Source organism: Bos mutus, chromosome 11 (genome assembly GCF_027580195.1).
Source record: "Bos mutus isolate GX-2022 chromosome 11, NWIPB_WYAK_1.1, whole genome shotgun sequence".
In the NCBI taxonomy this organism is placed as follows: domain Eukaryota; kingdom Metazoa; phylum Chordata; class Mammalia; order Artiodactyla; family Bovidae; genus Bos; species Bos mutus.
In genome coordinates, this window is record NC_091627.1 from 2008816 (window position 1) to 2562095 (window position 553280).

General features: G+C 59.9%; 10 protein-coding genes, 1 long non-coding RNA gene and 1 other non-coding gene across 26 annotated transcripts in view; 8 read left to right on the plus strand and 4 right to left on the minus strand.

The window, feature by feature from the left end:
• Positions 1–24474: 24474 nt before the first annotated feature.
• On the plus strand, positions 24475–52237 carry LOC138989948 (collagen alpha-1(I) chain-like). Its single transcript, XM_070380082.1, has 23 exons — positions 24475–24544; positions 25290–25348; positions 26186–26422; positions 28499–28650; positions 28951–29208; positions 29647–29771; positions 30362–30413; positions 30633–30754; positions 32157–32213; positions 32646–32720; positions 33843–34011; positions 34278–34662; positions 35130–35229; positions 38543–38707; positions 39095–39323; positions 45148–45240; positions 47095–47183; positions 48689–48803; positions 49720–49956; positions 51323–51522; positions 51618–51695; positions 51899–51958; positions 52092–52237. Exons 1-23 carry the CDS (start codon positions 24475–24477, stop codon positions 52235–52237), a joined length of 3273 nt encoding a protein of 1090 aa, XP_070236183.1.
• Positions 52238–66751: 14514 nt separating this feature from the next.
• LOC138990062 (U6atac minor spliceosomal RNA) lies at positions 66752–66877 on the plus strand. The gene has a single exon (XR_011466235.1). It is a non-coding gene; the product is annotated as a U6atac minor spliceosomal RNA (small nuclear RNA).
• Positions 66878–68806: 1929 nt separating this feature from the next.
• On the minus strand, positions 68807–84947 carry WDR5 (WD repeat domain 5). 2 transcript variants are annotated; one of them, XM_070378680.1, is made up of 16 exons: positions 84817–84947; positions 84071–84146; positions 81889–82036; positions 81548–81707; positions 80781–80889; positions 80545–80618; positions 80112–80201; positions 79885–79974; positions 79672–79755; positions 76118–76173; positions 74563–74609; positions 72734–72809; positions 72231–72264; positions 71919–71993; positions 71435–71522; positions 68807–70567 (listed from the first exon to the last, which is right to left on the minus strand). In XM_070378680.1, the coding sequence occupies exons 4-16, from the start codon at positions 81626–81628 to the stop codon at positions 70467–70469; spliced, it is 1005 nt and encodes a 334-aa protein (XP_070234781.1). In that variant the 5' UTR covers positions 81629–81707; positions 81889–82036; positions 84071–84146; positions 84817–84947; the 3' UTR covers positions 68807–70466. The 2 variants fall into 2 exon arrangements, with proteins under 2 accessions (XP_070234781.1, XP_070234780.1); XM_070378679.1 differs by lacking the exon at positions 81889–82036.
• Positions 84948–115033: 30086 nt separating this feature from the next.
• BRD3 (bromodomain containing 3) lies at positions 115034–153299 on the plus strand. Of its 2 annotated transcripts, none has more exons than XM_070378682.1 (12): positions 115034–115184; positions 129262–129587; positions 130605–130742; positions 131239–131386; positions 131983–132197; positions 133825–134196; positions 136421–136549; positions 139632–139823; positions 140663–140886; positions 145184–145476; positions 146542–146670; positions 152709–153299. In XM_070378682.1, the coding sequence occupies exons 2-12, from the start codon at positions 129375–129377 to the stop codon at positions 152777–152779; spliced, it is 2124 nt and encodes a 707-aa protein (XP_070234783.1). In that variant the 5' UTR covers positions 115034–115184; positions 129262–129374; the 3' UTR covers positions 152780–153299. The 2 variants fall into 2 exon arrangements, with proteins under 2 accessions (XP_070234783.1, XP_070234782.1); XM_070378681.1 differs by lacking the exon at positions 152709–153299 and adding an exon at positions 148427–151752 and having other exon boundaries at positions 115035–115184.
• Positions 153300–153519: 220 nt separating this feature from the next.
• Positions 153520–155553, minus strand: BRD3OS (BRD3 opposite strand). Its single transcript, XM_070378683.1, has 2 exons — positions 155404–155553; positions 153520–154768 (listed from the first exon to the last, which is right to left on the minus strand). Exon 2 carries the CDS (start codon positions 154167–154169, stop codon positions 153915–153917), a length of 255 nt encoding a protein of 84 aa, XP_070234784.1. The 5' UTR covers positions 154170–154768; positions 155404–155553; the 3' UTR covers positions 153520–153914.
• An 18426-nt stretch (positions 155554–173979) lies between these two features.
• On the plus strand, positions 173980–361274 carry VAV2 (vav guanine nucleotide exchange factor 2). Of its 5 annotated transcripts, XM_070378688.1 has the most exons (28): positions 173982–174712; positions 212861–212977; positions 275180–275238; positions 298892–298960; positions 317003–317105; positions 319777–319875; positions 321516–321584; positions 322175–322275; positions 328638–328737; positions 329613–329708; positions 330523–330591; positions 331910–331996; positions 334484–334569; positions 335305–335437; positions 337733–337842; positions 339252–339353; positions 339723–339811; positions 344296–344312; positions 345103–345124; positions 346073–346200; positions 347302–347376; positions 348628–348680; positions 349948–350064; positions 353017–353104; positions 354260–354383; positions 355194–355280; positions 356215–356369; positions 358974–361274. In XM_070378688.1, exons 1-28 carry the CDS (start codon positions 174509–174511, stop codon positions 359019–359021), a joined length of 2607 nt encoding a protein of 868 aa, XP_070234789.1. In that variant the 5' UTR covers positions 173982–174508; the 3' UTR covers positions 359022–361274. The 5 variants fall into 5 exon arrangements, with proteins under 5 accessions (XP_070234788.1, XP_070234785.1, XP_070234789.1 ...); XM_070378685.1 differs by lacking the exon at positions 355194–355280 and having other exon boundaries at positions 173983–174712; positions 356212–356369; XM_070378686.1 differs by lacking the exon at positions 355194–355280 and having other exon boundaries at positions 173984–174712.
• LOC138989783 (uncharacterized) lies at positions 191618–206878 on the plus strand. The gene is made up of 3 exons (XR_011465934.1): positions 191618–193950; positions 195187–195425; positions 206066–206878. It is a non-coding gene; the product is annotated as an uncharacterized lncRNA (long non-coding RNA).
• A 7714-nt stretch (positions 361275–368988) lies between the features above and the next one.
• SARDH (sarcosine dehydrogenase) lies at positions 368989–429256 on the plus strand. The gene is given in 23 exon segments (XM_070378689.1): positions 368989–369125; positions 369755–369851; positions 371031–371392; positions 372412–372590; positions 373943–374122; positions 374805–374928; positions 375078–375087; positions 375089–375176; positions 384253–384357; positions 385568–385697; positions 389684–389770; positions 390067–390157; positions 393929–394070; positions 396765–396848; positions 398833–398946; positions 404386–404524; positions 405947–406060; positions 407467–407614; positions 411511–411604; positions 424093–424255; positions 424768–424936; positions 427081–427216; positions 427981–429256. Coding segments are annotated over 21 exon segments (2757 nt in total). The 5' UTR covers positions 368989–369125; positions 369755–369851; positions 371031–371058; the 3' UTR covers positions 428107–429256.
• A 3290-nt stretch (positions 429257–432546) lies between these two features.
• DBH (dopamine beta-hydroxylase) lies at positions 432547–452020 on the minus strand. The gene is made up of 12 exons (XM_005897434.2): positions 451703–452020; positions 449435–449581; positions 447403–447660; positions 446412–446588; positions 445834–445936; positions 442180–442346; positions 439143–439286; positions 438842–438880; positions 438237–438296; positions 437303–437430; positions 436683–436842; positions 432547–435039 (listed from the first exon to the last, which is right to left on the minus strand). Exons 1-12 carry the CDS (start codon positions 452018–452020, stop codon positions 434908–434910), a joined length of 1833 nt encoding a protein of 610 aa, XP_005897496.2. The 3' UTR covers positions 432547–434907.
• A 44509-nt stretch (positions 452021–496529) lies between these two features.
• Positions 496530–498172, plus strand: FAM163B (family with sequence similarity 163 member B). Its single transcript, XM_070380096.1, has 2 exons — positions 496530–496622; positions 497454–498172. Exons 1-2 carry the CDS (start codon positions 496530–496532, stop codon positions 497847–497849), a joined length of 489 nt encoding a protein of 162 aa, XP_070236197.1. The 3' UTR covers positions 497850–498172.
• A 2909-nt stretch (positions 498173–501081) lies between these two features.
• On the minus strand, positions 501082–534541 carry ADAMTSL2 (ADAMTS like 2). Of its 6 annotated transcripts, none has more exons than XM_070378695.1 (19): positions 534278–534540; positions 532196–532286; positions 531490–531632; positions 530382–530457; positions 529156–529258; positions 528552–528697; positions 528295–528418; positions 524318–524398; positions 521901–522076; positions 517312–517599; positions 515645–515943; positions 510956–511053; positions 506579–506705; positions 505979–506192; positions 505608–505763; positions 505065–505235; positions 504190–504366; positions 502362–502506; positions 501082–501676 (listed from the first exon to the last, which is right to left on the minus strand). In XM_070378695.1, exons 2-19 carry the CDS (start codon positions 532283–532285, stop codon positions 501558–501560), a joined length of 2733 nt encoding a protein of 910 aa, XP_070234796.1. In that variant the 5' UTR covers position 532286; positions 534278–534540; the 3' UTR covers positions 501082–501557. The 6 variants fall into 6 exon arrangements, with proteins under 6 accessions (XP_070234796.1, XP_070234791.1, XP_070234792.1 ...); XM_070378690.1 differs by having other exon boundaries at positions 515645–516017; positions 517251–517599; XM_070378691.1 differs by lacking the exon at positions 534278–534540 and adding an exon at positions 533854–533981 and having other exon boundaries at positions 515645–516017; positions 517251–517599.
• A 320-nt stretch (positions 534542–534861) lies between these two features.
• The window catches only part of MYMK (myomaker, myoblast fusion factor), a 19634-nt gene continuing 1215 nt past the window's right edge, over positions 534862–553280 (plus strand). The window contains exons 1-8 of one of the 4 annotated variants that reach the window (XM_070378697.1): positions 534862–535763; positions 536608–537399; positions 537526–537594; positions 541525–542958; positions 546496–546610; positions 546828–546976; positions 549420–549536; positions 550114–553280. The exon at positions 550114–553280 is cut by the window's right edge and continues 1215 nt beyond it. In XM_070378697.1, the coding sequence (XP_070234798.1) occupies positions 542824–542958; positions 546496–546610; positions 546828–546976; positions 549420–549536; positions 550114–550263 (666 nt within the window). In that variant the 5' untranslated portion in view covers positions 534862–535763; positions 536608–537399; positions 537526–537594; positions 541525–542823 and the 3' untranslated portion in view covers positions 550264–553280. Of the gene's footprint in view, positions 535764–536607; positions 546127–546495; positions 546611–546827; positions 546977–549419; positions 549537–550113 lie in introns of those variants that run through there. The other 3 variants (XM_070378696.1, XM_070378698.1, XM_070378699.1) reach the window with 3 other exon arrangements.

A 553280-nucleotide genomic window follows, 5' to 3' on the forward strand; every position in this document is an offset into this window, starting at 1 on the left:
GTCTATATTATTCGTCATATGTAGACCCTGAAATCTCTGTTTTGTTGGCTTATGGTCAGGTATTGATTGGACAGAGATTTCCCTGAAGGATTGGAACAGCAAAAAAATATCCCAGTCTTTGCCAAAGGGCTCTGTGTGTTTCAGGCCAAGCCTTCAGTGCCGAGCCAGGCGGCTTCCAGCTCTGCCTTAGCTTTTGCTTCCTGCTGCTGCCCAGGCAGTGTCGGCAGGTGAGGGCTCAGGGCCTGCTCAGTCTCTGGAGGATGTGCGCTCAGCCCTTTAGACTCGTGGGAATACTTCCAAGCTTTCCAAAGCCATGAGGACATCTCACTGGGAAAGACCCTGCTGCTGTGAAAGACTGAGGGCAGGAGGAGCAGGGGCGGCAGAGGGTGAGGTGGTTGGAAGGCTGAATGGACGTGAGTTTGCGCCAACTCCGGGAGATGGGGAAGGGCAGGGAAGCCAGGTGTGCTGCGGTCCATGGTCACAAAGAGTGGGACCCGACTTAGTGTCTGGACAGCAAGGATCTCGTTTCTCGCCTTTCCTCCCAAACTTTGTGATTAGTCTATTGCTTTCCCAACGGCATCACCTCTCGCCGCAGTCAGCGAACGCTTTGGGCACACACCCCGGTGCTGCTTGTGCTCTAGGCCGACTCTGAGTTAAACGAAACACAAACAAACATTTGGGCTGGCCTTCCAGAGAACACAGGACAAGTCAGAACAAATAACTAATCACGATTCTTTGGGAATGGGCTCTGTTCTGCATTTATCAGTATTGCGAGCTACCACTGAGCTGAAGAAGAGGGGGGCGGGGACTATGAAATTAACTGATTTTACTGAGAACCAGCTATGTTTCTTAAGTAAATCCGTCAATTGTTGTAAGCCTTTGGTTAATTTCCAGAGTTCTTGGGGGAGGAAAAAGTAGACGTTAACAATTTTTGCCCCTTTTTCATTGTGTTACGGAATGTGGAGCTCCTCGGCCACAGCTTCTGTTGCCACCACCCCACACTTCGTCTTAAATCGATGAGCAATCAGGCTGCCACTCTCTCTCCCATCCACTGACCACAGCCAGGAACAGCACCCGATTCCGTAGCCCTTGCACTGACTCTCCCCCCCGGATGGCAACCACTTGAGATACACACCAGCGCAGGACCCCAGCCCGGCTCCCCACCGGCTAATGTTTTAACAGTCGCCACAGTCAGCTGCCAGTGTCTTCACCCACCACCTACTGCCCGGCTCCAAAATCCCAATTTACAATTTTCTCCCTGGCACCGTTCTCAGTACCAACGGCCTTCAGTCGGGTTCTCCAGGAGACAGACTCTGAAGTGGAGATTTGCACGCAGGGGAGAAGACCTGTGAGAGAGTGAGGGATGCAGGACGGGGCAGAGAGCAGGCTGCAACAGAGGCCTCGGCTGACCTCGTGGGAGGCTATGGGGCGGGGATAGCCCCTTTAGAGATGTCCACGGTCAAGGCAAGAGGCTGGGACTCCATGCTCCCACGCCCACCAGGCTTGGATGCAGACCTAAGCTGGGGCGAGGCAGCCTGCTTCAGGCGAGGCAATTCTGGAGACATACTTAGCTGCCAAGCATCAGCAGGCACGGTTGCCAGCAGCGTGAAGAACAGGAACTCCTTCTGAGGTGCAGGTCTGGACGTGCATCAGAGCACCCTCTCCTGCAGTTCAGCTGCCAGGCGGCCCCTTCTTCCACAGGGGCCCTGGGGAACCCCAGGACACCCTCGGCCCCCACCAGTGCTGTTCTCTGCCTTGCTTCCCCTCCTGTCTGGGCTCTCTGCCCTTCCAGCACCCTGGGGACTTGTTCCCCATTCTAAACTCTGTGTGCTGAGCCATCCTGACATGGGCCCTGCCCGTTACTAGGTCACAGCTAAGTCCACGGCTAAGTCCCCCGTCAACACGGGTATGTTTACGCAGCGTCACCCCTCAAGTTTATAGCAGGATGAGATTAGAACCCAGGCCTCCTGCCCCCCAGCCTGGGGGCTCTCTTGCCTTGTCCTGGCTTCCTCGGCCCCTGAGGAAGGTCACCAGTGCAGACCTTCATGTGCCACTGGGGCATCTGATGGCCTGGAGACACCACATTTAAACCCTTGGACTATCAAGAGCAGTCTGCAGAGAGGAGCTGATGCCTGACAGCGAGGTGGCTTTATCCTTCTTTATCCCTCTTGGATGGGTGTGTGGGAATCACACCCGCTGCCCCATGCCCCAGAGAGGCTGCACTGGCGGCCAGCCTGGAGGGACAAAGATGCCCTTGTTGGGTTTCAAGCTTCCCCCGAAGGACAGAAATTCCAGGGGGCGGACTTCTGAAACCCTGTTGCAGGGAGGGAGATGGAAAGAGACCTCCCTCTCTCTCTCCCCACTGCCCTGGGCTGACTCAAACATCCTTCCCTCAGTGGAACAACTTCACATGATAAAGGAAATACATGCTCCCTGTGAAAATATAAACAAGTAAGTTTGAGCAAATCATAGTGTGTGAATTACAGAGTGTCACCAAGCCCCACCAAGCCCCAAGCTCTGGAGAGGATCCAGTTAACACACGGGCATGTGGCCACCAAGGTTTTCACTGCGCCTGGAAAGAGGCTGTTTCTGCAGCCGCCTGTTGCTGCCAAGGGGGGTGGGGAGAGCTGAGTAAGAACCCGGGCTTTCGAGTGGGAGGACCTGCCTGGGACTCCCAGCCCTGCCACCACTTCCGTGCCTTTGCACACATGTAAGGTGAAGACAGTCACACCAGCCTGGGGAGGGCATGAGAATTTAAACTGTTATTGTTGTGCGGTTGCAAAGCCACATCCAACTCTTTGCAACCCCATGGACTGCAGCACACCAGTCTTCCCTGTCCTTCACGATCTCCCAGAGTTTGCTCAAACTCATGATCACTGAGTCAACGATGCCATCCAACCATCTCATCCTCTGTCGTCCCCTTCTACTCCCACCTTCAATCTTTCCCAGAACCAAGGTGTTTTCCAGTCAGTCGGCTCTTCCCATCAGGCTGCCAAAGTATAGGAGTTTCAGCTTCAGGATCAGTCCTTCCAACGAATATTCAGAGTTGATTTCCTTTAAGATGGATTGGTTGGATCTCCTTGCAGTCCAAGGGACTCTTAAGAGTCTTCTCTAACACCACAGTTCAAAAGCATCAATTCTTTGACCCTCAGCCTTCTTTATGTCCACTTTTCACATCCACACACGACTACTAGGAAAACCATAGCTTTGACTAGATGGAATTTTGTGGGCAAAGTGATGTCTCTGCTTTTTAACATGCCGTCTAGGTTTGTCACGGCTTTTCTTCCAGGGAGCAAGCGTCTTTTCATTTTATTCAATGTGTGGATACAGCTAAAACGCTAAACAGAGAGCTGGGCACATGCCAAGGTCTCTTCTGAGATTCCAGTACGAGTCCAAAACCCTCCATCCTGACCCCACCTCGTCTGTCGTGCCCAGGAGTGCAGAGGAGGGAGTCGAGGGGCAGGGTTGACACCTGAGGGGGCGGTTCATCCTTCTGCCCACCTGGGAAGGTTTGGGCCTGGGGGGGAGCCCGCTGATCATGAGGCTCCAGCGCCCAGTCCAGGGCTCCTCACAGATCACGGCTCAGAGAACCGGCTATCTGTTGGCACGGAGGTCCTGCGTGGGGAAGACGTTCCACAGGCAAATGCGGGTGGGACTCGGGGGTCGGGCAAAGTGAAACTGGGCCTTCCCCACAGAGCCCCGCCGGGCCTCAGCACCTCACCTCCATGCCTCTGTGCTCACTCTGGATCCACCTTTGTTTAGAGCAGTTTACGATCTGACTGTGTGGGTCACCACAAACTGTGGGAAATTCTGAAAGAGATGGGAATACCAGACCACCTGACCTGCCTCTTGAGAAACCTGTATGCAGGTCAGGAAGCAACAGTTAGAACTAGACATGGAACAACAGACTGGTTCCAAATAGGAAAAGGAGTACGTCAAGGCTGTATATTGTCACCCTGCTTATTTAACTTCTATGCAGAGTACATCATGAGAAATGCTGGGCTGGAAGAAGCACAGGCTGTAATCAAGATTGCCGGGAGAAATATCAATAACCTCAGATATGCAGATGACACCACCCTTATGGCAGAAAGTGAAGAAGAACTAAAAAAGCCTCTTGATGAAAGTGAAAGAGGAGAGTGAAAAAGTTGGCTTAAAACTCAACATTCAGAAAACTTAGATCATGGCATCTGGTCCCATCACTTCATGGCAAATAGATGGGGAAACAGTGGAAACAGTGGCTAACTTTATTTTTTTGGGCTGCAAAATCACTGCAGATGGTGACTGCAGCCATGAAATTAAAAGACGCTTACTCCTTGGAAGGAAAGTTATGACCAACCTAGACAGCATATTAAAAAGCAGAGACATCACTTTGTCAACAAAGATTCGTCTAGTCAAGGCTATGGTTTTTCCTGTGGTCATGTATGGATTTGAGAGTTGGGCTGTGAAGAAAGCTGAGGGCCGAAGAATTGATGCTTTTGAACTGTGGTGTTGGAGAAGACTCTTGAGAGTACCTTGGACTGCAAGGAGATCCAACCAGTCCATTCTAAAGGAGATCAGTCCTGAGTGTTCATTGGAAGGACTGATGTTGAAGCTGAAACTCCAATACTTTGGCCGCCTGATGCGAAGAGCTGACTCATTTGAAAAGACCCTGATGCTGGGAGAGATTTAAGGCAGGAGGAAAAGGGGACGACAGAGGATGAGATGGTTGGATGGCCTCACTGACTCAATGGACATGGGTTTGAGTGGACTCTGGGAGTTGATGATGGATGGGGAGGCCTGGTGTGCTGTGGTTCATGGAATCGCAAAGAGTCAGACACGACTGAGAGACTGAACTGAACTGAAGATTTGCAGCAAAGCTGAGACGTTTGTAGAGCTCCCATCTCCCTGCCCCCAGTTTTCCTATTGGCCTCTTACATCTGTGTGGGGCGTTGGCTACAATTAATCAACTAATACTGACGCGTTAACAAGAATCAGTCTTCATTCGGCTTTCCTATTTCCCCCGACACCCGTCTCTGCCCCAGGACCCCATCAGGGACCCCACAGGGCCATCACGTCTCCCTGGGCTCCTCTGGGCCGGGACAGCTCCTCGGACTTGCCTTGTTTTCGTGAATTTAGCGGTTTTGAGGGGGGCTGCTCAGGTTTTTGTAGAATGTCCCTTAACTAGGTGTCTCGTGGTGAGACTGGGGTGGGTGGTGGGCTTGGGGAGGAAGACCGCAGGGGTGAGGTGCCCGTTTCGGCTGTCCTCCAGGGGCGCCTGCTGCCGCCGGGACTCATGACCTTGGCCCCGGGCAGAGGTCACGCCTCCCCCACAGGGTCCTCTCCCCTCCGTCCTGCACTTTGACCCCCGGGCCCCTGTCCTGGGGCCACCCATACGGAACTGTGCACTTTGGCAGTGCCAAGCCCGTTCAAGCCTGGCACACAGTAGGTGCCTAATTAACCGTCTCTGAACTGAATGGCACAGGGAGATGAAACCCACGCTGTTGGCCTCATTAGGAATGAAGTTTCTAAAAAAAAAAAAAAAAGGAATGAAATTTCCCTTGATCCTTGATTGGAGTCCCTCTCCGCTTGCGGTCTAATTAGGCTCAGCTGCTCCCTCGAGCCTGTCTCTTTGGCTCGGCTTGCCCACGACTTGGGGAGCTCCCAAGGTCCCCCACTCCCAGCTTCTGCCCACCCAGGAGAAGCACACCCCCAGCTCAGGGGCATCCGGATCGCCCACAGACGCCCTGTTCTTAACCCCACGTAAACCTCAAAGTTGCCCCGGCACAAAGATCCACAGCGACCGCTGAACCACTGAGGGGCGGTGCCGTGGCCAGGACCGCCCCCGCTCGGCCCCGCAGCCCCGGGCCCTGGGACTCTGGAGGCCCTAGCGCCTGCCCTACTCTGGCTGGCTCTGTTTTCGTGGCCTGGGGTCCACACAGGTCATCAGCACAGCCTGTGAGTCTGCGGTGAGCCCCAGCCGCACACAAACCCCCTCCCCAGTGACCACAGAGGTTCAGAGAGGGGCAGAGCCTGAGCCAAGGCCCACCCGCACAGGGGGACGCCGGCCCCGCCCAGCGAGTGGGGAACCCCCTCATTTCCATAACCAAGCAGAAGCCAAGCAGAAGCCAGAACAAGTTCAGGTAGAAAGTAGGAGGGGCTTTGCCAGTCCTGGTGAGCTAGGCAACCTGGTGTGGGGCAGGTCCAGGCTGGGGGTGGCGGGGGGTGTCATTGTTCAGCATCTGTATCCAACTCATTTGCAGCCCCAGGGACTGTAGCCCTCCAGGCTCCTCCATCCATGGGATTTTCCAAGTAGGAATGCTGGAGTGGGTTGCTATTTGCTCCTCGAGGGATCTTCCCAACCCAGCGATCAAGCCTGCATCTCCTGCATCATAGGCGGTTCTTGACCGCTCAGAGAACAGGGATGGGCTTGCCCTAAGCAGCATGGGAGGGGCCTCCCTCAGGTGGTTTGGACAGCAGCCCCCAATCCACTTGTCCAGGCGGGGAGAGGGGTGGGGATCCGCCTGGGTGGGGGTCTCCTTGAACTCTCTCATTTCATGAGCTGCAGGGGGGTCTCTTTGAGGGCACAGTTCAGGGGACACCAGCCAGCCTCACCCATAGAAGGAGAGGGGCAAAGAGGGGCGCTGACGATGCCCGTCCTGCCCGCCTTCACCTTCGATGGCTCCCTGGTGCCCCGGGGGACTCATACACGGCCCAGCAGGCACACGAGGGCTGCCCAAGGCCCCCGACGACCCCACCTGGGGTGACGCTGCCTCCACTCCATCACACCTGCAGTGCCTTCTGCCAGGCCACCCCCAGTGGGGCTCCCGTTACTGCCGCAGGTACCCCTAACCTCTCCACCCCGCTGGGGGGCTCCAGTTACTGCCACAGGTACCCCTAACCTCTCCACCCCGCTGGGGGGCTCCCGTTACTGCCGCAGGTACCCCTAACCTCTCCACCCCGCTGGGGGGCTCCAGTTACTGCCACAGGGGGGCTCCGTTACTGCCGCAGGTACCCTAACTCTCCACCACGCTGGGGGGTACCTGCCACAGGTACCCCTAAACTGGGGGCTCAGTTACTGCCACAGGTACCCTAACCTCTCCACCCCACTGAGGGGGCTCCAGGTACCCCCTAACCTTACGCTGGGGGCTCCAGTTACGCAGGTCCACCACGCTGGGGGCTCCAGTTACTGCCACAGGTACCCTAACCCTCCACCTCCACCACCGCTGGGGGCTCCCGTTACTGCCGCAGGTACCCCTAACCTCTCCACCACGCTGGGGGCTCCAGTTACTAACCTAACCTCCACACCGCTGGCTGGGGGTTACTGCCGCAGGTACCCCTAACCTCTCCACCCCGCTGGGGGGCTCCCGTTACTGCCGCAGGTACCCCTAACCTCTCCACCCCACTGAGGGGCTCCAGTTACTGCCGCAGGTACCCCTAACCTCTCCACCCCGCTGGGGGGCTCCCGTTACTGCCGCAGGTCCTACCCCTAAAGCTGGCACACTGTGAGCGTCGTGTGCTTTAAAACTGTGAGTTTTAAAGATATTTCCTCCAAAACAGGACGGTGCTGAGCCGTGGCGGTGGCCCACTGCAGGCTCACAGACAGCTACTCACTGGACTGGGAGGTGACTGAAGGCAGCTCAGATGGCGACCCCATGTTACAGGCGAAGCTGAGGCAGAGAGAGAACCCAGCTGGTACGTTGTCCACATCTGTCCAGCCCAGAGCCGAGCCCAGAGTGACCCTTGAGCTCTGCCCCCCAGGAGGAGGAGGTAACCCCAGCAGCACACAGAAGCGGAGCCCCGCACCCGAGGACTGTCCGGACAGGCTGCATCCCGTGGCTGACAGCCCGGAGCCCGGCTCCGTGGGGGCCTGCCTGGAGCGGCCTGCTCTAGGAGGGTACAGGGAGGGGCAGGCTGCCCAGTGGGATGGGGTGGGGGAGGGCTCCCCCGGGGGGAGACCTGGCCAGAACCGCAGCCCCTTGCTGACCCCCGGGGTCGGAGTCACACTGCAGCCCGCGTCATGGGCCGCAGAGGGTCTCAGTGGCCGCTGTCAGTCAGGGAGTCTGGGCCTGAGGGGGCAAGGTGGGAGAAGAGGGGGCTGGCAGTGCTCTGTGCGGGGCGAGCCCACGCCCACCATGGGCTGCGGGGCCCGGCGTCAGACCCCCAGCCTCTCTGAGCCCACGTCCTTCCACAGAAGGGCAGCAGCAGCCAGCCGGTCCGCGGGCGCTGGCAGAGAAGTCCAGTGGGATTTTAGTCCCAAGTCTAGGGTGCGGCCCCCTGGGGCACAGTGGCCACGAGTCGCGGAGGGGTGTGGGGGCAGGAAGTGAGGCCAGGACAGCCCCTTCCTGGTCCCCCCCAGAGGGCAGCCCCAGAACCTCCCCCCGCGGGGACGTCCCCAGCCCCCAGGAGCCCCTCCGGCACACGGCCCCTCTCCTGGGAGGGGCGGTCCTGCGGGACAAGCATGGGCTGACACTGGAGCCCACGCTGGAGCCTGGTTCAGGCCACCTCGCTGCCCCAGACTTCCATCCCCCGGCTGCCACGCGCAGATAACACTCGTTTCTGCTCCCCGGCTCCGCACCAGTGGGCTGAGACCCGAGGACCCCCGCCCCTGGCCCCCCTTGAGGCCCTGCTCCGGGGGCGCACATGGCAACACGGAGTGAACCCATCAGACAGACGGGCATGGCCCCAGCGCCAAGGGGCACGACCTGCTGAGCAGGTGAGGCTCCAGGCTTCGTCCTGCTTGGGGCCCGGTGACCCCATCCCCCTCGCCTGGTACGGACGGGGAACCGAGGCCCAGCAAGGGCTCCAGCCTGGAGAAGCCTGGCCTCCTCCGAGCCCGGGCTCCGACCCGCCCTAGGCACACTCCTCCTCCAAGCCCGGGCTCCGACCTGCCCTGGGCACACTCCCACTCCCTGAGCCCCCGCTCCTGGGGAGCTAGGGCAGCAGAGGCCCCGAGTCTGACATTAAGGCCGCGTGAACCCGGAGGTCAGCATCGCGGGTCAGGGCCTGAGGTGCCTTCCTTCATTTTCTTCTGGCAAAATTCACAGCTTCCTGTTTCCAAGATAAAAGCCTCTGAGAGGCCCATCCCCGCAGCAGCAGCGCCAGCTCGGAGGAGCTTCGTGTGAATAAACCAGAAGCAGGCGGAGGAAATACCCACACAGTCTCGCCATGACGCCAGGGTACGGACATTTGGGGGAAATGTGTGAAGGGCAAGACAAACCAGGGCCGACTCTGGTTCCGGAACAAAGCTCCCCGGGGACCCCACAGCCTGCACTCATTCTGGGGACTCGGCAGCCTGCAGGCGGAGGCCAAGGCGGGAGGGTGTGCAGCCAATGAGGCCCAAGGTGCCCATGGCATGAGTCACCCATAGGGGCCACGCGGGCACTCGAGGCCCGAGCCAAGGCTGGGGCGGCTACAGCCCACACCCTCTCCTGGGAGAGTGCCGGGCCTCGGTTTACCTGACTGTCCAGTAGGAGCACCAGCAGTTGCTAGAACAGCCCAGGGGTGCAGGAGGCCAGCCTCAGAAGTGTGGGCGTCTTGCTCAGTGTCACTGACCTTCGCAGGTCGGTTACTCACAGCGCCCGGCCCCGTGGACGGGACAAGAGCCTGTCTCTCCTCCGTCACGGTGAGTCAGTGACTCGGAAACCCCGCCGTTGGGGCTGCCTGTGTCGGCATTGCCAAGAGGGGACGCCCTCGACCCTCCTGGGCACCCAGCCCTCACGCCTCTTCCTTCATCAGCCGGCAGGGCAAGCGCAAGGCCGGTGGAACACGCACGCCCCTGGCCCGGCCAAGATGGGCCCCCCGCTTCAGGTCACTGGTCCCGCAGCCGTGCACAGGCTGCAGCGGGGGCATGTCCGGGGCACCAGGCAGGTGGGCGAGACGGAGGGGAGTACAGAGAGGGGTGAGGGAAGAGGGTGCTGGGGAGTCAGGGCGAGAGCCGGGGGCAGGTCCAGGGGGCTGTGCAGCCAAGAAAACGGGGTCAAGACGCCAAGAGCAGGGCCAGGGTCTGGCCCAGAACCATAGCCCATCCCTCGGGGCACTGGGCACACTCCCGACCTCAGCCCAGGCCCCAGGCCCCCTGGTGCCAAGGAGAAGCATGGGAGAGGAGAGCTACAGCCCAGGAGCGGGAAGCCCAGGCCCTCCCAGAACGTCCCAGGACCCACCACAGAAACAGGGACAGACAGACATCAAGAGCAGGCTGTAAAGAGCCCACTGAGATAAGTAACAAGTGGATCCCAAATGCTGGGAAGACAGTGCCCACCCTGGCCCGAGAGTGACCATCACCGAGGGCCCTGCCAGTTTCCAGGGCCTGGGAGGCCCTCATGCAGGGGCAGGGCCACATAGGGGGGCAGGGCCGCGAGGGGAAAGGGCCACATGGGCCTCAGCACCTCGCAGCAGGCTGGCCTCTCATCCGTGGCCAGTTCTCAGCCCCACCTCTAAGACTGACGAGAACGGCAGCCAGAGGCTTCAGTGGGCCTCGTGCAGGGCCCAGGCCCCGGAATGTGGGGCCTCTGGAGGATTTTCCGCCGTCCCGGGGCCTCTGGAGGATTTTCCGCCGTCCCGGGGTCTCTGGAGGCCTGATCAAGGTGGCACTCATGTGTGGACCCAGCACGTGGCTCACTAAGCGCTGCCCGACCTCAGCCCTGGACGCCCCGGGGCCCCCTTGGGCCCAGGCTCCAGCTCCACTTCACGCCCTAGGGCTCCTCTTGGGTACACTGAGCCCCAGGTCCCCCACGACTTTGGCCTGAGGCCCCCCAACCCTGCCTCTGTCCCCCGCCCAGGGCCACATGCAGAGAGACCAGGCTGCAGTGTGGGAGCCAGTGTGGGGCGGTCCCGGGAGTGAGCCCCGACCGGGTGCCCTAGAGGTGAGCCGCGGCTGGGACAGGGCGGGGCCTCTCAGGACGGGCACTCTGGGCAGGAGCCCACCGAGCCAGGCGAGGAGGGGGACACAGGGTCCGCTGGGCGGGGGAGGCAGATGCCCCCTCGGGGGTCACGCCCAGGGCAGAGGTGTGGGCAGTGGGCCTCGGGGCACCAAGGTGCTAAAGGAGGTGGGAGGGTGCGGCTCAGCTGGGTCCCGGGGGCCTCCGCGCGTCCTCAGAGGGCAGGGGGCAGAAATGGAGGCCCTGAGGTCAGGTCTGCGGGCTGCAGTGGGAAGGACAGGAAGGGACGGCCAAAGGTAAGTGATCGCCAGAGCCGACGGGTCCTCCGGGCAGAGCTGAGGAGGCCGAGCGGCCAGCATTCAGAGGACCCTTCCTCCTTGACACTCGTTTTGGGGGGCACCAGGGTCACTGCACAGGGGGGATGGAGCCCTCCTGCCCTGGATGGGACCCCCGCTCCATGAGAGGCCCCGGGGGTGGGGAAGGGTCCGCAGGGGTCCTGCTTTTCCAGTTCTCTACAGGCCCCAAAGGGATCTGCGTGCTGGGTGCGGGGGCCTGGGGGGAGGGCAGCCCCCGGGCTGCCTCTGGCCGGGAAGGACGCCTGCTGCAGAACCCCTGCTCCTCCCGCTGGTCCTGGAGCCCCAGACACGGGCGGCTGCGGGCCTGCCGCCTGCGGGTGGGCTGTGCCCTCCCGTGTCCTCTACCTCCGAGGAGGAAGCCTGCTGGCCTCGCCAGCAAGGCGTTGCTGGAGTCTTCAGCCGGGCCTCCTCTGAATGCCTGCCCCCACCCTGGGCCCCGCTGGGCAGCCGCTGCCCCTCCAGGGAGGAAACCGAGGCACAGGGAGCAGCCCCCTGTGGCCCCACACCCCAGCCCCAAGGCCCTGGGCTCCCCACATTGACACCGTGCAGTCCCCACGCCCCAGCCCGGAGGAGCAGCCAGTGGGTTCGGGTGGGTGCCGGTCCCCGACAGACATCAGCCCCTCGCTCAGAAGTCCTGCCCTCCCTCCAGGACCGACACTGACTGGGGCCCCTGGAGCTGGGCAGGCCAGCGCCCTGCTCCCAGGACAGGCCGGAGCCACACCACACTCTGGGGGACGGGGCAGGGGGCACCTGGACAGCCGGACTGTCTGGGAAGAAGAGAGCAGAGCCTCGGCGCCCATCCCAGGGGGCACGGGGGGTGGGAGTGTCCCGAGACCCTCTGGCCCCTGCCCAGCACCCACCGAAGTGGCTGCCTTTCCGGGGAGCCAAAGGGCAATTTTAAAAGAGAAAACCTTCCTGCGAACCGTGGAGAGCAGCGTGAGGGCACGGAGCTGGGGCGGGGCCTGGAGAAGGCGGCCCGGCGGGCGTCTGGGCCTTGCGCGCCCGGCCTCACGGCGTGGGCTAAGGCACTGAGGAGCTGCCGCGCTGGGGCCGGGTGCCCGCTTGCGTAAGTAACCCTGGCAGAACCTGGTCCCTACCCACCTGCACGGAGTGCGGGCCCCGGGAAAGGAGGAGGCGGAGGTGGGTGAAGAGGCGGACGGAGGCCGTCTGGGCAGGCAGAGCCCTGGGTCCCTGGGCACGAGGCAGGGTGGGCCGGGGCAAGGTCCAGATGCCCAGACAGGCAGGCATCGTCAGAGGCCTCGCGGTTGGTCAACGAGCCTCCAGGTCTGGCCCAGAAGCCTGCTTGCCCATGGCCTCCTGACCGCCTGTGGTCCGGCAGTCCCCGCGGCGCCCCCCAGGTGGGCCAGAGCTCCACAGCACGGGGATCGTCTGCAGGCCCAGGGCCCCCCTCCCCGGGCAGGGCTTTGGCACACCCAGGTTCTGAGGATTCGGGGCCCCAAGGACCTTCTGCTTCAACTGCATTAGGCCCTGACCCTTTCCACTTGGAGCTCCACGTTGCTCGGAGGCTGAGACTGGACTCCCAGGCTCCTCCCTGCTGAAATGCAGACTCAAAAACGGGGCCCTGGGCCACGGCCCCCACGGCCGCCGGGAGCAGAGCCCCAGAAGGAAAGTTCCCGCATCTTGTCCCAGACCACCTCCCCATCCAGGCCTAGACGGAAGGACCTTCTGCACACAAAGTCTTAAAAAGCTTCTCTGTTTTTATTATATTGAACACTTTTTTCTTCTTTTTTCTTTTTGGTAGCTTGTGCATCTTCTTTGTGAAGTGTCTGCTCAAACTTTTTGCCCATTTTGTTGCATGATGTTTTTGGTATTTTTATTATGGAACTGTGAGGTATCTTCATAGATCCTGGATAGTAATTCTCTGTCAGATCCACCTTTTGTAACTAATGCCTCCATACCTAATGAGCAAAAGTTTAAATTCTGATGAGATCTAATTCAACTTTTTTTTATCTTTCCAGTTCAGTTCAATCACTCGCTTCTGTCCGACTCTTTGTGACGCCATGGACTGCAGCATGATAGGCCTTCCTATCCATCAGTAACTCCTGGAGTTTACCAAAACTCATGTCCAATGAGTCTGTGATAACCATCCAACCATCTCATCCTCTGTCATCCCCTTCTCCTCCTGCCTTCAATCTTTTCCAGCATCAGGGTCTTTTTCAAATGAGTCAGTTCTTCCCATCAGGTGGCCAAAGTATTGGAGTTTCAGCTTCAGCATCAGTCCTTCCAATGAACACCCAGGACTGATTTCCTTTAGGAAGAACTGGTTGGATCTCCTTCCAGTCCAAGGGACTCTCAAGAGTCTTCTCCAACACCACAGTTCAAAAGCATCAATTCTTTGGCGCTCAGCTTTCTTCACAGTCCAACTTTCACATCCATATGTGACTACTGGAAAAACCATAGCTTTGACTAGACGGACCTTTGTTGGCAAAGTAATGTCTCTGCTTTTTAATAAGCAGTCTAGGTTGATCACAGATTTTCTTCCAAGGAGCAAACATCTTTTAATTTTATGGCTGCAGTCACCATCTTCAGTGATTTTAGAGCCCAAGAAAATAAAGTCTGTCAATGTTTCCACTGTTTCCCCATCTATTTGCCATGAAGTGATGGGACCAGATGCCATGATCTTAGTTTTTTGAATGTTGAGTTTTAAGCCAGCTTTTTCACTTTCCTCTTTCACTTTCATCAAGAGGAACTTTGCCATAAGGGTAGTGTCATCTGCATATCTGAGGTTATTGATATTTCCCCTGACAATCTTGATTCCAGCTTGTGCTTCTTCCAGCCCAGCGTTTCTCATGATGTAGTCTGCATAGAAGTTAAATAAGCAGGGAGACAATATGCAGCCTTGACGTACTCCTTTTCCTATTTGGAACCAGTGTGTTGTTCCATGTCCAGTTCTAACTTGCTTCCTGACCTGCATATAGGTTTCTCAAGAGGCAGATCAGGTAGTCTGGTATTCCCATCTCTTTCAGAATTTTCCACAGTTTATGGTGATCCACACAGGCAAAGGCTTTGGCATAGTCAATAAAGCAGAAATAGATGTTTTTCTGGAACTCTCTTGCTTTTTCCATGATCCAGCGGATGTTGGCAATTTGATCTCTGGTTCCTCTGCCTTTTCCAAAACCAGCTTGAACATCAGGAAGTTCACGGATCACATATTGCTGAAACCTGGCTTGGAGAATTTTGAGCATGACTTTACTAGCATGTGAGATGAGTGCAATTGTGCGGTAGTTTGAGCATTCTTTGGCATTACCTTTCTTTGGGATTGGAATGAAAACTGACATTTTCCAGTTCTGTGGCCACTGCTGGGTTTTCCAAATTTGCTGGCATATTGAGTACAGCACTTTCACAGCATCATCTTTCAGGATCTGAAATAGCTCAACTGGAATTCCGTCACCTCCACTAGCTTTGTTCGTAGTGATGCTTTCTAAGGCCCACTTGACTTCACATTCCAGGATGTCTGGCTCTAGGTAAGTGAGCACACCATCGTGATTATCTGGGTCGTGAAGACCTTTTTTGTACAGTTCTTCTGTGTATTCTTGCCACCTTTTCTTAATATCTTCTGCTTCTGTTAGGTCCATACCATTTCTGTCCTTTATCGAGCCCATCTTTGCATGAAATGTTCTCTTGGTATCTCTAATTTTCTTGAAGAGATCTTGTCTTTCCCATTCTATTGTTTTCCTCTATTTCTTTGTATTGATCACTGAGGAAGGCTTTTTATCTCTCCTTGCTATTCTTTGGAACTCTGCATTCAAATGGGTATATTTTTCCTTTTGTCTTTTGCCTTTAGCTTCTCTTCTTTTCTCAGCTATTTGTAAGGCCTCCTCAGACAACCATTTTGCCTTTTTGCATTTCTTTTTCTTGGGGATGGTCTTGATCACTGCCTCCTGTACAGTGTCATCAACCTCTGCCCATAGTTCTTCACGCACTCTATCTATCAGATCCAAGCCCTTGAATCTATTTCTCACTTCCACTGTATAATCGTAAGGGGTTCAATTTAGGTCACACCTGAATGGTCTAGTGGTTTTCCCTACTTTTTTCAATTTCAGTCTGAATTTGGCAATAAGGAGTTCATGGTCTGAGCCACAGTCAGCTCCCGGTCTTGTTTTTGCTGACTGTATAGAGCTTCTCCATCTTTGGCTGCAAAGAATATAAAATAATCATGGAAGAATTTTATATTTTATGATCATTGTTTTTTGTGACCTGTGTCATCTTTCTCTTCCCCTTGCTTCCTTTCTTGCCTCCCTGCCAGGTCAAACTATACTCTCCTACGCATTCCCTGTAAGAGCTTCATAGTTAAACGTCTTCTCTCTCCGTCAGGAGGGCTCTCTTCCGTCCTAGTTCCCTTTTGCCCTGGCTGCCCGGCAGCTCAGCACTGTAGTCCAGCCCAACCACACCTCACACTGCTTACTCCCCCCGGACCCCGCCCTCCAGGGCCAGCTTTGCCTCCCCCATCCTCCCTGATGGGTGTGTGTCCCCGGGAGACCTCCTCAGACCTTAGAAGAGGGAGGTGCACTCAGGCTTCATTTGTTTAAACGTGCACACAAAGGAGCTATGTCCACCAGGGAGGCTGATGTCCACAAGGGCCCCACACGAGCTCAGGTGGGCATGGGTCCTGGGAAAGCAGGTCTGGGTGCTTCGTGTCAAAGAGGTCTGATAAGAAGATGAAGGCAAAGGACCGTCTTTCAATTACCAACAGCCAAGTAGGGGGTGGGCAGTGGGAAGCTGTCCCCAGGGCCCCCCCATCCTCTACAGGACAGCTCTGCTTTTCTTTCCAACTGGGACCTCCAGCATCCAGGACCCCCAGCTGGTGGGTTCCAGAGCCTCCTCTGCAGCCATCTGGAGGGCGGGTCCTGGGGACAGTGCCTGGCCCCGGGTCACGGTGGGGGCGACAACTGGCCTCAGCCTCCAGAGGGGAACAGAGAAGAGAGTCTTGCTGCCCACGTTGTCCCAACCGTATTTCAGGAAGCGGCCAAGTGACCGTTCCCTGGCAGGAAAAAAAGCATGAAAGTGTTAGTTGCTCAGTCGTGTTTGACTCTGCGACCCCATGGACTGTGGCCCGCCAGGGTCCTCTGTCCATGGGATTCTCCAGGCAAGAATGCTGGAGTGGATTGCCATGCCCTCCTCCAGGGGATCTTCCCACCCCAGGGATTGAACCTGGATCTCCCACATTGCAGGCAGATTCTTCAGGAAAGCCCCCTCCCAGGCTGGGGTCCTTCCCAACTCGGTTACAAGGTAATGGTAAGGAAGTGTCAGCAGCACGGTCCCCGGGCCCTGTACTGGCTCCCAGTCTCAGGGTTTTAACGCCCGGTTTCACCGGCCCCGGCGTCTGGGGCCAGCAGTCCCAGGGTCCGAGTGGGCACCGCCTGGCATGGAGGGGGAGCCCAGCTGGCCCTTTAAGAAGAGGGGGCTGCTCCTGGCACAGCGCACAGCTGGCCCCGCCAGAGACGGGCACGTTCCTGGTCCTTCTGGAAGGCTGAGTTGGAAAGGAGACAAAATGTTCTTGCACAGCTCAGTAAACAAGCCTAAAGTGTTTTGAAAGCCTCTGCCGACATAAAGGACTGTGAAGTAAATGCAAGAATTGCAAAAGAAGGGCCAGCTGCTGGGGGTGGGGGTGGGGGGTGGGGAGTGTGGGCGGGAGGAGGGCCTCCACGCGGCCCACCGCCCTCTCAGGGCGCCTTGTGGGGCCGATGCCCTGCGAGCCCGTGCTCCGGGCCACGGCCTGCGTGTGCAGATGCAGGGGCCGCGTGGAGGCCTCACCGGGAGGATGCATGTCTATACACAGCTCTGGGAAAGAGCACAGAGCGTGCCAGTGCCTGTGGGTGTTCTGTGCCTGTGGGCGTGCCCCCATGTCTGTGCGTGTGGCTCGCCTGCGGCACACAGCAACTCCTAGCTCACCCCACCCCTTCCCGAGGAACCCAGCTGGAGCAGACCCAGGTTAGCGCCACCCTCGGAAGGAAGCAGGGAGCCCGGCTCTCTGGGGAGCTAATTAAGGGAGACCTGGCGTCTGAAGGTGAGACACGGGCGGGAGGCGAGCCTGGTGGGAAAGAACGCTCCGGGGCCCAGACCTGCTCACCTGCTGGTCTCTTGGCTCCTCCGGTAGCATTTTACACAGTAATGATGGTGCTGAGGGCCTAGAAGCTCCCAAGGGGCGCCCCCGGGTGCTAGGGATGTGTGGCCTCAGACGCCAAAGGCTGACTTTCTTGGCAAAGAGCAGGACCCCGCTCAGCTCAGCCCCTCCCAGCTCGATCCACCTGGGGCTCAGTCTTCTCATCTGTAAAATGGGCAGAACACCACCTCCATCCCAAGACAGAGATGAGAGCCAGTGTAGGGGCAAGGCGCTCGCAGCAGAGAAACCTGCCCCCACCCCTCCCCACCCCTGCCCTCTCCCACCTCTGCACCGTGGCCGGGAGGAAGGCGGCCAGGTGGGGCCCTGGCCTTGGAGTTCCCTGGGACCATCAGCCTCACCCTGGGGAGGAATCACCTTCTCCCGCCACACCACCAAGTCCACCATCCTCCCCGCTCAGGAGCCTCGAGGGCTGGCTGTCGGCCCGGCTCAGGACTGGGCCCTGGAGGGATGGCACCCCACTCAGGCTGGCTTGTCCCGGACAAGCACAAACCAGGGCGATGCACGCACTGCAGGGCCGGGGCGACACAGTGGCCTTGGGGCCGTGGTGGGGCTTTGGGGAGGACAGCGAAGGCTTCTGGAGGCCTGAGGACCAGGGAGCGGGTAGGGGGAGCAAGGGGAAAGGCAGGTAGACCCGGAGAACGGGCTGGAACTGCAGGCAGTGCACAGTAGGTGCTCAGTGAATGCCTGCTGGGTGACTGAGTACACCATGTGAGGCAGGAGGGAGCAGACCCACAGCACGCAGGTCCCTCTGACCGCGGGGCCTGTGCGCCTGGCCCCACGGCTCTGGCCCTCCTTGCCCAAGACACTAGGCTCCCAGGCTCGGTGCCCGGCGAGCGGGTCCCCCCGCCGCCCGCTCGTGTGTCTCAGAGGGTTGCGACAGCCTCCCAAGGCACAGGGCTCCCCGCCAGCAGCCTCTCTGTCCTCACCACGCCAGCCAGGCAGCATGGGAGCAGCCAAGGCCCTGAATTCCTGCCCGCACCCGTGGGGCGGCCCCGGGGGCCCGGGGAGCGTCCTCCAGCCTGGCTGCAGCGGGCGGAGTCCCGGCCAGGAGGCCCATCTGGGAGCCGGGCAGCAGGGAGGGGCCGCAGGGACTGCCAGCCAATGCCAGCACCGCCAGGCCCTCCACCCCTCAGCTGGCGGGGGACTCCCTGGCCGGCCGGGCCTCCGGGCACCTGCGAGCCAAGCCGCTCCGCAACCGCAGGCCAAACGAAGCCACTTTCTCAAGTGCCCGGGAGAGAGAGGGGGACACCGGCGCTCTGTTCCCCTCGCCCGGCCCAGGAGAGCTGGGGCGGCAGAGGGCGTGGGGGCGGGGGGCACACCCTGAGCTGCCCCCAGCGCTCGGCCCCGGGGCACACGGGCGACGGGCCTCTGTAGGTCCTGTGCCGGTCCCGGCCCGAGCGGCCCGCTGACGCCCCGTGCGCGCCCCACGTGCCAGGAAAGGGACAAAGCCACGAAGTGTCGTCCCAGCCAGAGGGCCGGGGCGAAGCCGGGGTGAGGAGCCGTGGCGCGGCCGTGCTGGCCTCTCAGGGACCACGCCCCGCACCGTGGCGGCCTTCCTCCCGGGCTGACCGCTCCCCCAGGGGCCAGGCTGGGTCTCCGAGAGTGCCCATACGGGACCGACTGTCACTGTCCTGAAGGCCACAGACGCCGGGCAGGGGGCAGCCTCACGTCCCCCGAGGATGCTGTGGAAGGCCTCCTAACGCATCCAAGGCCACGCGGTTGGCGGATGGACAGAGGGACGCGAGCCCGGGTCTGCCCCTGCCCCCAAGGACTGAATGGCTGGGTCACAGGCCCGGCAGTCGGGGCCGTGATCCCCCAGCTGCAGTGGTCAGTCACTCCGCCCAGGGGAGGAGCGTGGGCACCCTGCAGCCAGCAGCTCCCGGCCTTCCCTGCCGTGCGCACGTTTGAGGAACAGGGCCTGCCCAGCACAGGGCTTGGGCAGCCCAGGAGATGCTGACTGAGGCTGGACAACCCACAGTGGACGTAGGGTTTGACCTGAACCCGGACGGCCTCACCAACTCGATGGACATGAGTCTGAGTGAACTCTGGGAGTTGGTGATGGACAGGGAGGCCTGGCGTGCTGCGATTCATGGGGTCGTAAAGAGTCAGACACGACTGAGCGACTGAACTGAACTGAACTGGATGCCCGAGACCTCCGTGCCCCGTAGCCCTTCCCCGGGGACCCCATTAACACCTCACGGAGCCCGTGTTCCTGGAACAGCTTCCGGAAGCCTCAGGGCAGCTGGGTGTGTTCCCTGCCCCCAAGGGAACACAGAGCTTCATCTTCTGGGGCAGGGGGTCCTTGAGAGTTTGGGGGTAACTCCATAAGACAAAGCCACCAAGTCAAACAGCCACTTCGGCTAAAGGGCGGGGAGAGCCCAAGTCCTCACCGTCACCCTCCCTGCTGGGCATTTCTCACCAGGTTCAGTGGACATTTAAGAGCCCAGCCAGGGTGCCACCTCCATCCCTCCCACCTGCAGCCCTCACGCGACCTTCCGGCATCACCTCCCCGAAATATGCTGCTGGAGGTCCACCCCCTTGCTACACAACCCTCCTTGGCTCCCCATTACCCCCGCATGAATGTTCTCATCGCTCCCAGTGCCGGACTCTCCTTCCCAACCCAGCTCCCCACACTGAGGCCACACCTCCCCCTCCTCCTGGGCCTTCCCCCCGAGGGCCCTTGGGATGTCCTGTTTTGCCAGGAGGTACCTCCCGGTCCGCCCCACTCCCCTCTTCACAGGGGCCCAAGCACAGCGGGCCCCTCCCAGCTCTGCATTCAAGCTGGTCTGGAAAGCTCATTCATACTAGAGTGGAATTAGCTAAAAGTGGCTTCGGGGTGAATTTGCTCTGGAAACACACTACTGTTTATCTGGAGCTCCTAGAAGTCAGCCTAGAGCCAAAGGCCCGGAAGTTTAGGTTTCAAGTTGGGGGGCACTCTCCTGCTCCCCTCGTTTCCAAGGCCCACAGTGGCCAGCACCTCACTGGGCCCCTCCTAGAGCTGGCAGCAGGGCTGGATCAGGCCGGCAGGGGTCTGGCCTGCACTCCAGACACCCCCCTCCCTCATTCCCAACCCGAGGCTTAGGGCCCTCTGATCCCGGACGTGCCCCTGGGTCGTGGGACTTCAGGAACCAGAGAGGGTCCCACAGGGATGGTCTGGTGGGGAGTGGATCTCAGGCCCCACCACAGGCCCCGAATTCCAGGCTAATTGGCGTCTGGCAGAGCACACTCCTCGACCCCGACCTGCTTTCCTGCCAGGTCTGCAAGCTGACCACCCGCCTCTACGACAGCCCCCCAAACCCGACTGCCTGGGCCGCCCCGGGAAGCCTCTGACCGGGCCCTCTCCCAGCCGGCAGGCACCACAGCGGCTGGGCTGCGGGCCTGGGAGATGTGTCTCCCTGACCTCGGGGCCAGAGCATTGCAGCAAAGCCACCGGAGACAGAGGCGGGCCCCGGAGGCGTGCAGGGGAGACTAGAGGCGGCTCATAAACACGGATAGGAGGACGCGTCTGCACTGACCCAGATGCGGGGACGGGAAGCCCAGCTCCAGGCAGAGCTCTCCCCCGGGAGTTGCCCAACTGGACTGTTGCAATGGGCTAGGATTCCAGGGTCAGCCCTGCAGATGGCTGCCCAGGCCGGGCCTCCTGGCTGCCCTGAGCACCAAGGGTGTGGGGACAGTGGCTGCCCGGCATGGGGAAAGCCCAGCGTTCCTGGGCCCCACGCCCTGCTGTCTGTGGCTGGGGCAAGGGGCAGGAATCAGGCCTCTGGGGCAGCAGCAGCTCAGGGCCAACCATTCTCACCCCAGGACAGTCCAAGATGCCCCCCACTTGCCCCCAGGAAACACGGAAGACCCAGGCCCATGCCTGACGACCATGAGCCCCGGCTGCAGCTCTGCAGCCCTGGCCCAGGGGGCTCCCCAACCCACTCCCACCCCTCTGCAGCCCTGCTGTCTTCCGTCATGTGGACCCTGGGGCAGAGGGTGGAGGCAGATGACCGCGCTGCCCACAGAAGCAATCTTAAACTTGCCCCAGCACATGCCCTCCGGCCTCACGAGGGCCCTCTGGGCTCACGAGGACTCCGGGAGGCCATATGCCCTGGCCTCACCTGCTTGTCACACAGGGCAGCCTGGCCCCCATCCACCAGCCCCTGCCCCACCTCCCCGGGGAAGGGGCAAAGCAACCCCATTCCTTCTACAGTCGTGTCCAACTCTGTGCGACCCCATGGACTGCAGCCTACCAGGCTTCATCCATGGGATTTTCCAGGCAAGAACACTGGAGTGGGTTGCCATTTCCTTCTCCAATTCCTTCTACAGGTGTTTACCAAATCCCTCCTTTTGTTCTGCAGAATCTAATTTCTTTTTTTGGTCCACCCACGGTTTCCAAGCACTTTACAATAGGTACGAGGCCAGGAAGCAGAGGTTCCCGCCCCACCCTACGGGTGAGAAAGAGGGGAAGGGTCCAGCCAGGACCACAGAGCCCCCGGTTCAAGCCCTTCCTCCTCCCTCCTCCTCCTTCCAAGCGGCGCCCTGCCCATTGGCCCAGTAGGGCAGCCCTCGGGCCTTGCATCTTCTCTGAGCAGCCCAGCCCAGGGTGGCCCAGCCCCAGCCAAAGCAGACTGGACACAGGCCCACAGCCCTGCCGGAGGACCAAGGGCCGGGAGACCCGCAGCGACGGTGACTCCTGGGCCCCCGTCCCCTTTTGAGGTCAGGGTCCCGCCTGGATTCAGGGGCACTGTCCGGGTAGCAATGGCTCCTTTCACACGGCCCTCTGGCTGAGGGGTCAACCCCAGAGGAGGCGCCTCCACAGCCAAGGAGCCCCCCAGTTCCCCATCGATGAGAGGCGTAACTCCCACCCACAGTGGGGCCTGGCACTTGGGCTCCCTGCCGAGTTCTTGGTGGGAACCCCCAGGACATGCTGGCCTCTGAGCCCACCTCCCAGCTCAAGCTACTGCTTGATCACAGATGCCCAGGCAGGAAGCAGAACCTTCTGGAATGCTCAGAGGTGATGGGCCTGGCTGAGAGTCCTGCTCCCCAGCCAAGGCCACGCTCAAGGATGGGTCTAGGACCACCGGCTGGCCCGTCCCCAGCAGGACCCGTGTAATCCGCCCAGAGCAACACAGCTAGTTAAAAGTTTTATTGATTGAACACAATTGAGTGTTAGCAGTAAAAGTTCTCCTGATGTAACCCACTTTTTCTTAATGGGTAATCTCAGACACTCAAGTTTGTATGTTAAAGGAGCTTTAGGACAATTTAATAGCTCATAAAATTTTATGGTCCCAGTTGAAATCAGAGTGATAACTCTGGCCTGCACGGTGATAGTTTGCTAAACGTCTCTCATCTATTTTTTCCCCTGTTTATTGGAAAGCTAACATCTGCTCCGCTATGGGCGGAAAGAAAAGGGAAGGGAAATAACGATCTATTTTTCTAGAAGGGAGGTGAGAGATTCGGGCCCTCCTGGCAGCATCCTATGTTCCAAACACACGATTTTCCTTTCAGTCAAAAAGAGGTTCAAAAAACCAGCTGACCCGCGGTTCACAGAAGGAACACCCCTGCAGGCACAGGGACCCCTGGGCGGCTGCGGAGCACCAGAAGTCTATGCAGGCCACGGCCGCGTCCGGGGCTCAGCCCCAACCCGGGGAGCCCGTTAAGAGGCACTACCTGCTAACTGATAAAGCACCCACCGTGCAAAGGTCCAGGGGGGCCCACGAAGACCAAGGACAGGAGTTCCCTGCCTGCGAGGAGCTTCCCTTCGGCAGGTTAAACTAAATGGGCGGGCTCTGCACCCAGGCGGCCCTGCCCGAGACTTCCGGGAGGCGGCGGAGGTGGGACCGGGGCTCCAGGGACGAGCAGGAGCCAGAAGCGGGGTCCGAAGGACAGGAGAGCCTGAAGCCCCAGCTGCAGCCCCGGGCAGCGTCGCCCGAGCTCAGGGAGCCTCAGCTTCCTTGTCTTTCAAGTGGGACCAAGTGTTCACACCTACCTCTCAGGGTCGGTGTCGGGGTAACATCAGGTGAAGCATGTGGAATGCCGGCCAGAACTGGGGCTTCAGACGCATCACCAACACGTGGATGAACTTCAAAGACAAGCCCCCAGGCGAGAGAAGCAGGCGCGAGCGGCCACGTGTGGCCAGGAAGTGTCCGGCCTGAGGACATCCCTCGAGACAGAAGCCCGACCGGGGGTTGCCAAGGCCTGGGAGGGGGCAGTTTCCTTTGGGGTGATGACAAGGTTCTGGAACCAGATAGAGGGCTGGGAGCACAGCACTGAATGGGCTGAGCGCTGCCGGATGGTCCACTTGGCGGCGGCTCGTCTTATGGCATGTGAATTCCACCTCAACACAAATTGCTCTTAAAGAAAGGAACGTGTGTTGACAAACACGGCGTGTGGAAAGATCGCCGGGCCGGACCCCAGACACGCTGCCCCCTGTGAAGACACGCTCCTTCAGCCTGTGAAGGTGGAGCTGCCGCGTCTCCCCCACCACCCCCGCTCCGGCCCTGGGAACCTGCAGCCCGGCCGGCAGTGCCCGGCGGAGCCTGGACTCGGCAGGCACTGGGGAGGGTGCCCGTCAGCTGCCCCAGGGAGGGCGCTGGAGAGGCCTGCGTCCGGGACTGCTGGAGGGCTGCTGTGTATGAAAGGTGTGATTTATGGGGGCTCGTTAGAAAGAGAGAAGCACTCGCTTTCAGGCACACTCACTGCGCCTGCCAGGGAGCCCCTGCCCGGGGGCCACGGGCAGTGGGAACCCCCTGCCTCACCCGCCCCAGGCCCTGGGGGCGCTCTGCGTCTCTGCCCACCCCCAAGCCAAGCCCCAATCCTGGCTCCTCTGGATCCCTCCAGATTTCCCGTTCCAATCCCACCGAGGGGGGCCGTGGAGCTGGGGCTGGGCATCTCTGTGCTGTGACCACCACCACCCCCAGCCCGGAGGCACCCTGGACACGGTGTGAGCCCACCTGCCTGGGGAGAAGGCGGCCCCGCCCGCACCCGCGGAGGAAGCACTGGCCACGGCGGCTGACACGGAGGCGGTGCTGGGCTTCCCCCCAGGGGCCCACTCCCCGGACCGCATCCAGGGCTTCTGGCCACCAGCATAAGGGATGAAAAGAGGCCACGTGCCTCCAGGCCCAGGGGAGCAGCCATGTTGGGGGGAGGTGCAACGCTGTCGCTCAGAACTCAGGTGCCCGAGGACCACGTGGGCACTCAGCTGGGTGAGGCGCGGCCTGACCGACCACACTGCCCAGTGGGACCCCAGGGCTCAGGGAGGCTGTGAGCCGCAGGTGCCCAGGTCTGCCCAGACCAGGCTGGGAGTCGCCCAGGATCTGCAATATCACTTGACCAGCAATACACATACCTACGGAGGAACCTACAAAATCTTCAAATTCACAAGCGCTCTAACGGGCCCATGACCCCACAAAGGCGAGCAAGCGTCACGGAAAAGTGCTTATGATCCCTCCCGGCCCGTAATAACTGCACAGGAGTTGGAGAGAGATTTGCTGAGCGCCTGGCTTTTCTTGGAGTGGGCTTGCCATTTTCTCAAAGAAGTGGGTTCCATCAAATCCGGATGCCCAAGACCCTGAGACCAGGCCACTGAAGCCTGGGGCTGGACAGCCCAGCTTGGGCACCGCACGCCGGCTGGCCCTGCCCCTAGTCCCGGTGCCCGGCTCAAGCGCCAGGACGAACCCCACCAGTCAGGCCCACAGTGACCTTAAGCACGGCTCTGGCAGCAGCAACAGCCCGCTGGCCACTCTGTACCTCTGGGCCTCGCCGCCCCTCCTGTCCAGAGCCTGCAGGCTCCGTCCCATCCCTGGGTCACCTCCTTGAGACGGTCCCACCTAAAGAAGCCCCCCCGACACTGGCCACAGGGGCGTCCCCCCCGAGGCCCGCCGTCAGAGCCCCCAGAAGCTCTCCGGTCGCTCCGTTCTGTGCTCTGTCCGCCTGTGTCCCCTGGCCCAGCCTCTGTGGGGCCTGAAGCCTTCCCCGCTGTGTCTGCCAAGCGCCGAGCCCTGAGGGAGGTAAATATTGAATGGGGACTGGATCCCAAAACAGCAAACACTTGAGATGCAGATACCTGAGTTTGAACCCCAGCCAGGCTGCTGTATTGCCACCTTGGTTGAGCTGATCATTTTGTCCTTCTTGTCCACAAGACAGACAGCGAGACAGCGAGATGCATGGACCCTCACTCTGCCTGCTGCCAATCTCAAGAACGAAAGGATTTTTTTAGGAGGTCTGGAGACCAGCCCCACCCCGAAGAGAAGAGCTGCAACTAATTCCCCCGATGTGTCGACAGGAGTGCCTCGTGGGCACCGAAGTAATCAAATCACAGGAGGAGCGAGGGGGCGAGGGGAGGATAATTGAATATCAGAGAGGAACCTAGTCTCAGGTCAGCCGTTCCACGGCTCAGTCTCGTATCTGTGTTTTCTAAAAAAACCCCCAGTGAAACACTTCTATTCTTTCATGACTTCTAAAATAATGTCGTAACATCCTATAGCCATTACCATAACAACTGCACTTATTGAATACCTACTATGTGCTGTGAAGCTCTCAAGGTGGGTCTTACTCTCCCACTTTGCAGCCGGGAAAACCCCGACCACGCAGGCCTGGCATTGAGACGAGGCCGGGGCCGGACCCTAGGTGGGCCTGGAGGGAGCCGGCCGCCCCACCGCACCACCACCGTGGAACGCCCTCACCCCACTTCCAGGCATCCACGCAGCCCTTCCCCATCAGGCCGAGGCCTCGCCCTGCTTTTTATTTCCAAGTCTGGTTACCACAGATGCAAAATGAAAAATGAGCCAATAACCCAGTGACTCTGAGCCAGTCGGTGCGAAATGCAATCACCGTGGGGGGGACAGGGCGGCGGGTCCAGCCAGCAGATCACTCGGGCGGCGCAGGGGGAGCTGCCCTCTCGGGCTCCCAGCAACAGCAGCAGAGCACACACAGGGCTCGCTCTGAGGGTCAGAGGGGCCCCGGCCGGGGCAGGGGGGGACCCGGGCTCTGGCTGGGACGGCCTGGAGCGAGGCTGTGCTCCTCCGCCCCTTTCTGCCAGTCTGGGCTCCAAGAACACCCACATCTGCAGAGCTCCAGCCCAGGTGAGGACGCCAAGACGTTAGTGCTGCCGGTGTGGCAACCGGGCACAATCCTGCTCAGCTTGAATGACGGATTTCCAACAGCCGACCGCACAGGTGGCCAAGGCATTCGGGGGCTGGAGATTCTAACTCTTCTTTAAACTGAAGCACAGGTGTTTGACAATGTTGTGTTCATTTCAGGCACACAGCAGAGCGATTCGCCCACACACACACACACACACACACATTCTTTCTCAGATTCCTTTCCGTTGTTGCTGCTATTGTTCAGTTGCTGTCCTGTCTGAGTCTTCGCGACCCCATGGACTGCAGCACGCCAGGCTTCCCTGTCCTTCACCGTCTCCCAGAGTTTGCTCAGATTCATGTCCATTGGGTGGGTGATGCCATCCAACCATCTCATCCTCTGTCGTCCCCTTCTCCTCCTGCCCTCAATCTTTCCCAGCATCAGGGTTTTTCCAATGAGTCGGCTCTTCACATCAGGTGGCCAAAGTATTGGAGCTTCAGCTTCAGTGTCAGCCCTTCCAATGACTATTCAGGACGGATTTCCTTTAGGATGGACTGGCTTGATCTCCTTGCAGTCCACAGGACTCTCAAGAGTCTTCTCCAACACCACAATTAGCACCCAATCTTCGGCCTTCTTTCTGGACCAACTCTCACATTCACACACAACTTGACTGGACGGACCTTTGTCAGCAAAGTGACGTCTCTGCTTTTTAATACACTGTCTAGGCTTGTCACAGTTTTCCTTCCCAGGAGCGAGCGACTTCTACTTTCATGACTGCAGTCACTGTCCACAGTGATTTTGGAGCCCAAGAGAATAAAATCTGTCGCTTTTTCCACCTTTTCCCTTCTATTCGCCTTGAAGTGATGGGACTGGATGCCATGATCTTGGCTTTTTTATGCTGACTTGGGAGAGCAAAGGGAAAGGCCACCCACTCCAGGATTCTGGCCTGGAGAATTTCACGGACTGGATGGTCCACAGGGTCGCAAAGAGTCGGACACCACGGGTCGACTTTCACTTTCAATGTTATTATCAATGACTTCCCTTCAGTCCCTCCTTTATATCATAGTCGGGACATTATACCGCTTTCATTTTCAAACTTATGTATGAGCTGAGTTGTATCTCCTATGATTTTCATATCAAACACTACAGGGACGGGTCTGATGAGGGACAGCAGGTCAACGCAGAGTCCCGGCTGCCCAGCAAACCGCCAGGGGGTTGATAGCATGCTGGTGCCCAGGCCCCGGGCGGGGAAGCTGGCGCAGCTGGTCTGGGAAGCGGGGGGCAGGGGAGCGCCTAAGAAGCGCCCAGTGCCAGCCTGGGTGGGTTCCCTGTGCTCCTCCAGACTCAGCCTTCTCATCTGAGATGAGAACGTCCCAGACACAGAGTCGAGCACCAGGACTCGGGAACATGGCGGTCCCTTCCCTCCTCATGTCCCAGGGGGGGCTATGTTCTGCAGCACAGAATGCCCCGTGGGGGGCTATCAGGGGAGGGGAGAGATTGAGAGGTCGTGGCGTTGCCCGAGACGAGACAGGGAGAGGGACAAACCCCTCCCCGTTGTGCTCAGATGTGTCCGATTCTGTGTGACCCCCTGGGCTGTAGCCCACCAGGCTCCTCTGTCCATGGGATTCTCCAGGCAAGAAGACTGGAGTGGGTTGCCACTTCCTTCTCCAGGGAATTGTCCTGACCCAGGGATCGAGCCTGCATCTCTGGCATCTCCTGCACTGGCAGATGGCTCCTCCTTACCAGCTGAGCCACCTGGGAAGCCCCCATACAACATTTGATCTTAGCCAAAAAGCTGAGAAGGGTCAATTAAACAGGAGCAAAGGGGAGCCCCCTCCCCAAGAGAGCTCCTGAGGCTTCATTACTCTGTTACCTTCCCCACCATCTGATCAGAAAGAAAACCCAGGAGCTGAGTGGCTTTCAGACCCCATGCCAGCTCTGCCTACCCCTTCCCACACCAGGACTCCTCTGGCGTGGTCTGCCTGTTTGGTGAAACTCGAGGGTGCTGCTTTTGCAGGAGGAAAGCACGTCCCCAGAAGAGCCCCGCCTTCTGTCTCCTGGAGACCCCTCTCTCCCAGACCGTGGTGGAACCAGACACTGGGAGGCGGGCCACCGAGGCCCATTCCCGCCGCCCCGGCAGCCAGGCCACCTTCGCCCCAGGAGCCCTCCCACCCTCACAAGGAGCAGTGGCTCCGGGCCCAGAGTGGGGACCCAAGGGCGAACAGCACAGGCCCTGCTCCAGTGTGGCTGGTTTCCAAGCAGGGTGTCCCGCCTGGACCCACCCCGGGTGCCGACTGTGTCTGGTACAGGGGAAGGGAGCTTTCTCGTCATTCGGTTCGGGTATAATTTACAGGCAGAGAAACGCGCCCTTTCCTGTGCACCCTTCTGAGAGCCGGGACGCGTCTGTGCAGCCATCTAAGCGTCCAGATCTAGCCACAACCAGCACCCACGCACCCCCACTGCGCCCTTTACGGTCAGCCCGCCCCACCCCAGCTGCTGGCGGCGGGTCACCGCCCTCTGTGTCTGGCAGGCAGCCCACTGAGTGGAACCGGACAGCACCTGGTCCTCGGGGCCCAGCGGGCACCAGAGTCTGGGCCCGGCCCTGCAGCCTCTTCGCTGCTCAGAGGCGCTCCCCACTGGCCTGGCCTCCGGCGATCCGTTCCCCAGACACGGACATTCTGGCTGTTGCTAGCTTTTGCTTAGCCAAGATCAATGGTTTCTCAGCCCAGAATAGGCTTCATGGCCCCCGGCTCCAGCCCCTTGCACATGGGCCGCTGTGCGCTGACATGTGGGCCACCATGAGAATCCCTGGGGTGGTCAGCGAGGCTCGGGCACCCCGAGCCTCCTGCTGGGGGGGCTGTGGGACCCCCACCCCTGCACGCTCCTTTACTTGGCAGGTTGCGGTGGCGACAGGACCACCTAGAATCCCAGCCCTTTTGTAAAGGAGGTGATGGGACCCCAGGTCCTGAGGAGGCCTAAGGGCAGGCCCCTGCCCCCTCAGTGTCCCCCACCCACCCCCACCACCTCGGGTGGGCAGCACGCAGGGGTTGTGCCCGCCCTGGCCCAGGCCTTCCAGCCAGAAGAGGATGGAATGAATGATGTTTCCCAGCAGCCAATGAACTGAGCACGAACTCGGCTGGGGGAGGGGGGGAGGATAGTGGGGAGAGGCCCCTTTCTTAGCCCCTCGGGCCGACCAGCAGCCCACCAGCATCCCTTTGCTCCCCAGGGAGGGCTGCCCGCGGGGAGATCACTCAGGCCCCGATACCATCGCTGCTGGACAGGCGGAGATTGGAGTGTCCCGGGTGCCTGATCGCGCCAGCAGCCGCTGCCTCAAGGACATTAGCGGCCAGCGTAATGGCCCGCATTCAGCTCCCTTGGCAGCCCCGTGACCTTGGCAGCTCGGAGCCGGTGGCTGTTTTAATGAAAAATCAAGGAGTTGGGGAATGGCTGTGGCTTGCAGCGGGGGAGAGGGGAGGGCCCTGTGCGGTGGCCCTCCGTCCATCTGTCCCCGCCGGCTACAGGCCGCCCTGCCCCCACCGCGGGCCAACCAGCCACGCTGGCCCCCTTGTGATGGGGGCCGGGGACCCCTGAAGGGACAGAGATCCCCATGGCCAGGGACCTTGGGTCCAAGCTGTGATGAGAGCTGGGGACATGTTTGGGGACCTCGGTGGAGCGGTGGTAGGGAGGGAGATTGAGAATAGCTGTTACGTCGGGGGGTCAGGGAGCCCCACGGGGTTGTCCTCAGCGGGCCAGGACACTCCATCCAGCCTGGGCCAAAGTGCCCACTGGCCACCCATTCCCAGCCTCGGTTTCCCCATCTTGAATAGCTCGGCCTCTCTGGCTCCTCCAGGAAGAACCATCAGCTTCAGTGAAGACCCACTGGTGTGCCCACTGTCCCCCCAGCAGCCCATGACCCCGGGCTGTCGACAACCCATTTTCAGATGAGGAAACTGGAGTGACCGCCCCCCTCAATCTCCAGATCGTACGACAAAGGTGAGCACAGAACCGGGGTGCAGACCCTCTGCCTGGGCCGGGGCGGGAGGACCCGCTCATGCCCCAAGCTCTCCTCTAGGAGCTCAGGCTCAGCGCCAGGCCCCGCCCCCTCACCGCCATCTCTGAACCCGAGCAGGCCCCTCAAGGCCGGCAGCTGCCCCGGGCAGGAGGGGGCTCTGCCCAGCCCTGCTCTGTCTGCACCCATCTCTGGGCCCACAGAGAGTCCAGGCCAAGGGCAGAGCCCATCATCTTCCCTGGGGCCCCCCTTCCCCTCACGGCAGCCCCTCTCCCCGCCCCGGGCAGCCACACCCCTACAAGCACAGACATCCGGGCTGACCCTGGTATGGCTCAGAGGGGCGCCCAGTCCAACCTCAGGCAGGGCGGGGCCTCCAGCCACAGCCACTGGCCAGCTGGGAGCTGGCACGGACCTAGGGCAGGAGAGGGTCCCCAGCAGGTGGGCCTGCGCCCACTCTCCTGGCTGGGCTGAGCTGGGGGACCTTCCTCCCCTCTATGCCCCTTCCCAGAGCATCCCCGAAGGCAGACAGTGTCCCCAGCGCCTGGGAAATGAGACCCTGCAGTCACGTGGGGAGGGGAGAGACAGGGGAGGGCTTTCAGACCCCACCCCCCCACCAGACCCAGGACGGCGGCTTCTCTGGGCTGAACCCTCTCAGCCAGCACGCCCCCTCCCACCCTCCTGGGCCGACGGACCAGGCCAGCCACCTTGCCGGAAACCTTGGCTCGGCCCCTCCTGCCGCGTCTTTGTTCTGTACTCCCCCTTCCTTGGCCTCTCCTGGGATTCGGGGAAGCGGGAGCACTCAGATTCACCGGCTCCAAGCGCAACCCAGAAGGGCCACTGTCCTGACGGCTTGCTGCCTCCCTGTCACTCCAAGTGACCCCCACCCCCTGAGCGCGCATGCACCTGAGCGGCTTCCAGTTGGTCCCACTTTGAGAGCAGAGAGGAAACAAATGTCAACTAAAAACGATGCTCAACTCGAGAGTCTCGAGCCGAGTTTTATTTGGGGCAAAACGAGGGCCGCAGCCCGGGAGGCAGGGCTCCGAGAGTGTGCTCCAAAGCGGCGGTGGGGGAAGGCCAATATGCAAGGTTTTGGTCAAGGGGGAGTTTAATGCCACGAAACACTCATTTCACAGAAGGTTAGTCATGAGGATCTGATGTCACCATGAAGGGAGTTAGTGCTTCTCTGATATGAGGAGATGCAAGGATTGAGATCACAAAATCTGTTCCTAAAGACATCCAACTATCTAAAGACCTGTCCCACCAGATTCCCTGGAGCACAGAGCGCCTCCCTCCACCCCGAACGCCCTTGGGGTCGCTGAAGGTCAACAGCTAGAGCAGCCCGGAGTCTGATCTCTGCAGAGGCAGATGGCAAAGGCCTTTGTCGTTCAGTCACTGGCAATGCTCTTGGTAAGTGCCAACTTGTAGCTGACACAAAACACCCAGTGATGACGGCCGACAGGTCCGGGTCCTCCCTGGGGGCCTGGACTCCCTAAGGGTCAGAGGTCTGTGAACACCCTGACCCACACAGCAACCCCAGGATGCAGGGCTTATCATCAGCCCTGTTTTTCAAACCAGAACACAGAGGCACAAAGAGATAAAGCTCCTTAGCTCAAGGTCACACATCTCCTGGGGAGTGGGGCCACTTCCAGAATCCACGCCCTTGACCATCGTCACACAGGCCACGAGGGTAGACCCCTTCCACCTTCCTTTTTCCTGTGTTTCCCCAGTCCTTGAGAACAAGGCACGCACCTCTACTGCCATTCTGCTGAAGGGAACACTGAGGCGTGAAGGGCTCCCTTGGCGCCCTGCCACCTGGAGGGAGCCTTCTGGATCTATGCCACTCAGACTCCACACCCCGAATATCCCTGGGGACCCCTCACCCACACAGCCCGTGTGCTCACTCCCGTAAGAAGGCTCGGACGGTCCGACCTCCTCCCCCAAGGTGATACATCCCTGGAACCGGCATCTCTGTGGTCTCCTTCTTTCTCCTGGAAAACAGCCTGCAGTAGGCACTCAAAAATGCCGACCTACTGGATAACTTCTGGAGTCACAGAGAGACTGCCCCCACAGGGGAGCCGGAGACCAGGCACCCACATGTTCCCGGGGGCCCCAGGAGAAGAGGCAAGCAGGGCTGGGGGAGGGGAAGGAGCCATCACTCACCGGGGGGGTCCCCACGGCCTGGCCGAGCGCACTGCTCGCTCTCCGTCTCCTCACAGCCTTCAGGAGCCCCGTGGCAGCTCGGAGGCAGAGGGCCTCCCCAGTTAGAGACCAGGAAAACGAGGCTCTGCTAGGTGAGACTGCTTGAGCAGTCTGCAGCCTGCAAGAGGCAAATTCTTACTTGGCTCTCTACACCACGCTGCCCCGGCCCCAGGATACCTGACAGGTGGCAGGTTGTCAACAAGCATCAGAGGGTAGAGCCCCATCTCAAACACGGCCAGCGCCTGCCCCAGAGGGCAAGTCCAAGGCCAGGTGGCAAGGTTCCCAGCCTCCCCATCCCCCCCAGCCCCATTCAGCCAGGTCCGGAGCCCTGGGGGCTGTTAATTGTCCCCCGCACAGAGAGCACATGTGATTTATGAAGTGGGTCTTGGACACCCTCGCCTCCGTTTGGTTGAATGCAAGGTCTTGGCGCCTCTGCCAGGCTTTAGGGCTTCCCCAACGGCTCCGTGGTAAAGAATCCGCTGCAATGCTGGAGCCATAGGAAACTCGGGTTCGATCCCTGGGTCAGGAAGATCCCCTGGAGGAGGGCACGGCAACCCACCCCAGTATTCCCGCCTGGAAAATCCCCATGGACAGAGGAGCCTGGCAGGCTACAGTCCATGGGGTCGCACAGTCAGACATGACTGAGTGAGCGCACACACATCACACTGCATGATTGGTCCAGAAGGACTTGCCCTTGATGCTTCCTGCCAGATGCCCACAGCAGCCAACAGAGTGGAGTCACCACTTTGCCAGGGGGCACACCCTTGCCCAGCCAGGCAGGGCCGTCTCTGGACCAGAGCTGGGGGACACCGCCGCAGCAAGCACGGGGGCGGCACTGACCCTCCGGCACCTCCTGGCCAAGCAGACCAGGGTGCAGAGCCCGTGGGCTGAGCCTCTCGGAGGAGAGCAAGGAGTGTGCCCCCCGAGCTGGGCGGAAGCAATGGGCATGAGGCTGTCTCCTCCCCTCCTGGTCTCAGAGCCCTCTCCCCAATCCAGAGCCTCATGAGCGGCAGCCCACATCCCCACCCTGGGTCACGTGCACCCCTCTGAGGACCCCCGTCCTCTCCACGTGCCTCCATGGTCACCTCTGGCACCCTCTCTGAGGGACCACTCTCTGGCCCAGCTCCTGAGTTAGACCCCGAAGCCCAGCCTCTGCTGCAAACCCTCTAAGGCCTCCATCCACCAAGCTGGTCTTGACTCCTCCCCGCCGCCAGGCCGCCGTGGTAGCACGGACCCTTGGACCACGCCTGGTTCAGCCCCAGCAGCGTCCAGCGAGGGTGGCCTCGGCTTGCCCACGTGGCTGGGGCGGCTTGCGGCAGCAGGGACAAGGGGCCGGGGACGGATGGACATATCCCGTGAGCAGGACAACTTGGTTCAGACGCGGTGAGGGGAGACTCGAGAGGTCCTGGAGGGAGAGGCCCCCCACGGAGTGTACCCGAGGCCAGGCCCCAGGAACTGCAGACCTCACGGCAGGGGCTGCAGGGGTCTCTGCCCTGATTGGAAGGCGACGCCAAGTTTTTCCTTGTTAGATGAATAGCCACAGAGGGTTTTAGGAGAGAGTTGGCCGAGAGTATTGGAGCTGCCTCTAAAGACAAAGACACTGGGCAGTCAGCAATACAGGCTTGTTCGCACCCTGGAGAGCGTTTCAGGGGCCTGAACGTCAGCTTGGACTTGCTCACGGGCGACGTGCTGATGAAACAGGGGATGGTGTCCGGGCTCAGGCTCCAAATCCACCGGGAACAGCCACCTCACTGCCGAAGGCCTTGGGACCGAGTGCACAGCTCTGCGGCATCTCCGGGACCGTGGGCTCCATCCGCGTCGGCGACGGGACCACCGCGGCAGCCGTCCCGGGACCCCGGGTATCACCCCGACGCCCAGGACCTCTGCGAGGCCGCGTTAGATCCAGGGCCTCGCCAGCCCCGGTCCCCAGACCGGGCTCCAGGGGCACCAGCCTCTTCTGCCGTCAGCGACAAGCGAGGGCAGGACGCATGGCGGGCCGTCCTCTGCTCTGAACTAATGCCACTGTCCCTCCGTGTGGGGAGAGGTGGCCTCTGTGTCATGGACTCGTGGTGGCGGCAGCCGGAAGCTGGGTGTTTGCTCTGCTTGTCTGAGGGTCTTCACTCCGTGACGGGAGAAGCGAGCTGCTGTAGGACCCCAGGTGGCCGTCCACGCTTTGTTCTGGGAGCCCGGGGATCCCGGCCCTGGGATCCTGGTGTCTCACTTGCCACCACCGACACACCAGCTCCTATTGTGACGTGAGCAGAGCAGAGTTGCCACCCTCAGGAGGGAGACAGGTGGCTTCTCTGTGAATAAAGAATATTGTTTCTCGCAAGTGCGGTGGGCGTTTCACAGCAGACGAGCCAGGGAGGTAGGGAAGGAGCCGTGAGAACACCCGCACAGGGCTCCCAAGGGGCATGGCAGGTGCAAAGGCCCTGGGGTGGGATGGAGGGCGAAGCGAGGCAGAGGGTGCATGGAGAACAGTGTCTGAGGGTGTCCACCAGGACAGCAGCGTCAGCCAGGCCGGACGGAGGAGAACAGCGGTGTTAAAGGAACAGATGGACAAGGGGAAGACAGCAGGCTTCGGTTTGGACGGGCTGCTAGGTAATCTCACAGTCAAGGTTGTGAGAGGCTGACACTATCAGGGAGCGGAGTGGGTGGTTGGATCTTAGGGTGGACTGGAGCCCAGGAGCCTTCTCCACGCGGATGGTGTTTAAAGGGCTGGGGGAGCGGCATGATGGGGCTGGACCCGGTGCTCCCAGCGGGAAAGAGACAGAAGGACCACACAGGGAAGGCCCTGCCCAGAGGGAGGAGGACGGTGGAGCAAGGGCAAGAACACAGAGCCTCCCTGACGAGGGGCTGGTTGGCGGGAGAGAGCAGGGGGAGTTTGAAGACGTGGGGGGAATGAGGGGCTGGTTGACGGGAGTGAGCAGGGGGAGTTTGAAGACGTGGGGGGAAGGAGGCAGGGGTGTAGGTTGTTCAGTCTGAGCCCACAGGGAGGGCAGCTGACGGCCAGGCAAGAACAAGGTGGCTTTGGAGCTATGAAAGGGAGTCGCTCAGTCATGTCTGACTCTTCGAGAACCCATGGACTGCAGCCCGCCAGGCCTCCCTGTCCATCAACTCCCGGAGTTTACTCTAACTCGTGTCCATGGAGTTGGTGATACCATCCAACCATCTCATCCTCTGTCGTTCTCTTCTCCTCCCACCGTCAATCTCCCAGCTGCTGCTGCTGCTAAGTCACTTCAGTCGTGTCTGACTCTGTGCGACCCCAGAGACAGCAGCCCACCAGGCTCCCCCGTCCCTGGGATTCTCCAGGCAAGAACACTGGAGTGGGTTGCCATTTCCTTCTCCAGTGCATGAAAGTGAAAAATGAAAGTGAAGTCGCTCAGTTGTGTCCAACTCTTCGTGACCCCATGGACTGCAGCCCACCAGGCTCCTCAGTGCATGGGATTTTCCAGGCAAGAGTACTGGAGTGGGGTGCCATTGCCTTCTCTGTCAATCTTTCCCAGCATCTGGAAAAATCTTTCCCAGTCTTTTCCAATGAGTCAGCTCTTCACATCAGGTGGCCAAAGTATTGGAGTTTCAGCTTCAACATCAGTCCTTCCAACGAACTGGAATGGGTAGCCTTCCCCTTCTCCAGGGGATCTTCCCAACCCAGGGATTGAACCCAGGTCTCCCTCATTGCAGGCAGATTCTTTACCAGCTGAGCTGCCAGGGAAGCCCAAAAATAATGGAGTGGGTACCCTATCCCTTCTCCAGCAGATCTTTCTGACCCAGGAATTAAACCGGGGTCTCCTGCATTGCAGGCGGATTCTTTACCAACTGAGCTGCCAGGGAAGCCCTGTCCAGGGCCCAGATCTTGAGACCAGGTGCACTTCAGTGCCTGGAGCTACCCACAGCGAGTTTCACACCGCCGCCCCTGGAGCAAGCCGATTTTCAGGTTGGATGGAGACGTGGCCCTCCCCTGCTAAAGCCGCCGTGGCTCCCCAGTGCCCTTAGGTGAAGTCCAGAGCCTGCCCGCCTGCCCTGGGAGACCCACACTCTGGCCGTGACCTCCTAAAGCTCCTCCAGGAAGCTCGCCCCCTCCCACTGGGAGGAGGTAGGTCAGGCTCACGCCTCACTGGGGTCCACTCACCTCTGCCCCCTGCCAGACCTCAAGCTCCCAGAGGCCTCGACCACGTGGCCAGCCTGGCTGGAAGTGAGCGCGGAGACACCGCCACAGGACCAGAGCACAGCACAGCCAGGAGAGACTGCTGGGGTCAGCCGGGCTGACCTCGGGCCCCTAACCCCTCCGCCTCTCTGCTCTCACTGTCCAGCTTCCCCTTGGATGCCCCCCATGACAGGGTGCTCAGCACCACACATGGCACCATGTCCCTGCTCTGGTTATTCCCTCCTGGTGTTGGCTCTAAGCTAGAGCAGGGAACCAGGGCCAGCAGGGCCAGGGGTGGGACGCACGCCCCCGCTGGGGGACTCCACCCCTCCCCGCCCCCCAGGCTGGGCGCACGTCTAGCTGCCTGCTCACGGGCAGGAGGTGGACCCACCGTTGCTCGAGCTCTCAGACACGTGCAGTGACACACGCCTCTTCACGTGGACCCCTTACTGTAAACCGCTGGAAATAAAGCATCTACTGCCCAGAGAAAGAGGCTCACAGGTGTTCCCAAATTCCCTTTCTGCGCGGCCCTCTGAAGCCCGCCCCCCATTCATACCCATCATCCGGGAGAAAAATAATGTCGTTTCTATAATGCACAGCCTCTCCACGGAGACGCTATAAATATGCAGAGATGACATCTCGGGCAGCGTGGCTGCGTGAGTGATGTCATCGTGGCGGTTGCCTAGCAACCGACAACGTTTGGGAGGCGCTAATTCTCGAGCAGAGTAAAGTCACATTTCTGCATTCAGTTAATCAGCTTCCTGGCAACTCCGCCGAGGTGATCTCATTTTATTCATGATTATTTGATGCGAAATGCACTTTTAGCTCTAAGAGAACACAAAGATTTAATTCAAAACTCTCTATTGCTTTCTGTTTCCAGGGTGTCATTAACACGGCGTCCACGCAAATAACCATGGCAACACATGGGTAATTAGTGTATACTGCACGCGATGTTAACATGGAGCAGGGGCCAGCTCCCAATCAGCGGGGATTACGGCACGTTATTACTGGAGTAATTACCTGCAGTAACACACAAATTGAACTAAATGGTCAATTGAAGTAAAGTGAATGGCTTTTTATTCTAGTCCCTAAATAATGTGTCTGCTTGCCTGAGTAGTTCAAGGTAAATAAAACTCTCAGATTGATGGCCTCTCCCCGCCCCCCACCCCGGGTGGAGACCTGAGCTCCCTTCCAGATAGGTATTCCTGGACGCCCCCTGCCGACCCACCAGTTCCCCGCCTCCTAAAGGGCACCCCCCGCCCAGAGAGGGCGACCCCCAGCCCCTGGCTCTGCAGGGCTCTGGCCCTTATTTTAAAAGTCCTAAGGCTTCTCGCAGCTGTGTTACTCACCCCGCCGCCCCCGCCACCCGGGGAAGAGAGCACAGAACTTTCCAGATAGAGGATGGGGTGAAAAGGCAACGGCCTTCCTCCCAGGGATGTGCTCTTGCCCTCTGGTGGGTGGGGCAGAATCACTGCTTCCTGTCACAGGATGTGAGGGGGGGAGGGGGTCAAAGGTTGCTTCTGTCTTTATTAACAGAGCGTTTCTCAAATTCCATAAACTTTGCAGATCTTCAAACAGGAAGTCACCCTGGACCCCTGAAAGGGCCCTTCGGGGCGTGCGCCAGAGTGGAGCTGCCTCGGCCTCCCCTCCGAGGGGCAGGGAGGGCAGGCCTGCGAGCGGTCCCTGGAGAAGGAGACCGCGCAGCCAGAGACCCGGTCGAGGCTACAAGGACCCAAATCAGCGGTCCCAGCCAGTTCTCGCCCACAGAGGTAGCGCCCGAGGACGGCGAGGAGGCGGGGGAGCCCGGGCCTGGACCGTCCAGACTCCCGCCAGAGAGATGCGCTGTGGTCCTGCAGCAGGACGGGCAGGGGCCAGCCTTCCAGACAAGCGCCGCCTGCCTGCAGGTTGACCCAGAGCCCGCAAGGCCCCCAGGTGCCACAAGGCCAAGCGGGGGCCAAGGGGGAGCGTGGAGGGCGGGAGTATGAAGGGGCCAATCTGGCGGGGGTAGGGGGAGGGCTGCTCTCAGGAGCGATGTCTGAGCTGAAACTGGGAGGGCAAGGGGCTTCATGGGGGTGGTGGACAGGGAGAGGAAGGCTGCGGTCAGAGAGGGGCCAGGAGGCCCTGAGTCTGAGCGAAGCTGAAAGAGGCCCCGATCTTATCACCGCCTCCACATGCCACCCGTGCAGAACCGCGTCAGAGGAGATACATGAAGAGGGAAGGAAAACATGAGCTCGGAGCCCACGGCCGCGTCTGCATCCTGGGATGGCGGGGCCGATTCGCTCCACGGGGCAAGACCACCTCCTCTACTCCAACTTGCAGAAACCAAGACAGACACGGAGCCGGCTGCATCCCAGAACAAGGGCGCACCGAGCTCTCAGGAGGACCCTTCTCCCATCCGCCGCTCCAGTGATAAAAGCCACTTGATGAACCCAACAGGCATGGTGGGACTGAAAACGCAGGAACCTCCAGAGACGAGGAACAGAAGGCTGCGGGTGCTGGGAGCCTGGACTCCTGGCGCTTGCTGTGGGGAACAGGTGCCTGAGTCCAGGTGGGGCACAGGCCCATAAAAGGAGACAGGAACAGAGCACCGCAGCCCCCACACCAAGGGTCCTTCAGAGGGGCGGCACCCCACGGAGGTGGGGACAGACAGGCTGACGCCAGGCAGCGAAGCGAGGAGCCACGCTGCCTGCTGCCTCCAGGACTGGGTCTGCTTGATCCCCAGCATCCATGGACACAACCTCAGGACCTGGCTCTGGACTAGGGGCATGGGGCTGGCAGTTCAGTTCAGCCGCTCAGTCGTGTCCGACTCTTTGCGACCCCATTGACTGCAGCACGCCAGGCCTCCCGGTCCGTCACCAACTCCTGGACTTTACTCAAACTCATGTCCATTGAGTCGGTGATGCCATCCAACCATCTCATCCTCTGTCGTCCCCTTCTCCTCCCGCCTTCCATCTTTCCCAGCATCAGGGTCTTTTCCAATGAATCAGCTCCTCACATCAGGTAGCCAAATTACTGGAGTTTCAGCTTCAACATCAGTCCTTCCAATGAACACCCAGGACTGATCTCCTTTCGGATGGGCTGGTTGGATCTCCTTGCAGTCCAAGGGACTCTCAAGAGTCTTCTCCAACACCACAGTTCAAAACCATCAATTCTTCAGCACTCAGCCTTCTTCACAGTCCAACTCTCACATCCATACATGACCACTGGAAAAACCATAGCCGTGACTAGACGTACCTTTGTTGGCAAAGTAACGTCTCTGCTTTTCATATGCTATCTAGGTTGGTCATAACTTTCCTTCCAAGGAGTAAGCATCTTTTAATGTCATGGCTGCAATCACCATCTGCAGTGATTTTGGAGCCCAGAAAAATAAAGTCTGACACTGTTTCCACTGTTTCCCCATCTATTTGCCATGAAGTGATGGGACCAGATGCCATGATCTTAGTTTTCTGAATGTTGAGCTTTAAGCCAACTTTTTCACTCTCCTCTTTCACTTTCATCAAGAGGCTCTTTAGTTTTTCTTCACTTTCTGCCATAGGATAGTGTCATCTGCATATCTGAGGTTATTGATATTTCTCCCAGCGATCTTGATTCCAGCCTGTGCTTCATCCAGCCCAGCGTTTCTCATGATGTACTCTGCATGTAAGTTAAATAAGCAGGCTGACAATATACAGCCTTGACGTACTCCTTTTCCTATTTGGAATCAGTCTATTGTTCTATGTCAGTTCTAACTGTTGCTTCCTGACCTGCATACAGATTTCTCAAGAGGCAGGTCAGATGGTCGGGTATTCCCATCTCTTTCAGAATTTTCCACAGTTTATGGTGATCCACACAGTCAAAGGCTTTGGCATAGTCAATAAAGCAGAAATAGATGTTTTTCTGGAACTTTCTTGCTTTTTCCATGATCCGGCAGATGTTGGCAATTTGATCTCTGGTTCCTCTGCCTTTTCTAAAACCAGCTTGAACATCTGGAAGTTCACCGTTCATGTATTGTTGAAGCCTGGCTTGGAGACTTTTGAGTGTTACTTTGCTAGTATGGGAGATGAGTGCAATTGTGTGGTAGTTTGAGCATTCTTTGGCATTGCCTTTCTTTGGGATTGGAATGAAAACTGACATTTTCTAGTCCTGTGGCCACTGCTGAATTTTCCAAATTAGTGGGCATATTGAGTGCAGCACTTTCACAGCATCATCTTTCAGGATTTGGAATAGCTCAATTGGAATTCCATCACCTCCACTAGCTTTGTTCGTACTGATGCTTCCTAAGGCCCACTTGACTTCACATTCCAGGATGTCTGGCTCTAGGTCAGTGATCACACCATTGTGATTATCTGGGTCGTGAAGATCTTTTTTGTACAGTTCTTCTGTGTATTCTTGCCACCTTTTCTTAATATCTTCTGCTTCTGTTAGGTCCATACCATTTCTGTCCTTTATTGTGCCCATCTTCGCATGAAATGTCCCCTTGGTATCTCTAATTTTCTTGAAGAGATCTCTTGTCTTTCCCATTCTATTGTTTTCCTCTATTTCTTTGCATTGATCGCTGAGGAAGGCTTTCTTATCTCTCTTTGCTATTCTGTGGGACTCTGCATTCAAATGGGTATATCTTTCCTTTTCTCCTTTGCTTTTCACTTCTCTTCTTTTCACAGCTATTTGTAAGGCCTCCCCAGACAGCCATTTTGCCTTTTTGCATTTCTTTTCCATGGGGATGGTCTTGCTCCCTGTCTCCTGTACAATGTCATGAACCTCCGTCCATAGTTCATCAGGCACTCTATCTATCAGATCTAGTCCCTTAAATCTATTTCTCACTTCCACTGTATAATCATAAGGGATTTGATTTAGGTCATACCTGAATGGTCTAGTGGTTTTCCCCACTTCCTTCAATTTAAGTCTGAATTTGGCAATAAGGAGTTCATGATCTGAGCCACAGTCAGCTCCTGGTCTTGTTTTTGCTGACTGTACAGATCTTCTCCATCTTTGGCTGCAAATAATGTTTTCAGTCTGATTTTGGTGTTGGCCATCTGGTGATGTCCATGTGTAGAGTCTTCTCTTGTGTTGTTGGAAGAGGGTGTTTGCTATGACCAGTGCATTTTCTTGGCAAAACTCTATTAGTCTTTGCCCTGCTTCATTCTGTATTCCAAGGCCAAATTTGCCTGTTACTCCAGGTGTTTCTTGACTTCCTACTTTTGCATTCCAGTCCCCTATAATGAAAAGGACATCTTTAAGGGTGTTAGTTCTAGAAGGTCTTGTTAGTCTTCATAGAACTGTTCCACTTCAGCTTCTTCAGCATTACTGGTTGGATTACTGTGATATTGAATGGTTTTCCTTGGAAACGAATAGAGATCATTCTGTTGTTTTTGAGATCGCATCCAAGTACTGCATTTTGGACTCTCTTGTTGACCATGATGGCTACTCCATTTCTTCTAAGGGATTCCTGCCCACAGCAGTAGATATAATGGTCATCTGAGTTAAATTCACCCATTCCAGTCCATTTTAGTTCACTGATTCCTAGAATGTCGACGTTCACTCTTGCCATCTCCTGTTTGACCACTTCCAATTTGCCTTGATTCATGGACCTAACATTTCAGGTTCCTATGCAATATTGTTCTTTACAGCATCAGACCTTGCTTCTATCACCAGTCACATCCACAACTGGGTGTTGTTTTTGCTTTGGCTCCATCCCTTCATTCTTTCTGGAGTTATTTCTCCACTGATCTCCAGGAGCATATTGGGCACCTACAGACCTGGGGAGTTCATCTTTCAGTGTCCTATTGTTTTGCCTTTTCATACTGTTCATGGGGTTCTCAAGGCAAGAATTCTGAAGTGGTTTGCCATTCCCTTCTCCAGTGGATCACATTCTGTCAGATCTCTCCACCATGACCTGTCCATCTTGGGTGGCCCCACACGGCATGGCTTAGTTTCAAGTTAGACCAGGCTGTGGTCCGTGTGAGCAGATCGGCCTGTTGTCTATGATTGTGGTTCCAGTCTGTCTGCCCTCTGATGCCCTCTCTTAGTGCCTACTGTCTTACTTGGGTTTCTCTTACCTTGGACATGGGGCATCTCCTCTTGGCCACTCCTGCACCTATAACAATTACATGGATTTAATCAGTAAAAACAAAACAAAAAACCAGCTTCCTAAATAGAGAAACTCAGGTCACGTCGAATGTAAAAAGAAGCAGTTTTATGTCTTCCTTGCCCATCTCTTTTTTCTTCACTTGCCTCAGTCTACTGGCAGTACTTACCCTAGTACAGTACTGACAGGAATACTGTCACTGCGTGTCCTGACTTTGGTCCTGATCTTGTGTGACGCATGCCAAGTCACTTCATGCATGTCTGACTCTTTGTGACCCTATGGACTGGAGCCCACCAGGCTCCTCTGTCCATGGGATTCTCCAGCCAAAAATACTGGAGTGGATCACCATGCCCTCTTCCAGGGGATCTTCCCAACCCAGAGATCAAACCCACGTCTCCTGCGGCTCCTCTGTTGCAGGCAAATTCTTTACCGCTGAGCCACCTGGAAAGCCCAGTCCTGATCTTAGGGGACCATCAACTTCATTAACTTTCTTCATGACCATTTCTTCATTAACTATTCAGTATTTTATACTAATTATGACATTAACCATAGGTTTTTTGTAGACACCTTTTATAAGATTGAGAAAATTCCCTTCTCTTTCCGATTTGCTAAAATTTTTTTCATGACTAGATGTCAAATTTAGCAAATGTGTTTTTTTGTATCTATGTAAGTGATGTGGTTTTTCTTCTTTAATCTGTTGATATGATGAGTTATATTGATTAATGTTTTGAATGTTGAAACAGACTTACCTTCCCAGGACATATCTCATTGGTCAGGATGGATTTTCCCTTTGGGATACTGCTGGATTTAATTTGCTAATATTTCACTAGAATTTTTATGTCGAAGTTCATGAGGGATATGGGCTTGTTTTATAGTTTTATTGTAATGTTTTTGTCAAGTTTTGGTATCAGGGTAATGCTGACCTCATAGAAAGAGTTGATAATTGTTCCCTCCTTTTCTATTTTCTGAAAGAGAAAATATTATTGGTCTTATTTGTCTTAAGTGTTTGTTAGGATTTACCAGAAAAGTCCTCTAACTCTAGGGGTGGTTGTTGTTGTTGGAGGTTTTTAACATCTAGCAGTTTAGTATATACGGGACTTTATATACACATATATATGCTTCCCAGGTGGCTTTACTGGTAAAGAACCTGCCTGTCAATGCAGGAGATGTAGAGGTGCTGGTTCAATCCTTGGGTTGGGAAGAGCCCCTGGGGGAGGAAATGACAACCCACTCCAGTGTTCTTGACGGAAGAATCCCTGGGGCAGAGGAGCCTAGTGGGCTACAGTCCATAGGGTTGCAAAGAGTCAGACATAACTGAAGCGCTTTAGCGTGTACTCACATGTATGAGACTTTTTCTTGTGTGACCCCTGATCGCTTACGTCTTTCAAGGAATTTGCCTACTCTGTCTAAGCTGCAGAATGTAGGGCATAAAGCTGCTTGCAATGTTCTTCACTGCGCCTTTAATGTCTATAGGGCCTGTAGTGATGCCCCCTTTTCTATTACTGAGGTTTGTGCCTGATCATTTGTGCCTTCTCTCTTTTTCTCTTGGTCAGTCTATCTGACTAGATTTGCCACTTATGCATAATCCTTTTTGTAGAGGCAATTTTGGTTTCATGAATTATTTCTCCCATTTCCTGTCTTCTGTCCTGTTGATTTCTTCTTCCTGATTTCTGCTCATTGTTTCCTTCCTTCTGTTTGCTTTGACTTTGCCTCTTCTAGTTTCTTAGGGTGAAAGCTTAGATCACTTTTTTTTTTTTTCCAATGTAAGCATTTAGCTCTAAAATTTCCTTTAAGAAAGTTTGTGCTATCTAAATTTTCCTTGAGCAAATTCAAGCTGTCAACTTTTCCCTTAGATATTGTTTTACCCGCATCACACAAAGCTGCTATGTTGGGTTTTCATTTGCATTTGATCCAAAATGATTGGTCCTTCCCTGGCCCTTTACCCAGCCCTCTAGGCTGGCTGTGTGGCCCTGGGCCAATGGGATGACCAGGAGTTTGGGGTGTGTGTCGGGGGACACTTAAGCACAATAGCACCATCTGGGACTCTGGGATCCCACGTCCAATATCCAGGCTAAGACTCTACGCTGCCCCAGGCCAATCCCCAAAGTGCTGTTCACTGGGGAGAAAATGGGCTGGATTCCTCGGGCCGTCTCGGACACCTGGCTTCTGCGCTTCCCTTCTCAGGCACCCCCATCTGTGCGCATTACAGCCGCAGCTTTCCCAATGCGCTTGCAGCACATGGCACCCAAGGGCCACTCAACCCGTGCTCCAGGGGGACTCCTCACCTCTGTGGCTCCTTATCCACCAGCTCGGGCAAACACAGTGCCAGCAGCCAAGAAGCCCTCCCTTTACCCCAGGACGGCAGGCTGGCCAAGCCCGAGTCTGCGGTGTTCTTTTCAAGGTAGAGTGAGTGTGGTTCCTTCTACTCCACACTCCTTGTGGTCCCCAGGCCAGCAGGGCCCTGGGCTAGAGCAGAAGCCACAGGTGCGCCTGTGCGGCTCATGGAGATCTCCCGAGACCATCCAGTTCGTTCCCCGGCACAGCTCAGAAGCACCCTGCCCACCGGCGCCCAATTTCTTTCCTTCCAGTCTAGAACCTGGATGGGTATTGAAGTTGGACTCAAGGGCATGGACGTTTTTCAGCAGAAAGGCCAAGTCCTGAATGGGCAGCTTCACCCTGCAGCCAGCTGGGGCCTGAGCACAGGCGCAGATGCCCACCTGGGGGGCCGGCCCCTCCGGGGGTGGGGGGGTCACACACCAGGCTCAGCTCCAGGGCCCCAAGGTTGCTCCTCGTGCAAGGCAGGTGTTAGCAAACAGGGCTCTTGACCTCCCCTAACCTACAGAAGGTGACTAGAGGTCAGACAAGAAATCCAGGCGAGGCTTTACTGGGGCCCCTGCTGCAACCGGGGAGGTGGGGGTGGGGGGTGAGGACAAACAGTAGGAGGAGAAGGAGGGAGCTGCTGGTACAGGCTGAGGCTGAGGGTGGGTCCAGCGGTCAGCGGGAGGTACCCCGGGTCTGGGGTGCCGTGTCCAGCGGTCGGCGGGAGGTACCCGGCTCTGGGATGTCATGTGCAGGGGGCAGTCACCATGCCAACGGTCGGCGGGAGGTACCCGGCTCTGGGGTGTCGTGTCCAGCAGTCGGCGGGAGGTACCCGGCTCTGGGGTGCCATGTGCAGGGGGCAGGCACCGTTCCTGCTCTGGCTCTCGGTTGTTCAGAAGTGGACACTGGGCGTTGGGTCTCTTGTATCTTGTCCGCAATTTGCTCCAACTGTGCCTGCGCGTGGTTATTTTTAGTTCCTTATAGTTTCTTTGTATTTTGTTGCTAGAGGAGATGTTTTTCCGGGTGCAAGCACTGCAGCAAAGGGTCCCAAGGACCCTCAGAGGGAAGAGTGGGAGAGAAACAGGGAGCGTGAGCATGCGGGACCGCCCCGGGCACGAGGCCACGGGCAGACACTGCCTCTAGCGCTGGCTGCAGGCAGCCCAGCCCAGCGCCCGGGGGGGACGTGGCTGCGGAGGCCCGGGCCCTCCGTCCACCCGCACACAGAGCAGACCCAGTGCACAGCAGCCCCTCCGCACCGCCCCCCGCGCCCCCCGCTTGCTGTGCCTGAGCACCCCTCACAATGTTCCCAGCTTCTCCAAGATGCAGGAATCGCAAGCAGCGTCCGTGTTCTTGAACCAAATTAGCCACACTTAACTCAAGTGCCTGCTGCCCGCCCGCCCGCCTGCCTGCCCACCCTCACGCCGCGCCCGCAGCAGGCCTGACTCATTCACCTGCGCCCCTGCAAGTTCACAAGCAGCGGTGGCCCTGCCCCACCCGCACTCGAGACAACCATGCCCGGCCCAGCTAGCTGCTGTGTGACTCAGGGGCAGTGTGCACCCCTCCTGGGCCTGCTCCTGCTCCGTGAAGCCGGGGTTCGGGGCAAACCAGACCTCTTGAGCACAGACGTGACACAGCAGCCCGGAGCCCCCCTGCCTGTCGTCTCCCCAGCCCCCTTGTGGCGGGACCCCTGCCCGCCTGGCCAGCAGCTCCCCCTTCTGCAGAGCGGCTGTCCTCACCCCGATGGCACTGAGCTAGTGGCAGGAGTCTCGCTGCTTGGGGCCAAGCCACAGAGAGAGGGTGGATGTTTAAGGCAACAGGTTCAGGGGTTTGGGGAGAAGACCTCCCCAGGCTCAGTTCCCCGCCCCATCCCGCCAGCTGTTTGTCCGGGAGCAAGTCCCTTGCCCTCGCTGAGCTTCAGTTTCCTCTTCTGCCACAGGGGCACAGCAGTCCCCACACCGCTGGGTATTAAAGAGTTGCTGCCTCTAACGGAGGCGGCCCAGTGCCTGGCACCACCACGGGCTCCGGGTGTTTGTTGAATGACTGAATGAAGGAACGGACGTGGGCAGGCTGACAGGGCTCTGCATGCCCCAGGCAACGGCACTGTCGGCCCCGGTCACCAGGGCGCCTCCCGGGGAAGGGACCCGAGACCCAGCACACTGGCTCAGAGAGCACTGGACTGCGAGTCCAGAGCCCAAGTCTGGTCTCCTCCCACCCGTGACTCCTGCTTCTCTGAGTCTGCTCCTCACCGGTTCACCGCGATTCTCACTGCTGGTAAGGACAGCCGGGCGGGGACGGGGGCCAAGTTCTCAGCCAAGGGGGGCTAGTCCGGAGTGTCCCTGCCTTCCTACCTGGCAGAGCGGAGATGACTCAGGCTCTTCTAAAATCTGTTTGAAAAATTATACTAGAAAACGTGTAAAGTCTCACAGAGCTTAGCATTTGTGCCCACTGGACAAAAATCCATCCCTACAGGAACAAATAAACATTTTTCTTCATTTGATTTCCGTTCCCAGGGCAGGCACTAGTGTTCGAGGGCCTCAGGGAGGCAGGTTTAGAACAGGTGGCTCACAGGGGGCTGGGAACAGGTACATCCTGGGTCACCTTGGGTTGTTCCCACTGTGGGATGTCAGGGACTTAGAGGTGCTGCTCTGGCAGGAAACTCAGCGCTTCCAGGACCCAGAAAGCCCCGGGGACAGGTGCAGGCAGGCAGGGCCAGGGGGGCGGGGTGCGGGGGGCGCCAGCTCAGGAAGGAGCCAGATAGCAGCCCTGGGAGCCCTCCCTCCCCTCGTGGGCAGCTCTTCACCGTTGTGAGCATGTCCTTTATTTATTATGCCAAGAGAGGACTTCCCTGGATTAGAATCCTCCCGCCAATGCAGGGGACACAGGTTTGATCCCCGGTCCAGGAAGATTCCAAGAGAAGCACCACAAGGAGAAGCCCGCACACCGCAACGAGAGGGAGACCCACGCATCGCAACAAAGACCCAGCACAACCAAAACTTCAGAAAAAACGGAGAGCATTCTCGGCTCAGGCAGCCCCTCGGGGCCAAGGGGACGTAACAGGGACCCTCAGGTTCTTGGGCCACAGGCTCCCTGATTCCAGGAAGCCCCCAGAAGCCCCTGAAGAGCGAAGGCGCGTCATCCGAGGTTCTGGGCTCGCCACCCGCTGGGGACTCTCAAGAGCCCACTGACCTCGATTATAACGGGAAACCCAGCAGCAGAAGCTGCCCTGGGCCCCCAGGGGGCGGTCACCAAGGACTCAAGTCCTCTTGATCCCTGGCCTTCTCTTCAGCTAAGAGCAGAGTGGGGGTGGGGGGTAGGCTTCAAGGTGCCTCGGAACAAGGGAGAGAGAGACAGGGAGACGGCTGGAAGGTTTTCCCTCTGAAGGTTCAGCCCGCAGGGCACACAATGAGGGGCTCCGCAAGGGGCAGAGGAAGCACTGGCCCCCTTCCCGCCGTTCCCCTCACGGGCCAGCCCCCTGCCTCCGAGCATTCCTCCAGCTTGCCCTCCTCCTGCCTCCTCCTCCCGTGGTCCAGGCCATGCCCTCTTGGGCGTCCACCCCTGTGACCTCCGGTCCCCCATCCACTGGCCTGCAGCCCCAGTCCCCTCGCTCCTCACCTGTGAGTTCCTGGGCCTGGTTCCTTCCCCCAGGTAACGCACACTCAACCCCCAGGAGTCACCTCCTCCGGGAAGCCTGCCAGGATGTTCCACAGACCCAGCCCTTACACGAGCTCAGCCCTCACTCAGTCCTGTCCTGACAGCTACCTTGGGCACAGCCAACATACAAGTCCCCTCGACGCAGGTCAGTCCTTAGGACGCATCTGGGGAGTGGGAGGGCGAGCTGGGGAGGGCATGGACTTCCAGTAGTAAGCTCCCCTGCCCACCCGCATCCCTTCCCACACTTTCTAACTCGAGTCGAGATTCCCAGCTCCTTGGATTCCTGATGGGCATGTAATCCTGTAGTTCCTGACATGCAGGGGCCAAGCAGGCAGGTCCTAGGGGAACCCAGGGGGCCCCACCTGTCAACAGAAAAGGGCCTCTGGGAGGAAGGCAGGACCCCAGATCTCAAGCTCCCAGGGCACACCCAGCACCCAGCACGCCCTCAGCAAATGTCACCAGACTGTTAGGAAGCCAGGTCCTGAGGGGACAGCAAGGAGCCGGCCTTTGGAGCGGGAGGGACAGCCTACAGGTGAGACGGAGGCCAAGCCACCCCTCAGGATCTAGGCGGTGAGGGGAGGGCCTCGAGCTCCACTTGAGGGGGCTGGGGCCCACCTCAGGGATTCCAGGTGGATTCCAACAGCAGCAACAAAATAACGACGACAAAATAAACATAACCCCCACCCCCGACACCCAGCCGCCAGCCCTGCTCTCCGTCCCTCCAAGGACCCAGGGCCCCCAAGGCTGGGGCCAGCCTGGAGCTGACCAGAGACGGGATTCCAACCTTGAACTTGGGTTCTCCATGCACAAGCCTCCTACCTTCCCTCAACAACAGACTTGCCCCCACCCTCACCAAGCTGGGATTGGGCCCGCCCCTCGCCTGCGAAGCTCCCTGACCTGCCATCGCCAGGACCAAGCGGGGCGCGCTCTCTTGGGAGGCCAGGGCCAGGGCCAGAGCAGCAGCGTCCACCACGGCCCTCGCCATGCTGGCCACTGAGCGCCCGTCACGGGCTGGCCAGGAGGAGGACGCCAGGCGGGAGGCAAAGCCCGACCTGCCCAAAGACCAAGTCCGAACAACCGGCGCGCCAGTCGCCGTTTCCGAGTCATCACAGGCTGAAAGCGCGCTGAGATGCCGTCCACAGGCGACGTGCGCGGCTCGGTCGCGTCCGACTCCGTGCGGCCCCCTGGACTGCAGCCCGCCAGGCTCCTCCGTCCATGGGATTCTCCAGGCGAGAGTGCTGGAGAGGGTTGCCACTTCCTCCTCCAGGGAGGTCTCGCCAACCCAGGGATCGAACCCGAGTCTCCTGCGTCTCCTGCATTGGAAGGCAAATTCTTTACCACTGTGCCACTTGGGAAGATGAGGTAACTCAGGTTACATAAAACATGTTATTGAAGCTAATGTCACCAGCTTTTTTATTGTTTTTCATGCAGCTGCTGGAAATCTAAAATCACATTTGCAACTCCCATGCTGGGTCCCGTGGTGTCTCCACCGCAGGGACAAGGAGCCCAGAAGCTCGGAGCAAACTGGGGACCAGGCTGGAGCGAGAGGGCACGCCTGGGGGCGGGGGCACTAAACAGCGGGAAGCAGCTTCCCAGGCTCTGGGTCTTCAACCCCACTGCCCGAGGGGCAGGGCCCGTGCCTGGGCTCCCGCTCCCAGGCTCCCTGCTGCAACTGAGGCCTCCTGGCTCCTGAGGCTCAGGCTAAGCCTGGCCAGGCCTTAGGGCCCTGTGCTCCTGGGGCCCAGCCCTCCGTTCAGAAGGCCTGCTTTGCGGGGGTGCAGGAAGCAGGGAGGGCGCGGGAGCCCGGTGCCATTGTCCTGGCCACCCCACCAGCGACTGCAAGGCCAGAACGCCCCTTGGGGCTGCCACCCCCCACAGGGCAGACTGCCAGAAGCCAACAAACAGCACTTCCCGCCCAACCCACGACCCCAGTGTACGACCCCAACTCACGACCCCGACGCATGACCCTGTCACACCTCCTGGGTTTTGCCAGCTCCTGAGCACCCCTCCCCTCCCCTCCCTCCCCACTCCTCTCCCCGCCACCCTGCACCCCCTCCAACCTGCAGTAACAGCCGCCTGCGAGGGCACAGCCGCGGGGGCAGCCACAAATCCTCCACTCTACACCCTCTCCTCTATTTACACCGGGCACACAGTAGCAATTCAATCTGAAAAAGTGCCGTGTTTTCGGAGGCGTGCAGCCCGAGAAATTGATGTTTGTGTTAATCAATCTTGTAGGAGCCTGCGGGGCTCAGAGAGGTGCGACAGCAGAGAATTCTTCTATTGATTAATTGGACTCCGAGCAGGGAGGGGAGGGGAGCGGGGGAATCAAGCACTCCAAGCGCCTGAGAGCTTTGCAGACGGGCGGGGTCTGGCCCGCCCCCATCTCTGCCAGCCCGAGGAGCATCTGGGGGGCCTGGGCTCGGGGCCCCTCTCACTGCCTCCAGCACCAGCTGGGGGCCAGGACTCCTGACTCCCTGGAGGACTTTGGGGTGACCCCCTTCCTGTCTGAGAAGGCTGGACCAGGGCACACCTCTGCCGCACACTGCCCTCTCCACTGCCCACCTGGCTGGGTCTGACCGCGCTAGAGGTCCAGGCCACCACGCCAAGGGGTCGGCACATGGTCCCACGGCCGGTGCCGACAGGGCCTCCACCCAGCACCCCTCACCAGAAAGCCTCTGGGCTGGCCTGGAGCTGCCCGTCTGCTGTCTGGGCTGTTAGGAATGAGGCAGGCACTCGGGTCTCAGAGCCAGTCTGTGCCCATTCGAGATGGCCGGCCGTAAATCCTAAGGGCGCACCTTCTGGGTCCAGCGGTCCAAGCACCAGGCTCTCTGATGTTCCAGGAGCATCAGTTGACCTCTGGGGCCCGGGAGAACCAGGAAGCGGCAGGTGGGATGTGCAGGGAAGTGACCGGACGCTCTGCGTCTGTAGGGCTGATGCAGACACCGAGTCTGCCTGCCTCTCACTGATGGGGAGAGCTTCAGACCCATCTTACAGAAGAGAAGACTGAGGCTGGAGAAGGCATGCCAGGACCAGAAAGCGGTCTCAGGACCCCAGGGCCAGGGCTCTGTCCTGAGGCCGCTGGTCCCCAGGAGTCCAGGGCCATGATGTCCTCCTCCTCATCACCCAGGGGAACCGTGGGGACACATCAGGTAGGCCCACTCCCAGGCCTCCTGGGAGGTTGGCCATCTGACCTTCCCAGGTGGCTGAAGGTTTGTTCGGGAGGCAGAGTATGTGTCCCAGCAGGCCCATCACGAGACCATGACTTCATCCCTTCCTGCCCAGGCCGGGGCCTCAGGGGCATCACTCACGTGAAAACAGCCACAGTGGAAAGCGCGTTCGACTCCTTCCTCCTCTGTCATCACAGCACCTGCCATATGCCAGCTGCTCTATTCTCAGTTCTGATGGGACCTTTGCGAACAAGGCCCTAGCCTGGAGGCATCTGCCCCGTGTCTCCCGGAGGCAAAACCACAGCTGAGCAGCAAGAGGGTGTCTGCCTCCTGAACAGTCATCCCCAGGCCTCAGCTTCCCCATCTGTGAAGTGGGTGTGGAGAGAAACCCAGGCAGTGGCCACCACCCAGGACACTGTGCTGGGAAGCCTGCTGGCCAGCATAGGCTTTGTCTGGAGCAAATGCGACCTCTACCCCACTTGATGCAATGTGCTGGAAAGGGCGCAAGGACTCCTGTCCTCGCCTGCCTTTGGGGAGCCCCCGGGTGCTGGGGGAAGCCTGGATGCCTTAGACGGCCATGTGCTGCCCTCAGTCAACCCTCCCCTGGCTGGCTGCCTCCCCGTCCAGGGGCTCCCCCATGACTCGGGAGGGCTCAGGGCTCTGGGAAGGGCCAGGCCATGCTCTATGCTGAAAAGGAAGTGGAGTTTTAAGACTGGGCAAAGGGCGTTTTTTAAAACTTGCTAATTGGGTAAGTCTTGCCCCATTTCCCTACACAGGCTCGCACGCACACACCCATTCACATATCTCTGATTTTCCCACACACAAACAAAATGTGATCTCTGTTACTGCACAGAATGTCCTGTTTAGGTTGACGTGAGCCAAGAGGGATGACCCCAGACTGTCCCACCACGAAATGCACTTCCAGGAAGAGCTTGATGACACGGGGGCATCCTCCCACTCGCTGAAAGCCCCCACTATTGAGGAGAGAGCCACTTGAGTGGGTCCAGAAACATTAACGTTCAAACACAGACAAGTTATAGACAAACCCAAAGGACAAAAGAAAAACAAACTTGGAGAAATATTTGCTGCGTGTACAGCCGGAAAGCATTCTCCATTATTAGAACAGAAGAGGTCCTAGGGACTTCCCTGGTGGCCCAGTGGTTAAGACTCTGCGCTTCCAATGTAGAGGGCACAGGTTCAATCCCTGGTCAGGGAACTAAGATCCCACAGGCCTCCTGGCACGGCCGAAAAATAAATAAATACAAAAACAAAACGCACTCTCCAGTTCATTAAAAAAAATTGAAAGAAAAAAAGGGTCCTACAAGCACATAATGAGGACGGTTATCCCATCAGCGAAAAGTGGGCAAAGCGCCTGAATACCCATCTACTTACAGTCAACAAGCATTTCAAACTGTTTAAGTTCACAAGATGCAAATGTTAAAAAGACATCTCTTACTCTTGATGAAAGTGAAAGTGGAGAGTGAAAACGTTGGCTTAAAGCTCAACATTCAGAAAACGAAGATCATGGCATCCAGTCCCATCACTTCATGGGAAATAGATGGAGAAACAGTGGAAACAGTGTCAGGCTTTATTTTTTTGGGCTCCAAGATCACTGCAGATGGTGACTGCAGCCATGAAATTAAAAGACGCTTACTCCTTGGAAGGAAAGTTATGACCAACCTAGATAGCATATTCAAAAGCAGAGACATTACAACATTACAACAAAGGTCCGTCTAGGCAAGGCTATGGTTTTTCCTGTGGTCATGTACGGATGTGAGAGTTGGACTGTGAAGAAGGCTGAGCGCCGAAGAATTGATGCTTTTGAACTGTGATGTTGAAGACTCTTGAGGGTCCCTTGGACTGCAAGGAGATCCAACCAGTCCATTCTGAAGGAGATCAGCCCTGGGATTTCTTTGGAAGGAATGATGCTAAAGCTGAAACTCCAGTCCTTTGGCCACCTCATGTGAAGAGTTGACTCATTGGAAAAGACTCTGATGCTGGGAGGGATTGGGGGCAGGAGGAGAAGGGGACGACAGAGGATAAGATGGCTGGATGGCATCACTGACTCGACGGATGTGAGTCTGAGTGAACTCCGGGAGTTGGTGATGGACAGGGAGGCCTGGCGTGCTGCGATTCATGGGGTCACAAAGAGTCGGACACGACTGAGCGACTGAACTGAACTTACCCCTCCCAAATCAGCATGACTGTTAACATCTAAAACTAATAAAATGGAGGGAAAAGGCACTCTGTTTTCCTATTTATTGTCCTGGAAGGAAACAGGGCAATTTTCACACACACACACACCATCTCACTCACACACACGCACACGGTCACGTGTGGGCACCTGCTGACTTGGGCACCTCACTTCTGGCTCGCTCCACTGGAGTGGGTCCTTAGGCTATTTGAATGAATTCTGGCTTTTGTTATGGCAAAAACAGTCAAATCGAGGGCTGGGGCGGGGTAAATAAATTATGGTGTTTTTATGTAATGTGACAGCGATGATGGTTTAGTTGCTCAGTCGTGTCCGTCTCTGCGACCCCGTGGACTGTAGCCTGCCAGCCTCCTCTGTCCATGGGATTCTCCAGGCTAGAATACTGGAGTGGGTTGCCGTGCCCTGCAGGGATCTTCCCAACCCAGGGATCAAACCCACATCTCCTGCAGCGGCAGGATTCTTTACTGCAAAGCCGCTAGGGAAGCCTGTATAATGTGACACCTCATGGTTATTTAAAGGCCTGTGGTAGAGCTCATCATGGATACAAGGAACACAAGACGGACATCGTAGAGAGGCACGATCCTAACGGCACTTCAGTGCGGATACGTGATACACACACACACACACACACACACACACACACGGGAAAGGCTTAAACACCTGTGCCACAGGCCGTGCTCTCTGGGTGGCAAAATCGATTTTTTCCTCACTTTTCTCTTCTTTCGGTTCTATCTCTTGCACACTGAACCTGAGTTTTTTCCCACAACCAAACTCCAAAACTTGCCTGTTTCCAAAGCTCTCCATGGAACCCAGGAAGGAGCTGCAGAAGGTCCCCTGGCCTGCAGCTGACCGCTTGAACTTCATAGGTCACTGGCCTCGGACAGCACCTGGGAAGGGGGTGACACCTGACCCCCCTGCTTGGGGTCTCTGAGGGTGAAACTGGAGCGTGGCTATGACTTGGTCTCCCGGAGCAGAGGCCACGTCACTGGCTCAGTTACAGGCGGTGGACTCTGAAACCTCCAGGTGACCGAGCGGCTTCTCAGCGCCAGAACGGGCCGCCAGGGAGGGCCTGGGGCTGGACCGCACGTGTCACCCCGCCACACGGGCAGCGGGGGAGGGCTTCCTGGGCACGTGGGTCCAGGGCTGAGGGCGGCGAGAGGACCCTGGATACGCGGAACAGAGGGGCAGGGCGACAGGCAGAGCGGCAGGAGGACAGCATTCTGGGTGCGACCGAGCCGTGAAGGCGGGGACGCTGCGGGGGGAGGTGGCCTGACGGGGTGGCCGTCAGCCAGCAGACCCCGCAGGAGTGACCCGGGCAGGCCGCGGGGTAGGGCCACCGGGTGGCAAGAGGGAAGCAGGCACACGGGTCCATCCAACCTTCTCCCTGGACTGAGACGCTGAGTGGGGCGCGTGAGGGCCAGTGAGATGGACGGACTCAGGGCCACATGGCAGACGTCAGGCGCCCAGGCTGGGTGTCAGGGCTGGGGAGGCCAGCCCGGGGACAGCAGCTCCCGACTCCCCGCTCCAGCCTCGGCCTCTGTCCGTCCGGCAAGCTCACCCCCCGCAGGGCCTTGGCACGTGCCGGCCGGGGCCTGGATTCGCTTTCTCCAGGGCCCTGATGTCTGGCTCTGCCCTCACCTCCAGATGGAACCTGAACCCCGAGATGCCGTCTCTGACCTCCCGGCTGAAGTCGGCCCCCGACACCACCTGTCCCGTGTCCCTGCCTCCTCTGTCCCCGTGTTATGACTGGCCTCCTCCTTCTAGAAGCTGGCGCACCCACCCACACCACATGTCCACTCACCCCAGGAGCTCCCAGCTGAGGGCCCACCCGTGCCCCAGATCCCGAGACGCGCCCTCACTCCCACAGAAGCGCCTGCACACTCAGGATCACGCCTCCTGTGCACACATCCGGTGGGGTCACTCCCTCTTACAGAGGAGTGCCCAGCCACGCTCAGTCCATGCTCTGCTGGCGGCCGTGGTCAGCCCAGGGCCGCGTGTTCGGGTCCCCCGGGCCCACTCTGGCCACCAGCCCAGAATGGAAGGAGAGAACTGGGCCCAGCATTCCAAGGTCATGGGCCAAGTGCGGAGGATGCTGCTCCCCAGTCGAGCAAAGGCAACACCAGGGTTACTCCAGGCTAAATAAACAAGAGGACGGGGCAGAAGGGACGCGTGGACACAGCACGTCAGCCAGCCGACCAGCGGGTGCAGCAGCCAGGCCTGCAGGGACGTGGGCAGAACCGTGGGGTTCGCTCTGGCCAAGGGGCTGCGGGCTGGGGGAGCTGCCCGCTGGCAAGGACAAGGCCCACAGTAAGCCCCTCGGGGCCAAGGGGCCCTGGGGGAGGCCTGCCTGGCCCCAGCCCCTCCCGTCCTGCCCTCAGACCAGAAGACGGACCCTTGGGCGGCGTCTGCCCTCTTCTCCAGGCGCGGTCTTTTGGAGGGGCTGCGGGGCTGCAGCTGGCCTGGGGCAGGTGGGGCTGGGGGGCCAGCTGCCCTCACAGCCTCTCCAGCCTCCACGTGTCCTTCTGGGTCCGACGGAAAGCACAAAATGAACCCAGATTCTGCGGAACTTTGCGCCCCCGGAACCGGAAACATAGCTCCATTCTTCTGGGAAACAGGCTTGTCTCAGAGTCTGAAAGACCTATGACACCAACGCCCAGCAGGAGCCCTGCGGTGTCGAAGATGCAGGAACAGCTCCCCCAAGGTCCAGAGGGGACAGAGCAGGGCCAAAGCCCAGGTACAGACCCCCGCGGAGGAGCTGCTGCCCCGGAGGGTCCGGGCTCTGCTCAGCCCCACCCGGCCTTCAAGAGGGGCCCATTCACAGACGCAGAAACCGAGGCTGGAGAGGGCAGTGGGCTTCCTGACGGCCCCAGAGATGTGTCCCTGGAATCCTGGAGACATACGCGATCTTATTGGGGGAAGGGTCTTGGCAGATGTAATTACGTTAAGGATCTCAAAATGAATCATCCTGGATTTCCGGGGGGATGGGGGGAGGGAGGGGAGCTACAACCAGTGACCGAAGTCCTTATGAGAGACAAGAGAAGGGGCCACGTGGAGACGGAGGAGGAGATGCGGCCACAAGCCAAGGGCATCTGCAGCTACCAGCAGCTGGAAGAAGTGGGAAGGACCCTGCCTGGGAGCCCCTGGAGGAGCGATGCCCTATGACACGGGATCTCAGACCTCAGGCCTCCAGGACTCGGAGAAGGTATGCCTCGGTGGTGTTCAGGCCCCTGGTCTGTGGGGTCTTGTTACAGCAGTTGCCAGAGCCCAGGCATACAGCTTCGCTTGCCCCCGAGGACAAAACGGAGATTCAGGACGGTGGGTGGGACCCCAGAGTCTGAGCTGAAGGCAGCCGTGCGCCACCCTGGACAGATAGCCCCAGAGAGAAGGACCACACCGCCTGCCTTTACTTAGGCTCCGAATACCCTCCAGCGTCCGGCCCAGCTAAGTGGGAGGTACCCAGGGACCACCTCCCTGTCTTTGCAGCAAGCCCAGGGGCCCAGTGTGGCTCTCGTCGCCTCTGTGGGCAGCAGGCTGAGTCTGGAGCCTGCAGGGAACCAGGGACGTGACCGGCCGAGGCTCAGAGAGGCCGGAAATAGCAGAGGCCGCTGGGGCAAGGGTGGGGTCGTTGGGTCAGGGCAGGAGGCTTCAAGGAGACAGGCTGGGGCCAGCACCATCCAGGAGCCCCCCACCACCGCCCCCCACCCCAGCCCCCGTGGGACCTCCTCAGTCACGCCTGCCTCTGGGGCTGAGCCCTCACTGTGCACGCGAAGTCCAGGCTGGGGCACGTGACCCCAAGGATGACACCCACCCCTGCTCTACCATGACTCCCCTCTCTGGTGCTTGCTTCCTCATCCTCAAAGGGGAGGACACCCCAACCTCGGGGTTCTGGGGAGGCCTGAGATGGTGCAGAGCCGACCCCGTGCGTGGACACTGCTGTTTCCACCCCAGGCTGGGCGGAGGGAGATGCCGGAAGTGGGGCGAGGCGACAGCGGTGACCTCCCCACCTGCGTCACCCGGGGCAGCCCCAGGGAGACGCCTCGTGCTCATCACCCCCAGGGGACCCCCCAGCCCCCTCCAAGCCAGGCACAGTGCTGGCCCAAGCCTGGTCCCCGCCATCCAGCGTGCGTACCCAGAGCTGCGAGTTCAAATTTCTGACGTACGCTTCTCTCCAGCGCAGCATCTCCCACGTGTGGGCCAGTGGAGTCCACTGGGAGGAGCAGGCTCTGGGCTGGCCCTCCCCCCGGAGACACACAGGCAGAGCCCCGCCAGCCTCCGTAAGCGCAGCACCTGGAGCCCCGGACAAGGACGGACGGAGGACGGAGGGACAGGGCAGGGGCTGTGAGACCCGGGAGGAGCACTGAGGCGGAGAGGCTGCTCTTCCCAGTCAGGCCAGCCCCGCATCCCACCTGATGACTGCGGCGACCCTGGGGGCCACATCCTCCACGCTGCCCACTTATGCCCTGAGAATCCAACCCAGCCCCCGGCCCCTCCCCGATGCCTCTGCAGCCGCCCGGACTCCATCTCTGGGTCTTCCTGAGCGTGTCTCCTCCCTCCCGGTCCTGCCGGGCCCTGCTCCTTCCTGCCCAGGGCCTTTGCACAGGCTGTGTCTTTTTCCTAGAGCGCTCTCCTTCTTTCCTGGGCAAACTGTGACTCCAACTCCAGGTCTTGTCCTTCCCTGCCCACTCCCTAGACAAGCTCCCTCAGCCCCTGAGGCTCTTCTGAACCTAATCCAGGAATCATTTGTTCACTGCCGGCTCCCTGGCCCCCACCCAGGCCTGGAGGTCCAGAGTGTGGGGCCACATGTCTTTGAGGAATGTCTTCTTGTGGGGCTGGGTCGGGGAAGACACACAGCGGATCTTCAGCAAGCACTGACCCCCTGAATGAAGGGTGAGGGCTTCCCCTGTGTTTCCACCCACAGCTGAGAAGAGAGGTTAGAGAGGGGGCGGTCTCGCCCTGACACCTACAGGACAGGGCTGGACCTTCCGGGGCAACTCCCCTGGTGGTCCCAGCGCGACACCCGTCCTCACTGGCCTGCCAGGGGACGGACCTGCAGGCAGGAGAGACCGGTGCACTCGACCTTTCTCCTCCACAGGGCAGCACTTCTCAAAGTGCGTGTCTGTGCAGCTGTAGACCCACGGGGGCTGCGGGCACCACTCCAGGGGATGGGGGTTTGGGAAGTGCCGGATGGGTGAAAGCGTTAGTTGCTCAGTCGTGTCAACTCTTTGCAACCCCACGAACTGTAGCCCACCGGGCTCTGCTGTCCATGGAGGTCTCCAGGCAAGAATACTGAGTGGGTTGCCATGCCCTTCTCCAGGGAACCTTCCTGACCCAGGGATTGAACCTGGGTCTGTTGCAGGCAGAGTGTCTACTGGGTGGGTGAAGGGGGAGCGGAATTCTTTCCCACAGGACTTAGAGCTTTTAGGCCCTCTGCTCACCGGCCCGGGGGGAGAACCGTAAGCAGAACTTCGCACAGGGGTGTTTCTGCACCCCCATGGAGGGCCGCCTCAGTTCCCTGGCAGGCGGCAGGGGCTGACCTGGACTGTGGTTACCCAAGCGTGTTAGTCGCTCAGTCGTGTCCGGCTCTGCGAGCCCGTGGCCTGTATGCAGCCCACCAGGCTCCTCTGCCCATGGGATTCTCCAGGCAAGAATACTGCAGTGAGTAGCCACTCCCTTTTCCAGGGGATCTTCCCGACTCAGTGACTGAACCCAGGTCCCCTGCATTGCCAGCGGATTCTCTACCATCTGAGCCACCAGGGAAGCCAAAAGGTGCCTTCAAATCCCTGAATCTCAGCTTTCTCCTCTGTCACCTGGAGAGAGCAAAGCCCAGGTCCCAGGGCAGCAATCCTCCATGTACCCCCTGGTCACAGCTGCATGCAGAGGTGAGGGTGGTTTCGATGGGCCTGAGAAGGAGAGCAGCAGGGAGCAGGTGCCCTCCCCTACGCCTGGCTCAGCCTTGCTCTGTGTAGCAGCCTTTTTTTAAAAACTAAATTCTTTCCAGTCTCACTTACAGGGTGAGTTTTGGTGCCCCCACGCAACGGGTGCATAGATGTTTCATCATTTTGAGTCCCCCAGAATCCCTGCCAAACTGGACCCACCAGGGCCAAGAACGAGGAGGGCTGTGTTCCTTCCCAGGCTCCAGGGCCACACCCCTGCAGCCTCTGGGGAGGAGCCGGGTGCCCAGCCAGGGCCACGGGGGCGGCCACGGGGCGGCCACGGGGCTCAGGGTGGACAGAGGCAGTAGGTCGGTGCGTGGACCCATGAGAAGACGAGGCGCAGCACCAAGTGCAGCGGGAACCGGCCCACACGGCCGCTCGTTGGACAGGCCGGCCTGGCAGTGACTTGTCTGAACGTTTGTCTCCCCCTTCTGGAGCCCGAGGGCTCGGGCCCGGATGCAGAGGACACGAGACACAGACACCCCCATCACATCCTCCCTGTCCCCCCAGCCAAGGGCAGGACTCCTGGAGGTGGGCACCGTCCCCCCTTCTGTCCCACAGATGACTGAGGAGAAACAAAGCAGAGCCCTCTGCCCGGCTGCTTCTGCAGCCTAAAGCAGAGCTGGCGGCAGCCTGGGAAAGTTCTGGAGCGGCCGTGAGCCGGCCTGCGGAGAGCAGATGACCTGTGTCCGGGTCCCGCCTGGTTCCCCCCCTCGGGGCCTCAGGACGCTCGCAGGGAGCTGGTCCTGGGATATTTATATCTGGGAGGAAGGGCAGCCCCATGCTTGGTCCACAAGGAGCTTCCTGTCCATCGGGGCCATGGGGGCCAGGGCAGGACCAGAGCGCCCGAGAGGCCAGCCAGTCACGCACGAACGGCCTCGGGCCAAGCGCCAGCCCTGGGAACGCACGGTCCCCTCCACTCTCCGCACGTCCGGGGTCAGCGGTCACTTTATTAATAGCAGCCCCCAAGAAGAGGTCACCCGCCCCCTGGACCGGCATCACCCTTCCTGCGGGCTCGGCCGAGCGACCTGGGGGCATCCCCGGGAGGGACGGCCAGGGGGGACAGCCACCCTGCCTGCCCGGGGCTCTGGACCCAGCAGAGGGAAAAGCAGGCTCCTCCTTCCCACCATCAACTGCATGACGGCAGCAATTTCGTAACAGCTCTTGGTGGGGCAGAAAGAAACTGCACTAACTCTGTACTGTGGCTGAGCGACACGCCCCATCCTCAGAAACACGACACTGAGCGACAGGGTCTCAGAACCACACAGGACATCCTGTCTGAAAGCATCTGGGCCATTAACACTCAGAGAAGACCCTGGAAAGTCAGCCACTCACCTGGACCTTCCTCCTCCCCTGCACAGCAAACCTCTAGATGAGTCCTCTACTGCCAGGAAAAGTCATGAGAAACTGAAACTCACACACAAAAAATAAATAATTAGTGCTGGTCCTGCCCCGGGCGCCCCCCAAGTCACTGAGAGGCCATTTCACGTGCAGCAATTAATAGGAAATATGAAATCAGCAAAAATGCAAGAGAGTGTGCTGATCAGAGTGGGTGGTTGGCAAGAGTAGGGTTACTTTGCTCCCGTGTGGTTTAAATGCACAGGCAATGAGGAGGTTTTCCACGTATTATGAAAAAAAAGCGGACTTTTTGAAAGAATTAACTCCAGGAAAAGCGTCCAGGCTACACCTGGGTAGAGGTTTTGTGCATCAGGAACCCCACAAATCTGATGCCTCCCCCACCGGCACGGCCACCAGCCCCCAGCATCCTCTGGTACCTCCTGGCATCTCTGGGGCCCAGGAGCCTGGGCTCCAGACCCTGCTGCCCAGAGCACCCGGGGTGCCTCCTGCAGGCACTCTCGAAACGCCCTGAACCTCCGTTTGTCTATCTGGCAAAGGGGACAGTAACAGTCACCCACTACTGAGCCCTCCCTGGGAGCCAAACTCTGAACTCCAGTCCCGTCGGGGAGGAAACTGAGGCTTGGCCGTTAGGTGACCTACGTACAGGGCCCCAGAGACCCAGACTGGACAAGCAAGAAGGCTCCGCTTCTCAGGTTTACAGGAGGTGGGACGCAGGCCCTCCGCGGCAGAGAGGAGGAGACAGCCCGCGCCCCCTCCTCCTGGAGCTCCCTGCAGACAGCAAAGCGCAGGCAAGGGGCCGGAGCCCCCACCCAGGGACAACCCGCCGGCCACTCCAAGGCCAGCAGGATGGGAGCCAGCCAACAGGGCCCTCCACCAGCTGGGGCCTGCTGGGTCCCGAAGGCCCCTGCTGAGGGGTGGCCGTGAGCAAAGGCCTTGAAGCCGACCCTCGGAACCCCAGCACTGCCTCTGAAACACTCGTGATGGCCCCAGGAGGTTCCCGGGTCACCAAGGCCTTCTGTCCCCAAAAAGCAATGGGTCCTTGGCACCTGTCGCTGTTGCTGGGAATGTCACCGCTCTCCACTGCCCAACCGAGGACCTCCCAGGAAACTGGAAGGGCCGCGGGGGCCAGCTGGTCAGCAGACAGATGGAGGTCTGGGAGCTGGAGGGAACGGGGTCAGGGGCTAGGCCAGCCCACGGCCGTCAGCCCGGCCCCAGGCAGCCCGCCGATGTCTCCAAGACCAGTCCTGAGTCCAGCCCGAGTTCTCGTCCCACCAAGGCCCGGCCTCTGCGGGATGGGGCTAGGGGAGGGAAGAATGCCCCCACGTATGGGCCTGCCCCACCTGCAGGGGCCTAGAACCCCGAGCTGTGAGACAGGCGGAGCCGCCACACCGAGGGCTTCCCGGGAAAGGGAGACAGCTGCTTCGGGGGCCCAAGCTGGCCTCAGGCTTCTTCCAGCCACCTGGCTCCTGACTCTGACGTTCCCCAGCCCAAGTGCAGGCCTCACCAGAGAGCGGGAAAACTGAGGCTGTCCTGAGCCGCCTGGCCCGCAGGGAAGGCACTGCAGTCAGGGCAGCAGCAGGGCTGAGGCTCCCACCCAGCCCGAGGCGGTCCTCAGTCCCTGTGGTGGAGTGCTTCCGGGGACTGTAAGTGGACTCGGGGACCGGGGCGTGCCCAGCGTGGACGCCAGCTGGTCCGGCTGGGACCAAGGGCTGCTGAGGCCCCGGCCTCCTCTCCTCTGTCCTTGGCCCTTCTCCCCCACTTTCTCCCCTCCCCTGGACCTTCTCTTCCGCATCCTGTGCAGACCTGCAGAACCGCCGTAGATGACTCAATGCCCACCCCTGCCCCCGATAAGCCCTCGTGTTCACAAACTCCATGGCCCCCCCTCAGGCTTTCCTTTCAAGAGGGTGGGGAAGCGTTCTACAACTTTGTTCAACACACATGTGCTGTGTGTGCGTGCTAAGTTGCTTCAGTCATGTCTGACTCTGCAACGCTATAGACTGTAGCCTGCCGGGCTCCTCTGTCCATGGGATTCTCCAGGTAAAAATACTGGAGTAGGTTGCCATTCCCTTCTCCAGGGGATTTTCCCAACTCAGGGATCAAACCTCCATCTCTTGTGTCTTCCACACTGGTAGGCACGTTCTTTACCTCTAGCGCCTCCTGGGAAGCCCTTGTTCAACACAGAAGTGCCCAAACAAGCTCCTTCCTTGTTCCCACAGGGCATCCCAAGAACTAGAGTCACTAAAACACGTTGGAAGGTGCTTCATTCCTGGGCAGATGACAAGAGCCCCCCTCCCCTGTTCCTGCAGTTGCCAAATGTAGCAAGTAAAACCCAGGGCAGTATCACAGAAACAATGAATACGCCATGTCCTAAAAAATGTTTGAGGCATCCTTACACTTTTAAGCCCTCACCTTTTATCTGACATTCCAATCCAACCGGAGTCCGGTATTTAATCTAGCAATTCCACCAGGACATTTGCAGAGAAAAGACTCATAGGGGCCCCAGGCTTCACCAGGGCTGGAGGGGACCCCACACTTCTCACCCTCCGGGTCTGGGTACCCTCCTCCCAACAACCCAGGCAACTACAGGTGGAGGGGGTGGAGCTCACTCCGCAAGCCACGCCTCTCCCGCAGCTTCTGAGAAACAGGCAGGACTGGGTGATCTCACCCTCTCTTACTTCTGGGACTTTTCTGGGCTTAGCCCCTGATTCCATGCGGGGGCCTTTAGGGATGACTGCTGGGGATGGTCTAGTGAGTTCATTCCCAGGGAACTCAGGTCCGGTGAGGGATGGGCGTCCTGGAGGCACCAGCAGGCCCCAGGAGAAACAGCCTCGGTAAATGCAATCCGGGAACCCCGGTCTGCACCAGTCCCAGGAGGAAGCTGCTGCCTCCAGGGTCCTCCCCGGTTGGTCCTCTAGACCCTGTGAAGACCCTCTGGCTGCCTTCCCTCACAGGCAGCCTCCACCTTATTCTGAAGGTTTCCCTGGTCAGTGTCATCACCTCAAAGTCCTTTGCATGAGGTGGAGTGATCCACTCTCCACCCAGGGCAAACGTAGGCTGTCAAGACGGGGGTGAGTGGGTGCCCGAAAGGCTTTGTGAATGCGGATTCCTAGGCCTGACCCTGGACCCCCAGAGTCAGACTCTGCCCAGGAATCTGCATGCAGTCAGCTGCCCATGGGGACCGGGAACCTGGCAATGGGGAGGTGACGTCACCAGGGCTCTGGACCACTTTGAATGGAGCCTCCCATGTGCCCAGACTCGAGGGTCCCGGGAGGCCCAAGGCTGGGGGGTCGTGTGCAGAAGCCCTGGCTGTGGAGCAAGACCGTAGACTCCCCCAACCTCTCACCCTGCAGCCTGGCTCGAAGCCCTCTGCTGCCCACTGGAGGGCTGATGTCCACATTACACACCTCGGCCCATGTTGTCAGCTAGACGTGCGGGTGCTGATGGCACCATCCTCGCAGGAGGTCAGTGGTGTGGGGCCACCAGGGCCTCAACACACAGCGGGTGCTGAGTGAAGACAGCAGCTCCTCTCCAGCGGGCACTCGCCCTGCCCTGAAATGCCCCCCAGGCAGGGGGCATCCAGGTTGGGCAGGGGCGGGACCCAGACAAGCCCGGAATACAGAGGAATAGAAGGCGTTCTAACACAGCCAAGGTTTGGAAAAGCGGCCCAGGGCCCTTCAGGTAGTAAGTGGCAGCAACGTGCTGGGTCTGGAAGCAAAATGCTAAGGCGCGGCAGGCTGCCCATAAGAGCCGCGGAACACTGCTGAGCATGGCTGGCAGTGGTCTGACGGTGGGTACGAGTCACAGACCCCGAGGTCTGGAACTAAGGGGGCCCGGCCGCTGGGACTGCGCGGGCAGGTGGACAAAGCAGTGACCCAGACAGGGCTGATGCCTCTTGCAGCTGCCCACGGTCCTGACCGGCTCCAGAGTGACAGCCAGGCCTCAAGCTACACCTGGGGAGTGCAGACACGGGGCAGCACACCCGCTCCCAGCTGACCCAGTCCCCAGTGGCTGCCCGCCTGTCTCCCGGTCACGGTCTAGGCTATTTCCTCCCAGGATAATTTGCAAACTGGGTACAGCTGACCCCTGAGGACCCGGTGAGCTTTCCACCTGGAACTAACCGGGATCTTCCCGGGTGGCGCTAATGGTAAAGAACCTGCCTGCCAAAGATTTAAGAGACGGGGGTGAATCCTTGGGTCGGAGGATCCCCTGGAGGAGGGCATGGCAATCCATTTCAGTATTCTTGCCTGGAGAATTCCAGGGACGGAGGAGGTCTAAGGAAACCGGCCAACCTGAAACTTCTCAAGGGGCGGCTGGCTGGCGGGACGCGGCTGGCGTCCTGCAGGCCGATTCCACCCCAGAACGCTCGGCGTCCCCAGGCTGGACCCACCGGCCACACCTCGGGTGCTGTCTCCGCGCACACATACGACGTGACACTGGGCGCGTGTGGGCGCCGAGGCGCGCGCGGAAACTGTGGACACGCGGGCGTGTCTGCACACACGTGCACACGCACAAACACGTGATTTACCGGAGGCTCGCTTCCCGCGCACACGCGGCCCCGCGCCTGCAGCCTCGGGCCGGGAGCCGCATAGCTCGCCGTCTGCACTCCGGGGACGGCCAGCACCCGAAGCTGCAGAACTGTATCTTAAAGCTACAGGCTAAGGGCGGGGTGGGTACAGGAATCGCAGAAGCCGGCACCGTGTAGACCACAGCGAGCAGCCGGCAACAGACCGTCCGCCTTTCGACCCCGAGCATGCGCGGAAGCCGACGGCCGTACCCCGGGAGTATGCGCACAGCGCGCCCCGACACGCCCACACCCACAGTTCCAAGCGCGGGGCCACGTCCGGAAGTTCGTGCGGCGGCCCTTCCTTCCTCGCCCTCTGATTCGCTACAAACCACTTCCGTTTCCGCAGACGGTTTCGCGCCGTCTCCTGACGGGCCGCGAGGCGTGTCGCGGTAGGAAGTGCGCGCCCGCCCTGTTTTGTTTCCGGGGGAATCTCTTGTCTTTGCGGGACGCTGGGCTTCCGGGTATTCCTCTCAGCCTCTGATTGGCTGCTTTTATGAATATATTAGAGCACGAAGGCTTTTTTAATTTTTCTCCCTTTTACGGAAGCAGTCTTTTTTCTTCACGCTACAATAAGTAGAAGTTTAGGATGAGCTTCATTGTGCCTCCATGTTGGATGCAGCCGCCTCCAGCGGCGCGAAGTTAGTCACCATAAGCAGAAGGTGGCTATGCTACAGGGCTTTAAATATGGAGCGCGCAGAAGTTAAGTTGTGTTGTATGAAAGGAGAGAAGGTTAGCACTCCCCTTGACAAGGATGGAAGAGGCTCTCGGGCCTGACAACACGCATACGGTTAAGGCATTGCCACCTACTTCGTGGCATCTAACCACTGTTTTTTTCAGTTTGCACGGCTCGTGGCTGTGCACACAAGGGCCTGTGATGCGCGTGGGTACACGGCGTGTGCGGCATGTGGGCACACGGCTGTGGTGTACGTTGGTACGCGGCGTGTGCGGCACATGGATACACGGCGTATGCGGCACGCGACTGCACCGCGACAGCGCAGGCAGGGCGTGTGACACGAGGCTGTGGTACTCGTGTGTGCCGCGGGGACAGGCACCTATGCGACTGCACTCCCTCCGCTCTTGGAGCTGCTTGGCTTTTTTTCATAATACAAAGCGGCCCACGGCTCTCGTGTACCTGGAGCAGGTGTGTCTCACCTCCTCATCCCCACCCAGCCACAGAGTCAGGGGCACGGCCAGGGACGGACACCGGGCATCAGGACAGCCAGGTGGCTTCTATTTCCCGTCAGTATGTCTGAGCATGGGCGCAGGCGCAGGGGCGGGGAGGCTAGGCAGGAGGCCCGGGTGGTCAGAGCGGGTCCTGCAGGTGGCTGTAGTCGGCGACTCTGGTGGCTTCTCTCTCTGTGGCTCCACTGGTAAAGAATCCGCCCGCAATGCGGGAGACCTAGGTTCGATTCCTGGATTGGAAGATCCCCCGGAGAAGGGAACGGCTACCCAGTCCAATATTCTGGCCTGGAGAATTCCTTGGACTGTATAGTCCGCGGTCGCAAAGAGCCGGACACCACTTTCACTTCAGCATCACAGACATTCAAGGAACAAATAGTAACTGAGCAGCCCCACTCTTTGGGGAACGGTCCAGGCAGGAGAGGACCCCAGCCCCAGGAGCTCACATCCTAGACCATTCCAGAGTCTTAGTGGACACTTAAGTGGGGCAAGCAGAGCAGGCGGCAGTGATTGGGAAGGTGGGGCCCAAGACACCCGGGATCAGGATTTAAGGGAGGCAGTGAGGAGCCACGGGGACTTCTGGGAGGATGGTCCAGACCAGGAGAGCCAAGTGCAGAGGCTTTGGCCTGCCCAGCCAGTGTGGCTGCAGAGTGGGGTCAGAGGGCAAGGGCTATTGGCCAGGGTACCAGGGAGCAGCAGAGGGTTTCCCACAGCTGAGGGACAGGGCCTGGCAGCTCGGAGGGCAGGGTGGGAGAAGGCCGGGGGCTGGTCCAGGTGACGAGAAGTGGTCACTTGGGACACATATGAGGTCTGTGGGACTTGCTAACAGTGACGGTCGGGCGCAGGAGGAGCAGGTTTGGGGAGCTGGGGGGCTGCGACTCAGCCTGGACTCCAGGAAGAGGGTCTGGCCTGTGGATCTAACGCTGTAACTCGTCAGCACACAGGCCATGTTTAAAGCCACGAGGCTGGTAAGGCCACTTAGAAGGAGAGCGTGGACAGAGGTGAGTGAGGCCTGAGGCCTGGCGGGGCCGTCCCCGCAGTCTCTGGGGGTCAGTCTGCTCCCCCCGACCAGCCCGGCTCTCTGGCCCTCCCACCATCTCCCGAAGGCCTCACCTCCACCCTCCCCGCTCCCCTGCACCCCAATCTTTTGATGAACAGGTATAACGTCAGGAAAACACATGTGACCTTGAAATAGGCCAAAGTAAGATGGCCAGGTGTCCAGTCCAGAGTGCCGTGCAGAGGTCCCCACTGTGGTCTTAGGGCCGTTTCACAACCATCATCGCAGGCCGTCCACATACCCTCATCCTCAGAAACGTCAAACTGTGCCCCGTGGGATGTCCATCATTAGCGTCCTATGGATTTTTACCAGTTTTGAATCCCTCTGCAAACCCACTTCCTGTTGCCTGTGTAGAAATCTCCTCTGAACCCGTCGTTGCCTCTTACAGTTTCCTCCCTGACTTGAGGAAACCCCCGCCGAGTGTGCGCTGGTTGAGTGGTCGTTTGCCTTCGTGCCACCCCTGCCCCCTCCCACCCCAGTAACAGCTGCATGTTAAGGAAGGTTAAGTGCTTCTTTGGGAACAAAATTACAAGACAGGAAATTCTTTATTTTCAAAAAGAGAATGCATTTTTACATAAATCTACAACAGAGAATTCAAATGTAGAAAAAATAAACTATATTGAAAGACACGGCACTCTGCACACATGCCCCTGCCCTGGGGCAAGTCTGACACCAGAACCAACAAAACCCAAAGAACCTCAACCTTGGTCCAGGGAAAACCAAGGCCGCCCCTGCCATGGGGCCTCAGCATCTCCCGCCCAGACGCTCAGGCGCTGCAGGCTCGGGGCTCCCTGCGCTGGAGCGGTTCATTCCTATGACAGCCAAGCCATCGGCGTTTCTGCTTCTGAAGGGGAGGCTGGGGGAGCACCGGCCAGGTTGTCCCCAGACACCTGTGACTGTCCATGGTGCCTCCTGCTTCCCCACCTGCAGGGCTCCCTGGAGGCCAAGGACTGGCCTCGCCACCTGGACCCAGGCAGGGGACACACCTCCACCGCAGAGGCCTCAGGACACCAGGTGGACCCACTGCAGAGAGGGGCCCCCGTGGACGGCAGCAGCTCCCTGACCGCGCTGCCCTGCAGTCGGCGCCCCCAACTCCCACAGTCCCGCTGGCAGGAAGAGGCCCCTGATCAGAGCCTAGGTGGGCAAGGCGGGTGGATGACACCATCTCCCTGTGAGGAGCCGGCTCCTGAGCCCACCCGTCCTGAGGCTGGTGGTGGGGGGACCAGACCAGGGCTCCCCGCCCCTGCCCTCGCCAGCGTCTGCCATAGACCACGAGACATCGAAGAGGCCTGGGCGTCTCTGCAACGAGGAAGCCTACTGCCTGCCTGCAGCCCCACACCTACGCGCCGCGAGCCGGCAGGGCATTGGCTAGTCCTCTGCGGTCCTGGGCTCTGCGGGATGGAGTGGACATGTCATTAGGGGGATCTGTCAAAAATCCTTTCAACCTCCTGCCGACTGTGAGACTTCTCGTAAAAGAGCCACACAGAGAAGAGCGCCGGGTGAGAACTCGGCTGCCACGTGTGCACACGCGTGCTCGGCTGCCTTCAGCACGGCTCAGGGTGCTGCTTGTCATGTGACCAGCCGTGGCACCAAAGGAAGCACTGAGGGTGGTCCCCATGCCAACCTCAGGGGGGCAATGACCCCAAAGCACAGGCTTTTCCATGGCCATCACACAGTGAGCGCTCTGTGCTCCCCAGACAGACTCAGGACACGTGGTCACAGGCAGGACGCTGTCGCCAGAGCGTCACTGAACACACGCAAGGGACAGCCTCCAAGGCTGGCAGCCAGAACCCGTGGTGGCAGTGGCACAGCGCTGGCGCTGGGTGATAAAATCGCAAAAATGGTACAGAATAGTTACCGGAAAAAAACACAACTCGTGATAAATTGAACTTCACCTTTTTGTAATAAAAAATTAAAAATCTCTGTGGACTCTGAACACAATATTTCTGTGGACTCTGAACACAACACAGACTAGGAACTCTCCCCTGGACGGTGAGAAAGGGATTGGCAGAAACGTCACCAGCAACCTCCAGACCCTCAAGTGGGAGACACGCCCCAGCCAAGTTTCTTCAGAGGCAGCTCAGGGCCAAGCCCCACAGGTCCCCGGGCTTGGACCGGGAGCCCCTCCAAGAGCTGCGCTCCCACGAGTCCGGGTGGACTTCCCGGCAGCGCCCGGCACCTCGGGCCTAGCAGTCGCTCTTCCAGAGCTTGATGGTCTTGTCGTTCTCCAGGGCGGCCGAGGCGATGATGTTCTCCGTCGGGTGGCACGCCGTCGAGATGACGACGTCTGCAAACAGATGGTCGACGTTGGTTCCCCCCTTGGGCCCGGCCCTCTGCACGGGGCTGCCCACCCCGCGCTCAGCACACAGAGCCGGGGTTCAGGGTGGGAGGACAGCAGGGGGCCCCGCCCAGACCCTGGAGAGGCAAGGGGTGCCCCACGGGCCAGGGGTGTGCCAGGGCTGCCGTCAAGCTCACAGCGCGGAGGTCGCACCCCCGACCTGGACCAGAGCTGCACTGCCCCCCACCCCAGCGTGGGCCCTGATGCCCTGTGGGGCTGGCTCTGCAAGTTCATCCAGGGCGGGCACAGCAGATCCCGTTGTGAGCTGGCCCCGGCATCAGGCAACTCAGTGCGTTTATAGATTTTCAGGAAACGGAGCCCCAGCATTTTCCCTCTGGCTGGGGCGACTTCAAGTGAGCCTCTGAGCGTCCCGGCCACGCAGCAGAAGCCGCAAGCTGACAGTGGAGGCCAAAGGTGGAGGGTAGAGGCAGGCCTTGCTCCCGGGGAACTTGAGTTCTTAGGGAGAGGGTGTTGCCCTGGGCAGCTAAGGGCTCTACACTGCTGGCCCCTGAGCACTGGGGAGAGGAGCATGGAGCAGGGGCCCGGGAGGAGCCCGCGTCGACGGCACCACCTCCACATGGGCCCCAGCCACTCCCGGGAGGCCACGGGCCACAGGGACTTCAGAGCTGGGCAGCCAGCTGCTGGGAATGAGTGGTTAAAGCTGGGGCCAGACCGTCCCCCCGCAGCCCTGCAAGGGGAGGCGTCAGACCATCCCCCGACAGCCCTGAATCGGGAGGCACCACCCTGGCACCTGCAGACGAGGAGGGGCTCCCAGAGCAGCTGGGAAGTGACGGTGGCAGCAGACGGCTCGCTCACCTGTGTGGCCCTGAAGCTTCTGCACGATCTCCTTGGTCTGCAGGTTCCAGATGTAGACCAGGTTGTCCTCCGAGCCCGACACGATCCACTGGGTACAGCACGGGGCAGGGGCGCGGGGACAGAGCCCGGTCAGGCGCCCGTGCGGCCGGACCACGGTCTGCGCCCACGGCCCTGGCAGGGCATGCAGCCCCCAAACTACCCCGTCCAGATGCCGTCCCACCGCCTGCCGCTCGCCTCGGGGCGGCTTCTGGGACGCTGGCCATCAGTCACGGCCCAGCTGCTCATCACAAGGCTCCTGCCTAAGCCTGAGGGTCGGGAGGGTGCCAGGGGGCCCAGGCAGAGGGAGCAGGATGTCCCCAAACCAGCAGTCTGCAGAGGCAGTCTTCATACCAGTAACATTCAGAAAGCTCCCGCCTGTTGTGTGGGTGAGGACCGGGCCCGCCTGCAGGAGGGGCCGGGGAGCCGCGGGGGGCAGACGACTCACCTTCCCACCGGTGACGGAGAAGTTGGCGAATATGCAGTACTTCTCATTCTTGTGGCCCGTGTACGTCTTCAGGCACTGAAACAGCCATGGCCGCCGCTCAGTCAGGGCCGCCCTGCACCACCGGTGGCCCCCAGCCACGACTGGACGGCTCTGTGAGCACCGTGAGCCCCACCCACAGCCCACCCAGGCCGAGTTTAACCCGCATCGTGGGGACATTTGCACCAAACCAACTCCACAAAGTCGCACTTTGTGCCCTGCGGCCACAGCCCAGGACCCTCAGGAGCCCCGGGGACCCTTGCTCCCGTCACCCACCTTGCCTTTGCTGTAGTCCCAGAGCTTCAGCGTGCTGCAAGGCAGAGGGCCGGGTCAGCACATGGTGGGCAGGGGCCCCGTGAAGCGGCCGGGGCTGAGGACACCCGAGCGGACCGTGGGACACCCAGGCACACCAGTAAGGGCGGGGGAAGCCCGTCCAGCACAGGTGTCAGCTACGGTCCTTCTTCCTCCCGGGGTGGACCCTGAGAGCCCACCTGCGGGCAGCCCTCCGTGAACAGGAGGCCGAGCCCCAAAAACCCCCAGGAGGGCAGCTGACGGCCGGTGACACCTGCCCGCAGCTTGCCAGGGAGAAGCAGAGTGCCCAGTGGGAGCAGGAGCAGTGCCCACCACCCCTCGGACAGGAGGGTCCCCAGTGACCACAGAGCCGAGGATCTGAGCCCTGGCTGCACAGATGGGCCTCCGCCATGGCCCCAGCAGGGAGGGCCGGTCTCGGGCTGGGGCCTGGCCACACAACCACCCCGGGTGGGCACGGCAGCGCTTACTTGTCCAAGGTGGCGGCCAGGATGTACTTGCCGTTCGGAGAGAACTTCACGAAGGACACGGGGGGGTTGTCGTCATCTGTGTGGAGCACAGACATGGCTGCCGGGGGGCCCTGACTGCCAGGGGCGCTCCCCCACCACTGCCCAGTGAGGTCACCGCCACACGTGCCCACGCTGCCACCACCCACCACTCATGCCAGCGTGAGAGCCGCTCCACCCCGTGACCCCCGGGCAGGAGAGCTTCAAGAACAAAGCCCTGTGGCCACTCGGCCTCAGGAGGCCGGGTCTTCAGCCGCCCCTGGGCCGCTTCCAGTCAAGGCACAGAGAAAGCCTCGGGGTAGCCATCTCGCACGGGCCTTGCCCAACCCAGCTGCCCTGAGGACACGGCCGGCCTGCTGAATCATGGCGGCCGTTCTCCTGAAGGTTTCACTGCGTCAGCACAGGTTCTCTCTGGAAACCACCTAGCAATGCCATGCCCACACCCCCGCTCCTGACACTCGGGGTGCAGCGCGCCCGGGGGCCCTGGGGAGGCGGGGCGGAGCTGCTGGCTGAGCAGGGCCGGCCTGGGAGGCATGTGGCCTGGTGACCGTGCCGCCCCCGCCTGGGGAGGAGCCCGAGTGCACCCTGGTGAGGGGCCGCGTGGCCCTGGGTCCCGAGCACCGGGGCAGCCCGCCCATTACCACCTCGGGGGCCCCAGGCCTGCACCCCGCACGCGGGGGGCTGCTGCTCCCTCTGCTGGGCGGACGCTGGAAAGGCACATGGGGGGCGTGTGAGAGCCGCCCCGCAGCTGGGACAGGCTCCTCCGAGGACGGCCTAAGGGCGTGACGCCCCAGAGCCGAAGTCAGACGGGACGGGATGCAGCTGCAGCTGCTTGTAATCTCGGGCCTCGGCTCCCGCCCAGCCATGGGGCGGCCACGAACTCAGCTAGGAGCCCTCACTCAGCCACGGGCACGAGGACACAGCACTAGTGGGGGCGCCCAGACCCGGGGGACGGTGCCACAGGACACACGGGGCAACGTCTCAGTCAGAGCGTGCAGAGTGAGAAAGCCTCAAAGGCCACCGGGGACCCGCCCCGCCCTCCTGGCCTAAGCCTGGCCATGCAGACCGCGCCTCAGAGGCAGGTTACGTCAGATGAGGCAGCTGGGCAGGCCGCGGGGGCCAAGCCGATCTGACCAGTGTCCTGTGACCTGCAGGAGGAGGTGAGGACACCCACAGAGGGCTCGGGGAAGGCCAAAGAGAGGGCCCAGGTGGAGCAAGCCCTGCCCATGCCCTGACCGTGGATTCCAGCCTCCAGACATGGGCACAGGTTTCTGCTGTTGAAGCCACCCACCTGGCCTGCAGACTCCTGTGATGGTGGCTGGAGCAGACCCTCAGAGCCACGCCTGCTCCCATGACAGCCCAGGGCAGGAGGCAAGCCTGGCCCATGGAGCCTGCCAACTCACCCGACACAGCAGAGGCCTTCCATCGGGACTCAGAGATCGGCCTCCCCCTGACAGTAAACCCTCCCCGCCCCCATCAGCCTCCTAGGCCCGAGGCCCTGGGGGCCCCTCAGCCACCGTCTGGCCAGACACACACCCTGCCCGGCGGCGCCTCTGGCCACACAGAGCACGCTGCCTTCCCACGGTGCCAGCCCACTCCGGCAGAGCCCCACACTGTCTGCAGAGACCCCGGAGCCCCCAGCCCCAGCAGACAGGGCTCACTGAGGGCCCCAGCCAGGCTGGACGGCAGAGCTGAGCAGGAAGGAGAGGGGGAGGAGGGACGGCAGCAGAGGAGGAGCCCCTGTGGGAGAGAGGGTGTCTGCGCAGGGCGCGGCCACAGGCCGCCCCACTCACCAATGAGCGTCTTCAGGCACTGGCCCGAGGCGGTGTCCCAGATGCGGCTGCAAAGCAACAGCAGAGCGGTGAGCACGGGCCCGGCCACTTCCCATCTGACGCCTCGCTCACTCGCACACTCTCTCAGCGCCACGGGAGACAGCGGAGGAGGGCATGGCCGGCCCGCTCCGCACCCATGGCCACCGGCCCGACCTGCCACCCCACAGGCTCTCCAGGCACCGGCACGCCAAGCATGCAGCCCCGGGGCAGCGCTTCTCACACAAACAGTGTTATCATGGCACTTGTCTGGATGGCCTCTGGTTCAGGGACAAGAGAGCCTGTTCTAAGAGCCGACACTCCCCGGCTGGACATGCAGGCGTCACGCCAGTCCAGCCTCGGTGCGTGTGCGGTTTCTGCCAGCACGACACCCCATGACCTAGAGATCAGCCTCGATCCACTTCTCACGCAATGACCTTCTCATCACGTTAGCTGGAAATCCCAAGTTGCACTGAGTGATGAAGGAAACGGGGACACGCGGACTGTCCACAGGCACACGCGACTCCTCACACGCAGCAGACACATGGCCTGCAGCACGGTCAGCCCTGCCGCGCCCCGGGAGCCCTACTGCAGAGCCGCCGCCGGCTGAGCGTGCTCACACACACCGGGTCCCGCGTGGCCAGGCCTGGCACAGCCCCAGCCGGTCCTGACCCCCTTGGTCTCCTGCAGCTCCACCTGCTCACCCCGGCTCAGCCCCTGGCCGAGGCCCCATCTCTGCCCGGCCCACCTACCCACCCTTCTCTCCCGAGCCTGGACCGACACGCCCTGTTTCAGGTGTGTTTCTTGAAAACAAGCGGTCAGAGGGCAGAGGGCTTTGACCCACACGTGACAGCTTCTCCTGCGGGGCGCAGCCAGGCCGAACGGCACGGCAGCGCTCGCCGCGCGCTCCGGTGCTGCCGCGGTGTCTTGCGCACATCACTTTCGTTACTCTAGCTTCTCTGTTATTGGCACTAAACGTGGACAAATTTCTAAGGCTGCTTTCTCCCTCGTAGCTGGAGGTCCCCTGTGGGCCCTGGGTCTGGCCAGTGACTGCTGTGACACCACTCTGCACTCCCAGACACCTCCTGACGCTCCGCACTCTACGTGCTGAGGTCAGCTTAAAACATTCTCCCTACAGCTCCCCACACGTCTCACAGCGTCCAGACAACACTTCCACTCCAAGTGTCAAGGCCACAGGCCTGACCTCAGACAGCATGCTCTCGAGACAGTGCCCCACCTCCCCTCCCCGACACACCCCCTGGGACGGACCTGGGCTCTCAGCACCTGCTCAGGACCCTGACGTCCCCAACAGGGCACTCGAGGATGCGCATGTTGGCACACCTTTCCTCCACCACGCCCCTTACCGGGGCCACAAGCTTAGGACGCCCACCCTCCAGGGCCCACAAGGAGCCACGTCTGGGACAGCTGCGCCTCCCCGACCCCACCTGCCTCACAGACCCCGCCGGATGCCGAGGCACAAACGGTGCAAGGGAAGGCCTTTAAATGCTCGCTGGTTCAGCCAAGTGAGACTGTTACTTACCAGAGACCATCGTAACTACTGGAAACTATCAGGGATCCGTCTCGGTTAAAGTGAACCTGAGGATGAAGGAGAGGGAGGGGGAGACTCGCTCTGAGGTCAACACAGACATGATCATCAACACCGGCTCCCGCACTCCAACCCCACAACAGACACACACACGGAGCAGCTCTGAACTCCCCCGGCTTCCTGAGCCTCTAACGGAGACGCACAAGCAACAGGGATGAAGTGATCGTTCTCACCTGGCGTCTCAAGCAAGTCTGTTTCATGACGGACACTGAACCACACAAGGAAAACCAACCCTGAAGCGTCTGGGGTCTTTCAATCGTGGACTACAAAACGCCCCGTGAAAAAAAAAAAAAACGCCCCAGGAAAACGACAAACGGCCAACCCAGACGCCCTGCTCCGCGGGGAGAGCCCAGCTGGCTGGAGCCTGTCTGTGGACACAGACGTGACTGACCACGGCCTCTATCCAGAGGGAAAAGTCAGGAGAGACGCCTACCTATTCAGACACTCGCAAGTGTCACTCATGGGCGCACCCCTGCCCGCCGAGCACCCCCCAGAACCACAAGACACCCAGATCGCTGCTCCGAGTGCCCAGACACCGACCCCTGGGATGCGCGAGCCAGCGTGAGCTTTCCAGACTAGGCGGGAGCACGACCCAGGCTACTCCAAACCGCGCGTCTGGGGAGAGGTGGAGCCCCAGGTGGGAGGCAGGCTGTGCTGTCTCCACACAGAGACTCCACCTGAATGCCTGACCCTGCCCACAACGGGGACAGGTGAGACACAGCTGATAAGCAAGAGCCACCGGACCAGCCCCGACTCCCGACTGGTGGGTCTTTGGTTTGTCCTCTTTCTTTTTTCTGACTGACTCTTTGCTTGAGCGGCAAGAGCAATCCACGTCAGAAGTTCGAGTCCTGGGCAGGACAAGCCGTTTCATAACACGTGACCCCGGGGGAAACACCATGCTTGCTGCCGCACGTGGTGCCTGCCCTGTGCGAGGGCCCCGAGAGCCTGCGTCTCTCCCACGCTCCCGGCGGAGGCCGGTCTGGGACCACAGCTGGGAGAACCGCCGTCCACACGGCCCAGGGCCCGTGACGGGGCCACGTGCGCCCCTTCCGCCTCTCAGCCGCTGCGCAGGGCAGTAACAGGTGAAACGAGCCCAAGGTATTTCATTTCACCCAGTGTCCCCTGGAGGAGGACATGGCAGCCCACACCAGCGTTCTCGCCTGGAGAATCCCAAAGACAGAGGAGCCTGGGGGCTACAGTCCGTGGGGGTGCAGAGTCAGACATGACTGAAGCGGCTGAGTACACACACGCCTGCATCTGACACACTTCGGCACACACCAGGGTTAGAAACCACCAGCGGCACCTGACTCTCCCTTTCGGTGCACGGAGTCCTGGAAACCTGAGAGGCTCGCTGTCTCACACTCCCTCACACCTCAGTCGGGACGCTGCCCCGGGTGGCTGGGGGCCTCCGTGTGGACGACGTAGCCCCTGAGGAGCCCTGGTCGCTGGCCCCGCCCGGCTCCCCCCACGAGCTCCTCAGCCTCCCAAACCGACCTTCAAACTCGCAGCACCTGAGCTCATCACACTCCACACTTTGAACCTGTCAACTGTGATCTGATGGAAACCCCTTGCAGGTGATGCTGAGCGGGCCCAAAGCCCGCACGGCGCTGCGCCCTGCTCCTGCCCACGTTCAGAGGGCACAGCCAGCAAACGCAGCGAGGTGCCCCTCTGCACCAGTGCTGGGTGAGGGCATGACAGCCACAGTGTGGGCCACACACCAAGCGGCATGCAGGCCCGGGCTCTGCCAACACCCACCCACGGGCGCCGCGGCATGAGCGTGCCGACCTGGGCCGCACCCCTCTCCATGGAGTGAGAGCCGCCAGTCAGCGCCCATCGGGAGGACCAGCACAAAGTGTTGGCCACCAGCAGGCACAGAGATGGAAGGAGCCCCAGACCCTCACCCCAGCGGGCAGAGCTGGAGCAGAGCAGGGGTGCACTGGAGAACACGTAGTTAAAACTGCAGCGGGCACCTCCTTAGCCCCAGGCACGGGTCACGACACAGGGCCAGCAGGGCCAAGCCCGAGGGCCAGCACCATGCCAGGCAGCTTCAAACAGCTCATCCAGTTCAGTTGCTCAGTTGTGTCCGACTCTGTGACCCCATGGACCGCAGCACGCCAGGCCTCTCTATCCATCACCAACTCCTGGACCTTGCTCGAACTCATGTCCATTGAGTCGGTGAGGCCATCCAACCATCTCATCCTCTGTCATGCCCTTCTCCTCCCGCCTTCAATCTTTTCCAGCATCAGGGTCTTTTCCAATGAGTCAGCTCTTTGCATCAGGTGGCCAAAGTATTGGAGTTTCAGCCTCAGCATCAGTCCTTCCAATGAATATTCAGGACTGATTTCCTTTAGGATGGACTGGTTGGATCTCCTTGCAGTCCAAGGGACTCTCAAGAGTCTTCTCCAACACCACAGTTCAAAAGCATCAATTCTTTGGCACTCAGCTTTCTTTTATAGTCCAACTCTCACATCCATACATGACTACTGGAAAAACTATAGCCTTGACTAGACGGACCTTTGTTGGAAAAGTCATGTCTCTGCTCTTTAATATGCTGTCTAAGTTGGTCACAGTTTTTCTTCCAAGGACCAAGCGTCTTTTAATTTCATGGCTGGGGAGCCCTCCAAAAATAAAGTCTGTCACTGTTTCCACTGTTTCCCCATCTGTTTGCCAGGAAGTGATGGGACTGGATGCCATGATCTTAGTTTTCTGAATGCCGAGTTTTAAGCCAACTTTTTCACTCTCCTCTTTCACTTTCATCAAGAGGCTCTTTAGTTCTTCTTCATTTTTTGCCATAAGGTTTGGTGTCATCTGCATATCTGAGGTTACTGATATTTCTCCCGGCAATCTTGATTCCAGCTTGTGCTTCATCCAGCCCCGAGTTTCTCATGATGCACACTGCACGTTAAGTTAAATAAGCACAGTGACGATAACTAGCTCATTACGTGTCCCCAAAAGGTCAAGATGCCTGAGCACGGCATCAGCAGGACAAAGGCCGTCCATGGCTTAGAACACTTAAAATCGCTCACCTACAGGACTTCAGAACCTGAAAAGGACCAACCATTCCGTAACAACAGACAACCTGTTTATACATGACTCCTTCTACTTTTCAAAAGGTAAACTTGGCTAAAAAACCATTTCTGGCTCTTCATTGACAAAGAGACACTTTGCCTAATTCGTACATTGGGCAGTTTATGACACGTGGGTAGTTTAACACTTGCACACTCACCCCGCACACGTGGGTGCCCAGAACAGTCACTGTGGACCACGCAGGGAGGATACCTTCCCCCCGTCTCCCCACAACTGGCCACCACGACCCCGGGATGCTCTACCCACTACAGTCACCTCCGTGCCACACTCCCCGCACCAGTGGTCACACCTGCGCAGCTCAGCCCCTGCAGACCCGGCTCCCTGCCTGCCCCGTGAGACCCCCACCCCGGGCACAGGTCCCCGAGCACGGCCTCTGCCGCTGGGGTGGCGGCGGGACTCACGGCCGAGACGGGATCTGAGTGGGCCGGCAAGGTCTTGAGGCACTTCCCTGTCTTCACATCCCATATGCGCACGCTCTCGTCAAACTGAAGGCAAAGGGACAGGTGACGGTGGTTCTGCTGGGGGGAACAGAGGGGACAGCCCCCCAGCCCCGAGCCCCTCAGCGAGCAGCCTGGGAGCCCCACCACCCCTGCCCAGGGGAGCCACACACTTACGGAGCCTGAGACAATGAGGTTGGACTGGGGGTTGAAGTTACAGCAAAAGACGTAATTGCTGTGTCCCTTCAGGGTTTTCAGACACTTTCCCTGAAATAACATCGTTCCTGGGGATTATTTCCCCAAATATCGGTGTCAGGGTGACCCCGCCTCACCCAACTCGCAACAGCGGTAAAGCGCCTGACGACACACAGCCGCTCAGCAGCCGCACCGCTCCTGGAGCTTACCGAGCTCACGTCCCAGATCTTCAGGGTTTTGTCATCTGAGGCAGAAACAAGGAGGTTAGAATCTGACGACCAGGCCACGTCGGATATGCCCTGCGGGAGGAGACACACGGTCATTGCTTTGACTAAACGGGACCAGCCAGCCAGAGTCAGACCCCCAACGTCCAACTGAAGGTAACCGGACATCATGCCCTCAGCTCGGGAGGACCGCACAGATGGACACACAGGCCAGGCCCAGAAGCCTGTTCCCTGGGGCTCTGCCAGGCCTACAGCCTGGCACAGACACACCTGAGGACGTCAAAGCTGGGAGGCAAATCACCACCTAAAAAACTGGGGAGAAGGCCCGAGCGGGGGGCTCCAACCCTAACCTGACAGGCCTGGGAGTTGGGCCCCCCACGCCCAGCAGAGCTTCAGTCGGGGCAGGGCGGACACCTACCAGCTTGTGACCAGAGATGGTTTTCTCAAATTTCCCATCATATGCTCCCCAAATCTTAATGAGTTTATCTGCAGCTGAAAGAAAGGGAGGAAAGGCAGTCAAGGCCTCCAGTCAACATCTGGGCTGCCCACAGCCGCACCCAAGGAGCCGCGTCCTCAGCACCTGTCACCAGGCTCCCCCGCCCCGGCCCGTCTCTGCAGAGTCTCAACCAGCAGTCACAGGGCGGGGGCACCTACACGAACTCGCCAGCCACTCCCCGTTGGGGCTGAACTTCACAGAGGACACAGCTTTCGTGTGGCCGGCCAGGGTGAATTTAAGAGCATAGTTTGGTTTCACCGGTGTGGGCTGTTAAAGAGAGAGCACTGGTCAGCAAACAGTTACCCCACTGCCCACTGATCGCCAGTCTGGACGTGATGCCCAAGGTGTAAGGTCAAGCTCTGGACAGCACCTCCGAGAGCCCTCATCCAGCTGAACACACGTGCCTAACCCTGAGCCCGGACTTTGCACACCAGTCCTGCTTCTCCCGTACTCTACCATCCAGACTAGAAACACGGGGACCCCTCCCGGAAGCACCTGCCCCCCACCGTGCAGCTGGGAGCCCCAGCAGCGCCAGCCCTGCTTCAGCAGCCCCCAACCCGTGCCAAGGTCCGCCCCCCGCAAGCTCCCCTGAATCCTGTGCCCCTGGGCAGACCTGCCTGTTGCCTGCGGGCTACCTCCACAGGGAAGGGTGGGACCAGAGTTGGGGAGCTTAACAAGAGACGTTGTCTGAGTCCCACAGAGACTCTTACGATCAAGACCAAGGGTTGACAAAGCCCCCTCCCCAGGTGACAGGGGGGCATCCCCAACACGGCCCATAAAAGCACTGGCTGGGGATGTGGTTTGGAGTGAAAGCCGGCACTGTTTCAGTGGGGAGGGAGAACAGGCTTACGCACTTGAAATACCATTTCCGAGCGTCTCGCGTCCTCCGTGCCCTGGCCGTTCCCTGGGGCCCCCGGGGACGCACCTTGCTCTGTGTGGCCGAGGATGACGGGGTGGGCTGTGCTCGGGCGGCCTCCGTCTCCGGCTTCTTCTCCTCGGTCGCCATGGCTCTGCAGCACCCCGGGCAGAGAGGTCACAGCCCCAAGTGGAGGACGCGCCGTGGGAGGGCGTCTGCTGGTCCAGGCCTGCAGCAGGGGACGGGCCGACACACAAACCATGCTGCAAAGATGGTGCCCTCCAGGGACCCGCCCAGAGCGCCGTAGTTAAGAGTCTGCTTTTCCACGGCTGGGGCCACGGGTTTAATCCCTGATAGGGGAACAAAGACCCCATATGCCGCATGGTCCAGCCAAAAATAAATAAACTTACAAATAAAATATATTAAAACAGTTAGTGTCCAGGAAAGAGAACACACAGCAATGGCCTTCCTGAGCCTGCAGCGAGCGCTGGTCCAGGCAGGGGTCTGCTCCACCCGCGCCTCGCTAGTCCTTTTCAGACACCGCTGCTCTCGCCCCACCTGTGGATCAGAGCCCAGGACCCACCTTCAGCGGCGTTTCCTGCTTTGTTACCCACACGTCTGCAGAAACACAGCAAAGTCCAGGCAGACAAAAGGCAATTCTCTTCAAAGATCCCCTGATACACTTAAATCAGGGCTTCCCTAGTAGCTCAGTGGTAAAGAATCCGTCTGCCAATGCAGGAGTCACGGGTTCGATCCCTGGTCTGGGAAGATCCCACGTGCCGTGGAACGACAAAGCCCGAGCACCACAACTGCTGGGCCTGCTCTAGAGCCCGGGAACCGCAACGACTGAGAGCATGTGCGGCAGCTACTGAGGCCAACCCCTGAAGCACCCTAGGGCCGTGCTCTGCCACAAGAGAAAGCTCATGCAGCAAGACTCGGCAGTACTAAAAATAAACAAGTGTATTAATGATAATAAAAGTAACCAAGGATCTCTTGATCAGGAAACAAACATGCCAAGTGACAGGAGCTGAGCTGCAGGAATGCATGCAAGCCCCCAACAGCACCCCAGCGACGCAACAGGGCCGACAGCAGGAGCGCACCCCCGTGGCCCTCGTCCCGGCTCCAGGGCTGCCGAGTGCAGGCTGCAGACACATGGCCCCTTGAAGAATGCTAACAGCGAGAGGCTCTCTGTCCCCGGTGAGGCATCGACCAGGCAGCCAGAAAGCACAGCCCGGAGCTGGCCCTGCCGTGGAGTCCCCACCGCCCGGCCTTCCTAGAAGCCTTCGCCTGAAGCACGCCCGGACACCTTGCAAGCCAGCTCGCTGCAGAGGATGGAGAGACTGCAGCATGCAAACGGGAACCTGGGGAACACCGCGTGGCAAGAGCCTGGCTTCCCCTATCACAGGAGGACATGCCGTCACTGGGATACATAGCACAGAAGCCAGGTGACTCTGAAAACAAGGGAAGGCATTATTCCAGAGCAGAGCCACCGAGACATCCCACAAGCATCTCGGGCCATCCAAGTCCAGAAGCTGGCACCACCGTGAGCCAAGGAGTTTACACACTCTAAGTTCTAGCTCGGCACTGAAAACTGCAGTCACACCGAGGCGGAATGGATGGAAGCCATCCAAAAGAGCACATCCCCGGTCTCCTCCAGGAGGAGGGGAGAGGAACATCTCGCAACACGGCAGTGCAGAGCACCCGGCCGGCCACCTGCTGTGAGGGTCGTGGCCTAGGGACGGAGAGGGGGCACCCAGAATGGAGCGGGGGAGGCCAGGGGCTGGTTGGCAAACCTGCCCGGGGGCAAGGTGCAGGCACAAAGCTGCGGCTCAGGAAGCGCTGGCTACTCAGTGAATACCTTTGGTGCAACCGGGCCCCGCCAATGGACCCAAGCGCTGCCTTCCCCTGGGTGGGCGGCACACTGGGTGGGCAGAGGAGCCAAGGCCCAGAGCTGGAGGGTCTGTTTCACAGAAGCCGGCCCCTCAGGGAGCCAGACCACAGCTAGGGCTGACAGAGGGGAAGCCCGAGGCGTGTCCACGCCCAACGCAAGTGGGAACAGAAGAGGCTCCGTTCGGGACGGGACGGCAGCTCTGAGGCCTGAGTAGCTCCTGTTAGCATAAAAGCCAAGAGCACCAGGTGAGGTGAGGCTCGACTCCTGCAAACCTGCTGCCCTCAGGTGAGCAGCAGGGATACACAGGGGGTCTCACAGAGAAGGTGCCCGACTCCTCCCAGATCAACCCTTGCCCTACCTTTCCACCAGCAAATCATTAACTGCACAAAACATCAGCGCGGAAATCCAGCCCAGCTCTTGCAAATACGATCGCCTGACTCTTCACATGCGGAGCCAGCCTCCAGAGCAATAGCGACAGACCCCTCTTGGCACCCAGGTGAGCCTGGCCACCCAAGGCTGAGCCAACCGACTTGGGGGGTGGGGAGTGCTCTTGGTCAACCGGTAAAACGCAAAACGCTCGGGGCTCCGCCCCAGAGACTGGGCCCCCGCCCGTGGGAAGAGAGAGGGGCCTCGAGCCGCCGAAGAGTCTGGGACCCCCCGCTCCCGGCACTCCACCCGGGTTCTCAGACGCGCCAGCTTACCTCTCTGCCTCCTATGGAGCCTCGCCAAGCTCGGAGGCAGTGTCTCGCTCAAGACCCGCCAGCGTCGACAGGGAACCTGGGCGGGAAGAAACTGGGTGAGCGGGCTCCGGGCAGCATCTTCCACACCCCCAGAACAGCTCTCGCAGGCCAGGCTGCAAGGGGTCTGAGGCTCCACTGCGGGAGCGCGGTGCGCTGTCCGTGGCCGCGGGCAGCCCCGCGATCCCCGGAGCCCCGGGCCCTCCGGGGAGCAGGGAGCCCGGCTGCCTTGGGCAGGGGCCGGGAGGGCGGCAGGCTGAGGTGGGGGCGTCTCTGCGGCTGAGGGCACCCAGGCGCGGGCTGGCCCAGTGGGTCGGGGGTCTCTCTCTCTCTCTGGAAGCAAAGGGGGCGCCGCGCTCGGCTGCGCTGGGGGCCGTAGTCCCGGGGCCGGGGGCTCGTCACCTGACCGCTGAGGGCGGGGAGGCCCCCAGGGTCCGGCGGTCCGGGCGGGCCCGTTCGCGGCGGGCTCGCGTCAGGGCAAAGGGCCGCCGGGGGCCCGGCGTCCGGCAGGCAGAAGGCGCGCGGCGCGGGCGCCCAGAGACGAGGCGGCCGGCGCGGGGCGTCCGCGCTGCGAGGCCCGGCGGGGCTGGACCCGGGCCGGGCCCGGGCCGCCGGAACACGTGCGGCGGCCGGGGGCGCGGGGGGCGCCGGCGTCCGGCCGGCCCCGCGCCCCCCGGGACGTGCCCGCCGGCCCGGCGGCCCCCGCTTACCTGCCCGGGGCGGTGAGGGGACTGAGGTGGGCGCTCCGGGCGTCGCGTCGGCCGCCGCCTGGGCGGGAGCCGGGCCGAGCTTGACTAGGCGGCTGGGCGGCAGTGCGCGTGCGCGGGCGCGGGGGGCGGAGGCGGACGGGGCGGGGCAAACGCACAAAGCCGGCCTCTCGGAGGCGAGCTACGGGAGGCAACGAGGGACAGACCGCCTCGGCCTGGCTCACCGCCTTAAAGGGACAGTGTGCCGCGCGCGCCCCCTGCTTTAAGGCGTTAACCCTAGTAGTGGCTGGTTGGCAAAGACCGTGATGCTGGGAGAGATTGACGGCGGGAGGAGAAGGGCACGACACAGGATGAGATGGTGGGATGGCGTCACCGACTCAATGGACATGAGCAAGCTCTGGGAGATGGTGAAGGACAGGGAGGCCTGGCGTGCTGCAGTCCATGGGGTCGCAAAGAATCGGACAAGACTGAGCGACTGAACTGAACTGGTATTGGCGAGTTCAGGTCCTTCTGCACCTTCTAAATACTTAAGTATGGTGATGCCTACAGAAAGTACTTGCGCGCCCCTTGAGTGTTCACATCTTGAGCGCGCCCTGCAGCGGCGCCCCAGGGAGGAGCCGAGCTCCCCGTCCACGGGATTAGCGGGGCGCTGGAGGGGTCGCGTCTCTCCACAGCCGCGCAAGCCGGGGATCGGCGGCGGCGGCCGCGTCCACAGCCCCCGGCCGGCCTAGGCGGTTCTCCGCGTGGCATCCCCATTAATTTCGGGACACCCCTGTGAGGGGCCCTGGCCTTCCAACTTGTAAGAGAGAGGAACCTTGAGCTCCGAAAGGTTCAGAACCTGGACTCTGGGAGCTGCGCCCACCGGCTACCCCGCAGGACCTGCGGCGGAGTCGGCGGGGCCTTCCCGCCCCTGGGTCAAGAGAGTTGTCTCCTGAGCCCCCAGCGCGGAGATGCGAACTGTCGCTGCGTGCGGGCTACTCTGGGGTCTGCGGGGTGATGGCCCAGACAGGTATTATTATCTCCTCTGGTTACAGATGGGGAAGGGGAGGCCTGGAGCGGAGGGACCAGCGGCCCAAGGAGAACCCGGAGCCGGTGTTCTGGCCCCAAATCCTGTGCATTCTCACCCCCACTGCCCTGCTTCTGCTACCCCTGGGTCTTAGAATCGCGGATGGTCCTCGGAGCCCTATGGCCCCTCCCTGGGCCCTCGGATAGAATTTCGTGCAGTCTCTTATTTCCCAACTAAAAATGGGAACTCCGAATATGACACAGGAACCCGTGCAAACAAAAGGACAGAGCATTTGAAGTGGAAATGCCCAGGGAATATGAGTTGTGTGGTTGTCATTGGAGAAGGCAATGGCAAGCCACTCCAGTACTCTTGCCTAGAAAATCCCATAGATGGGGGAGCCTGGTAGGCTGCAGTCCATGGGGTCGCTACAAGTCCCACGCGACTGAGCGACTTCACTTTCACTTTTCATTTTCACACAATGGAGAAGGCAGTGGCAATCCACTCCAGTGTTCTTGCCTGGAGAATCCCAGGGACAGCAGAGCCTGGTGGGCTGCTGTCTATGGGGTCGCACAGAGTCGGACACGACTGAAGCAATGCAGCAGCAGCAGCAAAGCAATTTAAACAAAGCAGGTGATCTGTTTATTGTCTCAACTTTTAAATCCTTTGCTGCTGCTGCTAAGTCACTTCAATCGTGTCCGACTCTATGCGACCCCATGGACAGCAGCCACCAGGCTCCTCTGTCCCTGGGATTCTCCAGGCAACAATACTGGAGTGGGTTGCCATTTCCTTCTCCAAAATCCTTTTCTACCCCTCCCCAAATATGGTCACACTCAGGAAAATCACAAGTGGAAATGGAAGAGAGGGATAAAAGAGAAGGAGAAAACATTTTGGAGCTTTGTTTCTTTTTTAGAACAGTAACTGTGCTTTGGCCAGCAGGAACTAACTGGCCAATGAACTTGTTTCCATAAACATTTTTTATAAATACAGCATATCTCCGGGCTGTCCCCTCAGCCTGAAAACGCGAGCATGACCGGGCGCCGTCTCCACTCACCTAGGGCCCCTCCACCAGGCTCTCCTGCTCCCCAGGGCGCCCTTACCTCCCCCCACAGCCAAAGCCAGTCCACTGGGGCTTCCTCCCCTGACCCTCAAACCTAGTGAGTCTTCCTAGCTGTGTTTTCAATGCTCCCAGCTCCTTCCCAGTGGAAACACTCATCTTTCCTTCTAATGCCTAGTTTGGTGTCTCCTGGCTGAGCTGAGTCGGGTTCCCTATCACAGCACTCTGGGGAAATAGCCCAGATAAGAGGAGGGGATGCACTTGAGCACTTAAGTCTTTAGTAAGTTTGTTACATATGTTGCCTCTCCACACGTTAAAAGCAAGCCACAAGCAAGTTCCTTTCTGGCTTTTCACAGCAGAAACTGAGGTTGAGAATAAGACAGGCTGAGAAACTGCCCAAGGACGTAGACAATCGGCACAACCACAGAAGTCAGGACTGGGAAGGCAGAGGCTGCACTCCCACCCACCAGACCAGAGTGCACACTTAGCGGGGCTTATCAGACGGACGGAAGGATGGGCGGATGGTGGACGGTTGGGTGGACGGATGGAAGGATGGGCGGATGGTGGACGGTTGGGTGGATATGGCTGGTTGGATGGATGTGGGTGGTTGGATGGATGTGGGCGGTTGGATGGACGTGGGTGGCTGGATGGATGGTGGGTGGCTGGATGGATGTGGGCGGTTGGATGGCCGTGGGTGGCTGGATGGATGGTGGGTGGCTGGATGGATGTGGGTGGCTGGATGGACATGGGTGGTGCCTGGTGGGCCTGCAGCTCTCAACCCTGGTCTCCAAAAGCCATTCCTAGTCCTAAATGTGCCACCCTCTGCTTCCTCGCTGGAAGTTCTTCTTCCTCAGTTCCCAGGTACAGAAAGGGCAGGTAAGACAGGAAGCTGCCGGCTCTGGACCTGGACTGTGGGGTTTCTCCTGATGTCTAATGTCAAGTTCCCTCCTTCCAAAGGCCTTTGCCCAGCTTGGACCCCAACTCCACATCCCGTCCCTTGGCTCCTTCCCCCGACCCCTGACCCCAGCTAGGAAGCATCCCTTCATCACCTGCCCTCCAGGTGCCATCCTCCCAAAGGTCAGCCTTGTACCTTGTCCGCTCTGAGGAGACTGACTGTCCAGTTTGCCTGGCACCGCCTGTGTTAGAACCGAGAGCCCTCATCACCAGCACCCCCTCCCTCCCAGGGGAGCTGGGACCGTCACCTGAACCCCACCTCTGCCACTCCTATGGGCTCATAGGAGCAGGGAAGCCCAGCTGGGCTGAGACGCCTACTGGGAGGGGGTATACTATGTGCTAGCCCCTCCAACGAATGCTTTGGTTTCACTTCCTGTCGGATTTAAACCCACCATAGTTCAGGCTTCCCTGGTGGCTCAGAGGGTAAAGCGTCTGCCTACAATGAGGGAGACCTGAGTTCGATCCCTGGGTCAGGAAGATCCCCTGGAGAAGGCAATGGCAACCCACTCCAGTACTCTTGCCTGGAAAATCCTATGGACTGAAAAGCCTGGTAGGCTACAGTCCAAGGGGTCCGAAAGAGTCGGCCAGTCTCCAGTACAAAGCCCTCGGCCCTGAGCCTCCACCTGGCTCCAGGCCTGGGTGTCTCTGGGCGGGCCCTCTGCAGGTGGAGCGGGGCGCTGCTGGCATCTGTCTGGCCTGGAGCTGGCTGGGCGGGTTGCCCACAGGAATCCCAGGAACGCAGCGCCTGGTTCCACAACCAGGCCCCACCTGTTCCAGTCCACAAATGGTCTGCACACCCGCTCCCCCCACCTCTTGGCCCGAGGAGCTCCCCCTGCAGAGAGAGGTTCCCAGCCAGTGAGAAAGAAGCGGCTCCTGTGACAGAAGAGATGGAAATCAGAGACCCAAAGAGCCGGGGGAATTTTTTTCAAAGGCTTTAGAGTATTTTTCCGGGTTGGCGGGGGGGTGGGGGTTGGGGGTGGCGGGGAGCCGGTGTGCATTGTGCAACAGCGGCATACGGGGCCATTTGTAAGGACTAGAAGCCTGGCTGCTGGTTTCCCACCTGTTTCCCTGTCACGTCAAACTATTTCCATTTGTCTGTGTTATAAAACCTACTGCAGCTGCCCTTCCTGAGCGCCTACTGTATGCCTGTCTGAGTCCTCCTGATCTGAGGCTCATAAGCACAGTCTCCTTAAACCCCGAACGTGGTGGTAAACTGTTCTGATTTTCACAGATGAGGAAGACGGAGGTTCAGAGAGTCCCAAGGCCAAAGTGGACGGCAGAGCTGGGGCTTGACCCGCCCTCAGCCTGGAGTCTACGGCATGTCTCTCTTCCCCGCAGATTCGATTTCCCCGTGGGTGGACCCACAGTCAGCTTGTAGTCAGCCCCCCTGCGAGGCGCCTGTCTCGGGCTTCTCCCACGTCACCCCACAAGGCACCCGCGATCCAGTTCCCACAGCCGCCGTGAGCCCTCGGCTGCGAGCTTGGGTCGTTGCCAAGGTTTCATGTCTGCAGATTGTTTCCGTGGGCTAAGATCCAGGAGCCCAGTTGGGTCGCAAGATGGGAACATTCTCGGTGGGACACATAACCCAGGAGAAGGGTGCCCTTCGTGTGGATGAGCGAGACTGCCAACCCGAGGTGTCTCGCCCGGGGTCTCGCCCGGGGGCTGGAGGGGACCCAGGGCTGCAGCAGGGCGCGCAGAAGCCAGGCAGACCCAGCACCCGCCTTGCTGGGGTTCCCACGGCTCGCTGAGAATTCCCTGACGAGGAGCAGCCGGCCTAAAATAGAAAAGCTGACACAGGGGAAACGCCAGGGGCCAAAGTCTGTGCCCAGGCGGTCTTGCTGCAGCCACTCTCCCAGGGAGCCTGTCCGCTTGCCTCCATCCTCAGGGTCTTTAAATCCCCACAAACAGCTAAGGGCCTGGCATTTGCAGGGGCCAGGGACATGGACAAGACTGGCCAGCCTTTGCGTCTCCTCAGGCCTGTCTTCTGTGCGTCTGGCCTCAGCGATGAAACCGGAGGCAGGGAGGGCCGCCTGGCCACGCCCAGACCCTTTGCAAGAGCTTCCAGCCCCCAGCGGACGGGACAGGCGTTCCCCAGCTGTGGGCTTGCTCTGGGAAGTTGGAGCGGGCTGGAAACTGGGGCCGTCTGGTTCTGTCTGGGGCAGAGGAAGCGGGGTGTGGATGCTCTGGCTAGTTCTATTCCCAGACTGTAACTTATGTAGAAGCTGTCTGGGGACCAGGGAGGCTGGACTGCAAGGGTAGGGGTGCGGTTTAAATAAGAGAAGCAGTGACGCCTAAAGCTCCAGCGAAGAATGGACCTCGGTGCCACGTGAGTGCACAGGCCCCTTCCGGGAATCATGCTCTCCGAAACAGCTGCAGGAGTCTCAGGCTGCCAGAGGATGTTCACGACGTTTTTTTTTTTTTCTATTTTGGCTGTATGGCTTTCGAGATCTTAGTTCTCTGACCAGGGATCCAACCTGAGCCCCCTGCAGTAGAAGTGCAGAGTCCTTCCACTGGACTGCCAAGGACGTCCCACAGCAACGTTATTTACAAAGATGAAATACCTGGAGACGACACAAACACTCAGCTCTGAGGGAAGAGGCTGATCAGGCATCTCGTGGTTCACTTGCTAAACTGTGTCTGACTCTTTGCGACCCCGTGGACTGCAGCACTCCGGGCCTCCCTGTCCTTCCCCATCCCCTGGAGCTTGCTCAAACTCATGTCCATCAAGTCAGTGATGCCATCCAACCATCTCATCCTCTGTCGTCCCCTTCTCCTCCCACCTTCAATCTTTCCCAGCATCAGGGTCTTTTCCAATAAGCAGGCTCTTCACATCAGGTGGCCAAAGTATTGGAGCTTCAGCTTCAGCATCAGTCCTTCCGATGAATATTCAGGGTTGATTTCCTTTAGGATGGACTGATTTGATCTCCTTGCAGTCCAAGGGACTCTCAAGAGTCTTCTCCAGAGTACACTGCTTCCTGGAATATTCTGTAGACTGCAAAGGACTGAGGTAGCCAGGGCGTCGTGCCTGGGGGACAGCCACACACGCGCAGAAAGAGAGCGCACAGCAGACAGCACACAGCCGTGTGAGGAAAAACTGGGGAAGGGCGGGTGCCGGCTCTACGGACTCTCGCCTGCGACAGGCGCCTGGGGCGAGGGGATGACGTAGCATCCTTCGGTTTCCCTTTTATGCCCCTGAGATTCTCCCAATTGATGCCCTTTGCAATTAAACAGAGTAATAATGGGTCTTGTTCATTTCCACAATAGGAGACTGATGCATGGTTCAGCTGCTGCTGCTGCTAAGCCACTTCAGTCGTGTCCGACTCTGTGTGACCCCATAGACGGCAGCCCACCAGGCTCCCCTGTCCCTGGGATTCTCCAGGCAAGAACACTGGAGTGGGTTGCCGTTTCCTTCTCCAATGCATGAAAGTGAAAAGCGAAAGTGAAGTCGCTCAGTCGTGTCCGACCCTCAGTGACCCCATGGACTGTAGCCTACCAGGCTCCTCCATCCATGGGATTTTCCAGGCAAGAGTACTGGAGTAGGGTGCCATTGCCTTCTCCGATGGTTCAGCTAGGCCACTGCAAACATCTCTCCCTCCATCCAGCCTATTCCCTGGCCCCCTCTCACCCACCAGCACCCCTGAAATGGACCCATGTACCCCGTGCTGCCAGGAGCCATGGACGTGAAGCTGTCCCCACAGGGCCTCTGCTCTGAGCCCTCCAGGCCAGACCCACAGGCCACCGGTCCCAGAACATGGTTCCGGATTCTAGAATAGGTTTCTCGTGGGTTGGTGGAAAGTCAAGGAAGCCTTTCCAGATGGTGTGGGACCAGAGGTACCCAAGGGCAGGGGCTGCCCTGCAACCAGGACGCAGGCTTGGGAGCCAGGGGGCAACGCGGGCAGGACGTGGCGAACAGGCCACATACACAAAGGCCGGTGACGTGGAGGCGTACAGGGCCGATGCTGGGGCGGAGAGTAGGGCCCGGCCCGCGAGCTGCGGAGAGCTGGGGCCTCGGAGCCAGAGGGGACCAACTCAGAGCCTCCTGCAGCTCAAGGCCGGGAGGCCAGCCTGCAGCCCTCACACCTGGATTCACTCCAGGCCCGCAGAAGGTCCCAAAGACAAAAGGATGACAGAAACCACGCCTCCGGGGGGCAGCAGCAGGAATGGGGCTGAGAGCAGGGCTCCAGGTTCAGGCCGTGGCCCCACAGGCTGGCTGGGCTGCCCAGAGTAGCCTGGACAACCACCCTGTGGGCTCTGCCTCCTCTCCTGAAAATGGGGCCGGACTCACCTCGCAGGGCTGCTGCGCGAACAGAGCCACTGTGAGCTTGAGGCGGCTGCCTGGCCCCCAGCCTGGCAGGGAGAAGGAGGCGGGCCTGGGCCGCGCCTGCTGCTTTGGTGGTGCTGGATTCTCTTAGCTTTTGCTTACCTGGAAAGCTTGTGATTTCTCCATCAAATCTGAATTGAGAGTGTTACTAGGTAGAGTATTCTCGGCTGTAGGTTCTTCCTTTTTATCACTTTAAGTCATCACGCCGTTCCTTTGTACATTATTTGTCATTCTTCCCTTGCTGGGAATAAATATTTTATTTTTGCCTTTAATTTTTGTCAGTTGGATTACTATGTGTCCCGGCGTCTTTCTCCTTGGGTTTATCCTGCCTGGGGCTGTCTGTGCTTCCTGGACTTGTCTATTTCCTTTCACATGTTAGGGAAGTCTTTAGCTATTAGCTCTTCAAATGTTTTCTTGAATCCTCTCTCTTGCGAACGTTGGTGTGTTTAATGTTGTCCGGCTCAATGGACCTGAGTTTGAGCAAGCTCTGAGAGATGGTGAGGGACGGGGAAGGGTAATGTCCTTCGGTCTGTGGGGTCGCAAAGAGTCAGACACACACGCCACCAACAGCAAGAGGGCTCTCGGGCTGTCTGCATTTCTTTTCTCGTCTTTCTTTGTATGTTCTGTTTGTAACAGTGATTGCGACTGTTCTATTTCCCAGGTCACTTATTCATTATTCTGCTATTGATTCCTTCTAGTGTGTTGTTCGGGCACGACTGAGCAGCTGAGCAGCGTATCGTTCATCTCCGTTTGTTAGTTCTTTAGGTCTTTGGTTAACATTTCTTGTATATTCTCCATTCTTTTTCTGAGATCCTGGATCATCTTCACTCATTATTCTGAATTCTTTTTCTGGAATGTTGCCCATTTCCCCTGTATTTCGTTGTTTTTCTCAAAGTTTATCTTGTCCCTTCATCTGTGACGTAATCCTCTGCCTTTTCCTTGTGGCTAACTTTCTGTGATGTGGCTTTCGTGCCGGATTCTAGTTCTTCTTGCTTCTTCTGACTGTCCTCTGGTGGATGAGGCTAAGAGGCTTGTGTAAGCTTCCTGATGGGAGGGACTGGCAGTGGGGAAAACTGGGTCTTGCTCTGATGGGCAGGGCCACACTCAGTAAGAGTTTAATCCAATTGTCTGCCGATGGATGGGGTCACTCCCTCCCTGTTAGTGGTCCGGCCTGAGGCGACCCAGCCCTGGAGTCTGCAGGCTCTGTAGTAGGGTTCGTGGCAACCTCCAAGAGGGTTTATGCCAAGGAGAACCTCCCAGGACTGCTGCTGCCCGTGTCCCATCCCTGCAGTGAGCCCCTGCCAGCCCACACCTCCACAGGAGACTCTCCAGCACCAAAGGTGGAGCTGGTTCAGTCTCCCAGGGGCCACTGCTCCTTCCCCCTGGGTCCTAGTGTGTGCAAGATTTTGTTTGTGACCTCTCAGAGTGGAGTCTGTTTCCCTCCGTCCTGTGGAAGTCCTGTAAGCAAATCCTGCTGGCCTTCAAAGTCAGATATCCTGGGGGTTCCTAGTCTCTTTGCCAGGTCCCCAGGCTGGAAAGCTCGATGTGGGGCTCAGAACCTTCACAACAGTGGGGGAACTTCTTTGGTGTTATTGTTCTCCAGTTTGTGAGTCACCTACTTGGTGGTGGCAGGCTTCCCTGGTGGCTCAGCTGGTAAAGAATCACCTGCGATGCGAGAGACCTGGGTGTGATCCCTGGGTTGGAAGACCCCTGGAGAAGGGAAAGGCTGCCCACTCCAGTATTCTGGCCTGCAGAATTCCATGGACTGTATAGTCCACTGGGTCGCAAAGAGTGGGACATGACCGACAACTTTCACTTTACCTGGTGGGTCAGGGATTCGATTTTATCAACGACCGTGTCCCCCACACCCCCTTGTTGCAGCGTCTCTGCTTTGGGGTACGGGGTATCTTTTTTAGTGGGCTCAGGCGTTCTCTTGTTGATGGTTGGTCAACAGCTAGTTGTGACTTCGGTGCTCTCGCAGAAGGAGGAGAGCCCAGATCCTTCCACTCTGCCTGGTTTTTGTCTCTTTCCATGCTTTTTTGAAAAGTATCTTAAGAGTTTTTAGCGTTCCATTTTAATTTATCAGCTGGATTTTCTGCCTATGTGTTTTGTGTGTATAGTTTTTAGTGGATTCTCCAGTGGTTAAAATAAGTATGTTTCTAAACTTATTCCACAGTCTGCATCACACCGCTCCTTTACCGTTTCAAGTAGAACATGGACGCCCCCCCAGCATATTGGTCCCCACGCCCACTCGCCACTGTGTTAGATCCAAACCAGTGAAAACGCCCATGACAAAGTGTAATGGTTTCTCCTTCAACCGTCGCGTCTATTTTTTAAAACTTACAAGAGCAAAAATAGCCTATTTTCCTAGGTATTTGCAATTCCAAACTCGCATTCTCCATTCTTGGCATTTCAAGTTTCCCTCTTGCTTCATTTCCCTCCTTCTGAGAATATCTCTTAAAAGCGTGTCTGCTGGTCATAAATTCCTTCAGTCATCCTTCGTATGAGAAGGTCTTTATCCTTCCTGAAGGATCTTTTGTGCTGGATTCTCTTCCTTCACTCTAAAAGTGTTGTCCCACTTCCTTCCGGCCTCCATGCTTTTGAATGAGAAATCTGATGTCATTCAATTTCGTTTCAATATTTTTTAATAAGCGGTATCTCTATCCAACTACTCTAAAGAGTTTCTTTCTTTGTCTTCAACATTTGGCAGTTTGACTATGACATGTCTTGGTGTGGGTTTATTTTAATCTATTTTTGGTTCACTCGGCTTCTTGAATCTCCAGGTAGGCTTGTATCTTTTTCTGGATTTGGGGCTTATCCGCCTTTTTTTCCTTTGAACACTTTTCTATCTGCCCTCTCTCTACCCCAACCCCACGCCGCCAGTGTCATGAATGTTAGCGCTTTGGTTAGAGTCTCATGGATCCCTAAGGCGCTCTCTCTTACTTTTTTCCCAGGCTATTTTCTCTCTGCTGTTCAGCATGGATGATTCCTATTGTTCTCTTTTTCTTTTCTCCCCTCTCCCACCTCCTCTGATGTTGAGCCCATCCACTGAGTTTTAATTTTCAGCTATTGTGTTTTCCAATCCTGAAATTCCCATTTGGTTCTTCTTCACGTATTCTCTTTCTTTTCTCAGACTTTTTCTTTGCGTGTTTTAGGGCTGTTCACAATTATTCAATACAGCCTTTTTATGTTAGTGGATTTAAAATACTTTTCAAATAATTGTAAGATCTCTGTCGTTTCGATGTTGGCATCTCTTGACTGTGCTTTTTCGTTTGGTTTGAGATCTCTCTGACTCTCGATATGACCAGTGATTTTTTTTAACTGAAGCTGGACATTTTAGGTATTATGCTATGAAGTTTGGGATCTTTCTTGAGCCTGTTTTTACTGTCTTCCTCTGACACTGCTCCAGCGAGGGAATGAGGTAAGGGTCACTGCCTCCCTGTGGCTGCCAAGTGGGGCTAGAAGTCCAGCCCTCACCAGAAGGCAGTGGTCCTTGTTAATGCCAGGGAGGGCAGGGGTTCCAGCCCCTAGTGGGCCTCAGCCAATACCTCCCCAGCTGGAAGGGGCAGGAATGTCTCATCACTGCCTGCAGTGTGGCCTCCAGGGACATTGTGGCCACTGGACGTTCCCGCCCAGCAGAGGTGAAGCTCCTAGCTCCTTAACTGTCCTTCTCTGGCACCACACCAGCAGTGTAGGCTGCTGGCATCTCAGCTACCGGAGGGAAAAGGGAGCCCCAGGGAACTCAGCCCGTGGCCTTCCGTCTTCCCAGAAGCAGAAGTCGTCTAGATTCAGTGGGAACCAACAAGCAGGCCTCTCGAAGTGCAGCTTGCTCGTCTCGGACTAGGAGACACTGTGCCCGAGTCTGCTTCAGAAGAGACGTGTAGAGACGTGCTCAGGGCCTACCAGCGGCCCCGTGCCTGCCTGCCGTAGTCAGTGTCGGATGGATGGATGGACAGACTACAGTAAGCGGAAGTGAAAAGTCACTCAGTCGTGTCCGCCTCTTTGTGACCCCATGGACTGTAGCCCGTAGGGCTCCTCTGTCCATGGACTTCTCCAGGCCACAATACTGGAGTGGGTAGCCATTCCCTTCTCCAGGGGATCCTCCCAACCCAGGGATCGAACCCAGGTCTCCCGCACTGCGGGCAGATTCTTTACCAGCTGATACGCCAGGGAAGCCAAAGGAACGTTCAAGTTGAGGACTCCGAACGGGGTGGACATCTGCCCTCACGTCCAGACACGGAAGGCGGCTTGCTCTGTGGCATCGCACGCCGTCACCTGCCCGCCTTCGCCACACGTGGCGGCGTTTTGTGTGCTTTGCTGCGTCGCGTACCGTGGGGCAGCATCTTCGTTTTAGGCCCAGGATATCTAGAAGCAAGCATAGAAGCAGGGGTGATGATGCCGGTACTGCTGAGAAGTGCTGAGAGATACCAAAGGAAACAGCAGTGAAAATGACTGAGAGAGTGGAGTGAGGCAAAAAGAGGGGAGATGTCACTCATTCTTAGAACACGGATCATTCAACCACTGGCATGATTCTAAAGAGTGAGGGCCGGATCGTGGAGCACGCAAAGTCTGCTGTACTAACGACGTCGACGATACAGAAGAAACGCGGAAAAGTGATGGAGGAGACGGAGAAACTTCTCAGTGGGTGGAGGCCAGATTAGCATCAGCATCGGGTCCTGCTCAGCTTAATGCTGATTCAAGGGAAAGTGAAAAGCCTTCAAGAAGACTTGAAGAAGAAGCATGGTGAGGAATGAGAGGTTGGATCCAGCCGTGACTGCTATCTATCATCAGTTCAAGGCTAGAGCCAACCTTCATGAGGTAAACGTAAGTGAATGCGTTTACAGTCGCTGCCTGGGAATTTCCTGAAATGCTTTGAGAAATTGCTGAGAGAGGTCATATGGACTGGAGCAGCTTTCACTGCGGATGAGCCAGGACTATACGGAAGACGACGCCAGACCAAAGGCCCATTAGTAAGGAGGGAATGCTGACGCCAGGCTCTAAGGGAGGAAAGAACAGACTAACTCTGTTGTTTGGAGGCAATGCTTCCAGTGATATGAACCTGAAGCCTCTCTCCATTTATCATTCAGAGCACCCAAGAGCCCTTAGAAACACAGCCAAGGGCTCTCCCGCTGCTGTGTACAAGAGTAACCCCAAAGCCCGAGTTACACAGGCCATTTTCCAGGGCTGATTTTTCCACCATTTAGAGAAATATTGTTTGGAGAAGGATGTCCCTTTCAACATTCATTTGCTGCTTGACAATGCTCCAGGCCACATCCCATTCACGCACGGCTTTTATCTCAGCCTCAAAGTACTGCCATCTGCCACCAAAGACTGCGTGGCTCATCCAAATAATGAAGCAGGCAGTCACGGCAACATTCCAGTTATTTACAGCACACTTTTTGTCAGGCGGTAAAGGCAAGTGACAAATCAGGAAAGACCCTGCAACAATTTTGGAAGGACTACAGCATCTGCAAGGCCTTCCCTGGTGGCTCAGTGGTAAAGAATCTGCCTGCCAATGCAGGAGACTCGGGTTTGGTCCCTGGGTCGGTAAGATTCCCTGAAGAAGGAAATGGCAGCCCACTTCAGTATTCTTGCCTGGAAAATCCCATGGACAGAAGGGCCTGGCGGGCCTAAAGTCCAGAGCTGGAGCAACTTGGGTAAATGGATTAATAAGTGATATAGCATCGGATTGTGATGCAGAGTATAAGATAGACGTACATGAGTCTGTACAGATAGAAAGAACCGACTGGATGAACGGGAGAGGGGAGACGGCAGCCCAATCATCTGTGCAGCTCCTACCCCTCCAGCACGGGACGTTTAACCCTCTGCCCCTCAGGGTGGAAGGCGCTTTGTGACGTACTTAGAAAGACATGGCCTCAGGCCGCGACGGACAGCATGGAACAGGACGGATGGGATGAGACGGCTCTCCACCCTGCAGGCTCTTTTCAAAACCCATAATCCCAGACTCATCACGAGAAAACAGCAGCCCATCCCAGACTATCTGCAAAACACCTTGCCAGCCGGAGCCTCTCCAAGCTGCTGGTCACGAGAAACAGGAGGAGGCTGGAAACCGTCTCCCACCCGTCTCAGGTGGGAGGAGGCTGACGGCTGGAGTCCAGAGGGCCTCCAGGGATTCTGAACGACGACGAGGGCAGCCTGTGCCAAGGGTGCCCCCTTGGCTTTGGGGGGGCGGGTGCTTTGAGCTGTGTAAGGCAGGAGGGAGGGGTATCTAGGAGAAGGGTCTACACTCTCTGCACCATCAGAACGTCTCTGTAAATCTGACGCCATCCTGAAACGTGAGCTTATTTTTAAAGAGAATGGGAGTGTGACCCCCGTTTGGCCAGTGGGATCACCATGGAGCGGAGTTGCTGGACACCACGGGCAGGTGGCCACCCTGCTCCGGCTCTGTCTGTGCCCGGGTGGCATGGCCGTCCCGCCCGCCCGCGGGCACTGGGCAGCCCGGCGGGGCTGGGGCTCCCTCTGCCAGGCTCTGGGGTCATCGCAACCATGCGCTGCCCACCCTCCCTGCCCCGCTCTCTGTCCTGCGTATTGACCTGGGGTCCCCACACCCTCACAGTCCCTGTGGATGCCTGGTGCTGTGTGTGGACCTTGGGCAGGGCCGCCAGCCTGGCTCGGACACCTGCCGACACACACACAGCATAGCCTCGGCGCCTACTCTGTGCAGTGGGGCAGCAGCAGCACCGGAGCCGGGGCGGCCGTGCTGGTTCCGGGGCTGGAGTCGGGAGCTGCCGTCCCGACCAGGCGGTCTGGCCTTGTGTGGAGTGCGGGTCAGAGGGAGCACCCCGGCTCCCAGAAGGAGAGGCAGGTGTGAGGGCCCCCCTTCACCTTCTGCCCCTCACACTTACTGTCCACTCTGTCCTGAAGCTTTCAGGAAGATGACACCACCCCTCCCGCTGTTTCAGAGAAGGTTCTGCTGGGCAGCTCTGCCCACGCCCCCCAAACGCAGAGACGCACGGAGCGTGAGGGGAGTGTAGAGAGACCAACAGCCGTTCATCTTGCTGCTTAAGAAAAAGCATGAGCAAGTGTCATTCAAAAAGATACCGCACCCTGGCGCTCACTGCAGCAGCGTGAGCAACAGCCGAGACACGGGAGCAAGCGAAACGTTCATCCACAGACGACGGATGAAGATGCGGCGAGGAGTCCCCGGGTGGCCTGGCGTTGAGGGTTCAGGATCTCACGGCCGTGGCCCGGGGTCAGTCCCGGGTTGGGGGCCTGAGATCCCACAAGCCACATGGTAGAGAGGAAAAAAAGAGACGTGGTATATATATATGATGGACTATTATTCAGCCATAAAAAAAGACTAAAATAACGCTATTTGCAGCAACATGGACGGACCCGGAGAGCATCACACTAAGTGAAGTCAGCCAAAGACAAGTACTTTAATATGACCTCACTTGTGTGTGGAATCTAAAGTATGACACAAATAAACTTAATCTATGAAACAGAAATAGACTCACAGACGCAGCAGACGCCGGGGGAGGGCGTGGGGGAGGGCGTGGGGGAGGGGCTGGGGGAGGGGGGCCGGGAGCCGGGGGAGGGGCGTGGGGGAGGGCGGCCGGGAGCCGGGGGAGGGGCTGCGGGAGGGGGGCCGGGAGCCGGGGGAGGGGCTGGGGGGGGGGCCGGGAGCCGGGGGAGGGGCTGGGGAGGGGGCCGGGAGCCGGGGGAGGGGCTGCGGGAGGGGGGCCGGGAGCCGGGCTGAGTGGGCGCAGGCTGCTCCTACAGAGAGCGCAAGCCCCAGGTCCCACTGTGCAGCGCAGGGAGCTGTAGTCAACCTCCAGTGCTGAACCGCAGAGGAAAAGAGCATGAAGAAAAGGTGTATGCACACACACACACCGCTGAGTCAGCGTGTTGTTGTAAACGGTTCAGCTCAGTTCAGTCGCTCAGTCGGGTCCGACTCTTCCCGACGCCATGAATCGCAGTGCGCCAGGCCTCCCTGTCCATCACCAACTCTCGGAGTTGGCCCAAACTCACGTCCATCGAGTCGGTGATGCCATCCGGCCATCTCATCCTCTGTCGTCCCCTTCTCCTCCTGCCCCCAATCCCTCCCAGCATCACGGTCTTTTCAAATGAGTCAGCTCTTCGCATCAGGTGGCCAAAGTATTGGAGTTTCAGCTTCAGCATCAGTCCTTCCAATGAGCACTCGGGACTGATCTCCTTTAGGATGGACTGGTATAAGTGGTAACCCAATGTAAACTGTGTTACAATGTCGTAACACAACACTGCAAATCAACTACACCTCAATAAAATAAAACTCCTACAGCTCAACTCCAGAAAAATAAACGACCCAATCAAAAAATGGGCCAAAGAACTAAATAGACATTTCTCAAAAGAAGACATACAGATGGCTAACAAACACATGAAAAGATGCTCAACATCACTCATTATCAGAGAAATGCAAATCAAAACCACTATGAGGTACCATTTCACACCAGTCAGAATGGCTGCCATCCAAAAGTCTACAAATAATAAATGCTGGAGAGGGTGTGGAGAAAAGGGAACCCTCTTACACTGTTGGTGGGAATGCAAACTAGTACAGCCACTATGGAGAACAGTGTGGAGATTCCTTAAAAAACTGGAAATAGAACTGCCTTATGATCCAGCAATCCCACTGCTGGGCATACACACTGAGGAAACCAGAAGGGAAAGAGACACGTGTACCCCAATGTTCATTGCAGCACTGTTTATAATAGCCAGCACATGGAAGCAACCTAGATGTCCATCAGCAGATGAATGGATAAGAAAGCTGTGGTACATATACACAATGGAGTATTACTCAGCCATTAAAAAGAATACATTTGAATCAGTTCTAATGAGGTGGATGAAACTGGAGCCTATTATACAGAGTGAAGTAAGCCAGAAGGAAAAACATAAATACAGTATACTAACGCATATATATGGAATTTAGAAAGATGGTAACAATAACCCGGTGTACGAGACAGCAAAAGAGACACTGATGTATAGAACAGTCTTATGGACTCTGTGGGAGAGGGAGAGGGTGGGAAGATTTGGGAGAATGGCATTGAAACATGTAAAATATCATGTAAGAAACAAGTTGCCAGTCCAGGTTCGATGCACAATACTGGATGCTTGGGGCTAGTGCACTGGGACGGCCCAGAGGGATGGTATGGGGAGGGAGGAGGGAGGAGGGTTCAGGATGGGGAACGCGTGTATACCTGTGGCGGATTCATTTTGATATTTGGCAAAACTAATACAATTATGTAAAATTTAAAAATAAAATAAAATTAGAAAAAAAAAGAAAAGAAAGAGAAGGCGATTGGCTACTGGGGCCAGACTTACAACATCAACTTGAAGAGGTTTAAAAGTCTCTTTCTAAAATGAACAGCTTTTACAATTAGAGCAGCCACACACGGAGGGGCCACCTCAGTGACTTCATTTGCCTCTGGGGTCTCCCCGTGGCTGTTTGGCAAGGGTTGTGCACCGAGCCCTGCCCAGCACCCATGCCCGGAGGCTGAGAACTCACCCGTGCCAAGCACCGGGGATGTGCGGGTGGACTGAAACAGCCTCAGTGCCACAGCCCTTGGGAGCAACACAGGGCCCAAAAAAGAACCGTGCCCCACAGTGGGGCGAGTCCTGCAGTGGGTGGGCACCCCTGTGTGCATGAGAAATGCCGAGACTGAGGCAGGCCGGGCAGGCTTCCTGAGGAGGGGCCCCTCCGAGCCTGGAGGTTGGCAGCAGGAGCTGGGGAAAGCGAGCCAGGGGAGAGGACGAGCCTTCCCAGCAGAGCAAACAGCTTATGCAAAGGCCCTGCAGCAGGAAGGAGCTTAGTGTGCCCGAGGGGCTGGGAGGCAGCCAGTGTGCCCAGGATGAGGTGGGCTGGAGCAAGGCATTGCAGGGCTTTGAGGAGCTGGCAGCGGCAATGAGCTGATCCTCCGGGGACTCGGTGGAAGCCAGAGGCTGCTGCAATTGCACTAGAAGAAGGAGGGACCAGACATCCTGGAGAACTGAACGGCGATCCACTCCAGTGTCTCGCCTGGAAAATCACATGGACAGAGGAGCCTGGTGGGCTCTTCATGGGGTCGCTAAGAGTCGGACACGACTGAGCGACTTCACTTTCACTTTTCACTTTTCTGCACTGGAGAAGGGAACGGCGACCACTCCAGTGTCTCGCCTGGAAAATTCCACGGACAGAGGAGCCTGGCGGGCTACAGTCCATGGGGCCAAAGACAGCTGGACACGACTGAGCGGCTACACAATAAGACATCCCAGAGTGAAGCGAGGAGGCCGACTCCACGGGACTCGGAGGCCGACTGGATGTAGGGGCAGGAATCGAGGGTGGCACCACTCCCTGTTGGGGTGTTTGGGGGAGAGTGGTGTCCCATAAGCCTGCCCTTCACCTGCCACCTTCCAGATCCCGCTGCTCAGCCCTAAGCTCGCCCCATGGGGCCGTGGCTGGGGCCCTCTGGCCAGGCCCTGCACCTCTATACACAGATCAGATCAGTCGCTCAGTCATGTCCGACTCTTTGCGACCCCTTGAATCGCAGCACGCCAGGCCTCCCTGTCCAGCACCAACTTCTGGAGTTCACTGAGACTCACGTCCATCGAGTCAGTGATGCCATCCAGCAATCTCATCCTCTGTCATCCCCTTCTCCTGCCCCCAATCCCTCCCAGCATCAGAGTCTTTTCCAATGAGTCAACTCTTCACACAAGGTGGCCAAAGTACTGGAGTTTCAGCTTTAGCATCATTCCTTCCAAAGAAATCCCAGGGCTGATCTCCTTCAGAATGGACTGGTTGGATCTCCTTGCAGTCCAAGGGACTCTCAAGAGTCTTCTCCAACACCACAGTTCAAAAGCATCAATGCTTCGGTGCTCAGCCTTCTTCACAGTCCAACTCTCACATCCATACATGACCACTGGAAAAACCATAGTCTTGACTAGACGAAGCTTTTTTGGCAAAGTAATGTCTCTGCTTTTGAATATGCTATCTAGGTTGGTCATAACTTTCCTTCCAAGGAGTAAGCGTCTTTTAATTTCATGGCTGCAGTCACCATCTGTAGTGATTTTGGAGCCCAGAAAAATAAAGTCTGACATTGTTTCCACTGTTTCCCCATCTATTTCCCATGAAGTGGTGGGACCGGATGCCATGATCTTCGTTTTCTGAATGTTGAGCTTTAAGCCAATTTTTTCACTCTCCACTTTCACTTTCATCAAGAGGCTTTTGAGTTCCTCTTCACTTTCTGCCATAAGGGTGGTGTCATCTGCATATCTGAGGTTACTGATATTTCTCCCGGCAATCTTGATTCCAGTTTGTGTTTCTTCCAGTCCAGAGTTTCTCATGATGTACTCTGCATAGAAGTTAAATAAACAGGGTGACAATATACAGCCTTGACAAACTCCTTTTCCTGTTTGGAACCAGTCTGTTGTTCCATGTCCAGTTCTAACTGTTGCTTCCTGACCTGCATACAAATTGCTCAAGAGGCAGGTCAGGTGGTCTGGTATTCCCATCTCTTTCATAATTTTCCACAGTTTATTGTGATCCACACAGTCAAAGGCTTTGGCATAGTCAATAAAGCAGAAATAGATGTTTTTCTGGAACTCTCTTGCTTTTTCAGTGATCCAGCGGATGTTGGCAATTTGATCTCTGGTTCCTCTGCCTTTTCTAAAACCAGCTGAACGTCAGGAAGTTCATGGTTCACATACTGCTGAGGCCTGGCTTGGAGAATTTTGAGCATGACTTTACTAGAGTGTGAGATGAGTGCAATTGTGCAGTAGTTTGAGCATTCTTTGGCATTGCCTTTCTTTGGGATTGGAATGAAAACTGACCTTTTCCAGTCCTGTGGCCACTGCTGAGTTTTCCAAATGTGCTGGCATATTGAGTGCAGCACTTTCACAGCATCATCTTTCAGGGTTTGGAAGAGCTCCACTGGAATTCCATCACCTCCACTGGCTTTGTTCGTAGTGCACCTCTCATTACCCTGGCCCCCCGTGATGTCAGCTCTATTTCCACACCGGCCTCCCACACAAAGAAACCGGGACTCAGGGGGCAGCTGGGATTCAAACTCAGATCTGGGCAGCTCCAAAACTCATGCCTGCTCTCCAGGGTTGCGCGTGCTGCTGATCGAGAGCCAATGTCCGGGAACACCGCTCCAAACCCCTTCCTGCCCCAGCCTCCTGCCCAGGCAGCAGGCGGGGTGTGCACGCGTGCGCTGGAGAATCACTTTCCTTCTCGTGTAAGGTGATGGTCTGCGAGCTACCCAGCTTCTGCTATTATTTAGGCAGTTACACTTGGCGTTTTGAAGACCGACTTTCTAGAAGGTGAAAGTGGCTCTCTTCCATCCTCCCGACGTGGAGAGAACTCAGAACGCTCTGGTCTCATCCCCCCGCCCCAAACCCCTCTCCTTAGATGACTCGGGATCACATCAGCTTCCAGGGAGAGGAGCCCAAACACCACACCTTAGACAAAACTGGGCTTTCCTTCTCTGCTGTGGAAACAGAGTCTGGAGAATGTGGTCAGGGCTGGGTGGCCGGGGGCGCTCCTGCAGATGGCGGACAAGGGCACTGTGTGCCCCCGCGCAGGGGAGGCACAGTGCTTGAGGTTACCCACCGTCCGCCCTGTGGGCAGCCTGCGCTCAGCAGCAGTCACCCGCGAGTCATTGACTCCCGGGCTCACCGTCGCTTGCAGTCATCTCCGGCCCTCTGGGCTCAGTGTCCTCTCTCTGGAGTGTACCCACGTGGTCTGAGCAAGGCCTGTCATGCTGAGGGCTCTCGCGTCGGTCTGCACAAGCCTCTGCCCCGTGAGCGGCAAGTCGTTGACCGCCGTGCCCTCTGTAGGTGGCTCTCCGGCGTCTCCATCACCGCTGCCAGGAGCCCCGTCCTGTTCCTCTGTAGGTGAGCCTTCCTTCCCCGCTGTTGTCTTTTATCTGACTGCTCTCTGCACCCTGTCCTCCTCCTCCTCCTCCTCACCAAAGCCAGTCTCTCCAGGGCCCCCCGGCTTCCAAAGAGCCAGGCTCCAGACCAGAGGCATCTCCCATGGGTCGAGACACCCCCGTCCCTTCTGCATCCGCCCTGTCAGCCAGCCATCCAAACAAGGGTCCGCCAGTAGCTTTCAAATATTCTTACTGTGGAGGTGAGGTTCGCCATCTTAACCACTTTAAAGTGAACGTGTGCGTGGGAGTGTGCTCAGTCGCTTCAGTTGTGTCCAGCTCTTTGCGATCCTATGGATTGTAGCCCGCAGCCTCCTCTGTCCCCGGGATTCTCCAGGCAAAGATACTGGAGTGGGTCGCCATGCCCGCTTCCAGAGGATCATCCCCACCCAGGGATTGAACCTGGGTCTCCCGGAACTCCCACACTGCAGGCTGGTTCTTTACCTCTGAGCCACCGAGGAAGCCCTGAAGTGAACGACTTCTGCCTAATCCAGGTGCAAGCTCGCTACCCTAAAGAACCCCCACCCAGTAAGCAGTCACTCCCCTCCCCACTCCCTCCAGCCCATGGCGACCCCTAACCTACTTTCTGTCTCTGTGGATTCAACTACTATGCATATTTCCTATCAATTAAATCCTACAATAAGTGGTCTTTTATTTCTGGCCTCCTTCACTTAGCACAACGGCTTCCAAGTTTTATCTTTGTTGTAGCATGTATCAGTACTTGGCTCATTTTCAGGGCTAGATAACACTCCGCTGTGTGGACAGACCCTGTTTCACCCGTCGCTCGTCACCTGGCAGACACATGGGTTGCTTTCACCTTGAGGCTATTAGGAATAGTACCCACGCTCATGGTCAACAAAAGAGTCTGAAATGCAGTACTTGGATGCAATCTCAAAAACGACAGAATGATCTCTGTTTGTTTCCAAGGCAAACCATTCAATATCACAGTAATCCAAGTCTATGCCCCGACCAGTAACGCTGAAGAAGCTGAAGTTGAATGGTTCTATGAAGACCTACAAGACCTTTTAGAACTAACATCCAAAAACGATGTCTTTTTCATTATAGGGGACTGGAATGCAAAAGTAGGAAGTCAAGAAACACCTGGAGTAACAGGCAAATTTGGCCTTGGAATATGGAATGAAGCAGGGCAAAGGCTAATAGAGTTTTGCCAAGAAAATGTACTGGTCATAACAAACACCCTCTTCCAACAACACAAGAGAAGACTCACACATGGACATCACCAGATGGTCAACACCGAAATCAGATTGATTATATTCTTTGCAGCCAAAGATGGAGAAGCTCTATACAGTCAGCAAAAACAAGACCAGGAGCTGACTGTGGCTCAGACCATGAACTCCTTATTGCCAAATTCAGACTGAAATTGAAGAAAGTAGGGAAAAGCACTAGACCATTCAGGTATGACCTAAATCAAATCCCTTATGATTATACAGTGGAAGTGAGAAATAGATTTAAGGGCCTAGATCTGATAGATAGAGTGCCTGATGATCTATGGAATGAGGTTCGTGACATTGTACAGGAGACAGGAATCAAGACCATCTCCATGGAAAAGAAATGCAAAAAAGCAAAATGGCTGTCTGGGGAGGCCTTACAAATAGCTGTGAAAAGAAGAGAAGAGAAAAGCAAAGGAGAAAAGGAAAGATATAAGCATCTGAATGCAGAGTTCCAAAGAATAGCAAGAAGAGACAAGAAAGCCTTCCTCAGCGATCAATGCAAAGAAATAGAGGAAAACAACAGAATGGGAAAGACTAGGGATCTCTTCAAGAAAATCAGAGATACCAAAGGAACATTTCATGCAAAGATGGGCTCAATAAAGGACAGAAATGGTATGGACCTAACAGAAGCAGAAGATATTAAGAAGAGATGGCAAGAACACACAGAAGAACTGTACAAAAAAGATCTTCACGACCCAGATAATCACGATGGTGTGATCACTGACCTACAGCCAGACATCCTGGAATGTGAAGTCAAGTGGGCCTTAGAAAGCATCACTACGAACAAAGCTAGTGGAGGTGATGGAATTCCAGTGGAGCTATTCCAAATCCTGAAAGATGATGCTGTGAAAGTGCTGCACTCAATATGCCAGCAAATCTGGAAAACTCAGCAGTGGTCACAGGACGGGGAAAGATCAGTTTTCATTCCAATCCCAAAGAAAGGCAATGCCAAAGAATGCTCAAACTACCGCACAATTGCACTCATCTCACACACTAGTAAAGTAATGCTCAAAATTCTCCAAGCCAGGCTTCAGCAATATGTGAACGGTGAACTTCCTGATGTTCAAGCTGGTTTTAGAAAAGGCAGAGGAACCAGAGATCAAATTGCCAACATCCGCTGGATCATGGAAAAAGCAAGAGAGTTCCAGAAAAACATCTATTTCTGCTTTATTGACTATGCCAAAGCCTTTGACTGTGTGGATCACAATAAACTGTGGAAAAAATTGTGAAAGAGATGGGAATACCAGACCACCTGATCTGCCTCTTGAGCAATTTGTATGCAGGTCAGGAAGCAACAGTTAGAACTGGACATGGAACAACAGACTGGTTCCAAACAGGAAAAGGAGTTCATCAAGGCTGTATATTGTCACCCTGTTTATTTAACTTCTATGCAGAGTACATCATGAGAAATGCTGGACTGGAAGAAACACAAGCTGGAATCAAGATTGCCGGGAGAAATATCAGTAACCTCAGATATGCAGATGACACCACCCTTATGGCAGAAAGTGAAGAGGAACTCAAAAGCCTCTTGATGAAAGTGAAAGTGGAGAGTGAAAAAATTGGCTTAAAGCTCAACATTCAGAAAACCAAGGTCATGGCATCCGGTCCTACCACTTCATGGGAAATAGATGGGGAAACAGTGGAAACAATGTCAGACTTTATTTTTCTGGGCTCCAAAATCACTACAGATGGCGACTGCAGCCATGAAATTAAAAGACGCTTACTCCTTGGAAGGAAAGTTATGACCAACCTAGATAGCATATTCAAAAGCAGAGACATGACTTTGCGAACAAAGGTCTGTCTAGTCAAGGCTATGGTTTTTCCTGTGGTCACGTATGGTTGTGAGAGTTGGACTGTGAAGAAGGCTGAGCACCGAAGCATTGATGCTTTTGAACTGTGGTGTTGGAGAAGACTCTTGAGAGGTTGCAAGGAGATCCAACCAGTCCATTCTGAAGGAGATCAGCCCTGGGATTTCTTTGGAAGGAATGATGCTAAAACTGAAACTCCAGTACTTTGGCCACCTTGTGTGACGAGTTGACTCATTGGAAAAGACTCTGATGCTGGGAGGGATTGGGGGCAGGAGGAGAAGGGGACGACAGAGGATGAGATTGCTGGATGGCATCACCAAGCTCGATGGACATGAGTCTGAGTGAACTCCGGGAGTTGGTGCTGGACAGGGAGGCCTGGCGTGCTGCGGTTCAAGGGGTTGCAAAGAGTCGGACACAACTGAGCGACTGATCTGATCTGATGTGATCTGTGCACAATTTTTGTTAACAGTAACACTTTATTTTTTAAATTGCTTAGTTACTTTGGCTGCAATGGGTCTTAGTTGCGGCAGGCGGGAGTTTCCATATTTACTGCCTGTGCGTGAACTTTAGTCGTGGCACGTGGGATCTTAGTTCCCTGATCAGGGATCAAACCCATGCCTCCTGCAATGGGAGCAGAGTTGCAAGCACTGAGCCACTAGGGAAGTCCCTTTGTTTCTTTCTTCCTCTCTCCCCCCTCTTTTATGAATTTATTTTTATTAATTTTGGCTGCGCCGAGTCCTTGTCGCTGCTCTCAGGGTCTTCCTCTGGCTGCGGTGCTCAGGCCGAGTGTGGGCTCCAGAGCTCAGGTTCAGGGGCTGCGGTGCTCAGGCTTAATTGCCCCGGCAGGCATGATCTTCCCAGAGTGGGGATGGAACCCGTGTGCCCTGCATTGGCAGGCGGACTCTTAACCACTGGGCCACTGGGAAGTCCTCTTTCCTCCTTACTGAAGCGTGCTTGACCCAATCCACATTGTTTTCCTGTGTGTAGGCCACACTTCCCTGTCATTTCTGGGCCTCATCACGCTCGTTGACAACTGGACCTCTTGAATGTTACAACGTGGAGCTCTGGGAACCACACTCTCCCCGGTCCAGCGGTCTGCTGATGCTACAGCTGTGCAGGCTTGCTGCTGTTTGTCCGGTGACTTGTCTGAACCCACGTTGTACAGCCAGGGTTCTCTGCTCTGCGGCCACTGCAGGGCGTGTTCAACTAGCTTGTTGGTCAGCTCATGAATCAACACAGGTTTCCTCAGTCGCTGAGATGAAGCCACCCTTTTCTTGACTGCTTTCATGCTTGGTCTCCAGAGTTCGGATGCAGTGAGTCCTGACGGTTTTGCGTCTGTGGAGTCCGGGCCCTGCAGCCCTCTCCTCTGCCGTTCTGCTGACTTCCCCGCAGCCTGTTGCTTCTCAGCTCTTTGCCTCTGATGCGTCTTCTGTTTCTCGGTGACACGTTTCGGCGTGGATTCAGTTGTGCTCATCCTACGTGAGACTTGGGCTTCCTGAATCCCAGGATCCATTTCTTCCATCTATTTCATTGAAGTTTCACCTTTTTTTTATAAAGTCTTTATTGCTCTTGGTACAATATTGCTTCTGTTCTACGTTCTGGTTCTTTGGCCGTAAGGCACTGTGGGATCCTCACTCCCTGACTGGGGACGGAACCTGCACCCCCTGTGTTGGGAGGGGAAGTCTTACCCGCTGGACTGCCCGGGAAGCCCCCAAGTCTCACCTCTTAGACATTCAAACATCCCTTCACCCCTTTCTTAACTCTCTTCGTCTGAATATCCTTTTGGACGGATGACTTAGTGCCTCTCCCCTCTTTCTTAACAGACTTTTCCAATTTCTACAATAATTTCTTTGCTCCCCTAAGCTTCATTATGGTTGGGGAACTAATTCTCTCTTCAGCTTTGTCTAAGCTGTTATTTGTCCCTTCCTCTGAGTTTTAAATTTCCACATAGCCTAGTTTTTTTTAAAAATTTCTATCAGTTCTAGGATTTTTTCCCCCCAAATTTCCAGATTTTTTTGTTAGTCTTTTAAAAATTATTTTACGTCTTCAATCATTTCCGACACACTTATTTTATAGCCTTGAGGTTCCTTCTCAGAAGCAGAGGAAATAGAGAGGGGACACAGACAGGGCCCTGGAGCCCCAGGACATCAAAGCACAAAGCTTTTCTTTGGGTGTAAATAAAGCCCGGAGGGCTGGCTGCATCGTCCTGTAAGCCATCAGAGCCCAGGGATGCCCGGGCACCTAAACTCTCAGCGAGGGTTCCGGAAGCCCCAGGGACTGCAGCACTGGGCGGGCCTCGCCTCTCTCCTTTGTACCACATGACCGCTTCTTCAAACAAAACTCAGTTGTCATTGTATGTGTGCTGAGTCGCTTCAGTCATGTCCGACTCTTTTGTGACCCCATTGACCCTAGCCCTCCAGGCTCCTCTGTCCATGGGATTCTCCAGGCAAGAAGACTGGGGCGGGTTGTCATTTCCTCCTCCAGGGATCTTCCTGACCCAGGGACCAAACCCATGTCTCTTGCACCCGTCTGCCGTGTTGGCAGGAAGGTTCTTTACCACTAGCGCCACCTGGGGAAGCCCTAGCAACGACTGTTTGCCATGGGGAAAACTGGTTAAGAAGAAGAATAAAATCACCCACAATTCTAGTTCCCATACTTGGCTGCCACGAGCCCACTAGCCCAGCTCCCTGGCTCCCTTGCTGGCTTGATTCTCCTCCATAGCATCAAGCAGCATCAGGCACTCCACGTGTCTTATTTATGATACTCTGTGCATCCTTGGGAGCGTGTCGGCTCGAGACAGCCGGTGCCTTGTCTTGTCCCCTCCTGTGTGTGCGGAGCCAGGAATCGGGAGGGTGGGGCATGGTTCCCTCACCAGCACCTCGGGGTGGGGTTGGAGGGCGGCAAATGCACAAATGCATGTGTAGGGCCGTGTCGAGAATGAAAACACCCGCTGCGTCTACCCTCACAACAGTCCCACGAGGCAGGTGCTTACTGACCCATTTCACAGCCGGGCAGACCGAGACTCCTCGCCCTGACCGACTCTCTGCAGTCACCTTCATGTGGCCGGTGACCCCCCACTGGAGGGGGGCGGGAAGCAGAAGTGAGAACGCTCACCGAGTGTCATCCCGTCCCGGGGGCTCCGAGTGCTTTTCTGAGAGGGCTAGCTGATGGACTTGGGGTGCTTGCTGCCCCCACACACCTCATCCCCCTACCACAATGCAGGCTCCTGGAACGTATTTTGGGGGTGAAATGTGAACCCCCACCCCACTCCTCCCGAGTTCAAACTGTGCTCAAGCTAGTAATTTAACCTCACGGCGCCTCCATTTTGAGGGCTTCCCCGCATGGCTCAGATGGTAAAGAATCTGTCTGCAATGCCGCAAACCTGGGCTTGATCCCTTGCCAGGAAGACCTGCATAATTGTCCCTACCCCTTAAAACCAGCGAGTCAGTGAAATGACGTATGCAAACCTCTCGCCCCAGCACCTGGCTCACCCTAAACGGTCAACACAGGACTGCATGAGTAGACACCCTTGCCCCCCTCCACCAGGGCTCAGCCTGTGCCGGGGGGAGACAGAGATTCCCTTTCCTTAGTTGTTCTGCGTCCTCTGCAAGGACACACAATAACTAAACTTTTAAGAGACTTGTGTATTGACTCAACTATGAACCAACGGCGTTGCTGACTGGGGTCTCCAGGGATGTGGTGGGGAGACTGCAGCAGGGAGCCGCTGAGGCCCTGGGCAAGGGCTTAATCAAGGCCAAGTGCAAGCTTTAGGGCCGTGGTTTTAGGTCTGCAGGGCTCCTGTTGGGCTGACGGGGCAGCTGCCTTAGCTGCTGGGGGTCTGGCTGCCCTGAGTTTCGCAGATGGAGGCTGGAGAGGGGGTCAGAGGTGCAGGAAGGGTTGTTCACACAGCCACGACGTGCTGGATCTCTTGTAGGGCGTGGGGGGCCTGGAGCCCTGCTCTCAGGGAGCTGCCACACTCCCTGAGGGTGCAGACGATCAATGTGCAGCCTAAGTGAGAGACCAGGCCAGAGAGGGGAGCCACAACCGAGGCGGACCGGGGGCCCACTCGCCCTCTACGTGCCTTTCTCCTTCCGCAGCTGCAGGATCAGGTCCTATTTTTATCCTCCTTTGACAGACGAGGAAACCCCGGTTGGGGAGATTAAGTGTCTGTGTCCCAGGCACACGGAGGCCCAGCCGCTTGTGTCGAAGCTACGAGAGCCTTGGGAGGGGGAGGACGGAGCCAGCGGAGGTGGGGGTGCTCAGGGCCAGCCTCCCCAAGAAGCCTCGGGGAGGGGACTCTTCACTGGGCCTGAGGGGTCGTTAGCCCAGGGGCTGAGTTCTCAAATGTGAGCATTGGTCACGTTTCTTTTACTGAGTCTCCTTCCTAGAGACTTCTCCAGCCTCAGGGAAGGTCAGTTGGCTGAGCTCTGTCTGCTGTGGGTGAGTGAGCCAGAACCAGCGCTGCTCCATCAGACCCAGGTGCTCAGGGCTGTCCCAGGCCCTGCTAGACTCCTGGGAGGGACTCCTCTGGTCAGTGGGAGACCAGAGGAGGAGGACCAGACCCAGGTGCTCAGGGCTGTCCCAGGCTCCTGCTAGGCTCCTGGGAGGGGCTCCTCTGGTCAGTGGGAGACCAGAGGAGGAGGACCAGACCCAGGTGCTCAGGGCTGTCCCAGGCTCCTGCTAGGCTCCTGGGAGGGGCTCCTCTGGTCAGTGGGAGACCAGAGGAGGAGGACCAGACCCAGGTGCTCAGGGCTGTCCCAGGCTCCTGCTAGACTCCTGGGAGGGACTCCTCTGGTCAGTGGGAGACCAGAGGAGGAGGACAGTCTCCTGCAGCCTGGTCAGCTTGGCTGGTCAGGGATGGCTTCTGTGTATGTGCCATCCAAGTCCCTGCAAGGTCTGGACAAGGTGGAGAGGCTCTTTGTTCGGCCTCAGGAGGAGTGGGGTGGGATCTTCTTCAGCAGAAACGTGGGTCATGCTGATGCCCAGAGAGCCCAAAATATCCACGAGGATGAGAGCCAGGGGGCAGGAAGGCGATGACTAGAACAGAAGTCTGTAAACTGGGGTGCCAAGGTGGGGCTGTGGAAAAGATGTGACCGGGATGGTAGTTCCAAAGGAGTTCATCGGCAGGTCCTCACCTCCCTTCTCCAACCTTCTCATGCTTTATAAACCAAAGAGGCTAAGGTCTTCCCCAGCCAGAGCCTTGTCCCCACGGGGTGTAAGAAGTCCGGGGTTCCCGGGAAAGGGACGGTTGGGAGGGTGGGGGAAGGTTTTGGCTTCCTCTACAAGCTGCATTTCCCCGGAGCCGAGGCATTGGCGTCTCAGCCCTCTGTGCTCCACGGACACTTCAGCGCCCAGGGTTTCCTCACCTGTAAGCCAGGTGCAGAAGGCCTGTGCTGGGTGGGTGTGGGGCTGCACCCGCTCAGCGGAGTCGGTGTCCGCTTTAACGTTGACTTTATAAAGACGCCTGCAAACGCAGGCAGCAGCACTCCGGCTCAACCTGGAACAAACCCAGTGACCCCAGGGGCCTGGGAAGGATCCAGCCCACACAGGGAAACTCCACCTCGCAATTGGCAGGATCAGCAGGTACCAAGGAAAACTTGTTATGCTTTTGACTTTCCATGGGGGTTTAACATATGGAAGGGCTTCCCTTGTGGTTCAGCTGGTAAAGAATTCGCCTGCAATGCAGGAGACCCAGGTTTGATCCCTGGGTTGGGAAGATCCCCTGGAGAAGGGAATGGCTACCCGTCCCGTGTCCATGGGGTTGTAAAGACTCCGACACTACTGAGTGACTTTCACTTTCACTAGTACAGGCAAAGTATCCACTTTAGGTTATGAAAGTGAAAGTGAAGTGGCCCGGTTGTGTCTGACTCTTTGCAACCCCATGGACTGTAGCCTACCACGCTCCTCCATCCATGGGATTTTCCAGCAAGAATACTGGAGTGGGCTGCCACTTCCTTCTCCAGGGGATCCTCCCAACCCAGAGATCGAACCTGGGTCTCCTGCATTGCAGACAGGCGCTTTCCCCTCTGAGCCACCAGGGCAGCCTACTTTAGGTTGGAGCTAGATAAAAATCGACTTAATGTGTACACAGGAGGAACTGCCACCCCCCAGAAAAAAGATCTCAAACGTGTCCAGGAGCTGAATCTTTCAAAATACAGAAAAGGGCTAGGGCTCACAGGTTTTACCTTTGGGGCCCGCTGCTGAAATCCCAGCCTAGGGACCTTTGATCTCATTCCTGCCTCTCATAGGGAAAGAGGCTGGCGCGGGGGAAGGTCCCCGGGCAGAGCCGGGAACGTCCCCTGCTCCTCGCCAGCACGAGGGACTTGGTGCCCTCTCCCACGACCAAGAACTCGAGCGCCCAGGCCCTAGCCTGACACGGGGACAGGAGGTGGGCGGGCTGGCAGGAGGTGGGTAGATGGGGGCGCGGCCGAGCGCGACTCCTCCCCGGGCGGGGCCGCCCCTGCGCGCGCGCGCGCCGACGCCCCGCCCCCGCCCTCCCGCGCGCGCGCCCCCGCCAGGCTAATTAGGCGCGCGGTTTGTTTACAAACATGGGCGCCCGGCAGGTGCGCGCCGCCCAGACCGTGCGCGCCTGGGGTTCCAGGGCGGCCCCACTGACTCGGGGGTCCTCGGGCGAGGGTGGGAGAAGCAGGCGGGCGCTGGCCGTCCTCCCGCCTTTTGCGCGCCTCCTTGGGCACCAGGAAATACGCCCAGAGGCGCGTGTCCCCTGCGCCGGAGTGGGCGCGGGGGCGTCGCGCAGGGTCTCCGAGTCGCCACCGGCGCCGCACCCCGCCCCCGCGCGCCCCTCGGGCCGGGCCCGCTCGCGGCCGGGTCGGCGGGGCGGGCGGCGGGCGGGGGCGCGCGGGGCGGGGCGGGGCGCCGGCGGGGCCGGGACATGTAGTCCGCGCGCCGCGGCCTCCCCTGGGCGGCCCCGGCGCGGGCCCGGCCGCGGACTACGACTCCCGCCAGGCGCCGCGGCGCAGCGCATGAGCCCTGCTCGGCTCCGGCGCGTCTATTATGCTGCCGGGGCCGGCGAGCCAAAGAGGAGCCGGCCGCGCGGGCCGGGAGGGGACGGCCGCTGGAGCCGCCGAGGCCAAGTACGCCTTTCTTTTGCTTCTTTGCGCGAGCGGGGCGGCGGGCGGCGCGGGCGGAGGCGGGCCGGGCGGGCCGGGGAGCGCGGCCCCGTGCGCCCCGCGCAGGCCGCCGGCGCGGCCGGGGAGCCTGGCACCCGGGCCGCCGTCTCCGCCGCCGCCTTTGTGCGCGGCCACGATGCAACAAAGCGCGGCGGCGGCCCGGGGTCGCGGCGGCGGCGCGGACCCCTCCCCTCGGCCCTCCGCCCGCGCCCTCCCGGCCGCCCGCGTCCGGGGCTCGGGGGCGTCGCCGCGGCCGGGGCGCGCAGCCTGGAGTTGGCACGGCCCGCGCGCCCTGCGCCAGCGACCTCCCGCGCTCCCTCCCTCACGGAAAGGATTTTTTCCCCCCCTTTCCTCCGCCCGCCATCTTTCGAAGGGGGGATCGGGGAGGACGCGGAGGGGAAGGTAGCGCTTCGGCGCCACTTTGCCCGCGCGCGCCCGGCCCGCCTCGGTCCCTGGCCGCTGGGCTCGCGCGGGGGCTGTCGCCGCGGCTGGGGCGGGGGGCGAGGCCGGCGGCGCGGCGTGGAGGCCGCTGCCTTCAGAGTTAGCGGCCCGAGCTGACTTTGAACCCTTTGGAGTTGCTGGGTCGTTGCAGCCCGGAGGAGGAGACCCAGTTCCCGTTTTGAAAACAGCGTGAAAAGCTCTTACAACGGGCGAGCTCGAGTTGGAGCGGGAGGAGCTGGGCTGGGCCCTGGCCTGACAGCACGGCACAAGCCCATCAGGGAGAAGCGCTCACCCCAGGCCTCACACGGCTCTCCCGGCCCTCGTGGGCTCCCCGAGAGTAAAGGTGGGGCTCGGGGGAGTCCTCTCCGCCAGTTGCTCGTCGGGGTCAGGGCCGGGGGGTGGAGGCCTTGGGTCGCCTCCTGTTCCCTTGGGGCCAGGGGCGGTTTTGGAAAGACGAAAGTGGGAGCACGGCACGGGTCCGCCAGCAGACCCCCCGGGCGCGGCCCCGTGGCCCACCCTGCGGGTTCCCGCCATTGGGCCCAGTCCCTGACTGTCCTGCGATCCTTCATTTTGGCTGGAAGCTTTCTACCCAGAAGCGCACAACTGGGGCTCCTCCCCGTGTGTTCCCTGGGTTGTGGCTGCAAAGTTAATGGTGCTGGGGGGTGCTGTTGTGTATCCTTGGGCAAACTACGGGCTGGGGGCAGCGGAAGGCGTGTAACTTAAGGGATCGCTGTGCCCCTCCAAGTAAGAACGGAGGAAAAAGTTTGTCTTTCTTTTTCTTTTTTTAACCTTGTTTTGTAGGTTTTCTTCCTGACTCTTTCTTTAAAATGGGGGTTCTTTTCCTGAGTCCCTGGACGGCATTTCTCCTGGGGGAGAGGTTGGCTTTCAAGGGAGTGAAGAAAAGGCCTGAATCCTTGCTAGGGTCCGGCCTCAGGAGTTAGGGACCTCCCCGCTTCCCTCCCCCCTCCACCATCCTCCCGCAGCCGGGAGTCCGGCCTCTTATTTGCAAATAAAGCTGTGTGTTTGCCCTTCTCTGTCGTGAGGCCTTGATGTGTGCTCGCGGTTACAGATCCGGAGAGATAGGGCTCACGGCGTCTGGGGCGGGAGGGGACGCGGGGCGGAGTGGGCTGTTTTGCCCTGACCTTTCTGGTAACCCGAGGGCGGGTGGGCAGGCCTCTGGAATCTCGCCCCAGCAGCTCCTCGGAAGCTTCGATCCAGCCCCAGCCCCGCCGCGGGGAGGTCCGGGGAAGGAGGGCCAGGCGGCACCGGTCGATTTTTGTTTTGTTTTTATAAAGTGGAGTAATTGCTTTCCCTCCACAACAGCCCGCGCGCGCTTGGAAAGTGAGCTCGGAGGGCCGGAGGCGATCTGTTAAATAAGCTGCGCCGGCCGGACTCGCGGGCAGAAAGTGAAAGTGTGTGTGGTTGCGGGGGGGGGGGGGGGGGGGGGGTGGGCGGCGGGGTAGACAGCGCCCGCCGCGGCCAGCCGCGCCTCCTGCGCCCTCTTCCTCCAGCCTGGCGCATTGCCAGCCGCCCGAGCCCTGCGCCCCGCGCCCGGCGCTGTGCACGGCCATTTCCTGGGTCTGGGCGGCAGAGGCTCTCTGGGGAGCGCTGGCCCCCCCGCCACCGATCGCAGTGGAGTGGTTGGTGCAGGACGCCGCCCCGGCCAGCCTGGCCCTGCACCCACCACTGGCGGGTCCTGTTCTCCTTGGAGAGCAGTGCTTATCCTGTGGGGCCAGGGGGAGCTGGCCCAGGTGGGGAGTGGGGGGCCCCCAGGGAGCGTTTGCCCGGGTGCATGTGGGAAACGGCTCTGCAGGCAACACCCCCCCTCCCCTCCCCCCCCACCCCTCCCCTCCCCCCCCACCACCGCCACTGCCAGTCTCCGGGTGGTCTGTGGGTGGCTGAATAGGACGGTCCTCCTTTCTGGTCTACTTGACTGATAGCGGACTTGTAAAGGGATAGGGCACCCGTCAGGCCCCATAGACCCCGAACCAGTGGCCAGTGTCTAGTCAGCATTCTTTGCCTTCAAAGGGAACTTTAGTGACATGTGGCAGAAAGCTGGGCGCACACCTGTCTGCTGGAAGCTTGTCCCAGGAGAGCCCCTGCCTGGGCGCCCGCCCTCCGCCCCACCCTGGGCGCTGCTCCCTGGTGTCTGTGGACGGGTCCACGGGTGTCATAACAGCGTGGGGTGGCCTGGGCACTTGGATCGAGGGTGCCAGTAGGTAGGTGTCCATGGGGCGGGCGGCTTGTTGAACCTCCTCAGCTTCCCCTCGAGTCATGAAGCCCTTTGGCGCCTGCACCCCCGCTCTGGGGGCCTATGGCCCTGTCTCTGACAAGCACTGGGCTCTTAAAGGCCAAGGGGGATGTTTCTGGGTCTCCAAGTGGAGATGATGGTTACCTGGGCCGGGGCCGGGGTGGGTGGTGTCCAGAGGCCCTGCTGTGTCAGCGCTGTGGGTCAGTGTCTGTTCCTGCGGCCGGGTTTTCACTGTTGTGCATGAGAACCTGGTCTGAACCTGACCAGGTTCTTTGTGAGCTGGAGTCTGAGCTGGCAGACGCATGGGGGGACGCCCCCTCCATCCTTGCCGCAGAACTGGGGGAGTTGCTCAGGAGGTCACGAGGTACCTGGGAGAACACTCTTCCCGTGCTCAGGAGCTGCCACCTGGGTTGCCGGGTGCCGCAGGCGCCCAGTGGGGTTTTCCTGCAAGTGTTGGAATCTGGGTTCAGGAGGGTGATCAGGAGCGTGTTCAGGAGGGCTGGGGGCACCGGTGTCCCAGATGCCACCCCGTCGTGAGGAGCTGGCATCCTGGGGTCCCTGCTGAGGTCCCCGGTAGCTGGGGGCTGGAACGTGTGTCAAGCGGCTGGACCCTCGTGCCGTGTTATTGGGAGGAGCTGGCGGGCAGCATGGTCTGACAGTGTCGCAGGGTGAAACTCGGGTGCAAATGGGAAGAGAGGGCAGGAGGGGGTGCTGCCCAGCCCTCAGCCTGCTTGCCCTGTGGGCAGAGCCCTGGCGATGCCAGCTGGGTGCCAGGGCTGCTGGTCCAGAGCTGGGGCCCCGCTGCCTGTGCGCCCCAGATAGGCCCCACCCACCTGTGCTCTGCGGTCTCAGCTGCCAGCAGGCTGTCCCGGCCGGGCCATTGCGGGTCTGGGTGGGGAAGACACCGATGGTTGTGTGACAGTCCCTTGATGTCGGAGCCCGCACCCCCACGCCCTGTAGGGACAGGCGGTGCTTGGTAAACGTGTGCACTCTGGGGCTGTGGGAAGGGTCCTGGGGGTGGCGGCTGGGACCCCTGGCCCTTGGGTGCCCCCCGTGCTCGGAGAGCATGCTGGACCCTCTCCAGGGCTTCCAGGCTCCGGCCAGCCCTCCCGTGGGAGCCCCTGCTGCCCTGGAAAGCTGTGGGCACCCAGGGAGCATGCTTGTGCGGGGACCCTGGTTTCCCAAGGTGGGGCTGTGCTACATGCTGCTCTGGGCTGGCGCCGGTGGGCTCCCCCGAGGGCTGGGGGTGGGGGCCAGTGGCCCCTCGACCCCAGGATTGGGCAGTGGTCGTGGGGTCCCAGCCTAATCGCCCGCCTCCCTGCTCAGGTTCCACAGCCTCCCGGCTCCTCTAGGCCTTGGGTCCTGTCCGGTGGGGCGAAGGGTCAGCGTCCTCGTGAGGGCCGCCGCCTGGGGTGTGAGCTCGGGAGGGCCCTGGCAGGCGCAGCCACTGCCCGGGTCTGGTCTGGGATGCACGGTGTGTGTGGAGCTTCTTCCCGCTCAGGGTCCCGGCGTTGTCCACACGGATGTCAGTGTCCAGTGGGGGTTGGCTGTTGGGACAGGTGACAGTGACTGCAGGTGGGGCCAGGCTCCCCGGTAAGTGCAGTGACCACCTGACCCCTCGCACCCTCTGTGGGGCTGGCTGGCCCAGAGAGGCTGGTCCCCCCCCCCCAGGAGCGTGGGGCCTGGCCAGGCTGTCCTCCATGTGTCCCCTGGCGTCACCCCACTCCAAGTGGCCGGTCCCCCACCCCCCTAGAAGCCCCCTTCAGCTTCTCAGCCCCTGACATGCACTGCTGGTGCAGCGTCTCTGTGGGTTTTCTGGCAGTCTTTCTTAAAGGTGGTTTGTTTGAGAGGTGGGTGGGGACAGCCTCACACAGGTTAGGGGGTGTGGCTGGCCTGACCCTCACTGTGAGCAGTGACCCCATAGCAGAGCTGGTCGGAGGCTGGCTTCCCCAGGTAAGCTGGCGGGCTGGGCAGAAACATGGGGTGTCAGGGAACACTGTATTGAGTAGGAGCCTTAGCTCTGCAGAGCCAAGAGGACAGGGGGCGTCAGGAGGGGACCAAGGACTTGGTGGGCCAGGCCAGTGCCCCAGTTCAGCTCAGTGGCTCAGTCGTGTCCGACTCTGTGACCCCACGGACTGCAGCACACCAGGCCTCCCTGTCCATCACCAACTCCCGAGTTTACCCAAACTCGTGTCCATTGAGTCGGTGATGCCATCCAACCATCTCATCCTCTGTCATCCCGTTCTCCTCCTGCCCTCAATCTTTCCCAGCATCAGGGTCTTTTCCAATGAGTCTGTTCGTTGCATGAGGTGGCCAAAGTATTGGAGTTTCAGCTTCCAACATCAGTCCTTCCATTGAACACTCAGGAATGATCTTTAGGATGGACTGGTTGGATCTCCTTGCAATCCAAGGAACTCTCAAGTCTTCTCCAACACCACAGTTCTAAAGCATCAGTTCTCCGTTTGGCCTGCTTTATTGTCTGATTCTCACATCTGTACGTGACCACTGGGAAAACTGTAGCTCTGACTATATGGACCTTAGGGTCCCCGCCAACCCCGGGGGTGCTGTGTGCATGCGATGGGGCTGGCCTGTGGGGGTCACGCCCTGACCCTGGGTGGGCTGGGGCCCTGGTCGGGGCTGGGCTGCTCTGGGCCAAGGCCCTTCGGGTGGCGGCCGTGGTGACACTCGTCCCTGTAAGGCTGGGGTGGTGGTCAGTAGGGCTCAGGGTGTGCGGGGCCACCGCCCGCCTGGCTGACCTGCTCGGAGGCCCCTCGCTGGGCCCCTGGATCCCCTCTCTGGAGGAGGCAGTTGGCTCCGTCCGTCACCGAAGCCGACCCTGCCCACGCGGCTCCTGTTTCCTGAGGCCCGGCCACTTCAGGCAGAGGCGCTGGGGCGGTGGGCTGACCTCCCTGCGGGTCACTGCTATGTCTCTGCGGGTCTGTCCCGGGCGTTCTGGGACGTGATGCGGAGCCTCCGGGGTTGGGGGGATGGCCTCGCTCACAGCCTGGCTCTGTCCTGGGCCCTTTCCCCTCTGAGCCTCCCACCCCACCCGGAAAGTGGAGCCCGTGTGACTCCCGCTGATGCCGGGATGGGACCTGGGGAGATGGGGCAGCATTGCGGTGGGGGCCCCCACAAGCAGAAAGGGGGCCCACCTCCCCAAACTCAGGAGGCGAGACCGCAGTGTCTGAGCTGGCCAGAGGGGACGGGGAGGAGGTGACGCCCGGGATGGGGCGCCCCCGCAGGCTTTCTTCCAGCCTCTGACCTCTGCCCTCAGTGCCCATGTTCCCCTCCAGCTTCCCCTCAACCTGATCCTGGCTTGGGAGTCCCCCTCGGCCCAATGCCCTCCAAGCTAGGAGCTTCCCGGGACTCCTCACCCGTCTGCCTCCTCTGACCATGCCCATCTCCCTGCTGCCCACCGCCCCCGCACCCCCGCCATGGCTGAAAGCGTGTCCCCCAATGCTGGTGAGCGAGCAGCCCCTGGGTTGGGCAACCCACCCCCCCCCAGCACCCCCGAGAGATGGAGAGACCAGGCCGCCCAGGAGTGCCGGACTCCGGCCACTGGGTCCTGTCTGCAGTGGGAGGGTCGGAGCTGCCACTGCAGCTGCGTTTTCTGGGCGGTTTCCATCGTGGCCCCTGGACAGAGGTCCACACTTTCCCCTTGTTTGTCCAGGAGCCTGAAGGGCCCTGGTGTCCAGCCTCTCTTGATGTGTGCCTCTTGGTTGAGCCAGCCTGCGGGGCCTGAGTTTCTGTGTATTATTTCTGATTCCAGTTCCCCAGGGAGGAAGGAGGCAGGTCCCAGAGCCTGGGGTCCAGGGACCCTGGGAAGGGGCGGGGAGATGGCTGTGACCTCTGGGGCCTGCCTGCCACGGAGCTGAGGACACCCTTGCCCCACCCGTGGCTGGATGTGTCCTGCACAGGGTCCCTTGTGACGGAGTGGTGGGTGTGTGGCTCCAGGGGGTGGGGTGGCCCCGAGTTGACCCCCGGCCCCCCGCCCCTCCACCGCGCTGGGCCAGCTGCGTGGCTTTCTGAACCCTCCCGCAGGATCCCGCCTGAACCCATCTGGGTTTCCTCTTGCGTTTGAGGGCTTTTGCGGTTTGTCTGAGCGTTTCCGCTCCGGGTGGTTTCAGATCCCCTCTCTTAGAGGGAAGGCTTCTCTCACTCTGACCTTCGCCCGTTCATGGTGCTGCCTTCTTGCCAGCAGCGGGCTCCCTGGGAGGGGTGTGTGTGTGTGGGGGGTGCTCCCCAGGAGGGGCGTGTATGTGTGGGGGTACTCCCCGGGAGGTGTGTGTGTGTGGGGTGTTCCCCAGGAGGAGTGTGTGTGTGTGTGTGTGTGTGGTGCTCCTCGGGAGGGTGTGTGTGTGTGGGGGGGGTGTTCCCTGGGAGGGGTGTGTGTGTGTGTGAGGGGGTGCTCCCAGGAGGAGTGTGTGTGTGTGTGTGTGGTGGTGCCTCGGGAGGGTGTGTGTGTGTGGGGGGTGTTCCCTGGGAGGGGTGTGTGTGTGTGTGGGGTGCTCCCCAAGAGGAGTGTGTGTGTGTGTGTGTGGTGCTCCTCGGGAGGGGGGGTGTGTGTGTGTGGGGGGTGTTCCCTGGGAGGGGGGTGTGTGTGTGTGTGTGGGGTGCTCCCCAGGAGGAGTGTGTGTGTGTGTGTGTGTGTGGTGCTCCCCAGGAGGGGGGTGTGTGTGTGTGAGGGGGGTGCTCCCCAGGAGGAGTGTGTGTGTGTGTGTGTGTGTGTGTGGTGCTCCTCGGGAGGGTGTGTGTGTGGGGGGGTGTTCCCTGGGAGGGGTGTGTGTGTGTGTGGGGGGGGTGCTCCCCAGGAGGGGTGTGTGTGTGTGTGTGGGGGGGTGCTCCCCAGGAGGAGTGTGTGTGTGTGTGTGTGTGGTGCTCCCCAGGAGGGGGGTGTGTGTGTGTGGGTTCTCCCTGGGAGGAGTGTGTGTGTGTGAGGGGGGTGCTCCCAGCCTTGCTCTCCCCTCTGAGGGGCTGGGGCCCGGAGGTCCCCGTGCAGGGCACACGTGAGGCTCCGCACGCCGGGGCCGAGCGTGCCCGCCTCGCTGTCCTGCGGCCCGTCTCCTGGAAGGCTGCCCTGCAGCGGGCCTGGCAGGCCCCGGTGCCCGTGGTGGGGGCGGGCCGCGTGTGTTGCTCCTGCCTGGGTACCCCAGGAGGTGAGACCCGCCCCCCAGCCCTGCCGGGGATGCGGGAGGGGTGAAGGGGCGCCCCGGTGGCTCACAGGTCTGCTCCATCTGGTATCTGCTCTCGCATTCTGGGCTCTCTCACCTGCGCTTCCCCACCGCGTCCCGGTCCGTCCTGCCTGAGTCCACCCCCCACCCCCCAGCCACACACACCTGGCTTCGTCTCCTCTTTTGGGCCAGGGGCCCCAGGGAGCAGGCTGTGCCCCCCAGATCTCACTGTTGCTGTGGGGTGGGGGGGTGCAGGGTCCTGAGTGCCCGAGGAAAGGGGGTTCACCTCTTCTTTGTGAGGTGGGGGCTTTCAGTGGCCAGTGGAGGGGCAGTGGAGGCCCCCTGCGTGCCCCGCTTCTGCTCAGAGACCCCCAGTCATTTCAGCCCTGCTCCCAGCCCTGTGATCACAGAGCAGACGTGTCTTCTTCCTAAGACTTGGTTCCCATCTCTGAAGTGTGAGTACTTCTAAAGAATCGTACCGCACACCCCCGTCACCCCCAGAGCGCTGACATTGAGTCCAGGGTCATGGAACAGTCCGTGTGGACGTAGGTGCCTCTCCGCTCACTGTCGAGCAGCTGTTTCCAGCGCGCTAGCCCAGGGCGGAGGTGCCGGGGTTGGGCACCGCCTCGCCCGCCCCAGTTGTCCCTCCCAGCCCTCGAGGGGCCCCGAGGCGTTTCCCAGGCTGGGTGGAGAAGCCAACCCAGTGATGGGCAGCCTTCCTCTGTTGCGGCTGCGTGCCCAGGAAACTACCCCGAGGAGTGGGCTTTCTTCCTCGTTTTTGCAGCGGCAGCTGGCCCTTTGCCGCTGAGGGACGGCCCTCTGTGTCCGAGTTTACCTCCCGGGGAGGTTGACATGTTTCCCTGCTGCTGTCATGTCTGACTTGGAACATCATCTCAGACCCTGGGGGCTGCAGGAATGCAGGTGCGCTGGCTGGGTTCTGAGGCCCCGGAGGCTCCAGCAGGACCCGCCTGGCGCTGGGGGAGCGGGAGTCAGGCTCCCGCCTGTTCCGTGAGGCCGCGGTCCCCTGCCGGGCGGTGCTTTGCTCCCAACCTGATCACGGCGGGCGTTGCCTGCTCGTGCCCCGACTGGGCTGGAGCGGGGGCACTCACATCCCGGGGGCTCATGGGCATCTGTGGGGGCCCTGCTTCCGCTCCAGGAGGCTGCTCGTCCGTGTGGTGGGGGCCTGAGTGCCCCGGGCCTCAGTTTCCCCGTTTGCAGCCAGCCCGTGTGGTGCTGCCAGGGGTACCTGGGACCCCCAAGGAGGGCTCCCAGCCAGACATTTGCTCCTTCTGTGGCCCCTCCTGCTGTCCCCACCCAGCCACAGTGGTGTAGGTCATGGGAGTGGGCTGGATCCTTCTGGAAATCCTCACTCTTGAGTTTGTGCTGTTTCTCTTGATTTAGGGGGGCTATGGGCACCCACTGGGGCTCCCTTGAGGAAGAGGTTCTGGAGTCTTTGCCAGTGGATGCAGGAACCCACCAAGTTGGCCCCCCTGCAGTTTTCCCATCTGGCTCCCTAGCCAGGGAGGCCAGGTGGGCTGGTGACCAGGCCTCCGTCCTGGGCAGGGCCTGGCAGGGCTGAAATGGGGGGCCAGGAGGTCCCGCATGCCCATGTGGAGCCCAGGCCTGCTGGGCCGAGGAGAGCCCCCCAGGGGCTGGTGTCACCCAGCTCTTTGTCCGGTGTCCAGGAGCCCCTGGCCCCCCACATCCTCGAGGGTGGGCGCCGTTCCTCCGTCCTTAGGGCTGGCTTGGAAGCACTTGAGCGCTGACGGCCGTGCCACTGGTCAGCCAGGAGGGCAGCTGGGACTTGAACCCTGGCGTGGCAGACCCTAGCAGCCACGCCCCGCTGCTCTTCTGCCGGACCCCCCATGTCTGCGGCATCTTCATGTCCCCAGCTGAAGTTAGGCTCAGACCAGGAACTCGGAGGGGCGCTGCTGTCCGGGACTGCCCCCTGGGGTCGCGGGGGCCCTGCTTGCCGTTGCGGTGGGGCCGTGTGGTGTCTTATGACTGCTGGGCGCCCTCTCTCACCCCGTGATGTCAGGAGGCAGGGGGATCCTGGGCTCACGTCTCCGAGGCTCTCAAGGATGGAAAAGCCTCAGCTTTGTCATCCATGCAGCGCGTCTGGTCACTGGCCATGTGGGATCACGTGGCATCTCCCCTTCCGTAGGGGTGGAGGGCCCGCGGCCGCCACCCAGCGCCCTTTGGGGCTTCTCTACCATCCGCCCCCACGACCTCACCCAGGAGGGCAGCTGGTGAGGCCTGGCCAGGGCCCACTGGGGCGGGTGCATGGTGACCCTGGACACGGCTGGACGGTGACTCTCCGGCCTGTCCTGTCGTTAGGGTTAGGGTTCCAGCCCTCTTCTCCAGGACCGATGTCGGTTCAGGGCTGAGCCCCGGAGGGGCGAGTGTGGGGCAGCTAGTGGACCGTGCGGCTCCAGCTTCTTTCTGGAAGCAGCCTGTGCCTCCCGGTCTCGGGATGCGGCTGTGACCCCCGCCCAGACGAGGCGGCTGACGGACGGCACAGCTGCGGCAGGTGGCCCCACTGGGCCTCCAGCCTCCGCCTCCTGCTGCCCGACAGGTGGGCATTGGTGGGGTTTCTCGGCCGACCGGGCGACATTGGCGGGGGGCGTGGTGGGGAGGTGCGTGACGGGGTCCATGGCCCCTCTCACAGCCCTGCTGAGGGTGAGCCAAGACCTCAGGGTGGTTGTGGCACAAGGACTTGCCCTGCACGGAGCGTGCACGGCTGCCTGGCCCGGCCCCGGACCTTGGAGGAAGAGACGTGAGCTCCCCGACGCTTGGCCGGGTTGGAGCATTTTTCCAAACTAGAAGCCTCTTTACATTTGCTTCTTTTCGCAAGAGTAACGTTTTCTTAAAAAAATAAATCTACCGGTTCAGAAATGCAAGCAGAAAGGGAGAAGGCAGCCTGCGTGCTGTGGGCGTGGGGTCCTGGGCACCCAGGGGGCCTTTCCATCATCTTGCTGGCCCTCAAGGGGACGTCCCGGGCTCCACCAATGCCTGGTCTCCTCGGGGTCGCTGTCGGGTCGGCAGGGCTGGCGGGGAGGCGAGGCCAGACTCTTACTGCGCTGCTCGCCCTGGACACGCAGCCCAACCCAGGCTCTGCCGCGTTCTAGGAGGGCTGGCCGCCACAGGGAGCGGCGTGGCCCCTCACGCGCCTGCAGCGGGACCGCCCCGGGTGGTCCGTGTAATGGTGCGGCCTGCCTGGGAGGCTTCTGCCGAGCCCCTGGCCGCACAGCTGTGCGGGGAGAGCAGCCCTGCTGCCTGGGATGGGCTTGCCCAGCCACTGCCGCTGCCCCCTCTCTTCCTCCCTGGTGAGCTGGTGCCCAGGCTGCCAGGGGCAGAGGATAAGGCACGCGCTCGCCTCTGCCTCGGGGGTGCTGTGTGCCACGGTCTGATGCCGGGTACAGGGGCTGCACTCCTCCCAGTGGAGGTGCTGGAGGCCACATCCGCGTTTGCAGAGCCCCCGCCCCGTGCCAGCCCCAGGCTGTGCTGGAGGCCACATCCGCGTTTGCAGAGCCCCGCCCCCTGCCAGCCCCAGGCTGTGGGGCGCACAGCGTCTTCCACGTGTGCGTCCTGCTGAGCCTCGCACACCCTCCGGGGTCCGCGCGGTTCTAGCCTTGGGACTCCCTGTGGCCTGTGGTCAGTGTTTAGTGAGCACGTGCCGGGCCCGCACTGGGCTCTGAGCTGAAGTGCATCGTCTGGGGTACCCGGCTGTCTAGAGTGGGCGCCCAGGCTGGGCGGGAGTGAGGCAGGACCCAGGAGGTGGCCTGTCCGCTTGGCTTGCGCTCTTCGCCCCTCCTGGGCGGAGCCGGCTGCCTTGTGGGCCCCAGGCGCGCAGCCACGGCAGGAGTGTGTCTCGTGTTTGGGCGGGGGCTGGCTTCTTGCTGTGCTGCCGTGTGCAGTGGTCAGTCGCTGGTCAGGAGAGGGGGTGGAGGTCGAAGGCCAGGCTGAGGGCCCCTGTGGCGGCCCTGGCGTGTCCCTGCAGAGAGCTGTGCCCACCTGTCCTCGTGTGTGGAGGAGGCCGGGCTGCACCTTGGCAGCAGCCTGGGCCCTTCCTGGGGCCCCCATGTCCCCTCAGGTGGTTGAAGGCCCTGGTGGGGTCTTGCCTGTTCCCTGAGGGCTGTAGCAGCAGCGCTGGGTACCGGGCGCCTGCCCACCCGCCCCGCGTCTGGGGGCCCGCCTGTCCCACCCCTGGGGGTCCACCCCTGGGGGCTCACTCTCCCTGCACCTGGGGCCCCACCCAGCCCACGCCTGGGGGCCCACGCTGTGCTCGTCCGACGTCAGCAGGAATGGGGTGTGTCCTTACCGGATCTTGGGGATCCCATGTTGGCAGCCACCACAGCCTCCACGGCAGGACCGTGGGTGATTGGTGCGTGTCCAGCCTGGCTTGAGTGCTCTGCGCTGGGATCCTTTAGTCTTGAGTCCCACAGGGACACAGGCAGACCGGATCCTGGGGTTGGCGATGGGCAGAGCTGGGAGTGCGCCTAGAGGTCTGGCCCTGCGTCTGCTCTGCGCCCCTGAACTGCCTGGGGTCTGGGAGGCCCAGCCGGTGATGTAGGTCTGGGGGACACGGGCCTGTGAGGCTGCGGCAGCCATGACGGGGAGATGAGTCACTGGTCAGGCTGGGGCCTGCAGGCCAGAGTGGGACAGGCAGTGCTGGTTTGGATGAGAGCCCCGTGTGGGGCAAGGCTGTTGAGGGGGCAGGTTCACAGGGACTCCAGCAAGAGGCGGTGGCGCTAGGCCAGAAGTGGCCAGACCTGCGGAGGGGGGCACAGCGGGGCGTCAAGGCCGAGACCTGCGGAGTGGGGGGCAGCGGGGCATCGAGGCTGAGACCTGTGGAGTGGAGGGCAGCGGGCCATCTCTGTGCGGTGGGGAGATGCGGTGTCCGCACCGTCAGCCGAGCAGGCGTGGCCCCCTCCCCATGGAGGCCCTGGAGCCGGCGTGGAGGAGAGGTGTTCAGGCCCTTGAGCGGGGCGGGGCACCTTGGGGTGTTCCAGAACGTTCCTCCAAGGAGGGGAGCGGGCGGGCAGGTTTGCTCCGTGCGTGGGATGCACCGGATCTCTTTTCGGAGTCCTCTTTCCTCTGGCGTGGGGTCGGTGGGGGCCAAGGCGGCCTGGCCTGGGGGAAGCCCCTGGTCTGTAGCTTTCCCTGATGACTGTGGTATAATCACGCCATGTGGCAGACTGCAGGCCGCTGGCAGGATGTCAACTGGCTAGCAAAACTGCAAGTTACAGCGACCTGCTTTTGCAAATCGTAGCAGGTAGACGTGGTCCCAGAGGCAGATGGGTGCTGTTCTGTCCTCCCGGAGGGCCCTCCAGCCCCCATGCAGGCCCTGCCTCCCAGCCCGGGCCCGGCGGGTCCCTGACAGGTGCCCATAAGCGCCTCTGGGCCCAGGTCCAGCTCTTGTGTGCAGCCCCCCAGGGCGTTCTGCAAACGCAAGTGACAGCTGGGCCTTCGACTTCCTCCCAGGATGTGGCGGGGGAGCCGCTGTGGGGGCGGCCCATCCGTCACCCAGCGCACGGCTGTCCACGTGGCGCTGGGCAGCCTCCTGACACACGTGGGGCCGCGGTGGGCACTTCCTTCCCAGCACTGCGTGTGGAGGAGGTTTGGCGGCCGGGCTGTGGTCTGCCGCCCTCCCCGATTGGCCGAGGACCGGCCGTGTCACAGCCCGGCTACAAACCAGAGCCCGTTCTCGTGGTTACGTTGGAACCCCCCTCGCCCGTGCGCCGTGCGTGCTCCACGCGCCTTTCTGCCGGCCTGGCTCGGCCGTCGGGTCCGCGTCGCCGCTGTCGACGCGCAAGTCGCTGCCTGGAAGGTTGCTGCCGTCCAGGACGTGTAGAGGCAGTCCCGCGCACGCCAGTGGCTGGTGGGCGGGGAGCCGGCAGCCTTGGCCTCCGCCTGGACGGCCGCCCCCCGCCCACCGTGTCTCCCCCACCCACCTGGGGGGGGCACCTGCTGCCGTTCTGCCTCCTGTCCCCGGTCTCTTTCCCTGCCCCGGCCCGAGGGCAGCGGCGTGACAGTGGTCCTGTGACACGTGAGGGCGGGCCTGATGGGGTGGACGTGCCAAGGTGGCCTTGCCGTGACTGCACAGCCCCACGTGCCCATGGAGCCGGCTGCGGTTGGGGTGACCGGCCATCCCCCCACGGTCCTTTCCGCCCTGCAGGTGCTGACCGGTTGGGCCCGGACATGGAATGTCGCGCCTCGGCAGGAAGCACAGAGGAAGCCAGGGCCTCCCTGAGCCGCTGCTGTGACGGCCAGTGAGCGAGCAGCTGGAGGATGTCCACCGCGACGCCGGTCGCCCCCACGGGGATCCCGGCGGCCCCGGGCCCGGTGAACCCGCCCCCGCCGGAGGTCTCCAACCCCGCCAAGCCCGGCCGCAAGACCAACCAGCTGCAGTACATGCAGAACGTTGTGGTGAAGACGCTCTGGAAACACCAGTTCGCCTGGCCCTTCTACCAGCCCGTGGACGCCATCAAGCTGAACCTGCCCGTGAGTGCCCCGCCCGCCGCCCCAGCCCCTCCGGGGCCCCGACTCCTGCCTGTGAGGGTCCTGCCCGCCGCCCCTCCAGGGCCCCGACTCCTGCCTGTGAGGGTCCTGCCCGCCGCCCCTCCAGGGCCCTGACTCCTGCCTGTGAGGGTCCTGCCCGCTGCCCCTCCGGGGCCCCGACTCCTACCTGTGAGGGTCCTGCCCGCCGCCCCTCCGGGGCCCCAACTCCTGCCTGTGAGGGTCCTGCCCGCTGCCCCTCCAGGTCCCCCTGTCCTGGGAGGACAGCCCCTGTGGCCTTGGCTGCAGGTGCTAGGAGGGCGGGCCCAGCCCAGAATCTGTGATGATGGAAGGGCAGAGGGGACACGCAGGCCTGGGGGTGGGGAGGGCAGCTGCCCCAGGTGCAGGGAGTGGGAGGCCGTGGCCTCGTGGGTGGACGAGGCGGACCAGCCCTGGCGCAGAGGCGCACTGAGGCTCAGCCCGCACCAACCCCGTCCCGCCGAGTGACGCGTCTGCACACACAGCCTTGTGCTTACGTGGGGGCGGCCGGCCTTCCCGGGGATGGCGCCCTAGCTGCATGCCTGGGGCCCACCTGACCGTCTGACGGCTTTCTCCTCTGGGCCTGAGCGGAGAACCCGAGTCCTGCAAGGGCAGCCCTGGGCCAGCACTTGGCAGCCTGGCTCCTGAGCCAGCTTGGCCGTCGGGCATGTACAGGCCCTAGAGTGAAGTTTGGGACCCAGAGAGGGGGCCTAGCCCCTCGTCCGGCTCCTAGACCCACTCTGCAGTCCTCTGTCCACACAGACTCCCATCAGACCAGAGAGTTTTGGCAGGGTCCGTGCTGGCCCAGGGCTCCCCCAGACCTGGCGCCAGCCCCGCCCCGCCATCAGCTGGACAGAAACTTAGGTCCAGTCCCAGAGCTGAGGTGCTGGACAAGACCGCCTCGTGCGCGATCTCGGCCCTTGGGAATCAGGAAAACCGTCTTATTGAACCCAACAGTAACGCCCCTGACTGTCTTTTTCCTAGGATTATCACAAGATAATAAAAAACCCCATGGACATGGGAACCATTAAGAAGAGACTAGAAAATAATTATTATTGGAGCGCAAGTGAATGTATGCAGGACTTCAACACCATGTTTACAAATTGTTACATTTATAACAAGGTGAGAAGGTGGCGTGGGCCCCGTGGCTGCTGTGAGTGACCTGGGGGAGCGCCAGTATGGGTTTGGCCGGCGTCCACCAGGCTGGGTGCGTCGCAGCGGGTCTCAGGCCCATTCAGGCCACCTCGGCTCCCGCTCAGCCCTTGTCTGGCTGCGACCCCCGCGCCCTGTGCGTGGGCCCACATGCCCTGCTGGCACGGTGAACATTCGAATAGCCTTTTCAGGGGGAGTCGACACCAGATGCTGTAAAACATCCCCACACCTGGACCTTGTTTCTTCTCCATGATGGGATAAAGCGTGGTTTTTATCCTTTGTGCTTTTTGAGTTCTTGCAAGAGTTTCCGTGTTAAAATGTGTTCCTGTTGCTTCTCTCCCGCCCCGCCAGATCCCTTCACAACTTTTTAAACACATATTTTTCTCGAGCAGCGGTTGCGCGTTTGTCTGCTGCGAGCAGCGCGGCTCCTTTCCAGCGCGTGACCCTGCTTCTCCCGTGTCTTCAGCCCACAGATGACATCGTGCTCATGGCCCAAGCCTTAGAGAAAATTTTTCTGCAGAAAGTGGCTCAGATGCCCCAGGAGGAAGTTGAGTTACTGCCCCCTGCTCCAAAGGGCAAAGGCCGGAAACCCGCTTCGGGAACGCAGAGCGCAGGTGAAGAGGGGGGGTGCCCTCCTCCTGGAGCCGACGAGAGCGGCCCCTCCCTGCGCGGCCGCCGGCGGTCAGGGCCCGGGAGCTCTGCCGTGTGGTCTGCAGGCGGCCTGCCTTGGCGCCTGCCTTGCCGGGACCCCAGCTCCTCCCCGCTGGCCCTGGCTCGGAGGCTGCCCTTGTGGAGGCCGCTCCGCTCCTGTGTCCCCGCCAAGGACCTTGCCCCCCCAGCACCAGCGTGTTCTCTGTGAATGGTCTGGGAGTGGCGGGGTTTAGGGTTGGCACCGGGAGCCCGGGGCGGCCTTCCATGCCCTGGGAACCCAGAACCAAGGTGTGTCCCATGGAGAGCTGCCCAGGAGGGGCCCGTCCTCTGGAGAGGCGGAGCGGCGGCTGGTTACGCAGCTCCGGGTCACCCGGTGATGGCCTGGAGGACCCGGCTTAAGCCCTGGGCTCCGCCCTCCCAGACTGTGATCCCCCGGGCCGCGCGCCCCATCCTGGTTCACTCACCCTGGCCTCAGAGACGGCCGCCGTGAGGTTGATGGGCAGGGTCTCGGGAGGAGGGGCCGTTCCCACAGCTCCGCCTCCTGTCCTCTGCCCTCAAGGCTCGCAGCAGGTGGCGGCCGTGTCCTCCGTGTGCCCGGCGACCCCCTTCCAGAGCGTCCCCCCCACGGTCTCCCAGACGCCCGTCATCGCCGCCACCCCCGTGCCAACCATCACCGCAAACGCCACACCGGTCCCTGTCCCCCCGGCCGCCGCCCCGCCTCCCCCTGCCACGCCCATCATCCCCGTGGTCCCTCCCACGCCGCCTGTCGTAAAGGTGAGCTTTCCCGGGGTCCGGGCATGGGCTTGTGTGGGTGGGCGGGGGGCGCTCTGTCCCTTCCCCGGGCACAGGCTGCCCCTGGCGCACTGGGCACACGGGCCTCTGGACCGGTCCTGTCCGCCCACGCCTGCGGGGTGGGCCGTGATTCCTGACACCGACGCTCGGAGCCGCAGGTCACACAGCTGGCGAGGGCGGCTGGGCTGGGACTGCAGCGTCTCTGGCCTCCGTGGTGTACATGGGTTCCCGGCGGGGCGTGCAGGGGGTGAGGGCACACTCGGATTTCCACTGGTTGGCGGTGGCGGCCTCCTTGCGCGCCCCTTCCTGGCTTTGCCAGGAGCCTCCCCCGCAGGGCCTGGGCTTGGAGCGCTTGCTTTCCGCGAGGTCCGCGGCCAGCAGGGACGGCCGAGGGTCCCGCTCCCACTGACACACACCGTCTTCTCCGGTTTGACCCTCACAGCAACCCTCGGGGGCAGGCAGTGTTTCCCCCATCTTTCAGATGAGGAGGCAGGCGCTCAGAGGGGTTAAATGGCTCCCCCAAGGTAAAATGCCGCTCGCCCTGCCCGGCGGCCTCCACTGCCTGCCCTTGGGCGGCGCTGGCAGGCTGTCCTGCCCAGCACTCTGCTGCCTTGGAGCATGTCCCGTCTGCCGCGGCCCATGAGCCCAGGGGCCCCGCGGCGTGCTTGGCCTGCCGTGGGCACCGTGACGTGTGTGTGTGGGTGGCTGGCTCGTGCCTGCCGGCCTGGGGGCAGGGGCTTGGCTGGGGCAGTGCCCTTGGTGGCTGGCCTTGGTGGCGTGCACGCTGCGGACCCTGGGGAGGCCGCCGGCCGGGTGCTCGTGGCTCCCGGGGGCTGTCCCGCCTGCCTGACGGCGGTGGCGGGGGGCGGACCCTGAGCTGGTCTTGGGGTGGCTCTGCACCCTGGCTGCCCAGGCGCTCGACACTGTCTCCCCATGGTGCCCGCCCAGCAGGGGCGGGCGGATTGTCTCAGTGTTCCCTCCCTGGGCGGGGAGCCGCTCCTAAGGTCAGCTCTGGACCTGCCCAGCACTCTGCCCCAGGGTCCCGGCCCCCAGACCTTGCACCCCTCCTGGTGTCTCCGGTGCCCCGCCCCGCCGCCTGCATGCTCCTCCCAGCCCCTCATCCTGCGGCTGCCACTGTCCGCGGAGCGCCCGCTTTGAGGCCCGTGTCGGGGACGCCCCTCCAGCCTCTGACCTGCAGGGGTCTCTCATCTCTGCTGTCCCTGAGCCCCACTGGGTACCGTGTTGGTCGCAGAGGGACCCTGGTATTGCAGGCCCCTAAACCGTGGTCTGGGCACAGGTGTGGGCACAAGTGGGCAGCGTGATGCGTCTCAGGGTGACGAGCGCCCCGTGACCGTGGGGCCTGGGGCCCGGGCAGCCTCAGAGTCCACCTCACCACCGCCAGCTGTGTGACCTCGGGCAGGCGCCGTGGCCCCTCTGAGCCTCGGCGTCCTGCGTGGCGCGGGGGCCTTGGGAGGGCGGCTGTGGCCGTGCATGCCCTTGCTTCGCTCGGGGCCTGGCGGGCGGTCCGCGCTCCAGGAGCGCCTTTGGGCGGGTCCTGGTCCCCCTGCCCCCCGTGGGCGCCGGCTCATGGCCGTCTCCGCTGTCACAGAAGAAGGGCGTGAAGCGGAAAGCAGATACCACCACGCCCACGACGTCTGCCATCACGGCCAGCCGCAGCGAGTCGCCCCCGCCGCTCTCGGACCCCAAGCAGGCCAAGGTGGTGGCGCGGCGGGAGAGCGGGGGCCGCCCCATCAAGCCGCCCAAGAAGGACCTGGAGGACGGTGAGGTGCCGCAGCACGCGGGCAAGAAGGGCCGGCTGTCTGAGCACCTGCGCCACTGCGACAGCATCCTCAAGGAAATGCTCTCCAAGAAGCACGCGGCCTACGCCTGGCCCTTCTACAAGCCGGTGGACGCCGAGGCCCTGGAGCTGCACGACTACCACGACATCATCAAGCACCCGATGGACCTGAGCACCGTCAAGGTATGGCATGGACAGAGGGGCCGTCCCGCAGGCCCAGGGCGTGGCCCGGCTCCCTCCGCCTGCCCGCAGCAGCAAGCAGGGCCTTGGGGCTGGCCCGGGGCGCGGCAGGGACTGGCAGCAAGCTGTGCTCTGCCTCGTCCCCTCTGAACCTGTGGCTTCCCGTCACCTCTTTCTGTGGAACCGCTTTGGTTCTTCCGTTTCTTCCTGTCCTGGTGCGTTTGCGGGTCTCTGTAACGCTAGGCGAGGAGGCCCTTCACAGTCCAGCCCCTCCCAGGATAGACGCGGGTCTTGGAGGAGGCCGTGGAGGAGCTGGCTCCAGGATCCCCGCTCTCTCAGGCCCTGCACCAGGGTCTTCCTGCCCCGGGGGCTTCTCCCTTGGTTTTTGTGGGCATTGCAGTGGGTCAGGCCAGGTGTGGACAAGCAGAGAAGAGCAGGCTTGGGCCAGGCAGGGATGGAGGGGGCTTCCTGGCTGGTGGCAGCCCAAGGGCAGGAGGTCGGGGCTGTGAGCTCCTGAGGGGTCTTCCCCGCGTGGATGAGGGGGCTCAGGCCTAACACAGCTCTGCTTCCTCAGCCCGTTTCAGTCTCTCGTGGTCTGAGGGGTGTCCCCAGCACATTGGCGTGTGTGGCCTGCAAAGCTGCCCCCACAGAGGGGAGAGGGGGTTCTTTGCACCTGTGGGGTCGGGGCCCTGAGCTGCCGGTCTCAGTCATTCTGCCCCCACTCCGCGAACGCTGCCCTGGGACAGACTGTCCTTCTGGAAGTTTTGCTCCCCACTAGGGGCAGGACAGGCCCGGCCGTCCAGGGCAGTGAGTGGTTCCTGGGGAGCCTGCTGGGCTGGGTGACCGAGCGGCCTCCTCACCTTCTCTGACCCTCTCCCTGGTTGCAAGGGCAGGCGCCGGCTTCCTTAGACACATGAAGTGCTCTGGGGGCCCTGCCTCTTTTGGGAGCCCCGCGGCACCAGCTGCTTTTCCTGGGCTGATGTTTCGTCTGTATGGTGTGAACAGAGGGTCAGGATGCAAGCCAAGCAGCAGAGGGAAACCCCGCCTCTGGTTCCACTGTCCCCCTTCCCCAGGGGTGATTGTTGCTGCTGGTTCGGTTACATCTTTTCTGACCAGCTCCTGGCTCAGGCTAGCTCTTTCCCAGCAGGTTTTGTCAGTGGGGCAGTGGTTCCCAGGCTCTAAGGTGCACCAGGACAGTGGCTAGCAGTCAAATTAGGGCCGAAGTCCGAGACTGCCACAGGTGTTGAGAGAGTCTTGGGTGCCCATTTGCTGAGCTGCTCCAGAGTGGGGAGGTTGTGCAGAGGACTGGAGCCCAGCAGCCCCAGTGTTGCTGGAAGCTCCCAAGAGGGCAGAGGAGGGTGGTGTGTGCTAGGCTGGAGGGGCTGCAGGTCCTAGAGTCTGACCACCAGCTGCCCCTCCTCCGAGGCCAGGACTTTGTTGCTCTGGGCACAGGCGGGGTGGGTGGCTGGGCTCTGGGCCAGTGTCCCGCGGCAGTAGGGCACAGCCCCCAGGATAAATGGGCACCTCAGACCCCCGACACGAGGTCCCTGACACATGAGCTCCATGTGAACCCAGCCAGGCCCAGGCAGCTCACGCCTGGAGAGCCACTGCCCGGTGTGCCCTGACCTTGCTGCTTCCGTGCGGCGCCCCCATCTGGGCGCACCCCGTCCCCCATCGTGGTGCCCATTGTCCGTATCCCAGCGGCGGCGGGACAGTTGGGTGCCACCGGAGGCAGGCTGGCCAACAGCACCTGGATTCTCCAGGGAGAAAATTAAAAGTCTCGTTGCGAGAGCTGAGTCACCCCCTAAACGAGCGGAGGGTGACTTCCTGCCAGAAGTTGCTCGTTCCCTACCAGAGCCCCTGCCAGCGGGGACACGGATGTGTGAAAAATCATTCAGGATGTAGACCTGGGATTTGGGGTGAGGATGGGGTGGGTGGTGGCTACAGGAGCTGACTCCTGTGAGCGCCTTTTTCTTTCTCCCTGGGGATCTGCCTCTCTCCCAGGCTCCCGGGCCCTCCCCTCCAAGCCCCCCTTCCCCGCTCTCCCGGGCTCCCGGACCCTCCCCTCCAAGCCCCCCTTCCCCTCTCTCCCGGACTCCCGGACCCTCCCCTCCAAGCCCCCTTCCCCTCTCTCCCGGGCTCCCGGACACGGCCTCAGGCTGGTGCTGGACCTGTGGCGGCCCCCGAGGCCCGGCGGTGCCTCACGCCCGTGGCGTCTGTCTTACAGAAGAAGATGGACAGCCGCGAGTACCCGGACGCACAGGGCTTCGCAGCCGACATCCGGTTGATGTTCTCCAACTGTTATAAATACAATCCCCCGGACCACGAGGTGGTAGCCATGGCCAGGAAGCTGCAGGTGAGCCAGGCGCTGGGGGGCGGGGCCCCCGGGGCACAGGCGGGATCGGCCGCTCGGGGCAGGTGTCGGGAGCATCCGGCCGGGGGAGGCGCAGGGTTGGGGGGTGTCCAGGGACCTCACCCACAAACATGTTTCTCTTGAGCAGTGGCTGAGTGGCGGCCAAGCCCTGGGCCTGCTCCCCAGGGATGAGGTGGCCCACCAGCCAGTCCCTGCCTCTGGGGAGCACAGGCTCCAGTGGGTGTCAGCATGCAGGTGGGCCTGCAGGCATTCTGGCCGGGTGAGGGCAGAGGGGAGGCGGGCCGCTCGTGCTGGGGCCCGCGGGCGTCCTGCCAGGCAGTGGCTCGTGGCTTTGCGGATGACGCGGGAGCGTGGGACCTGCGGGGAAGCGCAGACTGAAGGGGAAGCCTCCAGTGGCGGGGCCTCGCATGTGTGCACACAGACCTCACACACGAGTGTGCGTGTGTCATGCGCGAGTGTGCGTGTCGTGTGTGCCCTGCAGCGTGCTCATCTGGCAGTCTGGAGGCTGACACGGGTTTCTCTGCTGGCTGGCACGCAGAGTCTGTTCTCTTTTCGATCACCTGGGCTGTTTTGCGACCCCATGGACTGCAGCCCGCCAGTCTCCTCTGTCCATGGGATTCTCCAGACAAGAACACTGGAGTGGGTTGCCATTCTCCAGGGGATTTTTCCCCACCCAGGAATCAAACCCAGGTCTCTCCCGCAAAGCAGGCAGATTCTTTACCGTCTGAACAACCAGGGAATCCCTTTGTAAATAACAGCACCTATGTTTTACATGGGATAAAATCAGGCGGCTTTCTGTTTAGAAGAAAGAGAGATATGGATGTGTGGGTGTGTGTCCTGCTCCAGGAGCTCTCTTTGCACAGACCTAGCACGCTGTTCTGTTAAGACAGCCCCCATCTCTTGCTCAGATCTAAACCTTTTGTAAACCCTGTACGGTCACTCGGGCACATCCTTGCTCACCCAGCCCCAGATGGGGGTGCTGGGGGTCCTCCTCCTGGGCCTCTGGGTTCTGGTTTCCCCCATTCCTCCTGCCTGGGAGTGCTGGCTGCTGCGTGCTGCCCACTCTGCTGGCTCCCACTGGGGTGGGCGCAGAGCCGTCCTGGGGTCCCGGTGCTCCCAGAGGGAGCTGCCCGGACCCATGGTTTTAGACCACAGCCCAGACCCCAGAAGGCCCTGCCCAGCCTTGTGCTCTTGCTGCTCTGTGACGCCCCTAAAGCTTGTAAGTTGCCCCACGAGGAAGCCAGGCGGCCCACGGGCCAAGGGCAGTGGCTGGTTCTGGTTCTGGTCCGACTGAAGGGGGTCTCCCCTGTGTGGGACTCTACCTGCTGACGACTATTCTGATCCCATGGAAGGGGGTCTCCCCGGTGTGGGACCCTACCTGCTGATGACTGTCATGACCCCACTGTTGGGTTAGAGCCCGACTCTGCAGCAGTCTGAGGTCGACCAACCCCCGCCCCCAACCAGGACAGAGCAGGCCGGACCAGGGTGGCCGCGTGCCTCCTGCATGTTGCTGCCTTGACTTCAGCAGGAGATTCTAGGGGACCAGGACCCGGAGCAGGCTCCTCCCAGAGCTGGACACCTGCCAGTGTGGCTCCACGTGTAAACCAGGTGTATGTGGCCTCAGGAACGTGAGCCAGGCGGAGAAGGCTTGCCGCCTGCCGCTCAGCCTGTCTGAGATGGACCTGGGCCACCAGGGAGAGGGGGGCCTTCGGTGAGCGTGCTCCCACCAGGGAGGGGACGCCTATGCTGAGCGTGCTCCCACCAGGGAGGGGGCCTTCACTGAGCGTGCTCCCGCCAGGGAGGGGGCCTTTGCTGAGCGTGCTCCCGCCAGGGAGGGGGCGCCTATGCTGAGCATGCTCCCACCAGAGAGGGGGCCTTTGCTGAGTGTGCTCCCACCAGGGAGGGGGCCTTCACTGAGCGTGCTCCCGCCAGGGACGGGACCTTCACTGAGCGTGCTCCCGCCAGGGAGGGGGCGCCTATGCTGAGCATGCTCCCACCAGAGAGGGGGCCTTTGCTGAGTGTGCTCCCACCAGAGAGGGGGCCTTTGCTGAGTGTGCTCCCACCAGAGACGGGACCTTTACTGAGCGTGCTCCCGCCAGGGAGGGGGCCCTCACTGAGCATGCTCCCACCAGAGATGGGACCTTCACTGAGCGTGCTCCCGCCAGGGAGGGGGCGCCTATGCTGAGCATGCTCCCACCAGAGAGGGGGCCTTTGCTGAGTGTGCTCCCACCAGAGAGGGGGCCTTCACTGAGCGTGCTCCCACCAGAGACGGGACCTTTACTGAGCGTGCTCCCGCCAGGGAGGGGGCCCTCACTGAGCATGCTCCCACCAGAGATGGGACCTTCACTGAGCGTGCTCCTGCCAGGGAGGGGCCCTTCACTGAGCATGCTCCCACCAGAGATGGGACCTTCACTGAGCGTGCTCCTGCCAGGGAGGGGCCCTTCACTGAGCGTGCTCCCACCAGGGAGGGGGCACCTATGCTGAGCGTGCTCCCACCAGAGAGGGGGCGCCTATGCTGAGCGTGCTCCCACCAGAGAGGGGGCCTTTGCTGAGCGTGCTCCCTCCAGGGAGGGGGGACCTTCGCTGAGTGTGCTCCCAGGGCTGTGCAGGAGCTGGCCGTTCTGACTGAGCCGGATCCTTTGAGCCAGCTCTTGGACCACCCGCCCCCCTCCACCCCAAGAACAAGGTGTGATGCTCCAGTGATGTCACTGGGCAGAGGGATGGGAGAGCGTGAGTGGCTCCCAGACCGGGTTTCGGGGGCCCAGGAGGGTCCCAAGCTCCCGGGCAGGCCTCTCCCTGGCAGTGGGTGGCGGCCTTGGAGCCAGAGCAGAAAGGACTTGCCTGTCTTCTACAGGAGGCGGGCACCCAAGTGCCCGCTCCTGCAGGGCTGCGTCCTTAGCTGCTGGCCCTGTGCCCCTAGTCGGGGGCTGTGCTCACTGCTTGGGAGGGAGGGACAGAGGGAGGGAGGCAGGGAGTAGGCGCCCTGGGCAGGTGGAGCCGTCTCCCCATTCCCCGGGGGGTGCCCACAGACGCTGGGACCCAGGCTGCCCCTGCTCTCCCGCAGGACGTGTTTGAGATGCGTTTCGCCAAGATGCCAGACGAGCCGGCAGAGGCGCCCGCCCTGCCCGCGCCTGCAGCCCCCGTGGTCAGCAAGGGCGTGGAGAGCAGCCGCAGCAGCGACGAGAGCTCGTCGGACTCAGGCAGCTCGGACTCGGAGGAGGAGCGTGCCACGCGGCTGGCGGAGCTGCAGGAGCAGGTGAGCGGCCGTGCAGGCCAAGGGGCTTGGGCAGGACCGCGGTCCGTCCCCGCCGGCCCCTGACCCGAGGTCTGCCCCAGCCGCCACCCCCTCCCCAGCCACAGCCATCCTCGCTGCGGTGTCGCTGGGAGGGAACCTGGGAAAGGTGTCAGTTTCAGGGCCCCCTCGCCAGTGCCTGCAGGCCTGGGGCCCTGTGAGCCCGCCTGTGTTGGAATGTCCCTGGAGCCTCTTCCTGCTCTGCAGAAAGGTCTGCAGGGGCTGCAGCCCTGCGGCCCCTAGAGCCTGCCTCTCGGGGCGGGGGCGAACAGGACTGTCCTGCCTCCGCCTCTGACCCCTGAGGCTTGTTCCCACCCCGCTTCACGCTCCTTCTGTGCAAGATGGGAGCACGAGGTGCTAGATTCCCGGGGGGCCCTCTGGCAAGGAGGAGACATCGAGTAGCTGAGCCCCATGGGGGCTCACAGGCTGGGGTCCCTCCCGTGCCGTGGGACGTGGTCGGCGTGCGCAGCATCCCCATTCTAGCCCGTCCACCTACTAAAGGCTGGGGTCACCGTTTCCTCGCCTGTGGAGCGTGGCTCCCGGAGCCCCTGGGCGCCTTGGGGGGCTGATGGGGTGAGGGGCGCGTGGAGTGCGTACACACTGCCCGCCGCTGCAGGCCTCGTTCGGTGTTGGCTGCTGGCCCTGCGCCGTATTCGCCCCGCAGTCCTGCCGTGTGGTGCCCCAGCAGCTTGCCCACGAGCTCGGCTGCGGATGTTCTCTCCGGGGTGGGCGGTTTAAGCGCCTTCCCGGAGCGTCTCCCTCCGCCCAGCCCGGAGTCCTCACCCGGCGGCCGTGTCTTCCAGCTGAAGGCCGTGCACGAGCAGCTGGCGGCTCTGTCTCAGGCGCCGGTGAACAAGCCAAAGAGGAAGAAGGAGAAGAAGGAGAAGAAGAAGAAGGACAAGGACAAGGAGCGGCACAAGGCCAAGGCCGAGGAGGAGAAACGGGCCAAGGCCGCCACGCCCGCCAAGCAGGCCCCGCAGAAGAAGGCGCCCGCCAAGAAGGCCAACAGCACCAGTGCGGCCGGCAGGTGGGCGCCAGGCGGGCTGGCACCAGCTGGCGGGGGCACGGGGCTGTCAGGAGAGAGGGCGGGGTGGGGGGGCATTGGTGGGCCTTGTCTTGCCCCCATTGTGGGGAGACTGTGGGGACCCAGCGAGGTCTCCTCCAGGAAGGGTATGGGCTCCGGAGGGCAGAGCTCAACCTCCCGGGGGGCTGGCCTCAAGACAGGCGTGGAGACCTCTAGAGTCGCGGTTGTGGGGACGTTTTCCTGATCTGGGCAGGGCTTTTCTTTGGGGGTGTGTCGGGCTCTGGGCACCCCGTTCCCAGGTCGCCCAGTATGTGCAGGGTCGGGACGGGGCAGTGCCCCTTGGCACACAGCTCCGTGGGCCCCACGGCTTTTCCTTGGTTCCCGCCGAGGCCCGGCGCCGCCCCGAGGATCGCTGGCCACGGACAGGCAGGGACAGCACGGGGAGGTGTGTGGGGGCGAAGAGCCCCCCAGGTGAGGAGACCTCCCCAGGCCTCCTCCATCCAGCTGCACGGGCACGCAGGATGGAGATCCAGGAGCCGGGAGGGGCAGCGGGCACAGAGCTGTGGCGGGGAGAGGATGTGTCCCTCGTAGGGACTGGGACAAGTGGGGTGCCGCCCAGGAGCGGAGACGGGGCTGGGAGGAGGGGAGGGTTGCGGCCTCGGAGGCTGACGGGCTTCGTTTAGGGGCTCGCGGTTTATGCTCTGAGCAGATGAAGCTGGAGCGGAGGAGGGAGGCGCAGGGGGCAGAATGGGCGGAAGGACACACTTGGGGGCTGACGCGGCCCTCCGGTCAGGAGGGGCCAGCATGCCCGTCGGTTGGGGTGGAGGCGTGTGGCTTCGAGGGCTGTTGGTGCGGCGGAGGCGACAGGCTTTGGTCCCTGGATGGAGGAGGGGCTGGTGGAGCGCGGGGCGTGGGCTCCAGCAGCGGCCGGGCAGTGAGCGCGGTCAGGGCTCGTCTGTGCCTCCCTTTTCCAGGGGGGCAGGACCCCGCGCCCTGTCCTGTCTCTGGTTCTGGCATCAGTGTGCTGCCGGCCTCAGAGATGGTCTGGGCAGCGCTTTCCTCTGTCTCCTGGGGCAGGCTTACAGAGCTGGTATCCTCCTCGTTTTGTAGTTTGTTTTTGGCTGTGCTGGGTCCTCGTTGCTGGAGGGGGCCTGCTCTTAAGTTGCAGGGGGTGGGCTTCTGACTGCAGTGGCTGCTCCCGTTGCAGAGCACAGGCTCTGCGGTGCGCAGCTGCAGTGCTGGTGTCTCCCGGGCTCCGGAGCACGGGCCCAGTACTTGTGGCCTGTGGACTTAGTTGCTCTGTGGCCCGTGGGGTCTTCCCCGACCAGGGATCGAACCCGTGTCTCCTGCATGGGCACGTGGATTCTTTACCACGGAGCCACGGGGGAAGCCCCCAGAACTGGGATTCTTAAGTGTGTGATACAGTTCACCATGAATCCATCTAGACCTGGAGTTTCACTGTGGGAAGGTTTTTAAGGGTGAATTCAGTCCTTTTGATAGATTCAGGAAGTCGGGTTATTGGTTTGAGTCTGTGTTTTTTCATCACGGTAGGTTTGTTTGAGACGTCGCCTTACCTTTAAAGTCTGTAGGGTTTGTAGCAATGTGTTCTTTGTTTTTTCATTCCTTGTATTGGTAATTCGTGTCTGTTTCTTGGTGAATCTGGAGAATTTGATCAGTTTTGTTGGTTGTTCAAAGAACCAGTGTCTGACTTCGTTGACTTTTCTATTTTCTTTTTCTTTCATCTTGGTCTTACTTTTATCATTTCCCTTTGCTTGGTATGGACTTAATTTGCTTTTCTTTTTCTAGCTTGAAAACAGAAGCTTAGATGATTGATTTTTTTCCTTCTTTTTCTTTGTTCTGTTTTTTGGCCCTGAGCCACGCGGGATCTTAATTCCCTGACCAGAGCTCCAACATGCACCCCCCGCAGTGGAGGCACAGTCTCAACCGCTGAAGCTTCAGGCCTTCTCTTCCAGTATAAGCATCTCATGCTTTAAGTTTATGTCTCAACTCACTGCTTTGGCTGTATGTTCCCCACAGACGTGATTTGTTGTGATTTCATTCAAGTTCAAAACATTTTTTAATTCTCTCCAGGTTCCCTTTTTGACCATGGGTATTTAAAAGTATGTTTGACCTACAGATATCTGGAGACTTTTCAAGATATTTTTCAGTTACTGGTTTCCAGGGTCAGAGAACATGCTTTGCATGCTTTCAGCATTTTGAAACTTTTGTTAAGATCTATTTTACGGCCCAGAATGTGGTCTGTCTCGGTCAGCGTTCCGTGTACACTTGAAAAGAATGTGTGCTCTCCTCTGTTGGGTGGAGTGCTGTGTGAGTGTCAGTTAGAAGATTTAAAAATCTTAAAAAAAAAAGGGGGACACAAATGACTGACTTAGGAAACAGGAACAGACTCATGGACTTGGAGAATGAGTTTAGGGTTGGCGGGGAGGGGACAGGTGGAAGGGAGGGCTAGGCTGGGGGCTTGGAACTGACGTGCACACACCGTTCAGATAACTGGGCTTCCTCGGTGGTTCAGTGGCAAAGAACTCGCCTGCCAGTGCAGGGGACACGGGTTCAGCCCCTGATCCGGGAACCCCCCACGTGCCGTGGCGCAGCTAAGCCCCTGTGCCGTGACTACGAAGCCCACACACCCTCCAGCCCAAGCTCCGCAACAAGAGAAGCCATCACAGAAGCCCACTCAGCCACACGCAGCAGCAGAGACCCAGCGTGCCCAGAAAGATGAGTGATGCAGAGCAAACTGGGGAGAAAGTGAGCAGCTAACAGACTGACTGACTGTGTTACAGTGTAACACAGGAAACTCTGCTCGGTGTTCTGTAATGACCTAAACGGGAACAGAATGTGAAGAGTATAGATACGTGTATATGTAAAAAAAAATTTAAGTTAAGTTAGTTGACAGTGGTGTTGGGATCGTCTGTATTCTTGCTGATTGGTTCTGTTGCTTACCGAGAGAAGATCGTTGAATTCTCTAAGTAGAATTGCGTATTTTCCTATCTCCCTTTATTTCTGTCAGCTTTTGTTTATATATTTTGAAGCTTGGTTTCAGATGAACAGGCATGTTGAACTGTGCTGCCGTCTTGGCCAGCTGACATTTTATCGTTACGCAGTATCTTTTTCCCAATAGTATTCCTTTTCCGAAGTGTACTTTGTCTGAAGTTGTTATAGCTACTGGAGTTTTCTTTGGATTGATAGTATATACATGGGATACTTCCCCCCTATCTTTTTACTTTTAACCTACCTCTTTTATTTTAAAGAAGGATTTGTGTAGACAGCCTAAAAGTTGGGTCTTGGTTCTTACCAGTCTGACCATCTCTTCCTTTTAATTGGTGTGTTTAGATCATTTGTATTTAATGTAATTGTTGATATAATTGGATTTCCATCTGTTGTTCACTTGCTCAGTTGTGTCCGACTCTTTGCGACCCCATGGACTGCAGCATGCCAGCCCTCCCTGTCCATCACCAACTCCCGGAGCTTACTCAAATTCATGTCCATTGAATCAATGATGCCATCCAACCATCTCATCCTCTGTTGTCCCCTTCTCCTCCTGCCCTCAATCTTTCCCAGCATCAGGGTCTTTTCTCATAAGTCAGCTCTTCGCATCAGGTGGCCAAAGTATTGCAGCTTCAGCATCAGTCCCTCCAGTGAATATTCAGGGTTGATTTCCTTTATGACTGACTGGTTTGATCTCCTTGGAGTCCAGGGGACTCTCAAGAGTCTCTTCCAGCACCACGGCTTGAAATCATCAATTCTTTGGCACTCAGCTTTCTTTATGGTCCAACTCTCACATCCATACACGACTACTGGAAAAACCATAGCTTTGACTAGCCGGGCCTTTGTCGGCATAGTGACGTCTCTGCCTAATTGGCCGTCCAGGGCTTCTGCTCACCGTCACGTTGTTTTCTGTGAGTCCCTTCTGTTTACCCCTCTGTTCCATCCCTGCCTTCTTGGGGTATTTGAATACGGAGTTTGACCTGTTGCACTTGAGATGCCTGTGGGGTGTCGAGGCGGGCTGCATGCTGTGGCTGTCTCCTGTCCAAGGCCTCCCTGAGCTGGTGGGGCCTCTGAGCTCTGAAGCAGGGTCTCCGTGTCCCTGGAGATGCAGGTGCGTCCTGGGCAGTGGCCCGGCTCCTCTGCCTGGGTGCCACTGGGGCTGCTGCTTGGAAAGACAGCCTGGTCCTGAAAAGGACAAGGGCTAATGGGTGAGGGTCAGGGTCTCAGGGGTGGAGTTCGGTGGAGTGTGGGGGCTGGGATGCTGCGCCGTGACGCCCCTTGCCTTCTGCCTCAGACAGCCGAAGAAGGGCGGCAAGCAGGCATCGGCCTCCTACGACTCGGAGGAGGAGGAGGAGGGGCTGCCCATGAGCTATGATGAGAAGCGGCAGCTGAGCCTGGACATCAACCGGCTCCCTGGGGAGAAGCTGGGCCGCGTGGTGCACATCATCCAGTCGCGGGAGCCCTCGCTGCGGGACTCCAACCCCGACGAGATCGAGATTGACTTCGAGACCCTGAAGCCCACCACGCTGCGGGAGCTGGAGAGATACGTCAAGTCTTGTTTACAGAAAAAGCAAAGGAAGCCGTTCTGTAAGTTGCCGGGGCAGAGAGTGTTCCTGCCGCCCGCTCCCGTCTGTCTGCCGCTCCCCGGAGCAGAAAGCCAGGCAGCCCCAAGAGTGGTGGGGGGGCAGGCAGTGGGTCGCGGGCTCCAGATTCCTCCCCTGTCTTCCGTCTCACGCCCCCAGGATGCAAGGGTACAGCGTCTGTCTGCTCACCTCGGGATGGGGGGCTTAGCTGAGACGGGCTGCCAGCCACTCCCCAGCCAGAGCCCTTCTTCCCCCTGTTCCTGGGCAGCTGGGCGGCTCTTGTATGCCCCGGCCTTCACTAAAGCAGGCGAGACCCCCGAATTAGCCCCCAGCCCCTGGGCAGCTGGGCGGCGCTTATATGCCCTGGCCTTCACCGGTGCAGGCAGGGCCCCGGGGGTCGGCTCCAGCCACGTTCACGCAGATGCTGGCTAAGGCCCTCCATTTAGGGCCTGACTGCAGGTCACCTGTCAATGGTTCCCTGCCTGAGCAGACCAGTTCCCTTTGCCTGGGGTTGAGGGTCCAGAGGACTCCCAGGGTAGACAACTGCACTGGCTCAGGATTCACTGGATTGGAATGAGCCGCTGCCTGGGTCAGTGAGAGGAAGGGCAAGCCCCAGGCAGCCCCTTGGCAGCCCTGAGGACACTCAGGGTGTACTGTTCCTGTGTGTGGCCCCCTCGGGCCGCTGGCCCCTCACTTGCTTTGTGGGGGGCAGCCTTCTGGATGGAGCATCTTGTTGCCCTCTGCGGCCCTGGCACATTTGGCCCTCGGTCAGTGGCCTGTGGACTCAGTGGTGCTGGCGCAGGTGTGCCAGGCGGTGGGCAGGGCTCCCGCGTGGAGCCTTGGGAGAGCCTCGGCCACAGTGAAGGAAAACCAGGAGTTGGAGGAGGGTCCGGGCTTCAAGTCACCCCCGCCTGCAGCAGGGGGTGGTCAGTCCCACCTCAGGAGTTCTGTGACAGTTCCGGGGCTTTGCCCGTGGCAGGGGCTCCATCCGGGTGGGCAGGGGCACCGCCTTGGGGGGCTGGGCATCCGCCTGCCCTGCCCGCAGCCACAGCGCCCTGCTCTCCCACAGCCACGAGCGGGAAGAAGCAGGCGGCCAAGTCGAAGGAGGAGCTGGCTCAGGAGAAGAAGAAGGAGCTGGAGAGGCGGCTGCAGGATGTCAGCGGGCAGCTGAGCAACAGCAAGAAGCCAGCCAAGAGAGGTAGGGCCGCCCCCGTGCTGCTCGGGGCGGGGGAGAGGGCTGCGGCCCCCGGAACCCTGGTCTCCTTACCTGCAGCTGGGGCTCCGAGGCTGAGCAGGCAGCAGGCACGTGGGAAGGCGCCACTCTGCAGAGCTCCTGGGAGCGGCGTTTTGGCCCAGCCGTGGTCCGTGGGGGGCCGGACTCCGTGACGTGGGAGGGACTGGGGCCCACCCTGCAGCTTCGGAGGGTTCTGGCCCCAGCAGTGAGCTTCCTGGTCGCCCGGGAGAAGGACACTAGTGCCCAGCAAGTTAGCCAGCACCATAGGCGGGGAGAGGGGCTGACTGCCAGCCCCGACCGCGTGCTCTGTGGACTTTGGGGTCTCAGTTTCGGTGAGCAGGTGCTTCGACTCCTTGTCTCCTTTCTCTGGAGCCTGTAAGAAAGGGCACGTGCCTTTTTTCCTACCCAGGTGGTGGTCAGATTCTAGGCTCAGTCTTGGCCATGTAGCAGCCGGCTGCCACAGCCTTGCCTGGCCCTGCTTTCCTGGTGCCAGGGTGGGCCTTGGGGCCCTCCCCCTGCCACCGATGGCTGAGTTCCCTTGGATCAGCCCCGGAGAGGGCAGGGCAGGTGGGCACGTGGTTACGGCTCAGAGCCGCCTGCCCGGGGCCAGCCCGCCCCCACAGCCCGTCAGTGCCTCTCGGTTGGCGGCGCTCACTCCTTCCCAGGCCCAAGTGGTTTTGGCTTTGCTGGCCTCCGAGCTGGTTCTGTGCTCACTTCTGACACCAGCTGTGTGAGTTCCTCTCACACCAGTTCTCCAGGCTCCAACACGAGCTGGGCATCCAGCCGTTCAGTCAGTGCACTGTCTCCTCGGGGATGGTGCAGAGCCTGCAGGGTGAGGGCTCAGACGCCAGGTGCAAGTTCCCTGCCTCTCCCGTGCCTCTGACTGCCGGGCTGTGAATCGGGAACCCCCACGACCCTCTGCTCAGGTGTGCACACTCGCTGGAGTGGCTCACAGAACTCGGGAGTCCTGAGTCTGAATCACATGGTGGTTTGTCATAAAGGCTGCGGCTTGGGGACAGCCAGGTGGGCGGGAGGCACAGGGCTGGGGCTCAGGTCAGGGGCCGGGCGCCCCTCCCAGCACCTGGAAGCCCTCTGCGTAGGGGGTTTCTCTGGAGCTCAGTCTCCTCCAGCTGTCTCCCCTTGGAGGGAACAGACGCCCAGCTCGTGTTGGAGCCTGGAGAACTGGTGTGAAAGGAACTCACACAGCTGGTGTCAGAAGCGAGAGCAGAACCAGCTCAGAGACCAGCAAAGCCGAATGCACTTGGCCTGGGAAGAAGTGAATGGCAGTTCCCTCCCCTCAGAGGTGGTGGCCAGCTGGGGGGCTGGCAGGGTGGGGCGGCGGGGCGAGCTGAAGAGTTCCCGCCCTCCAGTCATGTGGTCTTCCTGGTGACCAGCCAGGGCCGAGGCTCTCAGGGGGTCCCACCCCAGTCACTCGTTAGCATAAACTCAGGTGTGATCTAAAGGGCCCCACTCAGGAGGTCTTGGGGGACCTGGGAGCCCTGTGCCAGGGACATGTACAGGCACCAGACAGACTCCTCGCAGCCTCACCAGTGCGTTGACTCGCATCAGTAGATCTGTTAACATTTTTCAAGTGACCAGGTCAGGATCTGGGTTGGGGGGGATGTGGAGCCAGCACAGGGGCTGCAGGAAAGGCCGCGGGGACGGTGGGGCGGCGGGCCGGTGCGGGGGTGCGCGCCGCTCACCTGTGCGTCTCCCCCAGAGAAGTCGGGCTCCACCGCGTCCGGGGGGCCCTCGCGGCTCAGCAGCAGCAGCTCCTCCGAGTCCGGCAGCAGCAGCACGAGCGGATCCAGCTCCGACAGCAGCGACTCCGAGTGAGCCCTGGACGCGCGCGGCTTGGGACGCAGCCGGTGGCCGCCGCCGCCGCGGGGATGCCGCGGCCTTCCCCCCGGCGGTTAATATACTCCTTTCGTTCCATGGCGTGCAGGCTCTCCTTTCACTTCAGTGTTATGGTATCTTCCAGTTCTGGCTTTAATAGGTCAACCAGGATCTTTCTGTGTGTGTCCATTAGACTTTGAGAAGCTGTGAATCGGCATAAGGTCTTTCCTCTGTAACTGAACTCAAGCCCCTTGGAGATGCCGGCTTCAGACGCTAACCTGGTAACCGTAGGAAACGTGTGAGGTGTGGTCTGAAGGTGCTTGCAGAGCCCCTTTCCTTACGCCCGACCTGGTCTGTAGCCCCAGCGAGAACGTCTCCCGAGGAAGTGTCTCGGACGTGGTGCCGCACGCGAAGGCTGTTGGCTTTGCCGACAGGGGTTTGTCTCCGTCTCCGGGGGCCCTGGGCCCTGACCCTTACGTCGAGGGCAGCTCTTTCTGCAGGGGCTGCGGACAGCCAAGCCCACCCCTGCCGTGAGTGAGGGCCAGGGCTGGGCCCCCGCCGGGAGGGGTCCCTGCGGTCCCCAGCCGGAGCTTCTGCTGGTGGGGAGCCGGCGAGGGGGCGTGCAGAGGAGCCGTCTTTCTGATCTCCCGGGAGGAACACGGTGGCTGCGTGCGGCAGCGCGAGGGTTCCCAAACACTGAAACTTTTACCTCAACTTTGAAAAAAAAACAGAGAAAAGATTTAAAAAAAAAAAAAGGAGACTCTTTTTGTAAGGTTCAGCAATTTTCTACGAAAGGCCAGCCCCACGCGTGTCCCCAGCCCAGCCGCTGCCACGCACTCCGGAACCGTCGCCCCAGTCTCGTGTATATATGAATATTTTATTTATTAACATCATTGGTCTTTTTTTTAAAAAAAAAAAAGAAAGAAAAACAAAACCGCAAAAGAAATGCATTTAAAAAAAATAAGAAAGAGAGGAGCAGAGATGCAGGCCTTTTCCGTGGTGTGAGGGGAGCCCAGACCCCGCGGGGCGCGGGCCGCTCGCCCAGGTGCTACCGCCTCCTGCCCCGCGCGGTGCTGAACCTCGTCTGCGTGCTCGTCTCGGGGCTGCGGGGTTTCTGTTCTCGTTCTTTCTCGTGTGTGTGCGTGCGTGTGCGTGTGTGTGTGTGTGAAATCTGGAGACTCACAGGTAATAGACAACTTCCGGCTGCAGCACATTCTCATTTTTTTTTTTTTTTTAATTTTGTTTAGCTCTTTTATATTCACTTCCGATCTCTCTTAGGACTGTTTTAAAAAGGACTTCGATTTAGGGAACCCCAGTTATATAATATAAACTTTGTAATCTGCGAGAAAAAGAAATGTATAGTAAATCTAAGTCTTGATTTTTACCTTTCTATTGTAAAAAAAAAAAGTAATAATAATATACAGAGTTTAACAGAAGGTTATGTTTCGGTTTTGTTTTCTCCAGAGGCTGCCCCCTGAGCGCGGGGTACCCACCACACCGCCTGCCTAGCTCTGAGCCGCGTGGCTCTGGCCAGGGGTTCATGGCCCCCAGTGGGGCATCCCTCACCCCCACCTCCAGGGAGGGGGTGGCCCCTGCTGCCCCACCGCGTCTCCCGGCTGCCAGCCGGCAACGGCATGGCCCGGGCTGGAGGAGCCTCTGGCCCCAGGAGGGCTCCCTCCCTCAAGACTGCATGGGGGCTTCTCAGTTAGCACAGAAATGACGGGACCTCACCGAGGCAGGGGCTGGGGGTGGGGCTGGGGGCGGCCCAGCCGCTTGTCTGAGGTCGCGTTCTTCCCGACAGCCCTTCTGGATAGATCAGGGCACCAGCTGCTGGCGTCCTAACAGGTGGTGGTTCTAAAAATCCCTAACATCCACTTGGATGCCACCAACCTTGATGGCTGACGAGCCCTCTGATGGGGTAGAACTCTGATGAAACGTGCTTGGGGGGTTGCCATTTTTCTGACCGCCGCTGATTCTGACCTTTGGTGAGTGTTGAGCCAGTTCATTCGACTTTTCATTGTAATAAAAATATAAATGGATTTTAAACTTGCCATTTTTTTTAAAGCTGCCCTGTTTTTCAAAGGTGTTTTCTAAACAGATCTTTAATGGAGTAAAAACTGACTTTAAGGACTTAGTGCACGCTGGAAGGTCTTGAAGCAGGATCTCATGGGCGACAGGCAAGAGGCACAGGTCTGGGTGACAGACAGACCCGAGCCAGGGGGCTGGAGGTGCTGGGAGCTGCCGGGGGTGCCCTCCAGCTGCCAGTGGGGAGGGTCGCCCTTGCCAGCCGCTCAGCAGGGGACAGGGGGCCCCAGTGCTGGGCGCAGTGGGAGCAGTTCCTATCCGCTGGTTTCCAGGTGTGAGAGGGGTTCTCAGCCGCCTCCCCTCCTTTCCTCTGAAAGATCTGCTGGCTCTGATGCTGCCGGAGAGCTGAGCCATGTAGGTCAGTGGTTTTTTTTTTCCCTTAGGCTTTCTGTCCAGACTCAAAACTGATTTCAGAGTTTTGGGGGACTCCCTCCACCCCCTGACGTCAGCCTATGGGTGTTTGCTGTTTTCATTTCTTTTGTGTTGGGCAAGTGAAATTGTTCTAGTTTTCCTAGAACTAGAGGGCAGCCCGTAGAGGGTTAGGAACCGTGTTCAGTGGGTCGCACCCATGCAGGACTCGAAATTGTGGCTTTCAAACAGTCTCCCCGACCCCTGGGGGCCGAGGGGGTGGCTTTGGCCGTGAACTGAATTCCAGAAACCCTTGCTCACTCATCTTGCTTACAGACTGTTAAGATGCGTTTTCTTTTTTGTTTGCTTTTTGTTCTTTTGCAACATTCACATCTTCTACAGTTTTGGTGGGGGGTGGGGGGGAACACCGCCCACAATAAAGGCTTCGTTACATCCAGCGTAGCGCTGTTCCCTGATACTGGCATAACACTTCCAGGAAGTTTTCCTTTTTTTATATTTAAAATGTTACTTTTCTGTATGATGTGCATGCAAGTTTACCGTAACTTTTCTTAAACTTTTTAGTGCCGTTTCTAGTATATTCCTGTAAATGTCAGTTACTGAAAATGAGTCCGATGTAAGTAGTTTTAGCTTGTCTACTGCAGTGCTGGCCTCATCACGACAGAATAGAAGTGGTAGAAAGTACTGTTTCTGGTGATCATGGACCCTTCTCCTGGGGCATTTGTTTTGTTTTCATAATAAAAGGAGAAAAAAAAAAGAGGCACCGTCTCTGCTTTCTGGGCTCCCAGCGCTCCCCTGGCTGGTGTGTGATGGGGGAGGGGGCCTTCGTTTTAACATCATGTAGTTCCTGGTGGGAATGCCCGGAGCGTCCCAAAGGGGTCTCAGCCGGCCCAGTGGCTGTGGTCCTCAGCCCGGGTTGGGGAGGCCCCAGGACCTCGGGAGCCCTGTGTGATGCCTTTTCAGGCCAGTGGCTGCACAGTGGCTGCTCCCGTGGCTGACCTGCAGGCACCCCACCCCACCCCCCGGCCTGGTTATCTGGCGCTCCCACTGGGCCCTCCGTCTACACTAAGGTGCTTCCTGAGACCACAGGCGTCCAGTGCTCGTCCGCTGGCCCGAGGATGTTTCCGAGAAACTGCATCGGGCAGTGTACACGCTGAGGTTTCTTCCAGGCGGCCTGGAACCCGGCAGCAACAGATCAAGGAGGTGTCGAGACAAGTGCGGGTTCTGACACTGTTTTCAAATCGTGACTGTTGGAGCCAGGCCTTGCAGTGGGGTGCTGTCCAGGCCCAAGGCCACCCTCCCGTGTTCCCTTGGCACATGTCACCCAGCCTGAGTTCCCCAAGGTCAGGGACTGAGCACATCTACCTCAGTGTCCCAGCCCCAGCGGGGAAGGCCAGGTGCGCAGGCCAGCTGCTCACCAAGCAGCTCGGTGCCTGCTCTCCTGTCTTTGCCACCACCTCTGTGACTGCAGCTGACCAGCCATGGCCCATTCCTCGGTCAGTCTAGGGAGAGGCACAGGCATTCCAGCTAAGTCAGAACTTTGCTTCCTTCCTGAGCTGGACTTAAGTCGGAGGACTACAGAGAGGCCTCTCTCCTAGGCGATTCCAGTGTCCCGGCGCCTGGACGGGCGAGCCTTTACTGCTCAGGCCCGACTCTACAGGAGACGGGCTTCCTCTTCATCTCCGGGAGCCACTTAAAGGAACTCTGTCTTCCAGGCTCCCGGCCAGAGGCGGCAAGAAAGCCGAGGCTCTATCAGCGAGAACCAGGCCTCTGGCTGGACGTGTGACCGTCGGGGAATGCAGTCTGACCCGGCCTTCCCGTCTGGATGCTGTCTGCTGACGAGCTTGCACGCCTGCACGAGGAGCCGCGCACACGGAAGCCCTGGGTGCACTGTGTGCATGCCAGCAGGACGGTCTCTGCCCGCCCACGGGCTCCGCAGAGCGCTGCCTGCCCTGCGGTTCTTAGCAGTTGTTCGGCGTTAGTGTTTTAACAAAAACCCTGGAAGCCAAGGCAGGATATTATGAACAAACAGATCGAAATTTGGAGTGAGGAAGGAAGGAGCCTCCTGAAGGAGATTTATTTAAAAAGAAAATTCAGCTTCGGCAAGACACGTCTGCATTCACCTTGCTACACAGACTTTAATTACAGCAAATCCCTTAAACTGACTCATAAACCTGCCCACACGGGGGGCCAACACACATCAAACACTGCAGGTGGCCGGGGGCTGCAGCCCGGAGCAGAGGCCGAGCTGCTGTCGGCTGAGAGCCTGCCTGTTTCAGCTCTGTGATTAAACCTGAGGTCACTTAGCAGCTGACGTGTAACTTCATAATTGGGGGCTTCCCCTCCCTAAGTAAAAGGATGCCTTGCCCACAGCCCCCAGCATCAGGGAGCTAGTGCAGACACCGTCACAGTGCATCGCGGGCGACGATCGCTTTGGTAACAACTCAAACTCAAGTGCCACAGAGCTCCTGCTGAAATGCTGCTGCCAACGACCTGTTCAGGGTAAAACCACTGTGGTCCCGCTGATGGATTTCCGATCCTACATGACGCCAATTCACTTTTTTTTTTTTTTTTTTAAATATTTGACCCATTCTTCACCAGGCAGGAGGGACTACTAGAGAGAACCTGTAAGAATGTGAAAAGGTTGTGTGTACCTGGGGTATCTCTCTCGCGTGACTTACTTGGAAGCGTGACCAGGACAGCATAGCTGGGCCTAGGCTGTGCTTGCAGCGCCTGCAGGGTCAGGACGGGGTCCAGAAGTCCACCCATCACCCCGACTGTGAGTGGGCGGGGTGCCACCTCTGGGGTTTGGGGGCTCTTCTATCACAGCTCAGCCTTCACATTCCCTGTCAGAATCTCCCAGTGAGGGCTAGGGATCAGCAAGGCGGCCTGGTGCCTGGGCTCAGATTTTCACCCCAGAATTACATTATAGAACAAAACTTGGACTGCCCCGTGTCCCGCGAGACGTCCAGCTTGTTTCTGTCCCGGACGAGGATGGCCTCGTTCCCGTACTGTGAGTACCACATGCTTCGGCTCCTGCTTAGGTACGTCCCGGGCAGAGCGGATGCCAGCTTCTGCTGCTGCTGTTGCCAGATGAGCAGGGAGGTGTCCCGGTACCGGAGCCGGGCGTAGCTTTCAGACAGAGCTTTCTCTGCCAGCGGGACGCGGCCACTCATCACTGGCCAGAACCTCCCTGCTCCTGGGCTCCTGCACAGCAGCCACCTGCTCTGCACTAAATGCACTAATGAATGAGCTTTGCAGCAGCTGGGCGTGAGGATTCCTTCTTTAACTTAATGGTAACGAGGAACTCAGGCCATTTGCAGGCAACACCCTTTATGAGGGCTCTTGGCGAGGAAACTGGAGAGGCGTCTCCAAGCATTCTGAAGACAGCCAAGAGCCACGCGTGAGTCGGCAGGCAGGTCGGCGGGGCCCCGGCCGCAGCGTGTCCCCGTGACGGCTGTGTGCTCTGTGTCAGCTGTGCCGATGACAGGGACGAGGCTCTCACCGCAGGCAGGACTTGTCAGGTGCCCACTGCGAGTCTGACGCCGTGCCTCAGACCACTGCCTCTGAAGGCACACGTCCGCTGTCCTGCATGAGAAGGCATTGTGCACTAGGCCGAAACTGACAGCAGCTGCCCTGAGAACTGCCCTCCTGATCTGTGCCTGGGTCAGCTTTCAGCAGCACAGAGGCGGTGCGGTCCCTGCCAGGGGTGTGGAACCAGCTTTTTGTGCAGGGCTTCCTTCTGGCTAGCCTTCAGCTCCTCCGCAAGGTGAAGCTACAAAGAAACCAACCTGCCGTCAGGTGTACGGAGAGGAAAGGACGCCGGCGGTCCTGGCAGGGCTTAGGGCACGGGATCCTTCTTAACTCTTGGGATCAGAGCCCTTAAGCCAAGCCACCCAGCCCCATGCTCCCACTATTTCGGTTGCTCCCCGGTGACGCAGTGAGCTTGGGTTTAAGAGGCAGAAGGATGCCTCATCCTAGTTCTTCTGTGAACTACGGGGGTGGTGCTGGGGAAACCCCTTGCTGGAGAGCTAACGTCCAGGGAGAGCTGAGAGATAAGTTCTAAGAATCTGACGGGGCGCAGAAGGAACCTGCCCACGTTGGTACCCACCCAGCGCCCCCTTTCTCCTCCGAGCAGCCGGGAGGGCCCTGAACCCGAAGGAAAAATGACGTCAGGGGAAACCCGAACAGGGCGCATCCTCAGTAGCCCCAGCCCGGCTCTCCCAGCCGCGCAGTTCTCCCTTCCGTGCGGCCCGCGCCCCCGTCGACCAGCCGCGTCCTCGCGACCCGCTGAGCCCCCGCCGCCCCGCCCACGGCGCGTCCCCACCGCCTCCCCAGCGTCCCGGGCGCCCACTCGCCCGGAGGCGCCCCGCAGCCCCCTGTGACCCGGCCCGCGGCCCGCCCGGTCACCTGGCCCGCGCCCCGGGTCGTCCTGCCCCGGCCACCCGCGCGGCGGGGCCTCGGGGACGCGCAGGGCGGTGCCAGCGGGCGGAGGGGCCGCGTCTCCATGGCAGCGCCGCAGGCATGCCGAGCCGAGCCCTGAGGCCAGGCAGGCGGCGCGCCGAGCCGGAGCCATCGATGGCTCCGCGGGGCGGGGCCGGGGGCGGGGCTTCCTGCTCGAGCAGAGGCTGCAGCGGGAGCCTGACCTCCCACGGTTCCTGCTGGTCTTTGCATCATATTGCTTGTCTCTTTGTGTGGCTGCTTGCGTACTTCTGGGGCTTCCCTTGTAGCTCAGTCGGTAAAGAATATGCCTGCAGTGCAGGAATCCTGGGTTCAATCCCTGGGTCGGGAAGATCCTCTGGAGAAGGAAATGGCAACTCACTCCCGTATTCTTGCCTGGGAGATCTCATAGACAGAAGAGCCTGGTGGGCTGCAGTCCATGGGGTCGGGCACGGCTGGGTGACGAACACTTACTCGCGTCCTTCTGCCACTGCTGTTGCTGTCGCTCCTAGCATTCTTGCTCCTAGTGAGCGATACCGTTATTTTGTAATAATTACATGTTGTTCTCAGTCTGGGCTCCCACTCACCCCTGTCAACCAGCCGGGCCAGGTCCCCATTCTTCCGCACCCGGCCTCCAAATCGTATTCCAGTAACACGCTCCTTTCGTATCTTCCCCTTTCCTTACTGAACTTTCCTTACTGAGTTTTATGGTTTCTGGCCACTCCAGTACTCTTGCCTGGAAAATCCCATGGACGGAGGGGCCTGGTAGGCTGCAGTCCATGGGGTCGCTAAGAGTCGGACACGATTGAAGTGACTTGGCAGTGGCGGCAATGCTAACTAAGGAAGTGGACAGAAGGGACGTTCATCGAACACTGAGCCCGCCATCATAGGATCCACGTTCTTGACGTTCTTTGCAAGGACACAGAACATATACAGAAGCTGATCACAGGCCAGACCATAGATTAGTTTCAATATGTTTCAAAGCATATAAGTCCTACCTGGAAAGGGTCACAGGAAACGTAGTCTATGAAACAGCAATAAAAAGGTAACTAGAAGAAAACCCATATATTTGATTATTTTGAAATATATTCCCAAGCCCATTCAAGGATACCAAAAAGCAACCTCTGAATTTCTTACGGGTCAAAGAGAAACTCACAATACAAATGTTAAACTATTTTAACGGAATGGTGATAAAAGTACAATATATCAAAATTTGTGGGATGCAGTTACAATCACTCCTGGAGGGAAGTTTAGAGTCTAAAATGCATATACAAGAAAATATACATATATATGGTGTGTTTGTGGCATATATGGAAGCTCTGTATTGTCTTTGCAATTTTTCTGTAAATCTAAAACCGTCCCAAATTAAAGTATAAAAGCTTATTTTTAAAATTAGTGAAAAGGAAAGTCACAGAGGTGAGAAAAAATTAATCTATATCACTGATGAGGGACTTAGTCAGGGTCCTGCTGGAAGACAGAAGTCACACCAGTGATTTGACCAGAGAGAAATTAATAGAAGGGATTGCACATTAGGTACAAAGGTGTTAACAAGGTCACTTGTTAACAAGGTTAAAATAAAAACCTCTGAAGTATGTCAAGGTGGTAACTTCAGGAAGCAGAGGACCAGAGCGAAGCAGGTGGAATTATGAACATTTGGGAAGTCGGAGGAGGGATGCCAAAGAGCTGCAACTCAGGCTTTCGAGGAGGGGGCGCTGGCCGTCGGAGCTGGTGTCTCCCACCAAGAGGAGGGTCCCAGCAGGGCGAGACCCAAACCCAGAGGATGGGGTGCCGGCCAGCCACTGGCCCGAGCGGCAGCAACAGGATGAAGTGGACTTTGTGCTCGCTGGAGAAACTGCAGACTGGATTCAGCTGCTGCTTCAGGAAAAACACGGGGCATCGTGGCCCAGGGAGCTGCCAGCTGCCGGCAGGAAGCAGAGACGAAGAAGCAGCTTCCTTCTCTGCTTCGCTTTCTGTCTACCTCCAGCGCGCTCTCCTGACGGATCCCACTGGTCCCTGCCTCACGACGCCGGCCGTGAAGGCTGTTTAGATCGATGGTTCAAGGCAAAGGCTTATGGGCACAGGCAAAACCTTCCTCACTGGCATCTCTTTATTCAGCCTCCATCCACAGGTTTCTACACACATTTGAGCTTCCATATAACAAAAGCAAGTCAGACAAAAACCTAACTCTCCACTTCTGCCTGATACGATGCGACTATCTTTCATACGAGAGTGGAACTGTCTCACCATCAACAGACAAATGGATAAGGAAGATGTGGTGTATACATACTCAGTGGAATGCTGCTGCTGCTGCCGCTGAGTCGCTTCAGTCGTGTCCGACTCTGTGCGACCCCAGAGACGGCAGCCCACCAGGCTCCCCCGTCCCTGGGATTCTCCAGCAAGAACACTGGAGTGGGCTGCCATTTCCTTCTCCAATGCTACTCAGCCATAAAAAAGAAGGAAATGATGCCATTTGCAGCAGCATGGACGGACCCAGAGACTATGATTCTAAGTGAAGTGAGTCAGAGAGAGGAGGCAGATGTCACTTGATGTCACTTATAATCACCTCAGACACGAGGATGACGCCACCCTCATGGCAGAAGGTGAAGAGGAACTCAGAAGCCTCTTGATGAAAGTGAAAGAGGAGAGTGAAAAAGTTGGCTTAAAGCTCAACATTCAGAAAACGAGGATCATGGCATCCGGTCCCATCACTTCATGGGAAATAGATGGGGAAACAGTGGAAACAGTGTCAGACTTTATTTCTGGGGGCTCCAAGATCACTGCAGATGGTGACTGCAGCCATGAAATTAAAAGACGCTTACTCCTTGGAAGGAAAGTGATGACCAACTTAGATAGCACATTCAAAAGCAGAGACGTTACTTTGCCAACAAAGGTCCGTCTAGTCAAGGCTATGGTTTTTCCAGTGGTCAAGTACGGATGTGAGAGTTGGACTGTGAAGAAGGCTGAGCGCCGAAGAATTGATGCTTTTGAACTGTGGTGTTGGAGAAGACTCTTGAGAGTCCCTTGGACTGCAAGGAGATCCAACCAGTCCATTCTGAAGGAGATCAGCCCTGGGATTTCTTTGGAGGGAATGATGCTGAAGCTGAAACTCCAGTACTTTGGCCACCTCATGCGAAGAGTTGACTCATTGGAAAAGACTGTGATGCTGGGAGGGATTGGGGGCAGGAGGAGAAGGGGACGACAGAGGATGAGATGGCTGGATGGCATCACTGACTCCATGGACGTGAGCCTCAGTGAACTCCGGGAGTTGGTGCTGGACAGGGAGGCCTGGCGTGCTGCGATTCATGGGGTCGCAAAGAGTCGGACACAACTGAGCGACTGATCTGATCTGATCTGATACGTGGAATCTAAAAAACAAATGATACAAATGAATTTATTTACATAACAGAAATGGACTCACAGACATAGAAAACTAATTTATAGTTACTAAAGTGGAAAGGTGGGGAGGGATACGTTAGGAATTTGGGATTAACAGATACTACTACACATAAAATAGATGGACGAGGACCTGCTGCATAGCGCAGAGAGCTATATTCAATGTCTTGTAATAACCTATAATGGAAAATAATCTGAAAAAGAATATACATATATGTATATGCTGAATCAGTTTTCTAATACCTGAAATATTGTAAATCAACTATACTTACATTTTAAAAAATAAGGGAAAAAAAAAAGAGCGAGACTGTCTTCTCCCCAAATAGAGAAAGTACAAAGTCCTACCAGTGATGGTGTCCATTTCTGGGCTAGGTTAATTACTTTTCCTGTTCTGCCTCCTTCTGTCTGAATATTCTTTCAGCTGAAACTAAATTGCGAAATTAACTTCCAACACAACTGTATTGAAAGTCATAAGGGAAGTGAGGAAATAGAAGAAGAGCTGGGTACAAATATGTGCATACTTTACAGGCAGGCGGAGATGTGAATTGTTACTGTGCTTGTTTCTGTAACAGTCAGAAGGGGTTTCCTTTGCCTCCAGCAGCATCTCAGCTGGTCGAGGTTTGTCTAGTGGGGTGACTTATACCTGCATTCCTGAAGGGCACTAACTCTCAAGTGTCCTCCTGTCCATCTGTCTGTATCTACTATCTATCTATCCATCTCATCTATCTCTCTATCATCTACCCATCTATCTGTCTATCTCTATCATCTGTCTGTCTGTCCATCTGTCTGTCTGTCTGTCTTTGGTGACTACAACTTTCCGTGAACTTTGCTACTGCTAGTAGAAATACTAACATGCTCGTGCCCTGGGGAGAAGCCTCTGGGTTCTCAACATAGTTCTTCCTGCCCTCAACCTCAATGTGAAGCAATGACTCACCTCCTCTTTGGTATTAGGGCTTCCCCACCCCAGTTGGCTCTGATTGGTTGGTATCAGGAGGCCCAGATTTAAGCGGCAGGCTCATCTTCCACATCAAAGAGCCACTGATGTTCTCCCCGAGGGGTCTTCCTCTCTCCGCCCCCCACCCCACCCCGAGAACCCACCTTCCAAGCGTCAGAGCTCAGAGATGTGGGCAGAGTTAGAACTGACGTGAGGCGTTGTTGGAGGGCCTCTCCCAGCTCCCCACTTTGGTTCCTGGCCGCCTGTGGTCAGGCTGTGGGGGAGACATGTTTGTCTCTCATCCTCTGTGCATCTGATATCGAGTGCCTTCTCTGCGCTGGACGGGCCTCAGAGACATGTGTCCACCAGGAATACAGATATGATCTGTGTCCTCTCTGAGTCCATCCCTGGGCTCTTCTTCAGATCTCCTTGTCACCAAGCTCCCAATCCTTTTCTTCCCAAGCCCTTGACCATCTGGCCAAACCAGTAGCAACCGCTTGAGAATCAGTGTAGGTCTATGCAATGGAGGACTATTCAGTCATTTTTTGAAAAATGAAATACTGATACATGCTTCAGTATGGATGAATCTTGCCAACAGTATGAAAAGTGAGACAAGTCAATGACCAAAGACCGTCGTATGATTCCATTGATCTAAAACGTCTGGGACAGGGAAACCAGGGAGACCAAAAGTAGATCAGTGGCTCCCTAGGGCTGGGGATGTGAGAATTGGACCATAAAGAAGGCTGAGCACCAAAGAATTGATCCTTTCAAATTGTGATGCTTGAGAGTCCCCTGGACTACAAGGAGATCAAACTAGTCAATCAGAAAGGAAGTCAAGCCTGAATATTCATTGGAAGGACATACTTTGGCCTCCTGATGCGAAGAGCTGACTCATTGGAAAAGACCCTGATGCTGGGAAAGATTGAAGGTAGAAGAAGAAGAGGATGAGATGATTAGATAGCATCACCGATTCAATGGACATGAATTTGACTGAACTCTGGGACACAGGCGAGGACAGGGAAGCTGGGCGTGCTGCAGTCCACGGGGTTGCAGAGTTCGACGCAACTGAACAGCAAAGGCTGAGGCAGAGGTTGGGAGAGAGTGCAGGGCAATAGCTAATAGGCTCAAGGTTGCTTTTTCTTCGTTTTGAGGTGGGGTTTCCGGGGTCTTTTTGAGGTGTGCGGGCTTAAATGCCCATGGAATCTTGGTTCCCTGACCAGGGATTGTGCCTGCGTCCCTTGCATTGCTGAGTGGATTCCTAACCACTGGAAAGAAAAGTGAAAGTGAAAGTCAGGTCGCTCAGTCGTGTCCAACTCTTTGGGACCCTGTGGACTGTAGCCCCCTGAGGCTCCTCCATCCATGGAATTTTCCAGGCAAGAGTACTAGAGTGAGTTGCCATTTCCTTCTCCAGAGGCTCTTCCTCATCCAGGGATCAAACCCGGGTCTCCCACATTGCAAGCAGATGCTTTTACCGTCTGAGCCACGAGGGAAGCTCCTAACCCCTGCACCACTGGGGAAGTCCCTGGGGTTGTATTTAAGGAGGCTGAAATGTTCTAAGGGGCTTCCCTGGTGGCTCACACGGCAAAGAATCTGCTTGTAATGCAGGAGACCCACGCTCCATCCCTGGGTCGGAAAGATCCTCTGGAGAAGGAAATGGTGACCCACTCCAGTATTCTTTTCTGGGAAATCTCATGGACAGGGGAGCCTGCTGGGCTACAGTCCATGGAGTTGCAAAGAGTTGGACACGACTGAGCGACTAATACTTTCCTTTCACCGGACATGTATCGTCATCAGAATGGGGGGATGAACTGGGGCGTGTTCACACAAAGGACTACTCACCACAGTGAAGAGAAGCGAACTCGAGTATGTACAGAAACATGGCTGAGTCACAGGGACAAAGTGAATGAACCGCTTGTCAGGTTCTGACCCTTGACCTGGCCCTGGTTATGTAGGTCCTGGTGCCACAGTTTTGCAGTAAGCTGCCCCTTCATGTTTGATGCGTGATCCTGTAGGTCAGATTTCACAAAAAGTTTTAATTTTTAAAAAGTGAATTACAGGTCATGAAAAAGTGATACCTACTAGTCCCAGGCATCATGTTATTTCACCATAAATATGTCCTTTTTTTTTTTTTTTTTAGTCTGTAGCTGTACTGTGTGACTTACAGGGGACTAGATCCTTGACCAGGGATCAGAGCCGTGCCCATAGCAATGAAAATGTCAAGTCCTCACCACTGGACCGTCGCCCGGGAATTTCTTGTTGGTGTTTTTATACAGAATCACGGTAATGGGGTCACATGCTGGTGTAACAACTCTTCACCAATATCTAACATCTGGTCAGTGTTCATGTTTGCTGATTATCTGATAAATGTTGTCATGTGTTTAATTTGCTGGAGAGATGATCCGAGTATTTGGTTCCCTGTCTCTTACACCTCCTTTTTTTTTTCTTACACCTCTTTCTGTGCTGTGCCTGCCGCTTTCTCCCTAGCCGTCTAGTTGTTGAAGACACAGATCGTGTTTCTGCAGCCCGTCCGCATCCTGGATCTGGCTGACCCGACCCCCTGGCGTCACTCACATGTCCTGCTTTCCTCTGCGTGTTCTGAAAACTGGCAGGTGGCACTCAGCCTTGGTCAGACGAAGGCCTGACTTGTCAGCGAGGCTGCTTCACGAGTGGTGCTATGAGCGCCCCAGCACATGATGAGACAGGAAGGGCCACAATGGACGCTTCTCTCTCAGCGCTTGCATTGACTGCCGGCCTTGGCTATGGGCGGCCTGACCTACTCATACAAAAATCCCCCCGGCTTTCACGGGATAACTTTACCTGCCCAGAATGATCATAACCGAGGTCCGTTCCTCACTAAGGATTGCAAATCAGGGATCATCCAATTCTAGTTTTCCTTCTGCCTCTGTTTTCTGGAATTCTCCTGAAGGAAGAACTTTCTTCATCGACTCTTTTTAAGTTTTTATTTATTTACTTTTGGCTGTGCTGGGTCTTCACTGCTCTGCAGGCTTTCCTCCAGCTGCAGTGAGCGGAGGCCACTCTCTGCTGTGCTGCTCGGGCTTCTCGCTGCGGTGGTGTCTCTTGCTTGCGGAGCACAGGCTCTGGGGCACACGGGCTTCAGTTGTGGTTCCCGGGCTCTTGAGCATGGGCTCAAATAGCTGTGCTGCAAGGGCTTAGCTGCTCCGGGGCACGTGGCGTCTTCGCGGACCAGGGGCCGAACCTGTATCTCCTGCATTGGCAAGCAGATTCTTTACCACTGAGCCACCAGGGGAGCCCCTTCCTCAGCTCTTGGGTTACCCCGAGAGGCAGAATAAGTGCTGTATCCTTTCTCTCTTTATTTTATTTTTTAATATAAATTTATTTACTTTAATTGGAGGCTAATTACTTTACAATATTGTATTGGTTTTGCCATACATCAACATGAATCTGCCACAGGTATACACGTGTTTCCCATTCTGAACCTCCCTCCCACCTCCCTCCCCATACACTCTTTCTCTTTATTAGTTCAGTTCAGTTGCTCAGTCGTGTCCGACTCTTTGTGACACCATGAACCGCGATGGAATAATGAACTGGTGCTCTGCCAACTTCCAAAGGGATTTTTTTTTTTTAAGTCAGGGATTTAAAAAAAATATTATCAATAGGACCTCCTGAATTTGAATGCATTTGATGTCTTTCAGTGAATGGCCTTCATTATGTATTTGATTCTCAAGATTTTCCACGCCTGGCCAGCAGGAAGCCAAATTTCTGGCAGGGCCACCGCTATCCCCCTCCAACCCTGTCCAGACGCTGTGGGCAGAGGCCTCTCTCCGAGCTTCCAGAGACCCCCATCTCTGCCTCTATCTTCCACGTCTGGAAGACCCTGGCCTCCCCACATCTCCCTGTATCTGTCCTGCATGTCTCTAATAAGGACACTTGTCACTGGATTTAGAAAATCCGGGATGATCTCATCTCAAGATAGCTAATTACATCTGCAAAGACCCTGTTTTGCAAATAAGGTCGCAGTTTGCAGACTTCGGAGTTTGACGTGACGGTGCTTTCAGGGCCACCATTCAGCCTGCTCTAAATCCTAACTTGGAAACTGGTTCAGGGAAGAGGAAGGGGAACTGGGATTGGTATTTGGCCAGGCTGTGGCTGAAAGCGATGAAAATCCAGCCTTCTTAGCAGATGTGACAAAAAGGGCCATGTGTGTGCTGTGCTAAGTCGTTTCAGTCATGTCTGACTCTGCGAACCCGCCAGGCTTCTCTTCTCTGTCCATGGGATTCTCCAGGCAAGAATACTGGAGTGGGCTGCTATGTCCTCCTCCAGGGGATCTTCCTTACCCAGGGATCAAACCCGAGTATCTTACATCTCCTGTATTGAAAGGCGGGTTCTTTACCACTAGCACCACTTGGGACGCCCAGTAGGGGCCATCAGTTCAGTCCAGCCGCTCAGTCGTGTCTGACTCTCTGTGACCCCATGGACTGCAGCACACCAGGCCCCTCTGTCCAACACCAACTCCCGGAGCTTACTCAGACTCATGTCGATTGAGTCAGTGATGGCATCCAACCATCTCATCCTCTGTCCGCCCCTTCTCCTCCCGCCTTCAATCTTTCCCAGCCTCAGGGTCTTTTCAAATGAGTCAGTTCTTCACATCAGGTGGCCAAAGTATTGGAGTTTCAGCTTCAACATCAGTCCTTCCAATGAACACTCAGGACTGATTTCCTTTGGGATGGACTGGTTGGATCTCCTTGCAGTCCAAGGGACTCTCAAGAGTCTTCTCCAACACCACAGTTCAAAAGCATCAATGCTTCAGCGCTCAGCTTTCTTTAGAGTCCAACTCGCACATCCATACATGACCACTGGAAAAACCATAGTGTTGACTAGACGGACCTTTGTTGGCGAAGTAACGTCTCTGCTTTTTAATGTGCTGTCTAGGTTGTCATAACTTTTCTCCCAGGGAGTAAGCATCTTTTAATTTCATGGCTGCAGTCACCATGCAGTGATTTTGGAGCCCAAAAAAATAAGGTCTGACACTGTTTCCACTGTTTCCCCATCTATTTGCCGTGAAGTGATGGGACCAGATGCCATGATCTTTGTTTTCTGAACGTTGAGCTTTAAGCCAACTTTTCACTCTCCTCTTTCACTTTCATCAGAGGCTGTTTAGTTCTTCACTTTCTGCCATAAGGGTGGCATCATCTCCATATCTGAGGTTATTGATATTTTTCCTGGCAATCTGATTCCAGCTTGTGCTTCATCCAGCCCAGCATTTCGTATGATGTACTCTGCATATGTTAAGTAAGCAGGGTGACAATATACAGCCTTGACGTACTCCTTTCCTTGTTTGGAACCAGTCTGTTGTTCCATGTCCAGTTCTAACTGTTGCTTCTTGACCTGCATACAGATTTCTCAGGAGGCAGGTCAGATGGTCTGGTATTCTCATCTCTTTCAGACTTTTCCACAATTTGTTGCGATCCACCCAGTCAAAGTCTTTGGCATAGTCAATAAAGTACAAATAGATGTTTTTCTGGAACTCCCTTGCTTTTTTGATGATCCAGCAGATGTTGGCAATTTGATCTCTGGTTCCTCTGCCTTTTCTAAATCCAGCTTGAACATCTGGAAGTTCACAGTTCATGTACTGCTGAAGCCTGGCTTGGAGAATTTTGAGCATGACTTTACTAGTGTGTGAGATGAGTGCAATTGTGTGGTAGTTTGAGCATTCTTTGGCGTTGCCTTTCTTAGGGATTGGAATAGGGGCCATACAGCTCAGTAAACGTCTCCTGCACGTCCCTGAGTGAGAGGCCCGGGGCAGGCTCTGGTGGACAGCAGTAGTGCCCAAAAAGGAAGTGCGTCGCTGCTGTGTGGGGTCCTTTTTAAATGGCTCTGCAAAAGAGAATGAAAAGCTAAGATTCCTCTGTTTTAGTCGCAGACACAGACTGATATTCAAAGATGCCATCAGCCAGAAGCAGAGGAGTGATGTCTCGGAAGGCAGAGGTCTCTGGTGGTCTTCAGGCAGAGGAGGGCTAGCCCTTAAGGGAGTCTGGCCGCTTCTGCTGGCCAGAGGCTCCAGCGGGAGTGTGGGCGGCTGGCTTCCCGGCAGCTGACCTAGGTGTCCCTCGCCGCCCCCTGCTGTGTCCTGCAGCCCCTGGTTCTCGGTCAGGACCCTGATCTTGATGCAGGAAACGTGCTGACAGCAGCCTCCCCGGGACCTTTGCCCCCCTTCCTGCCCTGCAGCTCCAGGGGACAAAGTCTCCTTATACGACATCTCTTTACGGCCGCTCCACCTCTGCCTCAAGCGGCCATGAATCCCTCAGCCGTTCACAGACTTTCATGGATGCTTTCCCAGCTGCTCGCGGCAGCCGATGTTTCTGTGCTTCCCCTAATTGCTCTCCCCTCTGTGGCTCAGACAGTGAAGAATCCGCTGGCAATGCAGGAGATGGAGACCCCAGCTCAATTCCTGGGGCGGGAAGATCCCTGGGAGGAGGGCGTGGTGACCCACTCCGGGATTCTTGCCTGCAGAATCCCATGGACGAGGAGCCTGGCGGGCTATAGTCTATAGGGTCACAAAGAATCGGACACGACTGAGCAACTAACACACACCATTCAAATGCTTGAGATACACCCCCCGTCCCCGGCATCTTCCATTCTGTGGGCATCCGCCCTGGTTCACCAACCGGGAGAGTACTAGCAATCCTTGCCCATGCCGGGCACCCTACTCACCCCACTTTCTGCCGGCAGTGGGGCTCTTGCTATCAGCGGGTGGAGGCCAGCTGGTCCATCGTAGCTGCTTGTCCTGCTTCCTGGCCCCCAGCGTTGGGAGTGGGTTTGGGGAAACAGCAGGATCGGTGGTGTCTGGAAGGAAAGGCGGGTGGGGTGCCTAGGAAGCCATCAGGCTGTTCCTAACTCCAGGTTTGGCCCCTTGCTGGCCAGGCCAGCGGGCTTCGGCCCCTCCCTGGTCAGGCCAGCGGGAGGAGCAGGGCATGCGGCCGGGCCGGGCGTCAGCACAGACCTGTCCTGACGGCAGCCACAAAGAAAATCCAGGCTGTATCTGCCAGAAGCCCAGGTGCACGGGGATCCTGGTGTCACAGGCTGCCAAGGTGGGATGGAGCTTGAGAACTGTGACCCACCTCTGGACCCTGGGGGGTGGCGGAGGGGAGGCCCGGGGCCTAAGGCAGGGCAGATGGTGGCCGCCGAGAAGTGCGGTAAGCGGGCGTCTGACAAGGCTCACGTCAAAGTGTGAGAGGAGGAGATGCCAGCGCTCCGCCCTGGTGGACACACCGACGCCAAAGGACAGACCCTTGTGCAGTGGCCGTGGCCGAGGGCGTGAGCAGGGCCACGCGTGGAGCGGCGGCCCTGGGAGGACCAGGCTGGCTGGGTCGGGCTCTGCAGCCAGGTCCGGGGGTGGAAGAGGCCCGTGGCCTGCAAGGCTGGCAGCGGGCAGGACAGTGGGCAGCAGGCAGCACAGCCCTCTCCCCAGGAGGCGCTGATGGGACGGCTCAGGGGAGTGGAGGCCTGTCTCTAGAGGGCCGCGACCACGAGCCACATTTGGCCCCTGAAGTCTTGAATGCGGTTTGTCCCACAGAGGAGTTGATGTTTGAATTGCGTTTAATTGTAAATAGGACTGCCCTGTGGCTCAGATGTTAAAGACTGCCTGCAATTCAGGAGACCTGGGTTCGATCCCTGGGTCAGGAAGATCCCCTGGAGGAAGGCATGGCAACCCACTCCGATATTCTTGTCTGGGAAATCCTTGGACAGAGGAGCCTGTTGGGCTACAGTCCATGGGGTCACACAGAGTCAGACATGACTGAGTGACTAACACTTTCACTTTTCTCAATTGTAGTTAACTTAAACTTGCATACTCAATTCAGTTTGGGGCAAACTTTTATGTATATTTGAAACAACTTGGGTACATGAATCTATTGTTCGACGATACATTTTCTGAACCTCAGTAAATACAGATCAAGCATTTCTGATGACAGTTTAGCATTCTGGCTGAAATGTGCTGGGAGTATAAGACACACGCTGGATTTTGAAGACTTTAACATGAAAAGAAAAATGTAAATATATCATTAATGAGTTTTGAGGTTGATTACATGTTGAAATGATAATGTTTCAGATGGATGAAAATAAAGTGAATTGTTGAAATGGATTCCACCTACAAGGACTTATCATTCAGCCACAAAAAAATAACGTAGTAGTTACACGGGCTGCTTCCCAGTTGGCTCAGACAGTAAAGAATCTGCCTGCAATGCAGGAGATGTGGGTTCGGTCCCCGGGTCGGGAAGATCCCCTGGAGAAGGGAATGGCAACCCACTCCGGTGTTCTTGTCTGGGAGATGCCATGGACAGAGGAGCCTGGCGGGCTACAGTTCAGTTGGGTTGCAAAGAGTTGGACACGGCTTAGCGACTGAACAGCAAGTTATTCATGGACACTACAATGAGAATGAGCCTTGGCATTATCCTGAGTGAAAGAAGGCCAGGCGTTACGTGATTCCATCTAGATGAAATGTCCAGAAGAGGCAAATCCATGGAGATAGAAAGTCAGTTACCAGTGGCGAGCTCTGGAGTGGGAAGGGCAGCTGAGGGGCGTGGCTGTCTCTCTGGGGTGATGTGCGTGTTCTAGGATTTGGAGCCTTCCTGCTGGGTCCAGAAGCTGGGTCTAGCAAGCGCTTCCCTTGGCTGTGCTGTCGTATCGCCCCAGGAGGCCAAGGGCAGGACTGGACTCAGGAAGGGCAGGGGCAGACCTACCCTAACCGGCTCTCCCTGACTGTGCTCTGAATACCACGGCCACCCCTCGGGTCCTGGAACACACAAGCAGCCACCTGCGGCTTGGGGCGTCCCTCGGCAGGACTGGACTTCTGTCCTGATGATGACAGGGTGCTGCAGAAATCCAGGATCTGCCCCAAATCCCAACGTCTCAGCCTCACGTCTAAAATGAATTGAGTCCTGGAGACACACCCACCACCACCCCACCTTAGAGCCTTAAGCACCCTGCACCTGAGCCTGAGCCCAGCTCTAAGGAAGGGGTCCCCAGACAGGGGATGTCAGAGGTCGCAGTTGGAGCACGACCCGTGGACCACGCCACCGTAAGTCAAAGCAGTGAGAGGTAAGATGCCTGTATTCCGCCTCTTCCAAAAGCCCGCAGCCAACAGTTCAGTGGGTGCAGTCGGACTCCACGGCGGGCCAGATGGTCTTTTTCTACACCTATGGTTTCCCGGGAAATTGTGACAGCTGAACTTGCATGATGTAGCTACAGATGGAATTTGCAAAATGTGTGTGTTCATGTGGTTTGGACGTGAGAATAGTTCCTTCACCGAGTCATGTTGGGAAAAGTCAAAACATTCGCTTCCTCTCCCCTAAGAACAAGGCCAGGGCTCAGTAAATGCTTTCTGGGTGGAGGATGTGGGGGCTGGGGGGTCGGATGGGTGGAGTGATGGAGGGGTGGGTGGACTCTGGCTTCGGAGGGAGGTGTTTGCAGGAGAAGCTGGACCCTGGCTGGAGAATAAGGGCCCTGTTGATAAGAAGCACTGAGACCTTGCAGCAGCCCTGAAATTTTGGGGGAAACCTGGGCTGGGGAACCCCCTGGCTCTCAGAGGACGCCTGTGTGGCAAGGAAGGGTCTGGGCTGTTTGCGTGGGCGGAGAAAGCTCCCCAGTCCTTCCACGCGGCCTGCACCACGGCCAGCACGTGGAGAGACCCCCAGGTCCTCGTTCAGAGCAAAGTCCCAGTGCTGCCCCAGCAACGAGCTCTCCTACTGACCAGGGGGCTCCGCGGGAACTCAGGAGGCCTTGTGGGGCAGTTGTGGGCTCAGGTCACACCCCCGGCACACACGCACACCGGGTGTTGCTGCCCCGGAGCCGTCACGCCATCAAGGGGAAGCAGAAGCCAAGGCTCGGCTGGAGGCGTTGCAGGACAGACTCGGCGTCCAGACCAGGGCTCCGACCCTGCCGCTGCCCAAGGCCTGACCTCGGGCCCGTCCTCGAGCTGTGGGCCGTCCCCTGACAGCGAATCAATAACAGCCTGGTGCTGGATGGTCATTCCACGCGAGGCGGAAGTGGGGTGCCCTCTCTGGGGTCACCTGGATCCTGCAGCCACCAGGTTCCAGGAGCTCCAGGCTGGTGGCTCTTCCACACCCTGCCCCCCTTCAGCTCAGACCCAGGCTGGGTCCACGGCAGCCACCCTCCGGCCAGCCCTGCTGCCCCTGACCGTGCCTGCGCCCGTTTCTGCAGGGGCTATGTGCATGTGAGCACGTGCATGCAAGTGTGTGCGTGTGCGACCGTGTGCGTGCATTGCATGAGCGTGTGTGTGCATGTCCGTGCATGTGCGTGTGAGCGTGTGCAAGCATGTATGTGCATGTGTGTGCGTGTGTGTGCCGGCCTTTTGAGGTTGTTGCGTTCCATGCTGAGTCAGGATTTACGTGTTTTGGACACGTAGCATTTTCCTGTCTCCCTGCTCTCTGATCCGTCCAAACCAGTGTGTCAACCACCAGCTTTCGGTTCCAGGCATGGAGACCCTTCGCCACCTCGGGGTGCAGGAGCAGGGGCTGGGGAGGCCTGGCGTGTGGACCCGGCTCGCTGGCGCCTCGCGGGGTGATGCTGCGCAGCTCCCAGTGTGCTGGGTTTCTGCATTTAATCACTCAGGACAATAATGACTACTCTCACTGTGAGGCTTAGTGGAGGCAAGGTGATGCAGACAAAGCCCTCAGGCCAGCCATGTAGCGCTCAAGAAATGGGAGCACCTATTCCAGTCGCAAATAGTTAGAATGAAATGCAAAGTCAGTGCTAATCTCCTGGAGTGTAACGTTTCAGATTCACATAAAGACGGTGAGATACACTGCGGATCAATAGATTATACAGCCTAGTTTCTAAACCTTTGAATCCGTTTTACCCGTTCATGACTTCTATGAAAGAAGATATTGGATTTTAAAATTGTAGTTGCAGTGCTTTGCTGAGCTGTTGGTTTATTTATTTGGTGTTTAATTTTTTTTTTTTTTTTTTAGCTGTGCAGCTTGCAGGATCTTAGTTCTCCGACCAGGGAATGAACCCCTGCCCTCAGCAGTGAAAGCGTGGTGTCGTAGGCCCTGGATTGCCAGGGAATTCCCTACGTGGTGATCCATTTAACAACTCTCTTGACCACCTGCCACGGGCTGAGCCCAGTTTGCAGTGCTGGGAGTGGGCTGGGGACAGGCCAGAGATGGCCCCTGGGACCACAGAGCTGACGATCGAGGGGGATGAGCCAGAGCAAACAGGAAAGTGTGGAGCAGAGTGAGTCACAGGGGAAGAGAGGGTGCGAGCCGTGAGGCCATCTGGGCAAGAGGCCCAGGCAGAGCGGCGGCAGGTGCAAAGGCCCTGCGGTGAGGCCCTGCTGGGTGTGGCTGTGGAGCTGCAGGAGGTGAGGTCATCGGGGCAGTAGCCATGCCACGTGGGACCTGCCTGGGAAGACATCTGATTTTATCTCTGGAGGGGAGGAGCCACGAGTGCCCCCCGTCTGGGCAGGAGAGTGACAAGGCCTCACGAGGTTTGACTGGGTCTTTGCTGACTGCCGAGGACAGACCGGAGGGGCCAGGGTGCTGCAGGTGGAGGCCAAGCGCCCAGAGAGTGGGGACCCGTGACCTTCCATCCCTCCTTTGAGGTATGTGCCTCCCTGCCCTGTGGGCTTCATCTATGCCACTGGGCTGGGACTCCCAGCCTCCTGCCTCTCCTGCGGACCGTCCAGCGCTTAGCACTGGCCTCTCTTGCTAAGGACAAGTGCTGTCCCGGTGGGCCACGTGCTTAGTCGCTCAGTCATGTCCGACTCTGTGCGACCCCATGGACTATAGCCGCCCGGCTCCTCTGTCCATGGGGATTCTCCAGGCAAGTATACTGGAGTGGGTTGCCATGCCCTCCTCCAGAAGAATCTTCCCAGCCAGGGATCAAACCCAGGTCTCCTGCATTACAGGCAGATTCTTTACCACTTGAGCCACCTGGGAAGCCCCGAGTGCAAACCTCCAGAGGACACCGTTCACTTGCAGGTCATGCGCCCCTCCCCAGGGCTCCGTCTCCATGGGACGCGATGGGCGTCGTGCCCCCTGGAGGTGTACCAGGGGTCGTCTCGGCAAGCAGCTGAGTCTGAGAGGGGGTGGATGCCGGCAGGACGTTTCGGAACAGTGTCCCCTCTCCCTGAGTTGTCCTCTGACTTGATACAGCCCAGCTGTGCTCATGACGCCCACACCGAGGGTTTGGAAGAGTTCCATCAAGCTCCCGTCATTCATTCGGTCCCACCCGGCCCTCTCCTTCAGAGCCTCCTCCGAACCTTGTGAGGTCCACGGGGCGGGTCAGTCCTCCTTAGGTCACTGGGAGTCAGGAAGACGCTGGGATTGGCTCAGTAACACACAGAGGTGAGGCCCAGGTCTCCTGCCTTGGCTCCCTTCCGGGCTAAACCCAATCCTGTGGGCGCTGGGCAGTGCCTGGCCAAGGGGCAGCCAGGTGGCCACAGTGCCTGCCGCAGCCACCAGGGGGCGGCAGACGATCGTCCGTGCAGTTGGCCGGCGCCAGGCTGCCCGTGTCCCCAGCTGGGGCTCCTCCTTTGGGCTGGTGCCCTGTCCAGGCGGGAAGATGGGGAGCCGTGAGAACCCCAAGGAGTGCTCCAGTCCACCCGCAGCACTGTGCAGAGCTCCCGGACAACTACTCCTGTCCTCTCCTCACCAGTGATTCCCACAGGGAGGGGGCTGTCCACTCTATGGTTGGGGCGGCGGCGGGGGGGGGGGGGCGTCCTGCCAGGGGAAGATGCCCTGCAGTGTCTCAGATGAGGGGCAGCTGGAGGTGCCGGGTTCCGGCTCTGTCCCCACTTGGTGATTTCTCAGGGTGATGCCAGAGGAATCCGCCTGCTGCGAGGGGCAATCTTTTGTCTTGGGCAAGGCAGGCTGGATCCCAGCCTTCTCAAGCTAGCTCTTTCCTGACCGTGTTCACGAAGCTGCCACACCCGCTTTCTCCTGGAAGGAAGGACGCCCAGACAGCAACTTGGCCTGATGTTACTCCTGCCAGGGTCTGGGGTGGGGTCTGGGTGTGTGTCCCGGGAGGCCAGCCCTTCCCTCACTTCTCTCCATGGGCCAGAACCCGGCCGGGGTCCCCGTGCTTCCTCCTCGGTTTGGGAAGGGGCCAGCCTGACTCTCTGCAGAGACCAGTGCCCAGAATGGAGGGTGGGTGGCAGGGGGCCTCAGGGGACCCTCGCTGGTTAGCAGCAGACCCTCGCCCTGCACTGGCTCCTGCTCCAGGAATGCCAAAAAAAAGAGGCAATCTGGGTCGGGAGGGCAGCTACCCGGTGCTGCCCCAGGGCTCAACCCAAGTGTGGGGGGCTCAGGGATTGGTCACACCCAGCCTCACCCCAAGAACGCACCCGTCTTAGAGAGGGGATCACACTTGTCCAGGTTCACCCAGCTGAGAACCGGATCCTGACAGCTGAGCCAGGATCCTCATCATTTCACTGCCAGACTGGCTCCTTTCTTCCTAGAAGTCCGCCCACCTTCGCAGGAGGCCAGCTGCTGGGAACACAGCCCACCCACTCCCCCCTAGAGGGCGTGGCCCAGGAAGGAGTTCAAGGCAGGGTCAGGGGACCCCGCAGCCAGCGTGGAGGCGGCGCCACCCAGGGCCGGGTCTGGCCGCGTCCCCTTTCCTCTCTCCCACCTACTATGTCACATATTCCATCTCCGAATCCAGGGTTTGCCCTCTGGGCAGCTGCCAGTGGCAGGCCTTTGGGTTACAGAACAGGGGAATCCCGGCTTTTGTGCGCGATCGGGGGCTTTCCTGCGGGTCCCTGCCCAGGGCACAGGACAGGAAGGGGCTCTGGGCGAGTCTCCGGCCTGTGTGCCTCCCGCCTCGAGTTCTCCTCCAGGGCCGCTTCTTGGACCGAGAGGGCGCCGGACGAGTCCGCCTAGCCCGTGCCCCCTCCAGGGTCTGTCCTGCCAGAAGGACCACGCAGAGGCCCCGCAGCGCGACAAGGGCCACCTCCCGAGCTCCTCCTGAAACGCAGGAGGGGCGCAGAGACCACGACCGGCCGTCACTCCACAGGCGAGGTCGCGCGCCCGGGGCGCAGAGGTTCCCCAAAGTCCTGGTGCCTCTCGGAGAAAGTCCGCGGGCCCGGGGCCGCGGCCGCGCCGCTGCCCCCGCCCTGCGCAACTTCGGAGAGCGGCCGCGGGGCAGGAAGTGGGGGACGAGGGGGCGGCGCCAGGCGCGCGCGCCGGCCCCGCCCCCACCCCGCCCCGGGCCGCGCCCCCGCGCCCCCTGCACCCCGGAGCCGCCGAGCTGCAGAGTCGGATCGCCCGGCACCGCGCGCTGAACCCGAAGGCGGGGCGAACAAAGCGGCGGCGGCGAGGGCGGCCCAGGCCCCGGACGCGCGGAGCGAGCGACCCTCCGGGCCTTTGTCTCGGGCGGGGCAGAAGCTGCGGCGGCCGCGGGGCGCCCCGAGCGCAGAATGAGGCGCCGGGCGGCGCGGATCGAGGGGCGCTGCGGCGGAGGGCTGCGCGGAGCCCGGCCCGGGGCCTGGAGGGACTTGCGTGTGTGAAGGGGGACCCGGCCGGCTGCCCGGCGCCCGCCCCGCGACCGCACGTGGGCGAGGAGCCGAGGAGGCGGAGGAGGCGGAGGAGGAGGGGACGCGCGGCGGCGCGGCGGGGGCCCGGGGCCGCCCGCGCGAAGCCCCGCCCCGGCCGCCGAGCCCCGCGCGGGCGGGCGGGATGCCCCGCGGCCGCCGCACTTTGGCCGGAGCGCGGCCCTGAGCTGGCCGGCCCGGCAGGCGCGGGCGCCATGGAGCAGTGGCGGCAATGCGGCCGCTGGCTCATCGACTGCAGGGTCCTGCCGCCCAACCACCGCGTCGTCTGGCCCTCGGCCGTGGTCTTCGACCTGGCCCAGGCGCTGCGCGACGGCGTCCTGTTGTGCCAGCTGCTGCACAACCTCTCCCCCGGCTCCATCGACCTCAAGGACGTCAACTTCCGGCCGCAGATGTCCCAGGTGAGTGTCCGGGAGCGCCGGGAGGGGCTCCGGTGCGCGGCCGTTCGCGCCGCCGGGCGGCCCCGGGGCCCGGATCCGAGCGGCAGCCTCGGGGACGTAGGCGGGCGGCTGGACCGGGAGCCGAGAGAAGACGCGCCCCGGGCCTCGGAGCCGGCTGCTTCGAGGGGCGATCCCCGGAGGCACGAAGTTAGCCAAAGTCCCCCAAGCCCGGGGCACGCCTCTGCCGCCTCCAGGCACTGCATGGGAGCGCCCGCTGCTGGGTCCGCGCCTCCCGGTAATGTGGGCATATCGAGCCCCGGCGGGGCGCTCACCACCGCCGCCCTCCCTCCTGGGCCTTGGCGTCGGGACCCAGCGAGTCCCGGCCCCTGCGGACCCCAGAGATCCGGCCGCTCCGGTGGCCTCCTCAGGCGTAGTGTCCCTTGGCTTTGCGCCTGGTGGCTGGACGCCCTGGAAGGCGAACCGACAGGCAGCGGGACCCGGGGCCCGGCAGGAGGGGCAGGCGGAGCCGGGAGCCCTAGCCGCCCGGGAGAGCGGGTGGGCCGGGGGCGCCGCCCCCTCGCTGGCCCCAGCCTCCTCCTGACCCCCGGGGTAGGGGGCAGGCAGCGCCGCGCCCCGCGGTCGTCCAACTTGGTGGGAACCAGAGCCCCTCGTGGCTTCCCCAGGACCCTCAAGCGTGGCCTTTGTCGCGGCGGAGGCGCATGTGGCTGCCCGGCAGGCAGGCAGGAAAATGTCTGCTTGGCCGGCAGGAGCTGCCTCTCTGGCTTCTAAGGAACTTGGTGAAGACTTAAGCAGAGGGCAGGCTGCTTCCTGCTCTCCTGGCCCCTCAGCCCCACACCAGCACCTCCGAGGGGGCCAGCCCTCAGCAGGCCAGCAGCAGAGCCCCTCTTCTGTGATCCTCGGCAAGCCTGGATGGACAAGGGCCCCTCACAAGTGTGACATCCGAAGTGGGCTGGGGAGGAGGGGTGGCGTGAGTCACTGCTTCTCCAGGCTGGACTGCATGGCCTCTGCCCTTTGGCTGTGACCGCGTTTCCAAGGAGATGGGGGCACCCCCCCCCCCCGCCCCATCCCCCCAAGAGGATAGAGTGGCCGCTGACAAAGAGGAGTCCTGAGGGGGCAGGGGGCCACCCTCCCGCTCCACGGTGGTGCATGGCCCAGGGAGGGCCCCAAGCTCCCTGAAGCCAGCGCCGACCTGAGCCCTCTCAGTGCTGAGCAGCCCCAGGTCCTGTGGCTGGGCGCCCTGATTGCGGGGTGCTCTCACAGATCCAGTCCTCTCCCTGGGGGGCTGGGAAGGACTTACCCATTTTAGGGCTGGAGGAACTGAGGGGAGGAGGAGCTGCTGGGGGCAGAGCTGGGCCCAGAGTGGGAGCAGGGGCTGCTTACCCCCCCCAGCTGATTGGCAGAGGGGCACAGCCAGGGCTGGGTCTTGGAGCTGCCCCCCCCCACCCCTGCCCGCTGGGCACTGGTAGGTGGCTGGCTCAGCCCCAGTGCTGGAAATGCAGAGACTTCCTGGGGTCCCTGGAAGCCCCCCACCCCAGCCTGGGTAAAGGGGTGCTAAGGGGAGCTGGGTGGGGGGAGGGCCCGACGGGTGAGGGTCTGTCTTCATGGCCACGTGCTCTTAGTGAGGTGGGCACTGTTGCCTCCTGCCAGTGACCGCTTTAAGGGCCTCAGTTTCCCCATCTGTGTAGTGGCCGCCTTACAGCCCTGATGGGAGGGCTCCGCGAAGGAAGGCGGAGAACGTCCTTAGTGCTGTGCGCTGACTCAACGTTAGCGATCTTCCCTGGACGTGGGCAGGCATGGCCCCTTGTAGCTGACGGCTGGCCCCGCCGCCTGTCATCTCGTGGAGGGTGGAGCTGGCCATACTGGGCTTTGTATGTCTGTGACTGGCATGGGGTTGGTTGTGGGTGCTCCATAAACCTGGCCTAGCTGGAGCGCCCCGTCTGTGTGTTCGCAGTTAAAGAACATTCTGTAGACCGCATCTGGCTGTGCAGGGTTTGGGAGAGGAACGTGGGGTCTGTCTTTGTGGCTGTTCTTTGCTGTCTGGGGCGCTTCTGTGCCCGAGACGGAGGAGGGAAGAGGACGCTGTCCTCCTGGTCCGTGGTGATTGTATCCGAGAAAACCGCAGCTGCCCCTTCTCACCCGTCCTGCCCTGAGCGAGGCACTGTCCTGGGAGGCACAGGCCGCCCTTGTTTATTTCTTATTTATGTTTTTGGTTGCGTTGGGTCTTCGTCGCTGCATGTGGACTTTCTCTAGCGCGGCAAGCAGCTGTTGGTGTGATACATGTGTGTGTGTGATCCTGTCCTCACTGCAGTGGCTTCTCTTGTTTCGGAGCGTGGGCTCTAGGCGCACGGGCTTAGTTGCTCCGTGGCAAGTGGGGTCTTCCCCGACCAGGGATTGAACCCGTGTCTCCTGCATTGGCAGGCGAGTTCTTAACCAGCAAGCTGCCAGGGAAGTCCCCACCCCTGTTTCATAAATCAGACAACTACATCTCAGAGAGGTCGAGGGAACTTGCCCGAGGTCACACAGGTAGCTGGTGGTGAAACTGAAACATGAGCTTGGGCCTCCCTTTCAGGGCTGTTTAAATAAATTCTGATTTCAGAAGCCTTTTCTCTGCCCTCTTCCTGGCTTTCTGACGGGTGCTCCTGGCCTGCTTCTCAGCTTGTCCCTGCTGTGTGTCTGTTTCCATGGGTGGGGCGGGGCGGGCCTGCCTGTTTCCTGTGGGGTCTGGCTACTTTGCTGGCCAGTGGGCGGGGCCCTTTTCCATCTCCTGGTGCCACTGCGTGCCTCTCCATGGCCCCTGCCAGCCCAGAGGCCTGCCTGAAGTCCCCTCGTTCCAGAATGCTGCTCTGGCCTCTCCTGTGACAGGTGACATCCTATTCTCAGGGCATTAGAGTGGACCTCCGCTGGGTTGTTGGCCCTGAAGACGCATTATAGCTGTGTGCACTTACTGAGCATCTCCTGTGTGCAGAGCCAGGAACGAGGAAGGCTTCTCAGGCAGCCCCAAGTTGCTCCTTTGTCCTGCCCTTTTGGAGCTGGCAGGGTGTGCTTTAATTTTTTTTTTTTTTAAATCCAAAATGCCTGGCAGCCACCTTGGGTTTAATTAAACTAATTAGGCATGGCCACAATCTGCTGATCCAAATACGAGATTGTGTGCGTCCGAGCAGCTTGGGTTATGGCGTCCTGAGGTTGCTGATGCCAGCAGCCAGCCCTTGCATTTAGTGTGCAGTCTTGACCTTTGGGGACCAGCCGCCCAGCCTCCTGCTCCGAGACACAGGCTGGGGAGGCAGCCCGCAGGGCCAGCAGAGAGGGCTTCCCCCGACCCACACCTCCAGCCTGCTTCGTGCCAACCCCTCTGTCCCCTCCGCCCCCAAGCCTGTGCTGGGCCCATGCTGGGAGACCAACCCTGCTCTTGGCCTGCGTCTTCCTTGGGAGTGTCTAGCAGCCACCTCCTCTAGGAATCCGGTTCTGATTTCACTGCCTCCGGTCCTGTGGCACTGCGAGCCTGGCCCTTGGCCTCCCGTGTCCCGGTGTGAACCTCTGACCCTGTGCTCCCCACGGTTTGCTTCAGTGACAAGCGTCCCTCAGGACACACTTGCTGCTCACCCTTCCAAACCGTGGAGCTGGTTAGATTGCCCTCTGTCCCCAGGCCTGTGTGATGTGAGCCCTCCCAAGGAGTCTTTGGGCCTCTGACAGCCGCCTCCCCCCACCCCCCACCACCGTTTGCTCCTGGGTCATTCTGAGCCTTCCTTTGAGAAACAAATGCAGCCCGGCAGGCGCCCGGTCCCCGCTCTGAGATACGCCGTTGAGGTGCCCGAGGACAGAGAAGTGGCCTTTGAGTGTCCGGAGAGTCCCTGAGCGCAGGCAGGGAGACACGGTTCCCAAGGTTTTGGGGTGCGACCCCCGGCTGGCGGGGAGCAAGGAGACAAGGGTCCATTCCCATGGAAACAGGAAGCCATTTTTGCTAAGTCAGATTTTGTTTTAACTTTGAACGTGTCTTGACACTCGTGAGAGGTTGTTGGCACCCTGCACCCCCGCAGGGCTCCTACAGACGAGGTCCCCTCCGTGGCCCCCTGAACCCAGAAAACAGTGGCGAGGTTGCCACCACTGAATCCACTCGAGTCTGGACACGGGTCTCCGCAAATGCCCATTTCAGCCAAGGGTCCACCTGGGGGCTGGGCTGGCCGCTCAGCCTCACCTTGATTTTCCCAGTCTGACGCTTTTGAAGCTGACAGGCCCCTTTGGTCGCAGAATGTCCCTGCCTTTGGGTTCGGCCGCCGGTTCCTCGTGTTAGATTCAGGCTTTGGACCTGGAGCGGGTGGAGCGGCCACGCGGTGCCTCCTGGATCCGGTCTCGCAGGTGGCGCGGGGTTTCCCAGCGTCCTCTCGCTGGGGGTGTCAGCTTGAAGTCTCTCGATGCCACAGTGTCTGTCTCCCCTTGTAGATCGCGAATGTCCTCCGGGAGGCACGCTGAGCAGGTCCTCGCTCCTTGTCGCTGCCCTTCCCGTCTCCTTTTTCTCCTCTCTTTCTGCCGCTCTGGATTGCGGTTTCCTCTTCGCTTCCGCGGCTTCCCGTCAGTCACCATCGCTCTTCATTTTGATGCTCAGATGGTCTCAGGCTGGACCAGGGGCTGCTGCTTCAAGCTGCTTCCCTGTGTCTGACACGTTCCCACCGTTTTTCTGAGCTCTGCCGCCTTCCTAGCACAAGATACTTGAGGTCATCTTGTATTTCATTTGGTCCCAGCTCAGGAACCAGCCGTTGGCGTAAGGGGCCCTGGGTCTGCAGTGCGGAGGCGGGTGTGAAGCTGGGATCTGGCTGTAGACACACCTCTGCTGTGGTGTCCCCGCCTCCGCTTAGCGCCCAGACCTGGGCAGTGTGTGCGCGTGTGCTCCAAGTAGACACGAGGTGTGCGTGTGTCTTGTGTGCACACAGGGCCGCACGCATTCACATTTCTATTTGTCTTCTGTCTGTAACGGTGCCGCCAAGTAGAAATACGTGAGCCGCATCCATCTCTTAAAAAAATTCCTGGTGGTCATATTAAAAAAGTAAAGAGAACTGTGCCACATTAATTCTAAGACTATAGTGTGCATAACCCATGCCCAAGGGGCCAGAGATCAGATCTGTGGGGGTGGAGGAGGCGTATTCTTCTCCGGCATCGAGCGCGGTTGCACCGAGAGAAAAAAGCAGGTACCCAGTACATCTGTGGTATTAAAATTTCATATGAGGAGGGCGATCAGGACAAATGCCTGGGAAGGCTCCTGAGGGGGTGATGCAGAAGACTTCCTGAGCACTGCCGTTTCCAGGCGGCGGGGTCCATGGCACCCAGTGGGCAGCCCCGGGCTGGTGTGGGGGAGGGGAGCGCAGAGGCGGGGGGGGGCCCGGGCGCTGACCTGCTGGCTGGAGGGACCCTTGCAGCCTGGCTGTGTGTGTCGGGGGGGAGGGCAGGGGCTGAGGCTTGGGTCTGGAGTCGGCAGGGAAGGCTGGCGGGCGTCCCCTGCCCTGGTCGTGGGTGGGCATGGGTCGGTGGTGGTGGAACATGGTTTGTTCATGCCGTGGGTGCAGATGACAGCCCCGGCTTTGGGTGACCGCTGTCGGGCAGGGAGAGCACTGCTGAGTCCTGGGCGGGAGGCCATGCTGAGGGATGATCCATGGTGTCCGTCTGTGGCCTGGGGCCTGGAAGCAGGGCGTGTCAGCGCTGGAAATGAGGACTCAGCTGTGCCCGGGCCCAGGGCCTGACCAGGGCAGGTAGCCACACAGCGACCCCACTCTGGGGCCTCGTTGGAGCCATTTCCGGCCCTGAGGTTCCATATGACCACGGCTGGCCCCTCGCAGGCAGCCAGGTGCCCTCCGGCCCCGCCATCTGTCCCCGTGTCCGGGCCGTGCCTGCGGTCAAGGTTTCCCAGGACGAGCGCAGGGCTGCTGGGATGACGCCCAGGTGGACCTCTCTCATGACTGCCCCTTGGATCCCGCTCCTGCCCTGGCGCCCAGCCTGCCACCATCGCCTGTCTTCCCAGATCAGGAGTTGGCAGATGCTTTCTGTCGAGGGCCAGGTAGTAAATATTCCGGGCCCCCTGGGCCAGATGTTCCCCTCGCTAATACTGGACTCGGCCCTCATTTGGCGAAGGCTGTCTGGATGATTTGTGAAGGACTGGGGGTCTGTGCGCCCGTGAAATGTTTTCACGGAGAAGGACATGTGAATTTCGGATACTTTTCACGTGTCACAAATTAACTATTATTTTTTTTCCAAACCATTTAAAAACGTGAAAACCTTTCTTAGCCCGGAGGCTGGGGAGAGCCGGGCTGCGATTAGCCTGCTCAGAGCTCTTCCCAGAGCCTGTGATGGTGTCCTGGTCCCCGGGGATCCTCCCCTCCCCGTTCCCATCACAGTTTGCAATTATGTCCCCATTTGTATCCAGAGCCCTTGGCACGGGCTGCTCAGGCAGGAACTGCTCCAGGGAACAAAGCTTCCTCCGGGCTCACCTGGTGCCCGGAAACTGTGCTGAGCGCGGTGGCGATGACCTCACCGCATCCCTGGAGCGTGTGTGGCTCGGGCTTCTGCGCCCTCAGCCCGCTGAGCTGCCTGCAACGGCCGTGGAGGGGGCTCCTGCTCGGCCGCGGCGAGACCCTGTGATGACGTGTCACTGGCTGGCCGGGCCTCGGTCTCCCTGCTTGGACCGGGGTCGACCATGGCCACCTCTGAGGCCGTCGGGAGGATTTGGAGAGAAAATGTGGGCCTGCCTCCCGCCAGGCCTGGTAAGCCTCCGAACACCGTGCCTCCACCCCACGCCCAGGTGGCCAGCTTGCTCCTGCAGGCAGGTCACTGGCCCTGGCTCGCCGGCAGCCTCCCGGGGCAGGGCCTCCACCATCCACCTGGCCTCCCTTCGCCTCTGACGGCTGTAGGGCCTCTTGGTGGTACGGCCCCCCGCGGGATGCCAAGGCCTTGGGGTTTCCACCCCCCTCCTTCCCCAGGTGGCATGTGTGGGGGGCATGGAGGACCCTGGGCCCAAGTGGAGGACCCAGGGCCGCTGGGCAGCACCCTGCCCCTTCGCCTGCTGGTGACTGGGGCCGGCCGCCTAACGGAAGGGATCTCACCCGTCGTCTCTGCCGCTTCCTTCTGAGTGGCTCTTGGCTGGCTGGCGCAGCACTTGCTGTCCTGTCCTTTGGGGCTGTGCTGGCCCTCAGCCGGCGTGGCTGTTTAGGTTCCTGGGGGCAGGGAGGCCACAGAGGGCTTCATGGAGGAGGTGGCGCCTGAACTGCCTTGGGAAACCGATGCCTTCAGGTAGCTAAAGGTTGGTGGTGACTGCAGGGGTGGGGCTCAGTGGGGGCGGAAGCTGGGGTGGGGGGTTCCTACTCCGCACCCCCCACTGCCCCCAGCAGATGGCTTCTGCCTGGCCATGCCCTGTCCCAAGAAACTTTGCTCCCTGGCAGGCCGGCCATGGCACTTCCCCTGAGCCGCAGGAGACCCTGTGAAGGGCAGGGTTGGGCGGCTGTGCCCCGTGAATGGAGGGGTGACAGGCGGCCCTGGGACACCCAGCTGCGTGTCTCTTGGCCAGGTCTCTTGGCCTTTGGAGTGCCCTTCACTTCGCTTCTCTGTCTCTGCCAGCTAAACAGCCTTGGCACGGGCCCTGTGGGTGAGGAGGCGGGGGACGCGCAGTGCCTGAACCCATAGCCGACCGCCTGCCCAGCTCCACCTTGACGCTCCGTGGGTGGTGCCCCCGCCCTACCGCTCCACAGCCTCACGCTGGGCGGCCGGGGCTCTGCTCCTCCCTGGTGAAGCCTCTGAGCTTGACCCAGGAGGGCAGTTGGGGTGGGGGCGCGGACGCCGCGGGCCCTGCAGACCTCGTCCGTGCAGGGTCGGGAGCTGGCTCTTGGCCTGGGTGGGATGGACCCCCCCCACCGCCCCCCAGCCAGGGAAGCTTCCAGTTTGGCCTGGACAACCCCCCGCTCCCCTGCTCCTTCTGTGTTCTCGGTCCTCTGAGGCGCCACGCTTTCCGGGGACTCTCTGGAGGTCAGCATCCTGTGGCTACCTAGACCGTTTCAGTTTCTGAATCCCAGAGATAAACAAGAATAACAGCCATGCAGCCGCAGAGGGAGGTGGCGCGGTGCTCAGGGTGCCCGCTGGCCGGGACGGGACCCCGCGGGGCGGCCCCCATGTGAGGCTCCCCGCCTTCGGAAGCTTGCGTGTTGCTGGGAACGCACGCTCTGTCTTGTGGGACCTGTCATCGCTGTGGAGTTTATATAAGGATTAAAATACTTACCTTTAACACAGGCACTCCTCGTTCCCTCGAGCCGGTTTAAACTTTAGGCTGTAAATGCTTGTGTTGGTTTTGTGCCTTTGGTTACAAAGGCAGCGTGCGCGTGTGGTGCCCGGTGAGAGCGGGTCCGGGCGGGCGGGAGCGTGGCCGCCAGCCGCCTGGCCTCCCATCCCATCGTGGGCTCAGTAGCTTCCAGGCCTTTCCAGGGATGGGCCCCCACCCGGCCTCCCCCGAGGCCTTGTCATCTCTGCGGGGTCGGGCACTCGTCTGCTGTCGTCTGCTGTCAGAGGACTTTTGAGATGTCGCCACGCCGCCTCCTGACCAGTTCGTCCGCTCTGCTGGGGCTTCGAGGCTGCAGCGGGAGACCTGTGTGCTGGAACGTAGGGGGCGGCAGGGCAGGGTGCGAGGGCGCGCGGCACCTGACTGCAGTCACCTCGCAGGTGGGCAGGTTTTGATTCCAGATGTTTCTCTGCTCCGAGCGCCTCCCCGTCCCTCCCAGCCCTGCCTTTGCCCGCCTCCCTCTGAAACACACAGTCCACACCTCTCCAGTCTTCATCCACATCTGCCTGATGGTCGTATTTGTCTCACAAGCGTGGGATGCCATCAGGGGTGGGGCGCAGGCACTGAGCAGAGCTTGTGGGTGACCCCCGACTCCCGGCCCCCGCGTGAGGGGCCAGTGCAGCCCTCTTGGCGGCTATGGCTCCGAGTCGCTGAGTCGCCTGCCCGGCCACGCGGTCCCAAGAGGCTGGGGCTGGGCTCACCCGGCTGGCCCTCCTCACGCAGGGGTTCCAAGGCCCGAGTTGTGGTTTCCTCCCCATGGGGCTGCCTGTGATTGGCAGAAGTGTCCCTGCCAGGTTTGGCCCAGTGAGGTTGGAGGGCCATGGGTGCAGCACGGACGTCCTCACCTTTCAGCCGCACCGGGCGTGTGGTTCCCGGTGCCCGGCGCTCAGGGCAGCTGGAGAGGTTTAGTCTGTTCAGGCCTCCAAGGCCCCCTGGGGAGGTGGAAGGTTCTAGACCCTTAAGGTCCTGAAGCCACGTCCTGAGACGCTCCCTCCCTGGCCCTAAGCTCTGCAGTCTTCCTTTACCCTCCACCCCAGAGGCGGGCATCTGAGCTCCCCTCCCCCGGCTTGTCTGGCTGCTGGGACTGGAGACAAGCAGTTGGGTAAGGGGGTGCCTCTCAGAGCCGAGCTGCTTTTGTCTCCGCCTGGTAGATCACTCACTCGGGTGGATTCTCAGCACCCATCTGGATGCAGAAGGTCTCTCTTCAACTGAAGTGGTTTAATTCCTTTGTCACCGCAGGGCTCAAAGGAAGCAGGTGGGAGGCAGGGCCGCAGGGTGTGACCCAGGCTGGAGACGGGGCAGGTGGTCCCCCTGGCTCCCCTCTGATCTGCTGCGTGCCCTCCCCTCCCCTCTGGGTTGCTCACCGTAAAGGGACCAGACGTGGTGGCAAGGCGCAGTCGGTGTGGCGAGGGCCCGGGGCTGGAGCCTGGGCTTGGCCACGGATCTCTGTGGGCCCCTGAGCTTGACCTTCATGGAGCCTCGGTTTCCTCCTCTGTAGGATGGGGATAAACACAGCATCTTTCACGGCAGGTGATGGGTAAACAGCGTGTGGTCTACCCAGTCAGTGGGGTGCCCTCAGCCATAGGGAACAAAGCCCGGAGACCCCCCGGCATGGGTGGGCCTCAGAAACGTTATGCTCAGTGACAGGAGCCAGACACAGGAGGACAAGCCCTGCATGATTCCGTTTCTGTGAAATGCCAGGACGTGCAAATCCACGGACACAGAGGGCGGGTCGCTGGTCATTGGCGGGGTGGGAGGGAAAGCGGTGGGGGGAGTGACTGCCAGTGGGTACCGGCTCTGTTCAGGGTGACGGAAGGTTCTGGAATTAATAGTGGGAGTCGTTGCGCAACATGGGAAAGTACTAATTTTGCTACGTGGTCTTTTTTCTTTTTTTTTCGGCTGGGCTGTGAGGCTTGTGGGCTTTTAGTTCCCTGGCCGGGGATTGAACCGAGCAGTGCGTTCTCACCACGAGACCACAGGGAATTCCCTGATACGTGTTGCTGTTGCTTAGTCGTTAAGTCACGGCTGACTCTTGCGACCCCTTGGACCGTAGCCCTCCAGGCTCCTCTGTCCGCGGGGTTTCCCAGGCAAGAACACTGGAATGAGTTGCCACTTCCTCTTCCCAGGGGATCCTCCCGGCCCAGGGATCGAACCCCTGTCTCCTGCATTGGCAGGCGGGTTCTTTACCCCTGAGCCACCAGGGAACCCCATGTTTTATACACTGTACCCCAGTAAACAGTAGCACCACCCTCGTGGGGTTGGGAGGAGAATTTCGAGAGGAGTTCAAGGAGGTGCGTGGCCTGGACACCTGCCCCCAAGCTGGTCCTTTCTCCGAAAGGAATGTTAAGTCACGTCCGATGACCGCATGGGCGTCGAGGCAAATACACGGATAGTGTATACTTATTTATTTATTTTTAAAGAGTCTTTTGACAGTGCACCAGTTTTAAAGTCGTTACTGAATTTGTTCCAGGGCTGTTTCTGTTTTATGGTTCATTTTTTTGGCCCCGAGGCACGTGGGGTCTTCGCTCCCTGACCAGGGATTGAACCCACGCCTCTTGCATTAGAAGCTGAAGTCGTAACCACTGGACTGTCAGGGAACTCCCCGGATAGTGTGTTTAGATATCTAAAACATTTAAGTATTGTCTCTGACCTAAGACACTTTCATGGGCCCTTAGCAGTGCCAGCCCACAACACCTGCAGGGTGAGCCAGGCCCGCGGGGCCCGCCCTGGTCCACGCAGGACAGGGAAGGGCTGTCGTTGGCCCGTCCTGTGATGTTGGATAAATCGCCTGCCTTGTCTGTAGCCTGGGGACGCTGGTGCTGACCGCAGGGGTTCCCATCACAGGGTTCCGAAAGCTGGATGAGCTCCTCTGAGTGGCAAGATCTGCCCAACATCCAGCCTAAGCCCCACTCCACCCCTGTGTCGGGGGGTCTCAGGCTGGGCCCGGGGAGCTGCCCTGAGATGAGACGGCAGGTGAGCCGGGGGGCCGGGGGCAGGGAGGGGGCCAGGGGCTGTGGCCTGCCTCCTGCAGCAGCTTCCTGCCGTGGACGCCAAGCACTTGGGGGGACCGTCCTTGAGGGGTGTGGCCCAGGGGAGGGGAACCTGGGCCCCTGTCACCACCTCCTGGGTTCTGGGCAAACAGCAGTGCTGGGCGGCCCCGGGGTGGTCAGCCCTGTGGTCGTCAGGGCCCAGGGCGGTCAGCCCTGTGGTCGTCGGGGCCCTGGGTGGTCAGCCCTGTGGTCGTCGGGGCCCTGGGTGGTCAGCCCTGTGGGTCCCTGGGCGGTCAGCCCTGTGGACGTCAGGCCCCGGGGCGGTCAGCCCTGCAGACGTCGGGCCCCGGGGCGATCAGCCCTGTGGATTGGGCCCCAGGGTGGTCAGCCCTGCGGACGTCGCCTGCTGCTGCTGAGGGAGGTGGCTCTCCGTGCGGGTCGGGAGGTGGTGACGTGACACCTTCCCTCCCTCCACCCTGGGAGTTTTGCCCGGAGTCCCTGTTGGCAGAGGATCTGGAGAAGGACTGGGCCCCTCTGTGGGCAATAACAGAGCTGGCTTCGGAGGGTGGCCGTGAATGACCTAGGAGTCGGTGGAGGAGGAGACTGGGGAAGACCTGGGCTCCGTCACTGCTCGGGGCTCCATGTTGGGTGGGTTGGGGGAGCCATGGCTGTGTGTGGCCCCCCCGAGTCTAGGTGGGGGCAGGGCTGGGGGACCCCCAGTCTAGGTGGGGGCAGGGGTATGGGGGGCTCCGTCTAGGTGGGGGCAGGGGTGTGTGGGGCCCCCCAGGCTAGGTGGGGGCAGGGCTGTGGGCCCCCCCGGTCTAAGTGGGGGCAGGGAACTTTTCTAGAGGAAGTGCCTTTTAGCTGAGCCTTGCAGAATGAGTGTGAATTGGCTCGGTTGGGGTGGAGTGGGGAGGCGTATTCTAGAAGGAATCGACAACTCCCCAGCCCCTACTCCTGGCTTATCGATCTCAGGCTGGGCCGGGCCTGGTCGGCCTCTGGCTCTGAGTCTGCTTCCTGCTTTCTCCTCTTCCTCCCTGATTGTCCTCTTGGCCCGGGCGGCCGTGTCTCTGCAGAGGCCAAGTGGGAACTGGGCGCTCACCTCGCTGATGTCTTCCACCCTGCCTTCCTGCACAGGGGGCGCCCTAATGTGGGAGCCGATGGGATAGGTCAGTCTGACCAGCCACCGTCGCTGGGGGCCCAGGTGGGGTCCCAGGGATGAGGGGTCTGCCCCTGATGGGCTGTCTGGGGGACTGATGGCTGGACCGTTTCCTTGGCCACATCTTCCTGCCCTGGTGGGCCGAGCCCCCTTCTCTCCGTCTCCTTTTCCTACCTGTGAGATGGAGCTTGGGGGTTTTCTGCTGCTGGCCTCGGGGAACAGGTGCTCCTGGAGGGGTGGGTCCTCCGCTCGGATGACGGTCCCCGACTGGGCCGTGGAAGGGAGCCAGGCATTTGCAGGCACCTGAGCCTATTATTACCTGGTGTCTGACTTGGTAAGTCTCCTATCGTCTCCGAGTTTTGTGGGAGGACACTGCTTCCTCCTGCTCAGAAGGATCGTGAGGCTAAAGGGGAAGATGCTCGGGCCTGCTAGCTCAGGGCCAGGCTGGGCCTGGTGCTCGGCAGACGGAAGCCTCTGTGTGCAGAAGGGCCTTGTCCTGATGCCCTGTGCCCCACGCGCCTTCCTGGAGGTGATGAGAGAAGATGGGCCCTCCGGAGACCTCGGGCCACTTGCTTCGTGCCTAGGTCTCAGTTGGCCCACCTGTAAAATGGGCCATCTGTTCTTCCCCAGATGCCTCCGAGTGTGGAAGGAAGGGGGCTTACCTGGTGGCTCAGCTGGTAAAGAATCTCCCTGCAATGTGGGAGACGTGGGTTCCATCCCTGGGTTGGGAAGATCCCCTGGAGAAGGGAAAGGCTACCCACTCCAGTATTCTGGCCTGGAGAACGCCGTGGACTGTATAGTCCATGGGGTCCAAAGAGTCAGACAGGACTGAGTGAAGGGACTGTGGAAGGGAGGCGCTCTGGGGCATCTGGGGTCTCCGCAGGGGAAGCCCAGGATCTGTGTGTGTGGACTCACTCTTGAGGGGAGCCGCCAAGCGCCTGACCCATGAGTCTCTGTGTCTGGGTGACAAGCCCCCTCTCCTGCTGCTCCTTAAGGAGGGCTGTCCCGGGAGCTGTGATCGTCTCTGGGAACCAGCCTGCAGACGCGGCGTCTGCTTCCCGAGCCACGTGGGTTGTTGGCGGTGTCCCGGAGCATGCCGGCCACTCTGAGTTGGCTGATGATGTGAGATTCCCGGAGCCTCCCCGCCTGCCAACCCCAGGGCTGCAGGGAGGCTGGAGCTGGGGGACGACCCGCTGGAGGGTCACGTGCGGGCGGTGTGCTTCCTGGTTGTTCCCGTGGCCGCTGCTGAGGGGTGGGCCGCGGAGGACGCACGCCTCGTCTGGAGTGAATAACCGAGTCGGTGAATCTGGGCTGTAAACCACAGTGTCCGCAGCCCGCGTGTGTGCGTGTTTACGGTTGGCTTCTCTCTGCGGCGGGCTGTGCGACTCTGCTTCCCGGGAGCAGGGTGGCTCACTGCTGGGCCCAGGCGCAGGTGTGGACACCCTGGAGTGGACTCAGGAGTCAGGAGGCCGGCTCCGGCTGCGTCCCCCGGTGCCCTCTCTGGGCCTGCCTGCATCCCAGTACGTCTGGGTGATGACGCCCACCTGCTCTGGTTGTTGGGGGGCCTGAGTCCACTTTCCTTGAAGCGGCCGAGGGCTCTGTCCACCCTAGCTGCTTGGCGGGAGCCCTGCCTGCCTCTTGACCACGGACCAGGAAACAGGCATTGCTGGTGGCCGCTGAACAGCGGGTTCCGATGATGCTGTGGACCTGTGGCTGTGGCTCGGCCATGCCCTGGACCAGCTCTGGGGTCTCCTTCCTGCCCCCTCCCTCTTGCTGGTGGTGGGAAGTGGTCGGCCCAGGCAGAAGGCCAGAGTGTCACGGCCATGTCTCACCCGCCCCGTGGAGCGGCTCTGGCCCCCAGCCTTTCTCCTGCTTTACCATCTGGTGGCTCCGGGAGGTGCAGGCTGGCACCTCTGGGTGGCGGTGGGGAGTGGCCCTGGCTGGGACAGTGTCTCCAGCGGGAGCGCCCAGCCCCTCCCACGTCCCCTGGGTGAGACAGAGCCCCCTGTCTCGCCTTGCCTGCTCTGGGCTCCTCCTGGACCACCCGGCAATGCTGAGGGGGTGACGATTAGTCACAGGGTGGAGTCAAAAGGCAGCCCTGTGGTGTGGGCATCATCGGCACCCATTTGACAGGTTTGGAAACTGAGGCTCAGAAAGCACGGGGCTTTGTCTGCGTCGACCCGTTCGAGGCGGAGCTGTGTTGCTGTGGCCTCCGCACCCGTGGCCTCTGCAGCCATTCCCGCAGGATGCAGTGGGCTCCTGCGAGGTGGGAATTGATATCCCTCGGGACTCTCCCATTGGCAGTTCATGGGCTGACACTCCTCTCTTTTCTCAACTCATGTGTGTCTTAAAAAAATTTTCTTTTTTAAAAGTCAAGATAGAATTTTCACACGCCGCTCTCTCCTCATGCAGATAAACCCTGGGAGAAATCGGGCTGTCGTCTCTTTGGGCGCACTTGTGGCAATTTAGCTGCTTAAACGAAACATCTGTTAGCCAGGCAGGCTCAGGCCGAGCCGAGCTGTACAGTCACACGAGAGCGCCGGGGAGGTAATTTATTGCAGGATCGGGGGCTCGCCAGCCAGACCGCCCGCCTGCGGGCTCAGCTGGCACCTGAGGCCACTGTGACGTGCCGGGGGGGAGGGCTGGGGCCTCTGTGCCAGCCCCTGGGTCCCCGAGGACAGTGGGAACGTCCTTGGATGGGGCCCGGCCAGGGGCTGGCGGTGGGCCCCGGAGATGGAGGGAGGCGCTGGGCCTCGTGGGGATGTGTGGGTTCATCCGAGGCCAGGCCTGGGGGAGAGGCCTCCCGGAGCCTGCAGCCCGCGGGCGCCCAGGGGGCTTGTGAGCCCAGTGGGTCCTAGCTGCGCCCCCTCCTCCAGGGCAGGGAGGGTGGGCGCCCCGTGGTGGCCAGGAGCTGGGCTGGGCGTGCCCCATGGCGGACGTGGGCCTGGACGAGCACCTCCGTCGCCCTGCCCCGCTCAGGCTCACTTGGCTGATCTGTAAAATGGGCTGCTACGTGGCTGTGTGAGATCCCGGGGTCTCTGGCCTCGGGCAGGCCCGCTGCCTGGCTCCCAGTGGGCGCTGGGTCACGAGCGGGTCCCACCCTCCACTTTGGAGGCTGCCCTCTCCAGGACGCACCAGGTACTGGTTTCTGTCTGAGCCACTGTCAGTCAAATGGCGGTCACGTCACTTGCAATGGGATTCTCCTGGCATGGCGGGGTCGGGGTGGGCTGCCTTTTTCTCGAGGGCCTGCCTTCCCGATAACTGTTGGAGCTCCCTGTTCCTTTAAAGTCTGCTGGAAGTCTCACCTCCCCCAGGAAGACCTCCTGGATTTGACCACCTCTTCCTGCAATTGGCACGGGTCCTCTGGACTGTCTGGCTCTTAGGGAATGATTTATTAAGCCTGTGAGCAACTGGCCCTCAGGGTGAGGGAGAGATGGGTGAGACTATGTTTCCTTTGAGGGGTCCAGAGTCTGGGAGGAGCTCAGCGGAGGGCAAGGCCCACGGGAGGAGGGGTCATCCCTTGGGGAAGTGACAGGGCCTCGAAGCCACTGCCTTGAAGGAGGCAGGGTGTGGTCGGTGGGTGGGTGGCCTCATCCTGGGGGCCAGGGAGTCCCAGAAGGGGTGGGAGAGAACTCCATGTGCCTGGGTTTGGCTCCAGAAAGTTCTGCTGTGTCTGCAGCGCTGGGAGTGGATCGGAGGGCAGGCCTAGAGTCGGGGAGGGCGGGGTGGAGGCGGATGTGGTCACCCCCGCAGGAAAACTGACCGGGCCTGCACTGGCTGGGGGGGAGGGGCGGTGGGGTGCAGTGTGGGGGGAGGGAGGGAGACGAGGGCTTCAGGGCCCAGGAGGAGGGTGGGCCGGGCTGGCCATCCCTCAGACGTGGGACGCCGCAGAGGGTGCCCCGATGGGGGGCTTGGCTGGCGGGGGGCATAGGGTGGGGGCCCGTCCAGATCCGGCCTTTGGGGCTCACGGTGGCTTTGGCCGAGGGCCCAGGGAAGCCAGGCTCTCCCGGCCGCCGTCCGGGATCGGCCCTGAGCCGAGCTGGGGGATGCTTCAGCCCCACCCCCGCTGGGCTCTCTGTTTGGCTTTGAGCTTCCGGCTGCTTTTCCTGTTTCTGTGTGACGGACCACATCAGTGTCCAGGCTGGACCTGGGGTTGAGGGGGCGGTCATCCTGGCGTCCTGGCCTCCGCATGCCAAACCCTGAATCCTCCTGCGGAGCCGGCCAGCGGGACAAACGCCTTTGGTTGGCGAGGGGCGTGACTCCAGACCGCTCCTCCTCACAACACCATTATCACCCCGCTACCAGCTTCGAAGCCCGCGCTCCACGCTGGAGGTTACAAGCGGGCGCTGACCTTCTCGCTCAGAAGCGTGGGGTGGGCGCGCCGGATCCCAGCTCTCTGGGGACAGACAGACCCCCAGCACCTGGTTCGCCTCCAGGTAACACCAGGAGGGCCTTTGCAGAGACCCAGCGAAACTGCCTCAACATAGCTGTGTTATTTTTCAGTGGTTTTTGCCTGTGGAGAGAGTGGTTTTTCTTAAAAAAGGGCTTTGCCTCAGATGGCTTTCTTTGGGATGGCTTTATTGCTGTTGATCCTGTAAAGCTTTAATCAGGGAACAGCGGCGCAGTAGGCTCTGTGCAGGGGGACCTGGCAGCCTGGCTGAGTTTCCATGGGGGTGGGTGGATGTTTGCTGCGCGTGAGCCAGCGGTCTGGCTCTCATCCTCAAGGCCCGAGCTTGGGTGGGGGCTGACCCAGGGGTGAGCCTGGGGTGTCAGGGTGGGACGCCTCCGACTGGCTCTACCTGGGAGTCAGAGAGCGAGGGGGATGTCCTCTCCTGGCCTCTGCTTCTAGGGGTACCAGGCTGTCTGGCATCTGGACAGGTGTGGCTTTATCCAGCCCCCCAGCCCCCAAGGAGGACCCCACAGGCAGGGACCTGGGAGCGTCTGCCCTCTGCAGACCTGGTGTGGGCCGTGCCAGAGGTGTTCATATGCACATGGATTGAGGCTGACTGGTCTGGTACCCGAGGCGGTTGTTCAGTTGCTCAGTCATGTCTGAGTCTTTGCGACCCCATGGACTGCAGCACGCCAGGCTTCCCTGTCCTTCACCATCTCCCAGAGCTGCTCAAACTCATGTCCAATGAGTCGGTGATGCCATCCAGCCATCTTGTCCTCTGTCGCCCCTTTCTCCTCCTGCCTTCAACCTTTCCCAGCATCAGGATCGTTTCAGAGACCTTCCACCTGATGCGAAGAGTTGGCTCTTCACATCGGGTGGGCCAAGGTATCAGAGCTTCAGCTTTAGCATCAGTCTTTCCAATAAGTATTCAGGGTTGATTTCCTTGAGGGTTGACCGGTTTGATCTCCTTGCAGTCCAAGTCATGTATGGATGTGAGGGTTGGTACCCAGAGAAGCTCCCCGTGTTAGTCACGGGGCTGGGCTGGGCCTGCCATCGGGAATCTGCTTGTCTTATCCCCACACCTGCTCCTGAGGCCTGTCCACACACCTTCTTTCATCCCCTCCAAGGAGGGAGTGTTCTCACCTTCTCACTGTCCTGACATCAGCGGGGTCTGGGAGCCACATATTCATTGCGTGTCGGAGTTTCTCAGGCGGTGTTCCCAGCGAGACATGAAATCTGCCGTGTTTACATCTGACAGAGCCTTCGTGGCGTTTTACACCGTTTTTCAGGGTTCCCTGGTGTATGGAAGCTGCTGATGCCCCAGGCCCCATGGCTGGACGCCCACCACCCTCCTTTGTAGAAAGCGTGCCGTTTGCCCCTGCTATGGGACAGCCCTTCTGAGAGCTCCGTGTGCAAAGGCTCAGTCCAGCGGGCATTCTTGAGTCAGGGGTGCGTCTCTGAGGCCACGTCTGAGGCAAGGCCCCTCCCTTGAAGAGCCTGCCCTCACGAGGCAGGAGCTGTGTCCACCCAGGGTGCCCCGACCCTCCCCAGACACTGTCCTTGGCTCCAGCCAGTGGCGTCTCCTGGTCGTCCAGGTGTCTGGCGAGCCCGAGCTGCCGACTCTTCAGTGGGTTCATGGTCTGTGGATTCAGGGCTCTGGTTTCTGATCAGCGATGAAGCCTCAGGGAGGAAAGGCTCTTTGCACCGAGCTTCCGGGTGCAGGCCCTGACGGTGCTTGTCTTGAGGGAAGGGGCTCCCACTTGCCCGTGTCCCTCGGGGTTGTGCAGAGAGCGTCTGTCACGCGCTCTGGGAGGGGCTAGCCCTCTGGGTGCAGCCTGGCCATGCCCTCAAAGCTCTCGAAGGGTCGTTGCTCCAAGAAGTGGTAACTCACAGTGTATCTATGGGTGGGAATGATCAGTGGGCTTCCCGATAAAGAATCGCCTGCAATGGCGAGACCTGGCATCGATCCCTGGGTGGGGAAGAGCCCTTGGAGGAGGGCATTACCCCACTCCAGTGTTCTTGCCTGGAGAATCCCATGGACAGAGGCGCCTGGCAGGCTACAGTCCGTGGGGTCACGAAGCATTGGACACGACTGAGCGACTAAGCACAGCACCCACAGCATGGTCGGTGCCCCCCACCCCCCCGAAAAGTAACCATCATTGAAACTGCACAGGATAAACCTCGTTATTCAGTAAAGCAGGTGGAACTGAGATCTGGAGAAAGAAAAACTGAACCTCAGGAGAGCAGGAAGGTGACCCGAGAGCCGGGAGACCTGGCCGGGGACTCAGCCTCCAGGGTGACGGCAGGGAGCAGGGAGGACCACTTGAGCAGAAGACTGGATGCGGAGACAAACAAAAGCCCCAAAGCGAACACGGATCTCGGTTCCAGGAGGTAACGGAAGCGGCGGAGCTTGTGCCAGACGGGGCCCGGGTCCCCTCCACGGGGCTCAGGTGCGCGTGGGCGGGGGGGCCAGGGGCCTGGCCAGGGGCGTGGCAGGGCCCGGGTCCCCTCCGGCGGAGCTCAGGCCAGACGGGGCCGGGCCCCTCCACGTGGGGGCTCAGGTGCCAGACGGGCGGGGCCCGGGCCAGGGGCGTGGCTGAAGCGGCGGAGCTTGTGCCAGACGGGGCCCGGGTCCCCTCCACGGGGCTCAGGTGCGCGTGGGCGGGGCCTGGCCAGGGGGCGTGGCTCCTGGCTGCGCCGGCGACCCGGGCGGGATGGAGGGGCTGGGTGGGCGCCTCCGGGCGGCCTGACCTTCCTGTGAGGAGTCGCAGAGCGGGTTGGGGTGGGTGGGGGCTTCCTCTTTCCTCAGCCCTCTCTCTCTGCGCAGCGTTTCGGAGCCTCTGCTCGCAGATGCCCAGGAGGGTCAGAGAGGGGGTGGTGGGCGCAGCTGGGTTGGGGCCCTCCTGTGGTCTGCTCCCCGCCCCCCCCTGCCCTCGCCCTCTGGCGCTGGGCCGGCTTGTGCTGTGGCCTCTTTGCCCCAACTCTGGCTTCCACGAGGCCTCCCCGGCTGCTCGAGGGCAATGGTGACCAAAGGCCGTCAGGAGGGGCTGTCTCAGGACTGAGCCGTGAGGAGGTGGGGTGCTAGGGCTCTGCACTAGTCAGGGTGGGGGCACTCTGGGGGTGCACCTTGCCCCCTCCAGGCTCGGGTGGCTGCAGTGACAGGCGGCCTCCGGGCCCCAGCGGCCACCCTTCCACACTCCTTCTCACCCGCCGGTTTATGCATGCTGATTCCGCCTGCTGTCTCTCCCTGGCCTGTCCCGGGCAGCTCAGGCGTGGTCTGACCTTGTTTCCTAAAGAGTGAGGTGCTGCTGGCCACGTGGTCCTCCACGCTGGCCGGGGCAGGGACTGGACACGGGAGACGTGGCCAGCCGCAGCTGTGTGTCCACGGGAGCCCGCGGTCGGCCAGCCGGCCCCCTTGGTGCCCTTCTGGCCAGTTTTCTCCCAGGCAGCCCAGCTCTGGGGCGGGAAGCGGGGTGGGTGGCTGTGGCAGACCCTCGAGCAGTGAAAGGAGCCTTGCTGTGCCTGCCTGAGCGTGGGGCAGGGGAAGGGGCCTGGGGCACACCCCCGCTGAGCCCTGGCCAGGGCGGAGAGGGGATTCTAGTCCTTGTGTGGGGTTTGCACCTCCAGACACTGGCGTTCCCGACCCTAGTTCTCTTCAGAGGAGCCTGGGCCACCTCTGGACGCCGGGCCACTCGGTGGAGAGCCAGACTCCCCATGAGAGGACTGCATTTTCCCTCCACTGCCCTTGGCTCCTTGTCACAGGCTGACGCTCAGCCTCACCGATGCGTTCCACTCTCCGGTCGTGGGCCCAGCGTGCCTGTGCTGAGAAGGATGGGCCACTGAGGTGTGACTGCTGCGGGGAGCAGGTAGGTTAGGGATGTCTGCCAGGCCGTGGGGCGTGCAGGGGGACATGCTCTGCTGATCTGCCTTCCCTGGTGCAAGGGAAGGTATCCGGGGTACCCGGCCGTGTGACAGCCCCCTCCCGAGTGCCTGCCTCCTGCTTCTCCCTCTCCAGGTTCCTCCAAGGCCAGCCGGACTCCGCCCTCAGACCGCCTCCCCACTCCACGTGCCCGGCTCCCCTCCCACCCTGTTAGTGCTGGCGCTGTTGGGGGGAGCTTTCATCCCCTGGGGTCACGTGGGAGCCTGTGTTCCCAAGAGAGCCATGGCTACCCTGCGATATCCCAGGATATGGGCCTCTCCTCTCTGAGTCTCTTCTCCCTGGGTCGGGCACTGCTTTGGTAAACAGAGGGTGTTGTGGAAGTCTCAGGGCCTGGGCGGGCAGAACGTCCCACATGAACTGTCTGCAGAGAGGAGAGAACCTCGCCCTCATTTCGGGCACCTCCCTTTTCTGTGTGGCTGGCATTAGCTGAGTCCCAGTGAAGAGGAAACGTGATGCCCTCAGCTCACTGCCACCCCCCCCCCCCACCGGCAGATAGGTGCTGGATTTCCTGGCCGAGGGAGCCCTTGGCAGAGCTGCCCAATGGAGGCTGGGTTGGGGTGAAGCCTTGTGGAGCGATTCTCTGGTTGGAGGTCCCTCGGGTTAGCACTCAGGGCGAGTCTGTGGGTCAGCGGCCCCTGGGCCCTTGTCCAGACTGGAGGGCACTTTGGGGGCGACAGGGGAGTAAGGCTGCAGTCTCTCGTGGTTTCAAATTTAAACTGTGAGATGCTGGAAGTTCCCGCAGATCTGCTCAGCTCTGGCCTGGGAGGGGTGGCCTTGACAGCACCCAGCACCCCCGCCCTTGCCCCACGATGCAGGCGCTATGATCCTAGAGCCAGAGCTGTAACAAAGTGCTGGACGGATGGCACACCTCTGTGGGGCGGGGCTGCCAACCGGGTTTAATCCTCTGATTCTTCCCAGCAACCGCGGAGCAGAGAGGGCAACAGCCCGGCGACCAGACCAGGGCAAAAGAGGCGCCTCCCACGAGGGCCTCGAGGTGGCCGCCCTGCCCTGAGCGCTCCCGGGCCTTCCTGTGCCCAGGCACCCCTAATGGAGCCCCCCAGACTGGGAGCTTACACAACAGAGTTTTTTCTCTCCGGAGGGAGGTCAGAAATTGAGGTGTGGGCAGGACAGGGCTCCCTCTGGAGGCTCCAGGGGAGGGTCCCTCCCGCCTCTCCCAGCTTCTGGTGGCCCAGCTGCCCCCGGCTCGCCTCTGCCTCCGTCTTCATGTGGCTTCTCTCCTGCATGTGTCTGCTTTGGTTTTGCTTTTTGGTCGCTTCATCTGTCCGGCTCTTTTGTGACCCCAGGGACAGTAGCCCTCCAGGCTCCTCTGTCCGTGGGATTCTCCAGGCAGGAACACTGGTGTGGGGTGCCATTTCCTCCTCCAGGGGATCTTCCCGACCCAGGGATCAAACCCACTTTCCTCTCTCTGAAGACGACACTGCTCACTGGGTGAGGGGTCCACCCTGAGCCAGGGTGATTCTGTCTCGACGTCTTTACCTGATTCCAAATACGGTCACGTTCTGAGGGTCTGGGGTGAGGACGTGGCCGGCTCTGCTGTTCTGGGGGAGGGAGCACACTTTGGCCCCCTGCTTTGCTCTCTGCTTCCTCTTTCTCCTGTCCAGGCGTTGGCTGGTATCTGGGCTCCTGGTGGATTGGAGTGTAGGGTTTGGGCCTTGCTGAACGACTGGCTTGGGACTGTGGGCAAGGTGCATGTTGAGGTGTGGGTGCCCCCAGGAGGGCAGGGGCCTGGCTGGCGGGGCCACGTGCAGGTTGGCCAGGCGGAGATGGGTCGGCAGGAGGTCGAGGGGGTGGACGTGGGGCTCGTTGGCTGGTGGGGCCCCTGTGGTCTGCAGCTGGTCGCTGCGCTCAGTTCTCACCCCCTGAGCCGCTTGGCTGACTTCTCACTTCCCTAGGTTGCCCCCGCCCCCTCCTCCCAGAAATAGCACTGGAGTGGGTGGGGGTGGGGCGGGTCGGCAGGTGGGCGGGCAGCTCGCTGACCGGACCCAGGAGCTTTGGTTTCATGTCTGACTAAGGGGCTCTCGTCCATGGTGGGTGGGGAAAGGCGTTCACTTCCCTGCTTGGGGCACCTGTGCCTGCACCTTTCCCACAGAGGTGGGCCTGACTGGCGTTTGAATGATGGACGAACGGGTGGATAGACAGACGGATGGGTGGATGGGTGGGTGGATAGGTGGATGGATAGACAGACGGATGGGTGGTTGGATGGACAGACAGATGGGTGGATGGATGGGCAGACAGATGGGTGGATGGATGGACAGACGGATGGGTGGTTGGATGGACAGACAGATGGGTGGATGGATGGGCAGACAGATGGGTGGATGGATGGACAGACAGATGGGTGGATGGATGGGCAGACAGATGGGTGGATGGATGGACAGACAGATAGGTGGATGGGTGGACAGACGGATGGATGGATGGATGGAAAGACAGATGGGTGGATGGGTAGGTGGACAGACAGATGGATGGGTGGTTGGATGGACAGACAGATGGGTGGATGGGTGGGTGGACAGACAGATGGATGGGTGGTTGGATGGACAGACAGACAGATGGATGGATGGGTGGATGGATGGACAGATGGATGGTGGTTGGATGGACAGACAGATGGGTGGATGGGTGGACAGACGGATAGATGGATGGTTGGATGGACAGACAGACAGACGGATGGATGGGTGGATGGGTAGATGGATAGACAGACAGATGGTTGGGTGGTTGGATGGACAGACAGATGGGTGGATGGGTGGACAGACGGATGGATGGATGGACATATAGATGGGTGGATGGGTGGGTGGACAGATGTATGGATGGGTGGTTGGATGGACAGACAGACAGATGGGTGGATGGGTGGATAGGTGGATGGATAGACAGATAGATGGATGGGTGGTTGGATGGACAGACAGATGGGTGGATGGGTGGACAGACGGATGGATGAATGGACAGATGGATGGATGGGTGGATGGGTGGACAGACGGATGGATGGAGGGATGGACAGACTGATGGATGGATGGATGGATGGACAGACAGATGGATGGGTGGTTGGATGGACAGACGGATGGATGGGTGGATGGATGGATGCACAGACAGACGGATGGGTGGGTGGACGGATGACTGAAGGTGGGTGACGGATGCCCAGGGCTTTCTGAGGTCCTCCTTGGCACCACCATTTCCGCTTGGTGGAGCCCGTCTGGACTGAGGCCGTGGGCTATGGCAGTCCTGCATGGTGGCCTCCCCGCCTCGGGCCTCTACTGGAGGTAGAGCCTTTGGTCCCAAGAGAGAATCTCTTTGGAGGAACAGAGCCATTTGCTGCCCTGCAGATATAATAGTGAAACTCTGGAAACACCCGGACTGCCCCTGGGAGAGGGGTGGACAGTCATGGGACACGGAAGAGCGGCCGGCCTGGGGGCTACTGCAGGCCCCCAGCACCTGAGCTGGCCACTCATGCTGTGAGCGAGCAGGTGTCAGGGCTCGGAGTTGCCAGTCATTCCCAGCAGGCTTTTTTTTTTTAAAGCAGAAGTCAAGGAGCTGGGCAGAAAAAGGCCCTGAGTGGTTAGTGGTGCTTTAGGCTTGAGAGTTGGACATCCTATAGGATTTTGCTTTATTTCAATCCCCAAATCGACCAGAATGGTGCCCCCAGACATCTGTTAAAACTGCACAGGACCTGCTGGCAGCTGGCGAGGAGGCAGACCCCTCAGTACCAGTCTGGGCCTCAGTTTCCCCACCTGGCCAAGTCGGGATGGTTATTCCCGCCCGGGAGCACCTCAAGTGGCGAAGGTTTCAGAGAAGGGAAAGGCCAGGGGGACTGGCTGCAGCTTGAGCCCCAGTGGACTCCAGGCCCAGGGCACCTGGGCGGGGGAGCCGAGTGTCCTCCCACACATCCTGGGCAGGTGGCGCCCTGCAGGCTGTCAGCTTCTCTGCCTGCAAACGGCCCGGGCCTCCCTGGACAGGCTGTGTCCTCAGGCCCGGGTGCCGCCTCCCTCCCCCGCTTGGCTCCCACCCGGGTAGGGGCGGGGGTGAGTCTGCAGCTGCGAACATTCCTGACCCCTGTTCGGGGGAGAGAGCCCAGCTGCTGGCCTGGCAAACAATGGAGCCCCCCCGCCCCCACTCCAGTGCCCTGGGCCTGGCGCTGGTGTGGCTGGAATTTCCAGAAAGTGCAGTCTCTGAGTTGACATCCGGGCTCTCTGGCTGTCAGAAGGTGTTGTCCTGAGTAGCTTGCCGCACCGGTTCCCGGGCTGTGTGTTCAGTCCGTTCACGGGATCCACTGCTCCAGGCTTCACCCAAAGTGGAGGAATCTTCATAAGGTGTCTTGAAAGTAACGCCTACTGCTTGGAAAAACAGAAACACCTTAGAAAAACACAGCTCCCTGGACCCCTGCCCCCCACAGGCCTGTGTCTCTGTTGCTTTGAGGCCCTCAGACCCGCTGTGTCCGTCCATCTGGATGCTTAGTCAGTCGTGTCTGACTCTGTGCAACTCCATGGACTGTAGCCCTCCAGGCTCCTCTGTCCATGGGATTCTCCAGGCCAGATTACTGGAGTGGGTTGCCGTTTCCTTCTGCAGGGGTTCTTCCCTACCCAGGGATCAAACCCAGGTCTTCTGCATTGCAGGCAGATTCTTTACCATCTGAGCCACCATCACTGAGGCTATTTTTGCTTTTCCTCCCAGGAGAGCCAGAGACCCTCCTATGAGGCCAGGAGTTTGGGGTGGAGGGCATGGCGTGGCGGGTGGGGGCCGGGAAATGCTGAGGGGCTGGTGGGTGGCCCAGGGGGAATCTCGTGGTCTTGGTGAGGGGCCCCACCGAGGGGAGACCTTGGACATCATCCAGGTTCTGAAGTTTTCAAAGCAGGTTTTTGTTGTTCCAGCCGTGGTAAGATACACACAGCTGCGTCTGCCATCTTGGCCATCTTTTAGTACGCTCACACCGTCCACCCCGAAGCTCTCTTTATCTTCTGAAACCGAAACTCGACCCCTAATCAGCTTCCTGTTCCCTCCCCCACCTCCAGAACCACAGCCGCCACCGCGCCTTGTGACCCGGACGACTCTAGGGACCCCGTCTGTACACGCGGGACCCTACGGCGTTGGTCTTTGATGACTGGCTTGCTTCCCTGGGCGTGACGCCCTCCAGGTTCAGCCTGTGTCGTGTGTCAGACGTAATATCCCGTTGTAAGAATAGACCGTGTGTTTATTGATTTGTCTTTGTTTTCTCTTTCTATGTATATATACATACCCCAGAGAGAGAGAGAGAGAGAGAGAGATGGGGACCATTTTTAAACTCTTTGCTGAATTTGTTACAGTACTGCTTTTGTTTTGGTTTTTGGCTCTGAGGCATATGGAATCTTACCTCCCCGACCGGGGATTGAACCCTCGGCTCCTGCCTTGGAAGCTGAAGTGTTAACCACGGGACCGCCAGGGAAGTCCCTGTCCATTTATCTGTGGATGGGTGGGTGGTCTCCATGACTTCTGGCTGCTGTGAACACCACGGCTGTGAACACGGGCATGCCGGCAGCTCTGAGAGACCCTCCTTTCAGCTCGTCTGCGTGTGCAGAGCAGAGTCCCTGGCTCGTGTGGTAACTTTATTTTCTCTTGTCTGCGGCCTGCTCTGCTGTCCCAGTGCCGGGAGCCTTCCCACCAGCAGCACCCAAGGTCCAGGCTGTCCGCGTCCTCACCAACACGTCATTTCCCGTTTGGTGATGGTTTTGCCCTAAGGGGTGTGAGCTGGTACCTCGTTCACACCAGTGCTGATGTGCTGTTTGAAGGGCGTCCCCTGTGCTGGGGAGGCCCGAGGCCTGGAGAGAAGGGGGCACCTGGCCCAGGTGTGGGGGGCTGGGGCCTTACCTGGGCTTCTCCATGGGGGGCACGGCTCCCCGTCGGCCCCTGGCACCTGGGCTGTGTGTGACGCATGCTTCTTTGGGGGCATGAGGGGTGAACTTTGGAGCGAGTGAAGGGTTGTGTGGGGGCTCCTCACAGGCTGGAGAAGCAGGGCCTCGGCATCTCTCCCCATGGGTCCCGGAGGCCGCCTCTCCCTTGCAGACGGAGCCTGGGAGGCATCCAGCCTCTGCACTCCGGGTCTGGCCGTTTCGCCTCCTGTGGGGTCTGCTGGGGCAGCTGGAAGGGGAGGTGCCTTCTTTCCCTGACAAGCGTTTATGGCTCACAGCCGGCAGTGTAATGAAAATAAAGTCCCATTCAAAACAGGAAAAATGTGTGTACATCTTATCCTCCACCTGCCTGGGCTTCAGACACATTTCTCTCGGTGCGTGTCCACCTGCAGACGTTGATGTGCCTGGCTTCGTTAATTGCCACACAGACACACCGCCCACCGGCAGCCCCTCCCCATAAGCGGCAGCCCCTCCCACATAAGCGCCCGCCCCATGGGCCCAGGGCAGTGCTGCCCACAAGGCCGGTGTTGGGGGAGGAGAGCTGGGGGGCCGGGAAGCCCCCAGCTGGAGGGGGAACAGTTCCCGTCCCCTCAAAGCCTTCTCAGGGGCCAGGAAGCCCCCAGCTTCATGGGGAACAGTCCCCGTCCCCCCGAAGCCTTCCTAGGGGCCGGGAAGCCCCCAGCTGGAGGGGGAACAGTCCCCATCCCCTCAAAGCCTTCTCAGGGGCCAGGAAGCCCCCAGCTGGAGGGGGAACAGTCCCCGTCTCCCCGAAGCCTTCTCAGGGTCTGGGAAGCCCCCAGCTGGGTGGAGATCAGTCCCCGTCCCCCCAAAGTCTTCCCAGGGGCCCGGAAGCCCCCATCTGGAGGAGGAACAGTCCCCGTCCCCCTGAAGCCTTCCCAGGGGCCCGGAAGCCCCCAGCTGGAGGGGGAACAGTCCCCGTCCCCCCCAAGCCTTCCCAGGGGCCCGGAAGCCCCCAGCTGGAGGGGGAACAGTCCCCGTCCCCTCAAAGCCTTCTCAGGGGCCAGGAAGCCCCCAGCTTCATGGGGAACAGTCCCCGTCCCCTGAAGCCTTCCCAGGAATTGTGTGTGTATTGCTCAGGTGTTGCTGAGCACCCACTATGGGCCGCTCCTGCCCTGGACATTTGGGGCCCTTTCCAGCCTCTTGGGGAGGAATGCCGCTGGGAACTTCCTGTAGCGTCTGTGGACAGCAGGGCAGCAGGAGGGCGGTGCCTGGACGCTGCTCCCCCGGGCCGTGCCGGCCGGCCTGCACTGACCCCAGCCCGCACGGCGGCAGAACTAACTCAGCGGGCTCACCCGTGTGGGTGGGCACAGGCCCCCAGCAGGTGGCCTGTGAACAGACGGACCGACATGCTGCTTCCCGGAGCCAGGGGACGATAGCTGGGCGTGACGTTTATCTCCTCTTCGCACCGTGGCGTGCGCTGACCGCGAGCGAGGGCCCCGAGCTTGTGGGGTGCTGTCCCGAGGGCGGCCCCCGCGGCGTTTGTGGCCCTTCTGAGGAGGGTGTGTGGCCCTGGTGCTCGTGGGGTGCCTTCCAAGCGCTGCACATGATGTCCTGGTTTTCCACACGTGGAGGCCACTTACCCCTCAGGTAGTGGGTGGGGTTTGAGGGGGTCTCCGCTGCCTCCGGCTGCTGCCTCCAGCCCCTGGGTGAGCAGGCAGGTGGCTTTCACAGAGTGGGCTTCTTCGCTGGGCGTGGGGAACCACAGACCTGTTTTGGGGTGCTCGAGCTGGCCACCTTCCCAAAGAGACTTGGAGGCAGCCATTGGACAGTCACGTCTGGAGGCCCGAGACGTGATCAGCTTAGAGCTGGGGTCATACGGGGTGGGGGGAGTTCCTATGAACGGTGTGGTGGGGGTGGGGTTAGAGGTTTGAACCCAGATCTCTCCGCCTGAAAGCGGGCTGGGCCTGCCAGGTCCAGAGTCCAGGGACTCTCAGCCGGGTGGGGCCGTCCGGGAACCGGTGAGGAGCATGAATGTTCAGGACCTGGGAAGACAGATGGGAGAAAGCGGAGTTTTTGCCTCTGTTTCTCATCGAAGCCTGCTTCACCCGTCCGTCCGTCCGTCTGTCCATCCCACAGAGCTCAGCTGAAGGCCTGCGGGAATGGCGCCACCCGTGGTGTTGAGGTCACAGGGGCAGGCGGTTCGGGGCGTAAGGGCGCCTGCCACCCCTGTGCCTCGGTAGCAGCAGTTCCTTCTCTCCTGGTTCTGGAGGCCAGACGTCTAAAGTCACGAGTGGTGGGGCCTTGCTGCCGGCCCCGCCCCCGGCAAACCCCTTGCTCCAGAGGCTCTTGAGCTCCCGGAGGCCCAGGTGTCACCGGCTGTGGCCGCCTCAGTCCTGACTCTGCTCCATCCTGCCTTGGTCTCTCTCAGCTCCCTGGATCGCTCCTCTCTCTGCCTCTTACAAGCACACAAGTCGTTGGATGTAGGGCCCCCCTGGTCCAGGATGGTCTCAGGAGCCTTACTTACATCTATGAAGACCCTTTTTCAAATAAGGTCACTTCTCAGGCTCTGGGGATCAGGGCATGGGCATGTTTTCTGGAGACCACCTTTCAAGTGTTACTTGCTCAGTCGTGCCCGACTCTTTGCAACCCCATGGACCGCAGCCCACCAGGCTCCTCTGTCTATGGGATTTCAAGTGCTGCACTTGGCAAACAGATTCCTCAAGCTTCAGCCTCCTTCTCTGTAAGAAGAGAAGTTAGTTAGTATCCGCAGAGCTGACGTGCCTCTGGAGTCCTGCTCGGGAAGAGGAGCTTGGAGGCGCACGGGGAGGGGTGCTCTGATGCTGACCCTGAGACCACTTTCAGGAAGGAAGACGAGACGGAGGAGTTGAAGTGGCAGAGACAAGGAACGATTTCGCAGAGCTGGTGGGCCAGCGCTGAGGGTCTGGCGTGGGGCCGCAGGAGGGAGAGGAGGGGCGTCGGGTGCTGGGCTGGGGGGCACCGCCTCAGACAGCCGTCCAGCTAATCTCTCTGAGCCACACCGCCTGTGCAGTGGGAGGGTGGGATTGAGCCTTTGGGCGTGCAGAAGCCGGCTTAGCGAAGAAGATGGTCGTGGAGGAACACGAGAAAAGCAATTTCCTGCCGGCTTTGTAGAAAAACCTTTGGTTTGACCCTGACCTCGAAGTCTTGATAAGGCGGACTAATTTTTATCCCTCCGGCTCAAACAGGCCATTAGCTGGAGAGGCGGATCTTTTGAGGACTGCTGGGAACAATTTCCAGCCAGGTATCAGGCGGAAATCATAGATGGCTTCCTTGGGCAGCCGTGGGCTCAGAGGAGTTCCTGCTGCTCTCTGGTCTGTGATCCCTGAGCTCAGGGCAGGGCGGGAGTGCAGTGGGTGTCTATTAAGAGTCCGCTGACCGTGGGCAGAGTTAAGGATGAGCTCCCCCACTACCCCGCTGTGCTCTGCTCAGCCTTCTGAACCATCGCTTTCCCAGGGCTGTTTTTCTTGGTGAGTCTCCCCTCCTGTGTTGATGGGGAAGAACTCTGGGATCAGAATGAGGTGGGGGGGGTCACTTCGCAGCTGCCACCAGCTTGGCACAGCCCCTCCTGCTGGAGCCTGACCTCCAGCCTTTCAGAACCTGCTTCCCATGGCTCAGCCGAGCACCTCTGCATTCTCACTGGGAAACCCCCTCCCCATTTCACGATGCCGACTGTCTAGGGTGTGGTGAGCGGGTGGCCCCACACCCCTGTGGCCCACAGTGGAAGGCTGACTGCGTGGAGTGGGTGAGCAGCTGAGCACAGAAGGGCCCAGAGCCCCAGAGGGACCTGCGTGCCCAGCTCTGCCTTCTGGGCCGTAGCAGCAGGGAGTGGCTGAGTGAGAGGCTGAGGCCCACGCCCAGTGCTCCCGGAAGTGGCCAGAGGGCCCTGGAAACCAGTCAGGGCATCCCTGTGGGACAAGGGGCTGGAGTCTGGGGTTTAGGAAGCTTGCTGAGGCCGGACTTGAGGTCTGCCTTAGAGAGACCCCCTCTTTCAGCACCAAGGAGGCCAGGTTTGGAATCACGTCTCGGTGGTCGTGGTGGGAAGACGGCGTCCCGGGCGGAGAGGAGGCGCAGGTGCACTGGGGAGGCCTTCCTCCCAGAGAGCAGGGGTCAGGCGGAGAGGCACTGCCCACAGAGATCAGTGCAGCTCGGCCCCTGACGGCTTGGGAAGCCAGGGATGTGGGACTGGACAGCCTGGTTCCAATCCCGGATCCTTTGAGCCTGGTTCCCCATCTGTCGGGTGGGTGACGTGGTCCCTCCCTGCTCGAGGTGGTGTTGGGCATAGCAAGCTATGGACTCGATTCAGCTGGAACCCAGAGGCCCGAGGACGGTACTGGAGGCTGCAGGGGTCAGTGCTCACAGCCAACCCCACGTTCCACCTGCCTGTGTGTTTTGGGAGAGATGCTTCTGGAAGGCAGGGTTGCCACCCACGCAGCTGGAGCCGTCTGTGGGGGCCCCGGGCTTCCCTGGTGGCTCAGACCATAAAGAATCCGCCTGCAGTGCAGGAGACCTGCGTTTGATCCCTGGGTCGGGAAGAGCCCTTGGAGGAGGGCATGGCGACCCACTCCAGTATTCTTGCCTGGAGATTTCCATGGACAGAGGAGCCTCGAGGGCTACCGTCCATGGGGTTGGAAAGAGTCGGACACAACTGAGTGACTAACACTTTCACTTTTTGCTTTTTCAGACCCTCTAAAGCCATCGTGGAGTCCTAGCTGCCTGGGGGAAAGCTGGGCCTTTTCCGAGCTGTCAGTCAATGGCCGGCAAACATTCATCCATCCATCCAACCATTCATCCATCCACCCATCCACCCACCCACCCACCAGATCTGAACCCCAGCCTGGGGTCCTTGCCCAGGGTGTTTGGGACCGAGGGTGAGGGGAGGGTCTCGGCCCCTGCCCCCACAGAGCATCTGGCTGGCTTGTCACCTGCAGGCCCCCTGGTGATTTACCCCAAGGGCCCCAAATTTGAAAGAGTCATGCCAGCGAGCCGCACCTATTGAATAGTAATGAAGTAATTTAAAATGGTTTTTTGGAGTGAGCGTGGCATAAATAAAACAGGAAATTAATTCATTTTCCCATATTTTATTGATCAAAGACCTCGTCGTCAGCAGCCCGTCGGGGGGTCTGGTGGGCAGGCCCAGCGGCCTGGCCCTGGCGGGCAGTGAGGCTCCGGTGGCTGAAAGCGACCGGTCATCGTGAAGCGCAGCTCCAGGGCCACTTGTTGAGTAGGTCACAGGACTCAGGGCCGTGTGGCGGCCAGGAGCGTGAGCTTCAGATGTGGAGGCCCCGCCGCACAGAAAGGTGCGGCCCAGCATGCAGAGCGCGTGTTCTCGCGAGAGCCGGGGAGCTGGCGCACCGGGTCCGTCTCCGGCTCTGGTGTCCAGCGGGCAGCGAGGAGGGGTGGCTTTCACCTCCCCGTCGTCCCGGTGGTTTGGCTGTGAGCACGCAGCCTCAGTGGCATCGTCGCCTGGAGGCCTTGGCCGGCCTGCCGTCTGCTTCCCCCAGGCAGGCGTCGACTCGGAGTGAGGCTGCTAACGAGAGCCGGCGGGGGTGCCGGTGAAGGCCAGGGCCGCCTGGGATGTGGCCACTCGGCAGCTCTGTATGGCTGACCAGGAGGGATTGTTCCCTGTGTGCAGATCACAGGCCCTGGAGGGGCCGTGGGGGCCCGGCTCCCTCCTCGCAGGGCGTGGGGGCCCAGCGACGCTCCCGGCTCAGGGACTTCGGGGCCTCCAGGGGCAGGTGGCCCTCCCAAGTCACGGTTTCTGTGAGTGGATCCTGCTTGTCAAGCCCAAAGGCTGGGCTCCTACCCTCTGAGTCTCCCCATCACCCCGCCAGACTTAATTTTCCTGCAAGTATTATTTTCAGGATGGGGGGACACATGGATACCTGTGGCTGATCCATGTTGGTGTGTGGCAAACACCATCAGAATATTGTAAAGTAATTATCTTCCAATTAAAATAAATAAATAGAAAGAAAAAACTTGTCTCCCTGCTCAGAAACCTATAAACTGTGAAGGTTGCTTACAGGTCCAGCAGTCTGGCCTTGAGGTTAACGTGGCCCCGACCTGTTCCCGGCTCTGTCCCATCCTCGCGAGTGACCTTGAGCAAATAGGCAGCCTCTTGGGACCTCCGTCTCTTCACCGGTAAATTAGGACTCACTCTAATGACTGTGAGGCTGTGAGCAGCCTATCCCTGAGTCCGGAGCTGGCACCATGGAAACCCTTGCTACATGGGAGCTTTGGAGAGTCTCAGGAGCCAATGTGAGGTGCCCGGGGCCCCCGAACCCTAGACTGTAGCAGTCGATTTAACAAGCGCACGCGGTTGGGGGCAGGGGATGCCAGGTCTGCTCGGAGCAGTGAGTCGCGTCCCAGTGCCCGGGGTGAGGCGCCTCCCTCACGGCCCAGCACGGCTCCCCGGGGGCTCCCAGGGCAGGGCAGCCAGCCAGGCCGGGCACTTTGGCCCTGGGCTCGGCCTTGGGCAGGGCCTGAAGTCATCATGCCTTTTATACCCTGTGGGGCAGGAGCTTGGACGCCCACCTGTGGTCTGAGCCTCACTTTGTCCATCTGGGCAACGAGGGCTTGCGTCATGGGCAGTCAAGGACTTTGTCTTTAGAGTGGGGCCGCGGTTACCCACCTCCCGAGCCCTGTGGGCGGTTCCCGTGCCCCCTGCTGCCCCGCGCCTCGGGTCCTCCTTTGCACCTGCCCCTTGGTGCTGAGGTGTGAGTGCCGTGCGCGTGTGAGTGCGCTGCGGGGTGGACCTGCGGTCTGGGGCTGCCGTTCCGGCCCTGCCTGGGGGACAACAAGCCCCCCAGGGGAGGACTTGGGTGACCAGAGGGGCCCCAGTGGCCTGAGGGCTGTCCACCTGCGGGGCAGGGCCTCCGCGTCTCCTTCTTGGAGTGGGGCTGTTCCTGGTCGGTGTGTGGGCCCCAGTGGAAGCGCTCGAGCCGGGCCAGGAAGCCTCCCTGTCCCCTCCCAAGGGTGCGCGGCGGCCTGCGGGCTCAGACGCGGCCCCTGGCCCTCTCGCCCAGTACCTCCGCACTGGGGCCTCAGGACGGCTAACTGACAGCTGACAGTGAGCAGCAGGCCTGGGCTGCCCCGGCCGGCTGCGCCTGGGGCAGTGGGCGCCTGGCCGTGGAGCCGGTGAGCTCACACTAATCTGATTTCAGCCCGATTAGCTCCAAGGAGGCCAACCAGGGCCCGGAATTAGAGGGCGAGGCATCCAGGACACAGGTGGCCGGTCTCTCGGCGGGCTGGCCCGGCTCAGCAAGGGACGGCTGGGGGCCCTCCCTGGGGCTGGGGGCGCCCACACCCCCCAGGGTGCCCCACACAGATACAGCGGTGCAGCCTCCCTTCTGGGCCACTTGTCACGGGGCCAGTTTTCCGGGGACAGAGCCTTGTGTGGCCGCTCTCTGTCAATTCCCCGCAGGCGGAGGACAGAGAATGCCGCTTGTGCCTGAAGCCCCGGGGGCCGCCCAGCCATCAGGCCTCGGGCCACAGGACGAGGAGGGGCAGCTCCCGGCTGCAGCCTGGCCCCTGGCCCCCAGCCCTCGCCCTCGGCTGTCTCTCTCCCAGAACTGGAAGCCGTTCCTGCTGGGGACAGACCAGAGGCCCTGCCTGGCCAGGGTCCAGCCACATGCCCTCTGGGGACCCGGGGTGGCAGAGTAGGGCAGCCCCTGGGCCTTCGTTTCCCTGATTGTACAGTGAGGGAGGCAGTGATGTTATTGCTTATTCAAACCCGGCCCCTTACAGGGGTGCAGGGGAGGCTGCTGGTGAGCTCCCAGACAGACCCGGGACTCTGGGCGGCTGGCGGTCACCCCTGTCGTCTCGAAGGGCCTTCACTGCTCTTGAAGTGGACGTGGGCTCAGATCTCGGCTTGGGCGCCTTCTGACTGGGAGCTGAAGTCCTCCGCCGTCTGGGCCTCAGTGTCCCTACCTGTGTAGTGGGGCTGATTGCTGGAGGGAGGGCGGGGGTGCAGTGTGCTTCCAGGCGCGGGGGCACCCCCAGGAAGATGCTGCCTGGGTGCTTTCTCCGCACCCGTCTTTCCCTGACGGTCGAGTCCCAGGCCAGCCCAGGCTGGACTGGGAGCCACTAAGAGTGGTTCTGGAAGGCCAGGGGCCCGCGTGCCCACGGTGGAGGGCAGGGGTGGGCAGGCCAGGCAGACGCTGTGCCCACGACGCGCCTGCCCCTTTCCGAGACCCGAAAGGAAGCCTGGCCTTGCCGGCTGCGATTGTGGTTGGGAGCTGTGTAATTAACTCTAAAAATGGGAGGCTGAGGAGGAATTAAAATAAGGGCTTAGTGGAAATTAGAGACGAGTGGTGTGCAGAAAAGCCTGGAGCCAGGCTGGAAGCTGCAGCCGTCCTGCAGGGCGGGGGGAGCACGGGGTCTGATGCAGGCCAGGGCAGGGGGTGCGGGTGGGGGGTCTGGGGGGGCCTGGGGGGTGGGTGGCTCGGGCTCAGATGCGCCCCCGGGTCTGCAGGCTGCTCTCAGGGGTGGGATGGGGGTGAAGCAGCTGAAGGCAGGGTCCTGGGTGTCTGCGATCTGATGGCGGAACGGGCTCTCTCGGGGTCGGGGTGTGAGCCTCGGTCCCAGGCCTCCCCCAGCTCCTGGGGCTTCCTCGGCTCCCAGAGCGCCTGCTCAGCCGCTGCCTCCGCCGTCACACAGCCTCCTCCCTGTGTTGGTTTCTCTGTGACTCTGTTTTGTGAATTACATTTTTTTTTTTTAATCGTGGTAAAATACACAAACCTTAAAATTGCCATTTTAACCGTTGTTCAGCATACAATTCAGTGGCATCGAGTGTGTTCACGGTGCTGTGTGATCGTCACCGCCAGTATTTCCGGGACTTGTTCTTCTTCCCAGACTGGAGCTCTGTCCCCACTGAACACTCAGTGCCCGCCCCAGCCCGGCCCCCAGCCGCCTCCTGTGTCTGTGGACTCTGGTCCTGGGCCCGCATGTGAGTGACCCCTGCAGGGCCTGTCTTTCCATGTCTGTGTTCCTCAGAAAGGTCAGGTGAGGGAAGACAAAGACGCGGCTGTTCCGGGGCCACGTGTTCAAACCAGCAGCTGTAGCCAGTTTTGCAAGTAAATTTAAATTCATTAGAATAAAGTGAAATTACAAGTGCGCTTGTTTGGTTGGACTGGCCGCATCTCCAGAGCTCGGCAGGCAGGCGTGCCTGATGCCGCTCCACTGCACCGGGCTCGCAGGGCGTTGCCATCCTTCCAGAAAGTTCTGGTGGAGGATGCTCTTCCAGGTTCGTGGAGACAGAAGGGACTTGACTGAAGTCGCCTGTGGTCCAAGATTGAACTCTGGGCCAGGACTGCTTTCTCTCAGGACGTCTTGGTTGTCCTTTATCTGGTAAAGAAATGCTGAGCGCTGTCTGGAGATGAGGCAACGTGGGACCTGTGGTCATTTGTTCATTTCCTGACTTTGACATTGGAGCTGCGACTGCGGGGGCGGGGGGTGTCCTCGTTCTCAGGAACTACATACGCGGGGCGGGCGCATCTGCAGTGTGCTCTCATGCGTTCAGAAAAAGTGTGCACACACAGACACACGCAGAGATGCAGAGATGCACACTGATGCACACAGATACACACACCCACAGATACACACACAGAAATACACAGATACACGCCCAGATACACACACAAACACACAGATACACACACCCACAGATATACACACAGATACACGCAGAGATGCAGAGATGCACACTGATGCACACAGATACACGGCCAGATACACACACCCAGATATACACACAGAAATACACAGATACACGCAGAGATGCAGAGATACACACTGATGCACACAGATACACACCCAGATACACACACCCACAGATATACACACTGAAATACACTGGTTCACACGGATAAGCACATAGAGATATATACACAGAAACACACAGATACACAGATACACACACAGGTACATGCAGAGACACACACATAAACACACGGACAAACACATAGAGATATACACACAGAAACACACAGATACACGCAGAGATGCAGAGATACACACTGATGCACACAGATGCACGCCCAGATACACACACCCACAGATAACACACACAGATACACGCAGAGACACACACACGAACACACAGATACACACACACAGGCAGACACTGACACACACAGATAAGCACATAGATGTGTGTACACACGCAGACCCACACACCCGGTTCCCCCCTCCACAGGCAGGGAATAATTAACAGACCACGGGCACTAAGCTGGTGTTGTCTCTGACCAGTGACCAGCCCAGCGGAGGGAGGAGGGGCCCCGCGTGGAGGCTGCTCTGGGGCCGGGGTGATGCCCGCTGGGGGTGGGTGCGCAGGAAGATCCACGTCTGCTGGGTTCCACGTGTCCCCTGGGGGTCCTGCGTGCAGCTTGGTTGGCGCTGTGCCTGCCGTAGCTTCTGATTCCGGCCTGGCCTTCCTCTGTCCGTTTGTTGAAGCTTCTGGTGAGCAGTCCCAGCGTCTCTGCAGGTCTCTTGAAGCTGAGCTGTTGGGCCCTTGAAAGTGAAGGTCGCTCAGTCGTGTATGACCGTTTTCAACCCCACGGACTACATGCAGTCCATGGAATTCTCCAGGCCAGAACACTGGAGTGGGTGGCCATTCCCTTCTCCAGGGGATCTTCTCAATCCAGGGATCGAACCCAGGGCTCCCGCATTGCAGGCGGATTCTTTACCAGCTGAGCTCTGTCCCTTAGAGGGGTTATGATGGGGATGATGGGTCTGAAACCCTGGCTTGGTGTTCAGCTGTGTGCACCGTGGTCCTGACCTTGTGGGCACCACGCCAAGGTGGACTGGTGGGGAGCTGGTGGCTCCCACGTACCTAATGCCCGCTCTGTGCCATTGGGGCAGGTCATTAACTCCACCAGGCATGTCCTGCTAGGGAATCAGGCCTCAGGAGCCCTGGTCCAGCTGCAGGTACTGGACAGGATCCGAACCCAGGGCCCTGTGACTCTGAGGTCTGTGTTCCAGGCTGCCTCGTCTGCCGCCCCCATCTTTCCCGGCTCCTTCTCCACGGGGACTGGAAGCCAGTGACCCTGTTCAGCTGCCCACCCCCTGCCTGCTTCCCTGGCTGTGTTGCCCACGTGGGCTGGGCACACAGATGCTGGGTTCCTGGGTGCTGCTCTGGGGTTTGATGCCGGCCTCCGTGCTCCCCCACCTCCTGTGTGTGCCCTGCGCCGCTCCAGGGCTCTGCGTGGCTTTCGTGGGCTTTTGTCACGTGTAGAGTGACGGGGATGTGTCTGTGCTGGGGAGGCAGTGTGTGCGTGCTCCGTGCCTGCTGACTGAACTCCAGTCTGTTTTGTTCCAACTGTGGTTGTCTTGAGTTGGGACTTGCGGCTCCCCAGACAGGGTTACGGGGCACACGGCGTCTGCTCTGAGCCGGGCAGCGCCGGGAGGCAGGGTTTGCTGCTGTTGGTGTTACTGCCCTGCAGACTGTGTGGCTTGAATGACGCTCCCTTCTCTCCTCCAGTTCCTCTGCTTGAAGAACATCCGCACCTTCCTGAAAGTCTGCCATGACAAGTTTGGGCTCAGGAACAGCGATCTGTTCGACCCCTTTGACCTCTTCGATGTCCGAGACTTCGGGAAGGTGAGTGGCCTCTTTCCAGGCTGGCCCCGTTCCCCCTGGGCAGAACCCCGTGGGCAGGGGCAGGCCGGGCTGTGTTACAACCGGAGTAGGCGCTTCGGGGGCTGGGGCTGCGGGACGGCTCCTCCCGCCTTCTCAAGCTGTTCAGAGTGAAGTCAGGCATCGTGACCCCAGGAGGATGGAGGGAAAGCTGGCCTGGATGAGTCCAGACCCGGGGTCCAGCCCTGCCCTGGCTTTTCCAGTTGAGCGACCCTGGGCGTTTGCTTCCTGCCCTGAATCTCCCACCCTCTCTGGACGAGCAGGCACCAGCTCGTGGGCCGGGCCTGGATGGGCAGGTACTGCGCTTACTGCGGTGTGCTGAGAAGGGAGCTGTCGCATCATGCCTGAGACAAGTGGGGCTGTCTGGCTCCGAGCAGCGTCGGGTGGGGACAGATGATTATGTGAACTCCTCGTCCCTGGAGCTGATGCCCTGGGTCCGTGGCAGAGATCTAGCAGCCTCCCTGCTTTCTCAGCAAGTGTCCCTGGCGACTGTCGTGCAGAGTCCTGGCAGGGCCAAGGCCGGGCGGGCGTGCAGTGCACTGTGGCTTCCTGGTGGGCCTGGGTCCACAGTGTCCATGCAGGGCGTCACGTTCCATCTGGAAGCCAACAGTTCCCAGGTCCCTCCTTTCAAGAGATGGAGTCAGGACATGAGACCTTGTTGACGGATCGGGGGCCGAGGCTTGAGTCAGACCTGGCTCCGTGCTGCGCTGTGCTGCAGCTGTCCCCGAGTCCCCGCCTGCTCTTGGGGGGGCCCTTCCCTCCGCCGTCAGTGCTGGCTTTGTGTAACGGGCACTTCCCGGACTACCCAGGGACAAGCTTTCACCTGCTTACGGGAAGTTATCGAGGATGTTTATTGCCTGCTTTATCTGAGGACCATTATCAGGGACCTGGCGTTTGAGGAAGTGTTCTGTGAACACGTGATTTATGAAGCGCGAGGGGAATTTTGTATTTGCAAATGCTGAGAAGTCAGTTCCAAGAGGAGCTCATCTGAGGGGCTGTAACGTGTCACATTAGCATCGGTAGGACGTTCCCATAATGCACCTGGGCCTGACGGTCCTCTTCCTCGGTTCTGAGAGTCCATAGACCTGAGACTCGGGCACCAGCTCTGTGTCTGCAGCAGTGCTTAGAGGTCTCTCCTCCTCTCTTGAGTGATTCTCCCACGTCCCTCTGGCTGCGAAGCATTCGCCTAGGCCTCTGAGGCTTCCAGGCTTCCCTCTGCTGGGGCGGGAGCCTGTGCCGGGGTCCTTCCCATCAGTGAGCTTCTCAGTCTCCGCAGACTTGCTTTCAAGGGGATTAGAACCTCTTTCCCGTTTTTACTTCTTGTGACCAGCAGTGCCCTGGGCAGGGGAGAAACCAGTGGCTCTGGACTTTGGTGGAGGCCTTCAGAACATACACACACACGCACACACACACACACACTTTTAATAAACACTCACACACACAACTGGTCTTTAAAATAATTGCATAGAGAAACAGGATAAACCTGGCCAAACCCATTCCTCGGCCAGCGGTGAATGCAGATTGCCCGGCCTACGTGACGTGATGTAAAGGTGGACATAAATTTGGATTAAATTCTCGTCACGTGATCTGCCAACCGCGGCCAAGCACTTGGAAAGGGGGTGCCCCTCGTGGTTGTCAGCAGTTCCCACGGGCAGTTTGAGCCCTGGGGGGATGTGCTTGCTGCCCACAAAGGGGGCCGGCCGCTCTGGGAAGCTGCAAGTGGGCAGTGGGTTTGGGCTCTGAGTCAGGGCGTGAAGCTGCCGATAGACTGGGGGTGCCAAGGGGCCTTGGTTCAGCCTCGCCTCCTGCAGGGAGGCTCCAGGGAGGACAGAGCTGCCCTGAATCTGCCCCTGCTTTTCATGTCGAGTCGGATGGATCTGCTTCAAGATCTGGTTCAGCTTACTGGCGACTGACTTTGGCAGAGGGTACAGCGACGCTGACCTGCCTCGGCTGGCCGAGGACCCGGGGGCTCAGGGAGCCTGCCCCGTGCTGCCCCGGCCACAGCGGGTGCGCATTAAACGGCGATGCTGTCGCCTGGCCTCGCCCGCCCCCCCAGGTTCAGTGGATGGGAAACTAGACCAGCGCGGGTGGCTGGCGGCCTCCTGTCTCAGGTTTCCTGCGTCCTTTTATTCGCGCCGCCCTCCGGAGCCCAGCCCGGCCCTCCTGCTGCCCTCGTGTCCGTCTGGCTGCGCGTCCGTGTCCTGCCCACCTCCCTCCCTGCTTCATTTTCTGAGCGCAGTGAAGCTGTGGTCGGCACCCCGAGATGAGTGGGATGTGGGGCCAGCCAAGGCTGGGGCGCTGAGATGCTCTTCTCTCCACGTGGGGGCCACTGACCAGAGCCTGCTTTTCTGGGCTCGTCCCTGCTGATGTCTGGGGACGGGACCCCCTGGAAAGCACACATGAGCCAGGCCCTGGCTCTGCACTGCCGCCTGCCCGGCTCCGGGTCACAGACACGGGGACTGAAGCCACCCTGGGCAGCTGGGCAGGGCAGCTGTGGACAGGCGGCAGAGCCGGGCTCCAGCCTGCGGGACGAAGCACAGCCAGGCTGCTCACTCAGGTGTGACTTACCAGGCCGGCCTGGGGGGGACATCTGGTGACACTTGGCAGGTGGCTCTGCGCACAGAGATAGCAGCCGCTCACCGAGGGCCCCACGGCCGATTCGCCTTTTGCCCTCCGAGAGCTCTCCCCCGTGGGGTCACCCGCTCAGTCCAGGTGGGCCTGTGGTGCTCGGAGGTGTCAGACCACTAAGGTGTGATGGAGACTCTGCCCTCCCTGGCCCTCGCTGCTGGCCCGGTCCCTGCCGGCCGGACCTGCCTGGAGCCCGTGTTGAGAGTGACCCTGAAGTTGATCCCCAGACAAGGGGACAGGGCTTGGGGTCAGTTGTGGTCTCCCATAGTGGGCGGGCAGGAATTTGAGGACACTGTTCCTTTCTCAGTTTGCCTGGTCATCCTCTGCTTACGCCCTAGGATTCAGGAGTGGAAAGGATCCTTATGGTATGGCTGTCTCAGGCTGGTTTAGAATTTTCCCGATTTTTTTTTTTTTTTTGCCATTATTCAGGAGGTTTGTAAAGCGTTCAGGTCGTGTCTGGGTTCTGGGTATCGTTCTTTTTCTAAGCGGCTGCCTCTCAGCGTCCCAAGTCTCCCGGCATTGTTGGGAGTCATTCCTTGAGAAGAGAGTGTGCATGCTCAGTCATGTCTGGCTCTCTGCAGCGCCATGGACTGTAGCCCACCAGGCTTTTCTGTCCATGGAGTTTTCCAGGTAAGAATACTGGAGAGTGGGTTGCCATTTCCTACTCAAGGTGGGGAAGGGAAAAGGCATTCATTCCTTGGTTCCTCACTCCTCTATTAAACATTCAATAAGCCCCAAAGAATTTTTAAAAAATTAATTAATTTTTTAATTGAAGGATAATTGCTTTACAGAATTTTGTTGTTTTCTGTCAAACCTCAACATGAATCAGCCATGGGTATACATATGTCCCCTCCCTCGCCCCCAAGAATTTATTAAACGCTTACTAAGCTCAAGGTAAGATGGAAAGACTTACACGACCTTTGCCCTCTGAGGGTCCCCCACATTAGCTGCTGGGCAGTTCATGGTAGAAGGAAGAGTGGGAAGGTGAAGACTCTAAGCTTTCCCCCGGAGCTGCCTGGTGCTGGCCTGCTGTGCAGCTGTGACCACCCTGGGGCCCGTCTTCTGGATGTGAGTGTGGGGTGGGTCACTCAGGACTTGGCTGCAGCTGAAGCCCCCGTGGTAGGGGGTGATCAGCCCTCCCCAGCAAACCGCTCTGTGGAGTCTGGCTGATTCGCGGGCATTCTTCCTGTTTCCAGAACCAGCGGGGCCCTGGGCTTCCCCTTCCCACCTTCCCTTTTGGGGGGGTGCAGAGAGGAGCTGATGCTTTGGGGTGTATGACGTTATAGAAAGTATTTTCCCTGACCCCAGGCTGGCGAAGCTCTCTCTGCTCCCCAGCCGGGAGAGACCCTTGGCAGATTCCTCAGCGGGACAGCAGGCAGGTGGACCCAGAGACCCTCGAGGCCTCCGGGAGCCCCGGGTGCAGCCAGCACGCACCCATCTGGAGCATGGCGATCGACGGGGCAGGCGGGGCCCAGGGGGTGCTTCCTGTGGGTTAGATCGGACTTTCCTGCGGGTCTTCCTGTGGATCCTGTGGATCGGACTCCAGGTAACTTGGACTCTGAGGTTTCCTTTCTGCAGAGTAGAGTGAGGACAGGATGGCCCAGGGCGCGGCCATGTCGTGGACTCAGCCAGGAAGCGAACGTCCGGGTCCTGCTGTTTTTATTAGCGGTCTGGTCCTCTTCTTGGTCACCCACCCAGCAAGCTCAGCAGGAGCAGAGGGATCCAGAAAGCTGGTTCTGAATTTTATTTATTTTTTTGGCTCCATCCCTGGTATTTCCCCAGGGGTCACATTAGAGATGTTAGGTTTCTCCTCATACCCATCCTGTATGGGGTATGATTTGGGGAAATTTGAGCTAAGAGGCGAGCTGAGGGCCTGAGCTGGGAGCCGGCCTGCCGCTGAGCCTGGGCCCCGCTCCTGCCCTGTGGCATGTGCGTCCTTCTCGGGTGTCCCCCCATGTCCTGTCCCGGGTGTCCAGCTGGTGCACGGGGCCCGGGAAGGGAGGGCATGTGGGAAGGCTGCGTGGGCTGCGTCTCCGCGAGAGACTCCTCGGTGTGGAAGCGGGCTGGCGGTTTGGACGGAGGGTCCTGGCGAGGTTGTAGGGTTTCTGCAGCTTCCCTCTGATGTTTTGCCCCTGGAGCCACAGATGGCTGTGGCTGCAGAATGCCCACCTTGTCTCCTCGCTGTGAGCTGGGCTTCCATCACCTTCCCACCCAGCCCCCTGACGCTGGCACTTGGTGACACCCTTTACAGACCAGGAGGCGGTGGCTCCGAGGGTCAGCGGACCCCTCTGGGCCGCATGGCCGACCGTGTCCCCGGCCTGGGAGTTTGTTGGTTCCACAGCCTCTCTGCCCTCACTCCCCTGGCCGGCCTCCCAAGGCGGGTGGTGAAGTTGTGGCTTCACCAACACAGTGCCCGGTCCTGGCCTTGCCGCTGGGTCTGTCCAGCCCCAGCCGGTGACCTGGGCTGGCGACTTTCCGGGACTTAATTTCCTCATCTCGAAAATGGGGACAATCTTGCCAGCTTTCCCTGTGACTGGATCCCGTGGGCGCTGTTGCAGGCAGCTTCCCGTGTGGGCTGGAGCCCAGTGGTCACTGAGCAGACAGAGTTTGCATTTCGTTCTCGTTAGAGTCCTTTGTGGACAGCGACCGCCGGCCACGTGTTCACTTGCACTGTGAAGCGGGGGGCGGAAGTGAGAACGCCTTCCAGGAGGCAAGTCTGTCCTCTGGGTGGACAGGAGCAGGGAGGGGGGCGGGGGCTTCTCCTGAGTGGCCTGGGAGCCAGGGGTGGACCCCAGCCTGCAGGAGGCCGCAGGCAGTGCCTGGCTCAGGGCGGGCCTGGTCACCCTTCCCGGGACCTGCTCCCACCTTCCTGCCCGATGCACTCACTCTCATCGCTGGCTTTCCCGCAGTCTGACCCTCGGCCCGCGAGGCTCTCCCTGCAGCCTCAGGGCCTGTGCTCGAATCGCTGTTATTTAAAACGGCGGGGGTGCCTCCTCCGCCCGCAATGCCCACCTTCCGGCTGTTTCCTTCCTTACTGGGGCTGCAGCCACAGCCTCCGGCTGGATCACTAGCTTCCTGGCTGTGCGGACTTTTGTGCTTTGATTATTGATGTCTCTGGGTGCCGAGAGCCCCGCCTGGCATGTGGGGCACTGGCCCATCTTTGTGAGACTCAGTGGGTCTTATCGGAGGAGCCAGCGAGCTGTTGGTGGGGCCAGAGTGACGGCGGGACACCTCCCCAAAGGCCCGGCCGGGCACCTGGTCAGGGGACCCAGGCTGGCCCAGGTGGCCCCGCGGAGGTCTTCCCTGGGGTGCTGCCCATCTCAGGGCTCCGATTCCAGCTTAGTCTGGCACAGCGTCCCCGCCTGCCCCCAGCCCGGGGTGCTGCAGCCTTGCCGGGTCAGCTCGGCTCACTTTAGCTGCCCCCCCCCACCCCCCGTTTTGAGAAGAAGGTCTGTAAGGCTGTGTCTCTCGTTTGAGTTAAAGAGCAGAGCACACCCTCTAACAAACGAGCTCAATTCTTCTATTTATTATTCATTGAAGTATTTTGCTGGCTCGGAAACTTCCGATGCGGTTGAACCTGGCTGTCAGCAAGGCCGGGGGCGGACGACGGGCCCCTCCTTGAATTAGCGCACGAGGTGGGGGGCCCAGCGGTGCCTCCAGGGGCCGGCCTTGCGGGGAGCCCGCCCGCCCCTCCTCCTGCCGGTGGGGTCACCACGTGCGTGGACCCCGCGCAGTGTGCGCCGGGATCTCTGCATCCAGGAGCTCCTGCTGACTTCAGGGGCCTCACAGGGTGAGGAAGGGAGCTGAGGCCCAGAGGGAACATGCCTCTGCTTGTGTCTGGTGGAGCTCGGAGGTCGTTCGGGGGGAGGCCAGGAAGACAGCATGGAGGGGAGGCAACGAGGAGGCTGGGAGGGGGTGTGGAGGCCGGGAGGGTGATGTGGAGGCTGGGAGGCAGAGAGGAGGCCGGGAGGGGGGTGTGGAGGCCTGGGGGCAGTGAGGAGGCCGGGAAGGGGGTGTGGAGGCTGGGAGGCAGAGAGGAGGCCGGGAGAGCTATCTGGGTAGAGGCCACAAAGAGGCCTCAGTCAGGATGGGGGCGGAGGGGGCCTAACTCTCAGCTCTTTAAAGGACACAGGCAGTGAATTCCCTCACGCGGTGGATTTTAAGCCATCTTCCCTGGGGACCAGGTGGAGGCGGAAGGCAGGGTCCTGCTGAGTCAAGCGAGTCCACTTTTCCGTTTTCCCTGTTTCCTCTTGTCTGACACTTTGCTTATACGGTGATCTGAAGAGGTTAGGAGTGTGGTTTGAAAGCACCGGTCTGTGACAGCTGAGGAACCCACTTCCCCGGGATCGGGGTTTGGGGAGGGCGGCGGCTGGCTGGCGCTGTGGCCTCACCGGCTGCCTGAAGGGCCCCGAGGCTGGGCAGGCTGGTCACCGTGTCCTGGACGTGGGAGGAACGGGCCCTTCCCCCAGCATCGCAGCCCCTCCACCTGTCCGCTGGTCAGCGCTGCTGCACCGGCTGGACCCAAGGTCATCTACTGCCCCAGCCCGGCCGCCTTGGCCGCTGTCCGCGTGGCAGAGGTGCCCTGTCCCCGCCTTCCTCTCTGCCTGGACCCTCTTTTGTCAGCAGCCTGCCCTCCCTCTTGTCTGTCCTCCGGGCGTGGGAGTGCCTGGAACATGCTGTTCCCCCCGCCAGAGCCCGGGGCAGACATCACCTGTCCATCCCAGCGTCTTCCCCTGAGTCTGCCTGCACAGCACCCGAGCACCCACAGCCCACGGGAGCTGGCACGTGAGAGGAACCAGTCTGCTCCGCCAGATGCCCCCAGCTATTACTGCCATGACCCCTTGTCTTGCCCTGGCCCCTCCACCACCCCCCCCACCCCACTGCCCTCCAGACTTCTTGGGAGTGCAGATGCTTCTGGAAGCCAGGTGAGAGTGGACCAGCCGTGTGACTTCTGGGGCTTGGGACAGAGTGTGACACCCACAGGTCGCCTCGCCTCTAGGGGCCACAGTTTTTCCATCCGTAAACTGGGTCTGCATTCAGGCTGGCCTCAGGTGCTGGAGGAGGATCTGAGATGTACGGGGGCCGGTCTGCATCTGTGCGTCCCCCGCATGGCTCCTGGGGGCGGGCCGCGTGGAGTGGGTACTGGGGGCCTTGGCAACGGGCAGGGGGCATACATTCTGGCTGCCTGGAGCACCGGCCTGACCCCCTGCCCTGCCTTCTGGGTTGAGTTGCTGATTCCTCGTGGATGAACGTAGGCCCCGGGCTCCACCCAGGGAAGGAGCAGGGAAGCCTTGGAGCGCCCACCCGACACCTGGTCTCCGCGCGCAGGCCTCTCTATCGTTCCTTCCTCAGCGTGCTGAGCGCGGCTGCTCTGAGCTCACCCCGGGCCTGTCTGCTGCTTGACGCCAGGCTGCACTGAGCTCGTCTGCACCCCGTCCTGATGTTGCCAGGGACGTTCTGGCCTCCTCAGCACGCCCTCGCTGCTAATTACTTATTAACATGCAGGCACCGTGGCGCGGGTGCAGCCTCGGGCTCTGCAGAGCCGGTGCAGGCCGGCTGGTCGCAGCTTCCTGAGCTTCTGCTCGAGACCGTTTCCTCCTTTTACTGTGGGTTGTCATTTCGGGACGTTTTTAGCCCGTCCACTTTTGGAAGAGCTGACTAGCAGACACGCATGTGTACACCCGTGTGCCCCGTCAGCTGTGTGGATGCCAACCCCACGTTTTCTGACCGGTGGTGGGAGCGGTCCCCCCACCTCCAGCCTCCCTTTCTGGACGGGAGCCTCCGGCCGGCATCGGCTCCACAGTGGACGAGTGGGGAGGAAGTTTCGGTTTTGGGGCCCGAGTCCCTGCAAGTCTGACGAGCCGTGGGCCATTGGAGCCAGCACCCCACGGGAGGCGGGCAGGTCTGGTGTGGGGGCCGGGAGCCTCCCTCCAAGCCTCTGCTTTGGTCCCTCTGCTCCCGACCCTGGGCGGGTCCCAGGGAGGGGCTCACGGCCAGGGAGATGGCCGGTGATCTGCCATCTCTTCTCTCACTTAGGATCGACCCTGGGGAGGGCGACGCAGAGGCATGTGGGGGACACGGGCACACAGCGGGGACGCGGGGTGGAGGGTCAGCGGCGTCTCGTCCAAGCCCTGCTCTGGCCACCGTGCCTTCTGCGTGTGGGCAGGCCCCTGTTGTCCTCTCTGGCCTCAGTTTCCCTATCCCTGAACAGAGGGTTGGACTGGCTGGCTGTCCCCTTGGTGGAGGTCGTCGGGGGGCCTTTCTTGTCCCCGTGGGCATCGGGTAAGTCTCGCCCATCTTTGCCGTCATCTGCACCCAGGACCTGTCCCTGTGGGAGCTGAGATTTTCTCAACTAGTCCTCGTCCACTCGTGCATAATGTAGGTGCCGTGCGTAGTCGTTCAGTCGTGTCCGACTCTTTGCAGCCCCGTGGACTGTGGCCCGCCAGGCTCCTCTGTCCATGGGATTCTCCAGGCAAGAGTACTGCAGTGGGTTGCCCTGCCCTCCTCCAGGGGATCTTCCCGACCCAGGGATCGAACCAGGGTCTCCTGTATTGTAGGCAGATTCTTTACTGTCTGAGCCACCAGGGAAGCCCAAGAATACTGGAGTGGGTAGCCTGTTCCTTCTCCAGGGGATCTTCCCAACTTAAGAATCGAACTGGGGTCTCCTGCATTGCAGATTCTTTACCAGCTGAGCTACCAATATACCACGTATATTTATATGTATATATACGTGTCTGTGTCCACAGTTGAATTTTAATTGGCTAATTGTCTCTCCCTAGTGCCCCAACATCTATTTCTGCTTTATTGACTATGCCAAAGCCTTTGTGTGGATCACAATAAACTGTGGAAAATTCTGAAAGAGAGGGGAATACCAGACCACCTGATCTGCCTCTTGAGAAATCTGTATGCAGGTCAGGAAGCAACAGTTAGAATTGGACATGGAACAACAGACTGGTTCCAAATAGGAAAAGGAGTATGTCAAGGCTGTATGTTGTCACCCTGCTTATTTAACTTCTATGCAGAGTACATCATGAGAAACGCTGGGCTGGAAGAAACACAAGCTGGAATCAAGATTGCCAGGAGAAATATCAATAACCTCAGATATGCAGATGACACGACCCTTATGGCAGAAAGTGAAGAGGAACTAAAAAGCCTCTTGATGAAAGTGAAAGTGGAGAGTGAAAAAGTTGGCTTACATTCAGAAAACGAAGATCATGGCATCCGGTGCCATCACTTCATGGGAAATAGATGGGGAAACAGTGGAAACTGTGTCAGACTTTATTTTTTGGGGCTCCAAAATCACTACAGATGGTGACTGCAGCCATGAAATTAAAAGACGCTTATTCCTTGGAAGGAAAGTTATGACCAACCTAGACAGCACATTCAAAAGCAGAGACGTTACTTTGCCAACAAAGGTCCGTCTAGTCAAGGCTATGGTTTTTCCAGCGGTCAAGTACGGATGTGAGAGTTGGACTGTGAAGAAGGCTGAGCGCCGAAGAATTGATGCTTTTGAACTGTGGTATTGGAGAAGACTCTTGAGAGTCCCTTGGACTGCAAGGAGATCCAACCAGTCCATTCTGAAGGAGATCAGCCCTGGGATTTCTTTGGAGGGAATGATGCTGAAGCTGAAACTCCAGTACTTTGGCCACCTCATGCGAAGAGTTGACTCATTGGAAAAGACTGTGATGCTGGGAGGATTGGGGGCAGGAGGAGGAAGGGGACGACAGAGGATGAGATGGCTGGATGGCATCACCGATTCGATGGACGTGAGTCTGAGTGAACTCTGGGAGTTGGTGATGGACAGGGAGGCCTGGCGTGCTGCGATTCATGGGGTCGCAAAGAGTCGGACACGACTGAGCGCCTGAACTGAACTGAGTGCCCCAAGACATTGCTTCTGTTGAAGCCTGACAACTTGATGTTTGCAACAAAAAAAGGCCAAGAAGGAAAGAACATCAAAATGTAAATAATTAATTGTAACAAAGTGCTCTTTCGTGGCATCCCAGAAGGCCTTTCTCAGAGACTGCTGCTTCTTCCAGTGGCAGATGGCGGGGGTCTGCGGCCGGCCAGGCGCCCGGGATTCAGGGCAGCAGCTCTGAGTCCCGAGGTGTGTGGCTGTGACCTTGCTGGGGGAGAGGCCCCCTGTGGCTCCGTTCCCCTAGGTCCCCAGCAGCGGGGGTGCAGTTCAGCTCGTACACTCCTTGTCCTGCCTCCTGACATGCTGGTTAGGGAGCTCGGGCTGGAGCCCTGGGATGTTTATCCCGCATCGTCCTTTCTCAGTGCCATTCTTAAAAAAAAAAAAAAAAAGATGATGCTGATAAAATGGACCTACTGTCAAATTTAGCATTTTAACCATTTTAAAGCCTGGATCTCAGTGGTGCTCCATGTGTTCAGCGTCATGCAACATCACCAGTGTCTTGGTCCAGACTTTTTCATGACCCCCAGAGGAAGCCCCAGGCCCTGCTCCCCCTTCCCCAGCCCCTGAGATCTCTGTTCTGTGTGTGTGTGTGCTCAGTCGTGTCTGACTGTGACCCCACGGACTGTAGCCTGCCAGGCTCCTCTGTCCACAGGATTCTCCAGGCAAGAGTGTGGAGCGGGTTGCCATTTCCTCCTCCAGGGGATCTTCCCGGCCCAGGGAGGGAACCCAGGTCTCCTGTGTCTCCTGCATTGGCAGGTGGGTTCTTTACGCACTGAGGCACCTGGGAATCCCATTCTAACTGCATTTTCCTACCCTGGACATTTCATAGAAACAGAAACACACAAAATGTGGCCTTTAGAATCTGGCTTCTTTCAGTTCGCCTGATGTGTTCAGGGTTCAACACTGTAGCCTATGTCAGAATTCCATTCCTTTTCAAGGCTGAATAATACTCCATCCTATGCTTGACTATATCTGGTGAATCCATCATCCAGAGAAGAGCATTTGGGCAGTTGCTACCTCTCAGCTGTTGTGAGTACTGCTGCTGGGGGACCCTGCGTGTGCAAAGCTTTGTTCACTTGTATTCCTGAATTCCTAACCCTGCAGCCAGCTAAGCTTCCAAGGCTCTAAGCCCCGGAAGGTTGAGGACCCTCACTGGGCAGGGGAGCCCGTGCTCCATCCCAGGATGAGATGCCGCCGCCCCCTGCCTGATGGCTCTCACTGTCGTGGAGCGGGCTGGAGGAAATCAGCCCCCAGACTCATCTGTCTGGATCCGGGCTCCGGGCAGGCCTGAGAGAATGTGGAGTTTGTTTACAAGTGAGGCCTGTGGGCGAGTGGAGCTGAGGGCTGTTGTTGGTCCTGCTGCTGTGAGCACAGGTGTGCAAATATCTGAGTTCCTGCTTTCATTTCACTTGATTCTATACCCAGAAGTGAAATCACTGGGTCAGATGGTAATTTTGTATGTTTTGAGGCACCACCATAATGGTTTCCACAGCTTCTGCACAGGTTACATCTCACCGACAGCGCACAAGTTTCCAGTTTCCCCACACACTCACCAGCACTTGCTATCCTCCGTGTGTGTGTGTGTGTGTGTGTGTGTGTGTGTGTGTGTGTGTGTAATAGCCACCCTAATGGTGTGACATGGCCTCTCTTTGTGGTTTTGAATCGCGTTCCCTGGTGATTAGTGAGCTCCGGCATCTTTTCATGTGCTTATTGGCCATCTGTGTATCTCCTTTGGAGAGATGTTCATTCAAGCCTTTTGCTCATCTTTTAATCATATTTTTGGTTTTTTTCCCCCGTTTTATTTGACCATACATTTGAAGGAGGACAGATGTTCGGCTGTTAGGACAGGGCCTCCGTGGGAGGGGCAGCCGGAGGCCACCTGCCGGCCGGCAGCCGGAGAAATGTTCTAGGGACACCCAGGGTCTGCCCGGTCCAGGCCGCCTCTCGAGTGTGCTGAGTCACTTGAGTCGTTGTGTCCGACTCTTTGTGACCCCGTGGACTGTAACCCGCCAGGCCCCTCTGTCCCGGGATTCTCCAGGCAAGAATACTGGAGTGGGTTGCCGTGCCCTCCTCCAGGGGGTCTTGCTGGCACAGGGATGGAACCCGGGTCTCCTACGTCTCCTACGCTGGCAGGTGGGTTCTTCACCCCCGGCGCCCCCGGCCTACCTATCACCTTCCCCACTTCCCCACTTTTCAAAGCTCCCCACCCCAGTGCTCTGCCTATCAGGCCACCAGGTCACTGCAGGTCTGTGTCCCATCACTGGCTATCAGCCTCCTTCCCTGGGTGTGGAGCCCAGACAGGTGGACCCTGGTAGGGTCACGGCTGCGAGTGTTCCAGCACCAAGGGCGGGTGTTCCTTTCTCCCAGCTCAGCCAGGCCGGGCAGTGTGGGGCTGCCCCAGGCCTCCCGGAAGTGGGGTAGGGAAGCCTCCGGGGCTGCAAAGCAACCTGAAGCCGGACAGCGCCCGGGCGCCGGGCCAGCTCGCGGTGGGCCCGTCCCGTCTCTGTGGGTATCAGGAAGCATGCCTGTGTGCTGTTCCCTGGCCCGCTATTCCTGGCAGCGCCGGGATGGCTCCGGCTGACTGCTGCCTGCCAGCGTCATTAGAACAACCCTCACGTCTACTGCTCGTGGCTTAATTTCCATGAAGAATGAACATCCCGGCAGATGGGCTCCGCCGAGATCTGTTATTAATCAGCGATTGATTTCTTGTACTTGCTCAGGCCCCAGGCTTCCTCGTGGGCCACGGAGCCAGGTGGGAACGTGCGGGGCCAGCTTTGAAGTCAGAGCCACTCCCGGGAGCCCCTGGGGTGCCAGGGGCTGCTCTCAGATGAAATTGGGGTCGCCAGGTGTCTGAAAGTGAAGACGCTACTTCAAGGAGGGCTAGAAATGGGTGACAGTAAGTCGGGTGTGAGGTTCGTTGGGAATGTGAACGGGGCTGACCCCGGGCTGACTTTACAGACGAGAGGGCCTAGCGGAGGGCGGCGGGGGGCGTGTGCGGTGCGGGTGTCATGGCCACTCCCAGGCACACTGCTCCGGTGGGGCTGGACAGCTCCTGGTCATCTGGGGAAGGCCAGGTGCTGTGCCGGGCATGATGGAGCGTGTCACCGTGGTGGCCGTCCTGGGGGTGGGCCGGCCGTGACCTCGGCCCCGGGGATGCCACGTTACGGCTGTAGCCCTGGGTTGGTCTGTGGGGCTGCAGAGATTGGGGTCAGGGAAGTGGGTCCTGGTGTAACCTGGATTCCAGACTCAGAGGCTGGGTTCCTCAGAGCGAGACCCAGGTTTCCTTCTGGACACTGAGCGATCATTCATTCATGCAGCAGAGACTGCGACGTGCCCGCTGGCCAGGCGCAGGGCACAGGGTGCGGGGCAGGCAGCCCCCACTGTCCTCGATCTCCAGCTGGCGAGGCGGGGTGGGGGCGGGACCCCCCACTCCTGTGCCTGAGCCTGGAGCTCGAGGGTGGGGTCCTCAGGAGGAGCCGGCGTCTGCAGCCCCAGCTTCGGGCCTCCAAGGACCCCTTGAGCGTCCCCATCTTTCCTCTTAGACTTCGAGTTTTCAAAGGCTCCATATATGGAACCAGTGGCAGTCTTTAGTTTTCCCATTTGTAATGAATCAGAGCCTAGTTGAGAGCTAAGTAGCGGGGCCCCACGTGGAGGGCAAACCAGCCGGAAGTTCTGAGTTCAGGGTGATTCAGGGGGCTGGGAGAGCCCACGGCTGTGGCCTTCGGGGACCCGGCTGGGCGCCTTTCACTGTGGATCACCCAGCGGGCCATCGACCAGCAGCCACGGTGGCCGGAGAGTGTCGCCCGCTGTGGGGAGGGCAGAGGGAGCTTGGAGGGGGCCGGGCTGCACCCTGTCCCGGCCAGCCCACGGCTCCCCTGTGCGGTCTGCTGGGATGGTGGAGGACGAACATATGGGAAGAATGGTCCCCCCGCTAGGCTCAGCTGGTCTCCAGGGGCTGTGGGCCCCGGTGCCCAGGCGGGCTGGCAGGCGGAGGGGCCACGGCGCCCCTCTGCCCAACCACCCGGGCTGTCCTCTTAGACTGACACTGTGGTGTGGCTCCAGGATGGCCTGGTGCCCCTTCCTCTGTGAAGCCACCCTGGGTTGCTCCTGGAACGGCTGGCCTTGGCATCTTCCAGCCAGAACCCATGTTGTGCCAGTGGGAACACTGAGGCCCTCTGTGGGCCTGAGGAGAACCCGGGCTCCCTCTCTGCTGACCCCTGGAGCCCAGGTCCCTGGAGATGGAGGGCTGGGCCCGCCCTCTCCCGGCTGGGAGGGCGAGGTCTCAGTGTCTAGAGCAGACCCCTTTACCTGTCGGATCTGCCAATTTCCCAGCTGGGGGTCCTGGCTCCTGGGCAGACGGTGGGGTCTGGCCTGAGGGTGGGACCACGCCCAGGCCTCCTTGGGCTCCCCACAGCGCCTGGCGCAGAGAGGGCAGGGCAGGGTGGAGCACACTCTGCTCCAGGGTCCCGGGCACCGGCTCCGGGCTCCGCTGAAGGCCCGTGGGGCGGGCGGGGCCGGGCCCATCACCCCACGGCCCCGGGCTGCAGGAGGAGCTGTTTGTTTGGCAGGGCCAGGCCCATCACCCCACGGCCCCGGGCTGCAGGGGGAGCTGTTTGTTTGGCAGGGCCAGGCCCATCACCCCACGGCCCCGGGCTGCAGGGGGAGCTGTTTGTTTGGCAGGGCCAGGCCCATCACCCTGCGGCCCCGGGCTGCAGGGGGAGCTGTTTGTTTCGCTCCCTGAAGCAGACCACGTCCATCTGGCTCGGCTTCCGCGCTGCTTCCGGCTTGCATTCCTTTTTGATCTGAGACTGAAATATTTTAGCTGGTGGCAAAAATGGCTCAGTGCCTTTTCTCCCTCCCAAGGCCGGAGGAATGTTCCAGAAAATTCTGGGGTCCCAGCGCCTTCCCTGCCCGAGCAGGCAGCCTGTGACCCGTGGATGAGAAAGGCGGGGAGAAGGCCAGCTGTCCCGGCCGCGTGGGCCCGGTGAGGCCCTGGGCTGGGAGTCTGGGCGCCTGGGTTCCAGGAACTCCTCCACCTGGTGTGTGCGGCTTTGGGTCGGGTCCTGGGAGGCAGTTCCGAGACCCAGCAAAGGACGCCTGGAGCCGGGGGATCTGATCTTAGAGCTCGGCCGGGCCCTCCACAGTGGCGAGGCTGGGGACACGGCCTCCGTTTCCCGCGTGGAGCAGCTCCGCAGGTGGGCCTCGCGCCCCCAGGAGGGCGGGCGCTCCAGGCTTAGAAGGCTCTGGAGCAGCGCCGTGGTGGTCTTACCCTTCCGTGGGCGTGGGGGTGTGTGGCAGCCAGGGGGCCCGAGCAGAGGGGTGGACAGGCAAGTGGTAAATCCCGAGGGCTGCATCCAGCCAGGAGGAGAGGAGAGCTGGGGGAGATCTCCTGGGGCCTTGGGGTCCCCGGGGTCGAGGAGACGGGCGGGAGGCGGGCCTGCCCGGATTTCAGCCCTGTCTCTGTGTTTATTCCCGGTGTGACCTTGGTCATCAGCACGGCCTCGCCGGCCTCACGCGCAGCATGGCAGCAAGGTGCGGCCGCTACGTCGGCCCTGTGGACTCGGGAGGGTTGCGGGGGTCGGGGGGGAGTGCCAGCGTGGTCGTGGCATCATGGGGGCTCTCATCTCTGGTCTGCATCTCTAGACGTTTCTGGTGATGTGGTGATGGGGTCAGCCACGGGGCACGGGTTAGAAGTGCCCGCCCTTCTGGAAGAGGAGTCTTAACACGGGCAGCCTTGTGCCCCGTTTATCTTCCTGCCGCGGCGGAGACCTAGCTCCTCTCTGCATAAAACCAGTTTCTCACAGAGCTGGAGGCATCCGTTCCTCTTCAGCGTTTCTAACGGTTTCCCTGTTAATTTAACTGGAGAAAAGCACCCCGAGATGTCTTTCAAGTGGAGAAGGAGAGACGTCCTGCGACTGTGGGCGCATCATTAGGAAAAGCAAATTGAATCATGTTTAATGGTGTTAGAATCTCAATCACTTTGGAAAATGGGGTTGGCGAGGCGGGGAAATGAGAAATCGCTGGCGCCCTTTGGAGGAGGTCGGGGTAAGGAGAGGGGGTCTCAGCTGGGTGAGGGCCGAGGGCAGGTGGACCCGGAGTCTCCACGGTGTGGTGCGAAGTCCCTCCTTCTGGCCGCAGTCCCTGCAAGCAGGGAGTGGAGCTGCTGCAGCCTGGACGCTGTGTGTCCCCCAGATTCGTGGATTGAACCTTGTGCCCCGTGTGTGGTACCTTGGTGGGGGCCTTTGGAGGTGAATAGGTCATGGGGGTGGAACCCCGTGGGATTCGTGATCTTATAAAATGGCCCCAGAGAGCTTGCTCATGACTCCTGCCTGGTGAGGGCTCAGCAAGGAGATGCCCGAGTGTGAATCAGGAGCGGGGTCCTCACCAGACACCGAGTCTGCCCACCCCTGACCTTGGACGTCCAGCCTCCAGAATTGAGAAGGAGATGCTTGGGGTTCACGCCACCTGGCCTGTGGGCTTCTGTTACAGCCCGGCCGGACGGAGACAGTGTCCCCCCAGCCTTTCCTGTCTCCGGGGTTCTCTCTCTGGGGTCTTTAGGTGCTGTTCTCGGGGGCGGGAAGACAGAACCCACTCAGCCCTGTAAGGGTGCCTCAGCTGGCTGACGGTCGCCACCCCCCACCCCCCAAAGCTTCAGTTTCCTCACCCACGGAAGGGAGGGTGACACCTGCCTCCAGGGTGCTTAGGGAGTCAGTGACAGCCACGGGACCAGGCCAGCAGCAGTCAGGTCGGGGTGGCGTGGTGGGTGGCCCCTGTGGCAGTGTTCACATCTTCAGCGGACAGGTGTTTTCTTTCTGAGTTGCTAATGGCACTTTGGGGATTGTGTGTTTGCAACTCACTGAAAATGATAGCTCTATCTTTGGTGAACATAGAAAGCCCTTCTTGCAAAAAAAAAGAACGACAAAAATGAATTTTCTGTTTCTCTCTTGGTAGTTCCCAAGACCTCTGGTAAGTCATAAAGCACGTTCAACCTGACAGTCCGCTGTTGGAGAATCACTCCTTTGAGTTAAGTGCCCGCTCATGTAGGTGAGCTTTGTCTCTCGCTGCTCCGTGCTGAGGAGTTTGCAGGTCCTTTCTCGAGAATGAGATCTGATCAGGAGCAGAGAGAGGACTTGGGCCCAGCGCAGGGGAGGACGGCGTGGTGGCTGCGAGGAAGGAGAGGAGCGCAGTCCGGGGTATCGAGGGAGCCCTCAGGCCGGCCCAGCCCAGCTGTGGGCTGGGCAGCGATGGGCTGGAGCCCACTGGCTCTGATGGAGAGAGACTTTGGCGGTAGGCAGGAGGGAGGCTCTGGACAGAGCTGCCCCCAGCCCAGGAGACCAGTGGGAGGGACTGGAAGTCGGGGCCGCCCCCGAGACCCGCCTGCTTTCCTCCTGCCCCAGAAACCACAGCGGGCTCGCCCCCTTCCCCTCATCTCTCCACCCCTCCTTTCGCCCTCCCCACAGCCCTTGAGACCCCGACTCACCCCACCCCCGCCACCGTGTTCTTGAGCGCCAGACTCCCCGTGATGGGTCACCCAGGTTCCCGTCGGGCCGGACGCCCGTCTGGAGCGGCAGGCGAATGAGCCCGCGTGCCTGGGTGCACACCGCCTTGTTGGCGCCCACCCCCTCCCCCTACAAAGAGGGCTTTCTCCCAGAGCGGGAGACCCTCCCCGTGAATCACTGTCAGCTCAGGTGAGGTGCTCGCCCACAGTACGTCCATTCATCCAGTCCCTTCATCCGCCTTATCTGCACGAGACCGAGCCTCCTCCAAGGAGCGGGTGACACCCGGGAGCAGGGGAGCTGCGTCGGGGAAGACCCTCCGGCCCCTCCCTGTGGCCTTGGGCATCTCCTGCCAGGCCTGGGGAAGGAAGATGTGCGTGTGTGTCCATGTGCACGTGTGTGATGTGTGTGGTGTGTCTGTGTGTATGCATGTGATTTCTGTGGTATGTATGTGCCCGTGTGTGATGCTTGTGCCCTGAGTCTGTGTGCATGTGTATGGTGTTTGCATGTATGTGATTACGTGTGGTATGTATGTGCATGTGTATGATGCATGTGCTCTGTGTCTGTGTGCATGTCTGTGGCATGTGCCCATGTGCATGTCTGTGGTGTGTGTCTGTGTGCATGTATGTGATTACATGTGCTATGTATGTGCACGATGCACGTGCTCTGTGTCTGTGGCATGTGCCTGTGTGCATGTCTGTGTGCATGTATGTGATCACATGTTCTATGCATGTGCATGTGTATGATGCATGTGCGCTGTGTCTGTGTGCATGTCTGTGGCATGTGCCCGTGTGCATGTCTGTGGTGTGTGTCTGTGTGCATGTATGTGATCACATGTGATATGCATGTACATGTGTATGATGCATGTGCTCTGTGTCCGTGTGCAGGCGTGTGGTGTGTGTCCGTGTGCATGTGTGATTATGTGTGGTATGTATGTGTATGATGCATGTGCTCTGTGTCTGTGTCCATGTCTGTGGCATGTGCCCATGTGCATGTCTGTGGTGTGTGTCCATGTGCGTGTATGTGATCACATGTGCTATGCATATGCATGTGCTCTGTGTCCGTGTGCATGCGTGTGGTGTGTCCTGGTGCATGTATGTGATTACGTGTGGTATGTACGTGCACACGGGTTCTGCACCCTCGGAGCTTCCGCCGAGCCCCTCCCTGGAGACAAGGGGCTCATCGAAGGCTTGTGTTCTCGGGCTGCCTTGCGAAGCTGCCGGGGCCCCTCACCTGGCATTTTTTTCAAAAGGAGTTTCCTTGTTGTGACAGCTCTGCTCCTGGGGAGCAATTCACTTGGACCCGCGGGGACCCCCGAGAATATCAGCTGGGGCTGTGTCCTCAGGGAAGGAGGTTCAGGATGGGGTGCAGTGGCCGGGCAGCCATGGGCCCTGTCCACCTCGGGAGAGTCTCCTGACATTACCAGGGCCTGAAAGGATGAGAGTGGGGGCCCCTGTCAGCACGTGAGCGCCGGGAGGGGAAGGGACGAAGTAAGAGGACAGGCCGGGCCCCCCGCGGGCCCCCTGCTCAAAACAACGCCACTCGGGGTCCTCTGCTGCCTCCAGGCTCCTTCCCGTGTGCAGGCTGCCCTCAGCTTGGAGGACGTTGATGCCCACTTGGCTCAGGGCAGACGAAGAGGCGGGAGGACCAGTGACCAGTGTCACGTTATGCCGTTCCAGAGCCCTGGACTGGGCTCCATGGGATGGTCTGTCGGGCTATCTCTCTTTGGTGGTAGAATAGACACAGCACTTGACCACATGAAAGTGTGCCGCTGCTGCTGCTAAGGCGCTTCAGTTGTGTCCGACTCTGTGCGACCCCATAGACGACAGCCCACCAGGCTCCGCTGTCCCTGGGATTCTCCAGGCAAGAACACTGGAGTGGGTTGCCATTGCCTTCTCCGTGAAAGTGTGCAACTCTGTGGTGGTAAATAGATTCCCAGTAGAGCACCTGCCACCATGGTGTGGTTCCAGAACGTTCCATCCGTCACCCTGGAAGGAAACCCTGCCCGTTAGCAGCCACTGCCCTCGTCCCTCCCCAGCCCCTGCAGCCACCTCTGCTTCCAGGCTGGTGGACTTGCTGCTTCTGGGCTGCCTGCGTACCTGGACACTTACTGCGCGTCGTTTCTCGGTCTGGCTTCCTGGGTTCATCCACGTTGTCCTCACCAGGACTTCATCCTTTCGTAGCTGAGGAATATCGCATTGTAGGATCTGACGATGTCCGTGATGTCCAGGGCTTGCTGGTTACCGTGAACAGAGCTGTAGTGCACACTCGTGCACAGGCATTTGTTTGAACGCCTGCCCTCGATGCCCGGGAGCAGACTTGCCAGGTTACCTGTAGGTCTGGGTCCGCCTTACTGGGACCATGACCTTTCTGATGCTAGGACAGCTCAGGGCACCGCCCAGGGTTTAGGGCCCGAGAGACTTAAGCTGACTTGTCATTTCTGGCTGGGTGGTATTCTGTGTCAGGGTTTGTGTTGACCTGTAACTGGCCTGACATCTCTGCCTCTGGAGCCAGGATGTGGCTGGTGCCGTGCGGCTCTGCACAGACCCCTCCCGTGGGGCAGGGCCTTCTCAAGGGGGACCGACTGGGGAAACCTGCGGGCATGGCGGTGCGCTCGTCTCGGCAGGGCCCCACCTCCTGCTCCCCCATCATCTCTCCATGTGCTGTGCTTAGTCATGTCCGACTCTTACGACCCAGACTGTAGCCTGCCAGGCTCCTCTGTCCATGGCATTCTCCAGGCAAGAATACTGGGGTGGGTAGCCGTGCTTTCCTCCAGGGGATCTTCCTGACTCAGGGATCGAACCCGGGTCTCCTGCACGGCAGGCGGATTCTTTACCATCTGAGCCACCAGGGAAGCCCACGTCTGTCCCCAGATGGCAGTCTGCTGCTGCATCTCTGTGACTGTCCAGCTGGCCCCACCGTGGCTCCCCGACGTGGCTCCCCAACGTGGCTTCCCGACGTGACTTCCCTACGTGGTCTCTGCATCCAAGGTCCAGAAACTGAGCATGTCCTTGGGGTCGGGGTTGTCCAGCTCCTCTGCTCTGGCCCTGCTGGAGGGCTTGGGGACAGGAAGGGTGGGGGTGAGTCCTGGGAGGGGGAGGGGAGGCAGGCACAGATTAGTTTTCTTACTAGCATCTTGCTAGCATTTCTTACTAGCATTGGGTTCTAGCATCCTTGTTCACAGCCAGCGAGCAGGGTGGGAGGAGGAGGGCTTCTTGGGCTGTCTGAACCAGCTCAGGAGCTGGGGGACAAGCTGTCCTGAGTCCACCTGGAGCTGGGGTGTCCAGACCGGAACTCTGCTGTTCCCCACTGTCCCTCTCACACCCCCACACGGTCCATGAGCAAGCTCTGGGGGCTCCTCCTCCGTGATCTGACCTGTCCACTTTCAGCTGGCCGTTCTGCTCCCCCACCCCAGGAAACAGGGGCTGATGTCTCCCCAGGGGACGGGGGTGCTGCTGGCATCTGGTGGGTAGAGGGGTACAGCCTGCAGTATAGAGCACCCAGCCCCGCAGGTCCGTCGGCTGACACCAGGCGCCCTGAACTCCCTGGGTGCCACGTGGCCTGCTGGAGGCCGAGTCCTGGCTTCTCTCTCCGGTCTGTTCTCTCTGCTGGCCCCTGCCCCCTCCCACCCCCAGCCCCTGCGTGCTCTTAACGCAGCGGCCGAAGCAGCCTTTCAGATGGAGGTCTGCTGTGCCCGTCCTCTGCTCAAACCTTCTGTGGTGTCCACGCTCGCTTGGAGGAATAGCCCAGCCAGGGTCCCCACGAGGATCGGCCAGGCCCACGGCCCCTGCGGTGGCTCCCCCGCCTGGTCTGCTGACCTCGGGGGCAGCTGTTCCGTCCAGCCAGCTGCCACCCAACCAGGACTGGCACAGACGGCCCTCCCCTCACCCCTCGCCGCCCTGCCCTGTTCTGACCACGCCCTCCCCGCGCTCCCCACCCTTCCCTGGCCCTGTTTTCTCTGGAATGCTGATTATCAGCTTTTTATTAATATGCTCATGTCACTTCTCCGAGAGAAGGCTGGTCCCATGAGAACAGGGCTGCCTCCCGCTTGTTTAGGAGTCTCAGAATCAGAGGGTTGCCTGGCACACTTTTGCAGACGGACTGAGTAATTCCGCCCTTGCCCAGTCGGGGTCTCTGCACGTAGCGTCAGGGCATCTTTTCCTCCCCACAGACGTGCGGGCGTCCGTCTTGGGCCTGGGTCTTCCTGGACACAGCTGGGTGTTGCTGTCCATCCTCTGTGCTCATGGGACAGACCCCTGGGTTCTGACGGCTGCAGGCAGAGTGGTCGTCCAGTGGCGAGGCCTCCACCAAGGGGGGTGGGGCCGGGCCCCATGAGGGGAGCAGGGGCCCGCATCTGCTTCTCGCCCTGTAGCCAGACTCTGGAGGAGTGGCCAGCAGGAGCCCTTAATGCTGCATTGAGCACTGTGTGGACGCCCCACGTGGGAGCTTCCAGAATCCCCCGGATGGCGCTCTGTTTGCCGGAGACGGCAGGACGGGGTCAGGGTGCCCAGCGACCATGGAGCGGAGTTCAGAGCCTGTGTTCCCAGAGGACCCCCGCCAGGGCTGTGCCAGTCCCCACCCCCCGCAGGTCTTGGGTGGGGGGCTCTCCGAGCAGGCCTCCCCAGTGGACAGGGCTCTCTGCCCACACCTGAGCGCTGACCCAGCCCCGCTGGACGGTCAGGCCCTTTCATAGCATCTCTTCTTGAGGACGCCGTGAACGTGCCAGCACTTTAAGGAGACGTTATCAGTAGACAAGTGTGAAGGGGACAGAGCATCATCCAGGGGACAGCGTGCCCCCAGCGCACACAGTTGTCCCTGCCCGTGTGTGTGTGCTAAGACGCGTCGGTCGTGCCCGACTCTGTGTGAACCTGCGGACTGTAGCCCGCCAGGCTTCTCTGTGGGATGCTCTGTGGGATTCTCCAGGCAAGAAGACTGGAGTGGGTTGCCATGCCCTTCTCCAGGGGATCTTCCTGACCCAGGGATTGAGCCTTTGTCTCTTACAGGTCCTGCATTGGCAGGCGGGCTCTTTACCACTGGCGCCACCTGGGTGCGGGAACAGCAGAGAGGAGTGAAGGCTGGCCCAGGGAAAGCCTCTTTCTTACACTATTCTCAGAACACGTGTGACCGCAAGCATGCGGATTCTCTATGGCGGGCGGTGCTGACGCTCCCTGCCCTGAGCACAGACTTTCTGGGGGCACAGCCTCGTGGCTGCCCTCACTTCACACGCCTGTCACAGGGCAGGTTGTCAGCTGTGCTTCTGATCTACCGGTTATAAAGTGGGGGCTTCCCACCAGCCCTCCTGGAATCTGCTGGAACAGTCCACAGCACTCAGGTGAGCACTTTGCTGTCACCTGTTTGTTATAAAGGATGCCGCTCGGGGCAGTCCCGTGAAGAGGTGAACAGGGGAGGGCTGGGGAGGGGCAGCCTTCCCCACTGGGAGCGCCTCTGCCCCGACCCTCTGCGTGCTCACCAACCCGGAAGCCCTCCGAACCCCACAGTGAAGGGAAGTCTATGGAGGCTTCATGTCGCTGGCGAGATTGATGTTTACTCAACCTCCAGCCCTCTCCCTGGATGATGAAAGTTCTCCCTTTCAGGATGAAAGTTCTGAATTTTCTTTCTTCTTTCTTTTAATATTTTGTCCACGCCGCACAGCTTATGGGATCTTAGTTCCTTGACCACGGATTGAACTTACGCTCCCTGCGTCGGAAGTGTGGTGTCTTAACCACTGGACCTCCAGGGAAGTCCTGGAAGTTCCACGTTTCAAACCTGGTTTGATCTTTCTTGGTGACCAGCCCCCATCCTGAACTACCCACGAGCCCACCCGGAGTCACCTCGTTAGAACAAAAGACGGTCCTACGACCCAGGAAATCCCAAGGGTCCTAGAAGCTCTTTTATCAGGAACTGAGAGCAGAGACCAAATATATACATTTCTTTCGACGGCACAGGGACAGAAGGTCACGGGGGAGCCGCACGCCCTGCGGTGTCCCAGTCGTTCCGCGGGTGTGCACACTGTTCCCCAGCTTTACTGCAGAGATCTATCAGGTACAGTGTCTGCTGGGAAGAGACAGGTTCCTGCAAACTTGTCTGAGCCGCCTGAGTGCATTTCCTCTGGGCAGTGATGCAGACCGTGGCTCTCAAGCATCAGCGGGCACTGGAGCATTAAAGCAGAGGGCGTGTGTTTACCAGCTCGGAGTCCCATCCCGCCTGCCAGGGGCTGTGATTCAGCAGGTCCGCGGAGTCCCGGGTACCGCCTGGAGTCCCGATCCCGCCTCCCAGGGGTTGTGATTCAGCAGGTTCTGATGGCGACCCAGGGTTCTCAACTTCCCGTCAACGCCCGGGTGATGCCACAGCTCGGGCCTGAGAGTCACGCCCGGGCAACCCAGATGTGAGACCTGGGCTGCAGGTTTTTATCTCACCCAGGGGGCTGGCTGGGAGCAAAGGGTCGGCTAAGTGCCAGCTGGCCCTGGGCTGGGCATAGGGACCCTCAGGAATGATGCTGTCTGTATGGGGGAGCGCGGTCTCCGAGGAGGGCCGGAGGGGACATGTGTATTTCCTGGGTACATACAATTGTCATAGCCAATCGGGTTACACACTAAATAACATTACTTTGTCAACAAAGATCTGTCTAGTCAAGGCTATGGTTTTTCCAGTGGTCATGTATGGATGTGAGAGTTGGACTATGAAGAAAGCTGAGCACTGAAGAATTGATGCTTTTGAACTGTGGTGCTGGAGAAGACTCTTGAGAGTCCTTTGGACTGCAAGGAGATCCAGCCAGTCCATTCTAAAGGAGATCAGTCCTGGGTGTTCATTGGAAGGACTGATGAAGCTGAAACTCCAATACTTTGGCCACCTGATGGGAAGAGCTGACTCATTTGAAAAGACTCTGATGCTGGGAGGGATTGGGGGCAGGAGGAGAAGGGGACGACAGAGGATGAGATGGCTGGATGGCATCACTGACTCGATGGATGTGAGTCTCAGTGAACTCCGGGAGTTGGTGATGGACAGGGAGGCCTGGCGTGCTGCGATTCATGGGGTCGTAAAGCGTTGGACACGCCTGAGCGACTGAGCTGAACTGAACTGTATGGAGCTGTCAACAGTCAACACGCACCCTGTCCCTCCGTTGTACCAGCCACGTTTCAAGTACTCAGCAGCCACGTGTGTGGGGGACACAGAATGTTTCGGTCCCTGAGGGAAGTTGTGGGGACAGCGCCACTCTGGGACCTGCCCTGGAGTGAGGCTCCTCTTTTCGTTTTGTTTTTCTCTATTTAAAAACAAACGTCTGGGACTTCCCCAGTGGCCCAGTGGTTGAGACTCCGCCTTCTAGGCCAGGGGGCATTTGGATCAAACCAGGGTTTGATCCCTGGTTGGGGAACTAGGGTCCCACGTGCTGTGGGGTGCAGCCAAAAGTTCAAAAAAGTTATCAACTGAAAACAAATTTCCAAGGGGACTTGCCTGGTGGTCCAGTGCTTAACAATCTGCTTTACAATGCAGAGGATGCAGGTTTGATCCCTGGTCAGCGACTAAGATCCCACTTGCCATCGGCAACTACTGAGATGCCGCATTGCAGCTGGAGGAGCCCGCAGCCAGAGAGCACAATCACCGCCTGGAGAAAGCCTGAGTCCCGCAGCAGGAGGAGCCCGCAGCCAGAGAGCACGATCACTGCCCGGAGAAAGCCTGTGTCCCGCAGCTAAGAGCCAGCACAGCCAATAAAGAAAAATGCCTGTATTTCCCAGTACACTCTGAGCGTGTGAGTGTATCCTGTTCTCCAAACGTTGAAATAGCAGAGATTGGACCTGTGCTCCTGTGATGTGGCCGGGCCCAACCAGATATCTCAGGGCCTGTTTGCCAGGGATTCTGACCGTCAGGAGACCGCGACCCGCCCCCAGCTGCAGCTTTGTTTCTGGCTCTGTCCCACGTGGAAGTGAACACCCGGCTGCCTCAGGACGGCCGAGTCCTGTTCCAGCGTTTGTACACTTCTCCGTGGCGTCTCCCCAAGCGTTCTCGGATGCTCCTGTCAACCAGCTCTGTGCTCCACCTCCTTCGCCTGTTTCTTTGCAACTGTGGGCAAGTGACTGACTGGTCAGTTATGTGTAAAGTGGGGTCAGCTCTAGTTCCATCAGAGCTCCCACCATGGTGCTCCTCTGGTGCTGTCTTCACGTGGAAGACCCGGGCCTGCAGCAGAGGAGACTCTGCTGGTTGTAGCCAAAACCCCGACACAACTGCAGCCTAAAGTTAGAAGCGTTTACTCTTTCGTAAAGGAAGTAGGTGGTTCAGGGCCGGTGTGACCCTGACACGGAATCATCAGGGACCCGGGCCCTCACATTTTTCTTTCTATGTCCTCATCACTGGCTTCCAGCCTCAGCCTTCCAGCTTGGTCCAAAATGGCAGCAAGAGCTCCAGCCATTGCGTCTCTATTCCAGGCAGTAGAGAGAATGGTGAAGGGGAAGCAGACTCATGTAAGCAGACTTTGTGGAAGCTCCACACGCCATTCTGATTCCTTGATATCGTCCAGATTGTAGTCACATGACCTGGTATAGTTACAGGAAAGCCTTAGAAATGTGGCCTTTTGTACTGGGCTGTCCCTGATAAAGAGGGAGAGCCCCTGGTGGGGCTGAAGAGTGGGGTGGAGGGTGAGAGGCCGCCAGCTGGACTGCAGCTGAGTTTAGGAGAGCCAGTTCGTAAGCTTGTCCCTGCTGGCATACACGGGGAGTTTGAAGTCAGTGCTTGTTTGGGGATTTCAGGGGACGCCTTCATAAACAGAAACAGTCTTCAGGTGCAGTTTCAGAGTTGAAGAGAGCTGGGTCTGGGAGTCTTCTCTGACCCCATGTCCCCGTGTCTTTCATCTTCTCCAAGGCTCTCTCCTCCTCTTGGCCCAGGCAGGGTGTCTGGTCTGCACAGCTCTGGCCAGACATTGTCAGGGATGGAAGGGACTGTCCACCTCTCCCGTGTGTGTGGGTGCCCCCTGCCACCCCGTGCTAATATTTCGTGAGTGTTGATTCATGCTGCGCTCTGTTGTGAGCACTCCCTTTGTGTGGCCCGTTGCCTGGGGCCCCGTAGAGAGCAGCTGAACCACACTTTTGCAGAGGCGCGTGGCTGTGGGCCAGCGGAAGTGAACGTGGGTGGTGTGTGCCACCCTCAACCACATCAAGACCGAGGAGTAAGCTGGGCTGTGTCCAGGCACCGAAGTCTCGCTGGCTGTGGCGGGTGGTCTCCCCTGACCGATTTTGCAGGTGGGGAAACTGAGGCTCAGAGAGGTTGCTGGTCGTACCTGATCCTGCAGCTCAGCAGTGGAGGAACTGGGTTTGACCCCACTGGTGGGCTCTGGGGCTGAAACTCTGCCCTAGGAGTGACTTTCGCCAGGGACTTAGAAGAGGTGGCATGTGTCCACCCTGTCCCTGGGAAGGCAAAGGAGACAAGAAAGCCCGGCTCTGCATCAAGCTTCCAGGTCACCTCTACTGGGAGAGAGTTTTGTCGGAAGGATTCAGTGACCATTTTTCATAGCCAGCTTTCTCTGCAAGGATGCAGGATGGGGCAGGGCAGGCTTGTGGTTCATCCCATCTTGTGCTAGGCTCCTGGTTTGGGGCCCAGCATTGTGTGTGTGTGTTTGTTTTAATATTTATTTATTTGGCTCCCGGTCTTAGTCGTGGAGTGTGGGATCTAGTTCCCAGACCAGGGATCGAACCCGGGCCCCCTGCTTTGAGAGCAGAGTCTTAGCCACTGGACCATCAGGGAAGTCCCAGGTCGTACACTGCAGGTTTGTGACTTAAAGTTCACACGGTTCTCCTTTACTCCTCTGGCACCCCCCCAGCCCCCGTCAGATGTGGGATCCTGGGAGCTGAGTTCCCTGGTGGGGTCTGCTGCAGCAGGGCGCCCCAGCCTCCATCACGTTACTGGTGACTGGGCCCCACGTGGGGGTCTCGGGGCCACAGGATCTGGAGAACCCACCCGGGTGAGGGGTATGCTGCTGGCCCACGGTTTGTAGACATGTCTGCCCTGGAGACCAGGGACAGGAAGGCCTGCCCGGTCCCCTTCAGGACTCTGGAATTGACTTGAGGCTGCCGTCCCTCCCCCGGCTCTTCCTGGGCCATTAGGTCCAGAGGTTCCAGACTGCTCCGCAGAGGGCTTGGTCTTGGTGCCCGCTCTCACGACCTTGAGGGCTTTGCTGCTTCTGCTGTGGTTTTCTGTGGGGGACAGAGATGGGGGCTGGCCATCCCTCTGGGGAGGTGATGACTGCCCGTCTCTCGGGGGGCAGGGCCCGGCGTCTGGCTTTGGGACAGAGCCAGCACAGGCTTCTCTGTGATGCCAAGTGAACTGTGCTCTCGCACCAGGTCAGACGAGGCTTCGGCAAGAGGGTGGGGCCCAGTCATTCACTGACTAGCTCCTTCACTGCCCAGAGGGCTTCCCAGGTGGCTTAGATGGTAGAGAACCTGCCTGCCAAGCAGGAGACCGGGTTTGATCCCTGGGTCGGGAAGATCCCCTGAAGAAGGAAATGACAACTCAGTCTTCTTTGGAAATGATGATTCCAGTATTCTTGCCTGGAGAATCCCATGGACAGAGGAGCTTGGTGGGCTACAGTCCATGGGGGGGTCACACAGAGTCGGACGCGAGTGAGCACGCAGCAGGCTCTGCACAAAGGGTCAGGTGGCTGCCATGTGTTATAACATGAAAAGCCTGTGGCCGGGACCGTGTGAACAGCGCAGGACAGTGACTGTCACCCAGGAACTGATACCACGGCCCCACAGGCCCTTGTGGGGACCCCTCGCGTCCACCCTTGGGCTCTGTGCCTCGGGAGGCTGGCGTGACAGCAGGGACATGTCCTTGGTCCAGTTCCTCCCTGGGGCCAGGGCTTTCCCACGCCCAGGTCCCGCCCAGCGCCCTCCCAGCGTCTCCCCTGCCCTTGGGGCTCCTCCTCACACAAGTCCAGGGGGTGCCGTTTCCTCGAGGGGCCGTCCATCCCATGGCTCTGCCCTCCCATGACAGCCGGGTGTCAGGGGGCAGCCACGGGGCCACGGAGGCGAAGGGTGGACGCGCGTCCACGTTTCCCCTTGCCGGCCTCAGTAGGGCTCACAGGGGCGGCGAGTCCTGCATGGTTGTTGAAACGCATCCTGCCTTCGGGGAGCTCCCAGTTGGAGGAGATGCAGGGCTGTGGCAGCCGCAGAGCAGCCATGTGCCATGAGGGCCTGGACTGGCCGGGGTGGACCTTGGGGTCCTTGTCTGCGGGGGGGCATCGGGGTGGGCGGGAGGGTCTGGGAGGTGCTGGGGGAGTGAGGAGGCTGGGGGGTCAGAGCCTCCCGGAGGAGGAGGCATGCCCACCGGCCTTGCCCGGGGGCTGGCGGTGAGGCTGGAGTGTCGAGGCGCAGCCCCTCCTGTCTCGGGTAGCTCCTCCCTCCGCCCTTTCACTCCAGGGGCCAGACTCCCCATCCTCCGCCTGGGGCTCTGGCCCTGAGCCACCGCAAAGACGCTGGCGCTGGTGGTACCGGGAGGGCCCGGGCTCTCCCAGTGGGTTCGGTGGGCCCTGTCGGGCCTTGCCCTCCTCTGCTCTCTGGGGTGGGCGGCCCGGGGGTGAGGGGTGGGGAGTGCGCCCCGGCCCCTCCCGCCCGCACCGTTTGAGCCCCGGTGATCGCCCCGGGCGTGTGGGGACTGCCTGCCACTCTTCCTCCTTTGTCACTTCAGCCCGGTCCTTTTGAAACTCATTAGGCTTGGCATTTAGTTACAAAGGCTGGCGCGGCCGCACCGAGAGTGCGGCTTGATTTACGAGGCTGGCGGCCACATCCAGGAAATGCCAGCGTCTCCCTCCGGAGTCTGTGTATCGTTCGCGGTTCTGGTGAGGCTTTCCGTGTCCCGTGAACGTGCTCCCAGGCACTCTGCACCTCCGTCCAGCTTGGAGTCGCTCACCTGGTCGCCTAGTCTCTCACCCTGCGGGACCAGCTGCGGTCAAGAGTCTCCTCCTGGTCACCAGGGTCAGCTGGGCGAGGCTGGGGGCCCCTCGCCCTGGGTGTGGGGGCCAGGTGAGTGCAGAGCAGTCACTGGGGATGGGTAACGAGCCCCGCACGGGGGTCTTCAGCTGCCCTGGGGGAGCGGCGGGGCCCCTGGCTGTGCCTACTGGCCGTGATGACCGGAGTGCCGTGAGGTTTGCTCTTCTGCAGCTGATTGAGGCCTGGGTGCAGGGTCGCGGCTCCGTGCCCAGCTGGGCGTGGGCCCTGGGCAGCTGTCCTCTCTCCCCATGTCCCTGCAGGCGCATTCGGTGCCCTGGTTGAAGGAGGCGTGGGGGACGGTGTGGATGCCTGAGATCCAAGCCCCGCCTTCCGCTGGACGCTGAGCTGCCGGCCTGGTCAGAGAGGGGTGGTCCTGGGCTGGCCCTGGTGGGCAGGGTGGTCTTGGGCGCGATCCCCTGGGCTGGCCCGGGGCCCCGCTCCCGCAGGTCACCGGTCTGTCCGTGATGAGGGAACGGGGGGTGCTCCCTGGTGTGTCCCAGCCGCTGTGACCGGGTGGGCCCCAGGTGTGCTGTGGGCAAGCCGGGTCTCCACGTGTCGGGAGAGAGAAGGCTGGGGGACTCGGGTCTGGGCTCAGCCCCCAGGCACCGGCGGATTTGGGGTCGGTGGTTTGACTTTCGTGCTGTCCTGGGGTTCTGTGACACGAGTTGTCGGGGATTTGGGGGCGATTTGGGTTTGTGTCGGAGCCTGGGGCGTGGGATCAGTGTCTCGGTCTCGGGGAGGGCGCCTGGCAGCCCCCAGGCATGGTGACAGCAGCATTTTCACATGCCTGGCTGCCCTGGGAGTAATAAGAACGTGGGCTGTTTGAGGGAGATGGTGTGAAGAAGAGCGGGGGGCTGGATGGGTGGCCAGGTTGGCCAGAAGGGTGCTGGTGGGAAGGCAGGCCCAGGCAGCAGGGGACAGACCCGGGGCCTCAGGAGGCTGCCCCCTCCGCCCGCCCCACAGCCGCCGTGGACGCTGTCGTGCGGAGCTTGAGCTGGGGGTCTGGGGGCTTGGGTGACTGCACTTGGCAGCTGGCCCGGCCCCCTGCCAGAAGAAGCCTCTGGTCTGTGCTGCTGCGCACGTGCTCCCCCAACACTCACTCTCCCGTTTGTGAGCGCCTGCTGGGTTCAGCCCCGTCTCCTGGCCGCTCAGCACAGCGGCGCTGGCGTGTCGGCCCTGTGTGCTGGCCGAGGGCGCCTTCCTTGAACCCGGGTGGAAGTTTCCTGTTAGTCCAGACGGTGTTTTCAGGCCCTTTAACGTCTAGATTTTTAACAGCCCGAGGCTCAGAGAGAGCCTCTTTCTACCCCACCCCCCACCCCCGTGCTGGGGCTTTTCAGGGAGGTGGGCTTCATTCTACCCCGCCCCCCACCCCTGTGCTGGAGGGGCTTCTCAGGGAGGTGGGCTTCACAAGTCTTTCCAAAGAGCTGGCTTGGCATCTCGGGCGAAATCTGTGGCCCCAAGACCCAGGGACGGTAAGGGACGCTTGTTGGGGGGAGGACCGGGGGTCCTGGCTGCAGACTTGGCCTGGCGGGGATGGGAGTGGGGAGGAAGGGCCCCCTGGCCTTGAACTGCAGCTGTGAAACCTGTGGCGGGCAGGGGTCGCTCCAGCGGCCTCACCAGCAGCAGGACGACCATGCCCTCCCTGGGGCGCACCGAGAGCTTGGTGTCGGAGGCTGGGTGCCTGGAACACAGTCTGCGCCCAAGGGTGCCACAGCCAGTCGGAATTCGAGGGGGGCGTGTGGTGATGGGCAGGAGAGCCCGTGGGCCTCTCCGGGGAATTAAGATCCCGTGCGAGCGGGTTCCTGACCGTGCCCCACCGGTAACGAGTGCAGCGTGGCTGGGTGAGGCTGGGGTGGGTCAGTGCCCAGCACTCAGGGCATCACACCGCCTGGTTCCTGCCCGTGTGTCTGCTGCCCTCGGTTGGGGGGGGCGGCGCCAGGCTGGTTCCACTTGGCGGGTGGTCGGGAGCCATTGGAGGTAATTCCTGTTTGCATTTCACGGGACCCCAGAGGACAGGAACTCAGATAAGGAGGCATCCATCCTTGCTTTTGTTGGTACGTCAGATGGGTTGAGGTTTTGAAAGGGAGGGTTTGGGATTATATTGTCTGCCTCTCCAAGCTCTTAGAGCCTCTAGGAAAAGCATTGGGTATTCAGTTCTCTGGGGGGTTGGCCCAGAAGAGGGAACCCTGGCCGCTTCCTGTGATTTGGGGTGCAGAATACGCCCCGCTAGGAAGAAGCCCCAGAGGCAGGCTGCTTCCACCCTTTTCTCAGTGAGAGGATTTCACGTTTCTCGGTCACCAAGACTTTATAAGCATTCAGAGACAGATGAAACTGTCAACTGTTTACTTAAATGTTTAATTTCTTGATTTACTTACATTTTAGAAAACACATGGTTAAAAATAACGCTACTATGAAATTGCGCTTTTCTGCTCACAGTTCATGAAATAGATTTCTCCAGATTCATCTGGCTGTCTTCAAGCTCAAGATCTTTGCATCCTGCACCCCCTGGGACTGCCCCGCCTCCGCCGCCTTGGGCTTGGTGGTCTTATGAGTGACCCCAGACCACCCCCAGTACTGGCGCCCTGTCTCTCGCCCTGACAGCTCAGTCCAGAACCTTCTCAAAGGCTGGTTTTCAGGGATGCCCACACCTTGAGGTTAGACTTGAGTGACTCCGGGCTACATTTCTTTGCCTTTCTTTCCAAAACCGAATCCATGGGGTGACCTCCGTGAGCCCCCAGACCTCACAAATACAGATCTGGAAGGAAGAAACAGCTTATGGGAGGTTTTGGAATAAAACGAAAATGGAATCAAAATGTTAAATGGAAACTGAATGTGGCCTGCACGATCCCAGTGGTGTGCAAACAGGAGAAAGGAGTGAGCAGCCTCTAAGGCCGCGCTGGGAGCGAGTCAGCGCAAACTCAGGGCCATGAGCAGAGGGTGGTGTGCGCAGCCGGGAGCCGTCTGCACGCCGGGACTCTCACCCCTACAGAGGCGCTCAGGAAGGAGGCGTGAACTCAGATGACAGTTCTGGCCTTTTCGAGGCACTTTTTGCCAGCTCGTAGGAGCCAACGTTCTCACTTAAAAAAAACCAACAACCCAAACAAACAGCTTTATTGAGATAGAGCTCACACGCTGCGCGGAGCCCCTCCTTGTAAAGTGTACAGCTGAGTGATTTTTAGTGCATATATTCACAGAGCTGTACAGCCACCGCCGCTGTCTAATTCTGGGTCATTTTCATCTCCCCAAAATACACCCCGTGCCCGTCAGCTGTCCCTCCCCATCCCCCCTCCAGGCGCCAGGCCACCACTGGGCTACTTTCTGCCTCCGTGACCCCCCCGCTCTGGACGTTTGGTGTAAATGGAGTCCCACAAGAGGTGACCTCCTGGGGCTGGCTTCTCTTGCCGGCTGCTGTGGAGGTTTGTCCATCTCGGGTCAGAATTCGTTCCTTTTAACGACTGAATAACGTTCGCCTGGGCGTGCCGCGTGTCGGACGTTTGCATTGATTGTCGATTCTCACTTATTTCTGTCCCAGGAATTACATATGCACGCGTGTGCTCCATCGCTCAGTCGTGTGCAACTCTTACAATCTCCTGGACTGTAGCCGCCAGGCTCTGCCGCCCATGGGATTCTCCAGGCAAGAATACTGGAGCAGGTTGCCGTGGCCTCCTCCAGGGGATCTTCCTGACTCAGGGGTCGAACCCGCGTCTTCTGCATTGGCAGGAGCATTCTTTACCACCGAGCCACAAGGGAAGCCCCCTAATTATGTGTATACCCACGGCAAACAAAGCAACCGAGTCCTGGGCTCGAGTGGAGCGGCAGGCGCCCGCCGCGTCTCTCTCGCCTGGCCCCTCCCAGGGCTGCACCGCTTAGCTGTGCCTTTGCCTCACCCCGGGCACCTTCCAGGCTCTGCGTGGCGCTCCCCTCGCCCTGGCCCTGGAGTCACCGGCCTTAAACGTCGTGTTCTTGCTACGGGTCAGCCTCTGCCTCCCTCCCCCCGAGTCTTCATGCTGGTGTTTCTCTCCTTCCACACTCACCCTGTGATCTTCACCCCGTGTCTCCCTCCCCTCGCTCGGCGTCTCCAGAACACTGGCCGGCGGCCCTTCCTTCCTGCCTCCCGGTCCAGCTGCTCTAAGGCCACTGGCAACGCATTCTGCCCTGACCACTGTGTCCCTCCGGCCTTCACCCTGGGGGCCTTGGGTGTGGAGTCGCGGAGCTGCACTCAGTGCTTGGACTATGCTTGTGGTCACCGCAGGCCCTGGAGGGTGGCAGGCGCCTTTTCTCCTCCGGGCCCCGCGTCACGAGCTCTTATTCTCCCTGGGCACTGTGGTTCAGGTGCCAGGGTCCGCAGCTCCCTTGGTGGGCTGTGTTCTAGAGAGCGGCCCACGGCTTTCCTGAGATTCTCAGAGGGTTCCGAGGGCCCTGGGTGGAGAATCTACCTGAGTAAGCTCTGGGGGTGGCCCTCCTCCGGGGCCTGGCCCGAGCCCCTCCCACGCCCCCTTCCTGCTGCGGACTCAGGCCCTGGCTGCCCAGCCTGTCTGCATCTGTGCTGGGGTCTGATGCGGGCCCATGGCCGGGACAGCATCCACTCCGGATGGCCCCTTGGCTGCCGTTCGGCTGGGCCCCGCCTCAGGCAGTGGAATCATCAGGAATCTTTGCAGGTTGGCTTTTGGGGACCCCGGGACCGACTCACCAGGTGGCCTTGGGAGAGGGCCTGAATGCTGTCCTTGCAGCGTGAGTGTGTGCTTATAGACTGCGGGTTGAGCCTCCTCTGCAGGGCGTCCGCTTTCCCTGCCCCCTCGGCCTCCCAGCCCTGTTTCCAAAGTACACAGAGGCCTGTTTGTGTTCAGAGGGCGCTCCCAGCTCACAGACCGCCCGCCTCGGCATGAGCCGGAATGGCCTTGGATCAGCGCACAGCCTCACACTCACCCTGGGGCTCGGCCGAGGCCCACGGACCCTCACACAGGGTCTCACAGCTCCCCTCCAGCCCTCCCCCACACCCATCTCTTCCTCCCCTTCAGGCCTCCCCTCCCTCCTTCCCCTCCCCGCCCAGGGCCCAAGATGACGGGGTAGGGCTGGTTCACCAGCCTCCTCCCGCCTCTGTCTTTTGCTTCTCCTTCGTCTCCTGGTTCCGACCGCTCCTTGTGTGAGATGTCAGCCCCACGTCCAGAATGTTCTCTGGAACAAGCCTTCCTTCGGCCCCCCTGGGCCTGCTGGACCAAGCCCCAGGGCACGGTGACCGCTGGGGGAGCCTGGGGAAGCAGGCCGAGCAGGTGCTGCTGCAGACCCCAGGAGGGTGGCTGGTGGGCTCAGGTGCCCCCTTGGAGGGATCGCCGCTGGTTCTTCCAGGGTCCTGCCTCTGGACCTGCACCAGAGCCGCCCGGGCCTGCAGCCTGACGCGGGGGCCTGGCCGGGGCGGGTCGTGGGTCCTCCCTTCCTCTGTTGAGGGTCTGCAGGGCCGGCGCGGGAGAGGCTGCTCAGAGTCCTGGGGGTTCCCTCCATTCTCGGGGGTTGCGGGGGAAACAGAGGCTGGGGGCAGGCGTGGCTTTGTGTCCCAGCGCAGCTGGTGCTGGAGGCGGGCTTGGCCCAGGGTCAGATTTCTGTTCTCTGTTCTTGCCCCACTCAGCCTCACCCCGTGTGGCATAGCCACCGGGCCTGGGGGTCCTGCACTTGACTTAGGGTATCCGGTGCCTCAGGCTGGCCTGTGACTGACTTTGTCTCTTCTCGTGTTCTTGTCCTCTGACCTTGGTGCCATGCCCCGTGCTGTGCCCTGTGCCCCTCGTCCTGTGTCCTGAGTCCCTGCCCTGCGTCCCACAACCTGTGTCCTGGCCCAGTACGGTGAGCGGAGCCCGGCTGATCCTTGTCCTCGACAGTTGGGTCAGGAGCCGGTCAGGGGTGCTGGCTGGAGCCAGATGCTGGGGGCAGAGGAGGCTGGCTTGTGGTCCTGCTGGGCGCTGGGTGGACAGGGGAAGCCGGTCAGAAGGAGAGGGCAGGAGAGAGCTGGAGTGAGCGGGGAGAGGGAACACTGTTTGGAGGAGCTGAGTTTGGAGACAGAGTTCCACGAGGCGGCCCTGACTGTCTCCCTGCACCCAGGCTGCTCCTGCCTGGGGGTCCCCGAGACGTCTCTGTTCCCTCTGAGCCTTGGGCACGAGTCTGGCTCTCACCTCCAAGAGCCAGGCGAGAAAAGTTTCTTTTTTACTTTTCTGTTTTTTGCAAGTCTATCTTATTTCATTTGAACTTCCTGTCTTCGGACCAGAAAATGCCCAAAGGGATATTAGGAGATCTGAATATTTTTGTACATCAATTATAGAAGATGGCCAGTCCTCGTTGGCTGCTAATGAGATAGGTGTGGCTGCTGAAACAGGAGACCTTTTAAAAGCAGCAGAACAATCCAGAGGCGTTCTCTCTTTAGGGCAGAAGTCCAGGCTGCACCACAGTCCCCGTGGCTCAGGCCCCCAGGATCCCTTGCTGTGCCAGTCCCGTCCCTGGCATGTGGCCTCCTCGTGGTGCATGATGGCTGCTTGGCTTCTGCCATCACACCAACGCTCCATTCTGTGCATTAGGGAAGAAGAAGGAGAAAGCAGCCCTTTTCTTTTAAGAGGGAGGGTCTTCCTCACACCTTTTTCTTTCTCCCTTGATGTTTAGAACATGGTTACAAGGCCATGGCTGGCTGCAGGGAAGGATGGGAGGTGAGATCAGTTGCCCAGCAACCCTGTGTTCATCTGGAACTCATCTCCCACTGAAGAGGGAGAGGGAGCTGGGGGTGGGGTGGCTAGGAGTCTGCCACAGATGAGGACAGCTAAGCCCAGGTTCCCTCCCTCTCGCGGGGTTTTTTTCCTTGGCTTCTCTTGAGGCGGAGAAATCTGATCAGGAGCTGGGGATCATGGTACGTTTACACTGCTGGGCTCATTGAAAGTATTACCCCTTGAGTCCCAACAGCTGGTGTGAGGTGGCTTCCATCAGCCCGTTATTACAGATGGGGAGACCGAGGCACAGACTGCCCTGTGCGTTCACGCAGGGCTGGGTTCACGGCCAGAGCTGCCCAACTCCATAGCAGGAGCCGCCCCCGGGCTCCATCTTGGACTCACACCCTGGTTTCACCCCCTAAAGCCTCGGCCCAGAGCAGGGCTCCGTGCCTCCCTCGTGGGCCCGAGCTTGCTGCAGCCCCCGAGGGTCACCCTCATGCCCACGTGCGCCTGGATGCCGTTAATTAGCCTCGCCTGGTCCCCCTGCCAGCTCTGCAGCTCCTTCCACCGCAGAGATAATCACTTGAGGGGTCATCTCAGGGCTGGCCCCTCTGGGTCATGTTTTATTCACGAGAAACACTAACAATCCCAGTCTTCCTCCGCGGAGGCTGTGGGCTCCCCTGTCTTGTATCCGTATTAGCATTTGGACAGCTCGTCAAGCACCACCCACCACATTTGGAAGGCCCGTTTCGGTTGAACACCGGGGACAGGGAAGAAACCAGAAGATGCATGCTTCTAAATGAAAGGCCTCGTTAGTGGATGTGGTATGTAAGTCACTCAGTCATGTCTGACTCTTTGTGACGCTATGACCTGGAGCCCGCCAGGCTCCTCTGTCCATGGGATTCTCCAGGCAAGAACACTGGAGTGGGTTCCCATTTCCTTCTCCAGGGGATTTTCCCGACCCAGGGATCAGACCCGGATCTCCCTCATTGCAGGCGGATTCTTTACCACTGAGCCACCAGGGGAGATGGCCTCAGGGGTCCTTCTGGGCGTTGTATCCCTGAGACCCTTTGGTCTGCCGCTCTCCTGATAGGGTGGCGGCCCCGATTATTCTAATTTCCTGGACAAGGATCTCAGGGTCACCCGGCACTTGTTCCCACGTTTCTGGCCTCTAGTCCGTGGTTTAGGAGAAGGAAATGGCGCCCCACTCCAGCATTCCTGCCTGGGAGATCCCAGGGACAGAGGAGCCTGGAGGGCTACAGTCCCTGGAGCCACAGAGAGTTGGACACGACCTAACAAGTAAAGAACAACAACCACAGTTCCGTGGTTTTATGACCTTGGGCGTGACCTGAGCAAGGCCTGGCCTCTCTGGGCCTCGACTTCCCAAGTTGAAGGCAGAAGAGAAGATGATGACCCCTTCCAGCTCAGAGTCCAAGTCCCTTGCCGCCCTTCATCCTACCTCAGACCTCCCATCTCATCGTGGAGAAGGTCAGAGGGGAGATTTCTGGAGGTCGAGTCCCTGCACCCCACCCCGGGTGCTCAAGCCTGGCCCCTGTGTGGTCCCAGGCAGGGAGGGACTTGACGGCCACTCCATTTAATCAGTGGTGAGGGGTCGTCTTCCTGAATGACTAGCCCTGTCACCAGGCCCCCAGCCCTTTAATTGGGAGAAGTGTCCCTTTTGTTTCTGTGGAGGGGAAGGAATTAAATTGTGTGTGCATACAATTAATCTCGCTAATGGCAGCCTCTCTGGATCTGGGAATTAGATGTTAAGTATATTGAAGCCAGCTGCTGGGATGATGGCCTTTGGAACAAATCAATTAGCTCAGGCTTACAGTACTAATTGGGTAACATCCGGAATTGCTCGGCTGTGATGCTTTGGAGGACGTCGGTGTCGCCTGGCCGCAGCAAGGCAGAGGACAGATGCAGTGGCTTCTACGGAAGGCACTCGGGGTGACCCGGCCTGTTAGGAATTGGGAGAGCACATCCGTGACCTTGTTCTCACATGCTGCAGGGGCGGAGTGTGCCCTCACTCAGGGGCTGCAGGGGCGGTATGTACACTCACTCAGCGGCTGCAGGGGCGGTGTGTACAGGGGCGGTGTGTACACTCACTCAGGGGCTGCAGGGGTGGTGTGTGCCCTCACTCAGGTGCTGCAGGGGCGGTGTGTACACTCACTCAGCGGCTGCAGGGGCGGTGTGTACAGGGGCAGTGTGTACACTTACTCAGGGGCTGCAGGGGCGGTGTGTGCCCTCACTCTGGCTGCAGGGGTGGTGTGTACGCTCACTGACTCAGCTGTGTAAACTGCACGCAGCGTCTACCTTGCAGCCACTCTGAAGTGTGAGTTCCGTGCCCTTGAGTACAATGACCTTGTGCAGCCTCACCACCTCCCGCCAAGGCAGACCAGGCCGGCGCAGTCCTTATGTGCTCGACGCAGCCAGAGCTCCTTGCCCCAGGTGGACGGGGCCGGCTTCCGGGTGACGCATGGTTCACAGTCTTTGCACAGGAGGGCTGCCCGGTGGAGGTGGGGGCCAGACTGGCTCCCCTGTGCCCGCAGAAGGCAGGCCAGGGGGCCCAGGTGTCTCTCAGGGGGTGGGGACAGGGAGCCCCATCAGAGGTCGACATGTCTCCCCGGGGACCCCGATGAGCTCATCTCATCCCGGGTGGGACCCTGATACGCAGAGCATGGGGCAGCTGGGACCTGAGCCCAGATCTGACCTCGCTCCCTGCAGGCTGGGACTCCCAGCACCTCCCTGTCCAGGCTGGGCGAGGCAGGGGTCGGGGCAGGGTGTGGAGCAGGTCGGGGTTGGGCGGGGGCCCCTTCAGCACCCTGTGTGGAGGAGTGGCTGCTTTCTTTAGTGGGCATTGGTTATTGTTCTGGTCTGGAGGGTCTCTCTCTCTCTCTCCTTGGGGCCAGGTGGCAGGAGGCTGGCCCAGCACCCTGGCCTTCCGTCCCATCTGCGTCCGGGACTGTCCTGGGCGGGGAGCTGGGGGTCCCCGGGTGGCGGCCGGGATGCTCTGTGGCCCCCACACCCAGCATGACCTCACAGAGTCAACCCCCTCCGGGCCTCCACCCCTCATCTTTCAAGGGGGTGGCGGGCTCGCCCGTCCTCCGAGAGGAAGTGGAGACGGGCTGGCGGGTGGCCGCAGTGGGTACACTCTAGTCGCTGTGGCTGGTCCTCCGGGCCCTGTGGCTCCCTCCTGCCGTATGTGGGTGCTGGGGGCCGGGAGAGTGCTCATCAGGAATGCCGAGCGGGCTCTCCTAGCCCCTCCTGGGATGAGTGTGGGGCTTGTGCGTGCGTTTGGGGGTTCGTGGGGGGAGTCCTTGGGGGCAGGGGGCTGCTGGCTGGCAACTGTTGTTTTTAGAGAGGTGGGTTCATAGGACCCAGGGAGTTCCACGGGCCCAGCTGGCCACAGCTCTGAAAGCCTGGCTGCTTCCCTCCCTGGGAACCGTGGGTGGGTGGGTGGGCTTGGAGCAGCTGGGGCCGGCTTTGTTCCCCATTCTAGGGGCCTGTGCGCCTCGCGGGCCCCACCCCCGCTGCCTCCCTGGGCGGTGTTATTTATCCTTACAGGCAATTAGTTTCTGCAGGGAATCCCCAAGGGCTTTGTGTGGGGGAAGCGGTCCTTTCCCCTGAATGGGCCCAGCAGATGGCCCCCAGCCTGCCCCTGCCCAGAGGAGGCTTGTGATGGGTCCTGCTGTCCTCTGGCCTTGCCAGGCGGCTGCCTTGTGCCTGGCTCCCTCCTCCGAGTGGGCCTGAGCCCTGGCACCCTTTCTGGGATTGACACTCCCACCAGCAGGTTAGCCGCTGCCTTTGGGGAGAGAGACCGGCCTCTGGGTCCTCAGTCCTGCCTGAGTCCCGCCAAGAGCGCCCCTCTGTGTGACCTGAGAAGAAAGTTCTGCGCTCTGGGTGGGGGTGGACCCAGAGGGTGCCTGCCGGGCAGAGTGCGTCCCAGAGCCCCCTCTGCGGTTTGGAGAACTTGTGCTCGTCTGACTTGAACCCCTGGCCCAAGCCGGGTGACTGGGGGTCCTGGTAGATTTCTAGGGGAGTGTGCGTGCAAAAGCAGCCTTCTGCGCTTGCTGAATGCACACAGAAGGTGGAAGCTCCAGGTTGCAGAGACGTGTCCTGCCGCAGGGGATTAGCTCTTGAGGGGTGAGAGCCGCGCCCGTGGGCCCCAGCGGGGAGCAGCTCTGCTCACCCAAGGGCCTTTCGTCTGTCCTTGTCTCCTGGAGGGGAAGCGGTTTGCCCCCACTGGACACGTGGCCCTCGCAGACCCTGACCCAGAGGGAGGAGAGCTTGCTCCTGGTGCCTGGCATCCGGGACTGCCCCCCGGCCGAGCTGGTGTGAGCCGCACTCACGCCCCTTTCTCGCTGGGCCGCCGCAGGCAGGTGACTCAGCCTCTCTGAATCTGCTGTGGGCACGCGGCGTGGGGTTACCACTGCTCCCTCCTCGGGAGGCTGGGGTGTGAGCTGGTGGCCTGACCTGTGCCGGTCCCCAGATTCCTGCTTTTGGCCAAGCTGTGCTGGGACCTGGGGCCTCCCGTGCTGACCTCAGCCTGGGAGGTGTGGAGGCTGCCTGCTGGCTGTGGTTGAGGGGTGTGATATGCGGCTCTGGGCCCCCAGGGGCCTCTGCGGACGGTTCTCCGTCTGTTGGGGCTCAGAGCCCAAGGCCTGCACCTCTATGTGCCCGGCCGACCTGCCCTCGTGTACGTGGCCGACCTGCCCCCTGTGCCCAGCTGACCTGCCCCTGTGTGCCCAGCTGACCTGGCTCCTCAGCGTTGGTTGAGTGGGGGCTGGCATGTGCACATGTGGGCCAGGGATGCCATGCCTCCCAGGGTCCAAGGGCCTGGTTTGGGCAGGGCAGCCCAAGTGCATAGGGCGGGGGGGAAACCAGGGTGCAGGTCACAGACGAGGCCACTGCAGGCCGGGGTCCCAGGCCCACCAGGCCTTTGTACGAAGCGCCCCGGGGCCCAAGCCTTCCCAGGCCCGGTGTGCTCTCTGTCTCAGGGGTCGCTGCCGTGCCTGTTGAGGTGCTGGGCGGCCCCGAGGGTCAGCAAGTCCTCAGGGCTGCCTGGGGCCCAGCCTGGTGAGCGGCGGCCCACAGGCGGGTGGGCAGTGGGCCCCGCGCTGCAGTGTACGGCGGGGTGAGCCCAGCGGCCCTCGGGGCGAGCCCTGAGCTGACGCGAGTTCTGCCAAGTCGCCCCTGAAGGGAGCTGGGGTGCTCTCTGCATCGTTCCTAAGGGCCTTGTTGCCGCGCTCGGCCACCTGAAAACTCGTGACAGCGACTGCTGAAGATGATGAGCCCTTAGCAGCTCCTCCTGCAGGCCGTGGGCACTCTGTGTGCTCGGCGTGCACGTCCTGTTTCCACGCTGACCCAGGGAGACGAGCCCAAGTTATTCACACCCACGAGCCTTCTGTTACTGGATGGGGAAACCGAGGCAGGGCGGGCTGGTGGGGCCCGGAACGGCCGGCTCCAGGCTTCCTTGGGGGCCAGCCTTGCTCCCCGCGCCTGCTGCAGACCAGGCTGGAGCTTCCCAGAGCTTGCTGGGTGCCTGCGGCGCTCAGGTTCCTTAGCCCGGCCCGGAGCCCCCAGACCCGCGGGGACCCCGCCCCTTGGTTCCAGTCCCTGGGGACGCCTCCCTCACCCTGTGATGGCGAGGGAGATGACGCCACCCCACGGGGCATGGGGTGGGCAGCCCCTGGTGGCGGCTCCAGGGCAGAAGGACCTTGAGGTGGACCCTGAAGGCTGATGGGGGGGTTCCCATTTTAAGGTGCCCCTGAGGGTCCCCGAGGCCCATCAAGCAGCTTCAGACTCCCCTCCCGTGTGAGGCGCCAGGGCCAGGGACCCTCAGACTGGAAGGAATGTCAGACTGAGGGGTGGGGAGCCTCTGGATTGCTGCTGCCTGTGCTCAGGTCTCGGGGTACACACAGCCCCTGGGGTGGGAGGGTGGGGGGCTGCTCCCTGCTCCTCCTGCTGCTGGGGCCCCCAGGCGCGACCTTGGGCCAGGCCTGCCCACACGAGGCCTCGGGGAGACGAGGCCTTTGCCCTTGGGGTGCAGGGTCCTAGGGAGGTGTGCCTGGGGGAGTTCTCCTGTTAGAGAAAATTTGTCAGTTTTCTCGGTGTAAGTTTGGGCTGGGTGTCTGAGAGGGAGCTGCAGAACGCGATGCCCTCTATGTTGGGGCCCCTCTGGCCTCTGGACTCAGGCTGTGTCCACTCAGTGAGCTCCCGGCCTGGCTGCTGCTTGTGTCCTGTTGGTTTGTGACCCGTTGTAGGGATCCCCCGCGAGGCTGGACGCGGGGCTGAGACCCATGTGCTCAGCAGGAGTCCCTCCACTGGCGCCCAGGCCAAGGGCTCCTGGGCACACAGCACTCAGCTGGAGCCTCGCTCGCTGCCCGAGCCTGGGTGGGGGTGTGGGCAGGCACTGGTTCTAGCCTGAGACTTGTGCCCCGGCGCTGACTCGACCGCTCCCCCAGGCTGGTGAGCCACGCCCGTCCCTTCTTCCTCCCCTCACCGCCAGGGAGGAGTGACCATTTGCGTTTAAGTGGGGGCCTTGGGGTGAGTCCCCGGCCCAGTTCCCACGGAGCTTGCCCAGTGGGCTGGGCTGTTGGTGGAGGCGTGTGGGGTGCCCACCTGTGGGTGCAGATCCTGGGCCCATCTGAGGGAGCTGCCCCCGGGGGCTGTGTGTCCAGCCAGGAGCGCGGGGGTCCAGGTCAGGGAGACCAGGGTGGCTCTTGATGGGAATGTGACCTGGAGCCCTGGGGGCGGGCTCACTGGCTCTCAAGCTGGACTGTGAGGGTCCTGCCTGGGCTGTCGCTGGCTGTGCCCAGAGGCTGCCTGCCACCCTGCGAGGCCCTTGAGGTGTGTCCCGGGATGGGGGAGACTCCTTGGTCCTAGGGGGCAGGCAGACCCAGGAGCTAAGCAGACACAGTGGGGCCCAGGAGAGTCGCCCAGGGCAAAACATGAAGCAGCCCGTGGGTTTGGCACAGAGTCACTGAGGTCCGCTCTGCTGGCTTTGTGTGTGTGTTGGGGGGCAGGTGTGCCCCCTGTCCCGGCCTCCCCATGGCCTTTGCTGGCTCTTAAGGCCTCCCCAGGCAGCTGGCCCTGCTCTGGGCTGTATCAGGCCTCCTCACCCCAGCTCCAGAGGGGAGCAGCCTCCGCCCAAGCTCATCTGAGATTTGCTACCCGAGGTTTCATCCTGTCGTCCAGCGTGGTCGTTGCAGCGGTGGGTCCCCAGGGCAGCAGGGAGCTGTGGTCTGGGCTTTGAGCACCTGAGCTGGGTGGTCACCGACCGGCGCCCCGGCGGGGGAGGAGCTGGGTGAGGAGTCCTGGCTCCCTCCAGGGAGAAGTGGGAACCACTTGGGGGCGGCTGGGGACAGTGCAGAGCCCGGGCTTGCCTCCTGGCGGACCGCCTTGGGGTGGTGGGCTGGTACAAGGCCTTCGTCTCAGAGCTGCCCGCGCGGAACGAGCCGGGGGACATGGGCTGTCACGTGTCACCTGGGGCCGTGCCTCAGGAGGTGGTCTGCCCCTGGCTCACGTCTCTCTGGCCCCCTGGGACACACAGGTTGGTGGGCAGAGGGACGGGGGTCGTCTGCCCCTCGCGCTGCCTGACTACGTGAGGGCCTCCTCCTGAGCACACAGTGCGCTCGCAGGAGCTCTGGCGGCCACCCTACCACCTGCAGGCGAGTTGGTGTTCTCAGATCTGCTCTTGTCTGGGGATTAAAGAGCTGGGAACAGCTCAAAGCGCTGGGCCACGGCCGCGCATCCGTGTGACAGGGACGCCTGAACACACAGACCTCGCAGTCGCCCGAGAAGGCAGGGCGGGCAGCAGGGGCCGCCTCCGGGGCGGCCGGATCAGGGCCGGGCGGGTGGCCTTCGGGCCCACGTGCCCCCGTGGCCCCTGCTCTGAGGGGAGGTGCACTCGGGGGCAGCTGGAGCCATTACTTCGGAAAAGACTCACGGGCTTTGAGTATGTGGCTCCTGTCTTCCCAGTGTGCAGAGAGGCCTCTGCAGGGGCTCGAGTCAGCCCCACCCCGCCTGTCTGCAGGCAGAGGTGCTGCACCCGCCGTGGCTGCAGTGGAGTCTCTGGGTTACAGGGACGAGGGTGAGCCGGGCCAGCCCTGAACCTGCCCCTCCCACGTAGCCTCCTTCGTGCCCTGTCTGGCTGGGCTGCAGTGGGGGAGGCTGTGTGCAGACCTGGGGCCAGGCCGCAGCGTCCCTGGGCAACCCCTGCCTGTCTGCGGGCGTCTCCTTCCTGTACGTCTCAGCTTTCACCGTGTCCATCCCATCAGAAGGCCTTGAGCTGTGTGTCTTTGAATGAATAGATCTGATTAAATGTCTTTGAACTCTCTAGAGTTAAAGCTAGTGGTTTTCTGAAACATGACTTCTTAAGGTATCCTGCATTTGCAGAAAAAGCATCTGTTTTACAGGGACAGTTTGGTGAGTTCTCAGATAACCAGGCAACCAGGGTTAAGAGACAGGAACACTTGGAGGTTCCCGCTGCACTCTGTGGGCGGGAGGGCCTCCCCATCGCCCGAAGCGTATGGAGGGACCCGAGAGGACAGCCGGCTGGCTGCAGTGAGGCCCGAGGGCAGAAGGAAGCCATCTTGGATGAGTGACCTTCGAGGGGCGCCTGGAGGAGGCTGGGGTCAGGCAGGAGGGGCTGGGGCTCCCGGCGGAGGGGGCAGCCAGGTTCGCTGGAGCGTGAGTCACGGCAGGAAGAGGTGGCAGCCACGCTCGCTGCTCTCGCTCACCGGGGCCTCCCCAGGGCCTGGCAGGTGTGTGCAGGTCCACGTGTCTCTGTTCGTTTTATTTTGCTTCAGTTCTAGTGTCCTGAATGCTTGCCGCTCATTTTGAATGCCCTCTTTACAGCCACGAGAGCTGCTGGAACCCGTGTAATCCAAGCTGTCAGTTGTCTGCGGGCTTCAGTTCAGTTCAGTCACTCAGTCGTGTCTGACTCTGCCACCCCATCGGCTACAGCACGCGAGGCCTCCCTGTCCATCACCAACTCCCAGAGTTTACTCAAACTCATGTCCATTGGGTCAGCGATGCCATCCAGCCATCTCATCCTCTGCCGTCCCCTTCTCCTCCCACCTTCAGTCTTTCCCAGCATCAGGCTCTTTTCCAGTGAGTCCGTTTTTTGCATTAGGTGGCCAAAGTATTGGAGCTTCAGCTTTAGCATCAGTTCTTCCAATGAATATTCAGGACCGATCTCTTTTAGGATGGACTGGTTGGATTTCCTTGCAGTCCAAGGGACTCTCAAGAGTTTTCTCCAACACCACAGTTCAAAAGCATCCATTCTTCGGCACTCAGCCTTCTTTATGGTCCAGCTCCCGCCTCAGGTGAAGGTTTTACAGGCCCTTTACCTCCACAGTGGCCCTGGATCTGGGAAGTCTACCTGTCTGATCGCCTGCTGTGCCAGCACCAGCTTCTAGTATGCCTCCCGAGGCGGGGCGCTCACTACCCCAGCGGCAGCCCTTCTCCCGGGGGCTGCTCCCACGGAACCCACGCCTGCCGTGGTGGGGGCAGTGAGGGGTCAGCACAGCGGGTTGCTTCAGCAGGCTCCTGTCAGTGTTCACGGGCCCCAGCTGGCTCTGCTGCCTCCCCCCACTTCCTGCTGTGTGGCCCCTGCAGTCATCTCCCCAGCCCCAGGCTGGACTTGCAGAGCCAGGACCCTCTATGAATCATGGAGGGGGCAGCGATGCAGGATCCATGTGCTTGAGGAGCGAGCGGGGCAGGAAGCCTCCTGCAGCCCCAGGGACGCCCCTCCTCGTGACTTAAGATGGAAGGATCGAGGGGTGGGGGCCCAGAGGTGGAGCCGCGGGAGGTCGTTCTTGGGGAAGGAGGTCCCCGTGGGAGCAGCCCCACCTCGGTGGATGCAGGGACTCTGGGACCCAGGGTGCCAGGCAGGGGCCTCCGGGAAAAGTGGAATCTGTGCTCTGGGTATTTTTTGGTGTTAGTTCTAGAAGGTCTTGTAGGTCTTCATAGAACTGTTCAACTTCAGCTTCTTCAGCATTACTGGTCGGGACAGACTTGGATTACTGTGATGTTGAGTGGTTTGCCTTGGAAATGAACATAGATCATTCTCTTGTTTTTGAGCTTGCCCCCAAGTACTGCATTTCAGACTCTTTTGTTGACTATGGGGGCTCCTCCATTTCTTCTAAGGGATTCTTGCCCCAGTAGTAGATAAATGGTCATCTGAGTTAAATTCACCCATTCCAGTCCATTTTAGTTCACTGATTCCTAAAAGGTCGATGTTCGTTCTTGCCATCTCCTGTTTGACCACATCTAATTTGCCTTGATTCATGGACCTAACATTCCAGGTTCCTGTGCAATATTGCTCTTTACAGCGTCGGACTTTACTTTCACCACCAGTCACGTCCACGACTGAGCATCATTTCTGCCTCAGCCCAGCTGCTTCACTCTTCCTGGAGCTATTTCTGTGCTCTTCCCCAGTAGCACCCTGGACACCTACCGACCTGGGGGTTGGGAGGGTCATCTTCCAGTGTCTTATCTTTCTGCCTTTTCGTTGTGTTCATGGGGCTCTCAAGGCAAGAATACTGGCGTGGTTTGCCGTTCCCTTCTCCAGCGGACCACGTTTGGTCAGGCCCTGACTGGCAGGGACGTGCCCTTCGGCCGCTGCATGTAGCTGGACGACACGTGCTGGGTCACTCAGATGCCCCAGCCCCGTCTCCTCCCCGGGCGAAGCCGTGCTGTCCTCCTGGGCCGCCGGCTGCCTCTGCTGCAGGGGCCCCCGGAGCAGCTCCGGTGTGGTGCTCTAACCCCCAAGCAGTCAGCACTCTCAACCCTGGGCCAGTGTTTGCGACCCTCAGCTCTGTGCGGTGTCCTGTGGCTGCCGTGCCAAGGGCCGTTCACCGGGCGCTCACAGCTCCAGAAAGCCGTCTGTCCCGGTTCTGGACGCCAGGTGTTGGGGGGTCAGCTCCACCCGCAGGCTCCAGGGGCGGGGTCTCTCTTGGTGGTCTCCCTCTGCAGGCGCTGGGGGAGGGTCCCTCGGGCTCCTGGCAACTCCAGGGGTTTCTGTCTTGTGGTTGCGTCCCTCCCTCCTGGGCTTCTGTCGTCACACGTCTCCTTATCTCCCCGTGTCCCCATGGAGACACCAGTCACATCACGGGAAGGGCCCACCCCGCCCCAGAATGACTGCATTGTGACTAATTACACCGCAGCGGCCCCTGTTCCAAGCAAAGTCACATTTCGAGGTCTCGGGAAGGACGTGGGCTCTGGAGGGACCCTCAGGCTTGGCTGTAACGGCAGCAGGCTCAGGTGACCCATCCTCTGAGCTGAGCACTGGCAGGGCCACCCCTGCGGGCTGGGATGGCAGGTCTTTGTCCTTGCGACCTTCACAGTGCCCTGTGGCTGCCGCGCCAGGGACCATTCTCCAGGCGCTCACAACTCCAGAGAGCTGTCTGTCCCGGTTCTGGACGCCAGAAGCCCGAGTCAAGGTGTGAGGGGCACGGATGGGCTGGGGAGGGCCCCCCCTTGGCAGGGGCCTGAGGCCTCCCCGCTCTGCGTCTTTCTCCTCTGCCCTGCCCTCCTTCTCCCTGGGGGCCTTGCCAGGACCTCTTAGGAAGTCCCAGCCCCGTAGCTGGCCCTGCGCAGTTGCCAGGCCCGGCCACGTCCACTCCAGCCCCTTGCACCTGGAGGGGCCGCGTGAGGATACCAGGGAAGTGTGCGGGAGAGGCGGCCAGCGGGGAGCGGTGGGGACTCTGGCAAAGGCCAGGACTGGATCTGGCTTGTGCCCAAGAGAGGGGAGGGCCCAGCCGATCACGGGAGGAGAGGGCTGTGGGCTCTGTCGGCCGCATGTAAAATCTGTGAGGCCTTACCTTCCGCCTGCGCCAGCAGCCCCCACCTCCACCGCCTCCTCCTTGCTCGGTGTTTCTCACGATGCATCCCAGGTGGGAGCAGCTAAGGGGCTGGGATAGGTTGAAACCCTCACATCCTCGCTTGGAACCCCCGATGCAATCTGGGCACCTGCTGGGCACCACATGCCATGCGGTGACCCTGGCCCCGGCTCCGCGCCAGGGAGCAGGGCCTGCTGGGCACATCACAGGTGCTCTTTGAGTGCCTGCTGGGGGCCTGACCCACCTTCCCCAGCTCTGCTGGGATGCCAGCCAGGGCGGGGAAGGGGCTGCCACATCTGAATCAGTGCAGAAGATAGATTGCTTTTGATAGGACAATAAATAATTAATTCCGGTCTGGGATGAAAATATCGACTGTTAAATTATACACTTTGCTGTTAAATGCACTGTGGTGGGGGGTGGGGGAGCTTGGAGTCCTGTGTGGCTTTCAGGCCGCCCTCACGGGCCGCTGGGACCCGGGTGGGTTCTGCTGGGCTGCTGATGGGCTCACCCAGCGGTGGGTCCTTTCTCTGTGCCACCCCCACCCCCAGACTGTCAGCAGTGCCCCCTAATGGGGGGCTGGGTTCCCGGAGTTCTTGACCTGGGCAGCTCCTTTCCCTTTGTGCTGCTGGCGAGCATCCTTCTTCTGGGGAGGAAGTTTGTGGATACAGAACAACCCAGAACAGGTGTAGACAGGCCTTGTTGTGGGTCATCCACTTGCAGACGAGGGTTCCGGCCTGCAGAAGGCTGTGCCCTTTGGTGTCTGGACCCGTTGTCTTGCAGGTGGTTTGATGGGCATGTAATTCTTCCAGCCACGCTGTTGGTGGGAAGAGCCCGCTGGACTGGGTTCAGGGCCTGGCCTGGCCACCCCCGGCCGCTCGGTGACGTGCCTGAACCACGGCCCCTCTGGGAGTGGGGCTGCGGCTTCCATCATGGGAGCACCTGGGGACCGACACCTGCAGGGAGGGACCCTCAGGGATCCAGGCCCCTAGCTGTCATCTGCCTCCTGACCCCATTTCCACAACCAGAGTCCTGGAGAGCCGCCAGGCAAGGGGGCCGAGCAGGCTGCCTTCTGCACCCCAACCAAAGGGCAGCTCCCTCAAACAGACCCTGCTATCAGGACAGCTTTAGATTCACAGAAAGCTGAGAGGATGGCGTTCCCGTCCCCGCAGCCGGCGTGTCCCCTTGGCGTCATCCTCCTCCTCCAGCTCGGGACGTTGGTGGCCGTTGATCAGCCAGCAGGGAGTGTTAGCGAAGCTGAAGGCCCGGCTCTGTCGTGCTTCCTGGAGCTCCCGCATGTCCTGCTCTGTGCCAGGGCCCCACAGGGCCCTGTGTGGCATCTGGTTTTCACGTGCCCGTGGGCTCCTCCAGGGTGAGACAGGCGTTTTAAAGACTGGATTCCTGCTGGGGCCAGCATTCCTCGCACAGCCCTTGTGAGGCTGGCTGGGGAGGCCGAGCCGGGGCCTTGGGGCTCTGGTGAGTCCTTGCTCACCTCCCCCCAAGGCAGCAGCTCTCTCTCCTCCACTCCGGGCCAGCTCCTCTCTTGTGGTCATGGAGAATCTATTCTGGGGAAAAAAATGCATCTTTGAAGCCTCCTCACAAGTATTAATAGGAAGAGAATCCGTGCGGTGGCTGGTGCCGGAAGGCCCCGATGGGCCAGGAGTAGGCAGGAGTCGAGAGGAAACTGCTTTGGGGGGCGCAGTCCGGAGCTTGGCCCGTTTTCCAGCTGCTTCCTCCATCAGCACACGCAGGGGAGGGAGAGTCACTGTAGGCTTCTTTCCCGCGGAGGGTTTCCTTTGGACAAAGATGCCGGGCTGCAGGGGTCTTGCGCTGACTCTGCTTCCCGAAGGGGAGGGTTCTTCGTGGTTGGGGTGAGCTGACTGCACACCGCAGTGTCAGGCGCCAGGCTGTCCTGTGGGCAGGGCGCCCTCATTTACTCTGACACACGCTAGCCTGTCACCCAGCCACGTCCCGTTCGCCCCTCAGGTCTGAGGTTGGGTGGCACCTCCTCCAGGAAGCCTTCCCTGGAGCCCCCTGCCTCCCATGTCGGTTAGGTCTCCGGCTGGTGCACCTGTCCTTGCAACACTGAGCACGCGCTGGGTCCTGTGAGCTCCAGGAGCTCCCTCTGACCTCTCGTCCCTCCACAGGGCTTGGCATGTCCTGCTGCTCGCTGAACCCTGTCGACCATGCGGGTGAGGAGGGAGAACCTGCTGTGTCATCATTGCCACGTTACACACGAGGGCCGGGGCCCTCGAGAGCTGAGGGCGTTGCCAGGGTTGCGGGGACACTGCAGCTGGATATGAAGCTGGGTTTAGTGGTGCCAAGCCTGGACCTCTTCCCCCGTGGGAGGCTATGCCACAGGAACCCTGGAATGGGAGTGGGGTATGCCTGGCCAGGGCCGCGGGGAGACCTTGGGCAGAGGCCCCGAGCCCAGCTCCCTCTTGTAGGACACATGAGCAAGGGAAGTGGGCACCCCACAGCCCACAGTCAGCGGCTGCCCGCAGCTCCTCCCCACCCCTGCCTGCGGCTCTGTGGATCCATTTGGAAAACCTCTCCCTACCCTCCTGGGGATAGGCTGGCTGTGGGCACAGTCCACAGGACCGTCTCCTCGGGGTCGTCCCATCAGCTCAGGATGCTGTGAACACTGTCTCTGTGTCCCCAGGTGTTGGAGAGAAACAGAGACCGTCTCCAGTCTCTTCTTCTAAGGGCACTAATCCGCTTCATGGGGCTCCACCCTCATGACCTAATCACCTCCAGCAACAAACGCATCGGGGAGTAGGGCTTCAGTACATGAGTTTGGGGGGGATGCAGACATTCAGTCCGTAGTGACGGCTAACTGTTGTCCAATGACAGACCAGCACGGTGGACTTGGAGGTGTGGAAGCAGGGGGCCACTCCCAGGAGGGGCAGAAGTGGTGATTGTGGCTGTGCCAGGGAACCCAAGGTGCAGGGGCCTCATCAGCCGCGAGGGTGTGTGTCGCCCCCATTTCTCAGGTGAGGCGCTTGGGACTCAGCTATGCCCAGCATTTGCTTCTCCACTGGGAATGGACAGGGACCGCCATTTGTCAGACTCAGCATGGGCTTTCTGAATGCTCAGTGCCATCAGATCATTCCAGAAACACCCACCTAGCCACAAACACACTTGGGCTTGCACTTTGCCCTCTAACTTGTGTAGCTGCTCAGGACCATCCTCACACAGCTGCGTGGCTGCCACAGTGCCAACAGTCACCCCCGACATCCCTGCTTCCCCTCCTGCGGGGTATCAGCAGAGCCGGGAGTGTGAACACAGCTCAGGCAGAGCTCTCCCCTGCTCCAGGAGCTGGGGGCAGAGCCGCACCCTCCTTTGCTGTCAGAAAGCCCAGGGAGAAAGTAGAGAAAATACTGCAGGGTGGCCAGAGCTCCCAAGGCTTTTCAGGCGCTGGCGTCAGAAGCAAGGAGCGGGCGAGGGTGAAGAGATTCACGCTGCTCAGGGCACTGGGGTTGTGCTAGCAGTTAATAACGGAGTTACTAAGTCATCACTTGAGAGATAAGTGTGTGTATTGAAAAATTATCGCCATGGTATAAAAGATACAATTTTTGTTCCCCTTCCCATTAAAATGGCCATTAATCAGGGAGGGCAATGAAGCAGCTCTGAAACCCATCGGCCCTCTCCAGGTAATGGCTGCTGTCACCTCGTCCCCATTAGCAGCTGGGGGTTTGATGGATGGGGCCGGCCCAGAGCCTAGAGCCCGCGAGCCAGAAATGCCGAGGCGGGGGCGGGGCACTCCTGGGTCAGGCTTAGACCGGAGGCTGGGGCACTCACCAGACAGGTTCGCAGCTGTCTCTGCTAGTGTGTAGGTGACCACTCTGACCCTCAGTCTCTTTATCTGACGTGGGGCAGAGTATCACCTCATGTGGCTGAGGATTCAGTGAGCCAGGCGGGTAACTTTGCAGCCCAGCACCATACTCGTGGTCAGGGATCGGGCTGGGGGTCAGGGCTCGGGCCCAGGGTCAGGGCTCAGGCTGGGGGTCAGGGCTCAGGCCCACTTGCGTGCTGGCTCCTTCAAGGAGGCCCCTGTGAGGCTGGTGTGGCTCTGAGCGCGGCTCGTGGGCTGACTCTCAGCGGCAGGGCCAGGTTGCCCGGGGGTGTGGGTCCCCAGCCTCGGGGACTGTGGTCGGGCACCCTTGGGTCTGTGTGTGGGGACAGCCACCGCCCCAGCACTGGTGCCCCCAGCTGCGGTTCTGGGAGGGGATGGAGGGAAACAGGATCCACTCCCTGTTTCTCAGCAGCTCTTTCAAGTGTGAGGATGGAGTGCAGATGCAGATGCCGCCTCTCAGAGGGGCCTGGGCTCAGCCAGCCTGGGCCGCCTCTTACAGGTGGTCCCCGGCAAGTGAGGGCGCCTGTCGGGGCCGCGGTTTCCTCATCTGGAAAGGCGGGGCGATGGTCCTGACCCCGTGGGATTGTGCTGGAGACAAACTACCCGTGCTGAGACAGGAATCGGTGCAACAGCAGAGGCAGTCGCAGCTGGGCGGGGCCGCGGGGACCCGCTCCCGGGGCAGGCTGTGTAGACGCGGAGCAGGCTGTGTAGACGCCTGCCGTCTGGCCCCTCGGTTCCCCAGGATGAGAAGGGAAAGTGCAGTGGGGGCCTTTGGGGAGGGGGAGGCCCTCACCTGGGGCTGGGCGTCCTTCTGCCTCCCCGTGCTGTTCTGTTAAGTGTGTCGGCATCCCAGGCCTGGGCAGGGCCTCTAGTCCTGCCCCTGGGATCCTGGTGCCTTCTGGGCAGTGACTCACACCGCTGGGCGGCCTCGCCTCGGATCAGTGGGGAGCCGTGCAGCTGCCTGTCTGCGGCTGGGTTTGAGATACCGCCTACGTTTTGACATGCCTTCGGCTCACCTCTTACCTGCCAGATGGGGCAGGGCAGGCCCAGCCCGCTCCCCTTCCTGCTGCGTTATCAGTCATCATTGCAGCTGTGATAACAGGGAGGGGTGTTGAGGGTGAGGGGGAAGCTGCATTCACAGACAGTGAGTGGCCAGGACGACCCACTCCTCTAGCTCCCTAAGCCACCTTGTGGTCTGATGCGCTTCCTGGCCCCCGGGAACCTCAGTTCAGTTCAGTCGCTCAGTCACATCCGACTCTTTGCGACCCCATGGATTGCAGCACACCAGGCCTCCGTGTCCATCACCAACTCCCAGAGTTTACTCAAACTCTTATCCATCGCATCGGTGATGCCATCCAACCATCTCATCCTCTGTTGCCCCCTTCTCCTCCTGTCCTCAATCTTTCCCAGCATTAGGGTCTTTTCCAGTGAGTCAGTTTTTCGCATCAGGTGGCCAAAGGATTGGAACTTCAGCTTCAGGAGCCTCAGGGCCTCACTTAGCAACCCTGCTCTCATGCCTGGAGGCGAGGCTGCTGTCTCTTGGCCTCCGATCAGGGCTGGATGAGCCCGCCTTTCGGGGCGGGGCCGGGCTGAAGATCTGGGGTCCCGTGGGCAGATGGACGAGCTGGGTCCACCTCTGCTCACCCTCTCTCAGCCGTGAATCCTGAGCCTCAATTGTTCCTCCGTGAAATGGGAAGATCGGCAGAAGTGTCTCCTGGTGGATGTAGTGAGGAGGAGGAGGGGGAGTTTAAATTGTTAAATAGAGATAAGCCTCGTAAAGACTTGGCCGGGGCAGGCTGGACACATATCCGCAGTGGTTGTCACGAGGCCAATCAGGCCAGGGCCTTGCACTCCAAACGGGATCCCTGCTTCCTGTGCTGTGTCTGCCTGGAGGGTCCTGGGCGGCCTTTGCCGATCGCTTGTGTCTCCCAAGCCGGGGTTTAGGTTTCCCGTCTGCAGAGTGAAGACTCTGGACCAGACGGTCGCTAAGCTCCTTCTGCTACGGACTTGAGGTTTCCTGGCTGATTCCTGCAAACCTTCCTGGTCGGGAAGAGCTCTAGTCCAGGTTCTGTCCCGGTCCTCCTCCCAGTCCCGTGCCCCGATGTTGCGGATCAGGGACCACAGATGGTCAGTGCCCGGGGCCCCTGGATGGACACTGCCTATGGCAGGGATCCCGCGATGGGGGCTCTGGGCGCTCCACCCTCTCCCGGCCCCTTGTGCCCCATGAGGGCACCTGGATCCAGCTTCCCTCCCAGCCTCTTCTCTCCTGGCTCCCAGGCGTACGGAGCGCTGCCCCTGGCCTCTCCTGCCTTGACTGGTCCTGGGACTGCTTCTCCTCGAGGTGCCGGGGCTGGGCTGGCACCCTCCCTGCTGGCTGGGGCGGCCGGGAGGGGATGGCACCAGGGAGCGGGGTCTGCCTCTCAGCCCTCCTCTTGCAGCTCTTCCTACAGTGTCAGGACGGAGGGGATAGTAAGCCTCAGCTCCCACCCCGTGTGGCCTCAGAGACACAAAGAAGGAGTGGGTGTTGGGGGCCACGGACACGGGGCGGAATGCGGGGCCCCTGCCCCCTGCCCCCTGCCCCTTTTGGGCTCAGTGTGGCGGTCAGCTGGTCTCCAGGGCCCCGGGCGGTTCGCCTCTCCATGCTCCTGGCCCCGGGCTATTCCCGGCTGTGGCGTCCCTGGGGGCTTCTGCTCAGCCCCTCCTCTGTCTGTGCGGTGTGTGCCGAGGACTCTTAGACGTGCTCCGAGCCCTTAGGGTAACCAGGTCGCATTCCCAGGAGGAAACTGGGGCCTGGCGGTTGGGGCGGACGGTTGGGGAAGGACAGAGCCGGCAGCGGAGCCAGCCTGTCCCCCGTGACCACCCGCCCGGGGTGAGCAGGGGCTAGGGCTTTCTCCTGGCCCGGGAGGCGGCGAGGACAGACGCTTGGTGTCCCTGCTTTTGCGGGGCCTCCTGTATGTTTTGGGAGCCCGACTCTGGCGTGGCCCCTGACCCCAGCGGTGAGGCCTCAGTCACGTCAACGTACCCTCTGGGCTTCAGCTTCCTCATCTTGCAGAGACAAGCAGCCCCTCTGGCGGGTGGCTGTGGAGACGGCCGGGTCCACGCACGGAGGGACCGAGGCATGCAGGCGCTGACTGCCCTGGAGGTGTGCCGCGGGCAGGGCCCTGCGAGGCCACCGGCTCAGGCCCCGTAGGGCGCCCGGCTCGGGGGTCCCGCAGGTCGGCATTCAGCCCTCTGTCTGTCCCTGTCACAGACGTCAGCACCTGCAGAGCCTGAGGCGTGGAGACTCTTGCTGCTGGTCCTGAGGCTCAGGGTGGTGTCTTCTCCCTGCATTTGAGCGTCTTTTCTTGATCTGGACCCACCAAACGAGGAAGCTAGATGTGGGGAGTGGTTTCAAGTCTCACTGGAAGCTCGGTTCAAGGGCAGGACAAAGCAGTGTCCAGTTCCGAGATGTTGATAGACTTTTCTTTCTGGTTAGCCTTCTTTGTTCCTCCTAAGTCACTCTGAAGCTCCCCTAAGGACAACCAGACCGCCCTCCCTTGCCACCAGTCACCTGGCCCCACGAGTGGGTTTTCATTTTGCTGTTTCGCTGTCTTGGGGCCTGGAGTCCTGCCCCCTCCCATCTCCCAGCCTCCTGGCTCCCTTGAAGGAAGACCCCATCTGTAGGGCCCCCGGGTGCTGCCGTGCCGAAGGTGGTGGCTGAGATGACCGCGTTCCCCACCCGCTTTTGTTTCCCGGCCTGTTGGAGGCAGAGTTTGTACATGGAAAGTGGGTGCCCATGGTCCATCATGAGTCCCTCCTCGCCGCCGTTCGTGATCTGAAGGCAGGGGCACCAATGTCTCTGACCTTGCTTTCAACGCAAAAAGAGAAAAAGCAGGTCAATGCCGGCTGAGCCGGAGAACGCTATTTATAATAATTGGCTTCTGAATATGCAGCCGTGTTGGCTGTAGATTTCCCCCGCAGATAGAGAGTTTCCGGGGCAACGTATTTAAATGAGCTCGATCATCTTGGCCGTTTGGCTCCGTTTGGCTACGAGGCACTGCTGTGTGCCTGCGATGCCTGGTCCTGGCTGATAAGGGGGTCTTCCTGGTCTGTGCCGTTCCTGCTTAGTGATTCCTCAGAACGGCAGGGCGCCCCCCTGACCACGCGGGGCTGACGGACCCGCCCACTCGCCAGCCGACCAGCGACTGGGCAGTCAGCCCTTTTAAAGTCCCTGCCCATCCTTCCTCTGGATCATCTCTGTGGGGTCCTCGGCTCGCGTCCTGAGTTGCAGGGCAGGGACTTGCTGGCCCGGTGCTTGAGGATCCGCCTTGCAGTTCAGGGCTGTGGGTTCAGGCCCTGGTTGGGAACTGAGATCCCGCAACTCGAGAGCCCGGTGCCGTGGAGCCCAGGGCAGAGTGGTGCGCGGCCTGGTGACAGCGGTGTCGGCAGGCGGCACCTGGGCTGGGCCGGCTTCCACCGGAGACGGGGGACCGTTCAGGGACGGCCCGGTGTGCCGTGCGTGCGCACACGCGTGCGTGCGTGGCCTCTTGTGTCGCGCAGGCCTTCTGGGAGCCAGTGTGCCGGCGGCTTTGCCTCCTTTAATCCCTTTAACCTGAGGCTTTCGAGGTCACCCCAGAAGCAGGGAAGCTTTGTGAGCCATGCCTGAGAGTAGCGCCCGGGAGGTCTGCTCCCATCAGGTGGACCTCAGTAACTGCGGGAGAGGCTGGGAGACGTGCAGGGGGCCTGGAAGAGGAGCTCGGGGTTTCGTTGCCCACTGCTGGCTCCCGTGATGGGAGCACGGCAGCGGCCAGCACAGACCTTGTTCTCTCGAGACCCCAGTGTCTGTGTCTGAAGTGTGGAGAGTGGGGGAGAGATATTACGTGCAGGAACCATGTTTGCATCATGTTCATCATAGCGTATCGCGTGGCACTTAGTAAGGGCTTGATAGATGATAGCTCAAGTTCTTATAGTTAAGATGTAGGATTGGGAGGCAGGTTCTCATCGGAACCTTTGCTGTTGATCCTGTCTGTCCATCCACCCATCTGTCCATCCGTCCTTCCCTCCAACCACACACCATCCACCCACCCACCCACCTCTCTGCTTATCCACTCACCCACATCCCCAAACATTCTTCAAGCATCCCTGCAGTCACCAGTCTTAGGCCATCATATGAACTCGGTGAACTGCAGTTTTTCTGTCTGTGAAGAGGCAGCTCGGAGCCTGTTTTGAAGGTCAGATGTGATGGCTGCTGCAGTATGACCTTGAGCGAGTTTGTGGGTCCCTGGGCCTCGGTTCCTGTCTGTAAAATGGGGGCACAATTTTGGTCCACCCCATCTCCTGGGAGGGAGCCTCCTGGGGCTCTTGGAGCTCTGAAAATGTCCCTGAACCTGATCCATCCTCTGTTACGACGTGCCCAGAAGGCCCGGGGCTGGCACTTGGCAGGGCGCATTGAATGTTCGATGAGTGAATAAGTCAGGAAAGCTAAGTCACTCGTGTCCTCTAGACTGAAAATAACGTCCATGAGATGGTATTTTACTTCTCTTTTCCGATATTGTCTGTCTTGTCTTGTCTGTTCCTATCTCATCCTATTTCAGTGAAAAAAATGCCCTTGGGACCTGTCTGAGTTTATGCCTCACCGGCAGGTCAGCACCTGCAGTTCGAAACCCTGCCCTGGAGAGGTAGGAGGTGAGTCCTTCCCTGAGTTAGAGCCCTTGCCCCACCAGGAAGCTGACTGCTGCAGCCCAGGGACCCAAGCAGAGGAGGGCTGGCAAGCTGGGCAGCCTGCAGCTGACTCTGCCCGCTCAGGGCCCAGCCTGCAAGGCTGCTGTCTGACTGCTTTTCCCCAGGTTTCAACAGAGGCTTTGGCAAGGGGCTGCAGAGTGCAGGCCTGCCACCTTGTCTCCCCTGGAGGCCTCTGAGCGATGCTGCCTTTGAAAGGCAGAGTCCCCACCCGCTGTCTGTCTGTCCCTCCCTTGGCCTTCGGTCTCTGCCTTTTCAGCCCTCATCCTGAACTTCTCTTTTGAAGTCATGACAAAGTTGTGAGCCTCGAGGCTGGACCAGACCTTTCCCCTCTTCTGTGTTTCCGTCCGAGTGAGGGCAGGGTTCTTGTGTGTGTGCTAAGTCTCTTCAGTCACATCTGACTCTTTGCGACCCCATGGACTGTAGCCCTCCAGGCTCCTCTGTCCACGGGATTCTCCAGACAAGAATACTGGAGTGGGTTGCCATGCCCTCCTCCAGGGGATCTTCCCGACCCAGCGACCGAACCTGCATCTCCTGCACTGCAGGCAGATGCATTACTGCTGAGCCACCCGGGAAGCCCAAGTAGGTGGAGGGGGTGAGTCAACCCTGAATCACCGCGTGGATCTCCTCGACCCCGGTCGTGCAGACGCGCTGCTGCAGGCGTCCGTGAGCACCTGCTGCAGGCCAGACGCCTGGCACCCGTTCCAGCGAGTCCACCAGTCTCATGGGAGGGGTGCGCTCGTCCCCGTTTCACAGGCGGGCAGACTGAGGCCGGTGGCCGGATGTGAACCCAGGACAGTGCAGGCTGTTCCCTACCAGCAGGCCATCTGACTGCATCCCAGACCACTCCGGTCCCCGCCCCCACCTCATCCCACGTCTACTCCGCGGGGGGCACCTTCTGAGGAGGAGCGACCACCCTCTGGGCTGAGCCTGGGAGCCTCCATTCTAAAGCTCCTCCCGTGAACGCGAGGAAGCCGACTGGCCAGCGGTATCTGGCAGTCTGTTTGCCCGGATGCAGGCTGGCGGGGCGCCGCCTCGGGGTCTGAGCAGTCCACGCCTGGTGGGGCCCAGCGAGACTGCCATCCAGGGTCCAGGCCTCAGGCCCCGGGCTCTGCACTGGCACAGCCATTCCTTCACCAAGGAAAGGGGCTGAAACACCGCAGGCCACGGTCGAGGCGGGAGGTAGACGCGAGTGAACAGCACAGACACCCGTGGCTTTGGGGAGCTGGCCGTGCAGCTGTCCGCTCTCGGCACGACTGGTCCCCGTGGGCACACACCCTCCTCCCGCTGATTCCCTGCCCGGCCTCTGCACACACGTTCCTCTGCTCGCCCAGGGCTGAGGCTCCGTGGGCCCCGCGGGAGCTGCTGGTGGGTCCCTGAGCCCAGGAGTCTGAGCCTTTTGTGTGGAGGGAGGGAGGGAGAGGGCAGGATGAGCAGCTGTGCGTCTTTTCACTCGTTATCAGGGATGCAGACGAGAAGGGGAGATGGAAGGTGGGGAAATGTCATCCTTTGACATTTATGTTTTCAGGGGAGCTGGCAGGGACTGTGAGCCGGGAGTTTTTTGATCATCATGGGAGAGGGATGCCTCTGGGGTAGGCATCAGCCAGAGGTGCCTCCGGGAGCCACTAGGGTGCTTCGCGACACCTGGGGGCCCCTCCCCTCATCTGACCCCGCGGCTCTCAGGGGTCTGCTCCCCGGAGCTCCTGCCCTGGGCCCCGGGTCACTGAGCCAGGCCCCCCCAGGTGAGACCTGAGATTTCCCTTTCTGCACAGACGTGCAGGACGGACCAGCAAGGGACAGGGCCCTTGGGCAGAGCTGGGACGGTCAACCCCATTTAAGGAGCTGGCCCCGTCTGGCGACCGGAGTCCAGAGCCCTTCACTAACCACTAGTGACAGGCTCCAGCCTGGAGCAGAGCGGCTGAGAGCTCGGGCCGAGGCTTGCTGTGGTCACGGCAGCTGCAGAAGCCGCGTTGTCCACCGAGACTGAGGACCCACGGACACAGGGACCCGTCTCCTGGCCTCGGTTCGCTCTTCTGTGGCAGCTCCCCGCTGTCCTGGGCTCTACCGTACGAGACGCGGCCCCGACCCCAGGTCAGCAGACAGGCTTCGTGTTCTGAGCCGATGCCGACCCGTTGCTGGTGTCTTGCTTGGACTCTGCAGGCAGGATCCTGAGTTGTGTCTGGCTCAGGGTGGAGGAGTGCAGCAGTTGACCGGTGATGTCTGCCACGGTAGGTGTAGGAGGGGGCGGCGTGTGCCCTCCAGTTGCCAAACCCTTGGGCCCCAACACTTTCAGCATTCTGTCTAGTGACTGTAAGGACACCACCAATATTGCTTTAATTTTTGTTCTTCCTAAATATTTAGAGCCCTTAAAAGCCAAGAATAACAGCAGAAGCCAAGTCGCTCGTTATTTGTGAAAGGCCTCTTGGCGCACACAAGTGCGGGGGCCCCTGGCTGGGCCAGCTGCACAGTCGGCCCATTGAGTCCTGTCTGAGAAGGCACAGAGGAGCCCTGTTGCTCCTCGGATTCATGACTTCCGTGCGAACTGGCCCCTGAAACAGAACCCCTCCCGGAAGTCAGCGCGCAGCGCGCGGCTTGTTGGCCGAATCCGCCGTCTCGCCAGCTGAGAAAGGGCCCTTCTGTACAGTGTAGGGCTCTCTCCCCACTTCTAAAAAACCGCCGCTGGACGGAGAGCCGCCTCACAGGAGGTCTGAGGCGTGTGACCTGGGTCGGGGGCTCTGGGGAGGTGACCTGGCCTCGGGCTTCCCAAGTCCCAGGTGTACACAGCCGGCCTCGTAGGGGTGTGAGGATTCACCGGATGACGCAGGTGAAAGGCTCATTGGGCTCAGTTTCTGGGCATCAGCGCCCAGCAGAGGGTGTCTGTGAATGTAGCCAGTGGTCATCACAGGCCATGTTCACATCCCCTGACCTCAGATGCACGTATGCGGGGGCACACACGCACACACACACACCCGTGCACATGCAGGGGGCTCTCAGAGTCGAGGCCTGTCTCTGCCTCCGTGGTGCGTGGTCTCTCTCAGCACGTTCCACGTCAGTCCCGCTGGGAATCGTGAGCAGCTTGTGTGACCCGCGAGTCACGCTCGAGCGTGTAACGCTCTGTGTTCAGGGTCAGCCGTGCTCTCGCCTGGCCCCCATTTCCCTGTGACCATCTGTGGAGTCTCATCCTTACTTGCCCCGGTCATCTGAAGGTCTGTGGACTGGCCGTGTTGAGGCCACTGAGGCTGGGAGCCAGGTGGGTCCTGTTGTCTGGAGGGGGCTGGTTACAGGGGAGGACTGGGCTGGGGCAGGGACCCCAGGATTCTGACACATCTGTCCATCCAGGGAGAGCCTCCTGGGATCCCCTTGTGCAATCTGAACCTGGGGCTCTTTGTTTTCCCTCTACACCCTGAGCCCCTCGCTAGCTGGGCATCTGTTTAAATGGTCCATATGGAAAGATCGGAGGGGCTGGGAGGGAAGGGAGCTCTCCGCGGGGATGTGTGCACCTGTGCTGCGCTCCGGGCTGCTGTGTGACTTTGGGCAAGTCACTTGACGTCTCTGGGTCTCTATCTCCCCACCTGTGAAATGGGTCAGCACCCACCATGACAGGAGTTATTATTAAATCACGTGGTGCCTTCCAGAGCAGGAGCCTGGGGGGAGCCCTGTGTGGTCGTGATGTGTGTGCACACCTGCGGTGGCCCCGATGGGGCAGACCGTCTCCTGGGGGAGAGGAGAGCGGGACTCAGCGAGTGGCCGATGGGCAGGAGATGGCGGGGGCTGTGAGCCCAGGCCTGGGCTCCGGGGCGGGCGCCGGGTGCACGTGGCCCTCAGCAAATATTAGTGCCCCGAAACGACGCGCCCTGCACAACAAATGTAGAGCAGGTGTCTTGCCTAAAAAAATCTTTTGCTCTGCTTTTTTGTTATTTTTTTCCCCTGAAATGAGAAGTGCTTTAGTAACCGTTCTCAACATCTACAAAACACTTCGTTACTGTACTGTGACAACTTCCGGCTTTCTCATGAAATTACAGACGCGTATTCTCGTCTCCCCCTCGCAGGTCATCTCCGCCGTGTCAAGACTCTCCCTGCACAGCTTGGCTCAGAACAAAGGCATCAGGTGAGCTTCGCGGAGCGCGGCAGGGCGCCTACCTCTTCGTCTTCGTCCACCTCCCGTGTGCCCTGTCACAGATCCTGGAGTCTTGAACAGATACCCTCGGCCCGGGTCTTTCTCATGAATTTTCAGCGTGTTGTCTGGTTGCCTGTTGGCGGCAGCTGGAAGGGGCGGGGAGGAGGAACGAGACTTTAGCTCACACCCGGGACATCTTGCACGCCTGTTACTGATGGCTGCAAAATCTCTTTCGATTTAGGTAATAAGATCAGCAAATTAATCCTTTCACAGATCATCGCCTACCTAAATGCCCTCTCCACACGTCAGACCTGGGTTTTGCCTCCAATGAAGTAGCGGTGTTTGTGTGTGGAGATGGGGCTGAGCCAGGGGGCCTGCCTGCAGCTGTGGCCCCACCCCGGCAGGAATCTCCCCAACCTTGGCTTTAATCCTGCTTGGATTTGCAGAGAATTCCATGGCGCTGGGGTCTGATCTCTGACACATGGATGTTGGGGGGTGGGGGACCCTGGGACTGAGGGGGCAGAGGCATCTGTGGGGATGGGGGCATACCGGCCACAGGGGACAGGGGAGGGCAGCCCCCGGTGAGACCTGGTCGTTGCAGATTCTGACCCTCAGATCGGGGTCAGGGAGACCAGCTTCCACACCCAGTGGGGTTCAAGCCTGGGACCTGCCTCCCCCAGTGTCTCTGGGTCATGGGCCAGCGGGGTGGGAGAGAGAGGTTTCAGAAGGCAGAGATGACTCCTTCTGAGGATACAGGGACTGGGGGTCTCACCTGGGCGGGTACAGGTGACCTTCTGAGAGTGGTTCAACTCTGGAGGGCTCCCCGCTGGTGTTGTCATGGGGGTCCCTGCACGCTCGTAGACTGGGGGTCCCAAAACCAGGATGCCCACTGCAACGGGCCCCTTGGTACAGCTGTTTGCCCAGGTCCAGAGAGTCATGGGAATAGAGGCAAATATTGGGGAACCCCCCCAGAACCTCTTTTCCTGTTGGGTTCTTCAAAGACTCAGAAGTTTCACTGAATTGAGGATTTTTTTAAATGTCAGATGAGGGACAGGCTGTTTAAAAATGTTGCACTGCTATTAAACACGTGTTCGAGAATATTTGTAACACGTTTAGGGTGTAAAGCATAACGTTAGGATGAAACCCCTGTACCACCTCCTGGCCCACGTTCTAGAACACCGCTCTGCCTGTGAGGCCCCCAGCTGCGTGGGCTGGTTTTCAGTGTAGCTTTTGTCTGTACCTGGGACTGTTTAAAAATGTTTAGTTTTAAAAAGTGAGTCATTGCTGGATACACAGACAGTTCGTGTGTTTTCTTGTTGGTTTTTTCCCAGAAATGGTCGTCTGTTCTTTGCCCCACTAGCCGGATGACAGGCTGCGTTCCAGGTGCCGCCGCCCCGTTCCGGCATGTCCTCCACCTGTGTCTGTGTCTGCGCATGTGTGTAGGCAGGAATGGAGTTCGTGCCACAGAAGTCATTTTATCTGCTTTGGCACATAACTCGAGAGTGTGATCTTTTCTCCCCATCTCATAAACATCCTCCTGGTCGGGGGCCTGGTGTCGGGGAGTCCAGGGGTGCTCCTGGGGTGGACGAGGTCCCGTGGTGGGCTGAGCACAGTGTCAGGCTCCCCATGCCCTGCACTGGAGGGCAAGAGGCCCGTGGCCGAGGCCACGACTGCCCTGTCTGTTGGCTCCCGGAGCCTCAGTTTCCCTGGGGCTGACAGCTGGCCAGGGAGTCTGCTGGCGGCTTAGAAAGTGGTGAGGGGCCTGAGAGCGAACAGGTGACCTCTGATCAGTGTGGAGGTCCCTGGGGGGCCGGGCGGCGCCCTGGCCTTCTCAGCTCCATGTCCCCATCTCCCCTGACCCCTCCGACCCCGCAGTCCCAGGGCCCCTGCCCCACGACACAGGTGCCTCCCTGGCCGCTCCTGCGCTGGGTGGCGGCCAGCTCTCCGAGGCTGGCCCGTGGATTTGGAAATGCACCTTCTTCCCTCTCTCTTCCGGGCAGCATGTGGGCACAGTGGCCGCCTGGATGGGGAATGAAGACCCCAGCCCCTAGGGCGACAGTGAGCAGAGAGCGACGGTCTAGCTTGCGGAGCGGCTGAGAGCCGGCTCCAGTCTGGTGGGCTATGCGCCTCATGTGGGCAGCTCCTCGCGGAGCTGGTGGGAGTGGAGTAAACCCAGGGGATGTCTCAGGGTTCATTCAGGTGAGGCTGAACCCCGAGGTCGGCGTTGGCCCGCAGGAGGGCTCAGTACGTATCCCAGTTTGCTGTAATGACGTCACAGGGCCTGTCAGGGCCCCTTTGGGCCTGATGACTCACAGGACTCAGCTAAGCCGCTGTCCTCAGGGTTCTGGTCGATTACAGCGAAAGGAGGCAGGTCCAGGTCAGCAGGTGGAAAAGGCGCATAGACTGGAGCCCAGGAGAGACGAGGCACAGACTTCTGGGCCTCCTCGCCCCGAGGACTTGCACGGACAGCGCTGAACTCCCCCAGGATGATGTGTGACGTCACAGATGGGAGTTGCCAGCCAGGGAGGGCCCCTGAGCTTTGGTGCCCTGGTTCTCATTGGGTGTGAGTCGTGTAGACACAGCTGACTGGCCTGTGGGGGTGACCTTAGCTTCCAGCCCCTGGAGAGGTCCAGCTGATACTGTGGGCTTGTGGTCCCCCATAAACCCCATCATTTCACAGACCCTCTGGCCTGGCCTGGGCGCTTCCCCCACCCCGCCCAGGTAGGCAGAGATGCTTTAATCAGCAGGATGTCCCAGGGGCTCAGAGGTCCCTTTCGGGAGCCAGGCCAGAGCTTCTGTGGACACACAGGGTGTGGGCAGCCTAGGGCGGCTGCATTAACCCTTTATTGCACGTGGGGGAGGAAGTGAGGGGGCCGGGAAGGTGTTTGCGGACCAGAGGCGGGGACGGGACCTGCTGACCGGAGCAGCGCCTTTGCGGGAAGTGCTGCCCGGCTCGCCTGCGTCTCCCCCTCGCCCTGATCACTGAATGTGCCGCTGGCTCCGTCTCACCCGTGTTTCTCCCTCCCTGTCTGAGCCCCAGTCCAGAACTTTCCCGGGATCCTTTCCCTTCGCAGCACCCGGGGACAGGCCCTCCGGCACGCCCCACAGCTCACCCTCCCTGGGCCTGGGAGGTGGGCTCCGGCCGCTCCCAAGCGGACGAGTTTGAGCAGCTCCGCACAGGCTGAGGGTTTCACAGGCGATGTGACAGCCTGGAGCCACACTCACGCAGAACCCTGACTGCACTGTTCGCTTGAGAGTATTTCATGGTGTCGGTAATTAGCAAGAGGGGTTCCTCTAGCTAGACTCCTCTGTTTTGAAAACCCGCAGACCAAGCCCACAGCCCTAACGAATCTCTCCCGCGCTTCTCTGGTGGCTGGAGAGGAGCCCAACGCGCTCCTTTAAAAAATGACCATTTTCACCACCCTTGCTCTGTGTGCTGATCTTCCACAGAAGCCCCAGTTGTGATAAATAGGAGACTTAATCTAAGCACCGCACCCCGGTGCCGGCTGGGAGACCAGCAGTGATGGTGGGGAAGTCCATGGGGGTCATTCAGCCCAGTGTGTGGGGATGGGGGTCCTTGTCACAGCTGGAGCTGGCCCTCCAGATTGAAGGATGTCCTGTCAGGGGGTCATCACGGCTCTGAATGCCTGGGAAGGAGGAGATGGCAAAGGGCGGACCCTCTCTGGGCCTGAAATTGAACGGTGAGACCAGGGCGCCCTCAGCCCTTGGAGGTCTCATCTCTCAGCCGCCTGCTTGCTGAGTGGTCTTAGGCAGGGATATTCTTGGACCCTCTGGCTCTTCTTCTGTGGGCGGGGAAGCGTCCCCCTGCCACCCAAGGTTGCTGTGAGCCTGTGCCCTGTGCAGAGTGATTCGTGCTGCCCCGGACACCCTGTGAGCACCCGCGGGCTGCCAGCTGAAAGGTGACCCCCCAAAAGATGTACCCTCCTCCTAGCCCCTAGACCCTGTGTCTAGACTGGGAAAAGCTTCTCTGCAGGTGAGGTTTTATAGATGGAATTTCACCTGTAGACGTAAGGAGGAGACAGGAGGGTCAGAGTCAGAGGAAGGAGGTTGGAGGGGTGTGGCCACAGGCCAGGGAAATGCGGGTCATCTTAGAAGCTGTGAAAAGGTCAGGTTCTCCCCTGGCGCCCCTGGAAGGAGCCGGCCCTGCCGACCCCTTGATCTGAGTCCGTGAGACCCACTGTAGACTCCTGACATCTGGATCCGCAAGGTAGTAAACCCAAGCTGTTTGAGGCGCTTTTGTGAGAGCGGCCCTAGTGCTGGGGAGGCAGGTGGGCGTGGGCCTGAGGATCCAGTGCGGGGCCGTCGTGGGGCCCCGGGCATGGGCCTCTGCACCCACCCCTGTGTGGCCCGCGTGGTGGGCTCGGCTCTGGGTCCTCAGGGGACCCGAGCGCTCCTGCAAGCCGGGACAAGCCTCTGTCTTTGACTCCTTGGTCCTAACCTGGCCCAGCCTCCCGCTCTCTGGCTTTTTACTGAATTGCAGTAAAATTCGCAGAACATACATTTCATCCCTTTGAGGTGTGTGGCTGTGGCTTGGTGTTTGCAGTCACCCCGCTTCCCTCCCCATTGCCCCGAATGTCATTCCCAAGCATGTCACACCCGAATGGAGGATCCCACCTGCTGGGGCAGTGGTGCCTGAAGGGTTCCCCATCCTTCCTGGGTTGGGGGGAGATCCATAGAAGGTTCTAGAAGGGAGGAGTGGAAGGGAAGGCACTCCTGTCTGGAAGGCCTTGGAGGAGGTGAGGTGAGGGCGGGGGAGGAGGGGCCGTCAGGCCTGGTCAGTTTTGTTTCAAGGCTCTCAGGGCTGAAGTGGCATCTGAGGCTGGTGACCGGCTGCCACTGGGTGGGGGGGGGGGCGCCTTGTGCCTCAGAGGGGCTGCACGTTGTGAGGTTGGGCCCCCTCGCGAGGGAGCGGGCAAGGGCAGGCCTGTCTGGCCTGTCTCACCCCCTCAGGGGTCAGGGATCATGGGGACCGGGTGGGGGTGCCGCAGGGATGGGGTGGGACGGGGGACAGGGGAGGGAGGGGGACGGGGCAGGGACGGGGAGATGAGGCAGAGACTAGCCTGATGCTGTGAAGCCTAGCACTGTCTGGACCACCAGAAGCTGAGCGAGTCTGGTGGGCTCCTCCTCTAAAACCTCGCTGGCCCTGCCTGCATCTTGATCTAGGATTTTTAGCCTCCCAGCCCCCGGAGAATGAATTCCTGTTGTTTCAAGCCCAGGGTGTGGGTTTTGCCAAGGATTGAGCTCTGAGATAGGCGGGTCCCCTCTGTGTGGGGGTGCAAATCTGCCCCTCCTAAAGTCTGGCCACATCCCACCCCACCCCTGACCTGGTCCTCGCACAGCCCCTGCAGGTCAAGGCCTGAAGGCCGAGGCGGAGGCCAGTGGCTAGCAGGGAGCTTGGGGTTCAGGGACCTGCCTCTTGGTTATCAGGGGCTGTAGGTGGACAGGGGCGTCCTCACTGGTGGGTTTCATGTCCCCGACAGCGTTCAGTGGTGGGGCTGTAAAAATGTCCACGTGCCCTGGAGCCCCAGCTCCCCCCACCCCCAGGCCTGTCCTCCCCTCGAGGGAGCAAAGATCACCTCACTGTCTAACAAGGAAAACAATCAAAGGCTGCCTTCTCGGCAAGCGCCTCCATGAAACATTTATCAGGCAGCTGTGTGACGCTATGGGCTTGTTTTCAGAGACAGGGAAGGAGATCGTGTCATGCTTTGCACTGGGATTTATCCATGTGCGGAAGGCACGTTGAGGGTATTGAAAAATGCCCTGGAACAGAATGGACGTCCCCAGTGTGGCCGGTGGTGTGGGGGATGTGAGCCCCGCCCAGCTCTGGGGCCAGGCCAGTCTTGCTCTCTGCTCCCAGCTGTGGCCGGTGGGAGGGAACACCCCGAGTCTCCGCCACGGCAGGGAGGCTGCCCAGGCCAACCAATCAGAGACGCAGCATCATCGGCAAAAGGTTCTTCGGGGCTTTGGGTACCTCCAGTTACAGAGTGCGAAGGCGGCGCCCGGACAAGTCTGAGGCCCACCCATCTCATCATCGGAAGAGTGAGAGTGCAAGTCGCTCAGGCGTGTCCGACTCTGCAGCCCCAGGGGCTCTACAGTCCACGGAGTTCTCCAGGCCAGAACACTGGAGTGGGTGGCCTTTCCCTTCTCCAGGCGATCTTCCCAACCCAGGGATCAAACCCAGGTCTCCCACACTGCAGGCAGATTCTTTGCCAGCTGAGCCACCAGGGAAGCTACATCTGAAGAGGGGCTTTGGTAATAGAGGGACAGCCCCGTCTTGGGGCGCTGGGTTGTCCTCACCGTGGGGCTCTTCTGTCCAGTCCCTCCTCTGCGCCAGCTGCTGCTGTGGTCAGCATGGGCCAGCATGGTCAGTGCCAGCAAACAGCCCCTGAGGCTCGCTGAGTTGCCGCGGGGAATGTGTGGGTGGGCGGTGCTCCCCTCTGTGCCGCTTGCCCCAGAGCCAGGCTGACGGATGGCATCCTGCTGGAGCAGAGCGGCAGTTGTGCCCGGGGAAGGAGACCCAGCAGGTCTCCCACGGGCTCCTGCAGCCTCTGCCCCGTCAGTGAAGCCGGGATGTCACTGCGACACTGCTAAGTGGGCGCTGCTGTGTCCCATTTCAGAGATGGGGAGACTGAGGCTGAGAGGCTGAAGGGCTGGCCTGAGGTCAGGTGCTGAGGGAGAGGCGGAGGGAACCGACATGCAGCCCCGCCAGGCTCCCTCCGAGGGCCCGCCACCCTGTCCAGCCTCTGGCACGTGAGCCTGTGTGGCCCAGGCCTGCCTGCCGCCTGCCCATCTCCCTCACCTCCAGCTCCATGCTTGGGTCCGGGGTGCCCACCACCACATACCACGCATTTTCAGGCAACTTGTAGGAGTGTTTTGATAGGAGAGAGAGGACTCTTGAAAGTAACCACCTGGCTTCTCTTGGCATTCCTTGTTTATGCCCTGTTGGTTGTCATTCTGCCTGCTTTTATTTTTATGGATTTGTTCATTTACCTTTAAATTGTTTTTAATTCTCACAAGCTTGATATTTGGCACCCAAGCTAGACCCTTCTGGCTCGCGGAGTGCAAGGACGCCTGTGACCACCTGCTGCTCTCCTCCATCCTGCCCCCGTGGTCCTGGCAGGAGGAAGCCACTGCCCTCCACTGCCCGTCTTCCATCTCCTGGGTCTTGTAAACCTGTTGTTGTTCAGTCGCTCAGTCGTGTCTGACTCTTTGTGACCCCATGGACTGCCGCACTCCAGGCCTCCCTGTCCATCACCAACTCCCAGAGTTTGCACAAACTCATGTCCATTGAGTCAGTGATGCCATCCTACCATCTCATCCTCTGTCATCCCCTTCTCCTCCTGCCTTCAATCCTTCCCAGCATCAGAGTCTTTCCAAATGAATCAGCTCTTTGCATCACATGGCCAAAGTACTGGAGCTTCAGCTTCAGCATCAGTCCTTCCAATGAATATTCAGGGTTGATTCCCTTTAAGACGGACTGGTTGGATCTCCTAGGCAGCTGCAACCGGCGCACTGAGTGCGGCCGAGAGGAGCTACCCCATGTCCGAGGTCAGGGACAGAAGCTGGGAGGACCCCATGCCCGAAGAGGGCAGCCAAGAGGAGTTACCCCACGTCTGAGGTCAGGGGCAGCGGCTGAGAGTGCCAGGCTGCGACGGCGCAGGAACGGCCGAGAAGAGCTGCCCAAGTCCGAGGTCAGGGGCGGAGGCCGGGAGGAGATAATCACACTAGAACCACAGCCTTGTCTAACTCAATGAAACTAAGCCATGCCCGTGGGGCAACCCAAGACGGGCGGGTCATGGTGGAGAGATCTGACAGAATGTGGTTCACTGGAGAAGGGAATGGCAAACCACTTCAGTATTCTTGCCTTGAGAACCCCATGAACAGTATGAAAAGGGAAAATGATAGAATGCTGAAAGAGGAACTCCCCAGGACAAGAGGTGCCCAATATGCTACTGGAGATCAGTGGAGAAATAACTCAGAAAGAATGAAGGGATGGAGCCAAAGCAAAAAGAATACCCAGCTGTGGATGTGACTGGTGATAGAAGCAAGGTCCGATGCCGTAAAGAGCAATATTGCATAGGAACCTGGAATGTCAGGTCCATGAATCAAGGCAAATTGGAAGTGGTCAAACAGGAGATGGCAAGAGTGAACATCGACATTCTAGGAATCAGCGAACTGAAATGGACTGGAATGGGTGAATTTAACTCAGATGACCATTATATCTACTACTGTGGGCAGGAATCCCTCAGAAGAAATGGAGTAGCCATCATGGTCAACAAAAGAGTCCATAATGCAGTTTTTGGATGCAATCTCAAAAACGACAGAATGATCTCTGTTTGTTTCCAAGACAAACCATTCAATATCACAGTAATCCAAGTCTATGCCCCAACCAGTAACTGAAGAAGCGGAAGTTGAACGGTTCTATGAAGACCTACAAGCCCTTTTAGAACTAACACCCAAAAAAGATGTCCTTTTCATTATAGGAGACTGGAATGCAAAAGTAGGAAGTCAAGAAACACCTGGAGTAACAGGCAAATTTGGCCTTGGAATACGGAATGAAGCAGGGCAAAGGCTAATAGTTTTGCCAACAAAATGCACTGGTCATAGCAAACACCCTCTTCCAACAACACAAGACTCTATACATGGACATCACCAGATGGTCCACACCGAAATCAGATTGATTATATTTTTCACAGCCAAAGATGGAGAAGCTCTATACAGTCAGCAAAAACAAGACCAGGAGCTGACTGTGGCTCAGATCATGAACTCCTTATTGCCAAATTCAGACTGAAATTGAAGAAAGTAGAGAAAACCACTAGACCATTCAGGTATGACCTAAATCAAATTCCTAATGATTATACAGTGGAAGTGAGAAATAGATATAAGGGCCTAGATCTGATAGACAGAGTGCCTGATGAACTATGGACTGAAGTTCGTGACATTGTACAGGAGACAGGGATCAAGACCATTCCCATGGAAAAGAAATGCAAAAAAGCAAAATGGCTGTCTGGGAAGGCCTTACAACTAGCTGTGAAAAGAAGAGAAGCGAAAAGCAAAAGAGAAAAGGAAAGATATAAGCATCTGAATGCAGAGTTCCAAAGAATAGCAAGAAGAGACAAGAAAGCCTTCCTCAGTGATCAATGCAAAGAATTAGAGGAAAACAATAGAATGGGAAAGACTAGAGATCTCTTCAAGAAGATTAGAGATACCAAGGGGACATTTCATGCAAAGATGGGTTCGATAAAGGACAGAAATGGTATGGACCTAACAGAAGCAGAAGATATTAGGAAGAGGTGACAAGAATACACAGAAGAACTGTACAAAAAAGATCTTCACGACCAAGATAAGCACGATGGTGTGATCACTGACCTAGAGCCAGACATCCTGGAATGTGAAGTCCATTGGGCCTTAGAAAGCATCACTACGAACAAAGCTAGTGGAGGTGATGGAATTCCAGTTGAGCTACTTCAAATCCTGAAAGATGATGCTGTGAAAGTGCTGCACTCAATATGCCAGCAAATCTGGAAAACTCAGCAGTGGCCACAGGACTGTAAAAGGTCAGTTTTCATTCCAATCCCAAAGAAGGGCAATGCCAAAGAATGCTCAAACCACCGCACAATTGCACTCATCTCACACGCTAGTAAAGTAATGCTCAAAATTCTCCAAACCAGGCTTTAGCAATACATGAACCGTGAACTTCCTGATGTTCAAGCTGGTTTTAGAAAAGGCAGAGGAACCAGAGATCAAATTGCCAACATCCGCTGGATCATGGAAAAAGCAAGAGAGTTCCAGAAAAACATCTATTTCTGCTTTATTGACTATGCCAAAGTCTTGGACTGTGTGGATCACAAGAAACTATGGAAAATTGTGAAAGAGATGGGAATACCAGACCACCTGACCTGCCTCTTGAGAAATCTGTATGCAGGTCAGGAAGCAACAGTTAGAACTGGACATGGAACAACAGACTGGTTCCAAATAGGAAAAGGAGTACATCAAGGCTGTATATTGTCACCCTGCTTATTTAACTTCTATGCAGAGTACGTCATGAGAAACGCTGGACTGGAAGAAACACAAGCTGGAATCAAGATTGCCGGGAAAAATATCAATAACCTCAGATATGCAGATGACACCACCCTTATGGCAGAAAGTGAAGAGGAACTAAAAAGCCTCTTGATGAAAGTGAAAGAGGAGAGTGAAAAAGTTGGCTTAAAGCTCAACATTTAGAAAACAAAGATCATGGCATCCGGTCCCATCATTTCATGGGAAATAGATGGGGAAATAGTGGAAACAGTGTCAGACTTTATTTTTGGGGGCTCCAAAATCACTGCAGATGGTGACTGCAGCCATGAAATTAAAAGACGCTTACTCCTTGGAAGGAAAGTTATGACCAACCTAGATAGCATATTCAAAAGCAGAGACATTCCTTTGCCAACAAAGGTCCGTCTAGTCAAGGCTATGGTTTTTCCTGTGGTCAGGTATGGATGTGAGAGTTGGACTGTGAAGAAGGGTGAGCGCCGAAGAATTGATGCTTTTGAACTGTGGTGCTGGAGAAGACTCTTGAGAGTCCCTTGGACTGCAAGGAGATCCAACCAGTCCATTCTAAAGGACATCAGCCCTGGGATTTCTTTGGAGGGAATGATGCTGAAGCTGAAACTCCAGTACTTTGGCCACCTCATGGGAAGAGTTGACTCATTGGAAAAGACTCTGATGCTGGGAGGGATTGGGGGCAGGAGGAGAAGGGGATGACAGAGGATGAGATGGCTGGATGGCAACACGGACTCGATGGACGTGAGTGTGAGTAAACTCCAGGAGTTGGTGATGGACAGGGAGGCCTGGCGTGCTGTGATTCATGGGGTCGGGAAGAGTCAGACACGACTGAGCGACTGAACTCAACTGGTTGGATCTCCTTGCAGTCCAAGGGACTCTCAAGAGTCTTCTCCAACACCACAGTTCGAAAGCATCAGTTCTTTGGTGCTCAGCTTTCTCTATGGTCCAACTCTCACATCCATTCATGACCACTGGAAAACCCATAGCTTTGACTGGACAGACCTCTGCTTTTTAATATGCTGTCTAGGTTTGTAATAGCTTTTCTTTCAAGGAGCAAGTGTTTTTTAATTTCATGTCAGCATCTGCAGTGATTTTGGAGCCCAAGAAAATAAAGTCTGCCACTGTTTCCACTGTTCCCCATCTATTTGCCATGAAGTGATGGGCCCGGATGCCACAATCTTCGTTTTTTGAATGTTGAGTTTTAAGCCAGCTTTTTCACTCTCCTCTTTCACCTTCATCAAGAGGCTCTTAGTTTTACTGTATTTCGGGCGTAGTTTTGTTCAGTCTCTGCAGTGTCAGACCTTTAAGGCAGAGACGCGAGCTGTGGGCTGACTCCTGGGAGTCCCTGGTCTCACGGCTGTTGCGCGGTCAGCACAGCATGCAGTTCCTTGCTTCGCTGCACTGTGGCTTTTCTGGAGCTGCCCCTCTTCCTGCCCCCGGCCCCTGCCATCCTGGCGGCAGCAACATGCATGGGGCCAAGCCCTCCCCAGGGCTCATCTCACTCAGTGCTCACCTGGACCCCGAGGATCAGGATCAGCCCCACTTTGAGAGGAGACTGAGGCCTCGAGAGGGCCTCTCTGGCCCAGGGTCTCTTCCTGTTGGGGTAAAACTGGCACCCCACCCTCCCTTCCTCCCGCAGGAGTCGGCTGGGGGTCAGGGTTCTGGGGCCTGGGGCAGGCGTGTCTCCAAGCCCTTCCGGCTTCAGTTCCCAGCAGAGCTGGCCTCCAGGGGCTGGGGACCAGCCTCAGGCCTCACTGCTGACTCTGGGGAGAGATGGGGCTCCATTTTCGCTGTGAGGTCACCGGCAGGGAGACTGGGGCCGGCCTGTCCCCAGCCTAGTCCTGGAGGTCTGGCCTCCATGTCATGATGCGGGCTGCTCTCGGCGCCGGCCTGCCGTCGGCCCTGCCCCGGGCGGGGTTGGTGGCCGCGGGAGGCTGGGGGCACTGCTGTTGGGCACTCACAGGCCCCATGTGTCTCTCCGGCTCAGAAGTCTGAGCAGCGGTCTGGGCGTGGCGTTTGGATGGGGTAGTGTCCAGGAGCGCAGCCCTGAGGCCCTGGTGATTCCGATGAAAGCCGAGGCCTGGAGCCCGGCCCTGAGGCTTGGCCCAGCCCTCGGCCCTGCTGACTCCAAGGTGAGCAGCCAACCGCAGGGCTGGACGGCTGGCCCGAGCCCAGTCCTCCCTTCCCCGGGGCCGCCTCCAGACCCAGCGCTGGCGCCATGCAGAAGGGCTACAGTCCAGCTCTGTGCTCCCAAGTGGCCAGGCTGGACCCCCAGGGCCCTTGCCCAGGGTGAGGTGGGCAGCGGTCCTGCCCTTGTTCCCACGGGAGCCCAGAGTGGCCTGGGCATGTGCACCTACTGTGTGCCACACTCTCAAGGCTGGGCTCCAGGGGACCAGTCCTGCAGGTGGGCAAGCAGGGCAGGGATGGAGGCCCTCACAGGCAGAGGTCTGTGCCCCTTCCCGAGGAGGGGGCATTTGAAGCGGCTGACCAGGAGAAGTGAGCAGAGCCAGGGTGGACGGGTCTGGGCGGCGGAGGCCCAGGCAGATACTGTAGGGAGGTGGGGAGGGGGCGTGCTGGGTGTCCCTGTGCGGTCGAGAGGGGTAGGGTGGGGAGGAAGGTTGTGTGGGGAGCGGTGGGCAGGGTGGGGGGCTCTGAGGTCTTGGGTAGGACTGCTGGCCTGGACTGCTTCCTCCTCGGAGCTGGGCCTGTTCCATCCATCACTGAGCCCCAGCTCCTGTCTCTGAACCCCACCACCTCTCCCTGCCCAGCGAGGCTGTGCCTGGGCGCCGTCCCCCAGCCGAGGGGGCTCTGGTCCCCGAGTGACCAGTGTGAGAGCTTTCTGTGCAGATTCTGCCGGTAAGAACAGAGCTGCCCGAGGCCTTGGGCCGCAGGCTGGGAGGACAGGCTGTCTGGGGGCGGGCCATGTGGGATGTGGCTCTGGGAACGCTCCCCTGCTGGCTGTGTGGCCTCCCGTTCCCTGATGGACGTTTCCAGAGCATTCCATCCAGGGGGGACCTGGCAGGTCCCTGGGATTTCCTGCCTAGGCCAAGCAGATATCCCCTTGGAAGAAGTCAAGAGGTCATGAAAGGAAAACAGCCAAGTGGCTGCAGGGGCTGGGCTCTGCTTGCAGGGGGAGATGGCCCTCAGACCCACTGGCCTTTCTGCTGCGAGAGGCTGCTGTTCCGAGAAGCGGGCTGGAAAGTTAGACCTCTGTTCAGCCTCGCGGCTGCTGAGAAACTATGTCCTCCTTCTCAGCAGCAGCCCCAGGCCCCTCCCCACCCCTGGCCCCGGACAGTGGGATGTGGGAAACTGCCATCCTGCCCCGAGGTCAGCCTTCTCCTCTGCCTCGCTAGGGTTCTGGAAACAAGGGCCAGAACAGCCTGACTGGGCTCCGGAGGGCCCCTCGGGTCTCCGCCGGTCGCCTGGAGCCGGCTGCACCTCCTCCCCAACTCACATCTTTGCTGGACCTGCCTTCGCTGAGGTCACTTTGGCTTAAGGTCCTGGTCGTGACCCCTGGGCCGCCCATCGATCACTGTGTCCCACTGCCCTGCCCTGGTCCTGCCCCACTGGCCCTTCGGCTCCTCCTGGCTTGGCCCAGCCACCCTGAGCTCCGTGCCCCCGAGTGTGCAGGGCATGAGCGGCTCTGCCCCACTCCGTGTGGCCTGCCTCCTCCGGCCCCTGAATCTTGACCACACGCACCATCACCCCTGCTTCCTCCTCCTCGGGTGCCAGGCCCTGTCGGGGCACGTCCACACCGCGTGTCTCTGTGTGAGAGGCAGGCGGTGCACCCCCATTTTACAGGCATGTTCACTGAGGTCCCTGGGCAAACTCGGGCCAGGAAGCTTAAGGTGCGGCTGATTCCAGCCCCCGTCTGTCTGATGTGAGGCTGGACTCTGAACGCAGGGTAGGCTCTGGTCCCTGGGTCAGCTCACCACCGAAGCCTCCCTCGCTCCCTCCTCCTCCCGCTTCCAGTTCTTCGTGGCCCCCAGCCTGGGAGCCCCGGGCGGCCTTGGCAGTGGGTGTGGGTGGGGAGGCCCCCCTGCAGCCCTGGTGCCAGGGCCCATCGGTGTGGGTGCCCGGCTGGCGGGGGGGAGAAGCCGGATTTTGTGCTTGTTTGGACAGCGGGCTGTTTAGCCGGAGAGCTGTTTTTAATAAGAATCCCAGTGCTTCAAGGCCTCCCAGCCAATTAGCAGGCGGCATCCAGGTGACTCTGAATAATTAAACGGGCCTGTCGGGGCCTTCAGGCTGCAGTTTGATGTGCCTCTAAAGTCTGTCTGGCTGCCGTTTCCCTGGCGAACGGCTGCCATGGCAGGTGTGGCCTGCTGCCCTGTGGCCGCGTGTTCCCTCCCCCAGCCCTCTGCTCCCCCGCCACCTGCTTGGGCTGTGGGGTGAGCTCGAGGGCTCCGAGGTGGTGCCAGCGCCAGAAACAGAGGCACCGCTGTCCACACGGGCAGGACTGGGCGGCCGGCTCGTCCCGGGTTTAGCCCTGGAATTCCCGCATCCTCAGAGACTCCCTCGTCCGGGGGCAAGCTGAGCAGTGGTCACCCCCTGCAGGACACCCGGGCACCCCCAGGCCTCAGGCCGGGAGCTGAGAAGCCGGGGCCCCGGCCGGCCCGGGAGGACCAGGGGCGTCTGCGGACAGTGCGGTTCTGTGATGCTGCAGTGAGTGCTGACCTTGGAGGTCACCTTGCAGGGACCACTTTTCTTCGAGTCGCATCTCCACGTTCCTCCCTGCACGTGCTAATCACAGGGCCCGGGGGAAGAGCCGTCTTAGCCCGGATCACTTTCACCTGAAAAGTGGAAAAACAAACCCCGTGTGCTAGGTTCTCCAGACGGCGCTGACGGTCAGAGCCCAGCGCCACCCTGAAGCATAGCCTCACCTCCTGAATATGGACGTTGGTCTGTCGAGGTGGCCGTCTTCCTCCAGAGCCCGGCGGGGGCAATGGAAGACCCCCGTGGTGGTGCTGACCCCGGGGGCCTGGGACAGGGTTGGAGGCTCCCGTGCGAGGCGCGCTTTCCAGTTGTAACAGAAGCCTAGGATGTGGGGGTCTTCCTGAGTCTGGGGCCCTGGACTTGGACTGGGATGAGGCCCTGGAAGGGGAAGGAAGGTGACCCAGGCATCGTACTCGGGTCACTCACTGGGCACGAGGGCCGGGGCTGAGAGGCTTCTGCGTGTTGCCTCATTTAATCTTGACAGTGACGACCACCCCATTTTACAGCTGGGAAAACTGAGGCTCAGAGAGGGAGAGAGCCCTGCTCAGGGTCACACAGCAAGGGCGCCTCTGGGCTCGGAGGGCCTCTCGTTGGCTCCTGGGTCATTTGTCATCCTGTTACCCAGCCCTGCTGCCCGCCACACAGGGTCTTCAGCGTCCACACCCCGCAGGCCCCCGGGGTCCCAGCCGCACAGGTCTCCCGCGTCCACACCCCGTGGGGTCCTGGGGTCCCAGCCGCACAGGTCTCCCGCGTCCACACCCCGTGGGGCCCCAGGGTCCCAGCCGCACAGGTCTTCTGCGTCCATGCCCCGCGGGCCCCGGGGTCCCAGCTGGCATGCGCCTGTGTTCGCTGCCTTCAGGCCAGGACCCCGGAGCAGCGGGTCCTCCCCCCGGCCCTGGCCGCACATCCCTCCACATGCAGCTGCAGACACAGCCGCACAGGGGTCACTTCCCAGAGGCCCCGGTTTTCCAGCAGATTCTCAGGGAAGTCCCGAGGGCAAGGACCAGAGCCTGGTTTACTGGTCTTGGAGCCACGGTCACGCTGCACCTTCTCCCTGAGGCAGGGACAGGGGGGCCCCCAAGCCTGACTCAGAGCAGGCCCAATGGATGAAGGCTGGAGGGGGTGGCGTGCCCGGAACGGGGACCCTGTGCCCCACCTTCCTGAGGGCTCTCTGTTTTGGGACCTTATCCCTCCAGCGGGCGATCCGTCAGCATCCGGCAGTGGGGCTGCCCACACACGGCCAGGCTGGCCACAGCCGAGGTTGTGAATGTTGGCCTCAGGGTGGGAGGTATAATTTGGGGGACCCTGAAGCAGTGGCCCAAGCCTCTTATTCCCCCAGGAGGGCGGGGTGCTGGGTGGACTCGACGCTGCCCGACGCGTGGGCCTGGAGGGGTTGTCTGCTTCTGGCTCAGTGTCCCCTTAATTCCCTCAGGGGTGCGAGTGAGCGACTCGGCAGCCCAGGAGCCGGGCACCAGGAAATGCGCCCTTAGGGAGGGTCTGACGGCACCTGAGGACCCAGCCCCGTCCCCGCCGACCTGGATGACCACTGTGTGTCCGGCCCCCGGTCACGTCTGTGTCCTTCTGCCACACCCGATTCTCATCCCCTCCTTTTCAAGAACAAGTGAATATGCTGTGAACGTCTGGCTGGCTGGTCAAGCTGAGGAGGGGGTGGTTGGGGGCTCTGAGACAGAAGGATGGAGCCAGGCCTTCTTGCAAGTGACCCCAGGGTCACCCCTGCTCCAGCCCCTCGCAGGTTTGAAGTTCCGGTTGGAATGTGGCCTCAGAAACCCCCTCTGTGCAGATGTTTCCCCGGGTGTGGAGTCAGGGTCAGCGCTGAAAAGTCACAGCTCAGGGCTGACTGGGGCAGCTCTGCCCGGCTTCTCAGAAGCGCTTCTTGGAGATGCTCCCTTGCCTCTAGTTCAGGGCTGCCATTTGCTGTTTTCTGGGGGGAAGGGCAGCATGAGAATCAGTTCAGTTCAGTCGCTCAGTCGTGTCCAACTCTTTGTCATCCCATGGACCGCAGCACGCCAGGCCTCCCTGTCCATCACCAACTCCTGGAGTTTACTCAAACTCGTGTCCATAGAGTCGGTGATGCCATCCAGCCATCTCATCCTCTGTTGCCCCCTTCTCCTCCTGCCCCCAATCCCTCCCAGCATCAGGCTGTTTTCCAGTGAGTCCTTATTTTGCATCAGGTGGCCAAAGTATTGGAGTTTCAGCTTCAGCATTGGCCCTTCCAGTGAATATTCAGGACTGATCTCCTTTAGGATGGGCTGGTTGGATCTCCTTGCAGTCCAAGGGACTCTCATGAGTCTTCTCCAACACCATGGTTCAAATCATCCATTCTTCAGCGCTCAGCCTTCTTTATGGTCCAACTCTCACATCCATACATGACCACTGGAAAACCATAGCCCTGACTGGAGAACCCCAGCTCGATGATGTCTGACATCTGCCCTTCTGCCCACCCACCCATCCTTCCGCCCTTACCCTCTGCTCACTCACCTCACTCATCTGTCCATCAACCCACACTGCCACCCCCTCCCACCCACTTGTTCTAGACATCCACCCATGCATCCATCTGTCCATCCATCCGTCTTTTCATTCACCCGTTTATCCATCTATCCATCCGTGTCACTATAGTGTCAGGCGCTGTGCTAGGCAGAAGTGGACCCAGGCTGAGACAGCGTCAGGTTTGCCCACCCGGGGTACAGCTTGGATTGAGTCTTACAGGCTACTGGGACCTGGGTGAATGCGGTAGTCAGGGGACTGGCTTCAGAGGCTGGAGGTAGTGAGCACGTGGGGCAGGGGAGAGGGGTTGAGGCCAGAGGATCCGCAAGGCGTCCCCTGCCCGCTACCTTCCTGTCCCCTCCCGGGGCTGGCCTCAGCGGCCAGGGTGCATGGCCCACGTCTTCCCTGGCGGGCTGTCGGCCCCGTTCTCTCTGCCCCCGCCTGGCTGCAGCCTGGCTTTGTTTGGCTGCGGCAGAAATTAATTGGATTTGCAGCCTCATTCTCAAGGGGATTTGCGGCCCCCAACAGGGATGCTGGAGCAGAAGCAGGAGGCGTTTTGTGGACAGCAGGGTAGTTCTTCTGCCTTTGACATTCTTGCTTCATCTCGGTTGCGGGGGACAGACGAAGGAGATGAAAGGGGTGTACACCTGGCACCCACAGAGGCATGGAGAAGAGGACTTACGAGAAAGTCACACACACACGATGGGTTTTATTTTTTTTTGAGACTAAACGTTTTGAAACTACTCCTCTATCTTCTTTTACTGAGCAATATAGGAACCTGGAATGTCAGGTCCATGAATCAAGGCAAATTGGAAGTGGTCAAACAAGATGGCAAGAGTGAACGTCGACATTCTAGGAATCAGCGACTGAAATGGACTGGAATGGGTGAGTTTAACTCAGATGACCATTATATCTACTACTGCTGGCAGGAATCCCTCAGAAGAAATGGAGTAGCCATCATGGTCAACAAAAGAGTCCAAAATGCACTACTTGGATGCAATCTCAAAAACAACATAATGATCTCTGTTAGTTTCCAAGGCAAACCATTCAGTATCACAGTAATCCAAGTCTATGCCCCAACCAGTAACGCTGAAGAAGCTGAAGTTGAATGTTTCTGTGAAGACCTACAAGACCTTTTAGAACTAACACCCAAAAAAGATGTCCTTTTCATTATAGGGGACTGGAATGCAAAAGTAGGAAGTCAAGAAACACCTGGCGTAACAGGCAAATTTAGCCTTGGAATACAGAATGAAGCAGGGCAAAGGCTAATAGAGTTTTGCCAAGAAAATGCACTGGTCATAGCAAACACCCTCTTCCAACAACAGAAGAGAAGACTCTATACATGGACATCACCAGATGGTCCACACCAAAATCAGATTGATTGTATTCTTTGCAGCCAAAGATGGAGAAGCTCTATACAGTCAACCAAAACAAGACCAGGAGCTGACTGTGGCTCAGATCATGAACTCCTTATTGCTAAATTCAGACTTAAATTGAAGAAAGTAGAGAAAACCACTAGACCATTCAGGTAGACCTAAATCAAATCGCTTATGATTATACAGTGGAAGTGAGAAATAGATTTAAGGGCCTAGATCTGATAGATAGAGTGCCTGATGAACTATGGACGGAGGTTTGTGACATCGTACAGGAGACAGGGATCAAGACCATCCCCATGGAAAAGAAATGCAAAAAAGCAAAATGGCTGTCTGGGGAGGCCTTACAAATAGCTGTGAAAAGAAGAGAAGCGAAAAGCAAAGGAGAAAAGGAAAGATACAAACATCTGAATGCAGAGTTCCAAAGAATAGCAAGAAGAGATAAGAAAGCCTTCCTCAGCGATCAATGCAAAGAAATAGAGGAAAACAACAGAATGGGAAAGACTAGAGATCTCTTCAAGAAAATTAGAGATACCAAGGGAACATTTCATGCAAAGATGGGCTCGATAAAGGACAGAAATGGTATGGACCTAACAGAAGCAGAAGATATTAGGAAGAGATGACAAGAATACACAGAAGAACTGTACAAAAAAGATCTTCATGACCCAGATAATCACGATGGTGTGATCACTCACCTAGAGCCAGACATCCTGGAATGTGAAGTCAAGTGGGCCTTAGAAAGCATCACTATGAACAAAGCTAGTGGAGGTGATGGAATTCCAGGAGCTATTCCAAATCCTGAAAGATAATGCTGTGAAAGTGCTGCACTCAATATGCCAGCAAATCTGGAAAACTCAGCAGTGGCCACAAGACTGGAAAAGGTCAGTTTTCATTCCAATCCCAAAGAAAGGCAATGCCAAAGAATGCTCAAACCACCCCACAATTGCACTGATCTCACAAGCTAGTAAAGTCATGCTCAAAATTCTCCAAGCCAGGCTTCAGCAATATGTGAACCGTGAACTTCCTGATGTTCAAGCTGGTTTTAGAAAAGGCAGAGGAACCAGAGATCAAATTGCCGACATCCGCTGGATCATGGAAAAGCAAGAGAGTTCCAGAAAAGCATCTATTTCTGCTTTATTGACTATGCCAAAGCCTTGGACTGTGTGGATCACAAGAAACTGTGGAAAATTGTGAAAGAGATGGGAATACCAGACCACCTGACCTGCCTCTTGAGAAATCTGTATCCAGGTCAGGAAGCAACAGTTAGAACTGGACATGGAACAACAGAGTGGTTCCAAATAGGAAAAGGAGTACGTCAAGGCTGTATATTGTCACCCTGCTTATTTAACTTCTATGCAGAGTACATCATGAGAAATGCTGGACTGGAAGAAACACAAGCTGGAATCAAGATTGCCGTTAGAAATATCAATAACCTCAGATATGCAGATGACACGACCCTTATAGCAGAAAGTGAAGAGGAACTAAAAAGCCTCTTGATGAAAGTGAAAGTGGAGAGTGAAAAAGTGGGCTTAAAGCTCAACATTCAGAAAACGAAGATCATGGCATCCGGTCCCATCACTTCATGGGAAATAGATGGGGAAACAATGGAAACAGTGTCAGACTTTATTTTGGGGGGCTCCAAAATCACTGCAGATGGTGACTGCAGCCATGAAATTAAAAGACGCTTACTCCTTGGAAGGAAAGTTATGACTAACCTAGATAGCATGTTGAAAAGCAGAGACATTACTTTGCCAACAAATGTCCGTCTAGTCAAGGCTATGGTTTTTCCAGTGGTCATGTATGGATGTGAGAATTGGACTGTGAAGAAGGCTGAGTGCCAAAGAATTGATGCTTTTGAGCTGTGGTGTTGGAGAAGACTCTTGAGAGTCCCTTGGACTGCAAGGAGATCCAACCAGTCCATTCTGAAGGAGATCAGCCCTGGGATTTCTTTGGAAGGAATGATGCTGAAGCTGAAACTCCAGTACTTTGGCCACCTCATGGGAAGAGTTGACTCATTGGAAAAGACTCTGATGCTGGGAGGGATTGGGGGCAGGAGGAGAAGGGGACGACAGAGGATGAGATGGCTGGATGGCATCACTGACTCGATGGACGTGAGTATGAGTTAACTCCGGGAGTTGATGATGGACAGGAATGCCTGGCGTGCTGTGATTCATGGGATCGCCAAGAGTCGGACACGACTGAGCGGCTGAACTGAACTGAACTTCCTGTTTGTCTGGAAGGAAACAAGATGCTGAAATATTCTGGGGCTCTGAGGCCTTAAGGAGGCATCAGAAGTTACTTTTCTTGGGTGGCATTAACTGGCCTGGCTGAGAGGATGAGGCTGAGCAGAAGTAAGGAATAGCCGCGGCCAGTGTTGGGGCCTAAGAAGTGCAGACAGGCCCCTTCTTGCAGCCAGCCTTCAGGACAACGCAATAAGGGGTTTTTTCTTTGAAAAACTTTTTATTTTGTACTGGCGTAGGTGTAGCCGACTAATAGTGTTACAACAGTTCCAGGTGAACAGCGAAGGGACTCAGCCAGACATATGCACGTAACCATCTCCCCGAAAGCCCCCTTCTGTCCGGGCTGCTGCATAAGACTGAGCAGTTCCTGGGCTGTAAAATAGGTCCTTGTCGGTCAACCGTTTAAAGTACAGCAGTGCGTACAGGTCCATAAAGGGGTTACTTCTGCCTCCATGTTCCAGGGGTAGAGAACTGAGAGTCAGAGAGGGCAAGTAGCTGGTCCAAGGTTGCACAGAGAGCCGGCAGTGGGCCTAGGCTTCCTGTTCCCCTGGGTGTGCCTTACTCCAAAGCCTTTCCTGTCCAAGGGAATTCTGCGGCAATCCAGTGGTTAGCACTCGACACTTTGACCACAGTGGCTTGAAATAAGGTCCCGCTCTCCATGGAGCTTGGCCAAGAGCAATTTTTTTTGGTGAAAAATAAAAAATAAAAAAATGCTTTTCCTCTCCTAACCTGCCTGTGTCTCAGCTCACCTGGCAGAGCAGGTGGGTTTCACCTGAATGTCTCATCTGCTTGAGAGCAGAGCCCTGTGTTAAGAGAGACTGTAGGGGGCTTCAAGGATAGGAGTGTAGCAGTTGATTAATGATGTCTGTCCGGGCACCCGCAGGGTGAGAGGTGATGTGTGTGCCGTGGGTTTGCTGACTCCCTGAGCTGGAAAGTGGAAAGCTTCATGATGCAGAGCACAGATGCATCCCCACTGTTAGAAAATCTACATGGAGCTCGTGGAATAAAGTTACTTGGGTTGTGAGTACAGCCACAGTGTAGTGACCTCTCTCAGTGTTTAAAAGACACGGCCCTGCCCACTTTGCCTTGTCCAACCTGTGCCCCTGACCCTGGCACTCCCCTGCTCTGGGAAGGGTCCTCGCCAGCCACCCCTAGGGGTGAGCAGACGAGCTCTTTCTGCCAGAGAGTGAAGTGTACACAGCTGACAGGGTCCGTGTGAGGCTGGTCATGGCAGCAGGGTGTCCTGCTGGTAGGGGTGGGCTGGCGCTCCGTCTCTGGGTCCTGCAGTCACATCTCAGCCTGGCCTGGAATTTTCTGTGATCAGTAGGGTGGGGGTCGGAACTGTCGGCCGTCGGGGGTCAGTTAGGAAACCAGAGCTCGGTTCCAGCACCCCGTGGGATCTGGATCAGCTTCCAGTTCCGCTGTGTCGTGGAGGGAATTCCTGGCTGGAAGCCTGGCTGGGTCAGTGAGGGTCCCGGTCCTGCTGGGGGCACAGGCGTCTGATGGCCTGCGGCTTTTCCCATGACCTGAAGATACACATCTGTCCTCCTTCCTTCTTGTCACGTGATGCCCGGTGGGGGATGCTGTTGTCATGGTGATGGGAGGGCGGAGGGGAGCCCATCTACAGAGAGGTCGGGCTGGGCCACGTCACAAGCTGTTGCCAGGAAGCCGCAGGTGATGGGGACCCCTGGTCTGGCAGATCTGCCTTGGGACCTCAGACACGGGGCCATGCAGGTCTGTGATGGAGCTGGGCGGAACCCAGATCTCCAGCTCATGGCTTAGTGGCTCCCTGTGCTGGGGGATGCATAGGGGGCGGGTGTGGGTGTGGCCCCCACCTCCACCTGTTGCTTCTTTACCCGGATCACGCTGTCCCGTTTGCGGACCTGTCCCGTTTCCTCCAGTTTGGGAGCTGGGATCGCCTCCTATCAGTCTCTGGATGGCGGTAGGGGGTGACAGAGCCGGGGTTCACCCACCCTCCCTTAGAGGACGTCCTGCAGGGGGTGCGGTGCCTGTGTTCCTTCCCGCGAGCCCGGCCGGGCCCAGGGCTCCGCGTCACCCCCGTCTCAGGCCCTGGGCAGCGGGGCTGGCTCCGCCCCTTTTCTGGGAGTCAGGCCCAGGTTCGTTCTGCAGTAGTGACGGGTGTGGCTGAGCCCCCGCTTTCCCTGTGAACCCCCTTTTCCTCCCCGTGAGTTCTCCGACAGATTCCCAACGGCCAGGGGGCCCCCTGTCTGCTGGTGAGGACCCTGGCCGCCCCTGCCACGCTGGGAAGCTTTCTGACACCCGGTGCCATCTCCTAATCCCCCCAGGGGCATCGTAGGGTCACAGGGTTTGCAGGGACCCTGGGCATCCCCCAAATACAGAACTGGGAGGTCTTCATGGAAGAAATAAAGGGTCTCAAGTCCAGAAAAGTCTGGGTTCGCACCCTGACCCCCATCTCCTAAAGACAGGCTCTCACACTCCACCAGGAGGCGGGGCCCGGGGCCCCATGTCTGGGCCCCCTGACGTGTGAAGGCAGGACCGTGACTCAGATGGAAGCTTCCCGCATCCCTGACCTGGTTCCCTCATTCGCCAGCAGGCACTCCGGGGCCTGGACGGAAGAGCCGAGCTCCGCGGTGCCTGGGGCCAGGCTGGGCGTGGGGTCCTCCCGCTCGGCATCTGCACACGAGGGGCCCTGTCTCACACACCATGTTGTATGCACCTGTTTCCTTCCATGACCCACTCACTGCCCCCTGTCTGTCTCCGCAGGCCCTTCCCCTCGGAGGAGACCACGGAGAATGACGAGGACGTGTACCGCAGCCTGGAGGAGCTGGCAGAGTAAGGAGCCGGCGGGGGACGGGAGGGGAGGGGGTCTGGGGGGTCTCCCCGTGACGGGAGCCCGCCTCAGCCTTCTGCGCGGGGCTGGGGGTCGTGCTCCCCCCACCAGAGGGTTGCAGTGCTTCACCCACGTTCCCGTGGTGGCGTGGCTGCAGCTTCCTCCCCAAGGCCAGGCGCGAGGAGGGCTGGGCTTTCAGTGCTGCCGTTGGGGTGGGGCTGGGCCCGCGCCTCCCTGGGCTGGCGAGGCCACTCCGGGGAAGGAAGGCGCTTTTGCAGAAGTTGGGCCCCCGGGAGCACAGGCCACGAGCAGGTGCGGCTGGTGATTCAGGGTTGTCTCCCGGCCTGACGCTGGCCGGGGCTGGACTCAGGCTCCAGGCTGGGGCCTCCCGGAGCCACCGGGATGTCCCCCTTCCCGAAGCCTTGGTCTGGCCTGCCTCTGTCCCCGCCTTTCCCTCTCCGAGGACTGCCTGGGCCGTCACGTGCAGCCTGGCCCGGCCACCCCAGCAGCCGTGTCACCTGAGGGATCCGGAGCCCTCCCCAGGGACTGGCGGGAGTCCCTGGGTAGGGGCTCTTCCGGAAGAGAAGGTTGGCTTCTGCAACGTCGGCGGTGGCCTGGCGTGGGGCCGTGTGGCCTGCTCCACGTGGCTGGCGGGGGACCGAGGTGGAGAGATCACGGGTTTGCCCGGGCCGTGGCGGGGGGCCCACGTGTCTCACGAAGTGGGGGGCCCACGGCCCTCAGGCCAGGCGACGACCTGCCGAGGAGACTCGTCCCCGTTTGTCGGCAGACGTTCCTCTGTTCCCCGATAGCCGGCCGCTGCTTCTGGGGAGCCTCGTGGCCTCCTTCTCCTGCGTCGTACAGCTCACACTGAGTGAGAGCTGTGGTCACAGCAGGAGTGCAACCCCTGTGCGCTTGCTGTGTCGAGACCCCAGTTTGATGCCCCTTGACTCCACCTGGGGCTGGCTTTGTGGATGTGGGGCCCGGGGACCCCGGGGGGGCCCCTGCCCAGCGCCGAGCGTCAGGCCATTTCTCCAGAGTCACCCACAAGCCAAAGTTCGGGCTCCGTGTCCTCCGGAAACATGCCTCAGGGGTCAGCAGAGGCTGCGGGTCCCGGGACAGCGGGGCCCACCTTGTACGGCCTCCGGAGTACCCGCCAGGCCCTCTGCTCTGCTGCTGCCCCCGGGGGTCCCTGCCTGGTCCCGGGGGCCTGTCCAGGTTTGAGGATTCCTGTGCGGTGTGTTGGGCGCACACCCGTCTCCCCCTTCCTCCCCCAGTTCCACTGCTGCCTGACCCCTCAGACCAACACACAGGATGGAACTCCTCCCGCACGGGAGGCTTTGCGCGGTTCAATAATATTATTCCGTGACATTAAGAGTGAGCCTCCTTAATCCAATGAGTTCCGTATGGCGCCCGTTATTGCAAACGTAAATCATACGTTACAGGGAAGGGGGATGGATTTGAGTCTTTAACTTGCGGTTTGGTCCCAGAGGCTCCAGGTTAATAAATTTTTCATGCTTTCCCCGCCTCCCCTTCTCCTTTCACTGAAAATCAAGATTTCCTAGCGTCTTGTCTCTGCGGACTTGGGACTCATATTTATCCATTATGGCAATTTACATGACATAAACAGAAATGTCTTTTCTTATCTGGCCTCTCCTGGGGGCGGGGGCCAGGCGGTGGCCTGGATCTGATGCCCAGCGGTGATGGGGAGCAAGGGGGTGACGTTTCCAGCAGAACTGGCTCATTCTTTCCTCTGGGCTCTGACCAGGTGTTGGAAAGTATGGTCACCTTGTGTCTCTAAGGGCCCTGCTGCTCTGCCAGACCTCAGACGCTTCACAGCTGTTCGGAGAAAGTCCGGCTCCGGCTCCACGGGTGGCCGGAGCCCCGTGGAAGGTCTGGGGCCCCAGGGAGGGACCGCCAGGTGTGCACGGCCCCAAGAACACTTCCGTTCTGTCAGTGGGTCGTGTGTGCGTTCAGCCAGCAGCTGGTTACTGCGCACTTTCGGGAACTGCAGAGGGAAGGCGAGACACCCCTGCGACGGCCGTGGCGGCACTGTCCAGGAGAAATCAAACACGAGTTGCCTGGTGATTGTTAATTTTCTAGTAGCTGCATCAGAAAGAGAAAAAGAAACAGGTGGCTCAGTGGTAAAGAATCTGCCTGCCAACGCAGGAGATGTGGGTTTGATCCCTGGGTTGGGAAGATCCCCTGGAGTAGGAAATGACAACCCACTCCAGTACTCTTGCCTGGGAAATCCCATGGACAGAGGAGCCTGGCAGGCCACAGTCCATGGGGTCACAGAGTCAGACGTAACAGAGCGACTGAGCATACACAAGTGAATTTTAAGAGTGTAGTTTGGACCCAGCGTATCCAAAATATCCCCTAGTTCAACCCGTGATCGTTGATGTAAGAGGTGGCTCACAGCCACATGTGGCTCGGCGACCCTGTGTGGGCAGCCCCCGTCTCAGAGCCACAGCAGTGCTCTGCGGGCTCTGTGTGAGTGGACGGCACTGAGCTGAGATTATGTTCTCAAGCACTCAGAGCTCACTTCTGAGATCCTTGAAGAGTGTATCATCAAATAATAGAGCAGCTGGCCGGAAAAATTAGCACAAAATATTGCCACTTAAAGGAACGCTCTGTCAAGCAAACTGAGCCTCAGATGAGAGGCCTGTTTTTAAGCTGCCCTGATGATTGGTGCCTTGCATTTGCCTGATGGCTCATCCCTCCCGCTACCGCCTGCTTCTTTCCAGGTGCTCCCAGGGGCCTGGAGCCACCTGCCACAGCTTCTCAGAGCTGCCCAGCTCCTGGGTGGGCTTGCAGTTAAGTGTCTGCCCTAGAGGAGCCCCCCGCCCCCTGCAGGGCTGGGAGCCAGACTTGCACACAGGAGAAAAACATATACGAGATTGTTGACCACAGGAGCTCAGAGTAGGGCCGGGTGGACGCCAGCCTCAAAATCGGGAGGCTTCTGGGAGGAGGTGACACCTGAGTCTTAGAGTCCAAATGGGAAGTGGCCGGAGGCAGGGCTGGCGTCCCAGGGGAAGGAGCATCCTTGCTAAGGCCTGGCAGGACGGGTGGCCCCCGAGAGCGGGAGGTGGGGCGTAGTGAGGGAGAGCAAGACAGGATCCGCCTGCCCAGAACCCCAGGCTCCCGTCTCAGAGACGTGGCCTGGTATCGCCCCGTGGAGGCACAGCAGGCTTGAGACACTGTAAAGTGTTGGCAAGAAATCAGAATTACCGAAGCTCCCTGGGGCTCAATGGGAGGACCACCCTCACACCTGGGAAGGCGTGGCCCACATCGGAAGGCCGGTAGAGACCCCCAGCCGGGTGTGCTTCAGTGCTGGTGGTGCCCTGCGAGGAGAGGGGGCCCGGAGGTCGTCCTGGCGGGCTGGCGACAGAGTGCCATGCAGCCCAAGCGTCCGCCTTGGCCGCGCGCAGCTCTTGTGGCGGCCTCCTGTCTCTCTGGGCACGATAGCTCCTTCTCGGGGCTCACTTCCTCCCTCCCTGGGGTCAAAGCGTTGGCCCAGGTCATCCGTGGACCCTCGAGCTGAAAGGAGCCGCAGTTTCCTGATCTAGGAGCCCGCTCCTGGCCACCAGAAAGGTTCCCTTTCCTCAGGATTGAAGTGATTTTCAGGCTTGAGCAAATCCAATTGGACATGGCGGGGGACGTAATTCATCCTCAGATGTAGAGCTACATGTTTTATCGCGTCATAAAATGACTTCACAGCTTTAAATGTGTCATGTTAGCCTCGTTGGGGTGATTTTTTGAAGATGCATAAAATGTAGGAGTTTCTGAGTCAGGGCACCGCGAGGGCTTTGGGCATGCTCTGGGAGCTGGTCTTCCTCATCCCTGGGGAGCGAGGCAGGGGCCACCTGCTGGGAGGGCGGAGGCCATGCTCCTCTGGCCAGCCCGTCCCTGCATTGGACGAGGACCTGTCGCTCTGCCCGAAGTGACCCTCAAACGAGGGCAAGCCGAGGCCCACCCCTCCCAGCAACCTGGCTGGCCTGCCCAGCTCTCCCAGCTGCGACAAGAATTCCTTTATGCTCAGGCCGCCTTGTATGAAAGGTCGGCGTCGAGCAGGAGACCTGCACGTGTGGGGGACCCTCCAAGTGCGAGGCATGGATGTGTCCCTGGGTTTGGGGGCGCCTCACGTTTCTCTGAAAGAATTGCTTCTCCGAGGGGACAAATCTGGCTTCGCAAAAACAGCCCACTCCTGTAGGATACAGACCCCACCACGGCCCAAAGTGGGCTGACCGTAGGCCCCCCAAAGTGGGGGTGTCCGCGGCTGCCCTCTTCCCGCAGGATGGGGACAGGCAGGGTGCCCCAAGCCCTGGGTGCCTGGGAGGCCTCGCCCTGCCCTGCCGCCTGCCTCCTGGAGCTGGGGACACTGGCTCCAGGCTGCTCGGGGGGTGACAGCCCGTCATAGGAAGGCCTCGTCTCTCCTGTGGTCCTTGCTGGACGGGGCCACCCTGGGTGCCGGTTCAGCAGCCTACACCTCTGGCTGTTCAGGTTTTCGTCTGTACAGTAAGCACTTAGGGAGCGCCGACTGTATGCAGGGCAGGTGCGGTCCTGGGCTGGCATTTCCTTGGCAGCATGTGGTCCCTGTAGCCCTGTCGGGGGGCTCTCACCCACTGCTCTCACCCACTTGTAAATCTGGAAGCCCAGCCTGGGCTATGGGACTGGCAGGATGGTGGAGCTGAAGCCAGTGTCCACAGGGCACATGGGGGTCTGTCCCCACGCTGAGCCCAGCAGCTAAGGGGCAGAGTGGCTTTGAAGTGGGTCCCACTTAGAAGTCCTGGCCATCCCCCACGGTGGCTGGGTAGAGTCCCATGCGACCTGGCCCCTGCAGTTCTCACTCTTCAGCGCTCCCAACCCCACAGCAGCTACCCGAGCAGTGATGACCGGGGTCAGACCTCAACGGGCCAGGAGACCAGGAGGGCTTCCTGGAGGAAGGGGTACTGCGAGAGTACAGAAGCTGCAGAGGCTTTGCTGAGATGTGACTTAGGAAGCCTGCCCCCACCCCCACCAGGCCAGCCGCTGTCTTATTTGGGGCTGGGGTCCTGGAGACGCGGGGGGTTGGCTGTGTCTGTTACTCGGGACCCGAGGGCCGGCCGTCTGGGCCCCAAAGTCACCATGTGGGTGTGTGCAGCCCAGCGGCCCCCCTGCCCTGTGGTCTAGACCAGCTGCCCGACGCTCCCTGCCCTCCCAGAATCGGCTGCTGGACGGCCGGGCAGGGCAGCCCATCTACACCCTGCCCAGTGAACAGGCTCGTAGCTCCCCCACCTCCTGGCTACGGAGGTGGCCGGCGGGCTGACAGCCCTGAGCTCTGCGCGGCTTCCTGTCCTGCCCTCCAGGGATGTCTTGACCTCGTGGCTTCTGGGTCCGAGCTGTTTCACAGGCCCTGCGTGCCCTGGGTGTCCAGGGCATCAGTGACCTTGAAGCCCAGCACTCCAGGAAGGAAGCGTGTTCATTCTCTGTGCTGGAGTGAGTCTGAGGGGCCTCCCAAGTGCCCGCAGAGCAGATGCCCCGTGCCACTCTGCCCTGGCTAGATAGTCAAATCACACAGGCCAGCAGACACGACACAGACCTGGATGGATTTTTATTTTTAATACCTAGTTAAGCACGAGTCCTTTCAGGACCAAGGCTGTCGCAGCGATTCTGTGCTCCGATTTAACAGTCTCCGCAGGGTGCAGAGGCCGATGTGGAGGAGGTAGGCATGCACTGTGCTCTTTTCAAGAAAAAGCAGGGACCAGCTGGGCAGTGGCCAGGAGGAGATGTTTGCAGTCTGTCTAATGAAGGCCTCTTCAAATCGCTTTCCGGATGCTGACTTCTGGACCCCCTGAGGATAGAGACGAGGCCCCTTGTACGTTACTTCCCCCATGCGCAGCACAGACTCGACACATAGTAGCCCTTAAAAAATAGTGCTCAAAATATGAATAAGCCTAACATGTTGGACTTAAGTCTAAAAAAGCCCTGTCGTGTACATAATATCTGCTCTATTGGTCACCAAAGTCTAATTCATCCTATAAAACCCAGCCCAGAGGTCACCTCCTCCAAGAAGCCATCCCCAACCCCAGAAGACTGAAGGAGGTGCCCCTTCCCCAGAAGATGAGAAGTCCACCTGGGTCGGTGTTGTCATTGTTTTCTTGCACTTGGGGTTCCCCAGGCCCCCGAGGTGAGCTCCTCATGAGGGCCACCCCGAAGGGAGCAGAGCAGAGAAAAGGCAGCTGCTTGAGCTGGGCCCTGCACACCGTGGCACAGAGGACGCGCCCAGGGGCCGAGGCCCTAACATCTGTTACTGTTATATTCAGGAGCCAAGCAGTGGTTCTAGGCAGTTCAGAGGGCCCCCTGAGTGCAAGGCCCAGTGCCTGAGTGCCACCCATTATCTCAGCCTTCAGGGCACTGCAGGGTCACTGGTCCTGTCCCTGTTTTGTAGTCCAGTTCAGTTCAGTTGCTCAGTTGTGTCTACTCTTGCGACCCCATGGCCTGAGGCACGCCAGGCTTCCCTGTCCATCACCAACTCCCGGAGCTTGCTGAAACTCATGTCCAATCAAGTCATTTTGTACTTGGGGAAGTTATGGCTCAGAGTGGGTAAGTGATTTGCCTGAGATCACACAGCACTCTTTACTTGACCAGTTCAGTTCAGTTCTGTTCAGTCGCTCAGTTGTGTCCGACTCTTTGCGACCCCATGAATCGCAGCATGCCAGGCCTCCCTGTCCATCACCAACTCCCGGAGTTCACTCACACTCACATCCATCGAGTCAGTGATGCCATCCAGCCATCTCATCCTCGTTCGTCCCCTTCTCCTCCTGCCCCCAATCCCTCCCAGCATCAGAGTCTTTTCCAATGAGTCAACTCTTTGCATGAGGTGGCCAAAGTACTGGAGTTTCAGCTTCAGCATCAGTCCTTCCAAAGAAATCCCAGGGCTGATCTCCTTCAGAATGGACTGATTGCATCTTCTTGCAGTCCAAGGGACTCTCAAGAGTCTTCTCCATCACCACAGTTCAAAAGCATCAATTCTTCGGCCCTCAGCCTTCTTCACAGTCCAACTCTCACATTCATACCTGACCAGAGGAAAAACCATAGCCTTGACTAGACGAACCTTTGTTGGCAAAGTAATGTCTCTGCTTTTCAATATGCTATCTAGGTTGGTCATAACTTTCCTTCCAAGGAGTAAGCGTCTTTTAATTTCAAGGCTGCAGTTACCATCTGCAGTGATTTTGGAGCCCAAAAAAATAAAGTCTGACACTGTTTCCATTGTTTCCCCATCTATTTCCCATGAAGTGATGGGACCGGATGCCATGATCTTTGTTTTCTGAATGTTGAGCTTTAAGCCAACTTTTTCACTCTCCACTTTCACCTTCATCAAGAGGGTTTTTAGTTCCTCTTCACTTTCTGCCATAAGGGTGGTGTCATCTGCTTCTCTGAGGTTATTGATATTTCTCCCGGCAATATTGATTCCAGCTTGTGTTTCTTCCAGTCCAGCGTTTCTCATGATGTACTCTGCATAGAAGTTAAATAAGCAGGGTGACAATATACAGCCTTGACGTACTCCTTTTCCTATTTGGAACCAGTCTGTTGTTCCATGTCCTGTTCTAACTGTTGCTTCCTGACCTGCATACAGATTTCTCAACAGGCAGGTCAGGTGGTCTGGTATTCCCATCTCTTTCAGAATTTTCCACAGTTTATTGTGATCCACACAGTCAAAGGCTTTGGCATAGTCAATAAAGCAGAAATAGATGTTTTTCTGGAACTCTCTTGCTTTTTCCATGATCCAGCGGATGTTGGCAATTTGATATCTGGTTCCTCTGCCTTTTCTAAAACCAGCTTGAACATCAGGAAGTTCACTGTTCACATATTGCTGAAGCCTGGCTTGGAGAATTTTGAGCATGACTTTACTAGTGTGTCGAGTGCAATTGTGCGGTAGTTTGAGCATTCTTTGGCATTGCCTTTCTTTGGGATTGGAATGAAAACTGACCTTTCCCGTCCTGTGACCACTGCTGAGTTTTCCAGATTTGCTGGCATATTGAGTGCAGCACTTTCACAGCATCATCTTTCAGGATTTGAAATAGCTCCACTCGACCAAGGAGGGACTAAAACCCGGAGCCATCTACTGCTTGGCCCGGTCAGGAGCCTGGGCTTCATCCTTGTGAACAAGTCTGAATGGTGGGGAGATTCTCCTGCTGCTTCGAAAGAATCCCTGAGAAAGAGGGGCTTCTGGCAGGAAGCACACAGCCGGGCGAGCCCGGCCCGCTCTGGGAATCTCGCAGCCACGGTGGTGCCGTCTAGAGGTGCCCCTGAACGGCTTTGCAACCTCGGGGACCGTTTTGCCCTCTCAGGCCCTGCTCTTCGCCCCTGTAGGGAGCCCGCGTGTTGGGTGAGGGTCGGCTGAGGGCGGTTGAGGCCTGCCTCCTAGTGTAAGCAGCGCCTTGCCTGTCTGTCTGTCCCCACCTGCAGCCCATCCAGCCCACAGCCGGCTTCCCCAGGCCCTCCAAAGCCCACTCCTTGCCACCCCGCTGCCCCCTGACTGATGTGGACGGGGGTCAGGAGATGCCGGGCTTGGTTTCCTAGTAACAGTTTAGTGGTGGTCAGGGATCTTGCTGCTCAGCGTCAGACGGCCCGGGGCTGAACGCACATCACACTGTCAGCCACGGCGGTGGAGGCAGAAAGCAGAGAGTCCGTTCGCTCTTCTGTGATTTTCCGCACGTGGCGGGGGGCGTGGGGGAAGCTCTTCTAAGCAGCTGACTTTCTGTACCAAAATCGACGTTGGCGGGCGAGGCTCCTGGGGCAGCGGGGCGCGGGCCTGGGGTCTCAGCGGGAGGGGAGGTTTCTGCTGTCTCAGGGAGGCAGCAGGCCAGGCTCGGGGCCTCCTGGAGGGTCTCGGGCCATTGTGAGGGCCAGAGTAATTGTCAGGATTCAGCATCTGCCAGTACAGCTGCTGCCAGAGTGAAGGGGGAGAGGGGAGGGGGCTGCCCAGCATCCACGTAGCGTCCAGCTGAAGGGGGCTCTGGGGTCTCACGGTGGCCTGGGCGCGATCCGGAGGGGTGGGGGCCTCCTTGGCTCTGCCGTGGCCCGGGACTCCTCTGCTCACACCGTCCTCCACGCTCTCCTGGACAATTAGACAGAGAAGGGCGATCGCTGAAGCCCGCCGAGGACAAATCCGTGCTGACACTCGCCTCCCAACTGTCTGATCGGATGTGTTTCAGGATATCTGATGACTTTGATGCTGACAGCGTCTGTTTATCGAGCAGGGACCACCGTGCTAAGTGCTGTCTGCTTGACCTTCTCCTCCCCTCGTGGGGCCACTAGTGAGCATCTGCCGTGCTTGTCAGCTCCGCTGAGGACGATCGTTCCAGCGACTCTACCTTATTCCCAGTTTGCAGGTGGGAAACTGAGGCCTAGGTTCTCTTACCCAGAGCTGCAGAGCCCCGCCCAGGGCTGAGAGTCCATCTCGGACTCGCCTGACTGCTTCCCCCCGAGAGGGCTGCTTTCAGGAGAGTCAGGATCCACGGTGAGAGCCTGAGCTGGAGGAGAAGGGGGCGCGCCAGCCCTGCGGTCCAGCGTCGCCTGAGCGTGGTCGTGTGCACAGACCGCCGTAGCGTGGTGGGGACGCGCGGTTTCTCCGTGAAGCGCAGCTTCTGATAGCTGGGAACTTCCAGACAAGGCTCTGTGGGTCTGCGTGATGCTGAGAAAAGACTCAGGCTGGAACTGAGATGGCCTGACACGATAGAACTCAGCCTGGGTGATTCAAAGTCCCTTTCGGGTTTTTTCAGGGCCTTGAGTTCCTTTTCCAGGACCATAGGAGGTGGGACTGGAGTTTAGGTCAAGTGCTCCGGGCTCTGATCCTGGCCTCTGCCCCGTGGGATGGTTTGTAGGGGCCGTGGGGTGCCGCTGAGCTCCGAGGGCCAGGGCATAACTGGGTGGATCCAGCTCATGTTACAGGAGAAAATAGAGACCAGGATCCGCGCCCCGTTGGGCAGGTCACCGCCCTGCGCCCCAGGACCCTTCAGACCCTCGGGGGCCTCATGTTGCACCCCTCCCCCTCCTGACCCAACACCTGCCATTGCCTTTTTCTCCGTTCAGCTCCCGTGGCCGTCAGATGCACTGGGCCAGCCGGGCCCAGCAGTAACTCATCTGTGTTAGCAGATGCCCAAGGCTTGTAATGTATCTGCCCTCTGCCTGCTCAGGAGACTCACACTCGGAGGTGCTGCCTCAGCTGAGAATCAGCGGGGCAGTGGTGGAATTTCCATGCAGTGCTGGCCAAAGGGACAGAGCGGTTGGAGACCAGAGCTTGTCACCCCACACAAGTGACACCCCTCCAGGTTAGACAGGTCTGCATCTCAGACGTAACCGCCGCCCCCTCGGTCTCCCCACCTGGACTGTGAGGCCCGTGGACAGTTAGTTCGTTGGTGCCTCTGTGTCCCCTGGATTCCGGGAGTCACCTACCAGTGCGGACTCGGTCTTAGGATAAGTGTAGATTAAAACAATCGAATCCGATCATCTTTTCATCTTAATTGCCAAGTTGAACAAATATATGTAGTTTTACCTTTATGACTTTTTGCTTTTTAAAAAAACTCACTTCTTAAAAAAAAAACAAAACCAAAACTCACTTCTTTGCTGTTTCTTTTATTTCCCCCTCTCCTGGAACATGCAACGTGCACGAAATGAAGTTTCAGTGCTACTGTTTTATAATTTCGTGTAATACACCCAAACCTATGTTTCTTGGTGCTCATCGATCTGAATTAAATAATGGCTGGGGAGTATCTTCATAATTGAAAAGACCTATAAATGTGGAGAGCAGGCTTACGAGCGTCCTCACGGCTCGATAACGAGGCCTTGTAAACGGGGGTAAAGTTAGCACGTTAAAGGTGTGAAGCGGATCATTTGCCACTCAAGCTTGTCTGTCTGTTTTTAACTGAGGTTGCGCTGACTTACAGAGCTGGGTTATTTTGAGGCGCCAAGGACTGTGCTTCAGTGATGCATCCACGCGTGTGTTTTTCCAGACTCTCCCTTTTGGTCGTTGCAATGCTGAGTACAGTTCCCTTTGCTGCACAGTAGGCCCTAGTTGGTTGTTTTATATATAGTGTGTGTGTAGCTCTTAATCCCAAACGCCTAATTTATCCATCCCTCCCACAAGTTTTCAACAGGTTCTGGATAACAGACATTTTGCAGAATGGAGAGAAGTGACCGTGTCTGCATTTTTGAGATTTTTCTGTCCCGAGTTCAGATGCGGAACACAGCTCTCCGTCTGGTGTCCCTGGCAGCCTATTTTTAACCTCGGTGCCCTGAGTGAATTAGAAGAGATGAATGTGGTGCAGGAAAACTGATCCTGCCTGAATGACTGTTCCTTGTCCGTATTGATTTTGAGGAGGAGGAGCAGCTGAGTTCGTGGCGATGGACACGTGTTGGGGGACCACAGAGGGTGGGTGGGTGGGTGGGTTCCCGGTGTCTTGGTCTCGTGGTTCTGTTCCATCGTGAGTACAGAGGAGGGGGCAAGGGACGGTATCATCTCACCCTTACCTGGAGGAACCCGCTGTTTCTTCAGGAGCTGCTGTCTGTGGTTGGGATCGAGAGCTTGTAGTCCTTTACCCGAGGGAACCCCCAGTCCACTGGCGTGAGGTGTCAGAGGCAAGAAACTGAGGCCGGTAGAACAGTCAGAAAGTTCGGTGGGGAATGCTGGAGGGGAGGAGCCCACAGACTCAAACCTGCTGACAGAATCCACCTAAGTCCTGGGTTGACCATTAAACCTCACATACACAGGAGAGGCCCTAAGATTTCCAGCAAAACATGCAGCGGCTGGAAATTGAATTAGCTGTCATTTCAGCTGCTGCCCACAGCAGGGAAGATAGAGCTTGAAGTTTGAGTCCAGCCAACCAAGTAGACTGTCAGAACAAATATTACTCTTTGAAAGAAATAGTGGATCCAGGATCTCTGTAACAAATCATCTGTGGTGCCCAGTGTCCAATAAAAAATCGTCAAACAAACAAAGAAACGGGTGTAAATGAGTCCCGCTGAAGGAGAAAAACAATGTCCAGGGGAATCGCTGTTGAGATGACTTAGCTGTCACAATTAGCAACTTTCATTATTTTGATCAGGGCTTCGAGGAAAATATGTGTCAAGTGAATGAACAGATGGGGAGCCTCGGTAGAGAAATCGAAATTATAAAAGAGGACCAAATGGAAATTCTAGAACCTCAAAGCATGGTAACTTAAATGAATAGTCAGTGGATCAGTTTAGCAGAAGACTGCAGATTGCAGAGGAAAGAATCATTGGACTTGAGGATAGTTCAATGGATGGCATACACTCTAAGTAGCAGGAAGAAGAGAAGATTGAAAAATATGAACCGAGTCTCAGACATGTGGGACAATATCAAGTGTCTGACAGGCATAATTGGAATCTCAGAAGGAGAAGAAAAAAAACAAATAAGGCAGGAAAAAAAAAAACTGAAAAAAACAGTAGCCTCAAGCTTCCTAAATTCAACACCTCTGTGGCAAACTACAAAATGTTGCTGAGAGACAATCAAAGACCAGATAAAGGAAGGTATACGCTCTGTTCATGGACTGGAAGATGGTCTTGGTAAGATGTCAGTTTTTCCTGAATTAGACTATAGATTTACCACAGTTCTGTTATAATTCCAGCAGATTCCTTTTTTTTTTTAATTGACAAAGTTATTGTAAAGTTGATACAGAAATATAGAGGACTTCAGGATAGTCTAAAGAGTCCTATAAACGAACAGAGCTGGGGCTTCCCTGGTGGCTCGGTGGTTACGGAATCCACCTGCCGATGCGGGAGACATGGGTTTGACCCGGATCCAGGAAGACCCCACGTGCCACAGAGCGACTAAGCCCGTGTGCCACAACTGCTGAGCCCATGTGCCACCGCTGCGGAAGCCCGCTGCCCCAAGGCCGGCGCCCTGCGACAGGAGAAGCCCCCACAGGGAGAAGCCCACACCCCACGACGAAGGGTGACCCCTGCTCGCTGCACCTGGAAGAAGCCTGTGCAGCAGCAAAGACCCAGTACAACCAAAAATAAACAAATAAAATTACCTGTCAAACGGTTAAGGAGAGAACAAAGCTAGAGAGTTTACACAACCTGATTTCAAGCCTTCTGTAAAGCTTAAATTAAGCTTTACAGCAGAGTGGTACTGGCATAATGACAGCTGAATATAGTGATGGGCTAGGATAGAGCATTCTAGAACAGACCCACACACATGTAGTCTACTGGCTCTTGTCAAAGGGATCCAAGCAATCCAGTGGGGAAAAGAAAGTTTTCAACAGATTGTCCTGAAACATCTGGGTATCCACACAGGGATGGGAAGATGAACTTCGAGCCCTACCTCACACCATACGTAGATATCCAGCTGAGATGGATCAGAGACCTAAACAAAAACACTGAAACATATAGATCTTAGAAGAAGATACAGGTGAAAACCCTTTGCAACCTGAAAGAAAGCAGAGATTCTTACGTGAGGCCCAGAGGTTTCTTAGATGTGATACAGGATAGAGTCAGGACACCATAGAAGAAAAACTCAATAAGTTTCATTAAAATGAAAAATGGATGTTTATCGAAAGACACCATGAAGAAAACAAGTAGCCATGCCAGAAACTGGCGGGGAGGGGGCGGATTTTTTTTAAAAATATATCTGACCAAGGACTTGTATGCATCATATATAAAGAACTCCTAGAATTCAAAAAGAAGATGGCAACTAACTTTCAAAAATGGATAGAAGTCTTGAGCAAGCCTTTTACATAGAAAGATACACAAATGTCCATAAGTACACAGAGAAGTTGTCAACATCATTAATCATTGCAGGGATGCAAAATAAAGCCACAATTCTATCTCACTACTTACACACTAAATCTAGTGGCTAAAATTAAAAAGACTGGAAGTTGCCAGAGCTGGAAAGAACTGGAGTAGCTGTCGCTCACGCACACTGCTGCTGGTGGCGTAAACGCTGCAGCTGCTCGCTTTGGGAAAACGCTTGGCAGTTACTGATGAAGTTAAATGGGCTCACCTCCCCTTTGGTCCAACAGTTCCACGCCTTGTGGAATTTCATTTCCAAAGGAAATGAGAGCATATGTCCACCAAGAAAAAGGCAAATGCTCATAGCAGCTTTTATTTATGATTACCGGAACTTGGAAGCCGCCCAAATGTTCATCAAAAGGAGAACGGATGTCAAATTGTGGCACATTCATGCAGTGGATTGAGACTCAGCAATAAAAAAGGGATGAATTGCTGATGGAGGCAGCAGCCTGGATCTAGGGGCATGATGTTGAGGAAAGGAAGCCGGGCCCAGAAATGGACATGACACACCATGCTATTGATGTGACATTCAGAACAGCCGAAGAGAAAATCTGTGGTGAAGAGCAGCCAGAGGAGTGGCTAGGGGAGGGGATGATCAGGAAGGAGAGGAACTTTTAGGGGAGATGAGAATGTTCTTTAATGTCATGGGGTGTGGGTCCCCTTGTCAAAATGGTACAGCTGAGGTACATCTCAGCCTACACGCATGCCTGCTCAGTTGCTCAGTCGTGTCCGACTCTTTGCAACCCCGTGGACTGTAGCCCTCCAGGCTCCTCTGTCCACGGGATTCTCCAGGCAAGAATACTGGAGTGGGTTGCCATCTCCTTCTCCAGGGGATCTTCCCAATGCAGGGATCGAACCCGCATCCCCTGCAGTGGCAGGCGGACTCTTTACCCCTGGGGCACTGGGGAAGCCGCATCTCAGTCTGCACAAACCCTAAACGTGGTGGGAGCCTGCGTTACGGCACTCCACCCTGTGCTCAACAGGCAGCGGGTGCCCTGCAGAGAGCGGTGCATGCCTAGTTAAGCGGGTGGCGCCAGAGAGGAGGGTGGCAGAGGAGGGGCTTGTCCCTCAGCACCTTTCCTAGGACCCCGCGGTCCACACGGGCGTCCAGGCGTCTTTCAAGTCCCGCCTGTCCTGGGAGCTTTGGAGCCTCCAGCCTTTGCTTTCTTCTCCCTCTGGATGATACCGCGGCTCTGGCTGGGGAGCCCAACAGGGCAGGTGTCTGCCTCGCCCTAAGGTGGAGAGACCTCCTGTTCCGTTTCTCTGAGTACCCTCTGCGCCACGTCATCAGGGTCTCATCAGCGAAAGCTTGCCGACCAGCCCAGCTGACCGGGGGCCACAGAACAGGGCCACGGCGTTCGTAAGACATCGCCCGGTTCCCTGCGTGTCCGCCTGGCTCTCCCATCTGCCTGATGGACGGCTGGGGGCTCAGGTGCATCTGGAGCCCTGATTCGGGTTGACTGGTGGTGGGCGCTTCCCCAGGGGGATCTTTGCTGAAAACTATTCTGAGCAGGTTGGGGTAGAGTCCTGGGGTCAGTGAGGATGTTCCCCCAAATGTGGGATGATAAAGGGGGCTCTTCTTGGGCTGGCACATTGCTGCCCCTGCACCTGATGACCCCACAGACCCTTTCCAGGCTGACGTTCAGTCATTTTGACTCATTTCATCAGCTTTTGGAATATTTAACCATCACAATCCCCCTCACCCACCTGACTGCCTTCCACTGGCCCGTCGGAGCAGAGCGGATGTCTGTCTGCAGATGGTGGGATTGAGAGTGTGCTCGCCTCCCCTCTGTTCCACGCCGTCAGGATTCCAGACAGTGCCTTTGTCACCAGCCTCGCTCGGCTGACGACGGAAACCCCACGGTGTCCGGCATCCTTAGGAAAAAACCCCCGCAGGTCCCTGCGTGAACCCAGGACCCAGGCGGCCGAGGCTGCAGGAGCCCCGCTTCCTTCAGGGGCAACAACTGGAGGGGCAGGGGGTGATGCGTGTGAACACGAGTGACCATTCCCAAGGCCCACCTCGGGGGACAGACACCCTCCTCTGCCTTCTCATTGGTTCTGATGGGAGCTGGGGGCTCTGTCACTGTCTGGGTGCTGATTTGCACCCCAGTTCTCGGGACTGCCGACGTCCAGACACGCAGCTTGCTGTGGAGAGTGGAGGGTGGAGGGTGGGCGGGAGAGGGCAGGAGGGACGGGGCTGGCCGAGCTCGGCCCCCACCCCTCCCCGTAGCCACCGTGGAGCCTCATTATGTGACCCTAATCTGTGAAATGGGAGGCGCTCCCCGCCTCCCAGGCGGTGTTGAGTTGAAAAGCAGATGTGTGTTTTTCGAGGGCCCGCATATGTTCTGACATCCTGCCTGCCCCTCCGTGGGTGGGTGGCTGCTCACGTAAGCTTTGGGGGGGTCCGTTAGCTGGCGCAGCACTGTGCGATCCGGCGGTGTTCTCTGCCCGTCTTCTGCTTCCCCACACCTGGAGAGGTTGTGAAACATCAAGGGAGGTCCCCTAGAGCAGCCGCATCCCGTCCCGCCCCCTGCCCATAGCTGCAGGGGCCTCACCAGGATGGGCGCTGGCTGCCCCCGCCCCTGCAGAGGGAAGTCTGATGCTTCTGCTCACTGCCCCATCACAGTGAGCTCGGGTGGCGTCCAGGGCTCCGGGGAGACCAGCCCCTCTGGCTGCCTAGGTCTTCCCTAGAACGGCACAGCCTCCTCTCTGCTAGGTTTGCAGAGAGCTCTGTCCTCCACCCCGGAGGCCCCCGCCCGCCCTTGCCTCTAGAATGGCAGCTAATATTCAAGAGCTCGGTTTGGGACGTGGCCAGAAACCCATTCATACGAGCGGCTGGTGTCGTTTCTCCTCGCTCCTCTCCCGCTTCCACTGACTCGGGCAGTGGTCCACCTCATCCTGATGCCTTTCGGAGAAGAACTTGGCCAGCCCGCCTTCAGCCCGGCTGGGTGGGCTGTACCCTGCAGAGAGGCGCATGAGGGGCTTGCTTGGGCCTCCGTGGTGAGCTGGCCTGCTGAGACCCCAAGGACAGACCCCACAGCAGACTGAAGAGCTGGCCACCCCGGGCCCAGTGGCGCCCCAGGCCAGAGTGACCCCTGGGGTCGGGAGTGGGCTGTGTGTGCCAGGCTTGTGGGGACTGTTGGACAGTCCCATGGGCTCATTTGCTGATTCGGTGAAAACTTATTGAGCACCTACCTTGTATCAGGCATGGAGATCAGAAGGGATTACGAAGTTGGGTTTCGTCTGGGGGTGAGACAGGCTTACCCACAGGCATGTATGGAATAACTGGAGGTGCCGTGAGAAGAGAGTCCTTCGTATAAGAGCGCTGGGGAGAGTCCAGGATGGCAGACTGGGCGGAGGTCCCGGAAGGCCTCTTGGAGGAGGTGTCTCATGACTTGATTCTTGCAGATCAGAGGAGATGACTTGGTCAAGCTCATGAGCGGAAACAAATGCTTACTGAATTATAAATCAAGCAGTAACTGCCTTGTGTGCGTGCTCAGTCACTTCAGTCGTGTCCAACTCTTTCCATCCCCATGCACCGTAGCCCACTGGGTTCCTCTGCCCATGGGATTCTCCAGGCAAGAATTCTGGAGTGGGTTGCCGTGCCCTCCTCCAGGGGACCTTCCCAACCCCGGGATCAAGCCTGGATTTCCTGCACTGCAGGCGATTCTCTACCGCTGAGCCACTGGGGAAGGCTGGTAACTTCCTGGCTCGTTTGGAAAAGCACATTGCAAGCTTCGCGTCCCTCTCTGCTTGGCTCCCTGACCTCTTGGCAGGGAAGATGTCCATGTGCCTGCGACTTCTGCACTTTGATCTTCACACTTGGACTGCAGGGGCTGGGGAGACTCTGGGCTAAGCCGAGAGCTTGCAGGGCTCCAGCTCCCAGGTGTGGGCGCGGGAAGGGCATTTTTGGTTCCCAGAGCTGGGCACCACCTGTTAAGGCAGCATCTTGCCCCCAGCCTCCCGTCGGGTATCCCCAGCATTTATTAAATGACTGGGATGGGTGTGCTTTATCGTGGTGGGAGACCTTCCAGAAGGGCAGCAGGCAGAACCCGAGGCTGCCTGAAATTGAGATCCCAGAAGCCTCGGAAGGCAGGTGCTGCACCCCGTCCCTGGACTGGGCGATGGAGGCTGAGAGGGAGATGCTCTCGGTGGCCCCGACGGCCTCTCCTCTCCAGGAGGCCCCCACGGGCTGGCGACCCTGGTGGCCATGGCTTCAGCCCCCCTCTGACCCCTCTACCTCCCCACAGTGAGCACGGCGTGGGAGAGGACATCTATGACTGCGTCCCGTGCGAGGATGACGGGGACGACATCTATGAGGACATCATCAAGGTGGAGGTGCAGCAGCCCATGGTGAGCCTGCCCGCCCCGCCGCACAGACTCCATGCCGACCCCACAGCCGAGCCACTGAGAGGGGCCCTGGGTGCCCCTTCTTCCATGAAATGCTTCTGGGAGACTGGGAGGTGCCACCCTACCGCCCCGGGCACATTGCCGTGGAATTCCCCCCCAGAAGGCGTGCAGGACCCTGAGTCCCTCCTGCCCGGGGAGCCTGGGGCAAAGACTCGGCGCTGACCTCATGCAGCTGGACCCTTGCCCTGCTGTGCGGAGGCACGAGATGCCGTGGGCTCAGTCAGCCGGCCGGGCGCCTTCCCGCACAGGGGTGTTCATTTCCAGCCGTCGGCAGTCACCCCTCGATACCTGTTTGTGCAGCTGCTCAGCTGGGGAGGGGATCCTGCCGGGCCAGGATGGGAGACAGGGACCCGGTGGGGTGGACCCCAGCCGCCTCGCACCCCTAGACACCCGGGGTGGGCGAGATGCCCCTTGACAACTCTAGAGGCTCGTGCTGCCGTTTGCTTTCACCAAAGAAATGTGGGGAATTTCTCCCAAAGCAAGTTTTGGTGTTCCCCTCAGTGTGGGGGTGAGCACTGCTGATGCAGAATCAGGACCCTCTGAGGCCTTGCCCTCTGCCGGGAGGCGCCGAGACGCCAGGCAGCCAGCTCACAGCCCCAGACTCCAGAAGAGGTTTCTCGTTTTGCCCCTCGAGGGTCTGAAGGTGGATTTTCTTCTCCACAATCACCAGGAATCTCGCTCTAAAGAGTCAGGGGTGTGTTTGTGACCCCAGGTCTGCCCCTCCATCCAGGCAGTCCTGGGACGTGGGCTCGGGGGACTGGAGGTCTCCCCTTTGCCTCCCTGGAGCTGGTCTGAAAGGCTGGCCTGCCTCCCGCATTTGGCAGCAAGCTGAGATTGGGGCCCGCTCACTCCCCAGGCTTTGGAAGCTCGGTGTCTGTGGGTCAGGGAAGGACATCTGGGTGCAGTGGCCCATGTGGTTCTCTGGGGGCACCCCCCCAGCTGGCTCCTGAGAGACCCCATCTGCCCCTGGCCCACAGAAACCCCAGGACCCACTGCTGTCTCTGGTCCTGAAGGAACATACAGAACCCCGGGCATCTGCAGGGCTGGGGGGATGCCTGCCTGTGTCCTGGGGACAGGCTGGCATCCCACCTGCCCAGCGACGCTTAGCTTTCCAAGGCTTGGCGCGGGGCTCACACCGGTCCACCAGGCAGGGCGGACCTCCTGCCACATGGCAGGTCCTCAGAGACAAAGCAGCTGGCTTTATTTCCTTCCCCATCATGTCTGGAGCTATCTGAACAGTCTGAGTGGAAGGTACAGGGGATAGTGATGTTTCTAGAGGAAGATAAAGCCAGGGCATGGCAGGTGCCACTCAGAGCCTAGCCCGGGATGGGGGAGGTGTCACTCGCTCAGTCCCAGTGCTGACCCCCCTATCCTAGTCTGTCCCCTATCCCAGTCTGTCCCCTATCCCATTCTGTCCCCATCCCAGTCTGTCCCCGTCCCAGTCTGACCCCGTCCCAGTCTGACCCCATCCCAGTCTGACCCCGTCCCAGTCTGTCCCCATCCCAATGCCGTCCTCCCGTCTAGCCGGGCTGGCGTTCAGCAGGTGGAGGGTGTGGCATGATCCCTGGGTCTGGTGTCTGTGTCAGCGTGCTCCCTGAACTCCCCAAGCTCGGCTTGAGTAAGAGCAAGCACTGCTAACTGATCTTTCTGCTTGTTTCCCCACGCTTTCAGATTAGATACATGCAGGTAAGTGGCAGGCAGAGGGGAGGCCCAGGCTCAGCTCTGCCAGCACCGTCTTCCTGCACCTTCAGGAAGCCTCAGTCCCTTTGCAACTACCCGAGACCCTCCCCAGGGAGACGCTATCGGGCTCCACAGTCTGAGATGCAGCTTTAGGGGGTCGTGGACCCTGAGCACCAAGCTCCCAGGCTGAGCAGGGCTTCGGGCTTTGGGAAGGAGCCTGGGTCATGTGCCCATTTGACAGGCTGCTTTGGAGTGCTATGGCCCCAGCCAGCCCCCTCGGGGCCCTGGGGCGTTTCTTGGAAAAGAAGGATGACGTCAGGGCGGGTTTGAGTCCAAACGGCCGCTGTGTTGCCCGTCCAGTATTCTCTCAGCCAAAAACCTGAGGAGAAGGCCTGGGCCGTCCACAGTCGCCCCGACAGTCATCCGCCCTCCGCGGCTCCTTCCCCGGCCTCTGTGGCCGCGTTATCTTGCTCAGTCCCGCTCCAGAGGCCCCCCTTACAGGGGCCTGTCCCAGGGACCCCTGCCGGTGGGCTCTGAGCTCTGCACAGTCGGAGGCTGCTGGGTATTTGGAACGTGTGGCTCTGCCGGGGATTGGCCCCTTTCTCCAAGGCACTAACAGTCTGGGACGGTGGATCGGTGGACGTGGGTCCCCGGGAGCCGGTCAGAGCCTCTCCCCGTGCGCACAGTAGGCGCTTTAAGCATGTGCCATCTGCTGTAGGTGCTGCGGGGTGGCCAGGCTGGTGGAGACCTGTCCCTTCTGTGCTGTCACCGGTCCTCGGGGGCATGCCAGGCCTCCTGCACTGGCCTCAGCATCCCCGTCCCCAGGAAGGCGGGGAGGGGCCGCCCCTCATCGCACCCGCTCTGCACTTGGCGACCCCCCAGCCGGGCGGGGGGCACGGCAGGGTCCTGGCTGACGTCCTGTGTCCTCCCCTAGAAAATGGGCATGACAGAGGATGACAAGAGAAACTGCTGCCTGCTGGAGATCCAGGAGACGGAGGCCAAGTACTACCGGACGCTGGAGGACATTGAGAAGGTGGGCGCGGCCGCCGGGGCCCCTCCCCAGGCAGGGGCGCAGGGCAGTGGTGACGGGCGGGGCGCAGGCCCTCTCAGGTTTGCGCCCCTGCCCCCGCCTCTCCGGAGGTCGCCCCCACCTGTGCTGGGCCCTCGGGCTCCACGCAGGCTGTGGGCCCCACGCAGGCCAGTTCCCTGGGAGGTCTGGGTCCCGCCTCCCACCCCTCGGCCTCAGCTCGGACCCGAGACTGCCCTGAGCTTGTTTCTGCCGCTCCTTCCAGCCTGAAACTGGGCATTGTTGCCGCTTCTGCTCCTGAAGTGTGCTGAGCTAGCGTCTTTATGTGTGCGTCCTAGCCCAGAGCTAAACGTCTTCTGCATACACTGTCACCCAGGCCGGGCACTGAATGAGCTCTTTGTGAGCACCGCCTCCCTGGGCACCGTCTGCACTCAGCCTGCCCTCCACCAGCCAGGCGTGCAGCAGGGCAGGCCCATAGGCGGCCAGCAGCGCCCCGCACCTGGGGCTCCGCCGGGCCCGATGCTGGCCGTCTCTGCAGCCCCGCTGGCAGACGGCGTGCTCTCCCAGTTGGCTGGTCAGTGCTGTCTCCCCGCCGGCCTGCTCGGTTCCTGGAGGGCACGGGTGGGCTTTCTCCCCGCTTCCCGGGAGCACTGGCTCCGTGCCATTTCCCTGTCACTTGGCATCCTCACGGCAGTGCTTAGAGGCGTGAAAGAGCCGACGTTGCTTTCAGGAGAGGCCAGGCCCGCTGAGTGTTTCTTTGCAGAGTAGGGCCACGTGTGGCCGTCATGGGGTCCCTAGGTGAGTCCCACTGTTGGGGCACCAGGAGCCTCAGCCAAGAGTCCTGAGATGCCCCTGGGGACGATGGTGTTTGTAACCCTGCCCAGCCCCTCAGCTGGGTCTCGGGGAGGAAGCAGTCCCAGAGGGGGGTGCCGCACGGTGGGGGAGAAGTGTTCAGGTGCATCCCGTGGCCACGAGTGCGGGGGACAGCCTTCTGCTCACACAGCGGCTGCAGAGAGGGCCAGGTGGCTGGGACCCTGCGGGAGGAGGGGCAGGGGGAGGGGAGGGTGGCCGGCCGTTCCCTGGGGGGCCTCCGAGGCCGGTTCCACATGTGGGCGCCTTGTCTAAAGGCTGCTCCTGTGGCGAGTGGGGCTGGAGTGCGCCCTTCTGATGACACTCGGGGCAGAGGCCCAAGACCTGATGTCAGGAGAGACTCACGGCTGTGTCTCTGTCCTCACGTGTACCCTTGGGCGATGCCCCTCACATCCCAGGAGAACCTCATTTTCCCCAAATGTCTCAGACAGCGACAGCAAAGCCCGCCCTGCTTGCCTTGGGGTTGAAGTCCAGCGCCACGTGCAAGGGGCTCCCTGTGGAGCTGTGCCCACCTTGGCGGGGTGGGGGTCCGGTGCTCACACTGATTCCCAGGCCTGACCCCGCCCGGCCCCACACTGGGCTCGCCCCGCAGAGTGACTCTTGGGTCTCCCCAGAAAGCCTGCACTCTCCGGGAGGCACAGAGCCTGCTGTGTACCGGGCTGAGTGGCCGCCCCGTGGAGAGCCCGTCTGTGGACACCTGGCCCTGTGAGGCCGTCAGTGCCCCCGCCTCCCCTCCGGCTCCAGGCCGTGGTGCAGTGCGGGCTTCTCTCTTGCAGAACTACGTGACGCCCCTGAGGCTGGTGCTCAGCCCGGTGGACATGGCGGCCATCTTCATCAACCTGGAGGTGAGGGTCCCGCCCGGCTCGCTGTGTGGGGGCCACCGTCCTAACCCGCTCCAATGTCGGACGGGCTCTAACTTGAGGGGTCTTGGAGGGCTGGACCCTAGAGGTCCTCGAGGGCCCGTGAGGTTTTCTTAGCAGTGGAGGGAAGTTGTCCCCTCCCCATCTCTGAGCAGACTGAGCCCCTTCGCTGCCCTGTGGGGTCTGAACACGGACACAGAGGGTGATGGCTGCCCCTCTGCTCTGCAGTGGGCACACTTCCCCGGGGCTGGGCCCCATTTCCGCAGAGGAGAGTCGACCCTCAGAGCCTGTGAACCCCTTCGCTCCCTCACCCAGCGGGTGGATCACGAGCATGCTGGCTGGGGTCTGGCTCCAGGGCTTGCCTGGGGTTGGCCGCGGTGTGTCTGGACAGGCTGGTACGGCTGTGGCCGGCTGTCGAGCCTTGCAGTGGATCGCACCCGGGGCGGTGCACCCAGCGCCCGGCCCGCACATGGACATCCTTCCAGCAGCAGCCCCGAGAGAGCCTGCCCAGAGCCTCTGCACACCCCCAGCCCCGCCCTCCGAGCCTGCTCACACGCGGTTGCTTTTCGTCCCAGGACCTGATTAAGGTGCATCACAGCTTCCTGAGGGCCATCGACGTGTCCATGATGGCGGGCGGCAGCTCGCTGGCCAAGGTCTTCCTGGACTTCAAGGAGAGGTGAGCAGACGGGGCCTCGGGGGCGTCTCCGTTTCCGCCCCATCCTCACTTGTAAGCTGAGGAAACTGCCCTCTCTGCCCTCCCAGCCTGGACGAGAGGGGGCCTCACGGGGCCCAGCAGCCCCTTCACCTCTCTTCCTGGGGGTTTGGGGGGATAGGGACCCTCTTGCCATCAGGGTTCCCTGCTGTGCTGTGGGCCCCCGGGGATCCAGGCCAGGGGACTCTGGCTCTGAGCCTGGTGGGCGTGGCCCTTGGAAGCTGCTGCTTAGGAACCAACCCCCCCAACCCCCCTGCAAGCCTGAGGGAGGGGCTTCAGGGGCTCCGGGTCCCCCGGGCGGAGGACACACGCCTGCTTCCTTGCCAGGACGCCACACCTGGAGTTCTTTATCAGTTGGTCAGGGGCAAGGATGGCGTTTGTGCCCCTCGGTGCCCTGCAAGTGACCAGAGGCCGGGCCTGGTCCCCAGCCGGTGAAGGCAGTGGCGGCCGGCTGTGGGGAGGGGCCGACCCCAGGTGGCCGGGAGGGGCGCAAGCGTCAGCTGTGGGCGCGGATGCGGGGCCGTCCTGGCGTAAACCAGCTTCGGCCCTGAACTTGGGGAGACAGTTGTTCTGGGTCCAAGAGCATGGAGCCCTGGGCCTTCCAGTGGTGCCCGGGTTCCGCCTGAGTGTCCGCAGCCTCGGGACAAGTGTCCACGGGGCTGAGGGGGTGTAGACGCCCTCGTCAGGACCCGAGGCGGCTTCTCCCCTCCGGGTCCCACCCGGGCGGTTGGACAGAGTCTGGATGCAGAGAGGGCCCCGGCCTCCAGCCCAGCAGTGTCACCTGCCCCTTATGTGCCCGACGTGACAGCCTTGGTCCGGGATCCAGACTGTCGGCAGGGGAGAGTGACAGCTTTAGGAATCGGTGCAGGCGCCTTGTCTCTACACTGCTATCGTGTGGCCTCTGAATCTGTTTGATTCTTTGCTTTAAGCCTCTGTTTTGCCACCCCAGCTGATGGAGGGGGTGCGGAGGTGGCCTTCTGTTCTCGAGAATGGCCTGCTGGAGCCTGGCGGGGGTGGGGGGACGTGGAATCGGGATTCTGGAAGCTTCTGGCTGAGTGCGGAGGGCAGCTGTCAGGATGGCTCTGCCGTCCCAGCAGAGATCGCCCCTGCTTCCCTCCCTCGCACCTCGGCTGCCGGCTCTCGAGGGCGAGATGCTGACGAGGAAGAAGCCAGGTGACGTGGGATGTGAAGGGGGCTCGCGAGAGGCCGGCCCTGCTGGGGGCCCGGGAGACAGCGGTTTTAGCCACTGAAACCCCAGGAGATCCACCAGGAGACGGGGCCTCGCTTTCTGTCTGTCGTGGAATCTTTGGAGGAGGAGCCCACAGAGTTTTACCTTCATGGTGCTTAAACCTGGCTGCTTGTTGAAGCCACGGGAGCTCATTAAAAATACCGACTCCTGGGGTCTGAGGAGGGGTCCCGAGAGCTGTAGAAGGCCCCCCCAGGGGCTGGTGGGGACCCTGGGTTCGTGTCACTCTCATCTGCAGGAGGCTCCCCTGCATCGTCCGCCAGGTGACTCTCAGCTCCGCTTGTAACCCTCCTGCCCAGACGGCCGCCTCAGGGCGCCTTCACCTGGGACCCCCTGAAGGCGCCTCCCAGGTGCATCCAGCTCCAGGCGAGGCGCTCTGCCCCCTGAGCGGGCAAGGGTCCTCGAGCCTGCTCTCTCACTCGAGCCTGCTCGCTCACTCGAGCCTGCTCTCTCAGGGGCCAAGAGCTGGGGGCTCCCGGCAGCCACGAGAGAGCAACAGTGCCCGTGTAAATGCACGTGCAAGGGGAGGGGGGGGCAGGGTTCCTCCGCGGACCAGCGGGTGTGGGCACGCTGGCTGGCCCGGGCAAGGACGCGCAGATGGAGGCCAGGGGTCGGGTCAGCTCTCTAGCCCACCCTCTGCCCTCAGCAAGGTTCTCCTCTCACCTGGCTGCAGCCCACTGTGCCAGATGAGCCCACGTCACGGTGCCCCGCTGGCAAACTTGAGCTGTCAGACCTGACTCTCGCCCAGATGGCGGGCACAGCGCCTCATTCGTGCCGTGCCTTGGCTGAGCAGGGGACGGCTATGGATGAAGCTGGACTCTGGGCCCGTTAACCCAGCTCAAGGGCAGGTGGCCGAGGGATAGATGTATGCTGTGCCCTCTCGGAGACCCTCCTCATCCCCCGTGCCAAGGCTGCCTGGCTCCCATGGTCCAGTTGGCCCATAAGCAAGACCCAACACCCCGCTCCACACACGACCTCGAGCTGACCCGCTCCCAGGCCTCCTTTCCTCGGGACATGATGGATGTCTCCACCTTGGAGAGCGGCAGTGAGCTGAGCGTATCCTGGTACCAAGAGCTCTGTGGACGTCACCCCCTGCAAGGCCTCGGGGACCTGGGTCCTTTGGTTGGGGTCCCTTTGTGGGAGGGACTGGCTGCGTGTCATCAGATGTATTGGCCGAATGGCTGTGTCCACCCAGTGTCCACCTTTTCTGGCACTTCCCTTCAATTTCTGAGTCAGCGATGACCCTGATGTTTCGCTGATGTTCACTGACTTACTGACGCCACAAACATTTATTGAGTGCCTATTGTGTGCAGCACCTGAGCATTTATGGAATGCCTGCTGTGTGGGGCATTCAGACTCCGGGCCAAGGACATCGTGGTGAACAGAGCTGGCTCAGCTCTCCCTGGGAATGAGTCCACAGACAAGACTTATTATGGGCTGCACGAGAGCAGGGGGAGGGGGACGTGGGGAAGGGACTTGGAGACGATGGTGGGGGCCCCTGAGGACCTGGGTGAGAGAGGACCAACCTTGAGGCCGTGTGGGCAGCAGAAACTGAAGGAAAGCTCCCGGGAGTCGGGAGCTCTGTTCTGGAAACTGGCAGAGCCCAGGGGAGCAAGAATGAAGCGAGTGAAGAGGTGGCTCTCTCAGGAGCAATCCCAGGTTCTACAGGATCCAGTAGGCCGAGAGAGGGATTCAGAACTTTTTAGCTGAGGGCAGGAAAAGCCACTGAGGAGCTCAAGGGACAAGACCCTGGCAGCTCATCACGGATGAAGAATGGGGTGGCATCCGAGTATGGTATGACCAGTGCCAAGTGGCAGAGGACAGTCAGCTCCCTCTTTTTGGAGGTTATGCTCCCATTAATGTGGCCTTGATCCTTAGACAAGGCAGATACTCCTGTTTACCACGTGGGCCTAAAGAGACGTGTCCCACCCAGAGGGACAGGCTCTCAGGAGAGGTTTACATTAAAGTCAGACTGTCTGTATTTATTGCTGAGGCTGACCGAGGCAGCCCAGAGCCCGACTTCTGGTGGGTCAGAGGCTTGGGCCAGATGGGCCCCGGGGAGCTGGTGGCCCAGTGGGAGGGCAGGAGTCCAGGCTTTTAGAAGGGACTCCCTGTGGGGCTTTGCGTAAGTGCTGCGAGGAGGATGTCATTCAGAAAGGCAGGTCCCCCTTGCCCAGGACCCCGGGAGTTTCCATGAGCGTCTGGAGAGGGGTCCTGGGCGGGTGAGGGCTTCCATGCCCTGTGGCTTCTGCTGGCTCCAATGTTAGGGGGACGGTGCTGTGCCCTGACTGTGATCTCCATTCACGGGGGCAGTGTCTCTGGGGACCTCTTGTCTCAAAGCCTGAGGTTGGGTGATCCTGCATGGGGACGGCCCTCTCGTACCCTCCTAGAGCCCCCACAGGGGTTCGCGTGGCCGCCCTGTCTGGAGGGCTGCCCTGGACCCTCAGCTGGAAAGGCCAGACTTCTGAGTCTCTCCACATCTCCCTTCCCAGATCGGGGAGCTGAGGGCGGGAGAGGGAGCTTGGGCGTGCGGGGGTTTAGCGTGTCCCGTGTCCCGGGGCCTGTCCCCGGTGCCCTGAGCGTTTGGGGTCGTGTGCGCTGCGGCAGAAGTGACGCAGTGAGGAACTGGGCCCTCAGTCCTGGGAGACGCCTGCGCGCTTCCGTTTATGGGGCTGCAACCGAACGTTCCGGGGTAAACAGCACAGCCCCGGTGGAGAGCCACATGGAGCCGCTGACAGACATCAGCCGGCTCAGGAAAGGGAGGCCGGAAAGATGACGGCGCGCGCTCAGGGGACGGTCTGGCGCTCTGGCCGCAGTCAGTGGGGACAGATGTTAGGGAGGAGGAGGCCACGTTAGAGACAAACCAGTCCGTTTCCTCCCTGACGAGAGCGCCGGGTCCTCTGGGTCGCTCCTGCACTGGGACAGACGTCGTGTCCCGAGCAGTGTCCGGCGAGGGTGCGTCAGGCCGGGTCAGAGGAGGCCGCCTTCTCTGGGTGTCCCAGGCCCCCCGAGAGACCGTGAGCTACGAAGCCCTCCCTGCCCGCGTCGCTCTGCTTCCCCGTTTCAGAGACTTTCACTCAACAGCAGTAGATTTTTATGGTTCGAATGAAGGCCCATCAACTTCACTTCCTTCACCGACTTCCTCCAACAGACACAGAACATCCTGTCGGTTTCTCTGGATTTTCAAGGAAGTCAAACCGCCCCCAGACTCCACAGCCCAGGGAACCTGGCCTGGGGCTGGTGATCGGACGTCGTCGTGGTGTGGACGGAGGGCCAAGGGGTCAGCATGAGTGTCCCAGGGGCTGTTGTCACAAATTCCCACAAACTTGGAGGCTTAACACATCAGAAATGTAATTCTTTCTCAGGCCTGGAGGCTAGTGTCCAAAACCGGTCTCTCTGGGCCTGCTCTCTCTGGAGGCTGCGGGGAGGGGCCTCCCTGACGCTTCCAGCGCCCGGGGGCCCCAGATGTTGTTGGCTTGTGGCCACAGCCCCCGGTCTGTTCTCCATGCTCACTCGGCTTCTTTCTGTGTCTCTGGGTCCTTCCCTCTCTTACAAGGACCTTGTCCTCGGATGCAGGGCCCACCCTAGTCTGGCGTGATCTGACCGTGACCTTGTGGGCTGTGATTACATCTGCAGAGACCCTGTTTCCAGGGTCACATCCTGAGGCCCCTGGTGGACATGCCTTTGGGGACTGCTGTCCCACCCAGGACAGAGCACTTTGGCCAGTCAGCTGAGTCCCTGGGCAGTTCCCCTCCCATCTCAGTGGGGCCAGCTGTGGTTGGAGGCGGCGGGTGTGTGTAGCCACAGCTCTGCTCTACAGTTGGGTAGCGGGTGGGGGTGGCCCTGGGGTGCTGGCTGTTGGACTCAGAAGAGGCCTCCCCACGGGGCTGGGGAGACTGGGCTCGGGAGCCACGTGGGTTCTGGATTTGCTGTGGGATCCGGCCCGGCCACTCCCTTGCTGGTGACCTTAGGAGTCTGATCACCTCCCAGAGCCTAAGTGTGGTGTGTAAGTGAGTCTGAGAGCAGGCCTGGGTATGTCTCTTGGTCTTTGCTGAAAGTGGCCGTGGTCAGATTTCTCTTGTCACCTGTTTACGGATGCACATGGCTACTCACAGCCGAGTATGTAAGGGCCTTGTGCAGGCCGTGCCGGCCGGGGCTCCAGGCTGCATGCTGGCACGTGGGGAGGAGGGAGACCCGTGCCTGGAGCTCAGAGCTGGTGGCGGGCAGGGGGCCCCGTCTCCTTTGTGGACTCCACCAGGCTGGAGGACGGGGTGCGGAGGGGTGGGGACACTGCAGGAAGTGGTAAGGCAGGGTTTCGATGGATGAGTAGAAGTTTTCTGGCTGGGGAAGGCCGCAGCTGTACTGGCTGATGTGAGGGGCGTGCGGTGAGGAAAACAGGGCTGGGACCTGCTGTCCACACCATTTGTCTGCCAGAACCTCGGGCTGAGTGAGCCGGGGGAGTGCGGAAGGTAAGGGGGCTCCCCAAGGCTGGCCGCTCGGGGGCTCTGGGCTCCAGGTGCTCAGAAGCAGGTCTGCAGGGCCCGGGGAGTCGGGGCTGCTGAGGAGCTGTGCCCGCCAATGTGGGCAGTGCCCGCTGGGCTACGGGCAGGGCGTTCGCTGCCCATGTAGCCTTCCCTCGATGTGGGGCAGCCCTGCCTTACAGACCAGCACAGCTTGCACAGAGATCTCTGGGTCTCCAGCCCCTGATCGCTTCCAGAGATGAAGGGTCTTAATCAGCTTTCATGTGAAAACTCTGAGTTTAATAGCAAATCATTGGAGTAGAAAGGTCTGGGGAAGGCGGGTGCCCGTTTCCCCCGTGGTTGGCAGCCCTCCTCCGGGGCAGGGAAGGGAGGGAACACAGCCTCACGGAGAGAACTCGTGAGGAGCTGTCGTGGGGAGAGACCTATGGCTTGTCATGAAAGCAGAAGACTCACACCAAGTGTGTGTGTGTGTGTCTGTGTCTGTGTGTGTCTGTGTGTCTGTCTCTGTGTGTGTCTGTCTGTCTCTGTGACTCTCTGCGTGTGTCTCTGTGTCTCTCTGTGTGTGTCTGTCTCTGTGTGTGTGTGTGTCCACCACCCAGGCTCCTAATCTATGGGGAGTATTGCAGTCACATGGAGCACGCCCAGAACACACTGAACCAGCTCCTGGCCAGCAGGGAGGACTTCAGACAGAAAGTCGAGGTACTGGGGGCTTCCCGCCCGGGCCTGCCCATCCCTGGTCTCTTGCCCATTTCCTGGAAAGGTGGGGACGGGGCAGTGACGTGACATGTTTGTAGATGTTTTTGACCAATGAGTGTTTCCTTTCCCCTGAGAGTAGGCAGGGGAAATCACTGGCCCTGGCCCTGGCCCAGCCTGAGTCCCCTGGTGCAGCTGTGGCAGGGCCCCAGGACCAGACCTGGCTTAGTGGGGGGCTACGACTGATCCCTGACCCTGGTCTGTTTGGACCCTGAGGGGGCCCCAGGTGATGGACGTTTGCTGGGAGCCGTGGAGTCTCCCAGCCCTGCAAGTCTCACCCGCCTTGAGCCCCCGACGTGAGCTCCTCTCCAGGCCTCTGCCACATTTGGGCAGCAGGCGGTTCACAGAGACGGGGCTTCCTGGGTTGTATCTGGCTGCTCGGATGGTTTCCAGGGTGAATCCTGGTGGCATGTCCCCTTTCTCCCGCAGTGTTGGGAAGTGACATGCCCATTGGAGAGGCCTGATACCCCTGTGTATCCAGGCAGCCCCTGAGAGCCCTCATTCCTGAGGGTGGTCCCCCCTTAGCGTGAGCTGGCTCCCCTGAGCATCTCGGGTAGATCCCAGGCCAGGGGTCGCTCGGAATCCACCTCCAGGTGGCCACTGCAGACCTGAGGCTGTGAGGGGCGGCAGGCCCCTTGCCCTCTGCACACAGTGGGTGTGGGGAGGGTGTCTGGGAGCCTGACCGGAGACGCACTGGACACCCAGATGTAGTTCAGGGCTTGGGTCTGCCCTCCTCCCCAGGCTGGGAGGTGGGGGTGCTGGGGTCTGGCAGCCCTGAGCAGGGATGCTCTAAATCCACTTGCTGCTCCCCCGACACCCAGGAATGCACCCTGAAGGTCCAGGACGGGAAGTTCAAGCTGCAGGACCTGCTGGTGGTCCCCATGCAGAGGGTACTCAAATACCACCTGCTCCTCAAGGTGAGACGGGCCGGAGCGGGTCAGGGCCCACAGAGCCCAGGGTGTGCGGTGGAGCCCACAGACGGGCCAGACTGACAGACGAACAAGCAGCGGAAAACAGTCCATGCCAACTGCCCAGAAGCTGTAAAACAGGCTTCCCTGGTGGTCCGGTGGCTAAGACTGCTCACTCCCAGTGCAGGGGGCCCGGGGGTTTGATCCCTGCTCGGGAAACTTAGAGCCCATATGCCAAGAGGAGCAAGCCAAACAAAACAAAACAAAAAACTGTAAGATAAGTATCAGGAGCTATGTAGTAATTTATATGTATTACGAGTATTTGTCAGTTAATACACAGGGAACATTACGATTCGGATCAGTAAGAGAAAATGAAACGGGAGACAGAAAAGCATCCTCAGGCCAGAAGTAAGAGCTCCGGGGGCTGGACTCTTAACCCAGCCCGTGGCCTTCCTGTAGTCAGGAGAACAGGAAGCCCTTCAGGACAGACAGGCTGCTGGGGGGATGGCAAGTCTCCGCGAGGTGCGGGGCGAGGCTCCTCAGTGAGTCCACAGCTCCCCTTTCTGCTCAGCTCCTGGCTTTGTGCTATCTTAACGTCCCTCTCTTTATCCATGAGAGTTGGGGACAGCTTGCCTCAAAGCCATGTATCCCCTGGGGGTGGACTTGCCATCGGTCTGGAGTTGGGCAGTCAGACCAGAGCCTGGGGGAGGGTGCGCGGGGGCCTTGTCCGGGGGCGGGGGGCTGGCTCCCTGTGCACACCTGGCACTGGGTAGGGGGCGGGCCCAGGCCCTGGGTGGTGACCCGGTGCCCTCCGCCCCTCCAGGAACTTCTGAGCCATTCCACCGACCGGCCGGAGAGGCAGCAGCTCAAAGAAGCGCTGGAGGCCATGCAGGTGGGTCACCGAGGCAGGGGAGAGGCCGGGCAGACAGGGCTTTCCGGGCCAGGCCTGCTGACTTGGACCGGACCTGGGCTAACAAACAACCTGCCCTCTGTGACCGGAGACGTGGATTTTCCTGGGGTGGCAGGAGACACAGGAGGGGGCAGGATGGTGGATGAGACCCACCAAGGGCAGAGGGGCCATGTGTGTGTGCAGGGGGGCCCGCAGCGACTCCCCCGGGGCTCCGTTCCTCCTCTCCTGCCTCTCTGACTGTCCACGGCTACCGTCAGCAGAACCCAGGCAGCGGACTCGGTTGTGGGCTGCCTGGCCCCGTGGTTCCGTCTGTCGAGCCCTGTGGCAGCTGCTTCTGAAATGTCCCCCCCACCCCGAGCCACACTGCCTCTCCCCTGCCCGCTCTGTCCACAGAAGCCGCTGAGCAGCTCCACACTGAAAGGAGAGCCCGGCTCCATCCCTCCCCACTCAGAGCCAGCCCGTGGCTCCCGCCGCCCGCAGTGCCTGGCCTCTGATGCACCCCGTTTCCAGGCAGGCTCCCGCGGGGGCTCCGTCCTTTCTCATCTGTGCGTTGTCTGGGGCTGAACTTTGCCCAGGTCACCGGGCAGTGCCGTATGCATTCTCCATCTTTACAAAGCCGTGTTCCCGGGAGGCCCGGCCCTTCGCTGGCTTCCGTGCCCCGTGGTGGGCGGTCTGTGTCAAAAGGTCCTCTTAGCGGCCTGTCGTCCTGGAGAGCCTTGCTCTAGGCCGTGGGGGCCATGGAGGCCGCAGGGGCTGGACGGTTCACTGTCCTGCCTTCAGGTCTCGGAACCTGCCCTGCCGGTGGGCTTCTGGGGCAGGGGCCACTGGAGGGGAGCCTGAAGTAGGCTCTCGCCCCCTACCCACCCACTGCCCGCCTCCTGGACCCCACCCCAGGCTCTGGGTGCCTGCCCCCTCGGCCTGCTGGAGCGCAGTAGGCAGTGCCCCCTGGGGACCTCTGGGAGGCCGCAGCGCGTGGATGGCCAGGCCCAGAGCTGCCCTTGCTCCACAAGGAGCGGGCTGGCCCAAGTCTCCTTGGCTGCTCTCTTCCTCTCGGACCAAGAAGGGGGCCTAATGACGTTAGAAAGGAGCCACTCTGGTCTATGGGGGGTTTCGCGGCCCGCCAATGGGCTGCACCTTTCCGGTCTTACTTATTTGTCAAGTGGGTGTCGCTTCTCACGCTGCATCACTTTGAGGCCCAGTCTCCTCTGGGAACAGGGGACAGTGCTCCGGGAATGTCCGGCCCTCGGACAGTGCCCAGCATGGGCCTGCTAACCCCCTCCCCACCTCTGTTGTGCCCCAGGACTTGGCCATGTACATAAATGAAGTTAAACGGGACAAAGAGACCCTGAAGAAAATCAGCGAATTTCAGAGCTCTATAGAAAACTTGGTGAGTTGACTGCCCAAAGCGTGGAGATAATTGTGACCGTCTCTCTCTCTGTAGATATAGATATAATTTCTAAACATTACTTTCACAATCTTGACACTGAATAAGCACAAGGGTGACCGCACACTGCCTGTTGGGTCATGGAGGCAGGTGCAGCCGTGCCCCGTGCTGCCCGCTGAGAGAGGAGAGCAGCTTCTGGAGCTGAGTTTGACCTTGAACTGCCGGACTGTGCACCCTGGCTGGCCTGGGTGCCCTGTGGCAAAGGTGGCCGCTGGCTGAGGGGCGGGGCCTGAGGGGAAGGACGCTCGTGACGCCCTGCCCTCCCTGCCTGGCCTGGACCAGGACTCTCTTGGGTCCAAAGGGAGGATGCGGCTTCTGGGGTGCTGTGGCTCCTCTTGGTCCAGGCCCCCTGGCCACCCCCGTTTGCGGTCCCTGGGAGGGACAGTGGAGAGGGTTTGGTCACCCTGTCCAGGAGCTGCCCTGGATTCTCCTCTCCACCTTGGCCTCTAGCAGGGTGATGCCTCACGGGACCTGATCCCTGGCTCCGTCAGAGGCTAAGCCTCGGGCGCTGGGTGAAGCATGCTGTCCTGCCGGGAGGGGAGACGGGCCATCCCAGGAAGCAGACCGGTGTTGCCCCCGCCCAACCGTGTCTGCGAGTGCCGGCCTCGCACAGTCTGCGGGACATTTAGCCGGGGTTTCTCCATCTAGGCACTGCTGACACCTGCAGCCAGCCACTCGTGGTGGGGGCGTCTGTCCTGTGTGTCATAGGATGGTGGGCTGCACCCCTGGTCTCTAGCCACTCAATGCCGGTAGAACCCCGTGCTTTGGGGGCCCAAGTGATGACCACCACACACACCTCCAGACGTCACCAGATGCCCCTGGGTGCAGAATCACCCTGGCCACAAACCACTGGTTTGCACACATTTTCACCTCCTGGTCCCTGAACTTACAGGGTCTCGGGGAGTGGCTGTCTAGGGCAGATCCCCGGGCTACCCCACCAGGGTCAGAAGAGCCCAGACGGGACTGCCTGTGCAGACATGGGGTGTGAAAACCACGTGTCATCCGCAGAGAAAACAGAAGTTACCAGACAGCGTTATGACTCGACTGATTTTTCTCTCCTGTCAGAGGGCAGAGGAGGTCAAGGGCGACTGTGCCAGGCTGTTGGCGGTGGTGTCAGTGCCCGGTGGGGCCTGGCCTGTCCGTCATCCCCTCTGAGTGTCAGATGTTTTCGATGGATGGACGGGCACTACTTTTGTAATGCAGCGGCTTTTATTTTTAAGTTTTCACGTACGGGCAGTTCTTGCTCATTAAATAGCAAAGATTAAACAGCAGGTGAGCAGGCGTGTGGTTTTCCTTGGACCCCGTCCGAGCAGGTGGACCTAGCGCCTGTCTTCCTGCACTTTGGAGATGAGACCTGAAGTCTCTGCGTCTGATCGGGGTGTTGGTCCCACCCTGCGTCACACCAATGCTGCACTTTTTTATTTTCTTTTAGAATCGTATTTATTTTTATTTTCGGCTGTGCTGGCCCTCAGTTTGCCGCACAGGCTGTCTCTGGTTGCGGTGAACGGGGGCTGCTCTCTAGTTAGGGTTTCTCACTGGGGCGGCCTCTCTGGCTTTGGGGCCCGGGCCCGGGGCTTGAGGACCGCAGCGGTTGCGATTCCTGGGCTCTAGAGCACAGGCTCAGTGGTTGTGGAACGCGGGCTTAGTTGCTCCGAAGCATGTGGGATCTTCCCGGACCAGGGATCGAACCCTTGTCTCCTGCATGAGCAGGTGGATTCTTTACCACTGAGCCACCAGGGAAGCCCCCACAATGCACGCTCAGTCGTGCTCTGGAAGCTTCTGGAAAACAGAAAACTCTGGAAGAAGATCCTGAGAGCCTCCATCGTAACTCTGGGCTAGCTGGCCCAGAGCACTTTGCAGCATCCCCTCCTTTATCTGTCGGCGTAGACGGGCGCAGGGCACCCTGTCCAGAGCGGTCTCTTGTGAATCAAAGCAGAGAGGTACAAACCAGGCGGAAAACGAAACTGAAATCCCTGCAAACCAGAGAGAGGGCTGTGACTCCGAGGCTCTTCCTGTGGCAAGTGAACCACAGGCAGGACCCCCGCCCCGCCTGCCCTCCGTCTGATAAGCGCTCTTTGTTCTCTTTTTGATTCGGTTTCTCCGGGTTGGGCGTCTGGCTTTCCCCACCAGGTTTCCACTCGGGCGCCACACAACAGCGGCCTGTTACCGTGAGCCCCCCGTCAATCGCCCTTTGTTGCCGCAGAGCTGGGGGGAGTCCAGAGTGGGGGCCTCAGGCCCAGTTCCTCCCCAGCCTCCCCTCCCCGCTCCATCCTCAGCAGCAGCCAGGAACCGCAGGGCTGGTCTCCCACGGCCCCCGCCTTCGGTTTCCGTGGGAAACGGCCGCCCTGGGCATGTGCCCACCTGCGTTTCTCTCCACGTAGGGAACGCACTCTGGCTCCTGGGCTCATGGCCTTCTCCTTTCTTTCCCAGCAAGTGAAACTGGAGGAATTCGGGAGACCGAAGATCGACGGGGAGCTGAAGGTCCGGTCCATAGTCAACCACACCAAGCAAGACAGGTGAGCGGAGCGGGCCCCGGGCTGGCGCACCCCGAGTCAGATGCCCCGCCCCGGGGGCACCCCACGCCCTCGCAGGTCTGGAAACAGCTTTTCCTGTGAATTCAGTTTCGGGTTGCTCCATTCTAAGTGCTTTCTTCCTTCTCTGAGAGCGACGGCCACTGGCTGCCCTGCCCGTGGCTGGCACTGCACGGGGCTGGGGGCCAGCCGGAGGCTCCTAGGGGTGGCTGTGTGAGTTCTTTGCCAAAGGGACGGTCAGGAGTGCCGGGTGGGGCACAGGAAAGCCCCTGGTGAGCTGGCGCGGCCCTAGTGTGTTCAGCCTTCCTCTCATACCTGCCATGTCCCAGGTCTGGGACCGTGGCCGGGGTCACAGCAGATATGAGCCCTGCCCCCACAGGGCTCCCAGTCCAGTGAGCAATGCACATGTCAGTGGGAGTGACCGTCGGAGGCCAGTGCTGCGAGGAAGGCCAACTTGAGGGGCAGAGGAGCCCATAAGCACCTCGGGCCTCTGGGGCAGGAGCCTAGGTGGGCTTCCTGGAAGAGGTGTAGGTGGGCTTCCTGGAGGAGGTGTATCTGGGAGCTGAGGCCTGGCTGAGGGGTCAGAGTTAGCCAGGGGGACGGGCTCAGGCTCGGGGAGGGAACAGCCCTCCTGCCGCCCACCCAGGCGCCCCTGGCTGTCACGTGACCTCAGAGCCCAGCTGGCCAAGCTGATGGGTCCCTGGCCGTGCTGCCGGGCAGGTACCTGTTCCTGTTTGACAAGGTGGTCATCGTCTGCAAGAGGAGGGGCTACAGCTACGAGCTGAAGGAGATCATAGAGCTGCTCTTCCACAAGATGACCGACGACCCCATGAACAACAAGGACGTCAAGAAGGTGGGCCCCGCTGGGGCTGGGCCAGGGGCAGGCGCTGACCCCGCTGAGGGAGGCGTCGTGGGGTGGCCGGACAAAGGGTGGTTGGTGGGCGGGCCGGCCTCTAGCCACTCTGTCAGGCCCAGCACCTCCCTGGTCTCTCGTCTGAGTCTTTCCTGGGGTTGGGGCGGGGGCCCCAAATCCAGATCCCAGCGCTCCAGTGAGGACGCTGAGTGGGGGCCCTGCCCGAGGCCTCTGGTAGAGTCCAGCCTTAGGCATCGGCGGCCTGGCTCCAGCCCCTGTGCCCGTGCAGCAAGAAACACTTCTGCCCCTCCCCAGCCCTCCCACTTTGGATGAAAGCTCTGGATGGGTCTTCCTATGGCTGTCAGACTCTGATGTTCAGACGGGGCTGTGGGCTGGTGCAGGAAGGGCCATGACTGATGAAGGCGGAGCCATGACTGATGAGGAGGGGCCATGACTTTGGGGGAGGGGCCATGACTGATGAAGGCGGGGCCATGAGGGATGAAGGCGGGGCCATGACTGATGAGGAAGGGCCATGACTGCTGGGGCGGGGCCATGCGTGATGAAGGAGGGGCCATGACCGCTGGGGGTGGAGCCATGAGGAATGAAGGCGGGGCCATGACTGCTGGGAGGGCCCAGGACTGATGAAGGAGGAGCCATGACTTTTGGGGAGGGGCCATGAGTCCTGGGGAGGGGCCATGAGGGATGAAAGCGGGACCATGATGGATGAAGGCGGGGCCATGAGGGATGAAGGCGGAGCCATGACGGATGAAGGCGGGGCCATGACTGATGAGGAAGGGGCCATGACTGCTGGGGAGGGGCCATGATTGATGCAGGCGGGGCCATGCGTGATGAAGGAGGGGCCATGACCGCTGGGGGTGGAGCCATGAGGAATGAAGGCAGGGCCATGACTGATGAAGGCGGGGCCATGAGGGATGAAAGCGGGACCATGATGGATGAAGGAGGAGCCATGACTGCTGGGGAGGGGCCATGACTGCTGGGGGAGGGGCCATGACTGCTGAGGGCGGGGCCATGACTGATGAAGGCGGGGCCATGAGGGATGAAAGCGGGACCATGATGGATGAAGGAGGAGCCATGACTGCTGGGGGTGGGGCCATGACTCCTTCTGGTTCAGGGCTGCTCTGCCAAAGCTTCTGCTGAGCACCTAGCAGGTGCAGCCCTGGGCTGGGTGGGGGGTGCAGGGAACCAAAGTGCTAAAGAGCCTGGACTCTCGAGCTTACAGGTAGAAAGCAGTAGCTCCTCCCAGGCTCAGGGCTGAGGATGCACCCCACTATCCGCCCTGAGTGCAGCCTGTCGCCTTCCCCTCTGGGAGGAGGGCCTTGCCCTGGCTGCCCTGTCCCAGGGCACTTGGTGTGGGCTGTGTGCTGAGCTGTGGTCACCGACGCGGGGCTGGGCCAGGCTCCTTGATTACCTCATCTCCCCTTTTCCTTTCCTCTCCTCATGCTGCCTAGTCTCACGGGAAGATGGTAAGCCCCCAGCGCCCTGCTGCTCACCGACTTCGTGCATCTGGGCCTGGTGCTGACAGCTCTTCCCTGAGCCAGGAGTGGGGCCTGGGCGCTCTCGGGGTGGGGTCTGGGGGCTCTGGGTGGGGTTTGGGGGCTCTGGGGGTGGGGTCTGGGGCTCCAGGTGGGATCTGGGAACTACAGGAGTGAGGTCTAGGGGCTCCAGGGTTGGGGTCTGAGGGCTCCGGGTGGGTCTGGGGGCTCTGGGTGGGCCTGAGCCAGGCGAGCTCATGGCATTCCCTCGGCCTCGCCTTGGCCTCTGGCTTATGAGACGACACATGTTGATGATCACAGATCTGTCTGCAGTTGAGGGTGTGAAGTGACGCCCCCTGCCTCCCGCACTCCGGTCCCTGGAGGTTGAAGACAGGGTGCTTTCAGAGCTGGGGGGTTTTGTCTCCTCTCTGCCATCTTCTCTTTCTTCTTTCCGTCTTGCTCTCTTTTCCTTTTCCTCTCTAGCTTTTCTGACACAAACGGGCTCATATTTCCCAAACCCTTCTTCCTGGTTCCCTCCGGAGGCCCCGAGCACTGGGCCAGCCTGGTGGTGGCCAAGGGCTAGGCAGGCTGGGCCGGCTTTGCTCCCGTGGCCCATGGCCGCCTCTGCCTTTTTTTGTGTGTTTTCGGTTGCCCTACTTCAGACCAGTGAGTTTTTCTGGCATCACATTTAGGGAGTGGAAGTGGGTGGGCCGCCATCCTGGAGGGGCCCTGGGACATCTCGTTAGAGGGCACGCGCGTGCATGCCTGCGCCTGTTTCAAGCATGCTCCCGTCTCCCCGCAGTGGTCCTACGGCTTCTATCTCATTCACCTGCAAGGCAAGCAAGGCTTCCAGTTTTTCTGCAAGACAGAGGACATGAAGAGGAAGTGGATGGAGCAGTTTGAGATGGCCATGTGAGTCTGCCACGGCAGGGGTGTGCGGGTGGCTGGCCCCGTGTGGGCTTCTCAGATGAGAGGTCCTTCAAGTGACCGGAGGCTCAGCCTGTCTCTGTCGCCCTGGGTGAAGCCAGTCCCCTTCCCTGGGTGGCATTCTTGATCCTTAATCTACCAGCAGCCAGAGCCCCCGGAGCCGAGCCTCCCACACCTGTCTGGCTGGGCAGCGAGTGGCCAGGAACGGCCATGATGCCAGACGGACTCATGGTGACCTGGGTCCTTGGGGCCTTCCAGGCTGCGGATGGTCACCTTTGAGGAAAGCCCCAGAACCATTTGTCTGTGAAATCCAGGAGGAGCCCTAGTTGTCCCACAGAGAAAGCTGGTCACGGGGGTCCCCGGCCACATCACACCTTGAGGCCTGGGCGGCTGGGCCTGGGGCCTCGGGGCAGGTGCACTCGCCTCCCCTCCTGGTGGAAGGGCGATGCTGGTTCTGGGGTTATTGGGAGGCTCAAACAGGGTCCCACATGAGGCACGTCAGAGGAGGTGGCAGCCAGGCGGTGAGTCCCGCAGCTTCCAGGGGCTGTAATTTTCTCCCCATATTCTATTGTGAAAAATTTCAAGTATTTATCCAAAAATGTCGTGGTAAATGCCCAGGCTCCTGCATTCACACCTTGAGCTGCTCTGTCACACGCTGTCCCCCTGCCCCCTCCCCGCCCTTTCCTGGAGCCCCCTCCCCCCCCACCCCTCACCCTGTCCTGGAGCCCCCACCCCCCAACCCTGTCCTGGAGCCGCCTTCCCCCCTCCCCTCCCCGCCCTGTCCTGGAACCCCCTCCCCCCTCCCCCCCTCCCCGCCCTGTCCTGAAGCCCCCGCCCCCCATCTCCTCCCCGCCCTGTCCTGGAACCCCCTGCCCACCCCGCCCCCGTCCTGGAGCCCCCCACCTCCCGCCCTGTCTTGGAGCCCCCGCCCCCCACACCCTGTCCTGAAGCCCCCTCCCCCGCCTCCGCCCTGTCCTGGAGCGTCTGCTGGTGGACTCGCTCTGGTGAATTGCAGACACGGGTGCAGCCCCCGTGACATTTGAGGTGACCCACTGTGAGCTCGCGATTCATTTAGATTTTTCCATCTCAGGCTCGCACTCAGTGACATTCTTAGAGGGTTTGCTGAGTCGTGACGAGGGGTTGCCCTGGCCCACACCCAAGCCTTGTCCAGAGACAGCCCTTCACTGTCACCCTCAGAAACTTCTCAAAAGCCTCTGCTTGGACCCCCACCCTCCCCGGGGCGTCAGGGTGCCTGGGTAGGCCTGGGAGTTCTGGCAGCGCCCGGCTCTGCCTCCTGGCCCCCTACCCCCGGCCGCGTCCTGAGCCCAGCTGATTCCGGGGCTCCTGTGTCAGTGGGGCTCAGGGAACCTGGCACCCGCTCTCCCTCCCTCCAGGTCAAACATCAAGCCCGACAAGGCCAACGCCAACCACCACAGCTTCCAGATGTACACGTTCGACAAGACCACCAACTGCAAAGCCTGCCGCATGTTCCTCAGGTGGGGGCCCTGCCCTGCCCGCTCCCGGCCCCCGAGGGCGCCTGGGGCTGCCCCGTCCTGCATTCTCACCGCCCAGCGCCCCTAGGCCAGCGCTGCGCTGGGCCCCAGAGACCCAGGGGAGCGGCCCGTCTGTGTGGGCTCGGCCGGCCCTCGGTGCTTGGGATACAGTGGGGAGGGGAGGCGGTTTTCCCAGGGGGTCTGTCACAGGAGCTGCAGAGCCAGGCCAGGATCATCCAAGGGGAGGGCCGGCACCAGGCTGTGCGTTTGGGTGGGGGTCCTGGGAGCTCTGGGGCTGGGCTGGCTGCTCAGTGGGAGCACAAGGCCAGGCGGGCCGGGGCTCACCTCACCTCCCGCCCTCCCCTGGCACAGGGGTACTTTCTATCAGGGTTACCTCTGCACCAAGTGTGGCGTCGGGGCGCACAAGGAGTGTCTGGAAGTGACCCCTCCCTGCAAGATCAGTGAGTACCGACCCCACCCCGCCTATGGGGCACAAGCCCCAGGGGCCGGCCCATCCCTCACAGTGGCCCCACAAGACAGGGACCAGATGAGGAAACCGAGGCTCAGGGCGGGGGCATGTGCCCCTGGGCACACAGGCTCAGCCTGAGAGCCGGCTGGGGCGCCACGGCCAAGCCCTCCTCCGAACCTCACTCTTGCTGGCTTTGCTCTGCCTCTTCAATGCCTTCAATGTCTTCTGCCTTTTCTCTGCCACACTACAGTTAAGACCCTGGACCCCTACCTGGCCCAGGGCACAGAATGTTCTTGGCAGTTCGTGGAGATTTCCCTTCACAGAGGAACACCTTGGCCCCCGGTTCTCTTGCCCCGTTTGTAGATGGTTCCCCTGCATGCCCAGCATTTATTACACAAGGCTCCCCTTGGCCCCGAGCCCATTTGTCAGATGGGAAGGCTGAGGCTCCTCTGAATCATCTTGGTTTGGGGGATGAGCTGGGGGAGTTCCCAGCCTAGAGCTGCTGGATGGCAGCTGGAAGCCTCAGACGGTTCCGAAAGATTGCAGCCGCCGTGGTAAGGGCTGGCTGCCCGTGTGATCTGGGCACGGGCCTGTGCTGAGCGTCAGCACCGCGCTCCATGCTTCACGTGGGCTCATCCGCCCCATTGGCCCCATGAGACAGGGCGGCTACGCTGCCATCCACGCCCGGGGGACCTGTGCTCAGAGAGGCCTGACACGCTCCAGGTAGACGGCAGCACTTGCCAGGCCTGCTGATCACCCAAGATACCAGCATGCAGAGCAGGAGAGTTTTTGTCAGTTCCTCATTTACTGCGACTGCTGGCCCAGGACCCTGACCGGGGAGGAGGGTCCGACAGGTCAGCCCGGACCCCCTCGTCCCAGCTGAGCCCGCTGCTGCCCATACTGGCCCAGCGGAGCCCTGCTGCTCTGCTCCAGGCTGGAGGAAGCCGCCGGCCCCCCGGCCCCAGAGAAGGAGGCTTTTCCTCTTTGCCTGTGGATACCGCCCTCTGGTGGCCGTGTGTCCTTCATGTCGAGAGACCGGACGGTTCACTTCTTTTGACTTTTTTTTTGTGGTCTTGAAAGTAACATATTTATTTGTCAAAAATAATAGAGGGGCAAAAAAAGAGAAGAAATGGAATAAAGAAGAAAATAATCATCTCTTATGAGCGTATTAAGAAATAATCGAAGGTGGCATTTGGCATATTCCCCGACTAGCTTTCTAAGTTTTAAATAATCTTGTTGTTTCTCTTTGCCCTCGGATTGTTAAATACCCACTTTCATACAAAATGCGGAGGAATGTAAAGGAGATAAAAGCAACTCGTGGTCACGCCAGGCAAAAACACCGCTGGTGGCCATCACGTGCCTTCTTCCTTTTTTTCCAGACCCCCCATGCCAATCCTCTTTAGGTTTGCGTGGGTTTCGTATCTAGAGCTGGGGGCTTCCCAGGTGGTGCTAGTGGGAAAGAACCCGCCTGCCAATGCAGGAGATGTAAGAGACACGGGTTTGATCCCTGGATTGAGAAGATCCCCTGGAGGAGGAGGGCACGGCAACCCACTCCAGTATTCTTGCCTGGAAAACCCTATGGACAGAGGAGCCTGGCGGGCTACCGTCCACGGGGTTGCACAGAGTCGGACACGACCGAAGTGACTTAGCACACGCACGTACAGCCGAGGCCTCACCGGACAGGCAGGGGTGTGTCTTTCGCAAGCTGACGTTGTCAGCATCCTTCCCATGACTCTGAGAGCCCCTGGTGGGCACTGGGCTTTGTTTTAAGAGGTCGTGGTTCCCCCAACAGAATGGGAAAGAGTAGAGATCTCTTCAAGAAAATTAGAGATACCAAGGGAACATTTCATACAAAGATGGGCTCGATAAAGGACGGAGATGGTATGGACCTAACAGAAGCAGAAGATATTAAGAAGAGGTGGCAAGAATATACAGAAGAACTCTACAAAAAAGATCTTCACGACCCAGATAATCACGATGGTGTGATCACTGACCTAGAGCCAGACATCCTGGAATGTGAAGTCAAGTGGTCCTTAGAAAGCATCACTATGAACAAAGCTAGTGGAGGTGATGGAATTCCAGTTGAGCTACTTCAAATCCTGAAAGATGATGCTGTGAAAGTGCTGCACTCAATATGCCAGCAAATCTGGAAAACTCAGCAGTGGCCACAGGACTGGAAAAGGTCAGTTTTCATTCCAATCCCAAAGAAAGGCAACACCGAAGAATGCTCAAACTACCGGACAATTGCACTCATCTCACACGCTAGTAAAGTAATGCTCAAAATTCTCCAAGCCAGGCTTCAGCAATATGTGATCCGTGAACTTCCTGAAGTTCAAGCTGGTTTTAGAAAAGGCAGAGGAACCAAATATCAAATTGCCAACATCCCCTGGATCATGGGAAAAGCAAGAGAGTTCCAGAAAAACATCTATTTCTGCTTTATTGCCTATGCCAAAGCCTTTGACTGTGTGGATCACAATAAACTGTGGAAAATTCTGAAAGAGATGGGAATACCAGACCACCTGATCTGCCTCTTGAGAAATTTGTATGCAGGTCAGGAAGCAACAGCTAGAACTGGACATGGAACAACAGACTGGTTCCAAATAGGAAAAGGAGTACGTCAAGGCTGTATATTGTCACCCTGTTTATTTAACTTATATGCAGAGTACATCATGAGAAACGCTGGGTTGGAAGAAGCACAAGCTGGAATCAAGATTGCCGGGAGAAGTATCAATAACCTCAGATATGCAGATGACATGACCCTTATAGCAGAAAGTGAAGAGGAACTAAAAAGCCTCTTGATGAAGAGGAGAGTGAAAAAGTTGGCTTAAAGCTCAACATTCAGAAAACGAAGATCATGGCATCCGGTCCCATCACTTCATGGCAAATACATGGGTAAACAGTGGAAACAGTGTCAGACTTTATTTTTCTGGGCTCCAAAATCACTGCAGATGGTGACTGCAGCCATGAAATTAAAAGACACTTACTCCTTGGAAGGAAAGTTATGACCAACCTAGACAGCATATTGAAAAGCAGAGATATTACTTTGCCAACAAAGATCCGTCTAGTCAAGGCTATGGTTTTTCCTGTGGTCATGTATGGATGTGAGGGTTAGACTGTGAAGAAGGCTGAGCGCCAAAGAATTGATGCTTTTGAACTGTGGTGTTGGAGAAGACTCTTGAGAGTCCCTTGGACTGCAAGGAGATCCAACCAGTCCATTCTGAAGGAGATCAGCTCTGGGATTTCTTTGGAAGGAATGATGCTGAAGCTGAAACTCCAGTACTTTGGCCACCTCATGTGAAGTGTTGACTCACTGGAAAAGACTCTGATGCTGGGAGGGATTCGGGGCAGGAGGAGAAGGGGATGACAGAGGATGAGATGGCTGGATGGCATCACTGACTCGATGGACGTGAGTCTGCGTTAACTCCGGGAGTTGGTGATGGACAGGGAGGCCTGGCGTGCTGCGATTCATGGGGTCGCGGAGTTGGACAGGACTGAGCGGCTGAACTGAACTGAACTGGTCCCCCAAGGGCAGGTACATGGCCACTCTCTGTGTCTCTGCCCTGCCCCAGCCCCTCCTGGCTTTTTCTCCTCTGCACAGTCCAAGCTGCTTCCTTTCCTCCCACGTGCTTATCTTTCCTCCTGGTCTCAGGCAACATTCCTCGGCTCCACCTCTGGGCCGGGCAGGTTTACCTGTCTGCTGCCCCCAGGGCCAGGATGTCCCAGGGAGATGCCGGCCCCTCCCAGGGCACCTCTCCCCAGGAATCCTCCCCTGGGGGCACCAGCTGCCTGCCTGCCCGGTGCCTGATGCCCCTAACCTCTGCTCTTCAGGGTCGGATTCCTGCGTCTGCCCAAGGCAGGCTGCGACCGCGAGTGTGAGGTGGTGTTGAAGGCCGTTCAGCCACACGTCAGCTGCTGTGGCGCTTGCTTTGTCCAGCGGTGGAGTTGGCCGCCCGGCTGGATGGATGGCTGGGGCCCAGCCCGGCACTGTGTCCTCCCCTAGGGTCACCCCAGGGCAGGCGAAAAGAATCTCTAGAATGTTCACCTTCCATGTGACAAGCTGGAGTGCCCGTGTGTGAGAACGGGTGGGCTGACAGAGTAGCTCGCCTCCTGTCCCTGGCCTATGGCGGGCGTCACTAGTCAACGGGGGCTCTCTCCCCTTTGGGCTGGGGTTCTGCCCAGTGGCTGGGGAGCTGCTGCCTGGGAGCAGAGTTGGTTCGTGCAGGAAACCTGTTGGCCGTGGGGGGCTCTCCCATGGGCCCCCCATAACCAGAGCTCAAAATCTGTTGTTAGAAGTAACTGAGGGATTTTCACGGTCACCAGCCGGGCATGTCCACAATCCTTGTCTGCGCCCACGGGCCTTGATGCGCCCCTCCTGGCACACTTGGGCGCCCCCAGCGGCTCTCGTCGTGAGGCGATAGCCCCCCAGTCCACAGTCCTGGCCCCTTGCCCTCTGACCCCCGTGTGCTTCCGTTTCAGGTTCTCCTGCAGACCCGGTGAGTCCGCAAAACCGTTCCCTTCCTGCTGCCCTGCACCACACGCTGCGCTGTGCCCAGAGCCAGAAAGACCCAAGCATTCCAGCCCTCAGGCCCGTGGGGCCAGGCTGGCTCGCAGAGCCCTGTTGGTTACGAGGGCCCTTTGTTTTCCATTGTGGTCACCACACAGAAACGGGTCCCCAGGCGCAGCCTCCTGGCCCGACAGCTTGTCCCCCTGCCCAGCTGCCACCCGTGCCGCCTCCCCGAGGTCCTGCTGGTGGCCGTGGGTGCTAGGATCCGCCACAGGCATCCACCCACCTCCCTCCCGTCCTGACTCAATGTAGCACCCTTTCTTGAACTAATCAGAGATGAAGTCACTGAGCTCACTTATGGGGTGTGGACATCACATCTTTCCCCGGCCATGGAGTCCAGCACTTAGGCTCTTACGTGGGGTGCAGAGATGCCCTCCAGGAGGAGCGAACACCCCACACTTATTGTGTGCAGCAGGACCTGCCCCAGCCAGAGAAGACAAGCCCCGGGTGGAGTGGTCAGGGCAGGCTTCCTGGAGGAGGTGGAAGTTAGTGGTCAGGGATGGGAAGGGGAAGAGGACAAATGTCCCGGGGCTGCGGAGGGGCGCTGAGGTGGAGGGTGGAGGTCCCACGGGGGAACTGTCACAAGTCCCTGTGGGTGTCCAGGACGTGTCCCTCTGCTCTGTCCCCCCTGCCTTGACGTCTCTCATTGGGTGTAGGGGTGGGGGTGTCTTGCTTGGGCGGCCTTCCGTCCTTACTGTCATCTGTCCTTGCCCTCACAGGATGCCTCTGGAGCGGGGCCAGGTGAGTCTGGGACTTGGGCCTTCTCTGCTGTCGTCCTTGTCGGGGGTCACCCTGGGAGCCTGGGCCTAGCCACGGTGGCTGCTGGCTTCGCCCCAAGGTCTCAGCTCCGGGCCCCCAGGGTCTGTGCGCCCTCTGGCCCCATCTCCCTCCCGCCTCCATGCCACCTCCCCTGGGAGCGTCTTAGTTTCTATCGACACAGCGCCAGGGGTGGGGACAGGGCCCAGCCTGCCCAGGGTCCCTTCAGCCCAGGAGAGACTCTGAGCTGCGGCCTGGAGGCCCCGCACGGAGCAGATATCTGTGCTCCCAGCTTCTCCCGTCCCCCGTGTCCCGGTGGCTCTGAACTGGGCAAAAGGAGACTGAAAGCGTCAGGCTCGACGCAGCCCGAGCTGCAGGCAAAGTCCAAGCCAATCACGAAAGCCAATCAAACAGGCCAAAGAAGCCGCGTTCCCGCCTCCGGGGCACCAGTGTCAGAACCAGACCCGGCAGACGCGGCCCATGCAGGGCTGGGCCAGTCAGCGCAGGGCTCGAGAGACCCACAAGTTCTCGGGGGGCGCAGCCGGGCCCCCGTGTCAGCCCTGAGCAGTCAGTGGCTCGGTCGGCCGTTGACCCCGCCCCCGTCTCTAACGGGAGGAATGCGTGGTCTCCTGCTCCACGCAGCGCTCCGCCACAGATCCCACGGTGTCTGGAGGAAGACACATAAAGTGCTCTCTAAAAACAGGTTACCGTTATGGAAATGACACCCTGAACCTGTTCATCACATAAATAGTTTATTGATACTTATGATGTTTAAGGAAGAGACATGCGAGTCTTAGGGGAAGATTTCAAGGAGGAACGCGACAGGGCCCCGTCCACGTCCAAGAGCCCCAAGGGGTCCGAGAAGGCCAGGGAGGCCAAGGGCGCCTTGGACGACGTCACCAAGCCAGGCCTCTCCGGCCCTGTCCTCCGCAGGTCCCAAGATGGTGGCCGTGCAGAATTACCATGGCAACCCCGCTCCCCCCACGAAGCCGGCGCTGACCTTCCAGACGGGCGATGTGATCGAGCTGCTGAGAGGCGACCCCGAGTCTCAGTGGTGGGAGGTGGGTCCCGGGAGGATCTCGCCCCCAGCTGCCCCCTCCTCACTCCCCAGGGCAGAAGTGGAGAGTGCTGCGTTTCCAGGCCGGGCTGGGCTTGGGGTGCTACACCATCAGAGAGAAAATGGCTGTTCGCAGGGCCTGGGTGTCAGGGTGTCTGCTTTGACGTGGCAGGGGGAGCAGCGTCCCCTCGCCAGAGAGACCGTTGTCGTCTGAGCCCTTTCCCTGCAGCCTCCTGCCTGGGCTGCGTCCTGTACGTACAGACCACGCCTCTCCCACCCTGCTTCCCAGCCCGCCCCAGCGCTGGGGGACAGCATGTCCGAGGCCCTGCACAGCCATCCCCCAGGAGACACAGGTCCCCGTGATGGTCTGTGGTTCTGGGCCGAGAATCCTGCTGTTCCAGTTAGGGGGCCCGAGAAGGGGGGTGGGGTGGCCAATGCTGCTGCTCTCCTAAGCCCCGTCCCCGGGGGTCCACACGGCGCCCCAGGGACCCAGGGCACTTCCCGCCCGGGGACCGCAGTGACCTGCTTAGAACTGACGCTAGCACACGTGTTCGTCAGCGTCCGAGTCACGCGTGCGGTGCTTGTCACTGCGTCCTCACTCACGGACTCGCTATGCTAGGCTGTGCCTCATGTAACTGATTCAGTGGCTGCGGTCCGGTCTCCCCCACGCTGACCCGGCCACCCGCTGCCCCTCCTCTCCCCGGTGTCCCCGGGGCCGTGAGGTCTGAGTGGCCCTGCAGAGACACTTGGCTGATGGGAAGGTGGGGGCTGCTGGGGGGACCTTGGGAGGGAGCGGGGAGAGTGAACCCCCGACCCCAGGTCCATGATCCCCTGACGGCTTGGGAAGGGCCGGTGTGGATAAGAGGAGACGGCTTCCGGGAGAGAGAGTTTATCCCTTCTCTGGGGCCTCAGTGTCTTTGGGAAGTGGGGTGCCCCCCACTTCACCTTCCTGCCCAGAATGGCTCTGAGTTCAGCTCAGGTGACAACAGGTGATGCTGTAACAGGCTTCTCAGGGACTCCCCTCGTCCTCCGTGGGATAACTCCCTGCCTCCCCCAAAACTAGCCAGGCCAGGCCCCGCACACCCTGACCTCTGTCCACCCCCAGGGTCGGCTGGTGCAGACCAGGAAGTCAGGCTACTTCCCCAGCTCGTCTGTGAAGCCCTGTCCTGTGGATGGAAGGGTGAGTACTTTTCATGGAAGCTTCTGGAGCGTGGGGCCAGGGTGCCGTGAGTGCCGAGAACATCCTTCTCACTCAGGACACCCTGGGCTTGTTCAGGCCATCACGAGCTGGCCTCAGAGCTGGGACGGGAGTCCAAGAGGCAGGGGTGCCCTCCTGGTGGGAAGACATGGCTGGTCTTAAAAACACTAAAATGGGCATCTCTGTAGCAGGTATCACGGACCAGAGACCAGCTGCCTGTCTTCAGCTTTTAGGGCCTTCATAGGTCTTCTCCCTCAAACATAGAGATGCAGAGCTAGGGACTGTGTTATTTAGAAAAGAGGCGATATGGCATTTCTTTCATTTGAGTGCTGTGGAGCAGATCCTGCTGTGTTACAAACGGCATCTCGCTGTCAGCCGTGAATGAAGGCATCACCCCCATTCCCCCAGGAAAAGACAGCTAAGACTGAGAGAATGAAACTTCTCCCAAAGTGGCAGCAGGCAGGTGCAAGGCTCCTGGGAGTCCTGGAGCGCCCATCGGGCCCTGCCTGGCCTGCGGCCCCACTGCCCAGCCTGCCGCTTCCGCGCAGGCCATTGCCCCGGTGAAGGAGAAAGCATTTTTGGACGTGCCTTGCTGACAGGGCAAGGGGACCAGACAGCAGAGGAAGAAAATGTCGCTAACTCACTGAGTGGCCTGTGTGTGTTGCGGGAGGCACTTCCTGGCCCTGGGCCTCAGTTTTCCCATTGGCATGGTGACTGGGGTGGGGTGGGGACAGGTAGTCTGGCATTTTTACCCATCCTGTGGTCTGGTGAGGGGGCCCGGGGGGAGGGCTGTGGCCACTAAGGGCACAGCGTGGGGTCTGCAGAGTGGCACGGTTCACCTGCAGATGGAGCCCTCCGCCTGCAGACACTACTGCCGGCCCCATGCCCACCCTTGGGTCTGCACAGAGAACAGGAGGGTAGGGTGTGCTCCTGTCCACTGCTGAGAAGTCCCAGCAGCCTTTGGGTTGCTCTCTTCCTTCTAACAGTGCACTGGTCGTTGAGTGCTATACGTTCATTCATTCAGTCAATCATTCATTCAGTCAAACCCACCGAGTACCTGCCTAGAGACGGTGCGTCCCGGCACCTCCCACGCCAGTGGCTCTGGGTGAGAGTTCACAGATGTGCTGGGAGCCAGGGCTGGGCCCCCCAGCTCACCGATGATAGGAAACCGCTGGTCCCCACGCTGTGGACAGTCCCTGGGGAGACACTGACCCCAGCATTCTCTCCTGCCAGCCACCCATCAGCCGGCCGCTGTCCCGGGAGATGGACTACACGGCATACCCCTGGTGAGTGGGTCAGTGGGTCCCCTTCGTGCTGGGGGCGTGAGGTCCCTGGCTGCCCCTCGTGTCTCCAGGGTGGCTGAGCCCAGCTGGATGCGGCCCCTTCTCCCCTTCTCAGCTGTGAGTCGCTGGGAAACAGGGAGAATATTCTGTACCCCAGGCAGCTGTTTCCCTGTAACAAACAGATAGATCATCAGGTTAGAACATTAGGAGAAGGAAACCTTTTTTAAATGAGATCTTACTTGAGTATAAAATATAGAAAAGGAGTTGTGAAAGTGTTAGTCGCGCAGTTGTGTCCAACTCTTAGTGACCTCATGGACCGTAACCCGCCAGGCTCCTCTGTCCATGGACTCTCCAGGCAAGAAGACTGGAGTGGGGCCATTTCCCTCTCCAGGGGATCTTCCTGACCCAGGGATCAAACCAGGTCTCCTGCATTGCAGGCAGATTCTTCACCATGTGAGCCATGTATTTAAGGCCAAAAGTTATAACTGTATTTACTCACACAGTGCTTGATGAGAGAGGTGGGGCTGTTTGATGAATAAATGTGAGTGTGGATGTGGGAGGCGTGAGTCTCACGTGCAGGTCGGCCTGGGCTCTAGCTTTTATCACCCCGTCTGCAGGCTCACCCGCTGCCTGGGACCGGGGCTCAGCCGCCACACCCGTGTCTCTGAGACCCCAGGGTCTGTTCCCTCTAGTACACTATTCACTGCATTTGAATGTGGAGGGTGGAGGACTTGCCTGTGATTCTTCACTTGAGGCACAGAATTTCAGTTTTCTAATGAATCCATTTACAGAAGTCCCAACTCAGCCCTACAGGGAGGTGCGAATGGGGTCAGGCTTTGTTCTGGAGAAGAGACGGGCTGTGGGTGGGCTTCATTTTCATAGAGATGGAGAGAAAAGCTTCCAGACACAAAGGGTTAGAACACAAAACAAGACCCTACGTGAGCAGTTTGTGTTTTTTTCTTCTTCCTAAACAGTAAGAATTTGGAAAGGACATTTTGATCTAGTGCCTTTTCCCTGAATGCCTCTTGCAGACCCTGGGTTCTGGAGGGTGAGACCCAGGTGGACTGGCTGGGTCTGGGCCCTCTTCTCCACCCTGTGCGCTGGCACGTAGATGCCCCGCCCCTGTCTCCTCTGGGCCCCGCCCACCCCTCGCCCCGCCTCCTGGGGGCGTGGCCTCGCTTCCCAGTAGGCTCTTAAGCAGTAAGTTAGAGGCCGGCTGGTTATCCTTCAGGCCGTGTGACACAAGGCTCCGTCTCCTCCTCTGCTCCAGGTTTGCTGGAAATATGGAGAGGCAGCAGACCGACAACCTGCTCAAACCCCACGCCAGCGGGACCTACCTAATCAGGGAGCGGCCGGCGGAGGCCGAGCGCTTTGCCATAAGTATCAAGTACGTGGAGGCTGGGGGTCAGGGAGACCCCTGCCCCAGTGCCGTTCTGAATCGGGCGTCCACATCCCCACCAGATCCTGGGCTTGCTGGGTGTGGCCTTGGGACGTGCCGCCCACACTGCGCGCTTTAGGCATGAAAGGCTTCAGCCCACGGCCTTGGGGCTGGGATCCCCCTGCCCCGAAGCTGCCCCCTCCTGGGTCTCCTGTCTCCTCTTCAAAGGACAGAAGCTGACTGGTGGCTGGTCGCCACTGGCACAGGACACACCCTGGACCAGTGTCTCGGGCCAGTGAATAGAGGGCTCTGGTTTGCTGTGACCTCAGCGGGGTCAGGAGCCCCGAGCACAGTGGTCTGTGTCCAGGGAAGCCCTCCTCGGGTCTGCTGGGTGGGTGCTGGTGCGAGGGATGGGGGAGGTCCATGGCAGGGCCACTGGGTGCTTTGAGTGAGTAACAGAAGTCTGGTATCAAGTGAGTAACAGATGTCGACATGAGGGAGCAGGGAGACCTTTTCTGTAGGAGACAGGAGCGCCTCTGGCTGTTAGGGGCAGACAAGAACCAAGCTCAGCGGGGCCACACCCAGGTCCTGAAGACACAGCCCGCTCCCATTCTTCCGTTTCAGCTTTTGCTCTCCCCTCTATCTACACCAGCCTCCTCTACATCTGGGCCCAGTGGGGGCTGAGGGCATGGATGCCCCAGCAGTGGGGGCCAGTGATGACCCGAGCACTTGCCACTGGCCAGCACGTGTGTGCGCACGTGTGTGTACATGTGTGAATGTGTGTGAGTGCGTGTGAATGTGTGTGAGTGTGCACGTGTGAATGTGTGCGCACATGTATGTGCACATGTGTGAACGTGTGTGCACATGTGAGAGCATTGTGCACCCGTGTATGTATGTGGATGTGCGTGCACATGTGTACATGTGTGAATGTGCACGTGTGAGTGTGTGCACGTGTGAACATGTGTGTGAGTGTGTATGTTGTGAGAACGTGTGTGAATGTGTGCACGTGTGTATGTGTGTGAATGTGCGTGCACGTGTGTACATGTGTGAATGCACGTGTGCGTGTGTGCATGTGTGAACGTGTGTGTCATGAGAACGTGTGTGCATGTGTGTCGTGAGAACATGTGTGCACATGTGCACGCACGTGTGTACATGTGTGAATGCGCGTGTGCGTGTGTGTGCACGTGTGAACATGTGTGAGCGTGTGTCAGAATGTGTGTGCATGTGTGTGTCGTGAGAACGTGTGTGCACATGTACACACACTTGTGTACATGTGTGAACATGTGTGCGTGTGTGAATGTGTGCACATGTGTGTGCACGTGTGTGAACCTCCCCCTTCCCCCCCCACATTACTGAGGGGTCTGCAGGTGGTCATTCCCTGGTCATCCAGGGCAGGGTCTCACTGTACAGAATGGCTCCTGGAGGACCTCCAGGTGGGAGTGCTGCAGGTCAGGATCTGGGGAACCAGGAGGAGTTGAAACTGAAGATGAGACCCCTCACCCAAGTGGACAACCTGCCTTGGTCCCCACGGCCTTTCTAAGAGGCCCCACAAATGTTTGGGCCTGAAAACAATGCACTGGTTTTTCTAAAATGCAAAAACCAGAGGACGCCTGAAGATGTTCACTGAAAGCGACAGCTGTCCAGTGGCCTCCAGCTGGACGTAGCCTGGGCCACCCGGCACGTAGGACTGCTCTCGAGCCGAGGTCAGCTGTGCCTGCCATGGGTGATGGGCTTGGTGAGGTGTGGCCCAGTGTGGGCGGGGCCTCCCACCGCAGCAGTCTTGGCAGGGCCCCAGGAGAGCAGAGGAGCATGAGGCTTGATGGCAGGTCCATGGCAGAGCTGTCCCTCACCTGATGGGAATTCATGGAGCACCTTCTGGGTCCCGGGCCCGTAGGGCTCTGGAGTGGGGCTCAGAGGGCCTTGTCCAAGGAGCTTGGCAGGGGGGAGGTGAGCACGCTCACTCACTTTGAATCCAGGAGAAGCAGGGTGGGGGCTGTTCCACAAGGCCCCACTGGGGAGGAGGCTGGCCAGCTTGCGTACGCTTACTTAACAGCTCTTTATTCCGTCCACTGGTTTCCAGATGGTAAACCAATCTTGCATTCCTGGAATGTTGCATTTAACTGTGGTGTAAAGTCCCTCTCATATGTCGGTGTGTATAGGTGTGCATATGGAGAGAGAGTCACTATAATGATGGTCTGTTGAGGATTTGTGCCTCTCTCGTCCTAGAGGATGTTGGGGTGTGGTTTTCTGTACTCCTGATGTCTTTGGCTTTGGAGTCAGCTGGCAAGGGGCGGGGTGGTATTTGGAAGGGAGGGGTACGAGCTCTCCTTTGAGGCCACATTTGAGTTGAGATCTGGCACACGAGGCAGGGTCCTGAGGGTGGCAGGAGGCTGAGCATTCCGGGCTGAGGGCGCTGCCCGTGCCAGGGCCTTGAGGGCCTGTGCTCGGCGTGTCTGAGGAAGAGCCCCTCCAGGGGCGAGGGTGCGGAGGAGGAGAGTCTTAGGAGACAGTGGCACAGCTGGGGTGAGGCCACGCCCCTCAGGCCTCACGGACTGAGGTCAGATCTCTGCCTTACAAACGGTGCTGCAGCGGAAGCCTCAGGGTGGGGGCGGGGGGAGGCAGGGAGGGAGACGTCCCCAGTGCAGACAGCAAGCAGCATCTGGGATGGACGTCTCCGCAGGGCTGCGGGGAGGACGGGTGTGGGGCTCTGGGGCCCTAGGCCTTGGCTGACCCGGGAGTTTGGGCTTCAGACAGACCAGGCGGCCTGGTGGATGGATGGACAGACGGTCTGAGGCAGGCCCAGGCTGGGGTGGGGGAGAGGGCCAAGAGGGAGCAGCGAAGAGCAGGAGGTGTGGGCCGGGGGCCCGGGTCTTTGCTCCGCACACGTGCAGTGAGCCCGGAGCCCTGCAGGGCTGGGGCCGCGCGGCCTGCAGTGACCACCGCGCCCGTGTGCTTGGCCAGGTTCAACGACGAGGTGAAGCACATTAAGGTGGTGGAGAAGGACAGCTGGGTCCACATCACAGAAGCCAAGAAATTTGAGAGCCTCTTGGTACGTGGTCCTGGGGAGCTCCCACTGGCCCGTCCCCGAAGGTGGGAGGAGGGCCTAGGTCTCCCACTGAGGCCACCCCAGGGAGGAGCCCAGCAAGTGTCCTGCAGGCCAGGCTCCCAGTGGGGAGGGCCCAGCAAGTGTCCCCCACCGCTGGGCTAGGGGCTGCTCTTCTACGGTGGGGTCGGGGGTGCTTCCAGTGTGAGAAAGATCCAGGAAAGCTGGTCTGTAAGGCACCTTGGGACCGGTAAGGCAGCTCCCAGGTCAGCACCTCTGTCCCCCAAACCCTGAGGTGGACAGCAGGGTCACCAGCCTCCCACAGCCCGTTCACGCCGAGCCTCTGCGGGAGCCAGAAACTGAGGCCCAGGGAGGCTGCATCCAGGTCTGGCTGCCGGCCGGACTCACGCACATGGGGCTTCCGGTGCCTGCCCCCGCCTCGCCCAGAACTGTCCCGGCCCAGCCAGAAAGCCATAAATACATGAACAGTCCTCCTTAAAATGATTTAAAGTTAGACCCAGTGTTTCTTTGCTCAATCACACGTGTTGCGTGTGTGGAGACCGTCTAACCCGAGCACGTGGGCTCTCAGACGTCCCACTGTGGCCGCAGGAAAGCCCACGGTAAAAGGGAAAGTGCCCCACAACGTGCCCCCAACCCTGATGTTCTTGTTTCAGGGTGAGTCCCCCCAGCCTGGAGTGGAGCCCAGGCGTGGTTTATGGGTTCCTTTTCCAGACAATGCCACTGTTCACACGGACCCAACCTTAGTTTACCTCTGGGCACAGTGAACACTCACCAGGGGGACGGCCCTCTCTCTTCCAGCCCCGCTGTAGCTGCACGGCACTCAGTCACGTGGATACGCTGTGCATTCTAGAAGCACTTCCCTGCTGTTGGGTGGGTGGGGGTTTCTGATTTTTTCCTGTTGTGAAGAGTGTTGCAGGGCGTGTCTGTGGCCATCCGTCCTGGCCTTCTTCCCGCGGCTCTTCCTTTAGAAATGTTTGGGAGAGAAATTGCAGGATCAAAAGTCTTTGCCATACTGACCGCGCCCCGCCCCCTGTCTGGGAGCTGAGGTCGGCGGCGGCTAGGAGGAGGGGCAGAGGCGGGGCAGGGCTCCCGGGAGGACTGCCTGGAGGCGGAGGCAGCAGTGCCACGTGCATCCTGCAGGAGCTGGTGGAGTACTACCAGTACCACTCGCTCAAGGAGAGCTTCAAGCAGCTGGACACCACACTCAAGTACCCGTACAAGGCCTGGGAACGCACAGCCTCCAGGGCCTCCAGCCGCTCCCCAGGTAACGCCCCTTCCAGGAAGGCTTCCGGTGGACCTCCCTGACCTAGGCCCGAGCCCCTTCCCGATTCCCGCCCCTGGGAGGGGTGGCCCAGGTCCCCCAGCACTTCGCCAGCACCGTGCCTAGCCAGGGTGCCCGGGCAGCCCCGTGTGACCGGTCGGGAGTTCCAGCTCTGAATCGCTGCTCCAAACCTCGGTGCCTCTGCCTGGAGGTCAGCATGGGGAGGGAGCCGGGGCAGGTCCCTTCTGTCCCCAGATCCATCCCTGTGCCCCACCCCCCTCCCCCACCCCCTCCCAGGGAACCCGGCTGCCAGGGAGCCAGAGCTGGGACCTCGACTTGGGGATGGGGCTGCCTGGCACAGACGGGCCCCAGCTGGATAGACAGGCAAGGTGGGCCCGGGGCTCCATCTTGGAGCCACTCTGCTTCGTCCCGCTGCAGGGGCTCGTAGAACCACAGGGCCCCCCACCCCGGGCAGAGCAGGCCAGAGAGGAAGCCAGGCCTTCAGTAGGCGCCTCCTGAGCTCAGTGCGGGGCTGGGCCCTTCAGCAAGCGCCTCCTGAGTGCAGGCGCAAGGCTGGGATCTCTGCACGTGTCCTTTCCTGCGTCCCTGCTCCAGCCTGCCTGCTGGGAGGAGGTGGTCCAGGACACAGGTGCTGGGGGCGGGGGTGAGGGCAGCTGTGTCCATGCCCAGGTGGGCCTCAAGACTCCAGCTGCCCTCCTGGCGCCCTGGGTAGCCCCCCCCATCCCTGCTGCCTGTGACTGCGTGTGGATGCCCCCAGCTCCCCTTTTCACCTTCTCTCTCGCCTCTTTGCAGCTTCCTGCGCTTCCTACAACTTTTCTTTTCTCAGTCCTCAGGGCCTCGGCCTTGCTTCTCAGGGCTCCTCCACACCCTTCTGGTCAGGTACCGCTGCTGCTCGGGGGCGTGGGGGGCCCGGCCTGCTGCCAGCCGACCCACAGCCCCAGCCTGACCGTGTCCACAGCCACTGCAGCTGGGGCGGGGCGGGGCAGGGAAGCTGGACGCTGGCGGGGGTGGGAGGGGGGCTGCTGCCGCTCCTGTGGACACTGTTGGGCTCGGCCCTGCCCTCGCCTTTGAATCGCTCACCCCCATGACCGCTCCCCAGCTCATCAGCCAGTGCCCCCTACTGCTTCCTGGGAGCTTGGCCTCTGATAGCAGCAAACGGCCCAGCGGCCCTCTTGAGGGAGGCGGGAGCAGATCGGGGTGGGCCCTGCTCGGCAACAGTAAGGAGGACTTGTGGGACTCAGTGCAGAGGGACAGTCTTGACTGGCCCTGACCGCTCAGCCTGCTGCTGCCAGAGTCAGAGCCCACCCAGCAGCTGTTTGTGCAACGCCCCCGTCCTCGTGTCCATTGCCACCTGTCCATCAGGACTCCCGGGTCCCAGGCCACGCTGGTCCAGCCCAGTGTCCAGTTTGGTTTGGGGTTGGACACCAGTGCCCTGGGGTCCACGTCCAGGCCCTTGTCAGGGTGACAGCTGGGGCTGGGCAGCGGTCACCCTGCAGTCCACTCATGTGTTTCCCAGACGCTGGGCACGTGGGAAGGCCCTCAGAGAGCTATGATGGCCCCCAGCGAGGGTGGTGAAGCTCTGGCTCCAGCCCGGTGCGGCTCACATGGCCCACATGCCTGCAGCCTGGGCACCCCCAGAGGACTGAGGGGCCCTGGGATTGGAGCCTGGTCTGTCCCTCTGGTGTCTTTGTGCTTGACAGCCTCCTCTGCGGGCACAAGGCCGGGCCCCGGGGGAGAGACCCAGCTCAGTCTGAGGACCCGCACCCTGGAGGCCCCGACGTCACCGTGTGACGCCGCCCATCTCCCCCAGCAGTGTTCACACCCCGTGTCATCGGCACGGCCGTGGCCAGGTACAACTTCGCCGCCCGCGACCTGCGGGAGCTCTCGCTGCGGGAAGGTGACGTGGTGAAGATATACAGCCGCATCGGCGGGGACCAGGGCTGGTGGAAGGGCGAGACCAGCGGCCGGGTGAGTGGGTCGGCCTGGCCCTGGCCCCAGTCGGAGACCCCAGCTCACGCTGGGGCTTGGGGAGGCAGGGCTCCGGCTGACACCAAGCACCACCCTGCCCAACCCTGTGCCCTCTGACCTCGCCTGGAAGACTTAGTGTCCACAGGCTCCACGAGCTGGGGTCACGTTGTGAGGAAGCGACTTCCTGGCTCAGATCTGGACCCCGGCTGGTCTGACCCTGTGTCCGTACTCAGCCCTATTCTGGGGTCCATCGTGGTGAAGGCAGAGACAGATGTTGGGTGCAGTCTTCAAGTCACGTGCTTGTGCCCGACCCTCTTTGCAGGCAGGTTGCCTCGGGACTGAGAGCAGAGCCTGGGTGCCGTCACTGGGTTCCTGCCATTCCTTAAGACTCCGTTTACACCTTGATATGGGAAGGGACGCATAGTGTCCCCACGCAGCCTGCGACTCAGACCCGTGGCTCCTTATCCCGGTACCCGGTCTGGCCTCCCTGGCTTTGAACGGTTCCATTGGCATTCACCCAACAGGGTACCTGAGCTCCACAAACCACTGATTCGGAAACGTCCAGCTTTTGGGGGGCTGCAGCTGCCCATAGATGTGGCCAGACTTGGCTCCCGTCACTCACTGTTCCATTGCCAGGTGGAGAAAACTGGTCTGCCTTCACCTGGCATGTTGTCTGCCCTTGGAGACCCCTGGGTCTGACCCTGTTTCCATCTGACAGCCCTTCAGAAGTATGAGGCCACTGAGTTCTAGGCAGTTGACCTAGAGGGCTGGGGCCACTAGCTCTCAAGTGTTGAGAGGCACCTGGAGCTTCATAAGCACACACCTGGGCCTTCACTTGATTACTTGGTTCAGGTGATATCTGCTGAGTTTCTGCACTATAAATGAGCTGTAATTAATAAGTAACATGCAGGATAATACTTTGAAATCAGATAAATAGCCTATTCCTCATCAAACTTTCACCTACTGGTTTTATCATTCATTGATTAATTTTGCCTATTCAGTTATTTCTATCGTGGTAGAAAATAGTGATCTTCTGTCTTTTCTTTGACACTTCTTGGTGGGCATTCTACTGAAAGAAAAGGCTTTCACGTCTCTAGTTGGTCATTCCCGCCCCTTGCCCCAAGAATCAGCCATCTGTCCACCAAGACCTGCTTCCTTTCTGTGAGCTATTGTATTGAGTTCATTTTTGCAGAGTATTTTTACTGGAACTAGAGTTCTAGGCTGCAGGTCTTTTATTTCCGCACTTTGAGGATGTCTTTCCATCGTCCCCAGTCTGCCATCATTTCTGTATAAAAGTCTGTCAACATTCTTACGGTGGTTCCTTTGCAAGAAACGGGGCTCCATGTGGGGGAAAAAAAAAATCTTTGCTTTTCATCAGTTTTACCAGAATGTGCCTGTGGGTTTTTTTTTTTTCCCTGTATTAACTCTGAGATTTGCGGAGCTTTCCGAATGTGTGGCTGTACATTCTTCATCTGTTTTGGAAGTTTTTCAGCTATTGTGTCTGCTCCGTTTTCTCTCTTCTCTTCCTGGGGCTCTGCTCGCAAGTCTTTCCCACTGTGCTGTTGTTCGGTCCCTGAGCTGCGTCTGACTCTGCAACCCCGTGGCCCGCAGCGTGCCAGCCCCCGTGGCCCGTGTGTGACTCGCGTGGCCTCCTGTGGTTTTCATCCATTTCCCTGGTTTCCCATCTCGTTCCTTTTTGTTGGCTGACCCTCCAGTGTCTTCTGTTTTGTCTCTTCTGCTCTTTATTTCAATCATTATGTTTTCAGTTCTGGGATTTCTATTTGATTTCTGATTTCAGTTCTCTGGTAAGATTTTCTGCTTTTTCGTCAGTGTTCTGAAGCAGGCAAGTGGGGGTTACTTACATTTCCTAACGGATGACCCCAGTGTCTGGATTCCCTGTAGATTTGCCTCTGCCATCTGCGTTTTATCATAGCTTCTGTCACTTGGGCCTGATTAAATGCCAAGCTCGTGCATAAAGCACAGCAGAGGCTCTGGATGGATGCTGTTTTCCTCTGGAGAGGGTTTAACTTTTTGTTGTTGCTGGCAGTTCGCTGGTGGGCAGGCTGTCTGGAGCTGCTTGGGGCTGGTGCATTCCAGGGTCATCACTACCCCTGGGCCTTGGCTCTGCTAGGTTTTTTCCTCTTCTCCAGGGCCTGTCTCAAGACAGGCCTGCCTTAGAACAACAGCCTTTTAAAGAATCCCCCAACTCCACAAGCCTCCACTCACCCTCATCCTTCACACACACTTCCCGATAGCTTCCCTGACTGCTCAGTTGGTAAAGAATCCACCTGCGATTCAGGAGACCCCGGTTCAGTTCCTGGGTCAGGAAGATCCACTGGAGAAGGGATAGGAAACCCACTTCAGTACTCTCAGGCTTCCCTTGTGGCTCAGCTGGTAAAGTATCCACCTGCAATGCAGGAGACCTGGGTTCAATCCCTGAGTTGGGAAGATCCCCTGGAGAAGGGAAAGGCCACCCACTCCAGTATTCTGACCTGGAGCATTCCATGAACTGTATAGTCCATGGGGTCGCAAAGAGTTGGACATGACTGAGCGACTTTCACTTTCTTCACACAAACACTTACATGAGTCTGACATTGTTTTCAGGTCGGCTGGTTTCCTTCAACGTATGTAGAAGAGGAGGGCGTCCAGTGACAGCAAGATCACGGACAGGACTCTCGGATTTTCTTGGAAGAGTTGCTCCAGCGATGAAGTCTGTCTCTAGTTCTGCAACTCAGAGGGGAAATGCCCGCCAGCCTTCCAGTCTTCAGCAGCCCGTGGGGATGGGGAGGGGGTTCAGAACCTACGTGTGATCTGTCCTGCCATCGGTCTGCCCTTGGTGGCCTGTCCTGGGTACGCTGCTTGTACATAGAGAAAATCTGGGCCAGCCCTGGGTGCCAGGGAGAGGGAGTGCCCATGGGTGGCATCCTGAGCCGGGCTCTGGGTGACAGCTGAGGCCAGAGCTCACCTGGCCCCTGTCCTGTCAAGATGGCCTTCAGGAGCTTGGGTTTGAAAAGCAGGTGCCATCCAGGGAGGGCTGGGCTCCACGGAGGGGACCTTCCCCTGACCCCTTCCATTCAGCCTCTGGACCCTCAGCCCTCCTGCATCCTACTGCTCCCAGGGGGAGGCTTCAGGCCTTGAGAAGCAGAAGGGGCCAGAGCAGGCTGCTGTGCCTGGGGACAGAAGGGGTCATCGCCAGGGCCTGTGCAGCCCCTCAGGCTCCCCCGTCCCTCTGCATCAGGGGTGTGGAAAGACCCCCCAGGGAGGCCCCCTGTCTCAGGCGGGAGCCTTAGGAACGATGAAGCTGCCAGCCCTGCTCCCGAGTCACAGGTACTGTCTCTGCCCAGAATCCTTGGTGTGTGTCTGTCCTGTCCTGCTGCCGGTGGGTACATGGTTTATAAATGCTGACGAGGGCGGGAAGCAAATGGAGTTTGCTGCTCACTTGGTCTCTGCTGCTCACACTCCTCTCCAGAAGGATGCCCCACCCCGCCCCCCACTGCCCCCGAGCAGGCTGGGGCCTGCTGCGTCTCCCATATCCTGCCAGGTGGCCACTGAAAGTCTGCCCAGCCTTTGCACAGATGTTGGTTCTAGCCCTTGGCAAGTCTTCAAGACTCCTGCAGCCCGTGAAATGGGGCCTGTGGCCAGCCCTGAATAAGTGCTCTTGGGGGTGACTCCACCCCCTGGACTTCCCCCTCCTCGCTCCTCCTGGCCCTTGACCTCTGGCTGGCTTTGCCAGTCCCCATCCTCTCAGCCTGGATGTTGCATGAGTCCCAGCAATGCTGTCTCCTCCCAGCTCTGTGCCAAAGCTGCTGCTGCAGCCTGGGCTTTGTGGGTCCCCCTTTCCCAGGGCTCAGCTGCACGAGGTCGGCCATTGCCGAGGCTGGGCCCTGCTGGGGTGGGTGCTGGTGGCCACCCAGCACCCTGCGGTTCCTCGGAGGTCAGCCTCATAATCTCCAGGCTTGGCTGGCACAGCAGCCTTCTGGCTTGGGGAGGAAGTGGGGAGGGGTCTCAGAGGGCGTGTAGCAAGCAGGAGGCAGAAGGCAGCCAGCAGAGGCTTGGGGAGTGAGGGTGACAGGATTGTGTTTGGGGTGGTGGGCAAGGGAGGGGTGGGGAGGAAGAATTTTTCACAGAGAAAGCAGACCCGAAACTTGTCATCAGGGCGCACCCAGCACTTTGCACGTGGCCTCTGCTCAGCTGGCCCAGCCGCCAGCCACGATGGGAGGGGAGGAGACCAGCTGCCCTCGTCGTGTTTACAGTTGTCGGGAAGGTTTTGGTTTTTGTTATTGTTGTTGGGGTTTTGTTTTGTTTCATTGTTTTTTTTTTTTGGTTTGGCTTGTTTGTTTTTTAAGAGAGGGGAAAAAAAAAGTTTGTAATTATTTCCTCCAAAGCTCCCATTATATATCTGTGAATAATAAGGAAGAGATTTTATAATAGCAGAAAGTAATGTATATTTGGAGGTCATCGTGAAACAGGGCGTGGTGGCAACGAACGACACTGAGAGAACCCCGCGTGGGAGCCCGGCTCTCAGAGAACCCCGCGTGGGAGCCCGGCTCTCAGAGAACCCCGTGTGGAAGCCTGGCTCTCGTGACTGTTCTGCTTCGGTTTTGTTTGTCTGGAGACTCGTCTCAGTTGGGTTAGTTTTCGCACTGCTGGCAGCAGGAAAGGAGAGGACTGGACTCAGGCTGGGATGCGGGTAGTTTCGGCATGACACAGACCACCTCTGGGGTGGCTTCGGAGCTGGGACCTGAGATTAGCTGTGAACCCTTAGGAGCCCGATGCATGCAGGTCAGGGGTCTGAGGGTCCTGCTGCTGGCGGTGACCCCAAACAGAAGACAGACTGTACATTTGCCAATAGGTTTTTTCAGACCACGGTTTCTACTGCAAATAAACCTGAGTTCTTTTCTGCAAGAGTGGCTGGCCTTTTGTGCTGGGGAGGAGGGCGTGGCTGGATTCCTCTGTCTGTGTCCAGAAGGTTCTACCCATCTGAATACTGTTGGCCCAGGGGTGGTGGCCTGGGTCAGACGTGTGCCTTGGGGTGACAGCCTCAGGCACAGGCTGGGGGTCTGGAGGGATAATAATGCTGGGCCACCAACCAGGTGTCTCCAGGCTGGCCCAGGTCACAGGCTTCCTGTGCAGCGTCCTGTGACCCCTCCAGCAGCTCTCAGAGGTGGCCATCTCTTCCTCTGGATGGGATTCAAACCCCAGCCCTGCTACTTGGGTGTGTCCTTCATGTTCTGAGCCTGTTTCTTTATATATACATGTTGGAGATAAAACACAGTTTCTCCAGAGGGTAACTGTGGCCTGTAACCAGAGAAAGTCAGAATAGTACAGCCTAGACCTATTCTTCCCTTGTGGGGATGGAGTCTAGAGGCAGTGATGCAGGGTGGCTTGGTGCCCCCACCCCCAGACTCCTCTCATCTTCAGCATATACTTCCCTCGTCATAGTTACCTCATGGTCCAAGGTGGCTGCTAGAGCTCCTGCCATCAAGGCCTTGAGCAGACACAGAAGCTGACACAGCACTCCCCCTTATCCTGCTCACATGCTTGGGCATGTGGCCACCCCTGGCGGCACTGGAGGCTGCTGATGCAGGTCCTGGGCTGGAGAATGTTGGGTTCTGCTGCTGCAGAGACGTAACCAGACAGGCCCCACCTCGGGGTGGTAAGGGTCACTCAGAGTCTAGAGGACATCGGGTGCTCAGCAGGTGTCAGGTTTTATTATAAACCAAGGAGGCGAGCGCAGGTGTTTGAGGTGACACAGCTGGAGAGAATGGGAGGTTGCCCCCGTCTCTGGTCTCCAGGACCTGGCTCAGAGTGGTACCCTGACAACCTGACGGGGGGCCAGCCCCTCTCTGAGAATCTCTCAGGTCTTGAGAGTCCCTTGGACTGCAAGGAGATCCAACCAGTCCATTCTAAAGGAGATCAGTCCTGGGTGTTCATTGGAAGAACTGATGTTGAAGCTGAAACTCCAATACTTTGGCCACCTGATGCAAAGAACTGACTCATTTGAAAAGACCCTGATGCTGGGAAAGATTGAAGGTAGGAGGAGAAGGGACGACAGAGGATGAGATGGTTGGATGGCATCACCAACACAATGGACATGGGTTTGGGTAGATTCTGGCAGTTAGTGATGGACAGGGAGGCCTGGCATGCTGCAGTTCATGGGGTCGCAAAGAGTCGGACACAACTCAGCGACTGAACTGAGTCCCCCAAGAGGCCCAGCGGTTCCCACACCGTCTCCCGACTGCAGCCTCTAGTTCTGAGTTCTCATGTCCACACGTGGTGAGGGAACGGCCTGGACCCTCACTGACCAGCCCCTGGGCCAGCACTCAATTGTCCCGAGCAGGGGCCAAGCGAGCTTGGAGAGCCCTGGAGAGAGCCCCTGGCCGTCTGAGGGCAGCTGTGGGTGAACCTGGGCACCGGGGCTGAGGGGCCTTGGGGAGGGCACTGGCAGCATCTGCCAAGGGGTCCTGACCGGAAAAGGGTAGGAAGCTCCCGCCCTGCTGGAGGGGCTGTGTGTGGGCAGGATGGAGGCCAGCACGGAGCAGGGCCTGCCTGCCCCAGGTCGCCCCAGAAGCAGCCAGGAGCAGTGCGCTCCGTCGTCGAGGGCAGGCCGCCCGTGGTTATCCTGACAACCGCAGACTCCCCTCGGGCGGGGCCACTGTGGAGCCCACTGTGTCCACAGACGGAGAAACACCTGCTAAGCGAAAGATGGAAACAGCCCATTTCTGAGGCTAGGCGGACGCCCGCCGCTCCTGTTCCCCCACCCCCAGCACAGGAGCCCACAGAAGACAGTAGGAGGCTGGGCTTGAAAGAAGGGGCCCGTCCGGAAAGGAGCCCGGAGCAGAGCGGCCGCTGGGAGCCCGCGCCGGGGCAGCCTGTCGGCTCTCCGGCCGTCTGGGGTTGGGACATCATGACATCAGCCACAGGTCCTACAGGCCAGGAGCCAGAGGTGGAGCCCAGCATAAAGCCGAGATCTCAGATAAGTGCCCCGTCATGAAAAGGAAAGTAACGCACATGGACACAAACAAGATCGCAGACGAAGACGGATATTTTCATGTGCTTTTTAAACTTTCCAGAAGCAAAAGGATGCATGAACCCAGAATGGCTAACCCTGGGCTTCACAGATAAAATGAAAACCCCCTGGGTAGCAAGCAGAAGGTGAAGTGCCTGACGGGGAGAACAGCTTGGGTTTGCCCTAGACTTCCACCGGCCACCGTGCCCAAGGCTTCGTGCTTGCCAGGTCTTCCAGGCGTAAGGCAGCAAGTAGACTCTTTCCAACCCTGCACTCACCTCAGGGGCTGGCCTGTGTGGGATCACTGCCTGGACCAATGTCCAGGGGCCGACCCGGTGCCCGATGAGTGGGAAAGTTCACCCCAGGATTGGGGCTGGGGCGCATGTTGAACCTCTGTCGCAGAAACACATCAAACGAAGGGAAGACTTGGTTACAGAACCTAATACAGTGGTTCTCAGCCCTGGCGCCAGAAGTAAGGCGTGTCAAAACGATTTCAGCAAAGAGAGCTGGGGAGAGACAAAGGCAGGCGGTGGGAGGCAGCAGAGGTGCTGGTCTCTTTTCCAGGTAAAGTCAAGATCTGGTGTTGAGACCTGGAAGGGAAGAGAGGCGTAAGCACGTTTAATAGCACGAAGATGAACTCTACGAGAGAAAAGATGATGGCCTGAAACTGGACGGGGTGAGAGAGGAAGGCTGGGGCAGGGGAGTGGCGCAGTCACGGCTCATGGGAGAGAGATGACGGATCCTGCCTGAGAAGGGGCTTGGGGTCTTCTCCGGAGGTGTGTGGGTGGGTGGTTTTCTGTTGCTGCCACAAGTTACCGTAACCACGGGGACTCGGGACACACACCCCATCATCCTCCAGTTCTGTGGGCTGTTGAAGCCCACACGGATCTCCCTGGGCTGACAGCAAGGTGCTGCCGGGCGTGTTCTTGTCCGGAGGTTCTAAGGGAGAGTCCATCTCCTTGCCTCTCTGGCTTCTAGACACTGTCTGCATTCCCGGTACCATAGCCCTCTCCCCCTCCATCTTCAAAACCAGCACAGTTGTGTCTCCAACCCTTCCGAAGTCACATCTCACCGTCCCCTCTGACACAGCTGGGGAGGATTCTCCACTTTTAAGGACACATGTGATCAGATGGTCCCACCCGCATAATCCAGGAAAACCTCCCCCTGTCAGGGTCCTCCACTTTATCACACCGGCAAAGTCTCTTTTGCCATGAGAGGTCCCATGGCCACAGGTGTCAGAGGTTAGGGTGTGGACGTCTTTACGGGGCCACTATTCTGCTGCAGCAGTAGGCTGGATACTCTGACCAGTCTTGCTGGTAAATACAACAGAAACGGAGGGGAAATATTTCTGATTTTCATCAATGAGCTGGTCATGAAGAAGGAACACACAGACGCCGAAAAGTAAGTGAGGGCAGGACTCCAGAGAGGTCAGCTAGCTCTCTCCCCTAAGGGCATTTGCCCAACTGAGTGAACCTGAGTACCGGTCCATAGAGCCTGGCTGGGGATGGGGAGAGGGGACAAAACCCAGCCCTCATCACAGCACCAAGTCTAACAGGTGAGCTCTTTGCTCATGCTGGGACCCCACTGGGCCTGACCCTAAATGTCAGGATGAAAAGAAACACACGCACCACCCCAAACCGCAACCACCGTGAGACGACACAGAAAATTCTTTTTCCTGGATCTTGATGATGGCTAGAGGAAAAAAAGCCAAAACTTCCTTGCGAACATGGGTTATGGGTTGAACTGTGTCCCTCCCAAAAAGGCAGATTGAAGTCCCAGTACCTGTGAATGCGACCTGACTTGAAAACAAGGTCATTGCATCTCCCACCGAGAGCCCGTGGTGCAGCCAAAATAAACTACTCAGACGGAAAGTAAGTGGCCTCCATTTGTTAAAAAAAAAAAAAAAAAGGAAACGTAATTTTTCCAAGTAGAAAATTACAAATGTATTAAATGCACATAAATTACAGGGTTTTGAAATTACAGCTCTGGTTTGGATGGCTGTCTTAGGGGTGGCTGGTTCCCACGGCTGGTGGAGGAGGGAGTGGCAGTGAGGAGCTTTCCTGATAGGGTTTTATGAGTTTTGTGGGTTAACTCAGACTCCTGTTCCTTCATCACAAGCTGATGCATTTACTTTCCTTAGCAATTTAGTCTGACCCTTTGCTCTCCTTAGAAAAGGAAACCCCACACGTGCGCATGAGCTCTCTGTGGGTGCATTGGGATGCGCTGGCACCGGCTCACAGGAGCTGAGGGTGCAGCCTCTTCCCAAGTCCATGTTCCGTGGTGCCCTTCTCGTCAGTGGCCTGAAACTGGCCCTCACGGGAGCATTTTCAGCAGAAATTGGCCAGTGTCGCCCACCTGGACAGCCAGATGTTGAAACATTTAGCAGCACCCACTGGAGGCAGCGGCTCGCTAACAGCGATAAGCTGAAAAAGTCCTGGAGGTTAATGTATTTCACAATGCAGCCTCGAAATCCATAGAATAAAAACAGAATTAAGTGCATGGGTCCCAGTCACAGAGGGCACTCAAGCGCTTAGAGACAGCAGACAGCACCGTCAGGAGACTGCCGGGGCGTGTCCGTGTGGAGGACAGCGGGAGAACCAGGCAGAGCCGGGCTGTCGGTCCCGGTGGGCGTCCACCTCCCTGCCCGGATGCGGGTCCCATTTGGGGGACTGTCCCTGTCCTGGGGCTCTACGTGCCCAGTCTCTGGGTCCCACTGCCCCGGGGTGTCATACTCACATGTGGCCACCAGGGGCAACATTCCGCGTGGAGGCTGGGCTGGGCCTCTGACTGCCTGGATCTGGGTACTGGCCTGCCCGTGGGGGGCTCAGCGGCCCAGTGCCCAGGTACAGGCCCAGGTATGTGAGGGGGCTCTGGCCCACAGCTGCGCACACCCACTGTGTATGCTGTGGTGGAGCCCGGCTGGCCGTAGACCCCAGCCCTCCTCTGCACCTGCCTTCGGTGGGTGTGTGCTGGGGGAGAGGCACCCACCTGTCTCCCTAGAAGGACTGCTTACTCCCGGATGATAAGGCATTGTCTTCATGAAGTTACGGGGTGTTGATTCATTATTATTTTTTTTTTAAGTTCTTATTGGAAAAACAAAATCTTGGCAGTGCAAAGGCAGCCCTTAAAAGTTGCTCTGGAAACCCCTGATCTGGGTCTGGCGCCCGCCCGCTGGCTGTGCTCTGCCTTGGTTTGCTCATCTTTACAATGAGCAGCAGAGTTCTGCCTCCTCTGAGAAAACACACACGAAGCCCTCAGCAAGTGGATGGCCTGCCCACCCCCATGGGTGCCCGAGTCTGGTAGGGCACTGGGGCCAGGGGCCAGGGGCAGCTGGGCCACGTGGGGCCAGGTGTCGTCAGATTGGTGCTTAGTGCCCCTCTCTTGCCCAGCGCCAAGCAGAGCTCCACGGAGGCGCTTCCCCTCCCCCCGCCCACAGCTCCGCTCCTCCCTGGACATCTGCCCAGTCAGAGGGTGGCCTGCAGACTCTTCCCTCTTCCCCGGGAGCCTGGCCAGCAGGTGGGGGTGGAGGCCTGGCTGGGCATGTGGAAAGGGCCAGCCCGGGCCAGAAGGAGGCATCTCAGGGCTGGTAATAATCTGCAGAGAAACTTGCAAAATTCCCTGAACCCAGCAGGGCAGGGGTTATAGTCCTTAGTTTCCAGCTGGGGAGACCAAGGCTTGAGAGACCAGCCCAGATGGTGCAGCAAGCTTACAGCAGGTCCCTGTCTCATGTCCCTGGCTGGAGCCCAGCTGCCTCCTGGGCTGTACCCCACACGGCCCGGAACCCGCCTCTCCCAGACCCGGGCAGAGCCTGATGGATGACAAATTCTACAACTCTGACCACACGCAGGCCCAGCCCTTCAGCCACCACCCCTGTCCAAAGTCCACCAGGACTGTGCTGCCTGCTTGCTTGGGACGATTCTGCAACAGCTGCTTATCTTTGAGCACGGAGCCGAGGTCTGGGCTGCCCTGCCTGTGTCCTGGGGCTGCAGTGACCACTGCGTGTGCACCCCGTGTCCTCCGAGGACCCCGTCACACTACTCTCTAGCTCTCTCTGACCCCTCCACCCCACCATGCATGGAGGACAGCCCTGCCTCAGGTGGCAGGGCCAAGCCTGCTGTCCACTGAGTGTCTGGATTGGTGTCCTCCGCGCCCTGGACCCGAGCACCGCCCCTGGGGAGACTCTCGCTGGAGGAGCCAGCCTTCCTCCAGAGGGAGGGTGGTGACAGTCTCTGTCCCCATGATGGGCTCTGACAGCGGCGGCAAGGCCCAGGAGGCCAGAGCCCTCTGAGGCCACCTCCTCTGAGATGCCCTCCTGGGTTTCTGCTGAAAAGAAGGACAGCTTGCTCAGGATCGGTGTCATTACAGCCAGCCTCGTGGCTGCCGCGCCCCTTCCTGCCTCTGTCTTCTTCCTGAGCCCCTAAGGGCAGGGACTGGGTTGCTGGTTGACTCGGGGTCTCCCAGCAGTGTTTTGCTACAGTAGGTGCTCATTGATGGTTGGGTGGCATCACCGACTCCATGGACATGAGTTTGAGCAAACTCCGGGAGTTGGTGAAGGACAGGGAAGCCTGGTGTGCTGCAGTCCATGGCATCGCAAAGAGTCGGACACGACTGAGCAACTGAACAACAACAAAAATGCTCAGTGAGTGCAGAGGACGAATGGGCAGCAAGACATTGGACGCTCCGTGGGAACAAGAGCACAGACGTTTGCATTAATCACAGCAGCGTCTCTCCTACATCACTCACTGTGTTAGCGGCCAACATTACTATGTTGTTCCTTGACCAAAATTTCAATACTGCTCTTTTGATCCAGTGGAACAAGTCCTATTTTATCTCAGCACCTCAGGGGGATGTCCTTATGTGTTCCAGATTTCCTCTGGGCATCTTCTGCCTGAGCACAAACCAGATGCCCTAGACCCAGGGGTAGACAGCAGGCTCTGGTCTGGCTCCCCTGTGTGACCCCAGGCAAGCTGACTCCCCTCTCTGGGCCCTGGTGCCCCCGACGACCAAATGCAGGCAGGCATCCCTGCCTTGGGAAGCTGCTCGCTGTGCAGTGGGAAAGCAGAGGCTCAGGGTGGCTCACCCAGCAGCAGAGGCATCTGGGAACTCCGAAGGGCAGAATGCAGATGGGCACTGTCGAGTGGCCAGGAGCAGGGTTGGGGGGGCAACCCAGACTTCCTGCCTCCGAGGGCAGCGAGTACCCCTCCCCTGGGGGTGAGCAGCTGAGGCTGGACAGGCAGGTCCGTGCTAAGGTCCTGGATCACCTGACCAAGGAGCACCAGCCGGCCCGAGGCTGCTGTTGACCCAGCGCTTCCCGCCCGCCTGGCTGTGCTAAGTGCCTTTCTGGTGCGGGAAGCATGATGGCGGCCGTGGGCAGATGGGGGTGCACGGGCTCACCTGCAGAACCCCGTGACCCCTGTTTTAGGGATGAGGAGCTGAGGTCACCTGCCCCACGTGCAGGCTTATCAGGGTCTCAGGGCTCGCAGCTCCGCTCTGCTGCCTCAGCAGGGCCTGCTCCGCAGCTGCTCAGCCAGCTGGCCTCCAGGACGCTGGGCGGTGGGCGGTGCGTCCTGCCCCCACAGTGGGCGGGCCGGGGGGCTGGCAGAGGGCCTCTGGGGCCAGGGCAGGGGCAGGGGCCGCCCCGGTTCCTGTTTGGCTGCTGCTGGGAAGGAAGGAGGTGACGGCGCTGGAGCCGCTGAGCTGGATTCTGGCAGGCCCCTTGGGGCCTCGGGCTCTGCGGCCGACCGGAGGTACACCCCTTGGGCGGGCAGGCCCCAGTCCCTCCCCTGGGCCAGCGAGGTGGGACAGGCCTGGAGCTGGCCGGGACTCCTATTGCTCTGGCTGCAGGGACCCTCGGGCTGGGCGGGCACAGCCACGGGACTCTGTGGGGGGTGGGGGCCTGGGCGCCCTCCCAGCCCGCCTTCTCCTGGCAGAAGCTGGGTCTGGTGCCTCCCTCACCACCCGCCTCCTACTGCCTTTGAGGAGGGTGTCCCTGGGGCTCCACCCCCTCTGCCTGACCCCCAACCCTGGCAGCGATGGCTGGGCTCAACTGGGAGAGAGCTGGAGGGGGCAGGAGAGCGGGTCAATGGTGAAGCGGCTGCCCTGGCTGGAGGGCCCTGGGCCATCCCTGGGGGCGGGGGCCAGGACTGCCCAGGTGGGAGAGCGGGGCTGGCTGTGGGCAGGGAAGGGGCACTTGGCAGTTTCCCGGGCCAGAAGCCTTGGCCATGGTGCAGCAGGAGGGAGGGAGGCCAGGCCGGGGGCCAGGCAGGTGTGTGCTGGGCAGTGCCGCGTGGCCTGTGTTGGTGGGAGGCGGGTGGTGGGTGCCTGGCCCTGGGAAGGTGTCCTGGGCACCCATGTGATGCTGAGTCTCCACCAGCAGGAACCACTGCTGGAGGCTCCCGGCAGAGTAAGGTAATCCCAAGGCCACAGGGACGTCCCGACACGTGCCAGGAGTCCCTCTCTGTGCCTGGGAGCAGGTAGGCAGAGCTGGCAGAGGGACTGGGGTGCCCTGCCCTGCTCTCCAACCTCTCCAAACCCCGGAGCCCCAGCCATCACCCCTCCCTGCTTCTCATTCTGCCCTCAGCCCCAGAAGGGCGGGGGTCACTGTGGCGGGGGCAGGACAGACCTGACCACTGGAGAGCCCCGGTGCCCGCCGGGGTGGAGGGGGAAGGAAAGGAGGCGGCAGTGGGCACCCCCAGCCTCTGCCCCCTCAAACCAGCCCCGAGAGCTCAGGAGGGGGCAGGACAGCCAGCAGGCACGGTCACACGGTGGCCCTGTGACCTTGGTCACCTTGGCCAGCTTCCTTGGGCCTCAGTCCCCCTCGACCCAGTGAAACGGGGACAACAGTCATCTTGATTTTAGAGCAGAGAGAACGTGTGTTCCCAGCTTGCCGTGTAATGCACGCTTGAAAACGCAAGTGGACTTCGTTAATGATCGGCTGATTGACGCCGTCACGGTTATTAACGCAGTCTCAGCCACACCCCTCTTACTCTCCTGCTGACCCACAGGTGGGCCCGGGGCCCCTCAGAGCCGTCCTGTCCCCCCCCGGGACCCTCCCCCAAGGAGACTTCGCCTGCACCTCCTCTCCTTAGAAGGTGGGCTCCCTGTCACTGTCTTCTTAGAACAGTGAGGGTCTTCTGGCTGGGGAGGGCTGGGAGGGCTTCCTGGAGGAGAAGGGAGGCAAGGTAAGCCCTGCAGGCTACTGCGAGGTCACAGAAGAGCCACCCACCCTCCAGATTCAAGACGGCCCAAGGCAGCCGGAGGCCGGGCCTCACTGCCTTCCTCACCTTCTGCCTTGGGTCCCAAAGGGCTGTGGGGGCCAACGTGGCAGAAATAACTTCTGTGTGGGGTTGAGACGGGAGTTCCCCTGGAGGGCAAGCTGAATGTAGGCTGGAGGGTTGGGGTCCCGGCCTTGTGACCCCTGCCACCCCACCGTGGTCCTGTCTCAGCATGAACACTGCCCCCTTCTCCCCCACCGTGGTCTTCCCTGGGCCCAGCCGGAGCCTGAAGCATACAGACCCCCGTACACCTGGCTGGATGAATGCAGGGTGCACGTATGCTGTGGGCGGCAGGAGGGAAGCTGGAGGGTCGCAGCCTGGGGGGCCCAGGGCCCACTGGTCCCCTCTGCACCCAGACAGCCCCAGCTCTCTCCCCAGCTCCCCGTGGTGCTGAAGCTGACTCCCCATGGCCTCGCTGAGCCGAGCCCTGCGTGGCATCGCGGCCACCCGTCCTCGCCAAAGCCCTGCCCGGGGCTGGGGGCTGAGACCCCTGGTGAGCGGGCCTGGCCCCACCTCTGAGAAGAGTGTGCCGTACCAGCGGACCTTGAAAGAGGCAGAGGACGCCTCGGCGGCGGCCCAGGGCCCAAGCCAGCCCCTGCCTGGCACAGCCAGCGTGGTGGTCATCGGTGGGGGCAGCCTGGGCTGCCAGACCCTCTACCATCTGGCCAAGCTGGGCGTGAGTGGCGCCGTGCTGCTGGAGCGGGAGCGGCTGACCTCCGGGACCACCTGGCACACGGCGGGTAGGGGTCGGGGTGCAGGTGGGGGCGGGAGGGCCTGGACCCACTGAGGTGCTAGCCCTGGGCTGACCAGTAGGAGGCCTGCTGGAGGCAGCTGAGGCAGAGGGAAGTCCATGGAGGACAGAGGCGGGCTCGTCCTGAAGGTGGCCCTGCGTGTCCCTGAGTCTCGGCAGAGCTGCGGTGGGAAGGAGGGAGCGGACGCTGACTGTGGACCCGGCCCGGGGGGCGGGGCAGAGCTGAGACCAGAACCAGGGGCCCAGGCAGCTGTCTGCTCAGAGTACAAGCCCTTTCTCCAGATGGAGCCCCCAGGATGAGGGGCATCCGTGGGTGCAGAGGATGCACAGGGGAGGGACCGCCAGAGATGAGGCAGAGAGGCGTCCTCAGCGGGCACCACGGTCCTCAGCACCTGACCGGTGTGCATGTCCCCAGGGCAGCCAACCTTCTGCCTTAACCCTGCGTTAAGATTGGCAGTGTCTGTGGGGCAGTCACTCCCGCTTTGGCCGATACAAGCATGATGGCGCCGAATGTGGAGCTGGGGAGAGGTTCAGACGGCACCCGTCACTGCCCGCATGGCCTGTCCCCCCACCGTCACTTCTCCCTGGGCCGGCCACTCCCCAGACCCCACTCAGAAGGGTCCGCTCTGTGGGGGAACTTCAGTCGGTCCCGGGACCCCGTCACCACCTGCCCTGAGATCCTGGCACAGAGCCGTTTGGTGCCCGTTAATTTCACAGTGCAACAGTCCCGCCTGCCTCCCAGGGCCGCTTCACCCTGTGACCGGCTCTGCCCACAGCGGGTGCCCGATAAAGGGAGCCTTTGGTGTTGTCACTCTCTGAGCTGCCCAAGGGCCGTGTCCTGGAACTTAGCATTGCCCCTGTCGTCTCCTGCTCATCGGCCTCTCGGGGCCCTCTCCATGGCCTGCAGGGACGCTTCAGGCCCTCAGCCTGATATTCGGGAGCCCCGGCCTGCCAGAGGAAGGGGGTGCAGTGGGGCTGACGGCGTCCCCGCCCACCCGCTCCCGCCAGGCCTGCTGTGGCAGCTGCGGCCCAGTGACGTGGAGGTGGAGCTTCTGGCCCACACGAGGCAAGTGGTGAGCTGCGAGCTGGAGGAGGAGACGGGGCTGCACACGGGCTGGATCCAGAACGGGGGCCTGTTCATCGCGTCCAGCCAGCAGCGTCTGGATGAGTACAAGAGGCTCATGTCGGTGGGTGCGCCCCCGCAGGCGGGGGTGGGCAGTGTAGTGCAAGGGAGGAGCCCTGGCGCATGCGGGCTCGAGCCTCGGGCTGCCTCGGCTGGGCTGGGCCCCCTGTGACAGGAGGCTTTGCCTCTGAGCCTCGGCATTCTCACCTTTGAAATGGGATCATGTCAAGGAGCACAGTTCTGCTGAGCCTCGGAGACAGAAGAGGCCCAGTGCATGGGGATTGCCACCATGCGCGGTGCTCCCGGGGTCAGGCTGAAGGATGAAACTGCACAACCCAGGAGGCAAGGACCATTTCCCCCAGCTCTGCCGGAGACGCTTAGGGAACACCGTTGTTGGGGAGACGGCAGAGAAAGCCCTAGGCCGTGGAAGGCCCGCTGTTGGGGTGGAGTGTGGAGTGCTGGTTCTTCACCCAGAGCAGCCAGGGCTGGCCCCCACATTCCAGGGCATGGAAGGGACGGGTTGCTCCAGCGATGCATTGGTTATTGAGCACCAACTGTACACTGGCGAGCAAAACCGGCTGTGCGGGTCGCGGGGATGCAGTTTCGCGGGGACGCCACGTTCCTCTAAGTGCCCCGGTGGAAGTAGCGGCAGCTGGCTTCCTCACAGCAGGGCGGGGGATCTCTGGGTGGTCTCGTTCTGCCTCCTCCCACCACCTCTTCCCCACGCTTACTCACTCATCAGCTGGGACGGGGCCCCCAAAGGTGACCCGTCAAATCTTTCAGCTCAAGTTCGGAACGAAGTCTCTGCCACCTCTCAGTCAGGATGCTCCGAGAGGGGATCTGATTGGCTCAGCTCATCTCTAGTTGGGCTGGAGATGGAAATGGCAACCCACTCCAGTATTCTTGCCTAGGAAATCCCATGGACAAAGTCTGAGCCTGGTGGGCAACAGTCCAAGGAGTCAGACACGACTTAGCCACTGAGCACATCTCTGGTTGGGCAGGTCCTGATGGGCGGATGCCTGCGGACACTTGATTGGCTGCCCGTTGACCAATGAGATGCGTCAGGGGTGTGGTCTGTCATTCAGCTGGATCCTGGGACAGAGGACCCTCTGGTCTCTGGGGAGCTGGTCTGACCAGCACTCCTGGTTCAAGCCCCAAATATCAGACCTGTGGGGATTATTTTTTTTACATAGTAAGCCCTTATGTGCCTGGGCCCCAGAGACTGCTTCTGAGCACTGCACGGGTTCCTTATTCTTCCTCGGAGCTGGCCCAAGGGACAGGAGCTTCCCCGGGCGCGGCTCAGGGTTCCTGGCGGTGCTAGGGTCAAAACTGACCCTTGGAGGCCCAGACGGGGAGGCTAGTGGCTGGAAGGATCTGCCCCCAGCCCCAGGCTCACTTTCCTCTGGGTCCCCCTAGTTGGGCAGGGTCTATGGCATCGAGTCCCACGTGCTGAGCCCCGGGGAAACCAAGGCTTTGTATCCGCTGATGAACGTGGAGGACCTCTACGGGACCCTGTACGTGCCGCACGACGGTACCATGGACCCCGCCGGCACCTGCACCAGCCTCGCCCGGGCTGCCACCGCCCGGGGGGCGCAGGTACGACCGTCTCCTGGCCCGGGCCCGCCCCCGCTCCGAGCCTGGCCCTCCTGCCCTGGAACACGAGCTCCCTCTGCACTGAGACCGCGGGCCAGCAGGGACCCGAGCCCCTGACCCGCTCCTGCCCTGGCTGGCCGCTCTGGTCTGTCCATGAAGTCCGCTCTCCCCGGAGGCCCCACCCTGCTGGGATAGCAAACCTGTCCCAAGTCTCCTCTCGTTATATTTTATCTTCTTTTGACTCAAGTCCACACGTAGTTGTAGGAAAAATTAGAAAAGACAAATAAGCAAGGAAGAAGACATGGAAAAAGTTGAAGAAAGAAGAAAAGAGACTTGCCCAGAGGCCCCCAGTGCTGACACTTGAGTTTTACTGCGAGTATTTTTCACTGAGAAGTAAACAAAGCGGAGCTGAATTTCATGTGACCTTTGAACCACAGCATCTGTCAGTCACTTGGGCCCTTTTTCTCTTTAAAGTCTCTGTTTAGGGGACAGGCTCTCCAAGTCAAGGAGCGCAGAGTTAGTTCCTGCCCTGCTGTCACCCGCATATCCCCGATGGGGCCACATGAAGCCTCCTTGAGCAAAAGCAGGGGTCCCGGGGCCCGACCGGGCTAGGGGCGGTGAGAGGGTGGGCGGTTAGCCCTCCAAGAGCTGACGTGGCTTGGAAAGCAGCTCCTCTCACTCTCAGATCATCGAGAACTGCCCAGTGACTGGGATCCGTGTACGGACAGACGATTTTGGGGTGCGGCGGGTCGCAGCTGTGGAGACAGAACATGGCTCTATCCGGACCCCCTGTGTGGTCAACTGTGCAGGTGGGAAGGCGTTTCTCCTGCCTCCTGAGTGGCCACCCTGACTGTTCCCAAACCTGGCCTTGCTTAGGGGTGGGGGCACCCAGTGCCCGCCTGGCTGGCAGCCCCCGCCAGACGCCAGCAGGGCTCAGCCACCTGTGCTCTGCCCGCAGGGGTGTGGGCGCGCCGTGGGCAGGATGGCCGGCGTCAACGTCCCGCTGGTGGCCATGCACCACGCTTACGTCGTCACCGAGCGCATTGAGGGGATCCAGGTGAGTAGCTGGCCCCCAGGCCTGCATCAGTCTGCAGGAGACTGCCTCATGGTGGCCCACGGACCTGGCTCTGACCCCATACACGCAGGTCGCCATGCTGAGCGTCAGTGGCCCCATGTGTAAAATGGGCCTCCTCGTGACTGGACACTCTGTGCGGTGTGAGGATGAGGAGGTGGCACAGCTGCAACCCGAGGTCCCACCCCCCCTTTGCCTTCGTGGCACGGCTCCTCACTGATGCCAAGCCTGTCATACTTGGTGTGGCCAGCCTGACGTTGGCCATGTCCTGTGCCCTGGGTGTTCCTGGGAACCCCTGAATGTTCACGGGTCCCCAAATATGCTGTGGGTGCCAGTCTCAGGGGACACTGATCCACGGCCCTGGGACCCTCCCAGGGAGCCCTGGAGACCCCTCTGCCAGGGGAGGCGGGCATGGACCCCTGCCCCCCCTCCCTTTCCATCTCCCCTCTCCTGTCCTGGGAGCTTCCTGTCGCCCTGTCGTCGACCACACCTCTTGCCCTGCACACACCTCTCCCGTCTCCTCACGCCTCCATCTAGTCCCTGCCCTGTCCATCCCTTTGCTTACGTATCCCTCTGTCCCCCGGCCCGTCTCTCCCTCCACCCACCTGTCTTTCCTCCACTCACTTCCTCTCTGTCCATCTTGCCTCCCTGCATCTGTTCATCCCTCCTTCCATCCCTCCCTCCCTCTAGCCCTCCGTCCACCCATCCGCTGACGGACCTGTTCACCCACCCGTTCACCTGCCCATCCTTCCTCCCCTGTACCCACCCGTCTGCCACCCACCATTCCTCCATCATCCGTCCATTTATTCACACGAATTACCAACCCACCCTCCCCGCCACCCTCTCTGTCAAACATTGACTGGATAAGCTCTGTGCTCCAGGCCCTGTTCTAGAAACTGGGGCTGTAACAGAGATAAGAACCCAGTTCTTGCCCAGGTGAACTGGCAGTGGGAAGGTACGAGCGAGTAAATAGACTTATTTATTTTAAAACGGGCTGGTAAGCACTGGGGCTTCAGAGACCCACAGCCTGTGGACCAGGGCGGTGCCCTGGCAGAGACCACATCCGAAGGGTCTCCTGAGACATCTAAGGGGAGGCAGAGGGGAGATAAGGGGAGGAGGGAAGGAGGGGAGGGCGCAGGGCACGGCAGCTGGGGAGGAGCAGGCAGTTCGGAGGCAGGCCTGGGCACGCGGGTGTGGGTAAGAGATGGGGCTGACCTTGATTAGGGCCAGGCCCCAGCAGGGAGGGTCCCGGGAGCCTCGCCCCTGCCCTGGACGAGCCTGGCTTCCGTCGGGTCACCAGGCTGGCTGCTGGGTGGGCCCAGTGGTGAAGGGGGTGGGGACTTGGGGCAGGACTGGAGCCCCTGCCCTCTCCCGCCCCCCTCTTCCGACACCAAGTTCCCTTACTCATGGATGGGTTTGATACGATCCAGCACATTCCTCCTGAGGGCTGCGGTGTGCCACGCACAGTGAGTCACTGGGAAAGAGGCGGTGTCGGTGGACGAGCCGCCCGCCCTGGTTCCGAGGGAAATATCTCCGGTGGCCGCCAGGGGTCACCTTCTGACTGCTCTGGACTGGAAAAGGAAAGTAAAGTGAAAGCCGCTCAGCCTTGTCCGACTCTGCGACCCAGGCCAGGATACTGGAGGGGGTACCCTTTCCCTTCTCCAGCAGACCTTCCCGACCCAGGAATTGAACCAGGGTCTCCTGCATTGGAGGCGGATTATTTACTAACTGAACCAACAGGGAATCTGTGGACAGGGCGCTGGGCTAGAGCTGGGGATGGGTCTGGGCAGAGGAGGGCCGTATCCTGGTGGGGAGGAGGAGGGTCACAGGGCATCCACGGAGCCCGGGACGGAGCCTCAGCCTCTCCGCGCCCCGATGCACGTGATGCCTGGCTTTGAGGCAGCTTCAGGGAGAAGCAGGGCAGCGTGGACACTCCCTGAATTTTTAAGATCAGTGCCACACTGGGGTTACTCGTGTTACTTGCAAACACTACCATCTCCCAGAGACCTGTGTGCCTCTGGGAACCCCAGGCTCCACCCCAGGGAAGGGCCACCAGCCCCAGAAACTCTTAGACTCTTTGTAGGAGAAAAGAGGAGATTCGGGGCTGGGGGCCAAGTTCCCCATGCTCCCCTCCACATGGGGAGTCTGGGAGGGCAGCCTCTCCTGAGATCACACCTGGGCAGCCTGAATCTGGGAGAGGAACAGGCCCTGACCCTGACCTCCCACATGGTCTGACCCCTTGGTGAGTCAGAGAACAAGCTCGCTTAGGCCAAGGCAGCTCCTGTAACTGGGCTCTGGGGCTCATGCTGGGAGGTCCCTGACACCCGGGTCTGTTTATGGGTGGTCAGGAGACTCCCTGACAGTGGAGAGTCTTGCATTGTGAGGGGCCAACTGCCCAGGTCTGGGCCTCACGGTGTTGGGGGCCTGGATGCCCCAGGCTGCTTGTGAGGGCTCAGGGTTCAGCCCCCTGGACAACATGCCCTTCTTCTTTCTTCCTGGGGGACAGGGGGCTGTGCTGCCCCAAGGACCCCGGTTCTAAGAAACCGTGCCATCCTGGGTCCTAGGCGAGCGCTGTCCTCGGCTCCTCTGTGACCGCATCCAGGGACCTCTCTGGATCTGGTCTCTGCGTCCACCAGACACGGTGGCCCGGATGCCGCGTGATGGTCTGACAACCCTACTGCCTTCCACCTACTGCTCTGCTGCGGCGGAGCCGTGGGAAAAGGCCCAAGCTTGGGGTGTGCATCCGACCCCCTCCATTAGCCAGCCAGGCGAGCCGAGGCGCCGCCAGAGCCTGTGTCCTCTTCTGCAAAATGGGTTTAAAACTGTGTAGGGCCGTGCTGAGGGAGGAACCAAGTGGTGGGCTGAAGGGCTGAGCGCAGTGCCTGGCACATCAAGGTGAGGACCGCCGTGACTGTGACAGAGGACGTGGGACGGTCCAGGCAGCAAGGGCCTCAGAGAACTGGGAAGCCTGGCACCATCAGACGGGCTTCCTGAAGGAAGCAACTGGCGGGATTTGAACGAGGGTGAGGCCAGGAGCAGCGGATGGAAGGGGACGGGCTGGGATCAGGAGGCAGTGACAGCAGTGGCCCTGGGGTCGCACCTATAGGGTGGGCTTCTGGATGCAGGGGGCAGCGAGGGTACCCCGTGGACGCCTTGGGCTGAGCTGAGCCTGGGCTGGGCTCTCTGTGGCAGCCGGGGCCTTGCAAGGCCGGGAGGAGGGACACGGATCCTGCTGGACAAATGCAGGGGCTGTCCTGACCACCAGGTGTCCCCACTGTCCCGCCCTGTGGAGCCCCAGCATTTCGTGTGTTTTGTTTTTCGGGTAGTAGAGATAGCAGAGGTAATGAGATCACCGGTTCTGAAGTGCTCGGTTACCGAGAACTCCCCGTGTGGCTCCTGACTGCAGCTCCTCGGCCCAGACGTCCCTGCTGCCATGCTCAGAGGAGCCAGGCAGCCCGCAGACCGGAGTAGGAGGCAGGGCCCCTGCCGGGTGGTCCCTTTTGGTCGCTGCGTGTCCTCAAATGTGGGGTGGAGGGGTCACACCTGAGGAGTCCATCTCCAGGGTTGGGGGTGCTGAGAGCCAGCTCGGCGCCCGGGACCCGCAGGGGAATGAGCCTCTCCTCACTCCCGCTTGCTTTCTGAAATGATTTTACTTTTTGCTTGTTCACTTATTGGTTAATCAGTAGTCAGTATTTGCAATCTGATGGCAATGAAAACATCGTTAACTCCTGAGCAAGCAGTGTCCAACTTCTTGTGTTTCCTGGAGTTATTATTAATAAGTATGTTTTTCCAGCTGTTCAGTTCCCTATGTAGCTGTCATTAATTCTTCCTATCTATGTGGCTCAAGGGTAAAGAATCTGCCTGCCAATGCAGGAGACGCAGGGGATGCAGGTTCGATCCCTAGGTTGGGAAGATCCCCTGGAGCAGGAAATGGCACCCCACTCCAGTATTCTTGACTGGGAAATCCCAAGGACAGAGAAGCCTGGCGGGCTATAGTCCATGGGGTTACAAAGAGTCGGACCCGACTGAGCGACTGAACTGAACTAAACTGAGCCTATCTGTCTATCATCTATCACCCATCCATCCGTCCATTATTGATCATCCGTCTGTTATTATTATAGTCATCCATATCTACCATCTAGTCTAACATCATCTTTGTCCCTACAGCCCCATCCACATTATCAGTCCCCGTTTCCCATGCCACCCTTAGCTTAGGTCGTCACTAATCTGATTTCTCTCTCTATGGATTTTCCTATTTTGGACTTTGAATGAAATGGAATCACATGATTTGCGGCCTTTACGCCTGGCTTCTTTCACTCTGCATGACGTTGTCAGGGCTCATCCTTTTAGGACATGTGTCAGAATTTCGTTTCTTTTTAGGGCTGAATGATACGCTCCTGTAAACCGTAATGTATTTCTCCTTTCATCTGCTGGTGGCTGCTTGGGCTGTTTTCACTTTTTGGCTACTGTAGATTGTGCTGCTGTGAACATTCACATACAAGACTTGTGTGGACATGTGTTTTCCTTTCTCTTGGGTGGATACCTTTGAAGTGGAATTGCTGAGTTACAGAGGAGCGTTGCTAACTCCGTGCGCAGCTTTTTGACTGTTAGACTGTTTTCCAAAGAAGCTGCACTGTTTTACACTCCCAGCCTCAGTGCGTGAGGGTTCTGACTTTTCCACGTTGTCAGCAATATTTGTTACCATCTTTTTCCTTCTAGCCATCATCATGGGTGTAAAGTGGTATCTTGTAGTTTTGAGTTGCATTTCCCTAATGACTAATGATGTTGAGCATCTTTTCATGAGCTTACTGGCCTTATGTATGTTTTTTGGGGAAAACCACTATTAAGACACTTTGCTCATTTTTCATTGGATTGTCTTTTTTAATTAAAAAAAATAAACTTTTTTGGCTGCATGGAATGTGGGATCAATCCTGTCCCCCCTGCACTGGAGGAATGGAGACGTAACCACTTCCACACCAGGGAAGTCCCTGGATTGTCTTTTTATTAAATTGTTTCTAATTTTTACAGTACAAGTTTCACACTTCTTTCTCAAATTCATTTTTTAATTAATTTTTTTGGGGGGAGTATAGTTGCTTTGGGCTTCCCTGTTGGCTCAAACAGTAAAGAATCCGCCTGCAATGCAGGAGAACCAGGTTCTATCCCTGGGTCGGAAAGATCCCCTGGAGAAGGGAATGGCAGCCGTCTCCAGTGTTCTCACTGGCGATTTCCATGGAGAGAGGAGCCTGGGGGCTGCAGTCCAGGGGTTGCGAAGAGTCAGACTTGACCGAGTGACTGACACACGGTTGCTTTACAAATAGTATGAGTCTCTGCCGTACAGCAAAGCGAATCAGCTACGACATTGTTCAGTCACTAAGTCGTGTCCGACTCTTTGCGATCCCCTGAACTGCAGCACACCAGGCTCCTCTGTCCTCCACTATCTCCCAGAGTTTGCTCAAATTCATGTTCACTGAGTGGGTGATGCCATCTAACTGTCTCATCCTCTGTCGTCCCCTTCTCTTGCCCTCAATCTTTCCCAGCATCAGGGTCTTTTCCAATGAGTTGACTCTTCCCATCAGGTGGCCAAAGTATTGGAACTTCAGCTTCAGCATCAGTCCTTCCAATGAACACCCAGGACTGATCTCCTTTAGGATGGACTGGTTGGATCTCCTTGCAGTCCAAGGGGCTCTCAAGACTCTTCTCCAACACCACAGTTCACAAGCATCAATTCTTTGGCACTCAACCTTCTTTATAGTCCAGCTCTCACATCCATACATGACCACTGGAAAAACCATAGCCTTGACTAGACCGACCTTTGTTGGGAAACTGATGTCTCTGCTTTTTAATATGCTGTCTAGGTTGGTCATAACTTTTCTTCCAAGGAGCAAGCATTTTTTAAATTTCATGGCTGCAGTCACCATCTGCAGTGATTTTGGAGACCAAAAAAAAATAAATAAATAAAGTCTCTCACTGTTTTCAGTGTTTCCCCATCTATTTGCCATGAGTGATGGGACCAGATGCCATGATCTTCATTTTCTGAATGTTGAGTTTTAAGCCAACTTTTTCACTCTCCTCTTTCACTTTCATCAAGAGGCTCTTTAGTTCTTCTTCACTTTCTGCCATAAGGGTGGTGTCATCTGCATATCTGAGGTTATTGATATTTCTCCCAGCAATCTTGATTCCAGCTTGTGATTCACCTAGTCCAGCATTTCTCATGATGTCCTCTGCATAGAAGTTAAATAAACAAGGTGACAGTATACAGCCTTGACGTACTCCTTTCCCAATTTGGAACCAGTCTGTTGTTCCGTGTCCAGTTCTAACTGTTGCTTCTTGACCTGCATAGAGATTTCTCAGGAGGCAGGTCAGGTGGTCTGGTATTCCCATCTCTTGAAGAATTTTCCACAGTTTCTTGTGATCCACACAGTCAAAGGCTTTGGCATAGGCAATAAAGCAGAAATAGATGTTTTTCTGTAACTCTCTTGCTTTTTTGATGATCTAGTGGATGTTGGCAATTTGGTCTCTGGTTCCTCTGCCTTTTCTAAAACCAGCTTGAACATCAGGAAGTTCACGATTCACGTACTGCTGAAGCCTGGCTTGGAGAATTTTGAGCATTACTTTACTAGCGTGTGAGATGAGTGCAATTGTGCGGTAGTTTGAGAATTGTTTGGCATTGCCTTTCTTTGGGATTGGAATGAAAACTGACCTTTCTCAGTCCTGTGGCCACGGCTGAGTTTTCCAAATTTGCTGGCATATTGAGTGCAGCACTTTCACAGCATCATCTTTCAGGATTTGAAATAGCTCAACTGGAATCCCATCACCTCCACTAGCTTTGTTCGTAGTGATGCTTTCTAAGGCCCACTTGACTTCACAGTCCAGGATGTCTGGCTTTAGGTCAGTGCTGTATATTCCTGCCACCTGTTCTTAATATCTTCTGCTTCTGTTAGGCCCATACCATTTCTGTCCTTTATCGGGCCCATCTTTGCATGAAACGTCCCGTTGGTGTCTCTAGTTTTCCTGAGGAGCTCTCTAGTCTTCCCTGTGCTGCAGCTTCCCCTTCCTGTGCACTGACCGCTGAGGAGGCTTCTCTTCTCTCCTTCCTGTTCCGTTTCTTTGATGTCCTTTATCAGGAGGTTCTCTTTGTTCCTGGATATTAACTGTTTTTATGATGAAAGTGTTTTTATCTGTCAAGTACTTTTTCTGCACCTATTGAAATAAATTAGTGTTTTTCACCCTTTATTGATAGTGGTATATGACCTAGATTGATTTTCAGATGTTAAGCCAACTTTGTGTCCCTGAAATAAACCGCACTTGGCCAGGGTAGATAATCTTTTTTATATGTTGCTGGGTTCCGTTTCCTAGTATTTTGTGAAGGCTTGTTGTTGTTTAGTTGCTAAATCGTGTCCGACTCTCTGCAACCCTGTGGACTGCAGCATACCAGACTTCCCTGTCCTCCACTGTATCCCAGAGTTTGCTCAAACTCATGTCCATTGAATCGGTGATGCCATCCAACCGTCTCATCCTCTGGATATTTGCATCTACATTCATAACTGTCACAGTTTTCCCCCCCTCAAACGTCTCAAAAGATCTGTCAAACAGTAATATTTTCTGCGTATTCATACAGGGCAGAGAGAGCATGTAAAGTCTCCAAGCTGCACTGCCCTCCCCGAAGGGCTCTTCGCTCTGATCTTCTCCATCAGCCTCTGCTCCGCAGTCACCCCGGGAGCCTCCTCACCCGTCTTCTGTTCGTATGCGCTGCTCTCCGTGCACAGGGCATGGTCTCTGGCCACTTACTGAGAAGGCTACTTGGGGAGATAAACGCTTCTGTGTACATGAACGGTCAAAAAGAATCTTTATTCTTTCTCACACCCAACTGATGAGGAACTCTGCCTTCAAAGTCGTCTTCAGAATTTGCTGGACTTTGCCCTGGGTCTTCCAGCCTCCAGGGCTGCTGTTTCTTTACTTAGGACCCACCTGTTCCCTTGTGTCCCAGCGATCCATTCCAGCACAGCCTCTGTGCAGGCCTGGTCCAGTCATTCGTGGGCCCTTCAGGACTGAGACTCACAACTTTCAATCTGAGAAGTCATCTTGGCTTTTTGCTTTGACTTTCCTATGACTCCATTCTCCGTGTTTTCTCTTCCTGGAGCCCCTGTGAGGTAAATGTCAGCCCTTCAGGACTGACTTTCTAATTTTCTTACTTTTCCCTGTTCCTGATTCCCGCGCCTCATGTGTTTTAGCCTGACCTGGAAGATGTTCTTGGCCTCATCCAGTCCTTCTGTCAAACGCTCTTCTCTTTGATGAGGGACCTTGGCATCGGTGTCTCCAAAAGAATCTCCAGTCTGTTGTCGAGGGGGACGGCAGCCCACTCCTCACCTCCCTGGAGCCTGGGGTCTCTGGGACCCTTTTCACCAGAGACACGTCTGCAGGCCTGTGGGGTGGGGCTCGGGGCTGGAGGGCGAGGCGTCTGGACGGAGGGCACCCGGGTCCAACGGCTTTGAGGAGACCCCAGTCCAACCTTCTGTTCACATACATACACACTCTCTCTCACACTCACACACACGTGCATACTCACACACTTGCACACATGCACACACAAATGTGCACATGCCCACATGCACACACATGCACACACTTACACGCATGTGCTTGGCCACCGCCTGCAGGCTGGGCCTCTGCAGACTAGAGGGAGTATGGAGGCTGGCAGACTCTCCCCTGACCCCCCAGCCCCAGCTGAGGCACGGCCCCACCCACTCTGCCCCCCCAGCCCCAGCTGAGGCATGCCCCCACCCACTCTGTCCCCCTGGGCTGGTGGAGCTCTCCTGTCTTCTGCTCTCTGTGGCTTTACCTTTGAGCTGCCCCCTCCTCCCCACATCTCTGCTGCCGTCTTACGGGTGTGAGCGGGGGGCTCTGTCCACTGTGTAAGCGAGGCCCCAGGTCCACCGTGTCCTCAGGGTCCTACAATGAGGAGGAGGCACCGTGGGCCCTGCAGGGTCTGTGAGCCCTGGTGGAGGTGCTGGCCCACTGCCCTGCCCCGCTGACCCCGAGGCCTCTGTGCTCTGCCCTCCAGAACATGCCCAACGTCCGCGACCACGACGCCTCCGTCTACCTCCGGCTGCAGGGGGACGCCTTGTCTGTGGGCGGCTACGAGACCAACCCCATCTTCTGGGAGGAGGTGAGACACCAGGGCTCGAGGGGGTGTGGGGCTGCGTCTCAGAGCGGAGACGCCCTCTTCCGGAGACCCCCGTCCTGGAGCTCTCCCCCCACCTGAGAAGTGGCAGGTCCCCCATCCCATGAAGTCGAACCCACATTTCTCCAGCCCTTAAGAACCTGGCACGCGGGCATATACAGACCCGGGGCAGGCGGAGGGCTGGCCTCAAAGCAGCAGTAGTCAGAGGCTGCAAGCTATGCAGTGGGGACTCTAGTAGATGATGAAGGCATGTAAGCCCTCCGCCCATCAGCAAAGCATCCCTCACCCTCCCCTGCCCGCCGTGGCTCTAGCTGTGTCTCCCTCCGGCCTGGGCTGCTCTCCTGGCAGCTTCTGCAGGAAGCTTCATGCAGGCCCAGCTTCATGCAGGCCCAGCGCCCCCCTCAGCACCCTCAGCCACTTCAACCACATATGGGCCACCCCGGCTCTCGTATTCATGTGTTTAGTCTTCAAATTGAACAATAAAATGACTCCTTTCGGCCAGATACTGTTTTACTTTGGGGAGAAAGAGGAAGACCAAGATAAAAGTCTCTGTGCCCGGAGGCCTGTATTCTGGTGGGGAGACACACAATAAATAAACAAAGAAGTCACGTAATTTGGGATGGTGATCTGAACCCTGAGTGAAGTTAACAGGCTGAGGGTAAGCCTAGTGAGACTGGAGTGGAAGGATGTCCTTCAGACTGCGGTCAGGCACGGCTGGATGGGGGTCTGACATCTGAGTGGACCCTGCAGAGGGAGGGTGGGCAGCAGCTCGCCCATGGAGGTGAGGGCCCTGCGGTCAGACCAAGCTTGGTGTCCTCGAAGAACCAAAGGAAGGTCAGCGTGGCTGTGGGTCCACGGTGGATGTGGGCAGGGCCTGCTTATGTAGGGTTTTAGGAGACACAGAGTCACAGGGGGTCTTGGGGGGCTCGAGAGCAAGAAAGGGCCTGATCTGACTTGGGCGAATGGGTTGAAGGAGGGCAGCAAGCAGGAGGCCATTGCAACAGTCCAGGGCAGAGCAGGTGGGCCTGGGTCCACGCAGGAAGGGGAGCAGACAGGCCCTCTGGGGGGTGGAGGGGGGAGACAAACAGGGGACCGTCTAGACCATCACCACCCGATGGAGACGCTGGCCAGGGCCTGCCCGGCTCCGCACTCCAGGGGCCGGCCGGCACAGGGCAGCTTCCCGCCATGTCCCCAGGTGTCAGATGAGTTTGCCTTCGGCCTCTTCGACCTGGACTGGGATGTGTTCACCCAGCATATTGAAGGTGCCATCAACCGGGTCCCCGTGCTGGAGAAAACTGGGATTAAGTCCACAGTCTGTGGCCCTGGTGAGTGGGGAGGCCCGGAGCTGGGGGCGGGTGGGAGTTGGCCGCCCCCAGAGTGTGGCCGGCCGGCCCTCCGTCCTGGGCGGGCAGCACTGTGCGTCTTCCTCCCTGCAGGTGACAGACATAAGCCTGCCCCCGGGCCCCAGCCAGACCTCTGCCCGCCCTACCCTCCTGGGGGCCACCTGGGCTCAGTCCCTGCTTGAATCTGGTGCCTTCAGCTGTGAGATGGGGCTAGCCCCTCCCAGCGCCCAGTGAGGCTGAGCCAGGGAGCAAGGGCCAAGCTCGCTCCTGATGCTGTTCGCTCAGGGCTGCGGGCCCCCCGGGTCGGCCTCACCCCTCTGCCTTCTGGCCACACTCCCTCACAGCGTGGAAAGGCCCCACCTGGGGCCTCCCCTCCGGTCCCCAGAAGAGCTGGACCGCAGGAGGCTGGAGCAAAACGGCATGAACCAAAAGGCTCAGCTTCTGAGTGCCCGTCTCGGGTGTGCAGGGTACAGGCCCCGACCCTGCCTGCCAGCCGGCCGGGTCAGACCCCAGGCCAGGGCAGACTGGGGCCCTCGATGCTGGCATGTTCAGCCAAGACCACTCACTTGCTGTGGGAGGGCCAGCTGGCCAGGCTACACCGCAGACGTTCAAAGTGTTGTGACGGGGGTCACTCAGAACGCAGCGGGGAGAGGGGACGGTTCCGTGACTGGGCCTGGGGCAGGGTCATCCTAGGGTGCCCCAGGGAATTCAGGGGCCCCAGGGAGTTCAGGGACCCCAGGGTGGGGGAAGACCCATGCACGCCGAGCGAGCCGTCTGAGCTGAGTCTCAAAGGCTGCATGCAGATGGAGAAGATTCCAGAGTAAGATCTGAGCCCGGGGCCCCAGAGGCGGGCCATGGTGTGAAGGGGCTCCACGGTGTCCACTCAGCTCCTTCTGAGAGCTGAGTGCCTGGAGCCCAGCAGGCTGGTGGGGAGCTCCTGTGTTGGAGGCTGGGCGGAGCCTCTGCAGTAGGAACCCAAGGCGGTGGGCTCTGGGCAGGGTAGAAGGCGTGTTCCAGGGTGAGGGCGTGGAGGCGGGGGTGGGGAATGAGGCGGCCAGCCTGGGGTCTTGGCAGAGAGAGGGTGGCCTCTGGGCAGAAGAGGAGCCCAAGGCAGCCCTGAGGCCCAGACGTCTCAGCTGCAGGGCTGTGTGTGGCACAAGCCAGGGCTCACAGGGGCCTCTAAGATATCACTGGCGCCTCGTCTCGGCCAGAGGCAGGCTCTCAAAGCTGGTGGGTACAAGATGGGCCACCTAGAGGGCGCCATGTGGGGCGTTGGGGCCAGGGTTCCGGGTAGGGGAGCGGGCCTGCAGGCGCAGACGTGCCGCCCCATCCTGGCTCCAGCAGAATCACAGGGGTGTCCCCCTCCTTCCTGCACAGAGGGGCCCCTTTAATCCTCAACAAAGGCAAGAAGCAGGGAGCGTGTGCCTACCTAGCGGTGGAGAGAGGGTCAGAAAGACAGTTGCCCAGAGAGGAAGCTCTGGGTCTGAAACTCTGCGTTCCTTGACCCTTGGTGTCCTCGTCTATGAAATGGGTGGCAGGCCGAGTGAGGAGGGGAAGCCACACATGAGCTGCAGGTCAGCGGGCAAAGTTGTCCCTGCAGGCCGAGCAAGGAGTGAGGGGCAGGCCAGGCCAGGGGAGGGAGGGGTCCCTACACCCAGCCTGCGGCCTGCCGGGGCGCCCGGCCCTCCTGGGCCCCGAGCACATGGGGTCCAGACAGCCGCCAGCCCTGGCTGCTTCAATCTGTTCGGCTCATGAAGGAGCAAAGGTGAGCAGGCAGCTTTCCCAGAAGAGGTAGCTGGGGTCCCCCTGGCCAGCCCGGGAGGTTCGGGGCGCAGGGTGTGGGGCTCAGGCCGAAGACTCACTGCCCCAGGGCTTCCCGGGCCTGGTGGGGCTGGCAGGGAGAAAGCCAAGGCGAAAGCAAAGTTGCTCAGTTGCATCCGACTCTTTGTGACCCCATGGACTGTGGCCCATGAGGTTCCTCCATCCATGGAATTTTCCAGGCAAGAGTATTGCCAGGCCCGACACAATCCCAGGGAACATCCTGGCTCTAACAGGATTGCGGGTCAGCGACCCGAGAAGCCCCACTGGGAGAATGTGTCTGTCAGGACCCCTGGAGGCTGGTTTCCCAGCGTGAGGAAGGTTCTCTGGGGACACGGGCCTTTTTGCTGGCCGGTCAACGGCCCTCGGCCTCCGGGACAGAACAGGGAAGTCCCAGGACCCTTGACTTCAGGAAGCGGGGGGCCCTCAGACCTCTTATTCCAAGGTCGGGACGTCAGAGACAAGTTTGGGGGCCCCTGTCCCAGGCATCCGGCATCTTCTTGAATCATTTTTTAAACATCCAGGTGACCCTTGACCCCCAAACTTCCCTCCTGCTAACTTTCTGTGAAGACTGTTCAGAACATTCTGGAAACGTTTCCAGCACTCCCAGAATGCTCACCAGGTCATCCCCAAATACAACCATCTCGGGAGCCGCCCCGGCCTCACCCGAAGCCCTCCTGGCCTCCCCCGCTTGCCCCTCGCAGCCCGACCTGCACACAGGCCCCCTCATAGGACCTGGGCCCCCACTGACGCCCCCACTGGAGGCCCGCCAGGGTCACTGTGGCCTCCAAGGCCCTCACCAGGGGCCCTGCCCTTCTGTCCGCCCTGCCTCCTCCACCCTGCCCTGCGGCTGTTTGGAAGCCTTCTCAGGTCCCTGAGGCTGGCGGCCTCCTCCAGCTCAGATGCTGAGGGTCGGATACCAGGCTCGGCCGGTCACCAGCAGGGAGGAGGGCAGCGCTTGTGACCAGCACACACAGAGCTTAGGACCCCGCGGGGAGCCTGGGGCCCTGACCGGCCGGGCGGCGTCCGCCTCTGTGACCCGGGGTTCTGGTGGCGCCGGCACGGTGGTTAGGAGCGGCCTGCCCTCCGGTCACTCCAGACCCCTTATCACATAGCACTTTTTCCCCCCAGACACCCTCCTTTTTGCTTACTCATGCTTTGGCTCTCTGTCCCACTCACTCTCCCGGCAGCTCCCCGAGGGGTGGGGCCTGTCAGTGGCCTCCCAGGGCTGAGTTCTGGGCACAGACGGGTGGGCTGCAAATATTTGTGACCGAGTAACTCACAGCCCTGTGAAGTCCGCGGTCATCGGGACCATGATCCCTGTGTTACAGACGAGGGTCCAAGGCTCTTCTGAGCCAAGGTCACACAGCCAGGAATCAGTAAAGCAGGGTTCAAACCCAGGACTGTGGCTGCCAAGTGGGGCTCTTTATAATCATACCAGAGTGGGTAGCAGCAAGGATACTGCAGTGGGCAGTCTTTCCCTTCTCCAGGGGATCTTCCCAACCCAAGGATTGAACCTGGGCCTCCCGCGTTGCAGGTGGATTCTTCACCATCTCAGCCACCAGGGACGCCTTTTTAATCATGCTCGAGCGTTCCTCTCCATCAGTCCTAGCCTCCGTCCCCAGCACGCTGGCGGCAGACAGAAGCCAGAGGCTTGGTCCCCTCTCCCAGAGAACTTACAACCCTTCATTCACTGAGCGAGCATGTATCAAGCACCAACTGTTTGCTGGACCCTGTGCCTTGAGATACGGCAGCGAGCAAAGCCCGGCCCTTGCATTGCCGGGGTTCGACGGGCAGGAATGCCCTGCTGTGATACAGCGGGAAGCTGGCGCAGGGACGGGAAGCTGTGCCGGGGACTCGGGAGAGGTCCCCCGCCAGCAGCAAGTCACGAGACACACCTGGGCCCCACGAGGCGGAGCCCAGTTCAGATCATCAGTGAGGAAGACCTCAGCGGAACGTGGCAGGAGCGAGCAGGGAGGAAGCGGCCTCGGATGCCCACTCCCGCCTCAGTTATTGTCCTCTTGGGAGATTGCACCCAGGGAGGAAGCGGCCTCGGATGCCCACTCCCGCCTCAGTTATTGTCTTCTTGGGAGATTGCACCCAGGAGCATGTGGCCGGGAGGGACCCTCAGGCTCTCCCCTCCCTTTCAGAGTCATTCACCCCGGACCACAAGCCCCTGATGGGGGAGGCGCCCGAGCTCCGCGGGTTCTTCCTGGGCTGCGGCTTCAACAGCGCAGGTGAGTACGGGCAGCGCAGCTTCCCCGACTCCTGCCGTCTCGGAAGTGAGGGGCCCAGCTGGGCTCTCCTCCAGTTCTCAGAGCCGCCCCTTCCTGGGATGGGGGTGGGCCTAGGAGCGCTGTGGCTGGGACAGGGGTGGAGATGGGACAGGCCTGCCAGGAGGAGACATGTGGCACCCCAGGGGTGAGACCCAGGGCATAGGGGCTGACGCTGCCCACAGAGGTGGGAGGGGCACGGAGGTGGGGTGCAGGGCCTGGGGGCAGATTGCAGACCCACAGCTCTCTGCTCCTGCCAGGAATGATGCTGGGCGGTGGCTGCGGGCAGCAGCTGGCTTATTGGATTGTCCACGGGCGCCCAGAGAAGGACATGCACAGCTATGACATCAGGCGAGTGCCCATGGGGGCTGGTGGGTGGGCGGTGGCTGCCCTAGAATGGGGCGGCGGAGGTGATGGTTTGTCACTAAGTCGTGTCCAACTCTTGTGACCCCGTGGACTGTAGCCCTCCAGGTTCCTCTGTCCATGGGATTCTCCAGGGAAGAATATTGGAGCGGGTTGCCATTTCCTTCTCCAGGGGATCTTCCCGACCCAGGGATCGAACCTGGGTCTCCTGCATTGCAGGCAGATTCTTTACCGACTGAGCTACAAGGGAAGCTGCTGGGATGGGGTGGGGTGGGGTGAACATCCCGGGCTCTTTAGAAAGGAGCCTTCCCTGAAATCCAGAGGGCGTCTTGGAAGAGGTGGCAGTAAGCAAAGAAGGAAGAGGCCAGCTGGGGGAGGGGGCAGTGCTGCAGGGTGCCTGGGTTTGGCAAATCCACCGCCCTCTACAGTTTCCAGGACCTCTCGTCCCTGTGTCCTGCCCGACCTGTCCGACGGCTCTGGGGTCAGCAGTGGGATCCCATCGTCCCACTTTGCAGATGGGGAGACTGAGGCCGGGGGAGCAGGCTGCCCGGGGATGGGGCTGAGCCAGGGTGGTCACTGCTGGGATGTGAGCACGTCTGGGAGGCAGGCAGCCCCGAGTGAGACGTTGGCCGCACACTTCACTCACGGGGAGACTGGAATAAATCGGACCCCGTGCAAGCCCATCCCTCTGTAACGGGGATGTGAGGCGCTTGCTGGGAGCAGTGAGCGTGTCTGAGTAGGCGGAATGCTCAGCATCGGGTCTGCGCGTGAAACACTAAAGAAAGCTGAGCTGAGGCCAGTGTGCGTGCGGGGCTGCTATCGGAGCCGGGAGGCGTCCGGCTTGCCCACCGCCCTCTGTGAGCTGGAGCAGTGAGGCCCCGAGGCAGGGTCGGTGGGGCCAGGCTTCCGCTCCTCGGGTGGCAGTTCTGTGGCCTGAGCACTGCAGAGGGCAGAGGAGACAGCGGCTTGGAGAGGCCTCTGTGGGGGCCCAGCCCGTGGCGCTGTGATGGCTCTGGGCAGATGGGCTCCCTGGAGAGACCCCGGCTGCCCGGCAGGGCTGGAGGTGGTGGGGGTGGTGGAGACCACTCTGGTTCAGCTCAGCGCACCCTGGCTCCTCTTCTAACCTCGCCCCGTCCTGGCCTGATGGGGACTTTGTGTCCACAGGGGTGTGTCCGCCACCCACACAGACAGGCGGGCATACCCTGAGATCCCCTCCCCGTGGCGCCTGGCACAGCGCGGTCTGCTGCCTCGGAGACAGTCTGGGGCTGTGCCCACGTGCTCTCCCAAGAGAGGAATGTTCCAGAGATGATAAAGCTGCCCGGAGCCTCAGGGATGGGCCAGTCCCAGCCCCTCCGGCTACAAACAGCAGAGCAGAGGAGCCCTCACGGGAGGCGGCTCGCCTGAAGTCACCCGGCCCTGGAGCCACAGCCGCCCAGCTCCAGGCCTGCAGGCTGTCTGCCATCTCCCCTCCCTCAGGGGTGAGGCCTCCGCCCTGGGAACCGATGGACCAGGGTGCAGCCTGGGCCTCACCAACGGCCTCCCACCTCCAGGGCTGGTGGACGCCCCCCTCAGGGGCTCTGGGCCTCTCTCCCTCCCTGCCTCCTCTCACAAGCAAGACATCAGTGGGAGCGTCTTGGGGGCCCCTTCGTGGGTGCTCACAGAGCCGCCGCCCCTGCCCCGGCCAGCTGGGACCTCGGGTCACAGGTCGGAGAGCAGAGGGTCCCCGGAGGGAGACCCCCAGAGCTGTGATCTCGGGGCTGGGGGCTGGTCCGCCCACTCTTCCGGCCCGGACAGCGTGCCCCAGGAGAGGACCAGCTGAAGACGTCCGACCCGAGCAGTCCCTGACGTGGGACTTGGTGCCCACCCAGCACCACGCCCCGTCCCCACACACATACTGGGCGGCCGCCACCCCCAGGCCAGCCTCCGGCACGGCACCCGGGGCCTCTCAGCACTAATGAGCGGGGGTGGAGACGGGCCGCGGGGGCGGCGAGGCGGGGGTAGAGGGTTCTGTGCGGGGAGCGGGGGGCCGCGCTCGTCCCTGTGCTCACACATGCAGGGGGTTGGAGGGCAAGCTCGGGCACGGAGGTGACTGGGGGTCACCTGTGGGGGAGGCTCCCAGGGTAGGCCCTCCCTGTTAGCTGTGTGGCCAGTTCCCCTCTCTGACCTGGGTCTCTCCATCTGTGAAATGGGGACGAGGGTCCCCTCTCCCAGTGGAGGCGTCTGAGGTTCACGGTGGGGATGTGCCCCCCACCCCCGGGGCCTGGCCTAGGCGGGGCCCAGAGCGCAGGCCGCTGGTTTGAGGAGAGTCGCTGGGGTCCTGGCAGCCAGGAAAGGAGGAGTCGCTCCTTACTACATCGGGAGGGCGGCTGGACGCTGGTGCCCGGCTGCAGGCCCCTCTGCCCGCCTGCATGCAGGTGGGAAATGGCAGCCTGGGCTATGCGGGCCCCGGGGAGGGCCCCTCTTCCTGCTGACCCCTGCTGGTGCTCTGGCTCAGCAGAGTGCCTGCTCCTGACACCCACAGGCGTGCACAGGTGTGAGCAGAAGGCCGGCGGGGGCTGGTCCAGATGGGCAGGATCTGTCCGTCTGGGGATCACCCAGCCCTGCCCCAGGCCCGTCCCCCTCCTCGGTCCCGGCCGCGCCTGGGCACCCCCCAGACCCCCGTCCATGAACCGCCTTCATGCTGAAGCTCCTGGCTCAGTACAGGCCGGTCTCCTGTCCCGTGCAAGGAGCCAAACCAGGGCCCCACACGTGAGGCCGCTCTGAGGACCAGCCCTGGGTTCTCGCAGCCGGCACCCAGCCCCGCCCTGGAAGGGAGCCCCTTACGCGGTAGCAGCCGCTGTGAATGGAGTCGGCGTCAGAACCCTCACGAGTGTGGTCCCGCTGCCCCGCCCAGATTGGGCACCGTGCAGACGAGAACCACGTGAGAACTGAGAGTTGGCAGGCACGATGAGGCCCGGGCGGGGTCCCTGAGGACAGCAGCCGGTGGGGACGCAGCCGGGGGGGCAGTGGTCCTGGAGGACAAGCGAGATGCCCACAGATGGGGGAAAGGCGGGGGCTGGGGGTGTTGAGCTGGGCACCTGAGGGGTGGGCTGTGCCCGGGGAGGGCAGCGGGGCCCAGCGGGGCAGGCAGCCCAGCGGCTGTGCTCGGTTTGGCTCGGGCGGCCCTGCAGTCCAAGGAGGCCAGGCAGAAGGGCCGTCGGGTGGCCCGGCCATCGCGCCCGTGAGCAGGCTGGGGAGGCGCCTCTGAGCTCGGTGGGAAACGGCGAAGGGCCCGTAGGTGGAGCTGGACACCCCTGAGGGTGACGTGATCCCCCCAGTGGCCCGGGGGGATCCTGTGGGGATCCTGGCCACAGAGTCCCCGGGTGCAGGGTCTGCAGACACAGCTAGGGTCCCCAGACAAGCCTCCATTCCTCTGGGGGGTTTCTCATCTTCACCCCTTGTTTCTGCCGAGGGGGCCCCATGGAGAAAGAGGCTGTCACACCTGCTGACCCCAGACTCTGAAGACCCCAATGTTAACCTCCACTGGAAGGTCCAGGCTTCTGGGTGGCTCCCCAGTAGGACGAGGGGCGTGGCTTACCCCCAGCACGACCCCAGCCTGAGGCCCTGCGCCCACAGTCCCTGTGCCTGACGGCTGTGGGGGCTGCAGAGGAGGCAGCTGAGCTCCCCAAGGCTTGGGGGTGCCCGAGGCCCCTTTGGGGAGGACTCTGGGAGAGGACGAGGGTCCCCCAGGCGGTGACGCACCCCTCTCTGTCACCACAGGCGCTTCCAGCGCTCGCTCACGGACCACGGCCGCTGGATCCGGGAGCGCAGCCACGAGGCCTACGCCAAGAACTACTCCGTCGTCTTCCCCCACGACGAGCCGCTGGCTGGACGCAACATGCGGACGGGCCCCCTGCACGAGGTACCCCAGCCCCACGGGCCCGCTCTGCTCTGGCTGCGGCGCTCTCGGGGAGTCCCGGCTGCAGGGCACGTGAGGTGACGAGGCGGCTGGCTCGTTCCCGGCATTTGCGGGTAAAACGCGCTTGGAGCAGCACAGGCGGCAGGGTAGCCGCGGGGGCAGATGTGTGCAGTCACCGGTCAGGAGGCCGAGCCAGGCAGCAGCCTGCCTGGGCCGTCGTTCCTCCTGACAAACTTCTACTTATATGATGAAACCCATCGTCAGGTGCCCTCTCCTGGGACCTGCCCCTCAGCACTCTTCAGGTCCCCAGCAACCCAGGCTCTGTCCCCCTGCTCCTATCGTCCCCATTCCATCTCCATTCCCGCTTCCTTGCCCTCGTCTGGGGCTGCATGCTTAGCTTACCTGTCTGCAAGGACCCAGCCAGCGGGGCCCGGGCCTGTCTCTGGGTACAGAGCCTGACTCTGGATAGATGCTCAGGGACTGCCCATCCCCTGGACGGGTGGAGCGGGAGGCAGGCGGCAGGCTCAGTGAGCAGGTGGTGTTTATAGAAGACAGGGCCTCCTTCCTCTGAGACCAGTCCCTGGACCCCAGAGGCAGCTGGCGTCCACGCACGCTCCCCGCTACCCCACCAGGACAGAGTCAGCAGAGGTTCCTGGGCTGTCCCGCTCTCCGGCCTGGCCTGGAGGGCCCGGGGGCAATCTTGGGACCCCTGTGGGTTCAGGTTCCCCCCGCCTGACCCCAGGCTTTCATCACCCGCACTGTCTACGTAGCTCAGCTGCTTCCCAAGGAACACAGGGTTGCTCCCCAAGCCTGGGGTGGAAGGAGCCGGGCGCAGACAAGCTGTCCAGGCGCGTACAGCTGTGCCTGGAGGGGACTTGGTGGGCGCACAGCCGTGCCCCCGGGGAGGCATCTACATTCACGCAGGCCTCCACTTCCTCCTTAGCCGCCCCCTCGTGACACCTCCCGGCCGCTGACGGCTGATGTGTGTGTCGTCGGGGAGGCGACTTGTCTCGGCGGAGGCGCCCCCTTCTTACTGGAGGGCAGCAGGCTTTGTGTCCTTGTTCCCAGCCCCTCGGACGCCCAGGGAGACATCGGGGTGTCACCAGCGGGCATGTGGCCGCGTGCGTCCTCCCCCTTGAGGCTGGTGGCCCACAGGGAGGGGGAGACACAGGCCGTCTGGGCCTCGGGTGCCCGTTGGTCCTGGCTGGCACTTGTAAGTCCTGCCAGACTCAGCTCCCAAGGCCCACTCCTCCTGGGCTCCAGACATGGCTGGGCCCCGGCCCCAGGACCTTCTAAACCCAAGAGTGGAGATTCTTTTCTTCCCCCACAACCGCATTTATTTTCAAAGCGGTCTGCCACTGAAATAACTTACTGCGTCTGCTGTAATGTTTTATTGTGGCAAAGTGCGTGTCACATACAACTTGCCATTTGAACCTGAAGTGCTCAGTTCAGGGGGCTTCAGGGCCTCCATGCTGCTGTGCGACCATACCTCCAGCTAGTTCCAGAACGTTCCCGTCACCGCAAGAGGAAGCCTCGTACCCGTTAAGCAATAACTCCCCATCCCCCGCCTTCCAGCCTCGCGAAAGTGAAAGTGAGTGAAAGTGTTAGTCGCTCTGTCGTATCCGACTCCCTGCGACCCCGTGGACTGGAGCCCGCCAGGCTCCTCCACCTATGGGGTTCTCCAGGCAAGAATCCTCCTCCAGGGGATCTTCCCGACCCAGGGATTGAAGCCGGGTCTCCTGCGTTGCCGGCGGATTCTTTACGTCTGAGCACCAGTGCGCTACTCTCTGTCTATGGGGACTGGCCTCCTCTAGTCATTTCAGATAAATGGAATCATACACCATGCGGCCTTTGGTGACTGGCTCCTTCTCCTTAGCTTGCTCCTGGGGTTCATCTGTGATCTAACAGGTGTCAGAATGTCCTTCCTTTCGGAGGCTAACGCCCCGTCGTATGGGTGGGCCACACCTGCCGCCCCTGCATTCGTCAGGGCTGTTGTGAACACGTGTGTGCACAGCTTGGCCGTTCCCCTGGTTTCATTCCTCCTGGGTGGACACCGGCTGTGGCATCACGGGGTCCCCGGCTGTCCTGTAACAGACGCCGCCAGCTGGGGGGCTCGGGCTCATTTCTCACCGTTCTGGGGGCTGGATGGTCAGGGGTAAAGGAGCCCACCGCCCGGTCCCTGGTGAGGGCCTTCTTCCTGGCTTCGGGACGGCCATCTCCCCGCCGTGTTGGCTCCTCCTCACCTGATAAGGATCTGGGCTCCGCCCTTGGGCCCTCATTTCCCCTAATTCCCTCCTCACCAGCTCTGTCCCCAGTACAGTCACTCTGGGGATAAGGCTTCAACACAGGAGTTTGGGGTGCAGTTCCGTCCACAGGAGAAGGTTGTTCTACAGATTGGGGATTCTTAGGGCGGGCAGCTGGGGTGCCAGGGGAGACCTAACAGATCGGGGATTCTCAGGGCGGGCAGCTGGGGTGCCAGGGGAGACCTAACAGATTGGGGATCCTCAGGGCGGGCAGCTGGGGTGCCAGGGGGACCTAGACCTGGACTCAGAGCCTGGGCTTGGGTCCTGGGTCTGAACACCAGCATCTCTGTATCGTCCACGCCCTGAGGTGTCAGGTGGCGGGTCCCGGCCCCCCTGCCCTGCTCTGGGGGTTCACCAGGCCTGAGTCTGCTCGCTGTGCCCCGCCCCCCAACAGGAGCTCCGTGCACGAGGCTGCGTGTTCCAAGAGCGCCACGGCTGGGAGCGGCCGGGATGGTTCAGCGCCCAGGGCCCAGCTCCGGTGAGTAGGCCCCGGCACACGCCCGGCCCTGCCCTCCAGCCCCGCCCACTGCCCACCCCCGCGTCCGCACCCCTCGCTGTCTCTGGCGCTCGGGAGCCTGGTGAGCCGTGGGGTGGGAGGCTCGTCTGGCCTTTGGAGAAGTCGAGCCCCTGCTGGTCCGCCCGGTCCGCCTGTGACCTCGGGGCCCTGCCACGGACGTCACTCACCACCCACAGTGCCCGGCCTCCCACCGCCTTAGATGCGCCAGGGGCCCAGGAAAGCTGGTGCTCCACAGCGAGGAGGCCACACACGAGACTCCCCCGTTGACGGGAGAAATTAGAGCATCTTCTCATAATGTTGTTCATATATTTTTGGCGGCTGCAACTGTTAATGTGAGTAGGAGGATTGAGCACAAAATGACGCATTCCGTGTGTTAGTTTGTAAGTTGGGGTTTTCGCAGTGTCCTGGCCTCTGGGTGCCCTCTTGGGGGCTCCCAACTCCCACCCAGTTCCTCCCAGGGAACTGGGTTCTCAGAGGAAAGACTGGGAACCATCCTGCCTGTGAGGCCCTGGGTCTCTGGGGCAGGTGGTGTGATGCTTTAATACAACCAGGGGGATAGGAGTGGATCCAGGTTTTTACAAATGAAAAGCCCCTTCCTGCCGCTATACTTCAGCAGCCACCTTCCAAGTGCAACCTATCTCCCATCTCCATAGCAACCATGTCCCAAGGCAAGTTCCTGATGACCTCTGGGGTCAGCAGAGAGGAGAGGCCTGCACAGACCCCTCCCTGCCTCCAGCCTGGTGCCTGGAAGCCCCTCTTTCCCAGAACCCATGGGCAAGGGGAGGAGACCACAGCCAGAATCAGGAACACACCCTTGGTTCGTAGATGGGTGGGCTTTGCAGCCCCCTCCCACCCAGGAGCCACCCTGGGAGCCCAGGGCATTGGGCGGCCGGACATCCCCTACTCCCTGCTTCCTGGCCAGGCTGCAGCAGGCTGGGGTGTTCCTGCAGGGGCCTCAGGGGCCAGTGGGAGCCACTTGGCAGGCCAGGGAGATGACTTCCCGCAGAGACTCCTGTAAAGGCCTTCCCTGGACCAGGGCTCGGCCAGGAGCTGGGGGTGGGGACTGAGGGGGTACTTGGAGGAACAGAGAGGCCCAGTTCAGTCAAGACCTCACCCTCAGCTCTTACTGGTGAGAAGAGACAGGGCGGGGCTGGCCCTGCTGCGGGTGAGAGGTGCCGGGCTTGCTCACGCTTTTCCAGGAGTGGCCGTGGAGTTGGGAAGGAGGGGCTCCATCAGCAGGAACAGGACTAGAGTGGGGTGTGGGGTTCTGGGCCTCCCTGAGAGCGGCTGGCCAAGCACAGGAGAGGCCAAGGCAAGAGGCGCTGAGTCCCAGCCTCTGGGGCCCACCGCCTTGCCTCAGGCCAGGCAGTCAGGGCTCTCCGGGGACTGGAGGCAAGCGTCAGTCTCTCTGCACCTTGGTTCCCCCACCTGTCCAGAGACTCTCCCTTCCTGAACGTGCAAGACCCTCTGAGCAGGGCCAGGCCGGAGCGGGACCGCATCCTGGATCGCCATGGCAACAGCATCCGGAATCCTTGCGGCAGCCACCCCACCCCTGACTCTGTCTCTCTCTTCTTCAGCAGGCTGACCCCTGGGCCTCATCGCAGCCCCTCGGCACTGAGGCGGAAGCCCTGGGGTGGCCCCTGGGGTCCCAGTCAACCCGCCCTGTTTGCTGTTCAGCCCCCTCTCTCCCCCTCTTTGCCTGCCCGAGCACACCCCATTTCTCCTCCGTCTCGGGCCCCGCCCTCCCACTGCTGCGGAGACCACAGTTCGCTCGTGCCATGCTGCTGGCATGCCTGAGCCAGCCCCGTCCGAAACGTGCTGCCCTGTGATGGGGGTCGGACCTGGCGAGGGCAGGGCCCAGATCCGTCTGTCCTGTGGGCCTCGGTCTCCAGGCAGCGTGTGCAGGGAGGAGGGCCGGGCTGTGACACCCCCTCGCCTGCCGCAGGTGCTCCCCTACGACTACTGCGGGGCGTACGGGCATCGGGCCCGCGAGGACTACACCTACGGCCGGCTGCTGGGCCAGGAGTACACCTTCAGCTTCCCTCCGCACCACGATGTGGTAGGCCCCCAACCCCAAGGGGCAGAAAGCTGGGCGGCACTTTGGGCCGGTCGGGGGAGGCGCCCGGGGAGCTCCAGCCCTCTCCCAGCCGGCTCCCTGTACCCCCATCCCGTTTTGGGCTGACTCAGTTTTGAGGCAGAATAGGTGATGCTCTCCTCGGCCCTCCGGCTGTTCTGAGACTTTGCCAGTGGCGCGGCCTGCTGGGGGCATCAGCCAGGCAGCCCGGCCTGGCTCAGGCTGTGTGGTCTCGGGCCGGGGATTCATCTCTTGGAGGCCCTCAGAACCGCCCCCAAGTGTGACTGTGGGTGGCGAGCCCCCTGCCGGATCTGGGGCCATGGCTCCCGTCTGCCGCTCTGACCGAGCAGACCCAGAACAAGGAGGTCCAAGACGGGACCCCCAGGGGGCGAGCAGAGGAGACCGCAGCTGGGGCCCGCTCACTGCCCAGCTTGCTCCGGAAATGGGCAGGTGTGGCTGCTCCGGTGGCTCCTGGGCCCTTTCAAGCCCAGCTCCCTGGTACAGTGGGAGAGGAGGTGATGGGGTCCTAGGGGCCAGGCCTCCCCCAGGTCCGCATCACGCTAGGGGTTCTCAGTGTCTGCAGAGAAGACAACTCCAGCGTCCCTGCTGAGACACCCAGCTGTTGTGTTCCAGAGGAGAATGTGCTCTCTGTATCCGTGAGCATGTGGCCGACCGCACAGGGGGATGAAGGCTCGCTCAGTGTCTACACTGGGCTGGGGCCACGGCCTCAGCCTGGGGGTTGTCCCCAGAGACGGGAGGCCTGAGAAGCCTCCTGGACGTGGGACCCCTGCAGTCGTGTGAGGCCCCTCACTCAGAAGCACCCTGGGCTGGGTTTCGTGCCCTGCTGCTGCTGCCTACAAACTCTGAATGTATCTTGAGCGTGGCCCATACCTGGACTTTGCACCTGATCCCGTAGGGAAGGAACCACACGTCCCCCCAAGCTTGCTCTAGTGAAGGCGCTGGGGAAGAGGCTTCTGAAACCGGAGGGGAGGCACGTGCCTCTGGAAGTCCAGGAGGCCCTGGGGCTGCCTCTCCCAGGAGCGAATGGGACTCCGTCTGGCACCTCCGCGGGGCGGCTTCCAAGGCCCACGGGGTGTTCAGGCCCTTAAGGATGTGGGCGCCGGGCCGGGGTGCCAGCTCCACTTCCTGGCTGCATCCCAGCAGAGGCGCCTCGACATCCCGGAGCAGGAGATGCACGCTCGTTCTCAGCCTTGGCAGCTTCCCCAGCCCGGGCAGATGAGACTTGGCCTGCAAGTTGTCTGGGGGTTGGATCTGCAGCCCCAGCAGCGTAAGCGAAGGCACCCTGACGCCTGACAGTGGAGGGGGAGCTGTAAAGGGTGGTGGGGTCTGGACAGTGGTGAGCAGCGGCCTTTGGGGTTCAGGAGATGAGTCAGTGGGACACTGTGTGGCAGCCAGCTGCCCCGGGGTGGAGGGCAGGGAGCTGGCCCCACGCTGGCCAGTTTCCCTGATATAGAGACTCGCCATCCATGCCCTCCCTCCCATCCAGGTGGAATCACTGAAGACACGGTGGGGAGGATGCACTTGGGGGCCTCTTGGGGTCCGGGCACTGCTGGATAGACCCAGGCTCCATCATTTCCTCCTGTGTAACCCTGAGCAGACCACGCCCCGTGCCTGGGCCTCAGCAGGCAGCTGGCTGTAAGGCTAATTGTAGACCGCTGGGCAGTGGCGTCTGAACCGTGGGATGGGGGAGAAGGCGCGGGCTGCTGGCCCTCTCGCGGCCTCTGCCCCTCTCTCATTCCAAACTCACCTTCCGGAAGCCTCTGATCTACGTCCTGTCTCTGTAGATGTATCGTATCTGGACGTTTCCCGTAAGGCACTCACACAGTGGTGGTCTTTAGTGACTGGCCTCTGTCGCCTCCATGTTTGAGGACATGTCAGTGCTTTGTTACTTCTTCTTCGGAACAGTATTCCATGGCAGGGGTACACTCCTTTTTATTTATCCATTCATCTGTGGACGGATGCGTGAGTCATTGGACTTTGGGGCCATTGTGAATAATGCTGCTCTGCAAATGTGTGCACAGGTTTTTAGGCAAATGTTTTCAGTTCTCGTATCTAGGAGCGGGAGTGCTGGGGCATGTAGTGACTCCGCGTTTAACATTTTTGGGGACCTGCCGAGGGTTTTCCAAAGTGGCTGCACCATTTTATGTCCCCACCCTTGGTGGACGAGGTTTCAATTTCTCTATCCTCATCGGCGCTCGTAATTCTGTTTTTGGTTCTAGCCATCCTCGTGGGTGTGAAGTGGTATCTCAACGATCTGAGTTGCGTTTCCCCAATGACCCATGATGTTGAACATCTTTTTTATGTGCTTATTTAGCCATTTCTCTGTCTGTTTCGGAGAAATTTCAATTTGGATATTTTGTTCATTTTAAAATCGAGTTGTTTGTCTTCTTACTGGGTTATAAGAACTCTCTATACATTCTGGATACAAGTTCCATATCCGATTTATGATTTGTAATTATTTTTTCCCTTCTGTGGGTTGTCTTTTCACTTTTTTAGTGATATCATCGGTAGCACAAAAGTTCCTAATTTTGATGAAGTACAGCTTATGTACTTGACATGGACATGAACTTGGGCAAACTCCAGGAGATGGTGAGGGACAGGGAAGCCTGGCGTGCTGCAGTCCATGGAGTTGCAAATAGTCGGACATGACTTGGTGACTGAATGAAAACAGCTTATGTATGCCTTCTTTTGTCCCTGGGGCTTTGGTGTCATATTTAAGAAAGTGTTTCCTAACTCAGGTCACAATGGTTTACTATGTCTTCTTCTCAGAATTGTGTAGTTTTCAGTCTTATACGTAGGTCTGTGGTCCATTTTGATGAAGCTTCGTGAAAGGTGTAAGAAGGGACCCAGCTTTAGACTTTTGCAAGTGGCTATTCAGTTGTTCGGCACCATCTGTTGAAGGTTACTCTTTTCCCCATTGAATTGTCCTGGCATCCTTGCGCAGATCAGCTGACCATAAGGTGAGGGTTTATCGCTGGACTCTCCATTCCATCCCACTGATCTACATTTCCATCCGTATGTTTGCACCACTGTCTCGAGTACAGTAACTTTGTAGTAAGTTTTGAAATCAGGAAGAGCAGATCTTCTAGCTTTGTTCTCCTTTTTCAAGATTGTCTTGAACATTCCAAGCGCCTTGCATTTCTGTATGAAGTTTAGCCTCAGTTTGTCAATGTCTGCCGAGAAGCCCGCTGGGGTTTTGGTAGAGACCCTGTCAAATCTGTAGACCAACATGAGGTGCTACCCTCATCTTAGCAATGATAAGTCTTCATCTTGCAAACACGAGAGGCCTTTCCATTTATTTAGGTCTGCTTTAATTTTCTTCAGAGACATTTTCTCGAGAGTACAAATTTGCCCCTCATTTGTTCAATTTATTTGTAAGCCTTTAAAAACTCTTTTTGAAGATGTAAATGGAATTATTTTCCTAATTTCATTAATGGCTCACTGCTATTGTATAGAAATTATTTTTTTGTTTATGTTGACCCTATATCCTCCAACCTGGTTGAACTATTTTATTAATTATAACAGTTTTTTTTTCAGTGAGTTCTCTAGGATTTTCTATATGTAAGATCATGTCATCTGCAAATAGAGATAGTTTTACTTCTTCTTTTTCAGTCTGGATACCTTTTATTTCTTCTTGCCTAATTGCCCTGGGTCGGACCTCCAGCACAATGTTCCCTAATGACCAATGATATTGAACATCTTTTTTATGTGCTTATTTAGTCATTTCTATATCTTTTTTGGATAAATTTCTATTTGGATATTTTGCTTATTTTAAAATTGAGTTGTCTTTTTATTGGATTATAAGAATTCTCTATACATTCTGGATACAAGTCCCTTACCCGATTTATGATTTGTAATTATTTTTTCCCTTCTGTGGGTTGTCTTTTCACTTCTTTAACGATATCACTGGTAGCAGAAAAATTCTACCAATACGATGTTGAGTGGAAGTGGCAGAGGGGACAGCCCCGTCTTGTTCCTGATCTTAGCAGCGGACATCCAGTCTGTCCTCATTAAGTGGGATTTTGCTCGTGCCTTTTATCAGGTCAAGCAAATTCCCTTTTAGTTGTAGTTTATATGGAGTTTTTATCATGACCTAGTGTTGGATTTTGTCGAATACTTTTTCTGCATCTATTGAGATGACCATTTGGTTTTTGTCCTTTGCTCCATTAATATGGTACATTATATTGATTTGGGAATGGTGAGCCAGACTCCCATTTCTGGAATAAATTCCACTTGATCACGTAATCCTTTTTATATGTTGTTGAATCTAGTGTGTTAGTATATCATGGAGGTTTTTTGTATCTATAGTCATGAAGGATATTGGTCTCCGATTTTCTTATGAGGCCTTTGGTTTTGGTTTTGGGGTAATGTTGGCCTCACGGGAAGAGTTTGTGAAGAACGGGTATTAATTCTTCTTTGAATGTTTGGTAAAATTCACCAGTGAAGCCATGTGGGCCTGGGCTTTTCCGTGTGGAGAGTTTTAAATGACTGAAGAAGTCTCTTTTGGTTGTAGATCTGTTCAGACTGTCTGTTTCCCCTTCAACCGACTTCAGCGATTTGTGTCTTTCTGGGAATTTCTGTTTCGTGTCTGATTTATTGGTGGACAGTGGCTCACAGGAGTCCTTACAATTCTCTCCTATGAATTGGATAGTGACACCTTTCTTTCATTCCTGATTTTAGCACTTGGAGTCGTTTTTGATTCTTGTAATTTCAGTTAACGATTTGCTAATTTCACTGAACTTTTCCAAAACCAGTTTTCCATTTGCTGATTTTCTCTATCTTTTGAGATTTTTGTTTATTTCCTTTCCAGTCTTTGTTATTTCTTTCCTTCTGCCTGCACTGGGTTTAATTTGCTTTCCCTTTTCTGGTTTCTCCAAGCGGAGTGCGAGGTGGCTGACTTGAGAGCCTTTGCAGGTGTAACGTCGGATGAGGCGGCGCTGGCCTCCGGCGTCAGTCTGCACACGTTGTTTCCTCGTGTTCATCCCTCTCCAAGGGTTTCCAGTCCTCCTGGTGACCTTTTCACTTGATCCACTGGTTATTAAGAAGTGTGTTTTCTAGTTTCACTTATTTGTGAACTTCCCAATTTTCCTTCTGCTGCGGATTTCTAATTGGATTCCATTGTGGTCAAAGAACACATTCCGCTGGCCTTCACCCTTTGGAGCGTATCCTCTCGCGGCCCGCGCTCCCCCCGGGTCTCCTGCACCCGCAGGGCGCTCTTCCCTGCGCCCGAGGACACTGTGCACATGCGCACCAGCAGGGCGCTCTTCCTGCGCCCGAGGAGAGTGTGCACGTGCGTTTCTAGCTGGAGGGGAGGAGAGGGTCTTGGAGCCCAGGGCTGTGGGGTCTTTCTCGGGGAGGCGGGTCCCGAAGCCCCCATGGTACCCCAACTCTGGAACTTTTCAGATCAAGAAGGAGTGTCTGGCCTGCAGGGGGGCCGCGGCCGTGTTCGACATGTCCTACTTCGGGAAGTTCTTCCTGGTGGGCCCAGACGCCAGGAAGGCTGCCGACTGGCTCTTCTCCGCCGACGTCAGCCGGCCCCCAGGTATGGAGCGGGAGGGCTGCGTGCCTCCCCCGCCTCAGTGCGGCCCTGGGCACAGGCTGACCGCTCCGGGCTCACGCAGCTCACGGCTCTGCCCCCAGCCTAGCCCTGGGCCCCCGCCTCCAGCCCCCTCTGCCCTGGTCGCCAAGCCCCAAGGCCCAGCCCCCTCCACCTTCCTCTGCGTCCTCCACTATCCACCTCTGACTTTGTTCCAGAGGGGATTCGAGGCAGCAGGCCCTCAGAACAGTCTCCTGGGGCTGAGGAGCCTGTCCATTCCCCCTCTAGGAATGCTCTCTCCGATAGGGTTTCTAGAATTCAGTGAAAACACAGGATGCTCACTTGCATTTGAATTCGGAATGAAGGATGAATAATCCCGTGGTGTAAGTGTGTCCCAGACAGTGTTTGAGATCCTCACTTCCCCTTTTTTCATCAACCACGCGCTTAGCGTCTTCCCCACCCATCTACCTGCCCCCAAACTCTCCCGGCCCCACTGCTGTTACTTCCTGGTGATACTGCTGCACCGAAATACCGCACTGAATGGCTTTAAACAACCCTCATGTGTTGTCTTAAGAGTCTGACGCTGGAAGTTCAAAGTCAGGGCCAGAGACCGTGGGATCTCCTGGCTTCCGGCCGCGGCCGCCAGCCCACAACTTTCAACTACATCACTCCAGCCTCTGCCTCTGCGGTCACAGGCCGTCTCCCTGCGTATTCTTCTTCTAAGGACATGAGTCGTGTGAGATCAGGTCCATTCTCATGAGTTCTGATCTTCTTAACGTGATCCCGTCTGCAAAGACCCTATTTCCAGATAAGGTCCATTTTTCAGAGGGACTGGGAGTTAGGACCCCAACACACCATTTAGGGAGACACAGTGCAACCCATTACACCATGTATCCTGCCAAACCACCCACACACCTCATCACATGCCCCTGCTACCCACCTCCCTGGTCCCCCTCCCCCCATTCACCCTGCTAACATCCTTCTACCCCCCACCCCCTCCTCCCATCCATCCCTGCCCCTCCCCTCTCCCCACCTCCCCATTCATCCCCGTCTTCCATCCACGTATTCATGTATTCAGCATTCATGGAGCTTCTGCTATGCCAGGCTTGGCACTCGAGCACCAAAGTGAATGAGAAGTAAATCCTGCCCTGAAAGTGCCCCAGCGTGAGGTGGGGGGTGGGTGGGAGGGATGGGTGGGAAGAGTCACATTTCAAAATAAGTAAGTCTTCTTGCTCCTTCCTCCTCCGAGGACGGCGGTGCTCGGTGGCCTGCCCGTCCCTCTCTGGGTCATCGAGTCACGGCGGCATCACCAAGCTGAGAGGCCTATCAGGGTTCCCCCGGGCATCTGGCCAAGGCTACCCGGCCCTGAGGGACCGCCCGCCCTGCTGAGCGGCTCCCCCCTCTCTGGGGTCTTTCTCCTGCCCGCAGGCTCCACAGTGTACACGTGCATGCTGAACCACCGCGGGGGCACAGAGAGCGACCTGACCGTGAGCCGCCTGGCCCCCGGCCCCCAGGCCTCCCCGCTGGCCCCCGCCTTTGAAGGTGAGAGGTGCCCCGGGGCCCAGCAGCGCCCCGATGGCAGCCTAGCTCAGTGAGGCGGCGGCCAGTGCGGGACGGGCGGGAAGGGCTTCCGAGGCTGCTCTGCAATCCCGCGTGTGCCCGCTGCGGTCAGGGCCTGGGAGATCAGAGGTCTTGCCTCAGGCTGAATGCAGCCTTTGTTTGGGCAGCGGTGCTGAGCCCTGAGTGCTCGGTGGTTATGCCTTTGAACCTGCCTGTCCTGCGGGGTTTCAGGGCGGCATCAGCATGCATGTGCTCATCTCACCTGCCCGGAACAGAGTGAGCCACGGATAAGGCCGTGCCTCCCACGTGGAGGGAGAAGTTACCTCCTTCCTGCCTCCGGCATCTATGCCGAATCGGCTGTCTTGGTTCCCATGGAACTCCCAGTCTGAGGCGGGGGACAGATCCTTGGAAGATCTCCAGCTCTGGGCCCAAGCTGATGCCTGGACTGCCCTCTGCAGGTCCTCCACTTCTGCTTGCATGCCTCCAGTGACAGGGAGCTCAGCGTCCAAGCCCCTTATCTGTACGGGTCTGATTCCCTGAGCGAGGTCTGCTGCCCATCACGTCACCCCTCGGCGGGCGTGGGAGCCGTCTGGTCTCTCGTGCGGCAGCCCCTCCCATCCAGGAGGGAGAGCGGTGGCCAAGATCCACAGACAGTGGGCAGTGACAGGTTCTCCAGGGACCGAGGGCCACACGGCCGTCTAAGGTCGCCCGCCTGGGACGGTGGCTCTCAGGACACCAGGCGGAGCTGGGCTGCCTCCACTCAGCAGTTCCCGGGGGGCGGTTTGGCCCAGTGGCTGCTCCACAGGCTGTGGACTCAGAGCTGGCTAGAGGCAGTCTTCCACGTGGGGCCTCTCTGAACCTCAGTCTCCTTTTCAGAAACCCGAGGGTGTTGACGCGTGTCAGCCTCTGGGGGAGGGTCAGCGGTGTAATGGCTTTAAAATTCCAGCCTCTGAAAGCCCACCGCTGGGAACCCTGGGAATGGGGTGGGGACATGGGAATGTGGAGAGAGATGGGAACTGGTGAGGATGCAGCCTCAGAGAGGGACAGAGGCTTGTCCGAGGTCACCCAGCGCTGGTGGCTGAGGTGGGACTCAGGATCTCCCGAGGGGTGACTGTGCTGGGGGCGCTTACACTTCCCTGGATCACAGACCCTTTGAGAAGTGGGAGAAAGCCTTGGACGCTCCCTGAAAATGCTCCCTTGGCATTCTGTCCTGTGGGCGATGAGAACCCAGAGCCCCATTGGGAGGGTCCCCCGACTCAGGCCTGGGTGGCTCACGTTCAAGGGAGGAGGGCTTGTTTCCTCCACGGAGGCCTTGGGCCGCCCCTCCTGGTCCTGCCTCCTCCTGCCTCCCCGCAGCCCTGCTCTGAGTCCCGGTGCTTCTCCTGCAGGCGACGGATACTACCTGGCCGTGGGCGGGGCCGCAGCCCAGCACAACTGGTCCCACATCAGGACCGTGCTGCAGGACCGGAAGTTCCGGTGCCAGCTCATCGACAGCTCCGAGGACCTGGGCCTGATCAGCGTCCAGGGCCCGGCCAGGTGAGGAGAGGATGGGGACTTGAGGGCCGGGGTACACCTCGTCCCTCTGTCTGGGCCCAAGGCAGAACCATTTACTGGTCTAGAATGGGACGCGGTGGGTAGTGAGCTGAACGTGCCGGCGACCCTCAAGAGGCCAAGCAGGAACATGCTTTTCAAAGCACTGGGATACGGAAAAGCTCTTAATATATGACTCATACTCAATATCTGAGGGTACAGGGGTCGTGGAAGTCTGGCAGGGATGCCTCTGGATGGTTGATATGGCCTGAGAACTGTGTGTGCCATTTCTAAGTGGGCGGAGCCAGACTGGGGCTCCCTGTGCCACCCGGGCTGAGAATGGTGCTCCGCAGCAGGAGGACACCGGCTCCTCCCTGAGCACCTCCAGTGACTAGGTCTACGGACGATCATTCGCTCGTTGATTCATCCTGTGAGCGTTTACTGAGCTGTGTTCCCACCCATGAGGAACCGGCTCCCAGAAGGCCCTTGGATGCTGGCTTCTGCCTGGACAGTCTGAGGCAACGGGACGCCTGGGCACGTGTGCACTTTGGAAAGACCCTCTGGCTGGGCATCAGGGAAGGGCTGGGTGGGCGCGGGGTGGAGGACCAGGGGCAAGCCCCGCGTGTTGGCGCCGACCAGCGGGGTGCCTGGGGTGCTCCAACAGCTGCTCCAGTCCTGACCCCGCCCTTTAGGTGGTGAGAACTGCTTTCTTTCCTTAGTGGTGAAGAAGAGAGGACAGTGTGCCTCCAGCCAGGTTATCCCCCAGCTGCTTGCTGAGACGACGCACGGCTGTGTCCACGGGCATCCCTGTCAGCCTGGGGTCACACCAGGATCCCTGGTCGCTGCCCTCAGACCCCGCCACAGGGTCCGTTTTCCCTGGGGCCTTGGAGCTGGCCAAGCCAGCAGCTCCGGGCTGGGTCCTGGGCGGGTGGACCTCCCCTCCCGGGCAGAGCTGCAGGTGGCTCTGCGTGTGCCCCACGTCGCCCAGAGGCCCACGGCGGACAGGCCGGCAGTAGTGCTCGCAGAGTCGGGGTTGGTCCTGTACCTTATCCATCAGATGCTGGACCTCGGGCTGCTCACGAAAGCCAGTATCTGTTAAGGGGACCTTGGAGGAGACACTGGAGGAAATGGGACTCAAGCCTTGGCACTCTCTGAGGGGCCAGTGTTTCAGACAGAGGGAGCGGCAGGTGCAAAGGCCCCGTGGCGGGAGGAAACGCAGCGACGGCAGGGCTGTGGGGGAGGACAAGCTCAGAGGCCCGCGGAGGCCAGAGCTTGCAAGGGCAGAGGCTGCTCCTCCAGGAGAGGGGGCTGAGCAGAGGAGGGGCACGGTTGGACGTGGGCTTTATCGGGGTCTCTGATGCTGGGCCAGAGTATGGGAGGTGGGCAGGAGCTTCAAGGGCCAGGGGAAGGAAGGACTCCAAGGAGGGAGTGACGAGCTGTGTCCGGGTGGTCAGCGGACAAAGACTGAGCATCGACAGGTGGGTTTGGCGGCCCGGTGGCTCCTGCGGACTTGACGAGGGTCATCTCAGGGGTGGCTGGGTGGGGGCGTGCTGAGACAGGAGGGGAGGACAGGAATGGGGCGTGTGGAGAGAGGCTGAGCATGCCGGCCGCAGCAGGAGAACCAGGATGCTGGGATTCTGCAGAAAGATGCATGGACCACGCTTGCCCTGGCCCGGCTCGGGAAGCGCCCTGTTCTGCAGGTGGGGGTCTGCATTTCTCCCCTGGGTGAGCTGATGTCCGCATCTCTAGGCTGAATGGGGATGGGGGGGGTGGTCCTGGACTCCTGAGCGCTAGGCGGTCCTTGGAAGCTTCATTGCCATGTCGACCTTGGGGAGGGACTGGGTTATTTCTGGTGTGGTGGGGGGGTGAGTGGGCAGGGGAGGGAGGGGGCACCAGACAGACTGATCAAGGCGCGGCCCGCGGGGACAGGCCAGCTCTCCCAGCCTCATTATAAGCTGCTCCAGGAAGGTGGTGAGTGACAGTTGCCAGGGCAGGAAGACGAGCTCCCCTCCTCCTGGCGATTTCTTAACTTTCTCCTCCAAGCTGTCCTCGCTCCTTCAAAAATAACCCAAAGTTTCTTGTATGAATAATAATGTCACCAGCGCCGCTGATACGGGCTGAACTTTCTGAGCTGTTGCGTGGGAAGCGTGTCGTGGCACCTGGACCATGGGACGTGCTGGATGGCCTGCAACCAGTGGCACTTTCAGGAGACAGTTCAGAATTGATGGCCCAGAACGGTAGCCTCTAAGCCATACGTGCCAGCAAGGCCTTGAAAGGTGGCCGGCGAGACAGAATTTTTTTAATTAACCGAAGCTCAGGAGACCACTCGTGGCTGGTGGAGACAGCCTGGTGGGCGGTGGTCGCTGTTGCGTGGTTAATACCCAGGTGCTCGGCTCGGGGCCTCTGGCTGACGCCTGCCCCGCGGTCCTCACAAGGCAACGAGAGGGCCCAGCACCAGGTCGGGGGACAGTAAGCCTGAACCTGGTCTCCGCCCAGAGCCGGTGCCCTCTGGTGCCACCTGCTGCCCACTGGGGGACGGACAGCCTCTCACACCCTGGCCTGTGCCCTGCAGACCTGCGTGCCCAGGCTGGTGCCCGACTGGGGGCCCCCGGCCCTGCTGAGCCCCAGCTCCAGCTCCTTCCTCCTTCCCCGTGGGGCAGACCCCACCGCCCAGGGCTGCAGTGTAGACAGGCTTCTTGAGGACCGAGTGTGCTTCCTCCAGGGGCAGGCATGCGTGGGTGCCGGGATGTTACATAAGGATCCTGACACATTGCAGCGGGCCGGGCACCTCGGGCCAGCGTGGGCAGGCAGCTGCCAGCACCCTGGGGGGCGGGGATCATCAGGGTCGGAAGTGTTTCTGGGCACTGGCTGGGACCCTGCAAGGCAGAAATGGGGGTGGGTGGGAGCTGTTTCCTGCCGATGGGGAGCTGGCCCAGCGGTGCAAAGTCAGCCCACCTTCAATCAGTCCCATTTACCAAGTGCCCTTTCTGTGCCAGGCATGTCTGCAGAGGGGCCGCTGTCAGCACGGAGCTCCCAGTTCAGTGGGGCAGGTTTGCAACCATGAGAGGTGCCCTGGTGGGAGACGTTTCAGGGCCACGGGCTCAGGCCAGGGGCGTTGAGGGGGGACTTGACCCAGACTCAGGGAATCCGGGAGGGCTTCTTGTAGGAGGTGACAGATGAGCCAAGACCTGAAGGATGACGGAAGATTCAACAGGGGCTGGGACGCCTGGAGGGAATGTGCATGGTGCAAGAGTGAGCTCAGGCTGGCAGGGAGGGAGGCGAGAAGCAAGGCACCCCAGAGGTGAGGGTTTCCATGGACACTGGAAGGTCTCAGGCGAAGTGTCAAGCGTGAGGTTCAGACTCTTCCGGGCACAGCCGGGCAGAGGGGCGAGGAAAGGGGCCCCTGCCCTTGGGGGGCTTTGGCAGGTCGGGCGTTAACTGGTTAGACAGCTGCCCCAGGCCTGGGTTCCCCATCTGAGAAAGGAGAGCCAGGGCTTGGCTATTTCTGCCACTGTTTCCGATGAAGGTGCCTTTTTTTTTTTTTTTGATAAATTGTTTTGGCCATGGTGCCTGGTGTTTGAGGTCTCAGCTCCCCCACTGGGGATCAAACCCACGGCCCCGCAGTGTAAGAACAGAGTCTTAGCTGACGTTGCTCTGCAGTCTTAGCTGGGTGGCCAGGGGAGTCCCGAACGTGCCTTTCTCGTATGACTGGACTTCTGCACGTCTCTACCTTGGTGTGTTTTATTAAGAGCACGTTTGTTCTCGGTCTGCCCCGTGAGGACAGGACCTCAGCCTGACCACCGCGGTGCCCTCAGAGCCCTCCCAGCCCGGGGTGCGCACCCAGGTGGGCTTGGCAGGTGTTTCTTGCCCTACTGACTGACCAGCCTTGTCCTTGCTCACAGCCGGGCCATTCTCCAGGAGCTGCTGGAGGCCGACCTGAGCGACGACGCCTTCCCCTTCTCCACCCACAAGCTGGTGAGAGCCGCCGGGCACCTGGTAGGTAGCAGCTACCCATGGGCCCCCGGACTGGGGTGGCAGCAGCAACGTGCTCCGGGGCCAAACCCGGGGTGGGGGGATCTCGTGCCCTTGGGCAGGGTTCTGGAACTCCCTGGGCCCGGCTTCCCTGCAGTAAAGTGGGGGTCCAGACGGTCATGCCTGCCAGCTTTCAGGGCCTCAGAGGAGGAGTGGGGGTCCAAGGTGGTGTCTGGCACACGCAGGGGCCCAGTCCCAAGCTTCTGCCTTGGCCTTGCTGCCAGTGCGGCTGCCCCCCATGTCCACTCCTCGGGTATGGGGCACACCTTCCCGGGTCAGTGCATTTCCTGCGCCTTCTTGCAGGGCTCGGGGCTGCAGACAGCAGTCATTTCTGCTGTTCCCAAGGCCTGCGTGTGCTGAGCATGTCCAGGTCTTCCTGGACTGTCCCCCCTCCCCTGGCACCATGGGAGGGGGCAGGGACTGCTCGGGGTGCCCTGCCAGGCCCCTGGGCAGCACCCTTGCCCGTCAACCAGCCCAGAAAGTCGGGTCCCGGGGCCGGAAGCTTCTGAGACTGTGGGCGGCTCCAGCGGACCCGCCGCCCTCTGAGCCCCTGGGCCAGGCCCCAGGTCCAGCTCTGGTCAGCGCGTCCTGCTCTAGGGCTTTGGTTTCCTTTTTGGAAAATAAGTGTCATGATTTCCACTCTGACTTCTTGGGGCCGAGGTGAGGAGCAGGCGGTCAAAGTAACATCAGCCGCTGTCAGCCAAGGGCTCGCACGGCTCCGGCTTCATCCTCCTGGCAGCGTGGAAGGTTCTATCAGGGCTTCTGAGCCCTGCGCGATCAACGATGCTGTGGAGCAGATATTCGGGGCGAGGGGCTTAGCAGCATGTGAAACAGCAGGCCTGGCCTGCAGCCCCTGGACGCCAGGAGCACCCCAGATGTGACAACCCAAAGCATGCCCAGGCATGACCACAGGTTCCCAGGGCAGGAGCCCCGTGGGGGGCCGCACTGCCCCGTGACCGCCCAGTTAGCAGGCGTGCAGGCACCCTGGAGGTGGTCGTGGCCACGTGCGTTGAACAAGGTCTTCCAGCAGTTCCCGATGTAGGAAACGTTACTGCCAGGGCAGGTGCTTTCCCAACCTGAGCTCAGAGGAGTCGGATGGACTGCCCAGGCCCCCCAGCTAACGGAACATAAAAAACCTCGTGACTATGTGTCAGTAACACAGACAAGGCTGTGAGGAGGGAGGGGTGGACAGACAGCCGGATTTGAGGGCACCCCCACTTTTACTCTCCTTGTGTTCATCTGGGGAGGCGCCGAGGAAGGTTCCAGATCCTGGCCTGCAGAGGGGCGGGAGGTCACGCAGTCTGGTCCTGTTAGCAAGTAAACAGTGTCTCGCTGACGTCAGCAAGGAGGCTGCCAGGAGGAGGCAGATAAAGGCGGCTCTGCTCTGCCTGCGCTCTTGGAGGCCGCGCTGGGGCAGGAAGCGGGGCTGTGTCTGTCTCGCTCGCTTCCTGCCTCCTTGGCGCAGCGCTGCCTGCCAGGACCAGAGAGGGTGTGCGTCTTGAGAGCACAGCACAGCTCCACCCAGGCCACTGTGGCCGCTGGCCTGCCTGAGGGCAGCTTGGGCCCTCTCGGCACCCCCGAGGGGGTGGTCTGTGCAGTGCCCTCCAGTCAGGAGTAGGGGTTCTGACTTGCGATGTGGGGCGGAGGGCAGCTAGCGTGGCTCAGCCTGTGTGTGGTTTGGGGGTTGGTGTGGAAGAAGAGCAGATGGGAAGGCCGCCCCTCCAGCCGAGGGCCACTCCAGGGAGGCGCTGGGGACTTGGGCTGGGACAACGGGCTCCAGCTGCCTCCCCACACCCATCCTGGGGGCCGGGGGCGGCCCTCCCTGGCCCCGCTGCCTCCCCAGGCCTGGCCCATGGCTGTCTGGCTGCACCTTGGCCTCTGGGGCCTGGGACCCGGGTTTGGCCAGGGCACGGGCCAGGAGAAGCAGAGGCCAGACTGCAGGGTGAAGCCCGGCCCGGGACGACAGGCACAAGGTGGGGGCCACGGGGTGCTCGGGGGCAGAGGTGGGGCGCAGGAAGGTCGCAGGCTGCTTCTCCCCACTGCCCCCCTCAGCTGGCTCAGCGGTTCTGTGGCAAGCACCGCGTTGCTCGCCTCTGTTTCCAGCTGCTGTGCAGGGCCGGGGTGCAGAGCTCATCCTGGCGGGACCCCCTTGGGTGCCGCCCTTGACCTCGCTGAGCCTGCCCTTTCTCGCCGGCCACAGAGTCTGGCTGAAGAGTTGATGGGCGTCAGTGTTTCGCTGTAAATACTGGGAACATTTGTAAGACAAGAGCAAGTTAACGAAAACCCCTCCAGTTCCACCGAGAGAAAGCCCGAGGTGACCAGTGTTTCCTTCCGCCTTCTGTCCCTGATCTCTGCCTGTAAATTCTAAAACAGAAGCAGGATCATCCCGTAAACTGTACACAGTTCGTGCACTCGGCTTCTCTCAGGACATTGCTGGGATGGGTTTCTTGTTCCTTGAAATACCGCCTGAGGTTGAAATACTGCGTTACCCACTCCAGCACCGTACGCAGGACACTTGGTCAGGCCACTTCTTCGCCTTGGCATTGCTCTGTGACGGGCTCCCTGTGACGGCGGGCCTGTTAGGACTTTGGTTATTGGCCTTGGACACGTGGCTCAGAACCAGGGCCCAGAAGCAGAGGTGCCCCAGGGCCACGGCCCCAGCCCTCCGGCCGCACAGCAGCTCTGCAGGACTCGCTGCCTCCCCTTTGGGGGAGGGGCAGGCACTGCCCAGGTGCGCCAGCCCACCAGCTCACACTCGGCCGGCATGCAAGCCCAGCTGAGCTCTGGCATTCCCTTCTAAACCTCCGGGTCTCTCCCAGTGCTGAGCCGCAGCTGCCCCTGCAGTTAGTCCTGGGCATGTTGGCTGGGAGCCTACCACATCAGGGGCTCGTTGAGCTCACAGCCTGGCTGGGCTTGGGGGCGGGAAGGATGCTGCAGCCCCAGCACAGCCTGCACTGGCCCTGAGACCTGGGTGGAGAGAGGTCGCAGCACCTACCGCAAGCCGACATGCAGTGAGGGGGTCCTGGGAGCACGTGTACGGGGGGATTCCAGTCTTGCCTTGGCGACTGCACCTCCCCCTGCGGCCCCGCTGGTGGGGCTCTGACTCCGCAGTGTCGATGTTATGACCTCACAGTGGCCGGGGCCACAAGTTCCCAGATGGTCCCAGCGGGCAGCGTGAAGGCCTCCCCGTCCACCGCTTGCACGAGGGCGCCCAGCAGGACGCAGGCTGCAGGAGCTGGGCTGGCCGCTGACCCTACCCCGGGACCCCCTTCTGGGGTCAGTTTCCCCATCTGTCACACAGTGTCTAGACAATGGCCGTCAGCATTTTTGAGCCGTCCTGGAAGTCTGTCCAGACGTCCTGAGCACTCTGGATCCAGGGGGAATTTCATGTTCTCCTAAATAATATCAACATGTGTTGACACCAGTTCCATCAGTGTTGAGATGCTGGGGCTGGAGTTCAGGGCCAAGTCTTTATGGGAGATAATTGGTCACCAGCCAACCAGCTGCGGGAGAGGAATGTGTGTGTCTGAGTCATCGGCCAGACCTCCAGGTCACAAGGGACATGCGGGACGATGGGGGTCAGAGCCCAGAACCACAGATCCCGCCAAGGGTGGGTGAGCGGGACCCCGCTGCTGCCCGTGAAGACCCACCGTCACGGCAGCCGCGCGGGTGGGCCACCGAGGCTGAGCAGTGCCGTCAGTCGCAGTGTCCTAAGCAGAGCGGGGCCGTTGTTTTGCAGCAATTCTGAGATGCTTGGATGGGCCCCAGGCTTCCAAGATCCTCGCATTCCTGTCAGAAGAACGGGGCGGGAGCTGTCCCCTCGGCTGCCAGCTGACCAGATGTCCTCAAGGCCAGCGAGGTTTCCAGTGTAGGTCCGCTCCCGGCCCTGTTCTCAGGGAAGACACAGTGTCCTCAGCCGAGGACGGGGGCCCCTCGGAAAGCAGCAGGTGCTGGGCTACAGGCTCATCTTGAGGCCACGTGATAAAGCAATTTTCTTCTGAAAATTAATTTTGGGTCAAAAGGAAATCGCATTTCTTTTCCTGACTGTGTGCATCTCACTGTTCAGATTCCATTAGTCCAGGGTGGACTGTTCTGCCCCCTGCGCGCCTCGTGCAGAGGCGGGAGGCCCGCACCTTCACGGAGCCTGGGTTGCCAACTGGGTTTTAGCCGTTGCCTGAAAAGTTGCTTTGCACAACTCGTGCAAATTCACCACAGCCCTGGAGAGACAGGGGTGTGTGTAGTCGAGAAAGACGTGGTGGCCAAGGCCACTACGCAAGGCTATCTCGTGGGGACAGTGACAGCTTTTTGCCGTCAAACTGTAAGGACAGGGTGTGGCTGGAACGAGCATGTTTCAGAGATTCTGGAGGCTCCTCCAGGGCAGAACCTTTCTTTGCAGGGATATCCGACCCTCAGTCCCTGCCCGTCTGTAGGTGCAGGTGGGGTCTTTCTGGGGGTGCCCCTTCCTGTTCACCTGCTGATCCTCAGAGATGGCCAAGTTTGTGAAGTGTGATCGGAGCGTCACAGCTTTTTTTTAAAAGATGCATCTATTTAGTTATTGTCTGTGCTGGGTCTTCGTTGCTGAGTGCAGGCTTTCTCTAGCTGCAATGAGCAGGGGCGCCTCTCTAGTTGCGGGATGCCGTCACTGCAGTGGCTGCTCGTGCTGGAGCACAGGCTCTGAGGCGCACAGGCTTTGCTGCTCTGCGGCATGTGGAATCCTCCTGGACAGGGGATGAACCCGTGCCCCCTGAATTGGCAAGCGGATTTTTAACTACTGGACCACCAGGGAAGTACCACACCTTTTACTTCTTATTATTCTCGGAAAATTGGTTTCCAGTCACTATACCCTATCACCACCACCATCACCACCACCATCACCACCACCATCACCACCACCACCATCATCACCATCACCAAAACCATCACCACCATCACCACCACCATCACCACCATCACCATCACCATCATCACCATCACCACCACCACCATCACCACCACCACCATCACCATCATCACCATCACCAAAACCATCACCACCATCACCACCACCATCACCAAAACCATCACCACCATCACCATCATCACCATCACCAAAACCATCACCACCATCACCACCACCATCACCACCATCACCATCACCACCACCACCATCACCATCATCACCATCACCAAAACCATCACCACCATCACCACCACCATCACCACCATCACCATCACCAAAACCATCACCACCATCACCACCACCATCACCAAAACCATCACCACCAAAACCACCACCACCATCACCACCACCATCACCAAAACCATCACCACCATCACCACCACCATCACCAAAACCATCACCGCTGTCATCACCAAAACCATCACCACCATCACCACCACCATCACCAAAACCATCACCACCAAAACCACCACCACCATCACCACCACCATCACCAAAACCATCACCACCATCACCATCATCACCATCACCAAAACCATCACCACCAAAACCACCACCACCATCACCACCATCACCACCACCACCATCACCACCATCACCATCACCACCACCACCATCACCAGAACCACCTTCACCAGAACCACCAGCATGCCTGCACGCAGCCATCTGGACCAGACTGCAGGGAGAAATTGCACACTGATGTAGAAGGATGTTTTTGGAGTCAAGAGTGTCTTGGGTTGTTCAGAGGATTTGAAAATGAAGCTCCTTTAAGCCTTACCGCCAACTGAATTCCTCACTCGTGTGTGGGTTCAGGGCCCCAGGCCCCTGCAGAAGGCTGCACGTGCTCAGACCCCTGTCTATCCCTTGCCTTGGGGGCCCCTAGGATCCTCATTTATTTAAAGGGATGACTAAGTTTGGATGACGTGCCTGGTGAGTCAGGGGTGCTGTTATACAACCAAACTCCCCGGAAGCATGTGAAACACCCGTGAGCTAATGTGATTTGAGACAGTTGGACACGCTGGCTTGTGCCTGGTGTCTGTGGACACATCTGCTCAAGCCCTCTCGTGGTGTCTGTCCAGAGAGGCGGCCCCAGGCTGGTTCTGATGTCGCCCGTGGCCAGAGCACCCGTCCCACGGGAGCCACGTGGACTGTCCTGCCCGGGGCGCCCACGTGGCCTTTGATCCAAGCCAGGATGGGGACCCAGCACCACCTCCTCATAACACCCCCTCCATTCCCGTGCCTCCCCATGGAGAGCTGGCAGGAATTTCAGGAAGCCCCCAAATCCATCTTGCTGAAACCTGAGTGTATTCATTGCCCCCAAAATAATCCAGTGAGTCAGTCGAGGGTAGGGAGGGAATGTGGAGAGCTTACGGCATGGAGCGCCTGCTCTGACTTACTGGCTGTGAGTCCTCTGAGCGTGCTGGAAAGTGCTCCTTCCAGCTCGTGAGAGCTGATGGCTAAAGCTGGAGGAAAATTGGCAGGTTATGGTTAAACCACTGGCAGCTTGAAATCAACCATGGTAGGGCTGTTCACCCCACAGAAAGGGGTAAACGCTGTGAAACAACCCCTGCCTCCCAAGAGCTGGTTGTCAAGCATCTTCCAGAACATCACGGGGCCTCGGGCAGGTGGCCTGACCTCCCTGAGCTCCAGCTTCCTCATCTGTAAAATGCACGTGCCAGCAGCACCCGCCTTGCCAGGCAGCCAGGGGCCCTGGACTGACAGTTTTGTTGACTGCGCCCAAGGCTCTGTGAACCCTATTCCCACCAGGATTTGCAGAAGCAGACTCAGAGGGATGTCAGTCAACGGGGATGCGACGTTTGTGACTCAGATTTAAACCTTGTAGGTACGTGGCACCCAGCCCACGCTCCCAGCCACCAGGGTGCCTGCTCTGGGAGGGGCGGCTGGCCCTTACTGCCCTGTGTCAGGTGTGAATCCCACCCTGAGGAGGACTGAGGAGGGTCCAGATCCTGGGGTGATGCGGGGGCCCCTGGGGATGCTGGAACACAGGCGTTTGTGGAAAGCGTGGCTAGAAGCTTCGTCTTGCTGGGTTTGCCACCTTTGTCTGGGGCAGGTGACCCCGTGTGGAATGACGGACGTTACTGACCACCCACTGTGTGCAGAGCCCGGGGACTGGGGGGCTCAGAGGCATCTGATTCCCGTGTTCTGGATTCCAACCTTGTCCTTACAAGGCAGATAAGCTTTAAGCCTGCTGCAGCCGAGGCTGATGCAGACACAGCTCTGTCCGCGTGGGGAGAGCGCTCCCTCACCGCGCCTTGCTGACACCGCAGGTGTCGCCTAGAATGAAGCGGGTGACGGGCAGCGGGAGAATCTTCTCTCACCAGAGGAGACCCGTAGCATCCCACGTTAACTCCCTCCAGGGCTTCGCAGGCCCTGGGTGGAGGGGTCTGAAACACAGAATCTCCCTAAAGGAGGGCTTGTTGTTCAGTCACTAAGTTGTGTCCGACTCTGCGTCTCCATGGACTGCAGCACGCCAGGCTCCCCTGTCCTTTACTAACTCCTGGAGTTTTCTCAAATGCATGTCCATTACATCCGTGATGCTATCTAATCATCTCATCCTCTGCCACCCTCTTCTCCTTTGGCCTTCAAGCTTTCCCAGCCTCAGGGTCTTTTCCAGTGAGTCGGCTCTTCGTGTCAGGTGGCCGAAGTACTGGAGCTTCAGCTTCAACATCAGTCCTTCCAGTGAGGAGAAGGTCTCTGAGCAAATTCAGACTGGAGAAGAGCCGCACAGCAGGAGAGCTGCTCACGCAGATGTTTGGGGCTTGACGGGTTTGCCTCCCCACCCCCAGCATTGAGCGGTCCCTTTTCATCGAGCGGTCCCATTGCATCTCTGTTCCCCAGCCCAGGACTCTGCGCCTCGCAGGGGGCTCCTGCTAGCTTTAGAAGCGGTTCCTTCCTCTGTGGGTCACCCAGCAGAACCACGCCGGCCGCTGGAAAGATGGGCCCTGGCCAAGCCCTGGTGATTCCTGAGTGGTCCCTGAGCTGAGCCAAGCAGAGAAGGACCTTGCTCCCAGCAGGACCTCACACAAGGCCCTGCTCCAGCTGCTTATTGGCTGCTGCTGCCCGGGAGGTACAAGACCAGAGCAGCTCCTTGTTCCACCCTTCAGTTCTTTTGCATATACACCCAGACGTGGGATGCTGGACATATGGTAGTTCTATTTTTAGTTTTTCGAGGAATCACCATACTGTTTCTCCTAACAGTTGCACCATTTTGCATTCCCCCAACTGCGCCCAAGGGTTCCAATTCCTTCATATTCCTGCCAGCTCTGATTATTTTCTGTTTTCTTTGAAATGCTGATGGCTTAGAAGTCGTATCTCATTGTGGTTTTGATTGACGTTTCTCTACTGTTTAGCGACACTGACCATCTTTTCATATGCTTGTTGGCCATTCGTAGATTTTTGGTAAAATGTCAAGTTCTTAACTCATTTCTTAATCGGGTTGTTTTGTTGTTGTTGAATTGTAGATGTTCTTTATATATTCTGGATGTTAACCCCTCATCAGACACATGACTTTCGAATGTTTTCTCCCATTCTGTAGGTTTTCACTGGTGGCCACAGCCACCACTTTTCACTGGTGGCTGTATCCTTTGAAGCACAGAGGTTTTTAGATTTGCTGGAGTGCCATTTAGCTCTTTGTGCTCTTTGTTCCTTTGCCTCTGGTATCTTATCTGGGAATCACTGCCGAGTCCAGAGTCACGAAGCTCGCCTCTGTGTTGTCTGCGGGCTCGCATCTGGGCTCTGATTCGGTCTGAGTTCGGGCGTGTATGTCCTGTGCATGGTATATGAGAAGGCTCAGTGTGCCGATCGTTGTCCTTTCCCCGTGGAATAGTCACGGTGTGTGTGCGCGTGTGCACGCTCAGTCGTGTCCGACTCTCTGCGGCCCCATGGACTGCAGCCTGCCAGGCTCCAATATCCGTGGGATTTTCCCAGGCAAGAATAGTGGAGTGGGTTGCCATTTCTTCCTCCAGGGGATCTTGCCCACTCAGGGAGTGAACCTGCGTTTCCTGCACTGGCAGGCAGACTCTTTACTGCTGAGCTGCCGGGGAAGGCCCAGCGGCTTTGGGCCCCTTGTTCAAGGTCACTAGGCGTTTCCTGAGGGTTTATGTCTGGGCTCTCGTCTCTATTCCATTTGTCCGTTTGATTTTATGGCAGCAGCGCACTGTTTCGATTGTGGCAGCTTTGTGATGAGTTTTGAAATGAGGAAGTGAGTCTTTTGCCGTGTTCTTTTCCAAGATTGTTTGGCTATTCGAGGTCACCCGTGTAACTGTTAGGGTGAAATTTTCTATTTCTGCAAAAAAAAAAAAAAAAAGCCACTAGGATTTTGACAGAGAGTGTATTGAATCTGTAGATCTCTTTGGGTAATATCGGTATCTTGGTGATATTCAGTCTTCCAGTCCACAAACAAAAGAGTTGTCTTTCCATTTGTCTCCTTCGTTTCTCTTGGCAGTGCTTTGCAGTTCTCAGCACGCAAGTCTTCCACCTCCGTGGTTAGGTTTATTCCTAAGTATTTTATTCTTTTTGGTGTGACTGTAAATGGAATTTTTTCTAATTTCCTTTTCAGATGGTCTATTGTTAGAGTATAGAAATGCAGCTGACTTTTGAGTGTTGATGTGGTACCCTGCAACCTTGCTGACTTGGTTCGTTGGTTTTAACACTATCAGGGGAGTCCTGGGGTCATAAAAGGGTTTAAACAAAACCTGGTTTAAGGCCTTTCCTTATGACCTTCTGCATCTCTGTGGCCCAGCCCACTGCCCATGGTTCCCAGAGCAGGGCGGGGCTATTTTGCAGAGGGTTTGCCTCAGTTTGGGGCTCACTTTTGAAGCTGGTCCAAGCTGATGCTGACTGGCAGACCACAGTACCAGGCACCTGCCTTCCATGAGCCTGATGCTCACCCCCGTTTATCAGACGTGGGCATGGAGGCTGGAGGAGGCCCACCCGTGGGTCAGGCTGATTCTGAGCCCAAGTTCCAGATGCACTCATTCTCAGCCTGTCCCTTCAATATGCGTCCCCTCTCAGAAGACCCCAGGGCTCGCCTAAATCCACGGCTTCAGTGGAGAAAAGTGCAAGGTGTCTCGAGAGCCAGTGATGCTGGCGACTTAGAAAGTCACTAGGAATCCCCAAGCCCTTCCCCTCGCTTTGCCGGGAAGCAGAGCTTTGGCCCTCTGCACCTGTCTCCCCACTCCGTCCGGGAAGTATTTATTCAGCCCCCTGCATGCCGGGCTTGCCCACAGGGCTGTAATGGAGAGCACGCTGGCCAGCCTCTCAGCCTCGTTTGATTCCTGGGAGCTGGGGAAGGGCCCAGGTCGCTCCATCCCACCCCTGAATTCACTCGAGAGCCTGGCTTAACTGGGGGAGGGAGTGTGTCTGACAAGACCCGCAGTCCTGGGCCCATTGATGGGTGAGCTTTGAAATTTATTTTTTTCCCGTTTGAAATGAGATTGGCTTTGAGCCCCAAGCTCCTCCGTGGTCTGCCTAAAATTAGAACCCCGTTGACAAGGCAGTCTTTGTCAGGGGCCCACGGCTTGCACCAGGGGAGCAGGGAAACGTCAACAGTATGTTTTCTGTGTCAATTCTGAGTTTTTTGAGAGGCCCCGGGCAAATGGCAGCTCAGAGCAAATGTGTGCCTTTCAAAAGCTTTCTGAATCCAGCCCTCCCAGCGGCTGTGATTTCAAGTCATTCGGGAGAGTGGGCCGGCTCTCCGTCCGCTGACCTTATCGCTGCGGGAGCTGTCCCGGGCAGCCCCTCAGGCTCAGAGCAGTGATGGGATCGGGTCCTCTGCCTCCGGGAGCGCTGAGCCCTGCTGTGGCCTCCCTGTCCCTTCTGTGACCTGGACAGGGCCGTGCCCGGCCCCGCACACGGAGACACTGGGCGTTCAAGGGTTTGCCTGCAGGCTGGAAGCAGACGCCAGGAGCTGGGTGTGCAAGCGACCTGGCCCCAACCAGCCAGGCAGGAAAAGCCAGGCTGCTGGGCCAGGCGTCACCTGTCCTGCTCGTGGCCTCCACATGGCTGCTGGCGCGGGACACAGGCTGACGGACACGCTTGCCCGGAGACCAGCCGTCCCCGCGTCAGCACTGTGTGTGCGCGGCCGGTGGGCTGTCTCTGGAGCCCCTGTTTCCGCATCATCCCCTAGAAAGTTTTTGCAGTGATGTCTACAAAAAGCAGGCCTGGGGGTGCTCCATGAACAGCACCATCCCTTCTGTGGGGTTTGGGGGCCCACGGTCCCTTTCCTGGCCTGTGAGCTCAGCGCTGGGCAGTGCTTTTGTGGCCCAGCGTTGGCAGCCGGTTGGCGAGGCCCTCCCGGCCTCAGCCGCCAGCCTTCTTGCCTGCCCCCTGCCCCCGACAACACCCACAGCCGCTCCTGCTCCGTGGTTTTGCACCACTCTGCTGCTTGTCTGGAAGGCCTGTCCGTGACAGCAAACCCTGCACAAGATCCCAGCTTGGCCTGTGCCTGCCTCAGGGTCCTTCCACCTGCCTGCCCTGGAGCCTGCTTGGGCATCTGGCTGTGTCCTTCCAAGACTCAAGGCCTGGGGGGCACAGGCTGTGTCTGTCTTCAGATCCTAGCTCTTGGCCGAGGCCCGCCGGGGTTGGGGGTGACCAGGACACTCGCCTGATGCCCAGCTGCCCCCTCCTGCTGCCCTTGAATGTGCTAAGCGCAGCCGCCGCGACTCATGAGTTGTGTGGCTGACTCCCCATCCTTACTCGAGGACAGCCCCTCAGAGCTTCCTAAGCCGGACAAAGCCAGGCTCCCGACCACATTTAGAGGCCAAAGAGAGGCCAAGAGTCTTGCCCAAGGTCACCGCAGTGATTGAACGGTGGCCCCCTAAAAAGACATCACCCCTGGGCTGGGAACGGGACCTTGGAATCAGGGGCTTTGCTGATTCGATGCCCGTGAGGATCCCGGGATGAGAGCACCCTGGTAGGGGGGCTCCGCCCAGCAGCCAGTGTCCTGATGAGAGACAGGGAGATACAGACACGGAGGAGACGGAGGCCAAGGCCAGCGTGACGCACCCATGTCAGCAGAGCCTGGACCGCCAGGAGACGGAAGGGGCAGGAGGGACCTGCCAAGGCCAGCGTGACGCATCCATGTCAGCAGAGCCTGGACCGCCAGGAGACGGAAGGGGCAGGAGGGACCTGCCCCAGAGCCTCCAGAGGAAGCACAGCCCTGCCCACACCCTGGTTTTGGACTTCGGGCCTTAGACCTGGCAGAGAGCTCACTTCCGTGGTCCTCTTCCCCTGGCTACCGAGGCCCCAGGACACTCCTATAGTCATTTAGGAGACGAGCTGTGGCCTGGGAACCACATGTCCACTTCCACTCCCAACGACAACATCTCTTAATTTCAAAGATTTCCAGAGCACTCCTTAGGACTCTCACTGGCAGGCCCCATTTCTTGGCGATCTGTGGCCTGGGCCCAGGCCTGGCTCTTAGTGGTGGCGGTAGGAAGTGTCCACCCATCGGTGGTAGCTGGGCCAGGTCTGAGCTGTGCCTCGTCCCCAGGTCCGGGCTGTGAGGCTGTCCTTTGTGGGGGAGCTGGGCTGGGAGCTGCACGCCCCGAGGCCGTCCTGCCTGCCCGTGTACCAGGCCCTGATGACCGCGGGGGCCAAGCACGGCCTCGTCAATGCCGGCTACCGGGCCATCGACTCGCTGAGCATCGAGAAAGGTGTGTGTGGGGCCTGGACCACAGTGGGGGCGCTGAGCCACAGCGTGGCTGCCCCGTCCCCCCACACGGACTGCTTCCCCAAACCCCCTTTGTTGCGCTTGTACCAGGGCCTGGGGACGGTCAGAGATCCCAGCACTCTTGGGGGGCGGGGGCAGGTATCTCCCAGGGGGAGGGGGCCCAGAGCCAGACTTGGATTCAGTGCTGAGATTCCCAGAGAGAGCTGAAGACCATCAGAGCATGAGAGGGGCCCTCCGAGCTGCCCGGCTTCCCACTGCCCCCTACCCAGGGCCTCCAGCCTGATGGCAGAGATGTGCGGCGATGCTGCTGGGGGTGGTCTAACTCCAGGGCTCAGCCAGGGCGCCTCCTGTGACTGAGGATGCTCCCAGCCCCCAGAAACCCCGGGTCATGGAGAGTCTAGGCTGAGGGTGTGACCGGGGGCGGGCATCCCCCGGGGCATCTTCTGAAGTTCCCGCCCCCGCTGGACAGTGACCCCGTGGCCTCCCCCACTCCAGGCTACCGGCACTGGCACGCCGACCTCCGGGCTGATGACAGCCCGCTGGAGGCAGGCTTGGCCTTCACCTGCAAGCTCAAGTCCTCCGTCCCCTTCCTGGGGCGCGAGGCCCTGGAGAAGCAGCGGGCCGAGGGCCTCCGCCGGCGCCTGGTGGGCTTCACTGTGGACGAGTGAGTACCGCTGGGCCTGGGGCCCCCGGGAGTGGGGAGCGGCTGTGCAGACGCGTGGGACGGTGCTTCTGGGCTCCCGCTGCCCCCGCAGGCCAGGCACCCTCTCCCGGAGCGCGCATCACAGCCCCCGACAGGGAGGAGACTGGGACCTGCGGGGCAGGGCTGGGTCCACAGCAGGCCCGACTCGGAAGCCGGGGCTGCAATTCAGATCCCACCAGGGCCAGGCAGGGGGCAAACCGGGCGCGGGCTGGTGGCGGTCAGCAGGGAGCGGGCAGGGCAGCCCTCGGCAAACACAGGTTTCGTTTCACTTTATTTATTTTGGCTGCACCACGTGGCTTGCAGGATCTTAGTTCCCCACCTAGGGACTGAACTCGTGCCCTTGGCAGTGAAAGCTGCGAGTCCTAACCACTGGGCGGCTGGGAAGTTCCTCCGAACACGTGTTCTGAAAAGGGAAGGCCCTGCCCAGCCAAGTGGGCTTTGCGGGGGGCTCCGGCCGAGGCCCCCGATCTGGCTGCCTGTCAGGGTGCTGCCATCGCCCCCCGTGTCCTGGTCAGAGCATCCCCACAGCCCGGGAGGGGCCCCCGTGGAGGAAGGGGCCAGGCTGGGGCCAGCAGCCCCATCGACAGAGGAGACCACAGGGGCCCAGGGACAGAGCGATTCTCACCCAGGCCCGTGGCCAGGGTGGAAGGAAGCCCCGTGCGGGGCCGATCTCTTCTCCCCCGCCTGCCCCGCCCCCACCTCTCCCCCACCCCACCTTCCCGGCAGCTCTGAGCACGTCGCCCTTACGTGCTGGGAGCTGAGCCTGCACAGGCCCCAGGGCCCTGGTCTGGTGTTGGAGGACGTGGGTGGGGTGATGAGGAACTGGGTAGCAGCCGTCCCCAGGGCAGCGGGCGTCTCTGAGTCTCCTTGGTTTGGGGCCGACAGCTGATGCCAGCGGTGCCCTTTCTCCCAGATTCGGCGCTTTCAAAGGAAGCGTTGAGGCTGCCGGGGTTGGGGGTGCAGAGTGAGCGGAGCTGGGCGTGTCGTCTCCTAGCTCCTCCCTGGGACCCCGTCGGGCTGCCCCTCTGCCTGACTACTTGTCCGCCTCTCGGGGAACACTCGGCTCTGGTTTGGGGTGCCGACAGGCCAGGGGTCCGCCGAGCCCACCTGCTGCCTGCCCTCCAGAAAGCTCCTGCTGCCATGGAGAGCAGCGGCCACAGCCCAGCTCGTCCCTCCCCAGGGTTCCCCGCTGGGGTGCAGAATCCGCCTAGGGCCACGGCCTGGCCAGTCCCGGACCGAGGAAGGGCAGCCAGGATGCTGCTGCTTTGCCCTGGGGCCTGGGCGGGGCAGGGGCCTCGCTGAGACTGTCTCCTCGTGTGGACACAGCACCCCCGTAGGACGGGATCGAAGGAGACAGGATGCGTTTGCAAAGCTTCCGCCACCCCACCCTCATCCTCTGCCCCCGTGGGGCCCAGATCTTGTCACCCCTGGCCTCCGAACCGGGAGGCACCCAGACTCTGTTCAGACTCTGGCTCAGTGCAAGGGTCCCCCAGTTCCGGTTACCGTAACCAGCCCAGCCGTGCCCCACACCCCATGGGGCATGGTCCTTGGCACCCACGCCAGGACCCACGGGGCCACGCGGTACTGCAGCCCTGGGGGCACCTCATCGCCAGCACCTGGCCCAGTGCCCGCGGGCATGAGGACTCGGGCAGCAGAGGGCACGCCGGCCAAGGTTTACGCCAAACACTTTGGCACTGGTGTTTTTGTGGTTGCAGTTTAATCCTCTGCTCGTTTCCTATTTTAAGTTTTCAAAAATTTTACGGCGAGCATTCATATTTTATGTGTAATACAGAAAATTACTTTTAGTAAATGATACATCACACTGTCAGAAAAGGAGAGCCGTCAGATTAAAACAAGTTGTGTGACAGTTCCAAATCCGTGGGGCCTGCCTCCAGAAACATGAAAGTCGGGTCCTGGTTTTGATGTTTTCTGTCCATTTATCTGCTCGGGGGCCAGGTGAGGGGCACATGGGCCCCTAGCAGACCAGCCCTGAGGAGTGGAGCCCGTGGTCTGGGGGGCCTCTGTCCTTTCTCCTCAGCCAGGCGAAGTGCAGGAGTTCCCCCTCCAGGGGTTCTGGGTTCCCAGCCATCTATTGCTTCTTCCAGGAAAGTGCCCATGTTCGGGCTGGAGGCCATCTGGAGGAACGGCCAGGTGGTGGGCCATGTTCGGAGGGCTGACTTTGGATTCACCATCAATAAGACCCTGGCCTACGGCTACATCCGAGACCCCAGCGGCGGGCCGGTGAGTCCTCGCGCCCCTGCACTGCCACGGGGAGCCCTGGTCCCTCCTGGGGCTCTCCCCCACACCCTGCCTCCCTCTCTGGGTGGGCTGGGCCTGGGGGGACCGGAGGCCAATGAAGGGACTGACTGACGGGCCCTGTCTTCCCCAGGCAGACGTGGCGGCTGTTTCTATATTTTCTTTCTGACCAAATCTGACTTTGGAAGCTCCAGGCTTCTCGTGGTCAGAAAGGGGCCCTGGGCAGGGCTCACCCGCTCTGTTCCCTGGAGCTGGAGATCCTGTGTGTGTGCAAACGGTTGTGTGTGCACACATTGGTGTACACACAGGTATACCACATGTGAGCACATGTATGGGCACATGTGCACAGGCTCATTTGGGGGCTCGGCAATGAGGCCGAAGGGGCAGCCTGGTCTGCGTGTGGAATGTTTAAGCATTTTGCCCAAACCGTCATTTATAAACCCCTGAAGTCCCCCACCGGTCGCCTGCCCTCCCAGGGACCAGTGGTTACAGGGCAGGGCTTGCTGCCCAGCGGGACAGGTTCTCCCTGGTGCCAGACCTCGGCTCCGCCAGACCCTGGGGGCTCAGGTCCAGCTCAGGGGCCCGGGGACACGGAGTCCACATGCTCAGGGCTCAGGGCAGTTCCTGGACTCAGAGGAGGTAGGGGGCGTGAGAGGGTGAGACGGCGGCCCCGTCCCGGGAGGCAGGCTGTGTGAGCCCGGCTCCCACAGGGCAGCGAGTGACCGCGGCCCCTCCTCTGTGCCCACCAGGTCTCCCTGGACTTCGTGAAGAGTGGGGACTATGCCCTGGAGAGGATGGGGGTGACCCACGCTGCCCAGGCCCACCTCAAGTCTCCCTTCGACCCCGACAACAAGAGGGTGAAGGGGGTCTACTGATGGCCGCCGGCAGGGCCTCAGCTGGCCCGAGGGTCAGCAACCTGCCGCTCCAACCCACACTGCCCATTCCCAGGGACCCGCGCCACCCTGGACGCCAGGACCCGGACCCTGGCTGGAACATGGGCTCCCTTGCCCTTCGTCGAGTGCTACTTGCCATGGCCCCCAAAGATGCAGACAGAGGGGGTGGAAAGAAGACCCAGAAGGCCCGTTCTGTGGTCACTGACAGAAGGGGGCTCTCGAGTCCACCCCCACCCCCCCCATAAAAGCCACCCGCAGTGCCTTGGGCTCAGGGACCAGCCTGTAGCCCTGGAAAGCTTCTGAAGAGGAGCTTAGGAAACGCTCGAGAAGGCCCCGTGAAAGCGGGAAGCAAAGAGCATCACCCAGTGCTCTGTCCCTGACGGGCAGGCTGTCCGAAGCGGCCTTGAGGGCTGCGGGTGTGTTTGGCAGAGGGGACCGTGTGGGATTGATTGGTGCTGTCTGCCTCGGGCACAGTAGTGATGGCGGAGAGCAGGCGTGCCAGACTGGCACCGTCCCTGAGGTCAGAGTTGGCAGGATGGTCTGTTCCCAGGTCCCAGGAAGGAGGGGTGGATCCAGAAAGCGAGCTCCGCTTGTCTTCACACGGGGAAGCCCCCAGAGAGTTCCCAGCCCTGAAATTGGCTCCAGGAGCAGGGCTGGGAGGGTCTCAGCTGGGCCCCCCACACACAAGGTGCAGAAGCTCCCTCTCCTGCCCTGGTTTCCCCCGGGCCCCTCGCTCACCATGTCAGAGACGAAGGGGTGCTGCCGGGTGAGGACCTGTCAGGACCCCCTGCCCGGGGGGCCTCTGTCCTTGCTGTCTGACTCAGCTCTAGGCCTCGTCCCCCCCTCTTCCAGTCCCCAGGGGTGGCACTCTCCCTGGGCCTGGGATGAGGTGACCCCGCTGTCCCCATCCCAGGGCCTTCAGAACTGCCCATCCTCCCTGCAGGGAGCGGTGCCTGGCCCCAGCACCCAGGCAACCCCTGGGGGACGGGGCTCGAGGGGACGCGGGCAAGAAGGCGTGCGGTGACTGGGTGCAGAAAGTCCTGGTGGGCCTGGGGTTGGTTTCAGAGGTGCCATCCCACTCAGCGCCCTCTGTGGACTGGGTTGAAACGGCTCAGGCTAATAAAGTCAAGGCCACGGGAAGACGTCTGTGCTTCAGATGACCTTTGGGGAGAGAGCTGGTCCCCTCGTCAGACTGCAGCCTGGGGGCCAGGGGCCTGTCTTTCTCAAGCCTCAGGCAGAGTAGCGCCTGCAGCCCTTGCCCATAGGTGGGCCTGGGGGACCCCGAGAGGACTCTGTGGAGCCAGAAGCGGGGGGGAGCAGGCCTGCTTCCCGGACCCTGTGGTTTGGCCCCGGAACCCCGGACGGGGCCTGTGCAGCATTCATTCCACAGCCGTCCCTGGGGGCGGCTCGAGCCAAGGGGCAGTCCTGCCCAGGTTCCACCTCGACTCCTCTCTCAGGGTGCTGAGCGCGGGAACAGAAGTGTTCATACTCCCTTCCCTGCCTGTGTTTGTCCCTCTGCTGGGGAGAAATAACCCTGGGCCCCTCTGGAAACAGTACTGGCCACTGACGTGAGAGAGGTGGTCATGGGCCGCACCCCCTCAACTTACCCACCTCACCCCAAAGAGCCGCTCGGGAAGGTCTGAGCCCCAGCAAGCTTCCCCATCGCTTCGGGCTGGACCGTATCGCCCTCTCCCCTCGGAGCTGGTGACCTCAGGCCAGCCCTTCCTCACCCTAATCCGGAAGCACTCTGCTGCCTTAATTTTGGAAGGTTTTTCTGGGCAGAATGAGCACCGTGGCTCTGAGCACCACCTGGAGCTCTGCACAGGCTGGGCTGAGCATGGCTGTTAGCAGGACACAGGAGAAGGGCCCCCCCACCCGCCACCGACCCTCAGACTCAGCCCGCATGCGGCCAGCCATCCTGGGAGCTCTGAGCCTCTTGCAGGGACCAGGGCAGCGACGTGCCCTCTGGAGGAAAGTGGACAGACCCCCGCCTACCCAACTCTCCTGCTGGCCCCTGTCCAGCAGCCTGAGCAGGCTGTTAGGGACCATGCAGGTCCCAGGTCCCTGCACCCAGCAGGGATGGTCTGCCAGCACCTGGCCTCTGGTCTCTGCATGGCTGGCAAGGATGAGGTGCCAGCTTGCTCAGTTCCTAGATGCCTCACACTCATGGGGCTGGCCTGGGACCCATTGCCCTCCAGGTGTTAGGAGTGGTGGCAATGGCATTTGGCAAAGGAGAGGCTCTAGGGCCAGACTTGAGTGACGTGGACAGCGAGCCCGTCACGTGCAAAGGGCCTGGGGTGGGCGTGACCCGCCGTGTGCCTCGGGCAGTGTCAGCCTGGCTGGGCTTCCTCCACCCCGTCTGCAAAGGGGTTTGGGGCAGCGGGCAGGGTGCTTCGCTGCTCTGCCTCAGTCTGGGGACACCCCGGTGGAGCTTCTGCCTGCTGAGGACCCTCCCGGACCCCACAGAGGTGCCATCCAGCCCAAACAGGCCCGAGTGTTCAGCTCACCCCCACGCCACGGAACGAAGTGCTTGCCTAGGGTGGCCAGCACATCCTACCCACGTCCCTGATGGACAGGAGAGCGCTGAGCCGTCTGGCCTGGGGTCGTGCAGCGTGAGCTTGGAGAGGGCCTGCCCAGCAGAAGCCCTGGGACCCGAACAAGACGCTCGCTCCTCCCAGGGTCCTCGCCTGGCTGCTCGAGCAGGAGGCAGTGGGGCATCTGGTGGGCCGTGGGGAGGAGCAGGCAGTGTGGCCAGTGGGGCACCCCTGAGCATGGCCCTGGGGCTGGGTGCGTGCAAGTCTGACCCTAGAGCCTCTCCTTTGCCAAATGCTGTTGCCACCACTCCTAACAGCTGGAGGGCAGTGGGTCCCGTGCCAGCCCCGTGAGTGTGAGGCATTTAGGAATTGAGCAAGCTGGCACCTCATCCTTGCAGCCATGCAGAGACCAGAGGCCAGGTGCCGGCAGACCGGTGCAAACGTCCTTGCTGGGTGCAGGGACCTGGGACCTGCATGGTCCCTAACAGCCTGCTCAGGCTGCTGGACAGGGGCCAGCAGGAGAGTCAGGTAGGCAGGGGCCTGTCCACTTTCCTCCAGGGGCGCTGGATGGTCTTCCAGGCGGCCTTCTCGCTGCTCCCAGAGCTCAGGGGCGCGTGGCAATCCTGAGCGGCCTCAGAACGCCCAGCGTGGGCTGGTGCTGGGTCCCACCTTTGCTCCCCCTCAGCTTTATCCTTCGTCCCTCCTCATAGCCCAAGGAGCCTGCTGCCAATACGCTAGCCCCCTGCACACGGGACCTGGAGCTGCGGGTGCTGCCCCTTGGCTCCCCCGCTGGGCTCCCCCTCCAGCCCCGTGAGCCCCCCAGGCCTCTCCCAGCAGTCGGGCCCTCTCGCCTCCAGAGGAAGAAGGGACAGGATGGAAGGCCAGGGCAAAGCCTTCGTCTCCGACTGGGAGGGGATGGAGGGTGAGGGTCCCCACACAAAGGCCTCCTGAGCTGTGACGTCAGAACGGGGCAGGGCTCCCCAGGATCAGGTCTAGCGTCTTCCACTGAAGGCTCCCAAAGTCCCCCCATTAGGAGTCTGCCACAAACACCATAGTCTCTGGCCAGGGATTCACGGGACCTGGCGGGCTGCCTTCCATCCAAGAACCTCCTGAGAAAGCAGGGAAATGTGGAATGTACGCGTGAGGCTGGGTGGGCGTGGGGGAGGGGGGATACTGGAAAGACAGGAGAAAATAGAACCGTGCGTGTCCCAGGGAGACCGTTGGCGGGTTTCAGCACATTTTGGAAGAGCCAGAGGGGAACGGAACGGGGCTTCTTTGCTGTAACGAGAAGCTTTGTTTTCCTCTGTAGCGGAGCCCAGAGCAGCAGGAGCCCCCAGGAAGCCTGGACTGTTTCACCTTCAGCATCACAGGGTTGGGGCGGGTGGGGGGCAGGGACTGAGAGAGCCTGTGATGGTTTGGGTCCTGAGCCTGGCCCTCCCCAGGCTTTGGGAGGCCTGTTGGGCATTTCTCGTGCTCGTACCCGGGGCGGGAAGGACCTCCCTTGGCCTGGGAGACTGGTCCTGCCCTACGTGCCTCTGTGGACAAGCCCACAGCCCTGCAGGTCCAGTTGCTCTGCCCAGTGACAGCCAGATCAGGGCCGCCGGGCCTACTGGGAGGGAGCTGGGAGAGGGTGCAGGTGGCTCCCGCCCCATCAGTCTGGGGCCTGACCCTGGTGCGGAGCAGCCCGATGGGACTTTCCATGCTGGTGGACGGGCCGATATCCCAGCAATGCATACCGGAGCCCTGGCCACATGTGGCTGTGGAGCGTTTGAAATGTGGCTGCTGTGACCGAGAACCCAGATGCCTTATTTTACATCACTTTAATTTATTTACGATTACGCTTCAACAGCCACATGAGCCTAATGGCCAGTGGGCAGTGTGGCCCCGGGGCATCCTGGGGCCGGCTCAGGCCAGGCACCCCCACCTCCCAGGCTGTCTCCACACAGAGCCTGCACGGGCACAGCTCAGCCTGGCTCTCCAGGCCTGGCACCCTAGCAGCCCTCGCCCCCAGGAGCCCAGGGAGCCTTCTCCGTGGGCGGACGGGGAGAGGAAGGCCCAGGGAAGGAGAGTAGGTTGGCCAGAGCCACTCAGCAGAGGGCAGAACGGGACCCCTGGCCGCTGGGCCCATATCTCTCCTGTCCTGCAGAAGGTGGGCGAGCCTGACGGTGCATGGGGGGCCTGGCTGAGGGGCGCCCAGCCCTGGCCGCAGACGTTTCCCTGGCTGGCTTAGCTCGGTCCCCATGAGGTGCAGGGTGTGCCGCCTGGGTCCTCAGGGGAGGCTGGAGGCTGGGAGCTTGGGTTCTGCCATCACACAGGCCCAAGGTCACCTCCAGGACCCCCCACGCACGCTGGGTGACCCTGGCACCTGGCTTTAGGTGTCTGAGTGCCCCCGTCTGTCAGTGGGAGGAAAGACAGCGTGTCCTGGGCTCGTGGCCGAGTTAATGCAGAACCAGGGTGCATGTTCTTACAGATGACCCGGGTGGGATGCTCCGGGCAGGGCAGGGGGCGGCAGGGGCCTGTGCGTGGGGCAAACCACACGCCACCCCCCAAGGAAAAGAGCGACCAGCCCGAGGGCAACAGTGAGTGCAGGGGAGGGCGTGTCAGTGAGGGCGGCAGAAGGTTCTGGAACTGGGAGCGATTCCTGGTTGCCACTAATCCCCCAGGGACCCTGGGGGCGGGGGGCGACTTTCTCTCCTGCGGACCTGGGCTCGCCCCTGGGTGAGGCTGGGGCAGGCGCCACTGGTGCCTCCCAGGGTCTGGGGAACAAAGCGATAGACGGGCTGGGTGGGGGTGAGGCCGGGGGTCACCTCCAAGCCCTCCCCCAGAGCTCCGGGCTGACGGGACCCCTCAGAGGGAGGGGACTTCCTGGACCAGACGGTCAAGGCCAGCGGCTAGGTGAGCCGCAGCTGCCCTCCTGAGGCCGGGGCCCTGCAGAGAGGGCCTCTCGCCCCACTGCCCCCCGAGGCTCTAAAGATGACAGAGGGCTGGCCGCTCTGCAGCCTCCGTCAGGCCTGGCAGCTCACAGCCGTCACGGCCTGACTTATGGCAGGGGCAGTGTGATTTACAAGACGTGGTGCGCAGCGCCTGGCCTGTAATGAAGTGCTGGCAGGAGGAGAAGTGGCATTTAGCGGATGGCTGTTGGGGTGTAAGGGGGGCCCAGAGGCCCATCCATCACCCACCCTCTCCTAGAAGCTGCACAGCATTTTGCTGAACTGGCTGAACAGAGCTGAATCTGTCTCTCTCAGCAGCAACTATCAAAGAGCTGAACTTGGCCTGAAACGAGCGCCGGCTAAGAGGGAGGGAAGGTGGAAACGACCCAGGAGGCAGGCCTGGCCAGGCAGCGCCACCCTGCACTAGCTGCCACCGGGTGCTGGCCCCAGGCGTGAGCCTTATCGTCTCAGCAACCTGCACGACACTGGCCCCGTCTCACAGATGAGAAGACCGAGGGTCGGGGAGGTGGGGCTGGCCTTCTAGCGCAGGTCTGGTTCCAGGGCTTGCTTGCTCTGTCAGCCACCTGTCCCACCACAGAGAGAAGTGACCTGGGCCATTGACCCCATCTCCCAGGGAGCTGGTATCCAGATCCTGGCCTAGATCCTTCCCGTCTCATCCTTTTGGTGGTGGTGAGAGCTGTTCTTAGGCTTTCCCTTTAGGTAGGTGAAAATATCTGTTTACCCTCCAATGGAGCAATTTCCCAGGCGAGTCTCTAACTAGCTAAGTGGTTTGTCCTGCCCCCATCGGCAGAGAAGACGCCCACTGCGACACACGAGCTGGTCTGCAGGGACACGTTTAAGTACAACAGCACTTGCACCCGTCACACGCAACACCGATCACCCTCTGCAGGGGCTGGGGACGCGGGGCCGGGACAGCTCCGGGAGTCTGGCCCGCGTCCGGTCGTGGCTCGTGTCCCAGGAGACAGGCACCCCCCAGCCCCAGCGAGATAGCAGGGCTCTCGGGGCTCTGGACTCTAGACTTCCAAGAGGGGTTACCCTTATGCTGTGTCAAAGGGTGTGCAAGGGTCCCGTTCCACCTGGGCCTCGGTGGGTCAGCAAAAGTTGTCACGGGACCCTCTCAGCCATGCAGGGGGTCCCTGGGGGAGAAAGCTGGACCAGACCCTGGTCTCAGGTGGTGGCTTGGTCCAGCCCTCCGTGCTGGGCTGTTCCATGGGGGTCTTCACAGAGTAGGGGGTGCACAGGGCTGCTGTGAGCCCGCAGGGGCAGCATGGTGAGGGGAGCGAAGAGGCCACCCACGTTCAGCCTTTGCCCCCACCGATGTTCAGCACGGTGGGGCCGGCGGGGCTCTGAGCCTGGCTGGCTGGGCAGTGAGGGGTGGGCTCTTCCAACCTGGACACGATCTCAGGCAGGGGCTGCTGATTCCACTCGCCCTGCAAGGAAGGGACGAGGAGGTAAATGGAGGCTGGAGGGGCGAAGTGGGGGCCACCTCCCCCAGCACTTCTCCCAGTGACCCTGTGGGTTCCTGCCCTTAAACTCACCTTCTCCCAAACCAAAGCAAACCGCCCACTGCTACATGGGGGTCCTCACCTGGGAGACGGGGCCGACCCCATCTGCCTGCTCAGCCACCCCTCACTTCCTTCAGGGAAGCGGTCAGAAGGCCTGGGTGCAGCCTGAGTGTTCAGCCGCTCTCCCCACCCCCCGACTCATACACACGGCTGCGTCAAACGCCGCACTTAACCACGTCAGACATCAGCCCCAAACTGCTCTTTGATGATCCAGTGTTGGCCCCCACCTTGGGGCTGGGAATGTTCAATTAGCGATTAGTCCAGCTCCCAGTGCTTCCAGGAAAGCTGCCTCACAGAGTTGCAGGCTGCGGGGCCTTCTCCACCTAACTCAGCCCCAGCCCAGGCCCTGGGCCCTGCCAGGAGCTCGCAGGGGCTCAGCGAGATGCCTTTGGATCCCGGTGGGTCCCGAATGAGGAGAGAACCCAGCCTGCAGCCTCAGACCCTGACTTCTCACCGCCCCCACCCCCTGAGCGCTGTGTTGTTAGGCTCCGGGGGAGGCTGCGGATGCCCCACTCACACCACTGAGGTTAGTCCCGTGATGTGCCGGCGTGCCAGAGAGGGCGGCACCTTCGGGGGCAGTGGTCAGCACGCTCCGTAGGTGGTCGGCTGTCTGTCTGGGCCGTCTCTCACCACCTGGTCTTTGTTTTGTGTGAGTGCTTCTTGCCAGCTCCTTGGGGGAGGAGCCCTGTCACCCACTGGGGTCCTCTAGGGGTTCTGGGGCACAGCAGTGGGCAGAACTTGCTGCTGGGTGTCCGGAAGGGGCGACTGTGTGGCCAAGGGCAGCCGGCCGGCCCCAGCCGATGCACCCTCCCCCCAACACGGGCAGCCACACCTGGCAGCAGACAAACCACACACATGCACACACACACACGTGTACGCACACACACGTGTACGCACACACACACACGCACACACAGGCAGCCACACCTGAAAGTGGACAAACCACACACACGACGCACGCACGTACACACACACGTGGGCACACACACGTGCACACGCACGCACACACACGTGTATGCACGCACACGGCAGCACACCTGGAAGCGGACAAACCACACGCATGTGCGCGCAGCACACACACATGCACACGCATGCACACACAGGCAGCCACACCTGGAAGTGGACAAACCGCACACACACATGCACGCGTGCACACACACGCACACGCACGCACACACACGCACGCGTGCACACACACGCACACGCACGCACACACACACGCATGCAGCACACACACATGCACACACGCACGCACGGACACGCACATACATGGGAGGCCACACACGCACGCACATGTGCACACACATGCACACACGCATACAGCAGGCACACCTGGAAATGGATGCCCCCCCAGACACACACACACAGGCAGCCACACCTAGAAGTGGACAAACCACACACATGCACACGCACACGCACGCGCATGCACGCACACAGCGGCACACCTGGAAGCTCACAAGCCACACACACGCATGCGCACACACGCACGCGTGCGCACGGCGGCACACCTGGAAGCGGACGGCCGAGGACCTGTTGCAGTGCATGGAGATGGGTGCGAAGCCGTACAGGGCCTTGAGCACTTCGCGGTTGAAGGAGTTCCAGGGCACGGAGGCAAACTGCTCGGGGACAGACGCCTGGGGGCAGGTGCAGACTTCCTCGCTGTTGAACCTGGTGAGAGAAGGAGCCGTCCAGAGTGGGGTCTGGGGGAGCGGAGGGGAGTCCAACAAGGCACCCATGACGCCTCCCTGAAGAGGGGTGGGGTCCCCAGAGTGGCCCTTCTAGCACACTGCTCTGGCCCTGCCTCCCGCCCTGACAACGAATAGGCTTCATCTCTTGTGCCATCTTGGCTCAGGTGGGAACGGCTGCTCCAGGGCTGGGTGGAGGGGCTTCTCGGGCCAAGTCCAGACTCGATAGGAAGCAAGTATGGGGGTCGCCTGGGGATGCCTGCCACCGGCACCTGAAGGTGGGTGGGGGCCTGATCGCCAGGTTCCTGCTCACCTTGCTCCTGGGCGCCCTGCTTTCGCCCAGGGCCTGGAAGGTTTGGGGTTGGGGGGAGTGTTCGGGGCCGGGGTTGCCCTGCCGTGCCCAGGATGGAAGGCACAGCGGGCACGCCCTGTGGAGCCATCACCTGTTCACGAGGCGGAAGTACTTGTGCAGGAAGCCAGGGTCCACGGCGCTCTTGCAGAGCTCCAGCTGCGTCTGGGGGTAGTAGTGCACATAGTTGACGCACATCTCCTCCAGGATCCCGAAGCCCCCCTGCAGGGTGGAGACGACCCCGTCAGCACTGGCGCGCCAGCCTCACCCCAGACGCTGCCGTTCAGCCTCTCTGGGTGTTCAGTGCTTCCACGCACGCACGCGTGCACCCACTCATCGCACGAGGCCAGATCGTGTTCTGAGGGGGCAGAGGCCCTGCCCTCCTGGGGTCCTCAGCCTTTGCCAGAGAGACAGACAGCACAGCAGTCAGCCGGCACGTGCAGCTCAGGGAGCGACGCCTCCTCTGCATCCTCGGCTTTATCCCACCTTTGCCGGTCGCAGGAGGCAGGGAGCCCCCTCACGCCCCTAGCCTCACCCCAGCGTGGGCTCCGGTGCCGACACATGTCTCTGGCCTTGGCTCTCCGACTAGGGCAGCCATCAAAATAACCCGGGTAGCTCATTAAAGCAGACATCGCCGGGAGTCACCACCCAGCCTGGGGAGGAACTGATGAGTTTATGTGTTTATCAGGTACCCAGGGGATGTTTGAGGGCAGGAGGAGGAGAAGGGGACAACAGAGGATGAGATGGTTGGATGGCATCACCGGCTCAATGGACATGAGTTTGAGTAAGCTCCAGGAGTTGGTAATGGACAGGGAGGCCTGGCGTGCTGCAGTCCATGGGGTCGCAAAGAGTCGGACATGACTGAACTGAACTGAAGAGGGGATGCTAATGCTGGCCCAGGGCCCACAGCGTGAGAGCTGCTGCTTTACTGGATGAATGAGCGAGGGGCACCCCCGCCCTGTGCTCCAGCAGAGCTGAGACTGGTGCCTGAGCTCTGTGGCAGGGGGCGGGACGTTGGGGTGACTTACCACGGTGGCCAGCCTCCTGTCTTCCGTGTTGTATGTGCAAGAGGTGATGAGCACGTCTCCCTGGAGGGCCGAGGCGACAGACACCCTCAGCACCTGCCCGCCTGGGGTCCAGGTGCCCTGGGCTGGACCCACGAGTGACCACAGTGGTCGGTCCACCCGGAGGAACTCAACAGTGGCCCCCGGGGTCCCCACACTTGAGGACTACCCTGGAGTGTCCCCAGGGAGTGATGACCAGTCGACTTCTCTGGCCCCTTCTTACTTGGGCCACAGGCCAGCTGGTGGCTGCGTGGGGCTGGTCGGGTGTCACAGCCTGCGTTTGGGCCAGCCCCCACCCTGCCCAAGAGTGCCCTGCTGCATGGTCAGCGACCCACTGGCGAGCCCCAGGCCCTCATCTCTCCCTGAAGCTCTCGGGTCTGTGGTCCTCTGATCAGGCAGGAGGAGGCCTGTGACCCCAAGTGCCCTCTGGTCCTGGCCCCTCCAAGGGCCCCCTGTGCAACCCCGGGGTGTCTCAGAACTGGTTCTGGAAGGCCTTCCACGGCCTCTGCCCTCCCCATCCTTCCTGCCCTCCCCCCACCTCGGTCTCCTGCCCTGAACCAGGCACTCACCGGGTAGACAGACACGACCTTCTTCAACATGCGGATCTCCTGGGGTGGGCAGAGCAGAGGGCGGGGAGGGGCAAGGACGAGGCGAGACTTCAGAGTCCTGCAGACCCAGTGCCCCACCCTGCCACCCCACGACCTGGGGGACACCAGAATGGCTAAGTGAGGCCTCCGGCCAGGAGGCCATTAGAACTAGAAAGTGAGCGTGGGATGGGGGGGTGGTGTTGGGAAGAGAAGGTCAAACGGGGCCCTGGCCGTGCCCTGGCGGGCCTGGCGGGGCGGGGGCGGGAGGCATGGGGGTCCCCACCTGGAAGTGCGGGCTGTAGTGGTTGTCCCTGTTCACGATCTCTGTCTCCCGGCCATCCCTGGCCAGCACTGTGACCACCTTCTGGCCGGTCAGGTGCGTGTGGAGCTGAGAGGCGAAGATGTGAATCCCCGAGGCAGGCAGGGCCTGTGGGACGGGGCAGGGTCAGGGCTTGGCAGGCGGCCGCCGCAGCCCACAGCCCACGAGCGGCCTTGCGCCTGGGTGGCCCTGGCCCTTCCTCCTCCCCAATCGGGCGAGGCGCTGGCCGTCCCAGTCATGGCCGGGAAGCACCGGGGAGACGGGCCAGCCCTCACATCACCCCCAGGGCAGAAGATGACATCCCAGACGTTCCCCCGACGTGACGCTCACGCGGTTTAGATGGAAATCATCCTAAAACGATTACATTCGTCGAGCGATTTCTCCACCACATGTCATCTCCCTGACCTCGCACCGCCGTGCCGTCCACACGGTCGGCAGCTCCGTCACCAAGTGACCACAGGTTGCTGCACCTCTGCGAGTCACCCGACTCCCCCTCCGTGCCTCCAGCTTGCTCTCCGCCAGCCACCGCCCCTGCCCTTGGTCATTAGGGGCACCCTCTGGCCCCCTTGCAGTGATGGAGGGCTGGGAGACCTTATGGCCACATGTGTGACAACTGGGAGCCCCTGCCGATGGGTGGGACCACGGGTCTCTCCCCTTGGTCCCCAGAGTCCAGATGTGTGACAGGTGCAGGGGGATTGCCGTCTTGGGGCCTATGGTCGAAAACACGGTGCTTCTTCTGGGCTTGTCTTCGGCTGGGATGTCTAGACCAGGACAGACTTCCGACTGCGGAAGCTGTGCCCCTCGGGGGTCTGCCAACAGAGACGAGACCCCCACTCTTCCAGAAGCCCTTCCACAAGCGTCCACAGACATGCGATTTTCTCAAAGAACGTACTATTGGAAGGGGAACAAGAACACTGAGCTCTTTTTGTTTTTTGCTGTAAAGTACTTAGAGACTCTGCGGAGAGGAGGCAGGCAGGCCCTCGTTTCCAGGCTGGCGAGAGGTGTGCTCAAGGTCAGAGGGTCAACACGACCACCAGCTCTGTCTCAAGGGCACTTTGCTTGCCTAAGGCTTCGAGGAGCCCCCCGCCAAAGGACAAATCCCAGGGGATCCACTCATGGGAAGACAAATCCACTCTAAACCTCACCACAGAGCAGGCTGCGCCTGACTTCTCGCTCTGCACGGCAGGCATGGTGGCCCCCGCGGGCCCCAGGTTCCTCATCTGTTGGGTGGATATGCAAACCCTCACCCGGCTCTGTGACAGTGAAGGGGCCATGCGGGAGAGGGTGTGCACAGCATTCACAACGGACTGAGAAGTAACATCCGCCAAATAGAAACCACCAGAGTAAGACAGACAGCCCACCGGAAACACTGGACGAAGTTACGAGCAGGTATTCACAGAAAAGGAGGGCGAATGGCCTAGAGGTCGGCGCCAAGGTCCTCAGCGTCTATAAATGTGTCCTGAGGTCAGTCGCTCAGTCGTGTCTGACTCTTTGCCACCCCAGGGACTGTAGCCCGCCAGGCTCCTCTGTCCATGGGATTCTCCAGGCAAGAATACTGTAGTGGGTGGCCTTTCCCTCCTCCAGGGTATCTTCCCAACTCAGGGACCCAACCCAGGTCTCCCGCATTGCAGGCAGATTCTTTACCGTCTGAGCCACCAGGGAAGCCCAAGAATACTGGAGTGGGTAGCCTATCCCTTCTCCAGGGAAACTTCTTGACCCAGAAATCAAACCAGGGTCTCCTGCCTTGCAGGCGGATTCTTTACCAGCTGAGCTACCAGGGAAGCCTACTTCTATAAATAGGGGAATTCAAATAGAACAGCAGGGATGTTTTTCCCCCAATGATTGACATGCTAAGACACTAGCACGGTGGGTGGGTAAGTCTGGGGCGCTGGGCACACCCCAGTACTGTGGGGGAGGAAAGCTCCGAGTGGGCTTTCTGGGGGCCGTTTTACCAGAGTCATCCCAGTGAAAGCTCACATCCCCGTGCGTGGCAGCTGCACCTCCAGAATCCACCTGGCACAAGTTTCCTGAGCGCACATAAATTCCCTGGAGGGTTTCTTCCCATCAGTGGGAAGTTAAGGCAGCCTGGATGCTGGTGATGAGAGGACAGGTCAGCCCTGGCCAGAACTGGGGGCGGCAGGGGGCATGGAGGACCCAGAATCTGGGGAGCCCCTTTCACTCCTCCGGAAGCTCAGGCCCTCCATCTGCTCAGGAGACTGATGTTACCTGTGCCCACCTGCCCCTCGCAGCCCCGGGGACCAGCGCTCCCTCGTATGCTCTGCCCTGGACGCCTGGCTGGTCTCAGGTGATGAAGTTCCCACTTCATCCGTGCTGCGCGTCGGTTAAAGGGCAAGTCACGGACGAACTATTCAATTTGTTTTGAAGCATGCAAGTGAACGGGCTTGTAGCAACAAGCAGGGAAAACATCTAGAAGGAAACAAAAGATCCCAGAACTGGCAGCCAGGGCAGAGGAGAGGACGCTGCGCTGAGGGGGCCTTGGGGGTCAGCTGCGTTTTTCCGCGGTGAACGCGTGCCTGCCCACTCGTGGCTGAACTCGTATTTTCAATGCTGGCTGGGGTGTGGACTGAATGCGTGCATGCTAAGTTGCTTCAGTCGTGTCCGACTCATTGTGACCCTTTGGACTGTAGCCTGCCGGGCTCCTCTGTCCATGGGATTCTCCAGGCAAAGTACTGGAGTGGGTTGCCATGCCTTCCTCCAGGGGATCTTCCTGATCCAGGGATTGAACCCGAGTCTCTTACATTTCCTGCAGTGGCCAGCGGGTTCTTTACCACCAGCCGCACCACCAAATGGGGGCCCACAGTTATTGCTGGAGAGGGTGATGCAGAACACGCAGCCGCAGGAAGGCTCCTTGGGGTCAGGGGGCTGGGGAGGCTGCAGAAGCTGCAGGGTGGGGGGGAGCGAGGTCACAGCTGCTGCCCTTGGTGCCCACCCTCGGGCCTCAGCAGAAGTGCCAGGCCCCGCCCCGGGTCCGGCCACTCACCAGCTGGGTGCACTTGTCCGTGCAGTAGCCGGTGAGGACGAAGGCCGTCTCCTGCGGGGGGATGGCCATCACGGGCGTGTACGCCAGGCCCAGCTCCATGATGCCCGCATCGAAGCGCCGCAGTGCAGCCGTGTAGTACAGGCGGATGCCCGAGGAGTCGCGCCGGCCTGGGGGGAGGAGGGACGGAGGTGAGCGGAGGCCCTGGCCCCCAGCCCCACACATGACCCCCAGCCGCCCTCAGCCAGGAGGCGCTGGGCACCCATGCCTGCTGCTCCCTGCCTTTGTCCCCACAGCCGTTTAGTCCAGGCAGACGCCATGGTTACCGGAAGACAAATTCACGCACCCTGCGCGGTTCCCATAGGGAGAGAAAGAGCTATTGTTTCTGTGAAAACGAGGCAAGTGCTCTGTGAAAACGAGGCAAGTGCTCTGGGAAGACTTAACTAAGGCAGCAAATGAAAGCCCAGAACGGTGCTCTTGAGCCGGGCAGGGCGAGATGCCTGCCGTGGGTTGGGAAGCTGGCCAGTCGCTCCAAGGGCTGGGCAGGCGCCTTGATGCTCTTCCTGTGAGTTCACAGGGCCCTGAGCTGGAATCCACCCGCAGCGCGAACCGCTCGGTTTGGGCGGAGAGGAGGGCACGGCCGGTCTCACAGAGGAGCCTCCACCCCTGAGCAGGTGAGCGCGGGTTTGCATGGTGAGGTCAGCAGGAAGTATTTAAGGCACGTCCTTCTGGGGCTCCCTTGTTGATTCCTGTCCTGCAGGGTTGACCCAGGGCTTGCATCTCCTGGGAAGACGTCCCAGGAGAAACCTGAGAAGGAGGGTGGGCTCCTGGGGCGAGGTCTGGAGCTCCCCCGGCTCTCACACCGTCCTGGGCTCCGTTTGCTCAAGTGTGCTGTGTGATCTCCGGCAAGTTGCTGTCCCTCTCTGGGCTCAAAGTCAAAGGCCTCATCCAAAGAAGAATCATCGCTTCTGCCCATCACAGTCCAGCCACCCCTGCCGGCTCTTCTTGCCGTCAGCTAATTGGTGAGTCCAAAAACTTCCTGGGCAGCCTCCCAGTGGTCATGTGAAGCTGATGGCCGGAGGTCCGGGGATGCTGGCACCCACAGGCCTCTAGCGGCCCCTTCCTGCCCTCTCCCTGCCTGGAATTGCTCAGCGAGGCCCTGAGCAGTTCAGGTCTGATCCCACGGGGGAGAAGTGGAGCTGGACATGGCTCACCCCCTCAGGATACGCAGGAGAGCTGGGAGCCGGGCAGAGAGCCCGTGGAACCAAAGAATCATCGTCCCACGTTATAGATGGGGAAACTGAGGCACGGAGCCTGAGCTAAAGTCCCTGCTCAAGAACTGCAGGGCTGGGAAGTAGCCGAGCTGGAATGCAGCCCACGGCGCCTTTGGGGCCGGGCTGTCTCCCTGCTCAGCTGCTCTGAGGTGGAACCAAGAACATCCCCTCTGCCTCCCGCCCCCTTGCACCAGCCACCCCCCCCACCACCACCACCGCAGTGTCCAAACTCAGCCTCTGTGTCTCTGGGCTGATTACATCAGAGGATAATAATAAAAAGGGAGATGCAATTGGTTAAAATTCAGACAGGGATTAAATAATGAAATAATTGTGGAATTTTGATATTTATAGAAAAGAGACCCATCTCCAGATTTTGCGAAGCGACAGGAGTGTCCTTATATTTGGCAAAGGATCCATAAATACAAGCAGATAATCAGGAAGAGACAGACTTCCTTGATGCTTAAGGAGTTTTCGAAAATCCATTTGCTTTCAGGTTTTAAATGAGCCATAAATCCCATACCACGCTAAGGCCCAAGCTGACTTATGGTCCTCTCTGTGCGTGCGGCAGATAATTCTAGCGGTGGCAGAAGGTATTAATTATGCGGCCGGGAAGAAATCGCTGGCGGCTACTGGTCAGGCTCACCCCCGGAGCCTGCACCCTGTTGGGAGTGCTGTGTCCCGAGCCTTCACAGCCCCAGAGCGGCTGAGCGAGTGAGTGAGCACGGGCAGGGGGAGGGTGCCCCACGCCTGGTCACACCACCAGGGAGAGACGGGCTGGGCCCAGCCTGGAGCTCAGGTTCTTATCAGACCATTTCTGCCCTTCATTACACAAATGAAAAGTGTCATTTAAAAAAAAAGTGAGTGAGAAGAAGCCTGTGTGGCTATATATGGTGGAAGACGCCGGTGAAACGGGGAGGAAAACCCTCTCACTTTCTGGGGTAGTATCAGCTGGCATCACCCTCCTAAAGACTGACCCTGTGCCCACCTTCGGGTGCAGAGCGGCCCAGCCGTCCTGCTCTCTGGCCCCCACCTCGCTTTCCCAGCCCCTACGCTACAGCCAGGCCGGACCACCTGTGTTTTCTGGAGCATGCTGGCCTTGCCCACCTCCATGTCTAGGCACAGCCTGTCCCTCCATCTGGAACGCAGCACGTGTCGGCTTCCCTCATGAAAAGGCTCCTCGTCCTCCAAGGCCGCCACCATGCCGCCCGGACCACCGAGACTCCTCCTTTCATACCTCCTGGCCCCCTGCTTGCGTCTCCCTCCTGAGAAGCCTTTGCATCTTCCTGGACCCGAGGTCTGCTGTGGTCGATCGGGGAACAAGATCACACTGCTTCCCATGCGGAGGGTCTCGTGGGTTTCTGTCTGCTGAGCATGGACTCAACAGCAGGAGGCAGACTAGGGCCACCCCTCCAGCACCCAGGGCAGACATTTCCAATCAATCCCAGATGCCTTTCCAGGTGCCGTCGCCGAGGGCCACTCAGAGGAGAGACAGGCGAGCAGGACCTGTTTGCTGCCCTGACTCAAAACACGTGGAAACAAAACCCCGTTGTCACACGCACACTCCAGGCACACATTTGCTCCTTCGAGAGAAGCAGGAGGGAGGCCCATGGCCAGAAACACCCCTGTTGAGCCAGGCACGCCCCTTGCCCCTGGAGACAGTCTGGGGCTGTGCCTCCTCGTGGTCAAGCCATCGGAGGCTGGGTTCTGGGTCAGGGATGATGTTGGCTCGGAGGGCCCTGCTTTCTGCTATCCAGCCAGGTGCCTTGTCCCGGCCCATGCTGTTCTGGGAACGGAAGAAGATGGGAGCACCCCTCGTGCTCAGGGGTAGGGGGCGTCTCTGGGTTTTAGCAGCCTCACAGAAGTTAGACTTCCAGGAGATACGGCGTTTGCACCCCCCTCCAGCTGACACCCTCTCTCCACTGTCTGTGTCCCCGTTGGTCGGCACATCCTGATACTAGCCGTCTGCTCTGCAGGTGCCAGCAAGGAAATGCTGTGGGGAGGGGTGAGCTGTGTCTTACCCTGGCCTCAATTTCCTCATCTGCAAAATGAGCACACAAGAAACCTCAAGCTGCCTTTCCCAGGTGGTTCCCAGGGCAGTGCCAGGGCGGCAGCAGCTGGTGTTTGTGGAGGGGGAGGGGTGAGGTGCTGGGCCCCTCCTGTGTGGGTGTGCGCCTTTAAGAGCCTACCGCAGCCACAGGAGACGGGCAGAGAGGAGGCTGAGAGGGCCACAGGCCACAGTGGGTCAGGCGACAGGCAGGCTGGACTCGGGGGAGAGGACGCAGGCTGAGCCCTGCCAGCCCGGCTACCCCCCGGGACACAGCGAGTCCACGGGCTCCGAGGGCAGGCGGGGGCAGGTAAGAAGGGCAGCGCTCGGACGTCCCACCTGTTATCACCAGCGGATTGTGGTAGTGAACTTCCAGGCGGAGAAATCTGGAGGAGCCGGGCCCCCCGAAGGCCAGGCCTGCTTCCTCTGGGTAGTAAAAGGCCTGCGGAGGGCAAAGGGAGGGCTCAGCCCAGAAGACAGACGGGCAGGTGCCAGGGGAGGCCCTGGGGGCCAGGGCAAACCCACCCGCGTGCCGGAGCCTGAGCTGCAAGGGTGGGGGCGAGGGTTGGTAGGGCAGCCAGGTTAGAACCACGCTCTCCCGCTGACGGGCAGCTCGTTACCAGCCCACACAGTGCTCCTGTTAGACTTGAGGTCAGGGGGTGCAGAGAGCTCTTAACCCCAGGCAAGCCCACCGCCCAAGCCCACCGCTGAGCTGCTGGAAGAAGCTGCTGGAAGACCCTGGACACAGCCAGTCCCCTCCAAATCCAGCGGAACTTGATGGGGAGCGAGAATGATGCCCATGAGGGAAGGAACAGGGGCTGGAGGAGGCATCTGTGGCTCCAAAGAGCCATGGGACTCCAGCGGCGTAGAGGCAGTGGGGAGAGGGGGCCCCGGGGAGACGCGGGAGGGGCACGCACCTTGGCACCCAGGGCCCAGGCGGCCAGCACGTGACGGCAGAAGTTGAGCCGCTGTGGCTTCATCTTGGAGTCGCAGGGCCCGCTGAAGTGGGGGATGGTCTCGAACTCGGTGGCGCACTGGAAGACCTCCATGTGGTGCACCAGCGCCTCGTTGCCCTTGGTGACGATGGGCTCGTACTGCGGGGTGGGCACCCGCTGAGACCCCGCCCCCACACGCTCACCCCCACTGAAGCCCCCCTCCCGAGTGGGCCTCTGCTTGCCCATCTGTAAAATGGGAGGGCTGCACCCGGTGGTTTCTGGGGAGCCTCGAGTCCAGGGTTTTGGGAGCTAACCCACCACCTGGGAACCAGTCAGGATCTGCCAGAAGGTCATGGTGAGAGCTGAAGCAGAGGGAAGGGGTCCCCGGCAATTCATTTCTTGGTTGGGGGGGGACAGGAAGTCAGCAGTCCTTGCGTGAAAGCAGCAGGGGCTGGAGACACGGAGACTGCTCAAGGCTGAGCCTGAGCCTAGGGGGCAGGTGCAGCTGTGAGTCTGTCCCGTCGCTTCCTGCTGTGTAAGTTGGGGGCTCACACAGCCTCTCTGGGCCATACACCCTCGACTGGAATAAGGATGCTGATCTGTAGGGCTGTGTGTGTAGTGCTGGGACGATGGAGTGGGTAAACCACTTTCCCTTCCCCTGGAGCCAGACAAAGAGTAATCCAGCAGCTGTTGTCATTCTTGTGTCTCCGGGTGCATGTTCAGAGCAACTGAGCCCTGAGCTGAGCTGTTATTTCAAGGGGGAGTGTGGCCTGACAGACAGATAGATAGACAGCCATTCCCATCCCAGGGGAAGAGGCAGAAATCAAGACATCGGTTGGTCCAGGCTGGAAGCCGGGCTGCAGCAGCCCTGGGGGGCGCGGAGGGGGAGCGAGCAGGGCGATGGGGGTCAGAGCATGCGTGGGGCTGGACCCCGGACAGCTCTCCAGGAGTGGACACGCCGGGGCCCGCGTACCATGACGATGTGGTGCCGGGGGAAGCCGTCCGGGAGCTCGGTCACGTAGCACCAGTACGTGGTCTGCTGGCCGGGGATGAGGACGTCGGGGGCGCGGATCTCCATGGTGCGCGTGTCCGCGGGCAGGGCCGGCTGCGGGATGCTGGGCTTCAGCAGCTGCACCCTCTGCAGCCCCGTGCGCAAGCCGGATGTGTTGATGGCCTCCAGCGACCGGAGCGGCTCCTCCAGGAATCCATACACCAGGTGGACGGTGCCGTCCTGCAGGCAAGACAGGGCCTCGTCACTCACAGCCCCAAGCCCGGCTCCTGGTGAGCGGGAGGCTGCCGGGTCCCTCCCCACCGTGACATGCTTGGTTCTCATCTCTGTGAAGGACGGGAACCTTCAGGCTCTGTGTGAACTGGGCTGGGATTAAATCCAAGGCCACCCACGCCCAGAGCCCACGCATTAATACCTTTTGTCTTCCTAAATGCCCTCAATCTACATTCGCTTAGTGTTCGTTCAACTAACCATTGCTGGCTCCCTGTGAACGAGGCTGGCTCATCTGGGACCCCGGGTCCCTCTGCCTTCCCCAGGTCCCTGGGAATAGGGCTGTTCTCTGCACAGGTGTCTCAGAGCTCCAGGCGGGAGGTTGCCCCGCACCAGACTAGAAGCTCTGAGCTGAGCACACATGGGCATCAGACACCCTGCAAAGTTCGGGGAGAGGGTGCTCTGCCCGCCCTTGCCTCCTCCATGGGTAAGCAAGCAGGAGAGTTGAGGACTCGGGTGACCTTCTGGAAGTGACAGGCACAAAGCAGGTGATTAAATAGTTAATCCCATTAGCGGATTCTAAGTAGGAAAAAGTACAGGAGACCCCTGAATGTTAATGATTACTCAAGAAGCATTTGCTTAACCACAGAACCAAGCAACAAAACCATACAGAAGCAGCAAGAGACGCGCCCCCCAAATAAGAAAACAGCGGTGGCAAGAGGCCCCCAGCCCAGCTCAGTGAGCTAGGGCCTGCCCTCTGCACACAGGAAAGCGGTGCTTTGTGGACCTGGCCTGACCATGTAGGGACAGGGAAACTCCCCTGCCCGACCGGGAGGAGGAGCTGATGACGGAAGCGTGATGTCTACTCAAGAAAGACAGAGAGGGTCTTCTCCCACCCCACTTCTCCTTTGGCCATAAAACTGTAGCCCACTAAGTTCTCGGGGTGCAGGACTCTCTTGCCTCCCAAGCGTCATGTTCTCATGAACCCCTTCTTCTCGATCCCTCTGCCCCAGGTTGGATTCTTCCTGCTCTGAGACAGGAAGGACTGGCGCTCTCCGGAGCCCCCAGAACACTACCCGTCTGTTTCAGGACTTATCCTGGCCCCAGCTCTGTCCCCACCACGCCATGGGTACCCAGGCACGTCCTCCCCCGTCTGGCCTCGGTTTCCTCACGTTGCTCCATGCCAGCCTGTGTCACTGTCATGCTGCAAAGATAACGCAAGACCATGGGTGTCAACGTGCACTGAAAAGTTAGGTGGATTTTGTCTTCAAGAGAAAACCGGGTTGCTTTTCCCTAAGGGTCTCGGATCCGCTGTGGCCGTGAATTCCTGGACGGAGCAGGTTGAGCCTTACTTGTAGGTCCCTTTCTCCCTTTGCAGGCAGGTAAACTGAGGCCCAGTGGAGGCGGGGGCTTGCCCTGAGCCTCAAAGACCATTGGCCAACCAGGGCCAGGTCGAAGGACCAAAGTCTCCTGGAGAGTCTTCTCCAGAATTCCACTGAAGATGCTGGACCCAGAGGAGAGAGCGAGTCCAGGGCAAGGTCACTCAGGGCTCCATTAGAAGGCTTCGGGGCGAGACCCACGTCTAGAGACATGTCAGCTAAGTGTCAGCCAAGAGCTGCTTATTCAAAGCATCAGAGGCTGAGAGCAGAGCTGGCTTCTCCCAAGCTGCCTTGTCCCTGCCCGGCTGCCCCTGGGAGCCCCTCTCTCTGTGGGTGAGGGGCCCGGGGTGCTGCCCCGGACGTTACGATGGCTCCACCCCGCCCACGGCAAGCGGGCCGCCACCCACCTCGATGAGGTAGTCGTTGGGGTCACAGGTGCCAAAAGGCCTCTTGAAGAGCAGGTACAGGCCTTCTGGAGTCCTCTGTGCCCGCAGAAGCTGGTAATCCTGCTGGGAGTCCAGGTGGACCTGCCCCTTCTGGTCACTCCAGGCATCCTGCAGAGACAAGGTCAGGCTTGGAGCCCAAGCGGCCGGGCCGAGGGGGCGGGTGGTCACCCACAGCACAGCCCCTGGACACACCCCGCCCTGGGGTGCCTGGCCTTGACAGGTGACCTCAAATGCCAGCCGGCGCTGGTCAGCCAAGCAGGTTCCCAGACCTCTGGGTGGGACCCAGAAACTGTATTACCCAGGAGGTGCCAGGACTGGGGACGTGGGGTCCTAGACAAAGAATCCCTCTTGGTCTGGGGGACAGCGGCCTGACAGCACACAGAGCCTTGGAGAGGGGAGAATGAGGGGAGAGAGAGGCGCTGGCAGTGGGGTGTGGGCACCAGCCCATACTCAAAGGCCCCGAGAGAGTGAAGCCCTGCACCTGCGCACCTCACTCGAGTCCCAGCTTTGCCTGGAGAAGGTAAACTGAGGCCCCGGAGCACACAGACCCACTGCCGGTCCCCAGGATGTTCAAGGGCGGCGGCTCTGGCCAGCCCCTCCCCTCCCCTATCCCCAGCTGCCTCCTGGCACCCAGCCCTAAGGCCCGGCCACCCAGGGGCTCCAGGCCAGGGCACCAAAGACAGCCCCTGGGCCAGGCGGCTGCGAGGGAGGCCCTGCCCCGACCAGCAGGTGAGGGGCAACGCGGGCCAGAGCTATTCGGCCTCAGAATGCTTTCAAACCCTGCATTCAGGGCGGCAGCACATTTTCTTCATTTCCTTGAGGAAAAAAGAAACCCACGAAAGATTTTGCCAAATCTCCCCCCTGGAGAAAAGCGCCGTGACAAAGCTCCTGCCGGGGGATGTTGGGGATCTGCAGGACTCAGTTCAAACAGAAGCAGAAACTTAGCCTGTGAGCCTTCAGCTGGAAATCTAGAATGTATTTGTTGAACATATTGCTAGAGGAGGAAAAACAAGCCTGACATTTGTTTGCATAGGAATTTGTTGTGCAAATTAATCTTGCCTGTGCGGGAGGATGCGAAAGTCACCCCAGCTCTCTTGGCAGCCGGGGAAGCTGGGCCCGGGGCTCGCTGCTCCTCTGGGACCGGCTTGGAGCCGTGCTGCCCCGGTCTTCCTGGGCCGTGACCCAGAGCCACTGAGCTGCCTCGTGAGGGGGAGGCGGGGCAGCCCAGAGCCAGTGGCCCCCATCCCATCCGGCTGGAGGTCAGGCTCACCCAGGCTCCCGCCTCCCGGGAAAATGGGCAAAGCTCCTTCCTGCCTGCAGAGTTGTGGTGGGGGTTGGATGGAGCACCCCTGGGGTTCCAGAAAGATCAGCCAAGGGTGTCAGCTCATGTGAACCCCCTTATCCCAAGAAAGTAGAGAGGCAGAATTGTACCCACTCTGCAGATGGGGCACACGAGGCTGGGAGGCCCCTCCTGAGCCTGGCTAGCCAGTCCGGCCGGATTCCCACTCTTCAGGAAGTAAGAGCCCCTCTGCCCACAGATCGAGTGCCTGCTGACTTGCAGGAGCGTTAGCCCTCCTGGGTTTGTGTCCCTGAGAGAGCGGGTTTGGCCCCCGGGGAGGCGGGGGTAGAGGAAGCTGGGGCGGTGCTCAGGGCAGGATGGCTGGGCTCTCCCCACCCGGGGGGACCCTCTGCAGTCTGTCCAGGGCCCCGCAAGCCCCTCTCCTCCAAAGGGCAATCTCCCTGCTCCTCCACCCTTTCCAGCAAGAATTGAGGGTGAATTTGGGGTGTGGAGTGAGGTGTGCGCCTCAGTGTGGATGGTTCCTTCCAGGCCGGGTGCGCAGGTCACCCACGTGTGCAAACACCAGCTTCCAGGCGGCGCAGGCCGAGCCCCTCGCTTGGGTGCGTGTGAGCTCCGCACACTGTTTGTGCAGCTGGGGGGGTGGGGGCCGCCCTCCCAAGGGCAACAGGGACGTGTGGAGAGGCTGTGCTTTATGTGGTGAGCGTGTCCCCCATCTTGGGCTGCGCTCCTTGGGTGTGCCGGGCAGTCAGGGAAGGCACTTGTTTCCCATCTTGACCTCACGTCGGCATCCAAGACGCCCAAGCTTGGGACACAGGGATGCTCAGATACAGGGGACCGGAGAGGCGAGAGGGAGACTTCCTTTGCCAGGTTCGGGAGGGCGAGTGCAGAGAAGGGCAGGATCGGGGGCGCTGCGGTGGGGGAGGACTCACCCCGAAGTAGGCGCCGTCCCTGTCAGTCCAGAGCACCACCAAGTCAGCATTCTCCAGCTCCCCTCGGTCCGACATCCCAAACAGGACACCAGCCTTGAGCTCCCGCACCAGGAGCTGGAAGTAGACGGTCTCCTGCGCATAGCTGACGTTCCAGGACAGCTCCAGGGTCCCCTCGGGGTCCAGGGGGATGTGGAAGGGGAAGGGGCTCTCGGCGGGGGCCGAGCCCTGCAGCGCAGCCACGAGGATGACCAGGAAGACGGCCACCGCGGTGCCGTACATGGAGGCCGCCTCGCGCACGCTGGGGCTGGGGACCTGCATGGCTGGACGAGCGCGGCCGCCCCACCTGGCCATTTATGTCCCGGGCCCCCGGGGAGGTGGGCTCAGGCTGCACTGGTAATCACATTTGTCTGGTGGGGAATTCAATTGTCCCAGCAACCCTCCCACCAGCCCGGGCCCCCAGGCCAAAAGCTTTTCTGCCCTCGTTTCTCCTAATTGGCACTAATGACGCATGGACATCATCAGCGGGAATCGAAGCAGACGGGCTGATTTCATTCCCTCTGAATGGTCCCCGAGAGCCATCCGGGAAGGGCTCCTCCCTGCGGGCGCCCTCCAGCTGAGCACCGGGCTGACAACCAGGGCCTGTCCCCGCACGGCTGGCAGGCGGGGCCGTGCCGCCCCATTTGTGGATGGGCAGACCAAGGCTCCGTGGGGTCATTTCCGAGGTGGTGGTGGTGGTGGTGGTTTAGCTGTGAAGTCGCGTCTGACTCCTTTGTGACCCCATGGACTCTAAGCCCACCAGGCTGCTCCGTCCGTGAGATTTCTTAGGCAAGAATCCTGGAGTGGGTTGCCATTTCCTCTCCAGGGGATCTTCCCGGCCTAGGGATCGAACCGCGTCTCCTGCAGTGGGAGGCGAATTCTCTACCACTGAACCACCAGGGAAACCCCCATTTCTAAAGTGGCCAGTGAGGAAAGAGACCTCAGTGCTGTAGGCCCAGGGAGCCATGTCTATAGCCCTGGAGGGCGGACCAACTTCAAACTAAAAATAAGAGACGATCCCCAAATAGTCCCCGTGTTTAGACACTCTCCCCGGGCCTGCTGCCGCCGCTCTTGTCTGCTCTCTTCTCCCCACAGGCTCCAGCTGGCGCCACAGCTGCTCCCGAGGGAGTGGGCGTGCTGCTGGGGGCAGGGGCAGATGGCCCAGCGGTATGCTGGCGGTGGGGGCGGGGGGTGGGGTGGACAGACTGCAGGTGGGTTTCTGGGGAGCCCGGACAGCACCGCACATTGCCGGGGAGCAGACTTCTTGACGACGCCTTGCGGAGGGGTAGGCCGCAGACTCTGCAGAAAGGGGTGTGAGCCACAGGCCTGCTTCCTCGTCTCCGAAGCTCCAGCACCCACAGTGTTGCTTAGCCTGGAGTGGACCCAGTCTGAATTCGAAGCCTCCCAGGGCAGCCAGTCTATGGCAGTGTTTCTCCCACACACACCACAGGGCTTTTGCACAGACCCACTGGGACTCACGGCCCATTGAGCTCAGGTGTCAGTCTCTCTGCAGACCAGCTCACCCAGTCCTTCTCCGCGCAGAGTGGGCTGGGCATGTGCTACCGCCGCTGGGAAGTTCTCTCTGACTGCATTCTGCTCTGAACTTGGCTGCCTCCTTCCAGGAACCTGACTTCCTTCTTTCTTCCTTCTTCAGTTGCTCCTCTCTCTGGCAAAACCAAGAACCTGAGCAATATCCTCAGTATCCACAATATTGCCCGCAAGTATCCACAAGTCCTCAAAGAGCGACGAAGGCCGGCCTAGAGCTTGCAGCGTCTGGCCCTGTTTTTGCTCTGAGCTCTGCTCCTCAGGAAGGGGTGACTGTGTCTGCCTGAAGGCGAAATCTGGAGCAAGCTACCCTCCTCCCAGGACCTGGTGGGTGGTGGGCTCTCCTCACGGCGGCTGGGCCGCCCTGCAAACAGGGCGGAAGGAGAAGGCTGCTACGAGAGGCCCCGGGACCCCTCCCTGACTTACACGGGTGGGGTGCTACAGGACTCGCTGCTCACAGCGCCATCACCGCATGGCTGTCCTTGGGGCCGCTCCCCGAGCCAGCACAGCGTCAGAGCGAGACACAGGGTGAGTGAATCCGGGAACGCGCAAGCCGACTCACGAACAGGCGGGATGCCGCCACTAGCCTGCGTCCTGGGCCTGAGGAAAGATGCGAACGGGTAATGGGTCGTGAGAGCCGGCCCCCTGGGCCCCGGAGGCCGCAGACCCTTGGCTCCAGTGACAAGACAGAACCCAGGGAGGGCTGCAGCCTGGGGCGGCAGGTGGGCTTCCTGGAGCAGGGCAGGGACTCAGTTAGAGCCTGGGAGGATGGGGTTCCCACGGATGGGGTGGCCCCGGGGGTGCCTGGCTACAGGATCAACCGCAAAGGCCTTTAGGTAATGATCCCTGCATGGAAGACAGGAGGGTGCAGGCCAGGGGAGACCACAGTGCAGGCTCCGGAGGCCCCACCCCTCGGGGCACTGCCTCGTTCTTTAAAATTCTGCCCAAACCCCCTCATCTGTGCTGGGTGGGCAGGCATGGAGCCTCTGAGATCGCTGAGACACCCACTGTCTGGACATCCACTAGCCACCTCCTCCCCCGACTAGGGAACAGCTGCGGCGAGGGGGTGAGACAGGCTGCTGGGGCAGGCGCCGCGCCCCTGGTGGGCACAGGGACAAAGCCAGCAGGTGCAAAGCGAGGGCGACCAGGCTCCACGGCAGTCCTGGCTCTGGGTGAGCGTCCTGGCCACCCACGTGGCTCTGGCTACAAGAGAAAGAGTGGGTACCACCCCCCACTCACCCCCGACCACCTGGAGTAGCAGGACCCCCAAGGACTCATACCCAGGGCTGGGGACTCTGGTTTCAAGCCTGCCGCACCCCTGCAGAGTCCCGGCTGGACCTTCGCATGGAAGGGCTTTCCCACCCAGACCCACGCCCATCTGCAGATATCAGCAGTTTATCCCTCTGCCCCTCTTCAACCCAGCGGTGAGGCCTGGGAGCCAGAGCCCAGGATAGGGGTCGGGAGCCCTGAGGGGAGAAGCCCAGGCAGACGCCTCTCCTCTCTGGATGCAGGTGAGAGCAACAGCTGCTCAAAGACGGAGGAAGTGAGGTCCGAGCGGCTCTCAGTACACAGCAGAGTGCTGTGCCCGCGCGTTTATTTTTAACAGGATTCGGAAGACGTTCTCTGTCTCCACTCAGAGCCGGACTGGCATGCTGACCTTCCAGTTGCGTTTGATAAAAAGGGTTCGGCTGACTTCAGAAATGAGAATTGCCCATGCTAGTAATTAACTGGAGCTGGAAATCGTGTTCACGGCCGTCCCTTCACCTGCTCATTTCATTTCAGCCCCACCAGCCCATGGGCACGGGTCTGCGACCGTCCTCGGACACGAGATAATGCTCAGGAGAGGAGGGACCCCGTCAGGAGCAGGGTCTGCCTGGTGTCCCGAGCACACTCGCGGCCCAGGGGGCTGCACTCAAGGCAGCCAAGGTCAGGGAAATTCCACTGGAGTCAGGAGGAAGGGATGCTGGGGGGAGAAACGCAAGCAGGGGGAGAAGCTGAGGTGGCTCTGGGCCGGCGGGGGTGGGAGGGAGCTGGTCCAATCCGGCGGCCTCCTCCGCGATGTGCAGCTCCTTGCATTAATGGATTTTTAAAAAACAAGCAGTCTGACCTGGAATAAGGAAGCAGTGCTCAGCGCTCCTGCCTCGGCCGTGTCGGTGAGATGCCTGCTCACCCCAGGCGTCCTCTGGACAGCGGCCGCCCCCACCCCCCGGGACGCATCGCTGGCTTCCTCTCCATGCACTCTCGGGATGGGGTGGGGGCTCACGCTGCCCCCTGCTTCCACTCCCGTCCCCCCCAACCTGGCTCCGCTCTGGCCATCAGGTGCAGTTTGCCCTCCAGAAGTGGGGGTGGGGTGGGGTGGCACCCCGGGGTGTCTCTGCCACCCTGTCAGGAAATAAACACCAGTTCACCGCTCAGCGCCTGGCTCTCCTCCAAAGCGCTTCGACGGCTGACCTCATTTAGAACTGATTTCGGGGTTTTAATAAGCCCTTTGCCTTCCTGCTTCTCTCTGACACTGTCATCCTTGGAGCTATAATCCTCCATGGCTTCTGCCACGTGAGGCTGGCTCCCCAACAACCAGGTTAGAGCCAATGGGGCCATGGAGGCCAGAGGGGGCCTCAGCCAGACAGGCCAGGCCAGGCCACTCCCCAGTCACCCCAAGGGAGCTACAGGCAGTGCCCACCGCCCTCCACTCCCGGAAACTCCAGCAGTCCAGCTGATGGCGGTGTGGAAAGCGGGCTGAGAAGGGCTGATGGGGGCTGTTGGAAGCTGAGACCCACCCCACCCCCAGGGCTGCACGCAGGCCCTGCCCACCCACACGACAGCCTTGACCAGCAAAGCTGGTCAACAGTCAAGACAATTGGATGACCAGCCTCTCTACCCTGGCTCAAAGTTCAGAGGCCACACCCTGAAGGTCCCAGGCCCTGAAGCTCGGGTCGCCAGTGGCTCAGCTGACACACCAACCACAGGTCAGCAGGTGCCACCCAGCCCAGGAGCCCCTGATTTGCCTTGCTCCTTAAGCCACAGCCAAGTAACAGTGACCCAGCCTGAAGATCAGAGGGCCCCAGCCCACCCCGGCCCCCGACCCGCTTTGAGGCGGGTGGGTTTGGAGGTCAGATCTGAGAGAGGCCTGCAGGGCTGCACCTGGCCAGCCCAATGGAGCTCTCACCTGGCCAGAGTGCCTGGTGACACCCGTGGTCCCGCTGAGGACACAGGCTACACGGAGCAGCCGCGTCTGCCTCCGAGGGTGCTGAGCATGCGGCCTCTCTCCCTTCCGTAACTCTCGACATGGCCTTGTGGGACTGCGCTAACTTATGGAGCCCACTCCCTCTTGGTCAGTGTTTGGGTGTCTGTGCGTTCACCTAACCAGCAGTGACAGGAGAGAAGCCAGTGACCACACACATCCATCCTCACACACGTGTGCCCCTGCTCCTTCAGGGCCACCCCTAGAGCTAAAACCACGGGGCCAGAGGCAGCGGGGCTTCCCCTCGGACGCCACTGCGTCCTGCGGCCCAGAAGGCCTTCATCCAGGAGGAGAGGCCACTGCTGGCCATGCGCCACCCAGCAAACGCAAAACCCCTTGCCTGGAACAGATAGCTTCTTACAGGTAAGTAGGTTTCAGCCTTGTTGATGGGCCAAACTCGCTATTGGGCTGGACAGCTGCCCTCAGGCTACAGTCAAATGCATCACAGACAGAAAGGCAAATTCAATAAAGCCCGAGCCTCACCACCTGCTTTTCAAAGCTGAGACTTTGGAAAGAGCAGGTCTCTGTGCCCGGGGGCCTCTGACATTCGCACGGTGAGAGGGGCCAGCGGATAAGCGCTCTCTGATCCAATTGTCCCTTGGCTGATCGAGTTACGGAGCGATTTGCCCGCTGGCGGCCAAGGGACAAGGTGAATTAAACGTCCGGACAGAGACGATGCTGCACGTAGCTGAGCAGCCGGTGGGGTGCAGGCAGGGACATCTTTCCGGTGGACACTTGGTCAATACCTGGCGTGACAGGATGTCTCAGGAGGACTGGGGCATCGCCACCCCTGGACGCCGGGTCTGCGCTTGACAGTCCCCGCGTGGTGGGAGCACGGGGATCACTGTCACTGCTGCCGAGGGCCCCAGGTCCCTTCCAGAGCCTATCAGGGAACTCATCTGATGGAACCTCCTCGCCCAGGCTGGTCGATGTTACCACCCCCTGGCTAAGATCCTCTGTTGCCACTGACACTGTCTCAACACAGAGGGGCATCTTTTAAAACCAAAACATCAACCGCCTTCCTTCCATCTGGACAAACAGAAGCGTCAGGACAGCACTTTGAGGGGCAAAGGGCAACTCTGGGTGAGCTGGCATCTCTGCTGGGGAGTACATGTCACCACCTCCAGTCCAGAGAAGCGCCCTGAAGTGCAGCTTCAGCGTTTTATCTTCTGTTGCAGGGTTTTCACAAGGCCAAGCAGAACCAAACTTCAGTCTCAAACCAGAAGCTTCACCCAAAACCAGGGGATGTGGCTGCATCCTGAAGCCTGCTCCTTGGTACCCAGGGGCTATCGGCTCCTCCCTGGCCCTGGAGGGGGGCCGCTAGGTACCCAGGGCAAACATGATCCTTGGGCGTGTTTAGTAACACCTTCTCCCCACCAAACTCCTACCCTGTGTCAGAAAAATGCTTTTGAAAGAAAAAATTCACAAAAGAATTTTTTTTTTTTTTTTTTAATGGAATCTTTTCAGGGGATCAGAATTCTGCAGGAATCATAGAAAGAGGCAAAGAGACAAAATTAGAGGGAACCAAACCCCAGCCGCTATGAGAACCAGACCTGGAGCCCTGGGGACCAGACACTGGGAGGGTGAGGATGGTCAGCAGGGCTTCTCCAGTGGCTTCACAGGCACCAGCCACGTGACTGATCGTCCCTCACCCACGAAGTAGGCAGCAGAGAGCCCCCGAGTCCCCAGATTAAAGCAGAGGACAGTCGCCACTGCAGAACATTGACCAGGGACCCGCGGCCCACGCGAGCAGTTCCCGGCCCACCCTGCCAGGATGCACATTCCTCCCCGTCCTGGTCAGTGGCCCAGAAGAGATGCAGCAGCCGCAGGCGGCCACACGGGATCGAATGCAGAACCAGGCGAAGGGCCCGCCAGACCGAGCATACTGAGGAAAAGCTGCCCCATCAAAGAGCCTTCATCTCAGAAACAGAAACTCCAGCACCCAGGGAAGAGGCATGGATGGAGTCAGCAGAGAGACTTGAAAATAAGTATAATTAGTATCTTTAGAGAGATAAGAGAGGTTATCGTAGTCGTGAAGCGAGAATGGGCTTTGATATAAAAGAACTAATTAGAGATCTTGGAAATTTAAAATAGATGAGCTGAGAGCGGAAAGGAGACATCTGAGAGGAGCCTGGTGAGCTGGAAGACCAGGCCCGGCGCTGGTCGAGGAATTCGTCTTCAAGTGCAGAGGGATGGAAAACAGGAGGGAAATATGGGGACTTGGGGGACAGCTGCAACACCCTGCAGCCAACTAAGGGACATCCAGAGGTGGGGTAGGAAGGGTAGAAGGGAGAAAACAGCAAAGACATCCATCCGTCTTCAGACCCGGAGCCAATGAACACAGGCACGCAGATACGGGGAGGCCAGAAAGAGCACCAGAAGCAAAGTAAAGATGCTCCCAGACAGAGAGACAGAGAGAGAGAGAGAGAGAGAGAGAGGGAGAGAGAGAGGATGTCCATTGGAGAGCAAAACCGAGAAAAAGAGGCCGAGGGGAGGGGGCAGAGGAAACTTACCTGAGGAGGAACCTGTGGGGCACTGCCAACTTCCCTAAGAGCAGCAGAAAATGATATCTCCTGCAGAGTCCACCACTCTGAGGCTGAAGCTGAAGCTCCAATGCTTTGGCCACCTGCTGGGAAGAGCTGACTCATTGGGAAAGACCCTGATGCTGGGAAAGATTGAAGGCAGGAGGAGAAGGGGACGACAGAGGATGAGATGGTTAGACGGCATCATCATGACTCAAGGGACATGACTTTCAGCAAATTCCAGGAGATGGTGAGGAACAGGGAGGCCTGGCGTGCTGCAGTCCATGGGGTCGCAAAGGGTTGGATATGACTGAGCGCCTGGACAGCAACAACAATTCCAAACCCAGCATTCTGGTTTTGGGGCAGAATTAAAAATATTCAAGCACGCAAGGACTCATATGTTTTGCCACTACCCTCCTCTCTGAAAGAATTATTCAAGGGTGGTGTTCTCACGAAAAAAAGAATTTTAAGAAGGAAGAGGAAAGGGGACAGAAGACATCACGGGAAGAGAAAAGTCAGCAGAGGGTGAAGTCTGGGTCATTCTGTTGTTGTCAGGGCCGGGCTCCATCATCGTCGTTGCATTCTGAAATATTTCCAAAGCAACAAAAAGTGAGGAGAACAGTGTTAGAGATGCGCTCACCACTCAGCTCTTCTCTGTGTTTATTATGCTGTGTTGGCTTTAGTTTCACAAAACAAGTATCACAGGTCCAGTTAAGCCAGCCCTGTTCCCCTCCTCAAATTGAAACAGCTTTTCATCGCGTCTCTCCTTGGGTTACAGTTGCTGTCGTTCAGCCGCTCAGTCGTGTCTGACTCTTTGCGACCCCATGGGCTGCAGCACGCCAGGCTTCCCTGTCCTTCACCATCTCCCAGAGTTTCCTCAGACTCACGTGCATTGAGTCGGTGATGCCATCCGACCGTCTCATCCTCTGTTGCCCCTTCTCCTCTTGCCCTCAGCTGGGTACAAAACCATTTATTTTTAAGTGTTTATTTTGTTGCTGGCCAACTTGCTAAACCTGTGATTGTTGTAATAAATCTTCATTGGGTTTGCTTGGATTTGTCAAGTGGAATTTTCCAGCGTCACTGAGCATTCACAGTTCAGTGTCTTCTGGTTCAACATTTGTGTCTTTTATTTCCATTTCTATCACGCAGACTCGCCGGGCGTCCCCGGCCCAGAGCGCGAGGGTGCACAGCTCAGCTCGTTCCCGTCGGCACCTGGCGTGTCTGCTCGAGGGCAGGACGCTTGCCATAGACTGGCAGGAAATATCCTCCCCCGGGCAGCGGGCTTCTCTCCATTTCTTTTCAAACAGCAGTAGGTGCCGACTGGGATTACTTGCTTTGTCAGCATCTGTTAGGATGCTCCTAAAGTCTCCCTGCCTTTCTCTTAATGCAGAACGATGGTTCTCAAACTCTGGGGCCTCTGGAACCCTTTACTCCCCTAAAAATGATCAAAGACCCTAAAGAACTCATATGAAGACTGCTATAAAATTTTACTGAAGGATAGAAAAAGAAAACCTCGGTAAATACTTAAGGATGAGAACCTAGTTCCTTGATGGGAAGATACTGTAAAGTTGTAGAGACATATCCTCCTGTATTGATTCTAATGAATACATTCTCCACCTCTGAACATCTCTGAAACTGAGGTACACTTTACCGTTAAGGGCATATCACAGCTTGGCTGGCAGGTTTTTCCTTCCTAGTGATGAAGTCAATCGTGACTCAGCTGAAAACAGACGACGTCTGATTTCCTACATGCTTTACATATAGCAGTCCTTTTATTTTTTCACGCTAATGCCTCCAGCAATATTGGTGTGATTACTACCCCATTTTACAGATGAAGGAGCCAAGGCACAGGGGGCACCTTATCCAAGGGCACACCGCTGGGGGCGACAGAACTGGGGTTTGAACCCACGCTGTCTGGCCCTAGGGCTCTGCCGCTCTGTCCTCCTCTCCAGGCGTCAAGTTTCTTCAAATTAAACTGTGACTGATCTTACATAGAGCCCCCAAAGGATTCCCAATCTCACAAGGTGATTATACAGATCATTCAAAACATAAGAAAACTCAAGAAAATTTTGACAGCCAGATAAAGGAACGTTGGCAGGCATTCCATGCTTCTCGATAACAATGGTTCCACGAGCTGTAAAAGTTCTATCCGTCACATGCTGGGCAAGGGAGGGGCAAGCAGGACAGCAAAGGGTCCAGAAACCTTTGCATGTATGGAGTGAGATTAACAATGGATGCGAGTTCCACTTCGATAAAGAACAGGTCACCCCTGGCTATTCATGTGTCAAAACAAAATAGAAATAAAAACAAGCAAACCTCTAGCCCACATTTGCGAAAATCTTAAGTGGGCTAAAATCTAAGCATAAAAGTATAAAATTGCACCAATAGTAGGGAAAATACTGTGTACTTTGATCAGCCTCCCAGAAGACTAAAGAAAAAGCCTGACAGGTCTACCCTCGAAAGCTATCAGCCTCAGCATGAGGATGGATGCTAAAAAGAGGCGAAGACAGACACCAGCCTGGGAGGAAATATTCGCCACCCACAAAACAGGTCCAGGATTCATATCCTGAATATGTAAAGAGCGTCCCCAGATCAATATGAAGACACAAAGATTCTGGAACGGAAAAAAACAGGCCAAGAAATGAGCAAGTGTAAGAAAGGATTCCCAGCCTTGCCAGCTGGCAGCCCAAGGCATAATCAACCAGTGAGATGCAATTTAACACCAAGAAATCAGAAGAAATCACCCCGTTTAATCACATCCAATGTGGGTCCCAGTGTGGCTGGGAGAAGGGCATCAGGCAGGGTCCTGGAAGGAAAATGACAGATCACTCAGATAAAGGAGCTCAAGAAGGGTTTAGTAGTGGGGGTTTTATGAAGACCTGGGTCCAGTGAGGGGCCCAGGTGAAGGGCAGTGATGAGCTGTTATTCCCACTACTGGGATGAAGAGATGAGACCCCAGAGGGAGACGGCTGGGTCCCAGGAGCTGGGACGCGATGTGGAGACAGGAACCCGGCGGGAGGGGGCCAGGGCGTGAAGACCCCCAGCCCTCCCCTCTTCTGCTTCAGCCACACCTGAGGAGACTGGAAGGTGCCCGTGGCTGGCGTCTATACAGGCAGAAGACATGTCTGCTTCCTACCTGCCCTTGTGAGTCTCACACCACTGCCACCCATACAAGGGAAGGACCTGACATTCAGGCTGAGTGGAGCCCACTCTGGCCTGAGCCCCCCGTGCTGGGGTGACAGCCCCCAAGGGAGGGCAGGCTCACTGACAGCAGAGTGCGTCCCTGGCTCCTCCGAGGGGAGACGCACAGCCCATAAAGTCTGCAGGGTCTTGGAGCATGCCAGGGCACCCGCCCACCCCAAACTTCTCATCAGAACAGAAAGAGCAAAGCAAGTGAGAAGAATGTGGTGGGAGACGCGGCCGGGGTCGGGAAGGTGTGCCCGGTCCTGCCCGATGATTCCAGTCCCATCACGAGAACCGGGGCCCTCCCCTCCCCGCGTGGGAGCCACACTGCACCCCGGCTCTGAGAAGGGGGCGTGGAGGGTGAGCTGGGACTCGAACCCCAGACCGACCCCGTTTCGGGTGACAATGGAGCAGCGAGGAGACACACCCGAGGTGGCCCTCGCCGCCCCCACCACGGGTCCAGTCGGCTTGTCCACCGGCCCTGCTTGGAGCCGAGGGTGGAATACCGGCCCCTCCAGGCTCCGTCAGAGGCAAGGAAGCTGCCCAGCCCCACCCCTCTCGAGGACGGGTGAAACTGGCAGGGCTGAGGCTCTGGAGACCAGCACCCAGGCCCCGGGGGGCCCACCGGGAGGAAGGGTGTGATTTCTGCCCAGTGCAGCCCTTTCTGCTGGGACGGCCACGGCCTCGCCTCCAGCCCCTCCTCACAGAGCAGCCGTGCCAGGCAAGCTGCCTCACCCTCACCCGGGAGGTGAGCAGACCCACGTGGCTCAGAGCCCCACGTGGAGAAACCGAGCTCGGAGAGGCTGGGCTTGGGGCTCATGCTCGCCCACTTAGGAAGCAGGGGCCGAGGTCCAAGCCCCTCCCCTCCTCCTGGGCTGCCCCAGGGCACTGTGGCCAGAGCTCCATGTCCAGGCCCAAATGTTGGACCCACCCAGATGGCGGGCCTGACCCAGGGGTGGATTCTGAGAGGATGAGACTGGGCCTGTCCTGTTCCCCTCTCTCCCAGCATCATCCCCCTGCCTGCACACAGTAAGTGCTCAATAGAGGAGTTGGTCTGACGGCGTGGGCACTCAAATAGGTTAAACAACTGCAGAAAAAGTGTTGTTGTGATTTTGATCAAAGTGTTATATGACCCTCCTGGCATCCCGGAGGCGGCAACATTCAAGCTGGGCTTTGTAGGGCACATAGGAGTCCGTGTGATGGTGCTGGGTAGACAGGGCATCTCTGGCAGAAGCACCAGCAAGGGCGATGGCAGTGGGGTGTGGCCTTGGGAACTGCCAATCCAGGGCCGGCGCTTGGCCGCGCCCCCGCCCCCAGGTTGCCCTCCATCCACAAGGCCCCTGGACGCAGCCAGGGGTTCCTGCTGGGGAGGGGCTCCGGCCTGTGTGGGTTCCTGTGGTGAGGGAGGCTCCAAGTACAGTGAGCCCAGGGCAGATGGGTGAGAGGGCTCTGCCTTTCCTCTCTGCAGAGCCTGGCCTGGGGAGCGGCTCTGGGCCAGGATCCCCTGGGCTGTGCATCAGCTCCGTATCCAGCCAGTCTCGCCCCTCACCACCTCAGTTTCCTCATCAGTCCCACAGGAAGGCTCACCATGGCCAGCGGTCTCAGTGGGACGTCGGGAGCAGAGGGAGGCTCTGCATTCTCACACAAAGGTCTTTCTTTCGTTCAACAAACAGTCGCTGTGGCTGGTGCTGGGATCCCGAGACGGAAAAAGCACAGCCTTCGCAGACCTTCCACTGCGAACAGAGCAGCAGAGCCTGAAGGACCACAGATGAGGCGGCGCCGAGAACTGGGGCCACTAAGAAAGGGAGCAGGTGTCGACAGAGACGAGCCGGGGCCCGGCAGGGGAGGGGGCGTTGCTGAGGGCGGATGAGCCCCTCTGTGTGTGTGTGTGTGTGTGTGTGTGTGTGTGCACACGCTCAGTCGCGTTCAACTCTTTGCAACACTGGACTACAACCTGCCAGGCTCCCCTGTCCACGGGATTTCCCAGGCAAGAATACTGGAGTGGGTTGCCATTTCCCTCTACAGGGGATCTTCCCAATTCTGGGTCTGAACCCCCATCTCTGGCATCGGCAGGCCAACTCTTAGTGCCACCAGGCTTCTTTAGTGGAATTCAAAAAACCACGTGTATTTTTTTTCCCGTGCAGACACTGGCTCGGGAGCAGTGTCTTTCAGCACAGAACCATGGCCGAGGCTCTTCAGGTTACCCCAGGCCACCCAGGTGGGGAGGTGGGGGGCGAGGGAGCAAGTCCAGGGCGGGAGGGAGCCTTTGGTTGGCACAGCCCACCCCTCACCCCTGCACTCAGAGACCCCGACACCGTGCTCAGCTCTGCTTCCCCTCGTGGAACCCTGCTGGTCACCTCGCCTCTGAACCCCCCCTCGTTTGTGACCCCCTTTAAGATCTGCCTCTGGGTGGTGGGGGCGGGTGGCCGTGATGGGTCCTGACAGTGGGCAGGCCAAGCTCCTGTGTTCGGTTTCTGTGCCCCGGAGGAGGTCATCGCTGAGGGCCTGGGTGGCGGAGCTCCCCCAGCAGCACGGAGACCGTCCTGGTGGGGGAGGAACAGCTCCCTTGCTGTTACGATGAAAGGTCTCCCACCGCACGCAGACATTAATGTCATGTCCTGACGTGTAAGTGTCAGTCGCGGAAGGGCCGCCGGCTGCATCTTCTATTAGCAGGAGCAGCGTTAGGCCTTCACTACAGCTAATGGAAGCTGGCGGGTGACAGGAGAGGCCCTTGCTTCTGGGTGCGCGTCGTCCAAACGGGGAATCTCTGTTCTTATGTCCTTTTTCAAAGCAGGGTAGCGGGGGCCTGCTCGGTGTGCGCTTGGGAGCCGGCACGGTCCCGTCACCGCACAGCCCGGCAGGCACCCCCGTCCCCGAGCCTCAGGCTTTCTGCTGTCAAATGAGTCATGTAAAATGAGAGTTCTCGCCTCCCAGGACTGTCGGGAGGGCTCAGTGATAAGAAGACCCCGAACGTGGTAGCTCTTTGCAGCGCAGTCCTGGGTCCAGCTCCATCCAGTGAGAGGAGCTTGGTCTTCTTGGAAACCTCACCCAGCTCTGAGTTCCCAGATACCGGGGGCTTTGGCTGTGTCTCTGCCTCACCCTCCCAAGGGCACATGGATGGATGGACGGATGGATGGAGGGAGGCACCGCTCGGGTTTGCTCCTGCTGCAGAAAGGTTTGATTGGGAAACAGGATCACATCCCAAGAGCTCTTGTTAAAGCGTCTCAACAAGTAACAAACGTCTGAAATGGAGGAAACAAGACGCCTCCGGGGCCCCGCCTGGGCCCCCACCCTCGGGAGGACTTGTCCTGAGACCCATTTAAGGAGCCTTGAGGGAACCTTGTCAGAGCACCTCAGTCAGTGCCCAGGCTTCCTCGTTCAGCAGCCTTGAAGACTCCTAAAGAATGAATGATCAAGCTTGCTGTCACGTTTTAAAACATTGCGGTAATTAAAAACCACCAGTCATGTCTGTTCAAACAGACGAGGCTGTCTGTTCCAACCAGGGCAACTGGGATCACCCACTCACCACGTGTGGGGAACGCTGGCACGCACACAGCACACCCGCCCACTCCCGACCCCCTGCACGCCTGGTCGCCTAGCCTTCTCGCTCTCACACACTTCGATGCCTCGTTATTCTCCTGGTCACGTCCAGACAGCATCCAATCCAAAGTCCTTGATCTAGGATGGGAGTGCACTCTGCTAGCCCACATCACAAAATAATCCCAGTGTCACAGCATTGCCCATCACGGAAAAAAAAAATATTTTTAATTATTTGTTCTCTGAATGGACTTGACCCGCAACCTAAATGTAGTGGCATCCGTGAACCTGCCACCAGCCCCGTCAGGTAGAATCCGCCAGGAGTGCAGACCGAGGGAGCAAAGCAATTCAATGGGCAGACAGAGGCTAATGTGGCAACTGCCCGAAGGTATGGACAGTTTCCTTAAGGACTTCGGTCATTTGGCCCAAGGCCCGTAACCTTGGAGAACTCACCAGGGGGCCCTTCTTGGTGCCCAAGGTCCACCATCAGCCAAAACAGAGGCTGAGGGAAGTGGGATCCCCTCTGGGCGGCCGTCGGCTGCCCCTTCTGAAAGCTCATGGACTTCCAAGGCTGGAAGTATGCCCTGGGCCAGGTCAGCCAGCCTTCTCCTGCTGTAAGTGATGGCCAGCTGCTGCTCGGACACTTCTGGAGATGGCGAACTCACCCCCTCCTGAAGGTTTCCAAAGAGTTGGAAAGGCTTTGGGCCATTAGTCTCACATCCTGGCAGAAACTTCACTCCTCGAGCGCTCTGCTCCTCTGCAGGACCAAGTTCAGGCCAGAGATTGCAGCTGGGCAAATGCCCTCAGCTCCCAAGAACTTAATTCAGTCCACCCGAACTTGCATGTGCTGTGCGTGCGACGTGGCTGTGAGTAGAAGGCTGAGTCCCCACGGTGAGGTCATGGTCCCTCCCCAGCAGGCTGCCCGGACTTGCACCCAGGAATTGTGTGGCCATCAAGGTCCTGGCTTTACCGTGTCAGCCTCAACTGCCAAGAACCCCATTTGCTTTTAGTGGGAAACACACCTTTGTGAATTGCCACGCGTGATCAATGTGCTGGGATTTTTTTCGACCAACTTGGCCATCTGTTGGCTTTGAGTTCTATCCATGGAGCTCTGTGTCGCGGAAAGATGCTGGAGCCGGGGACATAGTAGCTGCCGTAGACTGAAGTTGCCATGCAACCGAAAAGCAGATTGTAGTGGAAGGAATGCCAGCGGGGTGGTGCCAGGCCGTTCCTCCCGCCCCCGGGCCTGTTTTTGGCCGACCTGAGAGAACTGTGTGTAGCTCTAATCCTTTTTTTTTTTTTTCATGCACGGGAGAAATTGCTATTTAAGGAAATCTGTAGGTGAATTGTTTCTATAAAGTCAGACCAATGAATCCTCATTTCCCCCTATTTTTATTTTTGGAAACGAGGTTTTGGCTTAAAATGAAGCCACGCGTTGGTCACACAAAGAACCAGTTTGGTGGTGATCACGAGGCATGGTTATCTAAATAAAATCCATTCAGTGCAGCCACCTCCTGGCCAGTCGTGTGACCATGGGTAATCCACTTCACCCTCTGCTACCATCTACAGACTGAGGATAAGGTGCCTGCCTTACACGTCAGGGGGGATGTTCAGGCTGGTTTTAATAAAATGGGCTCGGACTGCAGCGTCACAAGCACTAGGAGTGCATCTCTCTGCTCAGCCTGGGAGGAGACCAGGGCTTCAGCAGGTCAAGAGCTCTAGAGCCTGAATCAGCCTCCGAGATTTGCAGCTGCCCAGACCCACGTCTGTGAAATTCCGTACAGTGAATGAAAAGCAGGCCTGCGGAGAAGTGGAAGGGCCTGCGAACGGGTTGGTAAGGAGGGTTTGGCACTGACGCTCCTTTTAAAATTCCTGGCACACAGTTGCTAGGATCCAAGAAATCTTGAAAAAAAAAAAAGAAAGAAAAAGTTGCTCAGCAGTCAAAATGAGGATTTTGACTGGAAATGTTGATTTAAAGGATTCCTATGCCGACTGCTAGGGCGCTGAATGGCTGGCTACTTTGCATCTCTCTCCCGGTTTCCTCTTTCTCTCTCTTTCTCTAACTCCTTATATGGAATTTCTATTCATATTTCCACCTATTTTCCTAGTTTGGGGACAACGTGGAAAATCTGGAAGGAGACTGTTAGGAGCCCATGCTTGACAACTGGTCCAACCCAACTCTAGCCTGCTGCTTTTAAAAGCCTCGATCTTCAGCTGCAAACTTAGGCACCAACAGTATCCATCTCGCTGGGCTGTTGAGAGGAGTAAATGCAGCAATTCAGGACAAGTGTGTAGCTTTTTGTCTAGAGCATAACGATGTTTGTCACGAGATAAGTGCCTGGTGGATGCAGGCACAGCTCACAGTCAATGAATGAATTAAGCACAGCCACTGGTCCCCTGGGAAATGAGGCAGGTGACACTTAATTACCCTGCTTGGAAGGGACAGAGATACTCGCAGGGCAGGCTCCAGCTCTTCTCGTTAGTTAAGAGGAACGAGCTACTTGCCTGGTTTGTTATAAGGAAGCACTCCAGAGTCAAAATTGCTTGAATAACTCTGGAAGATCAGACAGGCACCCCTGCCAGAGCGGCAGGGGCGGGCTGCAGTGGAGTCTGACGCTTGGTTTGTAAGCACTCTCCTCTCGGCCCTGTCTGGCTCCAAGCAAGCTGCATACCCTTCTGTCCTCAGCCCATTTGTAAGGTGGGAGTGGACTCCCTGGAGGTCGCTTTACCTCTCCTGTCTGTTTTCAGTATTCTCATCTCGAGAATGGGCTGAAGTTACATGTTCTTCCTACCAGCATAGAGCTTCTTATAGAGAACATTAGGGTCAATAAGGGGCTTCCCTGGTAGCTCAGCTGTGAAGAATCTGCCTGCAATGAGGGAGACCTGGGTTGAGAAGACCCCCCTGGAGGAGGGCATGGCTACCCACTCCAGTATTCTGGAGAATTCCATGGACTTGTATAGTCCATGGGGTTGCAGAGTCGGACACGACTGAGCGACTTGCACTCTCTCTCTCTCTGAGGGTCAATAAGGGCTTCCCAGGCGGTGCTAGTGGTAAAGAACCCTCTGCCAATGCAGGAGACATAAGATGTGTGGGTTTGATCCCTGGGTCAGGAAGATCCCCTGCAGAAGGGAATGGCAACCCACTCCAGCATGCTGGCCTGTAGAATCCCATGGACAGAGGAGCCTGGTGGGCTACAGTCCATGGGGTCGCAGGGAGTCGGACATGACTGAGCGACTTAGAACACACGCAAGAGTCAATAAAGCAAGCATGCAAACAGTGCTTTCAATGAGCCTGGCATGGTTTTCCGTGCTTATACATTCTAACTCAAAGCCTTTTAAATTCCAGAACTTTCTCAGTTCAGGGTGTCTGTGGTTGCAGCCTCCTCTGGAGTGTCCATGGGGACAGAGGTCACAGAATATTCCGTTCAGGTCAAGAACCTTCCATCTGAAAGTTTTCTCTGGTACCCAGCCCAAAGCTGCCCCACTTTAACTTCTGACTGTTGGTCCTGAGTCTGTGTTTTGAGGTCCCGAGGAAGAAGTCCACTCCCTTCCCCTATGAATGCTCTGAGAGGTGCAAAGACAGCTATCAGGCCCCCAGCACCGGCCAGCCCAGTTCAGGACCAGCACTGCCCCCTTCTCTCACTTGCTCTGTACCTGCTAACCAAGAAAATGGGGGTGGGGGGAAGGGGGAGGAATTGTGATAAAGGCAAGCATTTACTACGCACTCATTGTGCGCCAGGCACCTGGACGAGGTTGAATTTCATTCTCAGACCGACCTTCTAGGCACTGCTCCCAGTCCCATTCTGAAGATAAGAGCCAGAGGGGCACCCCAGTAAGGGACTTGCCCCAAGGTTGCACTCTTGGTAAACAAGCAACTTCGGTCCGGGTCCGAATCTCAGCGCGGTGGAAACGGGGAGCGCAAGGAAAGCAGGCGAAGAGCCAGCGAGCCCCGCAAAGCGCGGCCAGAGTGTGGGGTCACCCCCAGGCCGGCGGGAGGTCGCGAACCCCCGGCCCGGAGCGCACCCGCCGTCAGCACCAGGGACAGCTCCCAGGCCGCTCCCCGCAGCCCCCGACGACGCCGCGCGCGGGGCCGGCGGCGCGCTTCTCGCCCGGCTCGGGCGCGCGCCCTCCCCGCCTGCGCGCGCGCCCCGCGCCCGGGACGCGGCCGGAGCAGCGCGCGTGCGGCTCACCGGGAGCCAGCCTGGCGTCCGGAGCCGCGGCGCAGCCGGCGCTGGCGAGGGGCTGCCGCCTGGGCACGCAGCCGCTTGCCGCGGTCCTCCGGGGCCTCTCCCGCGCCCGCCTCGCCCGCCGGGCCCCAGCAGGCGCCGCAGCCGTGGCCTGGGCATGAGCGGCCGCTACTAGCTGCGCCTGGCCTGGGACGGACGCCGGACCGCCCCGTCACGTGCGCCCAAGTCCTCGGCCAGCCGGGGCCGCGCCGTTCCCATGGTTCAAGGTAAGGGCCGAGCGGGCGCGCGGGTCACGGGGCGCGTGGGCAGAGGAGGCAGGCGGGGAAGCCCAGGCGCAGTGCCTACTTGGTCTGGAGTGCCCACCGCAGCCTGCCCCGGGCTGCCTTGCGCCAGGCTCCTGTCCCGGGCAGCTGCAGGGCCGCTGACACCCGTCCCATCCCTGGCTGCCCTCAAAGTACGCGCCTGTCGAGGAGGTTGTGGACAGAACCGGAGGTGGGCAGCGAGGGCCTGAGGAACAGGCGGGGGCACCCATGGTGCCAAGGGATGCCTCGTCTCCCTCCTGGCGGGGGGATGAGGGATGCTGGAGAGGGAAACTTTCCCAGGGGAGCCTGGGCCCTGTTCTCTCTGCCGCCAGGGGCTGAGCCCTTTGTTTACCTAGATCCGCCTCCTGCGAGACACCCTGCTGGGGCCAGACGTGCGGTGTCACCCATTCAAGGCACTCAACACCCAGGAGAAGAGGGGCATTGGCCCTCCTTGACAGATAAGGAAACCGAGGCTCAGGGAAGTTCAGCCACTGCCCCAAGGTCACACAGCCAGTAAGGGGTAGAGCTGGCCTCAGACGCACCCGCCTGCTGCCCGCCTCACTCCCACCTTTGTCTGTCCGAAATCTCAGTTGAAGTGGGGGAGGGGAGACCAGTCTGGTATTTGGTTTCTCCAGTCGGGGATGTAAAGACGCTGCGAACACTAAAAATCCTGTCCACCCTCCCAGCTCTGTTGTTTCAACTCACTCCACGTCCCATACTCCCAAGGCCAAGGGCCACCCGGGCATGAGGAATTCTGCCAGTGGGCAGCCCCCCGCAGCTCTGAGACTAGGATCTTGAGGGTCAAGTTCAAGGACCCATCTGGAAAATGAGGGAGCATCCTGGAGGCCGTAGCCCCAGCATGCCCCCTCGCATGCCTGCAAGAAGCTGGCATGGGAGACAAGGAGGGACTCCCCCCCAACGCTCTCCAACCAGGCCAGGCCAGGCTTTTGGGGAAGGATGGCTTCCAGGAGCACTGAGGACTTCCAACCCCCCAAAGTTCGGGCTTGCCAGGAAAACACACGTGCCCATCTTCCCACCCTCCTCCTCCTCCTCGGGGGGGCATTGGGTCTCGGTGACCAGGGCTCTTCTTATCTAAGCAGGTGGGTGTGAGTACCTCCTGTGCTGGTAGAGTTTGTTTAACCCCATGCATGCTGACCACTAGCTTTCTAAACAGCTTGTGTGCTAGGGGCTTCTGAAACATGCGTCCTGCTCCTGAAGCTGGGGCTCAGGCAGTGTGGGGTTTTCTTCATCCTTTCTTTTATGTGGCAGCGGCCGGCTAGGCACCTGGAGAACAAGAAGAAAAAGACCAAGTAATCCCCATGCCCTGGACCCTGCAGAGCTTCTATCTCCCCATGGACTGCATTTCCAAAGAGGCTGAATCCCGGGATTCACTGGGAAAGCTTGGAAATGGCTTCCTGAAGGGTTTGGGGTCCAAAAAGGACCTCCAGGCTCTCCCAGCCTCGGAGCTCCCAGGATGCACAAGAGTAGGGGTGGGGAGCTCCGGGGAGCCCTGCCGGCCTTCCTGGAGCAAGCGGATGCTCTGCTCCAGGCTCTTGCCCACAGAAGGATTGCCGCTGCTCCATCTTCACCTCTCTAGCGTGGGGAGGGGAGAACATGCCCACCCCAGAGCTCCCGTCCAGCCTCCAAGGCTTTGAGCCCCCAGACACCACGATATGTCAGCACGACAAAGTGGATGAGGGCACTGGGCGGGGAAAGACAGCCACAGCTGGAGGAGCCGGGGTTTCTCTGCCCAGTTCTGTCCACCTTTCTGGGTGACCTTGGACAAGTCGCTCTCTCTCCAGACCTTGGTTTCCCATCTGTGAAATGATGGGGTGAATCACGTCACGTCCCCCGTGGGCCATTGCAAGTCTGTTCATCACAGCCCCAAATGGAGCAGGTAAGGCTGGCTGGGAGGAGTCGAAGTCTTAGAGGAGTTCAGTGGGGTTTTGAAATCTCAGGGCTGGCCTGGGGCCAATCCCACCAACGCCACTTCCCTCTCAAGTGAGGACCCCAGTCTTGTATGTCTGGGGGCTGGTTCAAAGTCACCGACTCCCGGCGCTGATTCTGGGCAAGCCAGGCAGTGTGTCCGGCCGGGAGGCTACAGAGCCCTGGGACTCATTCCTGCAGACAAGCCTCTGGGCTCCAGCCACACGGGCTGGCTCTACGGAGTGATGGCAGCGGGAGCCCAGAGGAGTGATTACAGCAGGAGAGGGGGCAGATGGGGCTGCAGGAGAGCTTCATTACATCTCAGTAAATCATCTCTGACTTGAGGCTTGCCAGGCGGGAGGCAAGGCAGAGTGGCAGCCGGCCCTTGTCCGGTCCTCCACGGCAGCCCCCAGCCTGTCCCTGTCCCTGGAGCAGCAGGTCCACATCTGTGCATCAGGGAAAAGGCAATTCCCATGGCAGAGAGAGTGGATTCCAGGCTGCTCTGGGCAAATCACTCGGCCTCGTCATGTGCAAAAAAGGGGGTGCTCCTGCCTCCGCCCCCACCCCAGCACGTGGGGGTAACTGAGAGTCCCGGCCGCGTCACTGGTGCCCGGAGCCTAGTCCAGGGTCGGCCCCGCTGAGGCCACGCGGCTGGGCTTCTCCGCCTGGCTCTGCTGCCCTCCTCGGCACTGGCTTTCTTTGCTGTATCTCAGTCCCTTTGGATTTGCTCCAGAGGGGATTTGACAAGCCCAGCATCTTCGGGTTGCCAGCTTCTCTCCTTGCACTGTGTAGCAGAAAGGCTCCTGGGTGCCCAGCTGGCGCCTGTTTGTCTTTGCAAAGCTCTTTGTTCCTTTTGGAATCAGGTCCCCTCCCCACAGAGGCTCACGGTGGCAAACCTCCCCCACCCACTTCCTGGGGGAGTCCGAGGGTGGAGGTGGGGATGGAGGGACTGCAGGAGGAAACCCAGGTGGATGGGCCAGCCTGCCCTGGGCAGAGGGTGAGCAAGAGCCCCGAACTCAGACCGAGGCGTGAGTTCCAGGCCCAGTGCTGCTGCGTCCCCGTTGTGAAGTGGGGACTGTGGCCCCTAATTCCCTGGGAGCCTTGGAGGATTAAATAAACAGTCCTAGTGAGAGCCCTGGGATGGCAAGTGGGGAGCAGGTGGGAGGTCAGATCAGGCAAGGCTTGTGAGCCCAGCTCTGTGGGTGGGCTTTCTCCAAGGTCTCCAGGAACCACAGGTGGGAAGAGCCTTGGGAGGACCCCAGTCAGATCTGGCTCTCAGGGGCGCAGTGTGGAGGATTCCCAGGAGGGGGTGAGGCTGGAGGCAGGGAGGCTTGGGAGGAGACTGCAGCATTCAGCCAGAGGAAAGCAGTAGCAGCCTGGGCCAGGAGAGTGAGAGGCGGGCAGGCGCCAGGCTCAGCTTTCCCAGATGGCAGAGGTGAGAGAGGGCTGGACCAGCCCAGAGGCCCAAGTGGGGCTGATCAGGGGCCTGGGCAGTGGCTCAGCTCAAGCCAGGCTCTTGGAGCTGCAGCCTGGCCTGCCACGCCCCCCAGCCACGAGGACAGGTGGACAGTGTGGCCCGGTAGGCACGAGCGCAGCCTTCGGGGCTGACTGGAACTGTGTCTTCAGTGGAGTTGCTTAGCCTCTCTGGACCCCAGGCTCTCCATTCACAAAACGGCAATAATAACGTCCAGTCCATACGCTGCTGTGTGCTAGCAAGAACCTTTCTTCCCAGCCGGGTCTACCCCGGGGCAGCTCCTGCTGGTGGTCACGTCCGGGCTTGGCCACAGGCTTACCTCGTGGCTGAGAAGCGGGCAGACTCCACACTGGGACCACATGGTTCCCTGACTATCACCTGCGTCTTGATTCTACCCGACCAGGTGCGTGGTCTCTGCAGGCAGCAGTAATGGCAGAGGTGGCCCCTGGGGGCACTCCCAGGCCGGTTCTGTCTGGCAGCTGGGCCTCTGTGCGGGCCCTGGGTCCCTGGAGAACCGTCTTCTCTCTGTGACTATTATTACCACTATTTGCAGTATTTAGTTCCACATACCATCCACAAGCATGGGCTTCCCGGGTGGCTCAGAGGCGAAGAGTCCACCTGCCAAGCAGGAGATGCAGGAGACCCAGGTTCGATCCCTGGCTTGGGAAGATCCCTTCTCTAGGAAGACCTAGTGACTAAGCAAGGACAACAGCAACCGTCCAAGCATCAGCTGGAGCAGTGGTCCTCCGCAGACCAGCAGCTTCAGCATCCCTGGGGGCTGGTTGGGAAGTCAGGTCCTCAGGCCCCCTCCAGACCTGCTGTAGAACTCTGGTGCTCAGCAATGTTTGAGACACACTGTTGTGGAAAGCATACTCTACGCCAGAACAGAAAAAGGGCTGTGCCTGCAGAAAGCTCTTGTAGGTGATGGTCTACTTTATGCTCCTCACGTTATTAATGAACATATATTCGTTGTAATCTACATTAAAGAGTTTTTTAAATAGAATAAATGCATGCCTGCTGTTAAAAAAATAAATCAAGCCATCCAGCTTTGTGACAAAGTAAAGGCACGGTTCCGGCTGCAGCCCGCACAACTGAGCTGGGCCGTCAGCGTCGCTGCAGCCACGCTGGGCGTCCCCGGGGGCTCCTCTGCCTCCCTTGTCGTTTTATTGGCTGCTCTGGAACATCTTCCCACGCCAGCACCCCTTTCTCTCGTCGAGTTACCTGGATGCTTCTTAGTTAGCAGGCTTTCGTCTCTGTTGTGTAGTTTGTACAGATTGGTTCAGTAATGCCCACAGGGAGTGGCTTGGGGCGGGAGGGAGGCACGGCCTCAGGGGAGGGATGTGCATGCATTGAATGTCTGACAGGGCAAGGGCAGTTCCCGGTGGATTGTACCCTGGGCGGGCACTGCCCAGGTTCAGAGGAAGGCACCCTGCGAGCTGGGGCAGTCAGGGAAGGCTTCCTGGAGGTGGAATTCAAGCTAAGCCCTGAGAGATGAGCATGGAGTGGACAGGAGCACGCACGCTGGAGAGATGGCACGTTTCTGCCATCCCTCGGATGTGGGGGCACGTCTGTTGGTTTTGGCTGGTAACGGGGGACCCACTGAAGATGCTCTGGGTTTCCTCACCTCTCTGCTCCCCTTGAGAACCACCTGGGCTCCTTCCTGGGGGTCTCCCTGGCTCGAAGCACTTGAGAATGTGCTGTGATTGAAGTTGGTTTCCCCACCCACGGCCCCCTCTCTCATCCTCTGGTCTCTGCCGGGCTTGAAAAGGCGCACGCGCACACGCTCGCGCACACACACCCACACACACACACACACACCCTGCCCCTGGGCTGAGGGCACTCTGCTGCAGTAAATGAAGGACCCACTGCCGCGCCCCCGCCCCCGGCCCCGCTGCGGCAGCTGGGTTTGCAGTTGCTGCCGATGCACCCCGAGCGTTAATGCCTGTTGTTTTGCCAAGCGTGGGAGGAGGCAGGAAAGCCTGGGGCTGCGGCGGGGACCTTGGGGGTGTGTTTGACCCAGCGGAGGAGCGGGGTGGCCCGGGAAGCATCGTTAGTTTATCTGGAACGCTGTCCTGGGCCTCACCTTGCAGGTGGAAAGGTCATATTTACATCCTGTTTTCCAAATTCTTCCACTTGGCTTTGGCAAATGTGCCCACGCTCCGTCCATTCAGGGGCTCTCTTCAGACAAAATTAAAACGCTCACTTTTCCAGTTCAAAGGCGAGCCCTGGGTCCTTTCTCCGCAGGGGGCCCTCCCCCCAACCACCAGCACCAGCCACTGCTCCCAGAGCCCAGCAGAGCCGCTGGCTTAGAGAAGCACCCACATGGAGATCCAGGAACCACGTGTCTTTTCCTGTCAGGGGCTCCCCCTGAAACACCACAAAGCCAACCATGGCTCTGAGAGGGCCGACCCCAAGATGCGATGATCCAGTCCTGGCTTGAAGGAAGACAGTGAAAAGAGTCCGTTTCACCACAGAAAAGGCAGCCACTCTTGTAACTTTGTGAGCGTCTGGTATTTACCTGTGTTTGGGGTTTGTTTGGTTAAAGTGCTCATTATGCAGAAGGCTCCTGGCTCAGTGCAAACCTGTTTACAAAATGAAAAACATAGTCAACTTTAATTGTACTTCATGGAACTTCTCACACGAGAGAGTTCCCCCTAATTACTAAACAGATTTCTCTTCCCCAAAAATATTTTGTTTTACAATGCTGCATCTTGAACAATCACTTTCACGGTGGCTTTGGCTTCCCTGGTGTTTCAGACGGTAAGGAATCTGCCTGCAAGGCAGGAGACCCAGGTTCGATCCCTGGGTCGGGAAGATCCCCTGGAGGAGGGCACGGCAACCCACTCCAGTGTTCTTGCCTGGAGAATGCCACGGGCAGAGGGGCCTGGCGGGCTACAGTCCATGGGGACTGAGCAGATGCGACTGAGCGACTAACACTTTACCACCGCTGGGCTGTGTCTGGGTTTTGCTGTCTGCCCTCTGCGTCGGTGCATTTAGACATCAGGATGAGGGAAGGTGAGGCAAGGAGGAGGGCGTGGGATGGGGATGGACGGGGACCGGCAGTGCCGCAGGTGCAGTGGGAAGCTCAGAACAGGCCCGGGCTTGGGACCCGGCCCACGCTCCTCCCGCTGGTGACCTCAGGTGTGTGATTGAACCTCTCTGGTCCCTACAGACGGGGCAGTCATCCGCCTCTCACAGTGAGGGCTCGTCGTCACCCACCTGAGACCCCGCGTGCCAGAGGAGCGTGACACATGCAGCCTGGTGCTGGACTCCGGGGTCTCTGGCTCTGGTGGGCGGGGCTGGAGCTCAGGTTCTCTGTGGTCGCGTGTGTTGGTACCCCGTGTTTATGTTCATTCGTCTCTGACTGTTTGCAACCCCCGGGACTGGAGCCCGCCAGGCTCCTCTGTCCACGGGATTCTCCAGGCAAGAACACTGGAGTGGGTTGCCATTCCCTTCTCCAGGGGATCTTCCCGACCCAGGGATTGAAATCGCGTCTCCTGTGTCTCCGGCATTGGCAGGCAGGTTCTTTACCACTGCGCCACCTTGAAAGCCGTCCTTGCTGAGGCCAGCTCCCAGACGCCTGGTACAGTCCAGGGGCCCTGCAGGGGACAGACCCTGCCAGCCCCCACTCCCAGCCTCATCACTGACATCCCTTGCCGCACTTACTTCCATTCTGGAACGTTCGAGACCCTTGTCCCTAGGGGTCCTCCTGCCTCTTCGCCTCCCTGCCTGAAAGGTCCCTGATGGTTGGCACAGGTCTGCCTGTTAGGGAAGCGACCTTGACCTCATGCCACCTCCCAAGGAGGTCAGGTCCAGGACACGCTCTCGGCCGGTGAGCACCCGGCTCTGCAGCTTGTGGCCCCTGGCCTCCTTCCGTCTACAGCCCAGGAGCCCGTCAAGAATGGTACCTGTCGGTCTGGCTCACCAGGGAGCCCAGAGCTGGCACCCAAGTGGGGCATTTACAGGTTTTGTTGGGTGGCTGGATGTTTCTGTGCCATTCTCAAGGTCAAGGTCAGCCGCACCTGCTGGGGACAGGAGGGAGCACTGGCCTCTGCCAACTTTCCCTGGACTGAGGACCACCCCCTCCCCCGACATCTCAAGTCAGAAGCAACACCATCCAAGCCTGTTCGGGGAAGCAAGGCTTCAGAACGTACAGAGATAGGAAGTCAGCCCACCTGGCAGGAGGTCAGCCAGCACCCGGGGTTGTTCCAAGCAGCGCCCACCGCCCTCCAGCGGCGGAAGCGTGATCGTCAGACGAGGTGCTGCTTGACGGCTCCGGACTCACGGCCTCACTAGGTGGGGCCTCGGCTCCTGGCCAGGCCTTGGGGGTTAATGCCACTCTTCACTGACAGCGACTCCTGATTTTGAAAAAAAAATCATTTAATCTGCAAGACGGGCCCTTTCAACAACACGCCTACACTCACTTAAAAATGGCTGAGCCCAATTTTTTTTTAAGGGAAAATGGATGTAAACAGATTGCTTCGAACAGAGTCTTCGCTGGTGCCTGGGCCAGGGAAGACTGCCCAGGGCATCTGAGTGGCCCCCAGAAGTGGAAAAGGGGGTTGCTGAGTTGGCTGCGGTGGCCGAGGGTGGAAGACGGCTTGCGGCAAGTTTGCAGCTGTGGTGCCGGCAGGCCCGGTGGGCAGTGGAGCTTCATAAACCATCAGACGAATGAAGAGGCGAGTGAGTGGGCACGGGGTGAGGATGGACCGGGGGCTGACTGCTGCCCTATGAGGCCTCTGTCCCCAGGGTGGGGGCGCACAGGCCGGGGGGCCTTCTTCAGGGGCCCCCCTGGCTTGTACTTGGAGAGAACCAGCAGTGACTCCAGGTAGGAACAGAAAGCTTAGCATTTGACTGAGCATCAGAGGTGGTCCTGCCCTCCTCTGCCCCACTAGGGAGAATTGGAGATCCAACACCTCGGGTTGACCACCTTGGATGAATTGTGATTTCAAGAGAAGAAAAGTTCCCGTACTGTTCACGGAGCAGGTGATTAGGCCAGGTAACGTCCAAAGGCCCTTCTGAACCCTAGGAGGAGACGGGGGATTCCGCTTCTCAGCATCTGTGGCCCAGGCATTCTGATTTTCTAAGACTACAGGACATGGGTGCTTGGGTCCCGGGAGTCCCTGATTCCACCACCTCAGAGCAGCCTCTTTGCACCTGCTCCACGGGTCCCCTGGCTGCCCACCCACCCTTCACCCTCTGCCCCCCCTTTCCCTTCCCCACACCCACTGCAGACCCTCCCTGAAGCCACAAGGCAGACGCTGAGCCTGACTTAAATGAGCTGCACTGGTCAGAGACAAGGGCCGGGGTCCAGGGGGCTTTCCGTGGCAGGTGCCAGGTCCCCTGAACTTAAGGGGTGTATCCAGACAGAGTGGTGGAGACACCGGCCCCCAGTGTGGGACGGTCCTGCCTGTGTCTTCAGAAAAACCCGGTGGCTTGATTTTCCTTTGCCTCTGCTCATCTGCTCTTCAATCGCATTAGCACCGCACACACAGACCTGCACAGATGTGCACACAAAACCTACACACACGTGTACAGCATACGCAGGCAGATACACACATGCACACACACATACAAACACATACACATGTGCCTGCCCCACCCCCCATACACACACACGCAGCTCCAGGGCAGGTGGCCCGGCCTGGGTTCAGCAGGAAGGGCTGGCCCTGGCCCCTCTGTCTGCTCTGGGTGGTCTCCAGCGGGGGTGGGAATTTCAGGGCCACGCCGGGTATGCCGGGCAGGAGTTCACAAGTGCACCAGCAGCCCAGGCCTTCATCTCACTGACTGTGGTTTCCTGGATGGCCCTGGTCCCCGGTCCTCAGTGCCCACCTGTAGGGAGGATGGCATGCTGTCTTCCGAGCCCACAGGGCTGCTGGTGCTTCGGGGATTCCCTGCCTGAAAAGCCAGCTTACACTGGAGAGAGCCGTAAAGTCACGGGTGCTGTTCTAATTAGCCACCAGAATCCGTGCCGGCCGGTGGGCGGGCAGGGGTGGGGGGCACGGGGGAGGGACAGGGACCTCCTGGCTTGCTTTCTGCCCTCCTCGCTGCCTCCAGCCCAGCAGCCAGGCGCCTGGTTCCTGGGCCAAAATTAATTGTACAAGTGCCCTTATCAACTGGGTTAAAGGGAGCCCCACCTCCTCACCTCGGTGCGTACGGCTTGCAACGGTAGCCATGGAAACTGCCTGTAACCTTGTGAACAGCTAAAATTTATATATTTTTTGGTTGGTTGTTTTTAAAAACATTATGCAGATTTCCTTTGTGCTGTCACACACCTGTGGGGATAATGAGGGGAATGCAGAGCACGAGGTCGTCATGCCAGCGTGCCTCCACCCCCCTCCTCCTTGCTCACTTGGCAGGGCCCGGGTCCCAGAAGGCAGGGTCCCCAGTGGGGTGAGCCCCTGAAGGGTCACTGCTCCTTTCACCTGGGCCTCCCCCAAGACAAGCCACACTCCACCTGGCCTCCCCAAAAGCAGGGAACTTCCCACATGGCTTCCCCCCACTGCTCAGGTAGGGTCACTGGGAATCCAAACCCAGCAAGAAAATGAGACTCCTCCAGCAGCAGGTCCAGACAGCGTGTGCAGTCTGGCAAGGAGCTGAGCTGTTGGCCCTGCCCTACAGGGCTTTCTAGTCAAGAAGAGGAGACAGTGCTCATATTGTCCTTTATTTCACCTTAACGTCAGAAGGGTGTTCTGCTGGGTAGAGCATTCTAGGTTGGTGTGCCTTCTTTGAAGATGCTACCCACTGTCTCCTGGCTTTCATCATTTCCAGCGCAAAGTCGGCCGTCCTTCTTGCCTGTATCCCACGGCCTGTGCCCTTTCCTCTCAGATTTTGTCCTCATCCCTGGTTTTAAGGAGTTTGATTTGTTCCTGGTGTTGTTCTCTTCGTGGTTCTTGTGTTTGTGCTTCTGAGTGTTTGGATCTGTGGGTCCATAGGTTTTCACCCACTTTGGAAATGTTTCATCCAGGACTACTTCTGATCATCTTTTCTGCATCCTCCTTCCTTTAGGATTTCCAGTTACACATCGATGAGGTCACTTGAAGTTTCCCACGTCTCACTGAGGCTCTGTTCACTTATTTGCATTTTGTCTTTTCTCTCTCTGTGTTCATTCTGGATACGTTCTATCGCCGTCTCCAAGTTCACGGATCTTCTCTTCTGCACTAAGTGAACCAGTGTATTTCTCATCTTAGACGTCGTGTCTTTTTTTATCTCTAGAAATCTGATTTCGTTCTTTTTAACATCTTCTATGTTTCTACTTAATGTGTCCAATTTTTTCTCTAGTGTTTCAACATGTGGGCGACAGTTACGATAACTATTTTAATGTTCTTGTCTCCTAATTCTATCATCTGTGCCATTTCTGGGTTAGTTCCGGTTGATTTTTCCCTTCCGTGTGGATCGTATTTGTTTTTGTCTGCATGCCGAGGAATTTTTTACTGGATGCTAACCTTGTGTATTTTACCTTGTTGGGTGCTACATCCCCTGTATATGTTTGTGAGCTTTGTTCTGGGGTTTGGTTGTTGCTTGAAAACAGCTGGTTTCAGCCCTAGCTGTTATGCTTTGGGAGGCAGGAACAAAGCACATTTAGTCAAAGCCGTCTGAGTTTTCTAACCAGTGCTCCGGGAATTATGAAGCTCCCTCTGGTAGGAGCAGGAACTATTCCCAGACCTGTGTGAGCTTCCAGTGTTGTTCCCTGGAGTCTTTTCAAATGGTTCTTCCTCTTAAAAAAAAGTTTCTTTCTCTGACCTCAGGGAGTTTCAGCCACATAGCTGTGCTGACTGGTATGTACCTGAGTAATCAAGGGGATCCTCTGCACAGATTCATGGTTCTATGTAGCTCCTCCTGCCTAAGACCCTGCCGTGTGCAGTAGCATCACTCAGCTTCCTTGGAGTCAGCTCTCTCTCCCCAACTCAGGGGGACCACCAGGCCCCACCAGATTCCCTGCCCCCAGCCCTGACTCACCAGGTGGGAGCCTGGACCCTGCCCAGGTGGGGAGCCTGCTCTCACCAGGTGGGGAGCCTGGACACTCACCAGGTGGGGAGACACTCACCAGGTGGGGAGCCTGGACACTCTCACCAGGTGGGGAGCCTGGACACTCTCACCAGGTGGGGAGCCTGGACACTCACCAGGTGGGGAGCCTGGACACTCACCGGGTGGGGAGCCTAGACACTCACCAGGTGGGGAGCCTGGACACTCTCACCAGGTGGGGAGCCTGGACACTCTCACCAGGTGGGGAGCCTGGACACTCTCACCAGGTGGGGAGCCTGGACACTCTCACCAGGTGGGGAGCCTGGACACTCTCACCAGGTGGGGAGCCTGTTCAGTCTGGACTGTCCTCATTCCTTGCCCATCTCTTGAGGATGGGCCTTCATTGCCTGATGCCGGTGCCTTGGGAACCATTGTTTCATAGATTTTGTCCTGGATACTTAGTTGTTTCAGGCCATAGGGTAAATCTCAGCCCAGTTCCTCCATCTTGGCCAGGACCCTGATTAGCCAAGGCTGCTCCTCAGGATGTAGGTTAGTGCTCCCAATTATGAGGGGAGTCTCAGTATCACCCCCACTTGGTCAGTGAGCATGCCGAGACACAGAGGAGTTAAGCAGCTTACCCAGGGTGATGCCGAGCCTGGAGGCAAGTCCTGGGCCGCACCATGCTGCCTCTCACAGACAGGAGCACTGCAGACTCAGTGGTTCCCCATCATGCAGACACCCAGGCCTGAAGCCTCGGGGTCCCCAGGACTCCCCCCCACCGCCCCCCCATCCTGCCTCCCAGTCACCCCCTTCTCTCTGTCTCCACCCCTCTTGTCATCTGAAGCCTATGCTAGCCTCCAGGTGGCCCCTCCCACCCTGCCTCTGTGCCCAGCCACCCACCCCACAGCCACAGAGTTTTTAAAAAGCAGAACTGACCTGGTGACTGTCCTTGTCAACACCCTCCCGAGCCTTGCCGCTGGATTCACTCATTCATTCATCACTTAACTGAGGTGATACAAGCCACTGTTCTGGGCACCAGGATACAGCAAGAAGCAGAACAGACAGAGCCCCTGTCCTCAGTGACTCAGATTCCTGGGAGAAGAGACAGACAATGAATGAATGTATCATGTGTAAAGGGGTAAGGGCTGTAAGGACGAGCCTCTTGGGGTACGGGAGCCATGGTGGGGAGGGAGGTTATTTTGGATAGATGGTCACAGAAGGTCTCTCAGGAGGAGAAATTTGAGCAGAGACCTGCGTGCAATGAGGGGAAGAGCCACACAGCCTATGAGAGCAGGGCATTGTAGGCAGAGAGGGCAGTGTGCAGAGGCTCCACGGCCACCGTGGGCCTGGCGCGAGACAGAGCAGGCCCGGGGAGCAGGCAAGCAGGAAACTCGGGCCCAGAGGGGTGGGTGGGGAGGCGGAGCCCCAGGGATGCAGCAAAAAAGCGCTCAAAACACAGAGGGGATGCAGTCAGCAGGGCTCTGTCAAGAATCCCTGCATCTCAGGCCAGGCTCGGGGCTCCCCAGAAGTCCTGCTCCCTGAGGACCAGGAGGAGGCTGGCACCCTGGTCCTGTTCCCTGCCGTGTCCTCCACACGGCACAGGCTGGCACACTGCCCACACCCCACAGATGCTCGTGGAGACTGGCATGAACATCTTGTTCTGAAGATGAGGACACGATGCCCGTGGTCGCCCTGGCACTAGGGCGAGGAGCCTGGATTCACCCCCAGGTCTGTCTGACTCCCAGACAGACCAGGGCTGTCGCCTCCCCGGAAGTCTGCGCTGACCGTGACCTCTGCTCTGAACCATCTCGCTCTCATCCCCAGGTGCCTCTGTTCCCCAGAGCACGAGGCAGCCCCTCCCATCCTGGAGTCAGGACACGGGGACTGGCTGTCGATGCTGGGCTGGGTGTTTGTTCAATCACTGTGAGATGCCAGAGGCGGCCGGCATTTCTGTAAAAGTCTCGTCCCTCCAGCTTGGCCCCGAGTTCTGCCTGTCACTGACCTTAAGCGAGTGTCATTCTCTCCTTGAGCCTCAGTTTCCTCATCTGTAAAATGGAGTCAATTATTCTGACTCCAGGGACAACGTGTGTGTGTGCTCAGTCGCTTGGGGCGTGGCCAACTCCTTGTGACCCCAGGGACTATATCCTACCAGAGTCCTCTGTCCATGAGATTTTTCCCAGCAAGAATAGTGGAGTGGGTTGCCACACCCTCCTCCAGGGGACCTTCCAGACCCAGGGATTGAACACATGTCCTCTGCATCTCCTGCACTGCAGGCAGATTCTTCCCCGCTGAGCCACCGGGGAAGCCAAGGATGATGGTGAGGCTTAAAGGATGTGACCTGCGCTGTCTCCCTGGAGCACCAGCAGCGCAGGCGCTGTCCCCGTATGCTTTCGCAGATGGTAAACTGAGGCTCTGGTGCAGTGAGGCTTTCCTGATGCCATAGAGCAGGCCAGGAGCGGAAGCAGATGTGGTCAGGGCCTCCTGGGCTCAGCAGCCTCAGTCTCCCTCCTCTGCTCACCCCTCTGGCACGAGCCCCTCACAGCCGGCTTGAGCCTCTTCCCGGAAATGCATCAATGGCTCCAAAGTTTCCATCTGCCTCCTCCAGTGCTTAGCTGCCAGGGGCTCTACTGTGGCCAGTGCACAGTGCACAGGGGCACAGACAGCGCCTGCTGTTTACTGGAGCCTGTGCGTCAAGGGCAGGCTGACAGTGCGGGGGCTCCCAGGGCCTCGCGGGGACTGGCAGGAAGGCGGCGGCTCAGGACGAAAGCACAGGGTATGCAGAGCACAGCTGGGTGCACAGAGGGCCAGGCTTCCTGCAGATGGGGACACCTGGGCATCAGCCGGCAGGGTCAGAAGGAATTGGCCGCCTGGAAGGAAGTGGGCAGCGGTCCCAGAGGCGTCCCAAGCCGAGGGGCCGTGGGGCAAAGACAGGCCTGTGCCCCCACAGCACAGAGGCAGGGCATCCAGGCTGGCCCTAGGGAAGTGGCTTTATTCAGAGCCAACTGGGAGCCACTGCGAGTCCAGCCTTGCTCTAGGGCCCATCCTTCAGGACAGCAGTCCTCCAAGCGAGCTCCCTGGTCCAGCAGCAGCAGCAGCCCCCGGGCATGCTCAGCCCACCTGGACCTCTGAGCACAAGCTTCCAGAGGAATCCCTGCAGCCCACAGCCCCCCAGGGGAAGCCAGTGTGGCATAAGGTGAGAATCTCCAATTTGAGGGGAGCCCTCAAGGGGGCAGGCACTGGCTGGGGAGCCAGTCTGGCCCAGGGTCCAGGAGGCAGGAGGGAAGGGGGTGTGATGGAGTGCTGAAGCCTGGTGTTGTCTTAGGGCCATTCCTACCTCTGACTCACCCAGGCAGACAGTGCCCTGAGGTTAGGCCTGGGTTGTGGGGGGGCTCCCCAAGCCACAGTGGTACTGCTCTGTTGACCCTTGGACACCCATGGGCCCCTCACGGAGAGGGGAGGTCTCAGAAGTTGGGGTCAGCGCCAGTACATAATAGACAACAGACATGTCAAAGGAACTCAGGCAAGTGGCCAGGACCAGCCACAGTGTGGGTGGGAGGCTCATGCAGGTGGGGGTGGCCAGTTCACTTGGATGCCTCAGCGATCTGGTGGTGGTGGGGGGTCATGTCACTGTGGCCCCCTCAGGCCTGGGCAGTGGCCAGCTCTGTAGACAGGGGAAGGACCCCAGGCAGGCAGGCCCCCCAACCTTGGGTTCACGGTCACGCCTGGCCCCGAAACCCTGCCCTGCGGTGCCCAGGACAGCCGTGCGGCCGCGGGGTCGGAAGCCCAGCCTGCCACGGGTGGGCAGTCCTGGATCACCGGGGACAGGTGCCCTGCAGAGTCTCTGAGCCTCTGTTTGCCCCCTGGGGTCTGGCTGAGTCACGAGGGTTTTGTGGATCCCAGGGCTGAGCTGCAGTCCTGAGCCAGGGCCGAATTGGGTCCTGCTTGTGCCCTGGGCAGACCTGGACACGCCGTGTCTGTTCCTCGCCCGTGCTGAGAGCTCCTGTGAGGGCGAAGTGAAATGCGGCAGGCAGAGCCCTTGCCCAGCGCTTAGATTTTGTACATGCTTAGTGATCAGAGCTCTGGCGGTCCCAGGAGCCCTGGCCGGGGCGCCCTCCTGCACAGCCACCCAGCCCTGAGCTGGTTCCGGGGACTGTGCCCAGGTCTTAGACGAGGAAAGTAAAAACAAAGTTGTCTGGCAGCAGAACTCAGCTTCTGCACATGGTTACTTTAAGGGAGAGGAAAAGCCTGCCGCTGAGCTGGGGTTCCCTCGGGGGTCTCAAACCACCCTCCCAGGAAGCCCCTGAATGGGGCACCCCAGTGCCTTTCTCCTGACCGGGACCCCCACCCTCCGTGCCCTGACCTGGCCTGCAGTGCCCACCATGTCTACCATCCCCTCCACCTGCCCAGGACACGCTGGGGGCGGCCGTGCCAGAGCTGGGGGCCGCAGGGCTGAGAGCCCATCCCTCGCTTTCGCATATTCAGGGCCTGCTCAGCCAAGCCGTGCCAAACGGACCCTGACTCAATTCAGTCTGTCTGCCGCGCGGAGCCATCTCTGTGTCCTTGGGAGGCCCTGCCCCCCGGTGGCAGATGGACTGCCAGGTCCCTGCCTTCAAGGGGCTTCCATTCGGAGGGGGGCCGGGAGACACGTGTACCCCGCCACCCATAGGCAGGCAGGGGTGGGCTGGGCGAAGGGGAGACCAGACAAGACACTGACCTGGGGCAGTGCACGCAGGCTCAGCCCTGCTCCCTGCCTCAAACCGTGTGAGCTGTGTCTCGCTCTGTTTCCTTGTTGGCCAAGGGGACCATGACAACCCTGCTCAGACCCTCGTAGGGATTCAGGATGCTGGTCACGGGTGTAGTGCCCGGCCTGGCACAGAGGAGGTTTTCAGGACAGGACCCTGTGCTTACTGCTACTGTGAGGCCCGGGGGAGCCACCCAGGGTGTCAGAGGGACGCCAGGACCTGCCCAGACTTAGGCTCAGGAGCCCCAAGGGGGTGGCACGGGCAGGAATGCCAGGTCCTGGGACGCCCCCGCAGCCTCTCTGCTGTGTTAGTGTCGCTGACATCAACAGCTGGGGGGCTCACCAGAGAGATGGGCCTGAACTGTGAGCGTCTCCACAGCATGCAGACTCTCTCAGGCCACGAGAAGGGCAGGCCGGTGAGGTCTGGGTGCTGCTGAGCTCAACGTCCAGCTGGGGGCCTCACCCTCCTCCCCCCCACCCCCCGCCCGATTCCTGCTGCCACCTGGGGGCCCAGAGACACAGTTCAGGGTCGCTGGCCTGTGGCCCTCCCTCTGTGCAGATGTCAGGGTGACCCTGAGCCAGGCTCCCCCTCTGGGGGCACAGCCAGCTGTTGGCACGGTGAGCAGGCGGCAATGTGTTCACAGCCTTTCACACCCCCAGGCCGGCCCCCAGGGAGCCAGGGGTCCAGCTTCCTTTGACCGCAGTCCTCAGCACGTGCACCCTGAATTTCTGCTCCTCTGGATGAGCTGGGCAGTAGGGGGAGGCAGGGGCTCCGGGCTGGACAGCAGCAATCACAACTCAGGCTTTAATTTTGCAGTAGATTCTGAACGCCGGCCTCACAAGAGGACCCTCTAGGCCAGGCCTCCCACCAGGACGACTAGGCACCGCCCCCCCCGGCACCACCCACTGTCCCAAAGGACAGGGAGACCCCGGGCAGTGTTGGCGCAGCTCCTTAACGGAGGCCAGGAGGGGCTCCTCCTGCTGCTCCCTGGGGACAGCGCCCACATGGGGACCATGCCAGAGGGGCCAGGAAGGCCACCCAGCTGGGGGTGCCCAGGCAGTGGGGAAGCCGGGCCACCCGGCCCACTCATGTGTGGCAAACCCCTGCTGCCCACAGTTCCCCAGCCACCAGGCCCTGGGGTCCACCCTGAAGGCTCTCCTCCTGGACTGCAGGGCCACCGGCTTCTTTCCTCAGCTCCAGCTGTATCCCCAGCAGGCGAGCAGGGCCACAAAAACGGGGTGTCCATCTGATTGGGTTTTCCTCTTTCACGGTGGGTTGACTCAGTCCTCCAGCCTCAGTGGACCTCTGGGAAACGCGAGTTGGGTGATTGTGCAGAGAGATGCATCTGAGCCCTGCTTCCCACGTGGCCCGGGAGTAGGGTGTGTCCTGCGGTCCACCCTGGGGGAGCCGGGGGCGAGATCAATGCGCAGGCGCGGTGGTCACCGATGTCCTCCTGAGCCCTGACGATGCTGAGCTGAGACCCGGAGGAGTGGCTCCCCATGGCACGCCAGTCTCCCTCCCCACCCCACTCTGGAGCTCTGCCGGGATCCCACTAGAAAATTCTGGCTCCTCCTGCAGAAGCTCGAGGAGCCTGGCAGATCTTTCATTCACAGTCAGAGCCCCTGAGTCCCTGCCGGGCACCCTGCTCTGGGCTGGGCAGCAGAGCCATGGACCGTGGGCAGGGCCCTGCTCTTGCATTGCTCACCCCAAGAGGCTCTTCAGCAGGGTTATGGGGAGAGCTTCTGGACGTTCGTGAACCCCAGAAACGGCTGGCAAAATGGGACTGCCCTGTGCCCTTGGGCCCCTGGAGGAGTCCAGACCACAGAGCCAACCAGCCCGAGGCATCCACAGTATTTTCTGGACACCGGTAACCCGGCCCCAACCCACCTGGCAGTACCAAGGCCCGCTGCTGCAGGCATCCTCCAGCCTTGGGACCCAGGGTGGGCACAGGCCCGGCTCACTAGGTCCTGGTGCCCAGCTGGCCCGGGTGCTCTCCAGGCTGGGCTGATCTGGCTGAGGATGGAGCTTGGGGGTGGGGAGGGGAGCGCGGGGGGCCATTCCAGGTGCGGTTGGGCACAGCCTCTCCAGGCTCCAGGCCGCTCCAACCACCCACCCCCACCCCCAGCCAGGCTCTGGGTAAGATCTCCAAGATCGGCCGCAGCGATGCGGAGCACTTCGCCGTCTATTTATTACCAAACGCAGGAATCTGGGAGCCCGCGGAGCGTGAAATTAGGGCCAAATGTGGAGGAGGTCTAGACAGGAACTCCGGCCACTCCCGGTCGCGGACGGCGGGGCCCTTGGGCTCCCAGGAACCAGACAGATGCTGCGGAGGGAAAGCCCTGGACCAGACACCAGGGCGGGGAGAGGCTGGCGGGGGGCGGCAGACCCGGGTCCCCAGCCATGCTCTGCCCTCTGCCCTCCGCCCCAGCCTTGGCTCCCGGTCTAGAAAGGAGCAGCACCATCGCTGTTTGGTCTAAGGTGCTGCTAGCGAAACAGGCGGATTCCAGGGCCGCACTTAAACCCACTGAGGCCTGGGCCTCTGCAGGCTGCCCAGGGTCTGGTCCCAGAAGTGGCTGGACGGGTTGAGCCGGAGGCCCGGCCAGTGCGGGGGGTGCAGGGCTGGGCTTCTCCTTGGCTCCTGAAAGCGGCAGACTGAGCCTTCAGGAGGCACTGCTGTGTGCCCTGCAGCAGGCAGGGCCTGGCGGGTGGGGAGGGGGCGCTGCCTACAAGACAGACTGAGGAGGCTCAGTCCTTGGTCTTCAAAACAGGGAGGGGTGGGATGGAGCTAGGGGAACAGAGAAGAATCGGAGGGTCTGAAATGGGGCGGGCCATGTGGTCCAGATGGCAGCCACGCGGGGTCTTCTGCCAGGGGAGGGGCTCTGGGGCGGGTGGCGGGAGGCAGGTGGGGGCGTCTAGCTCTGCTGCCAGGCGTTTCCTGCTCCCACCCCCACTCCCTCATCGTCACACCTGCAGGAGACAACCAGAGCCCGCACAGCGGCGGCTCCCCGGAGACGGGCTGTGGGGAGGGGGCTGTGGCCCGCCCAGCCCCCCTCCACAGACTCCGGGGCTGGGGGTGCCCAGAGGGGGCCCCCCTCTCTCAGCTTGTCCCTGTAAAAGCCAGGGACGGGACCAGGAAGCAAAGCCGTTTATAAAGCTTTAAAACCGTTTATGGTCCCAGGGGGCAGATTAACAATTCAGCGCAATCCTGGCCAAATCGTCTTGGCGGGCAGGCAGGCGTTGCAAAGAGACTTGGGGTGGGGGCGGGGGCCGGAGGAGGCGTGGCGGTGGCGGGCGGCTCCCCCAGGCTGTCACTGGACCCGTGGCCCCTCGCTGTCCCTCACCTTCCTCTCCCAGCCCGGACCATCAGATAGCCATCCTTCCGGGATGGCTCAGAAGCCTCCTCTTCCAGGAAGCCCCCCATGGTTCCCCGACACAATAGCACCCCCTGAGCCCCAAAGCTGTCTGCTGGTCTCTGGGGTACTCAGCCGTTCGCTGGGTTAGCCAGTTTCCCCCTAAGCTCCCAGGCGAGTGTGTCAAGCGTTTGCAGCCCTGCAGGGGTTTGCATCCTGATATGCTTGAATCAGCAGCTCCGCGTTTTCACGTTCGTGATCCTGAAACTCGTACATCTCAGTTATCCGGACCCCTCACAGGCAGGGCCAGTTAAGGACGCACACCTAGATTCTTGAGGTCCAGAGCTGACCGGAGTCGGTTCTCTACCTCTTTCTGTACCCACACTACAGAGGAGCCTACGGAGGACTCCGAGGCCCAGAGGGCCGCCTGTGACCCAGGTTCCCCGTGGGCATATGGCAGGGTGCTCCCCAACCTGGCCGCCCACCCTCGTGGGCAGGACAAGGGCCCCTCAGACTGCTCGGTGTCCCGCTGGGCAGAGTCCCCAGCGCAGGAAGAGAGTGGGAAAGTGACAGCTCAGCAAGGCCTGGGCCTTGGGGAAAGGGCCTCTGGCTGCTGTTCTTCCCCTGACTTGCTGCGGGAGGTCCCGAGTGTGCCCCCGCCCCACCCCGCCACTACCCCTGCACTGGCCTTGGTCTCCTCCTACCTCACCCGTTAAACAGAGGTGTGGGACGTGGTCCTTGCAGCACTGGCATCCGAGGTTCTGTGAGTTGCTTTGAGAAGTCCAGGAAGGCTTCCTGGAGGAGGAGGCGTGTTCTGAGCACTGATGGCAGGGCAAAGCCTGCAGAGGCGGAGGGGAGAGCACCTTTGGGGTGGGGCCGGGTGAGGGTACAGGGGCAGCTGGAGGGTGGGGGTGAGGAAGCCACGTCACTCTCAGGGGCTGATGTCAGGCTGGGGCATAAGCAAAGCTGCCGGGGGTGCACGTGGGCGCCTGCTGCCGGGCCTGGTCCTGGGACCAGCGCCTGGCTCGGGCGTTGCTGCTCCTCGGCATGCCCATGTCTGCAGAGTGAGGCTGAGGCGCTCTAGCTGGACGGGGCGGGGGTGTCGGAGCCAAGGCTGCTGACAGCCCTGGGCGCCTGGCCTGTGCCAGCACCCTCCCATCACGCCGCCAGGCTGCCCGCCGCTGGGGGCCCCCCACTCAGAGCCAGAAAGACCAAGGGGCCATCTGTGTCAGACCTGGGAGGGGGCTGTGTGGCCACGCCTTCGGGAACCCGGTCGAAAGTTTAGATGTGGAGAGGGAGGTGCGTCTGAGTGCAGCACACCTGCCGTCTGTAGGAATCCTCCATGCGCTCCCATTCTGCAGAGGAGGAGACTGAGGCCCAGAGAAAGGAGGCATTTGGAGCCCTGTCCTTGCAACTGGCAGGAGACGGGGCCACGCGGGGAGCAGCTTACATGCCGGGGCGGGGTCTGGTTTCACGCCTGTCCTGCCTGCCAGACTTCTCTCCCACCCGGCGAGTCCCCTTGTCCACGAGGCAGGACCATGACGAGCTTTCTGGGATTCAAGTAGCAGAGACACACGCAAGGCAGCGTGTTCACAGCGAGTCACCCCATGGGCCCCAGGGAGGGCTGGGGGCCTGTACACTGGCCCACAGCTGGCTCACCGTCCTGTCTTCCCGCGGACCAGCTCCTCCGGCTCCACACTCAGGCCGCCCTGCTGCAGCCTGGGCACCCATGTCTCCACCCAGGGCCAAGGGAGTAGGGACTGGCCAGTCTCCAGGCCCCGGTTCTCTTTCCTGGGAGACAGAAGAGGGCTGGCCCAGCTGGGGTGGGGGGAGTCCTTTCCACCCCGTGCCTGGCAAGCGGTGTCCAGAGGGGCAGCAGCATTGGGCACGAGGCTGTGGGACCCTCTGGGCCCGGAAGGCCCTGGGTTCCCTGCGGCAGGGAGTGGGTCCCCCGTGGCCTTCAGCTGTGATGGGCCCATTAATCTGAAACAACACGCATGCTTCACGTGCGTGAACTGATGGGGGCTGGGCTTTGGCTCAGCCAGCGGGACTGACTTTGGCCAACTCTGAACCTCAGTCTCTTCATCGGCAAATTTGGGGTCCCAGTGCCTCTGCTACCCCCCACGACCCCCCGGGAGGCCAGGGAGGGCCGCCGGGGCCCCTTCCACTGCCCGCTGTCTGGCCACCCCAGGGTCAGGCTGAGATGAGCTGTGCCCTGTGAGTCCCCGGAGGGCAGTGTGTGGGCACGTGGGGCCCAGTGCTTTGCCGGAAGCTGCCCGCTTCGCTTTGCCTCACCTCCATGAAGGGCGTGCAGTGCACATGGACAGCAGGCCTGGCCCCTGGCCCCATCCCCCACTGGCCCCCGCCTCTGCACACCCAGCTCCCCGGATCAGGCCCCAGTCGGCCTGCACCCTTGGCAGGGCTGGTGGGCCGGCTGGCCTCAGCCACCCTGGGGGCCAAGGGAGGTCGAGCTGCCCAGCAGGGTGCCCAGGAATGCAGGGGTCCCTGGGGCTGCTGCTTCATCTGTGTGGCCTGTGCTGTGTCTTCCTGACCGGGCCCCGTGGGCCCAGCTGTCTGGACCTGCCTGTCTACACTTCTGTCTGTCTGAATTTGGAGCTGTCTCTGAGTCTGGGTCTTGTCTTGCTGCTCTGGGCCTGTCTGGATCTACCTTTCTGTCCCTCTATCTGTCTGCTCGGGGTCTGGGGGCCCCTCCCCGCGTGGCCTCTGACACACAGCGCTGGCTGGGCCCGACCCCACGGACACGTCCACATCCTCCTCCCTCTGTGGACTGGGGTCCACGGCGCCCCTGCCCAGCTGCTCCCTGCCAGGCTACCTGACCCTGCAGATGAGCCTATGGGGAACCCCTGAGCCTTCAGCCTCGCCACGCGGGGCTCAGGTCCCCTCACCCCTGACCCTCCGACCGCCAGACCCCCTGAGTCTCCCGACGAAAGCCCCATCTGTCAGTTCTTCTCGCACATTCCTGGAAGAAGGAAAATCAGCCCAAGTTCCAGCAAGTCTTTGGCAAGGCTTATCAGCAACTTTAGAAACGTGCACACCACGAAACTCTTCACTGCGCATTCCTAGGAACCTGGGGAGTAATGCAGCTCCTGGCTGAGTGAGCGGGGCCCCTCCACATGGCGGGGCCCATGCCAGGGATCCCCGCAGACAGTCTCTTGTCTAGAAGAACCTGGGGCATCTGGGGAGAGACGTCTCCGTAACCAGCAAAGGTGCGGAGGGTGCAGACAGAGTGTCACTTTCGTTTAAGAGGGGGACGGAAATCTATATTTGCTTACCTTTTTGGAAAGAAGCCACAGGACGGCAAACCCAGAACTCAGTGAAACCGTCAGTCTGGACAGAGCAGGGAGGAAGCAGGACCTCTCTGAATGCACCTGGTTTTATGCTTTTGACTTTGGAACCAAATGTTTTCTACACTGAAAAAAGCACACGGGCGACTCCCTGGAGGCCCAGTTAATGAGGACGTCCCCTTCCAAGGCGGGCAGGGCTCCCCGGTGGCTCAGACGCTGATGAAGTCACCTGCAGTGCGGGAGACCCGGGTTTGACCTCTGGGTCGGGAAGATCCCCCGGAGAAGGGAATGGCAACCCACTCCAGTGCTCTTGCCTGGAGAATCTCATGGACAGAGGAGCCTGGCGGGCTACAGTCCATGGGGGCTGCAAAGTGTCGGACACGACTGAGTGACTGACACTTTCACTTTCCAAGCAGGGGGTTGCAGTTTCATCCCTGGTCGGAGAGCTAAGACCCCACATGCCTCACAGCCGGAAAACCAAAAAACTAGGAGCAATATTGTAACAAATTCAGTAAAGACTTTAAAATACTAAAGCCACCTTTAAAAAAAAAAAAAAAGCTAAGCTACTTTTAGGTCCCACATTAAATCAGTGTGTGTGTGTGTGTGTGTGTTTTAAGACAGTAAAAACTAACTGAAATAAATGACCCTAAATATTGAGGTGGTGGGGGGAAAAAAGAGCATACTAAGAATTATTTCAAGTGACTTTGAAACAGACTTTTTACTTCACACCCCTAAGGGGACAAAAACAAAAAGAATAAGAAATACCAGATTCCGTTCAGTAAGCTTGTTAGTAAAAACATTGGTAAGGATACTTTTAAATGGGAAAAAGCAAGTAAGTAATGAAGTGTATGTTATGAGGAAATAAAATTTGCACTGTAAAAGTCACATAGACATCACATTTTAACATGGGAAAACCCCCTTCATGTCTAATTTTAAGTGGAAATATCAGTATAAACTCATGTTCATTTTTCTCTCCCTTAAAAAAAAAAGTCTTTCCTAGATCTGGCCACTGAAAAAGCCCAGAACCATTGCAAAGCCAGAAGCAACTAACACCTCTAGGGCCCAGACTGTGGGCTCTAGAACCACTTCCCCCAGCAAGAGAGCCAAGCGTCCCAGGACTGCAGCAAGAACTGGGACATCTTATGCCTGAAAGCAACGTGCCATGAAGGGTTAGCGGGGTCCCACGAAACTAACTTTGGGGCTTCCCTAGTGGCTCAGTCGGTAAAGAATCTGCCTACAACGCAGGAGACCCAGGTTTGACTCCTGAGTGGGGAAGAACCCACGGAGAAGGAAACAGCAACCCACTCTAGTATTCTTGCCTGGAGAATTCCATGGATAGAGGAGCCTGGCAGGCTACGGTCCACGGGGTCGCAAAAGAGTCGAACACGACTCAGCGACTACACCACCACCATCAAAATGACACTGGAGCCCACGTGGAGGCCAAGCCCGTGGTCCCAGTGAGATCATTTAAACGTCAAAAAGAATAACGACTGCAGGAGATTGAAACGCATCGAATACGTATAAACCAGTGGGAATAAGATGGCGAAACGGCCACGGCCCTCACAGGGTGCCAACTTGTTCTGAAAACTGAAAAATTTACAAGCTGAGCATCTATGCGTTTCCTCTGCAGACAGTCTGTTGATATTACCAGCTACGTAATAGGGAAGATTCTTTAGAGAAGAGTCAGAGCTGATACACGCAGGACAGGTGATAGCCTCTGAACAGTCTCTGTCTGCAACTCCTAACGAGACAACAGATCCCTCAGGGATTCCCAGCCGCTGCTGAAAGAATGAGGAGGAGCCAGCGGGGAGGCCTGGGCAGCTGAACGCCCAGGCTCATCCCAACATCGCGATGAGAGGAACAGCGGTCCTGGGGCCCTGAAGGTGGAGTGGTGGGAAGCCAATTTAGAGGGCAGAACCGTGACAGAGGAACACGGGAAATGCTGCTGGAGGAACTGCAAGCCCGTTCTCGTACATGGAGAATTCTGTGAGATAAATGACCCAGTTTCTTCTGTAAACAACCTGCAGGGAGCAGGAATGAAGGGGAGCAACAGTCAAAAGAGCCAAACACAACTGGATCTGGATTTGAACAAGCCGACTGTGGGAAAGCATCTTGGAGATGAGCGGAGGCTTTTTAAAGGTCCTCACCTGTCCGATTCTGCGCTGAAGTGTTTATAAATAAACTGATGTGCTCTGGGATTTCCTTTAAGGAACTCAGTTGCTCCTTCCATGCAGTTCCCTGGGGTCAGGGGAATGGAAGGGATTGGGAGTTTGAGACAGGGTGTACTCAACAAAGCCCCTTGTTAAACCTCGGTGACCTGGAATGGGCCACAGTGGGAATATTTACACGACCCACAGGTTAAGTTGCTTCAGTCGTGTCCGACTCTCTACCACCCCATGGACTGTAGCCCGCCAGGCTTCTCTGTCCTTGGGGATTCTCCAAGCAAGGATACTGGTGTGGGTTGCCACGTCCTTCTCCAGAGCTTCTTCCCGACCCAGGAATTGAAGCCAGAATCTCCAGCAAATTCTTTATCTACTGAGCCACCAGGGAAGCCCTTAATTCCCCGACCCGTGATCAAACCCTCGCCCCTGCACTGGCAGTGTGGAGTCTTAACCACTGGGCCACCGGGGAAGTCCCTTAATTTTTTAATGTCAACAGCCTAAATATAAAAAGGGAGTTGTTTTTCAGTTTTGAAAGATGAAAAACTTTTGAAAATCGGTTGCAGACCGTTTGAATACACTTAACACTACTGACCTGGACATTTAAAAATGGTTAAGATGATAAATTTTATGTGATGTATAATTTGGATATTTTAAAGGAAAGGGATCGTTTATGTTATAAAATGGAATATGGTTCAAAGTTATGTTGCAGAAGAAATTTTAATGATAAAGAAAAATGAGGGTGAGCTGGTTAGGTGATAAAGCAGGTTACAAAGCCGTGCGTTCAGCCTGACTGCACTGGGGTCAGTTTTTAAACACATGAGCTGGTCATCTAGGGTTCCCAGGTGATGAAGAACCTGCCTCCCAGGAGGAGATGTCAGAGACGCCAGTTCGATCCCTGGATTGGGAAGATGCCCTGAAGGAGGGCATGGCAACCCACTCCAGTATTCTTGCCTAGAGAATCCCATGGACAGAGGAGCCTGGCGGGCTGGAGCCTGGCGGGCTAGAGCCTGTGGGGTCACAAAGAGTGGGACAGGACTGAAGCGACTGAGCACGCACGCACACACATGTGCACGAGCCACTCACCCGAGCTGCAAGTGTGCCAGGCTGAGCGCTCACGTAGAGGCCGAGAGCGAGGGTGTGTGCTGCCAGCTTCCCCTCCTGCAGACGCGGGAAGTGCTGGCACAGGCAGGGTCCCTCCTGCCCCGAGCCCCTGCCTCCTGCCGGCCCAGGGGTGCTTGTTTTCCCATTTAGAGCACTTGCTTGGCGTCCTAACCTAGGACAGGCTCCTGCGATGAGCTGGCGGTGAAGGTGGCGGGGTGTGTTGCAGGCTGCTGATGGAGAAGGGGGCGAATGACAGCCGGGACAGTGGTCATCACCGGCGGCATCTTGGCGACTGTGATTCTGCTCTGCATCATCGCGGTTCTGTGCTACTGCCGGCTCCAGGTACTCGGGGGCGTGGGGGTGGGGTGGGGAGGGAAGCCCAGAGCAGGGCCCTGCAGAGGGCGGGGGCCCCCACCGGGGCCAGGCCTCCAAGAAGGTGCAAGGCATCCAGCCCTGCCCAGCCTCCACATGTGAGGGCTCAGTGACAGCTTCCCAGACTCCCTGCGAGGCGAGGCTGCAGAGGTTCGGAGAGGGTGAGGGCCTTAGCCGACGTCACACAGCTGCCAGGAGGGGCGCAGTGGTGAGCCCTCGGGCCGCGCCTCCCTGCCCTGCCCACCCTCAACGACTGGGCTGGGCCCTGTGTCTTCATGGGAGGAGAAGCCACGTGTGCAGGGCAAGCCACATGTGCAGCCCGGCCCCCTTGAGCTAGACTGGGGCCAGCTCTGCCGCCTGCAGGCTGCCTGAACCCCGGCCCCCTGGGCCTCAGTGTCCCCACCTGCAGATGGGACTTGGTCCCTGCCCCTGCCCCGTGGTTGCTGTGGGGCGAAATGAGTGAAAGCCGCTCAGTCGTGTCCGACTCTTGCGACCCCATGGACTGTACAGTCCCCGGAATTCTCCAGGCCAGAATTCTAGAGTGGGTAGTCTTTCCCTTCTCCAGAGGATCATCCCAACCCAGGTCTCCTGCATCACAGGCGGATTCTTTAGCAGCTGAGCCACCAGGGAAGGGGTGAAATGAGAGAACCCCTCCTTTAGGGACGCCAGGAGTCCGGGGCGCCTGGGCTCGAGCTCCCCTCCGTGGTCGAGATGGGGACACGGGTGTATGACGCGGGGGCATCCCGGCGCCCTCCCGGGCCCGCGCGGGGGCTGGGGGTCACTGTGGCCCTCTACCCACAGTACTACTGCTGCAAGAAAGACGAGTCGGAGGAGGACGAGGAGGAGCCGGACTTTGCGGTGCACTCGCGCCTCCCGCCGCTGCACTCCAACCGGAACCTGGTGCTGAGCAACGGGCCGGCGCTCTGCCCGGCTGCCGCCTTCAGCCAGAGGTCCCCGCAGGCCCGCGCCCTCTGCCGCAGCTGCTCCCGCTCCGAGCCGCCCGCCTTCTTCCTGCAGGAGCCGGAGGACGAGGGCGTCAGCAACGGGGGGGAGCGCGTGGCCTACAGGAGCATCAGCCAGGAGGACGTGGGGCCGCCGCCCGGGGGCTTTGGGGGGCTGCAGGCGCTCAACCCCAACCGCCTGTCGGCCATGCGAGAGGCCTTCTCCCGCAGCCGCAGCGTCAGCACCGACGTCTGAGCGCACCCCCGGCCCCCAGCAGAGCCTGAGACCATGGTGGGGGGGTCCCCGCCTGGCCCCGGGCCCCGAACCCAGCGGTCCTCGCGTGCCTGTCATCACAGGCACTTCGGGGCTCCCTGCAGGGGTCAGACCCAGTGAAGGCCGGTGGGGCCACCCCAGGCAGCAGCCTCCGGGGCCTGGGTCTGCAGGGAGGCAGGCGTGATGCAGGTGCGGGTGGGGCCCCCAGGTGCCCCAGCTGCAGAGTGAGGCAGGGCTCCGGGGTGCGGACACCAGGCTGCGGATGCCAGGGCTGCCGTCAGCAAGGGGCCAGGGGCCGGGGCCTCCGTCGCGGCCGCCTCTGCCGCTCGGCCTGGCCACGCCCCTCCGTCCCTGGGTCTCGGTCTACCTACGTGTCCAAGGATGAGGTGGTGGCCACCAGGCTTGGGGTCCTGCAGCTCAAGCCTTGGGGGCCAAGTCTCCTGTCTCCCCCCACCCCCAGACAGCCTGGCTTCCAGGGCAGCTGAGACCCTGCTTGAGCCCGCCTCCCCGCTGATGCCCGGAGAAAAGGGGGTTTCTCGGGAGGTGCAGCCCCAACTGGCTTTTTGGTGAAAATGGAGTGGGGAGGAGGCCCTGTGCCAATCCTCCCGCTTCAGAAGTAAAACACGCAGCCCACTGCTCAGCCCTGATATGGTTGGGCAGACAGAGCCTCGCACCAGAGGCGGAAAGACCCACTGATGCCCCGTGGGACCTGAGACATGCCCTCGGGTCCACAGGGGGACAGGTGGGTCTCAGGAAGACCTGGGAGCAAGGCCTCAGGCTGCCCTTCCCTGCACCAGCCCCAAGCACCCGGCCCCCCAGGCGAGGACAGCTGAGCTCAGCCCCCATCAGGCCCCCTCAGGCCTAGCGGCTCCTCCCTCCACCCACTGAGAGAGCTGCCCCAAGCCCAGGGGCACCTACCGTGGGGGACACAGCCCCCGACTCAGAGGCCCTGTCTCCTCTCTCTGCAGCCTGGCCCCCAGAGCCCCTGTCCTCTCCTGGGCCCGCTCTCGCGCGCTCTCTCTCTGCCTCTGGGCCCCGCCATGGAGCGCCCCCCAACACCCCCATAGGGTAGCCCCCGTCTGCCCAAGAAGACAGACCAAGCTCCCCAGCCAAGCGGCCTTCCCGGAAGACAAGCTCTGGGGCCAGTGGCTTCCCCCCGGTGTGGGCACCACAGCTCTCGCTGTCTCTCGAAAGCGCTGCAGAGCTGTGACTCTGGACGTGAGCAGAGTGAGGAAGACTTACTATTTTGGGCATTCTCGATTTTTTCCCCCTCTTCTTCCCTTCGCTTCCTGCCTCAGTTTGGACTTGCTAATGGATTCGTGCCCAAGCTTCCCGTTCCTTTGTCAAACCCCAGAGTTCGTTTCTGATGTGTTGGCTGGGGGTGGGGGTGGGGAGGGGGGTGGGGGAAGGGTCCGGAGGTGGCACTTCCCGTGGCTGTTCTGCGTGGTCTCCTGTTTCCTTTTCTGGTCTCTGGCCTCTGTATAGATTCCTAGATCCATCTGACATCACCAACACACACACACCCATCCAAACTCTCCCTCAGCTCCGCCATGGAGACGGGGGGAGCTGCCCGCTCCCCGACAGAATCGAGAGCCAATAAAACTCCTCTCTGACACCTCGCGTGCTGTCTTTAGTCCGCCTGGGATTCCAGGCCGACCCAGACCCCTCTCCTGAGGTTCCTGGGAGGGGCCACATCCAGCCCAACCCAGACAGAGTGGGCCCTCCCTTTCCGTCCAGCCCCAGGGGTCAAGGCTCTGCCCAGAGGGGCTGGTCGTGGTCGCAGCCACGTTGGATTTTGACTTTCCTGGAGTGGCTGTATCGATCTTTCAAGATTGGAAACCACTGGCCTAAAACCCCTGAGGTCCTGGAGAGTGGGTTGGGGGGTGAGTCTCTGTGGCGCCTGGGGCGAGTGACTGGCCTCTGTGGGCCTCGGTCTCACCATCCACACGATGGGCGGCGATGGCACTGGAGTCACAGAGCTCTTAGGAGGATTAGAGGAGGTGCTGGCGACGCTTTGGGCACAGAACCTGACCCACGCGATGCACGCAATGAGTGCTGGGGTGGGGAGTTGTCAGGAGAGGAGGGGGGGCAGTGGGCAGGAGGAGCAAGGCGGGGAGTGACTGGGCGTGACGGTGGGGTGTGTCAGGGAGCCCTGCGCCCCTGGACTGCCATGATCCCACCTCCACTGGAACCGAGCTGCTGACCTTGAGGGAGCCCACTCCACAGGCCTCCACCTTCACGGCCACACACCCACCTGTGACGCTGTCCTAAACACTGCAGCCCACTCTGCTCTTATCCCGTTTTGGGAACAGAAGGCTCTGCACCCCAGCGAAACAGCCTGACAGCCACTCACCTCCCCAATCCCTGCCCCCGACGGAGACCCTCCCCGTTGGCATACGCGCCCAGGGCCGGCTCACTGTCCCTCAGCCGGTGGACAGCCAGACCCTCCCTCCTCCGCTGCAGCCAAACCAAGGTGCTTTCAGCATCGTAAACACCCACCCCTCTCCCTGGAGGCTGTAGAGTCACTCCTGAGGCTGGACCAGCCGAAACATCACCTCCTCTGGGAAGCCCGCCGGTGTCCCAGCACCCGCCAGTCCAGATGAAGTGGCTCATCTAAGAGGCCCGGCAGCAGTAATGAGGACCGTTTCCTGAGCCCCCGACGTGGGCCCACAAGGTGCCCCCCACCCTGCCTGCCTCGCCCCTTGTGTTCTTACCAGCGCACCCCAAGGTGGGACCATTCCCCCCAGGGTGGGGAGGTCCCTTGCGCCCTGCGGGCCCCCAGGCCCCGCAGCAGTCGGGAGGCACGAGACCGGCTCAGTTCTGACTCCAGCACTGAGTCCAAAGCCCCTGAGCCCCTCCCTGCAGGCGCTCACTCACCTGTCACCTTTTTCTGTCTGCTTTCCCCGAATGTCATTCCTCAGGGAAGACACTGCAGTCCAGCCCTAGCCGCCCTCAGCCCCAGCCCGACCCAGATCCGGCCCCGGCCCCAGACCCAGCCCCAACCCCAGTCCCGGACCCAGTCCCAGCCTCAGAACCAGACCCGACCCTGGACCCAGACCTGGTCCCGGACCCAGACCCAGCCTCAGAACCAGACCCAGCCCTGGTCCCAGACCCGGTCCCGGATCCGAGGCTGCATCAGACCTTCCCGGGGCGGTGAGCCCAGAAGACACCCTGCCCGTCCTTTCAGAGCCCCGGATAGCCCACGATGCCGCCATAAATACGACCACTTTATTAACATACAGAGATTACTGACGGACAACAGCGCGGCCTCGGGCCTGAGAAAGACGCCCCTCCCGGGCATAAAGTGCGGTGGGCCCTTCCGTGCCAGGAGCTTCGGGTGGGCAGGCGAGCGATGCTAAGTTGTGAGATTACAAGTGCCCTGCAGGAGTCACCGGGAGGGTCAGGGCCTGAGGCTCCCCCTGCAGCCCCTGCCGGTCTCCTGGGCCTGCAGCCCCGAAGGGAGACGGGGCGATCCCGGGCCTCTGGGGGGGCGGGGAGCCATCCTCGCAGCTCTGTCCCGGGGTGAGGGGGGCCAACGGGCGCGCCGGGGGTGGGGGGCTCTCCTGCCCAGGGAGAGCAGGGGCTCAGTGTCACGTCTTCACAGCTGGGCGCCCTGCAGGAAGGTGTCCATGGAGGGGCTGCTGTGCCCCAGGGACAGGGTGCTCAGTCTCTGAGGGGCAGCCGCCGGGCCTAGGAGGGGGGCGGCCGGCAGGAGTGGCAGCAGGCCTTGCTGTAGTACCAGTGGCCGCAGAGGTTCACCTTGATGGCCAGGGCGCAGTTGGTGCCCGGCTGGTCCTGGCAGCTGTCATCTGGGGAAGGGACCACAGCGCATCAGCAGGCGGTGGGGTGGTCGGGGGGATGACGCGGCAGGACCCCCGCCCCGCCCCATCCACCTCCTCTCCTGGAGCTCTCCCTCGTACCCCTCGCCAGGGACATCAGGACCCTACCGGTGATGTGAAGGGCTCACAGGGAAGGTGGATACCCAGGGACCAGGATTTGGAGGAGGCCCTGACCTCACCCCAGAGGTCTGAACATCCCCGGGAGGCCCACCAGTCCCCTCCACTCAGTGGGTCCAAAATAGAGCTCATGGCTGGGCCCTAGCGCCCACCCAGAGCCTAGGACGCGCCTGCATCTTCCAGGTGCCCAAGCCAGAGAGCCTGCTTCAGGCCCTTGCCACCCTGCCCCTGCGTGGCCAGCTTGAAGGTGCTCTGGATGAGTTTGTCCAGGCCCTGATCCTTTGCTCCACCACCGCATCTTCTGAAGCCAGATGCTCTTTGCAAAAGGGAGGGTCTCGGCCTGGCTCCTGGGGGCCACAGGCTCCAGTCAGATCTCACCTGCCGCCCTTCCCACCCACAGCTCCCAGCTGGACTTGGCCACTCCCAGAGAGTGACTTCGCTCTCCGCCCTGCCTTGGTCTCTGGAGCCAAGAGTGCTCCCAGGTGACTGCCTGTGCATCCCTCAGGCCCTGGCATGGCTTCAGAGTCTGCCTCCTCACCTGGGGGCTCCGTTGGGCAAGGCTGCAGGTCGCAGGCCTGTCTGCCAACAGGCTTCACCAGCGGGTCGCAGCCCCGGACAATGTCGGTGCCCTGGTAGCACTTCACGTCGCGCATCCGCACGCCCACCCCACACGTCTTGGTGCACTGAGCGGGGAGAGACGGCGTGACCACAGCCCCCGGTGGGGCAGGGGCCCAGCCAGAGGAGTGGGGGGACTCTCCTCCTCTTGCCAGGTTGCTGAGTCTCCATGGACGCGGGACACGCGGATGCTCAGGGGCTCGGGCAACCAGATGCTGCTGCCCCCGCCCCCCTGCCGCGTACTACTCAGCTTCCCCGTGAGGGCGTGGACCCCCCATCTGTCCCCCCAGGCAGGTCCTTTGGTTCCAGCTCTCCAGCGTCCTGTGCTGCGGGAGGCTCAGGACACAGAGGGCCACAGCCCAGGGAGAGACTGGCTTCCCGCTCCAGTTAAGAGCTGGGGGCCAATCAACTACATCTTCCAGAGCCAGCACCCCCACCCGCAGCTTCCTGTCCAGATGTTCCCCTCGGAAAACCCTGCCAAGCTGCCCAGAACACCAGGGCCATCTGCTGACCCCAGTTACCCCGCTGGCCTCCCACTGAGATCCTAAAGGCGGTGGCTCCCTCTGGCTCCCCCTGCTGTGGGTGACCCCATATCACCCAGGCTCAGCTGGGACCTGAGCCCTCGGTCTGTGGAGGTTGGGGGTGGGGCTCCAGTCCTGACCACCCCACTCCACCCCCCACCAGTTCTATTCACAGAGGTACCGGGAGGGCTTCCAGCCTGATGCCTGCACCCAGCTTGAGGGAACCAGCCCAGCCTCGGGGACGGAGCCAGACAACAATCGGCCTTTGTGGGGGATGCCCCAAGGCACCCGCAGCCATCCCCCCCCCAGAGAGAACGCACATCTGGCCTTTCCTAGCTCCCACTCCTCCACCCTGGGTGGATGGCTCAGAAGACACACTCTTACTAAGCCCCTGACCCAGGCAGAGGCAGCCACAGGGGGAAAAAACCCCACCGCAGCCAGGGACAAGGACGCAGAGGTCCTCCTGCCCACCGTCTGGTCACCCCTCGCCCACCCACTCATCAGGGTGATGGGTGCCCTGCCCCCGTGCCCCAGGCTCCTGGGCGAAGACCCATCTGGGCCTCCCCGTCTGGCCCCCCTACCCCGGAAGATGTGCATCCCCGGGTGGAGGGGGGCCTCCAGGTGGGGGCCGGTGATGCAGCCCAGGAGAGAGGCGGGTGCGTGGGAACCAGTAAAAACGGCCACCGAGACGCACCCCTGGGCTGTAAGAGTGGAAAGGCCCAGCTCCACGCCACCCTCCAGCCAGAGGCGGAGGAAGGAGCCCACAGGCCAGAGTCAGGCCGGCGGCTGCCACTCCTCCTGGCTTCCCTCTGCCCGGCACGCACCATCCTCCCATCCCCTCTGCCTCTCTGATTCTGTGTCCCTGCCTTGACTCTGGCTCCCCACCCTCCCAGTTCCCACTCGGGATCTGTCTGCCCCATGGTGAGTGTCAGGCACACAGGCCTTCAAGCGCGTGACTGAAAGGCTTCCAAAGGCAAGGCCGAAGCGACCTGGGCCAATAAACGGGCCCCGGATGAGTGTGGCAGGGATCCCAGAGGTGAGATCCGGGAGGACTTGGAGGAGGCAGCCCTCGTGCTCGCCAACGTGGAAGCGCTGACAATCTCTCCAGGGAGGGAAAGCCCTGATGGAGGCTGAGCCGAGGGACGTGAGGGGCACTCGGGGTGGGAGAGGAGGTCTTTCGGCAGGACCAGAGATCAGGCCTGGCCTTAGGAGGGCCAGTGGAGGGCTCACCTCCGACCAGGGGCTGGTGTACCACTTGAAGCAGGGCCTCTCGAAGCAAGTGCTCTCCTCGGGGGGCTTCTTGGCCAGGCCACACTCGGGGCCGCTGCGCGTCTGCGGCTTCCCGTTGGCCAGCTCCATGCACAGGACCAGCCTCTTCTTCACGCCTCTGCCACAGGTGGTGTTGCACTGGGGTGAAAGGGCAGACAGGTTAGGGGTCAGGGGCCAGAGGTCAGGAAGACCAGAACACGGGGCCCACAGCCATGCCCGTGAAAACGGCTCAGTCAACGGCAAGTGGGTAACAGCTAAGATCAATGACACGCTGGCTGGGAACCTCCTGGTCGATAACCGCATGGCCCCAGACAGATTTGATCAGAAACAATTTCACAGAAAAACCATCTGTTGTGAAATAAAGTGGTCAGTGACCATTTGCCTGGTGATGAATTAGCTGATAGCAATCTGCCTGAACCAAGCGTTTGAAAGCCATGTGGTTGGGAACCATGCGTCTGAAAACGGCAAGCTGGTGACCTTGACGGGTCACCAGAGGTCACGAGAACAGGCGGATGCACAGGGCCCGGGCCCAAGGGTGAGTATGGCCCAAGGACCCCCAACCCTGGGCTTCCACCTCGGGAACACGGGGTCGTGGGAAACGGATCAGCCGTGCACGCCTCACAGAACATTCACTATTTAGATCTGGGAAGTTTTAAGCGGTTTTCTTACCTTTCTTGGTTTTTTTCTATTTCAAGTTAGTGTTTGGCGGATTGTGGCATCATCATGTCCAATTAATTCCTCATTTAGCCAACCTGTCATTCTGGCCACCTGGCTTTCAGCCAGTTAAACGCTCTCCCAGACAGAGGGGCCCTGCTCGCCGGGCAGGGGGCACTCACCCGCTCCCAGTCCTGGGCCAGCCAGTGGGCGGGGCAGTTCTTGTCCCCGCAGGGGTGGATGGCCAGGGGCTTGGTCTCCATCTGGCACTGAGACTCGGGCACAACCCGTCCATCGCTGGTCTTGCAGTACACATGTCTGATCATGCGGCCCTGCCCACAGCTGCCACTGCACTGCAGGGGGACACCCGGGGTCAGAGGCAGAGCCCCTCCCAGGGCCCCCGGGCCTCCTTCCCCAGAGAGAAGAGCAGCGGAGGGGAGGGGGGGTTGCCACGGTAACTGTTTTAAATACCATGCTCTGTTCTAATTACGGAAAGATGGCAGGCTCGATGAAAAACACACCTAAAACCCCAGAAGAGTCCCCTGTGCACCCAGCACCCAGAGGGGAGCGCAGTGGACATCTGAGCATCTCACCCAGGTGGGAGAAGAGAGAGAGGCAGGCAGGGAGCTTATAACGGGGGCATCGCAATGGGACTGCTTGTGTTGGTTCAAGGTTCTGATCCCCCGTAGTCACAAGGGTCAGCCCCCTGAGCACCCGGCCCTCACCGGCCCCCAGTCGGAGACAGTCCACTGGCGGTCGCAGGGGGGCCCTGTGCAGTCCTTCTCCCCCACAGGCCTGGTGTTGGGGTCACACAGCTTCTCGTCCTCCGAGCAGCGGATGTCCCGCGTCACCACGCTTCGCTCCCCACACTTGGCCGTGCACTGCGGGGAGACGGCGGGAGGGCGGGCTCGCGGCGGCCCTAGCTGCATGCAGACCCCTGCCCAGCTCTCACCCGGCTCGCCTGGGCCCCACCCAGGCCACGGCCCACGGCCCACGGCCCCCACACAGCCTGGCCCCCACCCGGCCCGCTCGGCCCCCACCTGGCCCGCTCGCCCCCGCCCGGCCCGCTCGCCCCCACCCGCCCTGGCCTGCGCACCTCAGACCACTGGGACATCTCCCACTGCGGCCCGCAGGCCGGGCCCCGGCAGGTCTTGCGCTCTTCCGGCCGCACGGCCTCGGCAGCCTCACACAGGTCGCTGTAGACAGAGCTGTCGAAGCCGGGCGAGAGCATCTTCCAGCAGCGCACGATGCGGAACTGGTAGCCCTCACCGCAGGTGCGTGAGCACTCGCTCCAGCTGCTGGTCTCCCACCTGCCTCAGGAGGGCACGGCCTTCAGTGACCCCCACCCACTCCCAGCTGCGACCCCATGCGGTTCCCTCCAGCCAGAGCACCTTCCGCTCCTGCTAACTCCAACTTGGGGTCCTGCCTCAGTGTCCTGGGGCGCCCAGCCCCACTGAAGGGAAGAGGGGACCCCCATGACTGCACACCCAGCTTCTCAGAAAGGAGCAGATACATAGGGAGCAGAGGCCTGGATGGACCAGAGACCCCAGGATGGACCAGAGACCCCAGGATGGAGCAGAGACCCCGGGACGGAGCAGAGACCCCAGGACGGAGCAGCCCCCTGGACACGGCATGGCAGAGCCCCAGCTCACCCGCCCCCCAGCACACACCCTGTCCGGGGCCTGGTGGCAGGTACCTGGGCTGGCACTCCCTGCCTGCGCAGAACTCCTGGACGGGCTCGGGCCGGGTCAGGGCGTCGCAGTAGCTGTCGTCCACCTCGATGCCGTCATAGCGGACGCACATGGCGTAGGTCGACAGGACCCCTGAGTTTAGGAAAGGGAAGGGCGCCTGAGCCCACTGTGAGCTCTGGAGGCCGGCAAGCGGGCCCCAGGGCTGCGGGCGATCCACCCGGCCTCTTGCGCTTCCTGGTTTCAGTCAAGAACAACGACAGGTAAGCTGAGCAGACTGTGGGTGGGTCCCAGCGAGGCCGGGTCTGTGCATCTGAGCTCCCTCCCCGCCTGGGCCCAAGGGCCTGAGCTCCTCTCTGCACAGCCTACCCTGCCCAGGCTGGACACCCAGTGCTGCGTCACAAACCCTGAACTGAAACGAGGAGGTGATGTGTTGGTTGCTTCAAGCGTGTCCAACTCTGCAACCCCATGGACTGTAGCCCGCCAGGCTCCTCTGCCCATGGGATTTTCCAGGCAAGAATACTTGGGAGTGGGTAACCAGTCCCTTCTCCAGGGGATCTTCCTGATCCAAGGATCAAACACAGGTCTTTTGTATTGCAGGCAGATTCTTTACCATCTGAGCCACCAGGGAAGCCCAAGAAGTCTCAGTCATTTGGGCTTTTAGTAAACTCGGAATGGCCCTCACAGAGGCTCAGAGGCAAACACAGCCAGGTGCCACTTATTTTCATTCATTCAATGACTGTTACGTGTGGGTAGATGGATGGATGGATGAGTGGATGGGTAGGTTGGTGGTAGATGGATGGATGGGTGGATGGACGGATAGATGAGTGGATGGATGGATGGGTAGGTTGGTGGATAGGTGGGGAAGTATGGATGGATGATAGATGCATGGATGCGTAATCTAACCATTCCAGCCCCTTCCAGACTCCTCAGATATTACATTCGACCTTCAGGTCCTCCCTGCCCTCCCATGGCATGCCCTAGTCCTTATCAAGCTCCCTCTCAAACTTTCTTTTATCATTTTTGTGATTAAATACCTGCTACTCTATAAATCTCGGGCTTCCCTGATAGCTCAGTTGGTAAAGAATCCGCCTGCGATGCGGGAGACCCCTGTTCAATTCCCGGGTCGGGAAGACCCGCTGGAGAAGGGAAAGGCTACCCACTCCAGTATTCTGGCTTGGAGAATCCCATGGACGACGTCCATGGGGTTGCAAAGAGTCAGACACGACTGAGAGACTTTCACTTCACTTCATTTCACTCTATAAATCCCGTGGGGGGACCGTATGTAAAGGGCCAGCCCTCAGCTAAAATTATTCACTCCTTGACCGCCACCTCCACCTTCTGCTTCTCTGGTCTTCCTGCCCCGCACCCCCATGCCAGGCACCAGGCTGACACAGGGGCCAGGCTCGCTCCACAGTGCGTGGTTCCCTCCCTGCCAAGGAGCCAGGGCAACTCGGGTGAGCGTGAACACGGGTGGGGTCAGGGGCTGGGGTTGTCTTTATTACCAGCGCATGCGTGCCGAGGGGCAGGGACCCAGCCTTGCCGGATGATCTCCCCTTGGGGGTTGCCCTGCCCTGTAAACCAAGAGCCCCTGCTGACTCGCGCTCCCTGCCCAGGGGCGCGTGTCTGAGAGCCGGCAGCTCCTGCCTCTCCAAGCCCCAGCCTTGGATGGAATGAAAACAGCCTGGGAGGCAGCCCACACGGGGATTTTTTCTTTTTTCCGTGAGGGACGAGCCAGGTTGCAATCACGGCTTCCCCTCTGCCAGCGCTGGGCTGTGTCGTCTTTAGCCGTCGATGAGCGGGGGGCTGGCTTCCTGGCCAGGCCTGCTCAGAATGTTCCAGAGACACCACTTCTGGGGCCCAGAGAGGTCCAAGTCTGAGGACTCGCAGCCCCTCAGCAAGCATCTACTCGTTCTCGCCTCGTCATCAGGGCAAACAGCAGGTCCTGATCAGGAGGGACGGGACTGCTGGTCCCAGCGCCGTCCCCGGCTGGGGGTGACGTGAGGGCGGTCAGACTCTCCAGGCCTCCGCTTGCCACTCACCCACTCCCGGGAACCCCCCAGGCGGGACGGGAGGCACAGCTCCGGTCTTCTGGACACCACCTCACGGCGTCAGTCCTGAGTGCAGGGCTTCTCAAACCTTCTTACCGAGCCCTTCCTCTAAAGGGAAGGAGCAGGAGGCCCCGACGCCGGACTGGGTGGGCCTGTTCTGCCCTCAGGCGGGGGGTCTCAGAGCCCGTCCACTCCACTCCCCTCGCTCTGGGCCAGGGGGATGCCGAGAACCATCGGGAATCATCCCGTGTGACTCAAGCGAGGGGTCCAAACTGATCCACCTGCCTTTCTCCCCCTCTCAAGAGCATCTTTAAGGAAAAGAAAGAATGCTTGCTGCTATGGCTGCGATGGCCGGGGCTCAGGACACAGGAGACTTGCTGGTCACCAGTGACGTTTGCACAGGCCCCACAGGCCACAGAAGGTTTGTAAACCACTACCCTCTCCCCCGATCCCCCTGGGGTCGGCACCCCGAAAGGGGGATTTCAAGAGGAGCCCGCCACAGGGTGTGTGGAGGTGAGCCATCCTGCAGGGACCCCGGCTCACCACCTCTGTGGAGTGCCGCCTGGACCCCATTTGGTGCCTCCGCGCCGACGGGGAACCCACTCTGGGTCAGGGCCGCTCACTCCAGTCCCAGACGGGCTCGTCTGAAGGAGAGCGCATCCTTTCGGCAGAGCCAGAACCTGTCTTCCTCACTTCCTTTCTTCTTGCATCCTACTTCGCACCTCGGGCCGCCCAGGGCGGGCCAGCCCATCCCCTGCCCAGCACTCTGTGGGCGTCGAGACACAGTGCGGCGACCTCCCTGGGGACCACCTTCTGTCCAGGGCCAGGCTCAGCCGCTCGCCACCAGGGCGGCTTCATCCAGGAGGGATCTCAAGCCTTGTCACCTCCCAGGCAGGGACATGTCCAAGGGGAACAGCAGACGCTCCCCACCGCATGTGCTGTGGCCCCCTCGGCACGCGTGGGGTCCGACGGATAACGTCGGGGCTCCCGATTCAGAATGGGACCCTGCCCTTCAGGAGCAGGCTCTCAAAGCGGGCTCCTCCAACACCCCGCCCCAGCACTCAGCCCCGACTTCATTCCCCGGACCAGTGCCGTGGCTGCTCCAGGCCCCGTTGGTGGCACGCAGCAGCAGCAGAGGTCCTGCTGACGGCAGCCAGCTGTCAAGCTTTGACCCTGATTGCTTTTTTTTCCTTTCCCATCTGCCCCTATAACCACGTTTGGATAGGTGGACGTCCCATCTTACAGGTAGAGAGCAGAGCCTAAGAAATTAAGAGCGTGGGGTGTGGATGACCAAATAGTTCATCCCAAGTGCTTACCACACCCCGACAAAGCCCTCCTCGAACCCTCCAGAATATCAGGGGCAATCTCAGCCCATCACCTGCCCTGCTTGGGGGAGGAAGGACGGTGTAGCGGGAGCGGGCCTGGCTTCCCGCCCGAGACAGAGAGCCGGTGGCCCCCGCAGCGGCCCGCAGAGCCACCTCCCCAGCTCCTTCCCTGGCCACATCTCCTGAGATGCTGCACCCCCACAGGCCCCCGGCTGCCCAGGGCCCGGTCAGCCGCTTGCTTCTTCCGCCACACTGGCCAGAGCGTGCAGGGGCTCCCAGAGCTCTGGCCAGCTGGGGTGGCAGTGCAGGGGCAGGGACCTCGCACGTTTTGAGCAGCAGCAAGCCCAGTCTTGCGCAAACACCACGTCCCAGGTACAGATACGGCAGCGCCTGGGGTCCCCCTGTACTTGCCACAGGCCGGCACCTGGGTCTAACGTCCAGCCTTACAGGGAGGGGACCACGCTAGCGGCAGGTGGGGTCCTAGCCTCCAGGCTGCCAGCCAGCGTCTTGGTGCAGCGACGGCCGGCCAAGTGAGCAGACAGACATCGGCTCAAGCCCTGGCTTGACACCTACTGACCGCAAGTGTCTGTCCAGGCAACCCCAGGGCCTCCGATACCCGCCGCTGTTTCCTCCCCAGACGAGGCCCTAGAATCTGGAAAGTTTCCTCTGTCATAGTCCACACGGGCCTACTTTCCCCTTCTCCTCACCACCCGAGGTTTCCTACGTTTTAACCAAGAGGAGGCTTTTCCTAACAATGTACTGAATGCGGAAAGATGGACGAGGGAGCCTGGGGGTGCTGACTGACTCCCACCCGGCTGGACCCTTACGTGGTCCAGCGCGCGGACACGCAGGCTGCCACCGCGTCCCGCCGCATCCCGTGGGCCAGGAAACCGCTAGATGAGCTCACCGCGGGCAGTTCGGGGCTACAAGCAAGTGCACGGGCCCGACGCCCAGACTCGCGCCCGCCGTGGAGGTGGGCTCTGCGGGCGCCCCGGCCCGCCTCGGGTACCTGTGGTGCAGGTGGAGCTGCAGGGCTCGTGGGACGACAGCTTCCACCGGTACATGTCCGCGGGGCTCACGCCTTGCTTGCGGGACTTGGGCCTGGTCCTGAAAGCGGGTGAGGCAGAGAAGGGCTGAGTTCCGGGGAAGCACAGGTTCTCATCACTGGGGCAGGGGGCGCGGGTGTGTGTACCTGTTCTGAGCCCCTCCTCCGGGCAGAAGGGCAGAGCCTTGCTGCCCTTCCGGGGACCCCAGTGCCCACTGTCTAGAGGGAGCACCCCCGGGGTGGCAGGGCTAGGAGGGAGGGGGAGCTGGCATTTTCCATCTCAACAGCGGGCTGAGCACACGGCCCTGCGGCTGTCGGGGCCCTCCGGTGGCTCTGGGGGGCGTGGGTGAAGAACTTGGGGCTCCCCACCATCATAGTTGCCCCTTCCACACCCACAGGCCTCTCACCAGCCCCCCAGCAGGAGCACGCCGATGACTCCTCCCCCATCCCCGGGAAGGGGCCTCAGAGGCACCTGGTGTGCGTGGAAGGCACCGGAATCCTCTCCTGCAGCCTTCCCCAGCCGGGATTCTGACTGAATGGGGGTCCCCTGGCCACCGGGCCTCCGGGGATCAAAACAGACCAGCCCCGGGGGCAGACGGGGGAGGGCCGTCCCCTGCAGACGCCTCTGCCCAGGTCTGAGAGGGCTGCTGAGCAAGGGAACGCCTGGCTGGGTCCCCGCCAGCGACGGGCTGGGATTCTTGGCCGGAACTCAGGCGGCCCGGCCAACTATTGTTAGGACTGTTTGCTTCTTTGAACCAGTCGGTGTGCTGGGCCCAACCTCGGGATCCAATGTGCCGGCTCGTTGTGGACTCGGCAGGAGCTGAGGGAGGTGACAGAGACATCTCCCCGAGCCCAGCATCTGCCCGGAGAGGCAGCCGCCCCCGGAGCCAGCCGGGGGGCGCGGGGCGATGGGCCCACTGCCCAGCCCTGCTTCGCTTCCTATCCAGAGGGGCTGACGGAAGACCACCTGAAGCCGAGACCCTTGCACGGGGCACACCCACAGGTCCTTTCTGGGGACCTCTGTCACCCCGGAGGTCAGGCTTAGGGGAGGGTTTGCAGAGTGCACATTCTGAAAGGCTTTCCAGGGGCTTCACGGCGGTCCAGCAGCTAATACTTGGCCTTCCGCTGCAGAGGTTAAGGGTTTGGTCCCTGGTCGGGGAGCTAAGATTCCACATGCTTCGTGGCCAAAATACCAAAAACCCATTAAAAACAGAACCAATATTGTAACAAATTCAGTAAAGACCTTTAAAAGATGGTCCAGAGCTACAACAGCAACAATAACAACCAAAAAATTAAAAAAAAAACCTTTAAAACTAAACAAATAAATAAAAGGCTTTCCCGTCAATTCTGTGAGAGAGACCTTGGTTTGGATTTGACCGGGAGTTTGCCTTCCAACTTCTGGAATTTCACAAGAATGGCTCTTACACTGCACTTGTGGCCTTGAAGGCACGTCCTGCTCTGAGAACCAGGAAATAATCTACCCACGGACGGACATTAAGTCATGAATTCACTGATGTGGTTCCATGAGCCCAGGAAGGAGGCGAGGCGATGGAGTGGATAGCCTACGGCAGTCTGTCGCTGGGTCACACCCGCCGAGACCCCTCGCCGGGTGGCCTCACCCTCCCCGCGTCCAAGCCTGCCCCGGCCTTGCCGCACATACAGGGGGCATCGGAAGGTCCTCCCCTATGCTCCTGAAAAGTGAGGGGGCCCTTTCAGATGGGCCCCCACCCACCCGAGACCAGGCAACTCTGAACAAAGGGCCCACAGCGCCTCCTCGGGGAGGGAGAGCCGGATGCCCCGCACAGCGCAGTGACCCCCGCCCTCCTGTCAACGGCTTCCAAATCTCCCCAAGAACAAACAAGGACCAAGGACTTCAGCCCCCACCCCGCCACCCCACCCGTGGAGGAGCCGCGCCATCTTTATCTAATTACACACTCCTGGGCCAGCAGGCAGCGTGACTCATGGTGGAGAGACAGCAAGCCGTTCAAAATAACCCTCTGGGTTTTCAGCACCAAAGATCTTTCTGGAGGGGCTGCCCGCCCCAGTTCACACCAGCGCAGCACAGGAGAGGCCCTCCTGCTCAGAACACGTCTTTGCACAACATTGCAAGCCTATAATGCTCTGCTCTCTGGGGAGAGGAGCACCCGGGAAGTCGCTGGACCAAGAGCCCGCCACCACCTCCGTCTGGAGGGAAGCTAGCGCCCGCTGATTGCCAGGCTGGGCCGGGCATCACGCATGGACACTCCAAGTCCTTCATCTGGAACTTTCTCTGGATGGCCTGGATGGTTCCTAAGATACTCGGAAAGAGCTTTGCTTCCCCGCCCCCACCCAGGCTGCGAGAGAGACCCCATGTCTGCATCCCAGCCCTGGTGTCTGGAGTCAGGCCTCCCCTGGTTGTTCGAGATGGTTCCAAGAAGGTGAAAATAACCTTGCTCTCTGGACCACGCCTGGATTGCGCCCTCCCTGAGCAGACGCGACTTCCTGTGTTTGGACAACTCGCCGCGCCGGGGCTATTTTGGCCTGGCGGTTTCCCCCGCCGCCTCCTCAGCCCTTTATCTCCAAAGACCATCTTTGGTCTCCGCCAGCGGTTCCTTTGAAGCTGCTGGCGGGCAGTGGCCCCATCTCACCCCGTCGGGACTTTCTGAGCCCTGATGGTCATTGTATTGGTTCCTGAATCCCAGACATTCCCCTAAGGGCCCAGGAGTGGGGGCGGGAACCCACAGGACCAGATGGAAGAGACTGTTTAAAATGTGACCTAAGGACCGGAAAGCTGCTACCGTGACCCTGGCTGGGGATCCTGGGGATCCTGGGGTGCCTGAGCTGATGGCCCTGACGAGCCCCCAACAAGCCCCTCACTCAGGGACAGGGCACTGAGGTCCACAGAGCATCATTGGTGTGTCCCAGTCCCGTGGGACTCAGGTGTGCGTGTGTGTGCGTGTTCGCGCGCGCGTGTAGGGGGGCCGAGCTAGGATGGTGACCCAGATCTCCACTGCACTTTCCGGGCCTCTAGCCACGTTAAACAGCAGCCTGTATGTCACCTCCGTAAACCCACTCAGGCAGGGACTGACCATCGGAGAGCTGGCCATCCTCACACCCATGGCCCTGGAGGCTGAGTGCATTCGTGACCCTTCCTCTTTCCTGGTTCCTGGGTAGGTGCCCTGGATAGAATTCAGTCCTCTGGACACCCCTGAGGCTGAGAAGAGCCCCCCAGGCTCAGAGAATAAGTAATCGGCTCCAGGTCACACAGGCAAGTGCAGCTGATTCTGAATCCCACTCAGACTCAGAGCCTGTCCCCCTCCAGCCGCTGGGTCCCACACATCCCTGAGGCCCACTCTGCGAGCTTCTGGACCCATGTCGGGCCAGCAGATGGCCTCAATGGGCCTTGGGAGAGGAAGCAGAGCCTCAGGGACTCCGGACCTCCCACTCTGTCCACATTTGCAAAGTCTCCCCCTCAGAAGGGCCCAGATGTGCCGGGGAGTCTCACGGAGCCTCAGAAAAAAAAAACACCTTGAGAATAGGGCCAGAAGGGCACCTCCTGTGGGCTCAGGGGCCCAGCCCCCCTGCTCTTGTCCTCTGGGGATGAGTTGCCTCCAACTGTGCCACCTTGAGAGTGAACCCCAAATACTCCATCAAACTCAGTTCCCTAAGGATGCTCCCCCTCTGCACACCCAGCCCTGGCGAGGGTTCCGCTGGCTTGGTGTCTAAAGCCAACGGGTTTAGGTGGGTCCGCAGAAAACAGGACGAAACAAAACCCACTGGGCTTGTTCCGGCCTCCAGGCCCTGCCCACACTGGTGTCTGCTGGGCCGCCTCTGTCTGCTTAAACAGCCTCGCTGCCCTGCGAGCCTCTGGCCGACAGGGGCCTGGTCACCAGGATTGTCCTCTTGGAGGGACAGTGACAGCAGCAGGCCTGGAGCCACCCTGCTCCCAGCTGGCCCCAGCCCCGGGAGGCTCCTGGCCTCAGACTCCTCCAGGGCCAGCTGTGACCGTCCAGGCGTCCCCAGCCATGACCGTCCAGCCGTCCCCAGCCGTGACTGTCCAGGCATCCCCAGCTGTGACTTTTCAGGTGTCTGCAGTGTATCCTCACCGCTGGACCCTCCCACATCCCAAACCCAGAAGCAGCTCCAGCCAACGCCGCAGAAGGCCTTGTTCCCAGTGCCTGACCTGGGATCTGGCCCCTGGCTGGGGACCCCACTGGACCAACCCCAGGTCTCCTCCCTGGCCAGCAGGGAAGGTTGTCCTGAGCCATTCCACCTTCAGGGAATGTCCACCTCGTGCCTGATGGCCATGTGCGCAATGACCGTCCAGACAAAGAACCATAGGACGCCAAGCCTCCAGGCTCTGAGCCCCAAAGGCATCACTCACTTACCTCTCTGAGCCCTACCAGTCCCTAAAGACAAGGGGCTGGGATGAAAGCCTGCCTGTGTATGGGCGATGCTCAGCCCCAGGTGCACAGGACTGTCCACCTCCCCACTTCCCAGCCCCATTGCAGAGCAGGAACTTCAACCCATGATACTAACTTGTGGGAAAGACGCTAAAACCCAGGCTTCTGGCTCCCCGAGGGGCCAGGCAGGGGCGGCCCCCTCCCCCTTACCTCTGCCCAGGCCCCCCCACCCCAACCAGCCCTGGCAGACAGGGCAGGGGAGGCCACCTACCTGGCCTTCTGCGTCCGGTTCCCGGCCAAGGCGGGGAGGCTGGCGCTGGCGTTGGGAAAGGGGGCCTCGGAGGAGGTGTTGGCCAGCCTGTCGCTGCTCAGCTCCAGGTAGGACCCATTGAGCAGGTAAGCTCCGGCCCCCTCGCTCTCCTCGTAGTCCAGGTAGAGGCTCTCGGCTGGGGAGCCCCTCGGGGCACCCTGGGAGAAGATGCTGTTGACGGTCTCGTTGAGGGGGAGCTCCCTGGAGTCGGAGCCTGCGCCCAGCAGCTGATCAGAGATGGCGTTGGCCGACAGCAGCTCCTGGGAGGCGAAACGGGCGTCGGCCTCTCGGTCGTCCGGGTCTCCCACCAGAGCAGTCAGGGTGGCGTTACCGTCTACGGGGGAGACGAGTGCTCAACCTCCCACGATCCCTCATGTGGGGCAAGGGTTGCCCTGGTTGCGGGGGGGTGGGGGGGCAGGTAGTGCAGACCAGGGTCGGGGGGGGCGGGGCTGCAGCAAAGACCCGATCCAGGAAGCACCCAGAGGCAGGTTTCCACCCCGTGAGAGGACCCAGATCGTCCAGCAGAGGCCCGCAAGCCAACCCAGACAAGCTCTCGTTGGGGAACCTGCTTGAGCTCAGCAGGGGCGTTGAATAGGGTCTCCCAAATGCATGCCTGCCCCACAACCACAGAATGTGAGCTTCTGTAGAAATAAGATCTTTACAGACTACAGAGCTCCAGAGCAGATCGCTACAGGTTTAGAGTGGGTTCTAACTGCAATGCCCCTGTCCTTAGAAGAACACGGGGAGACACACGGACACAGAGGAGAAGCCGCCTGAAGACAGAATCTGTACATTTCTGTGGCTTTATGGCCCCAGCTTGCAGTCGGTTGCCACCACAGCCCCAGGGAACTAACAGCCTCCGAAGTGTTTTCTACCTGAGGACTCCGAGGGTCTCGGAAACATGCCCCCAAGTTAGCAAGCACATTCTTCCCAAGCCCGGTCCACCCTCCGCCCTTGGCAGGAGTGATGGTCGCGGCCAGCCCCCCACAGCCCTCAGGAGCATAGCCCAGCTGCCAGCCTGGGGCTCGGGGACCCCAGTCCACCCCCCAAGTCTCCCCCTGCACCTACTGCCACTCCCCCTGGAGACCGCCCCATGCAGGTCCCCTGCCTGCCCCAAGCCCTCCCCTGGCTCACCCTTAACTCACTCCTGGGCCCTCAGTCCAGGGGTCCCCCCCACCAAGGGCTCGAGGTCCTCCCTGTACCCCTCAGTTGCCCATCACTCCCTTCCAGAGCTCTCGCCGCACCTTGCTGCACTGTCTGTCTGTCTGTCTCCACCAAGTGGTCAAGAGCACAGGCTATAGGGTCTGACCCTCTGGGATTTGCCCCCAGCAGATGGGGATGGCGTGACTTGGGCAAGACCCCTCCCTAGGGCTCAGTCCCCGCTTCCATCAAGTGGAGATAGCCTTACCCGCCTCGAAGGAGCTGTGTGGGGGGGCACCCCTGCCCCGCAGCCCGCGCGTGACCAGTGCCGCCGCCGCCCTCTTCTGCGGGCTGCGGGCTCTGAAGACCCTTCACCCGAGGGCCCTCTCCCTAGGAGCCCCCCCGCCCCGCCCCTCCTCCTGGTTACCTCGGAAGCCCTTGCCCCTGGGGGGCCCCTCGCAGGCCCTGCCGCTGGCCTGCGCGCACACCTCGTTGCTCTCCTGGCCTCTGCTCAGACCCAGCTCGATCCCCGGGCCCCGGTGGCCAAACAGGCGGTTGTCCAGGCCCAGCCGCTCCGAGGAGGCCTGGCCGAAGAGGGAGGCGTTGTGCTGCAGGAAGCCCGCCAGCCCGACCCCGTCCAGCTCCTGGCTCTCTGCGCTGTCAGAGGTGGGATCCGAGAAGCTGTAGTAGATGGGCTGGAGGCGGTGGGTGTGCGGCGGCTGCAGCAGCGTGTACTCGAAGGTGATGGAGGGGCTCTTGCCATTTTGATTCCACACCTGGGGGCGGCAGGAGAAGACGTGGAACCCGGGCCCCTCCCCACCCCAGCCCCTTCCCCACCAGCCTGGAGCAACTGCTCAGCCCGCCGCCCACGAGCCCCTTGAGGATAGGAGACTCTGGTCCCAGAGCCGCGGGAGGGTTCCCAGCCACGCACAGGCCCACAGCTGAGTCTTTCCTGGGGACTCCTCCTTGCCTGGAGGACGCTGCCTCGCCCGCCCACTTAGCACCACGAGCAGCCCGTGGCCAAAGACGGGTGAACACAGCCCGGGACCAGCGGACAAAGCCCAGGCACAGGCAGTCAAGGGCGCGCGGGTAGCAGAAGTGTTTGTAAGGTAATAAAGCCAGTGAAAACCCAGCCTGCGTTTTACCGTCACCATGTGCCGGCGGTCCTAAGCAGTAAGACTGGATGTCCCCACCACCTGCCCCCCTGGCCGCGCGGAAGGGCCAAGGCCCAGGCCCCGGAGGGCCCCCAGCATCACAGCTGGTGGGGGAGGTGCTGAGGCTTCTGTTGCGACTGCATCACCACCAGCATCTCCCCGGCCTGTCCAGCTCCCACCCCCACCCCCCGAGGGGTCTCCTGGTCTAAGTCAGCTGGTGTCAGAAGCCCCAGGAAGTGGGCTCTCAAATAGGAGTTTAGTGTGGGGTTCCCCGCCATCGGGGGTGATTTCCTGGCGGTGCACAGACCCCTAAGATCCCCCCACGTGGGGGGCTGGGAGGATACAAGAGGAATGAAGTGTGCTTTGGGTGCCATGTCTCAGGTGTTGGGAGTTGGCTGGAGAAAATGTAAGGGTCCATGGAGGAAGACAGTGGAAGGCTAGGGTGACGTCACCACCTAACCCGCAACCTAAGGCCGAGCCAGAGGGCCTCCTCGGTGTCGCACGGAGACACGCACGTCCCCCGGCAGGACTAGAAAGTGTACCGGAGGCCAGAGAACCAGGCTGGCTTCTCCACCTCACCAAGAGCCCGACCCGGGGAAGACTTGGAGCCTGGGGATCTCAGTGAATCTGCTTGAAAATTTTGAAACCTCAGATTCCCCTGAATCTCAGGGCCTGGAAAGCGGTCGTTCCACCCCTGCAACAGCCAGCCCCCAGCCCTCGCCGGAAGATGGCACAGAGGTCTCTGCCTTCAAAACCCCACCAGCCTCCCTCAGGGCCGTGTCCGCCTCCTCCCTGGACCACCCGGCTGGGGGCTCACGCTCAGACCCCTTTTCATCTGCTCAGGGCGGCCATGAGGCTGCTCAGGGGAGAGGGGCAATCTGTCACGGGCCTGCGGGACCAGCTGCCGGGGGCAGCAGAAGCTGAGGCTGAGTGAGGCCTCAGGAGGAGTCTCCCAGGGGAGCCCTCGTTCAGGATGAGGGAGGACCCACACTGGCAAGAGCCCCAGGAGGAGGTCAGGCCGACACTGAGGGAACGATCCACTCTGGGACCACCGCGGCAGACGGCAAAAGAGTGAGCGCCGGGCGACTATTTTCTGTAGGATCGCCTGGAGGACACGCCGTCTGCCGCCGTGAAAGGAAGTGTGACGGCGAAGAGCCACCAGCACCACTCAGAGAGGCACCCGAAGGCTGGTGTCGGGGGTCCTCGTGGGCCGCGGCTGGTGGCCAGAGGTGCTGCTGCGTCTGCTCTCCAGGACAGTCAGAACAAGGGGGCTCAGGTACCGTGATGAGCCGGAAGGTTGCCACGGTAGCCAGGACACATCTGGACATAGCTGATAGAACAAAGAGCGCCCTGGGGACAGATGCGTGGCCCAGAAAGGTGCATCTCCATCCATCCGACCAGAAGAAACCGAGGGTGGGTACGCACGGGGCAGAGGCAACTGCCACATTAAAGTATCCACCCCTGCTCTATCTCCTGGATCACTTTTTAGACCCAGAATCCACTGAAGGATGGAACGGCCAAGTCCCCGGGAAGAAGGCTCCCCCAGTTCTTTCCCACAAAAACTCACAGCTATTTACGTGGTGAACTGCTCAGTGGAGAAACAGACACCGTGGAACCTGGGTCCACATGGTCCTCGTTGACCAGGGACCCAAAGCATCATTACTACCTCCCGTTACTGTGAGAACACGTGGGTGACAGCTAATGGCCCCAAGATGACCCTGGTCTGATCCAGAGTCCGTCCACTGTATCCAAGGCTCACCCAGCCCCCAAACGCATACTTGGGAGTTGGCTGAACTCTCATGTTGGCTCCCTGACCTGGGAGGGAGTAGCTATACCATAATTGGGAAGCCTGTGAACCTGAGTCCCAACCTCATCCAAGAGGGTAAATCAGAAACCACATCACATCCTTGGGGAAAACAGAGAGATCAGTGCTGCTCAAAGACCTCAAGGATGCGCGGGTGCTGACCCCATCAAGGCCCCCATTTAATTCAACAGTTTGACCCCAACGGAAGCAAGACAGAGCCAGGAGGGTGATGGTGGACTGCCACAAACTCAGCCCAGCAATAGCCTCACCTGCAGCTCTGGGACCGACATGGCGGCTTTTCTAGAGCAGATTAATGCTCCCTCTAGCTGACCGTGTGTGGCCATCCGTCTGGCACATTCTCGTCTGCCCCTTCGTGTGTGTGGCTCTGCTCCAGGGCCACCCTGACTCACCCACTCCCTGTCACAACACAGGACAAAGGGGTCTGAACCATCCCACTCTACATGACCTTGATCCTCTAGGTTGACAACATCATGTTTATCAGATGAGTACTCCAGATGCTCGGAGATTAACCACTGGGAAGACTGGCCCCAAGTCAGTGAAAATCTCCGGGTCCAGTCATCAAGGATAGGAAAGGACCTCTCCTTGAAAATAAAGGGGAAATGACCACATCTCACGCTCCCCCATCATGAAGAATTTTGGACACAACATATTCCACGTCTGGGAGTACTGGTCCAATCCATACACAGGATTTGCTTTGAGTGGGGTCCTGAGGGGGAAGGGCTCTGCAGGAGATCCAGGTGGTGGTGCATACATCCTGCCACCTGGGCCATAGTACCCAGCAGCCCTTGCAGTAACAGAGGAGTCTGTAGTGGAGAAAGATGGACTGTGGAGTTCCTGCCAACCTTAGCTGAGAAAATGATGATGTAGACCCTAGCGTTCTAGAGAAAGGCCATACCACCTAAAACAATTAGATGTGCTTTGGGAAAAGCTCCTGGCAGGCTACAAGGCCCTTTGACCACAGACCATCAAGTGACCAGAGCTGGACAACGTAACACAAGGCCCCACAGCTCCGTTAAGTTCCGGGGTTGGGAGGGCCCAGCAGCAGTCCAGGGCTAGAGCGACAGAAAGCTGGTCAGCAGGTGACCCAGCTGCCATCATCCACGACTCTCGCACCAGCCTCCTCTCTTAGCTCATGGCTATGGCGGCGTAGGGCACCCTTCTGACAAAGTCAGAGAGGAGGACAACGGCCAGACTTGACGCGAAATCAGGTCAGCTTGGTCTGGGGGTGCAAGCTGAAAATGAGCTCTGCTCCGGAGCGACCCTGCAAAGTTGCTGTGAAAGAAAACCCTCCCAGTCAGCTTCAGGCAGTGCGTGCAAGGTGGTCACCCAATGTGTAAGGAAGGCAGGGTGGCCCTAGGTAAGAATAAATGCTGACTCATGGACAGTGCAATTGGCTTGGCTGTTGGTCAGGCGCCTGGATGGAAAAGATTTTAAGATCAGGGAGGAGGTGGTCTGGAGAAGGCGCGCCTGGGTGGATTCGGGGAAGAGGGTCTCTGGTTCATCTGTTAGTCCCCTCGGGGCAGCCCCCACCCCGGGAGGGCCCGAAACAACCAGGCAGGAGACAGAAGGGGTTTGCCGGCTGACACGGGCCAGCCTGTGGCATCAGCCAGGCAGGCGGGCTCCATTCCCGCCATCTCCCTCAGTGTCCACGAAGGCCGGCAGGCCTCCGAGAGCCTCAGAACTGCCTCTGAGCACCCCCTGATCTCACTGACAGTTCCGCTACACTTCCAGAGCCGGGCACGAGGTGGCAGTGACCTTCATTTCCGGACAGGAGCCCTGGGGAGAGTCCTGGCAAGCTGGGCCTAAAGGCTGCACTCTCCTGCCCTCTGTTTGGGCCCCCACCCTGCTACCAAGCCGTGAGCATCCCGGGGCCAGCATCGGGGGATGGCTGTGACAAGCTCTGCCGTGTCCTTGGCACTGAGGATCTGGGGAGGGGAGGGGAGGACCACACAGGTGAGAGGGTGAGCGAGCGAATGGGCCAATGAATTCATGAGTCACTGGGAGGCCAGTGAAGGAACTCAAGTCTGAGTGAGGGCTGGGATGAGGGCGTGAATCAGCGAGTGACCGGGGGAGCGAAGGAACCACCCCAGGTGCGCACCATGACATTCAGGCCCTGGTTGGTGGGCCCCTGTGCCACGATGTACTCGATGCCCGTCTCGTACACGTCCATGGGCCGCCGGTACTTGACCACGGTTCCGGCGATGTTGAAGTTCTTGGGGCTGTCCACCTTGAAGTTGCCGTTGAAGAAGAAGTAGCCGGCTTCATCTGCAAGAGCTGAAACACCACAGCTGCCCAGTCACGTGTGCCGGGGTTGGGGGTGCAGGGAGGGGGCTGAAGGGCCAGGAGGAGCGGGACCCCACACTCGGGCTCTCTGGTTAGCCTGGCCCTGTGACCCCCAAACCCTCAAAGCCGGGAACCTCCATGTGGTGTGGGAGTGGCAGGCTCCGTCTGCCACAGCATGTGGCCCTGGCCGGGGAGACGTGAGTCCTCATTCCTAACCAGCCTAAAATAAACAAGGGCTTGTCTAGATGACCCAAGGGTGGCTGGCCCAGGGCCCGCTTGGTCCTGCCATTCTGGTGGCCTCGGAAGGGCCTGGGGATGCAGGGCGATGAGGAGCGTCAGGACCGAGCAGCCAGGTCTAGACACACGCTGGACCACAGGTGTCACCCAGGTTGGGGCCAGGACACCAGCCCGGCTCTGCTAGAGATTCCCTGTGAGCCGGGGGGACTCGCCACTCTCAGCTTCCCGCCCCGACGGGGCCCACGCTGAGAGACTGCAGCCCTGTCCCAGCGTCCCCCGCAGGCCCTACCAGACCACCCCAGGCGGACCGGCCCGGTGCTCTTGCTGGGAGCGTGAAACTCTGCCAGGCTGGGAGACCTGGCTGCCCCTTCTCCCAGGCAGAGCTCCCAGTCAGCCTCTCTCTGAGGCAGGGTGTGGTGGACACTTGGAACCGAGGACCTCGGAAGGACGTCTGCTCCTGGAACTGGAACCCCCACCCCCACCAAACACCCCTGGCAACAGGCTGGAACGTCTGCCCGGAGCCGGGCGGCTGGCCCTCCCCAGGGGCCTCGGGGCTGGCGGGGGTGGGGGGCTCCACCTCGGGGACAGCGTCTCTTCCAGAGGATGTCCCGTTCCAGGAACTGGCCTGAGGCGGGGAAGAGCTTAGTTTCCAAAGCTCCTGATGCAACACGCACGGCGGAGCCCGGCAGTTAATTTATTATCAGACAGACACAGCGAGCAGCCTCCGCCCGCTGGAAGAGCACCCTCCGTGCAGCACCATCAAAAACAACGGGGCAAGAGCATGGGCCGGGCGAGGGGACCCGCGGGGCCGGGCTTGCGCATGGGGTTAAATCCCCGGCCCGCGTCCAAAACCCGCTTCCTGACAGTAATGACCTTCCTTCCTGCGGCTTCCCCGGCGCTCCGGGCCGCCCTCGGTATTTCCACGCGTCTGTTTCAAGAACGATGTCTTTGCAGCCAGCTCTGGGAACACGGTGTTTCCTGGCCTCGCCGCCCTCCCCCGCGGGCCACAGAGCAACCGGCCTGGCAGAAGCCGGGCTCCCGCTCGGGTCCGGGGCTGGGGCCTGGAGCCTGCAGACCTGCCGGGTCAGCGGCTGGCGCTCAGGGGCCCAGACCCTGGGGCTGACAGCCTGTGCAGGGTTCAACCCGGGGTCCTTTAGCAAATACCCCACCCCCATGCCAGCACTCCCTAGGAAGGGTGGCTGCACCCTGCCAGCCCTGGCCCCCGAGAAGATGCCTCGAGAGGCAGGGAGGTGCATCAGGCTTCGGGGACAGCTTGCCTGCCTGGGTCCCTGGCCTGCCTGGCTGAGATCAGTTGTCAATACCTATCCTCCTCGGCCAGAAAGGGCTCCCCAGGGGTACAGACAAGGTGCATGGCCCCACCAACCTCCAGCCGCACAGGGAGCCCTTCCAGACATGGTCACCCAGGTGGGCCTCACTGCCTTGGCCACCACGCAACTTACTCCAGAATCCTCAAGTCAGAGACCCCACCTGAGTCCGGCTCCCCACCAGAATGGCCAGTGGCCAGAACATCAACTCCAGGCCCCAGGTGGGAGCTTGCATCCCACCCCTGCTCCTTGTCACCCTTGGCTTCCGACTGGCTGCCCACTTCCATTCTGCTCTGCCTCAACCTTCTCACCCCCGGACTGTCAGTCCTCAGACCCTGGGGCAGGACGGGGGTTCAGAGATGCCGCCTCTGGCACCTCCAGTTCTCTCCCATGCCAGGCTGCCCGGAGACGGGGCGCTCACCACCTGAGTCACAGCCCCCTCTTGAGTCAAGCTGCCCGGAGTGTGAGGTCTTTCCACACCTGGGACGAGGTCAGCCTCCGATGACTCCCCAGCCCCCACCCCATAGACACTTACACACAGGCAGAGTTGCGGCTTCCAGGGCCACCGCTCTTCTGCAAGGTCAAACGCCCCCCATTCACCCACCACCCCTACATCTCACCCCCTGTAAATCCGCAAGCCCGGCGAGCCTCCCGGGCCCCACATACACACCCAGCACGTCCGCAGACTTCTTCCGCTCCACGATCTGAATGTCTCGGGCGCCAGCCGGGATGTGGGTGACCAGAGAGTAACCTGGGGGAGAGGACAGCGGTGAGCCGCGGGTCGGCCGTGACCGGCGCCTCTCGAGAGGAAAGGCAGCTCTGGATGGCGGTCACCACCCTCTTGCGCTCCTGGTGGGCGAGAGGCAGTGTCTCAGGGCAGCCCCGTCCCCACCCAAGAGCTGCACCCAGGCCCCCAAGGGGCGAGTGCACAGCGCTGTGGGAACCCCCTATGAGTCTGGAGAGCTGACCAGCCTCCCCAGCACGGCTTGAGTGGTACTGCATTCCAAGACACTTTCCTATCGAGGCCATGGGTGCCACGCCCAAGTACCTGCCCTGTCCTCCTGAGGGATGCCACAGGCCCCACAGGTCATAGATCGGCCAGAGTCAAATGTCCTCGGTCCTGCTCTGCTGCTATCACCAACGTGGCTCTGGGCAAGCTGCTGGAGCCTCGGGCCTCCATGTTCTCATCCACACACAGGGATGACGGCCCCCACGCTCGGTGATGGAGGGGATTCTGGGTAGCTCAGAGTCTGACCCTGAGGATGCTCTCATTATTATTATTTTAGAAACCCACACTGTCATAACATCGCACTGATTTTACAGGCTTGCTACATTAGAAATGTAGGTGAGGGAGCACGCGGCCCCAGCTCGGGGCCTGTCATCAAAGGCCCCAGCAGGTGAGGAGGCAACCACGGAGATTCCCGCAGAGCCCCCTACAAAGGGACCAAGGGTTTTGGGGGCAGGGTCTGAGGAAGGGGGCTGCTGCTGGAAGGTGGTAGAGGGTTCGCTGGGGAGAAGGAAGGGAGATTTTTAAAGCCTTAAGAATGAAAAGCCTTCCAGGAGAAGATGGTGAGAAAGTTCTGGAATCAGGTTTGCCGGGGCCGACCCTCAGGTCACCTGAGGAACATGTGGGCCCCCCTGGCAGATGAGACGCTTCTACAGGCTGCTTCCCTTCACGGGCACCTGAAGACCCTGAGCTTGTCCTTCCAGCCAGCAGGGTGCCCCTAAACGCTTCACTACTGGCCCTCTTGGTGGGGGCGCAGGTGCTGTGACCTGCAGTGCTGGCCTGATTCCGGGGTGCAAACACTTCCTGTCGCAGTGGCCAATTTCAAACTGCCAACCGGTGTCGCTGGGTGTGGGGCTGGGGAAAGGGACACAGTCATCTACCTGCTGCCCTAGTACTTCCGGCTGCCACAGACTCAGCAATAACTCTCGAGGTAAAACGATTAGGAAGTGAGGACTGCGCTTGTTCAGTCGCTCAGTCGTGTCTGACTCTTTGCAACCCCATGGACGGCAGCATGCCAGGCTTCCCTGTCCTTCACCATCTCCTGGAGTTTGCTTAAGTTCACATCCACTGAGTCAGTGACACCATCCAACCATCTCATCCTCTGCTGTCACCTTCTCCCCAACCCTCAATCTTTCCCAGCATCAGGGTCTTCTTCCAGTAACTTGGCTTTTTGCATCAGGAGACCAACATATTAGAGCTTTAGCTCAGCATCAGTCCTTCCAGTGAATACTTAGGGTTGATTTTCTTTAGGATTAACTGGTTGACTTTGCTTAAATATCTCTTATTTAAATGAAGGTTTGTGCATCGTTGCTTAGTCGTGTCTGACTCTCTGTGACCCCGTGGACTGTAGCCTGCCAGGCTCCTCTGTCCATGGGATTCTTCAGGCAAGAATACTGGAGTGGCTAGCCATTGAAGGTCTACATATCAGTTCAGTCAGTTCAGTCACTCAGTCGTGTCTGACTCTTTGTGACCCCATGGACTGCAGCACACCAGGCCTCCCTGTCCATCACCAACTCCCAGAGTTTACTCAAACTCATGTCCATCGAGTCAGTGAGGCCATCCAACCATCTCATCTTCTGTCATCCCCTCTTCTGCTGCCTTCAATCTTTCCCAGCATCAGGGTCTTTTCCAATGAGTCAGCTCTTTGCATCCAGTGGCCAAAAAATTTGGAGTTTCAGCTTCATCATCAGTCCTTCCAATTAATATTCAGGACTGATCTCCTTTAGGATGGACTGGTTGGATCTCCTTGCAGTCCAAGGGACTCTCAAGAATCTTCTCCAACACCACAGTTCAAAAGCATCAATTCTTCGGCGTTCAGCTTTCTCTACAGTCCAACTTTCACATCCATACATGACCACTGGAAAAAACCATAGCCTTGACTAGATGGACCTTTGTTGTCAAAGTAATGCTTCTGCTTTTTAATATGCTGTCTAGGTTGCTCATAACTTTTCTTCCAAGGAGTAAGCGTCTTTTAATTTCATGGCTGCAGTCACCATCTGCAGTGATTTTGGAGCCCCAAAAAATAAAGTCTGCCATGGTTTCCACTGTTTCTCCATCTATTTACCATGAAGTGATGGGACCGGACTCCATGATCTTCATTTACATATACTTATTTTTAAATTAGCGACCAGCTCACAAGATTCTTCCCCGTGGTTACCATGCACACGTCTACCAGGGGACCATGTGCGTCAGTTCTTAGGACCTCAGACCCAGGATCACGCTGTCTGGGTTCAGACCCAAGTCTGCTCTTTTGGCTGGGTGACCTTAACCTGGTTTCGTAGCCTCTCTGCTTCCACACCTGTAACATGACAGCAGTGTGGGCCTGCCCCGAGGAGCTGCTGTGAGGTGGGAGCGGGGCAGGCTTGCTGTGCGTGGCTCTGTGCACAGAAGGCACTTGGAAGAAATGTGTGGGACTGGCTCCGTGTCAGCCCCCAGGCCCCCAGGCTGAGACCTCCGTGCAGGCACGGGCCCCCGTACCCTCTAGCTCCCGGCACACAGGCGGTGCTCAGATGAGACCACTGCCCGAATGCTGCCTCTGCTGTGTCCACACCCTGGGACCTGGCAGAAGGTCCTGCAGGCAGGTGTGTGCAAGGAAGGGAGGAAGCACACGACGTCTTTGCCCACACTCCTTCCAAAGTGAGCCCTGCAGAGAAAGTGGCCTGTGCTCACTGTACCTGTCAGGCATTATTCAGAGCCCTGTCCAGCTGGGCCTCCGCTAAGACACCTCTCCTTTTCTTACCCTGACCCTCCTCAGTTGGCGTGTTCATCCCTGGGTCCCACGTCCAAGCTCTAACACTAACTCCGAAATTATACATCTGCTCCGCCTCCAGGAGAGGCACGGTCCCAACAGCCAGGTCCTTGGGGGCTCTCCAGGGGTTGGTTCCAGTCCAGACGTGCCTTGCCTCTGTGGGGGACTTCAAGTAGGCAGTTCCCACCCTGCACCTCAGTTTCCCCATCTGCTAAATGGGTTTTGAGCTGCCCTGCCTCTCCCAGTCCAGAGGCTGTGATAACCGAGTTTAATCCCACAGCATTAACCGAGACCCAAGAATGCCTCCAGTTTAACCCCGAATATTATAAGCGACATCCCTCCAAAAGCGTCAAGTCCCAGCACATGCACGGACCCCCTGTCGGCCCAGCCCGTAGACCCCAGAGCTGGATGCTCCGGTGAGGCCTCTGACAAGCCGCGGCCTGGGAAAGAGAGGGGCTGGCTCTGCGCTGGGTCGGCCAGGCCGGTGGGACCCAGTGCGTCCTTTCAGCCCTGGAGACTTGGGTCTGAGAGCTCAGCCCCCAGAATCCATGTGCCCAGGCCCCACCCTCAGGTCAGCGGCGAGGACTGAACGCGTGCCTCAGTTTCCCCCTGTTACGAGCGGGGCTAATACCTCCTTGTAGGCTGTGCTGAGTCGGAGGGGGTCCCCCAGCCCCGTGCGTACCAGGGCACCTGGGATCCAGGGGTGCGAACACAGAGCTGCTCTCAGTCCTGTCCCCAAGGGGTCCTTCCAGAGCTGCTGGGCCAGCCCCGCCAGGCCTGGGCAGAGGATCGGGGGGGCGGGGGGCCAGGAGGGGAAGAACCCTGCACGGTCACTCGGCGGCCACAGGCAGGCTAACCCAGGCCCTGGACCCAGGGCGCCAGAGGCTCTTACCCAGGTGGGTGTTCCCTTTGCGGTAGTTGCCCGTCACGTGGGTGCAGCTGCTCCCGTCGCCCTGGCAGACGCCGCACTTGTCCAGCGTGTGGGTGGAGAAGAGAACCCCGTCACAGCCGATGGGCTGCAGGAAGGGAGGCGGAGAGGCTGCTGGGAGGGCGCCGAGGTGAGACCCCGGGGCCGCCACCGCCTGGGCGATGGGGTGGGTGGCGGGCGCGAGGGCACCGGTGCTTGCTTCTGCTACAGTGTTGAACAACCTCACATTTTCCAGACACGCAGACCCCGCGCAGGTCGGCGAGCTTGCAGGACGTGCCGTCGCGGGCGGGCACCATGAGCTGCCGCTGGCCATCCACGGTGGTGCAGTGCAGGTCACATGGCTTGCTGGAGATGTGCACGTAGTCGTCTGCGGGGAGACGGGGGTCTCAGGGCGCTGCAGGGCCGGAGTCGGGGACCCGCTGGAGACAGCCCTCCGTCCACGGCACAGAGGGGGACACTGAGACCTGGAGAGGGGAAGGGACTTTGCCCAGGGCCTCAGGGGTAGAAATGGGGACTGAGATGCACGTGATCTGGCCCAGGTTCCAGCCTCTGCTGCCCTGTGAGTAGTGGGCAGCATCCCCTCTGCAGGAGGTCTGAGCCGACTTGGTGGCCCCCCTGCACCTCCTCCGTGAGCAGGAGAAGCCAAGTCCGGTACACTGTTGCCTAAACTCCTGGGAACCTTCGACAAGATCCCCCCCCCCGGCCTGTTTCCCCAACTGCCCGCCCGCTGGACAAGGGCACTCCCTCCCGTGGTCCCCAGGGGCTGGCCACAGGGCTGGGTCCCTGCGGAACGGGCCGCTGCTGCGTGGCCCGGGGCTGAGCTACCCGGGTAGAGCGGCTTCCACTGGTGCCTGCGCCCGTTGTACACGCGGGAGTTGAAGGAGGTGCACTGCTCCTCGCGGAAGCTCCTCCCGTCCGGCGGACACTCCTGGGAGCAAGAGGCAGGGAAGGCGGCTCTGGGAGGAACTCGGCCCGACAAAGGCATTTTCGTCCAGGCTGGGCAGGAAGTGGCTGCAGCCGGCACGGCTGTGCCAGGGCCGAGGCCCGCGGGGTGGCCTCTCCTCCCCACTCTCAATCTGTCAGGCTCTCTGGAAGGAGGGCGGGGGCACCGGGCCTCCAGGCCCACGTGTGCTGACCCTCCCGCTGCTGCGGGCTGGATCCCGTCACCCCCCACCACCCTGGCCGTCTCCCCCGCTGCCCATGGAGCTGCGGGGACACCAGCCTGGCCTGTGCTCTCCCTGCCTCCTGTGGAAAGGGGCCCATCTGCGTGTCTGCAGCCACAGCCACGGGGCCCGGGACATGGGCGTTGACTGAAGGGGCTTGACTTCGTGGAAGAGGAGCCCAAGGAGGCCAGAAGCCCAACTGGCCAAGTGTCCCTCCTGTGCTCGAGTCTGGAGGGCAGCTGACCCACGAGGCTGACCCAGAAGCCAGTCTGCTCACTTCCACCGACCCCTGAACTCCCACACGTGCACACAGACACAAGGACACACAAGGTCACCTGTCTGCCCCCCCACCCCGCCCTGGGGGTGGGGTTCAGACTGGCTCGGGCCCCATCATCGTGAAATGCCTGGAGGCCAAGCCAGAGTGGTTGCTTCCAGCCAGCCCGGCCCGGCCACCTTGCTGCAGAGCGAGGTTAACAGAGAAGGTTCGGGGGCTGAGTGCGTGGGCACGGAGGGGGTACGTGGGGGCTGCAGCCGGAACGGGGCCGCCTATGACATCAAGCCTCCCTGGGAACACGGTTCACCCTGGGTGTAGGGGGGCACAGGTGGCCAGAGATCTCAAACCCTGAGGTCACATGAGAGCTCTGCCAGCAGAAGCAGGTCCTTCCCGCTCAGATGCCCGCAGCCCGTAGTGGGCACCAGGGACTTGACTTGAGGCAGGGAGTGGAATTCTGAGCCTGGGGACCCCCACCCCCACTTCTGTTCCTTGGGATGCAGGGGGCAGGCCCAGGACAGAGTATCCACAGGGCTGGGGCCACCGGGAAGCCGTCTGGAGTCCTGCCTGTGACGGGCTGTGGGGGGTGGGCGGTGGTCCAGCCAGGCGGGCCTCACCTGCACTCTGCATAGCTGGTACCTCTTGGACGTGCCCGTGCAGGTCCGGTTCCCGGCACCTGTGACGGACGTCTTCCTGGAGGGAGGACCCGGCTGTGAGCTCAGGTCAGGAGTGGCCAGCTGCCATCCTGACCCTGCTCCCAGCCCTCCCCTGGACCGCGCCCCCCAGCCCCGAGCCTCTGCGGGCTCCTCTGACCGAGGCCTCCTTCTGCCCCACTCCATCCCCGCTGCTCCAGCAAAGCCTGCTCCTGTCACAGGCACCCCCATAGTTTCAGGGTGCGTCTCAGCCTCTTCCTGGGGGAGGGGCAAGGTCCCGTTCACATCTGAGTCCTCAGCACACAGTGCACAGTCTTAGGCCACAGAATTAGTGATGGCAGAACAGCGTTCACCATGGGCCCGGCCCTCTGCTAAAGAGCACGCGCACGCGCACACACACACACGGTCTCGCATTCTCAGAAACGTCAGGTGGGCGCGAGCATAATCTCCGCTCCACAAAGAGGAAACTGATACTCAGAGAGGTTAAGTGACTTCCCCAAGGTCACACAGCTAGGAAGTTGCAGATGCAAGATGTGAACACAGGTCTGGCCAGCAGTAACCACCGCACCGTAGGCTTACCCGGTGTTTATTCACCTCGGGTCTTCAGGAGAGAGAAGGCCAGGGTGGGACTGACCACTCCTGAAAGAGCCCTAGGCAGATCCTCTTTCCCCAGTGCCCCAGAGAGGGATGAACTGCAGGACACTCTTGCCTGGGACCCGACAGAAGCCGTGTCCCCAAGGGAGGCCAGTGAACACTGACCGGCTCAGCTGGCCTGTGCAGCCTCAACCTGAAGGCCACGTTCAACCCGGGCCCCCCACCCAGCAGCTGCTGCCCGCCTCCCCACCCCGCTCCAGTCGGGCGGCCACCCCACGGGCCCCGCCTCCCCGCCCCCTGCAGTCCGGGCGGCCACCCCACGGGCCCCGCCTCCCCGCCCCCTGCAGTCCAGGCGGCCAGCCCCACGGGGCCCGCCTCCCTGCCCCCTGCAGTCCGGGCGGCCACCCCACGGGCCCCGCCTCCCCGCCCCCTGCAGTCCGGGCGGCCAGCCCCACGGGGCCCCGCTTCACACCAGCACCTCTGCTGTAGGCAGTGCCGCTCCTGGGACGTCACCCCAGCCCCGCAGCTGCGGGAACACGCCGTCCATTTGGTCCACTCTCCCCACCAGTAGGCGGTGGCGTCGGGGCCCACCTCCAGGCTGTTGGACGTTGGGCTGTTGTCCTGGGTGAGAGGCCCCACGACGGTTAAAAGGAGGCTGGAGCACCTGGCCAGACGGGCCTGCCGACCCCGTGCCCTGGACGGGAGGACACAGCCCCCTGGGTGGGTTGCTCGAAGCCCCGGCTCAGACCTCCAGGGGGGTCTCCGAGGGACCTCCCAGAGAGCTGAGCACCTCAAGTGCTGCCTAATCTTGAGATCTGGAACCTTCTGGGGGCTTGGTGGGATCCTGATGCCAAACCTAACCATCCTCTCTGGCTCCCAAGTGGCCTGTGGAAAGGTGCCAGCCAGCCTGGGCTCTGCAGGACCCAAATCCACCTGTCCACACGCTACACCCCGGGCCTTCGTGCTGAAGGGGAGCACCCCATCCCCACAGCCCCCAGCCTGCCAGACTGGCAAGGTTGCCGGAGTGGCCAGAGCCCCCGCCACCGCCCACCCAGGGGCTGGCCTGACCGGCATGTAAAGCGTGCTCCTGGGAGCAGAGGGTGCCCCCAGGCCCCTGCCCTGCATCTTGCCATGCAGCTCTCGGCGTCAGCCCATCTGGGTGAGGGCCTGTGCTCCCCACTCACCGTGGTCCCTGTGGACGACACGCTCCCAGTCACTAGGGCCACAGCCAGCAGGGGCCAGGCCCATCGTGAAGACTGCCATCTGCCCTCCATCCTAGGAAGCAAGGCCACAGTCACTGCCAGGCCAGGCCCAGCTCCCCTTGCAGGCGGCCAGAGTCTGCTTTGGTGAAAAACCCCCCAGGGGCCCCCCCAGTGAGGCCTGAGATTATCTGGGATCTGTTGGTAGTGGCTGCCTGCCAGCCCTGTTGGGTGGGCTCCGTGAGTGATTGGAGATGCCTGCCATGGGCTTGAGACCCTAGAATGATGGTGTGTGTGCTAAGCCCATTCCACCAGATCTGAGGGCATTTGGGGACATGGGCCAAGCTTTGACTTGGAATACCTGAGCTCCTTGGAGGGTGCCTGGGGAGAAACCCAGGGACACAGATAGGCCCAGGCTTCACCCCCTGGATGAAGGAGCTAAGGATCAGTCTATTACCTCGGCCGCTGGACCTGGCCCGAGCAAGAGCACCCTGGGGTTTTTGTCTGCTTAGCACTTGCTGACCTACACGGGAGAACGATCCTTCCCACCGGCCATGTGGAGCTGCTGGAGTGGGTGTGGGTGCAGACTGTGCCAGGCCCTCCCTGGACACAGCTGCTCCCTGCCTCGGAGGGACCCCAGGCTGCGCAGAGCCCAGGCACCTCTGTCCCCTCCCTCCCAAGAGAAGACACGCAGCTCGCACCTCTGGGCTCTTGGCGTGAGGGTGACCCAGGGCCACCCTGGGGCTGTTCCCTTCCTGAGAAGTCCAGCACCCCCAGCCCAAAACATGGCTTGACCTCCCTGCTACGGTTTAGTCACTCAGTCGTGTCTGACTCCTTGCGGCCCCATGGACTGTAGCCTGCCAGGCTCCTCTGTCCATGGGATTTCCCAGGCAAGAATCCTGGCATGGGTTGCCATTTCCTTCCCCAGGGGATCTTCCCGGACCCAGGATCGAACCCGCGTCTCCTGCACTGGCAGAAGGATCCTTTACCACTGAACCACTGGGAAGCCCATACTTGTCCTCCCTGCCAGGGTTTAAATCAAGGGCTGCCTCCAGCCTCCTGGGCCCTCAGCCTCCCTTCTGTGCCCCTGAGATAGAAGTACCAGCTGGGGGCCCACAGTGACCTCTGGCCAGGGTCTGTCTCAGGTCCTGAGTGTCGCTTGCCAACGGGTTGGAGGAGTTTCGGAAACCCCCAAGCCCACCCCCTCTAGCCCGGAACCAGAGAGGGGAGCCTGTTTGCCCAGAGCCACACAGCATCTATGTGGCCAACTAGCCCCCAGACCCCAGAGCAAACAGGGATAAGTTCCAGGGAAAGATAGCAGAAAGCCCCCGCCACCGGACGCCTGCCAGCCCTGAAAACAGCTCCTCATCTGCCCCCTCTCCTCCATCAAACCCTCACCTCCTCGTGGGCTCAAGCACCTGCAAGTGTCCAGGAGCTACGCCAACGCCAGCCTCGCACCCCAAGAATGTCTCTCTGCCCCAGATGGGGCAGTAGTCCACCCCAGAATTTGGAGCTGAGACCTCGAGATCCGTGACTCCCCAGCCGCCTGCCTGCCTGCCTGCCTGCCCGCCCACCACCCGGGGGCTGCCCCTCCCCTGCAGGCCCCCACCTGCACCCCCACCAGCCCCCCTGCCAGCACGGACCCCCGTCGGCAGTCCCATTGGCTTGTCTGTGGCCCCGGCTCCTGCCGGCAGGCTGAAGACAGGTGCTGAGCCGGCCGCACACTTGGTTTTCATTAAGGCTCCCAGACAGCCGTGGCTGCAGGCCAGGCCCGGCTCACGCGGGATCCAGCCCTCCCTGGGGTCCAAAAACAGCCGCCACCGGCCAGCGGGAGAGGCTTGCCCTGCAAGCGAGGGCTTCGGGCTCAGGGAAGCTACAAGCTGAGGGACCCCCACCCACCGCCCCGGGCTGGGCTCAGAGGGTCTGGACCCCTCCCCAGGAGCCCCTGCTCCTGTTATATAACGGCTCCCCGAGGGGCCAGGGGCTGACCTGCAGACACTGGGGCTGCACCTTCATCCTGGGCGGGCAGCCATGGGAAGGGAAGCCAGAGGCGGGGAGGTGGCCTACCTGGCCGGGCTCGGCAGGGTGTCCTCGCGGGGGAAGGGGCCGCGGCCGCGGGCAGGCTAGCCAGGTGCGCGGTGCAGGGGGAGGCTGGGACGCTGAGGGCCGCAGGCTGTGCCTCTCTCCCTCCTGTCTGCTCCCCCGCCCCCTGGCCGCCTCCCTCCTCCACTTCAAAGCGCACCCACGAGAGGGGGTTCCCAGGGAGGCGCAGCCCAGCGGCGGCCGGGCGGGCGGGCGCGGCGGCCTTTATAGCTGTCAGGCAGACGGGGAGGAACTCACACTTCCCACCAGGCTGCTCCCCCGCCCGCCGCCCCGCCGGCAGGCCCGGCGCACACTTTAACCCGCTCCGCGCCTCTGGAGCACAGCCAGGCCGGCCCAGCTGCCTGCCGCCCGCCGCCGCTGTGAGTGGAGAGGCCGCCGGCCCGGGGACACCACGCGGGACCGTGTGTCTAGGTGTCCAGACAGAGTGGCCGCTGGCCCAGGGTCACAGGGGAGCTCGGTGGGGAGGGTGGGGGAGCAGAACTGAGCCCCAGGCTCTGTCCGTTGGATGCCTGCCTCCCTGGGGGGCGGGGTGGGGGGGCGATGCCGTCTCTGCCCCTCCCCAGAATGGATCCTAGGTGTGTGATACGGCCATCTGATGGCTGGCGCTTACAGATGGTGAGGCTGGGGTCGGGAGGGGACACCAGGCTCTGTGGTCACCCAGCCAGGCTTGGAGATGTTTCTCCTGAGCAGCGGAGGGACTGACCGAGACCCAGCGCAGGCCCCAGCCAAGGGTCCGGGGACGGGACAGGAGGGCTCGCGGCCCGCGGACCAGACAGCTAGCATGGCCGGAGCCAGCGGTGGGGGGGAGGAGCGCAGAGCTTTACAGATGTTCACACCAGCTTGGCAGGGCACACGGCCTGGCTGGGCGCGCGCCAGCTGGGCAGCCCCTGGCAGGCCGGCGTGGGGCTCCAGCCTGCGTTCCTGCTGAGTCAGAGCGTGGAGCAGAGCACGGAGCCAGCAGCACGCACTCCAGCCGCACCCCCCTCCCTCCCCGGCACCCAGGGGGCACCCCAGACACTGCAAGTCGCCCCGGAAGCAGGCCAGGCCCCCGCCCCACACACCAGGCCCTCCGGAGCCCGGCACACAGGGACACCTCCACACACGGTGGGCGTGGAAGGGGGCGACCCCGGACACTGCAGCCATCCCCGGCCTCTGTGCTGCAGATGGCTCACAGTGGCGCCTGGAGGGCCCTCCCCCTCCTGCGTCCTCCCTGCCGGAAGGAACTGCGGCAAGCTCCTCCAGGCCGAGAACCATTCCACCCCTGGGGAAGCTCTGCCACCAGCAGGAGCGGCGGGGGAGGAGAGCCAGCAACCGCGCCCGCTGCCCTGCCACCGTCCTGTCCCTCCTGCCTGAGTCCTTTCTGCCTGCCGAGAGCTAAGAGCTCCCCATTTTACAGACGGAGAAACTGAGGCTCCGAGACCGCCCAGGGACGCCCAGGCTCGCATGTCTGGTAAGCAGCACAGCCCAGCCCCCTGGTGAGCACATCCCCGCCATGGCAGGCTCTTGGATCGGGTTCATCCTCTCCAGACTCTGGGAAGGCAGGTCTTATCCATCTCTGGTTTTTTTCCCCTGGGGCCCCTGGGATGTTCAGTGGAACCCAGGCCCACACTGCCCCCTGTTGGCACACTGGATAGCAGACACGATGGGACCCGTCACACAGCACTGGTGAGCGTGCACACGCACACACGTGCAAACGTGTGTGCACATCCATGCACACGTATGTGCACACACATACAGGGGCACACACTCACCGACCCCCTCACAGGCACCCTGCTGATCACTCTCGCACGCTGGGGCCTCTGCCTGCCCCACCCCGTCCCTCCAGCCAAGCACCAGTGCTCTGCATCCCCAGTCAGAGTCCCCAGCTCTCCGGACACAGCTGGATTCGCGTCCAGCCAGAGCCAGAGTGACTAATGGTTTCCCGTGGGAGGGACCCTACAGCCAGCCGGCGCAAACGCCCCAGCACCTTCTCTTTGCTCAGTGGGACAGCGCCCGGGAGGCAGGATGCCACCCTGGCTCTGGGACCTCCAGCAGGTGTGTGACCTGGGCTGGCCCCCCATCCATCCCCACCCCACCCTCAACCTCCAGGAGCTGGCCAGGGCTCCCCCTCCCAAAGGGACACCAGCCTTCCCCCAGACTCCAGACCCACAGGGAGCTATGACCACGGCTTGGTCCGCTGGTGGTCTGGGGGAAGGCCCGGGGCCCTAAAAACCCTAAGAATTGCGGGGGGTGTTTGGTGATAAAGAATCAAGCACAGCCAGGAAGCACGACCGAAGGCCTTGTCCTGTGCCCAGCGCAGAGCTGCCGTGGGTTCCGCAGAACCGGTCAGGCCGGGCTTCCTGGTCCTCACGTGCCCTCTGGGCCCACCTCGTGGGGCTGCAGCCAGACCTGGATGGTAGATCCACAGGATCTGAGTGTTGGCGACCAGAGCAGCAGCCCAGGCTCAGAAGAGGCCACGCCTGGGGTCCATACTCTGCCGTCACCGTTGCTGAAGGTTTAATCGCATCATCTTAGAATTTGTGCTCTGGGGTGACATTGCATGGGGCGATGGAGCCTCTGCCGGGGGGCCGCCCACCCCTCGTGCCTCTCAGGTCTGCCTCGTGCCCCCTGGGGAGCCAGGCTGAGGCGGAGTCTCTGGTGGAGTCCCAAGCGCTCACGCCACGACCTCCCTGGGCCCAGCGGAGCGCAACGTTAAGAGGGAACGGCCCTGGAAGAAAGAGGAAGCTTTGACCTGTTGGTGAATGAGGGGCTGCCCGTTTCGCACTGAGCCCCAGGTCACCCTCAGCTCACCCCAAGCTCACCCGGGGGCCCTTGGAATTGCTGTTTCCCAGCCCTGACGATGCCCAGGGCTCCCTGGGGTGTCACAGAAAGAAGTGGCTTGGAGCCCCCATCTTGGTTCCTGCCATCCCCTCCCTGGAGCCCTTGTTCACACCCATCTGGATGTTCCCGGCCCTCCAGATGATCTCCTGAGCACACCTCCTCCAGGAAGCCCACCCGGCAGCAGCCCAGCACTTTGATCAGGCTTTCCGACCCGTGGCTGGGACTCAGTGCATCCCTGGCACCTACCAGGGCCCAGCACACAGAAGGTGCTCAGCGCGTGGAAGGGCAGATTTGTCTGGCAGCCCCTGACGTTTGGGGTGAGGGGGAGGTGTCCCTACCACTCTCTGTGTAGCCCTGGCTTGAGATGCTCTGGACACCTGGGTTTTTTTTAGAGATTTTTCACCAGACCTGGATTTCTGAAGAACTTGGAAACAGGAAAACGTGCACATTTCTGTGGGAAGGTGAGGTGAAGCGTGGAACAAGGCGGAAGGAGAGGAGCCTGCTCAGGGGAGGGATGGGTCAGGGAGGAGGAGGCGCACAGTGGGCCAGGGGTGACCGGCTTGGCGGTCCTGGTGGTTGGACAGTCACGCTGGGAGCTGGGCCCTGTCCTGTACAGCCAAGTGTCCAAAACAGAGCTCTGAAGGTGGGGGACCAGGGCCAGAGATCCTGCGAGGGGGTCCTCAACTCTGGCACCCAGAGGCCCGCCAACGTGGCCTGGAGGACCCCCACCCTTCCCCGCCACGTCCTGCTGCCCACCCAGAGCCTGGAGCACCCTGGGCCACTTCTGACAGCGGAGCCCTTCTTCCCAACGGGGACCGGGCCACCAAGGGCCGCTGTGGTCAGTTTGGAAGTGGTGGGCCAGGACCGGAAGAGAACCAGGCCCCAGCAGAGGCCCCAGCGGCCGACCCCACCCCCAGAGCTCTCCGCCCAGCCCAAGGCAGGCCCAGCTTTCTCTGCTCTGGATCTTCCCGCTCCGGGAGAACCCTCCTCCACAGACCACTGTGGGTCAGCAGCACACGTGTGTGTCAGTCGCTCAGTCGCATCCGACTCTTCGCGACCCCACGGACTCTATTCCACCAGGCTCCTCTGTCCATGGGGTTCTCCAGGCAAGAATACCGGAGTGGGTTGCCATGCCCTACTCCAGAAGGTCTGCTCCCACCCAGGGATCGAACCCGGGTCTCCCACCTTGCAGGCGGATTCTTTACCATCTGAGCCACCGGGGAAGCCCCAGGGATCAGTGGGCTGGACCAGAGCTCTCCTCCTCCCTCCTTCCCAGCACTGACGTTTTCTGTTAGGCCAAGTCCTGACGTTCAACCGGGAGCCTCTATATGTAGGCCTCCTCGCTCTTAAAATCCACAAGAAAGAGGTTCCCTTGTCCCCAGATCTGAGAGAAGGATGGGGCCCTGGGGGGCCCTGGCACGACTGGGGCGTTAGCTCTCCACTGCAGCTCCAGGGACAGCCCACCGCCAGGCCAAGGGGCTGGGCGGGACCTGCGTCCTTGGGCTCCTGGCTTACACAGCCCGCCCCGATGTGCAGGAGCCCCCCAGGAAGGCCAGGTGCCCAGGAGCTCCGTCCCATCTCAGCCTCACTCTCCCCTCTGCACAGAGAGGCGGACCCAGTGAGCAGCCACAGTGGGGGGTGGGGGCAGGGGATGACAAGCCTGTGTCCCCGTCCCAGCCCTGCTCCCAGCCCCCAGGTCCCTTGGGCAGCTGTCTCCGTGCATGGGTGCTGAGGTCCACCTTTCAGAAGAGAATCCCCCTGTAATGACCCACATCGGCTCTTCACTGCTTCTCGTGAACAGACACGCAGTGCTTCCTGGGCCAGCTGCTCCCAGAGCCCAGCGCACCTGCCCGTGATCACAGCGACCCTGTGGGACAGCAACGGGCGTCCCTTGCATCGGTGAGGAGACCGAGGCTCCAGGCCAGAGGGCACAGCAAGGCTGTGGAGCAAGGAGGGCAGAGCCCTCGCCTGGCTCACCCGGCAGCTGTGCAGGAGCTGGGGGCAGCGTGAGCGGCTCGCGTCCGGCCATCAGCCGGACACAGCGTGCCTGCTGTCACGGCACCGGTTATGGAGGTCTGGGCTGGCACTCCAGCCTGGGGGCCCCAACAGAGGGGTCAGGAGCATCAGTGCCCAGGGACGGGGCGGGGGGCGCCTCGGGGGATCCCTGCACCCAGAGCCAAGGCCTGCCGTGCTCAGAGGTGACCGGAGCTCTAGGCTGGGGCTTCAAATCATGGAGGACGCGAGTGCAGCAGCTGACCCTGCTCTGCAGGCCCAGCTGGGCAGACAGGCAGCTGTCCGGGAGGCGGGGGCCGTGTGGCATTCCGGGCATTTCAGCACCTCTATAAAACCTGAGCGGGGTGGGGGGGAGGGCGGGTCGGCTCCCCTCCCCGCTCCCCAGGCTGTTGCTGCCCAGTAAAGTGGCCCACCCCACCCAGACCCTGCTGGGTCTCACTGGCACCATCTGCTGGGAAGAGGGGGCATGCTGCCTGCGGTAGGGGTTGGGGGCCTCGGCCAGGATCAATGCCAGCCTCCTCCTCCTCTCTGAGCCTCAGTCTTCTCCTCTGTAAAATGGGGAGAGAGAGAGAGACGTCCAGCCACTGACACAGCCCAGAGGGACAAAATAGGAAGAGAGCTTGGCACACACCAGCGCTGAATGAATGTCTGTGTGCGTAAATGGTTTTCAAGATACACAGGGTGGCAGGGCTGAAAATGTGAGAGCTCCCCACCCCATCTCCAGGGGTCAGGCAGGACAGAGAGCTACACTGTGAATTCGGAGGCAACCCCTGGGGTGGGCACCCTGGCAGGAGGATCCAGGCATGCTGCCTCTGGGGTCTGCGTTGACCCCAGCACCAGCAGGTGAGGGTGGGGTGGTGGGGGGCGTATCAGAGGCCAGCTGGCAGGCAGAGCCCCGGGCAGCGGGGAGGACGGGGTGCCAGCTCACGTCTCTGCTGGCTCCGAGCCTGCCCAGCCTGAGCTGGGCTCCCAGCCCTATGCCTCCAAGGGCAGTGCCACCCCCAAGCAACCAGCCTGCTTCTTCTGCTCTGCACCCCCTCCCAGCTCCCCAGGCGGATCGCTGCCCCCGCACCAGTGAGAACGGAGGGTCATTCCAGCCCTGTTCAGAGCAGGAGGCCTTCCCCCAGGCCAGCTGGTCTGTCTCCAGCCACCAGGTCCCGGCTGGGAGCACACGCAGGCTGCACCCCGACCTCCGTTCTGTGCTCCGCCCCTCTCCTCAGAGGTGGTGAGGGGGTGGTCTTCCGCCCCAGCCCCTTGCCCCAGCCTGGCCACCTGTCTCCCTTCTTCAGGGCGGGCCCCTCCTCAGCCCCCTTCCTCCTTAATCGCTACAACACATGTGCAACTCCCCTGCCCCCCAGCCCCTCCCCCCTTCTCTTTTTCCCTTCCCCAAGCTCTCAGCCCTGGCCCTGGTTTACAGCTGCAAAAAAACACACACACACTCATGCACAAAACCAACTGTGGAATGTTTTCCCTCTTCCGAGTGGGGGGTTGTGGCCCCACAGAGCTCTGTCCTCGCACCCGACAACCAATCCATGTCCACACCGTGCGGGTTCTGCTCCTCCTGGAAGCCGGGGCTGGGGGGCAGAGGTGGTGACCAGCTCGCCGGGAGTCGCCTGCCTCTCACCCAGAGCCGCACACACGCACGCACGGCGGGCCTGGTTCTCCCATTTGGAGCAGCACAGGGCTCCTAGGCGCCAGGCTGAAGCACGCTGCCTGCCTCCCCCAACTTTGATTCATTCCTTTCACAGAGTCATTCATCCAGCCAGTGTCTGCTGACCACCCACCACGTGCCAGGCTCTGCCCGGGGCTTGGGCGGGGAGCCGGCCAACCAAGCCCCGGGCACACAACCCGAGCAGCTCCGCACAGAGGCGCGGGTGCTCGGATGGGAGAGAGCAGCGTGTTGGGGCCCAGTGCAGAGCACTTCGGCTTACCTGTGCCGCGTGGCGAGCCTTCCCCACAGACTCAGAGGTGGAGGAAGTGTGCTCTTTCCAGGAGGGCAGGGAGGCCAGGAGGAGGTTCTGGGCACACAAGGGCGGCTGGGGGTGCTGAGGGGAGATGGCCCTGGGTTCTCCTGGAGACCTTGGACTTCACACTGAGGGTGTGGGTGCAGCTGAGCAGAAAAAGATGAGACCACATGTCCCAGGTAGGACTTTTCATTGCAGGCAGCAGAAACGGGCTCCAGCCAGCGTACCACAAAACAGAGAGTTTTCTGGAAAGGTGTGAGGGAGCTCCCAGGTGGAAGGAAAGGCGGAGCAAGTGCACCCCGAAGGCCAGGAACAAGCCGGCAGCCTCTCCTCGAGGTGCCGACTGGCGAGTGTAGGCACCCCTCAGCCTCGCCCCCCACCGACCTCCTGTTTTTCCCATTCTCCAAATTCCAGTTCCCAGGAGAACAAAATCCAGAGTAGCCACCCAGCGACCACAGGAACAAGCCACGTGACACAGGTGGGCGACTCCCAGGGACATTTCGGGACCGTGAAAGAACGCACCCGGCGTGCGTCCGTTTATCCAGGCCGAGACAGGTGTCCACAGAAGCCAGAACAGAGGCTGCCCCTGCTGGGGACTCAAGGACCGCGCTGGAGTGAAGGGGGCACTGGAGCCGTCGCACGGCACTTGGCAAATCCCACCAGACTGCGCGTTCTGAATCTGTGCGTTTTGCTGCGGTGACATCCTTACACCATGATGAAACGCAAAACGAGTAACGAAAGCTGTCCTTTTGCTGACAACAAGTAAATCAATCCAGCAGTCCTTCCAGGGAGAGAGTCAGCCTGGGTAACTCACACAGAGTTACCCAGGGGTAACTTGGCCAGAGGATGGGGGCCCTCTGCCAGGCAGTCCCCCCAGGCCTCTTCAAAAAGGGCAGAGTATCTCCTGAAGGCAGAGGAGCACTGAGAGGGCTGGCGGCGGCCTCGCCTCCGGGACCCTGATAGAGAAGTTCCTGGTCTGTGCACTTCAGGCTTGGATCAATGTAACCAAACAGAAAGGAATGTTAGTTTCATTCATTTAGTTACCAAGGAAACCTGTCTGGGGCGAGAGCAGGCGAGCAAGACCTGGACAGGGGCTGGTAAAACGTGAGACTTCGCTACAAGGCCCTTGTAGCGATTGGTGGTGTGGTTTGGCCACTGAGCTGTGTCCAGTTCTTACAACCCCGTGGACTGTAGCCCGCCAGGTTCCTCTGTCCGTGGGATTTCCCAGGCAAGAATACTGGAGTGGGCTGCCATTTCCTTCTCCAGGAGAACCGGCTAACCCTTGGGTTCTGCCACCTCTTGCCCCCCTGTGGACACGTGACTCAAGAAACAGCGTCTGTTCTTTCTCATTCTGGGCTCCCCAGAGCCCTGGGGAGGGGCCAGGGTGGAAAGTGGCTGGATGTTGGGGACTGTGCTCACGGGGGACTTTTCTCCAGAGCTGCTGCCTCAGAGAAGAGAAGTATGGTCTCCCTGAATCAACAGCTCTGACCTATCCCCCAAAAAAACCAGAGACGAGTGCTGATCACATGGTCCGTCAGCTGTCGGACCCTCCCCACAAGCTTCTCGACATGTGCGCGCCCATCCCTGCCTCCTTCAGGCCATTTAAGCCGCAGCTGCCGCTGGGGCCCCCACTGGAAGGAGCAGTCCATCTCCCTCTCTTCTCCCTGCCCTGGGGACCCCGGCAGCCGGCACCCCGCCCCTCCTCCCCAGCCCATGGGGACGCTCATGGCCAAACTGCTCCTGCCCACCATCAGCAGCCTGGCCTTCCTCCCCACGGTCAGCATCGCCGCCAAAAGGCGGTTCCACATGGAGGCCATGGTCTATCTCTTCACCACGTTCTTTCTGGCGGTAAGTCTGGGGGAGAGGACCCCCATCCCCCCAGAGCACCTTCCCAGGGACAGAGGACAGGGGCTGCCTTTTTACCACTTTCCTGTGCTGGGTGATGAAGAAAAGTGATGGGGGGTGAAAGAGCCCAGGAGAGAGGGCTGGGGGACCCCTTCGCCTCCCTGGACCCCAGCTTTCCCATCTGGGCCAGGAAGGCCCTCCAGGGCTGGTGTGAGTGAGACCAAGCCCACAGGGGCCAGGGACAGTCGGTCCAGGCCCGGCCCCTCCAAGCTTCCCCTTCTCTTATCACTGGCCGACCCCTCCAGGCGGCTCCGGGTCCGGCTCCCCACCCTGCTCCCTGGTACCCTGGGCCCCAAAGGGAGCTAGCAGGGCCCGGGGAGCGTGAGGAGCCAAGGAATCTGCCTCCAGGACACTGCAGCTGGCCTCGGCTCGGGACGGCCTGCTCACGTGCGCGCGTCTCCCCTTCGTGGGGCCTGCGCTTCTCTCTGGGCCCTTCTCGCTCTATTTATGCTTCTGGCTGCTGGCTCTCGGCTCCCGCTCCCTGCCCCCGCCCCCACCTCCCCGTGGGTCTCCCTCTGTTTCTCTTGCTGACTCCCTCTGGGCCTGCTTCTCTTTGTTTCTCCGCCTGTGTCTGGCTCCCTCTTGATTTCTGGAGCTGTACGCCCATGGAACAGACTCTCTTTCTAAGTCTCTGGGTCTCTCCCTCCCTGGCCTCGTCCTCCCCAGCCTCCATGCGTCTCTCTGGCCCTATGGATCCCTCCCGCTGGCTTCTGTCTAGCTGTCTGTCCACCTCCCTACCTATGTACTCTCTCTGTGATCCATCATCCACACAGATATGTGATCGGTCGCCTCTCCACCTGCCTGCTCAGCCATCCACACACCCACTCATCATCTCTCTACGCCTTACCCCCGTCCTGACCCCTTACCCCCGTCCCTCTGAAGCTCCTTCCACCACCCTCCCCAGTGGACCCCCGCGAGTGGCCCCGCTCTGACTCCCCAGCATACTCCATCAGTCCCAGCCTTGACTGAAGCCCAGCTCCCTGAGGCAGCATGCTCGGGGGAGGTGAGTGACCCGAGCTCTGTGCGAGAGGTGGCCTGCCCCCTGCCCCAGGCAGCTCGCTTCCCCAGCAGCAGCCCCTTCCTGCTTGTTCGCAGCATCTTGTCAACAGCCACTTCCCTCCCCCTTCTCAGGACCCTGGCTTGGGTGAGGGCCAGGAGGTCTGTCCCGCAGGTGGGAGACTGGGGCCAGGCAGGCAGGGGGCTTCTGTGCAGGGACAAGGGCCTGCAGCCAGGGAGAGGAGCCGAGGTCTTGTCCTCCAAGAGCCCACGATATGCCCGGCCCAGGAAACCATGGTCACCGCCGGGCCCCCCCGCCTCCCTGCCGGGGTGAGCTGGCCCCGCAGTTGCCTCCTAGGCCCGCTTCAGAGGCCAGCCCCACCTGCCCCGCCCGCCCCGCCCCGCCCCGCCCCGCCAGAGGGACAGGGCCAGCTGCCTCCGTGACGAATGTCCTCTGGCCACAAAGCCTCGCTCAGCCCCTTTCTCTGGAGCCCCGGAGGCACCATCACTTCCTTTGAATTCTGTGCTGGTGTACAGCCATCACCGTCTCCGCTCCTGCCTCCCACGTGGCATCTTCTGTGTCCCGACCAGAAGCTGGACAGCGCGCTGTGTGCTCAGCCGCGTGGGCTCCCCGGCCCACGCCACCCTGCGGGGCAGGGGCTCTGACCCCACTTGACAGAAGCCCCCGCCCTGGCCCCAGGGGCCATCAGCCGCCCCTCCGAGCTCAAGGCCAGGACCTAAGGCCATGCGTTCCCTGCCAGGCCCCCAGCCCCAAGCCCCACCCTCACCCCACCAGTGACACACGGAGCCACGTCCTGGCAGACGCAGAGGCCGAGTGCCCGCTGCCACACCTCCCTGCTCCTTGGCACGTGGTCCGTCCCCGAAGCTGACCTGCCCCACCTGTCCCGCAGCAGTGAACCACGGGCCCGGGGGGCAGGTCCCTTCCTGGGCCAGCTCTCCTCCAAACCGCTCCAAACCCCGCCTCCTTGACTCTGCGTTCACAGGCAAGCCTTTGGCCGAGGGCAAGCCAGCTCTGCTGAGAGCTGGGGTCACGGCTGGGACAAGGCAGACGGGAGCGAGGGCACAGCCCGCATCCAGAATTTCACAGCGATGAGGTCTTCCGCCCTACACAGTGACCCGTGCTATTACGGGTGCATTGAATACAAAAGAGATAGCCGACGATGGGCCTGGGTGGGGCTGGGGGAGAAGGGGACCCGTGTCACTCTCAGAGTCTGGCCCTGCCTGCCAGAGCCCTGCGGGGGAGCAAGCGTTCTCCTTCCTCTACCCTGGAGGGGTGAGCACCTTGATCAGGCCCCACCTGAAGCTTCTTCTCTTTCCTGTGCCCAACAGTCATATCCATCACCTGGCTCCTCCCCTTCAACCTTTTCTTTCCCTGTGTCTCTTCAAAGGGCACGGCACCCAAAGCTCAGCATGGTCCTGTGGTTAGGTCTGACCGGACAGACAGGAGCAGCACTCTCTCCTCCCCTGCTCTGGACACTATATCTCTGTTAATGCCGCCTCGATGCCCCTCAGCTTCAGGTTGCGGACAGCTGCAACCGGTGGAGGCTCTAAGCTGCCCTCACCTTGGCTCGATGCACAGGTGACCCAGGGCTCCCCCGACCGCAGCGCCCCTGGCGTCTCCAGACGGGGACTGCTCTCCTGCACGCCTCTCCATCCTGCTGAGCCGGGTTAACCAAGAGTCCGTTGTGCTGCTCCCCAAGCCTGTTTATGCCCTTGAGCTTGTCAAAATAATTACATCACGTAATTAAATATTGCTGAAAATGATGAAACGGGTACGCCAAAGGAGAGAGTTGTCCAGAAGTAAGTGGACGGCTTTGAGAATACTGGCACTCTGCTTTCGAAGCCGATGTTGAGAGACGACCGTAGGAGTCAGGCCAGGGGCTGAGAGGAGGACGCCGAGTTGGGTGGGTGTGGGGTTGGGGGGGGCATCTCTGCCATCGGCCCTCACTTCAGACAGAACCTGAGAGCCACCAGCCAGCCGTTCTCAAAATGGGTTCCCTTCTGGCAGCAGCCTGGGACCAGCCCGGGAGCCTCTTAAGAAAGCAAGCCTCCAGCCTCCACCCTGCCCTGCTGACAGGCCAACTCGCAGGCCAGGTCTGCGCCTGCGTCTTCACCAGCCCCCCCAACCCCGCCCCCAGGGCTCCAGAGACTCGGTGGTCAGAGGGGTCACTTGTGAGAGAGGAGGTCCCCACTCTGACCTGGGCAGAGCAGACTGGTACCCAAGGGAATAGGCTCTGGCCTCCGCTGAGCAGATGCTGAGGGAACGTGTAGATCATGTGGGACTCCCCACCTCAGTGGGGCTTTGGGGGACCCTATGGGAGAGCGGTTCAGAGCGCCCCCGTCTTTCAGGTGGGGAGACAGAGGCCTGGGGCCGTTCAGCGGCCCGCCCAAGGTGCTGGCTCGCAGGGCCTGGGGCCCCGGCACCCTCGCCTCCCTGCTGACCCTCCGCCGTGGCTCCCGCAGCTCCACCACGCCTGCACTGGGCCCGGCCTGTCGCTGCTCTGCCTCCTGCGTCACGACATCCTGGAGTACTTCAGTGTCTACGGGACGGCCCTTAGCATGTGGGTCTCACTGATGGGTGAGTGGCCGCCGCCCGCAGCCCAGCCCTGCACGTGGGGGTCAGGATGCCCCACTGCCCGCCGTCCACCCAGGCCGGCCGCTGACAGCCCACCCCTCCGCTCCCCTGTGAGAAAGCACATGCAGGGTGTCAATGCCTCGACTCCCATCTTTCATAACCTTTTGAAACTGTGCGTCTAGAAAAGTCCCCTCACCTCACCCCGCTCTCTCCCCCGCAGCACTGGCCGACTTCGATGAGCCCAAGCGGTCGACTTTCGTGATGTTTGGCGTCCTGACCATCGCCGTGCGGATCTACCACGACCGCTGGGGCTACGGGGTGTACTCTGGCCCCATCGGCTCAGCCATCCTCATCATTGCAGCCAAGTGGGTGCGTACGTGCGAGCCTCAACGCTCGGGCCGCCTCCCCTGGCGGAGGCTCTTCCCTCTCGGGGTCTCAACCCACCTCCCATCTCACGGGTCGGCAGGCTGGACACGGGGCCTCAGCTAACACGCAGGAAGTGACCGTCGGCCGCCCCTGCCTTGGGGACCCAGTTTGTATCATGTCTGGACTCACCAGCTCTGGATCTGACCCAAGTTACTTAATCTCTCTGCCTCATTTTCCGTATCTGTAAAACAGGTGTTACAGTTCAGTATCTGCTTCACAGGGGTCGGTTCAAAGATTAACTGAGATAATGCACCTTAAGGACTGGCACAGAGCCTGGCTTCTAGTATGCTCAACAAATAGGAGCTGCTATTATAGTCATTGTTATCATTATTATTTAAGAGAATGGCTGGTTTAGAGATGCAACGTCAATTGGAAATGGCCTGGGTTAATCTGGGAAGACTTCCTGGAGGGGGTGAGCCTTGAGCCTGGTTCCAGTGAAAAGGGAGGCTGTAGTGTGAGGTCGACAGGAAGACGGGACCACTCGTGAGCGCCCAAGAGGCCTGAGCCACAGTTTCCAACACCTATGGCCCTTCGCTGGGCACACAGGGATCTAGCGCTCACAAGGCCTTTTACATACAGTCCCCAGGCCTCCCCACCCCAAGGCCCTCCTGGCTGCAAGGGCCGAAACCCACTCAAACTAGTCCAAGTGAAAGAGGGATGCTTGGCAGAGTAGACCCAGGGTACTTCCTGGGCCACCCAGGGCAGGGTGGAGGAACTGCACCTCGAGGGGACCAGAACGCAGACCTGGGAAAGAGGTGGGGCTGGGCAGGAGGTGGGAAGCTGCCCACCGACCCACTGTGCAGTCTGGGGAGGGAAAATGAAGTCCTGGGGGTGAGCTTTCCAAACGCCGCCCTCCTCTCTGTGCCCAGAGAGTGGAGGATTTAGTTTGCCGTCTGGTTAGTGAAGAAAGCAAGGCTGGGAGGTCAGCGACTTAACAAGAAGTCACGGCAGGACAAGCGAGGCCAGGCTGTGACTCCTCACATCTCGGGGAAGCCAAGCTGGCCCCACGCTGACCCAGGAGGCCCTCGGAGAGGCAAGGGGAGGAAGCGCGCTGGGGTCTGACTTGTCTGGACCCGAGGAAGGGCCGCGTTAATTAACATTCTGGAATGCGTAAACACAGCTCCCCTCACTGATAATTCACTCCCTCCCTGGCAGGAAGTGGGATAAAGGCTCCTTGTTCTGCCCTGAAGGGTTGTCCCTCCTACAGAATCTTGACCCGTCTGGCTCTGGGCTGGATTCTAATTAGCTGGGAGTGCGGTCCCTTGCCCGTGTCCCTGTGAAGCCCCACGGGAACCCAGGCTGCCTGCCTCCCTCCATCTGGGGCTCAAATTGTGTTTTCTAGACCATTGAATGTGGAGTTTATTTTGGCTTTTCCAGGGCAGTTGTTTCCTGGAATGAGGGTGCATTTTTCTCCCGGAGCCTCGTCCCTTCTTGAGCAACGGTCAGGGAGAGGAAGTGCAGAGATGGGTGACCAGGCTTGGGGAGGGGCCAGGCCGGGCGCCCCCTGGGGCAGGGGCCTGGAGTCCAAAGGTGCTGGGCGGGCCGAAGGAGGCCTCCTGGGTCCCCAGGCGCCTACGCCCAGAGTCACACTGTCTGGCTGTGCCCACACACCACCTGCGACTTTGCAGGTCCTGAGTCCTCACCAGTGGTGGAAAATTCCAGAAAACTGAACACCGGATATCGGTGCGGAATTTATTTAGTGGCAAAACCAGCCCTGACCCAGCAGGAAGCTACTCACAGTCTCTGTGTGAGCCACTGGAGGTGGGGTGTCCACCACCCAGAGCGTGTGTGACGGCGGGTTCCCTTGCTGGAATCCGAAACGCCCTGCCAGCTGTAGCACTCGCGGTTCGGGTTCTCAGGACGCAGACCTGCTTCTTCTTCATCTGTTTAGCAAATGTGAACCCACGTCTCTAATTCCTACTTGAGTCTTACTCTAGGCAGCCCAGCTGAGGCATGGCCGTCTCACGTGCTGGGCAGGTTTGTCTAAGAAATGCTACGATGAGTCGGTCCACTCTGAAAGTGGCTAGAGGTCTCGCAGGGTCGGCCACACGCGCCCCACGCTCTCCTGCGGTCACGCTGGAGGGCGGGTCCCACACTGCCGACACCCCTTTGCTGGAGGACACCGCGCCACTGGTCTCCTCGGGTTGGGCACTTGCGAGGGTTTCTCCAAGAGGCAGACGGGGCAGGGGGTCCTTCTGGGGTCAAGGGCCCGAGGGCAGCCCCAGTCTGCCCACCCAGGCAGGGTCTCCTGTGGGTCCTGCAGCTACGGAGCCCAATGTGCCCGGGCCCCTCCCCGAGCCCTGTTCCCCGCCCCACCAAGGTTGCCCGGGGTGCGAGTGCCAACGGCTGGGGCCTAAGAATCTCCCTCTGGCCCCCGTCCCCGCAGCTGCAGCAGATGAAGGAGACGAGGCGCCTGTTTCCAGACAAGAGCGTGTACACCCACCAGATAGGCCCTGGCCTCTGCTTCGGGGCCCTGGCCCTCATGTTGCGCTTCTTCTTCGAGGTACTCTGGGAGGGTTGGGGAAGGAGCCCCCCACAAAGGCCATGGTCAGCCCCAACCTGCTTGGCCTGAGGCTGGATGGGGCCGCACCCCTCCAGGAGGCTCCAGCAGCACCCGACTCTTGCTGACACCAGCACCCCCGTTCAATCACAGCCTGGTCCTTCCCTGGCACCACCAGCATCTCCAGGGGCGGGGGGTACAGACAGCTTGCATTTGGTTGGTGCACAGCCCTGAAGGAGCCACACCTGGAGGAGGGGGGAAGAGGGGAAAGGGGGGAAGGCATGGTGGGAGGAGCCCCACCCCACCGGCAAAGCCCTGTGAGTCAGCACAGACCTGCGGTGGTCTAGGCGTGGAGGGCAAGACCACCGTGGGCTGGACAGTGACAGGAAGCCTCTTGGAGGGGACACTTGGCCAGACTCCCAGGGACGAGCTGGACGGCTGGGGAGGGGCCCGCTGACCCCGGCAGGTGCCAGGTCTCACCAGGCCCGAAGCCGAGGGCCCAGGGCAGGCAGGAACGGGTGGAGGAAGACGGGCCTCGGGGCGGGGGCTGAGCGCAGACGGTCCCGTTCCGCCCCCGCAGGACTGGGACTACACGTACGTCCACAGCTTCTACCACTGTGCCCTGGCCATGTCCTTCACCCTGCTGCTGCCCAAGGTCAACAAGAAGGCCGGAAGTGCAGGGCCCCCTGCCAAGCTGGACTGCTCCACCCTCTGCTGTGCCTGCATCTGACCGTGCGTCCCGGCTCTGAGCCCCGCCCTGCCCTGTCCCCGGCCTGCTGAGAGCGCCCCGTCCTGCCCGACCTGAAGGAACATCCCTCCTCGGAGCCTGAGGCCTCTCCAGGGATTCGGGAAGCACAGGCCGGGCGCTTCTTGAGAATCCACGTATTAGGTTTGTACTGGGTGCTAAGCACCACACTGGAAAGAAAAGAATTTTCTCCCTTCTCCTAGGCCAAGGTCCTGGCAGATGGGAGTATCTGCAGAGCCCCGGAGCCAGCGTCTGTCCACCCCTCACCCCGCCCAGTCCCAGCGACAAGGGGCCTGCCCGCCGCCCCCGGCCAGGTGCTTCCCACGTCACCTGCCACCTGCTTTCTCTTGGCAACCAGTCTCCCCATTCCTGACCCGTGCCCTCAGGCTCAGCGCGCCAGGGTCAGCCAGGCTCCTCTGGCCCTGGCCCAGGCCTGCCTGTCCCTTGCTGCCCTTCCTGCCAGGCCCCTGAATCAAGCCATCTCCATGTCCTGTTCACCCTCATCATTTCATCAAAGCAAGTCTGAATAGATGACAAGTTCAAGGCCCAGATGTACCCTACTTTGATGGGGAGAGAAGGTTGGAAAGTGATGTAGGGTTAAGATTATAGTATGAAAGTCACTCAGTCATGTCCGACTCCGCAACCCCATGGACTGTACTGCCCGGCTCCTCTGTCCATGGGATTCTTCGGGCCCAGAGCTCGAGATGGCAGCGCTGACCTCAGCCCATGGTCCCCGGGGCCTGGCACCACTCCAGGCACCTCGCTCTGGAGTGCCCTCAGGGCTTTCGAGATCCCACCCAGGTTGGGAAGGTGGGCCCGGGTCCGGAACCCCAAGCGAGACCGCCAGGCCCCCAGGCTGGCCCCATGGGGCAGGGCTCGCCCCCGTGTGCGGAGGTCAGCCGGCTCCCGTCCAGGGCCCGCGGGCACCACCCGGCAGTGGGGGCGGGAGCCGGCTGCCCAGACATCACCTCACAAAGCTGAGGCTCCCAGCTTCCCGAATGATCTGGGCACATCCGTCAGGCAGGAAGTTACCTACACCTGTCTGGGGCCTGTTTGTGTTTCCAGACGTGCAGCTACCCACGTCTGCACCCACCACATGGGGCAGCCCCTGGCGTGTCCTCAAGTCACCCCGGCCATGCTTCAGGGGCCGGGAGAGAGCTGGCACCGAGGGTGGGGGACCAGGCGGACCCCGCAGCCCGGCCCCTGTGTGTCTGCAGGCCCCCTTGACTGCCCAGGGGTCCCGCATCCTGGGGGCCTGGACACCCGCAGCCCGGCCCTGGCCCCACCCCTTTCTGTCTCCACAGTCCGCTAGCGACAAAGCGGCCCGCCCGCACTCAGGGTCCTCGCCAAGCCTCGTGGGGCGAGAGCTAGCTCATTGCAGCTCCAGGGCCATCAGCCAGACGCGTCCCCACAGGCGGGCACAGACACATCAGGGCCCCGGCCCAGGGGCGGGCAGGTAACGCCTTGATCAGCCTCGGGCCTTGTTGTGGGGGTGTGAGCACACATGTGCACACACAGACACACACACACACCTGAAGAGACTTCAGGTGTGCCCCTCGGGTCCCGTCTCCCAGTTCCACAGCGGGAGACTCACGGCTCAGCACCAGGTGGTGAGGACAGACTCTGGGGGCTGCGCGGGTGGAGGGCAGCCGGGCAGCATCACTCCATAAATCTGCAAGGTGGCTGGCCTCTGCCCACCGCCTCCTGCCATCCCCCAACCATCCCCCCAACCCATCACCTCCCACCCAGCCCCCCCTCAGGCCCCCCCAGCGAGCACGCCCCGGCTCCCAGCCCCGCGGCAGTGCAGTGCCTGGAAAGTTGGAGGCCCCAGCCTGCTCCCGAGCAGGGAGGAGGCAGGGGCCTGCCAGGCGCGTAGGGGCTGCACCCACAGGCTGCTCACTGCGGCTGCCCTGATTTATGAGGCCGTCTGGGAGCCCGGCCAAGTCTGTAAGTCATGGACAATTAGGAGGCGCGCTCCAGGCCTCAGCCCTGTCTGCCTCTCGGGCTCCAGGCCCGACTGCGCCCCTCCTGCGCCCCGCTGGCCCCCATGGAGACCCCCTCGGAGGGTCCCAGGGGCGGGTCCTGAGCCCACTTTGCAGATGAGGACCCTGACGGCCGGGGAGGCGGCAGCTGGCCCTCATCCCTTGGGCACGGACCACTGATCTGGTGACAGTGCCCAGGGTCTTGCCAGACGTCCCAGAGGCGTCTTCCTCTGGCTTGAAGGAACACTTTGGCATCTTGTGGGGCGGAGGGGTCTACCCAAGGGTCAGAGGGGAGTGCCCAGGAAGGGGACCTGGAAGAGAGGCAGCCCCCCCAACACCCCAAGACTGACAAGGGCCAAGTGCAATGGCCTTCGGGCTCCAGCACCTCCAGTCGCAGTGTCAGGGAGTCCTGGGGTCTTCAGGTCCCTGGAATCTGAGACTCGGGCCCCTGGTGCAGGGAGCGCCCCCACCCCAGGCCATCCCGGGCCACCCTGGGCTCCAGACAGGACTGCCCCTCCCACCCAGCCCCGAGGCAGGGAGGACTGGGGTCCCCGAGTCCTGGGATATCCAACAGTGAGTGCCTGAAAATGTCCTCCGAGATGTCACTGGACGCCTCGAGTGGTGGCGTGCCACGGAACTCGCTTTGACAGTGGAGATGTTCACCCAGCCCGGGCAGCGTCCGCCTGACGCACAGGCCCGTGAGCCTCTCAAACGTGCCTGGCAGAGCTGGCTCTTTAAATGTCAGCTGAGTCTAATTGATCTGAATGTCAATAGCCACATGGGTAGGGTTGCAGATAAAATACAGGATGCCTGGTTCTATTTGAATTTCAGATAACAGATAATTATCTTGCCTCAGTGTGTCTTAAATTTAGAGCACGCTTGCAGGAGACCTACTTAAAAATGATTCTATTCCTCTGAAATTTAAATGTAACCCAATGTCCTGTGTTTTATCCAGCCCCCATGGCTAGCAGCTCCCCACAGGGTAAGGCATCTGCAAAAAACAAAAGGATAGGCATCTCC

Excerpts from the sequence above, each read along its gene's own strand:
- LOC138989948 (XM_070380082.1), top strand. The coding sequence starts at position 24,475 with ATGTTGGGGGGAGGTGCAACGCTGTCGCTCAGAACTCAGGTGCCCGAG. Across the intron at positions 47,184-48,688 it reads GGCACCACCACGGGCTCCGG|GCCATGCCCTCTTGGGCGTC; the intron begins GTGTTTGTTGAA and ends CCCGTGGTCCAG. Across the intron at positions 48,804-49,719 it reads GGCCTGGTTCCTTCCCCCAG|GACCAAGCGGGGCGCGCTCT; the intron begins GTAACGCACACT and ends TGCCATCGCCAG.
- WDR5 (XM_070378679.1), bottom strand. The coding sequence starts at position 81,628 with ATGGCGACCGAGGAGAAGAAGCCGGAGACGGAGGCCGCCCGAGCACAG. Across the intron at positions 80,202-80,544 it reads CCATCTCTGGTCACAAGCTG|GGCATATCCGACGTGGCCTG; the intron begins GTAGGTGTCCGC and ends CTCCTCCCGCAG. Across the intron at positions 72,810-74,562 it reads GTGCCTGAAGACGCTCATTG|ATGACGACAACCCCCCCGTG; the intron begins GTGAGTGGGGCG and ends TGCTCCACACAG.
- BRD3 (XM_070378681.1), top strand. The coding sequence starts at position 129,375 with ATGTCCACCGCGACGCCGGTCGCCCCCACGGGGATCCCGGCGGCCCCG. Across the intron at positions 131,387-131,982 it reads TTCGGGAACGCAGAGCGCAG|GCTCGCAGCAGGTGGCGGCC; the intron begins GTGAAGAGGGGG and ends TCTGCCCTCAAG. Across the intron at positions 132,198-133,824 it reads CCACGCCGCCTGTCGTAAAG|AAGAAGGGCGTGAAGCGGAA; the intron begins GTGAGCTTTCCC and ends CCGCTGTCACAG.
- BRD3OS (XM_070378683.1), bottom strand. The coding sequence starts at position 154,169 with ATGAGTGGCCGCGTCCCGCTGGCAGAGAAAGCTCTGTCTGAAAGCTAC.
- VAV2 (XM_070378684.1), top strand. The coding sequence starts at position 174,509 with ATGGAGCAGTGGCGGCAATGCGGCCGCTGGCTCATCGACTGCAGGGTC. Across the intron at positions 319,876-321,515 it reads CGCTGGAGGACATTGAGAAG|AACTACGTGACGCCCCTGAG; the intron begins GTGGGCGCGGCC and ends TCTCTCTTGCAG. Across the intron at positions 346,201-347,301 it reads CCGAGTCTCAGTGGTGGGAG|GGTCGGCTGGTGCAGACCAG; the intron begins GTGGGTCCCGGG and ends GTCCACCCCCAG.
- DBH (XM_005897434.2), bottom strand. The coding sequence starts at position 452,020 with ATGCAGGTCCCCAGCCCCAGCGTGCGCGAGGCGGCCTCCATGTACGGC. Across the intron at positions 439,287-442,179 it reads CGGACAAGTGCACCCAGCTG|GCCCTGCCTGCCTCGGGGAT; the intron begins GTGAGTGGCCGG and ends CCCGTCCCACAG. Across the intron at positions 436,843-437,302 it reads TACTTCCGCCTCGTGAACAG|GTTCAACAGCGAGGAAGTCT; the intron begins GTGATGGCTCCA and ends TTCTCTCACCAG.
- FAM163B (XM_070380096.1), top strand. The coding sequence starts at position 496,530 with ATGACAGCCGGGACAGTGGTCATCACCGGCGGCATCTTGGCGACTGTG. Across the intron at positions 496,623-497,453 it reads TGTGCTACTGCCGGCTCCAG|TACTACTGCTGCAAGAAAGA; the intron begins GTACTCGGGGGC and ends CTCTACCCACAG.
- ADAMTSL2 (XM_070378690.1), bottom strand. The coding sequence starts at position 532,285 with ATGGAGGGCAGATGGCAGTCTTCACGATGGGCCTGGCCCCTGCTGGCT. Across the intron at positions 530,458-531,489 it reads CGGCACTGCCTACAGCAGAG|GAAGACGTCCGTCACAGGTG; the intron begins GTGCTGGTGTGA and ends TCCTCCCTCCAG. Across the intron at positions 502,507-504,189 it reads ACACCAGCCCCTGGTCGGAG|TGCACCAAGACGTGTGGGGT; the intron begins GTGAGCCCTCCA and ends CTCCCCGCTCAG.